Below are 576716 nucleotides of genomic sequence, written 5' to 3'. Positions count from 1 at the left end.
AGGGAATTATGATTTTATATCATGAACGCTTACCTAACTACCTTAGCTATATATAATCTTACACATATATTAACTAATTTCTTGAAAATACCCTTTGTTTCTCTTTTTTATTAATGAAATCAAATGTGCCTAACTTATGCAATTACTGTACATGTCATGCTCGTTTGGAATGTGGCTTAGAATGCTCCCTGCATTTCCGCGCTTGACAGCCATGCTATTCCTCTCTACAAAAATGATTACACCGCAATTTATACACTTTATTTGTACGACACAAAAAAAAGTATGGGCAGGAAAATAAGATATTTAAAAAGAACGATACAAAACGAGACCTTATCGCTTAGTAGCGATCTTTTCCAGGCGACCTTAGGATTCGGAAAACCAAGAGAAACAGAACGGATAATACACACCTACCGATATACACCGATAATACACTAATACTTATGAAGATTACACCCATAAAATAATGAATGAATACACTTTTATTGTACACCAAAGAAAAAAAAGTAGTTACAAAGATATAAATTCATATAAAGAGAGTACAATTTGGTGGCCTTATCGCTACATAGCGATTTCTTCCAGGCAACCAATGGCGTAAAAGGAAAAAACATAGAAATAATATTATTCATTAAAAATTATAAAGTAATAAATACTATAAAATCATCATCTTTAACCCATTACCGGCCCAGTCATTAACCCATTACAGTGCACGGGTCTCCTCTCAGAATGAGAAGGGTTTAGGCCGAGGTCTACCACGCTGGCCAAGTGCGGATTGGTGGACTTCACATGGCGTTGAGTACATTATGGAGAAGTCTCAGGCACGCAGGTTTCCTCACGATGTTTTCCTTCACCGTTTAAAGCAAGTGATATTTAAATTGCTTGAATTGAAAACGCACATGACTCCCAAAAGTCAGGGCTCGAATATGAAAAGAAAAGCCTACTACCGATACATAAATATTACTAAGAATAAATCATCTAATGTCGTCTTTAGCATTAACAAATAGATACGACTCTTCAATTAACAAGCTTTGTATTAAACTCCATGTAGGGCTGCCTGGAGGCAGAAATTTTAATTTGTAATAATTTTGTATATTTAAAATTAATTGATTATTACTGTGTTTAATTAGGTATTCTGTTATATAATAGTGTAGATGGGTCATAGTTACCAAATAAAGAATTATTAATATTATTATTTTATTGCTCAGTCATCTTAGTACCCATAACATAAGCTACGCTTACTTTGGAGCTAGATGGCGATATGTGCGTTGTCGTAGTATAAATACTATATATAAAAAATTGCTCGATATAATGGGTTTTTACAGTAGGTATGTTTGAAAATATGTAGTTACCTTGACTGTCGAATGCTTAATTCAGGGAGTACATTCCACAGTTCAGAAGCTTGAACAGTGAAAGAATTCTTATAAAACTTTGTTTTGTGCATGCTCAGTCAGCGGCTAGAACGTAAATCAGATGGCACTCCAAAAAATATGAATTTCTGCTGATTTAAGTATCTAAACGCACTGTTGGCGAAATATCAAGCTTTCCTTTCATAGGAAATCATTCAAAAATTCTTACTTTATTTTATAAGGTAGCTTTATTTTTTACCGCACACCCAAAGGTAGTGTAGCAACCTAATTAGTTCGTGTAGTAACCTTACGTTAATTGGTGGGAGAATTCGGACGCGACGCAACAAGCGAGGGTGACTTTCTGGCTTGTGGGAACTCGCCTATTGCTAATTAAATTAGACAACTGTTTAATTATCGTATCGATACAGTTACGTTGCTTAGTTGTTAGTACAGTCGTCATACGTTTTTTGGTTTCTCAGTAACAAATATCTGAGAAAGTATATTTTCGAGATAAATAAATCCATAGATTACAGATGATATTTATTTATTTATTAAAACAACTTTATTGCATAATATAGGAAACACAAACAGGAACACTCACTTAAACATAATTATGTGCAAAAGGCGGCCTTATCACTAAAAGTGATCTCTTCCAGGTTACCTTAACTAATGGAATAAGGCAATGAGTGACAGGAAATCGCAATTCTATGCATATAATACACACACACATAGATTTACACACTATAAAAATACATAAATAATTAAATAAAACAATAAATGTAATAATATATCTACATTAATACACATACATTTAGTATTAACATATTTATAGTGACAAACAGTGCCTCCTTACACGATGATGCTTGCACAATACGACGAAAAAATCTTCTGATGATTTGGCACATCATCAGATGATATTTTATGACGTTACCTTTGTAGAGTTTTTGAAGGACCTATATGCTTGCTATACTGACCATGGAGTCGCTTTCGAGTATTGAAGCACTAAAACAAAGCAAAATTGATCTAATATCAGATACTAAAAGTTGCAAATTCTGTAATCCTGTATTTCATTAATATACTTACAAGAGCACTTGTAAAATAAAATGCAGTACAAAGTGCAGGAAAAATTGAGCTTTAAAACCATATATATATACTCGTGTATATATACGTCAATTTCGTTTTAATCTGTAGTAACTAACCTAGCATCGATAGTCGAAACTGACTTTCGATAAGAAGCAGAGCATAGTCGCGGTCTTATTACTTATTTAACGAAATCTCCATAGAAATAAATAACTTGTTTCCTAGGTACATGTAGGTAGGTATTATCCTGATCTTTAAATATGATACCGATAGTACCGATTTTCATTTTGCTGACAACATGTACAACTAATTAGTATACGGCCCACAGGTACTTTTTAACGAAAAAATAAATTTCAGTTGATATTTCCGTATTACAGTTAATAATAGACTTAATCTAACGAAAGAATTTAGGCGATCGAAAAATCGTTGTATAAGATCGTTCAATTCTGATTTAATTGTTACCTGTCTACCTTTAATATTACTAGGTATAATATTACCTATACCTAGTAAATAATTTCTTAACTAAGTATCTTATAATGTTGGTACTTAAACAGGGATTCCGTTTTGAACTTTTTAGTGTTATGTGTGTTTCAAAAATATTATAAAATAATAAGATACCTATTTACATAAAGAAAATCTGTCTTTTTAAAACATATTTACCTTGGTTGATATCTAATACAAAGTAAGAAAAGATTGTGTACGATACCAGAAGCTTAGCATAAAAGTCTAAATGGTCTATTTATTTATTTATTAGGCCACTAGCATAATAATGTTCATACAATGTTTTATTTTCAGACTAATCTGCGTGCCCTTTGGCAAAGGCCTCCTTCAATCGTTTCCAATCTTCTCTATTTATTTCTCGGCTTGTCCAAGTTATTCCTGCTATAGCCTCGATTTCGTCTCCTTATCCTTTGAGTTGTTATCTCTTCCTCCTCTTTCCCTTTCTAGGGTACCACACATTAACTTTTTTTTTTATTCTTTTTTTTTTAATGGCTTTTACAGAACAGCTGCATGTCAGCCCTATTGTAACCTAAGAAACATTAACTTTACATTTTATCAGCAAATAATCCACATTAACTTCTTTGCCCCCTTTTTTCCTCACTCCGAATAGTGCAGAGAGTAACTAGTATTTATTATTTATTAATTTAAGGAGTTTACTTCTTAGTGTTACTTCTTGTATTCTGGTGACTTTCCTGATATTAGCATTGTCTGTTTTACTCTTACCTAACTGGTTCGGAGTTTGTGTATTTGAGGTTTGGCCAAACGGACTGGGTACCTATAGATAGTTGACTAAATAAACCCAAGAAAAAATTAGCGGTGTTAAAGGATTGTGTATTTGTGTTAGTCTATGTGATCGTGCAGCACAAAGTTTTGCGTTGTGTAGGTATCCTTTCGAACGTAAGTTTTTCATGGTAAATTAATAAATATTAAGTTACAAGGACACGCTACAATATAATTTTTATCGTATTACTATGTTAGCATTCTTCTTTTCGTGTATCGGCTTATTGGGCCGATATTGATGCAGTTCTTTGTATTATGTAAGTATACTTACAAGTAGGCAGATATCATCTTAGAGACCTCTTAGAGGTCGTTATAAACTCATAGAAAAATCATAGCACATAGGAGGTCCCTAGGTACGGTTTAATTTGTCTCAAATTATGATAATAATACGTAGAGGTTAAAGTGATTTTATAAAAAGACGGTTTCTATATTGTATTGTTTTGACAATCAGATTCTAATACCTATTAATATAAAGTTACCCGTACGGGTAGCATAATGAACAAGGTATGATAACTAGGTATGCCTCAAATTATACTTACCGCTTAATTTGCATACAAAATCCTAAGTAACCAGCTACATAACACGATAAGGGGAATGTGACGCCAATGATTTACAGACATTAAATTACCCCTATTATCTTTATTAACCTTGCCAGGAAGTGTATCGTTTGTTAGGAGTAAACTATGGGTAGGAAACAGCCTATATGGAATTCCGTACCTAGGGGAGCCTAAAGCTTCAGTATTTCAGTGCAATTTTGATCTAACTGATTATGATTCGCTAATTTCAAAATTTAACCACGCATCATTGAGAGCTCTAGATGTAGTGTGAGATTTTCAACCTACGAGCAACGTCTTCCGTGTGTGAAAACTCGATCGTGAGAAAACTAACTACATATATATATATATATATATATATATACGATAATATATATATTATAGTAGTTAGTTTTCACACTTTATATAAGGAATGAAAAATGTTATTTAAAATGTAGTTACAAAACTTGAAAACAGTATTGTCACTAGATGGCGCTCTTTCGATTTCATACAAATTACAAATAAGATAGCTTTCACGTGACCGAATAAGTAGATAGAAAAACTCGCACTTGGCATTCTGCTCTAAGAATTGTTGATTATAGAGGTAGGTTACGTACCCACATAACAAAACATAATGCGATGTAGCAATCTACAAAAAGACCCACTGTGTTAAAAATCGAATAGGCCAAAAAAATAGTACCAACTAGAACCTTCACAGAAAATCACAAACACAACACAAACTTGATTTTTTTTGGCACTAACCGACAATCGTGATCCTTCAATATTTATTCAAAAAAAGAGAACCAACAAGAAAAGAAAATAAGTGTTTCATCAGTGTGTAGGTGCATCTCCAAACGCATTTTTAGCTGTCGGAGGAAAATAATGTTTTTTGCAGACTGCTGGATAGAGTTGTAGAAAAATACCAATATTGACGTGACAACGTCTTATAAATTGGTTTGCCGGGTGACACTTCAAGAAACTGCGTTACGCTCCGCTCACGTTATGCGCTCACAATGAGAGCGAGTGAGAGGCACGCGTCCCTTCCACTCGGGCATGGTTAGCCCGCCTAAGAGCGAGAGAGACAGACATAAAAAGTGTAGTTTTTACCCTTTGTAGTAAACGCTGTTTCATTGTACGCAAATGTATTGCAAGTTATTGTATGTATATTTGTATATAAATACGTATGTATGTGTAAAGGTAAAAATAAAATTTTGTTAATATGAAATTCAGTGCGAGATTCTTTGTATAAATTAATGTTTTAAATATAATTCTTTGTATAAATAAATGTTTTAAATTGTTCCTATTATTTCATCCTTCTTCCTACTATACGAATGAAAATTCACATTAAAATTATTTTACCACTCAAAGTCGTTGTCACGTAAAACTTTCGCCCGTATACCGACTTTACAGGCAACCAATTTTTTTTTTTGTAATACATATTTCTGTATGACAGAAAAATTAAAGCGAGCCGGAAGTCCAGCACGCCTGCCTTTTTTAAAGTGTGTGAAATCTTCAAATTGGCACTTGGCCAGCGTGGTAGTCTAGGGCCAAGACTCTGCTCATTCTGAGAGGAGATCCGTGCCCTCTAGTGGGCCGGCTATGGGTAACCTACCGATGACCCTAAATCCAGTTACAGGTAGGTATCAGGAATCTATCACGGATGGGCCGCGTTCTTGAAACTTCATGACATGCCATGGATTAAGAATAGGATAATTTTAATTCTGAACCGATTTGTTACATTTACTTACTATTGCCTAACTGCCTCGTTGGTCTAGTGGTTAGCATGTTCAACTACGGATCACTAGGTCCTGGGTTCGAATTCTGGGTTTGGCCAAATATATATACAAGAATATTATAAGCTAGGTAAAATAGCTGTATACTTGTTAGTTAGGCGAAAAAAATAAAACAACCTCATTATGAAACTACTGAAACCATAATAGATAATAAATTTTAACAAAGATTCAAGAAAATAAGGTCTCCTCAACAATAGGATGGCTGAGCTTAACTCCACACAATTATTCAAAGTGTGGGACAAGCCGTTACACTATCGAAAAAATATTTTTCTTTTGTACCTCTGTAAGCGGTGCACCTCTGTTCATTCTAGGGATTGGGAAGACCTGATGTAAGGATTTTTTTTTTATCAACAAATTTTCGGTAACAGTCCGGAGTTAGGAAGTTGGTGGTGTCAGTCCCTGCGCCTCGGAGAGCACGTAGGTCAATTAGGCAAAGGTGTAGGTCGCGTGATAATAGTAGCCGTTACCCGCATTGAAGCAGCTTGCAGTGTATTGGGTATATGCTGTAAAACATTTTCTCCTATAGGAGACAAGGCAAGCAGTGGGAAGGTAAAAGGCTGCGGATGTCTTACCTATTCTACGATCACATGAATTAAGTACTTTTATTAGGTAGGTGCAGTTAGTAATAACCGAAAATAAGTGCATAGGAATAGATTCTTCTTGTTGTCTACGGCCATTAAGGAGAGATACGAAGGCAATAGAATTACGGGCCACTGAATAATTTTATACGAGAAATGATTGATACAACAATCACACGTAATTAGGTGTACCATAAGTTTTCGTTTATGGGGACCAAATCACTTAAGTAGATGCGACACCTACGTTAATGCTTAGTAGCTATTATGGTTAAAAAAACACATTTAGACAAAAAAAAAACATTTATTAGCCGATAAGCTCACAGCTTCCTGGTCGCATAACTGACAAAATGGGGTTGGTAAGCAATACCAAAAGGGGCACAACTTATTTCAACTACGAACCATAAAATCACAAATTAAAAACTTCAACATAATTTAAAGCTGATTACTAAAAAAAATGAGCCAACCAAAATATAACTTTAGATGATTACAACTTTGAACTGAATGAAATCAAAGTATACATTCCTTCTTATTAATTTTCCTTATTACCTACGTTGCAATTTGTGTTATTGCCATAATATTTTTACTAATGCTACTTACTCGTAGAATGAGTAATTAGAAGTAAGTCGCTACAGTCATTACTTTCTATTTAATACACTTTGGCTTTTAATTTTTGATTCTAGTTATTTAATGGCCAATCAACCCACATTGCATAGACCAGCTTGGTGGGTCTGTGCTCTAAAAGCGTCTCTCTTGTGAGAGAAGAGGCCTCTTCCCAGCCGTGGCAGGACGTCAATCGGCTGCGGATGATGATGATGACCTATCTAAATAAACGCTTTATAAAGGTAATCCTCAACAAAAACATCTCATGGAGTCGAATGTTTCATTATAATATATTCATTTAGCATGCTCACAAAGTGAACGTCACCAAGTCTTTGTGAATAAGTACATCAATTAGCAACATAATATTATGTACTTACTAAATTATTACTGTCGGACAGTAATTATTCCCACCCGTAGTCGTGCGCACCCAAATGCATGGTGAACCTACTGGTAATCAGAATCGTGCCAGTGCGATTAAGCCCCAGAGACAGCCGCCGCAGGACCCAACAATTGCTCATCGAGCGACGATTTAATCAAGACTTCCTAATAGCCTTTCTTCTTTAAATCGTAATAATGGATAATGGACACTTTTTGTCTGCGGCCTGCGAGACCGTGTCTTTAGATCAATGTTGTAATTTTTGTAACGACTCAGTCTAATAAACCAGTAAAGAATATATTTGGGACCTCATGTTAATTTTTTACCTAATAGGTATAATTTCGGTGCTGTAACTTTAACACCTACGCCTCAGGTTTATGGACACACGACATTTTGCAGAATGTGTTCCTTGCCTCTAAAAATTGTTGCTCTGTGACATTGGTTTTTTCACTTGCCATAAGGAACCCTATGCTTGGTCCCTCAAATATGACTTCAACACAAATCTTAATTGATTGCCGACGCGTCCAAAGTGGTTGGGGAAAGAGCGGCAGCTTCGTCACTAAGCCTTCATTGGTTCTCAGAATTCAGAGGGAAAGTCAACCTCAGTGAAGCTCAGTCCTCTACTTAAGATGATGGTATAGCTACGGCACATTTGATGGACAGGTATTTGAAAAACTAGAGTAGAGTGCGATAGTGACAGATGTAGCTTTGACATATTTTACCCGTATATTTTACATACCTAGTTTTGTAATCCCATGTTTTCTCATCTAAAACTCAGCAAATTCAAAATGCGAATTTGGGTTGTATGTACACAGATTACATACGGATAAGCTCAGCCAAATTCCGCCTTACAGCATGCATTATAGTACCAAAAAAAAAAGATTTCATTTCACTAATACCTGATTGCATCAATAACCTGCGTAATGTTAAACTTTAATAAGAATAGGATAAGGACTATTAAATAATTCGTACGTTATCTGTTCAAGCCAATATCCTGCATACAAATCTTTCACTAAGAGCTTTAAACCAGGGGTTAACATGGGCGCCGTCAAATAATTATCTCTATCATTTTCTCGTCCTATTTTATATGAGGTAAAAAGTGAAAATTGGTACGAATGAAACTCCAAGTTCTTTATTACACAGATTTATTACAGTTCGCATACACAAGTACACCACATATAAATGTTCACAGTATTTTTACATCTATATACAAATATTATAAAGGTACATAATATTTCTGCCGCGCTAACTTCAGCTGAAGGAATGTGTGGGTACAAATATGAAAAAAAAACAAGTGATTCAGATTAGGTAATGGAATCTACAAGATTTTCCTTTTCCAGTGCGCAAATTTTAATATGGCATACATAATCAAATTAATACAGTAATTAAGTTTTTTTTTTGTTTCACATTAAAACAGTCATTAAAGATTTTAAAAGATTAGAACTTTGATAAGCTGCCATCCAGCAGTTAACGCTCTCTTAGCGGCAGGGCCACTGAGCTCTAATTTCATTAAAAAAAGAATAATAATAATATTCCCAGATGTGGAAAAAAAATTAGATTCTTTAAATTTAATGCAAACATTATGTTCAATAAATGATTTAAAAAAAAACTACCAAAAAAATATTGCGCAATCGTAAAAAAATCCTGTTATAAAATAAATAAAACTTGAGTTTTTCATTTCGAATTAAAATTCTTAACTTTGACTGCTTTACAAAGCTCTTATTTTTTAAATAACTTTTTAATGCGGAAATATTAAACTCTTGATCAGGTAGAAAGTAACGTAGTAAAGTGTATCTACTTTACAAGTAGTAATGAAGGCTACTATATATCGCAGAAGAAAATATTAATTCTGTGCGAAATTATTAAGAAAATCCAAAACTTAGAAGTCAAAAATCGAGCAATGGTGATTTAAGTAAACAGTGGTTAAATCTCTCAACAAAATAGACCGGTCTTAAAGTAGTCCCATGCTTTACACAATGTTCTTTGTGGAAAATGATAGTGGTTTTTGTTTAGTTGTTCAATATTTAGTTTACTTAGGCACCACATACTTCAATTTTATATAGTTTTAAATATTTATAGCATTTTTAACCTTAAAAAAAGCGCCAACGTTGCGCAGAATGGTATCTAGATAAAAAGAAACATGAATGATCACGAATCGTAGCAACTTTTTGAGGTCTATTCGTTTTATTTTGATCTTGACTTTAATTTATGTGATCAAATGGCAAACGGTATGATAACCTTGAGTGACTTTTAATTTTAATAACAAAGAAAATGAACTTTTCAGGTACAGCGGCGCATACGCAGCAGTTTAAGCTAAATGCCAAAATACAACAAATATGTTTTCTTTTAATATAAAGTAATCTCACGGAGGTGCACCGTTAAAAAGAATAAAAGCACCTCCACATATCACAAATACCTAAAGTATTTTTAATCATATTCCCCCATTAAGAATTTCAGCTAATAAATATCTTTTCGATAATTTGTATTAAATACCTATTAAATTAACTACATTAATTGATTTAACTATATAAACATTAAAATTCCAATAAGCTTCAACTACCTATTTTAGTTCGTTTTTATTACAATTTTACAGTATTATATATACACATTTAACGCATACCTACTATTGTCAAACTACATTGTCAATTAAATCTAGGTATCATATTATTTTATACAGCTTTAAAATCAAATGCAAATTAAGTTATACATTAAAATTAGGTCGAAAATATTAGTCCATTCAAATCAAGTACATTTTAAATTTATATAATTTTAAAATATATTGACTATGTAATGCCTGTACATTACAATGCATTTTTTCAAGTGTTATTATTTACACTTAGAGGAATTATTAAATATTTATTTTTAAAATACAGAACCGGCGGGATTTTAATCAAACTTCTTTGCAATGCAGCCACGGTCTTTCTGCCGACCAAATGCTGGAATAGACATATGCCTTTTTATAATCGGCCATCTAGTAGGAAACATCGCAGTTTCGATATGTATTTTAAAAATAAATATGTATTGCAACGTAACACGAACGAAAAGACATAATATTTACAGAGCTGCTTTTCACAATTGGCGGCGAAGGGCTCGTTCAAAAAGGCCGCCCGTTCTGCGGTCGCTCAGGCAGCTTCGGCGGCATATTTGTCATCGGGCGGCTGTTTATAATATTAAAACATATTAATTAAAATAATTATGTTAAGGTAAGCGATATTGCATTTTCAGTGTAACTTTGACAGACAGTGGAAAATGGGGTTCTATTTTCCGGGAGTCCATTAACAAAAATCTCTTTTTTAACACTATCCCTTTAGTAGTATAACGTCGGTAGTAGTAGTTTGATCACGCGTACAGCTAAATACATTTGCTACTACAGACAAACCAATCAAACCCTATAATTTGTAATATAATTTAATATTTATATACTTTTCCATTGACTGATTTAGTTACACTGAAAAGAAGAAACGGAATTTCACTGTAAAGAGATTCCGTTTCTTTATATTTACATGTATCACAATTAAGGAAAAAACAAGTGGAAAATATAATAATATCAATATGCAACAATAATAAACACTGTAATAATACGAAAAAGAGATATGAATGAGATATATGGTATGATATAAAATACCGCCGTTATTAATAGAGAAGTTTCATCATAAAGCGTGGATAGCGATGGGATGTAAATCCAATGACGCCTGACTCATCATGTACATACATGCGTTTCAGGAGCAACAACCATTCTGGCAATAGGGCAAGACTAAGAAGAATCATAAAACGCTGGCCATACTGAGGCGGTCTGCACGTTGGGTCACAAGCAAAAGCAGAGACGGCTAGAGTTTTATCTCACGACAATTATCATGATTACAGGCCCTGAAAAGCTTATATTATGTTCGTATGTTCGTGCCCACGAGATAATGGGCATGATGGCAAAGAATAGCTTAAATATAGTATTTATCCAATTGTCTTTGAATCAAGTATTATTAAAACGTATTTTTATTTATATTTTAAGTGCGATTGGTGTTTACTTTCATTAAATAAAACGGCGCAAACTAGCTATTGGCCATTTCAGCTGAAACTGAATTCAAGATTATAACGTCACTTCTATATAAAACTATTGTACCTGAACTGCGAAAATCTTTGCGTATATCAAGTATTTTGTGATTTCAAATTATCAATTGCTATGTTTTTTTTTTATCAATACTAAAATCAATAATCTTTAGCTATGGAACAAGGAATTATGAAAGCACTAATCTGCCTACGATAAATTTTTTGGACACAGTAGACACTTTCGTTCATAGGGCAGTTTTTAAAAATGAGTCATTACCTTTTATTAAAAATAAATTAGTATACCATTTTCTTATCCTATTTATATTTAATCACGCTGCTCCATAAACGCTAATGTATGCGACGGATAAAAAGATTTATGACCAAGTGACTCGGATGATAACTGCGGTACCTCATAGATATATGTCATTTCGGACAGTACAACATGCAATAAATTACACGACATAAAGCAATAATAATAAGGGATAAAAGCTACGTTATAAATATATGAGGCAAAAACAATAAACATCTATTTAAACCACTAGTACCGTACCGTTTAAAAAAGTTTTTCGATAATGTCTCAGTCATGCTATCTAGACATAAAAATACTATGAACTATTATACTCGTAAATTATTCATGATCGTAATTACAATGTTAGTATTTAATTCATGCAAAATAATTTAGTTTTATTCATGCTATTACTTATAGTTATGTCTTTATATATTTCAATAAGAAATTACGCAAATAGCCATTAAATTAAATGTTGAACTTACAAATATGTTTGAAAAAGTATTTTAGCAACTATATTTCTATCATGTAGTATTTTAAATAAGGAATATGTAGTGTAACTAAAAATAAAATAAAATTTATTTATCTCGTAGTTAAATGAATTACTAAGAGTAGGTAAACATACTTTCATTCTCAATTAAAATACATGCAATAATTTTAAATGATACATATAAAAAAATTATACATCTTATTGAAATATATCTAATTATTAAAATTTGGCTTACCTAATGTTAATCTTCTGCGGAGTATTTTGTTATAATATATGGTTATTTACGCAAAACCTAATGGATCAAATCAAACCTCTTTAGTACACATATAGCATTTAATTATTCTATTTATACAGCATAAGATTAACAATATTCATAAACTATATCAAATCCAACAATCTCTGCCTATACATTTTTTTTCGATGATACTAAACGCTATTAACAAGAGAGCAAAACTTTAGGGTGTGATTATTTTTAGTTAAATTTCGATAGGTAATACAAATAAGAGATGTGAGATGGCTAGAGTGTTAATTTTGCGTAGGAACTGTATACAACGTCATCACACTACTCTAACAGCCAGTCGGTTTTTTACGAAAATATAACTGAAGGATTGAATCAACGTTCAGTTTTAACTATAATAAATTAAAAAAATATATTTTTTTCATTAATGCACTGCGTAGCTAATAAAACATTAAATTTTTGGTCATACAATACGATTAATTGTAAGTAAGCGTGAATTCTATGCAATGACAATAATTCTCAAGAGTAAAATTCAATTTATTTATATGTAATAAGTATATTTTAATAACGATTTCATAATGGATCACCATCGATGAAACATTCTAGTAATTGACCAAAGACATTGCCAACAGCAACAATACAAGAAAACCGCTTTGGTCTAAGCCATTTATAAGTACATATAATTTTACATACAAACTTTGTAAAGTCAACACTTCGTGATTAATACAACTGCAATACATGATAGTGTATTCGCTAGTATTATATTGATCCAAAATTTTTATTATATAATAACAGACAAGCTTGAATTATCATTACAGTGATCGAGTAAATGCATTAAATTCATACGTAAGATCACTACCTACAAGAGACTGAAATACGAAGTTTGAACCTAAGCTACTGAAACACCTAGACACCGAGGTAAAACATTTTGATTTACGCTACGCAGCTAAAACTACGACAAAATTGTCAAGTGCAGCAACGTCAACAAACAATATTTGAGTCTTAAAATACAACCCTAGCAAATTTACAAAACAATACTATGATATGCATAGTAAGATCATCTGATGCAATCCGGAATGCCGTTATGTCATGCAACTGTTTTATCGCTCTTTTAAGTTGAATCTTCACAAAAGCAATCCATAAAGATTAATTGGACGTAGTTAAACGAAATATATCAAACCCACGTTTTTTTCTATTAACAGACCAAGCTGATGGCCACCCAGCAACTACCCGCACTTTGTCCTTTAACCTTAGGTGTATGTTTTAAGCCTCAAGCGCCTGTACATAAACCTTTCCGGGAACACAGCATTGCAACAATAATGCTGCTTAGCGGAAGAAAAATGCATAAATTCCCGGACGAGCTCAGTCACCAAACGTGTCTGTCACATTTCAACTGACAGTATCTTTTAAATGTCAGTGCGTAGAAGAAAAAACTCACAGTTCTAACGTTATGTCATATTTATCTCATCATCACCATCATCAAACCATTACTGGCCCACTACGGGAATCGGGTCTCCTCTCAAAATCAGAAAGAATTTAGGCCGTAGTCTACCACGCGAGCCATGTGCGAATTGGTAGACTTCACACGCCCTTGAGAACTTTCTCTCTCTAGTCCTCTCAGGCGTGCAGGTTTCCCCACGATGTTTTCAAGCAAGTGATATTTAAATGACTTAAGTTAGCATGCGTTCCGGGGATCGAACTCGGTCGCCACGAAAGAAAAGCCGAAGCGTTACCTACTAGGCTATCACCGCTTACATCATGTTATCGCATATTTCCCTGTAAGGCCCTAAATTTCTCAAAACTATCTCGATGTGGATTAGATCCATTTTGTTTTTCTACGTCCAATAATTATTCATACACTTGATCAAAGCTGTTATTTACAATTACAATATGTCGTCCCCTAAAGTATCTTTAGCCATTGTATGGAATAGCTATTATGAAAATTCATCTTAGCACCTTAAGCCGCTGAATCTGTACAATTAACCTCACAAAATAAACTTTACACATTCCCGATATAAACGGGTACCTTAAATACAATCCAGTAAAGTATCAACATCGTATATTTCGTAATATTATCCTAAAGCACTGCATAGAAGTCATTTGCAGTTAATACTGAAATTTTTAGATATTTTTTTCCTTATATAACAGAATCCAACTATTTTGGCGTCAAACACTAGATTTACATAATATAAATATTTGATTAATAGCATATTTAATAACGCGCAAAAAAATTTTAAACAATTGTGCAATTTTTTTTTACACCTATAAAAAGCTTTAGGCTAGAGGTCCCTTTGTATAATTTTAAAAGTACATTCCTAATTAAAAGTGTGTGACTTAAGTCATAATAATCTAATATTGTGTGTATTATTGAATACTACAATTTAAATCATTAATTGTCGCACCTCCAGCCTTTGACAATAGGTATCAAAATCGTGTGTGATCTTCAAAGTTATTTTAAATTACCGGGAAATCCGCCTGTGATTAAGAAACCTGCGCTCGGTGTTCGTTCATTATTAATAAATACCACAGTAGAGGCCCTATTTTATTAAATCCACGGAATGCAAATAACGTCGTACGTATTTTGACACAACACTTTGAAAAAAAAAGTTAAGAAGGTCACCCCGACTTTCGTTGATCGTTTTAACGATTACGCTGTTCTGCATTTAAGCAACCCAGGCCATGATTCTGGCCATGCCATAGTCTTACATTATCTTTTGTAATCGCTCTTGTAACACTCGTACAAAGTCAAAAGTGATTATCACAAAGGTTTAAGTTTTTCCAGTGAATTAGCTGTAAGTATTTATTTTAAATATTGTATGAAATCTAGCACAGACGGATTTAATTACTACGAGATATGTTTTAAAATCTCGTCTTTTTTCATTAAATATTCAAAACGCGATAAATTTCAAAAACTATATATAACTAACACTATGGTAACATTGTGATTTTGGATATCAAATTTCCATGCGACTTAATAAAAATAACTTTATTCTATCTAATAAACTAAACTTAGCCTGTATTATACCTTAAAAACTGGTTAATCATTCAATACAATGTTAACTGGAATAAAAATTATATTAATAACTATAAATGAAAACATAGACGGAGCGCAGTAAAATGTGATAATTGTGTGATTAAAAGTTTAGAAGCACACTATTCAGTTGACAAACAAAAGCTTAAGTATGTGTTATATTGTACAACAACAATATAAGGTATTCAGTAATGACACAGCTGTTAGATAAAACACATTTAGGGCATTAGGCGAAAGCACACTCCAAAAGTGCAGATCCTTTTAGTTTTGTTTCTTGGTAAATTGCTCGAACTTAATTTGATAATTTGGCAACGTCATTTTTATTCTATTTTTATAAGCGATACGTTTTTATTATATCTTTTATAATTTGTGCAAGACAAATCTTTTTTTTTATTGAAATCTATTAATTAGGTTTTTCAGTGGAAACAGTGTAGATGTCAAACTTTCAAATCCTCTCTTCCATGAAGTGTGTGAACTAGTGGACTGAGGTTATAAGAAAAGTAATATTCATTAAAAGGCTCACAGGCTCACTGAAAAGATTACATCAGACATAAAATTTATGTGAGTGGAAGTATAATATTAAAACTGTAACCACTCCTTAAACGTCGTTGTATGGCTACTGCAAAAGCACCTAACTCTATGTGTATTGTATTGTCAATGTACCAAGAAACCTAACCCTCAGGTCAAAGTGCGCAGAGGTCCAGAGCATTGTATTTTTTACTTGAATCTGGCGAAAGCGGAGCTGAGTTCGCTGATGGCGGCGTTTGTGACCGCCTGTCCGACCGCCTGGTTGATTTGCTGCCTCATGTGTGGTGGCATCTGGTTCATAGCACCGACCGCCACTCCGGCAGCCGAGCCCGGTCGCCTATTATGTATTTTTTATTTTCAATTTTAATAATATTCCCCAGCAAATGCTAAAATTCATATTACGACATAAGCATGTACAAGATCACACGATCTTACTTGACTGAACTGCAGGGTGGTAGTTGACTTTCGGATAATTTCGCGCATGTACCATATTCAATGGTGCCAAATCCTTAAAACTCAATTGACAATTGTTATTGACATGCTTGACAATAGTGTTATCCTTTTCCGGAAGAAAGAGTGAAATGGACAGAGTTACGTCTAGAACTACCAATTTAGTTAAAAGACATCTGGTCCAACAGAATCGGCACCAATGTAACCATTGAATTACTAATAAAGACAGCTAAGCTGCTACTAGACACTTATTCCAGCCCAGCCAAACAAGATCGAGCAAACTATAGAATTTATATATAAAACCGTGTTTTTCAAAATCCAAATGTTAGCGATGTCTTAAATATATCATAGTGGTGTCAGTGGCGTGCAAAGAGGGTATTCACAGGGAATGCAGATTATATAAAATTATAAAAATCTCATTATGAGTTATAAAAAACTTAAGGGCTTTGTAAGTGTTATAAAAAGCCTACCATTAAGTTTTTATAACTCGTACTGGAATAATATAACCTATTTTATGCCATCTGCATACCTTGTCCATACCCTCTAAGCACGCCACTGAACGGTGTCCATATTTTACTGGAATGATTGGAAAAACACTGTTAAACATTAAAAAAATATGTGGATTATAATACTTTTATAGAAGATTGTACAAGAAAAGAAGACTTTGTAAATGTTAACCGTAATAAATTGAGTTTCTATTTAACCACACAGTAAGACTATAAATTTCTCACAGCTTCTCTGTAAGATTTTTCAGAGTAATGTAACTGCCATAAATACAATAAATAATAAAAACCAGTGTTAGTGAAAGGTACAGGGATATAGCATGGACTGGCGAAAAATGATCGTAAACAGCTTTTATATATAATATTTGAAAGTCAACAACTTTTATTTTATATATATTTATCTTCGTTTACGGGTAAGAAATGTCTTCGTAGGCAAATTCTCACTACCCAAGGGCCTTCTCTTTCCCTTTTATACCGGTACAGGATTTTGAAACTAACACTAACTAACACTTATAATTTTTCTATAATTTACTTCTTTACAGACTTCATGTCATTCCTTATTGTATCCCTGAACCTTTCAAAAGTACTCTTACAGGGCAACTGTGAATAAAGTAATAAAAGGTGACTAACAGTAATACAAAGAGTTACAAGTCGTCAGAGGTGATACTACAAATCTCGAATGTTCGTCAAATATATAGTTTCTTTCGCATTTATCTTCCCCCGTCTTTTACACCCTCTTTCCCGACTTTCTAATGACAGGCGTTTGACTCTGTCTTACACATGTCTCACATGGAGTTCGGTTTTTTGTTGTGACGTCATTTTGTGGCACTTTTAGCCTTTTTGTTTCAACATTAACATTGTGTTACCCTCATCGTTAACAAATGGCCTACTACATAAATAATAATAAATCGAAGACCACACACTAATTAGAGACAACAAACATGCAGTGCTTCTAAGCCTACTTTATAACTCAGTATATTATTATATATACGCAAATTATTGTAATTATCAATATACAGATATTGAACATTTTAGTAACAAAAGAATATAATAAAATATATCTTTTACTTTATATTAATAAGCTAATTTACAATTATTATTATTTTTCAAACGTGTTTAGTGCTTTCAATTGTACACCTACAATAAATATTGTTTATGCTTAGATTTTTCTCATTCCACGGACACATCGTTGGGTGCACAACCGTATTACAATAAAGGAAACTTAGGCATGAAGCGGGACCTTATAAAACCTCATGTAAGCATAAGAAAATAAGAGTATAAGTGATAATTTAATACTTACAGATGATTAGTTTGTCAAACTGTTAATCATCATAAAACAAATAGACCCAGTTTGAATCAAGACAGTTATTTCGATTTGTCCAAATTACACTATACTACGGGTTTCTTTTCTTCGAACTGGTTCGAAATATCGCTAATTCAAATTCAAAACCTATTTATTTTTATGTATTTAAGTGAGTTAATTAAACTTTATAAACATTTAGTTAAAACATGACTGCCCGTGGTATGAATAAAAATTAAATCACATAAAACTACAGACTACATTAAATAACTATTTTAAAATTTTGGAAGCAACGCTCTTTCAGACGTATCATAAGTATTCATGGATTAAATCACTAATATTGTATATAACATTTTGTATAAATAATTTAAATTTTGCGGTACGATTGTTAACTCATTACAGTCCTGATGGATAAACAAATTAATTACAGGCTTTTTTAAAAATAATATTACATAATGTAATGAAACAATAAACAAAATTACCGTAATACTCAAAATATGAAAATGATTAATACTAGCAACACCAATGAATAGGATAAAATGGCTTAAACCGGACAAAAGTGACATAACACATTAATCTGGTATATAAGGTGATCAAGAACAAAGTATTTAAATTTACTAAATATATATTACTGGTTAAAAACTGAGTTTCAAAGCAAATAATTTTTTGATTAAGTCACTTATTAAGAACGATATCATGTGAGAAACAGCACAGCATATTACCAAACTCGCGTAAATTAAGGTTGTAAATAACTGGGAGATAAAGCGTTATTGAACTTTGTTTAGTATTTAGAAGAATGAATAGTTTTGTTAATAAACTTCTGATACTTTTGTATGGCGATATGGCTGGCTAGAGCCACCTTAACGTTGGTTTAAATCTGTATTTTTTTAAGTACTAAACGACATAATTGGGATTCGACATAATTTAACTCAAGTGTCCCGTTTGTTAACTTGTGTACTAGGGATAACGCCCACTAGATAACCAGACAGATTCTGTCCCGTTTCCTTTATCCCATTGAAAAATGTTAAAAACCCGAGTCGCAACTTAGCTTCCTATTATCTCTAGCTGCGCTATGATGTTCCTCAACTGACAATGTGTAATGGTGAGTGTTAGAAATAATTTGGTAATATCTCAAACTGCACTAAGTTAACATGCTCGTCAGTTAGTACCTCACGTTCGTAAGTTACTTAAGTTAGTATCGCGCTGACCCCGCTTAACGCCGTCTGCGAACAACCATACACACTATTGCTAAACCTTTGCTAATATACAAATAAATATAATATATATATATATATATTTATATATATATGAGTATTATACGTGTGCCTGTTGGTTTTTCATACTTTTAAAGCAGAAACGGAGCAACCGAGTAAGGCAAATATTTACAGAGAAATAGTTAAAGAACAGGAGAGTTAAATAGGCTACTTTAAAAAAAATATATAAATTACGAGCTGTTGCCCGCGACTTCGTCTGCGTCTGATTTTGTTTTTATCGTATTCAGTATCGCTAAGCCTTAAATGAGTACATGTGACTGTCAATTAATTATAGACAAATAATTTGCAATAAAATAAAATTGCGACTATAATGAAATATCTAAGCTATCCTATCTCTTAAGTTGGACCAGACTGCTCACGGTGTGCCAATTTAATTTAAATCGGTTAAGTAGTTTAGGAGTCCATCGCGGACAAACATCGTGACAGGAGATTTATATATATTAAGATTTCATACAAATGTCGTTGGACTAGTAGGATTTAGTCGCGGCTAAAATCAAGTATTATACCTTAAACATTACAAAATATAAAAGAAAAAGAATACTAATACTATGAGCAATATTAAATTTTTCGCGTTCTTAATCTTATATTATAATGTCTTAGTTGAATTCTTAAAATATTTGTAATACATGTAAGGTTGTTTATTAGCAAAGGCAAAAGTTAGTAGTTAACTATAATTTCCCACATTATTATTATTATTGTAACCGTTGAAAAACATTTATTAATATTACTTTAAAAGGCACAAATACGTTATAAACATGAGCATAAATACCAGGCCCACACTAATAATGCAGTTATGGCTGTTACATCACCCATAGCATATTGTTACTATATAGATAAGCAAAGTTGAAAATTCAGATAAATAAGTGTTTTATACCATATAAAAACAAAACAAACGTGTAAATATAAAAAGTCAAGTAAATAGCATAAAGTAATCGTATTTATCAAACGTGTCGTGACATAAAATAAAATGTGTGTAAGGGTTGCCACCATTTTTAACTTTAAAAGGTTTGGTAGTCTTAACAAGGTAATATCTTTTTTCTTAGCATTTTACCTCAAAACATGTTTTGAAAAAGTCAATAATATTTATCTATGACTAGGCAGGATTATAAGCCCCATCATTTAATTCATATAAAATTATGTTTATTATTAATTACACCTCATTCCAACGAAGATGTCAAGTTTCCTACATTCTGGAGCTTGAAGATTTTATAACACAATCTTTCAGCTTTAATGATAATCTAAACTGATATTTGCAATTTTTTGTAATGTGTTAAACTTTTTTTATAGTGATGGCAACCCTACATTGTTTATGTCCGCATAGTGCGTGTTACATAGCCTGACACCTTTATATCTTGTTCATAAGGATCGATCAACTTATACTAGATACAACATCTTTTACATATTTAAAGTCAATAACCTTAGTGTATGTAAAGTAATGAAAAATCCAAGAAGCGTAAATTTGTCATTTTATATGGAGGACAAAATAACACCACACAAATCTTACAGATTTACTTCACTCTGAAGTTACCTTTGTTCACACGATTATCTACACTAGATGCACATAATGCATCCATACAAGCACACGCAACCGTGGCTATAGATATTTTACAAAAATATCTACTAAAAAAGAAATTGCTTAAGTTTACATCTCAATTTTCTAATACAAGTTCTACATGACTGGGTTACCCAGGCGCTGAAATTGCGACACCGCACCGGAAAGCGCAGCGTTGATTAGCCACGAAGTTGACAGACGACATCAAACAAGTCGCAGGGAGCCGACGAATTGCCCACAAAAGTATTATGTCCAGCAGTGGGCGTCCATCGGTTGATACCATGATGATGATGAGCATTAAAACACGTCGCATTGCGATCATCATGTTTTGAAGCAATATACTCTCTGTTGCCTTCTCTAACGCGTCGATGTTGTATCTTAGTATTAGTTGATCGATGTTCATCTGTGTTATCTTTCGTGGCTGCGACTGTGTAGTGTGGCGTACTCACGTGGGTATGAGCGGGGCGGGGAGGCCCTGCGAGGGCACGGGGCGACCGCCGGGCGGGGGAGGGGCGGAGCCACCTGGCCGCGACGGCAGCGGCGGCGCAGGCCTACCTGCCCCACCGCCGGGCACTGGGGGAGCCCCTCTCTGCCCTAGCGAACCTGTGTTCACATAAAACAATGCCATACAACAAAACAGAAAAAATATTAAGCGTCTAGAATTCTGAACACTAGACACCATATCGCGTTAGGCCTAAATATGATTCTAATCATAGAAAACACAATATTTTTTTATTCTGCCCTTATTCCAGCACTGGCCGGTGCTTAAACTTACGAAAACCTTAATTTTGCAATCAAAAATTTGGTATTGTCGTCCAAAATTATATGTGGGCGTGCACCTGTCATAATACAGTTTCAATTATGTATGTCCATAAAGAAAGTAATTGTACATATGGTACAGGAGTTTGTTCTTCGTCAATACTGTTGATGAGATGAATTTTCAACAGTGCGGCATTAAGATATTTGCTGGCAAGCGGCGGGCTTCGTGTATTACATGACTACGCAAGTGTGACACTAACATAACCTAAACATCATACCATTTATTACAAACAAACAAAAAAGACGCGACGCTACTGGCACCATTTGATGTATCCACTCGACTGAAAATCGTAGATAATCATACTATGATTTCGTGGCTTATGTGCTGAGTAAAACAGACTTTATGTTTCGTACCTTGTTGCGCGGGCGCAGCTCGTCGTGGTCCTCCAGGCGAGGGAGGCGAGAGGCGCGGGTTCGAGTCGAGGCGGCTCTCGAGCCAGTCATTCTTGACGGGTGGCGGTACGGGCGTCGTGACTGTAGCTATTGAAACGTCACCAATGATCCGCAACGACTCTTTGCAGGCGTGGTACATACGCAGCATTTCCTCGCGCTTGAGAGCCTCCTCAGGCGATTCCTCCATCATTTGCGACTGTTGAACAAGTAGATTGATTTCTTAGGAACCAGTAACTTTTTGACTTGTTTACAGCTCAACGGTTTTTGACCATCACATAAGTTTAATTAGAGGTAACATTACTAATTTCGTAAGAATATTGTACTAATGAACATGAACATTGTTCAAATTAAAATTCAGTTCTTACACACCCTGAGAATCATCATGCGAAAAATAAGCAACAGGGATTACTCGCATAAGTAAAATTTCATTAAAATTGTGGTAGTTTCACTAATAAAATTGATTCTGTCTTACAAAAATATTCAACATGTTTATAATTTATAGTCACCTGATCTCCAGATGCGTACAAATGAGCCAGAAGCTCTCCGTTGATAAAATCTTTGGCATTGTTGATGATCATCATCATAATAGTCTTCGGCACGAGATCACGAGTGGTCTTGGTCACGATGCGCATGTAAGAGTCAACCAGGTTTCGGATGGTCTCCACTTGTCGCTCCAACTGAGGGTCCATACTGCTGGTGGCTGACGTATCTGAGCTCTGGAAACAAAGTAGTGTCACATTAATACTCTGAACGAGAATATTGATATCAAGGTTTGGCGGACATGCGCGTTCCTATACAAAGCAGTGGCCAGCACTTTATAAACGTTTACATGAAATGGTTAGCGCAAATCAAGCGATAATACCTGCCATTAAATAATGTTCTAATAATTTTGTTTTTGTGGAAGCTTTGGTTAAGTTCTGTGTCACTTGACGACGCATTGGAAAGATGTGCTGACAAACGAGAGGCGATGTTATTTACTGTATCGTGTGCCTACTACTAAAAATGTGAAGGATAGAATACTGGCGATAGTCTTTTTGCCACGATGAAAATCATACCGCTGACTGCAGCAATCTTTCTGTTAGAGTTTCGAAAGGATGTGCGTGTAAGTCATTATAATAAATGGAATCTTTGCTTACAATATTTTAATAGACTTTTATTTCCGTGGCTTCACTTGGATTGAGGTTCCAGCTGAAAACTAGCTTTGAATGTTTTTGTTTGGTAGGGCATGAACAACAACCTTTTATTCAGTTGCGTGGCAATTCTACTATGCCACGCATGAAAATCATGCTGCTTTTGTTATTGAGCATTTGTGTTAAGTGCTCAACTACCGGAAACGTCTAAGGAGTCCCCTTACGCTAAAGTATTGTAAATAATTGTGATGTCATAGTTTATAAGTGAAAATATTTTAATGTTTCTTCTTTCTTTCTTACCTTGTCGGTAGCAAGCGTTACTAACTAAGTCTGTAAAATATTATTTCAAGTTCTCGGTAGTCCGAAGCTATCTTTTAAATCCCTAGTTTGTGTTAATGCTTAATAGACAATCTGTTAATTAATGTCACTAGGATGACTAAATAATAGATAATGTACTCGATAGCTGCTCTGCATTGCATATAACTGTCTAAGCGTTACAGGAACGCGCACGTCCGTTAAAGGCTATGGTATAAATAACGCGTTTTCAATCATACTGGCTAGATTAAATATTGTTAAAACCGTACGAAACCATGCTACCTATTTATGGTTAAAATGAATAAAAATCCCTTAAACAATTGTCATATGTAACGCTCACTCAAATTTAATATTTTGCTGTAAAATTGCCAACGGTATTTGTTAAAAGTTAGTTCTATATTCTGAGAGTAACATTTACATGTTTACTGCTATCGGATAACTTTAAGCTAAGTTAAGTATTACAACGAATGACTTTGATCTAGCCAAGGAGAAATTCATAATATATTGATATACCCAAAAGTAAGACATTCACTTTTTCAAATTCCTTTTTCAATTATTCAGCAAGTAGGTGTCCCATAAAAAAAGTACTTAGCGTCGACCAGCATAATGGATAATATTATAAAATAATTTAAATAATTATTCGACCACTGTAAAACTATCGGCGCTCTTTTTACGTGACGTGACTTAAACTTTATAGTCAGCTTATAGTAAAATCTGTATTTTGTGTAAATGCAGTCGTATATTTGTTAATTACAAATTATAATGTTTGAAAGCGTCTAGCGCAAAAGTAGTTCTAGAAATCTATCGTGAATTAATAAAGTCGGTTAAATTATTGACCTTAGTTGGTACTATAGCATAATAATATTAAATATTCATCTCTAATTGATCATTGAAACCGGCATGCAAATTGCACTGTAAAAATTTCATTAGTAGTAGCATATGTGTAAAGAGTATATACGGTGACTTTACCAGCGACATGACCCAATTAATCTGTCCATTGCCTGCGATTTATTGTTTAAAAAAATAAGCAAAAAAATATTTGAAAATTGAATTATTAGTTTGGTATAAAGAAGCATCTTATATCGAGTGTGAGCGACGCATTGCGGCGGCGCTATAAATTAAATCAATTACGATCGGTTCTTGCAGCAGAAAATATATTCGAGTAGGTACATAATTTGATACTGCCGAATTTCGTATAACTGTAGTAAACTTAGTTCTTTTCAACATTTCTTAGAATAACTGTAGATCGGACAAATTAAAGGAGTTATTCAAGTTCGATTATAAAAAAATCCCTTTGTATAAAGAGTCTACTCGTCAGCTCTGCAGTGTGCGATGCGGAGGAGTCGCCCTCAACAGCAGACGACCTCTGCCCGCGACAACTATGGTCGGCTTTACCTCCTCGCCGGTATGCTCAACTATTATCGTAGTAAGAAGTTGACTCATTTTAATATACTCGTTACACATATAGTAGTCGCCTAAAAAATAGCAATAAAAAACACAATAATAATCACCTACTGTAGTTGCTAAATTTTACTCACCATGTCCAAATGTTAAAAAAATACTTCTAAGGAAGAAGACCTCGCTAAGTGTTTTTTGCAAGTAAACCAAAACCAAGTTGTTATGCCTTAGTAATCAATATTATCGAGAAAAACATGCAATGTGAATAACCCAAACCCATAGGTCAGGTCTACAAATACTCAAATCGCATTTTCTATATACAAATTATAAGGGTTCTGTATACAGAAAAGCGTTAAGCAGCACACAAGGTTCATAATGCTTTTTGACTTACACTTTTATTTCCACCCAATACCGGGAAAAGCGGAAATAACTAAAAAATAAAGAAACATAATACATAAAAAACAAAACGGTAAAAAAAAAATCAAAACTACATGCAGGTTTGGGATGTAAAGGTCTTTAACGAATTAACGTTTCTTTACAAACCACATTGTTTGATCTACGAAAGCCATCTAACAATGAATGTTAATAAAGTTTTGTATGTTTGTTGTATGGTCATCCCGGTATAATATTAAAGAGCGATTTAATAAAAAAACTTTTTCGATAAGATCTCAATTTTTTGTTACACAAATTATCTTCTCAATCGGGTTTCTAGGATTTTGGTGCAACTAAAACATTTTTAAATTGAATATGTGTTTAACTTAGCTACCCTAAAACACAATATTGAGCTTATTTTATTGGGTTTAGCTGTAAAGGCATAATAAAAGACGTGAAAATAAATTAGTTCACTATAATTATTTCAAGCTTTTTATTATATGTGTGTTTTATAGTTACATATTGAGTACAGTGTTATTTGCGTGTAGACTCTGTTAATGCGAATTAGTGAACACACAGTTTAGCGTGAAAATTACTACACACCAAGTTCCAAACCTTTATTTATTAATAAGTGAACTACATGCCTCATGCTACATTTTAATTGAACGTTAATGTATTTCAAGAAAAACGAGTTCATATAGCTTTTTTTTATACTATAACAGTAAATGACTTATTATTTAAAGAATATTCTTGAAATTCACTTTCGGAATCATCGCTATGATACTAATAATATTAAATATGAGAATGTGATTCATGTGAACATGTAGAACCAAAAAAGCCTGTTTCGACAAACCTCATTTCCCTCGCTCTGTATCGCATGGCAAAACAACAAATCATTGGATAACTGAACACACTGTACTTACATAATAACATTGTATAATAAATTTATAAGTATATAAAGATATAATATAAACTCCATACTATTTTCGGTATTATAAAGCAATACACTGCTTAGACACGCTAAAGAATTTACAAGGATGAAACAAAAACAAAGAATGTATAAAGGGTAAAGAAGAAAGAAAATAAAAACAGGCAAAAGAAAATAAGGAAACACTGAAAATATACAGACCTCATCACCGTTCGCCGCTTCAGAAGTTTTTTCCGGATATACGCCGGCTCTGAGGAAGGACGCTTTCCAAGAATCAACGTCGTCTTGGTTCTCGCAAGACAACTCAAGCTGCTTATAATCCTAGAACCAAATAAGAATATTCATAATATAATAACACTGATAATATTACTAGCTGTTTCCCGCGGCTTCACCTGCGTTAACGTACGAGGTTACGAAACGTGGGACGTATCGAAATCCTATAGTAAAGCATAATAAATGCAGAGCGGGTACCTTACTCTTAGAACTAAACTCCTTTCCCTAACCGGCGTGATCGATTTTTGAATTATATATTTACCTGCTAAAGTATGTGTCCAAGTAAAATTCTATAAATAACAGTTTATATACATAAGATCTTGACTATCAGACTTTTCTTTATTAGGATTTATATTCTATACCCAATAATGACGATTGAAAATCTCTTGATTGTTATTAGGTTTATTTAGCACCAAATTTAATATGAAGAAAATTAAAAACAATATTTAAAGAGTAAAACATCCCGTTTATAGACACATTTTCTGACAGTTTACAAACACAATCATGCAAAATGTTAATTATGCAGAGTTTTTAATAAAATAAATGCTTTGTCAGGATAGAAAAATAACATATTGTATAAATTCCGCGCCTTTGATCTTGTGATAATTGCCGACACCAACCCAGACAGTGTGTATAGAAGTTATGGTCACTTACTTACTCCTGAGGCCAGTAACGGAGCGCCGGACCATTGCGCTTTCTACTCTGACTATCCTTTTACTCTGTGAGAACTAATCTATGTCAATGTCATGAAGATGACTCCTCGGGCTTGGCATACCCAAAAATTGCGTGTGTTCGTTGGGCGTGACATAGGAAATGCTATGTCACGCCGAACTAATACACGCAAACAATATAAAAGGCTTAAGGGAAATATACTGATAAGGAAATATCACTTACGCTTGACTGACTTATCTGCGATGCGTTAGAACGCAGCATATTTAGTCCCTAACTAACATTCTAATGAAGGTTTTAAGTTGTGTTTAGATATTAATGGTAAAACCAAACACGGTCTGCATTAGAACCATAAGAATGAACGTATGATTAGTATTTTTATTGTAAACTACTGGTTTTTCTTGTATAAAAATTGAAAATATTATAAGAAAAAATCTGACATGTTCGACGGTCGGCAGGTGACGTTTTAAAGCGCAAAAAATTATTGTTAGGTACCTTATACACGTTTCGTCCCTCTGGATTGAAAAGCGCAAACATGTGGCGACGCGACATAAAGCCCTGCTCAAGGTCACGCAGCTTGAGTCCATCAAGGGGCAACATATATTTCTTCTCACGCTCCTCTTCGTCCTTGAACCACGAAATGCTCTCCGATGTCAGAACGAACCAGTAGTCTCGGGAACCACCTAATAAATATTCGAGGCGCTACTTTACGCATGTCCATAACTAGGAATATATTCCTACTACGAACATTAAGATCCTAACTTGTTATCCGTGACTACTAGCGAAGTATTCGCGATGTAACTAAGTTCGCGGTGTAATTAATTAATATAAATTACACTGCTGCACAGTGTAATTTAAATGTAATATATTAATTAATAATTTTAATTAATTTTTAACGTCCCAAAAAAATTACGTATTTTTTATAACACCGTATGTAATTTATTTTTATTTTAATGTTTCTTTTAGTTTCGTTCCAAGTTACATTCTATGGTCTTGCACAAATGTCAAAACGGGCCTATTACATTTTTACGACTATAAACCTACTAAAATAACTTTTTTCCATGAATATGCAGCTTCCTTATGGTGTTTCCGTATATCTTTTTTAAATATTAATTTTTTAATTTTAACGTGGGTTTATTTAAAAGGCGGATAAAATATAATCCTTCAAAGCCACAACACATTGCAGTTTCTCTGAGTTACGGCCTTAGCAAAATGTAAGGTCCGCTTTTGTATGTTATCGTTTCGCAAAATCTGCAGTACTGATTTTTATTATATTTTTAAAGTTCTGGCTCTGCGTTTTAATAGAACCATGATAATTTCGACTTGACTTAGACGTTCCAGCGTTTCGATATTTGAAAACGCATTCGCAGTGCAGGTTCAAATCCAGAATGACCAGGTTACAGCATCAGTTTTGACGTTATTATACTATGGTTTAAAGAAATAAAGTTATATAAATATCAATAGTATAAATTTATTGTTTTAAGTTGATTAAAAATAAAATACCTTTCATTATTCCTAGGTTGTGTATGCACATGTATCCCTTCCTGATAACCTGGTTACCGAGTGAACGCTGGCCCGATTTAGCTGCATTCTCCGATTGGTTCTGAGCACTGTAAATAAAAGCATACATTTTAGCGCAGCGGAATATGGTTTTTACTACCAGACAAATATATTTTCCTTGATAAACTGATAATTAATTATATACCTGGTAATATAACTGGTAATTATAAACTGGTAATTAATCATACCTGAACCAGTGGCAGTACTACAGTAGAAGCCTGAAAGCCAGGTTTGCATAAAATAAATATCTTTAAAATTTTGCCCGACTATTTCAAAATGCAATTAATACAATTATTCACGTTGGCGTTACTACAATAGGAGCCTAGAAGCCGAAAAGCCGGGCTTGCGTAACAAAAATATCTCTTAAATTTGGCTCGACTACTTAATTCGAAATGCAAATCATAAAATAATTCACACTTGATAGCAATGAGGAAACGAACACAATGTGATAACGTATGCTCAATAATGTTGGAACAAAGAGTATTGTATAGCACTACGTACTCTGGCAGGTAGACTCTGTGGCATCGATTTAATATGTTACTATCATCTGTGTGCTAGCAAACGGCCGAACGCGATAGAACGACATTAAGCGCCGCGCCGAAACAACACGATCGTGTACCAAGGTCTCTCGCCTTGTCTCGCTTACACTCATCGGGCTTATAAGGGCCTTTTTTTGCTTATTTCACTCATAGAAATGTTAATGTAGCCACACACAATCTAAATTATTTAATGATATAGCATGGACCTAAAATGCATTATGCGCGTTAAAGTTCGTGCAGATGTCTAGCGAGCGACTTCACACTTGTTATGATTTGCGTTATAACAGAGTTTATTATTATTGTTTGTTTGAGTTCGAAGAAGTGCATTTCACTGGTTTGTTTTCTTATAAATTCGATTAAATTACATTAAAAATGAGGTCTAATAGTGCAAATGTGTTTATGGCAAGCTTAGGTGTGTAGAAATATTAATTGGCGAACAAAAGGTAAACTCTTTAATTAACTTGTTTGAAAAAGGAAACAGCTCTCAACTTCGCCGATACCTACGCCAGACTTGTGCATTTCTCAGGGCAGTTAAAACCACAGAAGACAATTTAATGTACGTATAACTCGTCGGGTTGTTGGATGCTCCCATTCTAATAAATTGTATAGATGGTATTGCATTTTTTTTTTCTAATGAAAGAATGGTTCAAACGAGTCTGGTTAGTATTACTTCAATAGCTTTTTCAGAGAAACAATTGAGGTGCTTTTATTGTTTTTATTTTTATTTTAGGCAAACAGCGCATAGAAACTTCTTTATCGCGTTTCGCGTTTCGTCATTTGGCACAACAAGAACGGTAATTTAGAGGGTATGAGTGAAATTAGTCCTTCGTCAAATTAGTCCTGTAGGTGCTGGGCTTGGTCAAATCCAAGACCCTAGGAACGCCACTGATTATTCATACTTGATATCAATGAGGAAATAAACACTATGTTTTAATTTTTATTCAATAGTGTTAGACCAATGAGTACACTAATTCTATGCTACTCTGTCTGAAGGTGTGGTGTGTGAAGGATTATTATTATTATTATTAGTGTTAGGGTATAAAATTTCTGTTAGTTTCTATTATTAACAACGAATCCCGGACCGAGTCAAAATCGACACCTTTAGATATCATAATACTTCAAGAAAAATGTGAAATAATACTTGAGAAAAACTTGTGAAGCGTTTAGCTAAATTATCTTGTGCTATTGAGGGCTGTAAAACTTATTTTCCAATAATTTTCGAGACGGCACTCATAAGTTATTAATGCTGTGAAATGTCGGTTTAACGATAATTTGTAAACGTTTGCGCCCTGAGAGGTCCGAGGTCCCGGGTCCGAGCCACGGTCGGGCAATTTGGGATTTCATAATTACCGAATGTTCTCTGGTCTGGCCTGGTGTGAGGCTCTTAGGCTGTGGCTAGTTACCAACCTGTCGAAAAATACGTGCCGTCAAGCGATTTAGCGTTTTTGTAATATGTCGCGTGGAAACAGATTAGCCCGCTACCATCTTAGACTGCGACACTTACCATATTTTGAGATTGCAGTGAAGGGTTTACTTGCAATAAAAAAAGTAACAAAACTATATCTTAGATACTTTCTACGTTGCAGATAAAAAGCAGTGGTAGATAGGTTAGGACTTTGGCTTACTTTCATGGGGACCGAATTCGAAAGACCAAGGCACGTTTAGAGCCCTCCTAGATTTAGTTTTAAGTTAACGAATGTAGTTGTCACCAACAACTCCCAATTATGGTAAAAAAAAAATAATTATAATTTTATGAAATCTTCATAAGTGCCTGAGAAGGTCTATATGAATAAAACGTTTTTGAATGTGAATTTTTTTATTTGAACCCCGGCACGCTACGTTTTAAGCAATTAAATATTCATTGCTTTAAAATAAATAAATTGAAGTTATTTGTTCTTAACTATTATACTTAACTTATATATTTTAAATTAACCTTATCTAAATTTTCTGCACTTTCCCATGTCCCGGTAGACTGTGTGTTGTGCCTTTTTCTATTAATTGATGGTTTTGATAGTTAGTCAAGGAGCGCCTCATATATTTAATTTCGGTTTTTTTTCTTGCTATGGCTACTTACTAGTATTGATTAATAAAGATAGTCATATAGCATAATAGTTAAGGCTTTTTTAAGCTGATTTTAATTATTGACTTGATTGATTATATAACTTGAACAACCAAACCTTGTTTCAGCTGGCAAAGAATCAAACGTTACTTTAGTTGCACTACATTTTAACATTTTAATAAGTACTAGCGTAATAATTTATATACAAAACCCACGGGATCTCATTAACGATAGGTACACTTTATATTAGAGAAATGATTTTTGGATTGTCCAGAGATTAGTCTCTACAGAAAAAAACCAGTGAATTGAGCCACAGTTTCTAATTTTTATTTGGCAAAGCTTATCGACTTCCCCCATCACTAGTAACATAAAATCTACTTAATTACGAAAAGAACATTGTATGCTTGCATGCTTGTGTATCTTTCTGGCAGCCTATGAAGCCCATAACATACAAAACAATGCATGTCATTGCTATTTTAGTTCTGATTCTATGTATTATTTCTATTTTAGTCCTTTTGGAAAAGAAAAGACAAGAAAGTAAACTTAACTATTTTAGGAAAAAAACAGCTTATAAATTCACCGAAATCTACGTCAGACTTGTGTAATTTCAAACTAGAAAGAACCTCAGAAGAGAAGAATATCGGAATACAGATAAACAACTGGTTGGGTTGTTGGATACTTTCATTCTAATAAATTGCATTGATGGTACTGTATATTTTTTTCTTATAAAAAAACGTTTAACGCTTCTTGTATGATAATCATTTAAATAACCGTCAGGTGCTATAAAAAGACTCCAAAATTCAAACATTTGAGTTCTGAAACTTTTGTATCAATAATAATCGTAATGTTTTTCAAAGACGAGTAGATGATGTTTGCCATTTGACACATCAAAAACTGCCTTTTAGAAGTTATGATGAGTTAAATTAGTCCTATATGTATCTGGTCTTGCTCAACTTCAAAATCTTACAATTTTGGATATTGCATTCTATTTGTTCTTTTAATATACATTTCCTTTAAGTTACAAATTAGTAAATTCCCATCTACATGATTTATTAATTTTAGCTTTATTATAATATAAGTCAATGTTGTGGTATACTTTTGACAACCTCTTTTGCGCAGCGGTGAGTTGTGGTTAAGTTAAGTTGGAGGTCCAGGGTTCGACTCGCGGCAGGAGCAATTTGGGAATTTATAATTTCTAAATTTTCTCTGGTTCGGTGGGAGGCTTCGGTCGTGGCTTACCACTCTAACGACGTGACGCTAATTTTTTAGCGTTCCGGTTCGATGTCGCTCAGAAACCGATTAGGGAAAGGGTTTAATATAACTGCCATAATACCTAACAGGTTAGTCCGCTACCATCTTAGACTGCATGATCACTTACCACCAGGTGAGATATCAGTCAAGGGCCAACTTGTAGTGTAATAAAAACATATGAATACTCACTTGGCGAAACCAATAAAATCCTCGTGGTTGGTGTTCATGTACGCGAGCTCGCAGTCGATGAGCAGTATTAGCTGATCCTTGCACTGCTGCTCACGAGAACGCACGTGCGACATTATAATACGCTCCGTCTCTTCGCGCAGCCTCGGGTATCGCGACATCTGACAAAACCATGAAAATACAGCACGCATCCCGAAACTTGAAGGGTGTGGTTTTAACTGGGCGTTAAAAGGTATATAAATAATAAATAAATATACTTCGACAATACACACATCGCCATCTAGCCCCAAAGTAAGCGTAGCTTGTGTTATGGGTACTGAGATGACTGATGAATATTTTTATGAATAATATACATAAATACCTAGAATATACATATAAACACCCAGACACTGAAAAACATTCATGCTCATCACACAAACATTTTGCAGTAGTGGGAATCGAACCCATTTTCTGAGGCCTTGGGCTCAGAAAATGGGTCGCTGCAAACTGCGCCAATCGGCCGTCGTATATATAGTACGGCATCCGGCGACGGGACAGGGCTAAGGGAATTATTTGAAAAACTGCAGCTGTATCTGTCTAAATTAAGTCCGGCCAGCTTTATAAGTGCGTACTGTAAGTACCTTGTGATAGAGACCGCCAGCTTGCTTGAAAAATTCAATAAATGACCATACGTGGTTGGTGAACACGGAGATGGGAAAGTAGAAGTACAATACATGATGCAGTGAATTTATCTTGCGAGTCCGCTATTTATGAGCATTCTGCATGCATTCTTCATTCTTCATCTGCGATAAGACACCACTCCCCGAGCGTAAAAAAATCCGAGTTTGAGGTCGAATTGCCTGCGGGCATAACTACTGCCAGGTGATTCAGAGGTTTACCAAGTCTTGCTTTATAATTTCAACTATTGATTTTAATTTGTTGCATTAACATTAATAATTAATTTGAAGGCATTTTGTAGAACATGTAAATAAAGTAGGAAGACCCTAAACGGGAAACGAATTGTTTTATGAAATAGCGCGAGTTTAAAACAGTGTTTTCAATCCAACTTACTCACCCTTTCTGTGCAAACTCGGACAACGTTCGAAAGTTCTTGGACGACCAGATCGACGCACTTGAGACTTGGTTCCTTTAGCCGACCGATCTGCTTCTTCACTATAGCTTCGAAAGCCATATCCGGTGTGAAGAGACCCACCTGAAATAATTTACAATATTTAAAATCGTATAGTATATCGCGCGAACTGAAAAAAAAACGCTGTGATGAACCTGGCAAGTTGTACCAGAAATTATTGAGTAGTTGTTTTTTAAATCATTTTAAGTGATCCAGAAATTCGGAAGAAGTTTTAAAGTTCCCAACTGCATCAGGTTCAATATTTGGTAGAGGTTAAGTGTTACTATGTGCAAGATAAGAAAGGTCACAGGGCCATGAAATTCTGAAACTATAGTGGCAACTACGAGGAAAAAATAGAACGATGGTGCAGATCTGGTATAACCCCCTATTCTCGCAAACTACCGTTGTAAACGAGCGGCACAGAACGTATCCGTTCAAGCTTTATAAAATTGTTGAATTTGAAGAAAAGCCCTTGATATTTTCTAGGCCAGCGCGCCCCAACTTAGACCGCATCATTGCTCTACATCAGGCATAATAGTTGTCAAGCGCAAGTCTATCTAGTATAAAAAAATAAAGAAATATATATATATTAGTGATTGATTGATTGATTATAAAGGGTTAGAGTTGCCAATATCAACGATAGAGCATACAATTGTACTCACTCTGATACCATGGATGTTACGAATGGCGAATGCGATTTCTCTGCGCAGTTCCTTCTCATCGAATTCCATCTTGACGATTTCGAAGGGGAACCTTTCGTGGAACAGTCTGTTGATTTTCGCACCTCCGGACAACTCGTTCGTATTAATCTGCGCCGAGCCTGAGCCTTCGATGGTCCTCTCGAAATCTGTTTGCAGTTGTTGGATCATCCTATTCAAAACGCGAAAATCATTGTTTATGTATATTTTAACAAAAAACTAAGATACTCAAGCTTAACTTGAATACTATGCGCGCGAAGTCGTTACTCGAACTATTACGATAATATAAGATAAAATTATAAGAAACGGTGATAGCCTAAAAGTTATGGAATTCCAACATGCACCTCTAACTTTTCGTTATGTGCGTTTTAAGTAATTAAAAAATAACTCGCTCCAACGATGAAGGGAAACATCGAGAGGTTTCCTGCCATGCCATGTTCACAAAGGCGTGTGGGGCCACCAATCCGCACTGGGCCAGAGCTGTGGACTACTGTTTAAACCCATCTCATTGTGAGATGAGACCCGTGCCCTGTGTAGGCCGGCAATGGGTTGTTTCATATATGAAGTGATGATGAAGTCTATAGAATCAGCTTCCGTATGCTACTGTTCACTAAACTGGAAACATACTAGATGGACACAGATTAGACATATTTAAATAACCTTGAATTTCTTTATAGAATTGTTTATTTTCAATTTTGTAAACTAAGTTCCCACAGGAATTGCTATTAATATCCGACTCGAGCTACGCTTGGAATACAATAAGTATTAATTAAATGTTGAAGCACTTACTGTAACATAGCCTTGGTCTTAATAGACGGGTCGTCGGGTCTGAAGTGCTTGTATTGGTCCACATCCTTCTCGAGTGTTAGCAGTTGCTTCTGAAGCTTGTCCCGTAGGCCGGGCAGTGTGTCTCGAATGTGATTGGTCAGCTGTTGATTCAGCACTCGCTGCAAGTAAGGTGTGCCCAGCCGATCCGCAAGATGCCGGTAGGAGGGGTGGCTGAAATAGTATTCAAAAATTCAAAAAAATTCTAATTTCATTTATTTCAAGGAGGCCAGATATGAGCACTTTTGAAACGTAATGTATTTCTGTTTGTAGTGACTCTATTACCGGTTCGGCAGGCAGATTCTCCCGTTAAGGAGCCGGCAAGAAACTCAGTAGTTACTTTTTTCCAAATTAGTATTTATTTATTAAGTAAATAGAGCCGACCCGAATTCTATTCATACACAAACGATGAACCGAGATGAAAATTTTAATTTAAAAAGACGCTGGTCCAATCAATCAGCACCACACGTCAGCCTATTTTAATACATTGGAAACGTAAGTAATGTGTATTCGCGTCACATAATAGCATATAGATTGCCTAAGTACCTACCAAGAACCACAAAGAGGAAAGAACTCCTTCTCGCGATTTCAGATGCATAACATCATGGGGTTACAAGTTCGAATGTCACAAACGTTTACATTTTAAATAACACGGCATCTCATCTTAGAGCACATCGAGCCATTAACGCCAAAAACGGCAAAACTTTGAGTTCTTTTTTCAATATTTTTTTTTAAATATGCTGTAATATTGAAGTTTTATAGTAGAATTATGTTAGCCGTGGATTTTCAAGCTCCCTACAAGAGACCTATGTCCAGCTGTGGACGTCAATCGATCGTAGAGATGATGATTACATTGCAGTTTACCAACACTTAGTTCTGTAAAGATTCTTCCCAATATTACAAATGCAAAGTATGTTTTTTTGTTTATCCTACATTCACATCCTAAGCTTAACAAGTAATCAACTTTTTGGCATATAGTTAAAAGGACACAGAGTAACATAGGCCACTTTTTATTTCAAGAAAACAATCAGTTCCTACAGGATTTGTAAAAAAAACCGTAATAAACGCGAACGAAGAACGCGGGCACAAATATAAACCTTCTTCTGTAAAATTTGTGTTTTGTCGGTAACGCTCATAGCTCGATATTATGATCATATTCTGCTTCATATTATTGGCTACAATGATAACAATGATAACTACAAATCTGTTTAATGCAAATTGTTCTTCTAAGCACGCCTTATTTGTATGAATCGAATAAGTATACAGGGCAAATACGACAAATTCTGTAGATACTCTGCGACTGCATATACCTATTTGCGAATAAAATAATGGCTGTATTAACGATGCATTCAATTATTGGTATGCCGCATAACGAGATGCGTCCTTCCTGCTTATAAACATCACATGATTTTATTATAATCACAAGTCACTCTATATCTACTAGAACGCAATTTTAAAAGAACATATTTTTTGAAGTTACTCTTAAGCTATTAGCTGTTATTCTGCCTTTGCACGTTTTATATATATATATATTTTTTGTTTTTCAATCTCAATGAAGATTTTATCTATCTACCTAGCTGTATTATCTTTCTCACTATTTATCCCTTAACAAGACTACCTTATGATACAATTTGATTGTATACTTTTGGATTTAAATATTTACTACCTTTTTCTTTTTTTTTTTTTTTTTGTTGACGGGGGGGAAATCTTCTCAAAAGATGCCCAATTCTCTGTGGGAGAATTTGGGTTATGTGGGATTTCTACCCACTAAAACCCCCTCGGTTGCCAGCCTCAGTACATAATGGGAGGCTCCGGGATCTCCTAGGAACGCACCGGTGCCTCCCTTGCACAACGCTTATAGCTCGTCCCGGGAAGATTTATGATTCCCGATTACCTGTAGGGCGCTGTCTTCTACGAGCAGGATTGGCTCGCTCTCGATCTCGCTCAGCAGCCTCCTTCTTGACTAGTACAGTTTCGCAGAAGGAGACTACCGCCTTCCACGCTCTATCCTCCGCGAGCATTGCTGCTATCACTGCTGCAGGAGAAAGATCTCTTCCAACGTGGCTGATCAGTAGATGGCGCTCCTGGTCCCAGGCCGGGCACTCTTCGAGTGTATGCTGCGCGGTGTCCCGGTCTCCTCCGCAATGGTGGCATTTTGGTGTCGCCTCACGACCAATCCGACACAAGTACTCCCCGAAACAACCATGCCCGGTGAGTACCTGAGTCAGTCTAAAGGTTACACTTCCACTTTTCCTTGACAACCAGGCCTCGAGGTTTGGTAGTATGGCACCAACAGCGCGTTGGCGTACGTTTTTCTCCTCTTCAAGACGCGTACGCCAAAGAATAAGGGCTTGTCGGTGCGCTAGTTGCCTCAGCGCTTCGGGTTCTACGTCCATTTCTCTTCTTCTTTCATATATATTGGCGTCCACCTCCGCCAATATGTCAAAAGGCAGACAGCGGGCCAAAATGGTAGCCGCCTCAAAGGATATTGTGCGATATCCTCTCGCAACCCTAATGGCGATCTTGCGTTGCATGCTGTTGAGCTTCGCTCTGAGTCGCTTTACTCTTAATAGACTTTGCGACCAAACAGGTGCCCCATAAAGGGCTATTAAATATTTACTACCTAGCGTGTAAAACAGAAGCCATATACTTTCTTCCCTTACGCATTAGTGTTTTTAAAAATAGGGATTTAGTTTGAAAATGAATTGTGTAATAAGATATTTACGGCAATTTGAGTACCTTAGGATTTATTTACTACCTACCGTGTAGAACAAAAACCATATACTTCCTTCCCTCACGCCTTAGTGTCTTTATAAAAGTAGGGAAATTTTTTGAAAGCGAATTAGGTAACCAAAATCCGCCACGGCGTAAAAAATTTCATAGCTGCTGCTAAGATTAGTTTCCAACGTCAAGTCCTGTTTAACTGCGATACTTTAAGGGAAGGCAATTGAATTCAATTTCAGCTCAAATTCAATTCTGGCTCATATATAAAAAATAAAAAAATTACCTAAGAAAGAACTTCCTTTCAGCAGCAAGCGCGGCAGAAATGTCCTTTCGACCGTCTATGTCCTTCTGTGAGCGGTTCACGACGCCGATGTATCCACGCCTCAGAGGCAGCAACTTGTTCTCGAGGACATCCCGAGCATCAGTACCATCGTCCATGAGATCCAACTTAGTGATTACACCGATGGTACGTAGACCTACAAATCAATAAGACTTATTCATGGTTAACACAGTTTGTATAATTCGTTGTCTTTTGTATCTGCTAATTTTCTAATGTGGCTAGGCTAAGAATCGTTGGAACTAAGAATGTCAAATTTTAATCTCCTTTTATATATAAAGGTGCTGGTTGACCCCTGATATACGGACTTTCCTGCCATAGAGGTCAAGTATTCCAATTAATTATTTATACTAAGTCTCATTAATAAATTATCATGATTTAAGCAGTCTAGGAACTATCGCAAGAAACAATCAATCTAATTTTAAATTGAATTTAGTAGTGCTACCCTTTTCCTATTCTTCCCTGTTTATAAAGATAACATTACTAAATTGAATCTGACATCTGTAGTTTTGGAATAGATTGATTACTTGCGCCTGGCGTTAGAGAAGATGTAGACTGCATTTCAAGAAATAAGTATTTGCTGTAGCAACAAATAAATCAAATTTAATAAATCTGTTAATGTAGGCAAGCATTACCAGATTTATACAAGTACCTAGCACAAGCACCTATGTAGTGTTCATACATATTATATTTTCTATTATCGTGAGGTGATCGTAATACTACATTACATAATTTAATAATTAAATACACGCACCATAATTGCGCACTGCAATTTCACCTGCGTTAACCTTGGGTCGTACCGATGTTATGATGATCATTCTATATAATCTTCTTCATTAAATAACTGGTACCAGGAGTTTGAACATATAAAAATAAATTTCTCTCTCTCTTTTAACACTATTCATAGTACCTACTTATATATCTTAATATATATAAATCTCCTGTCACGATGTTTGTCCGCGATGGACTCCTAAACTACTTAACCGATTTAAAATTAAATTGGTACAACGTGAGCAGTCTGGTCCAACTTAAGAGATAGGATAGCTTAGATCTTTAATTATAGTCGCAATTTTATTTTATTTCAAATTATTTGTCTATAATTAATTGGCAGCAGTGGTGTTATATATATATACTACTATACTCATTTTAAGATTAGCGATACTGAATACTTTAAAAACAAAATCAAACGCAGACGAAGTCGCGGGCAACAGCTAGTCATATATATGTTTAGCCTTAATCATCTAAATAGTAGCGTTCCATCTTATAAAACATTCAGTTATTTTCCATCGGAGGAATACACGTGCACCACGTATAAAGAAACCTTACAAGTGGAGAATTAACCCATTAGCATGCCCATTTAATATCCAACCCTAGGAATAACACAACTCTATCTAATTCTACTATCTTATAAATACATACTATATACTATATAATTCGTGACGTCCTATAAACAATGTTGGATCTGCAAGTCCGCAACTGAACACAGTGACTAGTACGAGTTCCTACATCTATCAACCATCGTCAATATAGTATGAAAATGATCTGTCTAAATATATTTCTGAGGGTTAGGTTTATGATTTTTTAAACTAGCTTATAACTATCTTATAAGTTAATGAAATATTTAAACCTAAAAAGAATTTATTTAATTAGGATCCTTCGTACGTACGGCAGATAGGGCTTGGTGATTTTTTGTTGAGTGATCCACCTACCTTGAGGGTCAACTTCTTTGGCAAGTTTCAGTGCATCGCTGTTCGCTAAATCGGTGTTCGCTGGGGTCACGGCGAGAATTAGGCATGACTCGCGCCTTATGAACTGGAAAATCATGTTTTTGATCTGCTGCTCAATGTCTACCGGCTGGTCGCCGATTGGCACCTTCGTCAGACCCGGCAAGTCGATCAGTGTCAGGTTGAGTACTGAAAATACAGTCAATATATGCAAAAACTTCATGAAGCGGATATAGCAGAGTGGTTAGATCTTCGGCTTAACTTTCGGGGGGCCTAATAGTTCTACATAATGTTCTCAAAGGTGTGTAGAGTCCGCACTGGGCCAAAGTGGTCAACTACGGTCTAAATCCTTCTCATTTTGGGAGTGGTTGATTTAATGATCATTTGATCAAAGCTTGATCATCATCATCATCATCTACTACCTATTAACGTCCCGCTGCTAGGCATAGGCTTCCTTTCCTTAGGAATGACGGTTTTAGAGCATAAACCAACACACTGTTCCAATGCAGGTTGGGTACTGACAATCTTTAACACAAAAAGCACGATACCTAACAATTTTTCCCCCGATCCGATCCGGAATTCAAACCCAGGACCTTGTCTGTAGTTGCATGCTAAACCGCTAGTACTGTAAAGCACTAGACCAACGAGGCAGTTAAATCAAAACTTCTACGTTACTATAAAACCGGGGATAGTCTCGTTAATACTTTGAGCTTCTGCTTTCGGGGGACCGACTTCAATTTTTCGAGTGGTGATATAAATATAAGAAGACAGTTGCCACCAACCCTACTATTCCATCGGGTGACTTTCGAGGCAAATAATGGAATAAATGTGATGGAGAAATTGGGCAGCCGCGTCTTTAGTACTACTACCATAGTGCGATTCCGAATCCAGTGTGGTTATTATGGACAAACCGGTATGTTAGTGCAGCAGTGGACTGTTTCGGGGTTATGTGCGTTTTAAACAATAAATATCACTTGTTTAACGGTGAAGGACAACATAATGAGGAAACCGAGAGTTCTCAATTGTGTTCTTAAAGAAGTGTTGGATATACCAACCTATACCAACTTTCCTAGCGTGGTGGACTACGGCATTTCCAATTCTTCAAACTTCAAACATTCAAAACCGATATTTCAAAACCCGACTTTGTTCCTGAGATTACCGTGTTCGAGCAAGTAAACAAAATAATCTTTTCAGCTTTATTAATAAATACAGATGATAATCTGCCAGGTAATGTGACTTCTTTGTTCTTAATCACGAAACAGTTGTACAAAAGATTAAAAATGGATCCCATTTTTGTTTCCTTCGTCATTTAGAATCACAATAATTGTCGACTTAAAAAGCATTCATGTAAACATTGATTCATAATAACTTAGGATAATTGACGGCTAGTTTCTGAAAATGTTTTGTATTTTTCTTTGAGTAGGCAATGAATGGACACAATTGTTTATGTTGAGTCATAGGAAAAAGACCGTTACGTATTGTTTCCAAAACTTAACAGAGGACTTCGACCTTGACGTAGAGTTGAAAATGATTTGCGGTGAAAAAAATAATACCTAGAGGCAAATGATAAAAGTGCGTGTAAAAAATAATGACAAAATGTATTGGGTATCCTAAATTAAATTAACTTCATGGAGCATGGAGAATATAAATAAATTATAAGTAGATTTACTAAACCCCTTCTCACCAGAGCTGAATTAGCTAAACTATTGTGTACGTTGCGCAAGTATCCAAACACATGGATCAACAGTTTTCATATAATCAACAGCCTGTGTACATCCTCTCAAAATGAGATATCCTATAAAAGTGCGCGCGCCAATAAGGCCAATGCTGCAACTTATTTATGTTTCTTCTGCTACAATTTGGCGCACACAAAGACTCGCGCATCTTAAAGTCGTAAATATAAGCACCGCTTTCCGGTGTGGGTGGACACGTGCGATGTTTTCATACATTCATGAACAAGACCAAGACTGCAAGACCATCAATAACTTTCCTACACCTTCTTGAGGTATTCGAGCCCATAGGGCTGAAACCTGAAGGTCGTTCCACGCTGCGCTTACCGTTGTAACAGCTGACAGATATAACAGATTTTAGTATGCCAAAATACTACGCACTCACCCAGTTGTAGTGCGTAGTATTTTTACGTACGTTTGGTAACGCAATAAGATTACGATTAGATATGTAATACTAAAAGCCAATTACCATTTTCGCATTGAGACCTAATTTTAATAATTTATCAGACATTGCCCAACTTTCATTTGTGAGTACAATGACTTTTATGGTATGATAAACCTAACCATAACATATTTATCTTCATTACAGTAGGACATAGTGGGCGAAATATACATATCACTTATTTATAAGGCTCCCCTACATTTTGTGACGATGTGAAAAAATGTATGCTGTCACGGTACGCCCGGCAGAAACATTTAATTTTATTATAGAAAAACTAATAAAGAAAATATAGAGTATAATAATAAAAAATCATATACTTTCTATATTATAATCAATGCAGCAGCGGTGACAGCCTAGTGGTTAGGATTTCGGCTTCACTTTAGCCCAGTTTGAATCCCAACTTTTTTAAGTAATGTGCGTTTTAAGCAATTTAAACTTGTTTTAACGGTGAAGGAAAACATCGTAAGGAAACGTGCATACCTAAGAGTTCTCCATAATGTTAAAAAAGGCGTGTGGAGTTGGTCTAGTGGTTAGTGGACTAATCCAAACTGGGCCGGACAAAAAAATAAGAGGAATTTGGTAATCTATAGACTGTCCTTGTAGTAACAGTAGGGCTAGCATGCGCGGAACGAGATAATTATATCTACCATTATCTCGCCCTATGTCTATGAGATAAGATCACTTTTATAGCACTGAAATCAATCCGTAGCAAAATGAGGTGTAGCGTGGAAAGGAGAATCAGGGCTCAAAATTTTTGCTCAAAAACCTGTTACTAAAATTATAAGTATCAATACAGACACTTATTTATTTCCTGAAAATAATAATACTATAGATATTTGTCAAATCCACACACATGCATGATTCAAACAGATAGCAAAACTTGATAAGATAGTAAAGGATTTACATCACTGTATTAAAAGATTTATGACTGTGCACTAATGACTACAACATGTCCAAATAAAAGATATTTCGAGTAGCTTCAAGCTCCAGCTTCAAGATCGTAGTGCAAAATTAAATAGGAATTTTGCACTACGATCTTGAAGCTGTTGACTACAGAAATTCGTATATTTGAACTTTAGTAGTGAGTTTGAGAAGTGATAATGTAAATTTATTATTTACATGCATATAATACTTACTCCACTTTACGCTTGTTTAGAGAGCTAAAGAGTTTCAGTTCTTATGCAGTTTTTTAGGGAATGCGGCCTGCGGTGTCTACTTGACCTTCAAACAATAATGTGAGCTGATCTAGGCGGTATTTTAACCCCAAAATAAATTCATCTGCTTTTTGAAACGTTAGTATAACGAAAACTATACCATAAAACCTATAGGCGACTATGCAGACTGCAAAGGCATCAAATGGCGTTCAATTGAGTCGCGGTATAGAAAGCGATGCTCATTCAGGCCACAGACATGGCATAGGTAGTCACGGCATAACAAATAATTATTAATCTTTCACAATCTCATTACCGCTTACAGTTAAGTTGGCAAGTTTTAATAATATTAATGAAGAATCTACGTCAATGAGACATGTACCGTTAGGTCTTTAGGTGCCTACTTACTAAATTTAACACTGTTACTAAATGCGCAGTCCACGCGAACTGGGTTTACTACTAATCGACCGCCGACTGGCGCAGTGGGCAGCGACTCTGCTTTCTGAGTCCAAGGCCGTGGGTTCGATTCCCACTACTGGAAACGCTTACTTTGCAGCTAGATGGTGTTGTGTGTATTGTCGTAGTAAATTTATTTATTATTCATTTATTATTATTATTTATTTAATTAATTTGTTTACTAAAGTATTCTTACTTATATAAAGCGATTGTGTTCAGATTGTTAATACAATTGTTATCGCAACTCCGGGCTAAATATTGCTTTACTGTAAAAAAAGTCATAGAAGAAAGATAACCATGGGGGTGCCCCATGTGAGGCCGATCTTCAGCTAAGATTTATTTTACATTGACAGAGCCAACTGATAGTCCACTTGATGGTAAATGGAAAACCATAATAAACAGAGCAGAACTCCGCAGGGCCCGTAAGGAACACTTCATACAAAGAGCCGCCCTGTGCCCATCAACCTCTCATATACCTGTAATTACAACAGAAACGACCCAAAGCGCCCTTTAGATCGAAACAGCAATGCTGCTTGCATTGGCGGCAAGAATAAGCACGGCGGAAGAACTTCCCCGGACAAGCTCTGTCACAAAACGTTCTATTCTCAGTTTTCTATTAGGACTAATGTGGCGCTTGAACTAAGATTAAGTGGCGTGCACAGGGTAGGATAAAGCAGGAAGTTGGCGAAAAATAAAAAAAAATATTCTCTTATAAGAGTTATATTAAAATATAGGGTATGCAGTGCTTTCGCGCATGTATGTAGTGCACGTCACTTTTGAGATTCAGCCCTAAGATCTGAAACCGTAGATAGATAAAGACGCATGACGAAATACATCGAGAGACAAGACGTAGCAGTCGATAGTGAAGCTGCTCAACATAGCCGAAGTGCTTTCATGGTTTACAAAACTCCTGTATGTATTGTTACTATATTCCTAGATAGTAAACTTTCCTTTAATTTTCGTACAAAAGCTGCTATCGCTTATAGTGTTGTAACAAACAAACAATGAAACCTTTCAACAATAAAAGTACCTACACTCATTGCCTACATCTTCGAAAGCAGTTGGACTTGTTTCTCAAACTTTTTTTTTTTTTATATAACCATATCTGTATTATCAAAAATAACTCTACAAGTATTTGTGCGTTATCGAAGTTGTAACAGTAATCGAACGCTTAGATATCTTATCAATTAAGAATATCTGTACATCATTCTACGATTGGAACATCTATTACTTAGACGTGCATTTCTCATTGTTAATCAGACATTAAGTTATCTAAGACAGTCAATCAACAGTAAACACTGACTCAACCTAGGTATATCATCATAACCCCGTCATAATGTGGCATCACTACCGGTGCATAATTTGTATTACTTGACATCTCATGCAGTCGGGGCACTGATATCCATATATTAAGAGACTGGGTCAGGGTGAAATTATGGAGATAAATTGCAGTTTGCATCGTTTTTTATTTTTATTTTTATTTTAATTAATGTTAGCCCTTTACCGTCTAACCAGCTCTAAGGGAACTCTATGCTAGACTATACCTCTACGCGGTTTCTACACGGAACGGTAGAAATCGCTTGGCGGTATGTTTTGTGGTAACTGGCTACGGCCAAAACCTCTCACCAGAGACCAAATTTCATAAAGTAGACAAAAGAAGACAAAAGAACCTCTTTGAAATTTTTGTTGACCAATAATTTCCTAAACAATCTAGGCTCTTATCTTTAATTCTGTTGCCATAGCAATCCATGACCCCATCTGACCATAGATATAAACGCAACTGATGTTATGGTTGTCACCCACCGGCCTAATACCGCTTTCTAACTATCTTTGTATACTATATAGAACAGTGCTTGCCTGCAATCACACCCCTTATCGTCGTGATGTGTGTCAATTGTAAATGATATTGCAGCCTAAGGAGCGCGCTTGGCTAGATGCCTGTCTACTGTTGATTAGAAGGAACCCATGTTATAAGCAGCGGAAGAAGAGGGCAGCCGGAATAGTACCTTGAATCTTGCGGCTACGAAATGAGGTCGCAAAGCGCTTCAAACGTGACAAAGTTTACTATTAAACAAATTTCTTCGCCAGAGTTTGCATTGGTCTATCAATTGATATGTCATAATCCAATCGATCCTCCAAACCTCGGCTAGGAATGAAACAAGTTTTCCCATGGACAAGAATTTATGACTATGGGTAAGGTACTCATAAATTTATCGCATTCAAAGATATTCTGGTTCTACTTTTGTGCATAGGGCGAGAACTACTTATCCCGAGCTGCCGATTTAAACGTGATCCAGGATAAACCTGTGTATATAGGCTGCCTTCGTTTTCGTTTCGAGGAACCGCTTTCACATTACCTTTGCTTGCAACGCCTTAGTTTCAACCTTGATTATAGTTACAATATTTAAAGAAACGTCGTAATCCTAAACATTTAAAATTTCTTACTGATAGGCGATGGATATGTGACTTTTAGTTCCAGCATAATGCTCAGTGAGAAATGTTAGTGAATTCCACCAATGGCCTCCTTTTTATAGCAACATAGCATAGCTCTGGAGAAAATGGGAAACCCTATTTGTTAAAATATTATTTCCTGTGGAAAATTAACCTGACATCCACGCATAGGCGAATAAACGTGAGCCATGGCATAACACATACAAATCGAAATCTATATACAGATATATTATATCTCTATACAGATATATGTATCATAACATGAATAGCCTATATAGTCTATTGGACTAAAAGCGCTGGGCAGATGGGTTGGTGATCGCAGTATATGGTAGTAGTAGCACACCGGACTCTGCTGCCCTTTCTCCGTTATATTCCCTTAGTCGCCTCGTACGACACCCGCAGGAAGAGGAGGGTTGGTGAGAGAACTGTATTCTGGTATGCCGTCACCACACGGCACACATTTATATATTATACATCTACGATAGGCATTGTAAGAGTTACGAAAAGCCTACCCTTCATTTTCATTTTTTTTAATTCGTACTGATATTTTTCTTCATTTAATATCATCTGCATACGCTGTGCATACTCTCTATGCACGCCACTGATTTCTGATTGTACTGGTAGAAACAATTATGACGGCATAACAGGGGCGGTGGAGGACTTTGCAACAAGTGATCGGAATTACTTTTACACACCGCGGAAACACTAACGATTTTGACAGTATTAATTTAAACGTAAACTGGACATACAATATTTATAAATCTATCAAACTTTGCCATTAAAAAAAACTGAGAAACGTTTAAGATAACAAGTACAGCTGCTAAGATGTTAATAAAAATACGCGCTGGCACATCAAACATACTGCACACAATGCGTTTTAATCGGCGATTAAAACACCTTGTATTTAACTTTGTGATTTCTTAACATCCTTTCAACTTCCAGGATATTTTGCAGATAAAGACCTTTACTTACTGATCTATAATAATAATTAATTACATGTTAACGCTGGTGTACACGAAGTAATTAAGAATCATTCAATCGCGATTTAGGGTTCCGTAGAAGCTACCGACCGACTGACCGTTAAAGTTTTTGGGTTAAGACTCTTACGCTTTTTTATAATACTAAAGAATTATTTTTTTCTAAATATAATGACGTGGGATTATTTGACATATGGTGAAAAATTTGCACCCTTTCACTTGGTTTGAAGTAAATCAGCGACTTGTGTTGTTCGGAGAATTTCGTTTACTCTTAACAACCTCTTAGGAAAAATATAACGTTAATCCAGGACATATAATGACTGTAAAGTAAAAATAGCTACCTCCTTGGCCTAGTGGTTAGCATGGTCAAATTCTCAGTAGGTACCAGTACTGAGTTTGTAAATGCGCGTTGTTAGCCTTCCCCCGAACCTCGGTTTTAGAGCATAAAGCGAATCTCTAAAACCCTATTTTCAAAGAAAGAAGACGTACCTATGTGCCCAGCAGTAAGGACATATTATGTTAAAAGGTGAGGATGATGAGTAAAAACATCCAAACATATGTTAGTGTAAACAGTGTATTACATTATATTATGTTTGCGTATTATAGTAACACTTGTAGTATTTTATAATGAAACAATATTATCCGTTATAAGAAATATTTATGAGTCATTGATATTAAAACTCTATAAAGCCGACGCGGTGGGAAAAAATGTCAACCATTTTAGTACCTATTTAAAGAAATCAGCGACACATTTGTAATGTCGCAAGGTTAATTTAACGTTATCGTCGTCCCAATTATTGACGTCCAGCATAGGTAAATAATATCTTGCGACCTCTTTGATGTCGTAAGTCCACCTAGTGGGTCATTTATCAATTGGAATTTCTAACTATGCCCATACCTATCCATATTTTACCAATTCAGCGTCACAAATCTGTTCTTTGGCACATCGGTACTACTTTTTTAAACAATACCTCAGTCAAACAACATTTTTTTGTAAAAAGAAAGAAAATATCTACCTACTTATTAAATTATCTACAAACTTCCTACAATTTTATTTAAAACATGTTAATTGTAGAGCATAATTTGGATGTTGTAAACAGATTTCTGTGCGAAATAAACTAAATAGAAAATAGAATATTTTCATATTAATTTATTTCTTACGAAGGAAAACTGCATACCTTTGTACTGTCTAGAATTCTAGCAAATAATTATTTAACCTGCACCTACAAGGATAACGTTATAGGAAATGACCTACGGAAGTCATTTCTATGTTTGACCCTGATTTCTACGTACATAAATGTACGATTAATCCTTACAATCCCTTTGTATGCCGGAGATAAAGAGACGCAAAGCAATTGCGAAAAGTGCTATAACACGGCTAGGCGGTATATGGAGAAACTAGTTTATAATATAGTAAATATTAATATAGTTAGCGAATCATCGTCATATAATAACGAAGGTAACGGAAACTAATTTCATTAAGTTCATCTTAATCAATAATCAACCATGAATCTAGAGGGGCAAACTACCATCGCTTAAAGCAATATTAATTATTTAAAAACATAGTTTGCTAAAACTGTTGGTGTTGACTCAATAAAATAAGGGTAATAATTCTGAAAAGAAACGCCAACAATGTTCGAATAATATGCACTGCTTTTAGCGATTTTTGCAAGTCCCTTGGACACTGAAACTTAACTCACCATTAGGAGAGTAGACACGCAAGTTGATAGGCACCGGGGAAATGCCCTTGTTGGAGCCGGTGATACGATCGGTCTCGGCCTCGATTTCGGCGCGCACTTCGTGGAAGTCTGTGAACTTCTTGCCCTTGCAGTGCAAAAATTCCGCCCATTCTATGAAACAAGAAAACAGGATTTGGGTTAGGAGCTCTTTGAATAGCACCTACAGAGTATCACTAAAAATGGATTTAAAAAAAAGTTTCATGTAATATATTGTATAAAAACACATATGGATATACAATAAACATTAAGCTTAAATTGCTATAATCCGAGAAAACCAGGCAAAACTAAACAGCGTAATTTATAATTTGTTCAATCTTTATACAGCACCCTAAATAGATAGGTATTCGAAAATGTACTCTATACGCACATTCGCTCCGTCATACACCTTAGGCCGTAGCATCCTAAAGAGATGTTGAATTTATTATGAACAATTGATAATTTCATTGCAAATTGCAACGGAAATGAAGCTTAAAGTAAATCATTGTTTATCAAGTAACATATATCAGTTTTCAAACATAAGTGTCCTAAAAAACAACCCTTCCTTATTTTAATGACTTGACAACACATTTATTTACACGTGTATGCGTGTGCGTGTGAACGTGTGTGTTTATTATTGTTGTGGTTATCGATGACCGATTATTTCTGTTGCCATAGTATACGGTAAATCTATTTGACGTTAAATGTAAACTTGTGGTGTTTATTGGTGTCGCTCACTCGTATATGAAACACAGAAGGTACAGTTTTTCTGCGAGAGCTTTGATTCCGGGGAAATATTGTAGAGCAAAAGTTTTTCATTATCATTAATATTTCAACACCCTATTAGCATTCAACTAGCTTTGTATGGGACATATATAGGTCACCTAGAGTCGGGTTTGCCAATAACGTAACTTTACGGAAAACGTTTTTAAAACACAAGCTTTTAATGTCGGACTGGCTTCAATCGATTGCGACTGTTATGTAACTTTGACCCAACTAGATGAGTGACCGAGTTTGCCCATCCCTCTCGCCGTTTAAGAAGATAATTGGAACCTGATACTGTTCGTTATATAACAGTCGCAATTCTTTACCTAACTCCCCAAGACGTTTCGGACCAAGTGATGATGCAGTCTAAGATGCTAGTGGACTAACAGTTATATTAAACCCATATCCCATTTTTTTTTTGTCTGGTGGGAGGCTTTGTCCCATGGCTCCCATGGCTTACATAGTTACCACCCTACCGACAAAGACGTGCCGCTAAGCAAATAAGCGTTCCGGGTACGACGTCGCTTAGAAATTGATTAGTGGTATAGAGATTAGTAGAACTTCCATACCCCTAACAGGTTAGCCCGTTACAATCTGATCTGATTGCATCATCACATACCAGCAGCAGGGCTAACACAGGCAGGATTAAAAAAATTATATTCCCCTGACAGGGAATATAATTAACGTGTCCATCTGCAAAAGCACGTGAACAGGGGATAGGAAAAGTTTACTCCCGTTTAATTTTTGGATTTTATTTCCACTTGTGCGCCAGTGCTCTGAGAGTTGATAAAGCTGTGGGAGAAGATAAATTTTAATTCTTGGCCCGGGGATGTAGTTGTCTCCTGCCCATGCTAGCCGTGCAGGTAAGATTGCGTAGTAAAAAAAACTGTTTCTACGCGGCCTTGTACCTAAACGCTAAGTAGCTTGGCGTTTGTCACGGCCAAAACCCATGAGACCAGACCAGAGAAAATTCAGTCACAGATCGATCGATCAGCCCGGTTCTCCTATTTATAAGATCACAGCGCTGTGGCATGGAAATCGACAAAATCTAAAGGAGACCTGTCCCTCTGCCCAATAGCGGGTCATTACTTAGGGTGGTAAGGATGGTACCCGAAATAAAATAGGCTTAGCATGATAAGGAAGTCCCAAAGAAACGTTTTTTAAAGAGCGTGCCGCGATTGAGCATCGAGTGCTTACTCGCGCTCACGCATGACGCAAATGATGAGTCATGCGTGGAGGGCTTGTTTCTCTTTTGATTTTTCATAACTTATGGTTTAGTTTTAATCTGAAAGTTGTTATCTTAGACTGGCTTCCCAGAACGATACGTTGTTCTGACCAAATTTCAAAAGATAAAAAACTTCATATTTTCTAATGGCATATTTGTTTCTCTTTCTTATAAGGACTAAGTATCATAGAGATTTAAAAAAAAAATAGTTTTTTTTTTTATTCTACTACAAGTTAGCCCTTAACTGCAATCTCACCTGGAGGTAAGTGATGATGCAGTCTAAGATGTTAGCGGGCTAACCTGTTAGGAAGTATGGCACTTATATTTAACCCATACCGGGACGCTCAATGGCTTAGCGACACGTCTTTTTCAATAAGGTGGTAACTAGCCACGGCCGAAGGACCCACCAGACAAAAACGACGTTCTACAGTGATTCGATGACAAATGAACAGCGTTTAATTCTTAGAGTTCCGTGCCCGAAGGGTGCCAAAACTAAGGACCCTTTTAGTAAGAACCATAATAGGTAAGAGTTGTTTATATTGCAACTTTGTACGGAACCATTCGTTTGCAATTCAAGTTCTCGCTATATACATCTAACAGGTTTGCGCTTGACGAGAATCACAATGTATGGAAAGCTGGAAAGAATCATCAGATCTAGGGTATATCGCACTTTCCTAGAAAATTGATATTCAATTTTGCCTTGAAGATAAGTGCTCAAGATGTGGCAGGATACAAAGATGCCGGAAGGGCTTTCCACACTTTAGCAATTTGTTTAAAAAAGTGGACAAAAACATATTGTGTAAGATTATTGGATCTGAACCACATAATGTTTCTTACTCTACGTTATAATATTTATGGTTCTCTTTTTCAGTGTGTTATAATATAAAATAAGTCTATTCCTATATTTATTCAAGAGTTGACATTACTACTGTTCTACAATACTTGAATATGAATTAAATTACACAAAATCCTATGTACAGCTGCATTGAAATTCTATTGCATAACGTGTACGTAATATTAGGCATAACAATACTATGCATGTTACAGATATTTGAATTTATTAAAACTACTAATTACTAAAAATAACTAACTATAAAAAAGGATGGGAGTAATTAAGTTAATCCCAAAGCGCAATTAGATGTTTAACATTCAAATTGTTAATGGAGGTTAACAGAGAATTTGGTCATGGACAGTATACTGAATTTATATTTAAATTTTGAAGCAATTTTTGCAAAGTTGTTAGTGCCAAGAACTTAAAGTATACCACATCTTTATGGTTATGCTTGGAATCAAAGCTAGAAAATTGCTTGTAAAGGGGTACTGCTTTAAGAACAGCTATGCCCCAGGTTAGTACCATCTTATCCATTCATCTTATCCTGCTTCGTAAGCTATACAAATCAATGTCTGGCCACTGAAATATACAGACATACAGTCTCTGAGGTGAGCTTAAAAACTATAATAAGAATCGCTATGTAGCGATAAGGCCAATAAATTGTACTCTCTTGCTCTTGCACCTTTGCAACTTTTTCTTTGGTGTACAATAAAAGTGTACTCATTCATTCATTCATTTTATTATATTCAATTTTATTATTTATCTCAAACATTATCTATTCAATCACATTTTGTTAGGAACTGTAAAAGGGAAGCATTTGTGCAAAGGCGAATACAAAAATTATGAAATTAAAGTAAAGAAAACCACTTGCAGTATCCAAATAGCTTGAAGTTATTGCATATATTTAAGTATAGAAATTATACTGACCTGTATGATCTAGGATTTAGGAAAATAAGATAAGAGTTATGGGGTTATAGGCTTTTAGAGATGTACAGTTTACTTTATTCCGTCTAGCTTCTTAGCCGAAATTATGACAAGTACTTCAACATTAAAACTAAACGGTTATGCTGTTTCAGTTTATACTGGACTTAGGCCTGCAGTTTAAACATTTAAATGTATCGCAAAACTTAGTTTTATCATATTGCATGGGAAAATCAGCCCATGGTGATAATTTCGATTATGGTCCTTGTGAACATTTTTGTATTCTTTTAACATTTATGTAGTTACTTGGAAACTAAAAATAATTATCGCTGTACCTGCATTTCCATTTATAAGTTGCAGAATAAGTGGGCGCCGAGTGACGATACCTGATCCTCGGGGCAAAAAATCCCTGAAACAAAACATAGTGTCTGTTAAAACTGTTCCACCCATATTAAATATAGTGCAATCATAAAAATTGTTCACAAACATTATGCTTTTTAATTAATCATAGATTGCAATAGTTGCACAAAAATGAACCTAAAATTGTGATTTTTTTTTTTTTTAATTATCCTGAAACTCCAAAAACATTTTTAATCAACTTATCACTAAAACATATCTAACCTAGGATACCTTTCTACTAAAGAGCATATTATAAGTCTTTTTTAATAAGGTTTTTTGTATTATGCCCTCTACCTTCATTAGAGTAGGATCAGGTTGGTTTACACCCTTAATCCCCTCAACTATGAGAGCCTAGCAATGGGAGCGTCTTTGTCCACCTCCCTGGTGCAATGTTGCGGTCCCATGTTCCAGTGGGTACTGTACCATACTCTTTCTTAGAGGATATGCATTCCTAAGCCCAGAAATAAATTAATAGATCCGGGTCATTTACATAATTTGTAATTAATTTTCTTTAGTCTAGTCTGGACAGCAGCTTCTGCCCTGATTAGTTACCACCAAAACAACAAAGCTGTGCCATAACTGACTAGGGATATGGATTTAAAAAAAACTGCCATAACAGGTTATGCTACCAACTTAGCACCAGGTGCCAATGCAGTCAAGAGCTAGCTTAGGGTGGAAAGTGGAACCCTAATGGGCTCAGGGTGATGTTGAAGACATATTTTGAGCAATATTGATTAAAATTCAATACAGAATAATGTATGAAGTTTCATACTTGTGTTACTTTGCAAATGTTTATGTTTATAATTGCATTACACACTCCATTCTTCAAATCATTCACATGACTCATTCAAGGAAGCAACATATTTACATATCTCTATCTAGGATAAAAACCATCAAATTCATACTTCAGTTTTTTAACTAACAAAATAGTACAAGCTGTAAATTATATGTATTTAAACACATACAAATTTACTTACATATAATTTATATCATTATGTAATCAACCTTTTGAAGAACCTCTTTTTAATATCACTACCTCTTTCCTATGTGTACAGATGAGGTTATTACATAGTACTATATAACAATTCTAAAAAGGAGGTGATTACACAGCTAAGTTTGTTATGGGCTTCTTCTTAAACTTGGTTGCATTTTGAATAATCTCAGTTTTCATTTTGTGTATTATTTTTTATTTAACTTTTTTTTTAGCAGAATAACTTATTTTTTTAGTCATTATGAATCTTTTGCATTAAGTTTCTTTAACTTTTATTGTCAATTTTAAAAACCTTCATGAAAGCTATAATGATTTTGAATTTTTAAGCAAATGAAATTGTTGTGGATAGAGCATTGTGATTTAATATAGCTTGAGCTTAGCTGTGAGCTTGGATGATAATTTGCACATAAAAAACAAAAAAAAATTTTTCCTCACAAGTTCTTACCCAATTCTAAGTTAAGGTAAATAATTAAGATACTCTAAGATGAAACTGATACACTAAGAAAAGGTAGTGCCTCAATCGATTACTTTTCTTTTAGTTTAAGAGTACATTTTCTTCAAAGGCATAGTATTTTACTACTTAGCTCAAAAGGGCATACGCTTAGAGCTGACTAGTAAGTTCTAACATGATAACATGAAAAATAAGCTTCATACATTATCTTTGGTAAGGATTGATAAGATTAAATTAATAGACCACCACTTTTTTAGGTTTTATCTAGAGCTATTATGAAAAAAAAGCTAGATCCAAATAATCTACAACAAAATACTTTGTTTATTTCTCAAGTCAGTTTCATTAACACAACTGTATGAATTTACTAGGAATAATATTACTAGGAAACCCAATTAGATATGAAATGGATATACCCTATCAAATAATCCACACACACACAAAACCTAGGCAGGTATATATTTTGCAAAAAATGTAAGATCATAGAATTTAGCAAGTGATTCAACAGTAAACAATGGGATTACAAAGGATTTTGTTCAATATACTGATAACGTAACTTATGTACAACCGACGGATTTTCGTACTTTTTCTGATTGAAACGCTCACCTGCCGACAAAATTCTCTAGCACCGAACTTTTTCCAGCGGATTGACCACCCACAACAGCAATTTGTGGAAGATCTAAGGACATGTGCACGCCCATTTGGACAAATGCATCTTGCAATTTGTTCACTATGGGTATTAACTGTTGCATCCCGAAATTTCCAGACATTTTTGCTAATATACATCAATTTTCACACCACAAAATCACTGATTACTTGCTCATACTTCACATCATCGATAAACTAATTTATTTTTCAATATGGTGGTTGGTAGTGGGTTGGTGGGTGGTTATGGTAACGCTACGTTCCGTTTTTCGTGTCAAAATGATAACATTAACAGCACCCAACGGCCGTTGACAGCCGAAATGCGGGCTCGGCTTCTCCGTGCTCGCCATGAATCCTATAATGTGCGATAGGTTTAATAAGGCCTACTTACACTATCGACGCTTGTTGTAATGCAATTTTGATGGTTAAGTTTCCTAACTTTAATACACTTATGTGTATGCGTTATGTAGGTACTGCATGAAAATATATATAAATAAAAACATTTCATTTAAAGATTTACAAGATCAATACTGCGTGACATGCGCACTAAATATAGGGCACTTATACGTTACTATTATGACACAAGATACTACAATTATTTTAAATTATGTGATTTACAGTTAAAAATATGTAGAAATATAAAAGATATGCATCTAATAAATGTTAAATTTAATGTATAAACTCATTGAAATAATAACTACTTTGATCCATTGGAATTGTACGTAAATAAACTGAAATATGTACACGTTCTTACTATATTATATAATAATAACAATAGATATGATTTCAAGATATCTATGAAAATTAACAATAATGTTAAATATGATATAATATTTATTTCATCTTTAACTTACTAATATGCCATGTGAATAACCAATGAAAAATCTTAACAATTTATATAAATATATATATATATATATTATATCAATATCAAGACTCACCTGCCCACGAAGTTTTCTAGAACTGAACTCTTTCCGGCTGATTGCCCACCCACGACAGCTATTTGAGGTAGATCCAGCTGCATATGCACTCCTAATTGTGTGAAAGCATCTTGAAGCTTATTAACAATTGGTATCAATTGCTCCATTCCCATATTCCCGGCCATGGCTGCCGGTTTCTTCTGATACTCCTCGTTTTATGAACTTCGTCTTCGCTGCTAGTAGCCTACTGATTTTCTTTCATCAATATGGTACTGATTTAAAATGCGCATGCGTAAGAATAACGAGCTGTGATGTATACATCTGTCTCAAGTTAGAATAATATTAAAATCAATGTCTTATATATACCACAGTTCTAGATATACCATCTGTGATACTTAAATTGTTCGACTCAATAAATATGCAACTAGCAAAAAATTTAACATTATGTAAAACGGTTTTTTGCTTAGCTACTTTAACAAAAGATGAGCATGACACTCTCCATATCCTGATTATTCCGAAATGAAAGCTGATTACGTTCAAATTCCATTTTGCATAACGATATCATGTGTAACTTACTTCCCTTGTTTGGTGCCCCAAATAGAATCTTGGCCTTCAATACCGGAAGCTTTACGTTAATCAATTCATTCGAGGGCTCGTAAGTCTATGTAAGCTTCACTGAAGTATGTCTTGTACGACGTACTATGTCTTGTAGTATGACTGGTTTCTAGAATGAAATTCTGTCCATTCTCCAGATCTTGAATCTCTCGGTTCTTCCTGTTGACAAAAGTACTAACTGTGGCTGGCGTCCAAACAACGAACTCTGAATACGTTTTTAATATGATTCCGTATTCGTTGGCGATAATGGGTGTTTTAAGTAATGGTAAATTATGAGTATATGTCTAAAAGGAAAGTAGCTCAAAGAGATATAATAAAACTTTCAGACTATACACAGTCTGAGCTAAGTTAACTATCCAGTGTTGGATATCATAATTTTGACGGTCCGTTGAGAGCAATAGCAAAATAGTAAAGCTAAGTTATTCGTTAGATTGGAAAAAGTCGTGGCGAGCTATCAGTCCAGAGTAACAGCCGAAGAAGAAAGCTAAGTGTGAACACTATATGTATACAGAAGACGAAGTCATGGTGTCAATCGAATAAATAAAAAAGAGACTTCGGTGTGAACACTGAGTCCTTACGGATTATATCGTAGTTTACTGTTGGAATACCTTCTGAAGAGAAGAGCTAAGTTTTGAATATTATAAGGAGTGCATTTTTTTAGGATACGCCGATGACTTGGACATTGTAACCAGATCTTGGCAAGCCCTGAACAATGCATACCTAGCACTAGAGAGTGCAACCCAAGCAGCGGGCGTTGGCAGTAGTTTGGCGCATCCGGTACAACCACGAACTGTACAAACTTTTTAAAGAACCAATTTTCGTCAAAACCATTATATTGTTAAGAGTGCAATGGGCAAGGCATGTGCAACGCATGGAAGGCATGAAAGCCCCAAAGAGGTGGATGGAGGGCAAATTGGAGGGGCGTAGAAGCCGAGGACAACCTAGGGATCGTTGGATTGATGGAGTTGAGAGGGATTTGAGGTTTTTGGGAAATCGGACCTGGAAAGAAGCGGCTTCGGCCCGCCTCAAATGGTGAAATTTGAGGCGGCGGCGGCAAGGGGCGTAGAAGCCAAGGCCCATCCAGGGCTGTAGAGCAAGCTTTGTTGATGATTTTGATATTTTTATTTTACTGGCAAGTGAGCACCCATAGACGCGTGTTATCTCTACGTTGGCAACCAGGACGGTGTTAATCTGCCAGCCGCTCTGCACCCGCTTTTTAAATCTCTTTTATCTTCGTAGATACTCATTTTTAATTATATAATGCAATTTAGATCTACATAAAATGCACAACATATTATCTAATGTATTTTATTTGATATGGAATAATATTGGAAGCGGTTATAGTGAATTGGGTAGGAGCTCGACATCACTTTTGAATCTCAGTCGAGGGTTTCGCTTCTCAGTTTAACCCTCAGGTACAGAAGTACAACCTAATCATCAGTATAGTGTAAAGAGTTACCATTACAAAAAAACATTCTGTACCGTGAACGCAACCATTACACTTTTCAATGTTTTCCTCCAGAGAGCGCTTTGTCGCGTCTTTGTGACGTCACACTATTGATTGTGAAAAGGAGATCGTCTTTTAGAGACGCCATCTTAAAATAAAGTGATATAAGTTTTGGTAGTGTAGAACAGAGAAAAAATCTAAAGTAATCCCACTTAATAAACTAGCTTTTGAGCTTAGATAATTATAATATATTAATACTTAGTGTAACGGACCAAGGTACTTGTCTATTTTGCTATTGTTAGATCTCTAAGCGAATAAATCTACTTTGTTATTTACCGTTTCTCAGCTTGTAATTTGTTAGTACCGTTATTCTGGGGTACATAAATCGCCCTCAATGTTAGAAAAGTTAACAGTTAGGAGTGCAATTATTTGTAATAGTAATAAAATTAAGAGTCATCGATCCAGCGTCCGTTCAGCCTACGGATGTAACACGTCAATATAATTCCGAGGGCTGGGCTGCAATTTGTTCCAATAACAGTGATGTGAAAGTGTTTCTGCCGCAGTGTTCCGTGAGATCTAGTTTGGAGTGTCGTACGCAACTGTAAATTACACTGTAGATGTTGAAATAGTGTATTGAAACTAAATAGTTTGCGACAAGTCATTAGTTTGAAGGACGGTTCTTTGTGCATATCGATAATTCTATGTTACGAGCCTTGTTCAGTGGAAATAGTGTCGGTTGTACTGGTTGCAGTTGGTGGTCAGCAAGAGGGTGACCTCCTGATGGTGTGTACATCGCAGCATGTCTGCACTCTCGACGCCGGGCGGCGGAGGAACTACGGCGCAGAGCAAGCCGACGTCCGGCAAGCAGAAGTTTCAGAAACTAGACATCAATAGTCTGTACTGTGCTAACAGGGTATGTACAACCTGAAAATTACACATATCCTTCAAACTAGTTTCATTCTGAAAGGTCCTAATGCCCCAGTATTATGGTTCAGTCAAGCAGTAGGCAATCAAAGTTTCCTAAATTATTAAACATTTTCTTAAAACTAGGAGCTTTGGAATGTAACCAGTTAAAAAATACATGTTAAACCTTAGCTTAGTTAAACCTGAAACAGCTGACCTTCACTACTTTATAAAAACCTGTAGTTGGTAAGAGTTGAGTTTAACAATGACATTGCTCACTTCCTTGTTAGAAAAACTCATATAATTTAAGGTAAAACCATTTTAGGCTATATCTGAAACTTATACCCAATCTTTGTCCAAGGAATGAAATGTCAATGACCTCAAAAACATATGTATTCCATTTTCTTGGGTTATTGATTTAACAGTGGTTGAAGAAACACAAATACAATAGATATAGATGCTTGTTTGATGTATTATATGAAGTTTGAATTGCATTATCATGTAGTAACTTAAGTTTTCATTATTTCTTTATAACTGTAATTAAACAATTATCGTTAGTTCTATTTAAAACAACTTTATAGTTGTTACTTACCAAGAACTTATTAACATGTGATGACACAGCTTAGGATTTAGAGGTAAGGTAGGCACCATAAGTTTTTATTATTATTATTACTGTTTATTATATACACCACATCTTGTTTATCTTGTTTGTCAACCTGTAATAACCTAAACTAAACCTGGAAATGAATAACTTGAAGTAAAATTTTTGAGGTTGATGTAAAATAATAATTTTACCACTTACAGAACGAGAGCTCTGAACCATCCTTGGCAAAATCACAACTTAGCCGTAAACATGGAATGCAAAGTCTTGGAAAAGTACCTTCAGCTAGACGACCACCAGCCAATCTTCCTTCTTTAAAAACTGAAACTGGTCTAGATCCTAACGCAAAGTAAGTGCATAAAATTCAGCAGTTCATTATTACCATTAATTTTCCTAATTTGTCAGCACAGCTATACTTGTGTATGAAAATCATCAGATGTTTTCTCTACCCTTGATTGTGTAATACTGCAGTGTTTTACTTTTTTAACTATGTAAGCAATATTTGTTAAGTCTAAAACTATTTGTTATGTCCCAGAAATGCAGTACTTACCTTGACATAAATTGTCAGGTGTAGGTACTAGGTAATAGGTAACAGAGTCAACCTTGAAAATGTTGCAACTTATTATACATAGTTTTCAATAGTGAGGAGGGTGGCGTATAGTCTTTTAGATGGTGAATACACCTGAAGCAGCTGTTTGCCTTGTTGCCTTCAAGCTAAAAGTTCAGATATAGGAATGAATATTTTGGTTGGTTAAGAATAGTTGAGGTCTGTGTAGCCCACCAAACCCCAATGATGTTGGATGGCCACAAAATCTTATCTCCCCAAAAGTGTTACCACCACCCTGGTTGTAGTTATAGAGCTCTTTGTGGCAGTTCTTGTGCAGGGAAATACTACAATCACGTTTTGATGTGTCTGAATCATGTTTATTGATGTGTGTGTATGTGTGTGTGTGTGATTGAAGTACAGGGTTGCTGGTGTTATTACAGGCACATGAGGCTTAACACCTAAGCCTCATAATGACACTTCTAGGATGTGCTACTTGCAGTCCATGCATGGTTTTCCACTTATCATGAGGTAACTTGGTGAACCGTACACAGAATAATTAAGTGGCAAAGGAAGTGGATGCTGGTATACCACAAGTATCCTAAACAACAGATACTTATTTTATTACCTTTATTTTGCATTTTCATAATTTCAGGTCAGGTTTTTTTATTTATTTTTTCAGTTCTGCCTCAACTGTAACTACAACTGCATCTACCCCAGCAACATGCACATCTCAGACTACAGTAAGTTTCTGTTTTGTAGTGTCTATGTATCTCTTTACATATTAAAAGAAATAATTTTATTAAAAAAAATATATTTTTTCTATTTTATTTTTCTATATGTAACCTCATGACCAACCTATAATCTCTGAAAAAGTAAAGATGTCTGCCATTCGGGAATGCGAGTTCCCAAAAGGATATAAATTAGCAAACAAATATTCTTCAACAATACACACATCACTATCTAGCCCCAAAGTAAGTGTAGCTTGTGCTATGGGTAATAAAGATAACTAAAATCATCAGTGTCACTGCCCACTGCGCCAATCCGCCGTCCAAATATAAGCCTTGTTGTATCGGATTTTCTGTAGATTATAACCACTATAGAGGTTGTCACCAAGGAATGGGGCGAGCGCGAAGCTTCGCAAAGTATAGAGAGTGCTATTGTGCATCCGTAGAGGCGTGTTTCTCAACTGGCTTTAGATGAACTGGGTTTGTTGGAAAAGGAATTTGGGACCAACAAATGGATGTCCAGAAATTCTTGCTTTTCTCAGAAACAACTTTTGTCCTATATTAATATAAAATAATGTATTAAAGACCAGGTGTCGCTTGCAAATTTACCAGTGTTTATTTAGTTTATTGAAATAAAAAATCCACAAGAATCATTAAGTTTTCCTGAGATAAATGAATTATTTGTCTCTGGTATGCAATCTATGTCTATTGCTAAATTTGATTAAGATTAGTGCAGTGATTGAGCAAATGGTAACAAACAAACAAAAGAAACACTTACGCATTTATATCATTTGTATAGCCCAGCATATAACATTTTTAATTAAATATTTAATTTTTTGTAGACAACAGTATCCAACAGTGGTGTGGTTGCGGGCACAGGCTCAGCAGGATGGGTGCCCCTTCCTCCACCATCTTCGCCACACTTCCGAACAGAGTTTCCCTCACTGGAGGCTGCAGCTCACAACCAACCCTCACACCGTTCCTCAGATCATTCTGTACCCCAACCACAGCTCAGACCACAAAGTGAGTATTTATTCGCAGGCTAGTTTTAGAAGTCGCGCGATGGATTAAGTGCGTATATAAATATATTGAACAGCCTTGACCGGTTCTGTTTTTATTTTGACCTGCCGCCGTATTGTAGTGTATAATAATTGTTTTAGCATGATCTCCGATAACCACGGTTAAACCAGGTACATCAATCAGATTCTTGAGTATATTTCGTTATTGGAATTAATATTCTGTATCAACCAAGCTATACTGTATTTCTCTAATTTATAAACAAAACAATTTTACAATCTAGAAATAGCAATTAAAATGATGCCCCCAACAAATGTCATGTCATCTATATATATAAAAGAGAAAGTGAGTGTGTGGGTATGTTCCGTATAGGCTCCGAAATGGCTGGACCGATTTCAATGAAATTTTTAGGGAATCTCCGGATTGACCTGGCGAGTAATCCTGTTAAGTTTGGTGACGATCGGAGCACTCCTATTTTGGAACTGTCAAACACAGCTTTTATTTACTATGATGATATTCTATTGTTGGGTGAACATGGATGTAGATAATAATCTTCACCCGCTCGAGAAGAGAATGAATATGGAGAGAAATAAATGATTTATTGTATTATGAGACTTAAATTAAAAATTTAATGATGTAATTGTTCAAATAAAATAAAGCAAAATCTAGACCGGCGAAGCGGGCTGGGTACGCTAGTGTTACTAAAAAATTATCACACTTAATGTCAAGTGGGCAAACAATTTCAATTCAATTCAAAAACATGCAAATGTGGAATATTAAAATAAGATTCCCATAAATGCCAATGATGTTGATTTAAAAATTTCTCAAAATTTCTCAAATTAGAGCTTAAGCTGCTGTCCTTGCTATGCTCTCCTCATATATTTTTTTTAATTGGGTGATTACCACTATTATTTATTATTATTTATTTACTTTAAAAAACAGTTTTTTTTGAGACTATTCGAGATTTTGTGAGAATGTGAGTAGTAAAAATGAATGTCAAAATGAAAGTCTAATGTAATTTTGCCTATAGTCTATTCTGTATGTAGTCGTTAATATTTCAGGAGAAATTTATTGCGATTCTATTTAACTATATTAACTTTTGACTAATATTAGGTTTTCGAGCTATTCAAAATTCCAATGATTTTAGAACCTGATTAATTAATTCCCAACTTTAGCGGAAGGCAGTTGGACGTGCGGTGGCACGGCCGGCGTTCGCCCAGAAACTTCCTCATCACCCGTCGCCGCGCCCGCCTCCACGCCTGCTTCACAGCAAACACCCGCTTACCGCGCTATTCTGCCATCCTTCGTGCGTATACCTTCTTATAAAATAGGCGTATTTGCGACAGTGCTAAATCTAATATAATATTTCTTGCGCAGCTGATGAAAGGTAGCAGCGGTTCTGGGATCGGTTTGGGAACATTAAGCTCACTTCGGGATAATAGAAACAATGCCGGCAGTGGAAGCGGCAACTCTAATAATAATAACACTCCGGGCTCGAGACAGGGCACGAGAGCGTCTACTACGGCCCGAGCCGACAAGGTGTTACAGCCACGACCGATCCTTCGCGAGGAAGAAATATCTTCACTTGACGACATCTCTCGTGATGCCGGATGGGCACAACACGATGACATTGATTACGAGTGAGTAGTACAAAATCGGAAATAAGTAAATTTTTTTGTTATACTCTATAACCTCTTTGTTTATTTATTTTCTATTTTCAGCCAAAAACTTGACTTTTCTGATGGCGAGTCATCAACTCCGACTGTGAAAATCGGCAACAAAAGCAATAACCGGACCAGTATTGATAACGAACGCATGGATCACAAAATACAGGATCCTGACGAGGAGCAGTTGTGGGCGGAACGCCGACAGAAACAAAGTAATGAAGTAGCTCAAGCGGTTGCTCGTGCGCGCCAGCGTAAAGAAGAGGAACAGCGACGGCAGATGCGAGACTCCCCAGCGACACAGCCCCCGAAAGACATCCGCGACAAGGTGGAAAGAAATGAACGCGATCGAGTTGAACATCGCGAAAGAGATCTTGATCCGAGAGAAAAAGATAGAATTGATAGTAGAGAAAAAGATAGGTTAGATAATAAAGACAAAGATCGCAATGATTTTCGTGACAGGGACACGAGAGACAAGGATCGGTTAGATAATAGGGATCGCGATCGTGATCGTTTAGACCGTTATGATAATAGAGACCGTGATCGCGATCGTGAAAAAGAGAGATTAATAGATAACAAAGAAAGAACACGTCCTGACCCTAGAGATCGTTCTGACAGCGAAAAAGATAGGGAGAGGGACAGAGACCGTAACGATAATAGAGATAGGAATGATAGAGAACGCTCAGATCGTGATAGATATGATAGGGAAAGGGAGCGCAATGACCGGGATGGCCGTGATCGAGCCGAAAGAGAACGAGGCGATCGTGATCGAGCCGAAAGGGAAAGAGGTGATCGTGATCGTGACCGCGACTTCAGAGATAGAGACCGTGAAAGAGATTACGCACGCGATCGCGATCAACAAAATCCTTTTTCAAAAACATTTCAACAAAATATACCTCCACGTTTTTTGAAGCAACAACAAAATCGACAGCAAGATGACCAACACAAAGCATGGTCTTTCCCCGGTAAACCGGCTCCGCGACGTCAAGAACCGCCTCAATATAATGCCCCTAGGCATAACCCGAATCACAACAATAGTCGTCGTTCTTATTCCAGGTAAGAATTTTATTGTTACTTACTGTTATTAACCAAAACCATCAATAATTTCAAATAATATATTCTGAATTTCTATTTTAGGGATTATTCAGATCGTGAAGATGATGTCAGAAGAGACAGAGATGGACCTGGCCCACAGTGGAGGTCAGAAATGCAAGACTATGATAGATCTGGGCGAGAATTGGATAGGTCGAATTCTAAAGATTCATATAAAGAATTTAATGAGTACAAGGACAGAAGAAACGATGCAGAGAAAAAATCAATAGACACCGCTATTGAACATAGCAGTAGAACTGCTGCAGATAAATTAACAGAAGTTTTTGAAAGAAAAAGTATCGGATTGACTGAGCCTTTTGCTTCTGCTGATTCATCTACACAATCTCAAGTTCCAGAAAGGCGTACAACACCGCCATCGCATGATATGCCACCCCAACGAGAATCATTTGAAAAAGATTTAAGTAAGGAATCGTGGGCTGAAGTTTCTCAGGAAGAACAAAGCAATACAATAGCAGTTAATCATCCTCCAGAAAAAGATATATCTCCAAAACAAAATGAACACCAAAACATTGAACTCACAAATAAAGAAAAACCTGAATTAATAACAACACATCAAAATCCATCTAATGTACATGTAAATCTCAAAACTCAAAGCCAATCCAACAATTACACCCAAAACAATACCCACATAATATCTAATGTTCAACCTGTTTCTCATCATTCTGTTCAGAATCAACAGGCTAATGTAATTAATTCTCAAAATAATATTCAAATTCCTATCTCTTCTGCTAACCAATCTCAATCTACAATATTTATTGATTCTCACTCTATTTCTAAGTCTACGCTCAACCAGTCTCCCCCTAAATCTATTAATTCAAATGAACTGCTTTCCAACCCCCCTCAAATAAATAAGCAACCGATTCAAGAGCAGATTTCACAAGCCACAATAAAACCGACTATTACAGTGCAAAAGCCTGAAAAAGAATTTTCAGAATCCGAATCAATTGCATCAAAGTCAAGCACTGCCCCGTCTGCAATTTCAGGTAATAATGTAATTGATTCGCATTCTGTAGACAACATTCAAGACTCTCAAAAGAGGCCTGTAGATGAAAAGAAGAATGAAAGGTTTAATGTAGAACACACAAATAAAATTCCTATAAAAGAACCAGTTGAACGAAAATCTAGTGGATCTGGGTCTGAAAAGAAAGGAAGAGGATATGGAACTGGAGGTTACAACGTTTATGGTAGAGGTTGGGGATCAAGGGAATCTCGTGGAAGACGGTCAAACCGAAGCTCACGTTCAAATAGAGCAAGTGAGTCCGACGGTTCCACGGATGGTACCAATGTAGAACGAAAAGAACGACGTAAAGCCCCGCGTAGTCCACGTGGTCTTAAGAAACAGGACAGAACTGAAGACCTTATTCAGGCAGCTACTGATCAAGGGACACAAATCACAGATGGTTTAGAAAATAGAGAACCATTTGCGCCTCGGGGACAACCTTCTCGACGTGGAAGAGGTGGGTTCCAAGGTACCAATAGACCCCCAGCTCCAGCCAAACGTGTGACTGGATATGGGCCACCTAATACCAAAAGTCCTTTTAGCCAGGCTAGTAGGGCTGTAAAAGATCATGAAGACATTAAAGATAATATGCAAGATGATAAAGGCCATAAATCGCGAACTGGTTCATCTTCTAGAAAAGGACGCGATCGTCGCACTAGAGGTGGTCCCAACAGTGGTGAAGATGAAAATTGGGAGACCACATCAGAACATTCCGAAAGCGGCGGTGCAGGAGTTCATCATCGCCCTGGTGGCGGAAGGCTGTCTTCTCAGTCTTTGAAGGGACAAAGTAGTGGTCGCAATCAGAACAATAGATCAAACAGCAATCGTAGTCAACAGGCAGCTAAAAAGGATGGTGATAATAAGAACACTGATATTACAGAGGCTATTAATGATATAAAAATATCAACTGGAAAAAAAGATGAGGTAATTGATGATGGATTCCAAGAAGTTCGTAATAAAAAGAACTCTAAGGAAACAAGGGGTCCTACTAATGTTAAAGAGGAAAAGCAACCTAGATCTCGATCGAATCAAGGTGGTGGTAGAAATGGTTCCTCTACAAGGAGTTCTAATGATAAATCAATAACTCGCGGATCAGCCCCAGTTTCTGGAAAACCAAACTCACAGTATGATCGCCCACGTCAAGCTAATTTGGCACCAAGGTTTGTTAAACAGCGACAAAAACAACAAATGGGATTAATTTCTAATTTCGGTCCTGATACAGGCGCCGCTCCACCGCCGCCTCCAGTGAATGCATGGGACAAGCCTATTGCACAGACTTTGCGAGGCAATGTTGAGGAACCTCCAGAAGTTGTTGATACAAAATCGAGCCAGTCAAGCCAGCGCAGTAGTCCCGGCGATACATCCATCGAAATAAAAGCTGCTGCAACGCCTTGTGCGCTTGTATCTGATAAAACTGGAGTTCTTGATGGTACAACACCTCCTGTAGAAACAATTATATTTGAAAATACTAATTATAAAACAGCACCACCTGCTGAGGCTCTAAAACAAAAATATCAACCAAGTGCAGTTACTGCCAAGCCTCAGCCAGAAGAGGTACAAACGGAAATAGAAGCAAGACCGTTGGCATTTAATGGTGACATAAGAGATGTCAGACCACGCCCTAGGTCTATTCAGGAACTAATGGCTGAAACTGGCAGACCTGTAACAGAAGCAGAAGGTACACTAGGCCTGCAGATGTCCTTTGATACATCTCAAAAAGCGGAAGAGTCTGATATGAAGCTCGATTTTGCATTCGACTCTGATCTTGGCCAACTTACTGAAGACAAATCGGCCAAAACTCTCGGATTACCTCGCGGAACACATATGAGCACTTCTAACACAATATCAGCAGCAGATCTCAATTTCAAAATCGCCAGTGTCAAGAAGGTCTGGGAAATGCCTGCAGTGGTAGAAGGTGGTGAGGAATTACAGTTTGCTGGGCTCGAAGAAACCAATACGGAGACTGGTGCTCCTCCTAATGTTTGCAAAGTGAAGCCTACACAACAGTTGCAATCGCCACCACCGTCACACTACAACCATGTCAGTTACCAGGGCGGTTACGGGGGCCTGTCGGTCCCATCACCACCAGCTGTTTTGTTTAATTCAACCCAACCAATGATGAATTCCTCACAGCAACTTCCACAGCAAGGTGGCTTATATGGTGCCTTTTTAGATCAAACTCGAACACAGTTTGGTGGATTTCCTGGAACACCATATGGCGCTGGTTCAGCCACGCCATATAATTACCAACCTCCGCCAGACATGTTCCAGAGTCTTCCAAGTCAATACCGCATGGTAAGTGCTATTCTCATTTTGTTAGACTTGTCTGTTGTGGCTAACATTTCGGCAAGTATTTATTATACTAAACATCATTGTAATTCTATTATATTGTTTCCAGGGCCCCGCAGGCAGCGGTGCAGCATTTGGGCAATCTGCTCAACTGGGAAATAGTCCAAGTACTGTCCTCATTTCAAGTACTACCAACACACATATGTCTACTGTTAAACCTTCGACTCAACAGATTGGTGCTATTGGTTAGTACGCAACATTTATCTGATCTGTTTGTAAAACATAAATTAAATATTCTTCATTATTATTATGGAGGGTAGAGGTAAGGAGAGTCATCTTATATGGGAGAAAAGTTGAAAAAGTGTCCAGTGTATGCACTAAATAACAGTTCAAAAATCCTCCACAATGGCGCTGGTGGATGCACAGGGTATGGTATGAATGTAGCAATCGTAGATGAATTGAAGTATGCCGAGTTAAAAAATTTAATGTCATTATCGACTGAAGTAGTTAATTATTGAGAATTTCAACAACTTACGTTGTACAAAATATTGTGGTAAATATAACCTTACTTCCTTGTATCTCCATACTTCCTTGTTTATTTTTCAAGCCTGCTCTAACAATATTTATATTTGGCGCTTCTTTTAAGTTACCCTGATGCAAATGTGGCACCATCCTAATTTAATACATTTTGACGACACTTTTTTATATACACAGATGACTCTCCTTACCTCTACCCTCCATAATTATTATAGTCGTAAAAATGTAATAGGCCCGTTTTGACATTTGTGGAAGACCATAGAATTTAACTTGGAACGAAACTGAAAGAAACAATACAATAAAAATCAATTACATACAGTGTTTTAAAAAATACGTAAATTTTTTTGGGACGTTAAATAATAGGAAAGAATATATCGCGAGTGTTCTTTTCGCGCTTACTTTATAGTAGCTTGCAATTCATAATTGTTGCGAAACGTTTCGAAAACAGTTACGTTCTCAGTCTTTTTTTTTTTTAATACTAGTGTTGTAACCATTTTTTTACTGAATATCACCTTCATACGAATTTAATCGAAATTAAATATTGTGTAGTAATCTTTACTGAAAAGAATGAGCTTCGTTCTCAAAGCCGCAAATAAAATTTTGAATTGACGACACTGGGTTCTAAATAATGAGTCTGAGTTGAGGTATCTGAGCAAGCGGCACATGACTGAAGCGTCCCCGCGCGCACTGCGCAGTTTTTCGTTCCCCATCTTGTAAAGTTGACTGTGCGCTCGTTTAAGGTTTCATATATTTTTTTACTATTAACTAACTTTGGCTCTTCTATTTTGGACATTGATTTAAACATAGTCATTTGACTCGATTTTTGTGTTTGTCGTTACATAGTACGAACTCTGTTTTAACATGTTGAAAAGTGGACGAACAAGCAACAGCCAGTCACGCGAATTGGTTGTGAAGTTAAAGGAATACTTTATAGTACATAATCATATCGATCAAGTACTGATACAAACTTGAAACGACTTATCGTGAGTATCGAGTACCGAGTACGCGACGTAACTAGTTATGGAACCAAACTAGGTTCCATAACTAGTTACGTCGCGATGACAAATGTCAAAACGGGCCTATTACTTTTTTACGACTATAATATACCCTATTTCATTTGTACACAAGTAGAGAGACTAGGTTTTTTTTTATTCCACTACAAGTTAGCTCTTGACTGCAATCTCACCTGGTGTTAAGTAATGATGCACCCTAAGATGGTCGCGTGCTAACTTGTTAGGAAGTATGTTAGTCATACCCCTAATAGGTTTCCACGCGACATCGCACCGGAACTTAAATCGCTTAGCGGCACGTCGTCGGTAACTAGCCACGGCCAAAGTCTCACACCAGAAAATATGTTGTGTCTATATAAAGTTATTTTCCATTTCCATCTAATACAGGATCAATTTAGGATAGAGATTTGTGTACAACGGACTCTAAGATTTAGGATTGGAAATGCTAAATTCCGGTATCTAGAGTTTTGCCGGCACATTTCTAAGGAAAATATTGAGGAAGGCCATAGTTAATAGGAATCTATGCAAGCACACCCCTATAACGCACCATATTTTTCCATCCTGAGTTATTTTAGTCATAAATAAAATCCTCTACGAAAGTTTGTTAAAAAAGGGAATATTCCAATAGGAAGCAAAGGCGGCGGTGTTGGAGGAGTCGGTGGCGTGAATACGTTCCAGCAGCAATACTTGGGATACTCGGGTCCTGAGGCCCAGTACTCGCTGACTGGTCTACTGCCAAGGCCGGCGCCGCCCGCCACGTCCTACTACTCGCCGTATCAGCCGCCCACTGCTCCGGCGCCCACGTACCCGCTGCAATTCACGCAGCCCACTGTACAGCAATCCAGCGCTTTTAGCTCTCAGTTCCTCTCTTCTCAACTGCACGCCGCAGCGGCTGCAGCCGTTCAGCAGATGCAGGTTAGTAACTGAACAGAACTGGGATTGCCACCTCTAGCCTCTAAGGCAAAAGAAGTGGACTTCGCCTTTTTATTTAATACAATAAGTTCTTCCTTTTATTCATTTAGCCCTTCTAAGTTTACGAGATATTTATTTTATTCATTAGGGTTTTATGTCTATACCACGTATATACTGCGTTTTATATGGTGACATAAAATATGTGTCTTGGAATACACTAGCCTAGTATATTTAACAGGTCACGATCAGGTGAAGAAACTTTCAGCTACCTATAAAGTTACTTTAGATCACTCTCATCTTTCTCATTTCATGCACCATTTGTGCACCTGTGATATCAATATGGAAGTGAGTAGGATTTAAATAAAATGAAACACAAAAAGTACAAATTAGGATTGGTGGTCTCCATATGCGTTTAGAACACTATGGAGAACTCCCAAGCAAGCCGGTTTACTCACGATGTTCTCCTACACTTTTGAATTAAGTGATATTTAAATTGCTTATACGCACTTAAAAAACAAGATGTGCATGCTGGGATTAGAAGCTTCCGAAAGTGAAGCTGAAGTAATAACCGCTTTCATCGCTTTGGTTAGAGCTATACTGAAAAAACAGTTTTTCTTTGAGATTTTTAAAGGGTATAGTCTGATTTTAGTTATTAACTTTTCTTTATTTATCATAGCAACAGTACCGGGCGCCTCCACTACAGACACAGTACGCGCCGCCGCAGCCGCGGCCGCCGCCACAGCAACAGCTGAAGAGCCCACTACACGAGCACGCCAACGGTTTCGCACCACTCTGCGACTCTGCCTCGCCCACGCCCAAGGGAGCGCCGAAGCCACAGAAGCCACCGCACTCCCCGCCGCACAAGTACCACGCGCCGCCGCCGCACCAGCAGCACGTGCAACACCCGCCGCCCGCGCACACGCCGCACCAGCACCACCAGCAGCATCAGCACCAACAACACCAACAGCACCAACAGCACCAGCAGGTATAGTCAACAACAGATACGAGCCTGTCCCGTAAGCGTAGCTTGTGTTATGGGTACTAAGATGATTGATGAATAATTTTATGAATAATATACATAAATGCTTATAATATATAAACACCCAGACACTGAAAAACAATCATTCGTGGGAATCAAACTCACAGCCTCGGACTCGGAAAGCAGGGCCGCTGTCCACTACGCCAGTCGGTTGTCAAAAGAAACAAATAAGATTTTAACCCATAAATTTTATTTAGTATAATTTAGAAGGGTACCTTTAAGTTAGGCCAGATTGAGTTATAGAGTATATATTATATAATTTAAAATAGCTGGACTGAATAACTAATTTACAAAACAAGAGAGAGCTATACAGTTTTTCTGTTTCTAGTGTGAGGAGACATTGGTAAACAATTGAAGGACTTCAATCTACGGCCACAGCGGAAGCCTCCCACCAGAAAAAATACCTCCACCTAAACTGATCTGCATATTTATATATTTATCTCTAATTCCATACTGAAAGAAATAATTATTCCAGCAAATGGTAGTCGGCGGAAACAATGGACGTGGCAATGGGGCCGGTGGCAACGGTAACGCAATGAACCGCGGCAGCATGGTCGCGCCGCGCTACCCCGCGCCCATCCAGCGTCCGCACGCGCCCGCGCTGCCGCTGTATCGTGCGCCGCCTGCGCCTGCGCAGCGCTCGCACCATGCGCCGCGTCCCAATCTCTACTACCACCACCATCAGCGCAGTTAGTCTTATTTTTATCACACTTTATATACTTGCACTACTTTTTAGAAGTAGTAGTAGTAGAGCATCCTGAAACAGCTAGTGCGGGGAAGTACGACCACCGTGCTTAATCCTGCCGCAAAGAAGCATTGCTGTGTAAAAATCCGAAGGACTTGGTTGCCGTTGTAATGTATGCCTTAGGTTGATGGATACAGGGCGGGCCATTGTAGGACATGTTCCTTCCATGCCCTGCGAAGTGTTGATCTGTATATAGGCGATTACGGTCATGTGGGGCATCAGCTTCGTTCATCAATTAAGATCATTAACAAAAAATACTTCCACTTCTGTATTATCTCACATCTGCGTTTTATTCTAGTGTCTCGAGGTAGTGATTCTAAATGTGCTAAGTTTACTACACAAAATTATCCAATTAACTTTTGATAATATAACGTAATATGAGTGAATAAGGTAATGTGAGTGACCGGTTCAGTGAGTTATAGTAGCCCCGGCCGCGTTGCTTGCGCGCACTTTATAGGTTATTTCTATGCACCGAATAATATATTCCCTTTAGGTCTCTATCTTTTATTTACTCTTATAACATTTTCCAAATAGTATGTGACACATGAATTAATTGTGTCTAATTAATTTTAATAAAAAAAAACAATATGCAGCGGTAATAGCTTTGTCGCGTTTCGGTTGGCAAAGTTAGAACCCCAGCACGCATTTCTAAGTTATTTGCGTTTTAAAAAATTAAACATCACTTGCAATAACGGTGAAGAAAAACATGGCGCTGAAACCTGCATGCCGGAGAGTTCTCAAAGACGTTAGAAGTCCACTAATCTGCAGATTGTCAGCGTGGTAGACAGTTCCCTGTTGAGGGCCGGTAATGGGATGATGATGATTGTTAAAACTACCTATACTTTCAGATGGTGGCGGTGGTCCAGAAAGAGTAACGGAAGGAGTAGAAGTAGTCGCCAGCGTCGAGGACGTGGGGGAAGGCCCGCCTGCAGGTGAAGCGCCCACCCCTGCGGAGGTTAAGGCCGAGTGAGCGCAATCGCCGCTCCCGCTCTGCTCCGCTCGACCGACGCCCGCACAACACGGACGTTGCAAGACTTAGGTTCTCGGTATTTTAAGTCGTAAATTATGGAAGTGTTTTAATGATTCGTACGAACAGATGCACCCCCGCCGCCGACCGGCCGAGCCCCGGCCTCCGCGTCGTGCCGCGGGTGGTGCCTCGTTGTATGTAAATAAATCGGACTGACATCCGGCTGTCTAATTGACTGTTATGTTTTAAGTATATATATAAAAAAGCGATAGGTCGGCGGCCTCGCTGCGTACGTCCGATGCACCCCGGGACCGCGCGTCGAACTGATCGATGCTGCCTCGAGACCTCTCACTAGTGAATATGTAGCCACGGTTTTGCAAAACGAATTTCGATGCAATATAAATAAATAATAATAATGTAATTTGGAGCGAAGATGACCGAATGGCGCTCGGCGTCCACTGATCGGTGCGCGTTAGCGTTCCATGTATCATAATCAATTATTATATGCGAATAAAATTATTATGACCGATGATATTCATATTATTTATTCCTTACCCTTGTTTCTTGTAAAACGCCCTAATAATAAGCATGAGAATGCTTAAATCGATGCCTAGACGGAATACACTAAATAAGCCCGACCTAAATCATCCACACGACCAATTTTAATAGAACTATAGGCATGTTAAACAAAAATCTTGTGTAAAACGAAGTACATAATTATGTGTTTATCATTATTATACCTTTGTTTGGCTCAAGAACTTGTCGGGAAAAACACTCGAGAACCGCCGTGGGAGTTAAAAAAGATAACACTAGAACCGCTAAACAGAACTAGCTAGTGAGCATGTTTTTTAAACTAAACTGATGTTAACGCAAGATCATAGAGATCTCACTTTTCGAATCCTGACAACGAAATCTCAGGAAAAGGAACGGTTCCCGCAGGATTTGAAGAATCTACAAACACTAAAGTAGTCCGTCAAGAAAATTTTATGGAAGAGACGGTTACAAACAAACACCTACCTAGGTATGAGGCGTAGTATAATATCATAAGTACAATTAAATAGCGTCTCATACCTTTTAATGAGAGAATCTTTATATAAGACCCCGTGATTTTGATCTCATTGATAGGTGAAAAGATCATGAGGGAAACATCAGACCCATCGACTAAAACTAACATGTCCTTATTCCTCATGCTCCAATAACACTAAAACAGTACATATTTTTACTATAGTCTTGATAAAGTAAAATGACTCGTTTTCCCTTCGATCGGCCTCCACTGAGATCGCAATCATTAGCAAGTTTTCGAAAAAGATTTTTTTTACAGTCAATGTTCACATGGGCCAAAACAAAATGTCTATCATTTTCATTGATTGATAAATACAATAATATAGAAAAACATGAACATGAAGCTTGTTTCTGCCATAACGAACCCCCTGCTGGCATGATGCCAAACTATTACAACGGAATTGTTTAGTGTCGGCTTTGCGCATAGGATGGGGGCGCCAACCTGGCGCCAAAACTTTCTATCAATTCACGTTTCCCACCAACTGTTTTATTTTCCTGATATTATTCGGTCCTTATTTTTTCCAATACTTACTAGATAGTATAAAAGATTAACAGTTGTGTTCGATTGGGAATTTTACTTTAAAATTATTATTTACTAGCTGTAGCCCGCGTTCTTCGTCTTGGGAACCATTTGTTTTCCTGATATAAAAAGCTGCTTATGTTACTATCTGTCCTTTCAACAAACTGCCAAAAATAAAGTTAAAAAGTTAGGGTGTGAAGGAAGGACGAAAACAAACACAATTTTGCATTAATAATAGATATAAAGTAAGGGTAAATAAAATTAATGCCTTAAGATTTATGTTTAGAAACAATGGGAAAGTGAAATAAGTTCTGTTGTAGACGCTCCAATTAATAAATCATTAGCAGCTGAGCAATGTCATAAGCATAGATGTGCAAAATGTCCAAAAATATCAGATCTTAATAAAACCGGCCAAGTGCGATTCCGACTCACGCATGAAGGGATTCGTACCGTTATCTATAAAAACTGAAAAAAAAACATCGTCTGTTGTATGGGAGCCCCTTAAATATTTATTTTATTACTTTTATTGTATTTGTATATTGCTTCTATAGAAATACATCATCTGTGGAAATTTAAACTGTCTAGCTATATGACCTGGTTCATGCCACACTGCCTGTTGATAGACGACGGACGGACAGCAGTCTTAGTAATACGGACCCCATTGATCCTAAAACTGAACGCAGTGTCCTTTAAGTTCAACCGTATAGTTTAGTCCAGGCCGAAAATTTGAACTCTTATCTTATCGATTAGATCAGATACATCAGCTGTGTAAGAATGATCAATTGAGGTCAAAGATTTTTTTTTAATTATTATAGCTGGATTAAAAACATGGCCCACCTGATGGTAAGTTGAAAACCGTTGCTTATAAACAGCAACCATTCGCATGCAACGCAGGTCATGCAAAATACACATTCTCCAATGCAAGGGCCCGTCCTGTGTGCATCAATCTAAGGCGTAGGTGATATGCCTCATGTGCTTGTCTTGTGATTACACCTTATTATCTTCGGATCGGAACAATGGATTGCAACAATACTGCTAGGCGGTATAAATAAGAATGGCGGTAGTACTTGCCCGGACGAGCTGTCACAAAACTACTACTATTTATATATTTATATATATTATGTATATTTTATATTTATATATTACGTATATTTATTTAAATTATATATGTATTTGTATATGTATTTACATTTTGGTATTTATGTATATCTATCAACATCCTTGCACTATCCCGTTCTCTTGCTGTAAGTCCTATCTACAAAGGTAGCCTGTAAGAGATTGCTTGCAGCAATAAGGCCGCCTTTGCATGTCTACATTGTGTACTGTATACTCCTTACTGTTTCTTTTCCTGTATGTAATACGTGCAATAAAGTGTTTCTTCTTCTTCTACTAAAATAGCAATGGAAAAGAGGTTATTGGTCCTGGATAACACCAAAACAATAATATATACACGTGTTCATACGCACACACAATATACACATGTAAATGTGATTTAAAATCATTAAAATAGGTACCTAACCGGCGGCGACTTTTCTTTCAACAGACTACCGTAACATTGGTTCAGTTATTTTCAGTTTTAGAACGAGCGAAATAAAAAAGTTGTGGTGAATTAAAAAAATCAAAATTTTAGTCATTTTAAGTTTTTTATCGCAGACTTAATGCCGTCTAGAGTTTTACTCAGTTCTTTTTTTGGATGCAAGAAAACATTAATTTGTGATTAGCCCCGAACAAGCAATAACACCAGCCATAGACACCCAGATTTTTATTTAATTTAATGTTTCATTACACCAAGTCCGACCTAAGTAGATACTTACTCGTCTGTATTCAGATTTGCATTAGATAAGCATCTCGAATGAAGGGACTTGTAGACTGCTGTATTTAGAAACTAAGTTTAAATCAAGTTTAAATACATTTAGACAGGTGCTCATTGAACTGTGCTGAACGCAGGTCAACAGCCAGACAGGGCTGCGAGTAGACTCTTTGTTATACAGGCAAGTCCGTAGACGGCCAGCCTGGGACGTTTACCCCATGTAGATCCTTTACTGTTCAACTCCCAAATATTCATTTTCAGTATTTTTAGCCTCTGCAAGGCTGATGAACTCGTGAAAACGGAAGCTGCACATGAGTTTTCTTTGTTTTGTTTGGTTACGTACTCGATATCAATTTAAACAAAAACATGTCAATGCCTAAGTAAGTTAGTTTGACTTAAATAACTGCCTTTCTGTTGGTTGCAAGAGTTGGCATTTTGAATGCACGAGTAAAACACCCAGGTGTCTATATTAGAAAAACGTGCTTTTTATATAAAAAAAGAATAAAATTTAATCAACCTTTTCATGAAAAAAAAATGAAATTAATTCTAATAACTTAACTGTACAAGATATTTATGTTAGATAGAAATTAATATATATATATATATATAAAAGAAAGTTGTGTTAGTTGCACCATTTATAACTCGAGAACGGCTGGACCAATTTTTATGATATTTGATTTGGATTCCTGTTAGACCGGAATAGTATAATAAGTATTAAAATATAACATTCATCAAAAAAAAAAATTATCCGAGGTACGAAGTTCGCCGGGACAGCTAGTAAACACAACTACATAAAGCAACTGTGGGCGTATATTTGCAAATTTTTATTTTCGAAAAACCATATGTGGCATTCAACATGCATCCCTTAATCGATTCATACTGTACCTCAAAAGCAGAGGGATTTTTTTTTGTGATTCACACTGCGCTACATTACCAGTAAACCGAAAAGGAAATTGTAAAACACACTATTTTTTAACTTTAATTTGGCTTAACACGTTTACCGCGTGTCTAGATTTTCGTTCGCTATAAGACTAATGGGTCAATCTGCTTTCGGAGACAAGAAGAGGAAGTAAATTCCAAATCGAGACCACCTCCCAACCAACTACCTACTTGACAAGCGCAATGGACTATAGACATTGCCGCCGCTTATAAGCTTACAACAATATTATAAAATTTTAGTTGATAGTTGATAGGTAACTAATGTTGTAGCTACCTATATTAAGATACGATTCTAGGTAATGATAAGGTTAATGAATGTATTAATTTTATCTGGTTATATCAGCACTTGTTTGCAGTCATAATCTTTTATTAAACATCAGCCGATGAGTGTTTTTTAAAACACCAACCATGTTTAAACTTTATACACAGGGCCACAACCTCGTTGTATAAGCGACAAAACACAAAAACTTTACGAATGTGACCGAGAGTCATCCTGTCTTCTAGTAAAATGAAGTACCTATATGCGCCGAGTTCTCTTTGCACAGGGTGATTAGCAATAATGTGGCCACATCTGTCAAGAAAATCTCTATGCCAGCCTAGAGTTAGAATATGATGGTACTGGTTGACACTTCAACCCGCAACAGCGTTGAGGGTGTAAACGCGAAATCATTCTCATCTATGAGACAGGAGACGGGTCAGCAGCGGAACAGCTAGCATAGGCAGGAGACAAAAAATATATGACCCGATTATTATAGCCCCTGACAAGGGATAAAATTAACGTGTCCATCTCCCAAAGCACGGCAGTAGTGATTTTACTCCCGTTTGTTAGTAAGTACACTTATATTATTTCCATCAGCGCTCTAATGTTCGGTGAGTTGATAAAGCAGTGGCTTTAGAGCGCCCTTTTTCATCTCCCACTAGGAAAATACATTTTTTCCTTTCCCCGTGGAGATAAATATCTCTCATGATATTAGAGGATATACAGTGTATCGACGTTTTGATCTCGTGGTATGCCACATCGTATACATAACATCTCAAAAGTATAGAGGCTATGTAGGTCTCTTACAACTTAGATCAATAATAGTCCTTCCTTGCCCGCACTTACCCCACGTCATGATTACTTATTTGTATTAACATTCTGTCTATTTCTTCACACTTTTGTTCAGCTCTGCTGCATCTTGCACTCAAACGCTGATTAAGGTCTCAATACACGGAGTAATTTGTTGCAATTGCACGTTTAAGCCTAAACATCGAAGGCGAATTTAGAGATTCGTGCAATGTGGCGCTTTCCATCTGCGAATACACTAGCAAGTTGAGCAATCTCTACTTAGCTATCGCGTACTGATCGCAGTTAGTCGTACGAGCTACATGCAGACGCTATTTAAACATGTTGCTGATGCAAGCGATGCACATGATATTTTTCCAGAAGTTTCTGCTTGCATGAACTTTTTGTTTTTTCAAACAAATTAAAGTGATCGATCGCAGGGATTGCACGTTTGTGGATGGCAGTTATTAAGCTGATAGCTCTATGGTCGATACAATATGCGATGATTGCTGCCACAGATCGCCCGCGGCGTGAATGGGGCCCTTTTTGCTTCCGCTTACGCGTTAACACTCAAGGCTGTGGCCTGCGAACTGGCTGCGGTTAGTGGTTACACTATTCAGTAAAGTTATACGTTGCTGAGTCGAGTTTACCTACTGATGACCTCGACACGAACGCATTGTGTGCATTCGAGAAATGTAGGTAGCGTGTGTCTAAATAATTTTATGGATGTATTTAATTGTTCCTTAGCAACGAAGAAGTTATTTTGGGAGTAAAAACGAGGCCGAATCACTGACCGTATAGTAATTTTATAACAATCAAAAGCCCATCCTAGGGACGGTTAAAACTAACGCTAAACCAAGTCTCTTAACTGGGAGTTTACTACTATCGTTTATCGAAGTATTATTTAAAAACTAGGGCAAAATAAGTTTGATCAGTCCTCTCGTCTGAAGCAGTGGGACAGATCACACTTTTTGTTTTTATCTGTCTCCCTAGTGGGACAAAGTAGTGCGTATGATTTCTGATATCCCGTAAGAATCAGAAATTCCCGCAGTGCCATGGCAAAGTTAAAAGTACCTATCTACGTAAATGGAAGATATTTAAACATGGTAAAATATAAAATACATTTACTCATACCTTGACGTCCTAAAAACTAACATTATAATAATTCCGAAACATAACGTAAACAATATCAAAATAATACGGTTTAATCGATGGCAGTAAGTCCTCTGCATGCGAATTGGGATAAGACGCGCATAGCCAGATCGAGTAATGGCTTCACTCGCAGACCCTCAGCCTATTTAGGTCCCACTGCTGAGTACTGACCTCCTGGAGTCCGAAGAGAGGGCTGAGGAGTATTTAGAGCATAGACCCACCCCGCTAATCTAATGCAGGTTAATGGGCTTTAACGACTATTATCACAAGTTACTGATAATAATAGGGGACGACAGCGAAGCAAGGGGTTAGCACTAGACCAACGGGATCGTTTGTCTGTCACTTGGCAGCTCATGTCGGCATATTAACAGACAAATATACCCATTTATCTTACAAAGATTAAACGAATTGGCTTTCTTGATAAAAATGCTAATGTTTATTTTACTATAAAGAATTATCATTATACCCAAATAAATACTGTTTATCGCATCACGGTCGCATTTTATCGTATATCGTAAAATACCCACTATTGGCAATTAATTCCAATATAAAAATGATAAAATCTTAGATACATTCGCATTACTTTATCAGTCTTAATTTGTGTACTGATTGTACTACCTGTGCCCCGCGGTTTCACACACATCCATATAATAAATCCATATTATTTGGGGCGCATCTTTATATTACATAGTCTAGTTACAACCTTCCTCAATAAATGTTATTTACTATCACAAATGGCAGCAAATCCCTACCCTCATTTGTAAGGCATAAGTATCGCTAAGTGAGTTGCTTGCTACTCAGTCTGCTGAGTAACTTTTTTTTAAATATAGGTAACCAATGTACAGTTACTATAACTGTATATTGGTTACCTGTACCAGTTCCAGTTTGATTATATGCAAACCTAAGTAAACATGAAAGTGTCTCTGATCTAGTCCTAGAAAATTTACTAACTTGTCTTGGATTAAATTTCCGGAGTGGGCTAAAACATAATAGGTTTACCCTATCGGGGTCTCCTGTCAAGAATATCACTGCCCAAATCGATTATAGATAAGCCTGCAGTTATTTAGACAAAGGTACAAACATTTTAATTATCTTTGCCCACGCCACCTTCTCCGATTAATGTAGGATTTTCCTAAATGAGGAAATAAAAGGGATAGTATTATTGTTGCTAATAAAGCATTTTAATAATAAATGAGAATGACACATGGTGTGAATGACTCTTGATTTGAATTAAGCGTCGTTAAGCGCATTTTACAGTTACTATGACACATTATAATGCAATATCTAGGTACTACAGTCTGGAAGGTTACATTATTATACTTATCGACCCAAAAAAACGAAACCTCTTTATTGAAAGCTATGTTTAAACCTATCAAAGCATAGAGGCATAGAAATACAGAAAAAAATGTTATATACATCTTTATGAACATAAAGATATATATATATATATATATATATATATATATGACATATTTCCTTATATCTTACGGCAGAATTAGGAATACATTAGTACCTACCACTTTATACTACATAACTTTTCACCCTCTTTTGGCAATTGTTAGATAGCATAAGCGGAAATTTTGGTCACTTCTTATTTAAAGTCAAGTGACAGAGACAAAATTTTGGAGTATGCTATTCGACACTTATCAGAAAGTGGTGAAACATACCTTTGATATAAATACGTTTTTACTATGATAATATCCACATTTAGTAGACAACTTATTAATAATATATTAAAATGGTAGCGAAGGGTTATTTCATTTGTATACCCGGCACTTAACCTTTCACAGAGTCCCTAGGGGAAATACGTTCACTACCTTCTAGTAATAGCATTGGACAGCAATCGGGTTTAAACATTAAGAAGTGGGTACCTGTCCTCCTTTTTCATAAGTCGGTTAAAAATGGAATGTAATTGTGACTTCTAATAATATATAGATTTAATATGCTTTACATTTTAATAGTATAATGATACCTTGTGATTGCAAGTTATTTATTGTAAGGTAAGTTGTTTATTTTAGACCGGTAGGTTGGCATGCAACTAAATCGCGTCAGTCCCAAGGACGTCGACTCTCGTTTCTTCTTTGTTGTTTTAAGTATTAAAATTAAATCTTAAGTAGGTAGATACCTAATATTTCTGGCAAAGCTTTTCTTGAAAACTTTTCTTTATGACAAGAATATTATTATACTTATATTTATTAATAAGGAAGCTGGATTTCAATGCATTATCTTTATTATCAATGGTTCGCTTAGGGTGCTCATGTTAGACAATCGTATATTTACAATGATTACGATAATAACCGAACGCGAACTCTCCGCGGGTGGAAACCGCCCATTTCCTAACTCCGAGCTGATACTGAAGTTGCAATAATTAGCCCGATTCGGGAATCGAACACAATAGAAAAATAAGGGTAGAAATTAGAATTTTTTACAGACAAATAACAAATAATAAAACAAATTGAAAACTAAAAGTTTAGTTTACCATATATTAGAAACGTTTTTTCTTGGTGTTCTTTGCTCGATGTTAATATTAATAAAAATAAATCTTTATTAAACACCAAAAATAAACATAATACAAAAAACAAACGAAATTACGTACTATACGTTACGTACTGTATATAATATAGTGTTTCATATTACACCTTTGTTATATATGGGACTTACATAAGAAGGGTAAGGTGTACCCTTCTTATGTAAGTCCCACTCGCGCTTAACCGGAAGAGGTTTCGTCTTTTGTCATTACCCATGCTACTGTATCACAAAGTACTCGTGTTTTGGTTATGGTGAGTTAAACATTCTTATATTAAATGCAAAATATTTTCTGTTTAGAAAGGCTGATTCAGAGTTAACCAGAGATAATGACAACCGAAGCTTTTTAGTAACCCTTTAAAAGTTGGTATACTCAATGTTTGGACTGGTCATACTGTCCCACAACTGGGCACAGGCCCGCTCTCTCTTAATAGGAGGTAAAACCCTGTTCCAATGCAAGTTAGCGGGCTTGAACTATTATTATTATATATATGGTAGTGATAATAATCGAGAGAGTGCTCTTCACGTACCTAATACAATTTTTTTCTATTCCGTGGTGTTCTCCAAGCCATATTTGTTGGCAACGTTAGTATCCTAAATACGGACTTATACCGAGAAATTCTTACAGAAAATCTTTCGGGAATCTAACGGGATCAAAGAGGTTCCTTATATATAATATCAGCTTCATTCTTCATATTGACGCAGAGTTGTTTATACGATTTATTTGGTTAGCAATATAGGTTGGTGTCTTCTTAACTGATCTCTACGTCCTCCGGAGATAAGTAAGTACTCTTTAATTGAAATCACTGTGCTCTAGATAAGGCGGGGTTACTATTTACACAGTGCAGTCAACGCAATCTGCACACTAGAGTCCTTTGTGTTTATACGTTCAGAATATGATTCACAATTCACTGTATTCACTATTCAGTCGCCGTCGAACTCCGTCATGAGGTAGACGGTTTACCGTAGATACATCACAAACTTTCCCTTTCGAATGTAAACAAACTGAAAGTTAAGCCTTAACGAGTGATCAGTGTAATTTGAGTACGATTTGACGAAATTATTTACGCCTAACCTTTACATAGTTAAAAGTATTTTGGTATTATAAAAGTGTTAATCGTTTTGTAATTATGGTGTATTCCACGACGATCATTTGAAAATATCTTCGACGGATGACAGTGGCCGGACTTTCTAGCTTTCAGTTTCTAGAGTATTTATTCTTGTGAATTTTTATTTTAAAATAGTTTTACGTTTTGAGTGCACTGTTTTTTTGTCATTATGGGAAAAGACTTCGGTAAGTTAAATGTTTATAATCTACTCCTTCTTATCCACGTAGGTTGAAATATGTGGCAATATAGCTGTAAAGCTGTAAATTAACACTTATTATCCGTTTTTCAGTGCGAAGATTATTCTTATACCTAGTTAATGAAAGTTTTAAATATAGTGGAATATATTATATATACCTACTAATGAATGTTACAAACCTGCTACCTAACTTCTTGTTTACTAATCGTTAAATTATTAATAAAATTACTTTACTAATCTTTAGTTTATTAATGAGGTAGGTACAAATTTTTTATTCTAAATAACAATAAGTTAAACCTACCTTCGAGTGTGTTTGTTGATCTAGTCGTTCGCATCTTCCAGTTGGGATCAGGCGGTTCTGGGTTTGATTCGCGAGTCGGAATAAAATGATTGAATTGAATTGAATTGAATGATTCTGATTTCCTATTCCGATTATATGTGACCAATTTTCAGTAGGTACCAGCACATAGTTATAGAACTGGCGTCGTCATACCCCTTTGCTAGGGGTAACCCTTGACTGCAATCTCACCTGGTGGTAAGTGATGATGCAGTCTACGATGGTAGATTTTCCCGCTTCTATTTACATTCGAACCGACAAGTTAAAGTCTATAGAATTCGCAACTAAGAATTTCTACCGCAAATAAAAAGAGAACTATTTATGATAAACATTGCACCTATAACCAAATTTTTCAAACTGAAATTCAGCTAAATTTATTTAGAACATGCAACATTAATTTAAACCTCAAACACATTTTTTTATTCAGAAAATCGCACTTTTGTCGGTATTAGTTGGTATTTATAGGTGTAATTTATTACGTGGGTTGTCCTTGACATATTAAAGATGTCTGAATTTCGATAATACCAACACCATACAGAATAGGAACGTAAGTTCTACCAAATCGTCACTAGCAGATGACAGCGACACGCGTCTCCCGCATTAAAATGTTTAAAAATACTTGAACTCTCTAGGACGAGGACACAATATGATGATGATATCCCAGGGTTTTCCCCCCGCTCTTTGTCATCTTATTAAAGTTTATGTTTTGCTTTCTAAACAAAACTGTGATAAAGAATACATAGAGACAAAAATATGTCGTCCAAATAGAGCCTAGCTGTTATCTTTGTTAGTGTTTTCTCGACAGTGCGAGAGGTTGACAGGGTAGAAGAGTAGGTACCTACGAGTTACAAAAAAACATAGAAACCTTCCTTTAGTAAACTAAGGTTATTTGCGTTCTTTAAACGCCGATGGTTCAAAGCGGAAGGCGAGCGTCGGCTACTTCAAAAACTCGGCACGTACTTGACACGCTGTGCACTGTACTGTGAAAAGTTTCAGGTCGACTGTGCTTACTGCAAACTATTTGTATAGGCGAACTATACATATCTTACGATATTTGCGGCATAAGTTTGTTGTAAGATTAATGAATAATTTTGTGGTCTGAATTTGACGATATAGTCTATGTCAGTAGATACCTACCTTAGAACAAGAGTTTTACTTTCAGTAGGTACGTAGGGTCTTTTCGCCTTTTCGCGTCCGACGCCCAATTCGCGTCCAAACGACGGTACACTGTTTTACAACAGTGAAAAATAACAATACCGACACACCAATCTAAACAAGAGCGCTTCTATTGATGTTCGGACCTATGACAGGTACTCACACACAAACAAAAGATCTGTGCGTGCAACCCAAATTTAATGAAAAATAGACTAATCTTGCGTGTGCAACCAACAAGTGCTGACGCGCGAATCTGTTGTAAAAAAAATAGTGAGCAGCTACACAGGTACATTTCACGGTAAGTATTTAAGGTGTTTATGTGAAATTTAGAATACTTTGTTATCCCTAGACCTTAATTGTGAACCACACTATAGGAATAACGATGTTTGTGCTTATATTTTTCTACTGACAGTTTTATGTAAGGTGGACGTGAACTGGTACATAAAATTTATAAAAAAACCACTTTGCGTCCGCTGTGGACGCAGATTACTCTAACTATTTCTCAGTAAGATGTTTAATTAAATACGATAACATGGGAAAAACAATATAAACTTCCTATCAATTTTAACAACATTAACATGCATAATATGATGGCCGATTTGCGTCCATATTATTAGAACTATAAAAAAAGATAATGAATGTCAAAAATCAGACTTAGACGCACAGTTTTCCTATATAAGAAACCTTTTGCGTCCATCTTTTTATCACACGAAAATAATAGAGTAAAATTTATATAATTTTATTTAAATATACTCTTTATACCCACCTAACCTAAAAATATACAATTGATATACGAAAATTATTTTATGTATTTGCCAATATTTGAATTTTGTTCCATTTTTAGGGTTCCTTACCCAAAGGGTAAAAACAGGAACCCAGTACTAAGACTTCGCTGTTCGTCTGTCACCAGGCTGTAGCTCATTAATCGTGATAGTAAGACAGTTGAAATTTTCATGGATGATGTATTTCTATTGCCGCTTTCTAAAACACGGAACGCGCGAGTCCGATTCGCACTTGGCCAATTTTAAAGGCTTTGTACCGAAATGGTAAAATAGAATCGTATAAAGCCATCGACATGATATTCGAAATAATAGTGAATCTATTAATGGAGTTAGTTGGAGGAGAAAAAAAAATATCCTGAAGTGCAATTTATGTTAACTTTTATGATATCAGCAATTAGGTATTAAATAAATGTTTTGATTAAAATCACAAGCTTCCCTTTTTATTTCCTATTTCCCTTCCTAATTATTTCTAAACAGGTGGACGCCAATTGGTCCACAGGCGGACGCAATCTGGATTTTGTGGACGCAAAATGGGAAAATCGCCTGTTTCAGCTATTTGTACCTGTGTAGAATAAAACATCAGATGCGTTGTCCAAAACTGTGCATTAAACTTGACAAGACTATATAGGGACTACATTACAACCATATTTGATTAAAAACTACCGCACGGACATTTTTTTTTTCACGTTCAAATAGTGTTGCCCAAATGCAAGAACAAGACGAGACTTAGCCAGTCTTGATCTTGGTCTTGCGCCAATACACCTGGTCTTGGTCTTGGTCTTGGTCTTGCGCTCCCAGTCTTGGTCTTGGTCTTGGTCTTGCAGCAAGAGTCTTGCAAGTCTTGCAATTACCTATTAGTCTATTACTATTTATTAAAGTTTACTTTAAATCTTAGAAAAACGTATTAGAATTGGAACATTGTGAGCTTGAATTAACATAGCCATAGTAAAGATCAAGCAGATTAATAAATAACTGAAGATTTGATAAGAAATTCGAAAAATCAACTGACCTATATGTCGTTTTCCATGAAAGTAACTGTTTCTTAATAAACATTTATGATTTATAAGCTTACATTTGCTAAAACAACTTGTAAAAACTTAAGAAATATAATGACTAAATGTACAATAATAGTACCTAAGTAATTAGTTTAAAACCATATAAGTAATCAATATTATAATTACTTACTAGAATGAATTATTATGACATCTACTACCTATCCTCACCATTTTATCCTAATCATAATACTACTTGCGTGATCAGTATAATGTACAATGCCTGGAATGCCCTCCCATCTTCCGTCTTCCCTGATACCTATAATCTGGGTACCTTCAAATCAAGAGTGAATAGGCATCTTCTAGGCAAGCGCGCTTCATCTTAGGCTGCATCATCATTTACCATCAGGTGTGATTGCAGTCAAGCACTTGTCTATATACTTTAAAAAAAAAAAAAAAAAATGTATTCATTTTCATTCTAAGCACTCTGAAACTTATTTATTCTTTGGAACACCTGTAGGTACTCTTAAAATTCGAAATTATTTTGCATGAATAGTGTCAAATGTTATGATTTCGGCGCGGCGGCAACGATTGTTTTAGATTTCAAAAGAAGCCGCCGGCGCGTGTATCATAACCATGTACTTCCGAAAAGCGGCAAATTTCTTTGAGAAGTAAGTACAAAACCTTTGATGCCGCATTATCAAAGTGCCGATGGTTAAAACATAACTATGCATGCACTCAGTTTGATTTTAATAGATATTTTTTTATTCGCTATGTTTATGGTATTAGTCGTAATGCGCATAGGTCCAGTTTTTCATATTCTTTGATATAGTTTTTTGCGTCTCATAGAATTCCTAAGCGTACCTACCTACCTATACACCGAACTGTTACACCTAACTACTCCGTGAAATAGCGCTAAGTCCTAGCTGCAAGACGCAAGAGTCTTGCAGGCTATGTCTTGTTCTTGCTCAAGTCTTGCACGGTCAGTCTTGGTCTTGGTCTTGCTAAAAATACGCGGTCTTGTTCTTGGTCTTGGTCTTGCAAAAACGCAAGAACAAGACCAAGACTGCAAAACCAAGACTGAATTTGGGCAACACTACGTTCAAACCTAACAACTCCACTAAGTGGACGCAAACAGGCGAAATGACCCTAGGTAATATATAGATGCGTCAGCGTTAAAACCGGTCATATCCGATTAAACTTTAGAGAGATAAGAACCACTCCATGATTTGGCTTTGATGACTTTCTGTGATCAGCGGAATTTTCAAACGATCTATTAATTAGTATAATTTTGAGCAACGACACACAAAAGTATACCTTACACGTCCGTAAATTTACCTACTTTAGACTCCCATCAACTTCCCAAATTCCATATTTTGTAAACATTTAAATGCAGTCTCTTGTTCTCACTAACTATACTTCCAAGTAGGTACTTGCAACTCTTCATTATCGCTGTTATTTGCTTCATACAAGAAGTTGCTAATGCTTCTCGGAACTCTAATTGGATTGCCATTTCGCATTAATCGGCTTCGCGTCGACTTGCGTGCTGACTGTCATATGTCAGTACATAAAGCAACTAGGAATATAGTACTTACTAGTACTGAGGTAATCGGTTTTTGAAAGTTGAATCAAATGCGTACTTTGAGTTAAAGCAAAAGTAAATGAGATGGCTAACTAAGGGGATAAAAAAATCTTGCATCAACAAAAATAGCCTAAATTAAAATAAAAGAAATTTCAAAACCAATTACCAAATAAATGTAGGTATAGGTATATCAATCTAGACAATTGTAAAATTTAAAATACATAAGTAATCACAGAAATAAATGTAAAGCAGCTTGGGAGATTATTCAGGAAAACACTAGCGCAACTAAAAAAGATACATACCTACCATTGACACTATACGTAATAATAATTTGATATTTGATAGCTCGATTCAGAATTATTCATTATTATTGTTATTTTCAGTATTATTTATAATAATCATTTTATAGAAATTGTAAACATTATAAGGTTAAGGTACAGTCCACTACGCTGACCCAACATTAAAGAACTCTCAGGCATTCAGGTTTCCTCACGATGTTTCCTTCACCGTCGATGCACGTGATATTTTAGTAATTAAATCGCACATAACTTAGAAAAGCGTGCAGGGATTCGAACTCTGCACCCGAAGTGCAACAACGATTTATTTGACATTAATAGTAATCTTGATACAATTTTTTTACTACCTACACATCCACATGAATTATATGCGCTAATAAGTTAAATACCAAATCGGTGGGATATGCAGGAGTACGCACAGACATAATAAAGTCATCTTTTATAATGAATGTATCGTTTGAATATCTCTTTTTAATAAAGCTGCTCCAGTTGACATGAAAAATTATCGGCCAATTACTTAAATATCTTATTATTTTAAAATATTTGAAAAGGCAATGTTACAAAGATTAAAGATTTTTTTGACGGAACCAAATTATTGATAAAAGAATAATTTGGTTTTCGTGTCGGAAACTCAACAACAACAGCATATTTTCATCTTGTAAAGTTAATAACTAATAGTTTAAACGAAACTAATTACTTATAAGGTGTGAGAGGTCCAGCGTGGCTTGAAACATCATCATATTATTTAAATGAAAAAAAAACGGAAACTGCTTAACCTACACAAATAATTATCGATAACATTAATTCTTTTCGTTTCTTAATTTAAGTAACTTCAATTCATTTGCTTTAATCGGTGATGTAAAACACCGTGAGAAAACCTGCATGCCTGAGAGTGATCCATAATGTTCTCAACAGCGTGTGAAGTAGACTTGTAGTACTAGATTGGTAGACCAATCCGCACTTAGCCAGCGTGGTTAACTACGGCCTTAGCCCTTCTCATTCTGAGAGGAAACCCGTGCCTTTGAGTAGGCCATGGGTTTTTGATTACGATAGCATACTAAACCTACGTAATAGTACCTACTTAACGTAATAATGTACGGAGCCATTGGCCTACCACAATAGTTATTATAGAGAATTAAAAACGTAACAGAACCGTTGTAGGTAGGTACATATACTATGCTGTGATATTATGTTAAGCGTGTCACTACACACCATACATTTTCTCAGCACTCGTAAAAAGGCTTTTGGACATAAAGGACGCGCCGCGTTTGCGTAGACGTATGAACCGTATGTGTGAGATGTGAATGATTTTTTTAATTTAATTAACTCAACACCAAGAAACAGTGTATTGACAGTTTAGTGAAAATTGTTAACTTAATAGTGTTACAGAATTCAGTGGTTATTGCTATTATTTTACTTTGTTTTGTCAACTCTTACATAGTAGGAACGACTTCAAGGACGCGTTTCCGAAATTGATAGACCTACCAAAACGCACTACTACATAGGCAATGGGCCTTACTAAATTAATCTTCTTTGATACTTTATACTATTTTTTTTCTACGCATTAAGTATATATATATTTTTTTATATTTGTCATTTTATTATTGTCTTGGCAGTCGCAAAATAGTTTTTATAGACTAAGGATCATCTGATCATACTAATGGTTATAATTGGGTACCTATCTATATTTAGTTGAATTATTTGAAATGGCTATCAACTGTACCTTTCTTTCTTTTTCCTTTGCTTTTTTATAAAACTAATGTACCTATTTTAAGTAACTTTAAATAAGGCATTTATTAATTCTCGGTAGATTACTTATTAAATTAGCTTTCTGATCATTCATCTCAGATACCCAGTCCACAATTTAAAACCCCATAGCCTAGTTAATATGTATTATATGTATCCATTCTAATTATCTTGAGCTAACTGGACTCCGGAAATTAGGTATACCAAGTTCAGTACAACTTGTTCAAAAGGAAAAGATTGGGTTGATGTATCTTCGTATTCTACAGTTCAAATTAACGAAGCCTTACGTGTCGTGTTGGACATACAGGATACATCATATATATAGAGTCTGTGTACATATGAAAAACATTAAAGTATATTTTGGTTGTAATCACATGCTACTATTTTTACGTTTGAGTCACTCAGCAAGCGAACAATACGAAGACTCCGGTATACGCCATTCACAATAACCTGTTATTTAGTAGGGTTGTTTATTTCTAGAAATAATTATTATTGTCAGAGTATGCAGCCCAGTCAACAAGTTCAGAAACGTGTTAAATCTTTCCCATACTCCTAAAAATACAACCGATGGCTTATTCGATTCGGAATGCAGCCTCGAAAAGTGTATCGAATTTACGGTAATATGGCAACGCCGTTTGAAACGGAATAGGAATAATATATATCAATTTAAACTAAGATAGCATAAACATCTTTAGGTAATCTATTTTCTTGGACAGCCCTATTGAAGACAATAATTATACCATCCTCCTACTAACTGCACTGACTAGTAGGAAAATAAATGCTACGACGGTACCAACCTACTTGCTGTCGAGTTACGAGTATGTACCAGGTTCATAATGTAGGTTAATACCTGTACTGTGTTGTTGCACGTCGAATTTGTAAGACTGAAATAGTTTTTCCACCACAATATAGCCCTTAATCTCACCGAGTTGTAAGTTATTATGCAGTCGAGGATGGTTCAGGGCAAAAGACAGATTGCCATCCAGTGACAATACTGAGAAATATACTAGGATAGTGTAATAATATATATTAAGGGTAGTTGGTAGCATTTTGATCGAATTTCACCGCTGCGATTCCTTAGGTAATTCCGTAAATCTATCCTGCTTGCGTTGGAGCAGCGTGATCTGACTATGGTCTAACAACCATCTCTCCTATGAAAGAGCCAGCCTTTACCTAGCAGTGGGAAACTTGGGTGACACACCCATGTCTTTCTATTCGTCTTTTCTTTATTAATTGGTATTTTTTTCGCTTTAATAGCACGGCCCGTGCCATAGTAGATGGGCGTAGATCCACCCCGACGTTCGCTTTCAGATTTAGTAAGGCCCGAATCCAATTGTTCCTTAAGAGCCCAGTGTTATATGTGACGCACTGGTCCACGCAAACCCCATAAATAGGGCCCTAAATATCGTTTACTGTACTTTTTTTTGCTTTATCAAAACCCAATATGTATTAACAGCTTAACATTTCTTTGTATATATCTCTAGTAATCATTTTTCACAGAAAAATCGACTAGATTGGTAAATCGCGTAGGTTGCCTACTGCTGAAAAACCTTTTAATAAATTGTTTTAGTTTCATGTCAAAATTTACCGCGCAAACAATATTTTACTTGTGTATCAGATCCATGCTTTACAAGATAAGCAGCAGACCACCAATCAAGCTACAAAATTTAATCTCAAACTTATCACTTAGGTGTACCTCCTTACTTGCTCGTAGGTTATCGCTAACAATGTTATTACGCTTAATGGAAAAATGAGCATAGAAAATCAAACATTTCAATTAATAACTTTATAATTATGTAGTGAAGTGAAAAGTGAATAACATGGGTTGCTGTGTGCCGTCGAAAGAATCTAGTAAGTGTTCAGACTTCAAGGGCTATTCGTACCTACTTATTAACAGCTAGTTAATACTTTTGGTGGGCGACCTTGGTTTCCTCATACTATGATTCAACGGTGCCATCGCTGTAACACATCACAAATCTACAAACCGAACTAAATTGACAGGTCTCAAAGTGGTTTTTTCAACTCTCCATGTAGACTGTGCTCTACTTTTATTTGAGTTATTATTAGCTGAATAGGTACATCACGGTTACGATTTTGTATTTTGTAGTAGATCGTCTGTCTGTTTGCTGATTTATTTTCATATAACCCTACCTCAACCTAACTCATTCGATGATGTAGTTAGCTTCGTCGTCGTAACGCCGCAGCAAGGTTAAATGCTAATACCTAAAACGTCATGATAAATCGATCATGGCGGACATAACAAAAGTAAGCACAATCTAGGAAAAGATGAATCGGCCCGTCAAATATCATGCTCTTATTTATAAAATAAGAGTCAAATAAGTGACGTGTGATGATGCATATATAGACTTTTAAAATTTATTTTAAATCGGGTACCAAGTAAAATTGCCAATACAAAAAGTAGCTAAGAGCCGCTGGTCTTGTGATTACAAGACTGTGGAGTATAAAGTCCCAAAACAAAACCTGTCCAACAGTTGAAATGCAAAGGTTTTGCATGATGATGAAGTAGAATTTAAAATTTTGGACTGTGCCCCTTTTTTGGAGAAACGTAAACGTACCAAACTGTAGAGTTATCAAATCGTTAAGTTTGATCTGATCTGTCATTTTATAAGGCAAAATTACAGGTTCACGTCAACTCACACACTAAAGATATATGATCCGGCTGTTTATTTTTAGTGTGGTTAATAAACTTTTAATTGAAGCTTGTCAGCCAATTAGACCCAGCCGCTCAAAGTCCTTTATTAGATACATACTGTTATCCTTTTCTCAAGTATAAACAGGCTAAATTAAAGTGAACACCTTCAAAATTTTTCTTGTTAGGTTTCTCATCAATTGTATGTAATTATTATTAATCTGTAAGCAAGTAATGGTCCATTTAACAAAATAGTTGATCGAGTAATCTGTAAAACAGATATCATTATGATAAATGGATATTATTTTGAAATAATCTACGAGTATGTTGACTTATATCCGGTTGGAACTCCAGAAGAACCGTACCGTAACCGTCCGCCAGTCGCGTCAGTCAATCGGGTCTGTTAGTCGTCATCTAACCCAACTGACTGACGCGACTGACTGAAGCGACTGACTGACGCAACTGACTGACGTGTCTGACTGACCCGACTGACGCGACTGACTGACGCGACTGACTGACGTGACTAACTGACGCGACTTACTGATCCGACTGAATGACACTGACTGATCCGACTGAATGACGCGACTGACTGGCCTGACGCTTCAGTCAGAAGCGTCTGACCGACTGACCGGCAAACTGACGCGACTGACTTGAGGTCAGTCAGTCAGTCAGTGGTCAGTCAGTTGGGTCAGTTAGTCAGTCGCGACGTATATGCGTTTTCAGCAATTTAAAATATCACTTGCTTTAACGATGAAGCAAAACATCGTGAGGAAACCTGCAACCTGAGAGGTCTGCATAATGTTCTCAAAGGTGTGTGAAGTCCACCAATCCGCACTGGGCCCGCGTGGCTTACCTCCAACGGCCTTAATCTCTTCTCATTGTGGGAGGAGCCCCGTGCCCAATAGAGGGCCGGTAATGGGCTGATATTATGATTATGATAAAGTTGTAATATTTATTTCGCAGGGGAGCCGATACGATATGATCCCAACTTCAACGGCCCGATCCACAACCGTTCTTGCACGGACATACTATGGTTAATAATGTTCATCCTCTTCCTCGGGGCGTGGGGCTACGTTGGATACTACAGTAAGAAAACAAATAATTAGCGACAAAACCACACAACTTAACTGTACAATTTTAAAATTAAAAATTGAAGATTGCGTTCAAAAGTCACGCCCGTTCAAGCAGGAGTTTTCATAGCAGTCAGGAGATCGGTCTCATGCAAGTGGCAAACTTGAAACAAACTACGGACTCGGGGACGATATACGATACCGCGGTAACGTGTTAATGCGAGTTAAACCGCGGGGAACGGGCTTGTATAAATACTACTTCAATATAACTTGCATAGACCGCAAACCACGATAGAATTTTTAAATTCTTGAAGTCTTATTTACTGTTAGGCAGTATGACACTTTAACATATTTGCTGTTAAATACTTTTTATTTTTGTAACAAAAGGTATGACGAGAGGTAGCGTCGACAAACTATTAGCGCCTATTGATTCAAGAGGACGACGGTGTGGGCTGGACTCCGGCCTTGAAGAAAAGAAGTATCTAATCTTTTTCAACATCGCTAAGTGTTTGGCGCCGGGAACCCCTATAACCGGATGTCCGACTACACAGGTCAGTAATTATTACTTATTTTAAATGATGTAGTTATCAACTGTTGTAGATTTCTATATTCAGTGAAAGTATCTATTAGAAATAGACGAGAAATGTGTTCATGAAATCTTATCACACTAAAGTGCGGCCAATTCATCCGCAGACCAAATGTAAACAAGCAAATGATTGGTCCATCGTCTAGTCCAGGAATAAACAACATTTTAGTATTCAGTAAAATATTTAAAAAAAAATTTTTGTTTACTCCAAAAATACCGACATTAACTAACTTTACCTAATCTAAAATGTGATATTTGTTTGTTTACATTTGTTTTGCGGCTAAATTGGCCGCACTTTAGTCATCAACATCACCATCGGCAGCTTATTAATTAACCGCTTCATGACACAGACACTCAGATATGAGAAAAAGGCAGAGTTTAAAAATGACCTTTAGATCCAGTGCGGGTTATAGCCGGATTCGGAAACCACTATTTACTCATGTTTCAGGTGTGTGTATCGCAATGTCCAGACAAAACTGTGCTGTTTAAAAAAGAGTTAGAACAAAATCCCACTGCCTTCGAACAAATTAAAATGAATATGGTTTGCACCGAAGATGTGAACCTCCAGACCATGACGTATTCTCAAGCGATCCAATACATACAAGAGGAGAAGTGCGCTAGTTTTGTGTTGCAGAGCCAACCAGGTAATTAAAACAATATACACTCAGCACTTTGGTTTTCGTATTTTTTTATAATTACATTTGGACTACAGTATCTTTATGCTTATGGAATATTCAAAAGGTTTAAGTATGCTACATTAAAAAAAAAAAACAAAATTTGGAACAGCTTATCAAATTTAGGGTCCCTCTTCTAATATTTATATACTAGAGTGGAAGCGCCGCGTTTCTCATAAACACTATATGGGTCCTAAATTCTTTTCATTTCATTATTTTTGAAATGTTTTTGTATAGTTTTACCTATTTGTACTCTTTATTGATTTACGCAATATAGGTACTACATATTATGCTCGTGAAGTCTTTATCGGTTAAAACTTGACATTTCCGGCAAGCTGTGCCACAATTTTTTTCCCTACCGTGTGCGCGTGAAAACTGCAGTAAATCATCAAATAATCATCAAACATATTACCTTTTATTGACGAATATGTGTATTGCTAATTAATCTCTTAGGTTTCCCACTTCATGCACTGGTTATCGAATTGTGTCACGTCATCTTCCAAAATTAACGTTTTGGACCTTCCTTGTGATCCTATACACAGTGAGGGAAGAAGTTATGTTTGTGAATACGTGTGTAAGTTTGATTATACTAAACGGTGTGTTTTGCCCACGAGATTTTTTGTGGCATGATGATGTGCCTCGTAGTCTAACCGAATGCCATTAGAGAGAATGATCCCGCTTCAGTGTTGTACCGCTGCATCGGAGATCTTTCAACCCTGCAATGCAAAGACACGTCGAAGACCACTCCATGGACGGAGAGCACCGGCGAAACTTGCGTCAGAAATCCGGAAGACGCCCAGAAATCCTTGCTCAACCGCGCGACTGCCCTGGACTCATACGTGGGCTGGATCGCCGCAAGCTGGGTTACATTCTTCACGAGGAATGAGCGAGAAACACACGTTGTACGTAGTGGCACGGCTCCTTGCATGCCTTTAGCTTCATTACTAAACAAGTTATTTATCTAGCATGTGCACCGTGTCACTTTTTAACCTGTATGTCATATTTTGTATTTCATAGTATGTGGTATTCTGTACCCTTATAGCTTGCACATATCGATAACGTTAATAGTTTTCGTGAGTTTCCATAATTATAGCGTCCGAGCAAAATATACGTGATACGCATCACATGTTTACAAACACAAATAAATCCATACATCTGTGGCTACTAAAAACGAATAAAATGGGTATGACGACTTTAAAACCAAGGGAAGGGAGTGAGGAAAAACGTAGTTATACAAATAACCAAATTTTTAGTAGGACACCTACACTAGACTATTCGGGAGTCGTTTGCTGCTATTCAATAAAAAGCTATATCTTGGTACATTTCCGAGGGTCTTCAGATCTCCGTGAAATCAAAATTAGAACAACTAGATAGTGCTTCATTCATGTTAATTAATCTAAAAACTGTCCTGATTTAAATATGGCGTAACATCGCGAAATGAACATACCTTTCCAAATAAAATAATCCTCTTTATAGTGTTGTAAAACGAAAACCGTCCACGTTGTCGACATGTACACGAACTAAGAGTACTGTGGTGCCCTGCATAATCTTCATGTTAATAACTAGCACGTAATCAACTATCTCAAAAAAAACATAAATAGAATAATGAGGTAAGACGCGTCAGTGATTTAAATCGTCACGAAAACCAATTGAAAAATATTTTATCCCTAACTGGATCCGCAAATTTCTTTAAAAAAAAGTAAAAGTTTAAAAAGTTTTCAACTTTACATAGGCTGAGGTATAACGTTGCAAAGCACTTTTTATACACTAACAAACTATTTCTTTCTAGCTATACTTTGATTGTTACTAAGGATTTTAAGGATAATGTAATGCCAGGTTCAGATATAGTATCATTTAACCGATTGAATCACCGCATCCACACCACCGTATCATCCATACCTTATTGAGCTTCGAATCTCACTATGGACGCTTTTCAGGTTACATTGTATATTTGTCTTTCTCCGGCATACTAGGAGGTGAATACAGTATATACAACGGAATAAGAGGGGTTATGACAACTGTTCTCATCTAACGTAACCTCAAGATCATCATATCGTAATAATTATAAATACGCTACTCTACAGTACAGCCCGTTCTATATCGAATCAGATTTTTCTGAATATCATCGGAGAGCTGACATAAATAAGTGAACCATTTTTTTTTATATTCCTCTCAAGTTAGCCCTTGAAAGCTATCATAATAATGATTCAGTCTAAAATGGTACCGGGCTTACGAATAGAATAGAATAGAATATACATTTATTGTTTACTGTTTACACATAGAAAGGCAGTTGACAAGGCCTAGAAAAGTATTCAAAACAGGATACCCACAGCCGGGCGTACAATTATATTATTAAATAAGTATAAAATTAAAAATTAAAAAAAACAATCTAAATATAACCACAATATAAAATCAGTGACAAAATATATATAGGTATAAGATTATTAATAATTAAACAAAATAGAAACAATAAAAAAAATAAAAAAAACATTAAAGGCAAATAAATTATAACTAATAAATTATCTCCTATGGCAGTAATACAAAATGGTTTCCACGCGGCTTGGTATCGGAACCTCATGAGGCATTCCGCACCACGAATGATACGGTGATACAGATACGAAGATCGGATTGGGCAAATGATACATAGATCTGCACCCGGAACTTTTCTTAGACACTATCCCAGCGCCAATTATTTTGTTGGTGTCGTTTATGTTTGCTGCCTATATGGCTTAAAATCTAGGAACGCCTCAGGTTGATGAACACAGGGTTGCTATGAAAAGGAATAGGACGTGTTCCTTGCATGCCCTGCGAAAGTGTTGCTCTGGTTAGAGACGATGCGCCATCCGCTTGGCCCGTCAATTATTGCTATAAGAAAGGTATTTTTGAAGCTATTCGGAATATGTACGTGCCTATTGAGTTCATTAATATAGCGTACTAACCTAGTTAAGTAATAATAAACGTACCGAATGAATTAACATAGATGCTCTAAGTTCACGAACTAACTAATCCATGCTTGGTACACGAAACAGTGTTGGGTCGGTGCTTTGTAAACGTCACCGCTGCTATGGAGGTGTTACGTGACGTCACAAATGGTACACTTGACATGGAGGAAAGCGAGGTGCTCGAACAACTCACCAACTTGCTTAGATTTAAACAGGTAGAGTATGATTGTATGATTAGTATCCAATCAATCCCATTAATTTCATTGATAATAATAACTCATGAATTTATCGTTAATAATAATGTATGAGCATGTAAAAATTCATTGTTCCTATGAAATTCATGATGCTTAAAATCATAGGTGTGATTGTGTAAGTGTAATCGTAATGTATAATATGAACTGTAAGTATACGAACTACCTTACACAATCGGCCTACTTAACCATACTAGATTGCATCCTTAAAATGTATGAATTTCTATTCTCTGATTTACCCAAAATGTATCCATATAAGTAGATAGTACTTTGCATTATGTATAAAAATATTATAATTTTTATGATTGTAGGACAGAAAACGATGCTTGTTCGTTTTGCTCGTCGTTCGTTGATCGTTTTCCGTACTCTGAATCGTTTTCTGTTCTTGCTAAAAAAAACGCAAATACGTCAAAGTTTGTTCATATTATCATTTTCTCTCCTTTTGTTAACCCTCTGTCTGTAAAGTAGATATTGCATTAAACACGTAGAAGACAGACATTCATTGAGACTTGCGAAGAAGCTCTGAATTGCGAAGTTCTTACTATCTAGAATAAAAAAATTACAAAGTACAGAGTAGCTACCGATAGGTGGTTACGGAATTATCTGTACCTTCCTATCGGTAACTACTCCGGACTTTTTGCTACCTTGCATATAATAAAACGACAACAATATTAATAAACAGTTAATTTCTTTTTAATAATACCGATAGTAATATTCCATTGTAATACGTGAGCAGTTGTCGTCGCAAATAGTTCAAGATCTGGTCCAGTCCAGATGGTACATGGCCGGAGCGTTGGTCGCTGTGGTATTGCTATGCTTCATCTACATACTCTTGCTACGTTGGGTCATCACACCCGTAGTCTGGCTTTCGATCGCGGGCCTGTTTGCTCTAATGGGATTTGGTGAGTTTCTTTTAATTATAAAATTAATTTATCCTCGACCTAATCTACGCAGCCTTTGCCGCGGTGTAAAATAATTCTACTCACATTTAAGAAACGAGACCTGTGTGACGTGTGCCTACTGTGAGATGTTCAATTTGCTTATGCTTTTCCTCATCCTAAAATACTGGGATCTAAATTGAGACCAATTTCTCCGCGTTCTTAGTGTAAACAAAAAAATGTCAGGTCACTTGCTTAGTGAAGGGGTAAACAAAATTTAAGTCTACGGGGAAAAAAAAAAATTGTATCTGTAAAAATTTAAAAGAGTTTCTTTTATTTATATATCTTTATTGTTTACCTGTATAATGCAAAAATAAACTAACCAAACCTTATCTAAAATGTTTACGACCTATCTGCGGTCCGCGGATAGATTGGCTGAACTTTAGTTACAATACTTGGAATCGATACGATAAATTCCAGTTTTTCTAGGAGTGACCTTGGATTAGACAGTTTACAGACCTTGAAACTGCTAGGCTTGTCTATTTTGCGTACTTTCATAGTTATGTCCGGATGTACCGGATCTTGCTGTGGAGCAAAGCAGAAGATACTATATTTATATTAAAGAGCTGTCAGATCAATATACAAACTTCTATTTCGAAGTTACTGTCTTAGAAAAGTGGAGAAAACCTTTGTGTGGCTGAGAGCCTGAGTATATGCTTTTATAACATGATACATACCAAAGATAATATAAGATTTGCCTTTACATAAGTTTAACAAATGTATAAAAACCGTGCCTCTCCGCTTTCATCTCACACATGATAGACCAATTATTGTTAAATTGTAAAATACAGGATGTTTGGTGCATCGTGTGCCAAATCGAATCTGATGATTGGAGGGGTCTTTGGCTATCTCTTCAGCCCTCGTAAAAAAATCTTGCTCAAACGGTTTTTTTTATACTGATTTTAAATTGTTTTTTTAAAAATTGTAAAAATTCTACATTTAAATTTTAATAAAAAATAAAGTTGTTAAGTATTAATTAATTTTCTTTTTAATCTTTAATTTGTAACGTTTTACGCTTCTTTTGAAACTAGAATTACACGCCAGCAACATCTAGTTTTTGTTTTACAGCCCCGCAAAGTTTTTTTTACGTAAAAAAATAAGCTTGAACGTCAACTTTCGGTTTTAATAAAAAAAAAACTAAAAGTGATCATGTTCTTCCAATTTTTTTAAAACATCTCTGGACTGTCCCCTTTCTAATGGTGTGCAATATGCCATGAAAAGTAATTAGTAACATCACTAATTTTCAAATTTTCTAAACTTGGTCGCAATTTTCTAATATTCAACAGGTGAAAGAAAAACAAGGGTTTGCGTAAATAACACTCACAATTCACAAGGCAGATGACATTTTCTGTCTCTTTCATAAAGTGTGAACGTTTGGGCAGGAGTGATTGGGAATCAGGTAATTGGACCGCACTACCTGCCTGATAACTTAAATGGCGATAATTATTTAGAGTTCCTGCAAAATGATCTGCCGGAATTATTGGCCGAGGTGCCCGTGTTTAATGAAGATGTGCCCATAGTATTTCAAAATGACGGCTGTCCCGCGCATTGGCGTTTAACTGTGAGGGAATACCTCGATAATGTGTTCCCCAATTCGTGGATTGGGCGCGATGGGCCTATTGCATGGCCTCCACGTTCCCCAGACTTAACTCCGTTAGATTTTTATGTCTGGGGACGTGCCAAAGAGCTAGTATACGCCACAGAAGTCCCAACGAGGGAGGTACTAATACAACGCATAGAAGCGGCCTTCGGTACAATTAAGAACGAAATACGGCTTCGGACTACAACTGTAACAATACGTCAAAGATGTCGGGCCTGCATTCGAAACAGGGGTGAACAATTTGAGCAGAATTTGTAAAAATTATGAAATAAATGTTTCAAATGCAATGTATTATTTTTATTTCAAGTAAAACCTACGAAATTTAAAAATTTTACCTGCTTGTGAGTTTTATTTACGCAAAAACTTGTTTTTCTTTCATCTGTTGAATATTAGAAAATTGTGACTAAGTTTAGAAAATTTGAAAATTAGTGATGTTACTAATTACTTTTCATGGCATATTGCACACCATTAGAAAGGGGACAGTCCAGAGATGTTTTAAAAAAATTGGAAGAACATGATCACTTTTAGTTTTTTTTTTATTAAAACCGAAAGTTGACGTTCAAGCTTATTTTTTTACGTAAAAAAAACTTTGCGGGGCTGTAAAACAAAAACTAGATGTTGCTGGCGTGTAATTCTAGTTTCAAAAGAAGCGTAAAACGTTACAAATTAAAGATTAAAAAGAAAATTAATTAATACTTAACAACTTTATTTTTTATTAAAATTTAAATGTAGAATTTTTACAATTTTTAAAAAAACAATTTAAAATCAGTATAAAAAAAACCGTTTGAGCAAGATTTTTTTACGAGGGCTGAAGAGATAGCCAAAGACCCCTCCAATCATCAGATTCGATTTGGCACACGATGCACCAAACATCCGGTATTGTTGGAAAAGAGCAACTGCTGAGTTTCTTGCCGGCTTCTTCTCGGTAGAATCTGCCTTCTGAACCGGTGTTGTAGTAACTACAAACAGACAAAATAGTCTTTGACTTGTTGACTTGTTGTTTCAAAAGTGCTTATATTAGGCCTACTTGAAATAAAAGAATCTTGTAAATCGAATAAGTACGTTAATGTTGGTAAAAAAACTCACACTAGGCACCATGTATCAAATAAACTGTATTTTTTAATGAAGACGATCGTCTTTTGTTTTTTTTCAGCTATTTACCTGTGTTACAAAAACTACGAGTACTACAAAGCAAACCCTGTCGGTCTCTACCAAACAACCAACCTGAAAGGATACGCGCAGTCTATTTTTGCGAAATATGAAACCTGGCTCGTAATTCTCATTGTATTGGCTGTGTTACTACTTATTTTGTTTTTGGTAGTAGTATTCCTGCGAAGTCGGATAACTATAGCTATAGCACTCATACGTGAAGGAAGCAAGTAAGTTTTTTAAAATCTTGTCTAATCCGGGCCCCGACATGTCTATTATTATGAATATTTTATTTTTATTCAATGCAGTATAATTTCTACTTTACAGTATAAGATAGAATCCTATCATTGGATCTGTAATTTGTTGGATTAAAAGGTACTCTTTTGTAAAAATATCTGGACTATAATGTACAACGTGTAACCGAATCACAAAATAATCTTCAATTATGCTTAGGTATATTTCACGCGGACATTTCATCACCCTGTAAAAATATTACAACAAAAAATAATATTTACCCATACAAACGAATTCAAAACAATCTCAGTGTTTACTTGTGACAACCCTATTGAAGATAAAAGACCACGCGCATAGTACCTACTCTAAGCGACACGTACCTAATAAAGTGACAGGAGTCACTCGATCTTAATTTTGCATGTGATGTTAGGGCTGTATCTGATTTCTTTCAGTAAAAACTGTCGCAGTGGTTTACTCAAAAACTATTAGGTTTTCGGTTTAACAGATAAGTCGCAGCGACAATAAATAATGTACCTTTAAGGTATTATTTCGGTTTTCATTTACACGTTGTATATACACCTACATAGAAACTGCCTCAGACGGTTGTCTTAGACAGTAATCTTTAATCCAACAAATTCAATAGTTCGAGACTGCCCTACAAAACGTTTGGCAGATCACCTAGGTGTACGATATTTAATACTTATTGACCGGAAAATCCCGCGTTGTTGAATTCATTTGGACATGTCCAGTTGGACAAACCTCTGAGAGTTTCAGAATATTGGAATTAGTGATACGCTAGGTACCTAGCAACTAGGCACCTTACCTAGTTCCGGAAGTAGTCCATTGGCTGGGACGACAACAAAGAACTATCATATAAGAACTTCATTGATTTTTTCTCGGCGAGACAAGGTGGAGATATTCATAACCTATTTATATCAAATAAATCAAATGTTGAACCGCAAAATTAATGTTGTCCGTCATGTTTTCGTCTCGAAAAAAGTACCTATTACCCAAATACTCGTCTCAATGCATTTTAATATAAAGCATAAAGTATTGTTGTTGATTGAACTTTGTATATTGTATGTTTCAGAGCCGTTACATCAATAAAATCCACAATTCTGTTCCCAATATTCCCCTGGATCTTCCAATGCGCTATCATTGCTTATGGGATTTTGGTTCTCATGTTTCTGCTGTCGATTGGTGAGTCTGCCTTCCGCGTCGTTAACCTGCGAAATGATACTACGTGTAGCTGCAACGGGGTATACACGGAGGTAAATTATTGAATCATATAAAATTAATCAGTAATATTCTTATAAACAGAGTTATTTTAACTTTTTTAAGAAACCAAAAGTTACTTTGGACAGTTTTGATTTTTGGTTGGTAGTCGCGAGCTATCCAAAACCTTAAACCGCACATTAATGACCTCGTGGATCTTATTGTACGTCCTTATACTTTAATGAACATAGTGAACAAAAAGCAATTGTGTGTGGGTTCCCATATTAAGTCTCATTCACAGAATTGACTGATACTACGATTGTTGAAATTCTAAGCGACAAACATGCTTGGAAGCAGTCGAACATTCTTAATAATAATTGCACGAATTCGTTTTTTCGCTGCTTTCTTTTGGCAGAATCTGGCTCCGAACTGGAAGAGCTAATTCAACTTCCTGGGAAGTCGGCCTACATAATAAAATTGTTTTTTTTTTAATTTCAGGAGGGGGCCCCGTGTAATCCACTAACATTCGTAGAGAAATGCCATGATACCAGTTCCGTCGGTGGGCTTTTACCGTGTCAATTGGCTTCCTGCCATTTTACCGGCATCGACAATCCACAGATTGTTATTTATATGCAACGTAAGCAGTTAAATTATTATACCTGTTAAACTTAATTTGACTTAATGTCGGTATATATATATGTTTCCGGTTTCGCAAATTACTCAATAAAACTGCAATATTTGACGAATATACGCCATGCAAATCTCTCAGCGACCACTCAAAGGTTAAGAACAAAAATTCCGACGATTCACAATATTCATAGCAGATTCTAGTTATTTTTCGGTTTTCTATTGTTCTTTTAATCATGTATAGTTTCTACAATAGAATGAAATCATTAGATTGATTATTTTGTTTACAGTGGTCAACGTGCTAGGTTTTTTCTGGGCGATGTTTTTCATCAGTGGAGTAGCGGATATGATGTTAGCGAGTACATTCTCAACTTGGTACTGGACTTTCCATAAGAATGACTTGCCTTTCTTCACCCTTACCTCAGGAATTTATAGAACGCTTCGGTGAGTACGACTAATCATTGTAGATGGTCGGTCTTGTACTCGATGTAACCACTAAAGCTACTTAGTAGACAGAAATAGCATTATCATGTTTAAGAAATAAACTTATATTGTGTGATGCAGTGATGGCAGATCAGAATACAGTTGTCATAGCCCTTCTACCTCAATATGGATATCAAATGAAAGGGCTTTACTAGTAGAATTAAATTAATAATTTTTAATTTTAACATAATTTTGTTATAAAATTAAAATTACTACATTACGTAAGGATTATACATTATTCCAATTTATTTCTAGAAGGGAACGTTCAGAAGCGTACTCTGTGCTATTACTAACATCTACTGCAATCACCAACTCTTCTGCCCAGCGTGGTTATTATGAGCATATCCTCCCAACTCCCAACCCTTTCATCTAGCAGTGGACTGTTACAGGCTATTTTGCTTATTATACATTAATAACCGGTAGGGCTACAAAGTACAATATTATAGGCTGTTGATAATAAAAATCGTATTTGCCTTTTACGTAAAAGAGACCACACCTCCAACCGTTATTTATTTCAATCAAACTTCGCGAGTCTAAAAATATTTGTACCAAAATTATGTTGATTTCAGCTACCACTTGGGAACGGTGGCGTTTGGAGCTTTAATAATTGCAATAGTAAGAGTTATTCGAGTAATTCTGGAATACATCGATCACAAAGTCAAAAAATTCGACAATCCATTTACGAGATGCATGATGTGTTTCTGCAAATGCATGTTTTGGTGCTTGGAGAACTTTTTGAAATTTGTTAATAAGAACGCCTACATTATGTGCGCTGTGCACGGGAAGAACTTCTGCAGAAGCGCCAGTGACGCCTTTTCATTGCTCATGAGGAATATTCTTAGAGTTGTCGTATTAGATAAGGTAGGTTTTATTATTATTATTTTAAACGACTTCCTTCGGAACGGAGGTTAATTTTTAGACGGATTTGCAAAATTTCTTTTTTTCTTTTTATAAGTTCCATTTCAATTTCATATAAATCTGAAGAAGAGTTTCGGAGACAGACGACGGTACTCTTCACAAAATGACAGCAAATCAACCTACTATCTAATAAATATACATTGGTTACGCAATCACAGAACATAACATTACGTATGTATACTCGAAAGAGGTACGCAGACGTATTCTGTTATTCGGGATACCTACCGACGTACATCAAAGTTTGGAGTAGTTGCAAATTTTTTCGCTGCTGAAAGTTGAAGGTCGATTTATATAAAAATGTATTTATTTAGTTAGTATAAAATTTATTTATTTTGGTATAAATATTGGTTTTTTTTTTCGTTCAAAAATTTATCTAAGAAGAGTTCTCAATTCTATGCCATTACATTTGACAATAATGTTTTCCGGGCCCGATAAGATATTTTTTACTATGGTGCATTCACAGCCGTAAAACTAGAATAATAAATGCATATATAAATAAATAATCTGTAGAATCTGTAGTGTCTGTATGCGGTTGCCGGCCTAGAGAAAGAATTTAGTTAAAGCGCTAAACTTGTTGCCGAAAACGAATTTGGTTTTTTCAATTTAACTAACTGCATATTGTTTTTAGAAAGCAAATAGAAAATAAGATAATTCTTAATTTTTTTTGTGATTTTTAGGTGGCCGACTTTATTTTCTTCCTCTCAAAGCTTTTGATCTCCATTGGGGTGGGCTTCGCTGTGTACTACCTCCTTGAATGGAACTACGTGTACGAAGTAACAAAAGGCGAGCGTCTGCACTACAACTACGTGCCTGCAGTCATACTGAGCATCGCAACCTACCTCATATGCACTATATTCTTCAACGTCTACTCAATGGCTGTAGACACACTGTTCCTATGTTTCTGTAAGTACCTCCTTATATTCATATTTCACTAGCAATAACCACCGATTTCACCCACCTTAGTCTAACGTTGTTTTTTAAAAAACTAAATAACGAAATTTTCCAACCATTTCCCCTTCACAGACTGTAATCCTTTCTAAACAAATAAAAACATCCCAAAAAGAAATTATACCCCTTTTCATCTCTTATGCACCATATTATAATCCCCATTGCAGTATGTGACCTTATTAGTTAGATTTTCGAAATAAAAGTAGTCCATGTTTATAATAAATGCATGTGTTATGTAGGGAGTTCCAAAAAGAACGATCCCGCGCTTCTTGCATCCAGCGAGTCCCTGTGACTCTTTTGATCTCATGTGTCCACCACGTAGGGGTCTACCAAAGCAGATGTTAACCGGGGAACCGGATATCTAGCTCGGAGAAACGCACTGATATACCAAGACCCCACCCCATAAGAGGCGGATAGATGACATAAAATGCACCGTAGGTAGTCGCTGGTTATAAGCATGACAAAAGCATAGCGAGTGGAAATCACTATAAAAGACAGTCCTGTGGTTGAGATGACGATGTAACTTATTTATATTATGTTATTACTATTTATTGCATTAAAATATCATTACGTACGCAGTAAGAAGTCTTTATATTGATGTAAAATAACTTATAACTTAGGATAGGTGACATAAAACGCACCGTAGGTAGTCGCTGGTTAAAAGCATGAGAAAAGCATAGCGAGTGAAAATTCCTATAAAAGACTGTCCTGTGGTTGAGATGATGATGTAGCTTATTTATATTATGTAATAACTATTTATTTATTGCATTAATAAGCCATTACGTACGCAGTAAGAAGTCTTTATTTTGATGTAAAATAACTTATAACTTGGGATAGTCAATAATGTGTTTTTCATAGTTAACTTAATCTTCATTATAAATTTTGATTTGTTCCAGTGGAAGATTGCGAGAGGAATGATGGTTCCCCGGAAAAACCGTACTTCATGTCGAAAAACCTTATGAGAATCCTCGGCAAGAGAAACAAAAAAACCACATAAAACATTCTAAGCTGCCAAAGATATAATTTTAAGTACCTAAGTTAAGACGGTTTTTTAAAGTAATTGAAGTGTTGTGAGAAATTGTTCAATTTATTTATGACATTTAATATTGTAATATTTTATAATTTCAATCGAACTTAATAACTTTTTATATGCCCTCTATCCACTCTTATAATAGTCGGGCCAAAATAGTTAGGCGACCGAAAAAAGTTTACTGAATGTCACCTCCCGTATTCTGTTATTTGCTAACCGGTGGTGACTTGTCATCATTTGTATATAAAATTTGCAATCAGGCATGTAAGCCTGGTTGGTCGCCGTCAAAGGTAGCATGTCTGAAAATATTGTGATAGATATGGCAGCAAATTTTTGACAAAACTACAATTTGGAAATTACATTAGGTATTTATTGGCTTTGATATATGTTTGAAAAAATTCAATATGGCGGTTGTTTGGCGCCATTTTTAAACGTAATAATTACGAATTTTTAGTATAGTGATTGGCAGTAGTGTTTTCAATTTTGTTTTTAATAACGTAGATATCTTCTTGTTTTTAGCTGAATAAAACAATTTACAAGTGGCAGGTTTACCTATATCGTATGAAATCAAAACTAAAGTGAGCTTGCTTGCTTAAGATGTTCTTTAAACAAACAATGGAGGCTTTAAAACTATAATATTCAAGAAAAACCAATTATAGATTAGGATATTTTATCGCGAACTTTCTCAGAAGTGTATGGAGCAACTATTCTTACACTTGTGATATGATCTATGATGACAAAACATTAATTCAGGACAAGAAATCATAAATAATTGTTTTGATTGGCTTTGGCGGTTGCACACTGTTAGCAAAGGAAGGAAATGACAGATCTTAACTGATTAGAAATTGTCAGAGAACTAACGAGTTAAGGAGCATTTGGTTTTTCACACAATTCCCTCTCATTTCAAAAGAAACCATCCACCGCGATCCTTTTTAGGGTTTCGCACCCAAAGGGGAACTAAGACTCCGCTGTCCGTCCGTCTGTCTGTCTGCCTATCTGTCTCTTCGTCTGTCACCAGGCTGTATCTATAAACCGTGATAGTTAGACAGTTGAAAATTACACAGATGATGTAAAGTTAAACTTTGAGGGGTTGCCATACAACATTTTTGCCCGTTTTTTGTCACAAGTAAACGCTTGAAATATTAACAGAATATTTAGTTATGTATACTTTTTGTGGCCCTCTATTTGTCAGTCCGTCTCGCACTTGACCCTGACGAAAAGTAAATTATAAGATTTAAATTATAAATTAAAGCAAAGCCAAATAATACTTTATAGAGAGTTTAGACATAACACCTTATTATATAACTATAATAGAAATAATTTTATGAGAGTTTTTGTAGTACTTTATTCGTAAGTTGTGATGTTTGTATACATGTATTTTCTAAGACTTTATGATGTAGATTATTATCGAATGTGCCAAGGATTCTTCCTTTTCTAAACCATTACCTATCTCATTTTTCTACGTGGTATACAATTACATATTATATTTATTTTGTGATTTACTAGGTGTATCCGTCATGACGTTAATGATTGTACATACTTTATATTTTTATTCAATACAAATTTCAAATTAAATAGGCATTTTTATTTTTAGACGGACTTTAAAAAAGAGAAAATAATAACCCTCAAAATGGTCTTATATAAGGGTTAAGTATGCCATGAAGTGGTTGTACCTATACGTGTATGTCGGCGATACGCCGGGGTTTTCACGCTAGGTGTCCATTATAATAAAATAACGTACTAAATATCACGTAGTTTATTTTCGCACAATTGCTAGTATAAAACAGAGTCGTTTTACATAAATTAAACGCTTTTATAGTTTCCTTACAATGGCTAAAACGGATATAGCAAATACAACTTCTTTTGAAACAAACAAATTAAATTAGGTACTGCAAAATAATTCTTAAAATATCCCTGATTATTTATAATAAATGTTTAATCAATTTAAATTACTTAATTGCAACAAACATTAGTCAGTCTAAAGATGGCGCTGCAGGCTAGATTTAAAAAGAAATAAAGAAAGTCTTTTTGCATAAAATAATAAAGTATGATACAGAATAATGATATTAATTGTATAAGATATTAATTTGAACATTTTCACTGTAAATAAAGTAGTTTAACAATAAATGGAACATCAAACATCTTGAAAACATTAAAACAGTCAAATCAGTGTCTATTAAATATCAGGCCCTAATAAGTAACGGTTTTATGTTTACAAATCACTATTTGAATTTAAATCTGATATATTTCACATATTTCTATAATAAAATATTCACTTTAACGATAAACTAAAACATAAATATCAATAGTTGCCAATTATTGCCGACAGGTGGCGATTTGCGCCCATATGTACGTACCTATGTAGTGGTAAAACTCTGATGAAGATCTTTTGGGATAAGACTTCACTATATACAGAAGCAAATCACTCTTAAGTCGTGCAATAATCCAGTTTTGTATTATGTTAAAGAACGGCTTCGACCATTAACCCTGGTATCGGAATAATTTCGTTTAAGGTTTTGGTTTACGCTACATACCTAACAATCAGTGAGCATCTATAATACAGCTAACATAGGCAAGAGACAAAAAATGTTTCACACTATTATGTCCACTGACAAGGGATAAAGTTTACTTCTCCACCTGCCAAAGCACGGCAACAGTGGAAAAGATTAGTTTACACCCCACACATTACACGTATATTATTTGGATATTATTTCCATCCAAAATGAATTTCAAGAAGGATGTGAACCGCCGAATCCAACTCTGATGGGCAGCGTTCGGGAAGCTTCGTGACATCTTTGCGTTAAAAATCCCTAAGTAGGTACTATGACAAAGTAGTTCGGAGGAGTGATGGACGTTGGGGTCCCAAGATGCTGGAATGGCAGCCTCGCTCTGGTAAGCGCAGCGTTGGTCGACCCCCGACGAGGTGGACGGACGACATTAGGCGCGTCGCAGGTAGCCTCTGGATTCAAGCGGCACAATACCGTGGAATTTGGAACTCCCTACAAATGACCTATGTCCAGCAGTGGACGTCTATCGGTTGATACGATGATATGATCATTTCCATCCGTGCGCTCATGCTTGAAGATAGAATGGTATCTTTCCCCATAATGTCTCCTGCCCATGCTCACATTCAGATTTGCTCGCTCGATTGCAAGTTGAGCTTAAAGTTGTTCTGAAGTATTAAACGCTGTATCGTGGACTTACTGTCACTCTTTTTAGAGACGGAAAGCCTGTACTTCTGTTGTTTGTATTACAAAAGTTCTGTCAAAAGGCAGAGCGAAATAATTGCAGGCAGATTTGTGTTTTAATACGATACTAATAGGATCTATTTTACTCCAATGTTCAAGTATTTCCATACTCTAAAACAACTCTTCCATTGCGATCGAGAAAATTATAAACTAAGGGTACATTGTGGCTGTGAAACGTAACGGTTCCACCGTGATTCTAGCGTAACATGACTTGAGTGTTATATGTAACAATATTGAAGATTAATCAATAATAATAAATAACTAGAAATGGTGAAAACGAAGTAGGTGAACCAACTACACGCTGAACTAAGAAATGTAACATGTTTTTAAAAAAATACTCACTAATATTACATATGTGAAAGTGTGTCTGTTTGTTTTGCTCAAACTGCTGTGGCGGGGGCCGCAGAATCCAGCCTAGATCGAACCTGAACCGATTTAGAAATCATCAATCGAATTTCAAACTGGTCCATGCCGTGAATTAAACCTGGCATCTCGCTCAAAACCAAGCGCGCCAAATTTCCTGGCATAAAAAATACATCCAAGAAATAGAAAGGGTACAGGATAGTATATTTACGGTCTGGAACACGTGGTTGATTTTTACGTTTGAGTCATTCGGCAAGCGAACAATACGAAGACTCCGGTATGCACCATTTACAATAAGCTGTTATTTAGGGTTGTATATTTATACAAATAATAATTATTGTCAGAGGATGTAGTCCAGTCAATAAGTTCAAAAAGGTGTTAATTCTTTCTCAAACTCCTAAAAATCCAGCCGATGGCACCTAAAAATACATGCGAAGATTCGGAATGCAGCCTGGAAAAATGTATCGAAATTATATTAGTAATTGGGATTGAAATTCGTATGAAAAAAAGGTTTGTTATTGGTTAAAAATTCAAAAATTATTAATATTCCTGATTTTGAAAAACTTAAAGAAGACTAAATTTCCAGTAAGAAAGGCCAGCCTCTTGATCTTCATCATTTATAACTTTGAACGCCGCAAAAAGGTCCCCTCGTGGCCTCTACGGTATTATGACAACGCCGTTTGAAACAGAATAGGTATCACACAAAATTATTTTATTACAGCATTCAATATTAATTTAAACATTTAAAAAAACATCAAAACACTTGAAACAATACTGCCGCGTGAGGAAAAAATGTCTATGTAAATTTTTTATTAAATTTATTTCTCCACTTACTTTTGTTACAAAGTCGATATAAAATTAAAATTTTGATCTAAAAATATTTGACATAGTCTTCATTCCGTTTAAGCGCTAGGACGGCACTGAATAGTGTAAAAAAACCCTACTCTATTTCGTCAGACAGTAAAACTTGTAGTTTTAAATACATTTGCGACTGTGGGTCTTCATTATTAACTAAAATATTTATAAACAAAAAATAAATAACAATTATCAAATCAGGCCAAGTTAAGGTCGATTTTTTATCAACGCCGTAGACAGACTTACTTCCTGTCAAATCAAGAATCGCAAAATTAAATACAAAATGTATGTAAGGATATATACAGTGGCATGCCATAAAATGGAAAAATCCTTCGCCTTTTTGAGTTACACAAAAATTTTAGGGTAGGCAGAATTTTTGTTCATGTATGAAGTGCACGCCACTGAATATATATTTACTAAAAGGTTTTATTTTACTGAAAAGCTGAATTCGTAGGCATTTGCCCATGCTGTATAAACCTTTGGTGTAACTAAGATATACACATCTTAATAAACATCTTTAGGTAATCTATTTCCTTGGACAGCCCTATTGAAGACAAAAATTAAACCATACTCTTACTGACTGCGAGCTAGTTTAAAAATAAACTCTACGACAGTCGACAAGTAGGTACCAACCTACTTGCTGTCGAGCTACGAATATGTAACAGGTACATAATGTAGGTTAATACTATGTGATTGCACTCCTGAATTTGTAATACTGTAAACTATTTTTTTCCACCACAATTTAGCCCTTAATCTCACCGAGTGGTAATTATACAGTCCGGGATGGTTAAGGATAAATACATAGATTGGCATTTGGCATCCAGTGACAATACTGGGAAATATTTAAATAGGATAGTGTAATAATATATATTAAGTAGGTAGCATTTTGATTAAATTTCACCGCTGCGATTCCTTAGGTAATTCCGTAAATCTATCCTGCTTGCGAGTTGCGTTGGAGCAGCGTTGTGTGCCTATGGTCTAAAAACCTTCTCTCCTACGAGAGTGGAAACTTGGGTGACACACCCATGCCTTTCTATTTTTTTTCTTTTATATATGATCTTTATTTGTTTTAATAGCATGGCCCTTGCGATAGTGGATGGGCGCAGATCTATCCCAACGTTCGTCACGTTGACTGCTGCCTAACATTAACAAATACGGTACACGAGTGCGGCAGGATTACACGCTAGGCGTGTTTTCAGCACTGGTGAAGCGTATTCGAAACAGGCGCTACGAGCATGCGGCCCCACACGCCTGGCGTGTTTAAACTTATCGCGACAGCTATGCGGCCTTTACGCAACAGGTGTGTTATTACATCACTCGTATTTTCTCATTTATTTATTGAACAACATGAAAACCCAACACTTGTCGCATTTTAATAGCAATTTGTATTTTTTTGTTGGATAAAATAGAATAAAACTTTAATGTAGTCAACACAGATTTTCTTTTTTTCAAAAATAATCATTTTCTAAAGAGCTTTAAATATAGTGGCTTTACATCTCGTAGGTACACTATTTTACTATATTCAAAATCGCGGCAACGTCAACCTGTGTGTAACTTGTGAATGTCATTTACGAATCATGATAAATAAATAAGTAAAAAAACAGTATTAAATACCTACTTACATACGAATGCGGATTGCCGACAAAGAAGCGAATTTGAAAATAATATGCATTTTAAATATAATAATCCTTCCAGTAAATATACAGAACCATTGTTAAATTTACTTTTAAATTCGAAACAATAGTAACTCATTCCTGAGTAGTTTATTGGTACCGCTGGCCGCACCGATAACGTTTATTTAAGACGATAAGAAAAAATAAGGATGCGGATGCATCGTTTTGTAATTCTGTCGGTATAATGGAATGCAAACCGATATTTATAAAATAATTTATTGACGATACCGATACCAATGAAAATAGTGCAGACGAACTCAGGCGTACAAATATTAAAAAATATACAAATAGACGTCAAACTTATGTTGCGGATACCTTTATTGCAGAAAAACATTGTATAGTATGCTAAAATATAGGACGACGATCCTATATCGATATCAATATCTATTTCGCGTCCCTATAAAATATTTAAAAACAATGCAATTATCTAGGTGGGTATTATTTAGTGATCGATGGTATTATACTATTGTTGCAAATATTTGGTCGAAAACATGTTTTTTATATGAACTTGTTAGTTATACGTGTGATGGTCGATACTCTCGATGGCATGGGAATTATTAAGAAAAACACTCATGTATAATGATTAGATAACTCACAAAACAACGAATTTTAAGTAGGTATACTGTCTAATATATAATAAAACGTAATTGCGTTAACGTTAAACTAATATTTAATAAAACGTACTTGCGGTAACATATAACACACTTGTTGCGTAAAGGCCGCTCTAACAGTATATTTAAACAACACAGCGTTTGTGTTTGCCGCACTCGCAGAACGCCGGAAAAACACGCCTAGCGTGTTCGGCCGCATCCTTGTAGGTACATTTATTTTAACACGCCTAGCGTGTTCGAGCCGCACACGCGTTACGTAGTTTTCAAACACAAACGTTGTGTTTTCAGCAGCCAACGTGTTAAGACTTATTAAGGCCCGCATCCGATTGTTACTTGGTAAGAAAACAGTGTTATAAGTGACGCATTAATGGTCCACGCCTACACTTTGAATAGGGCCCTAAATATCGTTTAGTGTACTTTTATTTACTTTATCTAAATCCAATGTGTATTAACAACGAAACATTTGTTTGTCTATATTTCTAGTAATCACTGTTCACAGATAAATCGACTTGATTAGTAAATCCCGTAAGTTGCCTACTGCTTAAAAACTTTTTAATAAATTGGCTTAGTTTCATGTCAAAATGTACCGCGCAAACAATCAATTACTTGTATATTTAACAAAATTCATGCTTTACAAGATAAGCAGCAGACCACCAATCAAGCTACAAAATTTTATCTTAAATTTATCACTTAGTGACTTGCTCGTAGGTTATCACTATAAATGTTATTACTCTTAATGAAAAAAATTAGCATAAGAAATCAAACATTTAAATTTATAACTTTATTGTTATGTAGTGAACTGAAGAGTTAATACCATGGGTTGCTGTGTGCCGTCGAAAAAATCTAGTAAGTGACTTCAACGGCTATTCGTACCTACCTACTTATTTACAGCTAGTAAGTACTTTTGGCGACCTTGGCTTCCTCGTATTATGATGCATTGGTGCTAATGCTGTACACTAATCTATAAACTGGACTAAATTGACAGGTCTCAAAGTAGTCATTTTCTCAACGCCCCATATCGACTGTGCTCCACTTTTATTTGAGTTATTATTAGTATTTTATGAATAGGTACGTCACGGTTACAATTTTGCATTTTGTAGTAGGTCGTCTGTGTGTTCGCTGATTTATTTTCATAGTATACTACCTCAACCTAACTCATTCAACGGTGTCGTAGCCGTAACGTCGCGTGCAGGGCCGGTTTTAATTTACCGGAAAATGTTGTTGTATAACCGGTTTATTTTAATGTTCTGCGTTTTACCTACCGGTTAAATGATAGAACGAACCGAAATGCTGCTGGTTACCGTTCTAATTGGGTGACCAATGTATACAGGGACAACATAAAGACTACTTTATATCTCGATAAACAATAAGCTTCTCCCGGGAAATGAAATGAAAATTTTTATCAATTTTACTTCATAGGTCCGTTAAATTTGAACCGATTTTAATCTTTATTCTTTTATTTGAAAGTGTTTACTATCAAGCATGTTTAGTGTAATTTTAATGAAGATCTGATAAATATTGTCGGAGATAAAGGACATAACTTTTTACAGATAACAGCAAGTCGCAAGGTATATGGGACAACCATCGAATGCATGCGTACTATCCTACTAATATAATAAATGCGAAAGTTTGTGAGTATGGATGTATGGATGGATGGATGGATGGATGGATGGATGGATGGATGGATGTATGTATGTATGGATGGATGGACATGTTAAAAGTAATCATTATTACCTACAAAAAAGTCCGGGAGGCTAAATGTCTAACTATTAAGTCACAATAACCGCTTTTTGTTATAATTTGTCAATCAAAACACGGGTACAATCTTAAAATAGTGACGTTCCTTCCAGATCCTTATCAAAAAAAATAGTTTTATAGTTAAAATTGATAATGTACCTGCAAATTCCTCTTTAAATTATTCAAATTGGACCTATCGTTCGGACGTTACGACGGGTATAGAAATGCTAAAAGATTTGATGCAGACGAAGTTGCGCGGATCAGCTAGTGTTTAATAAACCTAAATTAACCGGTTTGTGCAAGACGCGCTCATCCCTGTTGACAAATGCCTAGCCTAATTCGTAACGCGTGCGAGTCCTACTTCGCTGCAAAGAACAAAAGTGGTATAAATTATATTGTAGTAAACATAGCCGTTGGTTGCTAACTGATATATTTATCCACCCTCGCTTATCATACACTACACATATCTTTGCTATAAAAGTCCTTATATACTCTTTTCCTTCACTTCATATTAATCTTAAAATAGCCTTATTTTAATTATCTTATAATTAGTACAATATACAACTTTTAGCTCCAGAAAAAAATAATGTAATACTACAATCAAATAACATACCCAACTATAGTCGTAAAAATGTAATAGGCCCGTTTTGACATTTGTCATCGCGACGTAACTAGTTATGGAACCATAAGACTCGGGACTCGATAGGGGAAACCTGCATACCTGAGAGTTCTCCATAATGGTCTCAAAGATGTATGCAGTCCACCCCTCCGCACTGAGCCAGCGTGGTGTACCCACCTTTATCCTTTCTCATTGTTGGGCGAGACCCGTGCCCTGTAGTGGGCCGATAATGGGTTGATACGATGATGATATGATAAAGTTATAATATTTCATTCGCAGAGGAGCCGTTACGATACGATCCTAACTTCAGCGGCCCGGTCCACAACCGTTCTTGCACGGACATACTATGGTTAATAATGTTCATCCTCTTCCTCGGGGCGTGGGGCTACGTTGGACACTACGGTAAGATAACACATAATTAGCGACAAAACCACACAACTTAACAAAACAATTTTGCAATTTGCCTAGGTAATTTGCATAAGTTCATAAGTTTCATTTTGTGAAAACCTATTTCTCTCCTCGTTATAAAGTTATTATATCCAGAAGTTGCCTGAAGCCTGAAATAATTGTAGGTAGGTACATATATTTGTAAGCCAATCCTAAAGAAAAAGATTTAGCGAGTAATAAATAAATACTTGGTAAGACAACAATACTGGTCTTAACCAAAAAAAGTTCGGGATAATGTATATCATAGAAAAACCACAATAACGCACTTAATAATTATCAAGACCATCTAGAAAAACATTGTCAAGTGTCCTTAACAACCTGTCATATGGACGCCTAGTAAAGAGATAATTATAATAGGGAGTTAACCAGTAAGGGGTCCGCAAGGTTAAACCGCGGAATCTAACTTGCGTGGTTAGTGACGTTGAAGATTGCGTTCAAAAGAAACGCCCGTTCCAGCAAGAGTCTTCATAGCAGTCAGGAGATCGGTAGCAAGCGGACCCGAGGAGGACACCGTGTTACCGTGTTAACGAGAGTGAAAGCACGGGGAACAGCTAGTATAAATACTACTTAATTATAACTTGCATAGGTCTCTTTAACTTTTAGGCAGTTCGATGCTTTTACATATTAAATACTTTTTATTCTGGTAACAAAAGGTATGACGAGAGGTAGCGTCGACAAACTATTAGCGCCTATTGATTCAAGAGGACGACGGTGTGGGCTGGACTCCGGCCTTGAAGAAAAGAAGTATCTAATCTTTTTCAACATCGCTAAGTGTTTGGCGCCAGGAACCCCTATAACCGGATGTCCGACTACACAAGTCAGTAATTATTACTTATTTACAATTATGTAGTTATCGCTATCGGTATAGATTTGCGGCTAAATTGGCAGCACTTTAGTCATCAACATCGGCAGGTTATTAATGACCAGCTTCAGGACACAGACATTCAGATATGAGAAAAAGGCAGAGTTTAAAAATGACCTATAGATCCAGTGCGGGTTATAGCCGTCTTCGCAAACAAATGTTTACTCATGTTTCAGGTGTGTGCATCGCAATGTCCAGACAGAACTGTGCTGTTTAAAAAAGAGTTGGAACAAAATCCCACTGCCTTCGAACAAATTAAAATGGATATGGTTTGCACCGAAGATGTGAACATCCAGACCATGACGTATTCCCAAGCGATGCAATACATACAAGAGGAGAAGTGCGCTAGTTTTGTGTTGCAGAGCCAACCAGGTAATTAAAACAATATACACGCAGCACGTTGGTTTTCTTATTTTTGCACGCCTCATAAGCGAAGCGTTGAGGTGGGTATTACTGTCAGTTTACGCACACCGAGTGATTCTCCAACTTAAAATGTCACTTTAGTTATTCTTTATTGCTTTTATAAGTGAATATAAATAGACAAATGTTGAGAAAAAACACTATTTTTAACACTCATGATATATTTAAATCTCTTTTTAATATTTAATTAAAAAAATGTTTAAAAAGTTCTGTCTTAGACGTCCGTGTGTCTTTATGTGCGGATCCCGTATCTTGTGGTCACGATAACGAGCGAAATACTTCACTTATCGAGTTGGGTTTTTTATAGGCTTCAGTATTTTGAGGAATAAAAGCCTATTACTTTTCAGTTTTCACGGTATAATTAGATGTAGTTTAAGTATTATTTACAAATAATTTCAATTTTATTGTAATGAATAAGATTATGAGACGTGCACTTTTGGATTTTCCAACTATTTTATAATTTCATTTGGACTAAAGTATCTTTAGGCAATATTCAAAAGGTTAAATTAAAAAAAAAAAACAAAATTTGGAACAGCTTATCAAATTAAAGGTGCCTCTTCTAATATTTATATAAAAATTGGGTATTTCTTAAATTCGAATTAATACTTTCATAAATATTATTTTAAATGTTTTTTGTAGGTATCGTTTTTGCCAATTGTACTCGTTATTAATTTACGCAATATAGTTACTACATATTATGCTCGTGAAGCGACACATTGAGGGAAAAAAGTAGTGTTTTTGAATACGTGTGTAAGTTTGATTATACTAAATGGTGTGTTTTGCCCACGAGTTTTTGTGGCATGATGATGTGCCTCCTAGTACAACCGAATGCCAATAGAGAGAATGATCCCGCTTCAGTTTTGTACCGCTGCATCGGAGATCTTTCAACCCTGCAATGCAAAGACACATCGAAGACCACTCCATGGACGGAAAGCAGCGGCGAAACTTGCGTCCGAAATTCGAAAGACGCCCAGAAATCCTTGCTCAACCGCGCGACTGCCCTGGACTCATACGTGGGCTGGATCACCGCGAGCTGGGTTACATTCTTCACGATGAATGAGCGAGAAACACACGTTGTACGTAGTAGCACGGCTTCTTGCATGCCTTTAGCTTTTTTACTAAACAAGTTATTTATTTAGCATGTGCACCGTGTCACTTTTAAACCTGTATATGTATTTCATAGTATGTGGTATTCCGAACCTTTAGAGCTTGCACATATCGATAATGTTAATAATATTTGAGTGTTTGCATAATTATAGCGTCCGAGCAAAATATACGTGATACGCATCACTTGTTTACAAACACTGCATAATCTTCATGTTAATGATACTAGCACGTACCTAATCAACAATCTCAGAAAATTATGAAGAGAATAATCGAAATTATCTCATAGATTGGTATCGTCACGTTGCACGTTGTGCTTGTGAGTCATAAGACGCATCAGTGATTTTAAATCGTCACGAAAACCTATTGAATTCTTTTTTATCTATAACTGGATCGACGTATTTCTGTACCAAAGCTTTCCACTTTACATAGGCTGAGGTATGGAGTAATTATTAAGGGTTTGAGGGATTATCTAAAGCCAGGTACAGATATAGTATCATTTGCCCGATTAGATCACTGCATCCGAACCACCGTACCTTATTGAGCTTCGAATCTCGCTGTGGTCTCTCTTCAGGTAACATAGTATATTTGTATCGCATAATAGGTATCCCATAACAGTCCACTGCTGTACCTACTAAAGATTTCTCGCAATGCACGGTTTGCCCATAATCACATCGCTGGCCAAACGGGTTGTTGATCGCAGTAGATGGTAGTAGTAGCACAGAGGAAGCTGCTGCCCGCTCTCCCATATATTACCATATTCGCCTCGCTCGCGGGAATAGGAGGGGTGTTGACAACTGTTCTGATCTGCCGTAAACTCAACGTCATCATATAATAATTATATATACGCCAATCTGGTACAGCCCGTTCTATATCGAATCACATTTTTCCGATTATCACTGGAGAGCTGACATAAAAGTGGACTATTTTTTTTTATTCTTCCTCAATTTAGTCTGTGACTGCTATCATGGTAAGTAATGATTCAGTCTAAAATGGTACCGGGCTTACCTGCTGTATGGTAGAAATAAAAAACTGTTTCCACGCGGCTTTGTATCGGAACCTCATACCGTACCGCGAATGATACGATGATCGGATCGGGCAAATGATACATAGATCTGCATCCGGACCTTTTCTCAGAAACTATCCCAGCGCCAATCATAGTGTTTATGTCTGCCGCCAAGCAGCATGTTGACTGTGTAATTAAAGGCACATGCGACTTAAAACCCACGCCTCAGGTTGATGAACACAGGGCGGCAATTAATAGGAGGTGTTACTTAAGTTAACATAGATGCTCTAAGCTCACGAACTAACCAATCCATGCTTGTGTACACGAAACAGTGTTGGGTCGGTGCTTTCTAAACGTCACAGCTGCTACGGAGGTGTTACGTGACGTCACAAATGGAGGTGCTTGAACAACTCACCAACTTGCTTGGATTTAAACAGGTAAAGTATGATCTTATGATTAGAATCCAATCAATCCTATTAATTTCATTGATAATAATAACTCTTGAATGTATCGTTAAAAATAATGTAGTTATGTGCATGCAAACATTCATTCTTACTATGAAATTCATGAAGTTTAAAATCATAAGTGCGATTGTGTAAGTGTAGTCGTAATGTATAATATGAACTGTAAGTATACGAACTACCTAACACAATCGTCCTACTTATCCATAGTAGATTGCATCCTTAAAATGTATTAATTTCTATTCTCTGATATACCCAAAATGTATCCACATTTTGAGTAAATCGGAGAATAGAAGATAGTTCTTTGCACAAAAAAAAACGCAAAGAACATCAAAGTTTGTTTATAATAATTTTATCTCCTTTTGTTAACGCTCTGTCTGTAAAGTAGATATTGCATTCAAAACCGTAAAAGAATTTTCATTAATCCTATTTCTTATTGTTTTACGCTATAGTGCTTTTTTAGTTTATATTTTTCTTCTGTACATTTTTTTGTGAGCAAACATTACATTTACTGCGAAGTCTCTCTCCTCTTCTGATTCAAGTTACAATGCTTCTTCATCAAATACATATCCGAAGCACTTTTTTTCTTTGCTTTCAACTAAAAGTGCATAATAATACTGAAAAAAATCTAATATCTTATTGAAAGTAAGTATTTCATAACGATGAAAAGCAATGCCTACGAATATTTTATGTTTCAAGTAAGCTTTCCTGGCTGCGTCTTTAAACTATGAGGCCTGGTATTGGTAGTGAGTATAGTGACTAAATCTAAAAAGTTTTTAAAAGAAAACCTCTTCTCGTAAACTCTGGAGTGAGGCATTCATACACTTTCCCTTTCCAGGCATAGCCAACGAACTCGCCTTCACTCTTTATTTATATTTTATGATTATGCTGGGAAGTCAATCATAATCATAATCATAATCATAATCATTTATTTGCAAAACAATATGTCAAATTATAGTGTTACAAAAAGTTATACAGAACAATGTTTAGCCCATTTAAAGGCATGCAAATCTTAACTTAAAAATAATTAATACCATTCAGAATTTGATTAATTACAATTAATTTCATTAAAGCTATATAATTACAATTCATATTTATTTAGTTATGTTTTAGTTTATTTAGCTTAGTTTATTTTGTTTATGAACTGTAGCAAAATATGAAAGATTTTCATATGATACCAAATTCATGAATCAATAAATTAATTAATAAAAGTTCAACATAAATCATATAAAATATATAAAATGCATATGTAAACTAATTTATTCGGTATTAATATGTCAGTAAATTTTTTTGTCTAATAGTAAAATCATTATAAAATATTAATTAGTATAAAATTTCATTCAATAAATTATATAAAGTCTATTAAAAAAAATCACTTACAGAGTAAAAACACTTACTAACTAGCCATTTATGCAGTTTTCTCTTGAACGCATTAAAAGTTAATTCTTTCAATTGATCAGGCAAATTGTTGTATATCTTAATAGACATACAATAACAATTTTTGCGATAAGAAGCAGTTTTTGAAACGGGAAGTAAGAGTTTGTTTAGATGTCTGTTAGGATACCTGGTATTGAAATTTACCACCTGGCTTTTCTTTGTAAAAACATCTGTCATATTCAAGTGGAGCCAACAGCTTAACAGTGTTACCTTGCGTATATATTAAAACGACAAAAGTATTGATAAGCCGTTATTTTTTTTTAATGATACCGATAGTAATATTCCATTGTATTATGTGAGCAGTTGTCGTCGAAAATAGTGCAAGACCTGGTCCAGTCCAGATGGTACATGGCCGGAGCGTTGGTCGCTGTGGTATTGCTTTGCTTCATCTACATACTCTTGCTACGTTGGGTGATCAAACCCGTGGTCTGGCTTTCGATCATGGGCCTGTTTGCTGTAATGGGATTTGGTGAGTTTCTTTTTATTATAAAATTAACGAAGTATTTCTGTTTGCCTTTGCCGCGGTGTAAAGTAATTCTACTTTTTAAGAAACGAGACCTGTGTGCCTACTGTGAGATGTTTAACCAAGTTTGCTTATGCGATCTCATCTCAAAATACTGGAAAACAGTCGGATGTCGGAAGATTGCTATCTAAATTGCGACCAATATATCCCCGGACTAAATGTAAACAAACTAATATCAGGTCGCGCGCTTAATGAAGGGGTAAACAATTTTAGTCTTCGGAAAAAATTGAAAAAAATAATTGTTTACCTGTATAATACAAAAATAACCTAACATAACCTAATCTTAAATGTTCAGGACTAGGAAACTAGCCATGTCAGGCCGCGATTGCCAGAGAGTCGCAGGTTCAAATCCTGTCATTTCTGATAATTTTTATTTGCATTTTAAATTTATAAAATTAATATTTCCTCCAGTGAAGGTAAAAACACTAGTTAAATCTATAAAATTATCTTTACACAAGTTTAAGGAATGTATAAAAATACATTTAATACATTCGACTATTGATAAATTTCTTAATGACGAGGTTGCCTGAGCAAGCCTCTCACACAAGATATGAACAATGAGTATTAAATTGTAAAATGATATCGGAAAAGAGCAACTGCTGAGTTTCTAGCTGACTTCTTCTCGGTAGAATCTGCCTTTCGAACCGGCGCGGTAGTTGAGTTACTACAGACATGCGTTTCAAAAGTGCTTATAATAGGCCTACTTGAAATAAAGAAATTTTGAATTTGAATTTTACAAATCGTAGTTAACTTTCACGCGATAATATCAAATAAACTATTTTTTTTTAATGATTATGACGATCCTCTTTTGTTTTTCTCAGCTATTTACCTGTGTTACAAAAACTACGAGTACTACAAAGCAAACCCTGTCGGTCTTTACCAAACAACCAACCTGAAAGGATACTTGCAGTTTATTTTTGCGAAATATGAAGCCTGGCTCGTAATTCTCATTGTATTGGCTGTGTTACTACTTAGTTTGATTGTGGTAGTAGTATTCCTGCGAAGTCGGATAAATATAGCTATAGCACTCATACGTGAAGGAAGCAAGTAAGTTTTTTAAAATTTTGCTCTAATATAGTAATTTGTCGGATTACAACGTACTCTTTCGTAAAAAAATCTGGACTATAATATACAACGTGTAGCCGGATTACGAAATAATCTTGGAGGATGCATAAGTATATTTCATAAGAAATCACCCTGTATAAATATTAAAACAGAACAAAAATATTTATTTTTCAATACAAACGAATTCAAAACATTCTAAGTGTTTACTCGTGACAACCCTATTGAAGATCAAAAACCTACACGCACATAGTAGGTACGCTAAGACGCCTAATAAAGTGACAGGAATCACTTGATATTAATTTTGCTTATGATGTTAGGGCTGTGTCTGATTTCTTTCGGTAAAAACTATCGTAGTGGCTTATTCAAAAACTATTAGGTTTTCGGTTTCACAAATAAGTCGCAGAGACATCAAATTATATACCTCTAAAGCCTGTGAAGTTTTATTTGGGTTTTCATTTACACGTTGTATATAACTGCCTGAGACGGTTGTCTTAGGCCGTTATCTTTAGTACAACAAATTCAATAGTTCGACACTGCTCTACAAAACGTTTGTCAGATTACCTAGATCATAGGGGGTACTATAGTTATTTGATACCTATTGACAGGAAAATCCAGCGTTGTTGGTAAACCCACTTGGACATGTCCAGTTGGATAAATCAAAGTCCAGTCCAGTTGGAAATAATTAAACGTTAAGTTATAGGTCTTAGGAACTAGGTACCTCACCTAGTTCAGCCAGTAGACGTCCATTGGCTGGGACGACTAACGTGAAAAAGCATGAAATTATAAGATGTATTGATAAATTACTAGCTTTACAAAGTAAAACTAAAAGAAGATTCGTTATGTGTTCCTTTCATTACTGCGGCACATTTAGTTCAAGCAAAATTAACATATTTCATAATTTCAATTATATATTAATCTATAACCTGACATGCCGTCATAGTAAGGCAGTTTTTTTTTTGACATCAATAAATCCAAGTCATCTCTATTGACTAGAGATAGTTTTATTTTATCTACAAAATTAAGCAGCACTTTGCATGCAACTTAAATCATACTGTTACAAGTATTGTAAATAAGTCTAATGACACCTCTTCACATTGTACCTTGAAGTACCACGAATATTTATGTTATTGAAATCGATATTTATTTATTTATTTATTTATTATTTATGTACCATAAATTGTGATTGTGAACATAAGATACATGAAGTGTACAAAGGAAAGCTTATCTCTATAAGAGATCTCTTCCAGCTACCCCAGGATGTGAGTAAGATGATTTAATTGTGGTATAGGTCAAATAAAGGTACAATATATTTCATAACTACTAAGTATATTTAATATATCTAGATAATAACAAAATTCTACATACTAATACAATAACATTCGAATATACTATATATACAAAATACATAAAAATAATATAATAAATATTTATATAATATAAATATAAATATATATCTATAATAAGTAAACAGTGATAAATATACTATAAATATACTATGACAACGATAGATAATGCTCCTTTACATTGTGTTTAAAAGAGTGCACCGATCGGCAGTGTCTAATATGTTCTGGTAGTAAGTTCCAAAGGTGTGTAGCGTGGACGGAGAAAGATTTCTGGAAGAAAATAGTATTATATGAAGGGACATCAAGAGGATTTTTTGACACGCAAGACCGCAAGGGTCTCGTAGGCGGAAGACATAGCTTTATACGCTCACACAAATATCCAGGAGAAGAAGAATTATATAGGATGTTGTAAAGGACAGTTAAAATATGCACATTCCGGCGAAAACGAATTGGCAGCCACTTTAATTGACGACGAAAATCAGAAACGTGATCGAATTTGCGCAATCCGAAGATAAAGCGAATGCACAAATTCTGAAGTCTTTCAAGTTTGTCAAGTAGCTCTTCAGTGGCATCCAAATAGCAGACGTCGGCGTAATCAAGTATTGGTAGCAATAAAGATTGGGCCAACATAATTTTGGTATGAAGCGGAAGAAAATTCTGCAGCCTCCTCAATGAGTGAACGACATAGTGCATACGTTTACTTACCTATTATATTAAACAATTTAAGGTCAGATTGTGGCCAACAAATTACTGTTCTTGGTACAAATAGAAATAAACATATTGTTAAGTGCAGGTCTATAACTCAGAGTAAACTGACCCGATTTCAAGGTGAAATATCAGCCAAAATTCCTGCTCTTGTATTTGAAAACTGTCATCCCGATAGTCTTTATCGCTCTTTAATGAAATAGAAAATGCTTTAATAAAATATTTAATATTAAATACATACATTTTAATAAAAAAATGAGGTTAAGTGATTGGGTGACTTTAGGCATTTATAAAAGCAGGGATAAGTTGTATATGATGTATAATATAATTGTATATAATACAATCTGACACCAACTTTCCTTGAATATGTAAAAAGTTACTCCAAAACTTTCAAAAATGTTTGTAGATAAGCCAAGTCGCTATACATTAAAGATCTGATAGTAAAATTTGAAAACAAAATACAAACAACCTGGAAAATTGTTAATAGACGTAAACTGATAGAGAGGTTGCAAGTACTTTTGAAAGCTTTTTTGGAATGTTCCTATTTTTTTAACAGATTCACTAAATTCATCGTCTACTGCAGCTCAGAATTTATTAAAAAACAACATTAATGAGTGCAAAGTTTTATTTCATTTTAAACATATAGATTTACTAAATGTCGTAGCAAAACGGATGCAGGCGCTAAACTTAAAAAACATATTTATTATGCCTGGGAATGTTCACATGTTTTTTGTGATCTATTTAAAGCTTTCGATTGTGTTGATCATAAAACCTTTGGTATCCAAAACGTTGCACTAAACCCTGGGTGAACCCTGAATATAATAACTCAATGGGTGTCCCACAAGGCTCGATTTTGGCTCCCTTTCCATTTTTAGTGTATATAAATGATCCACCGTACCATGTCAGTGGAACATGCGACATTGTATTGTTTGAAGATACATCTCTAATTTTTAAGACTGACAAGAGTTAAGATATCTGATTATGTAAACAGTGTTATGTCACATGTGTCACACTGGCTTACCGTTAACAAATAGAGACCTCCACAGTTTTTCTGGGCGTTTCCTTGGATAATAAGTTACAGTGGGGTGCCCATATATATATATATTTATATTTATATATATATATATATATATATAGTGTATCTAGCGGGTAAACTAAGCTCGGCTTAGTAAGCATAAGCAGATTACTGACGGTGTTAAAATGGTGGATGGATGGTGAAATAGCTAGGCTTGTTTATTTTGCGTATTTTCATAGTGCTATGCCCTACGGAATCTTGTTATGGGGTAAAGCTGCTGATATTGAAACTATATTTATATTGCAGAAAAGAGCTGTACGATCAATATATAAACTAATATCCCGCAAATCCCCCCGCGAGAAGTTTAAAGAAATAGGTATACTTACTGTAGCTTTACAATATTTTTATAACTAGCTGACCCACGCAACTTCGTCTGCATCAAATCGGTTATTGTCAGTTTTAATATCTTAAAAACCAAGAACCTAATTTCAGTGCCACCTACCGGGTCCAGTTTTATTTCCAAACTACTTAATGCGCGGCCGGGCGGCCCTCTGCATTTGTCTTGCTTTTAGCATTTCTATACCCGTCATAAATTCGAAACGATGGGTCCAATTTGAATATTTAAACAGGAATTTGCTTGAACATAATCAATTTTAATTATAATAATATTTATTTGGATAGATATTAATATCATGATAGGACGTGACATTCACCATCTTTAGATTGTGCCGGTGTTTTGATTGAAAAATTATAACAAAAAGTGGTTATTGTGACTTAACAGTTAGACATATAGCCTCCCGGGCTTTTTTGTAGGTAATAATGATTACTTTAAACATGTAGTACTTTATTTTTATGTATTATCAAACATTTTCGCGGCGTACGCCAGTAAAGTTATATTTTAGCCAATTAACAGAAAACCATAATAAAAAACACAAAAATCAGCCGCATGAGTCACTTTGTTTGTTATGAAAATCCGTTTTTCAGTTATTCGCTAAGAAAGACAAACAGCCTTTGTCACTTTTCAGGTCCTAAACTATGCCTATCAAAAAACACGTCAATCTTAAACGCAAATTGCGCGGACTTAAAAAAAAAATGCGGAAAAAATAGCGATGCTAACTTGTTGGAGCTGTTTGCTTTTCCGGTATAAAAAGAAGCCTATAAGCTATTCCAGACTATATTGTATGTCTCTGCCAAATTTTAGCCAAATCGGTTCATTCGTTGTGGCGTTAAAGCGTAACAAACATCCATCCATCCATCCATCCATCCATCCATCTATACATCCATTCTCACAAACTTTCGCATTTATAATATTAGTAGAATGGTACGCACTCATTCGATCGTTGTCCCATATGCCTTGCGACTTGCTGTTATCTGCCAAGAGTTATGTCCTTTATCTCCGACAATTTTATCAGATCTTCATTAAAATTAAACAGTAGATACATGTTTGATTGTATAGTAAACTTTCAAATAAAAAAATCAATTATTAAAATCGGTTCAACGTAGCTATGAAGTAAAATTGATAAAAAAGTTCTTCCCATTTCCCAGAGGAAACTTATTGTTTATCGCGATAAAAAGTATCCTATAAGTTGACCCAGAATATCCGCTACCACTATACAAAATTTTATTTAAATTTGTTCAGTATGGTTCACGTGATGCCCGGAAAAACAGACAAAAATTCAATAAAAATCTGTTTTGGACTCGGTATCGATTATAAAGCATCCCCCGGTCAAAAAGGTACTCGTACAGAAGTCATTTGTGGGATTGAGTACACGCTTTTATAATATGATTCCTAAGGTAATTTTGGACCTACCAATGCATAAGTTTAAAGAATATGTTAAAACACATTTATTACAGCGAGGTTACTATACTATATCTATACAATTCCTTAATGACAAGGTTGCTTGAAAGCATCCGGCTCCGCTTTCATCTCTCATAAGATAAGAAATGAATGTTAAAATGTAAATTGTTGATGTTGGAAAAGAGCAACTTCTGAGTTTCTTGCCGGCTTCTTCTCGGTAGAATCTGCCTTCCGAACCGGTGGTAGAGTAACTACTAACAGACAGACTTGACGTTTCAAAAGTGCTTATATTAGGCCTACTTGAAATAAATGAATATTGAATTTAGACAACGACGAACTATTTGATAAGTATGTAATTAATTCAATCATTGTTTGTGTTGAGTTTTTCGGAGAGACAAAGTTGTGATATCCATAACCTATGTATTTATAATATCTAATAATGCAATGTCCAACAAACAGCAAAATTATTGCCGTCCATCATATTTTCGTCGAAAAAAAAGTACCTATTACCCAAATACTCGTCTCAGTGCATTTTAATATAAAGCATAAAGTATTGTTGTTGTTAAAAATATTGTATGTTACAGAGCCGTTACATCAATAAAATCCACAATTTTGTTCCCTATATTCTCCTGGATCTTCCAATGCGCTATCATTGTTTATGGGATTTTGGTTCTCATGTTTTTGCTGTCGGTTGGTGAGTCGGCCTACAGCGTCGTGAACCTGCAAAATGATACTTCGTGTAGTTGCGACGGGGTATACACGGAGGTAAATTATTGATTTATGTAAAATGAATTAGAAATATTCTAATAAACATACTAACAACAAAAAATATTTTTTAAGAAACCAAAACTTACTTGAATAAAGTAGGTAGAGTCGAGCTATCCAAAACCTTAATTTAGTAGAACACAAAAAAAAGGTCCATAATTAAAAAAATATGATTTTATTTTAAAATCTACTTACTACACTTCTTTTGTTATTTAAAGTTTAATTTGATTTACTTAAAATGAGATCACATTAAGAACAGATTTTGCAAGTAAAGGCTATTTGTGAAAAATGGTACATTATGGAACGTTTCATGTACTTAACCGGGAAGTGAAAATTAATACGAAAATAACAATTAATTAAATTAGAAAAATCGTGATTAATATCGCGAATTTCCTCCACGTGCTCTTATTAAAGTTTCTACCCGTCTAGGCATACTGAGAATGATGTTATCGATGGTCTCCTGGGATAGCCTCCGCCATTCCTCAACTAAGGCGATTCGCAGTTCACCTACGTTGGCAGTAGCTGGAATGCTGGACTTAACTTTTCTTTTCAGCAAGTCCCAAACGTGCTCTATTGGGTTCATATCCGGTGATCTCGCCGGCCACTCCATAACAGTGATATTCATATCATTAAGATAAGCTTGCATTATCTTGCATGAAAAACAAAATTATATTCTTTGCCTGCCGTCAATTTGATTTAAGAGAGTTCTTCACTCATCACTAAACAATACCTTCCTCCATTGGTCCGCGTTCCAAAGTCGATGTTCCTGAGCAAAAACCTGTTTCTACGATGATTTACCTCGAACCTTGGAGCCTTCGCGGGCACAAATGAACCCAAACCAGCTTCTTCAAACCTTCTTCGCACCGTACGCTCACTTACGGTTACACCCCGGACTGCTTCTAACTCTTGTCGGGCTTGGACGGCCGTCAAACGGCCGTGTACCTACGTACACAAAGCCGAATGAAACGATCATCCCTACTCGAAGTGCGTTTATTTCTGCCTTGTCCTGCTCTTCTCACATAAGTACCGGTCTCCTTGAACCGTTGGATACTGCGATGGATCGTTGAATCTGGTCGACGAAGAACTCTGGATATCATTCTGTAGGTTTGACCATTTCTTCGCATTTCGAGTGCCCTGGCAATCTCCGTTGGGGCTAAGTCAAGCATAATTCAGTCCTCAACTCCAGAAAGAAACGCGATTAAAAAAATCGGTTGTCAGTAAACTCGGTTTACTGACGATAGTTAAACGTGACAACGTCATAAGAGAATACTGATGGAATGGTTGCATTTCAAACGAAAATTTAAATTTTATTTGTTTGCTAGATATTTTTTATGGATATAGAAAGTAGGTAGATGGAAATCACAATTGAATTGATCAAGTTACATTTATTTGTACGCATAAATACAATTATGTAATTTTTTTTATAATGTACATAGTTTCTATCATCATCGTTGCTATAAACAATTGACATCACATTCACTTTACGTATAGCAGCTGTCCACGCGGACGCATCGCTCATTCAAGTAAGAGAGAGACAGATTTCGAGCGCTGCCGAACGCGGACGCCGATTGTGCCTCATTGTCGCTCGTTCCGCGCTCTCGCTCGCACTTCAAGTCTTAAATGGAACGCCTCAGAGCGAGGTGTTTATATTGAGGAATTGGATAATTTCTAAGTTCCTGGGAAGTCGGCCTACATGATAGAAATGCTGTTTTTTAATTTCAGGAGGGGGCCCCGTGTAATCCACTAACATTCGTAGAGAAATGCCATGATACCAGTTCCGTCAATGGGCTTTTACCTTGTCAATTGGCTTCCTGCCATTTCACCGGCATCGAGAATCCAAACAACGTGATTTATATGCAACGTAAGCCGTTTAAATTATTTATACCTATTATACTTAATTTGACTTAATGTCTGTACAATTTTGTTTCTATGTTTCGTCGATGTTTAATGTCAGGTAAATAAATAAATAAATATACTACGACAATACAGACATCGCCATCTAGCCCCAAAGTAAGCGTAGCTTGTGTTATGGATACTTAGATGAATATTTTCATGAATGAAAGGATTATTATTCATTTATACAATGAATAAATAGGTAAGAAGGTACTTTCTATTGAGGAAACCAATTTTAACGATTCATTTATACTATTCTTTCTACCAGACGTGAGGATATCACAAATATATGATTTTCAGCAATGGAAAACAGAAGTTTTTAGTGGACAGCAGATCACTCAGAATAACTGCATTATTTGACGAATAAATGTACTCGACATGCAAATCTCTGAGCCGTTGCGACCACTCTAATTTCTACGATTCACAATATTCATAGAAGATTCTAGTTCTCTTTCGGTTTTTATTATTATATTGTTCTTTTAACCATGTATGTATAGTTTCACTGTATTTGATTGATTATTTCGTTTACAGTGGTCAACGTGTTTGGTTTTTTCTGGGCGATGTTATTCATCAGCGGAGTAACGGATATGATGTTAGCGAGTACATTTTCAACGTGGTACTGGTCTTACCATAAGAATGACTTGCCTTTCTTCGCGCTTACCTCAGGAATTCATAGAACGCTTCGGTGAGTACGATTAATCATCATAGATGGTCTTGTACTCGACTCTTGAATAGCTTCGCATCTTCGTTTTTGATCCGCACCGCTAGGATCTGGAATTCTCTTCCAGCTTCCATTTTCTCTAGTTCCTACAATATGAGTACCTTCAAATCAAGAGTGAATAGGCATCTTCTAGGCAAGCGCACTACACGCAGGTATGATTGCAGTTAAGCACTCGTCTATAAACATTAAAAAAAAAAAGATTATGCTACTTAGTAGACAGAAATAGCGTTATTATGTTTAAGAAATAACATACCGGTAAATTTATATTGTGTGGTGCCGAGTCGTGACGGCAGATGATACAGTTGTCATCTCCCCTTCTACTTCAATATGGATATCAAATGAAAGGGCTTGATTAGTAGAATTGAATTATTAATTATATATAATTTTGTTATTTAATTTAAAAAACTACATTACGTAGGGATATACATTATTTCAATTTATTTTGAGAAGAGAACGGGCGGAAGCGTACTCTGTGATACTACTGGTGTCTACTATTTCCTCCCAAGTCCCAACCCTTTCATCTAGCAGTGGACTGTTACAGGCTATTTTGCTTATTATACTATTAATATTTTATACATTGCCGGTTCGGCCGTAAACTATAATATTATAGGCTGTTGATTTTAAAAATCATTTTGCCTTTTACGTAAAAGAGACCTCCAACCGTTAATTATTTCAATCAAACTTGCGCAGCCAAAAAATTCAACACCAAACTTATGTACTATTATTACATATACATATATTATTATAAAACCAAAATTATGTTTATTTCAGCTACCACTTGGGAACGGTGGCGTTTGGAGCTTTAATAATTGCAATAGTAAAAGTTATTCGAGTAATCCTGGAATACATCGATCACAAAGTCAAAAAATACGACAATCCAATTTCGAGATGCGTGATGTGTTTCTGCAAATGCATGTTTTGGTGCTTGGAGAACTTTTTGAAGTTTGTTAATAAGAACGCCTACATTATGTGCGCTGTGCACGGGAAGAACTTCTGCAGAAGCGCCAGTGACGCGTTTTCATTGCTCATGAGGAATATTCTTAGAGTTGTCGTATTGGATAAGGTAGGTATTATAATTAGTTTAGGTTTAAAGACATTTATTTCTCAAAAAGAACACAAATTTACGATAAGTATTATTTAAGAGTAAAATTTTTTGCAGGTGGTTAGACAAAAAGTTGGCGAGCTATAATACAAGTCGTTTTACAAGGGAGAGGTCATATTAACTTAACTGAACGTTTTTTTTGTACATAACACGTTTTTTAAAAATTGGATAACTTTTTTAATCGATTACCTTCATAAAGTTTATTATTTTTGAAAGTTTCGGAGACAGACGCCGCAACTCTTCACAAAATGGCATAACATTACGTATGTACACTCGAAAGAGGTACGCAGACGTATTCAGTTATTCGGGGAACACTCTCATTTTCATTTTCTATCAAAGTCAAAAAATTTGCAACTAGTCCAAACTAGTTGCAAATTTTTTTGCTGCTGAAAACGACCTTGACTTCTATGTGCTATAACATATTTATACAAAAATGTATTTACTGTTTAGTTTAAGTAAAATTTTATTTATTTTGGTATAAATATGTTAAACCGCGAAACTTGTTGCCGAAACCGAATTCAATTTTTTTTTAATTTAACCGCATATTGTTTTTAAGAAAGCAAATATAAAAAAAGATAATACTAACAATTTTTTTATGATTTTTAGGTGGCCGACTTTATTTTCTTTCTCTCAAAGCTTTTGATCTCCATTGGGGTGGGCTTCGCTGTGTACTACCTCCTTGAATGGAACTACGTGTACGAAGTAACAAAAGGCGAGCGTCTGCACTACAACTACGTGCCTGCAATCATACTGAGCATCGCAACCTACCTCATATGCACTATATTCTTCAACGTCTACTCAATGGCTGTAGACACACTGTTCCTATGTTTCTGTAAGTACCTCCTTATATTTCTCTAGCAATTAGAATCGATTTTACCCACGTTTCTAATACTTAATTTTTTTGCCTATAAATTTTCATCCTCTATCAGATGGTAGGTACTACACATAAGTATCATATATATGGTTGTCTAAGGTTGTTTAAAAAAAACATTTAATCTAACAGTTCATTTAGGTAAATCCATTACTAACTTCAAGAAAGAACTAAATTTCCCAACAGACTGTTACTGTAATCCTTTCTAAGTAAATAACAACATCCCAAAAGGAGTTCTACTGCTATGTTTAATGACATGAACTTTGAAAATCATACCCCTTGTCATCTCTCATTCACCTTATTACAATCTCCATGGCAGGTTGTGCCCTTATTACTTAGATTTTCTAAACAAAAGTAGCCTATGTATATAATCATCGTATCAACCCATGGATGACCACTGGGTATATATTTTGTACTAATTGAACGATCCTGCTCTGGTTGCATCCAGCGACTCCCTGAGACTCTTAAGATCTCGTGTGTCATCCACGAACGGGTCTACCAACGCAGATGTTAACCGGAGAACCGGATATCTAGGTCGGAGAACCGCACTGGAAAGCGCAGTGGTGTAAACGGTGATAGACCAAGACCCATACCAGGCGGAGAAGCATAGCGAGTCGAAACCCCTATAAAAGACCGTCCTGGGGTTGAGATGATGATGTAGCTTATTTAGTATGTACGTAATACATGTTTACTGTATTAATAAGCCATTACGTACGCAGTAAGAGGTGTTTATTTTGATGTAGATTATCTTATAACTTAGGATAGTCAATAATGTATTTTTCATAGTTAACTTTTAACTCAAACTTTATCTTCCACTCAAACCGATCCTGCTTCAGAGACTTTATAAATTTTGATTTGTTCCAGTGGAAGATTGCGAGAGGAATGATGGTTCCCCGGAAAAACCGTACTTCATGTCGAAAAACCTTATGAAAATCCTCGGCAAGAGAAACAAAAAAAACACATAAGACATTCTAAACTGCCAAAGATATAGTTTTAAATACCTAAGTTAAGACAGTTTTCTAAAGTAATAAAAGTGTTGTGATAAATTGTTCAATTTATTCATGACATTTAATATTGTATAACTTTTTATATGTCCTCTACTCTTATAATAGTCTGGCCAAAATAGTTAGGCAACCGAAAAAAGTTTACTGAATTTTACCTCCCGTATTCTGTTATTTGCTAACCGGTGGTGACTTGTCATTTGTACCTATACAAAATTTGCAATCAAAGCAAAGAGGATTACATAGTTGGTCGCCGCGCCGTCAAGGATCCGCTTTTTATAAAAACCACCCGTTATGTAAAGTAAGATAAATTAAAGAAAACGGTAGCAGGTTTGAATATATTATGTGATAAATATGGCAGAAATTTTTTGACAAAACTTAGAAGTAGTATACATAGAGATAGTCTGGAGCACGCTGTAAGATTCACCAAAATTATATAGGTACATTTGGTCCCTGCTTTAGCGAGTCTGAAATCCGTACCAACCCTAATATTCCTAAAATCTTAACGAATGTCAAATGTGTGTCTTTTAATCTAAATATGATTGAAAAAATCTACGTTATTGAAAAATAAATAAACCAATTTGTATTCTCAACTAAGAGAATATTTACTTCGTTATAGGTTTTTAGATTTTTGAATTCATATTTTAATAAAATATCAAGATGATTTACGCATAGTTAAATACCTAAAAAATTATGTCAACTTCAAGCCTATGTTTTCACGATTGCTTAAAAAAGAAGTGCGAGTGAAGTGTAATGTTTTATCAGATATATTGTATGTATGTGTTTAAGTTTCTTTATTCCACACACAAGTTCTAAATGCCTGAAAACATTTTGATGTAGGTATCGTTAGAATCCTTACATTATCCCAAAAGACACTGGCATTGATTATACATAATATGTTTGAAAAAAATCAATATGGCGGTTGTTTGGCGCCATTTTTAAACGAAAAAATTACGAATTTGTAGTGATCGGCAATGTTTCCAATTTTGTTTTTAATAACGTAGCTATCTTCTTGTTCTTTTAGCTGAGTAAAACAATTTACAAGTGGCAAGTTTACCTATATCGTATGAAAGCAAAACTAAATTGCGTTTGCTCGCTTAAGATGTTCTTTAAACAAACGATGGAGGCTTTAAAAAAATAATAATCAAGAATAACAAATCATAGATTAGGTTAGTTTATCGCGAATTTTCTCAGAAGTGTAGGTATGGAGCATTTATTCTGACAGTTGCTATTTGTGACCTGTGATATTTTCTATGATGACAAAACATTAATTAAGGAGAAGAAATCATAAATAATAGTTTTGATTCGGACTTGACTTGGCGGTTGCACACGAATTAAGGGGCAGCGGTGCAGTTGGTTTTCCACACAATTCTCTTTAATTTCAAAAGAAAGTGAAATCGTCCGCCGCGCACTATTTAGTATTCCTTACCCGAAGGGGAACCCTAAAAACGGGATTCTGTTACTAAGACTCCGCCGTCCGTTCGTCTGTCTATCTGCCTTTCTGCCTGTTCGTCTGTCACCAGGCTACTTCTATGAACCGTGATAGTCAGACATTTGAAATTTTCACACATGATGTATTTCTGTTGCCGCTATGACATGAAATACAAAAAAACAGAATCACATAACTATTTAAGGCACTCCCAAACAACATTTTTGCCAGGATTTAGTCTCAGAATATTTAGTTATACATACTTTAAATATAAATAATTATAATAAAACAAATATTTAAGGGTTTTTGTGGCCCTTTGTGTGTCCATCCGTCTCGCACTTGGCAGTTTTATTTGTTTTTTCTTAGGCTCTAGCCTTATACCCTGACAAAAGGAAATTATGAGGTTTAAATAATAAATTAAAGCAAAGCCAAATAATACTTTATAGAGATTTTAGACATAACACATAAATATCATAAGGTATATATGATTAGGTATATACCTTATGACGTATATATTATATGATATAATAGAAATAATTTTATGAGAGTTTTTGAAGTACCTACCTACTTTATTCGTGATGTTTGTATACTTACATGTATTTTCTTAGATTTTATGATGTAGATTATTATCGAATGTGCCCAGGAAGGACCTTATCTAAACCATTACCTACCTCATTTTTCTACGTGTTATACAATTACATATTATATTTATTTTGTGATTTACTAAGTATATCCGGTATGATGTTAATGATTGTATGTACACTTTATTTATTACAAATTTCCAATTAAAATGGCATTTTTATTTTTAAACGGACGTTAAAAAAGAGTATTAAGTATGCTATGAAATGGCTGTAGGTACCTATGAAGTGGTAAAATTCTGATAAAGGTCTTCTGGGATAAGACAAGACTAAAGAAAGACAAAAGCAAATCGCTCGTAGGTCGTGCAATAGTTCAGTTTTGTATTATGTTACGACCATTAACCCTGGTGTTGGAATAATTTCGCTTAAGATTTCAGTTTCGTTCATCACATTTCGTAAGCATCATCAATACAGCAAGCACCAATAACATAAGTAGAGACAAAAAATGTACTTATCCCTCTATTATATCCACTGACAAGGGATAAAGTTTACTGGTCCACCTGTCAAAGTACCGCAACAGTGGAAAAGAGAAGTTGAATGTGAACACCAGTCACATAACACGTATATTATTTGGATAATATTTCCATCCGTGCGTTCATGCTCTAAGATCGAGTGGATATAACTGTGAGAAGGGATTTACATTTTGTTACTTTTTTTCGTTACTTTAAGATTTTCTTTATAATTTAATTTAAGTATACAATATTTTTGTGATGACGTCCCTAAGTCATCATCTAGGATTAAGTGACAACGGTTTATAAAATTATAAGTGTCGTAAGTGTTGCCCGCGACTTCGTGCGCGTTATTTAATTAACTTTTTTTAAAATCTCTCGGGGTGCGTTTTTCCGATATTTTTTAGGTAATTCCTTAACCATACTTAATGTATCTTCAATAGTTTATGTACCGTGAATAGTTTTCTCAGCTCACGAAAAATAAATTAATTTGAAAGACAAAATTTTAGGAAGCTAGCTAGCTAGGAAGGTAATTTAGGTTACGTTATTGCAATTTTCTTAAGGATCTCAAATTGTTTTCGAAATAAACTATAGCCGATCATACTTCCTGATAATGTAGCTTTCTATTGGTAAAATCTAATTTCGAAGCCTATTCGGTTCAAACACAAAAATATTTCCTCTTTATTTAGTAGTAAGTAGTAGGTATGCAACCCGTTGCCCGTGTTATCAGGAAATACATTTGTTTTTCCCTAAGGATACTTTTACAATATATATTTTAGTAATTAATGCACGATACTATCATACAGTGGACCTGTGCTAAGTTTATCTCGAGTCTAACTAAAGTTAAATATGTTTTAATTTCGCAATAATTAAATAAGTACTCCAATGAAAATGCAATCAGACTGTGGTGAGTTATTATGTGCCTATGTTCCATTTCTGAATTTCAGGTTTAGACAGGTTTCTATTGTAATGTGTTGTTGCCTATATTATTTTCTGACTCCTGAAATACCACTATGAAAAAATTTGTCACGCTGCGAAAATAAAAATCTAACCCACTGAAACCGCAATAAAAAAAAAAATAGAATTAATAGTAGCCTAGGAGCTAAATTTCATCCGTTTGTGTTCAGCGGTTCTTTGCTTCTGGCGTGATTGGGTAACAAACATGCATCCAAACGTTCGCATTCTTAATATTAGTATCGATAACTGTCAAAAGAAGTTCTCAACATCGCCCAAGATCACAGGTTTTTAAGAAGCAATAGGACTACCATTGTCGGTTTTGAGTTGCGTCCACTACGACTAGTTTAGTCCTATAAACTAGATAATCTTTTTTAGAATCTTTGATTTACTCAATGGCATTAAATATCTCTTTACCTATATAAGTGCAAATCTTATGTATTGTACTTATAGATCTGTCTATTAATCAACCGGTTGAGCTTGAGTGTTCTATTTTACGGTGGATTTTGTGGCATTTTGTAAAACGGATGTTATGACAGCGCCTTGGGAGACACAATGACCTCGGCAGTTTTCCAACAAGTAGACCAACGAAGGAACAAGAGCGAAGACGAATATTATATCTAATGGTCATGTTTCGCTTCAATCCGTAATCGTTGAGATACCTGCCTTCGAAATATCTCAGTACCTGAAAATTAACTGAACTTTAATTGACATGTTTAAAAATAGTGCTATCCTATTTTGAGGGATACAAAGTAAAACGTTAACTTCTGGCAGGTCTGTTTCACTAAGTTTTTACCGAGAAGTTTGATGCAACAGAATCGGCACCAGAAGAATATTTTTGTTTAGGTATAATAATACCTACATATTTAAGTCCAGCGGCTCCCTGTGGCTAGTTTTATTTCGTCTCTCCCGGTCATGTATGTTCGAATAGAACGCGAACGATATGTCGCGAGCAACAGCTACATCATGTACGTAATAGTTGAAAATTAATAGCATTTCCAAATGATTACATTTCAGAAAAACGGATATCAACTAGGCCCGATATCAATACAAACCGATCTTGCACAGACATATTCGGGCTAATACTCTTTATAATTTTCCTGGGAGGATGGGGCTATCTCGGATACTACAGTAAGTTTATCTTCCACACAAATCAAACTTATTACCAATTTTCTATGGCTCACGAGACGGAGCACTCCTGTGTGAATACACTTTGCCGCTTGTTGAATATGTTCATCACAAGATCCTGGGTTCACAATCACAACAACGACGACATAAAACGGCACATTAAACTCAAGTTGTACAATTCGGCGGCCTTATCACTAAAAAGTGATCTCTGCTTCTCGTAGTACCAGCCCAATGTTAGAAAATTTGCCTTGTTTACCCCCGTTTCTCGGAGAGTTCGTTAAGCCAGTCCTTGTTATTATCAATTCAAGTAGTGTAGTAATAATAACAAGCCCAAATCTTCGGAAAGCTCGTTTTGTCGCGAGCCTGGTTATTATCACTAACTTGTAATAATCGCCGCACGCCAAACAGCAAATAGGATCTTAATATGGTGATCGCAGCCGAACACCCCTACCCAGGGTTTCCCAACCTGGACGCCGTAGAAAGTACAGAGGTGCACCGCAAAGCGCTTCTTCTGTACTTCCAAAATATCAATAAAAATAAAAATATTTATTAGCGTGTTCAACCAAACAAAATTTAAAAGCTTTATATTGCAATATGCCTATCCAAAGAACCACGTCAATCTGAACCTTCGTTCCGCGGATTTTGAAAGACAAATGCGGAAAAATAGCTAGCACCGCTATTTCTCCGTAGAAGCTGTTTGCTTTTCCGGGATAAAAAGAACTATTCCAAACTGTACCTACTGTAAGTATCTCTGCCAAATTTTAGCCAAATCGGTTAATTCGATGTGGCGATAAAGCGTAACAAACATCCATCCATCTATCTATCCATACATACATTTGCATTTATAATATTAGTAGGATGGTACGCATGCATTCGATCGTTATCCCATATGCCTTGCAACTTGCTATCTGTGAAGAATCTTGTTATCTGTGAAGAATTATGTCCTCGATATCCGATAATATTCATCAGATCTTCATTAAAATTAGAAAATACATGCTTGATAGTACACACAGTCAAATAAAAAAATAATTTATTAAAATCGGTGCAAATTTAACGGAGATATGAAGTAAAACTGATAAAAAATTTCATCCCATTTCCCGAAGGAAACCTAATTTTATTTAAATCTGTTCCGTAGTTTGACAGACAGACAAAAATTAAATAATAATCTGTTTTGGACTCAGTATCGATTATAAAGCATCCCCCGGTCAAAATTTTCAAAATATAATAAATGTAAGGATGTTTTATTTTTTGCGCCTAACTGCTAACTAACAAGTAACTGTCGACAAATTTTATTGCAATGCCCCGGCGGGGCGTCATGTCTATTATGTATGTACATCAAGCAATTAATAAACAATAAACTATCTATTTTAATTAGCTAGGTTTCGGAGCGACGCCACGCCGCGGTGACTAATTTCTTAACTAATAGCCGTTGTCTTGATATGGTTGGAAACCAATGCTCTAACCACTTGACTAACAAGACAGTTTATCACCTATAGTAATGAAACATTGTTTAAACAGGTATGACAAAAGGCAATATATATATGTTGGTCTCGCCTATAAACTCGAAAAATAAATTTTGCGGGAAAGACCCAGGCCTTGAAAACAAGAAGTATTTAAACTATTTAGATGTCACTGAGTGTTTATCATCGGATTTCCTAACAAGTGTACTGGGATGTGGAACTTCAACAGTATGTATCTACAAAAAGAGATTTTAAACCATCTATATTATTAAGTATGTTATTATTTTAAGTTGCCAACGAACAAATGTGAAACCCTTACTTTGCAGTCTGTGGTATCAGTAGTTGTTAACCGAAATGACGTCTATGACATTGACACTAGGTATATATCGGCTGGGAACCGAGGTAACTATGCACTGAGTTAGAAAAGTAGCTTGCAGGTGCCTTCTATTGTCTCTTTCAATAAGGAAAGTCTAGAACCATCTATAAATAGGAAGGTATCATTACTTTATTCCGAGGAATTTGATATTATTTAAATTTTCAAAATTAGTTTGCTAAATTATTGAATTGACTTGAAGTCGCATTCACAAATCGCTCGCAAACGCTACATTATTATGAAAGATTTGTGAATAAGCGCATGCCAAAAGGCAGCGTCGCGTCGGCTACTTCAAAGACTATTCGCGGACTGTACACCCGCAGTGTATGTTGTTGCGCCGTGATATCTATCCTAAAGTAGAGATCAATAAAAGATTTTTATTATTATGAGTAGGTACCATTATGACCCATCAGCTAAGTAGTAATAATAAGTACCCTGAAAGCTTAATCCAGAAAGATTGATCGACTGGGTAAATGAAAGCAATATTGTAAAATGTAAATAAAACAATAACGGTTTTGGGTCCTATAAATACTTACAGGAAAACATGTTTTCCTTGTTGGGTATTTTGTTAAAATTCTTTAAATAACACAAACTCAGTAATGCATTTTGTAAATATTGCTAATGTAGGTACGTTAACAGTTACCTATTTAACATTTACCATAAAAATATCACGTTTCTCTTTTTTTTTATTTCTGCTTCATTTAAGAGGGAAATTTTATAATTACAGTGATGATAGAGATCTAACTAATCCCCTTACATGATGTAATACTTATTTTACATTTTTTAAATATTGATAGATTTAGAACCAGATTAAAATTACCTGAAAAACTAAGAATATGTATAGGTATGTCTACTGCCAATTTTAACAAAACATGATACAACTTGTATCATGTTTCGCACTTGGCAAATCCGGGCCGAGTTATTTATCTAATAAAATTCAAAATGATATTATTTATTCCATAGCTGATGTAACTAAGTCTCGCCTCGATTTTGAAATTAATTTGACATCATTTGTTTCGGTAATTATAGATGAAACTCCCGATGTTAGCAAGAGAGAACAGTTATGCGCAATTCTTAGGTATTACTCAGATAATATACGACATTCATGATCGTTTTCTGGGTTTCATTAATGTGTCTGAAAGCCGTACGTCGGACACACTTTAATATATTTTTTTAGGGCTTGCCCATCTTCAAAACACAAGGCACGCCACTGGATACAAGAATCATATTTTTTTATGTATTCCTCGATCCCAATAATTTATAAGTATAAACTATCTGTATATTTTCTGCTTTCATAGGTATGCGTAGAAGAATGTCCGGAAAAAACAGTGTTTTTGGAAACTATTTTAAAGAAATCTCCGGAGAAATTCGATGAATTGAAGTCTGCCATGGTTTGTCGCGAGGATATAAAGATTCAGACACTGAATGCCCAACAAGCTCTTGAACACATGGATAAAGATACTTGCGCTAAATATGTGCTCCACAGCAAACCAGGTAACAAAAAACTAAGTACCTAAGCAGGTGTTATAAGTATTTAGTTATTACTTTTCTGTTAGATTTCCAGGAGTATTTTGCAGTATTCAGGTCTACTACGTGCCTTTGGTAGGTGGGTACGGCGTCTTCATGTAAACATGTATGTTACTAATTACAATTAATCCGTAAATACAACTAACCGTTCAAATCGAAGCGTGCTTTTTGTTACAGTGTTGGGCCGGTGCTTTCCCATTGTAGTTAATCAGGGAAAAGAAGATAACAACACCAAAACATCGCAACATTCACAACAGGTATGCTAAAATCATAATGAACACTTTTTACCTGTTGCTACTGGTAACGAAAGCTGTGTTACCGCACAGATTTAGATTACGACCATTTTAATATAATATGTAATGATAATATGTTATCATATGAATATATTATGTAGGTAATGATGTAATATAAAAAAATGCCATGAACCGAACTAGTACATTGCATTTTACATCATAAGCCATTGCTTGTGAACCACACCTACTTTTTTTTTTATTTATTCCACTACAAGTTAGCCCTTGACTGCAAACTCACCTGGTGGTAAGTGTTAAAGCAGTCCATGTCACGTGACATGTAAGTCATGCCCTAATCGAATTCAATCCAACATCGCACCGGAACACTAAATCGCTTAGCGGCACGTCTTTGTCGGTAGGGTGGTAACTAGCCACAGCCAAAGCCAGACCACACCAGAGAAAATTCAGAAATTGTAAATTCCCAAATTGCCCCCTGCCGGGAATCGAAACCGGGACCTCCTGCTTCAATTAAAAGCGCTCACCGTTGCGGGAGGTCATCGAAAAACCTACGCGTTGCAAACGGCGAAGCTAAACTTTTAAATACGTTGTCAGAAAATAACTTACTCCGAAACATGGCAATCAAGGAGTACCCTATTAACGGTTTCATTTAAATTTCGAAATGGCTTGTAAATAGAAAGTTTTAAATTGAAAAAAATAAACACATGAACACTTTAACGCGGGAATAATAATTGTTCTACGTTGAAAAAATGAAAATGAAAAAGTTAATTTGAACATCAACGTTACAACTTGTTTTTTACATACATTAGGTAAAATATTGTTATAAGTCATAACAGAATAAATCGCTAGCGAGCACACTAAGCTGAGCCTGTTATCGTGCGCGCTAGCAAGTCTCGATTTGTCAGTACTTTTTACCGAAAAAATCTTAAAATTATAATGATGATAGTGTTAAATTATATTATCGCTTAATCCAGGCGGAGAACGTGTATGTGTGTGTGGGTTTGTGTGTGTATGACTGAGATTATATTTTAGCATGTTATCTTTGTCAATTTCTAATTTATTATTGCAATTTAATTTATAATTGATTTTACAAGGTTTTCTGTTTCGTTATGGTTTAGGTCAAGTAGGTATTTTAATGTTGTGGTTTTTTATTAAGTGGGTATATTGATATTTTTTTATTTATTTTATTATATAGGTAGTGTACGTTGTTGTTGTTGTACGTTGTTGATCATTGATTGAAAAGTATTTTTTTTTAAGTAAATCATCTACCTAGGTACTACTTAGATTAACTTGGGCGTATTACTTGAGAAAAGAGAGAGAAAAGTACTAGGAAAAAGTAAAAGGAAAAGCCTTGGCCACAACTAGGCATTGATTGATGTATTAATTATTCACACGTTCGTTCATCAATACCTACATCTTTTACTGGCGTCTACAGTGATGTACAGTAGTTCAATATTATTATCTGTTCAGATAGTGACCAATATAATTGCGGATCTGCAACAGTCCAAATGGTACATGACAGCAGCTTTACTCTGTATGGTGGCACTGTGCTTCACATACATTTTCTTGCTGAAATGGGTGATTAAGCCCCTAGTCTGGATCACAATTAGCAGTTTGTTTATTGTTTTGGCAGTGGGTGAGTATATATTATTATTTAGGTAGAAACCTGCACGGGCAGCATAGCATGCGCAGAAGACATTTTGCTCTTGCGACGCACGTGTGGAAATAAGATCCAAAATATATGTGTATAATAAAAGGGGATAAACTTATCCTATTCTCTGTTGCCATGCTTTGGCAGGAGAACACGTAAATTTAACGTGAATCTTGAAACAGTCAATTTGCGCTGTCTGGGGGAAAAAAACCTGTCGTACCAAAATTAATATTTAAACTATTTATTTTATAATACCTACTTCAGTATAATAAAATGAATAGTTAATTAACAGTCTAACTTAGGTCCAAATAGTAAATAAAAAAAAATCCAATAACATAAAAGTTGATAACAGCCAGGGGATTTTCCCGTGAACTGTTTTTTTTATTCTCCTGCTCACAAAATTTTATTGATATATTTTCGTGACAGGCGTGACGCCTATTGCACGCCTCAGGAGCGTGGGGTGATGCTCTACTCTCGAAATGTCAAAAAACCCAGTCTTTCAAAACTTAAATGATGTTTTTTTTATTAGTATAACACTTACAGGATAATATGAGTGCACTAACATCAAGTTTAAATAATCTGTCTAGCACATATGATATATATTTTATAAGCAATTATTCTTGTTCAATATAGTAAAACTAATCATTCTTGTAATAATAATAAAACTAATCATTCTTGGACGTCCGTGTGTCTGTGTTTACGGATCCGTGCATGTGGCAGAGAAGTTGGACGAAAAAAATATCTTACCGGATTTTTTTTTTTTTGTTATATAAAGTAATGCACTGTGCTGATTCCTAGTTAATATTAGCGTTCTAAGTACTGTCGTTGAATTATAATTTATCCAAAACTATTTTTTCTATATGCAAGAGTATGTGGAAAATCAAGATTCGCGCGTGCGCTATGTAAATTTCGTCTCATAAAATCGCGTGAGACATAAAGATATTAATTTTATTTGTTATTTCATTTTTAAAAACTTGAGTTATTGTTTTAGGATTTTTTTTTTAATATATGAATGACCGCTATGAGGCGTGCACTTTTGGATTTTATTTTAATTTAATGTGTTTATAATTGAGTTAAATTTCATCTTTTTTTATTATATAAAAGAAATCTATTATTATAAAATGCGCTAAGGAAATATCATGCGGCAATTCGCCCTTAATTCATTGTCACGGTATATAAGCGGATGAAATATATTTTTCTCCTGCCTATGCTGAAGAGTAAAAAAGTGGGTTTAAATTTTTTTTATTTTTTAGGCATGTACCTGTGCTACACGAACTTCGAATACTACAAGGAACACCCTAAAGAAAATAACCAGATAATAAAGATGTTTGGTTTAGGTCCGACTTATAAAATATGGCGTGCCATTTTAATCGCGCTATCTATCGTTTTCGCGATTTTACTTTTGGTGATATTGTTTTTGCGCAGTCGGATAGTTATTGCCATTGCACTTATCCGCGAAGGAAGCAAGTAAGCCTGTTTTTATTTGTTTGCTTATTTGTATGTTTCATTAATATCACACCATATGGCGTCCTGTCATAGGAGATAAATAAGATTCCTATACATACAACAGTTTTTTTTTAAATTTTAATTATCTTATTAGTAGTAGAGCTGTTTGTGACAGAGCTCGGCCGTGGAACGAGTTATAAATACTTGAGGGTAGGCTTTTTATAACTCTTACAATGTCTGTCCTTAAGTTTTTTATAACTCGTACTGGAGTTTTTTTTATTTTATATCATCTGCATACCCTGTGCATACGCATATCCTCTATGCACGCCACTGGACTATAATTCCAATGAAATGGATTATTTTGTACCTAGAAGTTAACAGTAAAAAAGTAAAAGTAAGAAAGTTTTTTTTTTCAGAGCAGTGACGGCTATTAAATCGACCGTGTTCCTCCCCATATTCCCATTGATGGTTCAATGCCTTGTCGTTGCTTATACTGTATTGATTTTTGTTGCTTTGGTGACTATTGAGGATTCAGAAATTGTGAGTATTTAACTATTTACTTATTTATTTCATATTTCTCCAGTATGCCAATAATAAAAAAGGCTTTATATAACTAAATAAATATAATAACGACACATCACCAATCACCATCACATAAATTCACGTTAGCATAAATCTGTCATTTTATACAGAGTAATCTGTCATCCGTGATAGCCCAGTGGGTAGGACTTCGACTTAACTTTCGGTGGTGAGTTTGAATCCCAGCACGCACCTCAGCTTGGGAACCCGACGTCCATCGGTTTCCGAGCTACGTGCCCTGCGCATTGCCACTTCAACTTCGCAACTCGCTGAGCTATGTCGGTAACTCTAGTTCTGCTACGATCTCCTTATTTCTATACTCCTAATATTTTCATCGTATCGGCCGCTGAGTGATTCTGAGCCTTCTTAGTAAAGTAAGCAACTGCATAGCGAACAAAGTCGCTTATTTTAATAGAGGCTTAGTTTTGTTTTATTCAATGGTTTTTTTTTTCTGGTGTGAGGCTTCGGCCATGTCTTGTTACCGCCCTCCCAATAAAGACGTGCTGCTAAGTATTCACTTACGTAACGTTCCGGTACCATGCAGATGTGGAGTGGAAACCGATTAGAGTATGGGTGTAATATAACTGCCATACCCCGAACAGGTTAGCTCCTGTACATGTAATGTCCTGTACTTGAATAAAGTATTTTTGATTTTGACAAGTTAAAAAACTTTGGAGGCTATAATATAACGTAAAACTTTATCAAAATTAAGCTTAATTTGCTATACTCCGCGAAAAGCAGGAGAATCTGGGTGGTGTTATTTATAATTTCTTCAATCCTTATACTCCACACCAAACAGATCCCCGGCATTTGAAGAAATTATAAATTACACCACACAGATTCTCCTGCTTTTCGCGGAGTATAGCAAATTAAGCTTAATTTTGATAATATATCATGGATTTCCGCAAAGTAACGCCTGCTTCTATCCAATAACGTAAAACTGTCAAACTGGATAACTTTCGAATAACGTAAAACTGTCAAGTTTATAAAGAGTCGACAAATTATACTTATAGCTTGTGCCTGCATATAATGGCAGATAAGGTACCATGCTTATGTGTCCTTAACTTTAGATGAAAGCTTACATTAAAAGCCTATAGCTATCTTAAAGATTATTTATCTTTAGTAGATACTGAATATAGCAGTAGGTACTCTTAACACGAAGACCTCGCTGGCGCAATGGTGTGCGCTTTGCTCTTATAAGGGAGAGATCCCGTTTTCGTCTACACCTATTTATAAACTCTTGACACAATTCTAATTTACTATTTACTACCTTTTCAGCAGTCGGGCTTGGTTTATTTAAAACGTAAGTAAATAGAAGAGTTCGTTTGCCTAATATTATATCGCACCTTAACGACCAGCTATTTTCGTGATGCAGTAAACAAATTGTTTTAGTTTTATAATACATATATATATATATGTTAACAAACTAAAACAATTGCGTTGCGTATATATATATATCCCTATACCTATCACTGTCCCTACTTCCCTACTAATATTATAAATGTCAATATTTGTTACGCTTTCACGCAAAAACTACTTCTCCGATCCTCATGAAACTTTGTACACATATTCTTGGAAGTGTGAGAAGTAATATTAATATAGGATACTTTTTATACCGACTTTAAGCTCGGTTCCTTTGGGAGAGGGGATGAAAGTTTTTGACGATTTTACATAAAAGCTCCGACAAATTATAACCGATTTAAATATTTTTTTTTGTACTTTAGAGGTTATAAATGTTATAATATGTATTTAATTTTGTTCAAACTGTGGTTGGAGATAGAGGACAGAACTCCTCAGCGGACAGCAGCAAACCGCTCATTTAAGGCTTAGCGATACTGAATACTTTAATTTTTTTTAGAACTACAACAAAATTTAATGTCACATCAAAAAACAAAATCAAACGCGGATGAAGTCGCGGGCAACAGCTAGTATATATATATATATATATATATATATATATATATACGCAACCTATTCATCTAGGATTAACTAAATATACTATTTTTTGCAAATCCCGTGGTAGGCATATAAAGTAGCCAATGTTTCCTACTCTATGCCAAAAATAAAGTCTATTGGTTGCTTAGCATGCCCAACCCAATAGCATGTTGCTAAAATTCTGGTTTGTCTCTGTTTTTTGTATCTGCGACTGAATGTTGCCGGCACTTTTAAAAGCAGAAAGAACGACTTGGCAATATGTGCTTATAATTTTAAACGGGTCGCGGAACTAACTGAACCGATTCCAAATAACCTCTACAGTAATTAAGAACAAAACGAATGTATTAGCTGGCCGAACATCCAGGTCAAAAAAATAACAATCTTGTTTCAGTTGCAAACTTATTCGGCTTTTATTGGACGAGGGCTTTTGTCAGTGGAGTAACGGACATGATATTTGCCTGTACTTTTTCCATGTGGTACTGGACCCTCAATAAGAAGGACCTACCTTTCTTTTCCCTTACATCAGGAATACATAAAACATTTCGGTAAGACCAACTTTTTAAAGGCTGTATATAGCTTTTGTACATACCTACATATACAAGAGTGCAGACTTTGCAAGTTAGTTACGAAGAAGAGACGATATAAAATGCTAAAAACACATACACACAAGAACATACAGAACCCTCATTCAGTCATTATTGTATGCAGTGTATTGTTCCAAAAAAAATAAAAAGACCCACGAACATCTCACTTCACACTCGCGGAATGTTGCTATACAATTAAACCCCACTTCTAGAAATAATAGTTATGTTTTCGTTTACTTGTAAATTACTAGCACTTGGATCTTTTAGGAATCTAATAATAAATAAATACAGTAAGCATGAATATTCACACAACTACTTATTGTGTCTTTCCACCAGAGCTGTGCGATGTAGCAAAGCTGTCAGCGACATCAGAGCTAGACTACCAATCCGGGAATCAAACCCAGGACCTCGTGCAACGCTGACGAAAATTCCAACCACTAGCCAAAATATTTTGAGTTAGTTTATTTTCATTTTCAGTTAATTTTTCAATTCATTTCTTTCAGTTATCACTTAGGTACTGTGGCAGTGGGATCCCTAATAATAAGCATAGTGCAAATAATAAAATTCATTGTGAATCAATTAAGCAAAAAGACCAATATAGGGAAATTTATTCCCAAATGGACCACGTGTCTCTGCAAGTGTTTTTTTGATTACGTGGAAAAAGCTCTGAAATTCATAAATAAGAACGCGTACATTATGTGTGCCATACGCGGAGATAACTTCTTTAAGAGTGCTAGCCACGCTTTTTCATTATTGATGAGGAACATTGTTAGGGTCGTCGTATTAGACAAGGTATTTATCACAAATTAAAAATCAAATTATAATTAAAATTCAAAATTAATCATAACAGTTTAATTACGTCAAATTGACCTAAGTAAACCCGTAGAAACCGAAAAATGAAAATAAAATGTTTGTGAAATAACTGGACACAAGCAGAGCTTCAATCTATTGTTTAATCGTTGGCTCTAATTTCACTTTTCTTCTTTGCGCGTACGCAGGCACTGCAATTACAATTAATAAAAGAGCTTAATTTTCACTTTGATTAACCGGTTAATTGAGCGAAAACTATTAAGGACAGTTTTTTTTCAATTTAACCGGTAAAAGAAACGTAACCGGAACCTTAACCGCATTCAAATACCAGTGTAAAAATGCGAAACCGGTTTGAAAGTTTTTCCCCTGTCTTTCTTTCTCTGAGGAAATTGGTGCGCCCAATCGCGCCGTGATAGAATATATTCGATTGATATCAAACATGAGCGATCATTGAACCTAATAAACGCTCACACAAAGAAACCTGGATTTCATTCCTTGCTAACGCTTCTCAAGCATTAATCCGGAACTGTAAAAAAACTAACTTTAAAACTGCTATATAAATAAATAAGTGTGACACGTTGGCAAATTTCTTTTCCCATCGAGTCCCACTGTCACTTGGGTGTAACTCGTTGGGAACCGTAGTCCGTAATTAGAAAAAGTTTAGCAATGAGTAACATTCCCAACGAGTCACAATGTGAAACGATTGAGGGAGACTCGTTGGGAACTCACCGTTAGTTTTGGGAGGATACACAACAAAATATTTTTTTAGGTGGTTGATTTCGTCTTCTTGTTGTCAAAATTATTAATGTCCATTGGAGTCGGTTTCGCTGTGTACTACTTACTTGAATGGGACTACTTGTACGAACACACGAAGGTTGAGCGTCTAAACTACAACAGCGTGCCTGCGTTAGTGCTCGGCATCGCAACCTACCTCGTGTGCACCATATTTTTCGATGTCTACGCGATGGCTATAGACACACTGTTCCTATGTTTCTGTAAGTTTTTATTCAACCTAGTATATTTCATATTTAGAGCCTTAATTTAAATCGTCAAACTTCAGATTAATAAAAGGCTACCGCTTAACACCAACTAGATACCTCTAAATAGCTGTACGTAGAAATTATTTGGGGAAACTTACATTAGGTATTATTGGAGTGTGTACCCGCATTGCGAACGTGCCGCATGCTGATCATAATACAGTTTTTCACCACCCCTCTCCTTCCCGTGGATTGCGTACGAGCGACTAAGGGAATATAAACGGGAACCGGCAGTAGCGGTAGTAGTAGCATTGAGCTACTACTACCATATACTGCGGTCACCAGCACGTCAGCCCGACTTCGTGGTCGGCTTCAAGCGAGGCTTGTAGTCCAACAATCGACTGTTCAAGCTTCGATCTGTGATGGGTGTACCCATTGATTACCTCGTTAGTCTTGCTATTAGCATGCTCAACTAGGGATCACCAGGGCCTGAGTTCGATTCCGTGATCGGCAAAAAATAAAATTAGGTTTTTTTTTGTAAAGATTTCTTTAGTAGCAGTTTGGAATTCGGAATTGACGGTGTCCACCCCTGTGCCTCTTGATGAATCTTTTATCGATTAACGCATATGTTTTGTAGTACCTATACAGCATTAAAGATGATATATTTTTTTGTAATTTACATTTTTTATTAACTGGGAAAGTAGCTCATCATCGTATACTTACATCATCAAAGGCCATAATAATGTCTCACATTTGGGCACCTCCGACATAGAAGAGGAAATATACAGTGCAGACCAAAGAAATTTGAGGCTTTCTGACCCAAGGCCGTAGGTTCGATTACCACAACTAAAATGGAAACACACAAGGAAAATGTTTGTGCGATGAGCATTCAGTGTCTGGTTGTTCATATGTATATTTTAAGTATTTATGTATATTTTTCATGAAAATGTTCATCAGTGTTCTCAGTAGGTACCCATAACACAAGCTACGGTTACTTTGGGGCTAGATGGCGATTTGTGTTTTGTCGTGGTATATTTATTTATATGCAGCAGAACTTGCTTACAATACTCGTTGTTACTTGATCAATGCAATCGCTTTCTCAACTAGGCTAATACATAATAGTGCATATTTGGGATGTATGATTTTGCATGTACCTAGTCCTTTTAACTCCTTACCTACATAATAACTTTTATGTTGTTGCAGTGGAAGACTGCGAGAGGAACGACGGTTCCCCGGAGAAACCGTACTACATGTCGAAGAATCTTATGAAAATTCTCGGCAAGAAAAACAAAACAGGAAAACCAGAAAAAACTTCATAAGACACCATTTCATGCCAAAAAGGTCCTTTGTATATTGGACGCAAAAAAAATATTGTAAATTCAACACAAATTCAAAGATGCACTGTCCATTCGATCCCGCCATGTCAGGAACGGGTACGTCCAACTAAAATATTCGGAATCAACAAAAAAAATCAACTGTTTAGAATCCAGAAATATATTTCATATTTACATTTTTAAAAGCCAAAGATTCTGTTTATTTTATTTTATTTTATGATGATTTTGCAAAACTAAAACCTGAACAAGTCGGCAATATTCTGCAACTTTATCTTGTTATTTCATTTTGCACTGTTTCTATAGTTTTTTTATTCCATAATAAGGGGGCAACTGTTCCATAATAAGGGGTATTAAAACACGAATGTAGATAATAGTATCACATGAATACCTAATTATCAACCGTTGTATACAATAATTTATCTACACTCTTAATATGAGTCCTCTAATAAAGATTCTATAACTAGCACTGGTAACTTTAAAACAGTCAGTCTCAGTAATCTTATATCATCCATAACAGAGTATACACAAATAAACTAAGACTAAATTAATGAAAGCATTATTTATTGTAGACGTAATTTACATTTTGTACTTATAGTGCAATTATTAAAATTCATTTAAATATTTTCTTTAATGTTGGTCCCGATCCCGATGTACTCGGCGGAATAATTTTAGATATAAAATATGTGAATGCCGATGTTATTTTTTTTTTATTCATACAGATGCCACGCATCGAGCAGTAAGAATGAGGCTTTCTGTTGAGCAAACCCTTTGCGCAGAAGGCATCAAAAAAAAAATTCAACAAAATTACGTATCTGTTTGGACGATATTATGGTATTAGGACAACTGTTTTAGAATCTTATATAGAGCATTTAAAGCAGATAAAATTCACTCATGTCACTCTTCCATAATATTATTAAGTCTGTGTTGTGTTAGAAAGGCAATATCAAGCATAGCCTCGGGGTCTAAAAGCTCCTTCACCTCTTCATACTTCAGGCTCTCTTCAAACGCAAACATAATGCTTGTGTCATCAAGCATCATTTTCGATGCAACAAGAGCTGCGATACAGTTCTTCAACCTTGCTATTATTTCTCTATCTGTGCGGTCAACCGGCTGTCAACAAAAATAATAATGATACGACTGTGAGCAACAAAGTAATTATAAAGACGGAGCTGATTTGACTGTACAGAAATCTCTTAATTAAATTGCCGGATCTAAAAGTATTTCCTATTCGTGTCGACCACCACACTAATGTGTCTAGTAGTGGTGTATGTACAAACAACCTTCTAATATTAGTATATAAATTATGGTCTAAGATCCGGCTGCAGGATTAGTTCGTTCATCGGTCTTTTGCTGAAAATCAAATTCTTATGTATATTTATAATTAGAAGAGTATATATTTACCAGGTTGCCTATGAAAATTTGGACTATCGTCTACATCACAGTAATTTATATGAAGATTTAAAAAAATCACGGTTGCCGTTGCGCACCTGGCCGTACCTCATCGCAGTCAGGTGTAAGCAGGTATGATTTCGATACAAATATACGTTCATAACGTTTATTTATTAATCATAGTTAATTGCGGGGTGCTAACAACAGATCAGAATAGTTGTCACCACGCCTCCTCTTCCTCCTTAACTAAGAGAATATAACTGAGAATAGACAGCAATGTCCTGTGTCTTGTGATGCCTTTAATTCAACAGTGAACTGGTATAGGCTATTGATGATATAAGCACCTGTATATTAGAGTATATTCATCAACATAGTGATATTTTACAATCTCCAGAAAACAAAATTAAACAAATGATTATTAAATGTTAAACGTAAAAATTGTTTTCATGATTGTTCCTTTTTTAGAAAACTACTGTTAAATAACTAAATCCTGATAGTGTAATTTTGTGTATTGGCTCTTACCTGCATCTCATAGTTAATTATTTCATCTTCATTCCCATCAACCATCATGCCTTGAGGCTTTGGGCTGATCCATATGAACCCATTGTTGCCAATAATCATTGACACACCACAAGGTAAGTTGTGAAAGTGGTTCTTTCTCCGTTTGATCAATGATGGAAATACTTTTACCAAAACTCCTTGTGCCAACTGTGAAGCAAACAAATTTTAACAACAATTATTAGGTTTTTTTTTATATTAATAATTGACAGATCAAGTAGATACCACCTGATAGTAAGTAGAAACCAATTGCCTATAAACAAAACAACACTTCTAAGGATATGCGGGAGACACATCCTGTAAACTTCCAACTTTTGTTGGAGTTTGAATGCAATATATTTACAATGAGTTTAAATTTTGGCTCCATTTTCAACAAATTATAAATAATGTACCTAAGATTTAGATTCACTCGTAGTTTTCTTAATAATACAGATTTTATATATACTTACATACCTACACACACGCTGACTAATGCATTAATCAGTTAACATATAATCTTTAGAAGTATAGAGCAGCTAAGTAAAATTCTATCCCCTTTTCATTGTGACCAGTGACTTGTAGTGGGCAGTCAGTAGACAAAAAGTGGATGATCAGCATAGGGCCATTATCAGAAACAAACTACTCCCTCAAAAATGCCAAATTTCACTCGCACACTTATTCAGAAGGCAGTTATTCTTAACACATGTCATATATCCCTAAATTTTTAACATCACCATTAACTTCATAGTCCCTTGTAAAAATTACTATATAGGCTATCAGTTTATTTAAACAATATTAATAATAGTAATAATCATTTATTGCAAAATATACATAAATAAGGTGTTTTGTATTGGTTTAGGTTACAATGTTTACGATTTGCTAAAGCGCAACGTGTGCTCGTATCTACTCGCACATGATGGCTCGCAGTACAGAGAATTACCTACACTGGATTTATTAGTGTACTACCGTATTGATTTTTACTGGTTAAAATATGATATTGTATATATTGACAGTTATTAGATTTTAGAGGAATGTGCAGTGTCCAAATAAACTCATGTGAGTTTCAGGATGCGAAGAATAATAATTTTAGTAGTTTGTGTAATAAAAATAAATAAATAATGATATTATTAAGTATTGCCAGTAATTTGGCATGCATAAAGTACATACCTTGCCATACTTTAAGCTTCTTGTGTGTAGTGACAATGAGCCATCGGTGAACACACTCTGAACTTCAGCACTAATAAGATCACCTTCTTTTAAATGTTTCCTCATCATTTGTTCATCCTCTGCAGATCTGCGGCGCTGTTGACATATTTAGCCAAGTTTACATAGCTATGAGAACCACTCAAATCAAAAATATATATATTACATATACTGGTTAGAGATGTTTGATCCAATTGCTAAATCAAAATCAAATTAATACACTAGACCCTATTCTACATATGGATAAATTGCACTTTGGTTATTCATACTAGGCACTTTTTCTGTAGCCATAAATATTTAAATCATATTAAAGTGAGTAAGGAGAACCGTAGCTTAATTGGAGAAAGCGCTCAGGCGAATCGCAGGTTCAAATCCTGTTGGTTCCGAAAATTTTTATATTCATCTTAAATTTATTAAAAACACTAATAAAAATAATAAAATCATATTAAAGTGGTTGATTTTGGTCCTACATATAATAAATAATCGTAACCACAATTCATTCATTCATTTAGCAGAGAACCTCCTGAAAGCAGACCTTAACCTAAACTACCATCAGTCTGACATAAATAAAGTTTAGAATGACAAGTAACACAATTTTTTTTTTAACCTTTTCACTTCCATGAATCTCCATAACATCTATCTTTCAATGCTTCCACTAGAATGTATGTTTTACAATGGCCTATAACTAATTCATACTTCTGTTAAAATCCTGCTTATTTTGATTCAATAAACAATGAAAATATTCCATAAAAAGTACTAACTAATTCTCCGCCTGGCAAGTTTACAGAAGACAGCTGTAGTACTGAATCCAATCGAGAATTTGTTTCCACTTTCCACCTTTTCTGCTGCACTTCAAGCACTCTTCCAACCACTACATCTCCAATTTCACCCACATAGCGGCTTTTCAAGGGTCGTACACATATCAATTTGTTCACTTTTTGCATTACACCTGCTACTGATGATTTTAGGCAATCTTCTTCAACATATGTTCCATGACCGCTTAAGAGAGAAATAATGTGTATCAATAAAACACAAAACTTTTAATAACACAATATCTTTTAATCCAAGTTCATATTACTGAAAATCTGAATTCATAATCTGAAAATCTGAATGGGTAAAATAAAATAGCAATGAAAAATGACGAGAATCAGCGCTGGATACAAAAACAAAGTCCATCTTTCATGTGCTATGAAAAGTATTCCACTGATTTATAAGTTTACGTTGTCTTGCCTTTCCTCTGAAGTCTAAAGTTCTTCCATGTCCTCATGAAATCTGTTCAGGTTTTAAATAAGTAATAAAATGTATAGAATCTTTGCCGCTCATTGTATTTCTGCTAAGTGCAGTTTAGCTCAAACTCAGCAGTTAACAATTAAAGCTATCTTACCGCATGAAATCTTGCATTCCACTTATAACCTCTCCTGGAGTATAAAACCTGGCAGTATCATTGCTTGAGGAGACGCAATGATTAACTCTTTCCGACGCTAGTCTTATGGAAACGTGTTCCGTCATATTGATGCCAATTTATAATTTTAGTTTAGTAGAGGTACCTTATAAATGTAAACATGAAATCTGAAACACAAACAACCTCGCACTACTTTTTTTTCTTTATTCTTTCCCATAGGGAAAAGGCAAAGGTATTTCACCGTACAGCCATATCTTCAGTGTAATAATCATGTCTCTAGGCAAAAAGTCATGTCTTGTGTTCAATATTCTCGATCTCATAATAAGGCGTAAAGCCATGTATTTAATTCTCAATATTCATATCCAATTTTAAAGTAAGGCATAAAGCCATGTCTTCAATGGAAACCTCACACTACAGGTGACATCAATTATCACAGATTCTAAAGCCAGTTTCATAGGATAACCCACAGGTTATGGTATCTATGTATAATACAAAAATTATAAAAATAAGGTTTATGGAAATGAAAGAGAACTCTAAAAATGGTTAAACTGTCACAAGTTTCTTTCTTCTTCTTGTTTTGATTAAGGGTGTTCTTCTTCTTCTTCTTATCCTTATCCTTATCACTGCTGTATCACAGATTATACATACAGGGTTTAATCTGTGAATTGCTATCTTATGCCAGATTCTCCATTGTGGCTTGTGCTGTTTTGGCACTACGAAAAGCCATAAATCAAAAGAAGAAAACTGGAAGGAACAGCTGTAAATTATAATATTCTGATCCTTAACATATCTCTGAAAGTGTTTTCACCGACACGATTATACAAATAAAACAACCGAAACCGCTTGACAGTGGCAAAGTACATTGTGCTGTTTTGGCACTACGAAAGGCCATAAATCAAAAGAAGACTATATAAATAAGAAGTTATTGCACCGTGGTTTAAATATACCCAATTTAAAAAGCTGGTGTAATTTAGGATACCAACACGCTATGGCTGCAAATGCACCTCCGATGACTGCAACAGATAGTTTGTCGCAAGCGGTGAAAGCAAATATAATACACAATCAGGAATATTTATTGCAGGTAAGGTCTAAAAAACTGCAAAACACTGTATGGAGTTTTGTTAAGTGGCTTTTATACTGACTGGGTCAGTATTCTAAAACTTCCGAACTAAATTGGTATCAAAACTCAAAAACGGTATGCATAGCACGCCAGTCTGCATCATTTGTTTGAATGCAGAATTTACTCAATTTAGGTATGAAAAGCTGATGGCGTATTTTTTTTTCAGGAAGTAAATTTTACCATTCTAAACTATTGTTTTGTGTTACAGTAATTTTATAAACATAGAATAATACTTCGACCCAAAAGTATGCCACTGTATTTGCTAAATACTGTTTCATATTTTACACTATTGGTATATGTAGTGTCATTACAACCTAAAATAATGTTTATAATAATATTTTGTAAATATGAGATTCAAAAAATGATGAAGATGTTCAGAGTTTCAGAGATCCAGTAGTGGCAGTAGATAAAAAAGAGAACATTAATACTAGCAACTTCATCCATTGTTTGTATCGTTTTAGAAAAAATCAAAATGCATAGAGCATAGGTATACTAAGACATGAGTTTTTGCCAGTGAAAGTCCTGCCAAAATCAGTCAGTTTTGGAGATAAGCAAGTAGTGGGCCGTTAATGGGTTGATATGATGATGATGATGATGATCTTCCCTTCTACTTGACAATCTATCTCCACACCTAACTGATGTATGGTAGCCTTCCTAGTGCATTTATACAAGGTCTTCTAATTACAAACCTTACGTGGCCCCTTAGATCTGAGTGCTGATCTTAGATGAGCACTTTCACTGGAGATCTTCTGCAAGGTAACTTTGTGTGATACAACTATGCCTTGATGAAAGTCTTATAAATGTTTTCAGGGTTCTGTTTTAGATTCTGCTGTTGAAGTGCTGCTCCATAGACTTCGTGGGCTCTGTGATAATGTGGATGCTGGTCCAGAGACTTTTGATGATCAGGAGGTTTGCTTTATATTAAGGGATCCTAATCAGCAGGTATGTTTGTGTTCTATATCCATTAAATAAGATTTGTTCTTGTGCTCACATAGTAGTAACTTTCAAAGAATTAACTTTTCAGTATATTGTAACTTATTATAATTGTTTTAAAACCTGAAATCAAGTCCCCTTTTCATATATTACTTTCACAAAATTTTTTAAGAAAATACTATGACACATGTTTAATTTGATTAAATACGGAGTAGGAAGGCTTATTAATAAGTTTTGCATATTTTAACAACCTCTCTCCATTTGTAGGCCCTACCCTCCATGTTACGAGTAAGAAAAGCTTTAGATGCACGAGATATGCCTTATCAGTTAAGGTATATTGGCCAAGCAGATGGTGAAAAGAACAGGCCAACTGTTCTGAGGAGTGTTTTGGACATTGCATGCAGTGGGATGCTGTTTGAATTTCTCAATGAGCTGGGTTGTAGAATTGAATACGAATATAGCGTTAAAGGTAATAATAGGTTTCCAAAGAGAGATTCACCTGCATTAGCATGTGTGACAATGATATAAAAATTTCAATATTATACTTAAAGAACTGCATAATCATAGATGTGATATTGCCACTCAGCCCTACACCTACCGCTAAAAACAAATCAAGTGCCACAGACTAAATACAAACTTATTTTAATTATGTACTATCTATCCCCTAAAAAATGCATCTAAATAACCTTGATGTGTATACGTCTTGATAATAAAATAAGTTATTTTATTTTTTTATTATTTTCAAAAAAAAAAAATTTGGTGTTTTGTTTTTTATTATATACATTTTTTTGATTATGACATAGTTTCATTAATAAACTATACTTTCAGGTATAGTTTCTGTACAAATTAGTTTTTCCTTCTTATCTGCCACAAATCCTACCTACTAATATTTGAATAAATATGTGAATGTTTGTATGGATGGCTGGATATTTGTTACACTTTCACTTTCACGCAAAAACTACTTAACCAATTTTCCTGAAATAAGGAATATATTCTAGATTGGCATTTTGTAAAATAAACGATTAAATTTTGTTTGGATTGATATATAAACTGCTTGCAATAATTTATGGTTGCAGGGTACATGTTCAGAAAGGGTCGGATGAAGATAACAGTTGCCAAGGTATTCAAAATACCACAGAGTTCTATGGCCCCAGAACCAATATCACAAAGTTACCTTGTGGAATTATCGGTAAGTTTATTTTTATTTGACAAATCTGTCACTCACATCAGGCAAACTAGCCACTCAATTTTATAGTTGAATATTCTGGATACTTCTAGACTGGATGATATGCACCTAGATATTATTGCCAAAAAAGTCAATTAAACTAGTAACAAATAAATATTTAATCTTCATTTTTACTCCTATAAAAACTCTTGTTTATTGTTGTTGTTTATTGTTTATTGTTATTAGGTACACAAAACAGGTAATAACTAAAAGTAGATCTAAATATAAGTAATAACAAGTTTTTTTAATATTAATATTAATTTTACACAACAACAATTAAGTAAGTAATAAATAATCCTCATAAAAGTGAACACATTATTAACATTAATAATTTGAGTCTTGAATGCATCACAAAAAACCAAAAGGGGCAAGGTAAACAAGAAGATAGAAATAAAATTACCTACCTAATATAAATGAGTATGTTTGTGTGGGACTGTGTAGCTCTAGGGCAGATATACCCATTTTGATTTTGTGTGTTTTGTTTAAACAGTGTACTTGAGTGTTCTCAGCTATGTTTGATGAAAATCGGTCCAAGTTGACTGCGACAGATTGCATATTTTTTCAAAACTCCCTCAATATCAAATGAAAGGGCTTGACTAGTAGAATAATGTATACTATATTTATAGAAATAGTATACGAAATCAAAAGTGAAACCTTAGAACTTATTTCTTTATCTTGTCAATGCCCTAGATTGATGAGGAATTGTGAGTGTTGGCTGGTTAGGTACCTCACAGTTAATGTTGGGTTTAATTTTTTTTTTTAGGTGCTGGCTCCTACGGGCCAAGATGCAATAGGAGAGGATATGCGAGCATTTGCCGACCAGCTAAGGCCTCTAGTGCAACTAGACAAAATAGATTACAAGCGACTGAGCCACATGGCAGTCACATAGCAAATGTTTCTTACTTAGGCATCCTTTGTGCTTATCACGAATTATTATTGGTAGATACAAAGGCTGGCTTGGTAATGAAATAATCAATAGGTGCATTAAAACTCCGGTAATTATTAATAGTAAAGAAAGTTTACTTATCCTTAATTCATAAAATACAATAGTGTTATGTGAAGTTAACAGTGATGAAATCAATTTGAAATAGTAAAATGTGAATGTACTGAGCTGCCATGGTTTTAAGTTTTAAATAAAAATACTTATCCAGCACATTTACTGAAATTTAATTAAGACTTAAATAAAAACTGTTTCAAGGAATTTCGGATTTTCATTGTGTTTTTAATATTTACAAAAAAAAGATATAGAATAATCTAGAATACATACTCTAGAATAATCATCGGCGCACAAAATCTGGATTCTTCTTTGAATTACTGATAATTATATGGTCTTCGCCATAGTCATAATCTTCATATTTTAAGCCATGCACGTAAGCGAAGTTGCCGAAGTACAGGCAATTTTCGTAGTTTAACTTGATGAATTCTGAAAATGGATTAAGCTAATTTGACTTAATTATAACGTAAAAGAAGTAGTGTAAGCGCGTAGTGTAAGTGTGTGTAGTGTATTTCCGCCACCCAATATTTACACCTCGATAGAATATTTTCGAAATTTAATAATCATAAAAACATGGTCGCACGTGATTGGTTGGCCACGCGTGACCTTCAACCCGAATAACGTTTCGCTGTAGCGCTAAATTTTAAAAAGTTTTTTGAAATGGTTCAAATCTATCTGGGCAAGTCTCTCGGATTCCTTCTAATCTATAAAATTAATTTAATTGATATTAAATTTTTTTTTTCGGTCTTTATTTTTGATTAATCCTCTTCCAATATCTAGTTAGGAATAAATACCTACGTATGTTCTTTTTAAAACGAACCTGTGCCATGTATACAATTAAACAAATCCATTATGCATGCATTGTCGAATATATAAGTCTGGTTTGTTTGAAAATCGAATGCGCATAGCTTCTGAAAGTATGTGGGACATATCCCGCACCTGGAAAACAAACAAGTTTTAATAAAAGAATAAGCGCCTTCTTACTTAAAAAAATATTATTTAAAAATCATCTTTTAATGCGGTTTTTATTCACAAACCCGTGTTTCGGCTGCCTAACTTGTGATTATCGCAATTTTTTTATATCGGCCCTAGCGAGACCTCAAATCACCTGATGTCAAAAGAGTACAATTCAGACACCGTTCATGCAACTGTATCTGAACTGAAACTCTGTGTAAATTGAAACTGGATTACCGAGGCCTAGAGCGAGCGTGAAGCTTCTGCACAGTTTGAGTCTTGGACTCGACATGAACGGAACTTTAAACTATGCCTGCTTTGATGATCAGAATTTGGGTTGGACAAGGCATCAGTGACAGTGGATGAGATCCATGAGCGGTTGGTGTTATCAGTGACAGTGGATGAGATCCATGTACGAGTTGTAAAGGACGTGTTTGAGCAGTCTCCAAAGCGTCGGCGCTGAGTTCGGGAATGTAAAAATCGCGAACAAATTGGAGCAGCGTACCCACTTACCGAGGTGTTCCAATGCTTACGGCTTATGCTATTATCTATGAGATGGGTATATCTTTATCTTCATATAATCACTCTTTCGGATGTTGATAGGCTGGCATGGGTATGCCTAAGTTGTAATTTTATAAGTAAGTATCTATGGATATTTTACCTATTATCTTCGGTTGGTTGCCTTTTGAACTGTAAGCCGGTTTCTTCTTCTTCATACATGGCACCTTGGCATGTATCTTTGAAAAGAAAATCTTTATGTAACTACCTAGGCAAGTATTTAACCAAACAGAGGAATGATTTGAAAGTAGAGCTAATCTAGTAAATCAGACACCTGAATTAGGTTTTAGAGGCTTGCTTGGCCTTAGGTAGATACATATATATAGACCGAATCTATGAACTCTTCCGGTTAGGTCAATTTCACAGTTGTTTTTTTCTGGTCCAGTGGCTGCGGTGAGTTACTATCCTCCGTCAGATAGGTCTGCATAAATTTAACTATGTTTATTTAACCTACACCGAAATATGTTGCCTAAGTTTGGACTCCGTAAGCTCGAGATCCTCAGAGTCACACAGTGGGCGATGGAGATACACTCTTTCTACGTGACAGTCTTTTATCAGGAGATCCGTAGATAGACGAAGCTACCGACATATCACACCGAGATGCGAAGTAAAATATACCGGAGGATCAACGTTAGGCCTTCCTTGGATCCTTGACCCGCAGCGTTAACAGAACCCCTCTAATTGGACTGAGAACATTAAGAGAGACGTTGGTAACTGTCAGTGAAGTGTAAAAAAACCGTACCAAAGATCAATGTCCAACCGCGGACATCGATAAGTTGAAATAATGATGGTTATCACAGCTTGGCTTCATCTAATTCTCTCCGTCTATCTACAGCGTACTAACTCCATTTAGGGAAATAGAGTAAAAAAATAAGGTAAAAGAAAGAAAAAATATATTTTCACTTACAAATTATGCAAAATAACCGGAGAATTTTAACAAACATGTCTCGAATGAAGTAAAATAATTAAGTTTTCTTATCTTTTAATTAAATTCACTTTTTCATGCGATGCGTAAGTCATAACCTTATGCAATAAAAATGCTGAAAATCAGGGTCCTGATTTTATGTAATGATAAATGATAATGTTATTGCAGGCAGCTCTCCTAAATAATAAGGGTTTATAGATACCTAATCCAGAATCCTAATCTGTCTAATTTAGGATCGCATGGCGGCACATCTTTGTCGGCTAGCCACGGCCGCAGCCTCCCACCAGACAAAACGTGTTTTTTCTCCTAACGGCTCACGAGATACAACCCGAACAAGTAAAAACCTTCCTGTCATGTCTGTGTAATATTTATTATTAAGTACCGTGTGTAATTTTGCTCTTTTGCTAAAAAACCTACTTAACCGATAGTAATAATAAAGTTTGTTTAAATTCAAATTCAAAATTTCTTTATTCATGTAGGCCTATCACAGGCACTTATGAAGCGTTCATACATATAACATGTTTACATAATTTTAAGGGGATTGTGATAACTTCGTTCGCCAAATTAAAACTAAAGCTACGCGGGTTCCAAACGCGCCCTGGTCTAAGCGAAAGGAAACGCAAAAATCTCTAACTATATCTATATCTATATATATTTGGACTTAAAAAACCGGCTCTGCATTCGATTTTTGAAGAAGGCGGGAGTGGCAATGGGGTACCTTTGGATGACGGAAGAAAATTAGTTTGGAAAGTATTTATCAAAAGTTGTACGCGGAAAAGGTCGCGGGTATCGCTAGTATCTAACATATAGACGTACCGCGGAGGTAACTACAATGATGCGCGAGCTACGTAGTTATAAGGTAAGCCTATTCAATCTCTTACTGTCAGTACACCGGCAGAAGAATTTGGCATTACCCTTTTTTTTGTTAATTTTTCTTGATTGTGTAGGCACTTGCTTTTTGAATAAATTGTATTTCTATTTTATTCTTATGGTTATTAAAATAAATACGTATATAAATAATAAAGACAGGTTAAAATAGTACATAACACTGCGTTGTTTCTAAAGATTAACGGTTTAGAAATCAACTTTTTATAAACACGTGTCATGTTATGGCACAATTATTTCGCAATCATAAGCAAACATTTAAAATATACTTATTAGATTGATGTAGGTATGGAATCATTCGCAGTGTTTATAATTCGCGTTGCGTAGACACAGGCGCACCGGAGCGGCGTAGCAGACACGTAGGCTGTGGTCTGATCGCTTACGTGGGTGTTTTTAGGGTTGGCATGGGTGGGTGTTTTTTGAGCTTAGGGAACCACTACTAAAGTGTAGTGGTTCCCACTGTACCCGAACGCTCGCATTGGTGAGTGACTGCGCGGTCATAACTTATTCCTCAATCTATTTACTAATAGTGTAAAATAGCCAAAGAAGTTTAGAAATTATTTTAAATGTTCATAGTATAGCGGTCCGCTATACTATGCAATATGTACTTTATGAGTAACATGCAACCACAGACCACCTACAATATTTTCAACTTTTAAAACATAAAACGTTTGAAAATATAGAATTATTTATTGGTTCTCCTATTTTGGCTTAAGAAGATAATATGTATTTTCTTTTTCCTTCCAACAAATGACTAATGACTACTTCAACTTAAAAATTAATCCGTCGCGCTACGTGTACAGAAACGGATTGAAATTGGTTTCTTTAACACGCTATTAAAATATATTCTAAAGTCAGGATAGATCAAATAAAGTTTTTTCATAACTTTCCTACTTTCGAGAAAATAGCCATAGGTACATATTATTGTAACATATAAATGGCAACCCTAAGGTGTACCTGCCACTTACAACTTACCCCACCGTCTCTCTGACACTTACATTAATGCATGTATATATATATATATAATCGAAAAGGCAATTTCTCATTTAAAAAAAAACCTATAAATGATATGTGGTCGTGGATGATGAACAATAATTATTACTGGCAGGAGTCTTCAATATGGATTGCAAGTAGGCAGTGGGCGCGTCGCTCGATAATACCTGGTTAGGTGAATATCGACCGAAATTATTTAGTTTCTAAGTAGGTAGGTACTATTTTCTACTATAATAAATAATAGAAACTTCGGTTGTCATAAAAGCCCGCTTTACGGTTCGACAACAGTTTATAAAATTACCTGTATTACAGGATACATGATAATATTGTAATTCATCGGCAAATACATACTTACAAGTGTAACCATTACCTACCTAGCCGAATATAGTTCGCATGGAATTTTACTGCACTGTCGTCGAAATTACAAAAAGTTACTTTTGCTAAACTTATCTGTTTAATATGAATATGATATAGTACTAACTAAAGGTTTATGGGTACAAAGCCTTTTTTCCGATTTAAATGATTTTCCACTGAGGTTGGTAATATTCTTGTCCATTGTTATTTATTAAATTTTTACCGGTAGATACTTTTTGGCAACTTTTTTTTTATAATTTGGTATACTGATGGCACAACAATCTATCAATCTTTGATACTAATTATCAACTAGTAAATGTGTCTACTTACCGATTTCGGCTGAATACTTTCCTACCCATCTACAGAATTACCAAATAGACACTAAGTCAATTTCATTTTTTTTTTGAAGACAAAAATTTATAATGTTTGTATTACAGTGTTTAATACAACCATTATCATATTATTTTCATAGGTATTCAATATTCATATAAATATGTATAATATATTATGTCAGGGTCCGTCGCTCTAGACTTAGACGCAGTGGCGTTGAGCCACTCGTTCACCTTGAATAAGTAACTTAATAATCTATATTCCATTCACTTCGTGGAAAATCCTTAATATTAATTATATACAATTCAGCATATTATTAATAATAGTACCTATATTATAATTTCTTTGCAACCTACGTTTAGTTATAAAACTAGTGAGCCCGGTACTATGTTAGAGATAAATACGTAGTTACTTAAGTATTTACTGATAAAATCTAGTTTCTTGATGTACCTTTCGGTAAAACCTAGATAGTTACGTAGTAGGTAACTAATATTACTGGACATCCACGTATCTATAAGGAACAAATGTCCACTGACGTCGTCCGTCCATCTACTGGGACCAATGACGGTCCCGCCATATGCTTTGAACACCAACATCCATGTGTTCGAAGGTTATAAAGACGAAACTGGCTTATAGTTCAGAAGGCAACCAACCGAAGATAATGGTACAGAAGAGCTATAATACCTTTTTATTAGATTAGTTTTTTTTAACCTCACATAGGTATGTAAGTTCATTTTCGCAATACAGTGAGTTATAATAATAATTATGTAGTATATTATTATTATAACTCCCAAAGATGTAAACACGTATATTATAGATCATACTACGAGTTACGCTCGTCATAGCCTTCTGGGGGACTGAGCCAGATGATGACTGAGCTTGATGGCCGACCATAGTTCAAATTTTATGAGGTTGACACGTTCGTACATTTGTACCTACATATATTATATTAAAATTCTTTCATAAAAAACAATCATTAGTTACTTTGAATAGAATTGCAAGTCAGCATGATGACAATAAAATAATCACTGTTAAAGTGATTATTTTCACAATAACGTGGATCGAAGCAGACGATTTTTTTCGAATTCGAGTTAACTCATATAAACATATTGTTTTGATCAATTATTTTTATGAAAGTTTTTTTTTAATCTACAGTTGGAGAAAATATCTTTACAAATTTAAAATGAATACTAAATTTCGGAACCGGCAATTTGAATTTGAACCTGCTTTTCTGGCAATCTCGGCCTGAGTGGCTACACTAGCTATATGTCTGATAAAAGACATGATAGTTGCGTAATATTTCTTTATTTTTAATTATTGTTTACTTGTCGACGTTGTTTTGTTTTGCTTTGGTGTAAAATAAAGTATATTTTCATTTCATGACCTAATAATTTCGGCAACGATGGTATGAGAACGGCGCGATTGCTAGAGAGAAAATAATATAAAACAAATTTATATTATTTATGTATCAGGTTGATTAATAGTGAATGTTGTGTGAAGTCTTTGGAATTGAGTACCAAAATTATTTAGCTTCTCATATTTAGATTAAGCTTTGGATTCATCAAATAAATTAATTATAATTAGTGGTTCGCCACGAACTTCACATTAGGAGGAAAATACTTTTGGCATTTAAGCGAAACTCCATCGGCTCACCGTTCATGTGGATAAGAATGAAACTCTTAAGAGGTATAAACGGATCAATTTATACCTATTAGTTAGTGCCACTTTATCTACGTACAATTTTTGATTTTTTTCCCTGTTTTTTATTTTATTCTACGTTTCAATAAAAACAAGTTATTTAAGCTCTAAAATGTGTCATCAGTCTATGACTTCATGATTGCATCAATGAGTCTAACGTCTTGGACAGACCGCAAAACGGCTCTTTAAATTCCGAAACATTGCCCACGGAAATACCATCGCACCAGCTCCAAACGAAGGAAACCGCACCAAAGAATTACTAACGAAATAACGTAAATGGACTTACGCGTTAGTGAATAATGACTACTACTTACGTAGGTACACATGTTTTTTTATATTTAAAACGGTTAAAAGGTTTTTCCTAAAGCTTGGCTGCAATCACATTTTATGGTAAGACATGATGCAGACTGAGGTGATGTAAGACTAAGGGTAGGTAAATGCATGTTTATACGGTACTGATCGATCCATCGCATGGGTGACCCTCCTCGACCTCTACTGCCCTCAACCTTGCCCTGCACGACAAGACGCTCTATGGAGTCACTCTCAGGCCGGGAGACGTGCCCGAAGAATTTTAAGATGCGACTCTGTACTAACGTCGAAAGACGTTTTTTAATGCCGATTTCTTGGAGTATAGAGATGTTGGTACAAAATTCGGTCCATAACACTCCCAGCATTCGTTCCAGCACCACATCTCCAGAGCATCAATTGTCTTCTTCTCGGCCAGTCTCAAAGTCCACGTCTCTGCAGCGTATAAAAATATGGGGAAAACAATAATAATAATAATAAATTCTTCTTTTCTTCAGCCTGTCCATCGCAGTTCTAGCTATCGACATACGCTTTACCTCTTCTACGCAACTCTCTTGTTCGAAATTAAAGTACCAAGCATATGGATGACCTCGCAGTTCGCGATCTGGGGTAGTTCTGGCGAGTTATTATTGGCTTGGTCTACAATCATCATCTTAGTTTTATTATGGTTAATCTTTAATACGAACTCTAGGCTCACGCGCTACATTCCGAGAAGTAGTTCTTCCATATGACGTGCACTGGTCGCAAACAGGGTGGTATCATCATTTGGTTATATAGTGCACACCAAAAGAAATTTTAAAATATCTTCAACGTACAGAATTCGACCTGTTACAGTTTTTTTATAAGTAAGTATAAATTTAAGGAATTTATCACCATCATTACATAAATGTTTGGTCCGTAGGTAGATACCCACCTGAGCTGTTGTTTCGGTCTAAAAAAACTTTGTACCTACCTATATCTTTTCTCAAGAGCTTTACTAGTGGAGTGCCTAATTCTAGTCCTCTGCAATGGAAACCGTTGTAAATTTTCTATCGTGTCAATATATATCTTAACAATTAAGCATTTTTGGTAGTTAAACCAGTAATAAACGTTAAAATAAATGTGTTGGAGATTAATGATTACGACGCGAACAATGAAGTGTACCTACTAAACGTCAGACGATATTTTCTATCCTGTAGGTAGGTATTACTTATTCCGGACTTCCAGTATAAGAAGGCAGTTGTTTTTAAAAAGTTGTAAGTATTAGTACTTACTCCCGATGATAAGTAAGATAAGAGTATTGGAACAAAGTTTGTGTATCTCACTTTGAAAAAGTCCCCTGCTATGAATTAATATTAACCTGTGTCATGATCATAAGACAGTGGAAAATTAGCCGGGCTGATAGTAAATTATTGTATGCCAAAAGTTAACCTTTTGGCTTTTAGCAGGTATTGAAACTTAAACATTTGCAACTTGTGCAATTTTCATTAAAATATTCTGACCCCAGCATTTTACTGAAGTTTAAGTAAATTGGAATTCACCCAACTCTTAATTTTTTAAATCCTCAATATCAACAACATAATCAATCGCTTTTTAGTATACCGGTGCGGGCCATGGTCTCCTTTAAAAGGAGGGAGATCAAGGCCGACCCTTGGCCACCCATGATAAAAGGTTGTTAGGGCAGAGTAAGATCTGATTGGCGCCTTCATAAAACAAATATTCCTTACTTAACTTTATGTTTATAAAATAATAATTAATAAGGTGTCTAAGTTTAGCCGAAACGTGGTAGCTAAGTATGGGTCTCACAAGATCAGGCTCAGAATAACAGCGGGCGATCGAAAGTGCAATGTAACGAGTACATAGAAGGAATATCTCTACGTAATCAAATCAAGGATAAGAAAATCTGTAGAAGTATCCGAGTTACGGACATAGCTCAACGAGTCGCGAAGCTGAAGTGGCAATGGGCGGGGCACATAGCTCGTAGGACCGATGGACGTTAGGTCCCAAGGTGCTGGAATGTCGACATCGCACCGGTAAACGGAGCGTTGGTAGACCCCCGACGAGGTGGACGGATGACATTGGGCGAGTCGCAGGGAGCCGCTAGCCCCAAGCGACCCAGGTCTTTGGTATTTAGAGCTCCCTACAAAATACCTATGTCCAGCAATGGACCTCAATCGCTTGATATGGTATTGATGATGATCTTTAAAAAAAATAACTTTTATTACATAAGGGGAAAACTTACCGAATTGTGATGTCAAACCCTCGCCTTCTTTAAAGCTCTTTTAAATCTGGCGTTAAAGCAGCGTTAAGCTCAGAGCAGAGATAAAGGGCTCATTCTGCCCCTCACTCTGCTCCAATGCGGCTTAGGTAACGTACTGTAACTCATTGTTTATGATTATTATCAGATTTTAGTCGCACAATTGAAAATTGAGTGGTTTGCGGAACTCTGTGATACACATACTTACAGGTAAACTCTGGACGGCCGAAAAATTTGTAACATACTTTAAGAACAGTCCTAAATAGCTTCTTGTATAATGCGCGACAACTATCACAAAAACGACGATGCAGGCGCAGTGATAAGCGCTGTTGTCTTATAATTGGGAAGTCCGGATTCGATCACCGTCAAGGGAGCAATAAGAGGGGAATTTATAATTTCTAAATTTCCTCTGGTCTGGTCTGGTGCGGCTCCGGTCGAATATGTTCGACAAATGCGTGCCTTTAAGCGATTTAGCGTAAGATGTAGCATGGAAACCGATAAGGGGTATCTGTAGGTTTAATATAACTGGGAGGCTTTGGCCGTGGCTAGTTACTACCCTACCGGCAAAGACGAGCCGCTAAGCGAATTAGTGTTCCGGTGCGATATCGCGTAGAAACCTCATAGGGGTAAAATTACTATACTTTCCTAGATTTGGGAAATTATTCCTTTTGCTACCATCTTAGACTGCATCATCACTTACCACCAGGTGAGGTTGCAGTCAAGGGCTAGCTTGTAGTGGAATAAAAAAAACTGCCATACCCCTAAGGTAAGTCCGCTACCATCTTAGATTTCATCGTCATTTACCACCGATAATATTTCAGATGAGATAACGGTCAAGGGCTAACGTAACACCACACGGGCTCTCCGATAAACCCTCTGCGTACGATTTGCCCCGACCGTCTGGTTTTTCGAAATTATGACCTTAGTCCATCCCTCATCAAAGTCATACGTGCTAATCCAGTTACGAACTCGGATCATACTTACGCTTAACCAGCGCAATCGATTGATTTGTGTTGTCGCAACTAAACCAAACCAGCTACCATTCTCCTTTCTCAATAGTTAATGTTAATTACTCTGTGAAGGAATGTGACTTGGTTTGCATGCTATGTACCTTAAGACTTACGCATAGTTGTGTATATATTGTAAACTAATTAAGATAGGAATGTTTGTTAGTTGTGTACATCCTAGCCCATAAGGAGGCAAGGTCAGTTGTTTACATTGCAGATAGAGCAAGCTGCTTGCGTGGAATTGACAAGTGGCAAACACTAGTGAGTTGAATAAATAGATAAATAGGTATATGTTGCTATACCATAAACAATGATCTTTCATAAAAGTATTTCATTGCCAGTAAAGGCTTTTTTTAAATATTTAAAATTTTTATAATCTATATATATAAAAGAGAAAGTGTGTGGGTATGTTCCGTATAGGCTCCGAAACGGCTGGACCGATTTCAATGAAACTTTCAGGGAATCTCGGGATTGACCTGGCGAGTAATCCTGTAAAGTTTGGCGACGATCGGAGCACTCCGGTTTTTGAACTGTCGAACTGTCAAATACAGCTTTTATTTACTATGATCATATTCTATTGTTGGGTGTACATGGGTGTAGATAATGATTATGAATTATGAATATAAGAGAATGAATACGGAGAGAAATACATGATTTAATATATTATGAGACTTAAATTAAATAAAATAAAGCAAAATCTAGCCCGGCGAAGCGGGCTGGGTACGCTGGTATCTAATAAAGGCGGTGGTTTTTGCAATACCATATCTCAAGTACTAGGCAAGTACACGATATACATATTATGTCTTGACTGCTGAACACAGTGGCATGCACTTCATACATGCCCAAAAGCACTGCCTACCCTAAAGTAGGTTTCATGCCATTTTCCTGCTGTATGCATACCCTGGTAAGAAACCCAGTGCACGCGACTGGCTGGACATAGGGCATTTGGAGGATTTCACACTCCAACTCTAGAGACTCCATGCGATTCACTTGGGCTTTGATAATAATGTATCGTATACCTTCTAGCAGTAGTAATAGCTTCGGTTATCTACTGGTAGTAGAGTAAAAAACTGCTGACGAAATAAAAAGGCAAAATCATCTAAGATCAAAGCGATCAAACCTCGTTTGTATGAACAGTCCTGCGCTGATAGCATACAGCATACCCACTTACTAGGTATTTATTATCTGTGCTATTATACAGGAAAGCGTGTCGACACAACATGCATTGTGCCAGATCCTTAAACGACCACTCATTATTCAGTAGAAACTTAGGCCCAGATTTATACAGTGAATTAGACAAGTCTCCATATAAAGTGTGACCCACCTCCTCAGTCGAGATCCCAGTCGCTACGATATTATAGTGATGGGCAAAATAAGCAAGCAAACTAATCGATATCAAACCGATTTATGGCTGAAAACACAATTCGGGATTTTAGAGATTTGTAAATAAACGTGAATTAACCAACCACCAAGAAAACTGTGCCCTTAGTACGGATTAGTAAGCTCGCTCGTATTTTCTAGTATCGAAACGTTAAATGGATCTTTCTCTATTAATTGAATGCAAAAATTTGGCATTTTCGCTTAATACTTCTTTTTGCGAAAGCGACTCCACGTTTGTAAGCTTGCAAACCTTAGGTATACGTACAGGATGTTTTTTATATATCATAGGCATAGCTTTTAATATGGGATAGTCACTTGTTTTAAACGTCCTAATGTCCTCTATGTGGTAAATTTACTTTTTATTTTTGAGGTAATTACTATTACGTAATGTATATCTTGGGAATTAATAAATATTGAAGTTTAAATTTTTTTAAGCTTACCTTTTTTACGTCATTATTAATAAATAATATATCAAATTTAGTTGCTTTAAGACAAGCTATTTAAAAAATCGATTTTGACTCCGGTCCTTGTAAAATCGATTTCGTTTCGAAATCGATTTTACAATCGATTTTCTCTTAGTCAACCGTCCAACACTATACGAAGCGGCCAAACGACACTCGCCGATAAATTATCTACGCACACGAGCTCGATGACGACCTCACGTCCATTCGAATAGAGCTACTTGCGTGCACGCACACACGTACGTGTTGTGTACTCACGATCAGGCGCTTATTTCCTTTGTAGATGATTATTCATAGCAGATTCATTTTATCTATGCAGTGGGCACGCTGAATAATAAGTTATTCCATCCATCTCTATGTCCAATACCCAGGTGTCTTTAATATTATTGACGGTTTTGAAACGATTCTTGACATGGTTAGAGGTACCTAATCATTTGCTTTGGTATAACCTATAATAGGGCTAACGGTTTAATAGGCTAGGTACCTAAACTTTATAATGGATTTGTTTTTCTAAGCTGATAAAAATATTGTTTATTATATTGTTATTTATGTTTGTGTGGCTGGTTGCACGGTGCACCCCTGAGGGTTGCCTTAGCGTCGCAGAAGGGGACAAGGCGAAGCTCTTCCGCAATTCAAACCCAGGAACTCCACAACATACGGGAAATAATTTTTGAACTTTTAGAGAAAAAAACTATCCATACCTACATACCTATCTACGAGGTATGTGCTATGGATCTGTTCTGATACGCAAGGGGCAAAGGCCTTATTGCAAAAATATAAAACTTGCCTTTTGTTAGTACTTAAACAGTTTATACTTACTACTTAATACTTATTACTTCTAATGCGACAGTATCATGTGCATGCCTGTGATTCAAAAGTTATGTTCTAAAAATTTCGGACGACATCATCTCAGAAAAAAGTTCAAAAATTCAAATATTATAAGTGTTCAATTAATACAGCCAATTATAGATTTTCTTACATTAATAATAAAATACATTCTGAGATCAGTAAATGAAAGTTACAAAAAAAACCCGCTTGTGTGTGTGTGAGTTAGGGGGTTGAGTGTGTGTTAGGGTTAGTGTAGATATGTGTGTGCTGATTTATAATTCTATCTTTGAGATTTTACTAGGTTGCTTAAAAGTGGTTTTAGATTGTCGGAAAAGGTCAATATCCGAATAAAGTTTATCTATAGAAATACACCTTAACCATGCAAATAGTAGGTTTGTACAACTTATAGTTTATATACCAACAACTTCATCAATATAATATTCATATCAATGGTTCATACCTATGGTTGTTAGAAATTTTGCTATAAATGCCTGCGGTGAATAGCCAAATTATTTGCCGTGGCTAAAATAAGTAACAGGTAAATAATGTTAATTAGACTTGAACGTAAGGGTATGTCTTCGGATTTGATTGGGCACCTTGGTCCTGTGAGTTCTTTACTTCGGTCTTAATGATATTTGACTAGTTTTTCATTTTTTTTTCACTATTATTTATTAACTATTCTGATTTTATTTCAAGTAAGGTACCTAATTAGTGGTTATGTTATGATACAACTTAATTAAAAATTTTTAATTATAGGTACCTATTTCAAATCCTCTCCTTCCGATTATCTATCCTAATTTAAAATCAATAACTTACTTTGCAATTAGGTATGAAAGTGTTAAATCTACTACAGTTAGGTAGGTATTTTAACATGTCAATTTTAAAATCATCTGGCAAGCGAATCATAAAAATTAAAATATCTAACGTCCAAGATATCGACATATCCGTCAGTGGCGGTTAGCGCGAGTAATGCATGCCAACATAGTGTTTGACTGGTATGTGTGTGTGCGTGAAAGTATCGCTGCTGTGGTATGGTATCATTTTCTGAGAAACGGCTGCGCAGGCGCACATCGGCGAGGGAGGGGGCGGGGGTTGGCCGGCGTTAAGCCCATTATAAAATATCTAGCTATAGTGTAGAGTATATCTTTGGAACAGTATGGGGAAATCATAGAGCAATATAAATAGGTACACTACCTACTTTGCGGTTTGCCATTTTGCCACTTTAAAAAAGTTTTTCTACGTGTTGGATTACGAATTTGGAAATTAATTATTTCAGGTAAATACGACTAGGCTTGTGTGTTTTAGTTACTTTCACAGCATTTTGTCCTACCGCATTTTTTATGATAATGCTGCTGATATTGATTCTATTTTCGTACAGGGGAAGAGGGCTGTTCGTGCAATATATAAAATGGGCCCAAGGGAGTAATTAAGGGATAAATTTAAGTTGAAAGAATAACGGTGTATTTATAGGAAGTAGTTACTTATTTGAAATAAAACTAATATTTAACATAAAAATATATAATGGAATGTAAAAATGTTATGAATATTAGAAGTAAAAATAAACTCGCCGCCTGCCTCTTGACGTTGCTAATCCTTTGGGGTATGTGGGTAATTTTGGTTTTCCTACGGATTTCCTTGTTGCCTGTTTTATCCCACAAGCTAGAGCCCGCTCTATAGCACGTTGAGCGACATTTGTGGACCAGGCCAACAGTCAGTGGTCAGGTTTCAGAGTTCAGTTGCTACAGATTCATTGTGCAAGAATAAATTAATAATGACCCTTTTAATATCGATGATAAAGCTTTCTCTGGTAAAAAGTTGCAAAATATAATGCATGTAGGTAGATCCTTAATTCGCCAAGTTACAGATTAATAATATTAAAATTATATTTTTGGCTACGGAACTATGGAAGTGGCTTGTTTAAAATATAACACCTACTAATTCTAAAAATAATTCCTTCGATGCCAGGGCAACTGCAAAAAGCTATTTAATCGGATGTATAGTATGGAATGGGCATGTATAAATAATTTATATTTGCAACTGATGCGGTTTATAATTGCTTCGTTCATCTAGTAATTCCGTGTCCCGTACCTACCGCAACAATAATTCTGAGGTAGATGGGTACCTAATTATTGGGAATTTCTGTTAAAAAGTCTCAGTACCAGCTCATAGTTAGGAATTTGGTGGGTCAAAACCGGTCCCCCTTGTGTGAGAGGAGGTCTGTGCCCAACAGCGGAGCTTTTAAATAACCATATTGTGAATGTATAAGGGTAATAAATATATATTTATGCTATTATGCATCCGAAAAAAAATATCTCTAATAAACATGAGCATGTCATAGATATGCTATAACACTATCGTCTCACGTCTGTGTTCGCGCGGACGTGAGCGGGGAGCGGCGAAAGGCAAGGGGCGGGGGGTCCCGGGCGCCGCCGCTGCTGATCATGCCAGACAACTTGTCGCTGATCCGTGTCGCAAATCAATTTCAGCCTATACTAACATCAAATACTCAGCTCAACAAATGAGGAACCTAGGTACATTTCGTCATGATCGCTGAAGATTGGTCCATCTGATTTTTGTCAAACTTTAAAGGTAGGTAGTTAGTTAGGTACTTACTTACATATTTAAAGCTATTATAAGCTTCAAAGGGTCCTTTATAATAGAAAAACAATCAGTTACGTTTTCTTTAAAATAAATTGTAATTTAAATAACAAATATTAAGTATTGTAATCGGCTACAAGAACTGTAAAATTAAAACGCAATAAAAACAACAAAACTGGAACTTTTCTAAGTTTATATTTAATAACAACGGGTTGGATACAATTCTGTGTTGAATTACAAAATTACTTATTACATAATTAAAATAATCGAAAATTAATTCTTTTTCAAATAGTTAAATAATTCTAACCACTTATCACGTCAACTCCAGCAGTGGATGTCAAACAGTTAATATGATGATGATGATAAAATTTAATGGCCCATATCCACACGGCACGGGCCACGCCATTCTTCGTAGCCGATAAGACGGTGTCCAAAAACCTAGTAATAAATAAACCTAGTTATAAACCAAACCAACCAGGGCGACTGTGTCCAGAGTCTGTGTCGCCTAGTGTAAGTTTTCAACTTAGAAATCTTTGGTTAAAATCGTTTCAGTTTCGTTTTGATGTTAATCTGTCAAATTTTTAGTCTTGACGTTTGATAATCCAAATACAGATTTTCGCTAACGAAGGTGTCACATTAGTTTACATGAAAACTAACACTTAAGGTTACAGTTGCCGTTACCGGACAAAGCCACCGATATTTCCTGTGATATTGACCCATGTCGGTGGCAAAGTGTCTAGGTTTGCGCTGCGCCTAAGCGCTCTGTTTACCAGTCGGTTGGAGTCATGTTCGTTTAATCTAAAGTAAACAACAGCTTCATATTACTCACTTCGCATTCGCAGTGCAATATCTGATTTTAATGTAGAGCGAACCCCTACATAGTGCATTCCACAATCCACAGTGACAAGAGCTTGACTCACTCTTTGTTTACAAAGTGGGTCATCTACTTTACGGTTTTCGCAACTACCGATAATATTAATTGAATGCCTTGTCGCGTGTTTTAGGACGTTGAACTACGTATCGATTGGTCCTGGGTTCGATTCCAGATACGGCCCCAAGATTATATTTCATCTGCAACTGCAAGTTAGAACTTAATGACTTAAGAAATAGAAGAAGAAGAAGAAGTGAGAGCCGGGGATCGATCTCGGTCTCCCCAAAAGGAAAACAGAAGCCTTAAAAAAATATATTTTCGAGCAGTTTTATTAAATCACCTCTTGATACTTCTCTGATAGGTTGGTAGGCTATTTAACAATGGGGATTAAAAATTCAAACAGAACGTCGTGTGTAAGCGTATCACATAAGCGTTTCTGGCTTATCAGAGCTTAGTGTGACACGGCGAGGATGATCCCCATTGCGCCACGGATATTTACGACATCGATTACACGCTTCACTCGGGTGGTCCAAACGCTCGGGTGGCCTGCAATCGTGAAAAGTTTATCGAAAGGCCAACCGCCAAAACCGCAGGGAAATCTGATATAATGAGCTCAAGTTGAAACAAAACGCACACAACTGAGATTAATTTAGACATTGTCGTATGTCTACATTATATTTTTGACTTGGCATGTCAAATGTATAAGCAGGTGCCTGTTAACAATGAACACTCATAGGAAACTGGTTGAGTGACTTGTACTTACCTTGGCAATGGATTTGTTTGCGTCACTCTGGATTTTCTCGGTGTCGGTTAGTATAGTAGAAATAGGATATTGTGGAACAGTAGGTAGGTACTTATTCTGTGAACTTTTGTAACAATAATTTTATAGTAGACTAGCTGTTTCCCGCGACTTCGTCTGCGTTTGATTTTGTTTTTTGATGTGGCATTAAATTTAGTTGTAGATCTAAAAATTTTAAAGTATTTAGTAATGAGGGGATTGCTGCTGTCCGCTGAGGAGTTTTGTCCTCTATATCCAACTACAGTTTGGGCAAAATTAAACACATATTATAACCTCTATGGAACAAAAAAAAAAATTTAAATCGGTTATAATTTGTCGGAGTTATGGTGTAAAATCGTCAAACACTCATCCCCTCTCCCAAAGGAACCGAGCTTAATGTCGGGTTAAAAAGTATTCTATATTACTTCTAACACTTCCAAGAATATGTGTACAAAGTTTCATGGGGATCGGTTAAGTCGTTTTTGCGTGAAAGCGTAACAAAAAAACTTACATTGACATTTATAATAAGTATAGGATTAGTAGGGATAGATAATTAAACTTTTGATAACTACCTATAACGATATGTCCCAAATATTTTATTAAATTGATTATTATTTGTAACAAAATCGCTTATAATTCTTATTTAATTAATAAATAGTTTTCAACAAATAATTAGAATTATATTTAATTTACAGGAATTTTTATATACGGGTGCACTTTTGATACAATGAACGAGACTCAAACGATGCTAAGATTTCTCCAGGTGTCCTACTCTATTGCTAATTATCTTCTCAATTTTATGTATATGATTTAGACATTAATTTATTTATTTTTTGCACCTTTTCATGCGAATCGTATATAATATATTTATTTAATTAATAATGCGGAAAAACTATGTAGGTGCCTATTTAGTAAGTTTCTAGAATGGTCTATTACAATTCATAATACGGATTCAATCAAGCGTTATAAAATGTTTTTACATTGAGGTTCTTAAAAATAATGTTAGTTGCTCATTTTTCTCTTTATACCTAAGCACCTAGTAGGAAAGGATTTTCTCATGATGTTTTGAAGTCAGACGAATTTAAAAACAAAACATTTTTAAAGATTATTGCAGCAGTATGTAAGACCATTGACTTATGGACTCTAGTAGGGAGGTAAACGTTTCAACGTAACACGTCAAAACCTGATAACGCTGTTACTGAGAAAAATTTGTTAAAAAAACGGACTGAAAGACGGACAACATTGGTGCAGAATGCGGATTCTGTTGTAGCAAATTTCTAAACTAGAACTAATTGACTTTATAATTTTTGAGTCATCTGCTTTAATGGGATAGCAAGATAAAAGCTTTTTGTTCGAATTGGGGTCTTAATTTTAGCAAACATTTACCATTTCTGGCAGTAAGTATCTACGAAGTTATTTTTGGCGTTATATTATTTTACTTTATCTAAACTTATCCTTTTTTATAAATTACTCCTACCAAATGAACAATTAGTATGTACTCGGTCCTCTTCTATTTTAAAGTTGAGGACCTCACAGCTCATGTGATGAGGTGAGGCCCTGTTTGCCGTAGATATTTCTGTCTTGGCATCCGTAACTATTCTTAACGTGAAAAACAAAAGGTGTGAACAAATTTCAACGCCAGCTGGTGGAGTGACGGTTCATTTTCTTCGCCCGAAACCATTTTTACATCACGGCCGGTCAACGGTAGTGACCCTTAGACAAAATAACACCAGTAGTTTTAAAATAAACATTTTTAACTAGGTAGATACATTTACTCTTTAAACTACGGTGAAGTGTTTAAAAATAGTACTTACACCTACTAGGTAGTACAAAGTTATACCTACAAAGGTAGTTTCTACTTAACTAGATAGGGTAGCTATTTGCTGATCTTTACCCTGTTTTCATACACTATGATGATGATGATGATGACGATGATGTTATCATCATATCAACCCATTACCGACAAACTACAGGGCATGCGCCTCCTCCCATAATGAAAAGGGGTTAAGGTCCTAATCCACCACTCTCGCCCCAGTGCGGATCGATGGACACACCTTTGAGTATAATAATAATATAGAAACATATTTTGCGAAATTAAAATACCCTTAAAAAATCCGTATTTTACAAGGTACATAGGTAGTAACTACCTATCTTCAAAGACATTTCAACAAGATTACAAGTTTGCACATATTTAGTACCTTCTAGAAATATATTCGTCATTAACTTTTTTCCAATAGTAATCTACCTAGGTACCAACTTTATGCTCTACCTATTAAATCTTCTTATACTTAATTAGGCCAGTTTCAAACGTTTTTTTGCGTCGCACTTAAAAAAGGAACTTATCTATAAGTTTTTAAGATATATTATGCAAAATTGTATGCTAATCAGGACGCTATCTCTAGCTACTTGGCCGGAGTCAGAGGGCGCGATGATTACGTCACTTTGCTTGTTTACGAACATTCGCTTCGTCCACACGGTACCGACGCCTCTGATCTTACCGAGCCCCACCGTATCAATTAAAAGAAACGAGGCGGCATCCATTTATGATAACCGGAATATGGACTAAAACGTTGTAATTTTATCGCACTTATCAGCACAATTCTCCGAATGCATGCATATGCAGATTTACTTTTGTGAAAACGTTCCTATTCGGTACAAGATACATGAGCGGTCAGTGACGTGGACGATACGGGCTTGCAGCATATTATAATTAGTCGAAGCCAGCGTGAGTAATGGTGTCGGAAATAACACGCGACGGCCGGCGTTGGCGCCAAGCGGAGCGGCCATCGCATAACGCCGATGTTGCTAGCTAACCGACGCGCGATGCCACATTTCCCCTGAATCTCACTTTAGATTTTTCCCAAATAAACCTTTAACCAGCTTGGTCATACTGTGCTGATGACATTGTTGGTAACTAATTTATTATAATATGTACGACATAGTACATGAAGAAGCTAAACTGACTGAACTGCCGCCACCAGAACGGTAAAAAATTGGCTGCAACATACTTATTCGCAGAGCCAAGGCAAACAAATATCAACTTAGCAAAAAAATCGCTCAATATGTACAAATTTGTTCAGAGAGTACGTTAGTTTTTATTTCCTCATGCCCTTATTACACTTCTCTTTACACTTACTTATATCAGTCCTTAACCATCAACTCCTCTATCCAAAAACTATATATTCAATACAATGGATGGCCATCTCTTCCTGGCTCTTCCTCTTTTTTTTCTTTAACGTAAATATAATATTTATATTATAATCGTCTAGTTGCATGAGTTTTTTTCTACTCCGCATTACATAACCTAATTTCTAACTTTGTACGTTACATTTATGTTAGGCTTATTAAAAAAATAGTAATTACGGCTGGGTTAGACTTGACGTGAGGCAGCAGTATTAAGTTCTCGAGTAACATATTTCTAAACATAAAACTGTTTAAGTACTATGTGTTGCATATAACTGCAATGACGAAATACGGATAATACCATATCAATGAATCCTTAATCCTTAATATATCATAAGTGAGTGTAACAATGTTAATTAATAGAACTTCCGTCATATATAATTATAGCAATTAATTGATATATCATTTTCCAAGTTTTGTGGCTAACTTTCTTCAATAAATAAGCAACACTACCTGCGGACGATGGACAACGCTCGGCCGCCGCGCCGCTGCGTCTGTCTCATGACTTGAGCTATTTATGACGCTACCAAACGGCACCGAGCTGCTAAATAAATAATTTAGCACCTCGACGTCCCAAACTATAAAAATAAACGATCACGTAACGCATAATTTTAGGGGTCAAAATATCGCCAATGGTCTGTCCTAACGCCACTTAGGAATATCAACGATGTTTGTTATTCAATCTTCATTCTACTGACTCAAGCAAGACTTCACTTGTTTCACAGAAGCATTCACTTGTTTCTTATCCTAGCGTGCACTTTATACACAGAAGCACTGCCTACGCTTATATTACTCGTATATACAGGAGGAAGATATTTGCATTTCATGCCATCTACTACTATCTAATATCAGTCATTTTGAGTCGCAAATCTTGTATATCTGATTTTGATTTTACAAACGTTCCGCCTTAGCTAAAGAATTGTTGGCAAATCTGTACTTTAGAAGTATGTATATAAATAATCTCCATTTTACTCTGATGTTCAAGTATTTCGATACTCGAAAACGACTCCTCGATTGTAAGCGAGCAAATCTTGCACTAAGGGTAGCAAGTTCGTGAGCTCGCAAGTTGTAAAAATAATTTCGATTCATCGATACAGACGTAGGACATCGAACAACGCTTTTTTTGCCCCAAGTACTTATGATTTTTCCTCGGCATTGTTATAATTAGTTTTCAGGCTAGCGATTTGATTTTCTTATATTGCTTATGAAATTTTCAAGTAATTTTTTGAACCATAATAGTTGTATTAAGGCACCGGAAACAAAGTTTTAACTTCAATATTATTATTAATATTATATGTATAATAATTATTTATTAACCACAATAATTGATGCAGCAATAGGTTTTTATTATTCATAAAAACAAAACAAACACAAGAATAAATTAATCACTAGTTAAACAATATCATAATAGTAAATATATGTCAAATAGATGTATACTTCTATGATAATTTTATCTTCAAGCTTTAATTGCTTGCAGCACTACCTATGAATTATTTTTAAAGTGTCTATCTTAGGTATATTATACCGCCGTACGCCTGAAGATGAAACCCTATCTACTACAGCCACGATGGATAATGTTCAAACATATTTTCCACTACATATCGAACTGCGTATGTGGTTATACGGCTTCAATTGATAGAGTTACAAAGCAATAGGGAATTCGCTGCATAGCATTGTTTGCTTAAAATGGTCATCGAATTATCTATAAGGAAATTACGGATAGCCTAGTAAGCCTAGGTAAGAAGTATCAGTACTAATAATGTAGGTACTATTTGCCCAAAATATTAATATTTTAGTCATTTTACTCACAGCACATGGGTAATATAGTGCTCTCTCTTCGTAAGTAGGTTGGACCTAAACATTGTTGCAAAACATATTACTTATTAAAAAATTTCAAGTGTAGTAGGTACATTTTGTTGCATATTATAAAGCAATACCTAGACCCTGTCGACGATGAATTTTCACCCCTTCCTAATATGTTTTGATGAAACATTGTCATGTAATGCTTTTTTCTCTTTTTTTTAATGCTTCTGGACCACTATTATGAGGCAAGGACAGCTACCTTTTGAAAATAATGAGAAGAGTTGGCATCTGTAAAATAAACGATTTTCAACTAATGCATAAATGAACTGCTTTGCTAAGACACTTGGCGCTCCATTTCTGTATTATGCGATTTTCCATTTCAAAGAACATTTTTCTTTTTTTTGTATAATTTTCGCCTGGTAGGTACTTATTCCTAAGCAATTGTGTTTAATGTTATTGTATATGTATAACTAAGTTGTGGAAACTTCATTGGTTTATGTGATATAAAAATACGGCATTACTTTTGTGTGTAATAGTACTGATTGTTTCCCTTGAAAAGCTAATAAAAAAAAACCATCATTAACCATCGTTACTTCCCGTGGTGTGGTTACCACTATCTTTGGGGATTTACCCGTGAAATAAAAAATGCAGATAAGTAGATTCTACTTAATTATGATATGATACCTGCCTTGATTTATAGTTTAGTCAAGCTTTTAGACTATCGCACTAAAATTAAACAATCGAGCCTTCAGTATGTTACTTATGACAGACGATAAGTTCGTGATCAAGTAATCATTCAATCGGCTTAAAGTTTGGAAGAATAAAAAAAAATGAGATAAAAGGACTTGTTTTCGTTTCAAAAGAAAGAGCTTCATTTCCACATTTAAGAATTTCTCGGGTTAATTTATTTAAGCCATATGACATGACATTATCAAGGAAAATTTCAAAAAAAATACCATTGCTCCCTTTAGTTATTTATCATGTTTGCAAACGTAAACTCTAAAATAAGTAGAGATGATAACGGTTTATGCAACAAAATAAGCTAGATCTTCGGTTCTTAATTATTAAAACAAATGAACCCCTCTGAACTCTTTTATTTATTTTATTGGTAAGACTCTTAACCAAATAATCATCGTTGAATACACAACGATAAATCAATGATAGGTTAGTACTAATTATTTGTGTGTACAGAGTACAGATCTGCAGCATAAATAGAAGTGAGTAAGGTAATCCTGAATGAACAAATAAAAGCACGAGGTACTTACGGTAAGGATTTAATTTTCTATTTGCACTGAGGAAACAACTTAACTTCAAAGACCCGTCTTACTTATTTTGTACACATTAAATTGCCAGTAATATATTAAATTATATTTAAATAAGACTTCTGTAGTCCTTAACACCAAATGAATAAACGAATTTGTACCTATATAAAACAAAAATATGGTTTTATCATAAGCATGGTCATTAATATAAGTACTGTAATTGTAATTGCCATTAATTTTATCTCGACGAGCACTTTAGCAACAGCAAGAAATACCTACTCAAGTCTGGTTGGATTTTCCTCTAAGTAACTATGGGAGATTTGTCCTCCAAACCGGACTGGGCCAGCATGGTGAACTACGGCCTTAACTCCTTCTCATTGTTAGAGAAGACCAGGTCTCTGTAGTACCTACGTCGGTAATGGGTTGATACGATGATGATGATGGGAGATTTTAGGTCCAAATAATAAAACCATAACCACAGTAAGAGGTAAGTCTTGAGAATGCTCCGGTATATTTTTAGATATGATAAAAGATGTGTTGTTTGGCGAATAAAGAGTAAAGAAATAACAATATGCAACGATTTTTGTATCCATTCAAACTTTTAACACACTTTAATTGTCCGTCTGTTTGTAGTGACTCTACCACCGGTCTGGAAGGCACAGAGGAGCCGGCAATCAACAGCAGGATGCTGAGTTTCTTGCTTCAACATTATTTTACAGTTTACAATCTATAAAATTCTCTAAGTCTGCCTGCTTCCAAGCAGCCTTGCCGTTAAGAAATTCATCAATAGAATAGTAACCACGATTTATTTATGTGCTTATATACATTGTTTAAACTTTTTCATTGGTAGGTACAAAATTAGCCTGGGAATTGTATTATTATATAAGCATATACTCAATCCCACAAATTATTTCTGCACCTTTCGCAAATTTTCGGAGGGATGCGCGTGATTTATGTTTTATATTGGCCGTACAGCTCTTTTCAGCAATATTAATATAACTTCAATATCAGCAGCTTTGCCCCTTTATAAAATCCTGTAAGACATAAATAACACTATGAATGTACGCAAAGTAAACAAGCCAAGCTACGTTTATACGTCAGTAATCTGTCAATTTTTTCTGACGGCGCGGCGCGGCGGCCGAGGCGACCGAGCTTAGTTAACCCGCTGTATCTATATGGTTACCCCACTGAAGCATGATGCAGATAAACAAAATTCTTATAGATTGTGGGAGATGTAGATGGGGCTGTAGATGTTCAGTTCAGTTTTGCTCGCTATTTATATTTAAAAAAGTCATTGAAGCTTATACGCGCTATGATTGCCTTCATCTGCCTAATGAATGTACACTGCTCTCCTCGCGCATTAGTCAAAGAGAATCTATATAGAAATGAATCCTATCTCGTTACGTTACGCTAAATTTACACATGTTTGTCAGTGATGCAGTAGTAGCGCTTCGGTCTTATCAAAGTTTATGGGTTCGACCACCGCTAAGAACTATTTGGGAATGTATAATTTCTGTATGCTCAGGGCTGGTCTATTGAGAGTCTTTGACCGAGCCTAGCCATCCTATGGAATAAAAACGTTCCACCAAGCGCCAGCTACCATCTTAGACGGCACTCACCACTAATCACTAACCACTAGGTTAGTTGCAGACAAGGGCTAAAAAAAAAGTTTCAACCATAGATATTTGCGCAGCGCATTGTGATCTCCTTTAACTTATTTTTATTTTATACTAACTGTTGCCCGCGACTTCGTCTGCGTTTGATGTAGCATTAAATCGTTGTAGTCGTAGATCTAAAAAAAATTAAACTATTTAGTATTGCTAAGCCTTAAATGAGCTTAATGTTGGGATAATTAGTATCCTATATTACGTATACGTATCTACGTAGATGATCTAGGTATAGATTTAAACAATTCTTTGTATGCAATATTACCTATTATCGCACAATATAAACCTCGCAAGTGAGAGGAATGCTACGTTTTTAATGACCCATAACGCACTGTCGCCTTCGGGTGTGTGCCAAAAATACATTTGACATCATCTCTCTACTGTTTTGCCTATAGCCTGTGTTTTATGAGCCATCACTGTCGTCCGGGGAACGTAAATAAATATCACTGCAGATGCAAGTGCTACATTGCAGAATGCATTAGCAGCTGTGAACAACATAATATTATCGCAGGTTAGAAAAGTGGAACCGCCTAATTACTAGATATTGGGTTTTTGTTCTAGAGTTTTTTAGTAGAAACATTATCAAAGCGAACCTGCGTTTTGTACGTTAAGGGTTTTGGCATGTTACTTAGAAACTGATTATTATTGTCATGGTATCAAATGAAATATAAGGTTTCTAAGGCTCAAGTGAATTGATGAAAACATCATTATCGTAATATAACGTATGAATAAAAGTTTTCTACATCAACACATCATACCGTTTTAACATTTACACTAGAGACCGGAAAAATAACAGCACTCCCACAAAGAAAACCTGGAACTATAAAACTTGTAACGGGGACAGTGCTATAAAATGTTTAGCTTTAATTTCCTGTCCATTAATATTTAATACAAAATCTAAATGCAGTTGTGGCTAATAATATTTGTTATATTCGAAAAGATATCTATATATGACATAGAATATACTTCGATACTCAAAGAGTCGATTATGCCTGTAGGTACTTTTGTTTTCAGTTTAAGCTATTTTCCTTCGATATCTGAAGAAAAACACAATTATAGTTTTACATATGCATATATCTCTCATGCAGAGTTCGTAAGAAACGTTTTTGTTTCGACCGTTTTTTCTCCGACTTACTATATAATTCCGACTACCATAAAAAGGTCTTTTCAGTTTTTAGATGAATAAATAGCCTATGGCACTCACACATAATGTGGTTTTATATTCATGAAAGAATTTTCAAAATCTGTTCAGAAGATTCAGAGATTGCCCCCAACAATCTCACCAATTTACCTCTTTATAAGTAAATAAGTAAAGTATATATATGAAGTATAGATATATTATATCTGAAATAATATTGTGACATAGGCATAGATTAGACCGTAGGTCCCTTGTAGGGTTTCCATCTTTATAATGCAGCTCGATGAACTAAGTATGTCGATTACTCTGGTTCTCCTACAGATCACATAGAATTAGACGAAAGGACTTTACGGAGTTTATTTACTTGTACCTTCGGGTGTTCTTAGGAAAAGTTCTTAATCCAGTTGTATTTTTTTTATGTTTGTTCACTCAAAACTCTGTTTTATAAAGCGATTTGAAAAATAATTGCTTTGTTTGATTCTTCTACTTACCATTTGGTCCCATTTTCATCAAGATCTGGTAAAGTGATCCTGGATAAATTGAGGGAACTCTTCAAATATCATATGGACACCTATATTGTTTTTTTTTTTTTACTATAATACCTACTCTTAGAAGTGTTCTTCTTTGAATAGAATTTATTTAAGTAATAATACATATAGATGGAAATAATAATTACAAACTAAAATTAATATTTATAATAAATATAAGCCGTCTAACTGTTCACTTATGGGCATGGTACCCAAAATGCTGGCGCTATTGCCCCTTTGTATAGCTAGACTTAGCCGTTGGGCTAAATAAGCGCCAGCTCTTGGGTCACCAGGTAAGGACCAATTTTTGTGACACTATGTTAATAAAATTTTTCGTGTCCGAAGACCATGGCCCCAGACTCTCAAACGCAAGCGCCGCAAAAACGTAGTCATTACAAATAACGGAGTATTTACGGCGCTTAAGCATTTGAGCAGATTCGGCAGCTGCTGCCGCTTTTTGGGACGTACTCGGCAAGTGAGAAGCTGCCAACGTATCAACGCAGGTCGCATCCCACACCAGCGCACGCCCCATATTGATTTCAGTATATTTGAAGTAAATTGAGCGTTTGCTATCAAGTAAAATAGATGATGATGAGATGACCACCGGATCTACACAATAATGGTTATGGTATAAAGTAGAAAAGCAATTTGTGCTCGTCACAATAAAGGACCTGATGTGGAAGCGTAGAGAGAACTCCTCAAGCATTAACCAAGCACCGGCTTCGGGAGAAGCAATAATTTGTAGAAGATTTTGAGCTGTTGACCGATTCGAGGAATGGGTTAAAATAGAATTGCCATACTCCCTATGAGGTTAGCCCGCTGCCGTCTTAGACTTCTTACCATCTTAGTCCTTGACTGCAATCTTACCTGGTGGTAAATGGTAATCTCATTTACCACCAGGCGAGATTGCCATAAAATTCTGACTTGTAGTGTAAAAATATAAAAAAATATATTTGATTAAACAGTAACAGTGTAGCTTCATCGTGCGTTTTCGGATCGAACATTTCATTAACTTTAATTATGTAAATTATCTATATTATATAGATAAGAGAAAAGAAACGAAATGATCGCGATGTGTAGAGTCAGAGTGTGGACGCTGATTTAAAACCGGTGCAGGTAGTCGGGGAGATTATGCATTTAGAAGAGAAAGTTTCGTTAGCCGCCGGGTCTCTCATGTTAATAAACGGGTCGCTCTGATACGATCTTTGTTTTAACATATTTTATAATACCATTAGAGATACCGGCCTATAGAGTCTCATCTTTGAAGCGCGAGCAAAACGTAAACAACGGCAGTGACGTTTTTAAAATCTTTAAAAGCGTTTTATTATACATTGTTTAAAATTTTACCATAAATGGATTGCACATAAACTAAAAAACAATAGTTAAAAAAGGCAATGGCGAGGGATCCGCTGTGGTCGATAGAGAAGTTATTCCCTCCTTCTCAGAAGATCTTTATTTTTAAATGAAAGAAACTACCCACACATGAAAGTAATTTTGAACAAAGTTTAAATTGGACGATTATTCCGAACATGCCATACTGGCAATGGAGAAACAATGAGACAAAATATTGCTTTATAAGTACCTACTTTATAGGTAACTCTTCGAATTTTTTAAACGTGGAAATCCGTGTCTAGGTTTGTTCCCTTGAATCGTTACATATAGGTATATCAGTACAGATAGGCATATAAACAAAGGAAAATACTTAACTGTATATTATGCTCACTTAGCGTATGCTTAAATTACAGCAATTTTAATCCTATGACAGTCCAGTGTTTGACTAAAGCCCACTCCCAACGAAGGGTTTGCCCATATTCACCACGCTGGGCAGACGCGTTGCGGATCTGGACATCGTAGCAGAGAGTAAGAAAAGCACAGAGTACGCTTCTGGCCATTCTCCTTTAAGAAGAGGGGCGGTGACAACTGAACTGACCACACGGCGTATACCTAAATTACTGTACGTCTGTATCTATAATGTGCATGTATATATGTGACTATCAGAACTTACACAGTTCGATAATCTATTCGAACATAATTCCATATTATCATATAGGTACCTACCGATCCTATGTAGTGCACTTTCCCACAAAGCAGACGCTTCCTCTCTCATATATGGCGCTTGAAATGTCCATCAAGCTGTTCCAACTTCCAGTCCCGGTTGGTGGTTTAAAACTCACATATAGGTAGGATTTACAATTTCTAGTAAGATACGCATATATCTAAACGGGATGCTTTCCTTCGCCTCAATAAGAATTCTAGTGAATTATGACAAGTTAAGAAAGCCATCTTTAGGATTTAATTACAACAAGAGGCAAGGCACCTTTTACATATTTACAAAAAGATCATCGTCATCATCACCTACAACAGTCCTAATACAACGGGCTAAAAACCTACAAGTGGGCTAATTTCCATAATAAATTTTGGAGGGTTTTCCCATAATCACCACGCTAGGCAGACGGTTTGGTATTTGAAGTTGTTGGTAGTATTAACTAAAACCACAGAGTACAATGCTGCCGTTCACTTTTATATTCCCTTAAATAACAGGAAAGGTGACAACTGTATTCTTATCTGCCGTCGCCACACTGCTGTCACAAATAATTACTTCAAGTTTATTTGTGTGTATGACTGAATATCATTTAAGATGTGATAGTGAAATTTTGCTGCGGCCTCGTTTTTGGGAGGACCGATTTGGATCCCTGGCACGAACCTTGTAGAGTGGGTGCAGGTAGAATCTTCAATTTTATCGTAAAGATTTATATACATATACATATTCAATTCTAATTACAAAATGTCTGGGAAAATGTGTTTCCGTGTTTTTTGTTGGCCCGCCGTTTGCATCTAAACACAACTAGATTGCTTTTGCATTCAGATATACGCTATAGAGCTGTAAATATTACTTTACATGGTTATTTTGTATTCCGAGATAATAAAGAATTCCTGAGACAAAACCTAAATTCATGCGGACACGGCCACTGGACAAATCGATTAGGAACCTAGCTCTAATAATTTTGATATCTAAGCACCTGAACAGTTAAAATATTAAGTGGGTCAATCGAAATAGTCGTTTAATATGTAAGTAGCTTTCGCTTTTTAGGTAAAAGGAAAGGAGTAATTAATACCTTCAGATAAAAAAAAAACACATCATGTCACAACAAATGATATATTTTGCCTCTAGTGACCCCAAGGGTGGCTTATTTAGACTAGAGAAAATTGTACGAGTATAATCTTTATACAGCGTATAAAGTCTTGCTATACAAGGCGGCAAATAGTTTCTTTAATTTTTCTATTGGTAATAACTTACTAATCAGGAACTTTGTAAACTGCAAACCACGATATCTATAAAGGTATAAAGAAAAAATGTAAGAGTAGATAGGTAAGTACTTTTAGTTGATACTTTAACTCTACCATGCATATAACCTTACTAACATAAACAATGCTAATTGTAACCGAATAGGTTTGATAAGAAACAAGATTTTGAAACTCCTTGTACTCCACAGTACCGGTAATATTGTGTTAACAAAACGTGAAAAGACACCTGCAGGCTGCAATAACATCGACAAAATATTGTCATAAGAAAACAGAAATATCGTAAGCAATATCAAATAACACATTGAAGTAGACTTAACGTCGCGCCTCGGTCGTACCAGACTGCGCGTCGCCGAGCGCACCGAGTCTCGAGTTGGTGCGCTGCATGCACACGAGCATAACCGTGCAGTAAACGTACAAGCACACTAGGGACTTATTGTTTCAAGACCTTTTGTCCTGCCGCTCGCCTATTAATTAGCTTGACCGTTTTCTTTAAACCGACGTCCACTGGGCACATCCCCAGATCTAGGAACGCCAAACCGGTTTACGTGCCCCGGGGAGCACTTTCAAATGCGCCAAACTTATCTGCTAATAAAAAACTACTTTAAGACGTAGGTATAGCCTAGGTTTAAAGATGTACTGTTCCATCGGTTGTCAATTTGGAAGGCGTCCATTTCAACATGTACGCACCGCGCAGTACCTGTGTTATGTCTGCATCTAGAGAAATTTCTGCCAGCATTTTGTTTTATGTGACTTTTTTTAAATCACTACTCTCAAAATATAGAAAGGGCGCCAATGTTAAATTCTGGAGCTGTTGCTAGATGGTCTCTTGTGGGGATTTGCGTTAACACGTATGCAGTGAAATCCTGCTTCTTCTGGTTTCTGGTTTTATTACAGCTCACTTAGTTTTGCAAAATATGTCCTTACACTAAGCAACCTTTTTTAACATATCCTGAGGATGCTCCGGTCTCGGAGCGATGTTTACTTAGAGAGTACATTTTGGATGATCTGTCTAAGATTGAAAAAATATAACTTGTACCTTACAGAATTTCCTGGTTTTCGCTGATCTCTTATCGCTATTATAACAAATCTAGCTTAATGCTCATAATCATTGTATCTTGATCTCCCCTAACCGACCATATAGTTACATTTTGCCTTGCGACATCTGAGCATAGTGACGCTAGTGTGATCTGCTGTAACCATCAACTAAACGACCATTTATTGTCAACAGTCGCCATATGCCAACTGTTTTATTGCTTTGCGTTCTGGCTCAGCATCGGTATAAATAAAACAGCCAGCTACTTTACAATTTAAAGCTCATGCTTGCTTGCAAAAGCTTTTACATGTATTCAGTAAATGAAGACAGCAAATTCTTATATCTATGCTAGATAGGTAATCAATCCCCTGAAGATCGCACCATATTAGGCAATACACTACGCAAACGTTCAAAATAATCATTGTGTTATCACAGCCACAATTGGTAGTGGACTGAAATCTGAAAGGTGGTAGCCGGTAGGTCTAGTCACTTTGGACTATGGTCGCATTTATAAGCAACCTGGAAACACAAATCAAACATGAAGATAATTCTGTAGCATTAGAATTCATACTCTTTGTTTTGCAAATTTGACAATTATAAGTGATGACGAGTAATTTTTAGAGGAGTTCTCTATTCCTCCAGCTTCAGCTCATGGAGCATCACCAAACATCAAAATTTCAATGGCAACGTGTATTTCCAATGGATTATTTTTATTCTGTACGTCTTTCCCACGGAATTAAAATATATAGCTTGCACCATAACATACTCTGCAAAGTCAAACAAAACAAAAGTTTCAGCAAGAACTTTTGAATGGGTACCACTGTAAAAAGTAGTCAAGATTTCTCCCTAAGACTCTGTCACAATCAGCTTCACCCAAACATGTAGGCCAATCTTATAGACTGATAGATACATAGGCAAATATTTCTAATATAAAATATTTACATAATTGTAGCTACTATCATACAAATCTATACTAATATTATAACTCAGCAGATTTTGACGCTACAAACAATAGGAGCGGAGAATCAATGAAAGATGTTGCAAAACGATAAAAAATATTCCTTTTGAGAGCTTTCGATGCGTGTGATAAAGTTGCGCCATAATAATCTGTCAAGAACCGCCACAGCATTTGTCTATCTTTTAAGGTAGACTCAGAATATTTAAGAAGTTGCAGGGGACCACTAGTGTTCATATAATAAGAGCTTAATAAAACTGTCATTTCAAATTCACAAACAAACACTTCCATTTTATGTGTATGTACAGATTACTTATATTATTATCCTCTACCTAGATGCGATAGTAGATTCAGCTTGAACGGGCTCTGTGTACTGTAACCGAGGATACAATTGCGCAATTGGACTCGATTGGCATGCGCAATCACAATATACAAAACAATTAATAATAATTGTTATCAATTGCACACTTAAGGAGTTATTATGTAGGTACTTACATACATGACGAATGCGGAGAATGTACTTATATGGAATAATAAAGGAAAACTTTACAATGATAAATGTAGTTCCTTTTAGAGTTCCGTACAACGTTGTACACATGGTAGGTATATGTTAAACCCTTATAAGAATTATTCTCTGTAAAAGCGACTTTGATTTATACTATGTAGAAAAGAAAATAGAACAGATGATAAGTCGGTACATAAACTCGATCTTGCATTTTTACAGGATTTTATCTCAGCATAAAAGTTTTTATCAATATGCTATACGGAACCTTTTTCAAGGCACGTACCCTACTCCCACTTACCATACCTTTCTTACTCACATAAAACTACTTTAGGTATTTGATAAATTATTACCTACCTACCACTGATTTGTACTTTTTTAATAAGTAAGTAAGTATATCAATATACAACGTGTAACAGAGTAACGAAATAATATTAAAGGATACATACCTATTTGCCTTAAGGAATACCCCTATAAAAATATGAAATCAAAATAAGCATATTATTTTTTCATACAAACGAATTTAAAACATTTTAAGTATTTACTTATGACAACCCCGCATAGTAAGCGTCGCGTACCTAAAAAAATTACAGGAGACACATGATTTTAATTTTTCATGTGATGTTAGGGCTGTATCTGATTTCTTTCAGTAAAAACTATGGCAGTTGTTTTCTCAAAAACTATTAGGTTTTCAGTTTCACAGATAAGTCTCAGAGACAGTACATAATGTACCTCTAAAGCCTGTGAATTATTATTTCGGTTTTTATTTACACGTTGTATATTTAGTTATTAAACTTTAGTTTAAATACAAAAATATATTATTTTGTTTTATTTTATTTTAAGACATAGATACTTGTCCATGTTTTATTGATATGTAACTGATATTCGGGTGTCTTTTCACGACACTCTGCATGACAAGTCAATTTGTACTTTGTTATCAACCAACAAAGAGAAAGAGCTTTAGCACTGCAACAAATAAAAAAATATTACGTAATTACCAGGTCCTAAGTTCAACCCATACCTAATATTGGCGCATGGCATTCTTGATGTAACAAATAAACCGCATGTGAGATGCCAATTAATTTCTAAAAATATTATGTCGACATATTATTTACGCTTATGATTCCATACAACATCCTCGTTTAGTTTTTAGATAAGTAGAATGAAATTTAACTGAAAATTCTATGTAAATCATCCATACTTACGCCATAAGGTTTAATAAGTACGACAGTACAAACAAATATTATATCCGGTGAGAATAATAAAGACGGATTTTAGTCTGAAGCTATTTAACGTAAGTCCTGGATGGTCTGGACTATCAGAATCTATGTTCAAAAATTGAAAGTATGACTATTCAGTTGAAATTACGAAGAGCTTCGGGATCCAGGGCTTCAAAGCTAGAACAAAAGCTAACATGGATTTGTAAAATTATGTCGTTTCATGATCGTAAATTGATAGATTTTTGTTTGCTTGCACCTGAAGTTGAAAGTCAGTCTAATCAAACATCTTCAGATTTAATAATGAAGTTAAGTTATCCTTATCAACAGGGTCAGAGTTGCTAGTCTAAGTCTAAGGCTAAGATTGTTGTGGGCTCTTCTTACACCAGGGCGCATTTGGAACCCTCGTAGCTTTAGGTTTAAGTTGGCGAACGAAGTTATCACCATCCCCTTTCAATTATGTAAACATTTATGTATAAACGCTTCATAAGTGCCTGTGATAGGCCTACGTGAATAAATAAATATTGTATTTGAATTTGCACCGGTAAACGCGGCGTTAGAAGCCCCCGTCGACGTCTACAGACGACATCGAGCGAGTCGCAGCCAACCGACACAAGACTGTTGTATTTGGAACTCCCTACTAAAGACCTATGTCCAGTAGTGGACGTCCATTGGTTGGCATCATGATGATGATGTTTAGTAGGTAAGTACATGGTGGTGACCGAGGCAATTCCCAATCGATGTGCGTACGCCTTCAGTAACGGATAGCATTTTCAATTTGTATGCATGCGTCATTCTCACGCGACTAGGTGGATACACAAATGACGAGCTAAGCAGAAACTCAGATACGTAGATACTTAGGAAGTACTTACCTATTGTGTGCCTACGTGTTATATGTTTATATATATACGTACCTATATCATCTTAATAGGTAGGCAGTAGGCACTATCACTTATTACGTAGGTAGGTAGATTATACCAGAATTATGTGCACACATAAAAGTATTGCGTAAAGCTAATCTATAATATCCGTTCGTATTGAATAAACAGTACCTATCGTCGTTTTTGTTCTACAACAAAAAAACCTACCTAACACCTATCCACCTATTGATATTATGCTGTTTTTTATTGAACAAGTAGGTATAACTACAAAGCCCTTATAATGAGTAGGTACCTGCATATTATACCACCTAGCGAGCACGGAGACATTGTTATGCCCTTAAAATAAAGAGTAAAGGGCTAACTTGTAGATTGTGGAGGAATGAAAAAAAAAATATTTATCTATTTATTGAAACAGCAAGACACAAAACATTAAACACTCGTAACTTAGGATTATAATTACAAGTAGGTATTTTTAGGTAAACCACATACAAAAAAGAGATCAATTAATATAGAAAGAAATAATAATTTTAAAAAATAAATAAAATAACAGAGAGTAGCCTATCAAAAAGCTAAACAACTCTATTATCGTTACATGCGGTAATGAATAAAGAGTTATAACTTCAATTACATACCCATTTAACCAAGTTTTTATAGGTACCTACAACTTGTGCTGGAAAAAATTCTGACAGTACTTAGGGTAGATGCTCCGAAATTCGACACAGACTCTTCGCACTCACGTCAATATTCTGCATATTGCAAATATATCGACTAATATAGAAGAATTGAAGTAGGTATAGGTACTGTAAATTTTTATATTGCAACTGTGTACGGGCAGCCGTGCAGATGGCAATTTCAACCTTGTGGTTTTCTTTTTCTAACACAGCTTACTTTTGAGTCGTATGATTAACTTACCTAACTTAGATGAATGAAAGTTTTTTTTTAATTAACTTTAAAAGGGTAAATATTTGGGTAACAAAAATCCCAAACTTTTTATAACATTTTTCTTGACTAGCTTGATAGCATTCCCCTTTTTAAAAAATTTATCATCTTGTATTTGTAGAAATGACATTTAATTAATGCAATAATTTATTCAGTTCTTCTCGAGATCAACTTTTTTTATTGATAATGAAATGTAAATATTAAACGGAATGGTACGATGATTTTTTATACCTCTACAATTGAGTGCTTGAATGAAGATCCGTCATTGTAACGTAACACAATAGGGATTAAAGCAGGTAGGGGGAGGCGGCGGCTGGCGCCGGCGCTACCTGCTCGGAACAGGCACCGGGCGCGAGGAAAACAAAGCTTAGTAAACAACTCTCTTTATTAATATAATAATAATAATTGTTATATTATTATAATCTTCATAAATGTAGGTACGCTTTATAAACCCCACATACAAAAATACAATCTTACTCTTATAACTATAATTTATACACAAAAATAGACTGTCATCTCTTTATGACGGCATAATGCACTATGGCGACGTGTACGTTAAGGCACGGTATTATAGGGCTACGCCCCGGGCGGCGCCAGGCGGGCGTCGACGACTAGATCACAGAACAGGGGAACGGCGGCAACAGCCCCGGTGGCGTCTTCTCATCTAAGTGGCGCTGAGAACGACGGAGCAGGCGGGCACCAGCGCGGCGTGGGGCACGCGGCCAGCGTGCATAACGCTGCGCTCTGCACCGGTACGAAGGCGGACACGTGCACGCCGTTCGACACGGGCAGGGACGCCAGCGAAGGCTTCTTTTCTTCCTCATCTAGCAGGTACGGCCTGAACAACTTGAACGGCTTACGCGGCATAGGGTGCTCCGGAACAGTCGATGGTGCATACGTCAGCACGGAAACAGGTGCTGACAGACGACGCATCGACAAGTCTATGGGCTCCGTACTAGGAGGTATCACTGGGATCGGCGCCGGAAGTGGCGTGGGCAAGGCAACTGGTGTGGGTAAACAGGCTGGCGCTGGCGGGGGCGACGGTAGGCGAGCACTCTCGGGGGACCCGACGCAATAAGGCGGAGGCGATGGGGCAGGTTGCGGTGCTCGCCTCAAAAGAGCCGCTCGGAGAGCTGGCTCAGCTTGAAGCCATTTCTGGATTTGACGGCGGTGAATACCGAATTTCCTGGCGGTAGCGCGTTGGTTTCCTCGACATTGTGAGTCGCGTCTGTAGGCGTCGAGAACTTGTAGTTTGAACTGCGGTGGGAAGATACGGCGGGATCCCGCGCGGGTCTCAGAGCGGCGCTCGGAGGGAGCGGGGGCCGAGTGCGTGGTTGCTGCGGCCATTTGTTTAGCGGACGTGCTCGCGGGATGGGTGTCGGCGCCGAACTGACTGGCGCGCGGGCCGCGGTGAGTCGCTGTGTCGCTGTCGGCCGAGCCGAGGCGGCGGCGGGATGTTGGCGGCGCGCTCGCTGGCAGTGCTGAGCGCATACCGCTCCGACATGAGCGCGCGACGCGAGCCGCGTATATCCATTAGGGCTTGATCACAATGGTAATTTGGTAAACTTATTTCGTGATTAACAACTATATTTAATTTTTGTAATGCTAAAATGTAGTCACTTATTATTAATAGGTTGGTCTGTAATTGACATTCTACGACGTTCGCGCAAGTACTAAGTGAAGTTTAAACACAGCATTTCTAAAAACGATGTTTGTGCACTTCATTTAGTCCAGCCAACTTAGATTGCCCATAAACTAAATGAGATATTAACGGTATTCTCATCATCATTATGAACCCATTAGCAGGAACCGGATGCTAAGCACAGTTCTCTTTTGAGCCTAAACTCTGCAAATTGTTCCAATGGTGTATCGGAAATTCATGATTATTACTATAAATCGACACAAGGCCATTATTTTACTTCAAGCGGCCGGTACTGTACGGTGCGATACGGTCAATACACAATCATTTTTGGCTAGATCTAGGAATCGACCTCCAAATCCTAAGTTGAATTGGCCACTTACCAACTACTTTTTAGTAACCACCAAATTAGTATGTTGAATTTTAACTACAAATACCTACGGTTTTGAAACTTACAGTTCGTTATTTTTTATATTGTGATTTTATTATGACCAATAGTTGTCTTTTTACTGTAGCCGTGTTTTTATACCAAGTATTCTATATAAATAAATAAATATACTACGATAATACTTATAATATACAGATAAACATCCAGACACTGAAATACTTTCATGTTCATCACATAATCATTTTTCCAGTTGTGGGAATCGAATCCACGGGCTTGGACGCAGATAAAAATATAAAAATATATATGTACGATAGGCAATAAAACCAACGTGCAATGATCTGAAGTGTATATAACTACTATTATTTCGTGCTGAAGTCTAGGTATTTGACATTTCGAAATTAAGTGTACCTACCATAGGGTAGGTACACCTAATTTCGAAATGTCAAATACCTTCAAAGTTTATCTATTACAAAAAAATAAAAAAAAAATAAAGCGTTCTTCTGTATAATATTAGTAAGTATAGAATTATAAAGAAAATTTTATTTTAAAAACCAATCAACCAACGCATCATCATTCAAGAAAGAATTCGAAGTTATACATAAAGTATCTATATTTTTTTCTTTAGTTGAAAATCTGTAAATGTAAAAAAATATCAATTATTATGACAAAATTATACATTCAAACACTTATCGAACAACTTTTGGTAATTATTTTCATATATAGCACTGACTTACCTAATATAAAATACATTTGCCAATTAGGCACTTGCGTACCTACTATGCGTCTTAAATCACGCCGCTGTACAGAATAACCCCCAGTACTAAAGTCATTTTGCATCAATCTCAATTGCTTCTGATCGCAAATTTGGTTAGCGAGAAGAGTTATATTATACCCTAGGTACTTAACTAATGTACGCGGTGTGTTTCATTCAAAGTGTCCGGTTTGTCACACTTGTATGTTTTGTTTTAAACCTAGTTCAGGTTGACCCAATCCCGGTTTGATACATAATAAACTGACCAAGCGTGCGTTTACGCTCAACGTTTCAAATTTTAACAAACGAACGTTTCATTTCAATATACATTTTTTAAATAAACCGTTCCAATTTAAATAAATCAGCCTTGTGTACGCAGCTTTAGGCATTAATCTCGCCTCATTCTCGGCGTGAAAAAATGCCGCAAGTGGGAGCCGATAGCACGTAGCGCCACCATCGCTATCTCGCTTATACTCATTTAGTTTTATAAGAGTAAATAAGAAAGCACGATTGCCCTGCCTCGGTCGCTGCCACATCCGTTTACGAAACAAGTTTTCATGCGAGGTTGCCGCTGCGTGAGCGCGGGCGGTTCATGAGGTTGTGGGACGCGAGGAAGGGGCGCGGGCGGACAAGAATGCGCACGGAGCGGCAACGACGCCGTCCGCGGCAGACAGGGTGTCGCCGGCTCGCCGCCGTAGACAGGCCGTCGCTCAGCGGCGCTAGTCCCCTCGACGCCCGCTCCCCCGCGCACACACCCGATCTCGCCCGCGCCGCCGCAACGAACATCAACAAGTTATTTCAGCCCGGCCTTTCGCATGCACGAAACAGTGTAACTTGCCCTCGACTTAAGAACAGTTACGACGTTTTGGATTGGAACAGTACCTTAGCGCCATCGCCGTTTCGAGGAAAGTTGTTTATTTTTTGTGAGCGACGGCCGCCTGCCATGCCTGCCTCGTGTCCGCCGACCATGAAAACTGCGACCGAGCTCCCCTTGCGCACATTTTATAACATTCATAATGTGTCCACGTGTTTTAAATTAAATAGGTGCTAATTACCTACTTAAAATATGACCATTTTTCAGGCAACAACTGATGGATAGCAGTGCAAGACAGTGTTGGCTTTACTTTAATATCATCTAAAATTTAGTGCAAGTTCTATAAAAAAAAATACCTATTATGCTTCAGCAGCATAGGTATTAACGCTAAAATATCGAGAGAAATAAACCACTGCAGACTTTTGGGTCAAGACCGGGCTTAGGAGCATGCACCCCATATTATTATGTGTTTAAATTTGCCATTATAACTTACCTAGGTACTTAACCAAGAAGGTAGGTGCTGTCTTGTCTTAATGCAAGTCATTCTAATAGGAAAATAACAACATTTTTCCTTATTCTGTCTAGTAATGCGTTTTTATGTAAAAAAAAATCAAGTAAACGTTTGATTGTTTGTCACGTTGATTTGTCATAGCACCACTCATTAAATGTCAGCTACCACCATCAGCAATATATATTAGCCTACGTAGAATACTTTTACCTACTATATAGGGCTTAACTGCTATGTCATCCGATAGTAACTGACAGTGTGCTTACAAATTAGTAATATATTAAATCAATGGGAACTAATGATGCAGTCTTAGATGCAAGTGCACTAACCTGGAAGGAATTTTTAAATAAAAAAAATCGGGTCAATCGGTCGGGAACCTCCTGGGTTTAATAAACTGTCAATTTTATTAAATCAAGGAGGTTTTGAATGCGCTCAAGCTTATTTAATTGCTCCACACTTACGTCAAGATAGCAAGTACCTATCAGCATAATCAAGTAACTATTGGTATTTGGTAAGAGGAGAGATTGCGCTTGCAAAAACCCCAACCCTAACCCTTCTTCTTAACTTCATGTAGGTACTCAATTTGATTTGGTAGGTTGCCTGGTAGAGATAGCGATAATTTCTTCTTTATTTTAATTGTGTATTTTTTTAATGTTTGTTTTTTAATTTGGTGTACAATAATGTGAATTTGATTTGATACTTGATACTTGGAAACTTAACCCTTATTTATAGATAACCTACCTAACTTACGCTTTATTAGACATAGGCTGTGATCAGTGGCGTACATAGAGGGTATGCATAGGGTATGCAGATGATATAAAATGAAGAAAATCTCCAGTACGAGTTATAAAAAACTTAAGGATAGACATTATAAAAGTTATTAAAAGCCTACCCTTAAGTATTTATGACTCGTGCTGGAGATTTTCTTCATTTTATATCATCTGCATACCCTGTCCATACCCTCTATGCACGCCACTGGCTGTGATAATGTGATAAACTGACACATAGACTCATACTCACTATCATTATGATTCTATTGAAGTTGTTGTAGTTTCCCGAGTAAAAGGTTAAAGCTACAGCCTGAAAACACTTCTCATTCTGAAAGTTGACTCCTGCCTGTAGTGGGCCAGTAATGGGTTCATTATGACGAGTAGTATGGATGGATAAAGTAAATAGAAGTGTTGTAAGGTGATGTAATTGTTGACAGAATCATGCCCTTGGCCCTACATTATCTGTACTAATATGTTGGCTTCGACCCATTGAGGTTGCGGAATACATTGGACGCTTCCCAACAATATAATCATCTCCTATAATAATTGTTAGAGCAGACCTGTTATGACCTATTTACAAATTATTATAAAATTCTAGAAAAGTGTTAACTTAACGGTGCGATATCTTTTTTTTTAATAAAAAAAAAGCTCATAACTAAAAGCCGCCTAGGGGGATATTTAATTTCAATTGAAAATAAAAACTGGGCTACAAAACGGCTGAAAACATGCGGGCTATATATTGGCACCTAGCTGCTTATAAAAAGCTGTTTTTGAAAAGATAGAAAGCTAGAATATTTTCACAAATGTCTGCCGATATTTCGCAAACTGGATGGCGCAGTCTTACCCGCCCAATTCACCTCCACTTGAATTAGCTGGTACTCGTATTTCACACCTAGGCCCTTTATAAAATGCTCAGAACCATAACCTTTCCTAAAAATGTAATTCAGGAGTTTTTTTTACATTTTACAAACCCTGCACGCCACTGCATTGGCTTGTGACCAGGGAAGGCTTTTAGGCTTAAATATCTTATGTTCATTTTGTCACAATGTGCTATGTGCAGTGTTGAATGGGCAGTTTTCTCCTTCAAAATCGGTTAAAAAATTAAAACAAATCCATTTCACTAGCTACTAATTGTTACAAGGTTATAAACGGTTGACGCACTAAATAGATTAATGAAAGTGCATAAACTGAAATCCAACTACAGAAGAATTTCTAAAACTGGGCTACAAAAAATCTGAAACAACCTTAAATTTAACAAATAGGCTTTCTTGATGGCCACATTTTCCACGAAACTCAAACGACGTTCGTGCTTTTACACGTTAACGAAATATACCTATCGACCGGCTAGCTTCCAGCTTTACGAAGATATAACGATATAGTTTGAAGTTGTTGAGTTAATCACAGATATATCATTAAATAATATATGTCATGGACATATTTTTTATATTTAATTTCTCATGAGACCGTCCGCGATCATCCAAGTCCATTTCCTGTGTGGCCGCTTTTTGAAGAAGTAGCTATCATAAATAACATTAGGCCCCTGTCGATTTCGTCCCGTTGTCTGTACCCATCCTCCCACTGAATAAACACTGTTTACTGTTGTTTGATGCTCCACCCTCGGCTCTGTACTATGACTTACATCCCACAAGAACAGCACAGTAGTAAGTTTTCGGGGCATACCTACTTAAATCGCTATGATATGATCTCGCTAATTTCCTCTTCAATCGGCACCACCTTCCCCACAATATGTGACTTGGTGAGTACGTATCTAGGAATATAATTATATGCTTAGTAAGCACATAATTATGTTCCTAGAGATGTAAGCACTGTGTACTCGTTAGTAGCAACTATCCACGTGTTTTTTTCGTTCGGATCCATATAGGTACTAGGTACCCACCAACTTCGTTTGTTTTCTGTGTCATTAGTAGAACAAACGAGTTGTGAGTATGTATAATGTATGATGTACCTATAGTTATCAATATCAATCATGTATTAAGTACCTACATGCAAGTGACAGGCAAGGTCATAGCACTCAGTAATTTAATCCACCATGACATCATGGCATTTGAAAAACATTCCATGCCGAGTAGGAGTTTTTGCTGTTGCATGATCATTGATCATTCCACTATGAATTGACGTAGGGAAGGCAGTGCGAGAATTGTAATTTGCTTCGTATAGGCTTCATCATATATTTAAATCAGCCTATTAATATCCCAGTGCTAGATAAGTACAATATATGTCCCAACCACGGTGTCCCAATTCGGGTTTGCTGGCTGTTTATTATTGTATATCATATATTAATGATTGAAACCATATAATATGACAACGGCTTAGCGGGCACTCCAAGACACGGGGGTGCCTTCGGGGGTCAACCGAAGCTTAACCCCCAAAAACAATTTTTTGACGGTAAAACAATACCTTACAGTTAATATAAAATATCGCATAATATCGAATATATCCCTGAAAATCGAATCACGATCTCCGTATCTAGAGTGTAATCAAGCATACTAACCACATAACCAATGACTTAAAGGCAGTAGCTCCAGTGTCATGCACTTCATACATACACAAAAGCACTGCATACCCTAAAATTTATATATAACCCGTATAGGAGGGGAGTTTTAGCCGTTTTATTAAATTTTCCTGCAGTATGCATACCCTGGTAAGAAACCCAATGCACGCCACTGAGTAGCTCCCTTTGAGCTGTAGTAAATCAATATCTACGTAGTACCTACTAAGTAGTATCTTGAAATCTTTGAAATTTGGCCTGACTTAATTTGCTTTTTGCCTTTTGAATCAGCGGCGAATTATGGTTGAGGGCTGGGGGGCCGGGGATCTATGTGGTAAGATTTATTGGGCGCCATTTCAGAAACAAAAGTTTTGGCAATATAGGTAAAACACACCAAATGAAAGATAATGAAAACAAAAAACTTGGCGAAAACGAGGAAAGGTAGTAAGGTTCCTGAATTTAATTCGACGATGAAAATGGAATAAGTTCATGTCTCCACCGAAAGTATAATTGTACTGTGGGTCTTCAACAAGAATGATTTTAGAGGGCGAGGTTTTTAACAACAAGGTTTACTATTTTGTACCATCTGCCTACTCTGGTTCAACACTATGTGCAATAATTTATCAGTCGTTTTGCTTTTCATAGAGTAGGTACCTTATCAGTGGATACAGACATATAATAAGTAAAAGTATAACGGCCGCGAGTGAGCAGCGTCAGAGCTTTTGAGTCTTTCAAATTTAGAATCTCTCTCAGCTATTACAGGGTGACCTCCGCATATGCCAAGCAGTGAGTCAAAAAGTAGGTACTTTTTAGTGCTTTTAACGGAATTTCGTTGCATTGAAAGTGCAATTTTAGATAGATGGTCGGTTGGCAACGTAAGGCCGCTTTATTTTGCAGTTTCTCTCGATAGCAGCTCAGTACGTAGTTATATACGTTTCACAATATTTTCTTTTATTAATCTATTCTGTAAACCGCACAAAGGTTAAAGCCGCTACCAATTATGTCAAAAAACCGATAAAATAGTATCAAAAATAACCCATAGATTTTTAATAAAGTAAGAAATTGAGACAAAAACATTGTGATATTTAGACTGATCAATATAGCTTATCGGTTTTCAAAGCTCAAGTTTCATTGAGTGGGATATATAGGTCAGAGGACTGATGTTCGTTGGGCTCCACATGTTGGCATGGCAGCCCTAACAGGACTCAGAGGCCAGATGACGCGAAGTGAGTGGTTAGGTAGTAGAAGCTGGACATGGCATAAATCCCTACAAAAGACGTAGGTATCGAAATAAAAATAAAAAATCAATGTTTAAAATTCATTTATTTCGAATAGGCCTACTTTATAAGGACTCTTGAAACTTCAAGTATGTCTGTTTGTAGTGACTCTACCACCGGTTCAGAAAGCAGATTCTATCGAGAAGCCGGCCAGAAACTCAGTAGTTGCTCTTTTCCAACATCAACATTTAAAATCATTTTTCTATCTTGCGGGAGATGAGAGCGAAGCTGGCTACTTCCAATCTACCTTGTCATTAAGAAATTCATCAAATGTATAGTTACCTCGTTGTATTAGATGTGTTTTTACACATTATTTAAATGAATGCAAAGGTAGGTCCAGAATTACCTTAGGAATCACCAACCAACTTGAAATGGGGGTGCATCGGTTGTGATAAAGTTTTATTTTCACAAAATACACAAGTAGTTTTAACATCCTTATGTAACAACTTGGTTCCAATGAAAACTGATTTGTTCCAATAATGCAATAGGTAAATAACTAAACATCACTAGATGACTTATAGCACTAGCATACTATCTACTTATTCATAAAATTAGTATGCTGTTCTGGTATGTGCACCAATGACTATATAAAGAAAGTTCTTTATATGGTTACATATAAATATTTGCATCATGAGTCTCGCGCATTGCTCAAGCTGACGAGGTATCCTTGGAACGCTAGGTACACAGTACTTACGACTACGTACTATTTGTGTCAGCAATCCTTTTGTACCGGATCCACACTCTCGGGAAGACGCCTCGCGAATGCGCTCTCAAGAGATGCCAGCAATTCAATTACTCTTCCCAGAAACCGGCAACACCAGTTAGTATATACCTTGACAATAGCTTGCTCGCTTTAGGAGCATGTATGCAAGTGTGCCAGCTAAACGCATGTGTATTCCGGCCTTTTGTGATAATAAGCGAGGCTGACGTGCGGAAAAACGTACTTTGCGAGGCACGGGGGAGGCATTTGTCACAGCATCACTCGTGATCACAATCTCCATTTATTCAGAATTCAGATTGCCACAATCAAGGAAAAATAAAATGTCACCCAGCCGTTCGGTATCTCTATTTGACTTTGCAGCCACTGTTCTGCCTCTTGTTGTATCGGAGAGAGTGTGGGTCCGACTTAAGAATGCCTAGGCATAGCTTTTCAAAAGAACAAAAGGAACATGATACTTTGTAACTACCAAGAAGCTGTGGATATTATCTTACATTTTCTACATACGAATGCATACTTCGTACTTAGGCAGGCCTGTTTTATGGCTACAACGAACAATCTGGTGGTCAGACTCACAATAAGAACTATGTTTTTTAGCACTTATTTTAAATGTGTTTGTAACGGAAATCCGAGGTTTATATTTGCCCGGATTTGAAAAAAAATTTATATCGGGAATCGTCGTCACGCTGATTTTTTCTCTTAGCGATAAAATCTGCATTGGAATAATTTTCACTATTTTCTATTGCCTACAAAAAGGAGGGCCGTGTGTCGGACACGGATGACAAGGGTAGGGTCAAAAATCGGCTGTATTAGCAACCATCCAGACGATGAATAAAGTTATAAAAATAAACATGAACTTACTAGCAATTAGTCAGCTCATTGAATTTTGAATTTTGAATTTTGAAAAACCTCGCCATTAAGTGTTTATTATATTCAAACTATTTTTTATTTTCCTGTTTAGGCTCTATCCATAAAATGGACATAAAATTGTGAGCTCACTCTGCTCGCATGTATAGTTAACCTAACAAGTTTTTGTAAGTTTGTAAGCATATTCAAAAAAGTAGCGTTTTAATTATCAATGCTGTTTTTAGATTACTGCTTAGTTAAAAGTTTCCATGTTATTTATGTTTCAATATTAAAAAGTTTTCGCGAAAGAGTTGGTGTATGAATCTGTAACTTAGATAGGTAGTCTAGACTTCACTTCACACTTAGAGAACAATATGGAGAACTCTTGGACGCTTTACTTAGAAATGCTAGAGGTGCGTGGCGGAGTTCAAACTCGGCCACTCGAAAGTAAAGCCTATCAGAGCCTATCACAGATTTTACCACATAACCATTTACTACCAAAGATTACATTTGACATAACATTCGATTTTCCTTTATTTCCACTTCATTATGTTCACTATAACGAAAGACTTTTATATTGTTGGCTTCATATTCTTAGAGCCGTCTTCGAACGCCTTGATACATGTTTGGATGTGTGTGTGTTTCGTTGAACAGACAAGAGGCCGCCGGTCGTAAAATAAGCTAATAAGTCCCACAGACACATCGACGCCGCTGCCTGCTCGCCATACCAATGATTGCAACTCAAATTAAGAACGACTTAAACGACATCCACTCACAAATACATACACATGTATCACTTCTACATAAGTTTTAAAATACAAAGGCGTGTTAGAAACTATAGTCGCACTTCAACCATAATCCCATATCAATAATGACGGTTGGGATGGTATATGAACAAAGTAAATTCTATTGCAACATAAATAGAGCTGAAAATTGGTTGATGATCGGTGTCCCAAGAGAGGCATTGGAGGCTAAGTGTGAAACACACGTGCGTTCAAACGTCACCCAAATGGGGACCAGTTTTGACTCAACCGTATATCTCCTGAGATCGTGGCGTTGATACGGTGTTCTCGGGAAATGTAATGAACCCTCGTCGGCATCAAATTCCAATTGTTTTAGTCCCTATATTCCTTTAATTATTAATAAGTTTTTTATCCTTAAGTAAATGTTTTGAACAAAGTATCTAAATGATAAGAGACAACCACCTAATGTGTTTTTAATGAAAGATGAAATAATTAATAGTGATACCAAATTGGTAATTCGAATTATATACCTACCAAAAGTCTATTCATAAGTGTTAGTTAGTTATGAAAAGTATCAAGTGAGGCACAAACATCAGTTATTTGCTGTTAAAATTTCAATACAAATAGTAAAACATTTGGTCTCGGTCGTTTGAAATTTCTGCCTATCATTGTCCTACCTAACTACATCTTTTTCTCGTAAGAATTGTTGGACTATAGCGAAAACCCTAAAATTTTCCTCGTTGGTTTAGCATGTTCAGCTCCTTGATAAAGCATAACTTGGGTAATTTATTGTAAGGTATAAAACTTTTCTTTCAAGATATTTTCATTAGAAACCCATTCCATGCAAACTTTAATTCTGCGTCCCACCAGTAGCATCAGCCGTCCGTTACTAGATTCCTAAGGGTCTTAAAGTGATGCTATAGCCTATAATCTGAGAAAAAAACCTTTCTGAGTCAACATTTTTTTTTCACTTTCCCAAAACATAGTCCGAAATGTTTTTCGAAAAGTAAAAAAAAAATCAAATCCAAACGGTAGCTCAAGGTATAAGCGTTTTCAGCTAAAAAATGGATTTATTACCTATTTGTTGAAGTAGATACAAGATAGTAAAATGAATATAAAAATAATATCCCGCAAACCAGAATATAATCAGCGCAAGCTAGGCGTCGATAGTGCACCTACTAGCTCTAAGTCACTGTCAGGCCATGTTCTCTACCATCTTTCACCTATGAGAAAAGAGGACATACTAACTCTCTTATCAAAGGAACATTAATAAGCTGAAACCATTTTCATAGAACATTTTTTTATAACTTTATGTGAGGAACTCCTTTTAGAATGTTAGATAAATAACATTAAATAAATGTTGTTATTATGCAAATAAAAAAAATTGTATAGTTATTATTCGACACATTTCCCTTTTAGAAAATGACTCACGGTTTAAAAATTCCTCTTAAAGCCCCATCCTGCTCTATTACAAAAAAAAAGTGGGAATTCCAGCGATTGGTATTGTAATTCAAAGGATACGAGATCATTGTTTAATTCCGCTCTGAAATCGTTCGATCAATGAATTAATTCTCAAATAACTAGGTAGATAGGCAATATACAAGTACTAATTACTAAATTACGAAATTAAATATTCTATTAGACTTCTTACTTTGAAGATTAGAAAATACATGCTAACTATGTAACTCTAAAAACTCTGAAAATTTTATTGACGAATGAAAACGGTAACGCCACCATGGCGCATTCTGTTGGCGCCTCTTCCCGACTTGCCTTGGAAAAGGTGCCAATGGAAAAAAAAATCGATATTCTGTAGGTACATATCACTCACTACATAAGCCCTATATGTCTGTCTAATTAATAATAATAATAATAATAATAATAATAGCTTTATTATTCCTTACAACGGTTTACATATTATTTTAAATGGATTCTAAATTTACATAATTAGATTCTAAATACAACAAATGTTTAGGTTAGTAATTTTTCTTAAAACTATGTTAGATTTAATATTTGTTGTAAGGACCGCATTTGGCGGTGAAAGCCTCCTCCATGAGTAGCCAGGACTTTCTGTCCATAGCTGCTCTTGCCCATGTTTTTCCTGCTATCTGTGTTATATCATCAAACCACCTTCTTAATGGTCGGCCTCTTCTGCGCTTAGAGTCTCGTGGGTCTCCAATTTGTAACTATGTATGACGACCGCTCGTCTTTGACTCTTTGTATATGTCCTGCCCATTTCCATTTCGAAACGAGTACATGTTATATGGCATCTGTAGCCTTTGTTTTCTTCCTAATACAGACATTTCTCACTCTATCCTTTCTTTTTATATTCAAGAAGCTCCGCTCCATTCCTCTCTGGCATTTACCCACTTTATCTAATGTTTTCTTTGTTATTGGCCAGGTCTGACAAGCGTAGGTCAAACATGGTGTTTGACATTTATCCATGGCTTTTGTTTTTATTTCTGTAGGTAGATTACCCTTAAATACCTCTTTCATTGCCCAATACTTGTTCCAAGTACTTTTTATTCTTCTATCTATTTCCTTATCAGTACAGAACTCAAAGGAAATGAGATGACCAAGGTAGATGTAGTCCTTGACATATTCTATATTTGGAGATTAAACGGTTATTGGTACTCGTTCTTTATTAGTCATAACTTTAGTTTTGCCTTTATTCATTTCTAGTCCTACAGTCTCACTTTCTCGGTTGAGCGATTCTAACATGTACTGTAGTTCTTTTGGATCTTCCGAAAGTAATACCAAATAGTCAACAATTGTCTGTCTAATTACATAAACCAATATTTTTTATCGGGCTTTACGGCTCTAGGTTTTAATAATGTAAAGCCTCCAAATCTTAAACCATTCAACCATATTTTTTTTAATTCCACTACAAGTTAGCCGTTGAATATATAACTACTACTATTTCACCTGGTGGTATGTGAAGGTGCAATCTAAGATGTGTTCTGGGTTACCAGTTAAACCCATACCCCTCATAAGTTTCTACGCGACATCGTACCGGAACGCTGAATCTTTAGCGGCTCCTCTTTGTCGGTAATATGGCCGGAGCCTTCCCTCAGGCCAGGCCTAAATATAGGGGTATATATAATAAAGAGGTTCAGAAATAATAATTTTTTAAATTGCCCCTGCCAGGAATCGATCCCCGGAACTATAACTTAATACTGCAGAGCTCACTGCTGCGCGGAGGTCATCAAAATCCTGAGCTACAAATTGTGCTGCAAAATTACTATTTTATTTATTATTCATGTACCAGAAATTGTAATTACAAACATAAATACATGAAGTATACAAAATAAATCTAATAACAGTTATCTTGAACACTGACAACAAACGTGAAAGAACGGCTTCTGTAACTTCTATTCGACAATTGAGATGATGCAAAGCAGTCCGCAGTAGGTATTTGAAGATAGTCTTTTTAGTAAATAAGAAATCTAAAACAGATTTTAATTTTGTAGATTCAAACCTTCATTATTTGTTGGTAAGCACATAGCTTCTTATTTTAAAAGTACATACATAAAACACTATTACACATATATTTAAGCCTGTTATGGAGAGAACGGCCCATAGTGGTACCAAAAAAACAAGTCTATGAAAAATAAAGTTTATTGCCAATCTAATTCAATCATACGTTCAGAAGCGAATCCACGTGGCGTAGTCGTCGATGAAGCAACCGGTTTATGGGCGTCTCACCTGCTGGCCGCCGCTTCCACTGTCCACTGTCCAGTCTACAACGGCTATCATTCGCCATAACAAATTAAGCTTTCTATAACATACTAAGGGAAATAGTTGTCTGAAGCAAGGCTTTCCAATTCCTATAATGTGCAGTAGGTACTCGTACGTCATTGCGTATCCACCGCCATCTTATGTGTATTGATTGCAACAATGTTAAGCATTTTATCAAATGTAACTATTTATTTAGAACTTCAGGAACAACTAAAGGCTAGTATATACATACGCTAAATACTACTAATAGAATAGTAATTTTAAGGTTTTAACTAGATTCCCACGGTTTTGTACGCGTACTATTTAAGATATAGATTTAATTTAAGTGAACCTATTTTCTATTTCTTTCATGTTAAACTGAAGCGAAGATGGAGTTATTTTAAAACCGCGTTAGAAGGTCATTCGTATTTAATTCATTCAAATTTAGTCTTCTAAACTTAAGATATTTGCTCATAGCACCTAGGAGCGCCTTCAGAGCGCGAGCTAATACCGTTTTATATAAGTTTATTAAATTAAATACTTTCACATTCATTTAAATATGTTCATCGATTTAGCTGTGAAAAGGTAACAAGTAATCCAGATACCTATGTTTTCTCATTTACAATACGTAGCTTACCTACCTGTATATAACGCGTGGGATGTATCTTACATGTATATCTTAATAGGAAAACTGACTTTGGTGGAGCAAGATATTAATAATTAGGTAGATAAATATAAAATACCTACCGAAGTTGAAATAAAGCAAAATGGAGCGACATCAATTGGATGTGTCAAGCAACCGCCTACCTGCTTACGTGGTGAAATGCGTGTGGGACGCGCTCAAGTATAGGGCTGTCGATACACCAGCCAGAGATTGGTCTACAAATGTTGTTATGGGATTATGTAGGGTATACGTTTTTATAATTAGATTTCCAAGGTAATATTGGACCTACCTTTAAACAATTTGACGAAACGACGTAGTAGACAATTATAATTACAAACTAAAATTAATATGTACAATAAATATAAGCCGTCTAACTGTTAAAAAATTTGAATTTGACGAAACACATTTATTAAAGAGAGTTTACTAATAACTATACAATTGATTAATCCAAATTGATGAATTGAATGACAAGGTTGCTTTAAAGCAACCAGGTTGTGTAGTGTACAGTAAAAATGATGATGTTGAAAATTAATTGTTTTGATGGCCTAAATAAAATTTTAAACAATGCCCTGCACTGGATATACTTTTATCTTGTTTGTGTTGAAAGCTAGTTTAACACTATTTATTTGCATGCGGTGTTTACCTATAATTAGCTGAACATTTTGTCTTCATACATAAAAGAGCAACTGCTGTGTTTCTTCTCGGTAGAATTTGCCTTCCACACCGATGGTAGAGTCTCAAACCGACATATTTGACGTTTCAAAAATGCTTATTAGGCTTACGAGGAATAAATTAATATTGATTTTTGAATTTTGGAATCTTGATAGCAAACTAAATTGACAGATCTTGAAATAGTGCTGCCTTTTCACGGGAAATATTTTTAACATGATTTTAATTTGACATATACAGAATGTTTCGCCGAGTAACCGAGTACTCGACCGATTGTCTTTTATGCAAGTTCAGTGCGTGTGGTATAAAGGTCGCAAGTGTCTTTTTTATGCATGTATAGTGTACAGGTCACGTGTCTTTCAAACAACTATAATACGTCTCGTATATGGGGCATGAGTACCGTTTATGTAAGTGTCTATTTTATGCATGTATGTACGTCTCGTATACAGATCGCAAGTGTATTTTATGCAAGTTCAGTACGTCTCTTATACGGATCGCCAGTATCTTTTAAGCAACTATAATACGTCTCGTATGTAGGAAGCAAATGTCTTTTGTGCAAGTTTAGTACGTCTCTCTTATAGGGAGCAAATATAGTTCGCTCTGTATATGGAAAGTGATTGTCGTTTAGGCCAGTTTGGTACATTTGTATACAGATCGCAAGTGTCATTTATACAATTTTGGTAGCCTCTTTCACAAGTCGCAAGTGTCTTTTATTCAAGTTTTTAACGACTCATATACAGGTTGCTGGTGTATTTTATTTATGTTTAGTACGTCTCATATACAGGTCACAAGTGCCTTTACAGCAAGTTTGGTACATTTGTATACAGGTCGCAAGTGTCGTTTTTGCAAGTTTAGAACGTCTTTTATACAGGTCGCAATTGTCTTTTATGCAAGTTTAATACTTTTCGTATACAGGTTGCAAGTACATTTTTAAGCTAGTTTGGTACGTCTCGCACACAAGTCACAAGTGTCTTCCAAGCAAGTATAGTACGTCCCGTATATGGCAAGTGAGTGTCGTTTATGTAAGTTTGGTATGTCTCCTAAGTCGTATACAGGTCGCAAGTGACTTCTTTCTTACTTTTCCTGGGCCTGCCTTCATACTTGGTTGGCCTGAACCGTCCTTGACCGTTTCGCAAGTGCCTTTACAGCAAGTTTAGTACGTTTCGTATACAATGTAGTAAAATGTAAATGTAACGTATGTTAGTTTGGTAGGTACGTCTCGTAACTCGTAAGTCGTATACAAGTCCCAGTGTATTTTATGCAAGGCACACGGTTTATATCCAAAGTATGCATAAAGAAGGAAGAACTTTATTGGCTTATAAATTACCTTTTAAACAAATCCTATAGTGGCAGCTGAAACTAAGTTTTTGTGAAATGAAATTAAGTAATAAAAAACACACTTGTTCCTATTGAGACCTACCTTAATTAATAAGGAAACTAGTAGCTTTTTATACTATAACGTACCTTTCTATCTAACTCCTGCTTTGCCAAATAACTCTTAATTTAAACAGAGTTATTCGGCCGAGAACGAGTATCTACCTAATTAAGAAAACTGCCGAGTTTACCATTTAACTATTTGAGATAAATTTTCATCGTGACAACCTAAGTTAAGTTGGGCATCCTACAAGGCGATATTTATTCTTACTTTGTAATACACATTTCTCTCCGCACGTGTTAACTTTTTTTTATCACTTGTTTCTTATCTTTGTTTTTAATCTGTTTGGCAGCCCTAATACGGTAGCGGACGCGCGGGCCCCGGCGCCCAGTAGGTAACCGTTACTCAACTCGGATTCGCAGCACACAAGTGCAGGTTGCGGGCTCCGGAAGAACGCCGATTTAATCATCAAAATACCTACCAACGTAGCTTTCAAACTTAACTACCCAGCCACTATTAAGCCTGAATTAGTTTCCATGCTAGTAAGTGGGCTACCACGGAAACAATTCAGGCTACAAGCAGGTATTCTGTAAATACACCCAAACAACGTTTTTAGTACCTAACGTGCTTTGGGTGGCACACTTTTAAAATACATAATGATAATGACATGATTCACAACCGAAGTCGGTATTAGTATACTTGATAACTTTAAAATTAGTTGAGAACAGAATGTTTTAAATTTCTCTGGTCCTTTCTTAATATAAGAATATATTATGTTATTAATACCTAGTACCCACACAGCCTGCCTACCTTTATCCACTGTGTACTGGGTATCCACTACGAAATTATGCTTAAGAAACTTCATGAAGAAACATGCAAAAAATAGTATCTACGAAAGATAGTGCATGAATTCTTACAGCCCATAGTTTGCTATTTGGATAGTCCTTTGGTAGCCTGTCTTTTAAAAAAAACGAGGAATGCCTAATGGCTGCCATTAATACGACATTAACTGAGTTGCCTTAACCGTCGAGGACGATGGTCGAAGAATTCAACTTTTGTCATTAATCTTGGAATATCTGGCCTAACTTTCCCAGTGCTGGATTTACAAATAATAAAACAGTTCTGCTTTTTGTCTTCTGAACTGGGCGAATAAATATTCCGTCTCTGTAGGAACGTATCACACTGTATCAAGTAACATAATAGGTATAATATTAATAAATTAGATAATTATCATAGAACATTTGCAAAGTTGGTACGGTTGCATCATCTCTGAATATAACGCTAAAGGCATTGCTTTATCATTAGTTGCAAATACTAAATAAAATAAACAAAAGCAACAATTCGTAAATATTCGAATACTCAAAGTGCATTGCGCATTTGTTTATGCGTAAGCACTATCTTTTGGAGGTGAAATCAGCAATCATAATATGTATTCGCATGCAACTACGAAGAAGCCAGAGCATTTTCCTGCACAAAGCGAAGATAAATCTATACGTTCGTGTGCGTCAATCGCACTCTGTTATATCACTCAGTTCGTTGCTCGCACGTGTGAGTACGTTACATGAATAAACAATATAGTCAGTCAGTCACTTGCACAAATATCGCTATGCGTGTATGCAATATCAGTATCGCTGATTTCATATCTTGTTGAACTAAGGACGGAGGCGCCTACGTGAGTTTTCGCGCGTTGTCGTTTACTTATACAAATTTACTAAATACCTATCGTGACCGCACTTTATATCCGTGTTCAACAGCTCATAATTAATTAACTAACGATAATATCCCTTTTATCGTTAGTTAATAAGCAACTAAATATCAATATATCCTTGAAATTTGAAAGAAATAGTAATTTATTATGGTCATATTCGACGCAATCATTACAATTAAATATTTATTGATCGTTAAATTAATTACACTTTATTGCGTATGGTTTTAATTAAACCATATAATTTTAATTGCTCTACTAAAAAATCAACGAAAACATGTAAACCACAAAAACCGGTGTAATTTGGTTATCATCACCATCGTCAGTATATCAACCCATTAACAGCCCACTACAGGGCACGGATCTCCTACCACAATGATAAGTGGAAAGTCCACCACGCTGGCCCAGTGTGAATTGGAGGTCTCCACACACCTTTGAGAACATTATGGAAAAACTCTCAAGCAAGCAGGTTTCCTCACGATGAATGATATTTTCCTTCACCGCTAAAGCAAGTGATATTTTAATTGCTTAAAAAAACTTAGAAAAGTGGTAGAGGTGCTTGCTGGGATTCGAACTCGGCCCCCCTAAAGTGAAGTCGAAGTCCTACTGACTGGGTTATCACCGCTTTTATCTACTTTTTGCAAATATTTTGTATGAAATACTTATGTTCCATACGAGCAATTTCATGAGAAACGTTAAAAGACCCAATGCTAATTCGCACTGTCTAACGTGCAGTTTAAATAAAGGCTGCATCATCACTTAGCAACAGGTGTGATTGCAGTCAAGCGCCAAGTCGTCTATATACATAAAAAAGGGATAAAATAATAGACCCTTTAGGGGTGAATTTTTTTTTGGGAAGAAGGTATGTTCTTATTATTTTCTTAACACTAAAAAGATAACCAATTCCAGAGTTCCTTTTAAGATATCGCTCGTTTTTTAAATGTGTGATAATAGGGGAAAACTTTACTTTATTATTATATATTATGTAGGTAAATCTATAAGATATAGTAATAAATTTAAATGTTTATTTTATGGGATTAAAAACAAAATTACTTATTTTGGTTTTTAACAAAATCACTCTCTCTTAAAAAAAATAACAAAAATAAACTGCATTTCCATTTAGTAACTAAATCACATAAATTAATGAATTATAATTTTTTTTCTCACACACTATTATTCTCTAGTCTAAGTTGTTTGCAAAAATAATTTTTAGCTCTTTTCTCATTCAGTGCTGGCCATTCGTTGTTTTTGCGTTTTGTTGCGTTGGCAGCTGCAATAACACGCTTTATTGGCCTGAGGTTTAACTTCATTACAAGTTTAAACTTATTCAAATCAAATAATGACAATATTTTAAATATTACATCACACATGGCCAAAGTAGGTTATTCTAATCTCTCGCACCATCCATGCTGACATACCTACAAAAGGGATCGAAAGTCTATTATTGTCCTATAATAAGTAGAACATTTAATATTTTCTCCAATAAATTGAAACTTATAGTAAGTCCAAATGTATCAGCTGTTTGTTGTCTTTAATAAATAAATAAAAAGATAAATATTTTTTAACACTCTTTTAATTATATCATACTTTAAAATACAATTCATGCTTAGCTTGCTAGTTCTTTACAAAAAGGTGTCATCAAAAAGTATAAAAACCCCATAATCTATAAAGGCAATTCCTTTGTATGACACCAAAGAGAGAACTGAGATTTTTTGCCAAATATAATAATGTATACTTATCTACGCTTTACTTTGCTTACCATAACAGTGCTTCGTATCCATGAATTCAAGAAGGTATTCGATTCGGGCATGAATATTCGATTCATAAACGCCATCAATCTAGAGTAGTCACTCTAAATATCCCTTATTTAAGGATAAGGGATATTTTGTTTAATTCAAAATGGCATTATATTAAATAGTTTCGATCTTCATCGTCATTTCAACACATTACCGGCTCACAGGGGAGACCCGTGCCCGTGCCCACACATGAGAAGGGTTTCGATAGTTAATACGAGTAAGTAGTTAAGGTAGTTTCGATGTTCATTACTGTTTCATTTTTTTATTATTAATTGTCTAATTTAAAGTAACATACGAATAGAAGAACTTGTAATCTATTTTGGTTTATTTGTTATTTTACATAGAATTACAATTCCCTTTGTTGACCACTAGGCTCCAGTTGTTGACCGTATTTGTACCAGTCGTTGACCAACTTCTTCAATGGTTATTTTGACATTCTGTTTCTAAAGAAGACGCAAAGACAAGGGCTAATTGGTATATGACCCAGGTTGATGTTACACGATTTTATGTTTTGCAGATTGAGTAGGTGATCATTTGGTTCTTTGATTTTGCTGGTTCAGGTTTTTTATCGCTTTATCGCATAGCGTGTCATCTATATGTCGATTCTCGGTAGGGTTGTAACTAGGCAAGCCGAGGTGTCCTATCAGACCAGACTCAGAAAATTTGGAAATAATAAATGCCCAAATTTCCACTTACACACAATTGGACTTCCAACTTCAAACAGCACTCACAGGTGTATTGCTCAAACCGTTTGTAATATGTAAATTACAATATTCTTGTAACGTTAACTATTTAGTGAACCATAAGATCAGAGCACGTGATGCTATGGGCGTGGCAGAACAACGCGGGGTCTTTGGATCCTCAGCCACTTTCCCGGAAGCCCTCGACAACATGGGTGTTTTGCTAGACTTCTGAATAGCTGGCGTAGCGAGGAACAAACACGGGGAAGTTTGACGTACAACAAGCGAACCGCTTACGTGCGAAAAACGGCCCAGTCAGAGGAACAGAAAAAGAAGATCACCTACATAAACCAGTTAAAAAATCGTGAAATGTAGTTGTGAAGCTTGAGATTATTTAAAATCTCATAAATAAACATTACATCATTTCAAAAAGCATAAATTACAATTGTGTTTAAGCGTCTTTTTCAAATTTAAAATAATATTCTCAAACCCGTCGAAACGCATTGTTTATTACAGTATCAGCCAAACGACTAAAGATACTAACAAGCCTTAATAATATGCAATTGTAGGCTGTGTGGTTTGACTCTGGATGATTGGAAATCTCAATATTTACCCTTGCTGCAATTGCTCAACAATCGGTGCGTGGTCAGCTATAGGGTCAACCGCCCTTCAATAGAAAGACAAATAAATGAACAATTATTGCCAAGTCCAATACAAATACTAAGATGAAACATATTCTCGAAGTTACAACTAAACTTGTCAGTTATACCTACTCTCTTTGACCTTAAAGATCATGCATATAAAGTGTATATAATATATTGTATATAATCAAAGATATTGTACAACAGTATAATAAAGTGGGTAAGTAACAACTGAACTTTAAGTGTGTGTGTGAAAACACACAGAGGTTGGGTTCCGAAGTACTAATACCAATAAATATAAGGTAGATATTAGATGTTATGCCTGACATTATCTTGGCATTATAGGAGTATACATATAGCTCGGTGTTATATTTAAAGATACCTACGCTTGACCATTGATTTAATATGTTACGATCTCTTGACATACTATGAGCTATTTTTTAATTTAGTTTATGCATCATATTTTCATAATATATTATGAAATTCCGTAAAGTAACGCCTGCTTCTATCCAATAATACAAAGTTTATTTTTATTTTGTCTTTACTTTTTTATCCGGACTTACAGCGAAACCTATAATTACTTTTCTGCAAAATTTTAGGGCAAGTTGTTAAGGAGAATATTTATTCCTTAGTGCCAGCAAAAGAATATTCAATAAGAGCTAAATTAGCTAACAATCTGAATTTATCGGCTTTGACAAACAGATAAAGAGTGACAGACGATAGGGTCCCCTAGTTTGACTATGGAACCCTAAAACGTGTGGTCGTGTTGTGCAAGCGACAGCCGTTAGCGCCTGGTGGCGCTTAGCCAGCGTATCATGGCCATTTTATTTACAACTGGTTTATATACAAGATTTCATTCACCTGTACTACTTTTATAAGATTACCTTCACATTTTATTTTCCAGTGCCTAGACAGCAGCGTATTGTAATTATAATTTCAAATAACGTATTACGTCTCATTTTTCATACAAAGATAACCTGAAAAGAAATTATTTAACCCTGCATAAAAACTTATATAGTTAGTGAAAGGAAAATATTTAATATTTCACAACTATAAAGTTAAAAAAAACACCTTTGTACTTATGTACACGCGTTAGTTATACTTCTTTGGCGTAACAAGATAAAAATCTTTTCAAAAATTTTATCTTTCGCCTTATTCTACGTTTGTAGATAGGTATTGTTTGAATTATTGAAAGTCAGCTGTCAAATATTTTGTACAAAAAAAAATGACTATAGATAACTTCATAGTGTCGATTTTTTGTGACGTTGTGCGCGCGCAGCGTAAAACTCTTATCATTTTTCCTTAACGCGCCAAAAGAAGTATAACTCCAAAAAAGTTGTAGAACAAAAAGTTATTCGTTTTAATGTAATACAGACCGAGAACTTTCTGGTACTTTTAACCCTAACTTTTTAGTTAATTTGTACTAATAGAAAATCTATAATTACAGAACCTGATACACGTATATTACGAAGAACGCATATTCTTTGTGAAATAGAAGTACCTACCTACTTAGGTATATAATATTCGTAGTGCGATTGGAATTTTTCCCACGTTATTATGCTACTAGGGTTTTGACAAAAGAGTTATTGGAATAATGTTGACGCCACCTTAATGCTATCTACATCCGCTTCGCTGGACACTGCAGCAGGGTTATGATGACTTCGCTACTATACTACACGTAACTACTAGGTTGGACGCATACAAGAACATACAACAGCTAACTTTTGCCTGCAAAAACAAACATCCATATTTTCTGCTTTCACGATATATGTATAACCTAATAATACCAGAGAAACAGCATCAAGATAGAAAACTCCGCTGAAACGTCTAAATCTAGTGAGTGTTATTATTAGTAAGATTTACATATTATGAATACCGGTGATAAGTGGTTAAACCTTCAATTCGATCCAGAATACATATCGCTTATTTTTAAGGTGACGAAAAACCCGTTTATACGTTTTAAACCTACACGCCTGAGATCACACTTCAACTTCTGGATACTACAACTTCTGGATAATGGTTTGAAGTCTTCTAAACCGCACTTGGCCAGCGTTTTTACCTTACATAACCTAACCTAAAAGTTAACTTTAATTACTATAGGTACCAGTCATGCCTACATCGAATGATACCAAAAATGCTGGCTGCATTGTGGCAGGCTATACAGTTTAGCAAAAAATTAGCAAGTTCTTCTGTCACCAGATGGCGCAATCAACCGCGGTGTACCAGGTAATGTCTCGTAAATATCATGAAGTAGGTTAAACCTTTATTTCAAACACTCTTTAAAAAGAATAACTCTTACGTGTACGTAACACGTAAGAGTTATTCTTACGTGTTAGGTGCATCTTGCTAAAGATGCTAAGATCGTGCTACTCTACTGACTACTAGCTTATTGATTAATTAACATCAAAATTAAAGTATCGATGTCATTAAAATCGATGTGATTCCCCGCTTATTGTACAGCCGAGTAAAAATCTTTTGTCACTGTCTGCCAAGGGGATTCCCCCTTGGCAGACAGTGAAAAGTCAGACTTTTCAGTGAAAAGATTTTGAAAACTTTGATCATGGTGTATCACTTGCTTATGTACCCAAGGCTTTATATTTTTTCCGAATGCACGTTAACACGACATACCTCACATAACTACTTAAAGTAGTATCGATTAGATTAGATACAGTGGGGTGTGAAGGACATCTGTGATTGCTATTTTCGTACTTTGTGATCTATGAATCACTACGATGTTATTATAGATTAGGAGTGAACAGTCTTTTTTATAGTAGGTACATGTTGTTGATAATTATTGGTATCAATCTATTTATATAAAGGTAGGCCAACCAACCAACTTAGGTACCAAGATACAGCAGTACAGAAGCCATCAATAGGATTAACCCGAAGCTAAAATAACAATATATAATACACCTGCTACTTTATCTGAAGTGTATTCTGAAGTTTGAGGACAAAATTTCGAAAAAGACCATTTACGTGCGTGTAAGGAACTTAAATAGTTTTTTTGGCTCTAATCACAATAGATTTATTATGCATCCAATAAAAATACTGAGTTCGGCAGTGGACGATATCAAATACTACAACCTAAAGAAGCCCTCACCTCAAATTCTATATTGGCCTAAAAAAACACTACCTTACATTTCAGATAATATAGTGTACTTTTTGTAAAAATTTAAACTAAACTCAAATAAGTTATTTAAATAGTTTTGAAAAATAAGTGAAAATCCTACGTGCTAGCGAAGGTTTTAAACTTATGCGGTCCTGCGTTACGGATATATACGTCGTACAAAACCTTAAAATGTTTGCTCTGCTATAGAAATATTAATTTTGGCTGCACATCTAGGATTAGGTACACTCTGGATTCTCCCAGACAAACAACAGATAGAACTGAAGTCCTTTTTTAAATTACTATAAAGGTCGGCAAAAAGAAAGTTTTACAAAATAGAGATCTGCTACTCATGTATGGTCGAGAGTCATAAATGAGTAGCAGTAGAAATATTTCGACTTTAAAGCTTTGGTTTGGAAACAAGTCAGTTATTTTCAAATCACGTATAGATATGTCCATGAATATGTATAACAGAATATCAGATTTAAATTCGAAGCTTATCATTAAAGAAAAATGTATTTAATTCGTAGCTGAGTGGATATCTCGCTAGTTTGGGTCAAGCGACAAGTTTTGTGGCGTGGTGGTTCGATGGTGAGAGGGAACCAGTTTGGCCGCGCCCGGCCCGACCGTGGGCGTCTGCCTGCGCCTCACGCGGAACTTGCCAGTCGAGCTTGCCTTATGTATCTACCTTTTACGTGTACACACCATGCTATCCGAATTTACAAGGCCATTCAGTTTGTGCTTAGCTTATCATGGAACTTAAACAAGTCTTAGATTATTTTTAATTAGGCATGTTTTGTTTACAGTATCTCCCTACTCGCGGTCTCTGTTGCCCGGACAGACAAAGTTCAAGAATGGTTTTTTGATGATAATTTATATATATAATTCGTCCAGTGTGGCCGTCGAAGTAAGATCATGCGATCTAAGTATACCAAATTTTCCACTTTCCCCTCCAATTAAGCATATATAATAAATAGGTATGTTTGTGCACTTATCCAGAACAGATTATGTTACGTATTTGTTCATATAGGATGATGTATTTTATCTCATTAGCACTCATAATAGAATGGTTTTAGTGCTATTTAATAAAAATGTAGAGTCAGGAAAGTGAAAGCTGCTTGTTCTTTTAAATCTATAGAAAAGATGATTAAAACCAAAATAAAATTTAGGTACGTAGGCGAGTAAGTAACTTTCATTATAATTATATAGAAATATGTAAGCCGCCATCTTGGAATTTAAATTATAAATTCCATAGGTATGAGTACCATAACTACTGAAGTTATCATGACGTCAATCAGCATAAATTTATTCGAGAGCTTCTTTTAGTTTAACTAGGGAGGTTACATAAACTATCTATGAGAAATGGGCCTTTACCATTTTAAACTCACATAGTATACTGCTTTATTTGATATGATTGATTATCACGTTGCAATCATCAATATTGCTGCACTTATCAGCTGTATTTATAGTGACCTTCCTATCTGCTCAAACTAACTGACTAGGTACTAGTGACAAGGTTGTTTGGAAACACATCACTAAGCTTTCATCTCTCGCATGACCAAATATTGCTGATTGCGGGCTTCTTCTCGTAGTACTTCTCGTAGTATTATCTCGTACTCGCTATAATCCGCTTTCCGAACTGTTGTAGAATTGGTACTACAAACCGACAGTTTCGAAGTTTCGCTTAGAATATGCCTGCTATGAATATGAATATATAATGTTGTCACATGAATAAGGGACAGTTTGTTTTCTAACTTCCTACTTTTAATTAAAAAATAACTATAAACATAATTGACTGGGATTAAATAATCAGCTTCTAAAGTTTTTCTGCAATTTACTCCTAGTTCCGTCAGTATTGTTAACCTAAGTCATAACGAATAGACTAAAGATATTTTATCGATGGTTTTTCATAATATGCTTAGAGTAGATCATTGTTTGAAATAGACTGCGTTTAAAAATAATACAAAATCTCTACCGGCGCAGCGGCGGAACAGGTTGAGATTTTATTGTAACTTGGGCAGGTCCATTTAAGTGTTCACAAAAAATAAGGTGCCAATAAAAGGACGGAAACCCATTGTTTGATGTCATTCTGGTATCAGGAATTTTTAGAAAAAGGTTTAGGGGCCCTCGCATAGCGTCGGGCGGCGGGAATACAATGGGCCCTTTGTGCGCAGGCGCCGAACGGTCTGGCGGAGTGGCAAAGCTCGGGCGGTAGGCGCACGGTTGCGCCTGCGCCGCCGCCATCGAGTCTGGCGTGCTCGACGGTTACTTAGGTTGGCTCCACACTTCAATTAATATTTTTTTCAGATATTAATACTTAGGCAGATAATAGATGAACGGACGGATTGATGGACGGACTCATGTATGGCCGGTTTATATATTATTATTATCATTGGTCTTCTTCTCTTGTCTTCTCTTCTGTAACAGACAAACGTGAACGTGATACGCAATGTGGTTATGAAACTTGTAATCACATGATTATCGGCATGATTAGGTGTATTTTAAGCTTTTGCTAACAGTGGAATAGCAGAACAGTGATAAGCTAAAAGCATTGCGATAATTAATAATTCCACGATAATAGAGCCCTCAGAAACACCGCCGCAAACGTCGCTTAGAACCACAACGTTGTGGTTCTACGTTACATATTTACCTTCTTAAATGCCTTTTAATTTAATTATAGTCACAATAATGATGATTATAATAAAACTCGTTCTGTAAGAGTTTTTCTATTAAAAGGACTTCCTCCAACATCTTTACACAGCATATGCAAATTAAGTTTAATTTTCATTGTATATCATGGAATTCTGCAAAGTAACATTTGCTCCTGTCCAATAAAGGCATGTTCCCAGTTGTGGGACATTATTCCGGCTGTTTACAACTATGTTTTAACCACGTGTATAGATTTTTTTTTATTTTTTTTTATATTAATAGCGGGCAAACGAGCAAGCGGGTCACCTGATGTTAAGTGATCACCGCCGCCCATAAACATCTGCAGCACCAGAGGAGCCACCGATGCGTAGCAGGCTTTTAAGGAATTTGTTTATCCGCCCCTTGAATAACCCTAGATTGAATTTTTGAGGAAACACATCAGATGGGAGATTGTTCCACAATTTGCAAGTGCGCGGTAGAAATGATCTGGTATTTGGAACAGTAGAAGAATACCAGGCATCCAGATGATGAGGGTGGAATTTATTTCTACGACGTGAGGTGCGGTCAGAGAACAGGGAAGGAGGTATCAACGCAAACAACTCTTCGGAACACTCTCCATTATAGAGTCGATAGAACAAACAAAGGGAGCTAACATTTCTTCGGTACCCCAGGGACTCCAAACTGCAAGTTAATTTGGGATTGTCAACAAGTCGAACTGCCCGCTTTTGTATCCGATCAAATGGAAGGAGTTGGTAAAGAGGTGCCCCAGCCCAAAGATGCGAGCAGTACTCCATTTGAGGTCTTACTTGCGCTTTATAGAGCTGGAGTCTATGCTTTGACGCAAAGTAACGTTTTCTCTGTTGAGCACACCAAGCTTTTTGGAAGCTAATTTAGCTTTACCTTCCAAGTGAGCGCGGAACTGGACTTCGTTCGAGATGTTGACACCGAGGATCCCAATTATGATTTATTTCTAAAAAGACAATACTATTTTGTAATAGCCCTTATTAAGAAGTGTGTGCGCGCACCCCACGTTACCACAAAGGCTAGGATCGCCTGCATTTACTCTACGTTACATTCACACACGATCTTTTGTTTGCGTCGGCTCATCATAGAGCATGATTTGTCACGCATTTCCAGTATCTTATGACGGATGTGTAGCAGGAACGGGCTGCGCTGGAATTATTATCCATGTACGGTTTAAATTACGTCTTAGGTAGGTTAGGTATTCCATCAGTAGACTATAACTGTCCACTGGTGGACTAACGGCCTATCCTAACGGGAGGGTTTGCCCATAACCCCCTCTCAGCACGGCTAGCATGGGCAGGAGACAATTATCTACCCAGGGGAAAGGTTAAAAATGTATCTTCTCCCACAGCTTTATTTAAATAGCCACATAGATAGTACTTTTGATGTGTTAATCATGAAAAATAGAAGTGAGTTAATGGCGATAACTAAATTCGTCAACTTAAAACTAAAGCTTCGAGGGTTCCAAACGCGCCCTGGTCTAAGAAGAAGCCCACAACAAACTTAGCCGGTTGTTATTTTTTTTTGTTATCACCATCTCACATTGTCATTAAAAACTATTAAAGAGGCAACCTGGTTGGTGAAAGCAGTAGATGGTAGGGATGCTGCCGCCCCTTCTCAGTTATACTTTCATTTTATTAAAATACAATATTTTTTTTATAGATATATGTACTAACATAATTATTATGTGTTCCAGGAGCCGTCGCTGCTGCCGTGGCAGCAATTATTTGTGGATAATCAATAGATACATACTTATATCGACAGTTTTTCTCAACAATATTGATGGTAGAACCACTACAAACGTTCTTCCACCTGCTAAAGCACAGGAACATGTAATAGGAGAAATTTACCGCCGCGTCGTTAACACATATATTAAATGGATATTATTTCCACTTGTGGGCCATATAAAGATAAAGCTGTGGGAGAAGATACATTTTTCTCTTTGGTTATTTTGACGTATTTTTATAATCCAGTTAAATTTAGGGGACAGTTTAAATGTCAAAAAGCATCAGATTATAAGATGCATTGAAAAATTACTGCTTTTAAATAACAAAACGAAATGTAAGTTTGTAATGTGTGCCTTTCCTTATTGTGGCACTCTAAACTCAAAACAAAATGAACATATTTATAAATTAAACTTATTAATCTATAATTTGACATACCGTCATAGCGACGCAATTTTTTATTTTGACATTAATAAATTCACGTCATCATTTGTAATGACAAGAGATAAATTGTATCTGCCTAAAAAGTGTAAGCAGCAGATAGCGTTTTTACTAGCTTATAATTTAAATGATACTGTTACAACTGTTGTAACAAAGTCTATTGACACTTTTACAAATTGTACTTCAAGTACTTCTATTTCTATTACTGACCCTAGTACTTGCGCTAGTACTATTAAGAAATTTAATAATGATTTAAACTAGTTAATAAGACAACGGAGGAGCTCTGCCATATGAACATTGTACACCAAAATATACAGAGCTTCACCGGCAAAGAATTAGAAATAGAGCTGTTTGTGGAGAAACTCAATGTACATATTTTGTGTATAACTGAGCACTGGCTCACTGGTACACAAGTAGCAGTAAACATCGATAACTTTATATTGTCAAGTGCGTTCTTCAGAAGGACTGCAATTCACGGTGGATCTTTAATTTTTGTACGTAATAATATAATTTGTAAAGAACGAAAAGACATAGTTGGTCTTTCTGTTGAACGCATTGCAGAACTGTCTTGTGTGGAGCTGGAGCGATTTATAATAGTGAGTGTATACCGACCCCCTTCAGGTGATTTTAGCGATTTCGAGAATGTCATGGAGGATGTACTAAAGCGTTTGTGTCTTTCTACTAAAAAAGTAATTGTATGTGGCGATTTCAATGTCGACATTTTACTAGAAAATGCAACAACTGCTAGATTGCTTAACTTATTTAAATGTTTTAATTTGTGTCACACTTTTAGTGAACCTACTAGAGTAACTGCAACTTCAGCATCCTGCTTAGATAATATTTTTTTCAATTGTGACATTTTAGATAAAAGAATAATTAATAATTTAAGGTCAGATCATTGTGGTCAACTTATTACTGTTTTAAATACTATCAATAAAAGCAGACAAATTATAAAGTGTAGGCCAATAACTAAGACTAAATTAATGCGATTTAAACGTGAAATTACTGCGAAAATCCCTGGTATTGCGTGCTAACATTTTCATCCGGACAGTCTTTATAGTGCACTATTTAATACTATAAACAACGAATTTAATAGAGTATTCAACTTTAAGCACATCAATGTCAGTAATAAATTAAAATTTAGTGACTGGGCTACTGTAGGTATATATAAAAGTAGGGAGAAGTTGTATGAGCTGTATGATGAAAAACAATTTAATCATACTCCAACTTTCGTAGAACACGTAAAAAAATACTCTAAAATATTTAAGAATGTTTGCACTAATGCGAAATCGCTACACATTAAATATAGTATAATGAAATCTGATAACAAAATACAAACAACCTGGAAAATAGTTAATTACGAGTCAGGAAAAACTAAATCTCGTGATGTGGATTTTGAACTTATTGTTGATAACAATAAAGTGACGTCTGACAGGGAGGTTGCTAATACTTTCGAAAACTTCTTTCAGAATGTTCCCATTTTGTTAACAGATTCTCTAAGCTCTTCACCAATAGCAGCTCAGCGTATATTGAGAGATAATGTTAAAGAGTGCAATGTTTTATTTAATTTTAAACATATATCTGCAATAGATATTGTAAAGAATTTCAGGTTATTAAAGTTGAAAAAAACCGGTGATCTGTGGGGTATGTCGGTGATGGTCATTTCTAACATTATTGACGTTATTGCCCCTTATCTAGCTGTAATTTTTAATGAATGTGTTGATATGGGTATTTTTCCGAACCTAATGAAATGTAGTAAATTAATACCCCTTTTTAAATCCGGTCATAAAAATGACCTTAACAATTACAGGCCTATTTCAATCTTGCCAACTCTTAGTAAGGTCTTTGAAAAAATTATACTTTATCAACTTTTAAATCATTTTAATGTAAATAACTTACTTCATCCGGAGCAGTACGGCTTCACTAAAGGTCGTAGTACAACGGATGCAGGCGCAAGACTCATAAAGCATATTTACGATGCCTGGGAACGTTCGCAGAATGCCATTGGTGTTTTCTGTGATCTGTCCAAAGCATTCGATTGCGTTGAACACAAAACGTTGTTATTAAAACTAAGCCACTATGGCATCAAAAACGTTGCACTCAATTTAATTGCCTCTTATCTAAGTGATAGAGTTCAAAGGGTATGCGTAAAAGACATAAAGTCTAAGGGATCATCTGCCTTAATGGGTGTCCCACAAGGCTCAATTTTGGGTCCCTTATTGTTTCTGGTGTATATAAATGATCTGCCACACCATGTCAGGGGCACTTGTGAGATTGTACTGTTTGCAGATGATACATCTCTCATTTTTAAGACTGATAGAAACAAAGATAATTTTGACGACGTAAACCGTGCTTTGTCACATGTGTCAGACTGGTTTACTGTTAATAACTTACTTTTAAATGCAAAAAAAACTAAGTGTTTGGAATTTGTTTTGCCTAACGTAAAAAAAATTGATAAAAACATCATAATAAATGGAGAAACACTTGAAATAGAAAACTCCACTGTTTTTCTAGGAGTGACCTTAGATTGTAAGCTACAGTGGGGTACCCATATAGAAAGCCTAGCGAGTAAACTCAGCTCGGCTGCATATGCAATCAGGAAAATTAGACAGCTTACCGATGTTGAAACAGCTAGGCTTGTTTATTTCGCATACTTTCACAGTATTATGTCCTATGGGATCTTGCTGTGGGGAAAAGCTGCAGATATTGAAAGTATATTTATACTACAGAAAAGAGCCGTACGATCAATATATAAACTTGGATCACGCGAATCGCTTCGTGAAAAATTTAAACAAATAGGTATTCTTACAGTAGCTTCGCAATACATTTATAGTAATATAGTCTTTGTGAGGCAAAATATTACTCTTTATAAATCAAAAGCTGAAATTAACAATCGACTTACCAGAAACGGTCATAAATTAGTGATATCTGCATATCGTCTGCGAAAGGTGCAGAACTCCTTTGTGGGGTTGAGTATACGCTTTTACAACATGATTCCTAAGGAAATTCTTGACCTACCAATGCATACATTTAAAAAATGTGTAAAAACGCATCTAGTACAGCGAGGTTACTATACATTTGATGAATTCCTCAATGACAAGGTAGAATGGAAGCAGCCAGCCTCGCTCTCATCTCCCGCAAGATAGCAAAATGATTGTAAATGTTGATGTTGGAAAAGAGCAACTACTGAGTTTCTTGCCGGCTCTTCTCGGTAGAATCTGCTTTCCGAACCGGTGGTAGAGTCACACAAACATGCATACTTGACGTTTCAAAAGTGCTTATAAAGTAGGCCTACTTGAAATAAATGAATTTGAATTTGAATTTGAATAATCGCCCGCTTGTCTGATGTCAACCCTCCTCGGTAATGTTTTTACTGGTGGCATAACCGCACTGGTGCCCTTTACCTTGACCTGCATGGGAATCATAAAGGCTCCATAGAGACTTGTTCTTACCTGGCAACTGTTTATGAAATTCAAATATTGTAACTACAATTTAGCAAACCTAAAAACCCGTGTTGATACAGAGTCCCAGCTCTATATCGTCTCTTTCCTAGCTCGCGGCACAAACATATACCTATCTACGATTGTAATAAAGATAATAGCAAGAAAAAGTTTTCTTTGTTCTTTTGCTCTTGCATAATCTTACCATTGCATAGCAGGGAGATGCATTGATGATTCCATCGTGCATTTTAATCAATCTCAATGGAAAATTGACAAATAAGAAATATAATGTTATGATGAAATGCGATGCCCAACCTAGACACTAACCTATAGATATCTGCATCCAGTTTCAGTTGGGAACTAGGTAAGTGTATTCTTCTGCGAGGTAACATTCTAGTCAGAGTGGCCATGGACATAGTTCGAAGAAGATGGACAACGGAAAGAATAAGTTCGATCTGCCTCTCTGCTCCCAACGAGGGGACAGATAAAGCTTCTTATTCGTGTTTTCCCCCCTAAGTAAACAGCAGGGGGAAAGACCGAAGAAAATTAGTTTGATCGCAAGTGGATAGATCGCAATTTTTTTGTCTATTTGATCCTCTTAGGAAACAGAGCAGGGATACAGATAGGAATGCTTGCTCGCATGGAACGAATTACCCAAAGCAGATATAATTCGATCAGTCCATCGCATGGGTTACCTGTAGACCAGTAGTGCACTCTGAAGCCTGACTATGTGTTTGCAAGTAAGCCAACGTCTAATTGACTAGTGCAAAACCTGTAATTTTATACTACAGACGACGAAATGCCATGGATTTCATAATTCCATGACTCCGGCGTAACGTTTGATAACTTAAAAAATACACTGTCCTCCTTACACTGGCGTCCTTTACCGTGCTCTGCATGGAGTCATACAAAAGCACTATAATGATTAATTTTTAAGTTTTTCGCCAGTATAATTAGATAGATTAAGGTATAGCTGTAAATCGCTTAATGATTTCGATTGGCCTCATCAGGCATGAAATTACCTACTGTATTTTCAATGTACTTACCTATATTAGAAAATTTATCAGAACTAGGTACCAAACTAACAATCTATTGAAATAGGTATGTCGGCTGCTACCGTTTTACACGTCATTGAATTGCACACGCAGGCAGGACATCTGTTCAGTGTTCACAATCATATGGACAGATTGTTTATGCTGTTTAAAGGAATGCAGTAGGAATATGCATATTCGATAGAACTGACCCCATTCCCTCGCCGCTTTGTTATTCGCTATATTTGTAGGTTTCGGATAACTGATAAGTACACATATAGTACACAGAATATATAACTTAATAGTATAGTTACATATAATATTTTTATTTTTTTATTAAATAATTTATATTTGTATTGTATATTGAGATGGGTACTTTCTAAAATAAACAATATACATAGAGCTTATAGTAGATAGATCGATTATAATTTATAACTAATTTTAAAGAGGACCTAAATAACTCAACACCTTCATACTAAGAACTTTTATATGCATAGGTTGGTGGAAAGGGATAAAAAGTCCGTAAAGCATATTATATCCCATGGTTTATACTCACTCTCTCTCTCTCTCTCAGTTGAATTTCATGATTTCTCGTGAACCGCTTTATTTCTACTTTCTGCACGTCGTAGTAGCCAGAAAAGAGCTGAAGCTTGAAATTGTTGCTTGACACAGAAATTCCTACAGTAGGTAAAGTCTACATAAAAAAGTCCGAAATTGGTCCCTAGAATTATCAGATTTACCGTCTTAGCTCAACGAATTCAGCAGTTGAAGTGGTAATTTGCGGGGCACCTCGCTAGAACAACTGATGACCGTTCGGGCCCCACGGTGCTGGGTACTGGAAGGCGATCCCCCTAATCCAGTAAAGATAACATTAAGGCCTGGGGCCATAAAATCTGTTCCATATATCCTGATCTCGCAGTGACGAGGGATGTGGTCCGGGGTCCCGATCCCCGGCAGGGAATTTTGGAAAACATATACAGATCCCTAGTCTGCTCTCGTTGTAGGCTTCGATCGTAGCTTTACCACACTACTGACAGAAAGAAGTGCTGTGAGTGGATTTAGCGCTTCGGTACACTACCGCGTGGGTTTACCGATATGGGTTAGGTAAGTGAAACTGTCCGTACAGGTTAAATATATAACATTTACTCTATGTTCTGCAGTTGAGACAATTGTTTTGTGTTTTTATATAAAAGTAATTGAGGGTGTTTAGATATCGGGAGTGATTTTTTACCAACCTGCCTACATTATAAAAAAGTGATATCATAGAATTAGACATGTATAAAATTATAAGAAAAATGCTACTAGAAAAACCCGTTAGCCGGATATCTTTAATAACGTAATAAAAAAAGATTGCCCGTTAACAAACCACTCGTTTTACCGGTTTAAGATTCAGCACCAGAGCCATCATAGAGACGCTGGATAAGTTGTTTGATCGAATAGTCAATAGGCATATTGCATACAATCGTATATTTTATATAAACTAACTTTATATCTATACATATAACCTGGCAGTTATAAATAAGGAAAAAAAAGTGTTGACTCAGAAATATTTTTTGCTAAATGTTTTCTAGGTAAGATACTATTAGTACTTATCTACTATTATACCTATCTACTACCTAGTATCCTGTCTATAATTTTTTTTTTAAACATTATCACACATCAAAAAACAACTTTCTGTTGTTTCGACTTTCGTTCGACTTCGTTTCTAAGTATACTTAGGTATACTGTATAGGTGCCTCATTTGATCGATATGTTTGAAGACTTCGATGTACCTACTATATATTTAAATTGGTGTACCTACAGACTCCCTCATTTTTTCCTTTTTCTATTTCTTGACGCCAAAAAGTATGAGTAAGTTACTTATCTACCACAGCGGTTAGTCACTTTATTTCGTTTAGTAGTTGACAGTTTAGCTCTAATGTTTACCATAAGGTTGCGATAAGTTTGTAAGCTAGAAATATTGAGCGGGTGTGATTTGAGACGCGCGCGGGGCGTTTTCCCTTTTTTTGGTCACAATGCACTGCATGCAATAGCGAAGCTGTTTGAGGGTTCTGTAGGTTTTTAACTCTGTGTTATCTATCTACTCTAAGTTTACGTCTTGATTGTTACATCTATTCAGTAGAAACTTCTTTAAACGTATAAGATATAACCTAATAAAGAGGTAACGTGCTCAAAGGAAAAAGAAATACTTACCTATAGATCATCGTTTATTAAATCGGTTAAAAACGCAGTAGAATATGCACTATTAGTCAAGTGTTGAGTTGCTAGTTACTTATGTACTTACTTATTAGTCATACATCACGCCACCTCAGCTGCGTTAACGTTGGAATATGTAATTTAATATCTAGTGATGTTCGAGGTTGATTCAGAAATCGAATACAGTTGAATTACCTACTTGATCTTCGATGTTTGCTCAAACTTTACCGGTATGTTACCACTGTAAACTTAACCGATTATTAACATAAGAATGTTATAATAATCGTTGAGCCCGCCATTGATTCGTGTCGTGCGTCTATGCTTTAAAACCCTCCCTTCCAAAAAAGAGGAGAAAAAAAAAAGTGTGTGCCCGGTATTTTAAAAGGATGATCATGATGATGAATCTTTTATTTAGGTAGGTGCTCCTTCAAACTCGTTACTTATTTCCACATTCTTTACAATTTTTTGTATAAATAATACTGTTGCATTTTTTAAAATCACTATAGATTCATGTCGACATTATCCACAATAATTTACCTATTTGTACCGATTTATTGTATACCCTACTTAATTAAATAATAAAATATGTTTATTACTAAATTAACTGTCTAACTTCGTACTTTGGAAGCACTGACTTGTGGAAATATACTTAAGTCGATACTACATTATTTTTTATCGCATGAAAGCTAACTCACTCATCACTATTTATAGCTGAGGTTTACACGACCGGGAACACGTACTACTAATAAATAAGTCCATTGAAATATATTACTTATTGCTAAGCTAATAGAAATTAGGTGGACTGCATTATGTATTTTGTTAGCAAGCGACAGAATGGCTGGTGGCACCGACAAAGATAACATTCCACGTTTTTCCTTTTATCTGTCGATAAATACATACCATTATCAAGTGTTTTTCACATTATAAAATCATGTGCAATAGCGTTAATAATTAATCGTAAATACCTAGATATATTTTGGTATCTCAATAAACTGAAAAAGTTGCACGTCCGACTTAAATATAAAGATTAATCGTCATCGTCATATAAGCGCACTACAGAGCACGGGTCTTTCTACCATGACAAGGGTGGCCGTAGTCCTCTACGCTGGCCTAGTGCAGATTGGTTGACTTGACACGCCTTTTGAGAACATTTCACACACTTTCGCCTGGAGCTCTAAAGAGGAGCTAACAGCCGCTGAACTCCGCAGTAAGCCACTACGTTATAATTATAAATTTCTTCAACTTATCATAAAAGGTAGTGTGGCCGGCAGAAGAAGGCTTAGACGGGGTAGTCTACGGTCTATACCCTTCTCATTCTCAGGATGCCCGTGCCTCGTAGAAGGCTGGTGATAGGTTGGCAATGAGACGTGTTTGGTAGGAGGCTGCGAACTTGGCTAGTTACCATCCTTCTCGTCAAGACGTGCTTGGCAAAGACGTGCTGCCAAGCATACAAGCTTTCTAGTACAATGTCGAATAAAGGTATGGTTTTGACATTACTACCAAACCCCTAACAGGTTAGCCCGCTACCACTCACCATCAGGTGAGATTGTTGTCAAGCCCACAGCTAATATTAACGAAATATGTTTCCTATTAGTAGAAATGCAAGAAAAAAACTTCGAAGTGTCGCCTCTCTCACTAATTGGATATTTGTAGCTTTGTCAGGACCCAGAGTATCGTCTATAAGGCGGCTGTTACTAATTTGGCGGATGTCCCGACGTTTCCGCTACAGGCGAGGGGAACGCGATTTTTTGTTTGTATTTGGCACTCAAACAATGTGCCGCCATATCTTAATCCTAACGAGCTTTAAAAGAATATACTTATTATGTTATATACTAGCTGTTGCTAGCGGCCTTCGTCCGCATTTATTATGTTTTTTTTTAATGCCACGTGACCCGTTTGTTATAAAAAGAGTCTGTTACTCTCAGTCCTTTCAACTAACTGTATCCCAAAAATCAATTGGTTGCTTACTTATACCGTAAAAGCAGGACAAACTTCGAATTACATATAATATTATTAATATTTGACATCACATGATACCATTGACATTACCTGTATAATTTAATTAATTACTTTTCAATGCTTGCTCAACAAGATTTTGCAGACATGTTTAATGATAGTTCTTGTTATGCACTTTTAATAATCCAGTACATTTTGCTCCTTCTAATCGAATATAACAGATATACTTACAGACACTAATAAATAATCTTACCTTATCGAGTTCAGTACGTAAGTAATAAATGAAAGTTCTCAATGTGTTAAGTACTTACTTATTTATAATTGATTAGTCTATACTAATAGGTACTTAGGTATTATAAAGAGGAAAGATTTTTTGTTTGTTTGTACCCAATCGACTCCGAAATTACTAGACCTATCTTAACCATTTCTTCGCAAAAAGAAAGCAAAAGTATAACGAAGTAACATAGGTTACAATCTATTTAAAAAAAATGGAGATCCTTAAGAAAATTAAAAAAAAAGTCCCAGAGCAAAATGCTGAGAAAAATATTGATACATAAAAATTATGTATTACATTATTATCTACAAAAAACTCCGCGAGGGAATGAATCTATTTATCATACTTAATTCGCAATAGCAGCTTTTATGTTCTAAAATTTTCACGCCAATAGAAATAAAAGTGGGTAACACTAGTATCGCAGTATTAATCCTTATTCAAATAAATTGTTTTATCATCAAGCGTACTTAGCAGTAATATACTTTTAAATTAATTCCAGTATAACATATCTAAATATGATAAGTAAACTAGCCCACTACAAAATAATTTGCATGCGAAAACGTCAAATATGGAGCTTCAATTTATGCCGAATACCTAAACTGCTTTTTCAGTTCAAATTTAAGAAGTTATATTTTTGGATAGCAAAAATATAACTTCTTCTTCCAATCGGTCATTTAATGTATAAGTTATCGCGAGTTTGAAAATTCAAGGACTAAGATACACCTAAACAAAACTTAATAAAAAAAGTTCTTTTTAAAAACTACACCCGATTTGTTTACAAGAATACACAACTTAAAAATGTGCTTTAAAAAGGAACACAAACGCGGACGAAGTCGTGGCAAGAGCTACCTAGTAATCAATAAATTGGCTGCTGTTGCCAAAGTTATTCGTCCGCGTTTAATTCGGTTTTTTTACAAATCCCTTTGGAGCCGTTTGTATACCTATGTTGCTCTCAGTCCTTTTTTTAACTAACTCTATTCCCAAAATTAAGTCAATCATTAATTTAGTAAGGGTGTGAAGGAACGACAAACAAAAAAAAAACTCTTTCGCATTTCTAATATTAATAATAAGGATTTAGAAATAATTTTAAAGACGAATGTTTTTCTTTTGTGATAGATATTTTTGAAGATTGGTTACTGGGTCTATCCACTATTCGAGTTTAATTATAAATTAAACAGGTATCATTTAATTCTTCATACGTATTCTTACAGTAGCTTCGCAATATATCTATATTAATATAGTCTTTGTGAGACAAAATATTGCTCTTTATAAACAAAAAGCTGAAATTAACAATCGACTTAACGATATAAATTAGTGATCTGCATATCGTCTGCGAAAGGTGCAGAACTCCTTTGTGGGGTTGAGTATACGCTTTTACAACATGATTCCTAAGAAAATTCTTGACCTACCAATGCATACATTTAAAAAATGTGTAAAAACGCATCTAGTACAGCGAGGTTACAATACATTTGATGAATTCCTCAATGACAAGGTAGATTGGAAGCAGCCAGCCTCGCTCTCATCTCCCGCAAGATAGAAAAATGATTGTAAATGTTGATGTTGGAAAAGAGCAACTACTGAGTTTCTTGACGGCTCTTCTCGGTAGAATCTGCTTTCCGAACCGGTGGTAGAGACAAACATACATACTTGACGTTTCAAAAGTGCTTATAAAGAAGGCCTACTTGAAATAAATGAATTTAAATTTGAATTTGGTTAATTCCAGTACAAGCTTTTATACATGAACACGTCGCATCGCCCTCCAATTTATGGACTCCTAAGGGTCGTGATGGTTTAATGTAGGTATATCTTACCTACCTTCGTATCAATGCGTCTGGTAAATATAATATTACGAAAATGTGTTTCTAGGCTAATTGGTAACTTGACCCATTGCAGCCTTTGCTTAGCCATTGCCTTTGTTTATAAAGTCTGTGGTTGCGGTTACATAACGCACATGCGGTTCTGGTAATGGACACTTATATACATACACAGCAAGCAACGGTGAAGGAAAACATCGTGAGGAAACCTGCATACATGAGTTCGCCATCGCTCTCAAAGGTCTGTTGAGTCCACCAATCCACACTGGGCTTGTGTGGTGGACTAAGGCACGAACAAACGTGCGAAACAGCCTTCACACAGATCCTCGTCTTTACGAGTCCCCAAAGCTACTATCGAAATATTTTAGTCGGGGTTACTGTGTCGAGACAAGCGGTTGCACGCTTTACTGTACTGTAGGTAATTATTTTATCAATCTGATCTAGTTTTCATACTGCTTTATATATTTACTGTGACTACGGCCTGAACCCTTCTCATTGTGGTTGGAGACCCGTGCCCTGTAGTGGGCCGGTAATGGGTTATTTTGATGATGATACATACACAGTGGTTTGTCTAACGTAACATCGAAGCCCCTTTTAATTTGTCTGATCTACAGTTAGTAAAATTTAAACATTAATGTCGGAATTTTAAAAATTGGAAGTAGTTGATGAAATGAAACAACCCCAATTAAATTCATTGATACTGCCGCCCTACCACGCCGCATATACTCGATATAGAATGCCTTATACGCCAAACTATTAATGTCATTTCCTTCATATTTTTGACCAATTAATAGTAGATATTGGGCACATTAATTAGGCCACTGTTGTCAGATGACAAAAAGGCACTGTGTAATGTATATTGTATTAAAAAATCATTTAGTTATATAAAATTGTTAAATGGTTTTCACACAATAACATTTTGACATTTTTATAAAAGGAAGAATAGATTGGATTGAATGCATTGTACCACGTTAATTGTTTACAAAGAAAATAGAAGTTACATATGGATGTATTATGGAATGGTTATTTGATCAAATAATAAGATATTCAAAAGTACATCTTAAATTTATTGAGTAACTATATGTTACAAATACTAGAGTCCTCACACAACATCCCATACTTCCTCAAAAGCTGAACATAATTTTGCACAAGTTAAAGCTGCTGACAGTGGGTAGTTACTTATTGATATTACATCTTCTGAGTAATCCACTTCCACCTTGCCATGAGCCATAGCCCCTATAATAATAACTATTGGTTCATCCTTTGGCACCAACTCTCGGCAGTTCTGTACCATCTTTGAACTAAATGACATGGTAATTTTTTTCACCCCAACTGGTAAGTGTGAGGTCAATGGATTTTTGATAACTTTAAGCAACTTCATTGGTCCATCAGATGCTCTTATGGCAAATTTGTGTAAGAGTTGAACTGAAAAATAAATAAAATATAATTTTAGCTAAGTTGCATAACAATAGAGCTGGAGAGTTGAATAGGCTACATTTTGCCCAAGGAGGTATGTCTTGGTTTTTAGTCTATCTTGAGCTCATAATAAAGTGACATTGGTAGGACTACAACTACAAGTAATCTATCTCTTATTTTATTTTGAGCTCAGAATTAAAATTGAATCAATTTTAGTATGCATCATTTATTTCAATTTTTCAATTTATGAGATGTATCTGTAGTTTCAATATTAATAATTGTCAATACACTGTCATTGGAAAAGAGCAATTGTATCTTGTCAGCCTTTTTTATTCTATAAAATCTACCTTCCAAACATATGGTAGAGTCACTACAGACAGACAGACTGGATATTGTTCTGCTAAACAGTGTGTATTGAGTATTTATTCTTCCTTTATTTTCCTACCCTTATAGTGGTGTATTTTTTCCTTTGTAGTGGTGTACAAATAAACAGTATTAATAATACAACATAGTGTAGTTTCATTGCAATACATACCCATTAAGCCAGCAAATCTTTTAAAAGTCCTAGGTATTCTTGTTTGTGGATTAATTTCTATAAGGACATTTTTTTCTGTGTGTATATATACTTGCAGTAGTCCTGCTCGGTTAAGAGGTGAATCCATTAGCATTAAAAGGGACTGGTGGGTGATATCTGGTCGACATGACCCTGGATCCCTATCATTCTTTCTCAGGATATGTGCATGGTCATCACAATTTAAAAGTTCAAAACTGTTCCCACTCTGTGAAGTTAAATAAAGAGCATAATAATATCAACATATCTTGTTACATATTTACAGCACAGATCTGTTAAGATAAATGAGGTGGATAACTGAATAATTTTTTGAAATTTACAACATTTGGAAAGTATTTTGACTATTAGTATTTCTATCTAATGGTAGACCAAGATGATAACCTTATAGTTAGCCTCCTATCATCTTAGACTAAGATGGTAGCAGCCTAACATGTAGAGGTAAGATACTCCTGTAGGCTGTGGCCATTATTATATACTTCTCAGATCCAATAGAAAAAAATAATTGTGTATGTAATTCTTTGGATATTTCCTTATTTTCTTGGTTTCAAACCACCCCAGGCAAACATATCATAAAAAGGCAATTAGGTGTTTAGCCAGCCATTTTTTTAATTTAACAATACACATGCACAGCAATTAATTCATGTTAGTACTTTTATGTATATAAATAAGAATTTACCCAATTTTATTTTGTGTGTGTTTGTGCCAATGTTTTTTTAATGCTTGTTTAGATCATGATTTATTAACTTTTTTTAAACATTTTATAAATAGCACACACACTAAACACATCAGAAATATTATTTGCCTTTAAAATTAACAACATATGGTATTTGATCTACCACATTTAACACATTTACAGGTTATCTAATTGAATGAATGAGTAATGAATTTTAAACCTCACCTTCACTGTTTCTAGCTGAGCGTTTTCTAGAATAACAATGAGACGTTTATCTTGTTTCTTTATATGCGATGTAACAAGGTGCCGTGGAATAGGATCAAATTCGAAATCATCGTTATTAGCGGCAAGTTTCCTTTTTTTACCCATGATCAGACGCAAGAGTACCACAGTTCACAGCATAAGATAGATTTATCTGTTATTTATGTTCTTATTTATTTAGGTTTATTGTGGTTACAATTTAATTTATTTTAGGCGAAACTTGTTCCGAAACACAATACACATGGAATTCTGTTAAATATTATTTAGGTTATATTTTGACTTTTGTTTTGTATTTGTACTGTCAATGTCAAATATCATCTTTTTCTTTATTCTTTCCCGTTCGGAAAAAGCATAGGTATATCATATCAAATGTTTTTTTTTAAATGTTTTTTTATTTTTTGTAGCTTCCATGCTTGTATGTGAGGCACTGACCTCTATCGTATATAAAAGGTCAATGTACTAGGAGTGCTAGTTAGGACCTCAGGCAACCCTATGTAAAAGAGTTAGAACCCGACCCATAAATCAAGTTATAACATTTAAAAACAAATACTGAAAATGTTCAATGAATGTACGCTGAAGACATGGCTTTAATGTGATATACCTTTGCCTTAAAAAAATTAAAAAAAGATGACAAGTGACAACTGAAGCACAGACCAGTAAATAAACTAAAGTAAAAAAAAAAAAAAAGGAAATTTTACAAAATTGCAAAATACGAAATCTTCAAACTCGAAGTTCCGATTCCGAGAATACTGTTTTTACCTTTTGACTGCTGGATTATTACATTTTTACCGTCACCTAAAAAAAAAAAATATATGTATTGAGATGATACATTTCTAATACATACATACTTGAAAATACTTTTAAATCAATAACTATGGCTAACGACAGAGAAGTTTTACGTGAAATATGGGATGGCAAATTACCAATATGTTTTCAACTAGCTCAGGAGGAAATAATGGAAATTCAGCAACCTGACCCCTTTTACGTAATGGTGCCCCGATTGAGTTATTTTCCTCTGGTGACTGATAAGGTATTTTTCGTTTGATTTTATCTTAAATGTAGTGTTTTCAGTTCAGTTCCGTTAGTACCAAAATCTGGTATTGTAACACATCATAAAAATATAACAATACCAGATAAGTTTCTCAAATTTGTAGCAATAAAATTGTTTACAAATACATAATTTTACTATTTTAGATGAAACGACATTTTTTGAGATATATTTCTCAAGAGAATGCAGACAATGAAATGTGGCTTGACTATAATGGACAACCTCTAAAATGGCACTACCCAATTGGCTTCTTGTATGATTTATTCTGTGGAAATGATCCTCAACTGCCTTGGACATTAACAGTACATTTTACAAAATTCCCGGAAACAATTTTATTACGTTGCCCCAATAAGTATGTACAGAATTTAACAATAAATTCTTAGCTTTGTTATCACAATTTTTGCTAGTATTAGACACTGTTAATCAACATATATCCAAATGGCAGTGCAAAAATAAAATAATTTTAATTTTAGAGATGTTGTTGAAGCACACTATATGTCAACAGTAAAGGAAGCTGATGTACTTAAGCACAGAGGACAAGTAATGTCTACAATGCAGAAAAAAGACCATAATCAACTATGGCTAGGATTGCAAAATGGTATGGAAAATTTTGTTAAAACAATGCTTATATTATTGTGTAGATTAGTGGTCTATAAATATAGTTTTAAAAACCAACAAAGTGTAAGTTAGACTTCTGAACTGAACAAAGGGTTCTGTACCATTATCTATAAAAATCATGTATGTTTAATTGGAGCCCCCTTAAATATTCTACAATAAGAAGAGGTTAAGGCTGTAGTTCACCACACTGGCCCAGTGCGGATTGGAGGACACACACACCTTGGAGAACATTATGGAAAACTCTCAGGCATGCAGGTTTCTTCACAATGTTTTCCTTCACAGTTAAAGCAAGTGATATTTTATTTTTGTTTCATAGTTAAACAATTCAAAGTTGGACAGGCCTAAGAAATGCTGCAATGATGATCAATCAATTTAAAAAAAACAGAAAACAACATTGATTTAGTCAATAATATAAAAAAAGAAAAAAGTCTCAAAATACATGGACCATGCTCTATGCTATTGTGAGGAGGTTCCTAACTCTGGAGTCCAGACCGCCGGTTGCTTGGGCACTCAGAAGCCCTGCAAGCGGGGAGTGGTTTTTTTTTTTTATTTTTGATGTTTTTTTTTCTTTTATAATTTACACTGTTGAAAATTTTAAATAAAATTTATATAAATATATAATAGAATGATAAAACAATAGAAATAATAAAGCTATATTTATTTTTGTTTAGTGCATTTTTTGTTCAACTTAATAATGGCTTTTTTTGGAAATTACAAAGTGCTTTGCTACCTCATTATAACATTTGAAATGCCTTTCTGGCTTCTATTTTTCCCAACACCTAATATATATGCACTCCAACTTATGCTGCCAAAAAATATGTGCAATATGAATATGAATAATGAATAAATATATGAATGATTCTCAATTCTGTGCCATTTTTATTCTCTTTAGAAAGGAGTATACAGGAACAGGAGTATAGACTGACCAGATGAAAGACCTTTTAGTGCTAACTTTTTAGTATGGTCAAAGAAATAATATAGTAATATTATTTTTTAATTTGTTATTATTATCAAAGTAATAGATTAAGATTATTTTCAGATAAATTTGATCAATTTTGGGCCATAAACAGAAGATTAATGGAATCTCATGGAGATAATGAAGGTTTTAAGCACATACCAATGAGAATATATTCAGATGATGGCATTACTTGCCAGAGGTTGATTTGCCCTAAAAACAATGATGGGAGTAGAAAAACTGTGCATCAACTTTTATCAGAGTTATATCCAGATAAAGCTGAGGGTAATAGATTATTTTGTATTTAATTCTGTAATACCTGCAAAGTCCTTGCAATATTTTCTTATTAAAATATAGGGTTGCACTCCTTGCAAAGGCCTCATACTACTTTATATAAATTTCATCTAAATTGATTTAATCCTGTCCTCAGATACTCAGAACATCTTGCTGAAACATCTTACCTGTGAAGGTCAAAATCAGTTATTTGTTCTGAAAAAGCAAACTCATATTCATAATAATTTGTTTGAGTTATGTTATTATTCAAATATCTAAACCTAATATAAAATCGTAGACAACCGTGTCGGTACATTCAAGATTTTTGCAAATGGAAAAAAGCTATAGAACATAGAAATGAAATTTTTGGTATATTTGTCTGTTTCTCTGTGTCTGTCTGTCTGTGCACAAACCGTGCGCGCATCACGTAAAAGCTACTGTATGGTTTTGAATGCAATACACGGGATTAAAATAAAAAATACTTTTAATTTCAAAAATTAATGGGGGTTGGGATATGCGATGAAAGTTTTTGTAAATTTTACTTCATAACTACGCCATACCTAAACTGATTTTCACAATCCTTCTTTCACTGGAATGGGCTGTATTATTATTTCTGTATAGTTCATTTTGCCGAAATTTCGCAAAGATCTGTTCAATATTATTTTTGGTAAAGAAAATAACTCTTCAGGACAGCAGCAAACCCCTCACTTAAGAATTAACGAAACATCAATAAAAAGCTATTGGCGATAGATAAAAATCATGTACTATGTAGTACTTTACTTATTACAGAACTAATTATTAACACGTTGGCTGCTGAAAACACAACGTTTGTGTTTGAAAACTACGTAACGCGTGTGCGGCTCGAACACGCTAGGCGTGTTAAAATAAATGTACCTACAAGGATGCGGCCGAACACGCTGGGCGTGTTTTTCCGGCGTTCTGCGAGTGCGGCAAACACAAACGCTGTGTTGTTTAAATATACTGTTAGAGCGGCCTTTACGCAACAAGTGTGTTATACGTTACCGCAAGTACGTTTTATTAAATATTAGTTAAACGTTAACGCAATTACGTTTTATTACATATTAGACAGTATACCTACTTAAAATTCGTTGTTTTGTGAGTTATCTAATCATTATACATGAGTGTTTTTCTTAATAATTCCCATGCCATCGAGAGAATCGACCATCACACGTATAACTAACAAGTTCATATAAAAAACATGTTTTCGACCAAATATTTGCAACAATAGTATAATACCATCGATCACTAAATAATACCCACCTAGATAATTGCATTGTTTTAAAATATTTTATAGGGACGCGAAATAGATATTGATATCGATATAGGATCGTCGTCCTATATTTTAGCATACTCTACAATGTTTTTCTGCAATAAAGGTATCCGCAACATAAGTTTGACGTCTATTTGTATATTTTTTAATATTTGTACGCCTGAGTTCGCCTGCACTATTTTCATTGGTATCGGTATCGTCAATAATTTATTTTATAAATATCGGTTTGCATTCCATTATACCGACAGAATTACAAAACGATGCATCCGCATCCTTATTTTTTCTTATCGTCTTAAATAAACGTTATCGGTGCGGCCAGCGGTACCAATAAACTACTCAGGAATGAGTTACTATTGTTTCGAATTTAAAAGTAAATTTAACAATGGTTCTGTATATTTACTGGAAGGATTATTATATTTAAAATGCATATTATTTTAAAATTTGCTTCTTTGTCGGCAATCCGCATTCGTATGTAAGTAGGTATTTAATACTGTTTTTTTACTTATTTATTTATCATGATTCGTAAATGACATTCACAAGTTACACACAGGTTGACGTTGCCGCGATTTTGAATATAGTAAAATAGTGTACCTACCAGATGTAAAGCCACTATATTTAAAGCTCTTTAGAAAATGATTATTTTTGAAAAAAAGAAAATCTGTGTTGACTACATTAAAGTTTTATTCTATTTTATCCAACAAAAAAATACAAATTGCTATTCAAATGCGACAAGTGTTGGGTTTTCATGTTGTTCAATAAATAAATGAGAAAATACGAGTGATGTAATAACACACCTGTTGCGTAAAGGCCGCATAGCTGTCGCGATAAGTTTAAACACGCCAGGCGTGTGGGGCCGCATGCTCGTAGCGCCTGTTTCGAATACGCTTCATCAGTGCTGAAAACACGCCTAGCGTGTAATCCTGCCGCACTCGTGTACCGTATTTGTTAATGTTAGGCAGCAGTCAACGTGTTAACTACAAAGTAGAATAATATAATAATATTAAATATATAAATATTTTTAGTTTTATATATCAGCAAAAAATTCATTCTCATCTAACATTTAGGTAAGAAGTTATCGCGAATTAAAAAAAAATTAAGGACTACACCTAAACAGAACAGTTCTTTTTCGAGCTCATTTAAACACCTGATTTTTATACAATTAAAAACAAAAAAATTCAAAATATCTGTACAGCTAAATTAAATTATTTTTACAGAATTCTAATTTTAGTAGATATCTTTACCTATTTGAGTCAACTCTCCTAGTTGTCTACGATGCTGTCTCTTAATGAAATGGTTAGTATTCGTTGTAAGTGTTTATCACTGAAACCGAGTACATTAAATTCTCCTTTAAACCTCCAAAGTGTGGTTTATCTATTTACTGACCCCAGTTATCATAGCTTACCCATCTACAATTGTTTACCACTGCTATTGCCAGACATCTCTCAAATGTACTGTTACTACGGGATGCTTTAAAAACAAAAACAAAAGTGGGCAAAAGCTCTGCCATAATATATATAACCTTAACTAGCTTCAACTGCACATAAGCCCACATTTTTCAGCGTTATCAGTATAGCTAGTGCAATTTTATGAAATTTGACGTTACCTACAAGCAGGTTAATCCAACTAGGTGATGCTCTACAATAAATTTTTAAAAGACTCAAATAGTATGGGTATACTCAAGTGTTAGCCTTAAATATTTTTATTTATATTAATGTAAAAGCCATGAGTTATGTTAACTCTAGTCTAGCCAATTTATGCTAGCTAAGCTATCAATCTTACCAGATCCACATTATTATTATAATAATGTGGATCTGGTAAGATTTGCAATCTTTGACTCCATATTGCATTATCTATTCCAATTACCTACTGATTGTTAGCATTCGATAGCGCTAAGGCGTAAGCCATGTTTCGTGTCACGAAATATGTATGTAATACATATCATGTGAAGGGTATTCAAGTTTTTAAATTAGTGTTATTTGTAATTACACAGGCCTTAAAAAATTTCACAGCAATTGATAATCTAAATGGTTAATGTTATTTATTTTTTCAGTTAATCTAAGGACACATGGAGTATTAATACCATTGGACACTCCTCTTCAGTGGCTTTCAGAACATATGAGCTATCCTGACAATTTCTTACACATTTGTCTGTGCTAACTGGCCAACTTTATTATTTTTAAGCTTGGACTGCACAGTGCCTGCTAATAGGTACTGTATAAGTAGCGGCACGAAAGTCTAGCGGTGACCGTTATGGCGCATAACGAAAATCATGGGGGAGTAAGAGGGTGGTAGTGCGTATTGTTCGCTTATTGGCCCTCCAGTCGTATTCAGTCTCCCGTACCGATACGACACCCAGCGCACTTCCAGTGTGCAGTCGCGTTCTGAATTGTATTGTTATTACTGTTAATTTTTTTTGTTGTTTTCATGAATGTTTTTATTTTTCTATACCCCATAAACTTGTTAAAAATTATAGCCTAGATAACAAGAAATATTTGGAACTTGAAACTTTTAACTATAATAATTACAAACAATACTCACACTCTGCATTTACACTACACACAAACACACACATTACAATTAAATAATATCATTTTCATTGGATAATAATCATAACTTTATTAATTAATGGCTAAATTTATAATAATATAAGTAATGATTGTATTGCCTGCGCGACAGTACCCATGCGCAGCTTTCCCTTCCACGTTTCGTTCAGCGCTAGACTTGCCGCGACTTGTACTTCAGTTATTGCGATTCAAGTAAAATAATTTCCAAAAATATATTTTTCATAACAAATTTCGTTTTACGCCAAATACTAATTTATGTTGATTATAAAATCATATTCTCATTATAATTTAAGTGTAACCAAAATAAAAGCTTTACATTCCTGTACAACCGTTTTATTTACAAAATGAATGAAATTGAATATTTACAGTTTTTTGTTATACATATCTTTCACAATATGTATTTTACATAAAAATAAAAGTGGAAAAGAAACTTAGATTAATGGGAGATTATATCTCGATTTTTAATTTTATATGGGTAATTAGTGAGATTACGAGTTGCACATGACAGTGGCTACTATAGATAGAATAATTTGTTCATAGGTGGTTCATGTGGTATTCTATGTTTTTGAAACACAAAGCACAGAACCGAATCAAACTTCGTAGACCTAGGGTAAGATCTTTCGATCTGTGAAAACTGCCATGCAATGCTCATTCAAAAAATTAATACATAAGTAAACAGCAATGTTTACAATAAGAGTTTTAGTATTTCAATTTGAAAAAACCTAGGTTAATTTTCGATACTGGAAAGATGCGACCGTATAAAAAGCGCAACCATTTCGTAATAACAATAACTAACGTCTACGAAAAAAAAATACTTTAGTAGCTATTTTAAGTAGGTAATTCGAATGTCCCTCCCGCGGCCTGTAGGTGTTCGGAAGAATTAACACATTATACGCTTTACATAATGTTGCGATTAAATAACTCTTAACTCTATGACCATGACATAGACCATGTATAGCTGCTGCGGCGTTTACTAGGAGCAAAACAGCAAACGGAATGATTTTTTTCTTTCGCTGAACCAAACTTTATAGTACAGTTTATAAATACAACTGACCAAAACATTTAGTGAAATTAGTAACAATTAATAATTCATTAAGGGTAAGTTAGGTAGTTAAAACAAATTATTACTATTTGACCCCACTGTATGCATGTTTTGAACATGAATATTTAGATGTAAGTGTCTACTTAATATGCCACTGATAACTCAGACCATTAACTTGATTTTTCTTTTATAATACATAAGGCTTATTTATCCTTACAGGATAATGTTAAAATGCAGGTACAACCAAAACTTAAAAAAAAGTATTAAAGCCTAACATTTTCTCAAATATCACAAGAGTTCCTATACTTTATTCATTAAAGACCAAAAAAAGATGGAAATTGTGATTGAAATACATTCCTCAAAATCTTTATAATTTGTTAAGGCTAAAAGAATTGCATTACATACATCCATATCCAACAATACGATACCTAAATTGTACCTCAATTGTCATTTTTTCTTTAACTTTTCCCCAAATCAATACTCTACACGTATTGATTTGGGGAAAAGTACACATTCACTAGTAATTTTGGAATATTATAATGCACAGACTGAGCTCCATGCTCCTTTTATTTGGTCCATAAGTAAAATATAACACCAATTACAAATCACTTCTGTGTTTTTGTATTACATAAGGCACTTGTTTTGTAAATCTTTTGCATCCATTATTTGCAAAAATTGGTTGTTCTTCTGTAGGCCCATAAGTAATTACTGACAATGCATCTCTGGAAAAAAAACAGATGTTAAAATTCAAAAAAACCATTTAAGTGAGGTGAGTGAGAAGAGAGGTCTATTTTTCTTTAGTTCTACATATTTATCCTTAAAAAGGTTTCTATCCATATTTTGGGCAAGTGCTTTTAGCATCATTAACTTTTGTCATTTTATAAGTTGGAGAATGTCTCCATTCATTTAAAAAAGTTATTCAGATTGAGGAGAATATCTTACGCAATCATTTCTTCCGTTGGATGATGAACACCATGAGCTTGGAACTCTGCTAATGCACACATCTCAACATGGTGTTGCTCCAATGGCAGAAATGGAATATAATGATCAATCAAATGTTGTGCTATAGTAGATGATTTTTCAAATCCACCTGGAAATAAATGAATAAGTTAATTAACAGCTTTAAAATGGGCTCCAATATGTGCATCACCTTAAACAGCTGGGTACAGGCCTTCTCTATCTCGAAGACATAAGGTCTTGCAGACATAGCATGCATCCTGGAGATGGAAATGGGATGCTCTTGATGCTAGAAAAGTAGCCAAAAAACAATCTTGTGGAATATGAAAATGTTAAACCGATATAGACGAAATTTGCAATTGTGCCTTAGAAAACATTTTGTCTCAGTAAAAGGAAGTTCTTGCAAGATTATTAAACACACACTTAAAAATCATGGCAATCCACTAGCAAGTTGTGATGAGATCATTAAACAAAACCTACCCGTGCTGTATGAGATTCTCCTTATAATTGGTTCAAAGTTATGAAATTCAACCTCATTTCTCTTGATACCCTGGCTGTATAAGTCCAGAAGACGCATTGCAATTTCTTTACCGCCAATATTGGACATGAATACAAATATGCTATTTCTGAAAAAAAAAATTTAGTTAATACCATCATTATCCCAGAAATGTTTTTTGAAGATAATCACAAATTACAGCAGGCTCGATTATTATTTCTTAGTTTAATAGTATCTTGCTACTGGCATCATACAAAAATTATGTGTTTTTTTGCAGATCTTTAAAATAAGTGTTGTTTTAATCGTATAGTATAAACATCTCATCACTATAATAAAAAACATAAATAATTTATGATATTTAACCTGTAATCAACTCCATCAACTGCATGATGATGGTCTAGCATTGGTTTTATGGCATCCAAAATAGATGGGCACATTTCATGTATTTCATCAAATACTATCAATGATGTAGGGCAACTTTTCACAATGTTGTTAACTTTCGCCATCAGGATGTTCTGAAAAATGTGAGATAGTGAAAAGTAATACAAGCTTTAACTGTAAACACATGTCCCACTGTTGTTGATGATGTTGATGATAAACATTACCGGTTACCAACAACAAATCATCTTCATCCTAGATGTACGTAAGCAATGTTTGTTCTATACACATTACAAACCTTAAATTTAGTAGGAGTTTACACAAAAACAAATAATGAATTAATTGTCTTAATATATTAGATTGTATTTATTTACCTTTAAAATAATAAAGTACAAGTTTCAATTCTCAATAAAAATCACATCATTTGGAGAAGTCAATTTTATCATAAAAAAAGTCTTCCAAACATCTGTACACCAGTACAGAAGAAACTATAGTTGAGGAAAGTTGTTAAAATCATAAAAGCTATTCCATGTCATTAATTTTACACATTGTAATTTATCATCAACAAACAATACTAATCTGATTCATCAAAGCAAGGTAAAGTGTACAACACCATAGAAAATGGCCATTGTCTCACCTGGGTCTCCTGAATATTGGAACAATCAAAATCTTTCTTTCCCATAAAAACTTTTACATATTGGCTCTCCATTCCTTTTTCAAATATCGCTTCAGCTATCATATTTGCAGCATAATTCTTACCTACACCAGACCAGCCATGTAAACTTAATACAAGCGCCTTCTTATTTTTCTTATCTTTGTCATGTAAGGCCTCTTTGTGAGCTTTTAGAATGTTGGTAATTTCGTTAACTAAAGGCTGGCCAAACATCCTTTGTGAAAACGATTCTTTAAGTTCTGTAAATAAAGGTGTGATAGTATTGCACTTTCTGAATATTTGAGAAAAACATGTATTTGTAAAGTTTAAAAAAAAACATGGTTTTACATGTTAGCTACCATATCTTCACAAAGGCACAAAGAAATAGTTTATAAACCAATTAATGCATAGACATTATTGCTTTCAATGATTATAATTAAAAATGTATTTTTTGCGTAACACTCGCACACCCAAATTTTTAAAAAAAGGAACAGAAATCAAGTAACTTACTATCCAAATCAAAATGAATGTATTTTTCATCACAACATTCTCTGAATCGGCAATAAGTTTGTGATTTTATGGAATTCCAACCAAATAAACCCGTGGCCGCTACAGCTGTTCCAATAATAGATGCCGTTATTAATTCAGAGAGTATATAGTTTGTATTTAAAAAAATGATAAATATTATAAAGTTCGAATAAACTTTGAGCAACATTTTTATAGTTATATTTTCAGTAATAACAATTGATTTGAATCGAATTTACGATTTTGGATTTACTTCGTTTTCCTTTGTGTTTTTTTGCACCTTTACAGTTCTAGGTCCTAGCGCTTTTATAAATCATCTTGGTTTTTGGTTTGCCAAAGAGTATTAAACAAAGGTAGGTACTTTGCTTTGCTGCTTGCAGTCTGTTATCTACAAAAGTCTATAGGTACCAAGTGAGAGTAATACAGTATTACTCAGTCTACGGTTTACGTAAATAATTTATCAAGGAACTGGTAAGAATCTGAAAATAAAAACATAGACTACGTGTAGTGGTAAAAAAGTAATCGGCTCGTTTAGAGATTTGTCATCGCGACAAAACAGGTTAGTAATCATACGATTCGGTACCCGATATTTACACTCATTTGATCGATATGATTATGTATTGTAGTTGTTCAAGTGCATTGGAATAAAATTCTGATTAGGAAAACTGTACTTCAACGATATTACTGTGAGTATTTTAAAGTAATACAATGGTACGGAAGGTTAACTTGTCTTTATTTAATATTTTTAGTTACAATAAATAATGATCTTTATTCAATCATTTTCTTCGGATGACGAGCCAAAATCGCTACATCAGCTATCGTATATGTTAAGACTTCTTAACAATTATTCATTGTAAAGTCAACATCTCCTGATGATGCTCCGGTTTCGGAGCGAAACGTGCGTAGAGGGTATATTGCCGAAGATCTGTTTGGTGTGGGGTATAAGGATTGAAGAAATTATAAATTACACCACACAGATTCTCCTGCTTTTCGCGGAGTATAGCAAATTAAGCTTAATTTTGATAATATATCATGGATTTCCGCAAAGTAACGCCTGCTTCTATCAAATATGGTGAAATATCATCCAAAATTCCTGCCCTTGTCTTTAAGAACGGTCATCCTGACAGCATTTATAGTACGCTCTTTAATATTATAGAAAATGAATTTAACAAAATATTCAATTTCAAACATATAGATTTCAATAAAAAAATAAAGTTTAGCGATTGGGCAACTATTGGCATATACAAAAGTAGAGATAATTTGTATGAGCTCTATAGTGAAAAACAATATAACCATACTCCAGCTTTCCTACTACACGTAAAAATGTACTCTAAAACGTTTAAGAACGTTTGCTTTCATGCTAAGTCACTACACTTTAAGGATCAAATAATAAAATCGGATAACAAAGTACAAACAACCTGGAAAATTGTTAATAATGAAACTGGGAAAGCTAAATCTCGCGACGTAAACTTTGAATTAATTATTAATGATAATAAAGTTACCGCTGACAGTGAGGTTGCAAGTACCTTTGAAAACTTTTTTCAGAGTGTTCCTATTTTGTTGACTGATTCACTTAATTGTTCACCTACTGCAGCTCAGAGTTTATTGAGGAACAACGTTAATGAGTGCAACGTTTTATTTAATTTTAAACATATGTCTGCATATGATATAATAAAGAATTTTAAGTTGTTGAAACAGAAAAAAACCGGTGATTTATGGGGTAATGGTAATATCTAACATTATAGACGTTATTACCCCTTACTTAGCCATAATTTTTAATTAATGTGTTGAGGTACTTTTCCAAATTTAATGAAACATAGTAAACTTATACCTCTATTTAAATCTGGCAATAAAAACGACATTAACTATTACAGACCCATCTCAATCTTACCAGCTCTTAGTAAGGTCTTTGAAAAAATTATATTAATCAACTTTTGAATCATGCCTCTTATCTCAGTGACAGAACCCAAAGGGTTTGCATAAAAGACAATAAGTCGCAGGGGCCGGCTCCGTCAATGGGTGTCCCACAGGGTTCAATCTTGGGTCCCTTTCTATTTTTGGTGTATATAAATGATCTACCACACCATGTCAGTGAAACCTGTGACATTGTACTGTTTGCAGATGATACATCTTTAATTTTTAAAACTGATAGAGGAAGAGACAACTCTGACGATGTAAGCCGTGCTATGTCGCATGTGTCGCACTGGTTTACTGACAATAATTTACTTTTAAATACAAAGAAAACTAAGTTTGTGGAATTTATTTTACCAAATGTAAAGAAAGTTAATAAAAATATATTATATTTTTATAAATGGAGAATCACTAAAAATGGAAGATTCCACAGTTTTTCTGGGCATGACCTTGGATTGTAAGCTTCAGTGGGGTACCCATATAGATACACTAGCAGGTAAACTAAGCTCGGCTGCCTACGCCGCCAGGAAAATTAGACAGATTACTGACGTAGAAACAGCAAGACTTGTTTACTTCGCGTACTTTCATAGTGTGATGTCTTACGGGATCTTATTATGGGGCAAAGCTGCTGAATTGAAACTATATTCATATTGCAGAAAAGAGCTGTACGGTTAATATATAAACTTAAATCACGTGAATCCCTCCGTGAAAAATTTAAAGAAATAGGTATACTTACGGTAGCCTCACAATATATTTATAACAATATAGTATTTGTAAAACAACATATTAGTCTTTATAAACAAAAAGTGGATATAAACAGTCGACTTCCAAGAAATAGTCATAAATTAGTGACATCTGCATATCGTCTGCGAAAGGTGCATAAGTGGGATTGAGTATACGCTTTTATAATATGATTCCTAAAGTAATTTTGGACCTACCAATGCATAAGTTTAAAGAATGTGTTAAAACACATTTATTACAGCAGAGGTTATTACACAATTGATGAGTTTCTTAATGACAAGGTAGCTTGGAAGCATCCGGCTCCGCTTTCATCTCTCACAAGATAGAAAAATGAATGTTAAAATGTATATTTTTGATGTTGGAAAAGAGCAACTGCTGAGTTTCTTGCTGGCTTCTTCTCGGTAGAATCTGCCTTCCGAACCGGTGGTAGAGTCACTACACACGGACAGACTTCTATCAACAATGTCATAATTTCATTTTTGACATTAAATATTTCAATGATTCATGAAAAAATGATTTTTGTCAAGACTTAAAAAAGCTCCAGCTCACAGCCATAAAACAAAAGAATGATTTTGTAAGTGTGAATGTCAGTGTCACAGATGACTGGAATATCAGTCAGTCTGATTGGGCGGGAAACTTCGTACATGGCGGACGCGGTTTTTTCAAATTTTTCTTTGATTTTATTGTAAACTCGTCTTGAAAAGGATTTGGTGTTGTTTATATTGAACTGTAACTTGGCCTGTCAATTTGTGCACACGTGTTAGTGAGATTCCGGTGTAATTTCGGTGTTTTATGTGAATTTACACAGCAGCAGAAATAGTTGTCATTGGTGATATTCGTATAAATCTAACCGTATTTAGTGTTGGTTAAATATTTATTATGTGTCTGTAGTTATAGTGTTTCCAGTAAAATGGATCTAGATACACCTCCTGAGCCGCCCGACCCGGGGGCATCAGCCTCGTCTCGCAAGCGACAAGGAGAGGATACCAACGTATATACGGCCAAAAAAACTATAACTGATCCTACTCAGGTAAACCCATCCGTTCAAAGCCTTTACATACATCCTTCCTTCACCGAAGGCGCCAAGTCATACTCTGACGATGATAATGGGCCTTTTATCGTCCAAGTCTCACGGGAAGTGGAGGACCCATCCTCTGGAGCGTCATTACGGGCTATAAATTTCGGTCAATTCTTGCACAAACACAAAATTGGTTCAATTATCCACGACGGCGTCAAAAATATAGGCCGCAACAAAATTACTGTAGAGTTTACTTCTGCCCAAGCTGCCAACAACTTTCTGGTTAGTCCAGTTTTGAAGTTATGCAAATATAGAGCTATAATTCCCACATACAACATAACCAGAATGGGGCTGGTGAAAGGAGTTCCCGTGGACTGGTCGATGGACGAGCTTGTTGATTCGCTAGAGCTCCCGCCTGGCTGTGGTGAGGTTCTGAAATCAAGGCGACTGAACAGAAAATCTGTCACAGAGGGTGTCATCACTTGGGTGCCTACCCAATCTGTTGTCCTAACCTTCAGGGGGCAAATGCTTCCTGCTAAGGTATATTCATACCACACCTCACTGCCAGTTGAAACATATAAACTTCCAAAAATACAGTGCCAGAACTGCTGCCGTTTTGGCCACATTAAAACAATCTGCAGATCTAAGCCCAGATGCTACAGATGTGCTCAGCCCCATACAGGTGACTCATGTTTGGTCATCAAGGAATTATCTACATGTTTACACTGCTCTGGTAGTCATTTTGCTACTGATAAAGACTGCCCAGAATTCTCCAGGCAGCAATCTATTAAAATGGTCATGTCTCAGAATAATAAATCTTACATTGAAGCATCATCTCAGTTTCCTCCTGTCCGCAGGTCCTATGCTGAGATAACAAAAGAAATGTTTACTCCTACTAATGTAACTTCCACCAAAACCTCCTACCGGCAAACAGTTTTCCGCTCTCCTCGTCCCCGAGCTCCTCTAGCAAAGGGCTACGATAAAAAAGCTGTTCAGACTATTGTCGGTGATTACTCCTCATCCCTTCCTAATGGATGCGCTCTCAACAACAATGTTGAGAACCCTCCCTCCCAAGGTAAAATGCTTGAGTTTATCTCCGAATTTCTACTTAGTATTGTCGCTCCATGTAGTGAAATTCCCTTACCGCCCAACGTTGCCAAAAACTTAAGCCAACTTTTTAAACTACTCCAAAATGGGCCCAATAACCCTGCTACAGTGGAACTGTAAAAGTTTACGTCCCAAGAAACATGAGTTAATCTCTCTGATTAACCTTCATAATCCCACCATTCTTGCCATCTCGGAGACATGGTTGAGGCCTGGTTCACGATTACGGGTGCCGGGCTTCTCCTGTTTGAGGGATGACAGGAGTGATGGGTATGCAGGCAGTGCTGTATTTCTACGGCACTCCCTCCCCTACACCCAAATCGCTCTTCCTTCCCACAGTCAACAGATCAATGCTGTTGCTGTCCGTACCCTAGACATATCTTTTGTATCTCTGTATATTCCTCATCCCTCATCTTCTATTATTCCCGAATTACAAGCAATCTTGTCGTCCCTTCCCAGCCCTATCATAGCCATGGGTGATTTTAACACCCACCACACGATGTGGGGGTGCCATGCTAGTGACGGGTTTTCTCCATTGCTGATTGATTTACTTGATGATGTCAGTCTTTGCATCCTCAATGACGGTTCTCCTACTCGAAGGGTATACCCCAATCAGAACCCTGAATCAGCGGTTGATCTCACCCTATGTTCGGCTAACCTTGCATCGCGCCTGACTTGGAACGTGCTACAGTCAACCTGTGGCAGTGATCATTTTCCTATAATTGTTACATTAAATAATAAATCCTTACCTACCCCTAACTATGATCCCCTTTTAAAGTATAAACTTAAAAAAGCAAATTGGGAAGATTATGCCCTATCCGTTGATTGCATTGTAGACACTCTGCCCGATTTGGAAAGTGATGGAAACATTCTGGTATGCTATGATCTCTTTTTAAAATCTCTTATATCTTCGGCCGATTCCCATATTCCAAAAAAACACCCTGTGAAAAATCCGCTGCTTTCCTCTCCTTGGTGGGATGATGAATGCAGCGATTTATTTGGTAAAAGATCTGCTGCAGAAGAATTATACTCAGCCTGCATGACTCAGGATAACTTTAATAGTTACCAAAAACTAGATGCTAAAATTAAAAGATTAGTCTTCAAAAAGAAAAGAGCAAGTTGGACGCAGTTCTGTGAATCGCTTAGCCCTCGTTCACCCTCCACCATTGTGTGGGAAAATATGAGGAGATTCCGTCGCTCCCTGAGCCACGTTGATCCTTCCTCAAATAATCCTTCTGACTGGCTTAACAACTTTGCAGACAAATTAGCTCCACCTTATGTTCCCTATGTTGACTCATTTCTAACTACTACGCCAGCTCCAGCTACGGATGAAATGGATGCCCCCTTTTCCTTTTCTGAGCTTCAAATTGCTCTCAATGGTCTAAAAGATACAGCTCCAGGGGAAGATGGCGTTCCATATTCTTTCCTGGCTAACTTAAATGACAAAGCTAAAATTTATTACCTTAAAACAAAATTTATTAATAAATGTTTGGAAACTGGTTCTATCCCAAACTCCTGGAAATCTCAAATTGTTATTCCTATCCTTAAACCTTATAAAAATCCCCTTAATTCAAATTCATATAGACCCATAGCTTTGTCATCTACTTTAGCTAAAGTTACAGAACATCTCCTTAAAAACCGACTGGAATGGTTAATGGAAAGTAGAAATATTCTCCCCTCCTCCCAATTTGGGTTTCGGAAGGGTATGAGTACAACAGACAGTCTCAGTGTATTAACAACAGATATTAGATTAGCCTTTACAAAAGGAGAGTACCTTGTGGGTGCTTTTCTTGATATTGCTTCTGCATATGATAATGTCCTACTTCCGGTGCTCAGGCAGAAACTACTTAAGCTGAGTGTTCCCTCGAGGATGGTTCATTTCATATGTAATCTGCTGTTTTGCAGATATGTTCTGGTAAAGCATCAGAATAATTCGCTTCCCCCCAGATTAATCTGGAAAGGCCTCCCTCAAGGCTCTGTTCTCAGTCCTCTGCTCTATAGCATATATACCCACGACCTCGAATTGTCTGTTTCTAGTTTTTGTACCATTTTACAATATGCTGATGATATTGTCCTCTATCACAGCTCAGGCAGTATAGAGGAAGTATCCTGTCGTATCAATTCTGCTTTGTATTATCTAGGCCAGTGGCTGTCTGACCATGGCTTGTCCCTATCAGTGGGCAAATGTCAGGCAGTGGTATTTACAAGGAAGAGATACCTCCCGAACCTCAACATCTCATTTGAAGGTCAAGCAATCAACCTTGCAGTTAAAGCTAAATTTTTAGGTGTTTATTTAGACACACGACTGAATGGAATTGCTCATTCTGAACACATTATCAAAAAATGTGAAAAAGGCATCAATGTACTACGAGCAATAGCGGGAGTTTGGTGGGGTGCTCACCCCTATACTTTAAAATTATTATATAATGCCTTAGTACGTAGCCACATGGATTACTGTATGTTTGTTTTAGAGCCTTTTAATAAATCAGCTGCTGAAAAGTTAAATAAAATTCAGTATAGATGCCTTAGAATTATTCTAGGTGCAATGAAATCCTCCCCCACTAATGCTTTGCAGGTAGAATGCGTTGACCCTCCTCTATCCATCCGTCGACAATATCTATGTGACCGCTTTATCAGCAAGATGTTACAGCTGTCATCCCATCCTCTTTGGCACCGACTAAGCCAACTATCACACGCACCTTGCCCCCGTAACTCGTCTTCCTACTTGCTAGATAGTTTCCTAAAGTATACCAGCCTTCCTAATCCCCTGACATCTTTCACAATCAACCCACTATATTCAACCCCATTTAAAGCATTAATATACAACCCTTCCATCATCACAGATCTAGGTCTGAGTAAAGGATCCCCAGATACCAATATCAAACTACAAAAGCATATTAGTCAAAATTGGTCAAATCATCTTATTATATATACTGATGCTTCCAAGCTGTCTCCAGAAGGTTGTGTCGGTGCTGCATGTTGGGTTCCTGTTTACAGAATTGTTTTAAAATTTAAATGCCCTCCCGAGTCTTCTGTGTTTACCGGAGAGGCCATTGCTCTTTTGGAAGCAATCCTGTTTGCACTGTCCCATAACGTACAACAGACGGTTATTCTGACTGACTCTTTAAGCTGTTTAATGTCTATTAAAGAAAACCCCTTTCGCAGCAAATCACGATTTCCCATTATCTTAAAAATCCGGAAGGCTCTGCTCTCTTGCAATCAAAAAGGACTATTCATCTTACTGGTTTGGATTCCAAGCCACTCAGGTATTCCAGGAAACGAGACTGCTGACTCATGTGCCAAAACAGCTGTTGAGTCAGGTTCTCTAGATCATTTTAAAAATTCATCGCAGGACCTATGTACTCTTGCCAAAACATATATGGAAACAGCCTGGAAAATTTTCTGGAATGATTCCAAATTGGTTAAGGGTAAGTTTTACGCTACCATCCAACAAAACATACCAAGACAACCCTGGTTTTGTCACTCTCGGAGTACAAATCGCTGGACTTCATCCACAATTTCCCGATTGCGTCTTGGTCATGCTAGCACACCTGTACATCTGGCCAAACTCCGGATAAGGGACAACTCCATCTGTGAGTGTGGCTTGGATGAGGGCACTATAACTCATATTATTTTTAACTGTCCCAAACTTACCTATCCCCTCTATGACGTTCTTCCTCCCAAAGTCCCCCGTCCTTTGAGTGTTAAATGTTTTTTAATGTTTGTTTTCAGTCCTTATTGTAGATTTTTATGTAAATATATAGTAAGTAATAAAATTAAAGTATAATGTACAAAAAATATCCGTGTTAGATATATATGCATGTGTTGTCTGTGCTGCCTTAGGTTAAAGAGCTAACTAGCTAATAACAACTATTTCTTGGTACAAATTCAAAATTAACTTTTCATTAGTTTCACCGATCAATCTCCTTCGTGCCTTCTTCATCTACAAGACATTGGCGAAATACCTTGTGCCCAGTTGGCACAGACAAAAGCCATAAACAAGAATTGAATTGAATCAGTCAGTCTAACTTTCGAATCGAATCGAATTTTAGTTGAAAAGTCAAAATTGTTTTATGTTGGAATTGGTTTTAAATTCATAGGATAGTTATTTAATTCATGATGTCATCCACTGCTGATGATAGCAAGCATTCGGCAGTGATATCGAGTGGAATTAAAATTGAATCAGGAATACAAATGCTAGCCCGTTTAACAAGGAAACCTGGCATTGATAAGTTTTACGCTAGTTTATTTGGAAATGGACCAAAACATGGTGATTTCATAGAATTTAACAGTGAGGGTAACACCATTTACCTACTCACTGAATTAATATGTGAAGCATTAATGCTTCAAAAGTTAAACGGTCCAGAGGCAGGAATTTTAATTTTCAGTACTGATGGAAATTTTAATTTTGGCGCTATTATAAATGTGCTTAGAAATAAAATTATCAAATTTATAAACAATGCCTCAATATATAATACAAATGATATTGATGCTCTACTGAAATCAAGTCTTAAAAATTTATACATATTGGAAATATTTGATTCCACCCAGTTTCACATAACAATACAAAATATGGAAAATCTCCTGTCAAAACATCCTAACATATCACTAGTAGTTTTCCATACACTTACTGCATTTTATTGGAGTGAACAGGATTTTAAGATAACAAAGATGGATTCTTATTTAAGGAAATTACTTAGTGTGATACAAAAAATTATTAAAGATCACAAAATTGTTGTAATGTACAGTAAACCAGAATCCTTTAGTAAAAGTAAAGAGAAAACTGATAGTTTAAAACCATGCTGTCAAAATACTACAGAAGTACAAATCAAGTATAGAATACAGGTGGTACTTAACGAAAGTGGCTCAAATTTTATCAATGTAAGAAATAATGATAACTGTTTCCAAAAAGAATTTAATTTAATTAACGAAGAAATAGTATGGCTGCAATAAATAATAATAAGCCATAATTAACTTATAATATATACAGTGGCCACAATCACTCCTATTCGGTCCATACATTTATCAGTAAAACAAAGAACAAACTTAATTGACTAATTATGGTTTATTGTTAAAATTTGGCAGTTTCAAGAGGAATTTTACAATGTGTAGAAAGTGTTTGCTATTTAAACAACTACAATAATATTATAAAAATTGTATTTTATTTTCCATAATTATGTAAAAGTGTCTTACATTTATTGTGCAATGTAAATATATAAGCTAAAGCAGAAGGGAAACTAGACCTGATTGTTAAAATACAATACTACAAAAATGAGATAAAATTATACATCAACAACAAACAGTATCATGAACAACCACTCATCTCAACATGGTTACCCTGACTAATATACTTCACTAATAGCTTTAGAGCCAGTCCACACGGCGCGTTGCGTCAGCGTTGCGTCGACGCAGCGCTACCACTGCGTTGTTTTACATACAAATAACCAAGGTGTTCACACGGCGCGCTGCGTCGTCGCAACGCACACATGACGGACAGCAGCCCCCGAGACGAAGCGGGAGGGGGTTTACTCGTGCGACGTCGGAGCGTCAGCGCTCAGTTGCTTGTGCGTTGACAGAGAGGATACACGGAAGCTCATTTCGTTTTACGTTTACGTTTTTGTATTTAGTTTTATTTGCAGGGTAATTAGTTTTATTTGCAGGGTAAAATGAATACCATTGAAGAAATTGACATAGATTACTTGATTACATTGATACAGGAAAGGGAAATTATATGGGACAAGTCAAACGTAGATTTTAAAAATAAAAATTTAAAAACAAAAGCCTGGGAAGACATATCAAAAGTTTTATTTCCTGATTACGAGAATTTCACAGCTGAACGAAAAAATAAAGTTGGTGAGTTCACAGTACAGATATTTATGTTTTTTTTATTTAAGAGGGCTTTCAAGATTTTCTTGCACCGCCAATTCCGCGATCAGTACAAAATTGAGTAGTCCACTTGCAAACCACGTTATGTTAAAAAAAAAACATTTTTTATCCAATGGCGCCAATCGGTTAAGGATTTAAAATATTAACGTCAGCATTTAATATACTGTGTTAAAACTCGCTATGATAAGAATAAAATGGGATTGAAATCTCAATACTTTTGCAAAAGTCGTTATGTTGATCGGCAGTCCACTTTCAAAAATCGCTAAGTTTGTATTAACTTGCAAACGACGCTAAGTTGCGTGGTGACTTTTGCAAAAGCCGCCATCTTGAGTGCCAGTACGCATAATACTGTCGAAGTGCATGCACGCGTTGCTTTCTTCAGATACTGCAGGCTTTTAAAAACGAGGTATTTTCTATTAAAATTATCATGGAGTATCAAGAACAAGAAGTTGTTTTGGCACCAAACAGAAGAGGACGTAAAAAGATAGCTGATAAATCTACATGGAAGAGAGAACTTGAGAAGTCGAAACGGTAAGATTATTATTTTATGGTTACCTTTTGTAAATAGGATAGATACCTGGTTATTTGCTGGGGATTTTTTTGCTCTATTGTTATTTATTAATGTGCCTATCTGTTTTGTTTTAGACATATGCCTAAGGGACTGCCAGTTATACCACAATGTGTACATGGAAATTCAAAACAGGGATACAAGTGTAACGACTTAACGGTTCAAGACTACAGTAAATTTCATCGGAATTTTTATTCAACTTCAGTTAAAGTCACCCAAGATACTTTTTTATTAAAATACTGTACAGCGCAAACTCCTAAAAAAGAAGGAAAGAGAAAATCCCAGACTATATGCTATTTTATACCAAAGCACGAAAATTTGGCTGGAAGACGCCGCGTCAAATTAATTAAGGTGTGTCAAAAAGCAATGACCACAATTCTGGGAATCTCTAGGGACAGAATTCAAAGAATTTGTAAACAGCATTTAATCACGATGGCAATGCCGAAAGAAAGAAGAGGAGGTAATAGAAAGTCCAATCTGTATTCTGATCGCACAGAATCCGTAAAATCGTTTATAAAGGGACTTGAAGCTTTGGAATCACATTATGTTAGAGGAAGATCTACTGTGCAATATCTGAGCAGCGATCTAAGTATAAAAAAATTGCATAAACTTTACAACGATGACGCTCAGAATGTGTCAGTGAGATATGAATTTTTCCGACGTATCTTTAACAAGTACTTTAATTTGAGTTTTAAGTCTCCCGCTACAGATGCATGTTCTAAATGCATTCAATTAAAAGAAGTTATTAAAAGAGAACGCGACACAGCAAAAAAACAGCTGCAAATAGCTCAGCTTCGTATTCACAAGCTAAAGGCCAAATGCTTTTACACTAGCCTCAAAACACAAGGCGACAACGAAATAATTTTCTCTTTTGACTGTCAAAAGAATTTGGTTTTACCAAAAGTACCAGACCAGAGTGCCTACTTTAGCCGACAATTGTATACGTATAACTTAACAGTATGTCAAGGGCCATCTCGTGGGGCTCAAAACTGTTTAAACACATTTATTTACACGTGGTTGGAAACTGAGGCAAAGAAAGGATCTAATCAGATTGCTTCGGCGGTATTTCATCGGCTAATGAATACCAATTTTGAAGACACTGTTAGTCATATTAAATTATTTTGCGACGGTTGTGGGGGGCAAAATAAAAACTCAATCGTTTTGGGAATGTTGGCATATTGGCTAAAAACAAAAGCTCCACGTCACATCAAGAAACTTACGCTGATATTCCCTGTAGTGGGGCATTCATTTTTGCCCCCCGACCGTGTATTTGGAAATATCGAAAGAGAAATACGTCCTTTAGAAGTCATTGTGGAACCCCAGACATATTTTGATATTTTTAAAAAGTATGGTACGGTTCTCAGACTAGGCAGCGACTTCCATTTTTATGATTGGAAATCAAGCGTTAAAAACGTACTTAAGTTACCTGGATCTTGGCACTTTCAATTTAATGCCTCTAAAAGATTCTTTTTAAGAAAGGATAAAAATAATAGAATTGCCATTAAAGGGGAACCTAATTATGTATCTGAGGTAATAAATTATGGCAACGTTTGCAAAAGAGGCAAATCATTCGAAAATATTGTGCCCGTTATGATGAATGTTGGAGTTCCAGTAAAACCAGTAAAGTTAAATGATGTGCGAAATCTTTTGAAAAAACATTTCGGTGAAGATTGGGCTTCTTACGATTATTTACAATATTACAATTTTCTTCAAGAAGAACCAAATGAGACTGTTATAGAAGAGACTGATAATGAAGAAACCATAATACACGAAGAAATAGACTTAAGAGTGTAATAATAGATAAAAATTGTAATTTCTTAAGAGTAGAGGAAAATAGAAGCTTATATTTGATTATTTCAAAACTGCCTATGTTGATTGCATACAACTGCAAAACTATCTATGTTAAAAAATCTTTTGCAAAACTAGCTATGTTTAATTTTAAAATGCAAATTAAATGATTATTATGAAAGAGTGATTTTATTTGCTAACATAATTTAATTCGATGTGCTACTAAGTTCATGTAATACACAAAAAAATGCATCTTAATATCGTAATTTTAAGTCTAAACATTTTAATTAGTTTTCTCAATTAATTGCTGCATAAACTTAACGGGGTTTGAAAGTGGACTACTCAATTAATATCTCGACACTCTAAAATTTTAAAACTTAGGGAATTTAGATTAGCGTGAGTACTATTTTATTACTTAGCTCAAAACTAACCTAGACTACGCTGAGTAGGTATAAAATATTATTTTTTTACTGATCGCGGAATTGGCGGTGCAAGAAAATCTTGAAAACCCTCATAATACAATTATACCTTATTTAGCTGCCAAGGCAGAGTTCCTCTAGTCATAAAATAGGTCGCATATTGCTGTCTTATGACATTCGGTGCTGTCTGTTCTTCATGTACGGGTTGTATTGGGAGAAATTCATCAACACTTATAGCAAATTTATCTCTTTGTCTAAAACCGTCTCGATCAGCGACAAAATTGTGTAATACACAACATGCTTTTATAATGTCAGTAGCGAAGTCATAGGACACGTCTATCGGTCTGTGAAAAATGCGCCATTTGTTAGCCATAATCCCAAAAGCGCATTCGACATATCTTCTGGCTCTGCTTAGACGGTAATTGAAAACCTTTTGTTGTAAGTCGAGATTTTGACCGCCATATGGACGCATAATATGTTTGCTCAGTCCAAAAGCTTCGTCACCCACAAATACATACGGGGTTGGTATATTGCTACCAGAGAGTGGCTGGGGTTGAGGTAGTGGTAAGTTGTTGTTAATCATTAGCTCGTACAGTTTAGAATTTTGTAATATGGTTGAATCGCATTCTTTTCCGTATGCACCGATGTCGACAAATACGAATTTGTAATTTGAATCCACAATAGCTAGCAACACAATCGAAAAAAAGGCTTTATAATTAAAAAAAAGTGAGCCACTATTTGCAGGATTACACACGCGGATATGTTTGCCGTCGATGGCACCAACACATTGAGGAAAATTTGCCTTTACATCAAAACCCCTCGCTATTGTTTGGAAACTTTCAGTTGTCAGTTCAGGGATGTTGTCTCGAAGAAGATTGGTCCATATAGCACGACAAACTCTTTGTATTATATATGCAATAGTAGATTTTCCCCGTTTGAATTTGAAATGTAAATCAGTTATTGAATTTCCACTTCCTAGGTATCTGAAAAGAAAATAATTATTATAATATGCATTTATGAGATAGATAGATACCCGAAAAAAAATACTGACATATTCAGACATCGATAGCAAATAACTTTCTCTATGTAACCAATTAATTCTGGAATCGCGAAAAAAATAGCAGCTGTTGCATACATTTTGATTCAGTAGGTATTGCTTTTTGTATGTAACAGCTGTTATATTTTCACGATTCCAGAGTCGGTCACATAGTGTTTGTTAACGATATCTGAATATGTCATTAAATTTTATCGAGAAATTCACTATGTATAAATTATTAAATCATGTTTACTATTGGTTTTGCAGGTAATGATTTAATAAAAAAATGGAGAAGTGTAAAAGATAATTACTTCAGATATTCAAAAAAATTAAAAGAAGCATCAAAATCGGGCTCGGGCGCTACGAAACTGAAGAAGTATCATTTATACAATCAACTCCTTTTTTTGAGAAAAGTGGAACAAAATGCCACCGAATCTAGCTTAGACTCGCCTAGAGAAATCAACAATGAATCTACGTCTACAAATGATGACATTACCACAGACAACACTCCGCGCTATGTTCCAGTCGCGCGCAAAAGGGCAATGCAAATGGATGAGTTTGAAAGAGAAGGACTAAAACTTCTCAAGGAGCCGGAAAATCGCCATATGTCCTTTTTCAGAGCTATATTGCCATCTATTCAAGAATTTTCCGACCGAGAAACTCTCCGTTTCCAAAGTAAAGTTATACAAATTATAGATGAAATGCGGTATGGACAAACATCATCATATGTGAGTGGCCCATCAACGTCTCACCAACCACCATATGGGTATCAAACAGCAAATTTTCAAAGTACATACATTTCTGATTTTAATAATTCAATTACATCTCCAGAAACATCTCAAGCAAGTGAAGAAACTGAATACGATTTTTCTAATTTGTAATTACTGGATGATATCTCTCTTAAATAATGTCTAAATTTAAAATTATGACAATTGCTGATTATTTGTGAGTTGATTACTAATTAAACAAACCAAAAAAACTGTTATATTTTTATTACTTAAATATATTTATATAGTTACCTTAAAGTGATTCCCAGCATTTCTACTGGTTCCACTGGATTCCTCATATTAGTATAGTTTTTTCGTATGTGTGGTTCTAAGGACTTCAATAAACATTCGAAGCTGGATACACTCATTCTAAAAAAATTATAAAACTTCTTTTCGTCTAATAGCAACTCCCGATATTCTAAAAAAAAAAACTGTCCATCACGATTTCTTAATGAAATGAAAGGACTGATCCAGTACCGTCTTGTGATCTTGCGTCGATTTCGGCGGTGACGTAGTAATAGGAGCAATGCTAGACGTCTTTTCCGATCCATGATTTGCTATAGACTGACTGCGAATTTTTTTCAAAATACTTGCCGCAACTGTGCGTCGCCGCTGCGCCGACGGAACGTTGACTGCGTCATAGTAACGCTGCAGCGCCCGTGTGGCCGGCTATGCGTCAAAATATTTGCGTTGCGACGACGCAACGCAACGCAACGCGCCGTGTGGACGGAGCTTTAGGGTAGCATAAAGGTGTGATTGTGTGAGTGTGCTGTTTTGCATGTTTATTCATAGTTTCCATACTGCTTTAATATATTTACTGTGTGAGTAATTTTAAAATTTATAATACTGTTACACTGTAAGTGATCAGAATAGGTAGTAGTGTATTTGTGTGTGTAGTACTTTTGGGTGATGTGGGTTAATATGGATAAGGCTAGTGGAACTCAAAATATTATATGCTCTCTTTTTCCCTATCGTATAACATGAACAGCAAAAATAACAATGTATACACATGTTTCTTGCAACTGTGCACATTTTGCTAATTTAGAAACCATTTTTCTAGTAAATTAAGTGGTGACTTTCAATTGCCAAATAATCTTTACAGAGTTATTTTTACATGAAGTTGCATATTAATTTAATAAATTTGTTCATCGAGCGAATTGAGAACAGATTAAATAATCTGCCATAATATAAATAAATATGTTTTAGGTATTTCAAATATGTAATGGTATGTCTATATTATGTGGCATGAAATTACACAAAATTGGACTACCTATTCTGTAAACTGCACATTATTTATCCTTAAAAAAACTGTATTTTAAGAGCTTAACTATTGCATGAGCTTGTAATGATTATAATATATATTGAGTTTAATAATTCTTGCTAATTTTTATCACGGCAAATACATTACTTTAATCTTAAACATAAAATTGTACGAAAAAACAATAAAAAAACATTGCAGATTAAGTACTTATAAATAAGATTATAGATATTAGCATACACAACACAAATGTAAAATACTGACAATAAAAATATGTGCATTAAATGCCATTAAATTTGTGCTATATTATTAATAAAGTTGGTTCTAAGTTATTTAAAACTTTTTTTGTCTTACCACAGACATACCCATAAGTAAACTAGACAAATAGTATATTGTGAAAAAGACTTATCTTAGTGAGATTACCTAGCTTACCATAATAAAGAAATACAAAGTAAACATTTTATTTTATTTGATTATGATTGGAATGAAATGATTAACCCTGATCATCAATGATATACACATGAACTACACAAATGATTATAATTTTGAACTGGAACAGTATTTAAAAGTCTAAACACACAATATTGCAATTTCCTAGAGTGCAAGTTTGAAAGATTTCCTTGAGTGCAAGATGGTCAATTGAAGGTCATCACATCAGGTTGTGTCTGACATAGTCTTTATACTAATCTTTACTTTATCAAGAGGCTAAACTAAGATCTACTAAGGAGTAATAAGCGTTAATACAAATGGGCCATGTTAACAGTATTTTTCAACTGGCACCTTCTCTATGGTTTACATAGTGTAGCTTAAACCACACTAAATGAGTACAAGGAATCTTTAAGCATTAAGCCAATATTATTATATGATAATTGACCAATAATATTATAAAATATCAGTATTGGGCTAACATTATACAAGAGTAACAACTTTTGTCATAATGTTGCCCAAGCAAAATCTGTAGTGCTCTTATACTAACTTCTCTAATATTATTTTGAACCAAACTTATCTAGTTTTATGCTTAAGCAAGCAACATAGAAGAATTAATAATAGCATATTGTTTACTAAACTGGTACAAAATTTTTGAGATCATTTTGCTTAATAAGTTAGTTAAAATACTTTTGTCAAAATGGCTTAATTTTAAATAGACAATCACATCATTAAATATATCACATACATGAAAGCGGCAAGGCCATGGCTAAAGTAATTGAGGTTTTCCCATTTACTTATAGTGTGGTAATATGAATAACCAGTTTCTTGCACTGAAAAGGATGCTTCAAACATTACACCTAAGTAAGCTAAATGAATAGCAGTAACAAGTGAAAATAGAGTGTTTACAACAACTGCTAGTAAACTGTTCTTCTTGTATTTATGTTCACATTGCTTCACACAAGGGTTGGCTAAACAACACACTTCCAATGCAGATGCTATTTTGTAACGGAAATTGTATTCCACATAGGAAAATGTACCTATGCTAAGAAGGACAGCTGAAAATTGAAAGTTAAATCCATGTAGCAAAGATGACACTGCATATGTTGTAAAGATTGAAATAAATTGACCATATGGTTGGCATGTTTTAAATACATAGTTCTTTAACCACTGGTGCATTGGGATATTCCAAAAAATAACTACTTGGACAAGTGACCGTGGGAGTTCAATAAGCATTGGTTTTGTTACTTGTAACTCTGAGTGACAATCATTAGATAATCCAAACCCAGCACTTGTCATAGATACAACTGACATAGTTGAGACAAAGTAGTGAGACATCCGAAATGCTTGAGCATCACGATAGGCTACTAACCATTTTGTTGCACTTTCATCTATGTAACCAGGTATAAAACAATTAGACAGTAGTAAAAATACCATTGATAGCACAAGGTATCTAAAGATTATCTTAATCCATCTGCTAGACAGAAATCTAACATCAAGATATTCATTATAGGTTTGGAATGATATCCATGGCCCTAAGATACAGTTTGCTGGACAAAGAACATACCCCCCAAATTCGATTGGGTTCAACATTTGCTTAAACAAATCTCGATCTAGTTCAATAGCTACTGAAATAATCTTCATTGCTGCTATCATTTGAACACCCCTTATTTGCTGCCACAGTTTTGGATTTAATACATAAATCTCACAAAGCAATAAAAACAAAATTACACAAATAGAAATATAAAGTCCTCTCCATTTTTTTGTTACAACAGATACAGCTATAATGGATACATATGAACCTGTGGTAAGTCCAATAGTCCAAATAAAATTGGACCCGATATTGAAGTATAAAAGAAAACTGCCGATGATGAGGGACAAACTGTGCCTCACTGTATGAGGCATAGGCACATACTGTATAATGAGGCGAAGGCATACATTAGGCAAAATCAAATCTTTAGCAAACCGTAGTCCTTCGTAAAGCGTTGGTTCCCCGCATAAAGATAATATGTTTAAGTAAGCCCAAGTGTTTTCAATGTATTCGTCTTCTTCGTCCATTATAACAAACTTGCGCACAGGCTAATATAAGTTTATGATTTAAAAACAGCGAACGCAGACTGTTTGATTGAGAGCTAGAACACTAGTACATTTTCAAAAACATTATGGTATGTTTATATTTGTAAATTATAGTTTAATTTCTTTTACTTGAAAATAAAAATTGAGTACATTCAAATCCCCAGTCTCAACAATCCACCAACAACACAGACCAGTAAACAACAATTACTTGAAAAATAATAATCTATGGTCAACTCCACAGAGTATTTTGACGACAAGCCGACTCTTTACTCTATACCTACCGAGGTCGGAGATAGCTACCATTTACCAATCTACCTACTTTAAATATTATTCATTCATTACCGTACCGTTCGTGTTTATTATGTCAGCACACAGCTAGTTAGACAAGGAAAGTTTAATACGAAAAGCATAAGAATTATTAAGAAGACGCCTTATTTTGTCCTATGCCATGCCAGGACTGTTTTGTGACCACCAAATGTCTAATCCATATTCCATACTAATATTATAAATGCTAAGTTTTCCATCAGAAAACGCAGCAACAGAACAACGGATTTATGTGAATTTTTGCAGTGATAGTTTGTGTGGGCTGGAGAGTGACATAGGCTTGGTACCGGAAAAATGTGCAGCTCTTGAAGGAACTGGGACGATACACTTACGTTTACGTTTTGTCCTTCTTGTACGGCGAGAAAGATGTTTTTTTCTCTGTTATCATATTGTATCTGTGGTCTGAATTACAGTCTGTGGATGAAATTTTATAATCAATAAGTTCGCCCTAAATTCCGAAGAAATGCTGCTTGGAAAAAACTAATGAAACAGTTTTAATTAAAATCATTTGAAAAGAAACCATTAATGTTTCATGATTGTAAATATACCGCAAAATAATAAAAGTGATCCTTTTTCGCGATTAAAGTGACGCGATACGATATATTTCCTTAGCTATAGTGACGCGATACGTTGTAAGTGACTTTACGGAGTTACTAGTGTAGTAAAATATGTTCTAATTTAAACAAGTCGCAATGGCAAGTCCATCTCCGCAAAACAGCCCTATGCCGCCGCCACAAGCGCCCAGTCCTATGGGACCGCCTTCGCAAAGTCCAGCACCACCGCAGTCTCCGCATAGTCCTTACAATCAACAACACGTTAACGGTCCACCATCTGCTCATCCTCCTAATTCTTCACAACCACCTATGCAGAACCATATGTCACCTTCAGGCCCTCCCCATACAATTGCCTCTAATGCAAATGGTGGACCGCAGCAACACCCTGGAATACCACCATCTGGACATCAAATGTCGCCTCATATGGTTGGACAACATATGCCTGGACCACCAGGACATCCCATGAGCACACCTGGACCTGGATCTCACCAAGGACCAGGTGGTCCAAATGGTCATTCTAACATGCCTAGCAATCCTCAACACCCAAACATGCAAGGGCCTCCTCATGGATATATGCAGCATCAAATTGGTCATATGCCACCTAATCAGGTAAGTTATTTAAACTCTTTATTTGTACACCACTACACAGTTAGGAAAATAAAGGATGAATAGAGAGAAACACAAAAAACTGCAAGTAGAATACAAAAGGCGGCCTTATCGCTTAAAATCTCTGCCAGGCAACCTTAGGATCAAGAGACAACAAGAGCGGTGACAGAGAGACAAATAGGTGTTGTAAAATTATTATAAACCTGCATTCAAATAATGACATACGAATACTTAAACAAAATATACACAAATAAAAACATAAAATAAAATATTTATAAATATATATATAAAACAAATATAAAAATAATAAACTAATATATATTATGAAAAGCTACATTAATGAATAGATGATATAAAAATAAAAATCAGTTGTCTTATTGCACAAGATAATAAGCTTGACCTGCATTTTTAACCATATCAAGCGATTTTGCCTGTTGTATGTTCATAGGAAGAGCATTCCACAATTCGATACCCTGAACTGCGAAGGAAAGCTTATAAAACTTCATCTTGTGGAATGGCATGCTCAAAGTCAGCATACAACATGATCTTAAGTCAGATACCTTTCCTACAAAGTTGAACTTTTCCTTCAAGTAAGGAGGTGTTTTTGGATTAAATAACACACAGTACAGAAGCGAAAGTACGTGCAGATCCCGGCGACCGTGATTACCTCAGGTGACCTCAGTAAGATTCAGATAGCTTGCGTCCGCATAATCTAGAATAGAGAGGAGGAGAGAATGTGCCAACATAACTTTGGTAGGGATAAGTTAATTAAAATAAGAAATTAAAGACTTTATGTTTTCTTGACTTTATATTATTATCATAATAGATGGTCTCAAAGTTATTTTGTACTGAATATAGCCAAAATAAATGATACAATAATTGCTGGTCGCTTCTCTCGCCATAGCACCATCAACGACATCATCCGACGTTCTCTAGCTACCGCTCACGTACCAGCTGTATTAGAACCTATTGGTTTGGCGCGGAGCGATGGCAAGAGACCTGATGGTATGACGCTCATACCTTGGAGGCTTGGAAGGTCACTTCTGTGGGATGCAACTTGTGTTGATACCCTAGCTGCATCACACATCCAGGCCACTTCGTCGATGGTAGGTGCGGCTGCTTCCAGTGCCGAGCAGGCCAAGAGGCGTAAATATGAAAACCTGGATAGCAGCTTCATTTTTGTGCCTTTTGGAGTAGAGACTTTGGGACCGTGGGGTCCGGAGGCAATGGCCCTTTTCAAAGAATTATCGAAAAGGGTTATCGAGTCTACCGGTGATCCTAGAGCGGGCAGTTACCTTGGCCAACGTATTAGTTTGGCCATCCAAAGGGGCAATGCTGCCAGCATCTTAGGAACTGTGCCTCTCTGCAGTGGTTTCGAGGACGTTTTAGATTTTATTTAGTTTTTAAATAGTTTATTTTAGGTTATATTTATAATTTTATTTCAAACTGTTCTAAATAAATAAATATAAGAAATAAATAAATACAATAATTAAATTTTCAAGATATTTCAAACTTATCTTATAATTACAAAATGGGCTTTGTTATTTCTTGCATATTAATTCTTAATTGCATTAATTGAAACTGAAAGTTTTAATTTATGCAATTAAGACTTTATCTATCTATCTATCTATATATCTAGGTATCAATCTATCTATCTATCTACAAAATATGTATTATGAAAATTATATTAAATAATAAGAAATTAATTTGTGCTTCTTTTTGGTAACTGAACAAAGGTCCATATATATCTTTTGTTACAAGTAATGATTCATTTATAATTGTATAAAACTGTTGACTTATTGCTTTTATGTTTTTGGGATGAGGAAGAACTGTGTATATATCTTCTAAGTAAACAGTGTACACTAGTGGTGTATTTAATTTCTTCTTTACCCAATCTGCCATGTTTCCTGTAAAATTATCTAGGGAGAAACAATAACCTTCATCAATACAAGTATAAATTTTATATTTGTGGTTTGCTAAACATCCATAGTCCATATTCATGCTAGTTTATTGCAGAAAGGATATTATAGTAAAGTAATTATATTTTCTATTAGTTGTTTGATAAATGCTATTATATTTAATGTTCAAAATAAATACAATCTTCAATGTCTAACCATTAATTAAATGTGTAGTAGTTAAAATAGAAAAAGGGTGGGATTTTATTCCTATGAAATTTAATAATATTTATATGTATGTATGTGCTAAATTCATTCTTAATACTAATAATTAAAAAAACTTACAAAGAAAACTTGATGTTGGGCCTACATAGTAAGGTATATTATGTTTCTTTATTACTTTAGAACTTGTTGATTTCAAGATTTCCATCTAAAAGGAAATTTATTGTTAAAATAAATGAACACCATAAACAGAGCCCTATCATTTCTAACTTATCTTATTAGGCATACAATCCTTTCATTGCTTTTTAGTGTAAGTTATTTTTTTAAATTAAATAGAAAAAAAGAAAATCCGCGCAAGTTCATCTGCATCAAATCGGTTATTATTGGTAATCTTAAAAAAACTTAGTTTTAGATTAACATGGTTTTTTTGGATAGGCATAGTTGTAATATTATAAAACTTTTCAGTTAGTTTGGTTGAACGCGCTAATCTCAGAAAATGCTGTATGTTTTCGTTTTTTTTTGGTAGTATATATTTAGGCTATATAACATCACGCTACGACCAATGGGTACTATCATTAATGAGAAATGTTGCAAAAACTGCAAAAATATCCTTTTTGTGATTCCGATGCGTGCGATGCGTGAACAGTATACTTGCTTTCTGTTGTTCCAAACGACAGAAATATGTAGCAAGTATATCAGAATCGTAGGAGTTGGCGACAACATACAACTATTTTTAGAAATTGACTCATTTGCGGACGAAGTCGCGAGGGTCCGCTTGTTATTAAATAAATAAATATACTACGACAATACATACATCGCCATCTAGCCCCAAAGTAAGCGCAGCTTGTGTTATGGGTACTAAGATGATGATGATGATGAATATTTTGATGGATATAATACACATAAATATTTATAATATACAGATATACACGCAGACACTGAAAACATTCATGTTCATCACAAAAACATTTTTTTCCAGTTGTGGGAATCAAACCCACGGCCTGGCGCTCAGAAAGCAGGATTAATTTAATAGACCAGCTTTAACATATAACACCAGAAAATAACACATTGGCTATAATTATCATCATCATCACCCTCAAAATTGATAAGATCTATTCGTCTACCCTATATTTGCTTGATTTTATCTGTAATACTTTGTAGAGTATAATTAATTTGATTAAAGTTACTTACTACAATGTTGTTATTGTCAATTTCTTTAGACAAATCTGCATATGGTACTGTTATGAGTCGTCCAAAACCTCTTACATTGATAAATGCAATCATATGGAGAGCTAGGTTGTTTAGAACATATGATAGACTTTGATTTTCTTCTTGTGAAATGGGCCTGTGCCCAATGTAAACCGAATTACATTCTTCACCTAACCCTTAAACAATGCTTTCCTTGAGTTAGAGTAATAGCCAATGAGATAAAAAATATTAATAAATCTGATAGATCAATCTAAAAATGGTATATATTTTTAACTAGGTAAGTAATTTTTAATCAGTCGCCACATTATAACTGTGTAACAAAATATCCCGTAAGCAACATTATATCTGTAATGTGGAGAAATAAATAAATCATTCATTCAATTATAAGAAAAAGTTTGATATTACTTTTTACTGTTTTTTGAAAAAACCAATTCTGAGCAATGTTGATTCCAACAGGCACACTTTTGTCATTACATGTGGTTTGAGTGTTCAGTTTTCGTCTATTTTTTGACCAAAACCTATCCTGAAATAATTTAGTTAGTTTTGCAGATGAAGAAGGTGTTTTACATGATTTTCCCTACTGCCCACGGCAAATTCGTGGAATTGGCATCAACTTCCTTGATGAACAATTTTTAATACTTATTTCTTAGAGTTCACACACCTGGCTTTTACTGTAGGCAAAGCCATCTGGATTTAAAATTGGTAGCAAATAGAAATTAAAATGGTTTAGAAGTGATTTTAGTTCATTGATGCCTTCCAATAAATCATTTAGTAAATTTAATATAACAGCTGAAGATATCCAGTCCATGCCATCTTCGCCGCCTACAATAAAAACAGTAGGGTTCTTTCTATGGATTTCTAGTTTCAGGAAAAATATATCCCTTTTCTCGTATGTTTTTGCAACAACTATCTTTTTGTATTTTTTATGTTTTTTTGTTTCAATCCAGTTTAATATGTCATCCCAATTATAAAAACTATCAGATATATTGTTAGGTGATACAGTGTTAAGTTTCTGATTAATATCATTTCTGCAAAAAAAAAACCTTTTGATTAATTTGTAAAATAATAATTAATTTAACATAAAAAATATACTTACGATGTTATTTGTGAAACACGATTCCACTGTATATCTAGAGCTCGAAGACTTCCTTCGAACATATGTGATATTTCTCTGTTCACAATAACATCCATAGGAATCGCAGCTTCATTTGACACACCATTCAAAAAAGTTATTAAGGGGACTCTTAACTGCAATGCATACAATAAAGCTCTTTCATGAGAATTATAGGCTTTTACTTCATAAAGCACATAATCACTTCTACTAATTGAAAGTGAAATCATAATAAACAGGGATTTTAAGACTGTAGTCATTTTATCAATTAAAATCAATGTGGCTTTGATATTTTTAACGATATTTTTAATTTGAAATTGGTGGCCAGCTGTTTGGTAAAATTATACTTATTAAAAACATTACCTTTTAACGAACGCTGAACCAAGCGTTTAGCGCAAAATGAAACACCAGACACAACACTTTCTGACAACAGAGCAACTTGGCTGTAAAATTACACGTCACCGTAGATGCGAGTAAAAAGCTTGGCTTGACCGTCGTTTTAAAGTTGTTTAAAGGTTTTCGTGTTTTATATTTTTGCACTCATATTTGATGTTGGAAACCTCGATGTTGATCTTAGCTTGATGGTGGCGTTAACATTGCAGGGTCCGATGACAATGGGTGGTGGACCTCCACCTCCTGGTAATGGACCGCAAGGTCCACAAGGACCTCCTCTCCCGTTAGGAGGCCCACCACCTCACGGCGTGCATCCTCAAGGAATGCCACCTATGCCGCCGCACCACAATATGATGACGTCGCAAACTGGGTATTCTCATGCTGCGCCGTCCCCCGGGGCACCAAATCCCCCCGGAGCGGCGCCCTCTAACCAGCCGCCGTCGGGCACACCTCCGCAGCAGCCACCCGCGGCGCAGACGCCACCCCACGGCTCCGCGCCACCCTCTACATCGGCAAATGGAGCGCCTTCCTCATCTCCGATGCAAGGATCCATCGCCGCATCGGGCCCTGATAATCTCAACGCATTGCAGCGGGCCATTGACTCTATGGAGGAGAAAGGCTTGCAAGAGGACCCGCGATATTCGCAACTGTTGGCCATTCGCGCGCGATCTAATCCGCAGGATCCTAATAAGGGCCTCTTTTCCAACAACCAACTTGGACAATTAAAGTACGTATATAATTACCTCATATGTTTTATGATATGGCACGGTTATATAGCCGTGGTAACTGGAAAGTGGTAAAGATCTTTTGACTAGCACCCATCTAAAGCGAAACAAGTCGGTGCGGCGGTACATCATCGCTATTTATCTCTTTTGTATAATTTGAATAAACCACACTTTTGTATAAACCATCAAAATGTCAAAGAGAAAGCACTGTATAACGCAAGTTTATTTTGTTGTCTAGAGCTCAAATAGCAGCGTATCGGAAGCTGGCTTGTAATCAGCCAATCACACAACAAATAGCTCTGATGGCCGCTGGGAAGAGAACTGGAGATACGCCGCCAGAATGCCCCACACCTCCTGCGCAGCCGCCCTCACCCTACAGTCAGGGGTAAGTGGTAAAAAAACACTGTACAAACATATCAAAAACTGTATACAGCGTTTATTTATTTACTTATTCATAAGACACACCAGCAATTAATTGTAAATTTAAAAAAAAATATGTGTTAGAATTACAAATTCTGAGCGTTGTGATTATGAGTGAACTCTCCCAGCTCCCGTGGGAGAGCCCCTTAGGCCTGCAAGGCTTTCTGCGACCTCGTCGGGTGTGAAGCCGGATGCCTTTTGAAGTACCTGGGGACCCCAACGTCCATCGGTTCCCAAGGTATGTGACCGGTCCATTAGTTCTTCATCTTCGCGATTCGTTGAGCTAGATGATTTGTTCATAGAGATACTCCGAGCATAGCTCTCTCCATCGTTTGATTTACTGTCGTGTTTTTGTATAGCCCAGGGCAGGCGGGAGGGCAGAGCGCTGGCGCGGCGGGCGGCAAAGGAGTGGCCGGCGGAGACGCAGCGCGCGGCGGTGGCGGTGCGCCCCCTACACCGCTGCCCATGACCGGCCAAATGGCGCCGCCCACGCAGCCAACACCGCCTCTTGTGAACGCGGTACGTATTACCTGACTGTATTAACTGGACAGACTGCCAAGAATCAGATTTCGCTGTGGTATTCATCTCCACAGGTACTTGCCTCGATTGGATTCGCTCGAAAGCTTAACTTCGCCGATATCGTTCTTCAATCTACCTTCTGTCTGCTGTCATCTTCGTGTCCCTGGAGCTCCTATTTACAGCGAAGACTTCGACGTAATTCGCGGGACGTTATTATCTAGTCCGTTGGTGTTCTTCGCCTCGTCATCGTCGCTACCCTGGCATGTGCGTTGTTGCGCTCAAAGGCTCAAAGGATCTCTCTAGGGAGACGTGGGGAGAGAATTGCAGGCTACAGGCACTCTGCCACGCGGTTATATTAACAGCAAAGTAAAAGTAGCGTTAGCACAAATGCAAGACAATAAATCTCTACAATAAAGAATAACTCTAATTCAAATAAAAAATTAAAGTTTGGTTGGCCATTAATAGTTTTCGTTGTCACCTTAACTCGCACCTCTAAATGCATGAGGCAGTATTTGTTAATTTTATTTAATAATCAATGATATTTACTTTAATAATCAATGATACTTACATTTATTAATGCACTTTAGGACATCTTATGTCGATTGAAACACACAATCGAGTTTCCCGTTTTTTTTATATACTTTGAATATACAAACATTTTACAAACTTTTTATAAAATGATTGTATATTCAAAGTATATTTATTATATAAGTCGACCAATAAAGTCGCATTTTACCGCGATAAAAAGCCTGTCACTCTCCGGCCCATAATAAACTATCCTTGTGCAAAAAAATCAAGTCGATTAATTTCTCAGTTATTGCGTGATAGGACAAATGAACACTCTCGCAATAGTAATAGTTATGATTACCTTATTCCACAGCCAATGGTAGGTGCACTTCCTCTGCGAGGTCCCGCCCCGCTAAGACCACCCGGTCCTAATGTTGGGGCCTCTACTTCACAACAGGTATTCAATTTGCGGATACTTCTAACTACACCAATCAACTTAAAATTTGATGTCATTATCACCATATCAACCCATTGCCGGCCTACTACAGGGCACGGGTCTCCCCCCACAATGAGAAGGGGTTAATGCCGTAGTCCATCATGCTGGCCCAGTGCTAATTGGTGGACTCCACACACCTTTGAGAATATAATGGAGAACTCTCAGGCATGCTAGTTTCCTCACGATGTTTTCGTACACCGTTGGAACAAGTGATATTTTAATTGCTCGAATAAAAAAAACACTAACTCGTATTAAAGAACTCTTTACTTCTTTCAGCCCGGTGTGCCTACTCCGGGAGCAAAACAGAATCGCATTACGTCTATACCAAGACCAATCGGCATCGATCCCCTGCAAATATTAAACGAAAGAGAAAACAGGTAATATCAGGTTTGCAAAAGTTTTGTCATATATATTACTCTCTTCACAATACAGATGTCTCTGATCTACTCAAATTAAAGGTAATTATTTGTAGCTATAAGTTAGCCCATATATTCAAAATTCATTTATTTCAAGTATGCCTAATACAAGCACTTTTGAAACGTCAAGTCTGTCCGTGTGTAGTGACTCTACAACCGGTTCGGAAGGCAGATTCTACCGAGAAGAAGCCGGCAAGAAACTCAGCAGTTGCTCTTTTCCAACATTAAAAATTTACATTTTACAGTTTAACATTAATTTTTCTATCTTGTGAGAGATGAAAGCGGAGCCGGATGCTTCCAAGCAACCTTGTCATTAAGAAACTCATCAATTGTATAATAACCTCGCTGTAATAAATGTGTTTTAACACATTCTTTAAACTTATGCATTGGTAGGTCCAAAATTACCTTAGGAATCATATTATAAAAGCGTATACTCAATCCCACAAATGACTTCTGCACCTTTCGCAGACGATATGCAGATGTCACTAATTTATGACCATTTCTTGTAAGTCGACTGTTTATATCCACTTTTTGTTTATAAAGATTAATATGTTGTCTTACAAATATTATATTGTTATAAATATATTGTGATATGCAAAACTATCTGGTGGTGATAACGCTGTATAAGATGGGAGCGAACTTACCTATTAGGGTACACACATCGGCTCCTAGCCCAAAAGTCGATGACTAATGCGCCAATCGGCGGTCAAAAAAAAAAAAAAAAAAAAGGAATTATATTAAAATTACAATCTTACTGAAACGCTTAATTGCTTGGCGGTACGCCTTATTGGACCAGATCAGAGAAGATTCTAAAATTTTTAAATCCAAAGATCGGGGATTTCCCACATATAAGATCACAGCGCTTGTTACTACTACTGCGCCAGGGTGGTCGATAATGTTAATACAACAAGAAAAGATGAATGATTAATTGTAAACTAAATTAAAATTATGCCCTCTAATAAAATATTGATTATTAGCAAACCATTGAACGATTTTTCAATCTACTACGGAAAGCTATTGTTGTTAGCACTAATTTTTTTTGTCCTCATAGATAATATGTTAGGGGGCGTTCATAAAATACGTGAGATGTTTAAGGGGGGAGGTGGTCGATTCAAATCTCATCTAATCTTACGTTGGGGGGGGGGGGGGGGGGGTCTCGGCAAACATCAAGATTTTTTTTTGTTAAATTTTTGTCACACGTAAATTTAAACTCTCATCAATATTGATTACTAGTCGTACGTTTTTACATACGAACCAGAACCTTTTTTTTGGGGGAGGGACGTACAGAAAATTTAAACACGTCACGTAATTTATGGACGCTTCCTTTAGTTGTCGTTCGTAACATCCACATTCTACGCTTCTCATATAATATGATACGTAACGTCAAATAATAATCTTGTTTCAACAGGATAGCAGCGCGGATCGCGTACCGCATGGATGTGCTCTCTAATTTACCCGCAAACATGTCCGATGATCTTCGCGTACACGCACAAATTGAACTGCGAGCCCTGCGAATCTTAAATTTCCAGAAGCAGTTACGCGCTGAGGTATTTAATTTTGTTTTTTAATTGAATAGCTTTTTTCCGAGTTCTTCGTCCGCGATTATTACAAATCCCCGAAAAAACAACCGGTTTCCGGCTACTGCCTATACGACGGAGAGTTAACATAGGCAGTAGCCTCGTTTCAACTAACTCTATGCAAAAAATCTATTTAATTGGTTGCTTAGTGTCCTTCCTTCAAGTCCAAGTTAAGCACACACTAACACACAAACAAGCTTTCGTCTTTAAAATATTAATATGGAATCATCCTAAAAAATTAACATGCAATTATTGTGTTGCACAATCACTAGTGCCACAAAAACAGTCGGTTTTACTGTGCAATTTGAGATATATGTTACAGTGACATATCCTAGTCTCTTTTTTTATTTTTATTATAAGAGGTGATTCGCTGGATCTGAATACCCCGTTAAAATATCCAGCGGAGATAATTTGATTGTTTTTTTAAATACCTTTTTTTTTTAATTTTCAACTTGTTTATAATAATAGCATAGCATCAATTAGTTCATCTATTAAAGTTTTTTGAACGTTTGCAATAGATATTGGGGCAAGTCCGTCGCGACACAACTTTGGAAACGGCGGTCAACATCAAAGCGTACAAACGCACCAAGAGACAAGGTCTGCGTGAAGCGCGTGCCACGGAAAAGTTAGAGAAACAACAGAAACTGGAGGCCGAAAGGAAACGTAGGCAGAAACACCAAGAATTCCTACAGACTGTACTGCAACATGGTGAGCATTAGATTCAGCTGTTATGACTCTGTCTGGTAAAATTTCATACATGACGTCCTTGTCTCAACCAATGGACGTCAACTGCTAGAATCAACAACTATATCTAGATAATATGGATTGTTGTTACTTAAACTGCAATAATTTGAACATTAGAAGCAATATACCTACTAGACTACATAAAATAAGTAATTCATTTAAAGGAAATTGTATACAATATTCAATAAACTACCAGTCAATATGTCTCACATGTCTCTGAAAAAGTTCAAAGTTTATATTAAACGTAAGCCGATAGAAAAGTCCTATTATAGTATTAAGGACTACGTCAACGATAAAAATGCTTGGGTGTGAATTATTGCTCAACCAGCTAGGTTGCTTCTTTTGCATTTTAAATTACAATTTGAGATGGTGATAACAAAGAAAATAATAACCGGCTGAGTTTGTTGTGGGCTTCTTAGACCAGGGTGTGTTTGAAACCCTCACAGCTTTAGTTTTACGTTGAAGAATTTAGTTATCGCCATCAACTCACTTCTATGTCATATTTTACATGTAATTTACGCATCAAAAGTGCCATCTATATGCCTATTTGAATAAAGAAATAGTTGACTTTGACTTTGACTTTGAACCGTTCGTGACCATCACATTAATGCATGTAATTTTTTTTGTTGTGAACAAATTACATTCGTTCAGCCATTTCTTAAGATTAATACCGAATATAAAAATGGCTAAAGTTTACACAATTTAGATTTCTACTATATAAATGCAATATTAATTTAAAATATTTAATATATTTAATATATTTCGGGTATGTCTACCAACTGTTTCCGGTGTCGAGTTGCTATTATAGTAGCTTAGGATACTAACTACCTACTATTACGTTAGCTTTTTTATTGATGGACTTAGTTCTTTCGTAATTTCTGATTGGATCAGTTAATGTAAACAACAATTATTTTAATTTGATTGAAGATAATGCGTGTTATTGAGTAAATGTATTTGGAAAAACGTAGTGTAAGTGGTGAGAGATTTTCTACCTACGTTAACCAATTCGATCTTGTGAAAGTTAACTACGATTTGGAGGGAATCGAATGTTATTTCTATTCTAGTTATTACACCGGGAAACGGTATTGTCGCTAGATGGCGCCCTTCGTTCTCACTTTGTTTTACCAAATCATTAAACCGTGGTGATGTTCACAGCGAGGGACTTCAAGGAGTATCATCGCAACAACGTCGCTAAACTGTCGCGTATGAACAAAGCCATAATGAATCACCACGCCAATGCCGAGCGCGAACAGAAGAAAGAGCAAGAGCGCATTGAGAAGGAACGTATGAGGCGGTAAGTTAATAATAATAAATAACAATACTACGACGATACACACAGTACCATCTAGCCCCAATTTATTTATTTATTTGGTATCTATGACCCATCACTACGCACTACACTATAACATAAATAGAATAATTAAAAACTAAACTAAATAAAAAATAAAATGAATAATGCGTAGCTTGTGTTATGAGTACTAATAGGACTGATGAATATTTTTTATAAATAATATACATAAGTACTTAGAATATACATATAAACACCCAGACACTGAAAAACATTCATGTTCATCACTCAAACATATTCCAGTAGTGGGAATCGAATCCACTGCCTTGAACTCAGAAAGCAGGGTCGCTACAAACTGCGCCAATCGGCCGTCATAGTTGTTATCTAAAAAGAAGCTATTTCATGCGATTTTTATTCGTTATAATTTACCGAAGTAGATTCACCACCTGATGATAAGTTGAAAACCAGGCCCTTAAATAGAGTCGCCATTTGCAGCGCACGAAAAGGGTCCGTCCGACAAAGTTCCACCTTGTGTCCAGCAACCTTACGTGTAGTTGTTATGCCTCATGCGCCTTTTAATTGCAACTCTTGCCCTTCAGACCGCAATAGAGCAAGACAGCTTGGCGGCAGATATAACCATGGTAGTAGTACTTCCCCTTTTAGACGGCCGATTGGCGCAGTGGGCAGCGACCCTGCTTCCTAAGTCAAAGGCCGTGGGTTCGATTCCCACAACTGGAAAATGTTTGTGTGATGAACATGACTGTTTTTCAGTGTCTGGGTATTTATCTGTATATTATATGTATATTATTCATAAAAATATTCAACAGTTATCTTAATACCCAAAACACAAGCTTCGCTTACTTTGGGGCTAGATGGCGATGTGTGTATTGTCGTAGTATATTTATATATTAATCTCTGTCACAAAAAGGTTCTGCTACCACTACCCACGGGCAGGAGAACTTTTTCCCCCAGGGAAAGGAAAAAAAAAAGTCCTCTCCCACAGCCTTATTAACTCTCCGATTGCTCAGCACCTGTTGATATAATATTCAAATTCAAAATTCATTTATTTTTAGTATGTAAAGGGATGAGCACTTTTGAAGCGTCAAATATGTCTGTTTGTAGTGACTATACCACCAGAAGTGTGCGCCATGCTTTCGCATGTGGATACGTTAATTTTATCCCTTGTCAGGGTATATTAAAAATGAAAAATGGGATAAAAGCTCCTGTCTATGCCAGCTGTGCAGGAATAAAAAGTAACTATAACCCAGGCACTGGAAGAATGTTTTGTGAGGTCTGTTAGTTGGTTATGTCATCATCAGATCAACCGATAGACGTCCACTGCTGGACATAGGTCTTTTGTAGGGAGTTCCAAGTTCCACGATTCTGAGCCGCTTGGATCCAACGGCTACCTGCGACGCGCTTAATGTCGTCTGTCCACCTCGTTGGGGGTCGACCAACGCTGCGCTTACCAGTACGGGGCTGCCATTCCAGCACCTTGGGACCCCAACGTCCATCCTTTCTCCGAACTATGTGCCCGGCCCATTGCCACTTAAGCTTCGCGACTCGTTGAGCTATGTCGGTAACTTTGGTTCTTCTACGAATCTCCACATTTCTGATTCGATCGCGTAGAGATACTCCGAGCATAGCTCTCTCCATCGCCCGCTGAGTGACTCTAATCCTTCTTATGAGGCCCATAGTTAACGACCATGTTTCAGAGCCATAGGTCATCACTGGCAACACGCACTGTTCGAAGACTTTCGTCTTCAGGCACTGAGGGATTTTTGACGAAAAGATGGCACGAAGTTTCCCGAACGCTGCCCATCCGAGTTGGATTCGGCGGTTCACCTCCTTCTTGAAATTGGACCTACCTAACTGGATCGTGTGTCCTAGGTATACGTATTCGTCAACAATTTCGAGTGCAGTGTTCTCAACGATTACTGGTTGAAGCGGAACATGAGCATTAGACATAATCTTCGTCTTGCTCATGTTCATTCGTAGGCCAACCTGTTGAGAAGCTCTGCTGAGGCCATTGAGCATCGTATTTAGGTCTCTCAGAGTCTCTGCCATTATGACTATATCGTCGGCAAACCGAAGTTGAGTGATGTACTCGCCGTTAATGTTGATGCCAAGTCCGTTCCAATCCAGAAGCTTAAAGACGTCCTCCAACGCAGCGGTAAATAGTTTCGGGGAGATAACATCTCCCTGTCGCACGCCTCGCTGCAATTGGAGCGAGTATGGTTATGTAAAACTAAAATAAACGGTTGACATAACCTCGTAAAGCGAAGACTTCTCATATTTAGTTATATATATATATATATATATATATATATAACGCGTGAATGTTCCAATATAAATTATATGTTTCTTTATAGTCTTATGGCGGAGGATGAAGAGGGCTACAGGAAGCTGATTGATCAGAAGAAAGACAAGCGATTGGCGTTCCTGCTATCGCAGACGGATGAATACATCGCAAGTCTCACGGAGATGGTGAAACAGCACAAGCAAGAGCAGCGCAAGAAACAGCAAGAAGAAGAGCGCAGGAAGCGAGTGAGTTCCAGAGAAGAATTATATAAATTATCTGTTTAGTTAGATTTGTCAACTTACATATACAACAATTAATAGATAATGAAATAACGCATTCCTATTGGTATCTGGCATTTATATCGAATGATACATATTATATAAAACACTACATACAAAATTTAATAAAAATATTAAATTAAATAATTAATGGCTTAACGTTTGCTGTAAGCATAAAAGTCAATAAAAGCATTTATAATTTATTTTGTGTTTCGGTATTTTAGTATTGTGAAACAGGATATTTATTGTTTAATTAGTTTTTACTGTTGCAGAAATCGCGCAAGAAGAAGGTGCTAGAAGGTGGCGAGATTGATGCTATGGATGACAGCTCCCAAACTTCCGATTCTCGAATAAGCGTCATGGATCCTAAAACAGGAGAGGTATGACGTCTCATAAGTTTCTATACATTTGTTTTAATATATTTGCTTTAAACAAATATCTTGTTTAATAACAATTTGGATACAAAATATCAGTCAGTAGTTTAATATAATTAATTTCTACATTAACTGTCTACGGCTCTAGGCTCTGTGAGAGCTGTGATGCCATATTTCACTGCTAATTTCAATAGAATTACGACACACATCAGTCCTAAATTTTGGTTTGTGACTTAACAGACAGGGAAACAGGAAACTAACATATATTTTTGACGGACTTAAAAAAAGAGAAGTATGCTCTATGTTGATCGACTGCGAGTACAGATTATTTTTTGTTCACCGAATTCTCTGTTCCATTTGTGTTCCAAAAGATTGAAAAATTATAGTCCTGAGGTGGCCAAATTGTCACAAGTTAGAACTTTATGAAGAAATCCCATGGAAATTGATGGATAAATATCCAAAATTTTATTATCCAATTTAATTTTGTAGTCGTATAGTAAAGTATGTGTGTTGAACTTTCCTAAATCTATGAATGATGCAGGTGGTTGAAGCCTGAGAATCATTGAAGTATTTAGATTTATTTTTAAAGTTTTTTATTCATGGTTTATAGAGTAAATTTGATATCCTTCATAGCAGAGTTTTTTTAAATTATTCATAGACGTTGAGGGGAGAAGAAGCTCCATTGCTGTCTCAGTTCAAGGACTGGATGGAAACTCATCCAGGATGGGAAGTGTTATCTGATTCTGATGATTCTGGAGATGACAGCCAGGATGATGGTAACTATAATATTAGCTTAGCTAGCTCAGCTTATATAAATTGTTATAGTTATATTTGTTACGTTCTGTATCTTATTTCATTTAATAAAAGTAAGTGCATAATATAGCTTATGTCTACGTAATCATATTTTAAGTGTTTCCATTGTATAATATCTTTCTTTACGAAATCAAGCTGTTTATGTAAATACATGCAAACTCAAAATAGATTTATATGATATGATATTTCAATAAATTTGATATGGCTACATATATTTTAACAATTACTATATTTTGACTATAAAAGAAAGGAGAGAGAGACGAGAGCAGCGCCACGAGAAGACGGACAGGGAGAAGACAGATGAGGAGAAGGCGCGTGAAATGATCAAGAAGGCGAAAGTTGAAGACGACGAGTACAAAACTGAAGAACAAACATATTACAGGTTTGTATAAGAATATAAACTAATTTTCGTAAACTCGAGAAACGAACGTAAATACTAAAAAAAGTAAACTTAACCATAAAATATATCTGAGCTAATTTATCGCAGTTTCTTGTAAAACTTTCGAACTGTTAGATGTTTAAGTTAAGTGTTGTTTTATTGAAGAAATATGCTTTAATTTTATGAACAAGATGTGACTCTTTGAAATAAATAACGCTTTTTTTTCAGTATTGCTCACACAGTCCACGAATCTGTCACAGAACAAGCCAGTATTTTGGTTAACGGAAATCTTAAAGAGTACCAGATTAAGGTATGTATTCTATTATTCAAAATATTGTGTTGTACTCAAAGTAGGACAATAGAATGTGACGACATTTAAAATCCATTATGTATAACGAAAATATAAATCCGCAGATAATAATTAGTTTTACATAAATTCGCTTAGGTTTAACAAGGTTTTTCTTCTAGGGTCTTGAATGGCTGGTGTCTCTTTTTAACAACAATCTGAATGGAATTCTAGCAGACGAGATGGGTCTCGGCAAAACCATCCAAACGATTGCATTGGTCACTTATCTGATGGAGAAGAAAAAAGTCAACGGGCCATTCCTTATTATTGTACCATTGAGGTAAGTCATTGTCACTCATCATTAATCTTCAGCATGTTAAGTACTGACCACAAAGTATGAGAGAGTAGTCATATTGAAAATGGAGGAGACAAGTATATCCAGACTGTTTAATGTGTGTTGAATGGTTTAAATACTATTATCACATGTTAGATAGCAACGTAATTTAAACATTTAAAGGTGATTTTCAAAAACTTTTAAAAAGTTTTAAACCGTTGTTTCCTTTAACGAGTGGCTTTATAGTTTACTGCCTATCGAACCACTAGACCAACGAGGTAGTCAAGTGGTACTATAATGCTAGATTGTTTTAATTGTAGTACACTTTCGAACTGGGTGCTCGAGTTTGAGAAGTGGGCGCCGACGGTGCTGGTGGTGTCATACAAGGGCTCGCCACAGTCCCGCCGGCTTGTGCAAACGCAGATGCGCTCCACCAAGTTCAACGTTCTGCTCACTACCTACGAGTACGTCATCAAGGACAAGGGAGTTCTTGCGAAGGTGAGTGAACACTCTTTCCCTAACTTAATTCAAATTTAACTAAAAAAAACTATATTTAACAGGCAGTCAGCTGTACATGCCCCATTTATGAAGATGGTGGATGGCGTAGGCTCTAACCAAACAAAGCGTTACTTAAACAAAAACAAACGCTTCCATGTCGTTATTCATGCAATGTCTCAAAAATTATTAAAAAATTACTTTTGCCCCTGATTTCATTGCCAGTTGTTTCGGTTTTTAAAAAATTCTGCTCACTACCTTCGAGTACGATATCAAGGACAAGGGAGTTCTTGCGAAGGCGAGCGAACATTTTGAGAAATAAATTGAAAGCAGCTAAAATTATGACTGTGCATAATCAATACATATTTGAAAATTTAATTTATATACATAAAATATCAAAAAAATTAAAAATAAAGTGGACTGTAAAAATATTAATATTAGAAGTAAAAATAAACTTGTAGTGCAGTTTAGTAGGCTGCATAAAATTAGTAATTCATTTAAGGGAAATTGTATATCTTTTTATAACAGATTACCAGATTAAATCCTTGAGATGTCTAAAAGTTCAAAGTTTATATAAAACGTAAGCTTATAGAAAAATCCTATTATATAATAAGGATTACATGTATGATAAAAAAGCTTGGGCATAAATTGCTCTAACTTCATAGCTCAGCATTAACTAGACTGAAATGGTAATAACAAAAAAAAAACCGTTGTTTGTTGTAGGCTCTTCTTAGACCAGGGTGCGTTTGGAACCCTACTAGCTTTAGTTTTAAGTTAATGAATGCAGTTATCACAATCACAACATTAGTGCAACATGTTAGATGTATGAACACTTCATAAGCGCCTTATTAAAGGTCTACATGAATAAAACATATTTGAATTTGGTACCAGGAAATGATCTTAGTCGTTACTTTAACACTCAGTTACTCCACAGGTGCAATGGAAGTACATGATAATTGACGAGGGTCACCGTATGAAGAACCACCACTGCAAGTTGACGCAGGTGCTCAACACGCACTACGTGGCGCCACACCGTTTGCTGTTGACAGGCACGCCGCTACAGAACAAGCTGCCTGAGCTGTGGGCGTTGCTCAACTTCTTACTACCGTCGATATTCAAGAGCTGTACAACATTCGAGCAGTGGTTCAACGCACCGTTCGCGACTACTGGCGAAAAGGTAATCTTGCTTGAGGGCTAAATTGGGGGGGGGGGGGGGGGGGGCTGGGGGGGGGCTCACTGTATTCTCCTGGAAATGGGAATCATGAGCTATCTCTATGCAACCTTACACTACAAACCTTTTTTAATCATAATAAGTAATAATAAATAAATAAATATACTACGACTATACACACTTAGCTTGTGTTATGGGTACTAAGATGACTGATGAATATTTTGAATAAAAAATACATCGTAAATTAAATTACTAGGTGGAGCTGAACGAGGAAGAAACGATCCTGATCATCCGTCGTTTGCACAAAGTACTGCGCCCGTTCTTGCTTCGGCGTCTCAAGAAGGAGGTGGAGAGCCAGCTGCCGGACAAAGTGGAGTACATCATAAAGTGCGACATGAGTGGTCTACAGCGAGTACTTTACAAGTGAGTCACATAATACTTTTCAAAATAATTTTTAGGTTATTTATATCTACTTCTGGGATATTACGAAAATCAAATGAGAGGATGGAAAAACGAGAATGTTTTGAAAAGTAAACTTTATTTGCTATACTTCGAAAGTAAGGAAGAAAGAGAACCTGTGTGCTGTAATTTATACTTTCTTCAATTTTTATACGCCACACCAAACAGATCTTCGGCAATGTACCCTATGGGCGCGCGTTTCAATCCAAAACCGGAGCATATTTAGGAGATATTGACTTTATAATGAATAATTTTCAAAACAAAATTTCAATTGCAGACACATGCAGTCTAAGGGCGTTCTTCTTACGGATGGATCTGAAAAGGGCAACAAGGGCAAAGGTGGGGCTAAGGCTCTCATGAACACCATCGTGCAACTCCGCAAGCTCTGCAACCACCCCTTCATGTTCCAGCACATCGAGGAGAAGTTCTGCGACCACCTCGGTACAGGCGGAGGTGTTGTTAATGGGTAAGAATGTAAAACATCACGCTTTCTTTCGAAAAACAGTGATTCTATTTATTTTAGTTGATAAGCCTAGATAAAAAGTTCGTGTCTACTGCAAGACTAGCATAGGCAGGAGACAAAAATATTATCTCTTGATAATATCCACTAGCAAGGGATAAATCTGCTTGACCACCTGCCAAAGCACAGGAATGGGGAAAAGGAAAAGTTTACACCCATTTAATATTACAAGGTTATTATTCTAATATAACATCTACCAGTTTGGCCATGCTTGCAGAGTGTATAACACTGGGAGAGAGACGAAGAAGAACATTCGTTGTCCTTACCCAGAAAGGACTAAGTGTGTATCTTATTAAATCCGTTCAATTTTCTATCGCATTCTACCAGGCCTCTGTTGTTTTGGATAATGACTAAGTCCAACGATGATTAAAAAAAGGAGAGGAAAAATAATATCTGTATGTATTTTTTTTTAAATGCTTTAAAAATGTTTTTGCAGACCTGATCTCTATCGAGTGTCTGGAAAGTTCGAACTATTGGATCGTATTCTGCCCAAACTGAAGAAGGCAGGGCATAGAGTGCTTATGTTCTGTCAAATGACGCAGTGTATGACCATAATAGAGGACTATTTCTCATGGAGAGGTTTCCTGTACTTAAGGTGAGCATTAAAAATTCTATTTGAATCATATGAATTCAAACAAACTATTCCGCTACGATTTCCATAGGTCTGATCAGATACAGATATCTGATCAGACCTTCGGAAGTCATTCCTAGGATATATTATGATATTATTCTTAGAAATGTAGCAAAAAGATTCGCAAAAGAAAATCTTTTGGATTAGATATAAAATTTGAAAACAACTAAATAATCAAAGATTTCATAAAAACTACGCGGTGGCAACCATACCATCGGATGTGTTTACGTTTAAGATCAAATAGGGTCACGCATCCCTATGGCATCAGAGAATTGATAAAATTAAAACAATAATTTCACGTATACATGTAGTATGCGTGTAAATGTTAGGTCAAGTAATAACATATGAATTTTATTTTTGACATTTTGAAAATAAAATCATATCTCTAAATCGAGTATAACTTATACATAGTGATATTTTTAAACGACCTTGTATTTGTTTTATATTAAAAAAATTGCTTCCTGCATGGATGCATTTATATAGAGTTGTCGGTTTTTAGTGCCTCGAACTTTTCTCATCAGTTCAATATTTTTAATGTTGTTTTTCACAGGTTGGACGGTATGACGAAGGCCGAGGACCGTGGTGAGCTACTGAAGAAATTCAACGAGGTGGGATCGGAGTTCTTCATCTTTTTGCTGTCAACTCGCGCGGGTGGTCTAGGTCTCAACTTACAGAGTGCGGACACTGTGATTATATTCGACTCTGACTGGAACCCGCATCAGGTAAACAGACGTACAAGTATTCAAGTCAAAACTTTGTTTATTTAAATAGGTCCATATTTCTTTATTCCACTTCCAGTTAGGCCTGGTGTTTAATGATGATGGAGTTAAGGATGGTTATATCGCCACTAAACTCATATCCGTAATCGGTTTCTAAGCCACATCATCCCTGAATACTAAAATGCTTTGCTGAACGTCTTTGTCGTTAGAGTGGTAACTAGCCGCAGTCAAAACTTCCCACACGCCCGTAATGCTTTTATGCTTTTCTGAACGTCTTTGTCGGTAGAGTGGTAACTAGCCGCAGTCAAAACCTCCCACCCGACCGGAATGCTTTAATGCTTTTCCGAACGTCTTTGTCGGTAGAGTGGTAACTAGCCGCAGTCAAAACCTCCCACCCGACCGGAATGCTAAAATGCTTTTCTGAACGTCTTTGTCGTTAGAGTGGTAACTAGCCGCAGTCAAAACCTCCCACCCGACCAGAATGCTTTAATGCTTTTCCGAACGTCTTTGTCGGTAGAGTGGTAACTAGCCGCAGCCGAAACCTCCCACCCGACCAGATCACAGAAAATACAGAAATAAATTCCCAAATTGCCCCTGCGGGGGCCGCACCCGGGTCCTCCACTTATAAGTCCACAGAGCTCACCACTGCACCAGGGAGGTCGTCTTATCATATGTAGTAGTAATGTTAGTGTTACAACAGGATCTTCAAGCCCAGGATCGTGCTCATCGTATAGGACAACGCAACGAAGTGCGTGTACTACGCTTGATGACAGTCAATTCTGTGGAAGAAAGAATCTTGGCTGCAGCGAGGTAAGAAAATATTTGTATAAACTGTTCTGACTTAGTTCAGAGTTCACCTTTTAACCATGAATAAATGAATTCACTTTTATTGTACACCACATAAAGTGCATTACATACATACATACAAATTTATATTACTAAATAAATAGGTGGAACATGATTCTTCCATTTCAAACTCAAATTCAAAAATGTTTTATTCTCTAAAACCTATGACAGACACTTATATTCATTAATTCGTTCATTCATATATGCTACCATTATTCACCAAGAGATGATGGCAATAACTACATTCGTTAAATTAAGACAAAAGCTAGGAGGGTTCCCAAACAAGCCTTGGAAACTCTTCTTAATCTCACTGTGAGGCATCATTACGCACCATTACGTAAAGTAAATTGTATGTTTTTATTATTTTCTTATCAAATTAACATAAAGATTACCCTAAGAGTAATAGACGTTTTCATTACTTTTCATTGTAAAATTTATTTTAAATTGATAAAAACACACTTGCATAAAGATAATTTTTCTGAGTTTTTTTGTTTTTATTGATATTTTTAGAACATACTTTACAATCAAAAGAAATTAAAAGATCGTTTACATAATAAGACAAGTTAGAAAATATGGAGTGTAGTTGATATCTTTTGTTCCTGTATCTGTATTAGCGAATAGGTTGCAAAGCCGATTACTGGAATAGTATATATTATTTTAGACTAGTGAATACTGGTACTGTGCTCTAGTAAGGCCAGCACAAACTCGGGATGGCCGGGCAGAGCATTGTTATCTTTACCCAACGTAAATTTACATAAAACTAGTCTTAACAACATACAGATTCCAATGTTAATCAACGCCAAGGCATCAATGGGGACATCCATTACGTATGAATTATAGTTTATGTTAGCTAGCATTTACCATTTTTGAATAAATGGGTACGTACATTCGATCTTTATTTTTTCTTCAGATACAAATTAAATATGGACGAGAAAGTAATTCAAGCTGGAATGTTCGATCAAAAGTCTACTGGTTCTGAACGGCAGCAGTTTCTGCAGAGTATCTTACATCAAGATGGAGATGATGAAGAGGTATCGGACAGTTTAAATTAACTGATATTTAATCTTGTGTTCGTTAACTAATTTTGAATAATGCTTCACTTTGCGTTAAAAAAAGGGCAGTTATTAAGTGTGACTGAGGTCTCGACATTATAAGTTTCCTTTTTTTTTTTTTACTATTCCCTTTAAAAGAGCTGTGTCCAGCAGGGGAAGTCCATAAACTGTTTTAAGAGAAGAGATTCCTCGAAAGTTTTGACATGATAACATGTTTAATTTGTGCAGTGCAAAAGCCTTCCTCTCTCATAGAAGAGTCGGTTTTAAAGCATAGACCCAACACTCACGCTGCTCTAATGCAAGTGGGCTTTAACGACTATTTAGTCACAAGATATTGAAAACGGGGCAAGACAGCTTAACGTGCTTTTCGAGGCACACGTTGACACGGCAAATTTTCCGACTGAAATTTTTTTAACAGAAAAACATATTTCTTTATTCTATATATATATAGTTAAACATACTTAACAGCTAGACCATAGCGGCAGTCATTTTTCCACAAATTATATAAAACTATTATTCCTATTATTAGGAGGAAAACGAGCTCCCGGACGACGATTTGATCAACGAGATGATCGCACGATCTGAGGACGAGTTGGAGCTGTTCAAGCAGCTTGATATCGAACGCAAGAAGACAGAGACACAGTCGCGGCTAATTGACGAGTCGGAACTACCCGACTGGCTGGTCAAGGAAGATGACGAAGTCATCTGCAACAAGGTTAGTATTAACGTTATTTATTTATTTATTTATATTACATCTTGTCACTACGGCAGGGCCACTTACACTAACTAGATAGAACTACATAATTTATGGATAACTAATTATAAGACAAATGTGCTGTAATGTAAAAACAAATAGATTTTTCTTCACTTGTAGTTTAACATGTCTTTGAAAAGAACATGCATAAAGAAAATCCCTGTTTATTGTATTTGCCTTTATAGAACTTTTTTTTTTAAAACAAAAGACGTTTCTAGTTTCGTCATTACTTTTTTGGTTATGAACCGATTTTAGTTAATTATTTTGAGTTAAGTATATAGCTTCAAAATGGGAACATTTAAATATCATGGTTAGTGTACCTTAAAATACGAAGATATCCAAGGGAATTCATATTCCATTCTTAACCAGGGTTGATCCAGTTTTGCAAATATTAGATTAATTTTTAGCCCAGTTAAACAGTTCGTACTCTGAACAATAAACACCAAATCGTAAGCATGTCAAATAATGAAATATTAAAATCACTTAGGGCCAAGGCTGGAACTACCTAGATGACGACGAAACGCTTGGCCGTGGATCCCGGCAGCGTAAAGAAGTAGACTACACAGATTCTCTAACGGAAAAGGAGTGGCTCAAAGCTATCGACGAGGAGTTCGAAGAGGAGGAAGAGGAAGATGACGACGATGAGGTTCTTGATAAGAAGCGGAAGAAAGGGCGCAAGCGGCGGTAGGTGTTTTTGTTTGGCCTCATCAACGTTTGATGTTTATTAACTTTTTGGGGTCTATTGTTGAGCCAATTCGTATGTTAATTTTAGTATTAAGTTAAATTATTTACTAGTAGTATCTGTAGAAGAACCAAGGTCACTGACATAGCTCAAAGGATAAGCAAGCTGAAGTGACAGTGGGCAGGTCATATCTGTCGTAGGACCGATGGCCGTTGGGGCAGACGTGTTCTGGAGTGGAGACCGCGAATCGGTAAGCGCAGTGTGGGACGACCTCCAGCCCGCTGGACAGATGACCTTGAAAAGGTGGCTGGATGAGAAAGGCGGAGGACCGTGTGTGGTGGCGCGCTCTTGGAAAGGCCTATGTTCAGCAGTGGATGGTTGTGGGCTCTTGATGATTATGATGATGACTTACCAGTAAAACTTAGATTTGATAACTTATATCTCGTAAACCTGTCACTTGTATTGGTTGTAAATAACAATCATTTTTAACGATGCTAGCCATTGATTAAGTATATATATATATATATAGGTTATATACGTTCTAAGGACTTTTTTATTTTCTACTCAGACGCCAAGAAGAATCTGATGAGGAGGAAGTGCCCTGCTCCTCAAAAAAGAAGAGTAAGACGGAAATTAATATGCTCAAAAAACGTCTGAAGAGCATTATGAAGAAAGTTGTGGAATATTCTGATGAGTGAGTACCATAATTGGTTTGTTTGTAATTTACCAAATATATGTATGTACCTGTGTCATGCATCACACAGGTCGGAAAAAATAAAAATCCGTTTTTCAGATGGCCTATACTTTAAATTTGATGATTATTGTCTGTTAGTGTGGCTACAGACACTAAGCTTACGCATATCATATATATATATCAATTACAAGTTTTTTTTTTTTTTTATAATTACAAGTGGTTACTCTCGTTGATATTATAGATACTACAATAAAAAGAACTATTTATTTGTATTGTTGTATTATAAATATTACAATACAAATAATTATTAAATAAAAAAATTTAAACAACCAAAGAAGTAATGTTTTAATAATAAATATACTATTTTTCATTTTAGCCTAAAATTTTAATGTTTTAAAAAAATTTAAGTACTTTACTTTTTCTTAGTTGTTAACTAAGAAAAAGTAAAGTACTAAGAAAAAGTAAAGTAAAGTACTTAAATTTTTTGTTAGAGGTAAGTTTAGACATTTTCTATTAATAAAATTTTACTGAATCGGGCGATCATTTAGTTAGAAGTGTGAAATTAGAAAAATAAATATTGAGAAGAACTAAATCGATTATTAATAGTTTAAATTCTTTCAACCACACTTAGCAGCACTCGGCACCTTTACGGTCGAACGAATCTTGATATTGTAGTTTTACAGACTAACTAATAGTCGAGCTTCACTTTACACTTATATATAATCATATCAGGGTTGTTGAACAGACTAGGAAACCACCCTAGAAAATTTAGCTAAAACTCGATTTAGTCCAATGTATATAATTAAAAATATGTATATTTCGGTTCCGTTGAATTTCCGTTTTTCTTTCGCTGAATTGAATCACTGTTTAATATTATTTGTTTCGCTGTTGCGATAGTTATCTTAAAGGTAGACTCAGCTGATGTACTGATGTTATAGTTGCCACTGAGTATTCTTAAGTCAAATTTGTACAGTTATTAATAAAGATTTAAGTTAGAATACTGCAATACCCGATTTCCAATTAACCTTGTATATGCAGTGATAGTGGTATTCATGCAGATATTTCTCAATGTTTACGAGGTGAAATTTATTTTAACTGAAGTTGTTTATATTTTTGACATAGAAATGGCCGTGTCCTCTCGGAGCCGTTTATGAAACTACCTTCGCGTCGAGAACTTCCCGACTATTACGAAATAATAAAGAAACCACTGGACATCAAGAAGATTATGAACAGGATTGAAGAGTGCAAGGTATTTATTTACTTTTCATTTATCCATATAATATTATATTATTTAGAATACAGTTAGATAAGAAAGTACATAGTTACCTAGTTGAACTAGTCCCATTTAATATAGTCCACTGTAAAATGTCGCTTGAATTCCGTTCAACCAGCCTGCCTCGGAAGACCTAGGTACCCGGCTGTAAAATATAGACTTGCTGACATAAATGCTGTTTACAGTGCAACGAAAATCACCCAATAAGCAATATTATAATGTTGCCACATTTATACTACAGAAAAGAGCTGTGCGATCGATATATAAACTTAGATCACGCGAATCCCTTCGTGCCAAATTTAAAGAAATAGGTATACTTACAGTCTCCCAATATATTTATAATAATATAATCATTATTAAACAAAACATAAGTAATTATAAAAAAAGTCGATATAAACAGTCGACTAACTAGAAACGGACATAAATTAGTGATATCTGCATATCGTCTGAGAAAAGTACAGAAATCCTTTGTGGGGATGGGTATATGCTTTTATAACATGATACCGAAGGTAATATAAGATCTACCTTTACCTAAGTTTAAACACATTTAACAAATCGTGGTTACTACTCGATAGATAAATTCCTTAACGACAAGGCTGCCAGGAAGCAGGCCACTCAGCTCTCAGCTCTCACAAAACTGAAGAATTCTAAAGATTGTTAAACTATAAAATGATGTTGGAAAAGAGCAATCTGCTAAGTTTCTTGCCGGCTCTTCTCAGTGGAATCGGCTTCCGAACCGCTGGTACAGTCACTACAAACAGACAGACTTTACGTTACAAAAGTGCTTATAATTAAGGCCTACTTAAAATAAATGAATTTTGAATTTTGTTAATTAGTTTTATTTATTTCAGTATATAGACATTGCCGACATGGAACGCGATTTCTTCACACTATGTGCAAACGCACAAACTTACAATGAAGAAGCATCACTAATCTACGAAGATTCTGTGCGTCTGCGTAACGTTTTTATTGAAATAAGACGTCGCTACGAGAATTCTCCAAACTCTGATGAATCTGATGATAATGACAAAGGTTAGAACTGAATTTATAGAAATACTTCTTTATAAAATTAAAACAACTATTCTAAATCCTGTAATACCTACAAACGAAATGTATTTATTTTTTAATGTATGCTTAAGTATGGTGCATTCTGTAATTGGTAGCAACTCAGTGTTTCATGTGAAACTTATTTTCATAACATTACTCCTAGTCCTAATTCTTCATAACTATGTCACATGGTTGATACTAGTTTAAATAATTTCGTAGCTATATAATTTGTTGAATCTTATGCACACCAACCCAACTCGATATCTGCTAAATCTATTCAAATGTAAGAATATATATTCTTCAATACTGGTTATTTTTAATTTCCACCCTTTTCTGGAGTAACAAGGATTTTGTCTTCGTCTGCCAAAGTTCATTTGTTAAATCGAAAACCGTTCATGTAACACTTATTTCACCTTCAAGTTTACGACTAAACTAAGGTTCTGAAATTAATTTTAATCAATTATTTAAGATTAATGCTAAACTCAAAGTCATAGAATTCAAGTAAATTTTTCAATGCTACACAATATTTTTATTTAGATCGTAAAAGTCGTAAAAGACAGTTTATGTTTTATCTTAAAGTCCTAACTAAAAATAACTTTTATTTGCATTACTTTCGGAGTTAGTAATTATAAAGTTTTATTTGTGTTATAATATTTGCAGAAGAAGAGGATTCAGATGGAGAGTCAAACCGTTCGGTTAAAATGAAAATTAAATTGAAGAACAAAAGTAAAAGCACACCTTCCAGGAAACGAAAGCAACGCAAGTATGTCTCTGATGATGAATACTTTGAGGAAGACTAGATTAATATAATATTTTTTAATTTAAATCTCTATTTAGCACTTAGTTCATTATAAAAATTCGATAAATTATATAATTAATTAAGGAAATCTCATCTCAAGTATAGATGTTACACTCATTATTTAGATTGCTGGTATTTTATAGTCTTCTCAATGACTTATTATCACATATTATATCTTGTTGTTCTTGTAGTTCATTATAAAAATTCGGATAAATACAATTAATTGTGGAAATCATAGATGTTACACTCTTAAGTCTTCTCAGTGACTTATTATCACATATTATATCTTGTTGTTCTTATAGTTACCGTATTTGTTGACAACGTATCACATGATCTAATTTGACGGCCGATTGGCGCAGTGGGCAGCGACCATACTTTCTGAGTCCAAGGCCGTGGGTTCGATTCCCACAACTGGATAATATTTGTGTTATGGACATAAATGTTTTTCAGTGTCTGGGTCAATATATTATAAGTATTTATGTATAGTATTCATAATGTTATCTTAGTACCCATAACACAAGCTATGCTAACTTTGGCACTAGATGGCGATGTGTATTGTCGTAGTATATTTATTTTTAAAAAAATATACAAATATGTTAGTTATTAGGGTTTCCCTTATAACACAAAAAATTGCCAGTTCAGGTACCTGTTACTAAAATAGTATAACAACATTTTAATCATTGATGATAATAAGTGCTTGTTCCTTCTTTACTATGAGTGGCGACATGTGTCGTCGCTGTAGGACACTAATGGATGGGTAGGTTGATAGTAGAATTAATTATATTATACAGAACTAACATTTTATTCTTCCAGTAGTGAGGAAGTAGATGCTTACATTAGAGTCTGGCGGCAGGTTGAATCAGTGCTTACATAAGATTAAGGTTACATTTGACATTTTCTTTTGTGTATATTTTAAGATAAGATGCAACTTTTAACTGAAGGTTTTCATGATTAATCTTTTGAAAATAAATTAATTTGAATGATTGAATAAAATATAATAATTTTATTGATAAGAAGCTCTTTTGCTATTTAAAAAATGATGTCAAAGTATTTGATAATTCATATTCATGAAATTATTTGATAATCAATTTTATTATGGATACCTTGGTATAACCATGTTTTAACAATAGACATTTCTGTAGATGTAGTGTATGACATGTATGTGTTAGTAAATAAAAAACAATTTAAAAATCACTGTTTTATTACATTTTCTACCCAAGAAAACTTAGAACTTTTTTCCATTCCCAACTCTTTTCCTTTGACATCTGCCCACTTAAATTTGATGCCATGTACGGTATTCATATGTTTGTTGAGACTAGTGCTATGTGCAAATTTTTGAGTACAAACTGGACATGGATATGGTTTTTCATGTGTGTGTACACGTGCATGACGCTGTAGATCACCATTTGTATAGAAGGTTATTTGACATAAACCACATTTAAAAGATTTATCACCAGCATGTCTATAATTCAAAAAGGAAACAATTAATCTTAAAAAGAAAAAAAATGTATAAAGTAAAATATTACTTATATTAATACTATAGTCCACTTGCAAGTGCTAGTCACCTCAGAAGATATGTCACATGCCCTTGCACTTGAATAATAGCTTAACCATCCATCAACACTTTAACTGTGGCTTCAATGAGCTTACAAATACTAGTTGGATATTAAATCAATTTGTGGCTTGCTCAACTTATTAAAACAAAGAATGCAACAATTGATTCAGTATATTACTTGTTGCAAAAAATCATAGAAACTAAATTTTAATTAATAAAGATGTACCTTTTTAAATGAATAATTAAAGTCTTTTTTGTATGAGTTTTATAACCACAGAGGTGACACTCTACTCTCTTTATCATACCATGTTTCTTCTTGTGGTTTAGCAGTTCAGAATGTGTTACAAATGTATCACCACAGTCCTCACAATTGTAATTGCGAATGTTATAATGTCGATACATGTGGTCTTGTAGAGACTGTCTGGACTTCAATTGTTTATTACAGATATCACATAAAAACTTTCCTGCCCCATGCACATTGAGGTGTTTCTTTAATGTAAATGCATGTTTGAACTGTTTTCCACAAATGGTACAAGTAAAATATGTAGTATTACTATGCGTCTTTCTATGTGCATTCAAGCTTGAAGCTTGTGTAAATGTTTTGCCACAGTGACAACAATAAGGTCGATCTCCATTGTGCCTTCTCATATGATTCACTAAGGTCTGGCTGTGAGGAGTGCAATAAGAACACTTGGTACAATGATAGCGGCGATCAGGCCCAAAACCTGTCACTTTACCCAAATGTTTCCTTTTCTGATGCATAGACACATTGTGCTTGGCCAATGATGCTTCACTTTTGAGTGCCTTATTACAAAGAGTACATAGAAAAGTATCTTTTTCAACACTATAATTGATTTTGGATATCTCTTGAATTCCTGTAACAAATTATTTATATATATTTAATGAGGGGACACCTGCCATTGCACATATTCCACCCTATTCCCTATGATTGAGTCAGGTTTACTGGTGTCCCGGCAGCATCCCACCCTGAAACCTACCAGTCTCTTTGGTGAACCTCACAATATAGAGGTTTGCTAGGTCTTCTTCACTTATTCTATCCTTACCTTGTACTTTCCATCTTACCAGTGCAACAAATTATTTGAGTAAAATAATGATAACTATATTTTTAGCATTGTAAACGCCAAAAACAAGGGTGAGCCTCACTGCCGCTCATTGGGATTTTTTTTCCCATGGATTCACACTGTCACTTGGATGTGACCCGTTGGGCACCATTATGTAAAAAAATATTGCAAAGAGTAACAAAGTTGACACAATTGTGAGAGACTCATTAGTAACTCACCATTCCGAGTAATAAAGATAAAAAGGATCTTTTTACAAATTTGTGGTAAGTAATATCTGTTATGCTTGTGGGCATATTTGGTATAAAATAAAGCTAGTGATAATTAAAGATTGAAGTTATCTCTATTCCAAACTGGCAAACTATAGCTGTTCATGTTTGTGGAAATCAGATAAGCTAGGAGCGACAGGATTTTTTAAATTTTACTGGATAAACTATGGACTGTCTAACTTCTATGTTATAGTATTTATTGTAGGCTCACCTTACACACTTCAATATTATTAACAATATTCTGCATATTGTTATTAATATGGTCTGTGAGTATTGAAGAGTTGAAGTATTGGTAAATAATATTGTCAATAACATTGACATGTGTGGGCAACCTTTGTTACATGGCAGTTTTGTTACCTGACAATTTATCTTCACTATCATGTTTTAAAATCTCTACTTTCTCAGAAATATCGTCCTTGAGCTCTACAGGATCATCAATATTATTGTCTTCATTATGATCAGTTATTTGTATCAGAATAGAAAAGCGCTCTTCAATGCTTACACATTTTTGGCGAAAATTATAAGCAATATTCAACTCTTCTATACAACTATCACAAATAACAGAAGGTAAATATTTTTTATAGGTTAAAGTCAATTGAAAACATGAATGCAACTTTTCTAGTATATCAATTGATTCTGCTGAAAATAAATATGTTGCTTTTGCCACTTTCAATAAACAAACTCTACAAGTATCCGTAAGAACGGTTTCAGGATCAGCCGTTTCAGGAGTAATATCCATTTATATTTAACTAAACCTTTATAATTAACAATGCAGTTGGAATGGAAAAAAATATTTTTTGAATAAAATAAAGGAAGCAAAAGTTTGAATCTGCAAGTTAGTTTTTAAAAATAAATATAAACATACATGGCGTCAGATCACTTTTTTATTTTCTTAATTTTTTCCCTTAGGGAAAAGGCAAAGGTATATCACCGTACAGCCATGTATTCAGTGCCAGTATCAGCCATGTGTGCATGAAAGGTTAATTATTGTCTTATTTGATTGTAAGGCATAAAGCTATGTCTTTAGTGTTCAATACTTTCGATCTCATAGTAAGGCGTAAAGCCATGTGGCGTCAGATCACGTGATCAAGTGTCAGTCACCGATTAATTAATAATAATACATAGTACCTATGGAGGGTAGAGGTAAGGAGAGTCATGTGTATATGAAAAAGTGTCGTCAAAATGTATTAAATTAGGATGGCGCCACATTTGCATCAGGGTAACTCTTAAAAGAAGCGCCAAATATAAATATTGTTAGAGTAGGCTTGAAAAATAAACAAGGAAGTATGGAGATACAAGGAAGTAAGGTTATATTTACCACAATATTTTGTACAACGCAAGTTGTTGAAATTCTCAATAATTAACTACTTTAGGGCTTGTACACAAAACTGCGGTGCGACGTCGCATCGCAAAAACCTGCGACCTCGCACGACCCACCGCAAGAACATACGAACTGATTCGCATCGCGTATTTCTGCGATGTTACGTCACACTTGTTGACCATATTATGTTTAGTTCGCTCTGAGACTGCGCGTGGGCAAGACGTGTACTTTAATGTAAAAAAATGACAGAGTACGACGTTGATTTTTTAATATCACTGATTGAGGAGCGCCCTGTTCTTTGGGACACTAGTAATGAAGATTATAAAAACAAATTCATCAAACAAGATGCTTGGAAGGACGTATGTAAAAGTTTATTTCCAAATTTCGAGGAAAAAGAAAACAATGAAAAAACTAAACTTGGTAAGTAGACAAAAACCGTGATAGCTAGAAAGCTGAAATTTTCACAAATGATGTATTTCCGTTGCCGCTATAACAACAAATACTAAAAATTAAAAAAATATATATATTAAGGGGGGTCCCCATACAATAAACGTGTTTTCTATTATAGATAATAGTACGGAACCCTTCGTGCGCGAGTTCGACTCGCACTGGGCCGATTTTTAGTTTTGCGATGTGATCCTTTTGTACCTGTTGTATTGACTTAATATCAAGAAAGCGAGCAGCAATGTAAGCCGCATTGTATATTCTTAAATTTTTTGTAGTTGCCAGCTTAATGCTCCAACTTCACTAGTAAAGTAATCCGAATATTCGTTTCTTATTATATTTGCACTTACTACCTGACTACCTACATTCGAAGTGGTAAGTTGTTGTTGAAGTGGTTGTAGTTCAGAATCTATGATCATTTCAACAGGGGTGTCTAATCCATCACGGTTAATTACAAAGTTATGTAGTATGCAACAAGCCTTGACAATGTCTATTGCAAAATTATATGAGACGTTAATGGGCCGGTGAAATATTCGCCACTTATTGGCCAGTATGCCGAAAGTACACTCGACATATCTTCTTGCCCTACTCAAACGGTAGTTGAATACTCTTTGTTTAACGGACAAATGCTTGCCAGAATAAGGGCGCATGACATTATTCGAAATAGAAAAAGCTTCGTCTCCGACAAAAACAAATGGAACCGGTTCTTGAAAACCCGGTAACGGCCTCGATGTTGGTGTAGGCAAATCACCTCTCATCAGTAAGTCGTACAATTTCGTGTTGTGGAAAATAGTGGAGTCGCTTTCCTTTCCATACGCTCCTATGTCCACATAGATGAATCTGTATTTCGAGTCAACAATAGCTAACAAAACTATTGAATTGTAGCCCTTGTAATTAAAAAAAAGTGATCCACTGTTTGAGGGACTACGAATACGAATATGTTTCCCATCAACGGCTCCAATACAGTTAGGGAAGTTGGCTTTCTTGTCAAAGTTCGCAGCAATTTCTTCAAACAGCTGTTGCGTTATTTTTGGTATGTTTTCATTTAAACAAAATTTCCATATTGCACTACAAACTAATCGTATTATTTTAGCAACTGTACTTATTCCTCGATAATAATCTAAATGTATATTTCTGATTTCATTTCCGGTCGCTAGGAATCTGTAACATAAATAGAAAAAAAAAGGATTAATTTATATAATAAACTTGAAAAGTAAAGAACACTAACCTAAAACGATATAAACATACATAAATTAAATATTGTCTATTTTTTTTGCAGGTAATTCAGTAATACAAAGATGGAGGGGGATTAAGGATACCTTTAATAAATATGAAAAGAAACTCAAAGATGCAAGTAGGTCAGGGTCTGGATCAAAAAATATAAAAGAATACCATCTGTACAAACAATTACAATTTCTTAAGAAAAATTTACAAAATGAGACCACTACCAGTATAAAAGATTTAGAAAATGAGCCAGATAATCAAGAAGGTTCATCTAAAACACGTTACCAAAAGCAACCACCAAAAAGAAAGATGGTTAATAATAATTTTGAAGATGATATTGTAAAGATTTTAAAGGAAACGGAGAATAGACACATATCTTTTTTTAAAGGTATTCTACCATCTCTTGAAAGGTTAGATGACAATAAAACACTAATCTTTCAGAGCAGAGTTCTTCAAATTTTAACAGAATTGCATCAACCTCACGGCTACTACTATCCGAATAGCAACTACCAGGGTGGCTATCAAACTCAACATTTCGCTACATCTCAACAAACGCCACTTGTACGTCCACAGTCATCTGCGAGTTACATACCAGATCAAATTGATTCACCTAGTAATGATTTTTCTACCTCAAGCATATTAAGCACACTTTCAACTGAAGAAGACTTTGATTTTACGTAAATTTAATCGATTGTAATATTTGGAAAACTCTTTTCTCAATAAAAACTTATGTAAACAATTAATGTTTTACTTTACTTACCGGATAGTGAGGCCAATCATTTCCAGAGGCATAACAGGAATTCTCCCCTTGTACGATCGTTTCTGAAGATATGGTGATAATAAACTTAAAAGCTGTTCGAATGAAGATATGCTCATTCTAAAATACTCAAAAAATTTTTTTTCGTCGGTTTTCAAAGCTTCATATTTTAGATGGAAATAGTTCCCATCGGGATTCATAACAGTAATAAATGGATGAACCCAAAATCTTCTTTGTTTCTTTTTCCTGTATCTCCTTAGCAATAACAAAAGTGCACACTTCTTTTTACGATCCATGTCACGACCTAGTATTCAATTTAAAATACGTTTAGTACGGTTGACGGTCGTCGAAGGAATGTTCACCCTGGGAGACGCCTTGCCGCACGAAATCGCATCGCAGCAATTCGTGTCGCAACTTTCTGCGTTGCGAATTCGCATCGCGTCGTATCGCAGTTTTGTGTTCAAGCCCTAAGTCGATAATGACATTAAATTTTTTAACTGGGCATACTTTAAGAGCTAGTTCAGACATGGCGGATTCCGCGCGGATGCAAATCGCGCGGTTGAACCGCGCGGATCCTTATTACATTAGCGCCTTACAAATCGTTCATACCTGTCCGCACGGATTGACAATCCGCGCGGCTCAACCGAGAAAATGAATTCGCGCGGTCGCCGCTCGGTTTTATTTACTTGACGTACCTAGAGGGCGTTCAGTTGCTCCGCGGAAGCCGCGCGTATCGGACGGTGACAATGGATCGCTTCGACACCGAGCTATTCATCGATGAGGTGGAAAAAAGACCTGCTTTGTGGAACATCCAATGTGCAGAATATTCTAACAAAACGATTAAAAACGGAGCTTGGCAGGAGCTGGTGGAGATTTTTGGAGAAAATGAGGATTCTTTGGAAAAGAAGGTTCTTTTTGGTCAGTAGACATTTAATTATACATTTTACCAGGGTAGTTTACATGTTTTGTAATAGACAGTCCACCCCAAATAACTGAAATGTGTATAACGTTGTTTGGCGGTACGTAACGAGCGCGGGAAAACTATCACGTTACCACAGTAACGTATAGCTATTAACTGTAATATGTACAACCCACCAACGCGACGCGCCATCTTGAGTTTAGTTATTTGGCGCGAACTGTAACAATTTTAATTTCATATTTTCGTGTCTTGCCATTCTACACGACCCTCATTCACAAAGTAATTAGCATATTTGTCTCTAATGTTTAATGATGATGGTGTACCCCTTCCTGCATGTAATGTAATAAGATTACTCATTGGCGCAGTATGTAAAGTATCTTCATACTGTATACCATCTCTAGTTCTAACAAAATTGTGTAGCACGCAACAGGCCTTTATTATGTCTTCGGCAAAGTCTATATTCACGTTTATCCGTGATGCTTATAATAAGGAATTCAAGAAAGGCAAATCAATTCCTTCTGGTTCTGGTGCATGTAAAGGTTCAAAATACATGTATTTCGACCGGCTTTCTTTTCTTCAGAAGACGATAGAAAACAAAGAAACTATCACAAACATAGATGAAGCCAAAAATGAAGAAATTCGGAACATTGACCAAAAGCTAGATAATTTTGTAAATGCACGTGAAATACAACCGGTACCCAATAAAAGGAAGAAAACTAAAATTACTTCAGAAGAGCGATTGTCTAACATATTAGAAAATAGTATTGAATCAAGAGATAAAATACAAAGACAAATACAAGAAAGTATGTCAAAGCAAGATGATGATGATAAACTTTTTTGCATGTCATTGTATAAAGAGTTAAAGAAAGTTCCAGAAAATAAACGATTGGCTACTAAAATTGAATTGCTCCAGGTAATACAGAAAGGGCAGAAATTACCATCGCCTATTCATATCACGAGCCAGCAAAACACGCCTAATGCAGTATTTTGGCAAAACCAACAATATTCAAACCCACAAGGATATTTCACTGGATATTCTACAATAGTACCAGGAGAGTCTCCATCGCCTTTATCATGCAATAGCACTGACGATTCACAGTCTTCTATAGTACAAAATATATATTCTGACGTATAAAATAAATATCTTACCTTAATGTGATCACGAGTTTTTCTTCTGGGGACACGCTTGACCTCATATGGGTATCATTAGATTCAATTTGTTTACTCATCATTTCTAATAATTCATCAAATGAATTTATCGACATTCTCAAATAATTGAAGAATTTTGGTTCAAAACTTCTTAATTTTGGATATAAAGTCTGAAACTGACCATGAGTAAACCGATCGCGTAATATTGGATGCACCCAATACTGCCGTTTCTTCTTTCTTTCTTTTTTACGGAGCAACAAGTACACACATATTGCTTCTTCGACTTCCATGATTGGACTGTCACCCTATGCGAATAACGGCACTCCGCATGTACATCCGCGCCTGTCTGAACACTTGCGTTTAGAACCGCGCGATTTGCATCCGCGCGGAATCCGCCATGTCTGAACTAGCTCTTATTCATCTACGATTGCTACATTCATACCATACACTGTGCATCCACCAGCGCCATTGTGGAGGATTTTTGAACTGTTATTTAGCGCAACAACTGGACACTTTTTCAACATTTCTCCCATATAAGACGACTCTCCTTACCTCTACCCTCCATAGATAAAACTTAAGTTTCGCTGAAAATCGCGAACTCATTTTTTTGACCTTTAACCTTGAATAAAATTTTGTCTATACACGGGAACTTCTAGACATTGTTTATAATTGTTTTGAACAATTTCACTGAATTTCAGCTTGTTGGGAGTTTATGTAACTTCACTCTTAATTTTTCCGGACTAATAATGAAAGGTGCCTCGTCTTACTAACGGCGAATACTTGCAGACAAAGTACCTAGCCAGAATTATGTATTTATAAAACCATGGCCGCTCTGATGAAATAGACATAAATCGCGGGGATTTCCCATACATATTTCTGTACTGTAAAGAACCTTTTTTAAGATATTAAGTTTTTAAATATACATATTTCGATCCGATATACCTAGTTATTTCTTAATATTCGATTTAAACCTTTAACAAGAATTAAACGTGAATAATTTACGTAACGACATGTACGACGAAGAATGACCATTTCTTTTCACGTCACTGGTGGATCAAGTTGGTGGCATAACAAGTGGCAAAAAAAATGTACATATTTTGAGATTAAATAAAAATCTGAACTCCATTAAAGATTTATTTCATTGGAAACCTTTCAAGCTTCTGCTTGCAATCTTTTAATGAACGATTCTTTCTTTTGCTTGATCCTGTTCTTCCTCTCAGCCAGATTCAGCTTGCGCTTGCTCCAGCGTTTTTGTTTTGCCGGATCCTTCTTTGCTTCCTTCTTCTTGTGAGATGGATCTGCACGTATTGTTTCATGCGCCTTCTTGTACAAGCTTTCAATCTGATGGCAAAATTATTTCTAGTTAGTCATTATTGTTTCAATCAAAGACAATACATCATGAATTAAAAGAAATGGTTTATTACTGTCTAAAAAAGTATGTCTTAAAATATGTAAATATATTTAAAAAACTAAGGTACTAGTTAGTTTGTAGCCTTTTGCCCTTGCTATTAGGCATTTCGATAAAATTACTGCATCTATAGGAGATAGGATATTGGTTGCCTGTTCATACAGTATTTTTGATAAACCTTAATCCACACAGATGTAGTCACAGGCATCAGCTAATAATTATAACATAAAACAGTTTTTACGTCATGGTTATGGACAAAGGCAATGCTTTGCCTATACATTTATAAAATTATGTAGCAATGCTTCTTCAAAGAGATTCTTTTTAAAAACTATTTAAAAAGAACATAAAGATATAGTGCCTATTTTCTTTAGTCCAACTTCGACACCACTGTAGTATTTAGACCATGCAGTAATTTGGTTGGACGTAACATTAATAATCCAAATATGTTATACGTACAGCATCAGCAGCAACTCCCAATTTGATGTATTTGCCAAACTGTCTCTTAAACGAGTCTTCATCTTCTTGTTCAAGATTTCTCATGTATTCAGCTACATGAAGACCAAATATGTGAGCCCTACAAAGACAAATATTTGTTATTGGCTTAAACTCAAGAATGATCTACAAAGAATATGTAAATTTAATATTTTATAAATTATGTATGCATAATCTTACTTAAATTTCTATATTTAATTGAATGTATGCCACACCGGTTCAAAAAAACTAAGGAAATAATTTAATTTGACAACCAAAAGAGTAGCATTATCATTTTGCTCCTCAAAAGCTGATCGATTAATAGATTTCCTATTTACCGAAGGATGATTGGAGCATAATTATATATATATATCATTTATAAAATAAAACCTAACTCATTCATACCTGTGTACTTCTGCATTAAATTTCTTTGCTTCAGCATCATAACCTGGGAATCTCTTGATGGAATGTGGAACATTCAGACCACCATCAACTGCTCCTTTCATAGCTCCAAATACTCTAGCACCAGTTGTTGTGCGTGCTAAGCCAACATCCAAATAACATCTATAATATAATTAAGTATTTAGAGATCCAGATATTTTAATTTTGGTATTTAATAACATACATTATTTATTCAGTAAATTACATTACAACATTGCTGCACTGTCCCTAAGGTGTGCTCTCTGTCCGCCCGTAATATATCATCATAATAATTGTTTTTGCAAATGTTAAACAACAATGTATAATAAAATTAAACAATAACATGTGTTCTCAAATAATACTGATGTGTTGTTGGCATGAGCTTAAAGCTTTTGTGTTAATCCACTCATATAAGTAAACATACACAATGCATACCACACAAGCATTGTTTTTATAATCCATTTATTAAGGATAGTATAGAAAGGAAAGCATACCTAAATGCACCAGGTCCATCATCAACCGGTTCAACATTGAACTCGTCACCAGTGACTTCAGTAGCTCCAGCATATAAAGAGTCTAGGCCCAGCCTCTGGAGCAGTCGTCTAGCCAGTAGTAGTCCAGTGCAGTAAGCAGCAGCATAGTTAGTTAAACCCACCTGACAAAAATATACTTATTTAATTATTTACTTAATAATGTTGTGCAAAGATCTTTGATTGGAAGTTATTCAGTATTGAACATATGGCAACATGGTGAATGCATTGTCCCTGCTTCAGACCGCCCGTTCAAAATCATCACAATATTAAAATATAATCTAAAACCAATTCTAGGTTTCCTTTCTTAAAACTTTCTAAAGTACAACACATAGTTAAAATTCTCTTTGATATTTATTGCACTAAGATTGTGCTACACCCTCCTTGAGAACAAAATATGTTCATACAGATAAGGACAGCTATGCCAATGTATTGAGAGTTCTTTAAGAGCATGTTGTACAATTCCTAATATTCGTTTACAACTACTGCTGGTAGTAATTCGTATTTTACTTACTTTTATACCATAATGAGGTAATTCATGTGAGTAGGCAGCACAGACAATGTGGTCTCCTTCAATGCGGGAATAAGCCACTTGGCATGTCACATCCTTGTTTGATAGACGGACGATTAGACGATATTTAGGCGTGTTGTATTTATTCTTATCCTAAAAAGAGAAACAAATCTAAGATGTTATGTCAATAAAATACTTTCAGTGAATCTTTAAGACTGCAAACATACCTGTACAACAAGTCGTTTTCGTGCATAATAGTCAGTTTTGCCCTCACGACGCCTCTTGAATTTGACTTGATACCGCTTAAAGTATTGCTTATTCTTCACAACTTTCACGAACCCCTACCAAAATAAAAAAAAATGTTGAACAACGACATTGAACCTTATAATAATAATATTCTAACAGATAACTGTTTCAGAGTAAGTTTATAATCATATTTATTGCCTATGAAAACAAATCGATGTAGCAATACTCATAAAACATGAGTAAAACCGATCGAATATGTATCGTCGGCAAAATAAGATGACGCGCATGTGTCCGTTTTTCATCATAGGTTAGGAAACCGAATCAGTACAATTTTCATTTAACTTTATATCACATTGAAACGTGCAATGAAAGTAATATAATGAATATATCAATGGTCTTTCAATATTAGTTACGAATTCTATTCGAATGAAGCTAGAAAGGATCTAGCGACAAGGTACAAAAGAATTATCTGCAAGTATTTTAATCATCCTGCCATTTAAATAACAAATACACACATAGAATGATTAGTAACAATAAGCACAATCCACTGTTAATATTATTTATTAGATTAAGCTCACCATTTTATAATTTTTAAACAAGCAAAACTGTACTTCGGTTACTCCACGGGCAGTAACCCAAGAAAGGAAGAATGGATCTTGTTAAAACTTTATGGTTTACACTTTTCTATGTACTGTCAATTTTTGACGTGATTTTGAACAGAGTAAAAATAAGAAACCACGATGAAATGTCATGTCATGAAAATGATGAAATCTTTACAATCTCGAAAGTTTACATTGTGCTGTTTTGGCACTACGAAAAGCCATAAATCAAAAGAAGAAGAAATCTCGAAAGTATAAAAATCCACCAAACAAATTCGTTTATTATTTCAGTTTGGATCTTTTTTTCATTTCCAGCACCTCGGATCTGATAAAGCCTTGTGGTTGTGTACTATGGGATATTGTTTGAGTTTTTGGCTGCAGTGCTCGGAAATAAGCTGGTGTAACACTGGTTTTTACTCCTAATTAGGTACTCATAATTATATTTAATAGAGTTCAAATATATAGAGGATAAAGAAACTGACTCGTCTTTGTTGAATATACGATGTAAATAATTTAAATTTTTGTTGTACTACGATGTAAACTAATGTTTTTAGTATTACTTTTATTATTTTATTTTAGTATTATTACTAATACTAAAAACATTAGTGTTGCTAGTGTATTATTTTCAAATACCTTGCTCTCAGTCGCCTACATAAATTTTGAAAACAAATTTGTCGGTGAATTTATATTAGTAGATTCCCCATTAACCTTAAAATTTAAAAAAATAACGCTAAAACCAAATCATTTTGAGACAAGTAAATTTTTTTTACTCCATATACCAACCAACCATACCAACTGGAGTGCCGAAGTTTATATGTACAAGTGTCAGGTAAATATTTAGTCACATATATTTTCTTCAATATAATTGTTTTCTTCATAGCCAATTTTAAGTATTTGTAAGCAATAAGAACATAATCAAGAAAAACAAGAGACGATGCAATATATATCAATATCCATATTATTTATTGACGTGACAACGTCTTATAAATTGGTTTGCCGGGTGACACTTCAAGAAACTGCGTTACGCTCCGCTCACGTTATGCGCTCACAATGAGAGCGAGTGAGAGGCACGCGTCTCTTCCACTCGGGCATGGTTAGCCCGCCTAAGAGCGAGAGAGACAGACATAAAAAGTGAAAGGCACGCGTCCCTTTGTAGTAAACGCTGTTTCATTGTACGCAAATGTATTGCAAGTTATTGTATGTATATTTGTATATAAATACGTATGTATGTGTAAAGGTAAAAATAAAATTTTGTTAATATGAAATTCAGTGCGAGATTCTTTGTATAAATTAATGTTTTAAATATAATTCTTTGTATAAATAAATGTTTTAAATTGTTACTATTATTTCATCCTACTATACGAATGAATATTCACATTAAAATTATTTTACCACTCAAAGTCGTTGTCACGTAAAACTTTCGCCCGTATACCGACTTTACAGGCAACCAATTATTTTTGAAGGTTTGGTTGTTGAATTTATATTCATCAGATTATAAAAGCTGATTGTGCTGGGAGAACTCCTCAACCATTAGCTCCCCGGCCTCGGGAAAAGCAATATCTTGTAAAGGGTTATTTTACCACCATTTGAAGGATATTTTTTAAAATAATTTATATAGATTTTGTTATTTAAAGCTGTTAACTTTTTGTTAATGCTGATTTCGCAGTATCTAACTTTCATACAAACTTTGATCCCTTATTTCACCCCCTTTAATTTTATTTTTTAAGACAAAAGAGAGCTTATGTCTATCTCAAATTATGTAATCGCCAAGTTTCATTACGATCTGTTTAGCCATTTAGTCGTAAAATGGTAACAAACAAGCAGGTAGACAGAGTTACTTTCCCATTTTTAATATTAGTATGGATTTAAGTTATGAATAGCAAAAATTTACGTATTTAAAAACTTATTATATTTAATTTGTATGCTAATTTGTATGAATATTGAGTTAATTAAATGCAATAAATATTCCTACTAATCTATCTGCTATTATGTAGGTTTTGGACAACTTTTTGGGTTTCAATATACAAGTATTTACAGACTTACAGATGGGTATCTCGAATTCCGAGATTCTTACCTTATTAAGGTTAAATTACTGGACTATTCTAGTCGTTACAGTCTTGACAGGCTGGTCGTGGTCGCAAGTTATCTGGGAGTGCAGGGCTGTGGCTCGCTTTACAATCCGTCGCCACTCTTCTCTAACATTCATGTAGAGGAGCCTCGTTGCGGCGGTGACTCGCAACCGCGTGCCCTGGTACCTTCTAATTTCCCTTGAACCACAAGACCTTTGTCAGCCTTTGCCATAATTATCAGAGAAAAGTGCAAATAAATAAGGAAATAAATGGAATTCTCATCAAACCATATCAGCGCCATCTAGCGTTGACTAGCCAAAACACTTTTGTGTCGAAACATCTGTGTGTATATTTCTCAAGAAATGCCATAAATATCGCCAGTGAAATTAATTTAATGTTATACTTGAAAAAATAAAAATATCAAACAGGATACAAATGAGAGATATGTAAAAATTGTTATGGTAACACACAAAGTTCGCCAATTTATTTTTTCTTTTGTCTATGGTTCGTTATGGCTTCCTCCTATTCATATCCTGAGTTATTTTTGGCGGGTTTTATATTTACCTTGCCATTTTTGTACGAAAAATGCAATTTTTTCCGATATTACTTGAAGTTTTTCTTATACTATGCTTATGTATTAATAACGTGTACAGTTTTATTACCCGTAGTGTTATTATATCCTCGCGACGTTACGAACCTAATGTAAGTTATTGATTATTTCTTACAAGTCTTTCTGTGCTCACCTACTCTTAATTCAATTTTATTTTACAGAGTAGCTTCCCGGTTTTGTCGCTACGCTTCACATATCGTTGGTATAGAATGGGAATTACGAGGATTGGAAAATTGGGATAATGAACAATCATACATCGTTATTTCAAACCATCAAAGTTCATTAGATATTTTAGGTTTGTGGTGATGCTAAATTAATAAAATATATAGACATGAATAGAAAGTTATTGCATTTATCAATAATTTATCTTATTGATTTAGGTATGTTCGAAATGTGGCCCCGTATGAAGCGATGTACTGTTGTTGCCAAAAGACCTTTAATGTTTGCTGGTGCATTTGGATTTGGAGCTTGGCTCTCTGGATTAGTTTTTATCGATCGATTAAAAACTGAAAAAGCGCGACTACTAATGAAACAAGCCACCGCTAGAGTTATTCAAGAGAAGGTATAAAGCTTTATTCATATTTCACATAATATTTTAATTATATTATTTAAAAGACCTAGAATGGTCTTTTAAATAATATATTTATTGTTTTAGACTAAACTGTGGGTGTTTCCTGAAGGAGCGCGGTATAACAAAGGATGTATACAGCCGTTTAAAAAAGGTGCATTTTATTTAGCAATTGATGCCCAAATTCCAATAATGCCTGTGGTATTTAGCCAGTATTATTTTCTTGACAGTGAAACTAAGACATTCGAACCAGGTAAATGGATTATGACTGTACTTACAATTTTTTTTTATTAAATATTATTTATGTTAAATATTACTCTGAATTCTTTTGTTGCAGGAAAAGTAGTTATCACTACTTTGCCACCCATTCCTACAAAAGGAATGACCAGGGATGACTTAGAAGCTCTTTCTGATGTTGTCCGTCATCAAATGATTGACGTTTTCAATGAAAGTTCTAAAGATTTAGCTAAGCAAAAAAAAATAGCAATCTAAGCTTTTGTTTAAAAAACAAGGTTTTTAATAATCTAGTCTTATTTAATAAGCAAAACCATGAAGAAATTTGGTTCAAATCAGTTTAATTTGTATTAATTTATGTCAATGATATATTTAAGTTAAAAAACCAAAGTTCAAAGCACCTTGTGTTCTTTGTTATAGTCATTCATTATTTATTATTATTACATTAATTTATTATTAGATATTTAAGGAAACCCTCAATAAAGGTGGCACTAAAAGTTTGTTACTCTTATTTAGGCTTCTTAAAAACAATTTAAAAAAAAAAGTGGCAATTGACATTTAGCCTCATGGCTGGTATATGCAGGGTAAAAACATTTTATAAAGAACTAAGCTGCATTTACTTCTATGATTGTTATATAACATATGAATATAATAAATCACTAAAGCTTCTCTTGCTAGCAGCGTTATTTTCTCGCATTGTTTGCATTTACAAATTGCAAGAATTCCACTTCAGTGACATCTATAATTAATGAAAAAGTTGTATTTTTTTTAATACTAATTGACCTAATTTTCCAACCGAAAATTGCAGATTTGCTTCTAACCACTCAGACATATTTCAATACCTCGCAAACCAATGCAGTCAGGTTTTATGCGCCGCCACTGCCAAATGAATTTATTGCATTACTATTCAAGCAGAAGCTTTAATTAGTTATTTACCCCTTGTGTTATTAAATTTATAAAACAGTATTCTTTAGTACAAGGTTTACCCCTATTATGAGAGCAATAATACCATTGTTTAAAGACATACAATGTCACATTTATTGGGCTAAGCCATTTATTGTGTTATAGAAAAGAGTTTATGTGATAAACATGAATCATGCACTTTGAAACTTACAAGTTTCGTGTATATACCAAACTTATAATAAATTAGGTTTCTAAACTTTAAATGATGTTCTATACATATTCCAAAATTTTCAACAATTAAAAAACTTTGGTACCAAAACATTCTTCCTTGTACATCCATATATTATTCTCACATTTAAATTACTTTCTTAATTTAATCTTTATATTTACAATTATACAAATATGATTAGTTAAAGACAAATGTAAATTTACAACTACTGAACTCTCAAACAAAACTATAAAGTAACATTTATGAATTTTATTCATTCCAATTTTCACCCCAGTCTTCACTTTCATCTCCCCCTTCATCGGGTACAAAGTTTAATTTATGAATGAAATCTGTGGTGTTATCATTAATGGCAACTACTCTTTGTTTTTCAATAACTGGCATCATATCTGCAAAAAAGTCAATTTCATCATTTTTTGTTAAATCAACTTTCAGATTTTTTATATCCAATTCGGATATATCAACAATATTCTTTTTGGCTTCAAGGGCAGCTTTATGCAACAACGTTGAATGAGTTGATGCTTTACCATTACTAGTTTTAATTGTATGTATTGTATCATCATCATTATTGTCCACAAATTCTTCTAAGTTTGCAACTCCAATCTTGTCTTCTATAATGAAATTATTGGATTGCTCCAAACTTACAGTAACTAATTGCTGGTTACTATTTTCCCAATCATCCCATTCATCTTCAGAGCTTACTTTAGTGGGTCTGTTGATTTCAATTCTGGTATCCAACATTACATCATCATTAGATTCACCCCCAACTGGTGAAGGTCTTTCGTTCAATGATATATTTTCTTCAAAGGTGCTTGTGTTAACTGGATATACTCTTTCAGAGCAGTGGAAATCAGTTAGAGCTTTATTTGCTATGAATACATCACAATCAGATTTTGATGTAGTGGTTCTAGATTTAGGTCTACCATCTGTAAAAAGTTTAGTTCTTTTACCACCCACAACTGTATCAGCTCCTAAAATAGGAACTAGTTCACTTAGACAAATTAAAGTTGTGGCAACTAAATTGTCATCCGTATCTTTTATGCCCACTAGTAACTGCAAATGAAAAATTTAATGTTAAAAATATCCATCACTCTTTTAAATTATGATTACATGGAAAGTTTTGCATATACAAAAACTTACACATAGATTAGCTTCAATCATGCAAACTTTTAAGATTTATTATTTCAACATACCTCTGGTAGAATATGTTGGGAAAGTTCTTCATGAGTAAACACATGAACAAACTTAGTGAAATGTGACAACAATAACGTTCGTATCTGGCTATCTCTGACCCCAAATAGTTGCAGAAGTCTAGGTTTAACATGTTCTTTGAATACACTTAGGGTAAATAATCCCATACATTCCCCATTTAATCTATCTGTAAAAGAAACAGTAAGTGCATGATGAAAAATGATAAAATTGATAGTTTCATGTTAGTAAAGAAATCACATAAATACCATTTTTGGGCTTCAAAAGAAATGGCAGCACATCTCTACGGGCTGTCTGATCTAAAAGAGTATGCCTTGAAAGTAATAATCCTCCAAGTTGTTTAGCAACAGTAACCTCATCATAGCATTTAATATTACTTAGAATGTTGGAGAAGAATTCACTTTTTTCTTCATCAGTTTTTAAAGGTAAAACGTTAAGAAATTTGTAAATAGATATAAATTCATGATTAAAAAAGTTATCTTTAAGTACTTCTGATAAATTGGGCCTTCTTTCAGGATTTGTATTCTGAAGATAGTTTCTGCAGTATTTTTTGAATTCCTTCAAATGTGGAACTTCATCTGAAAAGTATAATTATTTAGGTTATTATTCATATTCTCGAGTAATTAATCTTCCAGAAAATATTTAAATTAATGATGTAATCAGTTTAAAAAACAAATGGTTATCAGGTACAAATATATGTAGATTTAATAAAAAAAAGTTATACTATTCTGATAGAAACAATAAACCACAATATTTACATATAATGATGTTTTTATTATTTAATTATTAAAACTGGTTACAAATTAATGAACTTTTACCATCATTGTGACCATTAAAAACATCTTCAACCAAAACTGCAAAAGCATATTGATCAACTTTAGAAATTATCTCATATGAATCTTCATTAGGATCAACTGCTTTATCATATCTGGAACAATAAGGTTTACCAGTAAACTCACAGATAAATCAATGAAACATTATTCTTTGATAACAGGTTACATACCTGTGTATCCTTGAATGTTTTAGATAGGCTGCATTCAATTCATTAAATGGACATAAATACTGTAAGCCAGCTAGTTTCCATTGTCCATCACCTGAGATATAAATTGATGACATACTAATATTGTTGTGTGACATACAAGCCTGCAAATATTAGGTATTCTGTTCATATGGTGAAAATTCAAATAAGTTTATATAGAATATAAATTGACAATCAACTCACCTGTTCATGCAAAAAAACCAGGGCTTGTAGAATGTTATTCAGTCCAATGCAAATTTGAAGTGGTGTCTGAGAATTTAAAACATGTGCTAGTGGCTGAACATATTCGGTTGCCAAGTGAAATGTGGATCTCTGCCGCCAGGCAGATATATACCTCACAATACATGGATGCCGATATTTTAAAAGATTCTGCAAACAAATGATAATAACAGTTTTATTCAATTGATGAATTATTAATGTACGAAAACAATTATAATTTGCATACATTGGAAAACTTTTCCAAAGGCGTTGAAGCCGTCCATAAAGGACCTAATATTGTCTCTCCTTTAAATACAGTCACGGAACCGTCACTTTTTAAACTAAAATACTGACAACTATCACTTATAGTAGCTTGATGATGAGCCCAAAAGTCCGTTATCTCTGTTGCCTTCTCTTCTATTTCCAAGCTTTTTAGATGCGAAGTCTCGTTACCCATCATGTGTTTCTTCCTGTGTGTTTGATTAATTAAACACCTAGTTAACAATAACTTAGTATCATAATGGTCTGAAGGTAGTACTTTCACTGCTAATGGCTTATATTTTACACTGCGTCCGATACCTTAATAATAAAATAAAACCTTTGGTAGCCCAAGTTGAATAAATCACGATAAATAAACAACGTCACAATTCAGTTGTCAACTTGTCACTAGTCACCAAAGAGTTCAGATCAAAGACTACAATATTAAAAGTAGTACAGACTACAGTTATAAACATTAAATTATTCTTCCTATTGCAGCACTGCAGGTCTTATATAAAATCGCTTTGTAAGTTTTTGACGACCTCCCTGGCGCAACGGTGAGCGCTGTGAATTTATGATTTACGTGTAGGATGAAAAAAAAAACTAGTTTAGGTGTGCAAATACGGTCTTATCGCTAAAATATGGGTGCCACCATCCCAAACTTTAATCGTAACTTGAGCAAACCAAATCGCATGAACTTTGTTATTATTTATTTTGGGATTCATTAGATATAGGATTTTTAAATAAGACACTAATATTTTTTTTTTATTTAAACTGATTCATAAAGGTATTTAACATAATCGAAAAATTAACAATTATTATATTGTATGCCTTATATATACTAATATTATAAAGCTGAATAGTTCTTTTTTTTGTTTGATTGAACACACTATTCTCAGGAAATTCTAGTTCGAATAGAAACAAAACTTTTGGGTAGGAATTAAAAACATACAGACACCAGGAGTGTACAAGATTAATATTGAAGCATCAAAAATCAGTCTACTTAAGTTGTGTTTCTCGAACGGTCTGTAAGTCACTTTATTCCATTTAACATTTGACTGTAATTATTTTAACTTTAATGTTCTAAGCGTTTACCATAAAATGCGGAAAATGGGAAAGTTTGTGAGGTAGCATCACAATAATGGCTGAATGAGAACTCTGGTCTGTCGTTCTCTGCACTTAAGACATTTAAGTACCTGTAGAGGTAAAAGTCGCGGCAAGTAAGTCTAGCGCTGAACGAAACGTGGAGGGGATAGCTGCGCATGGGTACTGGCGCAGGCAATACATCAACATTACTTTAATTAATAAATAGTATTTAGCCATTAATTAATAAAGTAATGATTATTATCCAATGAAAATGATATTATTTAATTGTAATGTGTGTGTTTGTGTGTAGTGTAAAAGCATGTTTGAGTGTGAGTATATGTGTTTGTAATTATTATAGTTTCAAGTTCCAAAGATTTCTTATTACCTAGGCTATAATTTTTAACAAGTTTATGGGAATTAGAAAAATAAAAACATTCATGAATTTCCATTTTTATCTTAGATATAAAAAACTAGTTTCTGAAATTGAAATTACAATCACACACATTTACACAACTTATGCTACTTTTTTCCTAGTCTGAATCAGATAATGGCATCACGCCTTCAATGGTATCTCGGCAGGGCCTTTTGCTCGTTGACGGCCCAGACTCAGGGCTGCTTCGGCCGTCAGTACTAGAAGAGTTATCGTCATCAGATTCACCAAAGTTATCCTCTGAACTATCTTCATCAACGCGAATAATGAATTCTTCTGTTAACAAACCCACGACATGGTCACTCTTTGGATATTCTTATATATCCTTCACCTTTTTGCACAACTTTTGCCAATCCCATGCACCCATCAGTAAAACCTTTTATTATTCAATTAGCTCTGTACATTTAGTAACACTCCATTTCACATTTTTGCTGCCTACATATTGTTATATATCGAACCATGCCATTTCAATAGGATTCAGATCTGGGTGGTATAGTGGTAGTCTCAGCACTTGATGACCTTGTTCAGCTAGGATTCGGTCAATCGAAAAAGTTTTGAATCTTTCCTTGTTTGCCTTTATTAAATTGTATAAATGAGGTTTCAGTAGTGTTTCCTCGTACTGTATGCCTTTTTCAATGAGCCAAGCCTGCATGTCAGCTTTCTTCGAATTAGATGTCGGTGCGAGATCCCACTGTTTATTATGATAGGCCGCGTTATCAACTACCAAGACGGTATTGGGTGGTAAGTTGCGCATTAATTGAGTATTGAGCTATTTTTCATAATTTTCAAAATTCATATTATGTTGGTAGTCGCCTGATTTGGTACCAGCTTTAAAAGTCAGCAGCGCATTGGGTTTATACCAATAATATAATGCAGAATCTAATGCAGGGTGTGAAAATGGGCTTATGCCCATTTTCACACCCTGCGTGGACAATGACAACTCGCTTTCCTTTTGAAATTGGTTTTATGAAGCCTTTAGTCGTTCCATCACTCAAGGCTTTTACAGAAGAGTTCGACGAATCTACGTAAGATTCGTCCGTACATACAATAGGCCTTTCTTCTTGACGATATTGTTTTATTTTATGCAAATATTCGATGCGTTACAAACGTATACTAGATGTTTCGAACAGCACTTTTCGGTTGTTTTCGGTGTTTTTCCACCGAAACCGAAAACTCTTAATTATTCGCCGAAGACTACGTTCTGAGCCTTTGAAATTTATGTCTTCCTCTAGCTTCCTTTTCAGCTTTGCGACGGGAGGAAGTTCATTATTTGTCTTGTGAAAGTTATGAATGCACCTCTTTATTACTCCTTGGTCGAAGTTATCGATATTCGTGACCGGCTTTGTTCGCGAACGTTTGTTTTCCTGGTGTTCCGAACACTGTGATTAAATCGGAATCGTTCGCTTCAGTGGAAATGTTCCTTACCGTTGCAATTGATGTTTTTGTAGAATCTGCTGTCCTTTTTTGAACTTTCCCTGAGACACTGATTATACCATTTAATTTCATATTTCCTGCCTTAATTACTTCTGCAGTTTGTTTTATCTGGCTTAAATTTACAGTGCTGCTGTCGGAATGACCGAGTAAAATACTCGTAGCTTCGCCAATCTCACTTTTGATTTGTTTTAAAGAATCAATTAATTCATTAGATTCTCTTTACAGAAAACCATGCACGTTGTAGACCTTGCCTGTCTTCTCAAAACAGTATTTCTTCTAGGCATATTCACTGTTTAAAGTCACAAACAAACTTAAAAAAACAAATTAACAAACTCAAACTTAACAAAAAACAACAACTAAAATTAACAGTAATAACAATACAATTCAGAACGCGACTGTACACTGGAAGTGCGCGGGGTGTCGCGCGGTCCATGATACCTTATTTTCGACTTCTGCGCAGTAACGGTCACTGCTAGACTTTCGTGACGCTACTTATGTCTAGGTAAAGATTCTGAAACAAAACTATAAGAGAATCAGTTATGAGACTCCCCTATAGTTTTGAGGATATAAATCTGAGAAGTTAAAAGAATTATTTTTAAAATTTCTTTATTCTTTCCCATGAAAATTCAAAAATTCAAAGGTGTACACCTTTGAATGGATGTATGTTGACAGGATGTATATTACATTCACCGTACAGCCATAATTCTTTTTCAATTCAATTCAAATGTTGTTTAAGGCTTTTGTCTGTACCAACTGGGCAAAAGGTACATCGGTCTTGATATTTTTTTTTAAAGTTCTAGTGAGTCTGTGTTTTTGTCTGTCAATTGTCATTGTCAAACTCAAACTGATTGAAGCTTCATTGCAATTTGCAGTCTTGAGAATTTTATTTTATTGCCTTTGCACTTGGCTTAGCTCGTATAATGGCTTTGAATTTGGTAAAGAAAGCTATTTTTGATCGAAAGGCTGTACGTAATTTAGCAGCTGTATATTGTAATGCTGTGAGAAACCGTAAGTTTTATATTGTAGTTTTAAAATAATACACAAGATAAAATTATGTTATGGTCGTTACGTCATAATATTCGCAGATTGGAATTATCAATATAAACCGGGCCCATATCCTAAGACACCGGAAGAGCGAGCTGCGGCGGCAAAAAAGTATTGCTTGACTATCGAAGAGTACCAGCCATACCCTGAAGATTTAGGATATGGAGACTATCCTAAGTTGCCTGATATTGGAACAGATTCTAAAGATCCGTACTACCCATATGATTTGCCAGATATGAAAAGAAATTTTAATGAACCAGTAAGTTGAATTTTTATGTCTTATGATGTGATGGCTCACCTTATTAAAAAAGTGGCTGTATACTATCTAGATAGTTTGATAGCTTTGTCTCAATCGGATGAAGGTAAACAATGGTGCTTATTCAGTTGTACAATTCTTTCTTAACTGAACGAATACTAAAAAGAATACCTAAACGATTAATATAATTGTTTCTTAACTATTTTATATATTATTATTATGTTATATTATTATTAATATAAATTAAATTACTAGATCCATAAGATTGTAATCTGCTTCCTTAGGAAACATTATGAATAGCAGTGTTATTTTTAGCTATATGGCAAATATTTACAATAACTCTGCCCATGTGTTATGCCCATAATTTTAAGTTTGATTTGTGTGCAACAAAATTGGTAAGGAAGAAAGCATGTATTTTATGTAATTTCCTTAAATAATTACATTTTGAAGAAGATTGATACTGAAGGATCATTATTTATTGCTCTATTTAAGAATAGCATCTGCAATTTTTATACACAAGTTTTGTTGCTGATAATAATCAGTGATATAAAGACAAAACCTAGAGATATTTTGTTTTATTTAATACAGAAATTAACATAAGTTAACATGTACCAATCACCAGACACTGACATGACTATAACACTGAAATTCTTTATTTTAATTCCATGACAATCAGTAAAGCCCACAAACCCATATAGAGCAGTGTATTGGATTGAAGAACAAAGTCCCTCTCTCCTTTAAAAGGCTAATGCTCATGACCCTTTTGCTTTACACCTGTTAGCTAGTACTAACTAATCCAGTCTCCACTAGTCCCATGTTAGTACTTAGAGCTCATGTTAAGGACACACAAATTACACAATAAATAAATTATTGTGATTAGAGATTTGTATCTATGATGTAATCTTGTAAGGTGATCTAAGTTCAGTAGAGCTAGGATTTGAAAAATTGATACAAGCCTCATTCCACATGTATGAATGTCAATTTTTATACTCTAAATGATAATAATTATAAGATTATGAATTTATGATAACTTTCAGTTCAATGCAAGTGCTGAGATATTTGGTGAAGATCGCTATGACCCATCTGCAAAGCGCAGGTTTTCTTTAACGCATCAGTGGACCTGGTTTTTGGGAACTATATTTGGTAGTTTTGCACTGTATGCATGGTTGGAAAATCATAAGTTTGGAAGACCAGTTACTCTGAAGCAGTACCCCAATGAAGGACCACACTACTTGTTTTGTGAAAAATAGATAAAAATATTATGTTTAATATTGCAGGTGGGTAGTGTATTATTTACATTAAATAAAAAGAAAAAATGAAATCTTATAATTTGTTTTATTTTTTATTATAATGATTAGTTTGATCAAAATATCTAAAAATTTATAAGTCAATATAGACAATTTATCACTTTCATTCAAAAAGGTGTTTAAACTTACATAATAAATATTAGTAACAACAAATGCTCCCTAGCCAAGTACAACGCTGCTATATAAGTAATATTCAAACTACTGTTAGGTAACAGTAGTTTGAATATTACTTATATAGCACATCTATACTGGTAAAATGTGCATGCTGATATAAACATAATACTCTAAACTACTATTTAGGTAAGTGTACTAAACTTTAATATTGAAACATGAAAGTGGTAAAGACTGCATTTGCGAGTTGAGTACTAAAATTATTGTAACAGACCATTAACTACTATTTAGGTAAGTGTACTAAAATTTAATATTGAAACATGAAAGTGGTAAAGACTGTGTTTGCGAGTTGAGTACTAAAATTATTGTAACAGACCATTACTGACTTTATTGAAGATGTGTTTATGTTAATTAGGATCACTTATATATACTGGTAAAATATTCATCTTCTAAGTCATAAAGGTCGGCAGCTATGTCATCACGAAGGGACATTAGCTTTTGATCACACTCTTGCTGTTTAGTACGAAATAATTTAGAATTTTGTGTAATTGCTTCATTAACAGATGGAAAGTCGTTCAATATTAAATACTGCTTGATGTCTGATACTAACTTCATTAAAGACTCTCCTGCCCTCACTGCAAAATAATAGCAAAATTAAATGTAACTTTCATAAATAGAACCAGTTATAGTAGTACATAATAGGAATGTTTCATAAAGAAGCTCTAAAAGGTTTTACCAATATTGGCTGCTCTAACTTGCATTTCAAAAGTGTCCTGCTCAATTTGTGTCATTCTATTTAACTGGGAGTCATTTTCCCCCTTTGCAAGTTTTATAATTTCTGAAAATAAGTAACTGATTTAAATTTTTTGGTAATTTCTATTAGTGTGGAGAGCAAAGCTACATAAAAACAAAGGTAGTTGTAGTTGGATACTTCTGAAGTAGGATTTAAAACGTGATTAACGAGTTCAGCATTTGTTGAGGATAGTTGTACTTACCTTCAAAATTTTCTAACATACTTTTAACATCTTCTTTTAAACGTGTTGTGTAAGATTTAAGTAAAGCTTCTTTATTTTGAGGTAAGTTCCGATGCATGATTCAGTTATTGTAAAGATTTTTCCACTCAGGTTTTTAACTAATATAGATAAATTCAATATTTCGAAAAGTTGTGACCAAACTATATGATATATATTTAATTCAGCACAAGAGCTTTTAATCAAGTATAGCAAAAATCACTTAAAAATATTACAACTGCGAAACAACAATAAACACAGACATATACTGTAGTAACCTAGTCTGTAAGACATTTTTATTTCTAGTTCTATGGCTTAGAGAGTAACATCAAACTGTCAAGAGAACGGGTGGGAACTCTCGGGCACGTTTTATTGTCTGTGCACTGACTTGATAAGAAATAGACATCGAGGAATGGAGGGTAGAGGTAAGGAGAGTCATCTTATATGGGAGAAAAGTTGAAAAAGTGTCCAGTGTATGCGCTAAATAACAGTTCAAAAATCCTCCACAATGGCGCTGGTGGATGCACAGGGTATGGTATGAATATAGCAATCGTAGATGAATTGAAGTATGCCGAGTTAAAAAAATTAATGTCATTATCGACTAAAGTAGTTAATTATTGAGAATTTCAACAACTTACGTTGTACAAAATATTGTGGTAAATATAACCTTACTTCCTTGTATCTCCATACTTCCTTGTTTATTTTTCAAGCCTACTCTAACAATATTTATATTTGGCGCTTCTTTTATGAGTTACCCTGATGCAAATGTGGCGCCATCCTAATTTAATACATTTTGACGACACTTTTTCATATACACAGATGACTCTCCTTACCTCTACCCTCCATACATCGGGGTCAGCGCTGAAAAACGGTATGAATTTCACGCAAGTTTTCATTCGTTCGACTGATAGATTATATGTACAAAGTGGCATACTGCGTGGTAAAAACATGTAAAATTTACTCAACTTAAGAATGAAAAGGTGATGGCGTTTTTTATTTTCCAGCAAGTAAACGAAGAAACACAGTATTTAATTTAAATTTGCATTAAATCTGAAAACCGATCACGAAACTAATCAAAATAAACAAAATAATATAAATATTCCTTTTCGTACGCGCTATGATGCATAGACAAAAAGAGACCAACTTAACTATACGTTCACTATATTCGGCTGGATTTCTATGAGCGATTGAAAGATTTGGAACAAAGTAAAGTAGAGTCGCTTATTGTATATAAAAGTTGTTGATTTTTTTAATTCTATTATTTTGTTCTTCTATTTCTATGGCATGGTAGGTTTGTGTTTAAGTATAAAGAAGCGTAATATAAGAAGTACTTGTCATAAAAAAGGGATACTTGCAAAATATTAGTATTATCGTGCAGTAAAATTTTTCTATATTCAAACAGTACAAATTTTTTTTTTTTTGTTGCAGCAGTAAAACGTGCATACTCCTTCAGACGGACCGCGTTAATGTTGATAAATCCAGTGCTATGTTTGGGTGAAAACCCACCAGCAATGGCCTACTTGAAATAAATGAATTTTGAATTTGAATTAACTGAATAATGTGTTAAACTTAATCTTGTTTTCAATAAAATTAAATCTTCAAGAAAGAGTTTTGGTTTTATTGGAGTACTTGTCATAAAAAAGGGATAATTTCAAAATCGTAGTAATCGTGCAGTATAAAATTTCTATATTCAAACAGTACAAAATTTATTTAATTTTTTTTGTTGCAGCAGTAAAACGTGCATACTCCTTCAGACGGACCGCGTTAATGTTAATAAATCCAGTGCTATCTTCGGGTGAAAACCCACCAGCAATGTCCATGGAAACCAAATCTTTATTGTACAAACTTGTGGTACTCTTCCTTGCTAAAATTGACACTGTAAAAAAAATCACATAGGAAGGGTGATTGAAGGATTAAAAAAACTTAATTAGCGATTATTCAGAATTTTATACAGATATATAATATTTAAGAACTGCAGGTCAAAACAATGGAATAAAAATTATAAATGTTTTTTATTTAATAGTGCATCTAATTAAACTAAACGAGATAAACACGCGTGTGACAAATAAATTCGCGAATACTTAGGATTTTCACTATCACCCCGATTATCTTCAACGCTACCTGCGTTGAAGATAAGTTACAATTATCATATTAAATAATTGATATGCTCTTTAATGAGGTATTTAATAAACATTTAATTTATGATTTGTTGGGCATATCCGTTAACGTTGAGTTAAGTCCTTTATTGATATATTTGCACCCGAGCTATCATATTTAATAATGTAGTACTACCGACCCTTCTAACTTTAGACCAATATCTGTACTACCCACTCTGAGTAAAATGTTTGAAAAACTTATATTAAATCAGTTGCTTAAATAATTTAATAAAAACAATTTATTGAATGTCCGCTCATTAATCGACGCTGGTAAAACATATATATTTAAAGCCTGGGAGGAGTCACAAGACTCCTTTGGCGTATTCTATGATGTGTCAAGGCGTCTGATTGTGTTCAACACGAGACATTAATAAGAAATTTACACCACTATGGAATAAATTCAAAAACTTGACGTTAACGGAAAACGGTCTAACGGGCCATTTGTCAAAATAGGTATCCCTCAGGGGTCTATATTAGGACTTTTCTGTTCCTTATTTACATGAACGACCTTCCTTACCTTGCTAAGGACAATCACGGGATAGTTTGTTTACTGATGATGCATCACTGATATTTTAAATTAAACGACGCAAAACACATCTTTAGGATGTAAACAAATGTCTCGCTAAAGTAGTACGATGGTTGGAGACCAATAATTTTCTGAACGGAAAAAAACCAAGTGTTTTAAAAATGACTTAAAAATTTTGTAGAAATATTTATAAGTTGTTTTTATTTTAATTTTTTTAAATTAAACATACTCATAGATATCATCAATCCGCAATTGCTGCCACAAACTCATCCGCCATGTTTGCTCATCCGGAATATACTAATGCGTTCGCCAAGCATTATACCCTATTTGTGTTGGTTGATTGTGAGCACTGTTTGGCTCGTGTTTGTTGTTTGTAAAAAACAGCAAGCGTGTGGACAGAGTTCCAATTGAATACTACTTATCTTACCAAATAACTAGAATTTTTGAGAATCATCTTATGGAAAAACTCCCTTCCAATATTTAAACAACGATTGCATTAGTGTTCATCTTACCACTTCCTTTAAAAATCTGAACTGTTACAGTGCCAGTAACTGATTCTTGAGACATTTCTAAGCATTTCCTCGTGTAGAAAGCTTCCGGCGAAAACCAAAAACCGTTATATACAAAATCGGCCATTTTGTCTTGAAGATATTTTTTGATTCTGTAAAGGAAAAAGTAATGTTACGTTTTTGTTTTATTTATACCTTTCTGTTATCCGTACATCTGATTTGTTCAAGAAGCGCTTTCATAAATTGCCATTGGCTTAACAAATACGGGTGTATTTGTCAAGCACGAAAAGATGACTTTATTTCTGAGTCGGCACTTTTAAGTTACGATGTTTTTTATAGTTGCAAGGAAGTAATTTTCTACATTTTACTTGACACCGATTTAAAAGTGTTGTAAAAAATATTTATTTCCTGCTATTAAGTTGTAAAAGAAAGTCAGTACTTCGTAGTAAATAAAATTTTATTCACGCTTTTTCTCGCATGCAAACCTACCCACTAGGTTTGTATTCGTATCTAGTCCATAATAGCCGAATGCCAACTGCTCATAACCTTCAACAAAATATTGCTTTTCCCGAAAGCGTTACTGCTTAAGGACTTCCCCCGGCACTTCACCATCATCTCTTTATTGTGATACGGTATTAAAATATTATTATTTGGCAATTAGATATATGCACCTACCTCAATACTTCCTTGTCAAGAGCATAAGCTTCTAAATCTAAATGAGCTTCGTGTAATATAGTACCAGCCAGTGTTTCATAAAGTCCTCTTGACTGGAAGAAATTTTTTATTATGAATACACTTAGGAGGCGGTTTAGCGAAAAAACGATTTCTTTTTTATATTCATTTACTGATATTGGCCACCGTGGTCAATATCAGTAAATGAATGCACCTCACTACCCCTTAATTCCCTCTCTCCGATGGGACGGCGGATCTGACACGACCGGAACGAGATCAGGCGCAGGACCGACAGCTAAACGTACTCTTTTAGCCACTGTGGTGAATTCCCGCTAATTTCCAAACTTCGGGCTGTTACCAAGAATTTCTTAATAAAAAAAACCCAAACAATTCAAACGCCGGGGTCTCAAACTAGACAAACGAGGCATTTATATTGATCTTTTATCATACCTAGTCTATTTATGTCCCACTGCTATTGCTAGGCAAAGGCCTCATTTCTCATATGGCTTAAAGCTCATCAGTCAACTTCCTGTGCGGATTGTTCATACTTATACATTTTGGCCGTCAAGACGTCCTAGGTATGGGAGTGGAAAAAAGCCAATTTCCCAAATCCGAATAATTCTGGGCTTGACTAATTATGAAACGAACCCGTGATCGTCGAGCATCGTGATTCTTAAGCATTACGTTTGTAAGTTTACTTATGGACTTATTAAAAATTTACATAAGTGTCATAAATTCCCACCTAGTCACTATTACCACCTTACAAAGTTGTTTACATTAGTAAATAATTGACTTCCATAACTAAGCTACAAAAGTAAAACTTACAAGTGTAATCCAATCCTTAGTTGGACAGGCTAATTAGGTACAAAGAGCCTGGAGCCTTTAAGGAAGTAATCGTTCCGTTAAACAAAATTAAAAACTAAACTACAAGACTGCAGATTGGACAAAATTCCCACTGTGATACTACCTTTACCTATAGCTAACGGTTTACCTTCAGACCCAGAAATCGGTTTTCCACAATATCAATACGTCCAATACCATGTTGTCCTCCCAATTTATTCAAGGTTTCGACCAGCGTCAAGGCGTCTGTTATTATTAGTGCTTTTTCCTGACCACTAGGTATTTGAGCAGAAACTGCCAAACCTATAAAAATGAATAAATAAATAAATGTTTATCTTGAAAAAGTCCACCGTTGAACGAATGGCTGCTAAAGGGAGTATTTTCCCATAATTACCATGCTGGACAGAGGGGTTGGTTATCCCAGTGGATGGTGGTAGTACACAGAGAATATTGTTACCAGTTTTCCGTTATTTTTCTATTATGAAAGTAGGAACGTACCTTTTTGGAATGTAATATCAATAATGCTCGCATAATCATCCGTTTGGGCAAGTTCTCGAGTCATTTTGTAAATACCACTCGGAGGTATGACACTGGGGTCTTCAAGGACCCCTGATTCGTAACTGAAACATAAAGTTTTAATTTTAGGTTAGGTGAGATTGCAGTCCTCGGCTTACTTGTAGTGGAACTCAAAAAAATGTAATCTAAGCGCGGTGACTATACCCTAAAAGGTAAAACCGATATTGTATATTTTAATAATAAGTCTTTTGAAAAATATGGAATATGAATTTGAGGCAATCATTCAACCCCCTCTTTTCTGAATTATAATTAGCCCTCTTTGTCTTTAACCTGGGCGTCAAAGTCCCGAAATTGTTCAAATGAGCTACCTTATTCGGTAAAAACTGCAGGTACTGCATGTGTACCTAGGTATATAACAGTTCCACAGTTAAAATTTGGTTTACCAAAGTTTTGGTGAACTTAGGACCGCTGCAAACTACAGAAAGGTCGCGAAACATAGGAATTCCTTGTATCATACCTTGTCTTGTACAAATACTAAGTTAAGTCTATATTAGATACCTTATATGCATAATATTTTCGTCAGTAGACCACGGAGCTTTGGGTGTCGCTGCGACTGGAATGTTCTCTTTATTAGCATATTCGATAAGGTCACTTCGTCCTTGAAACCTATTAAAGAATTCTGGAAGACGCCATGGTGCGATTACCTGTAGGAAAAAAATTTTCATACTTGCTCGACAATGCCTTATTAATTTGTATACCTTTTTAGTCTATTTGGGGGTTGAAGTTGTACGGATCCTTAACATGTAGCTCCGTTTTATTTTTTAACCTATCACATTTTTCATTGAACTTAAAAAGTAATGGACTTTTATTTAAAACTTCCATCCCCTATTTAATTTAGGGGTAAAATTTAAAAGTTAAAAATGAGAAAAAAAAAGTCAAATCAGATTCCAATATTAGCACGTCCAAACAACAATCTAACCTCTTAAGCTTTATTAGGATAGGTAGATTAGTCCGAGGTAAATTTAAAATGGAATATGTTTGTTCTAAAATCTCGCATAATTATTAAATACCTATTTAACATTTACAAATAATAATAATAGGTTTAAAAATTAAACTAAGTAGATGGGGACTTAATTGTTTTTACTGAAATAAGAGATCTAATCTAACGTCATGTAGAAAGTTGGATACTCTACCTTTCCCTCTGGCCACAACGAATAAACGCTTAGTTCGAAACGAACTTGATCATTTCCTTTGCCGGTAGCACCATGAGAAATATATCTGTAATTAACACAACTCTTTCAATACAAGAGTATGCATTGTTATGATTTAAATAAAAGAAATCATGTTAAACTAAGGGCCTCTCTTTCTATCATTACAACCATTTTCCGAGCTGGGTCATAAACATGACATTTGCACTCGTTAACGTTTATAGGTACCAAATAGCCACCAAAACCGACGAGGCTCTGGTGACCTATAAATGGCGCCACTTCTCGGTCGCCAGAGCAACGTCGGATTCATTTATTTATATGTTTATATACTCAGTGTATTTACAGGTCTCTTAATTGGCTAGACTGGCCAAATGGCACAGACAGGCGTTTGTCCAGTCCAATGGCAGCGACAATTACAAACACTTGTAGCATTATTTCTAGCAGGCACGTAGGTAGGTGCATTTGTCATATCACACGTTCAATAATCACTTGGATTGGTTTGAAAATGTATCCTTATTTGCACACCAACATCAAAATAACTATAATATTTCGAGCTCTTGATCCTAAAGCCCTGGCTATATTGTTATGGCTAACCTTCTTTAGCCATGAAAATTGACTAAACCTATTGGTCTCATAAACTATGGCATCACACCCAGGGTGAGCATATCTAATGAAAAGGTTTCCAAAGGTTTCATAATTTCTCTGATATAAATTAATAATATGTACTAACTTAGCACCAAGTTTTCTGGCAGCGTTTACAATTCCTACAGAAATGCAGGGCCGCGCTAAGGAAGTACCCAAATAGTAGCGGCTTTCATAAACTAGTCCCATTTGAATGGCAGGCAACATATAATTAGTCACAAACTCCTCACGCAAGTCTTCCACTATTACCTGTAAATATATATAAAATTATACATATTACTTTTGCCCACAAGAAATTATGATAGAAATATTTTATTCGCACGCTGCACACGAACCCGCATGCATTTCGTACTTGTGTCTGTAAGCATTTTATTTATGGATATAATTTAAAAGCGGGGTTCTTAACACGGAATTTCATATCGCCCTGGGATTTTAATTTCATTACTTGGCAGTAATGATGCCCGGAGCGCAAGCCGGTCGCGTCGTAACCACGAAGGTAATTTAGACATGCCTGGTTATTTCTCAGGCGTAACCTCTGCTGTTAAAAACTTGTGTTAACGACAACATTGTCTCATTTCACTCATTAGATCCTAGCGGTTGGTTCTGGAATGTGCCATCTACTCTTCAGGTATACTTTATAACATAAATGGTGTACGGCGTAGCAACTTACGTCTTTAGCTCCGATGAGTTTTGCTTTCTGACTTGCTTTTTCAAAATCATCGTTCTGCCCAACGTCGGCTATGTAACAAACTACGTCGTAATTCTTTTGAATTAACCTAACAAATAAACGAAAAAAGATTAAAAGAGACTGTCTCATTAATTTAGCACGCGACGGACTTTTATTTTTCAGTCTTAAAAAGTATCTAGCTTGCTAGCTTGTCTAGAATAGTATTCCAGTCCATTAATTAAATCGCTAGAAAATGTAGCTAATATCCTCTATCACACCTGACCGTGAATATAATTAGTTAAAAAATCATAAAATTTATATAATGTGATAAATTAGAATCATTCGACTTCATAAACAGAAACTTTAATTTTATTTGTGGTAATATTTGTATATGTACAACCATTATAAATATGTACAGTGAATGCAGGTCTATACTATTATATTAATATTTTAACTTACCATTTTAAAATGCAGCTAGTATCAAGTCCGCCAGAATAAGCTAAAATAATAATATCTCTATCCATTTTAAAGAATACTTTAAATAAGTACAATCGTTCTGATAAACAACGTTGTTCTGACTGAATAATTGCTTTTCTTATTATAAAGTTCAATAAATGAGATAACCCAGAATCTCCAGAGTCGTTCTGTATAAATAAATAAGCACCTTTCTTTTACATTATGTTTTTTAAGAACATAATTCTAGTGAGAGAAGGGTTCAAAAGTGAAATAAAATTCTCGGCAAGGATTATAATTTATTAGTTTTTAACACTTCAATACTGATAGTTTAAGTATGCTTAAAGTAACAAAAAATGCATATTTACTACATAATTGCACAAACTGGGCCTTACCTATAAACGTAGTATAGCTGGAAGTTAGTTGAACAATGTTAACAACTAAGCAATAGCTTCACACCGTTTATTAATAAGGGTTTATTATTAATTTCTAATTAACTCTATTACCTCTTTTGTTATAATGCATACAAGAAAGTTCTATTGTGATATGCACAATAAATATTCGTATTATTACAATGATAGCCCGACTTTTATTTTGTTAACAGATTGGCTCCGATAACTTTTGTACTTATAACACAATTTTGTCCTATGCCTGTGTAAGTTTTCATGACAACGAATGTCAAATTGGCAACTTCTTTACTTTTTATATGGCGGACCCTCAGGTGAAGGAGCTACCATAGTAGATAAGTACATAGTCCTTTATCTGAGGGCGGACCAAACATCGAAATATGATAACTTCATACCAATTCACGTTACTTCAAGTTAAGTATTTTAACGATATAACTTACACTAGGGGCTTATATACTGTCAAGAGCACGCGTAAAAGCTTGTATATTAGTTTAATATTGGAATGATGATCACGACGCTAATAGAATACATGCAAATGAATATTATTATTTTTATATTTAACTAAATCTAGGAATTACTTGAATTGCTTAATACATTCACAACTTCGGACTAATAATATAATCTATTTAATCCCATTATAAGATGTTCTAATATTTAATATACCGAGATTAGAGTAAAAGTTAAATTTGATTTAAATTTGTTTTAATATATTATAAACCTTAATGTTCACAATAATTAAGTATCACTGAATTCTAATTCGATTATAAAAAGTGAAGACATGCCTATATTTTGAGATAAAGAGAAAACCAATCTAAAATAAGGTTTAGGGATTACAATATATAGTAGCAATAATTGTTATTCTTATTTTACTAATGCGAATAAGTTATTAAAAACAATTTTTTTTTTATTCATCTAGCAATTAATACACACTAGACTAAAGTACCTAGTAACTAAAATTCTGGTCAACATTAATAATATAATGTTACTTATTTAAAACTTTTAAAACATTAACAATATAAACATTCTAACATAATATAAACGTAACATATTGAAATGTTAGTTGTAATTAATTGCAAACAATATCAACAAACAGATAAGAGGTCCTATTGATAACTTGAAAGACCTTTTAGGTAGCAAGAAAGTGAACCAGTCACTTTATCTTTGGATTTTCCACCAATTAATAATATAGTTCACAAAAACATATTATTAGGTTTTACCCATATTTATAAGGTTGACATTTATAATTCAAAGTAAACCTAAGGTTATTATTGGTGCTGCGCAAAAGTTCCCGTGTCCCAGTCACCAGGCGACGAGTAGGAACATCGCTGGGTTTTAGTGGGTATTCTGGCGGCCGGTAAGTCCCTCATACCCCTCCGGAAACAGTGCAGCTTCGGTTGCGCTGTTTCCGAAGGGGATGGATAAACGCATTTCCCAGAGTTAAAAAAAAAACGTTTATTATTGGTGATTAAAAAAAAATATTAAACTTAACAACAAATATATTTTTATGATATTATAATACCGATCGAATCGTCGATTTTAATAAACTATATACAAGGCTAGGAAAGGCGCACGCGAACACAAACCATAAAAAGTATTACTTATACATATTTAATTTAGAGAAAATGATTATAATTTCAAATAACTAAATATATTTCAGTTGCCAATCTAAAAAAAATTTTTTATTGATTAGTCATCATTATCAACCTTGTCCATCATGCTTCACGGCCTCTCACACTACGCTTGCTTTATTTAGGCCGTACTCCGCTATGGCTTAGTGAGAGAAGGGTTTAGGCCTTTGGCCGTTACGGCCAAGTGTAAAATTCAGTCACCTTCGAAAACTGATAGTAATTACTTGATATTGCATTCACACATGTAATTGTGTGTGTGTGAACATCTTTACATTAACTTCTGGTGGAATAATGATACGTGCCCCAATAAGACTAAATGAAAACCCAGCTGATGATGTTACGGTTGTCACTGCATATTATTTTATTAGAACTCCAGTTATTTCTCTTAGTTTGTTTTCCCTTTCCAACTTAGCCTTGTATATACTTCACACTGATACCTGTATATAATAATCATAAATCACACATGTGACGAGTAATATTTTCCGATGTCGCTCAGTGTATAAATTGTTCACCATAATTTTCGTGGCGAAAACTTCATATTATTGTGTACAATTGTACATTAATAACGACGGAATACAAAAACGAACTCAATAGGCTGAAACCTAAAAGGGTAAGTACTGTTACTTAGTGCCAGGTTTAGGCGGTGAGAGAGCTCAAGTCCGAAAGGAAGTTGTCTGGGGTGAGGATGTGAGATGACCCAATGATGACCTCCCAGTTTTTGAGGGCGGCGGTCACCTCGTAAGCGCAACGGATCTCAGAGAAGCAGACGCCTGAAACCATTTATATTATATTATATTACCACAGTACGCACATCGCCATCTAGCCCCAAAGTGAGCGTAGCTTGTGTTATGGGTACTAGAATAACTATTAAACAATTTTTACGAATAATATACATGAATTAATAAAATACATATAAACACCCAGACACTGAAAACATTCATTTTCATCACGCAATAGTTTTCCAGTTGTGGGAATCGAACCCACAGGCTCGGACTCAGAAAGCAGCCGTGGCTAGTTACTCTCTTAACACCAGACATGCCCGCACAGGATGTAGTGTTCCGAAACGATGTTGCTGGTTGACCCTATACAAATTCAGCACTTACCTCCAACAACAAACACAAGCAATCTTGGAACGTTCTTGACAGTTTGCTGAGCCTTGTCCTTATGCCAGTGTCCATAGCGCACGCTACAACAAAGAAATTATAGGTCACTTAAATAATTTAGCATTAATTTACGACACCAAGGGATGTTTAAAAAAAATAACGCAAAGATATTTTGACTTTTATTTAATAAAATCTGTTGCCCGCATTAAGACGACGTGTTTAATACGATTTTTTACAAATCTCGTAGAAACCATTTGTTTTCCACGGATAAAGAGTAGGTCATGTTACTGTCCATCTTTTCAACTAACTCCGTTCTAAAAATCAAAATGATTGGAGTTGCATAGTTAGGGCGTGGAGGTAGGACAAACAAACAAAAACACTTTCGCAATTATAATATGACTAGTCATAATAAATATATAATGGATATAATATAATTAGTTAATACAAATAGTTAGGATTTCAAAACCCGTTTTTTATGCTATCGTGTAAATAATCATTTATATTGCAAGCAAGTGATATTTTAATTGCTTCAAACGTATAAACTAAGAAAAGTTAGAGGCGCCGTGCTGGTATTCGAACTCGGCCCCCTAAAGTCAAGCGGAAGTTCTAATCACTGTGCTACCGCCGCTACAGGCCTACAGTTCGAGGGAAACCAGTTACAAAGGTCCAAGCTGGTCTAAATTGGCGGCCTCAATCATGATGAGACTCGAAAGAGTTTATTATCTCCATGCTCAGTCAGACAAACAGTGATGTTGCAGTGGTTAGGACTTCGGCTTTACTTTAGGAGGACCGAGTTCGTATTCCAGCCCTTTTTTAAGTTAAGTGCGAATTAAAATATCACTTACTTCAACGGTGAAGGAAAACATCATTAGGAAACCTGCATACCAGAGAGTTCTCCGTAATGTTCTCAAAGGTGTGTGGAATCCAACAATCCTGGGCCAGCGCGGTGGACTACGGCCTTAACCCTTTTTATTATGGGAGGAGAATCGTTGATGGGTCGATATGATGCTCAGTCAACTCGCACAGATGCGCCCGATTCTTTATTGGTATAGATATAATAAAATAATTACCTTGTAGGTGCTTGATATCCAGAAGTCTGAGCGCGTCCGGCCAGGAATGGGAAATGACGCTGGTCCAATTTATCATCGATCGAATCCTCGATAATGTCCTACACAAAAACAAAGATAAGCTATCAGTGTTAATTATATATTATTGGGTAATAAAAATCATATGTCTGTATATCTGTTTGCAAGTTTTTTAATTGTTTAGTTACCTTCAGTACTGGTGTCCATCGCGACATTTGATAAGTCTGTTCAGTAATTCTCTCCTTGCGTGGCACTTGGTACTGCTTCTTTCTGTTCCCCTAGTTAATATAAAAAAAAAAAAACAATTAATTTTACCATATTTGAATTGTACCTGGGAATAAGATCATCAAAAGATTATGTGCCAGCCCCTGAAGATTAAATTTAAACAGTGCGTGTTGCCAGTGATGACTTACGGCTCTGAAATAATGGTCGCTTACGGCTCTGAAATAATGGTCGCTTACTCTAGGCCTCATAAGAAAGGCTAAGAGTCATTCATTCTGATGGGAACCAGACAAAGAAGGTCTTAAGAAGGTCATTGCCGTTATATACTGCTCACTTCCTATAGGTTATTGATTATTACAGGAACTTAAAACTTAACGTCGCGCTTTCTCATAAATATGTGTAAAATCTATGTCCTTAGGAGCAGATAGAAGGAGACTTGATACGTACGTCGACGACAACGTTGAGGCCAAGGTTGGCGAGGTTGAGCAGAGCCTGTTTGTCGGATGGTTCGAGCTGCGCGTGCGTCACCAGCTTGTTGAGATTCTCCTCAGAAATGCCGTTCTTGGACATTATGTACAGCGCAATTATACGCATCTTGTCGTTATTTTTGATATTCTGCAGAAGACATCACAAATTATATATATCCATACTAATATTATAAATGCAAAAGTGTGTTTACGCCCTAACTAAAGAATTAGTTAGGGCGTAAAGTAGAGATGGGAAAGAACGAAGAGTAAAATAGGCTACTTTTATCCCCGGAAAACAAAAAGTTTCCATCAGATATGTAAAACACCGTTATAAACGCGGACGAAGAACTAGGGCAACAGTTATTACAGGCTAGTATTTTTTATATTAATTAACTGACCAACTGACTTTTCGGTCATTCTCATCATCATCACATCAACCCATTACCGGCTCACTTCAGAGCACAGGTCCTCCTCCTACAACTAGAAGGGGTAAAAGATATATGCATATGCAATAAAAAAATGAATATGAGCGAGTGGTTTAGTTTTCATTACAATTATTAATAAACAATTCATAATACCTGGTCAAGCAGCACAGGTACAATGCTTCTCATATGATCTTTAATCTTCTCACCCTCCGCATCAGTGCCCATTGCAAGATCCTAGAATAAGAAAAAAAAGTGTTAATAGTGCGCATTATTAGTGTTTGTGACTGAAAAGCGGCTAGATAAAGATTGTTCTTTTATTAAGAAAATCACCCATGCTTTTATCATGTTCACCTTAAAGACCTGGGTACTTCTCGTTAAAAAATCTTAAAGTTACACATGGGGAGAACATTTGGCACATCGTCAAATGGCAAATTAAATCGAAAAAGCAATAATTACGAATTTTGTGTGTGATTATACTTGTAACTATTAGTTGCACACGACTTCACGCTTGTACTATTTTTTTTTTGCATGCAATCCCCTAGTCTGCATCCTTAAGGGTTGTTTTACATACGAACACTATGAGAGGTATTTTAAAAACTTAGAAACTATCTAGTATTATTTATATATCTACTTAATAGATGTAAAACTTTAGAAACACAAGACTTTTGTATAATCCTCCATACCATTTTTAGGTAGACTTTTAGGCTCCTTTTTATTTTAGAAAAATTATATTCATACTTTTAAAGATTTCTTTAGGTTATTATAATATTACAGTAATAAAAAGGAGCCTGCATCTCCTTTTGTAAACCTCTGCCTGCCTCATAAATTCCCGTCGAAATTGGTCCAGGCGTACCTTGAAATCTGTTGAAAAAGGGAATGATAGCGCTATATCTATGATAAAACCGATGATTATATTAAATATATAAACCAATCATAGTTTGTATACTCATTGACAGTGTATTTAAAATAAAATAATGGCCTTTAGTAGACTGTCAAAGAAAAGTATAGGATCTATGGCGGGAGACGCGAGTTTGACAAGATCGATTGGCGGAAAAGAAAAGTGAGGACAGATTTAAATTAATGAATTGAGAAAAGGAGATTAAGTAAAGTATTGTGGATAGAACGTTACAAATTGGGAACAGATGATTTATAATAGAAACGATATACTTAACGAAACATTGTCGTAGCGAAACAAGAGTAGTTTGTACTGATGATGGAGTTAAAAGTTGTTGGTACTATGGTTGTACCTGATGTTGCATAAAATAAGTATATCTCATCCTTTGCGTTATTTAGGTATCATATATGGAGCCCTAGCATTATTTTATACACACAGTTTATATAGCAGAGGTTGCTCTATACAAACAACTTGTTACAAAAGTCCTGATGTTATAAGTGATAATAGTAGTTATGTTTCACCAGTCTTAAAATATGTCTTGTATCAAAGGGCCTAGCGTTATTACATATGATGATATGTTGTAATTGTATTTATAAGTCTTGTTTTAATTGATTGAATAAAAGAGATACGGTAGAGTTTCTTGCCAGTGGTCTTCTCTGCCGAAGACAGCATTCCGAACTGGTAGTAAAGTCATTTAAAGGTAACATGTAATATGAATTATAGAGAAGCATAATATACAGTATTAGAGTCGGTCAAGTTGTTTTATTTTACTCCTTGGGGAGACAGGGTGATAGAGTACAGACCCACAACACTGCTCTTATGCAGGTTGGTGGGCTTTAATGATATATAATGATAAAATCACGACCATCCATAAATACCTACCTGCAAGACAAAAGGAATCGCCATTGCATTGCCGGTGTTCTATGGGAAAAATAGTATTAAAAATTCTTGAGAGTTTATTACCTGTTCCACCTTGCAAAGCTTGTCAACGTAGCCTTGGTATGCCTTCATGCAGTCTTCGGCTAGACGTAGATGCGTCGCGTACTTGGATAGTTCCTTCTGGTACTGTGGCATTTTCTTGATCATTTGCGACAAGTCTCGCATGGACTGTTTATCTCCTGTGATAATAAGAAGTTTCGGGTTGGTTATGCATATAAAACTATTGGCGATATTTCTATCGACATTTAAAATTAACTTTTTTAAATATGAATAGATTCTTATTTATCAGAAAAATAAATTCAGTGTGAATTTCAAAAAGGCCACATTTTAACTATTTATGATAATTATTAAGTTTAGTTTAAATAATACCTCCCCCCATGCGCTTAGATTCAGTAAACTTCTTGAGGTTCTTGGTAACTGAAGTAGACACCACAGCAATGTGCTGATGTCGTAGTTCCACCCAAAGTTCATCATTCTCGTCCAAAAGTACTTCTTTCTGATTGCCCTGAGCATCATATCTGTTAAAATAGAAATAAATGTTGATTTTAATAGTACTACCTCTTTAATAAAAGTTATTGAGATTGCGGCACTCAGGACGCTGCTTCCCTTTATATAGAATACAGCAAAGAATATATACATACAGTATAGATATATATATATCACGTCCTGTGCATAACAGGTACGAATTCCCGGTCAATAGTTCTTCATCTATTCTTAATGCATCTTACGTTCTTATACATTGAAACCTGAATATCAAATCAGTTTGGGATAGACCCAAATCGTAAAGACGCCAACTACTTTTAAAATGCTCTTTTTAGAAAATTCTTATCATGAAAGGGATTGTAAATATTAGCTTCTCTCAGATGCAGTAGCTCTTGTTTTCACAACTATATCCTTGCTCTAGTTTCATCTTATTCAATGCTGGAATGGCACTTAAAGAAACTGTTTAGATATATATCCAAAATTTAAACTGTGGACATTAAAAAACGCTAAGGAGCTTGTACAAAAAAATGGATTGCGGAAAGTTTTGTACGGACCGTGTCCACTGTTCAGTAGTAGATATCTAAAAGGACGGCTACCATGGTTTATCTTCTACCACATCTTTATCAACTCTCAGAGCACTGGCTCACAAGTGTAAATAATATATGTGTCATAATAAACGGGTGTAAACCTTTTCTATTCACTATTCCCGTACTTAAGCGGACACGTTAATTATATCCCATGTCAAGCGATATAAACGGGGGATATAATTTTGGTCTCAAGCCCTACTAGCCCTGCAGTTGAGCAGAGAACTCATATTAAGTTTTCCCCCTATGGCTTACCGGTAGACATCGTTCTCAATGGGCAGTAGGTCGTAAGCCATAGCCTGCAGTGTGAGCTCATGCAGTAGCGGGGACACGCAGTCGAAACCGCGGTCCATCACCAGTAGCTGTGAGCGAGCCTTCTCCGGACCCTCGCCCATGGTCGGCTCGTCCGCCTTTACAATTTTAAAATATAGCATTTGGGCATCGCGATGCTTGGCTTTTTGGCTGTATCATGACCAGATTCGATTCTAGTATGCTATGTTGCAATTTATAATTTTCTATTAGTGTTTTTCAGTATAAGTATAAAATAAAAATTAAATCACCAAAATTCTGTCACAAAATACAGTATTTTTTTTATATTATCCCATAATATCTGATAAATGTGGGAAGGGTAACTTCACTAAGAGAAGGATAGTTCAAATTTTTATTAGAGGAAACTTAGTCATTTATATCCATGGACAAAATTTTACTCATCATCATCATCACTTCAACCGATTGAAGTCCACTGCTGGACATGTCTTTTGTACGGAGTTCCAAAATCCACGGTCCTTGGCCGCTTGTTTCCAGCGGCTTCCAGCGACTCGTTTGATGTCGTCTGTCCATCTCGTTGAGAGCCAAAATTTTTACTAAATTGTATGAATCGGATAACCATTTAGTCAGATAAATTGTTAAGAAAAACTTATATTTATTGGTTGTAAGAACAAACTAAGAAGATTATTAAGAGTTCTTTCAATGTCATTCGGCATCTGAGTGGTGCTGCAATGAGGTTGAAAGACTTGGTGTTGTCGACTAGTTTTATCTCCATCCAGCCTTATACTTTACCCATTTAGAGTTTTGCTCTACAATGACTAATAATTGTGTTTTTTAGATTCATTTGAATCCCTGTCATAATGCACCCATCCAAATTTTTACCGTTCGTTTAGAATGTATGTGTCATGTTTAAATATACTAACTTAGTTACATACCTTATAGGCATCCAGCTTCTGCTGGATAAGTTGCGCGAGTTCTACATTGCGTTCCCAATCACTGTATACAAAATGTATAAGAAAATTACTTATAATGTACTTAGTTACGATAATAGCAAACTAAAATGAGAGTGAAGCTATTTCTATGAATGCATATTGCACATTAATGCATTTCTAGGGCTTCATGTTTATTATTATGAATAGCAAGTGGGCTTACTTGCTATTCATAATAATAAACATGAAACCATCGTAACAAAAGAAACATAACTTGGCAAATTTTTTCTTTACTTCTATTTCTGATATAACAATATTAATTTTCTTTCGGAGGAGGAGTTTATTTTAAAAGAGGGGAAATCAACTGTGTTTTAATATAACTAAATTAAAAAGGGTTTTTAATAATTTATGAATCTTTTTTTTTTGTAGTTATACTTCTTTTTGCGCGTTAGGGAAAAATGATGAGTGAAAATTTATATGATACGCGCACACACCATCACAAAAAGCCGACACCGTGAAGTTAGCTGTAAGGTTTGACAGTGTACACTTACTCTTGATGTTGAGTGAAAATTGGTTGCCCGATAATGAGTCTATTAGTTTTCCAATTTTAATTATGTTTATTATGTCCATTTCTTTAATTATGAAGTTTTTTTTTTTAAATACTTCATTTTACTAGATTATGCGTTATAGTAAAAATTTCAATGTATTTAATACCTTTTTTCTATTGTTAGTGTATTATATAAGTATTTTTGTATTACTACTTCTTTCGCTGTTTCTGTTTTTGTTATATTTTAAATGTTGTGGTATACAAATAAAGAGTTTAATAATAAATAATAATAATAATAAGTACACACATGCTTTTTTAATTTATTAAGACACATAATTTCGATAAAAAGGTAATGAAATGTGGTTTACTTCTTTACAGATGGAAATTGAAGCATTAATTGACTATATTTTCGAATCTCATATAGGTACTCCTAGAGCTTACCTTCGGTACCGCACAGAGGGGTATTCCCCAAGAGTTGCACAGAGTGTTGCAATTTGTTCTGCAATACGTTCCATATTGGCATTGCGGGTTTGTGTGAGTGCTGGGTTGTACATGCACTGGAAGGTGTCTGGAGAGTCCAGAGAGAACACCTAAAAGAGTTATGTATTATAATATTTCATTAGCTTAAGAAGTAATTTGAACGTTAGGTTAGGGACTCATAGTAAATATTTCCGATGTTTATTTATAATAATGACGACTTATTACGCGTATGAGTCAACCTTAAAAAATATTCATATGTTGTCGCGGTCTTTTTTTCTGAATTACTCTATAACGCCATATAAGATGTAATGTTAGAAATGAAAATTAAGCTTAATTGGCTATACTCGTCGAAAAGCGGGAGAATCTGTATGGTGTTATTTATAATTTCAATCTTTATTCACCACACAAAACAGATCTTCGGTAATGGTACGCAGGTTTCGCTCCGACACCGGAGCATTCTCAGTAGATGTTGACTTTACAATGAATAATTGTTGACAATGTTTGGTGTGGAGTATAGAAAATTAACCTTAACCTTATTAATATATCATGGTATTCCGCAATGTAACGCCTTCTTGTTTCAAATATGTAATGTTATTATTTGGTAAAAAAATATTATACAGTCCTTCAGGAGTTCCAACCCGATATAAGCCTTAATATTTCTAAATAGACTGACATGGTCAAAAGATAACGACATGGTCGCGGCTCCATACCTATTGCGTATTATCTCTCTAACCATTCGTCTAAATTATATGCAGTAATAGGGAAAAGTATATTATTTAAATACTTGAGACGATAACTTAACTTATTTCGATAAGAATTCATAACTTTATATAATATGACCATTAAACATAACCTAACGATTTCAATTATTTTTTAATATAAAAAATTACTTTTTCTTACTTAAATATAAAAGTTATACATATGCTGTCGCGGACTTTTAAGCTCTACAACTTTTCTATGGAACTCAATCATATTTGTCTCAACATTAAGGGAGCGTTCGTAGGAAACGTTTTCGTTCGACTATTTTTTCGCTTACTTTGCAAATCCGACTACCACGAAAAGTTCTTTTCAGTTTTCAGGGTAATATATAGACTATGGCACTCAGAAATAATGGGGCTTTATTTTGGTGAAAGAACATTTTAAATCGGTTCAGTAGAGATTTCCAGAGATTACCCCTGACAGTGTCACAAATTCACAAACTCATAAACTTTCCGTCTTTATAATATTAGTATAGAAGTATAGACAAATGGCCTATGATAAAAATATAATCCTTCACAATATTCTTTACTGCTGGGTCTGATAAAATCAAAATACATAACTTGTATATAGCACTAAATATAATAGATATACAATTTTCATTCTTTTGGATTTCGTCCAATAGTTTATTAATTTCATATAATTATTGATATAATATTACCTGACTTTCATATGGCAAGAAAGCAATGTTGATTTCTTTCAAAGTTTTGATTTTTCTTGCAGCAGAAGATTTACACAATTCATTGAATAACTCCTCAGGGCACACTAGCCATGGCAGCGTGCAAAAGATATTTATCTCTTAATGATATTATAGAAAAAATAAGTTTAAATGGGAGGTTGTGTGAGCTGGATGAAAATAAAAAAAGTATATGGACAAACCTGTTGTTCATATGGTATGAAAGCTATGTTGATTTCCTTTAAAGTTTTGATATATTTAGCTACATATGAACGTGATAATTCATCAAAAAGTTTATCAGGACAAGCTGTAAATTAAAATAAAAGTAAAAATATAAATTGCAACTTAACACAAACAAGTAAAGAAATGTACTGCAACGTTTTTCCTTAAATTTGAAGCAACATAATATTATTTTACTTAATAAAACACTTAAAATATAATGTTGTTTGATCAATTAAACTACTTGTAATGTAGTTTTCATTTGAAAGAGATGGCATTACCTACCTTCAGTGAAGAAAACATGTGCTGCCTTGTACATGATGCGGTTGCCCACGGAGAAGTCATTAATGAGAGCATGTACTGATTTCTCACATGGTGTAATCAAGTAAATGCCATCCATGGTGTACAATGGCTCACGTTTCTTGTGGATATCTTCTACCACTACAAAATAGAAAATCAAAATGTTTATGAAAACATGGAAGTTGTGACCAAATAGGTACAGTTTTTGTAAGCAACCTGGCACAAAATCATATGAAATCATGGTTTAATTAATTGTCAAGTATCAATTTGACACTGGCAATTCATGTCCAACTAATTCACTATGATTTAATATGGTTAATTTTAACCATCCAATTTAAAGGATATATGGATAGGACTGACTGAACCTTGAAATTGAACCAGCCATATAAAACACTAAAAACCTGATGTTTTTTAATGATGATGATTGTTGAGTGTGGGAAGTAATTAAAATCTATCCATTATATTAAACATTCTTATCCATACTAATATTATAAACAAACATGGCTTGACTAACAATCTTGTTGTTGGCACATATACTGCTTACTCCCTGGTAATGGCCATAGATCTACCAATGTACTGAATATTGCACGAAGATAGCTTGTATCCATCAGAATCAAGATTTTAACCCCCATTAATATTATAATCAAAATTAAACAACAACAAACGAATATGTTATAAATGTCAGGTATTAGCTATTTTTTTATAAAGGAAAATGTAGACAAACTCACATGTGATTCCTTCTGCTGAAATGTCGTGCATCTTGCAGCATGCAGATACCATGCGCATGGAGAGTTGATCCACAATAAGAATCCGCCATTCTATACGCTGAGACTCCTTGCCTTTGGGACCGCGATAGCGGATCACCTCATTCATAATCTCTACAAATTAGAATTAAGTTTTCAATCAAACAGTTCAAGGTAGTAAGGCAGACATTATTGGCAGAGAGCCAAATGGAAATTGATATCTGATGAGATTGAGAAATGATTTAAAAGTCAATATAAAACTAAATAGGTTTATCCATAAATTAATTAATATACCAGGTGATTCTGCAGTCGAGTGCTCTTATCAATAAATAAAAAAGCAATTTTTTTTAATAAAGTTAAAAATGATTTGTTTTATTATTGTACACAATCATATTAGACTAAGATATATATATATACTAGCTGTTGCCCGCGACTTCGTCTGCGTTTGATTTTGTTTTGAAAGTATTCAGTATCGCTAAGCCTTAAATGAGTATAGTTGTATATACATATAACATGTGACTGTCAATTAATTATAGACAAATAATATGCAATAAAATAAAATTGTGACTTTACTTAAAGATCTAAGCTATCCTATCTCTTAAGTTGGACCAGACGGCTCACGGTGTGCCAATTTAATTTAAAATCGTTTCAGTAGTTTAGGAGTCCATCGCGGACAAACATCGTGACAGGAGATTTATATATATTAAGATAAATATCCAATGGTTGGATAATGTGTTTTTATTTGATTTTTTTGATTGCTCTAAGGTTTGAAACATATCCAAAACACAATGGGCAATCCTTAAAAAAAAACAGGTGGCAAAATCAGAAATAATCTGCTTCTTCATGTGTTTGTCCTTTTTTTTCTCGTTTTTCTGAGTGGTGTACAAATAAAGATTATAAATAAATAAATAAAAAATAAGGTAATAATAAGTATTGGAGAATGTTAAGTACTGTTTAGAAAAATAATCAATCAATTATTGTTGTGTTTTGTAGATTAATTAAGGTAAACTCTGTTTGTAATAATTTCTAATTAATGTGTTTTTAGTGTGAACTAGTCCAATTATTTTTTGGGGTGGTAGGTTGTTGAAGGGTGGCTGGGTTTGAGTCGCAATGCATGACGTACATAGTCGCCAGTCCCCACCCCTTAAGTGTGAAGTGACATAAGAAAATCAATAATTTACGCTTATGTCGGCTACCGAGTGAAACAGTAAGATCACATTAATTTTTACATCTCGTTATATTTTATACATCTCGTCGTCGTTGTGTTATGGATAAAAAATATAATAACATTTGTTTACATGATTCAAGACGATTGTAAAATTAATGATAAAACAAGAGGGACAAATATTTCATTGATATAATGTTTCCATAACGTTTCCAAATATTAAACATCCCAGCCTATATTTATTGTTAATTTTAATAAAAGTGTACAATAACTCTTAAAATATTAGTCATCGATAAGCTGAAAACTAGGTATATCATTAATAAACCTAAATGTAACGGTTAGTGTGCCTTTCTTTATGTATATATAATTGGGTATTAAATAAACTTTATCAATCAAACGTTTTTAAACTTTAAAGCTCTAGTATTTTAGTAAATTAAAATATTTTTTACTTACTTTGTCCGACAAGTGCTTTCAACGCCATTTTGCACCATAGACTGATACTAGCTAGACTTTTGAAATCGCTTTGACACAAGACGTCAAAGAAAAATAAAAAAAATATTGTAGTCTATGGTTTGATTTCCGACCAGATTTTTCATTCAACTGCGAATTAATTTACTATCTGTTTTAAAATATTTTAAAATACACCAGTCGTCGTATGGATTTTAAATTGTACGTTTATTCTTCTATGTCAAAAATTATAAATGTCTAAAATGACTTTTAAATATTCCGTCATTAAAATATATGCGCGCGCACTGATAATGAAAATGATAAGAAGGCGGGTCAATATCAGAAGACAGAGAAAAATATATCGCTATTACTTTCTAACATCACGAAACTAAATTCCGAAGGAGTTCTTGGCACTCGGGGCGGGAGATCGGATCGGACTTCAGAGATTATTTTTATTCAGTTTTTTAGGTGCCCGCGATGGTGTTGGATGTATAATTTAGTTGCGTAGAGCGTTCTAATCACGCGTACGTAATGTGTGCAGTTTATATTTCGTGAAACCCACAATAAATACATGTACAAGGTACGCATATACTAATTAAAAAAAAATAGGAGATACACTAAATTAGAAAAATATTATTGTTATATAATTTTTATTACTTATATATTATAAGTTTTGTAACCTTTCCAAAGTATTTGACCTATTTATTGTTTAATTTCTAACTGAAATAAATAGTTAATGAAGATGAGAACCTATATAAAAATTGGCTTCATACTCATAAATAATTTACAATAAAATAACGATTTCGGATGATAATTATTTTATTATAAAGTTACTAATGATGTTTATTTATAACTTGTATTATTTAAAATTAAAAACAGAAAAAACGGATTTAATTAGTTTTTAGAAAGCATTTAAATCGTGTCATAAATTATTACATAAAAAAAGTAAATGTAATCTCATTAGAAAATACTTAATATTCATTACTCGTTTTAACAGTGCGAGGCTATTGTCCTTCAATTAATTAAATCTATTTCATTTATTTATGTGGATTGGTCTTTTTATCGACGGTGAAAGTGTAGTGCGGCGATTGAGGAGTTAACTATTCACTTTGTGTTGTGTTTTCACCGTTTCGTTGATTAGACCCGGTTAGTAGGCTGTTTTAGTGTACACAGTGAAATGTAAAGTGATGTACACTGTAGTGCGCGAAGAACTTTTGGCAGTATTTGTTTTTGCATTTTGATTGTGTGCAAGATGAACGAGGAAATACAGATTGTGATTCCCTACCCGTGCCGCGCTGAAGGATGGCTCGATAGATGTGGTAAGTTATTAGTATTATGTATTTGATTAATCTTAATTTAATATAAAGTAGGTGGACAGTTCGAAGTTTTGTTTCATTAACAATTGGATAGGTAGGACATTTAAAACTTTTGCCTGCTATTTCTATACAGGTCCGTGATTTGAGAGTTATTTGGGTCGATTTACGTAAGTGCTGTACAAAGGGGGTTAATTTTATGCAAATTCATAAAATATGCATTATCATCGTAACTCTCTTCAGCTCTGTTGGGTATAAACCTTCTTTATAAGAGAGTTAAGAACTTAGACCCTCCACGCTACTCCAATGTGGGTAAGCGGGTTTTAACGATTATTATTATTGTAAGAAATGAACCGATATGATTAAAATGAATAACAGAGATCGAAATTATCTTTAAGGCACGGGATTGGGCAGCACATCCCCATTTTCCAAAACCAAATTTGACGTTTGGCCCGACTTCGGAATCGAAACCAGGACTTCGTGCAGGTCTCTGAATCTGTTTAATTTACCGGTTAATGTTGGCTAATTAATTGATTATAAACAATCACATTGTTATTTTAGTCACCATGGTGTGATTGAACATGCGGTTTGTGATTGAACAATTCAGGAACGAAATAATTTCATAACGTTCAATTAACCTAACTTGACAGCTTTATGTCGCGATTTCGTAAAAAAAGAGATGGGGGCGACCCTTCTGTACACCGGGTGCATTAGAATTAGAAACGGTTTCTCTATTTAACCCGTTAAACAAAACCTGAACCTAAATTATTCCGAAACCGATTTAGATTTTTTTACTAGTTTCCGAACCCATCATCGATCATCAAATATGGTAACCTAATGGTTATTAAAAAATCATTAAAAAAAGTTTTATGAATTAAAAATATCTGCAAAGGCTATATGTGAAACGGCAATTATCAAGTTGGTAGTAGGTTTATTTGTACGTATAATATAATATAGCAAGGAAATCGCTATTTGGTATCATGAAGTAATGATAAGCGACTACAACTGCACCAGAGGAACTGTCAATATTTTGCCAGCCTTTTGAGAGATACGTTTTTTATATACCTATATATACTTATTTATAGTCATTGCTTGTTAGTGACAATTGCCGGAACGTCCGGACTTGGTACATACCTACCTACTGTACAAGTAACCATGGTGACTAACTAGTCTCCAAGGCACAGAAAAAAGGTAAATGACCAAATTCGGACCTCCAAAGATTATTCACCAACCAAGTTATTGACTTGCGATAGCAATACTACGTATGTACTACTTTAGACCACCCAGTTGTAGGTCACTCCACCCTCAGATTTTTTTAGGACAATTTTGTTGATGAAACAAATCTGGTTTTATGCCTGTCACTGGATTCTAAGGCAGGTGACGAGAAAGCGGGTAGGTCATCCACAACCTAATAACGTCCAACTGCTTGGCAAAGGCCGTTATTATAATAGGAGAGACGGTTTAAGAGCATAGAAACACTACGCTGCTCCAATATAGGTTAGCGGGCTTTAACGACTGTTATCACAAATGATCATAACCAGGACCGACCGCTTAACTTGGTCTTAAGACGAGCCATCTAGTTCTCGCTCGTTATGGCTCCCACTCTCTTTGCTATTTATTTTGCTACTGTTATGAAAGACGCACTTGTCAACTGCTGTGGTCAAATAACGCTAAATGTTAGATCTGATGGGAGTGTCTTTGACTTGTCACGTTTTAGAGCACGGTGCAAAGTTAAAACTCTACCTATTTTGGAGATTCTGTATGCTGATGATGTTTGTCTCATGGCTGACTCCATTGAATCCCTACAGAAGTATCTTGATCATCTGGATGCGTCTTGTCGAAGATTTGGCCTAGTTATAAGCGTTTCTAAAACGCAGATGCTCAAGCAACCTGTTAAAGGTCTACCTGAAAGTAATACTTTCCTTAAGCTAAATGACGCACGCGTTGGAGAAGTGTCATCTTTTCGTTACTTGGGTAGTATAATACGAAAGGATAATCGTTTGAGTACCGAAATAGCATCTCGTATCGCAAAAGCTGCTGCTGCTTTCGGCAGATTAAATCGGAGGGTTTGGACATCACATGATCTACGGTTGAAAACTAAAGTAGAGGTTTATAAAGCCATCATTCTGCCAATACTTCTTTATGCTTCTGAAGTTTCGTGTCTGTACAAAACAGATATTAAGCGTCTGGATATTTTCCATCTCAAATGTTTAAGAGCAATATTGCGTGTAAAGTGGCAGGATAAAATCACAAACTCTGAAATTCTGAGGAGATCGGGCATGGACGGCATGGAAGCATTAATATTGAAAGGTCAACTCAGATGGTGTGGACATTTGACGCGCATGAATGACACCCGGCTACCGAAAGCAGTTTTTTACTCTGAGCTCAGTAATGGTAAACGAAAGTCTGGTGGTCAGTACTTGCGCTTTAAGGATGTTCTAAAACGCAATCTAACATCATGCAATATACCATGGAGCAATTGGGAGCGAATTGCCACGCAGAGGTCTAAATGACGCAAACTGATAAGTGAAAAATGTAAAACCTTCGAAATGAAACGTCTAGAGCACATTGACTCAAAGTGCTACAACAAAAAAATTAGGCCTAAGCCTTCCTATACGTATAGTTATAATAACAGCGGTCAACTTTACTGCGGGTCGTGCAATCGAATCTTCAAAACTAAATTTGGCTACGCTAGTCATATCCGTGCACACTCGAGACGATAAAGCCAAGGTGTCGCCGTTGACGGATACGTCATGGAGGACATCATCATCATCATCATCTTAAGACGAGGCACGCGGGTTGACACCGCCAGAATTGTACCTACTAAAAATACACAATACCTAAAATTATTTTGCCTGATTAGGGTTTCGAACCCAGGACCTCGTGGTATGTAGTTGAACATGCTAATAATTTGATATTTTATTTAAAGCAGGACCACTAGAGCAATAGTAAAAATAAAAGGAATCTAGGTCTCAGTAGTCAGGGTCCTGTCGTGACGGTGCAGTAGACGATGTGGGCATTAACCACGACATTAAAGTTACTGCATCTTTTGTTTATTTCCTGGAAATAAGCACTTTCTGAATGTGCTTAGCTACCTCTGTAGTCTAGGTATCCATACTGATTTGCAATTTACCGTAAATGCACGAAAACTTACAACAAATACCGGGAAATGCACTGATACTGTGAAAGTCAGGGCAGGGCAATGCTTTTTGTCTGGCACTTTTTGTTTATGGTTATAGGCTACGTCACTCTGTGCGCCAGCGCGAGAAACGCGTAGACTGTTTTTCCATCCTATAAAATTATCCAGGGTTAGTAAAGGAAAAGTTATCTGGGGTTACCGTACCCTCTAGTTAAGTTTGTGATATTCTACCTCTCCTCTCCGTTCTGTGATAGAGAATATAATTATTATTTTATTAGAGGGAACTCTTGAACTAAATATATCTACAAGCTACACAATATGCGTAGCTAATAAAAGGTTTTGCAATAGTCTACACAATCGATCTATAAAAACAAAATTATACAATAGGTTTAATACGGTTACCGAGATATCTTTATGTACTACATAACTACTTACTCATTATTGCGACTACATTGTCGTGGTGTACCTTAGTAACAATTAATTCGTTCAAGTTAATCTTCATGTTCATAGAGCCAATTACCAAAGGCGTTGTAAAGGGTTATATTTAACCGAGGTCAAATTTATAAAGCTATTTTGAGTTGTAATATCATATAGAAGGTTGATGAAAGAAACATTGGCATACATACGCTTTACCCAATTATGGACGGATTTTGGGTTTAGTTTTCTATATTTTTTTTAATAGTCGAGCCGCTGGGAGCCGATGTAAACAAGGGGCCGTAGATTTTGGTATTCTACTAAATCTATATAAATCGATAGTTCTTATGTTCACTCTTATTTCTCATTTAGGTTTATCCGGATTAGTCTCGGAGGCCCAAGTATAATTGTCTATTCAAGGTTACTAAGGAAACTTATTAATATGCCTTTATTAATTGATAAAAAATATAACATGGTTTATAGATTCTTTGCACTCTTGAGCCTTATCGACTTGTCTCGGTACCTTTTGCCACGGAATTAAGAATATACAGAACATTTTTACATGCAGTGCATATTCAGTGGCGTGCATAGAAGTTATGCACAGGATATGCAGATGATATAAAATGAAGAGAATCTCCAGTAAGAAGTATAAAAAAACTTAAGGATAGGCAGTGTAAGAGTTATAAAATCCTACCCTTAAGTATTTATAACTCGTACTGGTTATTCTCTTCATTCTACATCATCTGCATACCCTCTATGCACGCCACTGAGTGTATTGTGTCCAGAAATCGTGAAAACGTGCGCATGTCTCACTTCCCACCCGCGTAATGTTGCTAGCTCACAAACTTTTCCCATTTTCCCCATTTTATTGTTAACTTTAAGAACATTGGATGTAAAATATATACTGACAACTGCTAAATGAAATGAAGTAACTAACTGCCTGTTCGAGAAACACCTCTAAAGTGGAGTAGTTTTTGATGCTTCAATATTAGTAGTGTACATTTTCTGTATGCTCTGAATTCTGTGCCTACTGCACATTACTCTTAAATAACAGATTAGGTACGTAAAAACTGATAAAAACGAAAGAACAGTCATCATGCATTACTTTTGTTTATTTTGCAATTTAGACAGAATTTGCATGCGTCAGCTCGGATATTTACAAGTCAAAGTAGCGATTCCTTGCAAAATATTTGTATTTATTATTCAACTAGCTGACCCGCGCAACTTCGTCTGCATCAAATCGGTTATTATCGGATTTAATATCTATTAGCATTTCTATACCCGTAGTAACGCCTAAACAATACGTCCAATTTGAATAATTCAAAGAGAAATTATTATTTATTTGGATCTGATAGGAACGCCACCTTCTTAAGATTGTACCCGTGTTTTGATTGGCAAATTATAACAAAAAGCGGTTATTGTGTCCTAACAATTAGGCATTTAGCCTCCCAGACTTTTTTGTAGGTTATAATGATTACTTTAAACATTCATCAATCCATCCATCCATACATACATACATCCATACATCCATCCATCCATCCATACATCCTTACTCACAATCTTTCGCATTTATAATATAAGTAGGATGGTACGCATGCATTCGATCGCTGTCCCATATGCTTTGCGACTCGCTTTTATCTGTGAATAGTTACGAGTATCTCCGACAATATTTATCCGATCTTCATACACATAAAATTACACAATACATGCTTGTTAGTATACATTTTCAAATAAAATAATAATTATTAAAATCTGTTCAAATTTAACGGAGCTATGAAGTAAAATTGATAAAAAATTTCATCTCATTTCCCGGGAGAAGCTTATTGTTTATAGGGATAAAGAGTAGCCTATATGTTGACCCAGAATATCAGCTACCACTATACCAAATTTTATTTGAATCCATTCAGTAGTTTTCACGTGATGCCCGGACAGACAGACAGACAGACAAAAATTTAATAAAAATCTGTTTTGGACTCAGTATCGATTATAAAGCATCCCCCGGTCAAAATTTTCAAAATATATTAAATGTACAGAAATCTTCCAGTTACAGTTTTATTATAAGTATAGATTAATTCAAATTGCCTCGAAGACAAAAGAAGGGAATAAATAGGTCTATGTGTAAGATAGCTGATGTCGCATATAACTTCAATACTTTGTACGAGAGCAGGTTGTTGTTATGTTCGCCCTACATAGAGTGAAAACTATGCGCAGTTGTGGTTTCTATCTTGTTTCGGTTCATCAGCCTAGGCGGTTAGGCTTGATCGACGCGCTTTCTAGTTAAGGTTCTTATGAGAAAAAAAAAGCAATTTTTACCTTCTCTTCAGGTTACCAACGTTGCAACAGATTTTAAAGTAAATCATTACCTGAGTAGGTTTAACAAAAGTTTTTGTAATTAATCCAATAATTGTTATATTATTTTATTATATTTACATGCCATTTTTCAAGAAACACTAATTAATTGTTATTAATCTGTGTTCTGTAGCGTGGAAGACAACACACAATAGTTTTTGCATGTCTCCTAGAAATTAGATTTTTTTATAAGCTAGATTACTAATATTGTAGGCAAACGCGTCGTATCAACGTCGTCGTCTGTGTCAGGTGAGGCTGTGGTATACCGCAAGATTTGTTATCGAAGTAAAGACGTGGGTATAACTTATACAATAGGTTCCTACTTAGTTACTTATTCAGTAAAATTTTCTAATCCAACAATGTTTAGTACGGGTTGGTACGTAATACATATCTACTTTCGCGCAAATTTTATTATCTTGAGTATCAATTGTTAATTGTTACTTTTACATACTTATGCATGTTTTAAATACATTGCTGGTTTTGCATATACTTACTGGAACTAATAATTCAGCTTATGTAGGCCAATGAATATTTAGTTATAGGCATGTCTAACCAAGCAAATCATTGTTGCATTTTCTGTGCAGGATAGGTAGGTAAGTACATTATACTTATGAATGTAATAAATGATAATGATAGTATTTTGTACTTCCTCTTCCTTCCTCTATTATATTTTAATTATTATTATCCATTTATTGTTATCAACTAGCTGTGCCCTTCGGACTTACCCGTGTTAACTGTGGGGTGTAATGTACAACCATCCTCAATAAATGATCACCCGAAACATGGCAGTAGTAGACTCACTAATCATACTAAACCTGATTTAATGACAAAGATCTTATATTGAACAAATAGGCGTAGTCGGTGGCCACATATTCCACTATAATAAATCGACGTGGTTGGGTTTACATGGACCAACGTTGCTGTCAACGACTACAGTTTTTTTAAAACAAGATAGATTTATGTTATTAAATCAGGATTTCAAAACTTTTTATAGATTATAGGTGTTTGCGACTAACCAAATGAGAAATCATAAAAATCGGCCAAACTTCGGGGCTACAGATTTCAGCTTGAATCTATATTAGAGGCGACATATTGCTCTGACACAGCCAACGGAACAATAAGTATGAAGTTACCTGTTTATCTTTTAATACATATTACATAAAATTAGAACATTGCCTTTGGTAGAGTTCTTCAGAACGAAGTAGATAGGGCTCACTCACAATTCTCTTCTCGAACATACATTTTAAACATCGTTATTGATTTCTAATGATGTTTGACAGTGGTAATTATTGCCAGTGAAAATAACTAAGCACTTACGAGAGCTCCGCACCCAGCCACACCTTGAGAACCAAGCATGCCCGGAAAAATAACGTACATATTTCTAAGAGCAATAGAAGCCATGATGACTAATTTTAAAAAAAACTGCTCTATGATGTTCGGAAGGATCTTCTATATATATATATATATATATATATAATGTCTTATTTTTGCAGATATTACAGTTTTTCTCAATATAAATGAGACGCCGGGTGTCATGACTCCTGACTTCATAGACAAACTAGAGCTTGAGTAGCAACTAGACTCATAGCTAAAGATTATTATTTATTAATTATTTTTAGCTTGAATATGGTACAAAAAACATAGATGCGCAAACATAAGCGTAATTCATGATCTGCATATTCAGCCAAGATTGGCGTGCAAAAATCATTAACATTATTTTAAACTAATAATAATTATAATATTACGATGTTATGATAATGCAAAAAATTTCAAATACAATTTGGTTCCCAAAGTAATAACACGAGTTAATACCATAATATAATAGCATGTCCTCAAATGTCAGCCAATACCAAAATATTTAGTCAAGTTGATTTTCAATGTTATATAATTTTTAAAATTAATCTAAATATTCATTTAAATCATAATAATAACATTGATTCAGAAGATGCTCTTTCAATTTATTTGTATATAATTAAAATTATTTTTGTTAATAGTTTATTGTATAGCTTAGGCAACATAACATATGAGCTTTTGCGATATTAAACTGTTTTTGATGGAGGCATAAGAAGCTTATGTTTATGGCGCTCTCTAATACAATGCTTATAATATAAATTCATGTTCTTCATTACGAAAAGCAATGATTCATAAATGTATAACGAAGGTAATTTAAGGACCTTTAGTTACTTTAAATACGGCCTAGAGCTGTCAGTTTGTTTCAAGCCACATATTTATCTAACACACTTTGAACAAATGTCCTTTTGCTCTACGGAGTTGCCCCAAAAAATTACACCATATCTTAGAATTGAGCCAACGTAAGCATTGTACGCAACTAGTAGTGTTCCTTTATTTATTATTTTAGAGATGATTGACATATGATTTTTTTATTGATTTAGGTATTTCATTAGTATGCTTTGCAACAGATAGATTGAAATCACTTGATATACGCAGAGTTTTTTGAAGTTCAAGCGGTAAAAAAAGCTGTGAATATAGACGTCATGATTTCGAATTCTTCATGGTGCATCGCTAGATTTTGCAATATCCATCACCAATCTCACTTAAATTTTTATTGTTATTATGAACGTTTAAGTTAAGTCAAGTATTGTCATAATAATTATAATGCGATCACGTGCTAGAATTTTCAATCCACTGTTTTATACAGAACACGTCCTTATATATTCTGGCGCAGCAGTGAGCGCTGTGGTTTTAATTTAGGAGGTTCCAGGTTCAATTACTGGCAGGGCAATTTAGGATTTTATTATTTATGTATGTTCTCTGCTCCGGTCTGGTGGGAGGCTTCGGCCATGGCTAATCACCACCCTACCGACAAAGAGGTGCCGCTTAGCGATTTAGCGTTCCGGCACGATGTCGCGTAGAAACTGATAAAGTGTAGGGGTTAAATATAACTACCGTACTCCATAACAGGTTAGCCCGCTACTATCTTAGACTGAATCATCACTTACCACCAGGTGAGATTGGAGTCAGGCCTAATTTGTAGAAGAATAAAAAAAAACATCACTGGGATATGCTTCAGGGTTAATCAGTTGTCAGTTCCTCACGTATAAATAATGTAATTAGAAAAAGCGATATAATGTCATATTTTATCATATCTGTTTGGCTTTGTACAATCTATATATATAAAAATGTTATGTTGGTTTGTGTACGCTCCAAAAACTCAAGTTCTGAACCGATTGAGCTGCAATTTTAGCATGATATATAATACGCATCAACTATTGTTTTCATCTATTTTCTCAACCATTCAATCACAATGTGCCACAGGAAAGCGTGGCAGGGTACAGCTAGTATATTATATTTTTGGTATAGATAAAACCAACGAATTCCGACGAATAATCCTGTTAAATTTATTAATTTTGCAGCTTATTTATGTCGTAATGTTGCAGTCGGGAGCTGTATTTATTGAAGTAGTAAGTAGATAGGTAGATTCAACGAGATTTACATCCTTTGCAATATGTATTGAAACACCGCTTTCGTGAAGTCGTGATCTCACTTTTGTGTCAGGTGCAAGTTTAGTTTAGGTCGGTGAGCACGTAGTCGAGGTTTAAGAAGAAATCAAATAAGGAAAAGTATTTACGCATTCTAAAAGCGTCTTTAGTCGTACCACATCCGTCGGATGATATTTCGCGGACGCTGTTAAATGTTTAAGTTTAACCGATTTTTATCTTCGCCACGTCTTGGGATTTTCATTCAAGTTTTTGACTGCCTTGTTGGTCTAGTACTAAGTATAACGTGCGTTTACGAATCAAGACGTCCTCCTAAGCTCGATAACCGGATCTGGCCTAAAACTGTTAGATAAGTAAGTACTTTGTTGGGTTAGACGGTGAAGAAAATTCTCAGTACTAACTCGTTCTTTAGAAATTAGCGTGATGTACCTTAGAGAGCTCAATCTCGGTTATTATTAGTTATAACACAATACATATATGTATATACATAAAAGGTCCACCAAACTACATTTTAGCAGTCTGCAGCGTATTGGGATCAAAAGATTTTAAGCCCTGTCTCCTATTAAAGAGGAGGCCAATTCACATACATTAATGGAAATTGGAATATATTATATAATACTAGCGGTTGCCCGCAACTTCGTCTGCGTTTGATTTTGTTTTTTGATGTGGCATTTAATTTAGTTGTAGTTCTAAAAAAAATTAAATACTTCAGTATCGCTAAGCCTTAAATGACGGGTTTGCTGCCGTCTGCTGAGGAGTTCTGTCCTCTATCTCCAATCACATTCATCAGATCTACACGAAATTTGGGCAAAATTAAACAGATATTATAACCTCTAAAGTACAAAAGTAATTATTTTAATCGGTTATCATTTGACGGCGTTATGGATTAAAACCGTCAAACACATTCGTCCCCTCTCCCAAAAGAACTAAGCTTAATTTCGGGATAAAAAGCATCCTATATTACTTCTAATACCTTCAGAATTATGTGTACAAAGTTTCGTGATGATCCGTCTAGTAGTTTTTGCGTGAAAGCGTAACAAACAAACTTACATTCACATTTATAATATTAGTAGGGATAGGGATAGGGAAGTAGGGATAGGGATAAACGCGGGATAGATACCCCATTTTTGAAAGGACGTTCTAAAAAAATATCTTACTACTATTATTAATAATTACTTATAATATTATCTATACAATCTTTTTTTTAATAAGAAATAGGAATGCTTGTTTTCAGTGACTTAAAACTTACCTTCACTTTGGAATAAATTGAGTTTTTGCATATTCCTACCAATATTGCAAATGACCCTTATGAATAGATAAAATATAAAAAAAAATTGTTTAAATAGGCCCCACTATTTAAACATTGAATTTTTTTATCTGTTATTTGTAATCTGTTGAAGATGTAATTCTTAAGACATCGGTAACTTTATCTTAATAAAAACATTTTAGTTATACGTGCAAAATCAAATCTAATTTAAAATAAGTAAAAATCAAAATACTTAATATAAAACCTTCCTTGCCTTTCTACAAAACCTAACACGATATACTTAGATAAACCGTACCTATCTATAATTAACTTCTGGTATCTAGAGTATGGGGATAGATATTACGAGAAAATAGGGCGAATATCCCTTTTGATGTGGATCGATTCTCTTTTATTTTTAAAATAAACGAAGTACAAAATAGAACTAATATTGACATCTGCGTGAGATGTGTATTTAAAGAACCAGTTTATTGATTTTATAAAAGCAGAACGGAATTTGTTACTGCTTAAAAGTTGAGGATGATGACTGATAGAGTATATTCATACGCCGATTTTAGTCAAAATTAAATCTACTGTTTTATTTGATAAATCTCATATTAAAATCTAACAGTTCTGGTTCACAGATTAAATGTATCACCTACATTTTATGTTTAACACAATGTGTTTTAATATACCTCTATGATCTATCAAATGCGTAATGCCGTTAGATCGGACTCCGTGGCAAGCACGTGCCTTGCCTGGGAATGAACGACAGATAGAAAGTAAACTCTTCTTATCCGCTTACATTGACATCCATTGTTTTTATTTAAACTAAAGTTTTCACAGTGTTTTTTTTGTACAATTAACCCCATTTCTTTTGTTCTGAAAGGTCGTGTAGTTTATCAAATTTATATCCTGTTATTATTATATTTTACTTTCGTTTACATCTATAATTATATAATAAAACTGAAGAGTTTTTCGAATATCTGTGCAGTCATCATCAAACCGTAAATTCAGTGTCTAAAGAATCAATCCCATTTCCGTCGTCTTAATTAGAAACAATATAACATATTAATCTGATAGCCTCATAGCTATTACTTTTTGTAAATTTTTAATTAAGTACAGTTAATTGAACATTGGCTAAAAGTTTAGTTTTCCAACGAACCGATTGTACCATTCATATCGAATACGAATTGAAATTTACGCATTTGGAGAAACCTTAGCTAACGAAGGGCGAGTGGCGATAAAGCAATAAACGAGGACGTCCTTTTTGACTCTCGTGATTGCCTTATTATGTGCCTCTTGGGGATGAGAGGCTATCTATTAGGGGTGCAAGTCGTAAATCAACATAGCTATTGTTCGGTAGCTTTAAACAATTTGCGTTAGACACGTTTGCAAATAATATAATTATAAAGTTGTTTACCTTTTTTGTTCGCTTATCATCAATGCGAGAACCAATGAGCGTTTTTGTGTTCATCGGGTACATAATGTTCCTTTGTTGCGCACTAGTAGACGATATGCGTGGGTCAAATGCAATGATTGCTGAATATATTACGTCACTAAAGACATAATAACTTTAGAAGGGTACCATTCAGATTGTCTTTGAACTTAATCCTGTTATCAATATGCATAATAAAGAAGAGAACTTCTATCGAATACCTATTGGTATATACATTTTACTGGTAGACGAAATGACATAAATGTATCGTAGGTCGGAACGTAGCGCTGACTATAATAGATGTGTTGTAACTGTTCCTATATATACCAAAGCATTGTTAGAAACTATTTGCCTAGGTGTGCTGAAGGAACGGGTCATTAGTATGAAACACACCTGTATCTTGCATCATAAAAGTTGTACGAGTGCATGTAACAAGTTATGTTAGGTAAATTACAATATTATGTACCATTACCGTTGTACAATTCTAAGAGGAAACCTTTTTGAGAGTTATCAGCCTCACTGAAATAGATTTTTTGACAGGTTAACCTATACTCCTGGATTTCAGATAGTATATATTTTTTCTGTATGTAATGTAATAAAAAAAAATAGGATTTGTTTTAAGAGTATAAATATCAAATTTGTAAATACTTCCGCTCAATTGTTTGGAAATTACATGACGAATTCATTAGAGTATGAGAAAGTAATAAAAAATACATGTTAAAATAACCGTGACAAGCTTTTAAAAGTCGAGAGGATTAAAAAATTTATATTATGTCAGAACGTAACGAGCACACGAGAAGGCTCTATCTAATACAAGATTGTTATCACAGTAACCAGAGATGCCACCGATTAAATTCTTAGTTATTTTTTTTAATGGACAATGCAGCATTTTTAGCTTAGCCGATACAAGGTTGGTTCCTACGCCACTCTCCTCTGTAATTAAAACATATACATATGTTTCCAACTGTGTTACGACTCACGCATTGTGCACTACTGCAGTATGTATATATGTGTGTAAATATCGATCGAGATTTAGTACGAATTCCAATCAAATAACACGTGTCATTAGCAATGTTAATTCGTGAAATCGAGCATCATATTCAAGTCGGCATACCGATTCAGCATAAATATAGATTAGTTTTTATATTGCTGGCTACCGATTTAGGTAAATTATATGAAAATCTGTTCTTATATGTATATATGTTCCCTTATATCATAATCTTTAACCTATTAAAGTCCGACTGATGGGCACCAGCCTTCACTGTTAAAGATGGCTTAGAGCTTTGACATTTCCACAATGCGGATTAGTGAACTTGTCAAATTCAAATTCTTTATCCATAGTAGCCTTATAATAAAACGTTTCAAAAGTGCTTAAAGTGCTTTATAATCACTTTTGAGTCATTGTAAACTTTTTCATTACAAATTTATCAATGCTCGCTGTAATAAAAATGCTTTGAGTTATCCTATTGAAATGCTAATCAAAGTAGTATATATTTTATTTGTTTATTTATTTATATTCTTTATTTGTACTCTACATCGTTCAGAAAAACCAAAATATTTAGCACATATGAATTTTTATTTATTAAACTTAATTTTTTCTAACACATGTCAGTGATAATAACCGTGACTATCGGCTTCAAGTGGGGATAACGTGCTCTGTGAGACACCTCGGCAATTTCCATATTTAAGGCCGGTAGGCAAGTATTTCTTGAAAGCAAACACACTACCTTATTTATTTGTCCCGACCCGGGAATTAAACAGAGGCCTTGTGATTTTTATTTGAAAATACCAACCACAAGGCTTCACTGTAGTTTATTCACATACGCATATAATGCTTATATATATGCTATTTTGTACTTATTTTTGGAGTTCCTTACACTGATAAACATCAACAGTTTATCGACATCATTGTTTTAACTTTATTTATGTATAGAACATCACTGATATTTAGTGGTCCATCATTCAATTAGATGTTCCGAGAGGTCAGGGAAGCATTCCTCCCACGGTCAGCGGTTTATCAGACAAACTGGAACGGGTCGCTAGCTCCCGCATTGCGCTGTCCTTTATTGTGTTCTGAACTCTACCATATTGAATTGATTTCTATGGTGACTGATAAATTAAAATTCTCTAATGGCACTCCAATTGTATAGACAACTTCAGCGTAGGATAATAACATCGTTTGAATGAAAAAAAAACCGACGTAATTTCACGAAACTGAATGATGTTAGTATGAAATGAAAGCTCTCATTGTGTAGTTTCCGAAAATATGTTACTAAAACTATTATATTGATGAAGATTTTTGTAAGTATGCAAAATATTTTTGCGTTGGACATTATGATTGTATTGAAAAAGGATATAAATATAGCTTAACATCACGATATGAATTTAATCCATTATATGTTACCACAACTAAACGTTATTTCTAGATGTTATTTTAAATATTAGTTGGTTTTTTTGGCAACTACATTCTTCAGATCGGACCACAACAATACTGCCTGTTATAGCATCGGCAACTACATTCTTCAGATCGGAACACAACAATACTGCCTGTTATAGCATCGGCAACTACATTCTTCAGATCGGACCACAACAATACTGCCTGTTATAGCATCGGCAACTACATTCTTCAGATCGGACCACAACAATACTGCCTGTTATAGCATCGGCAACTACATTCTTCAGATCGGACCACAACAATACTGCCTGTTATAGCATCGGCAACTACATTCTTCAGATCGGAACACAACAATTGCGAAACACATGAATCCTGCTTACTGCTGCTTGCTGTCCCGGACGAGCTCTGTCACAAAAAGCTCTGCTAGTTATCATTACGATATACAATTTCAAAATGTATTCGGTTAAAAGCAAGGCAAGCCCGCGAGTCGTGTTAAAAGCAAGGCTTATTTTTTCTTGCACGATATTCTATTATGAAAATCTAATATGTCATTTGTCAGCTTCGTACACTGCCTGGTTGTGAAATTATATTTACCGACCACGGCAATTTTACGTTAACTTCGGAATAAAGAAAGACTATTTCGTAAGTGTCCGGTTATAGCTTTATAGGTGTGCCTTTCTTACTACTTTCATACACATGTACTTTCAATATTAAAGAGACAAGTATGTTTTGTAGAGGTATAAAATATTTTGTGCTTTCCACGGGCTACAGTTGCGTAATGCTTGTCATATGTTGTTACATAAAGCTTTTAACGAGTATCCCTAGTTATAGTTTTTAAAATAGGTATGTAAACATCGAAACAATAGGAAACTATGGATAAAAATATTTTAATAATGAACGTTTCTAAGATTTATAGTGATCGTAGATGTGTGAATGATTAAATCTTCGCCTTTCCGAGTGTTATAATTTATTTATATTTTTTATATTTGCTGTATTTTTAGCCTCTCGTAAAGCTCTACAGTAGGTATGTACTAGAGGAACTATTATGCTTTACTAGCCCTCGCGGGATTTGTTTATACGCCTAATGTATAACTCTAAGTTTGAATTTAATGGTAACACCAACTATGGTAGTTTGAAGCTTGTTTCAAAAGTTGCATGAGTCTGGGTTTTTAACAAGACGAGTTGCAATAAATAGCATAGGAGACAAAATTATATCCCCCTGTCAAGGGATAACATTACCGGCCAAAGCACGGCAACAGAAAATAGAAAAGTTTACCCCCGTTTATTGTTACACACACACGTACTCGTATATTATATAAATAATATACGTGTCCTATTATATCCAATGTTGCGCCATTGCTTGGAGATTTGATAAAGCTGTGGGAGAAAATAAATTTTGATTCTTTGCCCGGAAATAAAAATGATACCTGCCCATGCTAACCGTGTAGAAAAAGAAAAACAAGGTAGGTAGTTCATGTGGCGCCGAACTCACGATCTATGTACAAGAGGAGCCTTGGCTGGGGCGTAAAGTACCGCTTAGCTCTATTGAGCACCCCATGTTATATTGAAACTAAATTTAGTTTTGCCTTGAAAGTGATCGCGAAACTAGACTCCAATAAAAATGTTGCCACTATAAAATTCCAATACCTTAAAAGTTGTATTGGCAGTGTTCTAAGAGTGAATATTATATTATGTGGTGAACAAATTTCCTTTTAAATTCCGGATTATCATGACTGAATTATCTTGACAATATAGAAATGGCAGCTGTAAACAATGCACCCGGGCGTTTAGAAAGTACGATCTTACTTAGTCAAAGCTTATTAAATAGTTATAGCGGCATACTTAAATTCATAAATGATTTGCTTCCGTCACGTAACAGACAGATCGTACTGAAATGGGAACCTACCTATCAGTGGTTGTTCAATGAACTCAATAGTTGGACAATTGAAATGCACAAGGACAACTTTTTTATTAACGTTCAGTCATTTGTTTACTGGTGTTCATCGGCTTTTTTTATAAATGTGTGCAAGAATTTGAGAACCTAAAAGAAACAAGCAGACTTTTGTGTAGGATTGGCAGCAAATTTAACTATACGTATTTATACTAAGTATGTACCTAATAGGTTTACATTTAACCACTGCGATAACTTAACTAATCCTCATTAGTACCCATAAAAGTATTATAATATTATAATACATATACTACTTTCTATTGTATTACTTACTTTATTAAATATATATGTAGCATTATAATATGTAGTATAGTATCGAATTAAGACTAATCTACATTATCTTATATTAGACATATAACCATATGTCATACATATGTAGTATGATATATGTCTTATATTAGAATTTATCCAATGTAGCTTTTTTGCGTTTTTATTCGTGTGTGCAATACAGTTTTTTCTACAAAACAATAGTAATAACTATTACTGGTTCTGTAGTGTTATATACCTACAGATATTAATATACATACATTTTTCTAATAAGTAATATCTATTTATGGTTGTCTTCGTACACCTCAATGTAACTTACATTTTGATTTACAATCTAGATTCTTTAACTGTTCTACATTGAAGTCTCTTAAAAAAGCTACTGAAAAACTTACTCTGTGTTTGAAGTTCGTTTAATTTTTTCTGCAGGATGCAAAAACAACCGCTAGACACCATCTTCCGAATAGAATTTCTCTGATTGAAAATTAATTTATTTCAGGTAGGTATCTACTTGAATTAGTGCCTGGCCTTATTTAATTTAAAAGTTCAAAATTGCCAGTTTCTAGTTACTCTAATAACGGCTCGGTAAAAGATTTCTTGTAAGCACATTTATGGGAAATCTTTGTCGGAAAAATAAAATATCTCAAAGATGACGAGAGCAACGGAGCGTGGCCATTTGCGGGTGCTGGATACTTCTCACATTACTGTGAGAAAACTTCATATTATTTGACGTGAGAGGATTTCAACTGTATATAACCAAAGTGCACGGTAAGTTCAAGCGTAATTACAAGAGTTACTGCAAAATTGAAGCTGTTCCATCAGTTCAATGCCCTTTTAATGACTTTATTTAGGAACGTTATGTTGAAGGTCGTACTAAAAGTTGTTGAAGGCTTAATTCTCAAATTAGCCACTAATATAATATGCAGTTTTATAAAGTCAGTTATATTGAAGTCGGCTTTATCTAAATGTAAATCAAACGACACGGTTAGAATTTTTTACTTGCTCATAAGCGGCTACGGTTACGTTCCCACAACATGCAGGCACGTTATTGTATTTCGTGACAGAAGTCATAATTTGGATTTGTTTGGCTTGCTGCTAACTGTTTAGCTGAAGGAGGTCCTTTACACTAGACTATTAAAGGTCACGCACATTGAGGTGCGCTACCTACTCGTAGTAAGGTACTTATTTATAGCAGTATCAACACCCCCCCGTTACGTCGCGACAAATCGAATGAGTACATGTTTTAGGTAACCTAGCTTTCCTTTCATTGTGCGATTTTTTTGCGGCCTTTCTTGATGTAATGAAACGGAGTCCAACAAGGCACCTTAGTTAGGCTTTTAATGTTCCTTTCGTATCTGCCTAATGATCTCATCTATACTTATATTATAAATAGAATATATTTGATTTTTTATATGTTGATATAAAATTGTAGTTAATTGCGAAACTAAAAACTTGTTAACTAATTAGAAAAATATTCGACAATAGAAATCTACATTCTAAGCGCGTAATATTTTCATTTCAATAATAAGAAGATTTCAGTCTTTAATAATGGTAGATTTTTTGCTAAGTAAGCCGGAATAAAAAAGCTCACAAGCCACTTTATCCGCGAGCGCTGACTAAATGGCAGAAATTTTGGTTTTTACTTGATTAAAAAAAAAGTCCGTGGAAATATGTTATATCGGTTTTCAAGTTGAAATTAACTTTATAGGTTGTTCAATGTATTTTCAATCAAAAATGTCTTCAATCTTATGTAGGTACATAAATTTATAGGTAAAAATCTTGCCCTTTACAGCAGTAGCAGTATTATTGGGATGGGTGAGGAGTTAATGGAAAATTACCAAAAAAAATATGTTTTCTGCTACTTAAAAAAAAAATCGAAGCGGAAATTACGAACTAAATTAAACTATTAACTTGTTAACAACAGAATATGCGTATAGCTTTTATATTCTGCGCTTTCTGCCAACCTACCTACTTACTCGTATATTTATAGCGCATTACCGTACAAAGCAGTGCAATCTCCGGTTCCCTTGCAAAGCCGTAGACAACAGAGGCCTTTTACTTTTCGCCCTCCGTCCCTTTTCGTTGCATTGTACGGAGGGCGGCGACCGTAATAAGAGTGCACCCTCGTTTCCATGGCAACTCCTGTTCCCGCGAAAATATTGACACGGGTGTTGGGTCCAGACGGGGAGAACCCTTGGTAGATACAGGGACGCGTGCATATCATGATATTTCACGACTAATCCCGCAATAATGTGGCCATTACATCTGATAAGGAGTCAAATGCTTTTGTAATAAATCCAAGATATCACATATTAACAATACAAAAATTGTTTGTTTTTAAGGGTTGTGAATTGTTTATATGCATTATTATATATAATACATATAAACAAGGTAACCCGTCTACATAACCCTTCCTTTTATAATATCATAATCTTAATATGAAAACAATAATATACCGTCATTAAATGGAAAAATATTCTACAAAGTCAAACATAAATAGTAGAGCAATAATTGAGAGAGATATTTTATATCGACAAATACCAACTAAGAATGAGAAATATTATTATATTTCTACTAAAATGAGCTTGTATTTGATTATTTTGTTTGATTTACTTAGTTCTGTATATGAAATGAAGTTTAATTTAGAATGTCAATTTACCTTTCTTGGTGAGAAGCTTTGGCCGTGGCTAGTTACCACCCTAGCGACAAAGACGTGCCACTATGCGTTTTACCGTTCCAGTACAATGTGTCGCTTTACTACGGGTTTGGGTTAAATATAACTGCCATACCCCTAACCGGCTTGCCCGTTACCACTTTAGACTGCACCATACCTTATCAGCGGGTGAGAGGTGACTTGTAGTGGAATAAAAAAAAATGTATGACGTAAGTATGGAGAGAGTGAATTAAAATGAAATGAAAGTAAACTTAATATATACAACATACGCGAAAAAACTATACATAGATACAAGAAGTTGCATATAATTATTATTACCTTATATTAATTAAAGCGGCGATAGCCCAGTTGTTAGGACTAGTAGCGTAGCGTAGGGACTATGCACGTGTTGGTCTTTTCTTCTCTAGGGTGTCTATCTTAAATAGGGTGGTCATAAGTGTGTTTACACTGAGAATGTTTTGAATTAGTTTTCGTGGAAAAAAAATGCTTTTTTTTATTGAATTTTTTTACAACAGAACTCCTTATGAAAAAAACTTATGCTCCCTTTAAAAGTAATTCCGTTACACTATGTATACAAACGTTATCTATAAGAAGATTTACAAATGTTTATTACCTACATTACTCATTCCAGATGATTCTCATTCCAAAAGTAATTTGGTTAAGAGATGAATGTGGAATGATAAAAGGAATCAGTTTTATTGCACAGAAAGGTATCCGAGCCTAATTCTAATATTTTTATACAGTTCCGCGTTCAGGCATCGGGTTACTTCCTGCACGCATTTTAAATATGTGCACGGCACGAATTACGGTGTAAGGTATCTAGCCTAAAAAAAGATTGATGTAACTGTATTGTTTGCAATTTACATAGTGAAAAACTATATTACTTTTCAATCAACTAAAAAAAAGGAGGTTCTCAATTCGATTTGATCTTTCGAAAAGCCACATTTGGTCAGGTGAAACTGATGATGGCCACGAATGGCCACCGAAACTAGAAAATACTATTAAGTATTGCAAAGGATTGCGCTTCGATTTTGATATACAGTAGGTAAGCAATTTATGCTCGTCACAATAAAGAAGCTGATGGTGAAGTGCCAGGATAACTCTTAAACCATTAACGCCTCGACTTCGGAAAAAGCAAAATTTTGTAAAAGGGTTACGTTACAGCCTGGGAGGAGACCCGTGCTCTGTAGTGTGCCAGGAATGGGTTGATATGATGATGATGATGATTGTTATAACTAAGACATAATTCAATCGTAATCACAAAAACCGCGAACAAAAAAACTGACGTTTGATCTTCCTACTGCTCACGCGCTAACATAAAAAGTATCGCCTTCTTTGATGAATAGAGATCTATCACGATAAGTTCATTTAAAAGGAATGCTTATTTAATCTAGCTTAGCTCTTACGATTGTGGGGCGTGTGCTTACCTATCTACTTTGACAGTAATTAAGATCGTCTACTAATATCCTAACTTTTTCTTTATATGTGGTATATTTTTATCACTTAATAAAATAATTATTATATTATTCTACGTATTTACAACTAGACCTGTAAATGAAAGAAAGCCGTCCACGTCTGTCTGTTTTAATGTGCAAATCTAAAAAGAGTACTGAATGGATTTTATTAAAATTTTCATGAATAGATAACAAGCACCTCTGGGAGAAAGTACTTACCTAATATTATAATAAACGCTGAGTACAATAGTTTACGTGCATGATTATTTAGTGATTCAGTTAGTCGTAATTTGCTCATATACATAATATAGAATAGAAGAAGATTGCGGTTATTAAAAATTTATGTATTATTAGTATTTATTATTAGTATTTATGTTCCCATATAATATAATGATATATGCTTAACTAAAGGAATTTAGGGTTGCCACATTTTACGAATTATATTAATTAGATACCATCTGCTAGATTTACTACTTACTAGTGTCTACGACTGGATGATGGTTAGTGACACTGAGTATTTGAGGCCACTTTAAACATTTAGTAACCGTTTCGACACTTCTGTTAATGGTAAACCAAAGCATCGTCCTACTTAGTTACCAAGTTATTATCTATTGCTAGCTGTCGGCCGCCTTCTACGTCCGCAGTTATAACAACTTTTTTTTTACTTATTCCGTAGGATACGTTTTTTTCCCTGAGATAAAAAGTAGTCTATGTCAATCTACGTCCTTTCAACTACTAAACTATATCGCAAAAATAAATTTTTCGTTGGTTACTTAGTTAGGGCGTTAAGGAGGAACAAACAAACACACATTTTCGCATTTATAATATTAAGTGAGGAAGTAAGAATTCAATCATAAAATAATAACGAAATGACAAATGACAAATGAAAAAATATGTTTTGAAGATTAAAGTTTGCCTCCAAAACAATGTAAGTATAACGAAGCAAATCTTGGCTATGCAGGTACCACATTAAAAAAAATATGATAAAGTATTAAAATAAATTATATAAAACCAGTTGAAAACCCTAACAAAGTTTCAATAGCGTAATAATAACATTTGTTTATAGCATTATGAATTGTGTAATATCGAATCGATGCTTAGCGGATATTTATATTAGAAAGGCCATGGCACAGAAATGAAGTAAAGTCTAGAGCTGCATCGGTTGGTAAACAAACATGCGTCAGCAACTTGCTCCGCCGAATATGGGTAGAAACACGATGCAGAGTGACCTCCAGCGTGATCAACTTGTGTCTTGTGTCCACTTTACTGTATTTGTGTGAAGGTCATACTATGAAGTCAGATATAGGCAATATACCTACTTTAGTACAAGTTTGAATCCATCTTTTTTATTACTCAACATGTTCTGTTGTAGAATATTAATGATATGCTGTAATTCTATTATATAAGATTCGGACCATATTAATAAATTGTCCCGTGAAGTTTTCTTTATTAGTTTAAACGCAAATAATGCTCCTATTTTGTACTCAATAGAATTACAGCTTTAACTTTCAACTGTATTGAGTGGTACTTATAATGCGCTTTCCCGTTACAAAACTGATGCGTGCCGGCTCACGCGCACTAATTTGTGCATAAATATTAACAATGGAATTTTTGAAATCTAGTTAAGTCTAGTGACGTCGAAAATTCGCGTCTTTTTCTGTTGTGTTATCCTCCTAATATTATAAATGCGCAAGTTTGCATGGATGGATGGATGGATTGTTACTCTTACACGCAAAAACTGAGTAGTTTTTCAATTTGATATAATTTGGGAATGAAGACAGCTACGAAGCCGCGGGCAACAGTTGGTTTAGTAATAGGTTCAATAAAGCGATGTATGAATTGCACTAACTTTGGCTTTTATTGATACAAATATTTGTCAATACAAACAATATTGAACAATACAATACGATTCGAATCTAAGAACAAGTTTTTCAAAAATTCTAATAAAAAAATTAAACGCGTTTCAAGTTATATTAATATAACTATAAAAGAAATAGGAAGCGAAAACCTCGAACCTCTTATACTTTTAGTTGTCTGGAAGGGATCGTGGTCGAGCATCAAGAAACTTATCGATGTATGCAGCCGTACTTCAAATAACAATGTAGTTCTAGAAAGTCATTTGTATATTCAAGTTTATACCTACTGTGGATGATGAAATCAACCCAGGTTGGTAAGCGTATCTTTTATTTAAAGCTAAATGAATCATACCTAATTTACGTGTTGCGGAAATTTTTTGATTTGATTTTGACCTTTTATACCGATAACAGGTTATTGGTTGATTAAGTGAGACTCGATTTATAGCAGAAGTGGCAAGTGGTAGAGACTTGACTCGCCACCAATTATTCATGGACTTTCGAAGTGTTACGATCCCTGTGTTTATGAAATAAGTGAAAAATAATGTATCAAGTTACGCAGTATTTGATCTATAAAGTACTGTCAACGGTACGTCTGGGTTACAATTAGCTCTATATTCGATGTGGTGCGATAGGACGTGAGGTCACGTTAGTAATTTAAGATTAATCACTATTGAAATTGATCATTACACGAATACTACATATTTTGTCTGGAAAATAAAATGGAATGCGCTAACGTAATTGTTTTTAAATATTGGATTGTGTTTATTAAACTACTTTTAATCTCTATTAGCAATTCAAAGTACTAGCTGTACTAGTTATTTTCTTTACCTCCTATGGCGTATATGTTAAATCCGCAACAATACATATTTACGCATTTTATTATATAATAGACGGCCACCACATCATCAGCGTGAAAGCCTTTCAATACTTCTCTGCGACTTATATAACGAGTATAGTTATTTATATTATACTATTATTTATATAGTTAGCTGGTTTATCTTCAGAGTAAATATTATTTTTATCTAGGTAGGTAGCTGGTTTATCTACAGCTCTTTTTTTTCTCGGTTATCAGCACAGCCAGTAATCCTTATAATATTACTGTAATAAGGGAAGAATGATTTTATATTATCACTGTTATTACGACCACTGTTATTATCCTTGTTATTATCACTGTTATCACTGTTATTAAGCGGTGATTACCCAGGGCTTATGATTTCGGTATCACTTCCTTGGGGTTGGGTTAGAATCCCAGCACGCACCTCTGGCTTTTCTAAGTTATGTCAGTTTTTTAAGCAATTAAAATATCACTTGCTTCAACGGTGAAGGAAAACATCGTGAAGAAACCCGCCTGCATGCCTGAGAGTTCTCCTTAATGTCCTTAAAGGTGTGTGGGTCCCATCAATCGTCACTGGGCTAGCGTGGTGGAATACGGCTCATTGTGGAAGAAGATCCGTGTGAAGCACCGATAGTGGGTAAGGCTTCGGCTTTCTTTTCGTGGAGACCGAACTCGAGCCCAGGCACACACCACTAATTTTTCGGAGTTATGTGCGTTTTATTAATTTAAGCAATTTAAATAACACTTCATTTAAAAGGTGAAGAAAAACATCGTGAGGAAACCTGCATGCCTCAGAGTTCTCCATAACGTTCACAAGGGCGTGTGAAGTCTACCAATCCGCACTTGGCAGCTACGGCCTAAATCGTTCTCATTCTAAGAGGAAACCCTCTCAGAATGAGAAGCCTGACCTGTAGTGGTAATGGGTTGATGATGACGATGATGACGTTCCATAAATAAATAACGAGACCTTTTAAATGTACTTATAACTTTAAACTATATGGAATCTCTTTTTTTAAGTTTTTAAAGTTTCTCTCCAATACAATGTAGTGAACGAAGCAGACCCTTCAAACCTGTCTGCGTTTTCCGGAGGCAGATGCGACGCCCCTGTAATTCCATTCCCTTCACCCTCGTCTACCCTCGCCACGCTACCGCCAATTGCATTTTTATTACATTATCCTGAAACGTCTGTGTTTATGGAAATATTCGCGACGAGACACGTAGATAACGCAGTTGAAACTTTATTGCTCTCTGCAAACATTTCTAAGTAATTTGATTTCTTAAGAATATGGGGAATCTCGTTGTAGATACCTATTTTGGAGACATTACGGAATCTCATAATACGTCAACGTATTGCGATTGACTGCTGCCAATCTAGACTAATGTTAATGAAGAGTATTTTTTGGTTGAATTCGCTAATCTCAGGAACCACTTACTGGTTCAAAATGAAAAAATATGTGCTGGATAGTTCATTTATCGAGGAAGGCAGGCTATAATACATCTCGCTATGACCAATTACGAATTACTAATTGGTCGTAGCGTGATATGCGAGCATCAATGATTTTTTTGGAAAAGCGCGGGATAAAAGTAAGCCTTCCTTTGAAGGCTTCCGTGCGCTTCGTAAACGGTAGTGAAGTAATGCAAAAATTGTGTATAAAAAGTTCTAAAAAAAAATCTGCGTCAACATATTCCTATCCTTTTATTCCTACCTTAAAACATAAAAAAAAAATTTGTATCGCAATATGGTGACTATAAACATTTTCATGGTAAATAAATTGGCTCTAATATTCTATCTTTCTATATATATAAAAGAGAAAGTGTGTGGGTATGTTCCGAATAGGCTCCGAAATGGCTGGACCGATTTCAATGAAACTTTCATCTACGGATTGACCTGGCGAGTAATCCTGTAAATTTTGGTGACGATCGGAGCACTCCTATTTTTGAACTGTACATGGGTGTAGATAATGATCTTCACCCGCTCGAGAAGAGAATAGAAGAGAATGAATACGGAGAGAAATAAATGATTTAATATATTATGAGACTTAAATTAAAAATTTAATGATGTAAGTTTATTGTTTAAATAAAATAAAGCAAAATCTAGCCCAGCGAAGCGGGCTGGGTACGCTAGTATAATATATTATTTGCGGTGTTTTTATCAGCATGATACTAATTAAGAATTATCCAAATAAATACGTTATTCATGATCATGATTTGTCTGAAACGCAAATGTTTTCTCGGATGTAATTGATATTTTCTTTAGGTTGGCACGCTCAAGTTATAGTGCTACCAAGGCAATGTACTATCGAGAAAAATTAAAGATCCAAGATACACACAGGTGAAAAGTGGATTGGACGGAGTAATTCTTGTAATATTTTTTTATTTTTACATCATTAGTCATAAGTCCTGTACCTACCTAATTTTATGTCTGTAACTTCATTCATATTCTTAGGCTGCATTGTTTGAATATCAGGCGGAGAAACAAGGTAGTTTGGTAGTAGGTACCTGCCAATGTCTTGCGTTAAAATCATCGATCACTAATAAAAATCTATTTTATTAGTGAACTATGGTAATAGCATCTTTATTGAGGCGGGCGTTTATTTATTAAATGAAGTCACAATTTGCCATTTGATTTAAAGTTACTACTGTAATTTAGGAAATCGTTTTAAAAGGTCTTATTTTAGTCTGTATTTTTTATTGATGAATTGACATTTAATTATAATTTTATTAAGTAACAGTTGAAGTAGGAAATATTTTTGAATCAACGGGACACTTGTTGCCTCACTTGGCGTGATAAATACATAATAAACATACTGAATGTGGGTGGGCCTGGCTTAGTAGGTTGGCAGTGCATTACATAATAGATGTTTTGTAATTAATCTTATTAACATAATCATGAGGAAAGCGAACGGTCATGAATAAAAACACAATATTACTGTCTAGTCAGGTTGTAATTAAAAGTTGCATTAGGTAGGCAGGCCTACTTTAAAGTTATAAAGACATATATACTTTTCTGAATAAATGAATCATATCATTATATTGCAAAACACATAACATAGCTAACTAGATTTAACTGACTTTGAGATGGTGATAACAAAAATAATATCAAGCAAAGTTTTTGCAAGCTTGTCAAGCTTGCCGGCCGCTATTGAAATCATCGTAGCTACACCCATCACCCTAGGATTAAAAAACAATATGGATAACCGATCTAAAGAAGCCCTTCATGAGCCTATTGGGATGAATACATTTTATATTGGTTTGAACTGACACTCCTGAAATTTCAGGGTGAACTAAATCCTGTCACTAAAGACAATAGTTGTGTAAAGGTCAGAGTACTTATTTTTTTAAAGTCTGGTGGACATGAACTTTAATTAAATTGTATATCATATAATCGCGAAATGGCATCAAACGGCTGTTAGTTTGGTTGCTTCACAGGTAAAATTATTAGGTTCAACGTACGAAATGTATTCAAAAATGGAAAGCGACCGGGTGTTCCCAAAATGAGCGTCACGATGTGCAAATACATTAACGGTATCGTAGCGCTGTGGCGCTCGGTTCGAGCCTGACAGATATGAACCGGATGGGTGAGGAGCCGAGGAAGGACGCCGCATGTCCTGTCCACCGCCCGCCCGGACGTGTGGGCCTTCGCCAAAACAGTGATGTCATCGTAAGTCAACGCACATACAAATTCCAATTTGAATATATTTGATTGTGAATCAAAGGTAGGGCTGCTAAACAAGTGCGTAGAATATTTGCTTAGTTTCTTATCATACATAAATAGAAGTCCACTGACTAAACTTTCTGTGCTTATCTCTTAGTCTTAAATGGCGATGAAGTTACGTAATAAAGTTTAAAACTTGCCGGCCCAGCACTGCATAATGGTAATGGCATGACAGGGTGCAACGGTCCGGTCGTAGTTTATACACACTTCGCAAGTCTAAGAAAAGAGTAATTTTTTTACGTAGTCTCTCTATGTGAAAAGATCTACTTATAGCTATTAATTTAGTATTATTTAGGCTTAAAGCTTACTTTGGTCGACACCCTGAGCATCAAATTGAACCTTTTATATAACTTGGTCTACTGTATTTAATATTTATATTTCTGAGTTAGACCAAGATTATTATTGTCTTGAACGGAATTGGCACAATCGTCACATTAAATCTATACTCTTCTTAACAACTCAATCTAAATCAAATGTGGCAACCATAAACACTTGCCCTTACTAGACACAATAGGTAGTACCTACATATTAATTCTATGATATTGTGAATAACACTTGACATAGGTACGTGAGGTATCTACACATTGAGTGGGTTCAAACTTACCTACCCACATGCATCTGTGCTGTGAGTAGGAAACAAATACTTAGTATCTACCCTACACCTAATAATTAGTAGGTATCTACTTGTTAACAAAAACAGAAAAGAAAGAGTTTAACTTATCAAATATTTTTAAGTGTTATGATGTCCTTTTACTATTTTTTTTATTATAACTTATTTCTTAACTTTATTTATATATTTTTAATTATAAACACATTGCACTTCTATAGTTGGTAAAAAAAATCTGTACATTATACTAGTAACGCCATCTAGTCACAATAAGTTATACTACTGTACCAATCGTGCCAAGTTTGTATCCTATCAAATGATTGTTCTATTCGACGCTAGATGGCGCGCCTATTATGTGTAGGCTCTATTGTATTTGTTTTCTTTACATGTAGAGCAAAAAAAAAAAACTAAAAGCAGTTTTAAGACCTCTACAAGAACTAAAAGGCTTTTAAAATACTTAGCATAATTTTATTTATTTAATATGATTTTATTTTCTGAATCGAATTTTCCTTTGGGTAGGTTTTGCTGACCCTTTTACTGGTTCCTTAAGAGATGGTCTAAGTCTTGAGTTTAAAGTCGATTTGAATAACATTACCGCTATCGAAGCAGTAATATTTATCAACAGATTACCGGCTCACCGCGGGTCACTCATCTTAGAATAAGAAGGGTTCAAGCCGTAGTCCACCACGCTGGACAAGTGCAGATAGCTTGATATTGGTATTCACCCACCTTTGAAAACACGCACCATGCACGTTTATCAAGAACTCTCAAAAATTCATCTTTAAAGCGTAGAGTAAAAGAAATGGATATCACCGTTTCTTTTACTCTCTTAGCTATCTTATCTCAGCCATAGCTCTTAGTTCTAAACCGCTGTAATTTGGGGTGGGATAGATATTACGCCAAAAAATGGTAAGCTAAAATAAAAAAAAAATTAAAATTAAGGATCTTTCCTACACGCAAAGTATGCATGACACTTTTTCGTCTCTCATGGTGTAGAGTGTGTGACTGATAGGTCTTTAAAAGTATTGTTATTCTGTGAAAACTATTTTTGATTCCAATCTGCGCTTATTTTATTTACAGTGACATATATAAAATCATGGGTCCTATTACTCCTATGAGTTCTATAAAGGGAAGACTAATGACGTTTCAGTGCATACTTTAGAGTATAAGTTGATGTCGACAAATTTCCGAGTTCATTAACACGGCGAATGTCTGTGTCGGTGTCAGTGTCGGTGTGGGTGTCATTGTTATTTAATTGCCGGCTGCAAGACGGCCGCAGAGTAAATAACCCAGCAATTTTGCATCTATCTCAGTTTCCGTCGGCTCCTACGCATTAGGTAATCATCTGCTATTGAAAAATTAAACCGATCATAACCGACTACTAATATTATAAATGCCAAAGTGTTTTTGTTGGCTTTTCATTTTCCTACTTAGCAACAGAACAATGGATTGATGTGATTTTTTTGTATAGTGCTAGTTTCTACTTAGTTTATAAGCCGGATAATGACATAAATTACTTTTTAACCCGGAAATTGCGAAGTTCTAATGGAATCGATCTAAAGCGCTCATTACCTCTGCTACTATCTCTTCAAATTGTTCTGTTATTGCCTCTTCATGCCAAAATTATTCTTTATTAATTATATACATTAATAGACCATATTGTATTAGCACTTTTGACATGTCAAGTTTATATGTTTGACACTAACCTCTACCACCAAATCGGAAAAGAAGCCAGCCACGAAGCAAACAGTTGCTATTTTTCGAGGTGACCATTTGGCAATTTAAGAATCATCAAATCGAAGAGTTCTAACGAACAAACTATTCAATGCGAGTTCAAAGTTTAAACGACTGTTTCCATTCACGTTTATAAAGAAAGCTATCAATTAAATGTGTTTGAATCCTATTTTAATAATTGCTTTAACTAATATATTAAAATGTTTTCGAAATCATGCTATTAATATAAAGGTAGTAGGAGAAGTATGGTTTACCTAACAAATGGTTTCCGTACCTTTTGCACCTTTTGCACTTGGTGACCTATTACGACGTAATATGCCACCGTTTTTTAAGATGCCGTGCGTCCAGCACGTATCAGGTAAGGTGCTTAATGATAGTTGGATCACCTGCTGCTTACCATGCATCGTATTGTTCTATAAGCAGGTGAATATAGTGACCTGAAATACCAGATCTATATAAAAATCCAATAGATGTACTAGTTGATATAATCATATAACGTAGAAGCAACGACTATTGGATGTCGCCGAGCGTGGTCTTTTGGATGGACCGAGTCCTCTCCCCTCATTAACTTTCGCAAAAGTTTTTTTTAAGAAAAACGGCTAGGTGCGCGTTGCTTTCGGCTACAAATAAAATAAAAACGTGGAACGTTGGAACACTACAGTTTATTGCTATTATCGAGCCAAAACCACGTTTCTTTTATCGGGACGCTTTTAATCTTCACCGGTTTCTTTCCTATTAAGGTTTATGAGATAGATGAGAGAAGTTCGCGAAAGATAGACGGATCTTTATCTTTTGCATTAGGTATATTTTTGCGGTGTTTAGTGATAGGGTCGCGTTGCCACCCTACAAAAAGAGTTTTAAATTTATTTTTATATCTTAATAATACATTTAAGAAACTAAAATATCACTTGCTTTAACGACGAAGGAAAACATCGCAAGGAAACCTGCATGCCTGAGAGTTTCTTCTAAATATTATCAAAGATAAGTCCACCAATCCGCACTGGGCCAATCGTGGTTTTTCTCAATGTGGGAGTAGACGTGCCCTGTAGTGGGCCGGTAATGGGTTGAAAAAAAATATGATGTTGATGAATAATAAATATATATACTAATATTATAAATGGGAAAGCGTATCTGCTTGTTTTTTTTGTTAGTTACCAAGGTTCGACAACCTTTGAACCGATCTTGATTATATGTTCATTTATGTAACTTGCGTTCTGGATAGACGTAAGATTAAATTCATCTCGAAAAAGCTGCTGGTAAAAGTATAATTTGACCACATACTCTATTAGGTTAAATCTTGCATTGAAATGATTTGCATCTTGGAGAGGGCCATAGGCCGCGGTTTCCGCAGGTTTTTTTTATAAATAAATGCGGATAAAGTCACGGGCAACAGCTAGGCTTAAGTGCATTAGTAGTAAGCTTACAGGTATTATTTAAATTGTTATAGGCCAGTACTCTATACGTTATTGAAAGAAATAGCGGTCCCGAAGTGGTAAAACTCGATTGTTTTAAATTATAAGATTGAACATTAGTAAGGTTCTATTGTCAAAGACTATACTTGTTGCACATTTTGCCAAGGCACTGACAGTCATACTGTTATTTTACCTCTTTTTTTAAATTATAATCCAAATCCAAAAAAGAGTATTAATGCGTGTGTGTTTCAAATACGTGCTAGTGTGCGTTATGTTGTGGTGTGTGTGTGATTTTATTATGTAGAATTCAAAAAAAAAAATTAGTATTAAGCACTACTTCTCTATATAAAATACTAGCTGATATCCGCGACTTTATACGCCTGGATTAAGGTTTCTTTTTCACGCGGGAACTATCTTATTTTCCGGAATAAACTTTCGCCTATGTTCTTTTCCATGTCAAAAGCTACATGCGTGCCAAATTTCATCCAAATCCGTTCAGCCGTTTTTGCGTGATTGAGTAACAAACATCCACACTTTCACATTTATAATATTAGTAGGATATGTGAGAGAAATTTCATACTCTTCCGTCCGCGCAATTTTCTTAAAAATATGTATTCGTATTTATATATGGATAGCAACGTACGGGATCATGTCTATGAAAGCTAATCTTACGTAGGTTGGGTACTATTTAAATAATCATAAATTCAATATTGACCCAAGGCAGCGGCTGGTTAGCTGCTCGAGGGCTTTGGGTATGTTTATTTACACAAAGTTTGACTTCCCGTGTGAAACAATCGTAGTAAGTGTGTTTTAAAAGAAATTTTAAATTTAATTAACTGTTATTAATAGTTTTGTTCGGCTTTGTATAGTTTTGTCGTAAGTATTAGAGCTTTTTGTGACAAAGCTCGTCCGGGGAAGTACCGCAATGCTTACTTCTGCCGCTAAGCAGCGTTGCTGTATTCCAGTCTGAAGGGTGTGGTTGCTGGTGTGATTACAGGCACATGAGGCTTAATACCTACGCCTCAGGTTGATGGACTTAGAACTGCACTTTGTAGGACCTCTTTTTGGGACAAAGCTCGTCCGGGGAAGTACCGCCATGCTTATTTCTGTTGCTAAGCAGCATGGCTGTATTCCGGTCTGAAGGGTGTGGTTGCTGGTGTGATTACAGGCACAAAAAAAATCCAAGGTTTCAACGGTGACCTATTGATGTCTGATTTCTGTCCGTGTGTATGTCGCGATTGAAGTAATGACTTACAAACCAGAAATATTTGGTATAGAATATTAAGTCCAAAAAAAAAAAATGATTAAATTAAATGATCTCTCGGAGTTAAATGCAAATATAAGAATAGGAATTAATACTCAACCTTTAAAAAATACTCCTTTTACCTTAGATACAATCATGTTTCCCGCGAATAACTACTTAAGTGTGAGTACATCATAATTTTTTAATGTCCTCGGCAATGTACCCTCTACGCCCGTTTCGCTCCGAAACCGGAGCATCCTCAGGAGATGTTGACTTTACAATGAGTAATTGTTAAGTCAAGGATCTGTTTGGTGTGGAGTATACGGATTGAAGAAATTATAAATTACACCATACAGATTCTCCTGCTGTTCGCGGAGCATAGCAAATTAAGCTTAATTTTCATAAGGCATCCTCTCTTATATAAAAGGTTTAAGATCATAGGCCCACCATGATGCTGCATTGCAAATAGTAGATTGCGGGTTGTTCCCGTACGAAATTTGCAAGCTATATCACGTCATCTTTTAATTACTTATGTACTAATACAAACACGAAAAGTAATTGAAGGCTGAATCCGAAATATCTTGAGACTTAAGCAATAAATAGGTGCCTACATTCCGTAATATAGGACCTTTGACATAATCAATTAAATTTAGCAAAGCTTATTTTGATATTATTGCCTTGTGTTGTTGCTTTGTAATACATGTGCTTACCTTGAATAATTAATTTGGCAATTATAAAGATTATTGAACCAAATCTATACTTATAAATAACTGTAACGTCGAATTCTGTTCATTGAAGATATTTAAAAAAAATTTTTTGGAGGGCACTATCATAATACTGTATTTTTTTTCTGTCTGTCTGTATTATGACTTGAATTCAAATTATATTTTGCACGCTATGAGTTCATACTAAGAGGTAGGTAGGATATATGGTACTTTTAAACCTAAATTCAGCTCAGTCAGTTCCTTAGAGAGAGTGGGTGGAAGTGTTTACACCATAACTCCGTCAAAGGTTAACCTATTTAAATAACTCATTTTGTTCTGGATAGGTTATACTATCAGTTTAGTTTTGCCCAAACTTTGTATAGATCTGATGAGTATACCTAATTGGAGATAGAGGACCGAACTCCTCAGTGGACAGAAGCAAACCCCGCACTTAAGGCTTAACGATACTGAATACATGGTAAAAATGGTATAAATTTTCTTTGTTAACCTTAAGCATACGGATCAACTAAAATGCTATTTTGATTCTTCCTTTAATGATTATTATTCTTTATTATGATAGGAGCTGAGAGTGACGGATTCCAAGTTAGCTTTCAAACTTCGTTTACTGACATGGCTCAACGTTGCTGTTAAGTCCTCGGGACGGGCATTTACGTTTGGCAATGTTTACGTGATTCAAGGTTTCTTATAGTGGGTAAGATAAGTTATAACCTCAGTCATTTGTTTTAATTGTTGAATAACTATCAGTACTTGATATATAATTTTATCTTTGGCACTTCCAACACGATTGAAAAACCTTTACGTTTAGTAGGTATCTGATTTATTGAGGTAGGTGCATACAATGCAGCAGAGGGCTGCGTCCCGTAATTTACGCAGGTGAAGCCGTATGTCATATCTACTGATAAATATAAAAACTAACAAACCATTTTCTTGAGAAATCTTAAAAAGCTCTGCATAGACTTAATTTATTTAAAAAATAAACAACATGATACCGAAGGTAATTTTAGATTTAAGTTTATAATATAAGATGGATTAAATATTTACTAAATTTTGGTTATGACACAGAAGAGCAATCTACTGAGTTTCGGTAAAATCTGCCTTCCGAACCGGTGGTAGAGTCACAAGGAAAAGACTCAGTTGACGGTTCAAAAGTGCTTATAGAAAATGCAAGGCAATAAATATAAGATGTAAAAGAATTAGGAACTTTTGAATTTGAAATAGCTATTTATTTACCGTTTATCCACTCTGCGCATGCGGTGTCGTAAAATGGTTGACTCGACTTGTTGGAGCTAAGCGGCTGCGAAATGCAAATACGACGGATTCGAACCGGTTGCTCTAGAGATAAGGAACTCGCGTGATAGCTGATAGATATCTCCGCGCTGGGATTTGATTAGCAAAGCGCATTGTGCGCACCCCTATGTTATGCGATAATGGTCACAAAAAACCGACGACATCCTTTGATAAAAAGCTCTGTCCCCTTCGTAGTTGTCTAGGATTGTAAATCAACGATCTCAATTTTATGAGGGGCATCTGTTTCTATTTTGTATGGCAATGTTAACCCCAATGTATCATAGTTTCAAATTTAAGATGAAGCAACGTTATACACCAGAATATTCTCACGTCCGCATTTCGTCTGCGTCTTCGCAATAATTATGATCGAACATCTGGTAATTTTTGTTCATTGACACCAATCTTATGCTGGAGTACTTAGTATACCTCTAACTGTTGGTTTTATAGAGCTGTAATACACTTTTGAAGCTATTATTCCTTTTACGCGTTTTAAGTGAGATGCGGCTGTAAATCAGATGAGAGTGATTTTTACCGAATGAGACGCGCAGATTATGTGAATAAAATGTCTTTGTTTGATGTCGACTGTAGTGTAACTCTAAGATTTAAAGTTTTTAGTAGTAATTACCATGAATATGAAATTGATTATGTCTTACCTTGTAGTCTGTACCTTGCGATTGTTAATGGTCCATTACCCTTAGTATAAGATATAAAATCTCGCAATCGTAGTCGTTTTCGAACATAGAAGCTCTGTTATACGTCAAAGTAAAATAAACCTAATGGTGCTCATTTTAGAGTAGTAAAGTGGTAGAGTACAAAAAGTGCTGGCTGTAAATGTTAAAAAAAAAAGTATTTAGTTATGTAGAATAAAAGTAGCCGTTAATGTGCTCATTATATACAATGAATATTACTTAAGCTTTATTGGCTATAAACTGGAAAATCTGTGAGGTGTTATAATTTAGTTTTATTAGTTTATACGCAAAACACACATATCTTAAATAGCCGTGCGTTCATCAACTCAAGACCGTATTTTGTCTGTGTTTTGTCTAAAAAAATACACTGTACAGATTTTCCTGGTTTACAGTGTTGATTGTATTAAGTAAATAAGTTCCATTTTACTCTGATATCACAGTGTTTCGATATCTGTAATACTACGATTCCGATCGTATAGTTTATGTTATACTAAGGGTTCTGCAGTTGGTGAGCATCTGCTTATAGATGAGCGACTCATACGCTTAGTACAGTCGGTATGGCATTCGCCCTCCGCGCACTGTATACTACACAAGCAGACCAGTCTGCCCGAGCGCGACCCGTCACGCGCACCTCTGCACGACCGCGTGCACGAATTTAACCGAAACGTTCGAATAAAATCACGGTAAAAGTTGTGACATAAATACTGTGTACAAGTGTCAGTTAAGTGTTAGTATCGCACCATTAGGGTTTACGAACGATTACTACGGTCGGCATCCCGCAATTAATGTTTTGGATTACCTGTCAATTACATCGAAGATTTAGGTTTTATCCTGCCCTATGAATTAACTATTTTATTTATATATACACTTTAATTGTAGACCACAAATAGAATAAATATATTTTCTCTCATACACCTAGTAAAAATATATAAGGCACTTCAGGTGGCCTTGTTAAAGGTAACTATGAACGATGGAAAAGCTGTCCTCCTGTTGCCGGAGCATAAAATATACTAATCTTTTCATAAGGCAAAATTATTAAGGGCGGAATTATTATTGGAGACCTAATATCTCGGTCTATTAAAAATATCTACTACAGAATTAAACCAACGTTTAGTTCGTTTTTTTTTACAAACAATAAATATTTTAGAATGATACAAAAAATATTCAAGGGACTAGCTGAACTGTTTCAGAATTATAAAGCCTTGTAAAGCCTCAATAAATGGGCTGCCTGACCCAAATATTTTTTAAATCATTAATGTACCTTCTGGTATTTAGTGGAGACTTCTGGAGATTAGGGCGAAAATCATACAAACAAACTCTATAAATATGACATCTTTTAGCTTAAGTAGATAACGTTTTAGTTGCATAGGTACAAACCTGGTGTATAATCCTCAACAGTCCGTTGTAAGTTTCGAATTTACTGGTCATGCCTGTAGGCTGTAGGCACTTTCGAGTCAAACCTCTCGGGAATATTTCCATGTCTATCTCCGAGGCCAACTTTCCGATACAGTATCCACGGAATTACTATTCAAATTGCATTCGGGCCAGGAAACCTGTAGCAATCGCTCTTCAGCTTGGCTACGTTTTAAATAAGTAGGAAAAGCACTTCTATGTGCTTCGATTTTATCGTACAGTATAAAGTACAAACGTCCTATTGTCTGGTTAAATATAGCGATTTAAGGATCACAATAGCCTACTATTATAAGATTACAATAACTAATCAAAGACTTGAGAGCAATTTACTTTAACCAAAGTAAACTATGTTAAAAACTTTCTTGTTATTATTATTAATAATTAACTCTGTGCAACACGCGTTAATGGATTAGGGGATATGGATTTAAAAACTTCTACCCCCTTTTTATTTTGGTTACGGAGGGAAAATCTACTCATCCAGATTGCTGGGCGAAAACTTAGACGATGTGGGGTCCTTACCCACTTAAACCCTCTCGGCGGCAAACCTTGGCAAGTATTGGAAGGCTCCGGGATTTGGGACCTCCTGCAGTACCCTTACAGGCGCTTTTATTTTTCAATGCATCGTTAATTATTTATTAGTGGCGTACATAGATAAATGGATTATCCATATTAAAAATACTTCTCGCGATACAAGTTGTAAGAAAACTTTTGTGCACATGCACAAATGTATACGTATGTGTATATGGTCACGAAAAAGTGACTTACTATCAATTGAACCGCAATCAAGTATAGTGATGTAATAAAAAGTACCTATTTACTATTCAATATAGGGAATCCTATAAAATGCTGGAGGGAAACAAGAAAATGTTGGTTGTTTTCGTTCACTGACCGTACATAAGCGGTGTGTGTGTTTTTGTCGTACAACATCCTACTAAGCAAGGTAGCAATTTCATTTTAACGCTTCGTTAAATTCGTTTTAGTGCCTTAATCGATACTTCAGACTATTAAATTTCATAACGTCCATTTAGATTAAACAGACGAGTAGATTTATTGAAATTTGTTACGTCATGAATAAATAGGCAATGTTCTCTTGAGTTCTTACAGACAGTACTTTACAAGTCACTGGATTGTTTGTAGTCTGTATTGATACTTTAATATTATTTCAGTTAAAGATTTAGTTAAAACTCTCGATGCACACGCTCGCTCTCGAGAAAGAATATAACGTTTCACTAAATAAAGAGGTTTTATTCCACATTGTACCAACGGGCCAACGTGGTGGACTACGGCCTTAACCCCTTCTTATTGTGGGAGGATACCAGTATCCTGTATTGGGCCGGTAATAGGGTTATATAATGATGATGATGATGAATTGTTATTATTTGCACCGACCAAATCAGATACTGAATTCATAGATGAACGGTATAAAAGAATTTCGTTTGTGATATATATATCTCTATCAGAAATCGTTAATTTGAGTTTTTTTTCCGGATCGGAATAGCTGAAAATCATCAGCAAGGTCTACTCAAAACAAGAAAGAAAACTGTACACGGATTTTGAAGTCTGAAAATCGATCATTTCGCCGATTATTGTGACGTTCACGATAATCGGCGAAATGATCTTGAAATTGTTTTGTATATATATCACAATAATTTTAAGATAGTTGTTTATATTATTATCAAATATGCAAATATAAATTGTTGTCCATTTCAAAATAACAGTCGGATACATAAATTTTATTTATCTGCATAGATTAGTCTTGTTGCGTTGTTATGCTCAGCGCGTTTGGTGCCGCCGCCGGCGCCGCTTAATAGCATTATTCGTTAAGCCTGTAAGCAGTAAATACAACTTATATAGGGTCCCTATAGATGAAGATTTAAGTTAGTTCAATGTAGATAATAGGCCGTTTTGATGCTAGCACGGAATATGTAATTTCACAATGTTATGTTGACTATGTGGTAAATTACAGTTCCGCACGTGTATCCTCATATTCATTGTTCTGAGCGTGTATCAAATGTCGTTTTACAACGCGGAAAAATGCAAACAGTCATTCATGAAGAATTAATATGAATATTTTTTTATTTACATGGAAAAGCTAAAGCCTGATTTGGAATTATCGATTAACCTTATGTCCCTGATCAACACAGCCAGATTACAGATGTATTAAATAAGCGATTATTTAATGCAGTTATTGTAATACATGCTTTCACAAGTCTACAATAACGCGCCACTATAACATAATGACTAAAGTTAACTTAACGACCACCTCGAGTTGGTACTCGGTTACAATATTAGCAATCTTCGTCACGAGCCATGGTTAATTTTCGTTTAAGTTCAATAACTTAAGTTCTTGTTAATATCGTATGTTGTGAGTTGTCTTTAGCTACATATATTTTTCTTAATCTATAGATAATGAATAGTTTACCATAATATTAGCAATCTCCGTCACAAGCCGTTGAAGCTCAATAACTTGATTGTTCTTGTTAATTTCTAACGAAGTTGTCTTTAGTTACCACATAGAGTTTTTTATAATGTCGTTTTAATTTTTTGGAAAGTTCTGAAAACGTTTTATTTCATGGGCCAATTAATTAGGTGCCTATCTTATAGTAAATTTAGTAATATCTACAAGTACTTCTTATGTCTCGCAGGCGTCACGAACCCGCATCTGTTATTATCAAGCCGCTAGAACAATTTCAGAGTGGTACTTACAAAATAATTGCGTTTCTTAAGCACGACTAGCAGACATTGAACTTTTCTCCACTCACACGAGTGATTTTATCAGAGTAAAGCTATTACCGAAATTGTTTATGAAGAAATATGCCAGCCTGTTAATAACGTAGTAGTAAGAAAAATTGCCTAAAAGCTTTTTCTAGACTTCGCTTTTAGTTTTAATAGACCTAAATAAAAGGAGAAAATGTTAATATATATATATATATAACGGCGTTTCCACTACTATTTGACGACTATTTACCGTAAATCGTAAATAAACTTTGTTTCTTAAAGATGATTTGCATCTTGCAATGTAGGTAATTTAAGTAAAACACAAAGTAAATTCAATAAGCTTAGTTACTATAGCTCTTAAATGAATACTTCATTATATATAGATATGTAAATATCTTAATTAAACAATAAAATATGTGGTCAGGTGTGGATGTCGACCGTAGTAAAACTTCGTGTTTTTATTTTCATTAGGAAAGGGTGTCATGTTTTCTTTCTGATATAGTGATAACAACAAGAGAAGATCTTAGTGTTCTGTAATAGTGATGGTGTTTATTTGCGATGCCGGATTGGCGATACAACGTTCTGTCGACGAGCGAGGCTTATTTAGACGCCGAAGGGGGTCCGCCTAGCGATCCTTTTGCCGCTAGCTATCCACGTCGTGCCGACCGCTCTCGACCACTACATACTTGCCCATATACCACCATCTTCCTCGGAACGCGTACACATGTTCCTTATCGCTTAACGCCACTGCAAAGCGAAAATGGGGATCCTTATGCGGATGCCTATTCCGTTGATCGTTCTTCCAACCTAACGGACACATCCAGTTTTGCGCGCTATGAAGATTGTCGATCTCAGTTGGAAAGTTCTTTGTCAACAAAAAGAGAGCACTCTGATAAACCTGATGGGAATATAACCTTACAGGTACAAAAAGTGCCATTCACTTCAGGCGTTTTTTATGTAGCGGCTAAAACTGATGAAACTAAAGATGTGCAGAGCAGTGACATATTCCCTGCTGAGGAAACGGATTCAGATGCCTTATCTTCTTGCACATGCGATAGTTTTGAACGATGCGAGTTCGATTGCAGAGATTTTGAACCCTTCTCAGATACATGTTGTTGCGATCCTCTCAGCGATGGCGTGTGCAGTCGCAGTCCCAAGGATGTCGACTCTCCCGAACACTTTTGTGATCGAATCGTTGAAGAAGATCGTGTATCAACTCGTAGTGACATGGAAGGTCTGGATTTAACTCTTTTTGAGCCAGCGCAGATTGATTCTAATGAATGTGGAGATGAATCTTCAGACCAAAATTCGGCAGCCGTCGCAGTGTCCCTTTGTGGAGTGTTGTATTCACTACCATACATAGATAGCGGTGAGTGTATATTTTGTAATTAATGCATACTCATATACAGTTTTACTATAAATACCTATTTCATATGTTTGTTTGTTTATCCTTATTTCACGGCTTAACTAAGCAACCAATTGACTTGATTTTTACATAGATTTAATTGAAAGGACGAAGAGTAACACTGGCTACTTTGGGCCTGAATAAATTTAAATTCCTAAGGGTGTTTTACAGGAACATTCGTATGTTTACACCAAATGTCTTCCTTCACGTCTTATCAAAGCACCCTAACGATTTATTCACCACATTCATATTAATACACCTCAGGGATAATATTATTTGAAGAATTCTATAATTAGCATAGTGCACCGTTAAATGATGCTCTTATATTTGTCTGGTCAACGCCAATCGCACCTGTATCGGATACGAGCAACGGTGTGAGGGAAATTACTATCCCATCAATCATAGTCATTGTCATAGCTGCAGTAACAAGAAGATATTGGTAAGCATTATTGCCGTACAGAAGCGCAATGTTAGCGCTACTTGATGATTCTGCCAATGCTGCCAGTGAATGCCAGTGGCAAAAAGATCGAGTAGGTAGGTATGCCTGTTTTTTTTATCCGATACGGTACATTTCTTGGCGACATGTCATTATTGGTAGCGTGTTAATTAGTGAGGATCGAAGACTCCATCAGACTTTTACATGTTTCTCAGAATCAGGCTATCCATTGGCGAAAAGCGATTGAAAATCTCTTTTGCAATACAGTCAGAAAGACAGAGTTCTGAGGGTTTAATATATCTTGTCAGCCATATTAAACTATGTTGGGTACCGAACGTTCATAATAACCTGTTATCAATATCTACATAGAGCAGATAAAAATATTTTAAATTTTATAAGCTTAATATAATGTTAAAATATAATAAAAATATACAGACAAAATAAATATATTATTTTATGAGATATATGCTTTTGCAGTCTATCCTGTCAGTGTCATGTTACTTTATCTTTTTTCATATGGCTTCCATAGCAAAGTTGTTTCTTCTTTTATCGTCTGCGTTTTATTCTCTTTTTAGAAAATCCTGCGTGAACCAAAATTATGTCTACCCATTATCTCGTCCTATCTCATGCAAACAGGAAATTAAAAATAGACAGACATAATTATCTGGTGGCGCGTATGTTAGCCCTATATCTAACAAGCCAGCTATTTCTGTGCTAAATTTCAGCCCCTGGAAACCATATTTTAGTGTCTTGCTCATCGTTAGTTAGTATCTTTTCCGGGATAAAAACTATACTACGTTGCAGTTAGGATAGCTTTTATCCCGTTTGTAAGCTGTAGGTGCCAAATTTCATCAAGATTCTGTGCAGTTACTAAGCTGAACAGACACACGCCCACTCCATTGCATTATAAGTATACTAACATTTAATGTATGTAAAGTAGGCTTTTACAGAATACAAAATAATAAAATATAGTAAGTAAACATAGTAGTAAAACATACGAAATATTCATGAAACATTTGCGAATTAAATATGTTATGAATAAAGTGCTAGTAAATGACGGAAGCACTGACTTGGACGAAGTACGTTACAAATTGTTACCGTTACTGACTTGTAAGTTTCTAATTACAACTCTAGATAGCGAGAGAATGTTAGCTCACATGCAAATTCGATAGATTTTGGACCAGATAAGTGAATACAAAACGATATTCGTGCACGAGCTAGATATGTAGTTCCTCATTTAAAATTACAAATGCGAGCAGTAATAACATATGTACGTTTCTAACGGTTACAAGATTTACGAAGTGTAAATTTGTACTAACGTATGGAATTTAGAGAAGTAAGTGTGTAAATGTAAATTTTAGTCTAATTGTTTCCGTGTGAACGAATATAATCATAAGATTCCGGCTATTATTTTCGAACGATATGTTATTAGGTGAACCGATTAGATCGTTCATCGTTCCTTAAAAATATGCTTTCAGTTTAAGATAAAATAACTGGTTTGCGTAAAATCTGGTTTTAAATGTACTATTATGTTATTTGAGACTTTTATTTAATTTATTGACTTACAAGCATGTTTAGGTATACATCCTAAAACTTGTTTGCTACATAATCGACTTTAATTTCCGAAGTCTTTACTATTTTAAGACTATTTTGTATAATGTGTATGATAAGTTTATATGGTGCATGTAAAATATATATTTTTAATTTGATTGATCCTCTGTTTTCTACTAGGCCATTTGATGTGTACATTCATATTGATTTTTTTTTACTGTACTTAAGCACTTTTGAAACGTCAAGTCTGTCTGTTTGTAGTGCCTCTACTACCGGTTCGGAAGCCAGATTCTACCAAGATGAAGCCTGCAAGAAACTCAGCAGTTGCTCTTTTCCGACAACAATAACTTTAATTTTAACATTCATTTTTCTATCTCGCAAGAGATGAAAGCGGAGCGGATGCTTCTAAGCAACCTCGTCATTAAGAAATTCATCAATTCACTTTTTGTCTATAAAGACTAATATTATGTCTTACAAATACTATATTATTTTAAAAATATAGTGAAATGGTTAAATATAGCTTCGATATAAGCAGCTTTGCGCCATAACAAGACCCCGTAGGACATGACATTATGAAAGTACGCAAAATAAAGAAGGTAGAGCTATTTAACCGTCAGTATTCTGTCTATTTTTTCTGATTGCCTAGGCAGCTGAGCTTAGTTTAGCCACTAGTTAATCTATATTGGTACCCCACTGCAGCTAATTATTCAAGATCAGGCCCAAAAAAACTGTGGAGTTCTCCATTTTTAATGATAATCCATTTATCATTTTGTTTTTTATTAATGTTCGTTACATTTGGTAGGATAAACTCAATACACTTCGGTTTTCGTGTAACATCTATTGTCGAGCCGGGGCAGTAAAACCGATCAATATTCCATCACGATAAATTCTTTTTCATATAATAAGTTGTGAAAATATTGATCTTTGGCAAAAAAAAAAAGTTTTAGTATACGTGATCGTGTGTGTTAGCTCATATTTTAAAATTACCTTGTCGTGTCGGTATATATATTCCGGAACAATGATTGTACGAGTGCTTGTACTCTCATTGTTAAAAAAGAATTACGTATGGCCGTGGCCGCGGGACGTGGCGGACCGTATAAACATTTCGCGTTCAGAAAGAAAGTGTTGTAAGTAAAAAAAAACTATTTTCATAAAAAAATTCGAAATACAATTTACTCTTACCTAAACGGTTAATTAAAGGGTAAATAACGGAAAACGGGCAGCAGCAACCTCTGTGCTACTACTACTGTCTGCTATGGGCAAACAGCCTCCTGTTTAGTAGGAGATCCTTAGTCCACCAGTGGACTGTTAAAGGCTGTTGTTGAACTCGAAGAGCATGATAAGCTTATCGTATTGACACTAACATGGGATAATAATTATTCTCAACATCTCTCTCTCTCCTACGAAAGAGAGGCATGTGCATATTATGTCTCTCTTTCATAGGAGGGAGAATATTAATAACGCTGATGATGATGAATGATAAACTTCCTTATTGAAGAAACGTTTTACTTGCGTTAGGTCAATTTTCTACAAATAGGTATTATTTGCGTTTCATACACATTTACCGAGAAAGTTACAGGGTCAATGTGGTGAGCCTATATCTACTTTATGATGTTTTGTTGTGGTATTTGAAAAATTTAAAAATCACTGTTTAAAGTAATAATAATGATATCATATATAGGGCTCTAATGAACTTCTTATTAAGTATGTAGACTAAACAGAAAATTCTATTTGAAAATTTTGAAAATCACTTTTTAAAGGAATAATAATGATATCACATCTAGGGCCAATAACCATTTACTCTTTTTTTTTTTTGTTAAGTATGTAGACTAAAAAGATAATTCAGCAGTTTAAAATAAAAAAGCCATTTATTCTACTAACATAATTATAATTTTCTGTTAAGATTAATATTATTGTTAGTATTTCATATTGTTATAATACAACATTATTTATGTATTTAAAAATGCAGCAGTTTATTTAAATATAATAAAATATATATTAAAGTGGAAAATCAACTGCCTGGGCGGCGATATCAAACAAGTTTTATTGAACTTTATATGAACATAAAGTTTCATGCAGATTACCACTTACTACAGCTATATGAAAGCCGTAATTCAAGAAACATGGCTACCCAAATATGTAACCTAATCTAATGCAAAAAGAAGATCTTTAGCAAACTTCCTGCGCACAGTGAATGAACATTCTTATAACTGTCAGGCTTATATGGGCAAGAATGTTGAAGAACTCTCCTGTCGTTAAGTTATTCTTGTACTGATTGACCAGCTAGTTAATTTACTGTTTTTTTGTGACATCCCTTTTCTTCTTTGTCTTTTTTACACTTTGGTACGGCAATAAGTGGTGGAAAAAGATAAGATAAATTAGCAAAGCTGTGAATTAGTTCTAAAAATTATGCAAAATCGTCGATCAGCAATAGTAAATCGTTAGTAAGTCAAATTAGTTGTTCTTGTCTAGTACAATTCAGTCATCTTTATCAGCCTCAGTATTCAGTTATCTTTATTAATTTTTAACATATTTTATTCATTGTAAATTCAACATTTACTGAGGATGCTCCGATTTCGGAGCGAAACGTGCGTGGAGGGTGCATTGCCGAAGATCTGTTTGTTGTGGAGTATAAAGATTGAAGAAATTAGCAATAGCACCATACAGATTCCCCTACTTTTCGCGGAGTGTAGCAAATTAAGCTTAGTTTTCATAATCTCGTGAACCTCCGCCGAACGTGTATATCAAAGCGTTTCTCTTCCTTATATGATAAGACATTGATCTTAATCAACTAAAAAATAAAATTTATGACTATTAAAAAGACGTTGCTTACATATTATAACATGTAAGAAGCATCACTTTAATCTCATGGCATTTTTTTCTTATTCATCAGCTCTATATCCATATATAGCTGTAACTCATAATTAGTATGAAACAGTTCCTAAAAGTCCAGAATATGGATCCTATAAGTCTAAGTATTGTCTATAGGATGGTATCTATTACAATAGCCCCTTTGTAATTTCTAATATGTTAGCTACCTACCTACTCTTCCTATATAATATAATCCCTGAGTAAGCTTGACGGCAGATTGGCGCAGTTTGCAGCGACCCTGCTTTCTGAGTCCAAGGCCGTGGGTTCGATTCCCACAACTGGAAAATGTTTGTGTGATGAGCATGAATATTTTTCAGTGTCTGGGTGTTTATATGTATATTCTAAGCATTTATGTATATTATTTATAAATATTTTCATCAGTCATCATAGTACCCATAACACAAGCTACGCTTACTTTGGGGCTAGATGGCTATGTGTGCGTTTTCATAATATGTATAATATAATATAATAATATAATAAATATGATATAAATAACATAATAATATAACACAAAGCTTGCGTGTTCCGTGCACACTGATGTCGAGATGAACTCTTTTATGTACAGTTACATTTGATTAGTTTACATAGTCAAAGACGAAATAGTTTTTATATTTGCTTTCGTTCCATACAGCAAGTAACGGTTTCATCCAAGTTCGGCTAATGTGTACGCAGATTTAATTATTAGAATGATTGTTAAAACGCTGACAGGCACACTTTCCAAACTTTTTTTTTACCTCTTAGATCTAAATTTAAGTAATCAAAAAACCAATAATATTCTTAGAAAGGTTAAGTTAGTAATAAGTTTGTATTCAAATCTTATTATTAGTACTCATTTGAAAATACAGATAGCAACGGTTTTATACCAGTTCGTGTGTACGAAGATTCAATTATTCTAGTTTCTTGACTCTTGTATAACCCAATTTTATGTTACTGTTATTTAATTAAGAAGTATACTAGTTTCCTTTTTAGATTATCAAGAGATAAAGCGTCTAATGTTTTTGAATATTTGTAATCGAAATGAATTATTATATGTTTCGTAACACTAGTTGTCATGTGCTAGAGTGTTTAAGAACATGCTAATGAGTTAAAAGCTTGGTATAATATAGTATATTTTTGGCATTTCCTTGATATAATTTGATCAATATAGCCGTACGATTAGAAGGAATGCAAAAGTGTTTCGGTTTGTTTCCTTCTTGGACCAACGGCTTTATGTGTGTGTTTTTTATACAATTGTAATTTATTATCAGTTTTCTATGGTGATATATACGGTGAAATTCTAAATGCACTTCAGGCTTGACTAGCTGAATGGATTTTGAATAAATGTGAACAAACATTACGGGCTATTTTGTAACACTAAGAGCTGCTTACTAATAATATAAATGCAATAGTGAATTCGTTTGTTCACTGTTAGAGTACATTTTTCGCATTTTTAAAATTAATAAAGTAGTAGGGGTGCATTACAAGCTGTGTTGTAGTGCCAATCTATTCATTTGCAAGAGGTAGAGTTGATTCGGTGTTGCTATTTTGAAAGTTTTGTAGTAGTAGGTATTAGTAGAGCTTTTTGTCACAGAGCTCGTCCGGGCAAGTACTACCGCAGGTGGGAAGCTACCATTGCTGTGTTCCGGTCAGAACGGCGTGGTGGTCGATGTTATTATAGGCACGCGAGGCCTACATATCAAGTTGATGGACACAGGGAGGCACTTTGAAGTTGCTCTGTTTTTAGACGACGGTTTCCACTCAAGTCCGGTGGGCCATCTGCTCGGTCAGTCAATTATAACTATAAAAAAACGCTTCGGAACTACTAAACTAACCCTACTGTTTTACTAATATTTTTGTTTAGTTAGATTGGCTCCACGTTCACGTTAAGGCACATGAACATACAAGATGAATCGCTGAAGCGGCCCTTGCAACAATGCCGAATGCTCGCTAGCATTGGAATGTGCTTTTTGCTCAAAGCCTATTACGTTACAGTTACAATAATAGAAAAAAGTACTCACGGAGTGAGTGATGACAAATAACAACATAATAAACCAACGGAGCATTATTGCGGTGGTGTTTCGTTTAATGGCGGGCAATTTCTGTGGGAAACAATATACGGACATGGAATTGAGTTTACGGTTTATAATTATATACCTACTGCACTAACTTTATACGCGGGCTTAATTTATTTTTTGTTGTTAAACTGACTTAAAAATGCTTTTAAACTACGGTGAAAAAATGCTTTTAAACTCTCTGATTAAAAAAAAAAAAGTTGGTTGCTACGGCCAAATAATTGTTTGCATTGTGGATATGAACAATGGGTGATCTCATGTTATACTCAGTGATCTGTGTTTGATTGCGTGGTTGTATAGATAACCTAGAATAGTGAACTGAGATCTATCGTCAGCTTTATTGATGATGACTGCCACTAGAATATTTTCTTCCCTGCAAATGTTGAGATTAGTAATTTTATGAGTTAGATTAAAATCAAAATCATTAATTCAAACATCATAGACACTGCAAGAATTATATAGTTTGAGAAACCATGTTTGATTTACTTAGTTAAACATAACTTCATACAAGCAAACTATCCACCTAAACTGAATCAAGTGGTGATAAGATTAAGCTTCAGTAGGTTTTCTGATAAGTTCAAGGTAAGTAGGTTTTTATCTTGTTTACCTTGATCCATTTCAATTACCGTCAACAGTAAAGTAAGAAATAAAATTTTCACAAATTTGCACATAAATATGATATGTTCGTGTTCGCAATTATATTTTGTGCTTTATGAGCAATATACTATGTTCTTAATTTAGATTTACTTTAATTTCATTACAAAAACAACAAAATACATAACGATGGAGGTGCCTTAGAACCTAAGATATTTTTAAAACAACTAAAGCAGAATGACTTCAAAGCGAAATGCGTCTTTTAGTTTTCTTTATTAGCGCAACACAAGGTTTCTTGGCCTATAAATAGAATCGGAGTTTATTTTGATTGCATAAGTATTCCCTTTATGTTCTGAATGGGGTACGGTTGTTGGCTTCGTCGAATAGAAGACGTGATCAGTATTAGTGAATTTGACGCTGCGTGAATAAAAACCTTTCTTAGAACTTTGAAACAACTATTTAGTGCATGCGTTCAAATGTTAAGCTTTTGAATCTAGTAGGTAACTTCTCTTAATAGAAATAGCACTGTTTGTGTGTATACCCGGTGGGAGGCTTCGGCTTTGGCTAGTTAAAAGCAACCAAGACGTGTCGACCGGTACGATGTCGCATACAATCGAAAATGGATAAGTTCCTCTCACAGGCTATCCCTATACCTTACCTTACCATCAGGTGAGATTGCAATCAGGTCTAACTTGGTGTGGAGTAAAAAAGAGAATATTAAAATCGAAGAAAACGTTTTAAGCTTGATGCGTTGATGTTTTAAAAAATTTAGGTTATAGGCTGATATTGTAATACTAGTAGCAAGTGTAGTAGCTAAAGATTATCATAGAAAGGGCAGTTGGTAGGTCCAAGTGCAAAGCGTAAAGAGGTCAGACCACCGCTATGAACGTTGTCGCCTTGTCCCCCTTTCTTGGAGCATCAGGTTACAACTTCATTGTAATACTCAAAAAATAAAATAAAATTGTAAATAATACATTATATTTTCTATTTTTATTTACTAAGACTAAACACACTTTAGAATATAATAAAAGTGTTTTTTTTGTTTCTTGTGTACTCCAGACAACAATTCTCAATAGGTCAAATTGCATTTGTTTGAAATCAATTAATTTTAGTTTCTTGTCAAGTAACTTCTATTTAAGTGAAATCAAATACCTAATAGTAATTGAATTTGTAAATATATCGATAAATTATACTAAAATCTCGGTCTGGGAATATTATTGTAGCTCTTGACCGGAATTCGATAACAATTATGGTTCTTACGGTAAGGTGAAGTAATACAAGATTCCAAGGTTTTAGTTTATGTCCGAAGGCATTTGTGTTCGTGGGAAAGTTTAACATTAGTTCATATTACCGAGCTTCGATACTTAAATTATGTATATATTTCTATAAACATCATCATCATCACCTCAACCAATTGACGTCCACTGCTTGACATAGGTCTTTTGTAGGGAGTTCCACAATTTTTTCTCGATCCATACAAAGATTTGTCCCGTGGTAATGACCACGCTGGACAGGCGGGTTGGTCATCGCAGGGCTAGACTGATCGCACCGGCGCGGCGTCGCTGCTGCCCGACACCGGTCCGTGGCATTTATAGCTAATTTGAAGTGGTTATACCGCCACTTGCCGGTCGCCAGAGCCTCGTCGGTTAGACGGCAGGGAGCACCACGTCCAGGTGAGGTTTGCATTTTGGGACACTTACATACTAATAAAACAATAATCTACTTCATCACTCATTCACTACTGGTAGTAGCACAGAGCACGCTGCTTTCTGTTCTCCGTTATTCCTTACTCACCTCGTACGACACCTGTGGATGATAAAAGTAATCTTCGATAATTCGAACTTATAAAACAAACATCCATTTCATTTATAACTGTTATTTGCATAGTATATAATCTAAAAATAAGCTTTATTTTTGTACCTTGTCACCATTTACTGACATAGTCTATCTATTTTGTGTGAGATTAACTATATATATTTTATTTGTATTTATATGTAAAATACTTATATATATATTTATATATAAGAGTATTTTATATAATTTTAAATCTTATTTATTGCACCACCTACCTCTTTTCTATGTTTTTTCCTTTTACGCCATTGGTTGCCTGGAAGAAATCGCTATGTAGCGATAAGGCCACCAAATTGTACTCTCTTTATATGTATTTATATCTTAACTACTTTTTTTTCTTTGGTGTACAATAAAAGTGTATTAATTCATTCATTCATTATACATATTAATTATCGTCTACTTAAAGTATGTATGTATTTTACATTTATGCAATTGAAATCTATTGTTATTTAATGTCGCTGCCAAAATTGTGCCGTTTTTTGTTTTTTGGAGCTAGCATTACAAGGATCCCACCAATTTACACTGGGCGACTGTAGTGGACTACGGCCTAAACCCTTTTTTATTTTGGGAGGAGATCCGTGACCCTGTAGTGGGCCGGTTATTGGATGATGTTGACGAAGATGATTATATTGAAATGGACATCGTAAAATCTTCATTCAGAGTAAAATAAGGTAGTGTAGTTTTGCGTTTATTAACAAAAGAAGACAGGTCTTGAGAAGGAAGGAGCTCAGTTCGCAACATAGCACGCGTCTCGTTCACACCTGCGTGAGCCGGCCGCCGCGCGCCGGACTGGTTCGGTTCCCGGTTTCTTTCACACGCCTCTGACGTCATCTGTGCAAATCGGCATTGGAGCATTGTATTCATGCGCATGCTGTTAATAAGTTAACTCTATATTTGTTGCCTTCGGCCTTTGTTACCTGTAGTTATCAGAATTATCGGAGAAAGGACTTTTTCATTGTCTACTATTCAGTTGGCCATTTTATTTTTATTCTAGTAGTCTTCTAAATATGTATTTATGTTAACGCAAATAGTTAACGTTTTTCTGGTGGGAGGCTTCGGCCGTGGCTAGTTACCACCCTACCGACAAAGTCGTGCCGCTTAGCGATTTAGCTATGATTCTGGTGTGATGCTAATAATATAACTGCCATACTCCCTAACAAATTAGCCACCAGGTGAGATTGCAGTCAAGGACTAACTTGTAGTGCAATAAAAAAAAATACAAAACCAATTGAATCAAAATAATAATGGGGGTCAGTAGAAGGTAGATCTAGGTATGCCTACTTATAATATAAACTACATTTCAGCAACGAAACGGTTACCAAAGAGGAGTTTTATGCTAAGTGTATTTTGTTATTTTTGTTCATGACTGTCTGTCCTTAATAAATAAAGATTTGTGTCTTATTCCGTCATATACAGTAACTACCTGCCTATCTATAAAGTAAGTAGTGTCGATTGAACGTCTGCAAGTCTAGAATACCGTCACGTATGAATACCAAAATGGTTTTAATAGTGAATATAAAGTGTCGACATTCTACTTGTGCAGTAAAACTGTACCATAACGAGCGATTTCTGTTTAAATATTTCTGAATTCTGTACATGGTCCGGCGTAGCTAAACCTAAGTTGAATTACTCCACGTCTCGTGAAGTAGGTACCTAGACCTACTAGTAATTTGACAACTTGATTTCTCCCATAATATCTGATCGATAAATTATGCAGTTTATATACATCTACAGACAACGCTGATTCAAATTACGTGATAGGGACAGGAATATGATTTGATTTAAAATCTACGTCAATATACCTACGCTTGGGTCACAAACATTTTATACAAAAAAATAAAATTATATAGGAAAGCGTGCACACGTGAATATTGAATAAAAGAAAAAGAACACAGAACCACATAATTAAGAACATACAGAAACCGTGTGCACGACAAATATTGAAGCATCAAAAACAAATCCACTTCAGTAGTGTTGCTCGAACAGGCGGTTAGTTACTTCACTCCATTTAGCAATTGACAGTTGACAGTAATTATTTTAGCTCAACTAAACGTTTACCACAAATGGGGAAAATGGGAAATGTTTGTGAGCTAGCAACATTTTGTGGGTGTGAAGTGTAGCGTACGCGGGAAGTTTTCACTGCTTTTGGACACAGTGCAATGCGTGCAATAATGGCTGATTGAGAGATCCACATGTTCTTAATTCTGTGCACAGAACCTACGAAAAATATATAGTGTTCTTTTACTTTAAAAAGATGGCGAGTAACGGAAAAATGTGACGCGTAACCGAAAAATGTGACGGTAAATTTTTTCCAACGCCGAAAGAGAAGTTTCACTTCCAAAACTGTAGGTAACCCACGATCGATATCTTTAAAAATTCACTCCATTAATCTTTAAAGGTGTTTGTCAGGCTATCTATATGTAGTTTAGCTGATACATATTAATTTAAGCTCATTACTATTCAAAGACATTACGTTTTTTGTTACCTACATTACATTTGAATTGGAATAGTAGTATATGGTGTATCTAGTATATCTAGATGCTGAGCGATATCCAAATTTATAATGCTTCGTAGAACCTGTTAAAGTAGGAACATATTTACTCGGGTACTCATGACAATTTTGGTAACAAATTCCAAGCTGCGATCATTATGTCTGGCCTTTTACGTGTAAAGCCTTCGTCTCCGGAAGTTAGCAATCATTAGAGCCGCTAATAACTTCGGTTGAACAGCACATTACAACGATTATTTACATTTTCGTAATTTTGATTTATAGTGCCATCCGATTACTAAACATTTTAATTTTAAAATTGCAAACAACAACCTACACTTATTATTAAAGCCATACGCAATAGTAAGATATCATCATCTCAATCAATGGACGTCAACTGCTCGACATTCTTAGGTCTTTTATTGGAATTTCCACATACCACGGTTTTACGCCGCTTGTGTCTATCGCCACCGGATTGATATCATCTGCTTACCTAGTAGGGGGTCTACCAACGCTGCATGTTTGGGAATTAATAATTAGAGTAAGTTAGTTTTCAACGACTACCTAGCCATTGCAGAACGATCCACATTTCCGATTAGTTATCCATTTTATTATCCAACAACTTTGCTACCGCTTTTACAATTCGTTTAGCCTCTCAATACAAAGGAACTAAAGCCAAGTCAAGCCTATTTAATGTCAGAGAATTCGTGACTGGAGCCGAGAACCGATTCACAGAGTTTAATTCCTATTGAGTCATATCGTTGTATAGAAATACATTGAATAGCGTGTTCAATGTTCATGCCACTATAATTTCTTTTGGTGCCATTTCAATGGAATAAGTCACTCGAACATGACCCCCATTTATACACTCTTAAGAAATGATTACGCATCTTAATTGAATGATTAAGGTATGTTACATAGGTAAAGGTATGTGACTAGTTTGTTTCAAGACTCCGTCCATGGGGAGTTTACGTTTTCTCTCGGAATGATGGATATGATTTTACCTGGATAACAATATCCGATGAGCGGTCGATCCGTACACAAATTTTACTTTCATAGTATTAGTGATAGACGCTTAAGAATTATGATAGCGAGAAGCGATTGTGATACGATTTCTACTTATGTGTTGCTTGCTATCTAGGCAAGCAACGAATTCACATTTTCTATATCTGCGAATCCAACCAGTCGAATCTGTATGGCACTCAGCACATATGGCTCCGTTAATAAAGCGATATTATGCAGAGAAATTTGCAATTGTGCGTCCTAAACTGTGACTTATGCAGCCAGCACATACATCCAACTTATAAAGTTGATTGTGATTTATGTTAAGACACAATAACGAATATTACAGGAATAGGAACCTATTCCGATCTATATCGTTTTGCAGACTTTTTTTAGGTCTAACACCCTAAACACCAGTATTTGTCTCGTATGTAGTATTTTTATACGACCGACCATTTAGTTACAGAATGCTAACTTTTAAGACTGGCTTGGTTTACATGACTATTTAATTATTACTATAATAAAACATAGCATAGGTTTCTTCGCCTAAATTATTACCATTATACACACTTTATACGTGCACGTTACCTTCCAAGGCATAGTAATAGATAAATAGCATTGAATTTTAGCAATTCATCAAGCGGAGGAAGCTCTTTTTTTTTCTTGGAAATCTCTAGTACCCGCGCGTGCGTATGCATTCGGATATCCGGTGGTAGGCTCCCGTCAATATCAATAGAGAAAGTGTGATTTTTTTGTACTTTTGTTAGTTAACTTCATGATATACCTTTGCGTAACTAACTCATGAGAACCTTTAATGTATGTTACCGAATAGCTTTAAATGAAATTATATCGCGAGTGACATTCATCATTATGATCAGTTAGGTATGAATCGAGCCGTGTGTTGACGGCAGATCAGAATAGAGTTGTCAACACCCCACTTCTTCCCGCGGGTGTCGTACGAGGCGACTAATAGAATATAGCGGAGAGCGGGCAGCAGCGTCCTCTGTGCTACTACTACAATCTACTGCGATCAACAACCCGCCTGCCCAGCGTGGTGATTATGGGAAAAGGCCTCTCCTAACTGGAGGGGAGAGGCCTTTAGTCCAGTGGACTGTAATAGGCTGTTAATGATGATGACTAAACAATCATTGAATTTAATGCCGTTACTCTTATTCAGAGCCACCTAAGGTATACTTAGTTATTTCAGAAAGCTAAAGGCTCAAAATATATTGACAACCCCAATTAAATGTACTGATTTTAAATCGCATTTGCGCGCTGATGTGTGTGCGTTTGTTTGAATATTAATTTTAATATTATCATAAAACTACTCCCTTTTGGACCTTTGCTGCTGCCGCTGAAATTTTATACATTCTAAAACCATCGAATGTTCAATACTTGTTCTGCATATACATAGTGGTTGCTTGAAAAAGATCATTTGCAGATAGATGAGATGAGCATTTAATACAAACAAGTCTTTAGAAAAGGTTTTGACTTTTATCATCAGCTCTCTACCCTGGTCGGACACCCTGAACCATATACACCCCACTACTCTTTCCTACACACAGTTTATGGTAGTTTCAAAGTTGAATATAGATTTTGTGTGCAGTTCTTGAAGAGAATTTTCTATACTCACACACTTTGGTTTTAAATATAAATACTTGTATATATACATCTATATATTTTAAGCTTAAACTATAGCATAACCCAGATGTTTTGAAATTTTTGTATGTCTGTTAAATTTACACGGGCACGTAGAGGACTTGCACGGACTCCAACTAATTTAGGCATCTAATAGACCTATCTTTTTTAAACATTATAGTAGGCCACTTTAAAATAGGCCACTCCCCTATCATCTTTAAAAAGAAAAAAAATCTAATGCTGTGAGGTTGACAAAGGGCAATAAATGAGTTTTGAATTTGAATTTGAATTTGATTTTACTACCATGTACCGTATACTTCTATATGTACCGTGGAACATTGGAAAATTTAATTACTGCACGAACAAAGTCGCGGGTATGGCGGCTAGTCATCGATACGTGTTATCTAATACTGCATCTCTGTTACATCAAGCAATTGTGGGAATCTTTGTATGTCTTGTTATCGCTCGGCGTAAAATTTCTAGGTAATAAGAGCACTGCTCTTACATTCCATTTCATTGGAACACATGATTCACTTTCAATAAATATTCATTTGCTTGATGAGGCAGGACGTTGAGGGGAAAGGTGATTTGTGTTTACTTAGAAATTATTCCTATTATTCATGCAAATATTAGTAATAGCCGCCCGCGGTGGCTTTGCTCGAGTAGGCAAGTACGAGAATTAACGACTCGTTAACGAATAAAAAACTTAGTCTGCTAAATAATTAGTCTCACTTAATTTTGTATCGTTCCGTAGACCAGAAAATCAAATATTTAGTCTCGTTGTATCACTACAAATAATCTATATCTATACTTTAATTAAGATCGTCGACTAGCTAGTCTATACGTAATAGAAAGGAAAAAAGTTTTGTCCGTTTGTCTGTTGGTTTGCGCATCACGCAAAACGAACGTATTTAAAAGCGTAGTCGCTTTTAAATACGTTCGTTTGCGGTACATTTATAGCTGATGCTCCGGACTAAGATAAGATACTTTTCATCCCGAAAAACAATAGGGTTCGTTCGGGATAGACGATAAAATCGCGTTTTTGTCGGTTCTACTCTATAACTCCGACATTTCTTAACCGATTTTAATAATTTTTTCTTTTACCGGGAAGCTTTTATTATAAGTGTGACCATGAAATGAAATGAAATGAAATTTATTCGCTGAATATGAGCTTACATAGGGTCTTATTATAATATAACATTCCTCCATATTCTACTATTAAGCATGCGAAATGTAAAATGCACAACAAGAACAATCATTACACATGTCTGCATAATCTTGTTGAGCAAGCATTGAAAAGTTATTTATGCCATGCCAACTTTGTGTGAAGAGATGGTCGATATTGTTGAAGATAGAGGACTAAACCTCTTAGCGGTCGAAAAAGCAAATCCCTCATTCAAGACGTAATAAAAACAACATGGCAAACATGCCAGATGAACAAGGGCGTGCCCGCTAAGCACCTGACCCACCGACGTTGCTTACCTAGGGCGCTTCACTAACTTTTGATGCTTCTTCTACTTCCATTGTCAATGTATATGTGATTGAGTTCTAATTATGGGGAATTGAAGCTCCCATAAATATTTTATGTTCGCATACATTACTCTATTATAAAGTTGCATCGCTTTCTTTACTATCTATATATTGTTCATAGGTCTGGAACTTTCAGTCCGATTGAAAAAAATCTGCGATTATTTTCAATCGGACTGAAAGTTCCAATCGGACAGGCCATGTTGAGGTGATTGTAGACTATGTAGCACTATGCTGCGACTCGAAGTTGCGGGTGAAACCGCAGGGCACAGATAGTTATATTCTCTACTAAAGCAACGATAAATAACGCATAATTATAAATAACAAATTGTAGAGCAATTGCAAAGCTTTGCAAGCATTGAGCAAGCAAAATAATGTTATAAAAGGTTTCTATTGCAGTTTATCGGAAAAACAATTTTCAAAGATCCTTTAAAAAGAGCTAAGAAGCTTTTTACCTGAGCTCCTAAACTATTGGATTGAGCGATGCGGAAAAGTCAACTGCAGTGGCAACGTGTGTATAGAGATTAGAGACTACTTTCTTAAAGATCTGTTTTGTGTGGAATATAAAGATTGAAAATTTCTTAAATATAGTTCAATATTATAATTTATTATAATTATTTCTTAAATATAGTTCCAACTTGACATCTCGTACCTGCTGCAGCAGTCCCGTCGTGACCATGCAACTGGGGTCGAAATATCGACAAATCCAAAAATATTATCGTGGTATGTACCCGTTGAACTATATTTAAGAAATGTTGATTAACCACGAAAATCTTAGTTTAAAATCTTTAATAAAGATTGAATAAATTAAATATTAAATTGTACAGATTTTCCTGGTTTTCAGTGAGTTCCGCAAACTGCTTCTGGGCTAAGCAATGGAACGTAATCTTTTATGACTCGTACTGAACCAGTTAATATATAAACTAACCTTATATATACATATATTCAGTGCTGTTATTACACTAACGGAAAGGTCAAATAAATAATAATATAAACGTAACGTAACTAGAAACATTTAATGAAATTCGAAGTTTTCTAGAGCGTGCTAAAACTACATGCAGAAAAATGGCAATTCGAGACAAATACGAACTGGGTTGAGCACTTGCTGCATACTCGTTGAGCTGTTGACCCAATTGACCCGATATTTTATGAAATCAATCACTCGAGCTCTACTGAAATTTAATCGTGACTGCTTAAAGGCCTAAATGAAATTGTAATGGTTTAATATTCAAGTATTTGTAATACAGGGTTTGAGGGGCTACTTTATAACGTAATGTCAACATGTTATCTAATTCTTTACAATGGCTGTCAAGCTTAATCATAATTTATATTATCGTGTACTTTGTACTATTAGAAGTGGTACTTACTTGTGCTGTGCTGTTAATTGTGTCAAATTGCATAGCTTTCTCTGTGGGCCTGTTGCGAGATGTCGCGCCTACGCTCTATGAAAATTGTTTATTACATATGCCACGTAAGTAGGTACCTATGAATACTGTGTACGTTCATAACGCTCAGATGAGGCAAAAACGTATAAAATCAGACTTTACAGAAGCCTTCTTAGGATTAAAAACTTTCTGAGGTTCGTTTGTACGCTCAATATTATAAAGAAGAAGAGGTTGTGTGTTGACAAGCATAAAAAAAATATGTAATAAAAATTGTTGTTTAGCTAAGTTCAGATGTTAATCAGAATTTTATTAATTTGTGAACAGAAATTTTATTAAGGAAGGCTAGTAAACGTTGATATAATGCCTACCTAAATACTATAAATAGTTTTTTTTTTTTTACTTTTTTTTCTTTTATAAACGCAGCGCCGCGCCGGTCACAGTTAGTTTCTAACAACTTGTCATTCATATTACCTTCTTATATCATGTAACAAACATCAAGAAAACACAACAAAAGTTTTGTTTTCAATGGCGTATATTTATGACATAACGTCGAAAGAATACATAATTATATAGCTATGTAAGACTAGCAGTTACTTCGTAAAAGCTTTTGAAAACATGAACGGAATACTCATATAAGGCGAATAGTCTAAGATGGAACCTTATACAAACTTTATATCATTAAACAAAAGAACAACACTAACATACACTTTATAGACATAGATGTTTTAAATTAGACTTTTTATCGATGATTTTTTAATTTTGAACACTTTTTAATTATTTTTGTGTAACGTAAGTATGCTGAAAACCGATTTCGATATTTTTTTTAGTGCCTAAATCAATTTAGTTTTTTTTATTAATAGCGGGCAAACGAGCAATTGGTTCACCTGATGGTAAGTGATCACCGTATCGGATGGACGTGTTCGGAGATGAAGGACGGATCACCTGCTCAGTGTTAATAAACAGCGATAGTTTAGCTCAATAATAATGACAAAATCTGGAGTAACGATTTTTTTATACAGTCTAGATTTCTTAGTGTTCTAGTTTTTTTAAGCACCAACTATCCATCTTCTTGCTCCGTTAGCAAAAATTTATTTCAGCAAACAAAGAATAAACATGCTAGGGCAAAGTTTACTTTAACGGTCGGAAGATTATTTCTTAATAAATAGGATTTTATGTATTAGTGTAAGTAAATGGCCTCTCGTGCTCTAGTCAACAGGTGTATTATTCTATTGCGGCCGATTGGCGCACTGGGCAGCGATCCTTCTTGCAGAGTCCTAGGCCGTGGGTTCAATTCCTACAACTGGAAAATGTTTGTGTGATAAACATGAATCTTTTTAGTACCTGGGTGTTTATAAGTATTTATGTATCCTATTCATAAAAATATTCATCAGTCATCTTAGTACCCACATAACACAAGCTACGCTTACTTTGGGGCTAGATGGCGATGTGTGTATTGTCGTAGTATATTTATTTATTTATTTATAATAAGGCGAACATAACCGGAACTATCTCACAAAGAATTTCATACAGAACTCAATTAAGCAATTTAGACCGGAGATGTTAGTCGCCAGTTATATTATACTGATACGAATATTGTCGCCCACGCCGCAATCACCGGCAGGAAGCCTTAATACACGTCATGCATATTGTTCTCCGGTGTAGGCTTGTAAGAGTTACAAAAGACTTCGTGTTTAATTTGAACCATAACATACCGAATCAATTCCGAACACGCACTAGGAATTGCTAGCGATGGAAGTTCTGTTATAGTCTCTCACGACGCGGCATCTGATCTAGTTCACGATATCAGCATTTCGTGGATACTATAGGCTATAAGTGAATTAAGATCTTGAGTGTTTCTTATACGATTAGTTACTATTAAATAGATTCAAGATTGTAAAACGGAAGAGCACTCCAAACGAACCAATAATGGAAACTTACCTAGGACAATTAAGTATTTGCAAACCATTGACTAAGATTTCGTTAATTTTGCACTCCTCTTAAGCGAAGCGTTGAGGTGGGTATTACTGTCAGTTTACGCACACCGAGTGATTCTCCAACTTAAAATGCTACTTTTTTATTCTTTTATAAATGAATATAAATGTACAAATGTTGAGGAAAAGCACTATTTTTAACACTCATGACATTTTTAAATCTCTTTTTATTATTTACACTAAATAAAATTGTTTAAAAAAAGTTCTGTCTTGGACGTCTGTGTGTCTGTATGTGCGGATCCCGTATCTTGTGGTTACGATAACGAGCGAAATACTTCACTAATCGAGTTGGTTTTTTTTATAGGCTTCAGTCTTTTCAGGAATAGAAGCTTATACTTTTCCCGGTTTAATTAGATGTAGTTTAATTATTATTTACAAATAATCTAAATTTTATTGTAATGAATGAGATTATAAGGCGCACTTTTCGATTTTCCAACTATTTTTTTTAACCCGATTATGATGTTTTTTCTGTAAGAGATTACTAAAATTTAAGGGTCAATAACCTAATTTTCTCTGTTTAATGAGAGAGAGGAGGGTTGTGCCTAGCAGTGGATGAGAGATGATGATAGTATGGATTCATATGATTAACTTTTGTTTTCTTATAAAAATCTCTGTTTTTGCTTAGTAAGTGGTGAGAATAGAATAAGATTATTCTGGATGTTCACAGTTATTGTTATTGTTGTTTAAATACATTTGTAAGCCTAGATAGATCTTTTAAAACCATCTTAATATAATTTTAAGGGGTAGATATATATACAATTTTAGTCATGTTGTATTTAGTGAGTTTGCTTTGCTAGTTACTTGTATATGCTCTTGTTATTGGTTTTTATTATGTTAGTATGTTTGAACAATGGCTGTAACACGTCTTGTTACACGCTATATTGCCTAAGGGTATGCATAATAATAATATGTCGACGCCCTTTGTACCTTCTTGGTCGACAAGTGACCTTTTAGGTTTACTCGGTAGGGAGTGTGCGGGATATAGCGAACCTACTTTTTGTTCCGCAATTAATTGTGGTAATATGTGATGTATTAGACTATGTAATATACAGGAATTTACCATACATTAATTCGGTCTACTATGGTATAAAACCATTACTAGGATGAATTATATAATATGTATAGAAATAACTGCGTTTTATTACTGCTTCGTTGATTAAGCATATTCGTAGATGGATCATGAAATCGTGGGTTCGGTGCCGGCGTCAGGCTATAAATATTTTGTAAAATTAGGACGAGCCCGAGATGTAATGTTCGGTAGAAGTTCCGACCCGTTCATACAAAATTTACTCACAATTGATACCTAATTTGGTATTTTTGTACGCGTATTACCAAACTAATAAAAACATTTCAAGTTGGCATAATTTTAGCGCTTTTGACATTTAAAGGAACTTTTGGCAATACTTTTTAATTACACGGGGGCCTTGAATCCATTGAAAGAAATGTTTGTTTTTGTGAAAAAGCCATTACTGGTTAAAAATCTATATCTTCCATTAATTAAAAATCCTTGTTGTGTAAAACAAAATTGTTAATAACCTAATTGTCATCGCTCGATGTGCGTTAGTACCTGGAACTGTTCTACTCGTCGTTCGAAGGACTAATATCCGATCCGATATTCTCGAAGGTAAGAACAAACCAATGTGTCAGAACCGAATCCACTGCAAAGCGTATATACATATCAGATGGACGTACTAGTTTGGCTTTTGCTGTTTTGATTGTTCTAAATAATAAAGTTAAGCTCCATTGATATAAGTCTAAATGTAACACAATCAAAGTCGTGTCTTGGTTTCTTTATTTTAATTATACTGTGTTAACCTTGAAACCAGGCCTTGTACGAAGCACTGGATTATTTCGCTAAATAACATGCTTTAACTGCCACCGTTCGACGACTTGTAAACTGCATACCTACTTCCTTGCTATTAGTAATTATATACACATTCACTCGTGGCATTTACCATTAAAGTGTTCTGCGGAGTTAAGGCTACATTCAAAAGGAATACCAAGGAACTCTTGGCTGGAAAACTGAGAGTTACTTACGTTTACAATATAGCTTTATTTACTTTTTGAGTTTCATATATTGTTCCCAACCAATTATAATGGTCAGTGGTCCATAATTGACCGGTGATGCGTGGTTAACCTAGTCGTTCTTATGCTCTTATGTATTGTGTTGGAATGTACTCAATGTGTGTAATTGGTATTATTAATTGCATATCATTCTAAATGTCAACATGACACGTAAAGGCTATTGTTACGCAGCTGTTAATATCAATTAGAATGTTTGTGAACTACTACTGTATTACTGTAATCAAACCTTTTTGGGTAGTTGATTGTAGCAATATTATTATTTAATATAACTAATCTATATCTATACTAATATTATGTGAAGGAAATTGTATGTTTGTATGTTATGGATAAAATCAAAAACTACTTGATAATTTAAAAATTGATTCTTTCGCCTATAGAAAGCTTCATACAGGCTTTACTTTATTTTAGTAACAATAAGATTTAATACTGAAATAATCCTATTTGCGAACGAAAACCGCGTGCGTATTCTAAAAGATATATCATACGTAAATATTATGTAGATTAGATAGAAAAATGATCTAAAATAGGTCTTATAAAATGATAATTTATAAGCCAAAATAATGCAATTTATGGCGATAAATATTATTTAAATTGGAAATTTCTCTATCATAGTCATTATTGGACATAAAATAATTTACTCTGTCTCTGGAAAGGTATTTCAAGAATATTGCGGGTGAAAAATCGATTCTGGGAAGAAAGACAATCTGGGAAATTTATTTGCCCGCTTTGCTCTAGTTGCAACACGTTATTTATTTATTTACAAAACTTTAATACACATAACACAGGTCAACTCCTCGAAATTTGGTTTACAATTTTATAGTTTATTTCTTGGAGTTCTTTTATTACTTAAAGAAGAAGTATGTTTGTCTTTTGTTTATATTTCAAACATTCTTAAATCTTGTTTTGAACTGAAAAAAGAACAGCTATGTGGTCTTAAAAATGTAATAGTTGTTTCAATTATAGAAAATACCTCCACTTTGAAGTGCTGTAAAAAAAACTCTCTTTATAGAGAATTCGTAATAAGACAGTGCCTTAATTTCATCTTACTATGATATGAGGCATTCTTATACCCATACTGCATTGAATTTGAATTTGATGCGCATTTCAAGTGGCGGCAATGTCTTTAACCTATCATATCCCGGCAACGGCATCCGCTGTATTTATAAAGTTATTAAAACTCGTATCAGGACGAGTATTTCTCGTTCATATGACGACTTGCTAACCGTTCTCTTACTAGTCTTTACGTACAAAGTAAACTCAGGTTGTAGTATTGATTCAGTGTATCGACAGTTACTTCTATTTCATCTCCAATGGCTACGAATTTAATGTGTCCAATCCTATTCATTAAAAAATTAAATAAAGAATGAGTGAGTAAAATTAAAGATAATAAATATTCATTCCATGGATAAAAAACACCTTATAGTGATAGCGTTCTGTGCGGCGGCGGAATCTATCAAAGTTTCGGTCATTAGCCCTAGCGGCAAAATATTTGAATAGGTTTAGAAATTCGATCACATGTTTGAAAACTGCATAACTTTTTGCTATTTATTACTAACTAGCTTCTGCCCGCGACTTCGTCTGCGTGGAATTCAGAATTGTTTCTTAAGCTTCGTTAATAGCATAGGTGAAATGCATACCAAATTTCAAAGCTGTCTGACCGTTGCTTAGCTCGTAAACAATTTCCAACTTTCTCTTAGAAACTACTGAAGGGGTCGAGATAAAAGGTGGCCTATGTTTTTCCATATCAAAGGCGATATGCATGCCAAATTTTATCCAAATCCGTTCAGCCGTTTTTGCATGATTGAGTAACAAACATCCACACTTTTTCACATCCACATAACATCACATTTATAATATTAGTAGGTAGTAGGATTATATTAGTAGGAAGTAGGCAGAAAACTGAACACAAAGACTAATTTTATTAAAAAGGATAATAAAGTCGTCGTGTATAGGAGTTTTAAATAAGCTTCACAGTTTTCGTATTTGTGATAGTACCATTCACGCTTGAAATAGAGTAGTTTATTAGGCGACCCAGTGAAAAGTAAGAATAGGTAACTGGTGCAATAGCCGTGCACCAGATATGATGCCGGACACCGGTACGGTTTCGCCGGTAGAGTGGCAAGTGGTAAATAGCTGTGTCCGTCAACGCCCACCGGAGAAAACTATTAAACAGGCGAACTCTGTAAGCTTCTGTTTCCTGCACATAAATATGAATCTTTCAACTGCGCTACTCAGCTAAAATTATAAATGCAATATGCAAATACATGTGTCGGGGATATTATTGTACTTTGTGGCACCTTTTGCCCTTTAGTAACTTGTGGTATGCATACCATCAACCATCATTTTGTTTATTAGCAGGAACTATTCATTGGGCTAAATCTATCTATTTTATTCTCTCCCTTTTTCCCTCTTTTTCATTGCTGATAAAGATAATGAAAATTATATTATATAGATTTATTGAACGACATATATAAGAATCTATTGTGACTGGTGCTGTGAAAGATAATCATCATATCATATCATATCGGCCCAGTGCGGATTGGTGGACTTCACGCACCTTTGAGAACATTTTGCATCACTTTTAGGCATAAAGGTTTCCTCACAATGTTTTCCTTCACCGTTGAAGTAAGTAATATTTTAATTACTCGTTCTATTTCTAAAATTTTTGTAACATGACATGTATTTCCATACTGTTGTGGTTATGTATGTTGTATTATTAATTTTTATGTGGGTATGCCTATAATTAAAAACAATAAAGCAGTTCTGATCAAGTGCCGAGTTTGAATCACAACATGGTGACAGCGGTGAACTAGTAAATTAATAATTACTAAATTAATAGGTGTAATTGGTGTTAAAATCGGTAAAAGTGCGTTATTGGAGGCTTTGCGCATAAGTGATAATGGAACACGCTCGACCGCCATCGGAATTATGCTTAGAAGGAGGACCGGCATGCCGCGCGACCGCGTGGCGAAAATGGCGCCAGCAATTTTTCGTGTTTTTAAAAGCGGCCGGCGTTCACAAAGAAACTACAGATGTTCAAGCTAGTCTGTTAGTAAATTTAATAGGATCGGAAGGGTACGACATTTATACGACGTTTAAATACACAAAAGATGAAAGTCGCGAAAATATTGATACCTTGGTGAACAAGTTCAACGAGCACTTTGGGACGAAACAAAATACTACCATGGTTCGCTTTAAGTTTTTTACCCGGAATCAAGAAGCCGGCGAGTCTATTGACGAATACGTGACGGCGTTGAAAATCTTATCTGAGCATTGTGAATTCGAGCACTTGGAGGAAGGTCTTATTCGCGATCGAATAGTTTGCGGTGTATTGGATGGCAAGGTACGAGATCGGCTACTAAGGACAGAAGAGCTATCATTGCTAAGTGCCTTAAAAATATGCCGGGCTAACGAATTTTCAAAAGAAGAAAAACAACACATCGAAGGCGTCAAGTTGAAAAGTGATGCTGGTGAGGCGTGCACATCATCGACGGCGGTGGACGTCATTTACGGCGCGCGCGGCGGTGGGCGAGCAGGCGGCTGGGCGCCGCGGGCACCGCGCGGGCGCGGATGGGCGCCGCGCGGGGCCGCCCGCAGCGCTGCGCGGATGCAGCCTCGCGGGTTTTCGTCTGATGTGGTGGGGCGCTCGTGCGCCAAGTGTGCCGGGTTTCAGTGTGATGGTGGTTACAGGTGTCCTGCTAGGAGTGCCGTATGTTTTTTGTGCAATTCTCAAGGTCACTTTAAGAAAAAATGTACATTGAATACGCGGAAAAGTGTGTATCAAATAGTGGAAAATAGTGATACGGATGAGGAATTATACAGGGTCTCGACGATTGATAGTAATACGGACTGTAAGGACGGCAATAAATGGTATGAGACAATGCAATTATATAATAGTCTAAAAACTGAAAAATTCAAACTCGATACGGGATCGGACCTTAATGTTATGTCTATAGAAAGATATAAACAGTTAGGTTTGCATGTTTCAGCTTTATGTCAAATTAATGTTAAGGCTCAATCATTTTGTGGTAATCAAATACCTATACTGGGTTCTTGCTATATTTCTTGGATTTATAAAAACAATAGATATAACTTAAATTTTTGCATTTGTAAAAATTATTGTCAGAGCGTGTTAGGGAAATATGCTTGTGAGGAATTAGGTATTATCAGACGCGTTTTTACCATAAATATAGATAAATATTCAGATTTGTTTAGCGGACTAGGTAAGTTACCGGGCGAGTATAAAATTATTATTGATCCAGGAGTACATCCGTCGGTCTGTCCTGTAAGAAAAATACCTATCGGTGTGCGCGACAAACTACAAGTGGAATTAAAGCGTATGGAAGACATAGGTGTCATAAGGAAAGTATCTCATCCTACGGAGTGGGTTAATGCGATAGTAGTAGTAGCAAAGAAAAATGGTAGTATTCGTGTCTGTCTCGATCCGCGGCCGCTGAACCGGGCTGTGCGTCGTGCGCACTACCCGCTGCCGACCCTCACTGCAATAGCGGCCAGGTTGCAGGGCGCGCGCTACTTCAGCAAGCTGGATGCTCGTTCGGGGTACTGGATGATTCAGATTGACAATGAAAGCGCGGATTTATGCACGTTTGGAACACCTTTTGGACGGTATCAGTTTTTACGTTTACCTTACGGAATTAACTGCGCCTCTGAGGTGTTTCATGCTAGGGTACGGCAACTGCTGGAAGATCTGGAGGGTGTAGACTCATTCGTGGATGATATTATCGTATGGGGTTCTACTATGGCACAGCACGATGAAAGATTGAAATGTTTATTGGAAAGGGCACGGCAGGTAGGTATCAAATTTAATAAGGAAAAGTGTGAGTTTAGGGTACAGGAAGTAAGTTATTTGGGACACACGTTTAGTGCTGGTGGTATGGCAATTGACAAAAATAAACTTAAGGCTATCGAACTTATGCCGACCCCTCAAGATAGGCCCGCTTTAGAGCGTTTCTTAGGTATGGTAAACTATTTATCAAAATTTATTACAAATTACTCGGAAATAGCATCACCCTTGCGTAGTCTCTTAAAAAAAGACGTAGTTTGGTGTTGGGACGAACAGCATGATAACGCGGTGCGCCAGTTGAAAGGCCGGCTGTGCGCGGCGCCCGTGCTCGCGCTGTACGCGGCGGACGAGCCCGTGCTGCTGTCCGTGGACGCTAGCTCGCACGCGCTGGGGGCGGTGTTGCTGCAGGCGGGACGGCCCGTGGAGTTTGCGTCGTCCACGCTCACTGATACGCAAATTAGGTATGCGCAAATAGAAAAGGAATTGCTAGCTATTGTATTTGCCTTAGAGCGATTTCATCAATATCTATTCGGCCGGGGTGACATCACAGTAGAAACGGATCATAAGCCTCTCGAGGCCCTTTTCAATAAGCCGTTAGATGCCGTACCTGCACGTTTACAACGTATGATGCTAAGAATTCAAGGTTACAGGTTCAAGGTAGTATATAAACCAGGAAAATATATGTTCGTAGCGGACACTCTGTCGCGTGCGCCGTTGCCTGAGCTGATGACAAGTAATGTCTCAGTCGAAGTTGAGGAACAATCTTGCTTTGTGATTGACAACGTAAGGTTCAGTGGTGATAAAATTAACCTAGTTAGAAAAGGAGTCGAATCTGATAAAGAATGTCGAACTATTATAAAGTATATTAAAAATGGCTGGCCAGCAAATAAATATGATGTCGATGAATGCGTGCGAAAATTATGGCCATATAGAGAATGTTTTGAATACATAGATAATATTATTTTGAAAGACAATTTAGTTTATATACCTCAAAGTCTTCGATCCGAAATGATAAACCGGGTTCACGAAGGTCATATGGGCATCGATAGGTGCAAGCGACGTGCTCGGGATGTGATGTTCTGGCCGGGCATGTCGCGTGACGTGGAGCGCGCGGTTCGCCAGTGTGTGACGTGCGCGGAGCACGCGCCGCGGCCCACTCGGGAGCCAATGATCCCGCATAAGATACCTGACCTTCCGTGGTCGAAGGTAGGCTCGGATATTTTTCAATACCGAAACAGGAACTTTTTGCTTCTCGTTGATTATTTTTCAAACTTTATTGAAGTTAGTACATTGAATAGTATTGGGAGTAAGGCGGTGATACAAGCTATGAAGGATCAATTTGCAAGGCATGGAATTCCAGCTCAATTATTGACTGACGGAGGCCCGGCCTACCGCTCTAAGGAATTCATGGAATTTCGGAAGAAATGGGGTTTTGAACATATCTTTACTTCACCCAATTATCCTCAAGCTAACGGTCGAAGCGAAAAAAGCGTTCAGACAATAAAAAATTACTTAATTAAAGCGACTAATTCGGGATCAGATTTTTATTTAGGCTTATTAAACTTTAGAGCATGCCCACGCGAAGGGTTAGCATCTCCGGCGGAATTGCTTATGGGGCGTAGGTTGAGTACCAGACTTCCAGCATACGAGCAGATGCTCAGACCACACCGCGATAACCAGTTAGATTACGATTGCATGTTACGTAAGCAGGCTAAGAGTAAATCATATTATGATCAACACTCGCGAGCGTTGCCTGAGCTAAAGCCGGGAGAGAATGTAGTTATGGTAGATGAAGGCAGACGCAAGCACGCTAAAGTACAAAGTGCAGCGCCTCAGCCGCGCTCGTACTTCGTTACAGACATGTCAGGGAGGCGATATAGACGAAATAGACGTCACTTACTTCGTATTCCTTCAGCGGAGGGCACCGCAATGTTCCAAGAGGAAGAAAAGTGGAGTAGCGCGGAAAGTGATGAACAAAATGCGCCGGATGAGATTTGTGCTTCTGCTACTACTGTCGTAGAAACCTTGCATGACAATGCACAAAGGGTAGAAACTCATAATAATAATGATATAGATATATCAATCAGACCGGCGGCTGTCAAGGCTCGCATTAATCTCAAAAAATATAAATGATTGTTACTCTTAATATAATTATAATTAGGTATGTTCTTACAATGAATTAATTGTTAATATATACTAAGTGCATGAGGTGATTGGCTTATGTATATTTGTACATGTATACATAATCAGTCTACCAGTATTGAATCTATACCTATATGCTTTTAAAATTTTATGGAAGAGATGTTGTGGTTATGTATGTTGTATTATTAATTTTTATGTGGGTATGCCTATAATTAAAAACAATAAAGCAGTTCTGATCAAGTGCCGAGTTTGAATCACAACACATACTATTGTTTTTAAATTATTCCCTGAATTGTAATCAAAGGTCTTCTTGGAAATAATACGGAAACATGATTGATAGCTTTATCAAATATAAATTTCGTTTATTTTTTTATTTACCCATTATCAGAAAAGGGAAACAAAAAGTGTTATATTTGCTTCTATGTCCTCGACTCTCCTAATAATTATTTTCGTAGTCTCCCTATTCATGAAAAGAGAACAATGTTTTCTTTATCCGCTAGACAAGTTCTGGAGGTAACAATATACGAGTTGTATTTAAAAGTACACCCACAATAGTCTTTATTTTCATTTTTTGGTGTCTAGCCATATCTTGGTGTAAAGTGAGCGCGCGTGACCGACTCAACAACTCGAGATGGACGTAGATTGCTCTCGGCGAAGAGGGCCGATTCCACTTTCATAGGGTTGTCAATCTTCCATACACTTCAATCTATAGATAAATTTGTTACTTTGCAATCTGACTTACTGAATTTTATCAAACATATAATTTTATTGCATTACTACAACTTAGCCCTCGACTGCAATCTCACCTAACCAACACCACGGCTTTAATTCCTATAAAGCATTAGTCCCTTATTATCAGTTCCTACTAGGCATCGTACTGCATCGCTAAATAACTTTTCGGCACGTCTTTCTAGGTAAGGCAACTAGCCAAGGAAGAAGCCTTCTACCAGAACAGAGAAGAGAAAATTCTGAATTGTTATTAAATAACAATGCAACAATTAATATAATAAAACAAGTTGTTCTGACTAAAAATATAAAAAAAAACTATTGATCTGATAGGTATTAAGAATACCGTAAGTCATCAGCTATATAGGATACGCCAGCCATTGATTCCTATGCAAATAATAACTGAAAGACGCGCAGCTCAGGTCTTAGTAATGATGCAAACATCATCATAGGCAAGCGCGCCGCTGAATATGGTACTTGACAGTTATGTAGTTTCACTTATAATTTTCGTCTAAGAAACGTTTTAAAGAATTTCTGACATCAATAAATGAATAAATGAAACGCAGGTCGCATTATTTTTGGCAACCCTAAAACGAAGGTCATTTTATATCTCTTTAATGCTCCATAATAATATGACGGTGGTAAAGATGCGTGCTTTGTAAATTATATACACATAAAGTACTATTACAATGTAAAATCAGGCTTCATATTATTAGCGTCGCGATCTAAATATATTTTTTTATAACAAACATAAATAGATTTATTAACCTTTCGTGATGATTAATTTTCATTTCTATTGGGCATCGATTGAAATAATACGTTACGTATTATTATATATAGATGCTCATTAATCGATGTGATATATTTAAATTAATACGACGTATTATTGGGAACTCCTGAAAAATCGTAGTTCTGATCTGCCAACCCTATACTTTATTACATTTCATTAACGTCTTTAATGTGTTATCAAATGATTTATACGAAGCCTTGAACTCGAAAATTACATTAAATTAAATTTATTTATTTTGTGGCCTATTTCTGCTATAATTATTATTATTAAAAAACGAAATAGAAATTGTTTTTTCAAGTTCTTTATTATCATTACTCTTATTGGTACACCACATGAAGTAAAAGAATTATACAAGAAAAAATAAACATAATAATAGAAGCAGAATATAAAGGCGGCATTATCGCTTAGTAGTTATCTCTGCAAGGTAACCTTAGAATTAAGAAAAAAATAGAGAAGAACAAACTGCAGGTGGTACAAAATATAAAATAAATACATACGAATAACTAAATAAGTAAATACTAATACACAAATGCATCTAACATTTAAAAAATATAAAAAAATAATAATATATTATTTACCATATAATAAATAAGTAGATAAGAGTAAATAAATGCTATTAAACATCCAGTTGGACAAATAATAACACTTAAGGGCTTTTTTAGATATTGCCAGTGACTTTGAAGTATGTTCATAGGAAGCGCATTCCACATTTCGATGGCTTGTACGGTAAATGAATGCTTATAAAATTTTGTTTTGTGGAAAGGCATACTCAGTGTCAGGGCACGACACGATCTTAGACCGGATTGCTCTTCAACAAAAGTAAACTTCTCTTTCAAGTATGAAGGAGTTTTTAAATGAAATAACACACAGTACAAAAGCGAAAGTAAATGCCGATCCCGGTAACGACGTATAGGAAGCGGCTTGAATTTTTGTCGAAATTCGTAAACGTGATCATATTTGCGTAGGCCAAATATGAACTGAATAGAAAGATTTTGGAGACGCTCAAGTTTGTTAAGTTCCTTGTCAATTATTAATATACTTTTTGAAATTAGGTTCGTTTATATTGAAACTGATTGATACTTTTGTAATAGCAATTAAACTGAGGATTTGAGAAAATACAAACGGACTGTATTTCAACTGAAAACCAGCTGAAAAATGCAGGGATGCAATTCTACTGCTGTTGACGTTTCTTGTTTCCGGTCACATAATGCATCTGCCAGTCTATATTGACATTTTAAGGCTACGAGTAGAAATAAGGTTTATGTATGAGTAATATTGCTTGTGAAACATCACACTAATAAGCCTAATTATTGTTTTTGTTTTATTTCTAAGAATGAATCTAAATTATTTATATACGGCCCCATCATGCCCCCCCTCCCCTAACCAAGTATAGTTACATTAAATTATATTCGGCATGGTTTGGATAATACATATATCAAACTTAACCCTCTACAGTATTATTGACAGGATGTTATAAAATTCACGCAGTAGGTATAACATGAAATTATGTATACTATTTTGTAGTGTCGTTTATACTCGTACTTGTTGACATAGTTTATCGTTGATTAGAATTAGATTCAGAATATCTTGAATAGTTAAGGGTATAGGTAAGGTTTTCTTCGACCACCCTAGCGTAGTGGTCAGTTTTTTATACGTCTCCCACGTATAAGAAAAACTTACCACTGTCCCAGGTTCAATACTCGGTAGGGGTAATTTGGGAATGAACAGTTCCTGATTTCTCTCTGGTCCGGTCTTGTGCAGGTTGGAGGAGTACGAGTTTCATATAACTGCTATTCACCTTACAGGTTAGCCCGGTTAGACTGCACCATCAGTTACCTCCGTGAGATTGCAGTCACGAGTCAACTTGTATGTTGTTGAAAAAAACCTTATGTCACAATAACAAGTAGTTTTAGTAGTATCTCGTACTACTATTTGCTTTTTGTGACAGAGCTCGTCCGGGGAATTGTTGCAATGCTGTGTTTTGGTCTGAAGGGCGTGGTTTCCAGTGTATTTATATTGTTTGTTTGATTGTTTCTTATATTCGCCTTAGCCGTTAAACCGAACTTAACATTATTTCGCACACCTGTTGCTTGTACCCTGCATTTGTTACTGATGTAAATGGATTGACCGCCTAGCTTATCTTGGTTAAATTTTGCATATAAATAGTTAGCATCCCGTTGAGGCCATAGGATACATTTTCCGGGAAAATTAATGATATCTGCGGAATTTATGAAAATAAAAAAAAACGCTGAAAAATTCGCGGTCCACAGCTACTCGTACTACGATGTATTCTGAGAACCTACAGTACACGGGTCATATTGTCTGACTTTCTTCTGCAGTATATGAGTCAGTGTTTAATAGATTAAATGGAACGCATTAATCCACATGGTGCAGCGTACAGCGTTCCGTCGCATCAACGACTTTTATTAGCTCAATAAGTGTTCCAATTACTGCCTTTGTCCTTAAATTAGTGTCAGTGTTTTTATGGGGCATTTGCATCAGTAGAATGAAAAATAATGCTTGGATTATCTCCGCCGTTTTTAACAGACTTCCTTCGAAAACTTTATTTTTTAGGTACGTTCGCGCATAACGCAAAATTTATTTTTTTTTGTTCGAAATAAGTTTATTTCTCATTTAAATTCTAATGGTCTCATTTAAATTTCGAACTTCTCAAAAATGAATGCAAATCAACTACGATTGCTGCTAGGGCACTAATATGCATTGTTTACGCAATTAAACAACATCATGCCTTTACCCTATAAAAGGTAACGCAGATGTATTCGGTACATCGGGTACACATTTGGTATCAAATTTAGTAGTAGTTGCATATTTGATCTCTAAGGGAAGCTAGTGGTTCTACATAGTATTCAACCTTGATTTATACAAAAAGTTGTTTACTTCTTAGTTGTTATACCAAATAGATTTTTCAATTATTTAAGAAGTTCTATTTTGTATACTTTTCTGTGTTCCAATGTAAAATCTTGGGTAGACCTCCCTGTCTCTATTGAGAACTTATCTCCTTCGAGGCACTTAAGTACATACAGTACAGCTATAAAATGCACATAAAAAAGAAATAAAGATGCTGCTTTGAAGTGTTTAAGCTTAGTTTGTTACAGCGTACCTGCATAGTTGTAACATATATTATGATTTCGCTTACCATGTACGAGTACGTAAAATTGCAATAGTGTAGTAACGTATTTAGCTACTATGTTTAAAATACAATACTAAGGTGCACATGCATTATCATAATTATGATTATACTTTTAGCCAGCTCAAAGAGAACCAGAAGATTCCATTCACTAGTTTCGCCTTCGTTTTTAACAAATTATCAAACCTTGTCATGATTTCAACAGTTACACTCGCTTAATTATAACGATTCATTACAAAATATACAGTACATCGTGTAGAATTTATTAGTGCAATATCTTTGACAGCTTGTAGTATTACCAAGTTATTAATGCGATCGTGAATCTATGTTGGCCTTAAGGTTTTTATGCGTCAGCCGTGGGGCTCCTCTGATCGCAAATCAGTTGAAACAAAGTTTGACAAAACGGACGGAGTATATCAATGTTTTGCATGTAATAAGGAGTTTTATCAAAATGATTACTCCAGAAAAACATGCCAAGTACTCGACGTACTTACAGGTTGATTTGTTTTGCTCGATCGATAGAGTTAATCAACAAAACAAGTATTTTCGTTCTATCATAGTTTAACATTTATCATTATACCTTTCGATTTATGTAATATCTACGAAGTTATGTGAAAAAGGTGACATTACTTTTCAATATTTTGCATTATCAAGAACATGCTTAAAATATTTTAATTATCACCTACGTTTCTAAATTACACCTTTCTCCTTAATGAAAAATAAAACAATTTTACCGACAATTTTTCCTAATATAACAATCTTAAACTCACATATTTTAAGATATTTACTTTAATATTTATGTAGCTTTTGATACAGTTGTGTTCCATTTTTGTGAACTGTTTCAATTTTATTATCTTTTATAATACGTACGTTTGGTTATATATCTTCTAAAATTGTATATTTACCATTAAAAAATTCCGTAACTAACTAGTTACTATACGTACCATATAGGCATAGGACCTTAAGAAAAATAATGGATAAATAGTTTGCTTTAATAATAAAAATAATACCATATTTGTGGTTTAAAAAAATAACATAACGTGTTATTATTTGGTCAACGTCGATATAGTGTTATACTGTTTTGCTCGATATAAATCATATTATATTATATGTACCTGCTCTTTTAATACTACTGGACAGAACGCCTGTTGCTTGCTATGTAATAACGTAAGAAAATAGGTAAGTCCATTGAGGTTAATCACCATTCAATTGGCTGAAATAATATAACAGTATAGAAGCGCAATAATCTCATAAGTCTATGTATTTAAGTAATTTTTACCTTAGAGGACTATATACAGGTTCGTATATTTAAATAATTAGGAGACTATGCAAGCCTAAAACATGAATGAAATTTTCTTTTATCTGTAATGAAAAATACGATGTATAAAAGTAAAAAAACTTGTAATGCGTCTGTAAAAGAAGTTTTACCTACGTTTTTTATGTCTTTCCGAGTCCGGTTTCCAAAAAAAAACCTTCCAGATACGTAAGTAGAGTTACTTTTGCAGATACCAACTTAGGCCAAATCTTAAACAAAATTTTAAAGACTAAAAAAATTATAAAAGTCGCCATGTTCATTAACGCGGCAGAGTTCCTCTGGTAACTTCTGAAGATGACCTTCTGGAACTGATGATGTAAACACCGGGTGATCCGCCTATTCGATGAGTCGCTGTGTATTTATAAGGAAAAAAGTAAGCTAGGGAAACCGTAGGTACCAAGTAGTATTTTGCTTGTAGTCAATTTCATTTGTTAATACAGTTTTCTTTGTTTTTAGATGCAGCGACAAGCGCGGTTGCCGGTGCTGCGGTAGGCGTGCCTCTGTCATGGGAGCCCTTCTACTGCGTTTTGCAGCAAGAGCGACGGACCTTTTCTGCCTATACTAGTGAAGACTTAGCCGTAAGTTTCTTATCATATGTACTTCATTTTGTAAAACCTGTATCTGTCGATTCTTTCTGATAAGCTTACCTCTATGTTTCAATTAAAAAATACTGCAATAAAATCTACTTTTGACAAATCAATTATTGTAACATCACTATCGGAAGTCGAAATTTTGAAACATTTGTCGCAATTCGTTACAATTAATTAAATACCTCAATAATAATTACTTATTATTTCGTTCGTGGACTATTCCATTTTAGTTTGCTATGTTTAGTACTTTCGCGATATAGGCGTACACGAGGCCGGGATAGCATGTGATGTCTGAATGTACGTGGGCTTACACGTATTGTTTCATATTTTGTAACCCATCGCACAAAAACCGGACGCAGCATTGCAATTAAATCTGACATCAATAGAGCGTAACGAATTTTGTAGAGCTATTTCACCCAATTCATGAATCTAGGACTAAGCCAGTTTTCTAATCGTATTTTACGCGATTTGTTCATTCACATGTCAGTAATTGAATATCAATCAAAGCAACGCCTGAACATCATTACTTACGAGTACGTACACGAAATAATGATGCTCATTACCAGTAGGTTCAACATGGATTTTTTAAAATAACTGACTCATTGCACGGAACATTAAATAAGGCCTTTGTTATTAGATTTTTTGCCCATTAAAGTCACTTTCAGCCGATAGTTCCGCTTTCCTAGTTTTAGAGCTATTTTTTGTTTTTCTCGAAAAATTGTTTTCTTACTGCAAACCAACTGCAAACAGCTTGAAACTTAAATTAAGTGATTAATTGATTATTAAAACGTGGTTCGTTTTTCAGTAGGTTTTTAAAATAAGTTCCTTTAAATATTTATCAACTAGATATATATAAATATATGTATACATATTATTACTAAGACTTAAACCGTATTGGTACCTAAAAAGCTTCATAAGGTACCTTATTTGCATTTGGCAGCTTTGGATCTGAGTTGTGTATCTTACTCTGTCAATAATAAGGCTAATGATGATGGGTGTAAATAGAAAAAATAGTCAACGCTATTAATTAAAACTTTTTTTTCTCAATAATACGCTATTATAAACTGTCTTATAAATTCAAGTCGGAATGAAGAAAGTTCGGATACGTCCCGGGTCACGTCTAGACTGCCCGATTTTAAATATAATCATGTACCTGCTTGCAGCCATAAAAAGCACATTAAGAAAGGGTATTTTTTAATAATTTTGTTGCATTGTGAAAGTAACAGAACTCTCATTTCGGTAAGTACCAAATAGAGAGCGAGATGAATGCGTGCGCGAGCTCTTAGCGTTGCGTAGCGATTCATTTATGATTATCATCATTACAATAATTATTATAGATAAATGGAAACACGTGCGTGACATCACTGTGCAACGTAACCGTGATGTTGGTACCGCAAAAATAAACCGAAGCAATGTAAGAAAAGGATTGATTTATTCACTTTCGGAGCTTTCGTATAACCAAGACAGCGATGTCAATAACTGAAGTGGGCATAGACACGAGTACTATTATTTACTCTGTGACGTTAGCATAAATTAGAATGAAAATCGAACCGCAAAACTGAGTTTCCAATTATTAACGATGGAAATATAATATTTTCGAAAGGGTCCTTAGCATTTTATTCGTATATAGTAAATATTCAAAAAAATTATATTTAAATAGTTGACTCGAACGTATCTACCATGTACCTAGCGAGACCTTAAATTATATTAAATTTCTACATACTAAATACGATATATTGTATGATAATTTTAAAATTGAAACAACTTATTTAGATATTTAAGAAAGGTAATTTAGTTAATATAGGATGTTAGTAAAGCCGAAAAAGCCTATAATTAAAACTTTAATGTGGGAAAATGTTGGTACGGCGAAGGTCAATGTTCTGTTTAGATCGTTTTATCGTACAGGTTCTATGTAGGTATCTTTCTGAAGAGAAGTATATGCCTACTTAAAACATCTCTTGCAATACAAACACAATCGCTCAACGTAGGCGTATGCGCCGGTTTTCTGCATAAATCAAAACGGACCGTTCAGCCCTCCTCGTTCTGTTTATGTAAAAGACGTAAAACACACTAAGTTATTTTGAACTTAAGAATAACGTATGAGTCCATAAATATCTTGGGTAGAAAATTATTCGTCTTCGCTTCTTTGTTTTTCATTTAAGTAGCGACTACAGGTAGATATTTTTACTCCTGAAAATAGATTTTTTTTAATAAGTAATCCTAAACAAAAGCATAAGCAAGATTTAAGATTAAGGTTAATTCAGTTGGGACACGTATTTAAAAAGACATGGTCTGTTCACTGCCTACTTAGTAATTTGTAGTAGCACTTTAATACAATAAAGGATATGCCTCAGGATATGCAAAGTGCGTTTTGCGATGATGTTTTGTTGATAGCGGTTGCGGAGCTATTTTAGTACACATACTATATTTAATAATTATTATTTAATTATACTATTAATTATATTATTAATATAAATATTTGTATTGTGAGATCCTTCGACACAATTGTTAAATTTTTGGTTTTGCCTATTATAGTGGAATATTAAATTATATAATAATTGGACTATCTAATGCAATTTCTAACGTTGCGGGCGCCGGTGTACATCCGAGTTTAACGAGGAATTTTAGAGTAAGCGTAGTTTGCTGCGCTTGGGACCGACGTATAGCGAGGGGGTTTAGGGGCGCCAAAATGGAGGCAGCATTAACCCTGCGTAGAATACTCTACTTTTTACAAAAGTAAAATCTAGGATAGTAAATACAAAGCAAATTTCTGTCAACGGTCCTTAGGATGAAAATTTATAAATAATTAACGTTTTGCTATTCAATCATCTAAATAAGTATTTTCTCGGCAAAACAAATATATTATACAAAAATCACTGAGCGTAGCTCGGTTGCCCAGGAACAAATTACTAATATGAACTTCGATGTCTTTACAATCTAGTCATATAATGCATTCACAGAAGAAGTTCTTCAACACGTAACATTTGAAATCCATTTAAAAGGACAAACGAGCCATTTAACCTCCTTGCATTAAAACCCTTTGTGCGTAAAGCAAATGTAAATTGAAAACCAGTCCAGTATTTACCCACTATCTTATCGCACTTCGTAGGAATAGCACTCCTATCATTTAATGGGTATTGGAGAAGTGCTAGGAGAATTAATGGTGTGCATTACCACATTTGTATGTTAACTTAGCTAGATAATACAAGTATAGTATATTAAACATTATGTAAAGCATAGAGTTAGGTTTGTATAACAACAGAGTTTTGATTTATCTATTTTTTTGGTTACTAGCCAGAGGCGGGGCTTGGAACCGATTTTAAAACTGTTTACTAAATTTTTATTATCCCAGTTTGTTGTACCAGACTTCATTTAGGTTTTTAAAAACATTAAAAATTTAAAAAAAACATGATTAATAAAGGAAAACGGTTTATGCCGCTATTAAAAAAAAAAAACGTCTTTCAAATTCGGTTAGAACCGTTGAAATATATTAATCGAGTGTAATGGAATTGTAAACAGTTTCTATGATTACCCGGTTTAAAAAATGAACTGAATCCTTAATTTAAATAATGCCGGAACCGGTTTGCAATTTTTGTCGGCTACAAGCTCTGCTCATAGAAGAGATGGTTTTAGAGCAAACATCTATAATGGAAAATAAAAGATATTAACTACGCTTAAAATGCTACAAGAACTGTAGACATTTGTCTCTATACCTGTACGAAGCAAACTTATTCGGGAACTCAATTAATTGCAGATCTAACAGTCAGATATGGAAAAAACGGACAAAAAGTACAAACGGAATTCGTCGGTTAGTTACTAAGCTTTATAATAGGTACGAATACGATGTCAGTTTTGCTGTAACGAAATGACGCAAAAATATCTCGCGTAGGAAAAAAGCCCGTTTGTTATCAATAAAAAAATCTTATTGGCTTAATATAACCTTGCTTTAAAACAATAATGAATTCTGTTACGAAGGCTTTTGTCATAATAATGTGTCCCCGTGACCATGAGCTTCGAAAGGTGATCGGAATTGAAATCAATTTCAATATTTTCGTATTATTAATAGTCATGATTAAAATCCAATGAATATTTATGAAGTCGCTGCTCGCTAAAAAATTAAGCAATTATTGACTTTTGTTTCTAAAAAAATGAGATTTTATTTGTACTTTAAAATGGATTCCAGTTCTTATAACTTAGCTTGTTTTTTCTTGTTTTTACAGTAAAATTTACTCGCTTTAGTTGTACGCAGTATGAACTATAGGTATAATAAAACAAATTTGTTTTATACACACTTCTGGAATTTACTTGACCTTATCTAATAACCAAGAAAGCTGTTGAAGAGGATCCTGCAATGCAATTTTTCTTATGCCAACCATTTATTTATATCTTAATTACTCTTTGATTTTATTTATAACAGCTTAGTATAAATAAATCTATTTTATTGTTACACGCTATCCACCAGTCATTTCCGGGCTTCTATATGGACTATAAGGTAAGAAGTGAGTGCAAGTAAATATGCTATGTTCTATCAAAATGTTTGAGCGCAAAAAAAGGGAATGTGATGTTGAAAACTTTATTTTCCATCCAAAAAAGCTTACTAATATCATAGATATTATCCAACCTGATTTTTCATCTACCGTTTTATCAGTAACAAATTAATTTCGTTAACTACCTTGCTAAAATACTTATTAAACTTGTGTAACTTCACGTTGAGCATAACTTCGGAAAAGCTATACCTACTGACACTTTTGTTCTCATAAAAACATTGTACTTATTTCTCACAAGTTCTCTAAATTTTTAATTTTAAGTTACAATCAAATGTACCAATAAATACTGGTATTATATATGTGCGTTGGTAGTTTAACAAGTTATTTTGATTTTATTAACTGATATGGATCTGATATCTTTTTAATAATAGGTATGTCGTTCTATTTATAACGGTGGTATTTTGATTGTTGCGTTTGTGCTTAGGAATAACATGTGCTCTACTTTCCATTATGGACTTAATAGTAGTATTTACATCTATTCGTTGCGTGTCATACCCGTTTCTTTAATCCGGTATTTCGTCGGTATTTCAATCCACGAAGTAAGTATGCCTTTTATTGTAATGTTACGTCAAACAAATCGTGTTTCCACATATTATAAATCTACAGGGCAATAAATATAATTGTTATTTCTAAATATGAATACTTTAATGTTACCTACACGTTGCCTACATCAGTATATGCATTAAAAAAAAGTTGCACTTGAATTTGCAAGTAATGCTAGTAGAAAAGTAAAACAGTGTCTACATGCAGAGTGTATTGAAGATGTCACGTAAAAATAGCGCTGACGGTCTAACAGTTGACATGAATGTCGGTACGATTTTATCCGACTTCTTTAACAATCATCGTTCTATTTATGCCGAATGACAGAAAAACATAACGAATACACTTAAACCTTCAAATATGAATCACTTCATTAGTAAAAACCGTATGTAAGTCCGTCCGGTAGTTTGAGTTTTTCGCGCCCAGAAAGACTCCGAGAGACCTCCTTGGTAGACCACCCAGGGAAGGGAAGGGAAGACTTTGTTTTATAATATGTATGTGATGCCTAGTTTGGATTAACTTAGTGCACGTGTTAAGCAATGGTGAGGGGGGCTTAAACTGGATATACGAGTATGTTATAGATTCTAGACGTCTTTATACCGCCTTTACCGCCCCTTCTCCCATTCTCGCTCTCGTATTTATCGAACCTCAGTCAGAAAGCCGTCGGTACTAATCTAAACCGCGTGCCAGTATCAGAATATTAGTAAGGCTGATGGTAAATATAATCGCATTGTGATTTACTGTTATCCTGCTTACTAACTAACTTACTTTCGTATACAATAACGTAACAAATATACATTTTACTGTAGTAGTACTTTCCAGGGTAAAAAAAAGTAAGGTTAAGTGCATTATCACTTGCGTTAGGGGTAAACAAAAACGTGAGGAAACCTGCATGACAGTTTAGCCTCAATAACGTGTGAAGTGCGCCGTGGACTCGAGCCTAAACCCTTCTCATTACAGAAATGATAAGACCTGAGCCCTCGTAGTGGACTGGTATTGATGTACTATTGCAAGACCTTATATACCTTAATACCAAATTTCGGAAATATCCATTCAGCTTCTATATTAATTAAAGTATGAAAATAATTGTGCCTTTAATCTATCCCATGAAACCGGTTTTTTCTGAAATTATTTTTTGGCTCTCTATATAAACTTTTTATTTGCCAATATTTTCGTCAATTTATTTTGCTACATGATGCTTTCATGACAAACATAAATACATTTACAGTATTAGCATTATTTAGCGCTCTTTTTAGTGGACACCTACTATACCTACCATTACAAACTAATGTAATGTTTACATAGAGACATAAACTCAGCTTAGGTATTTATTGCATGTCGGTTATCCAGATTCTTGGAAGTGCTCGGAGCGGTTCAGTGCGATATCCTAAATGGAAACACATTGGCTGATGTCACAGTCCATATGTGTATTAACACAAATAGCAAACCCCTGGCTGTTTTGTACGTATTGAAATCTCTAAACTGTTGATTTAATTATAAATTAACTCAACTTATATGGTTATTTTTCTTATTTTGTTTGTAAACTTAAAAGGCCATTACCACCTGAAACTTGTTATTGTGGACTATTTTTAATTATACATTACTAAAAATATATACATTACTTTTACGCAAGTACATGTTTTGAACGCCGAAGGATGTATGTATGTGCACAAATTATATACGAGTGTGGGTTTTATATGATATACCTGACATTCTAGAAAATTAAAAATCCGTCACCAATATTAGTATTGGTCGTTCTGTCTACCGTAAGTTTGTTTTATAAGAATTCTTTATAACTCTTACAAAACTCAACTGGTCGAACAAATATAAGTGTGTGTTCTAAAGCTATAGGTTCAGTTCTACTGATGAATTAGTGTTATTACTCAACTTAGCTTGTGTTATATTCGTATGTAGTTCTTTGCTACAACAAGCGTCGGACCACACGCGAATGTTTTGAAAATCTCAATAAAAAAAATATTTTATGGATTCCATATGGCATGGTTTTGTAAGTTATAAATAGATTGGCAAATAACGTTTGTGTAACATATACATATACTCCAAGTAAAATTATATTTATGGTTGTAACACCATGTCAACTCATGTCATAGAGAAATAAGGTATCATCATATTATCAAATCAACAGGTATATCACAATCTAGTACTATGAAAAAATACTTCTATATATTTAGTGATAAATAGTCTATTTCACTGTTATTTCCCTTTTCAAAATCATACTGGTTTTATCCTAAAACAACAAATACTGGACTCTCATAATCAATAAGGAAACAAAACAATTCACAGATAATTGAGTGAAAAAAATAATTTTAAACCACTAAAACTCATATAAGTAGGATAACTTTTATATGGGATATTTTTATACGTCCGTCCATGTAACACCAACCTTCTCAGAGACAGCTTGAGGTGAAGTTGAAACTTATATCGAGTAATAAAGTCATTCTTATGCATGTCAAGATTATGGATAAATGCAATTTAAAGATACTTTACATCATTTTCTTGCCCTGACTGATACAATCTAAATCTACATAGTACTTCCAGTTGACTTATATACCTATATTTTAGTACCATATAATCCAATTCTGAAATAAGGTTTTGCTTCATTTTACACTTATGGTATTGAGAAAAGTTGTAAACTATGTAATATTACGCTGTGACGCAATTTGACGCCAGTGAAATTGCGGGTAGCACAGTCTCTTATTGTTAAGCCAGCCCTTAAAATACGTAAAAGGAAAAACGGGGAGACTATAAAATAATATACCGTTTGAAAACGATTTATCATAAGCTTTGCGTGAATATTTACCAAATTACTCTGACTCATACTGTGTCGGTGAACTTGCCTCTAAATATCCATTGGCAAAAAAGCAGTAACTGCTGGCATTTTGCCGTTGGTAATTGATACTGATTCAGACAAGGGTATTACAGGTTGCATAAGTTATTAAATTTTCGTAAACAGTTTCGTAAAAAGGCTTTTTTAAAGTATTACTGATCGAAAACACTTTCATTTTTCGTTGAGGTAGTTAACTTATCTTATTGTCCCTGTAATCTTTTCTTAAATTTTTCTTTATTGCTAACAGAATAACAAGAGTATTCTTGTCGCCTCCTTGTAGTCCCTTTTTTGAAGATACATTACTTAATATTCGATTCCGATATTTAATTTTCAGTTAAAAATAATTTAGTTGGTCCCATCTAATTTCACAGGAATTATTTTAGATGCTACCTAGTAATTTTGACCCTTTGTGGAAACCTTACCTGGGTTTCCATAATGGGTAAAAATTACTAGGTTTGTATACAGGATTCATAAAATGCGTGAGGAAATCTACACAATGCACATATGTAGAGCTGTGGTAGAGTCATTGTACTGTACCGATTATTATTAGGGTTGCGTGTATAAGCGTTTGAGCATCGATCGTGGAATTCCGAATAAGCATTATTTATCCACAACGAAATAAATAAATAATTACAAGTATCAAAATATAACTTTGAAAGTTTCATCAACAGCCACTAAATTTTGACTCTGTTTGACTGTAGATATTACATTATTTATTATATCAAGGGGCTGTTGCTCTTAACAATGTTTATGTAATGCAAAGTAGGAGATTGTAATATGCAACCCTAGTGTATCTTATGTACCTATTTTTCTACCAGCCTGTAGAGCTAAAAAAATATTTCGATTTATTCAAAGCTGAAGCTACAATAGACGCGCTGGACGCGCCAGTAAAACAATGCGGACTGCGTCTGTGTAATTATATAGTCATATGTATCGTAGACACATCGTACCTATGTATAACATTGTTTCTTAATGTTTACATTTTGATGCTAGACAATAAGATTGTTCTTTTGCTGCTTAAATATAACGTATTAAGTATTTGTATGTTCTTTAGCCATTTAAGTACTTACCTACCTTACTTTAGTTTAGAATGTACTTACTATTATTAATTTGTAATAAACTGTTATTATCTGGTTTAGCCTTATAGAAGCTTCAAACAACAAACTGTGTTATTAATATGATTAGCGCCAGTTTTATTTTATCACAAATCAGACAATTAAGTACATACTTCCTCCGGCTACGGAGCATTCAATTAGAAATGATAGGCAACGATCATTTCAGCCAAGTATCGTATCTTAATATCTTTACAAAGTAATTTACCTTCTATGTGGTAAGGAACAGATACTATATTTAAGAATAGCTCGTAATATACTTACGAAGCTCAAAGCCATGTCTGCATTATGGAGCTAATAACCGATTTGTTTTATCTTAGACGATGTTGACTGAAGTTAGAACATATACATTACAAATTCTCTGATGTTGCAGTGTCTATTTATACTTTGCAAGTAAGTATCTACATGAAATTAGTAGGCACTGGATTATGCTATATGCTATAATTATTTTTACAAGATTATTTAAAAAAATAATTAAAATTCCGAAAACAGGCACTTGAAGCCACTACAAAGTAAACAAAGACGTAAAAAAATACTTTTAAAATAAGGTCTAAACATTTGTGGTTTTTATAGTATTACTCGTATTCCCCTAGTTCAAACCCGTTTATTGCACAAAGCAGTTTGCGTTTTGGCAGGTGGGTAAAAAATCTATATATATATAATGAAAATGGTCTTCGTTTGAGGCTCAATCACGCCTAAACCACTGATCGTATCGACATGAAACTACCACCATTCGATGCGAAATTTTTCCTAGATGGTTTATGGCTATCTATTTTTTGAATTCCAACATTCCTTCATTTTTTTATTGCTGTTTTACTTTTATGAACATTTATCCCGATAATAAAAACAAAAGATAAGCATTTTCTCTTGATTCTTTTGTTTTCATGGATTTCAACAGAGTGTATTAAACGGATTATGGTTTTTTACATTCAGCTAAGAATCTACTCACGGTAGTGGAGAACGGCTGGACCAATTGGGCTTTTTTTTATCTTCAGAATTGTCAGGAGAAAGTTTTGTATGTAAGAAAATTTTAAAAAAGCCCGATAAAAAGTTAAAAATTTCGATGATAATCGAAGAATTCCCATCTATATAGTCACTCACCACGAAATCTCGGGAACCATAAGACTTAGAAACGTGAAACTTGGTATGAATATTACTTTTGCTATGTAGAGGTCAGCTATGAATAGATTTTAAGAAATTCATTCCCCAAAGGGGATTGCGGGGGCGTTAACAATGAACAATTCCCGTTTTTAAACTATAGCTTCTATAGACTTCAAATTTGGTAGGAATCTTCTGTAAGAGGTGTAGAAATAGACTATGAACGAATTTTACGATAGCTCACCCCACAGGGGGTTGCGGGGGTGGGTATTAACAATTAATATTTTTAATTTTCCAGCTAAAGCTCCTACAAGCTCCAAATTTTGTAGGAATTTTCTATAAGTGATGTAAAAATGATTTATGAACAAATTTTACGATATCCCACCCCAAAGAAGATTGCGGGGGCGTTAACAATGAAAATTTTCAATTTCCAAGCGATAGCTCCTATAGACTCCAAATTTAGTGAGAGTGTTCTATATGTAATATAAAAATGATCTTCGAGCGGATTTTACAATGAATCACCTCCAATAAGGTTCGCGGGGGTGGGTGTTAACAATAAAAAATTTCAATTTAGAAATATAGCTTCTAAAAATTCTAAATATGGTAGGAATCTTTTATTATTCACATAAAGAACATCTCAAAATGGATTTCAATAAAGTCTACTTCCGACAGGAATTGCGGGGGTGGGTGTTAAAATCTAAAATTTTTATTTCTAACCTGTAACTTCTACAGACTCCAAATTTGGTGGGGATCTTCGTGTATGTAGGGATATTCGTGTATTTCCTTACAACAATCGTCTTTTTGGCAGCGGAGAAAAAGTCATTGAGAGGTTTCAAATACTTAACTTTACATGTAGCTATCCAATCAACGGACTAAGAATTTTACATTCATTTTACTTTTGCAGACTACATAACCGACGAATTCTTTTATTGCGGGATCGCGGAAATGTAACAGATTAAAATGAATGCATTTTCCAAGCACATGAGATGTGGAAAAGAAATTTAGTTACTTATTCCAATAGAATTCATAAAAAACATGCACAATTCATTTTCTATAAAAAATTGATGTCACGGAGAAAATTTTAGTTAACAGTAAATTCGGCGCACTTGAACCTAGACAGATTTCAACTTCACATATGAGACTTGCAATGACTTTAACTTAAACTTTCAATGCTCATTTCAAATTTTTTCTTCATGTCAATTATTATTAATTTTTGGAAGAAAGGCACGGAAATGTTATAATGATTGCACATTGAAAGTTACAATGAATATTAGTGAGAAAAATCATCTGGATGAAAGATACAGGCTAAATCGATGGAATTTGGAATTTGAGTAAGTCTAAACAATATCGATGCTTACAGTTCTATCCGCGGGGCCTATTTATGTTCATACAAAAATAAAAAAAAAGGAGAATAATAAAAATATCAAAAAAAATAAATAAAAATGAAACATAAAATGTAATTTATTTCCTTTTTCAATTCGCCCAGCGAAGCGGGCGGGAAGCGGCTAGTATAAAATAATTAGAAGAAGAAGAAACAATTTTTTAATTTTCAATTAAAAATGCATAGATAAAGATAGATAGACACACAGGAAAAGAAACATTAAGGAGTAAACAATGTAGACATGCAAAGGCGGCCTTATTGCTGCAAGCAATCTCTTACAGGCAACCTTTGTAAATAGGACTTACAGCAAGATAACGGGATAGTGCCAAGAGTGTTGTAATATATACATAAATACCAAAAATGTAAATATAATTGATAATTTAAATAAATAAATGTAATATATAAATATAAAATATACATAATATATAAAAGTTTGTAAATTATTAGCCTGAGTATGCACGTACTTATAATAGGTACCAAGGAAAATAGAGCAGACTACTATGTCTACCCTATTTTCGTTCTAAGACCTCTCTGTATCCTAGAACGAAATTTTAAAGCAGTTGTCGTCCATGTTATTGGAATAATGTTTTGACCTCAATAATTTTTAGGATCATGTTGCGGTTGAAATGAGTATGACATCATTTTAATAACTATACTACGAAAGTATGACTAAGTTTTGTTTAGTAGAACAGCATTTAACTTATCACTATTATATACTCGGCTAACAAGCCTTAGAATTTTTTATTAAGTTGGCATATCGTGGTTGCTTTTATGAGCTTTTATTTAATATTCAGTAAACTTTTTAAGCGCTCTTGTGGCGTCAACCTAAGCTTTGCTGAAATTCGACACATCCAAGCCACTTGCATAAATACAGTAGTAATAATATTACATTACATGTTGTATGGTACCATTTACCTGGTTTAATTGATATTGTGGAGTCCTGGAGGTAATAGTATATGTGTCACAGATTACCCATGGATCCACCGAGTTTTAAGAACATACAGAATCCTCCGAACACGTCTCACTTCTTTCCCTCTCTCGTTGCTAGCACACAAACTTTTCACATTTTCCTCATTTTATCGTAAACGTTTAGAAAATCAGAGGTCCTCAATATTAGTCATGTACACGAATTTTGTATGTTCTTACTTCTATGGTTTGGGGTTGTAAGATTTTTATCATGACTCTTTGATAACAATCTTACAACCCAAGTGGATTTGCAGATTATCTAATAAGCGAGCCTGCTTAAAAGCTTTTGAACAAATAACTACTACTTACTACTATATATATACCTATAATAATGTTATATACGTATACTATATTATTCTTACTCTTCTACTTTTATATCGTAGCTTTAGGTTTAAGTTGGCAAACGAAGTTATAACCATCCACTTACAATTATGTAAACATATATGTATGAATGCTTCATAAGTGCCTGTGATAGGCCTACATGAATAAAGAAATTTTGAATTTGAATTTGAATATGATCAAAAATTTATTGATGAACGGTAAAATTTACTTTCGAAATAAAGCAATGGATAAACGATTTAAAACGTCGTGCTATCTAAAGCATTGACTATACAATAATAATCATAAAATCATCGTTGTGTTTAAAAATAAGAACGAAATGTGATGAACTACATTAACGTCTTAACATCTAATAACATAAAAGATGCCGGGGCGATGTCTATCATGTCTGTTCAACTCATGATGCTTTCTCTGACCTATAAATAGGTTTATTTTACTAATAGCATAGAGACGGATTGTTTGTTTGCCTTTATTTCCTCATATGTGGATGCGCGATTCTAAAACACTTTAAACTGTAATTGTGTCAGAGGATTTGAAGACTTTACATATTAGCAATGTTATGTAATTTAATTTATGCTAAGTGCAGAACCACCAAATGCTCAATAAAAAAATTAAATTTATAGAATAAATGAGAAATATATTCTAATATGACTGTGTCACATTGTTTTCGAAGATAAAGCGTGGCTTGATGCTCACAAGGCACACCGAAGGTTATTGATTGGTGCACTGAAACTAGGATAACCCGCGCACCCACATTTTAGTAGCGCGGTGGGTTTAAGCCAGGGGCGTGCACGTCATACATGCACAAAAGCACTGCATACCCACATTATTTTATATAACTCGTATACTTTATGCATACCCTGGTCAAAAACCCTGTGCACGCCAATGGTTTAGGCTGTAATTCCTCTGTACTACAAAAAAACAGGCTATGACCCGCAGTACATAGGTTAATTATCATTTCCCTTTTTTATTCCTGGCAGTTATAAGGATATTGGTAATAGAAAAAATCTAACTCCCGTACAGGTAGCTGCCAAAACTTTAAATAGACCTATGGTTATCGAAAACATTAATTGTAGAAGTAAAAGATTTTCATTAGCAAGCACAAATGCCGAATCATTATTTAATTGACGAGCTTTTGGATGAAACGTTAATGTTTAATTCGGCCAGTATTGGTTCGGTTTTAATTTATCTCAGTTCACTTGCAATTTAACTTGAGTCTAACTGTTCTTTTCAAATTGCCATATTATTTGTTTGTTTAGTCAAACTAGATCGTTCGATTCCATGTCTTTTTCAATACCTGTTCAATTTAATAATTAGATATAATTGATTTTAAGTAGTTCAACAGTATTTGATATCAGAAATTTAAGATGCGATAACGTCCATTCAATTTAAACATTGCGTCGATTGAAGTGATTCAGGCCGTATTAGAAAGGAGATAGAAGGACGTGGGAACATAATTGCTATAATTACAGTATTATGTATTATTAATATATCACATAATGTACTTAATCGTATCAGGTTAATAATTTATAAATTGTATTATCATTCGACCTATTGCAAAGCACGTGACTTTACAATTTTTGCTTTACGAGTATATTTCTGCTAACACTAACATTGTGACTCAGATAATAATTAAGGTTATATGCCTTGCAGCATTACACGCAGTGTAATTATAGCTACAGAAAGCGTTCACTGATTTTGATACTGTTTGGTTTTGGTTTAGGTAAATGGAGTGAGTAGAATCTACCTCATTGATATAAGTATTTTCTGGCACGCAAAATAATAGATAGACCGAAATACGATTCTTATAACCTTTATTTCCTCCATGAAACTAATTTAAAAATATAGCGGTATCCAAAAACAACCGCAGCAAGGTACAGCTACTGGACAATATTTATTTATGAAGTTTGTTCGTAATCTACGCAATATATACCCAAAACCGGTCTTTTTGTCTAATCCAGTAGCGTAAAATCCAAGTTAGATAAGGTATACCTATAATGAAAGGTTGGTGCTAGCGTTTACTGATTTTGATACTGTTTGGTTTTAATTTTCGTAAATGGAGTGAGTAAAATCTGCCTCATGGATATAGGTAGTCCATAGGTATTTTCTGGCACGTTAAATGATACATAGATTCTTGTAACCTTTATTTCCTCCATAAAATTAATTTAAAAATATAGCGGTATCCAAAATCAACGGCAGCAAGCTACATCTACTGGACAATATTTATTTATGAAATATAATCGTAATGCATGCAATATGTACCCAGAACCTGTCTTCTTGTCTTGTCCAGTAACTTAAAATCCAAGTTAGATAAGATACCTATATTGAAAGGTTGGTTCTATTTATACCGCCTAATCTAGAGTTCAAATATTAACTCATATTTCGTCCTTTACTTATGTATTTTTTTTCATTTCCCAGGCAGCCAATAACAACGGGGAATATGCGACACGTAGTTTACCTCGAGTTAGACTAGATGGTGGCAATACGGCCGGAAACGGAGTCCGGCTACGATGCTGGGCCGCACCTCCGTCAATTACAGAAGAAGAGGCAGAGGATGATATCGAAGACGATGCTATTTCATTACGGGCGTTACCATCACAAGGTAAGGCTATACACCATAAAATAGTTTTGTGAATATATATTGTTAATTTGAAGCGCCATCTAGTATTGAATAGTGTTTCTACACTACGGATATCGTCGCTGCGCCACCTAGCGTTGTATAGTAAATTTAAAGTGACGAGCGCCATCTATGAAGGTCGTGTAAAAGTCTTCTTTGGATACCTGGAACTAGATGGCTCTGACTACTGATGTATGTTAAAATATATTACTAGTTTATTTTTTCTACTTGCTGCTAGATTACTCTTCCTCAAACTGATTTAAAAATTGTGAATTTCACGTTGTAGTGCTTATAACCTCTGTTTTCAGCTAGCTTAAAAACGAAAACGTAACCATTGTACTGAACATTTTTTTCGTACATATATGTATTTTACAAATATTTAATACATTTTCAAGATCGTTTACGAGCAAAAGTGGGTCATTAGTCACAGACCATTACATCGATGTAGGCATTTCTTTGTAACTGTTGTCGTTTTTTAAACTCATATAAAGAATTATATTACTAGACAGGGTTGGACATTTTGTTTCTATCGCTTTTAAAAAAATTGCCAATAAACTTTAATCAATGAAAGATTTATCTAATGAAAAAATAGAGCCGAGATTCGCCGCAAATTTTTTTCAAATAAGACTGGAAATTATGTATATATAGTACATGGGGCGACTACAATAAGTTATGAAAATCAACAACAACAATCAACATTTTAGTTTTTCAAAACAAGGTTTGACAGTGTACACCTTCTTTTGTCAAAGTCAGCTTTTGGCTCATTCCGATGATTTCATTGATTCCATTGTACATAAATCTCAAATTTTAATGTTGAGTGAAACTTTGCTGTCCGATAATGAGATAACTATATAATGCGTTATAATAAAACGTCCAATGTATTAAATAACTTTTTTCTGTAGTTAGTGTCGTTTTTTCGACAAACGTAGAATAAGGCAAAAGAAGGCTTATTACGGCAAAGTACTTATATATACTATAACTTCTAACGTTTGTACATAAGTACACACATAGTTTTTTTTAATGATTAATATAGAGTTTTAGGAAGTAGTTCTCATAGATTGGTACAAATGTTATGTGTGGCAGCCCTCAACCAAATGACAATTGACGTGGTGTGACGCTTGTGCACCCATCCGCTTCAAATCGATTTGAGTTAGTTTTACGCCCCAACTGCATACTTACGACTGTTTCTCCTTTACGGGTATCCAGATTATTTTTAACATTCCTTAAAAATCTCTTAAATTTGACTGTTACAAGGATGGTTATAGCTCTCGGCTTAGTAGATTCTTATTTTGGATTTGAATTTTACATATACCTTTTGCCTCGGAATTTAAATAATTCTGTTTTCTCTGAAGTAAAATATGCCTCTCTCAGTAAATAGGGGATCTTTAAATATATATGCAACACATCCAACAGGTATGCTTAGTACCAGAAAGGAGAGACAAACGAACAGATTATCGAATTTATGATAATGATAAGTATTAGTTGATACCTATTTAACAACTGGAAGTTATCATCTTATTGTTTATTCTCTAGTGATATCTAGGTACATAAACTGAGTATCTCCTTAACTCCTATTAAAAGATGATTGTTGAAGACAACATAAATTAGATACATGGTTTTTAAACTGTAACTAGGCAGGAAGAGAATTGGGAGAAATCGAGAAAACTTTTTTACTTCGGGAAAGATTAAACTAATTAAAAACTAGCGAGGAGTATTCTAGAATACTCAAATCTGCAAAAAACGTTTCAGTTAGTTGAAAGAAAAGATGAGATTTTCAATGTACCAAAGTGTTCTTTTGCCACTGCCCTTGACTATATCTCAGCTTTGGTAAATGGATGATAAGTCTAAGATGGTAGCGGACTAACATGTCTGGGGTATAGCACTGCAATCAGGAACGCAACCGCTTGGCGGCATATCTTTGTCGCTAGGATGGTATTTTGTCAGCGTAGACGCCTCTCACCAAACCAGACCAGAGAAAATTCGGAAATAACCCCCGAATCGAATTAAGAAAGTCCGTTTAAAAGACAACAGCGCTCACCATCATGCTAAGGCCGTTGTCACAAAAAAAAAGAAGTGCTTAAGTTGTAAACTTTTAAGACCTAGGTCCCAGAAGTTCTGTGATCTGATTGCAGCACCTATAATATCACAAGTCGATAAAGCAGAGTTCAAAAGCAATATAGTTTTCACCGTCTGGTGGTTGGCGCCCTTCCCTCGTCTGGCGCAATGGAGCTAAAATGGACACAATTAGGGCCCGGCGATTTTAATTGACAATGCTCCCTCGAAACGCGTTCCTGACGGTGTGACATTTAATCCCCTTTGCAATAAAACAACTCAGTTCCCCAAGGCGGGTATGGGAGTAGTACAGAGCGGCTAATTTTTAAAAATTTGCTCATAAAAATGTTAATTAAAAAGCCCTGATTATAGAGTTTCACTCAAATTTTTATGTTGGGTAAAATAAAATGTACTGTATACGGTGCAAGGTATTCATCGATGCTCGTAGATCAATCGTGATCATCATCCACCCATTAACGGTCCACTTCTGGCACGGGTCTCCTATCAGAATAAGAAGGGTTTAGGCCGTAGTGCCGATTGGTAGACTTTACACGCCATTCTCAGACATGCAGTTTTCCTAACGATGTATTCCTGCACCGTTAAAGCAAGTGAAGCTTTAATTAAAAAACGCACACTCCGAAAATTTAGAGGTGTGTGCCGGGGTTCGGACTGAATCCCCCAAAAGAAAGCCCAAACCTTTCCCACTACACTATTACAGCTTTAAGAGATTACGAGTATGCAAGGGTTTTCTAAGCTTACAATAATTCAATTTGTAATTTTGCCACTCGATTTTGAAGAGCCCGTCATAGAAAAGTTTGTCAGTACAGAGAACACCGGATCGATTGACGAAGCGAAAATAGAAGCCGCTACCGGTGTCAGACGAGACTGCATTCCAAAATTAGTAACGAAGATATACTTTTCACGTTTTAAAAAGCATTGACATAGCTTAAACTATGTAGAGTAGTGCGAGAAAATTATAAAAACTCATTTCGTTTAGTTATTTGCTTCTTTTATTTCATTATAAAAGAAACAAATAATTAAACTCCGTATAATTAAAATCCGTTAACTTTGCCAAACTACTGAATAGTTTGGTAAAGTTAACGGATTTTTTTCTGTCAGTAGCACGATAAAACATATATAACTACCAACTGTTGATATTTGATACGAATTTCTATTAAATTTTTGTTCAATCACTCGCAATCGAGGAGTCATTTTTAAGTATTAAACTCTGTATCGTCAAAGTAAAATGGACCTTATGTAACTTGTTTTAGATTTTTGTTTTATAAAAAGACCGAGCCAAAGAATAGTAGGTAAATTTGAGCTTTAACATAATGCTGATAAGATCCATTTTATTCTGATGTTCAAGTTCGAAAACTACTCCTCGATTGCGAGCGAGCAAATCTTGTACTAAGGCTTTCTGCGCGCAAACTCATTCTTCAATATTAGTATTTATTAACGGGAGAACATGGTACCTAATACATAATGTACAAAATGAAAGACAGACAAGATCGCAATAATCATAATCTGTATCATAGTTTTTCATAGGAGGTGGGTTAAAGTGTACGTAAATAAAATATCTAAATAGACATACCTATTTGGAATTGAATACGGTGGCATAGGTATGATACCTATGCCATACCCGTATCGTACGGGTATATGTATACCTATACCCGTACGATTTTCCACCGGCTGACCTCCAAACTTCAATATGAAGATGGCACCTATGATGATGAAATATAATCATTATTATAATTAACACAGTAACGTGAGAGGTTGGAGGATTAAGAACACCTGATGGTTCTGTTAAGACTCAAAACAGTTTTCTGTCGAAGGTTCTAGAACAAATTTCAAAGAGCTAGTTAATATTAGTCCAGAATGGTGGAATGAAATGGCAGAGATCACTAGGTATCACACTCGATCACTTGTTTCACTAGGGAGTTGCTTCGCTGTGTCCTACTTGGGATGCATTGTTGGTCCTTTGATTCAGCTGCGAAGTATGCCAGCTTTGATATCCCTTACTTTAGCCCTAGAACCTTCTCTTAATGGAAATCGCAAATCATGGATAAGTTTCTTCTTTTATTTATTTATGAATATTTGTCGAATGTTCATCAATGCCTTTGTTAATCCAAAAAAACATCATGCTCCCTAAGTTATCAGCAATTATGAACTTCAAATCACTTTTCTATTTCACTACAAGTTAGCCCTTGACTACAACCTCACCGTGAGTGATGATGCAGTCTAAGATGGTAGCGGGCTAGCCTTTTGCGGAGTATGGCAGTTATATTAAACTCATAGCCCGGTTTTTAAGCTACATCGTACCAGAACGCTAAATCGCAGCTGCGTCAGAGAGGTTGTCAATGTTTTTATATTGTATAAAAAAGTTTCTACAATACATTAGAAGGAAGTTTTTGTGTTATAAAACATATTTTAGAAATAAAAACTTTAGCTTGAATAGTTTTAACGTAAGGCAATAGGTGATTCGTAAAAAAAGTTGAATCATAATGTGGTAGACTAATTGAACGGTTGGTGGGGCTTACACATCGGTTCCTGTGAACTCAACGAACGTCCATCTATGACCTGAATATTAATGTACTCCAAGTTAATACAAAGGCGAACCATCATGCTTATCGCCTACAACATAACGACTATTTTACAAAAATAAAGAACATTATTCTGGACGTGTGGTGGGCTACGCACGACAATGCGGTTAGGAAGAATAAGTAATTACAATTTAAGAAGTTTGACACGTTAGCGATTGTCATATCGGTCCCTTCATGTTTACTTAAAGCAAGTAACCTATTGCCGGATAGGACTTGACATATTAATAGTTATTAAAGTTTTTTAACTGTAATGCAACTTCTACGAAAGAATTTTATTGTTTTTTTTTTAACTCTATATTTCACGAATAAAAAAAACTGTTTATAAAAGTGTGGCAAAAACAAAACATGATACAAATAGAGACATTGTTTGAAAATACATAAAACTAATAGGCATATTTATTAATGAGTCTACATCTCAATCATCTTGATTGTTTTTTCCACTTCGTGTTTCTTTATCAACATTAAGCGCTTAACAATCAATCCTTTTATAGAGCTTACTTACGATGTACAAGGAACGATGAAACTGTTGTGTAATATGTCATGCTGCCTTCCGAACCGCTAATGAACTCTGACTTGAAGTTTCAAAAGTGCTTATATTAAGCCTACTTGAAATAAATGAATTTTGAATTTCGAACTTTTAACTCATCACAAGACTAATCAGTTTATGCTGTGTGTTGTCTGTGTTAGCCAGTCAGTGTTAGAGTAAGTACAAGATTTAACAATACATACATTTATAGTACCTATGTATCCATTTCTTGACCGATTGTTATTATATTAGTACCATAACATAGTTAGTTTTAATGACATAACCAGGAAAATTTATTATAAATTAGACACATTACAAAACGCATAATAATTGTATGTAAGAAACTATAAAATAGACTTTTCCTGCTTGTCAAGAGATTGCTATTGAAACAAATGCTGTCTCAACACAGTTACTAAAGTTTTCTTAAAGTAAGAAAAGTTTGGAACGCTTGGGATTCGAACTCGGCCCCCCGAAAGTGTCGACTTCACATTGCTCCTACCCAATGCGCTATCAGAGAGTCAGAAGTGAAGTAAAAGCGAAAATGAAAGAATAACGTTGCAAAAAATGAGATAAGTTATTTACAATTATTTTTTTATTAAGTTTCACCTTTATATGGGAAGTGACATTAAAGAAAAGTTCCATCATTGTTTAAAAAAGTCACTTGGTTTTCAGATTCGACGAGGGGGGTTTAAATGGCAGTAATTTATAAAGGTGACCTAGACAGAAGGTATTAACTCTCGTGAAAGCATTACAGTGGTATTGTATCGTGAAGAGAAATGTGCGTTAACTCTGTAGCTCATTTATTTTAAACCTGCCGGTTCAATTGGTTTTATATTTTATTTTCAGATAGCTACCATGTCGCGTTTATAATAATTAAATAAGGTGAAGTTTTACGATCCGCATAGTTTATGGCAAATTGAAGGATTTAAAATAGCATTACTTATTGTAACTGTTACTTCAGCTTCCCTTCCTTTCGAATACTACCCTTTTGGTCCATCCCATGAGAGTCCTTCAGGTCAACATTCGATTGTAAATAAGTAAGTATATAAAACGTAAATTATTTACACTTTGGGAAACATACAATCATTGTCAAGGTTTCTGTTTAGAACAATCTAGGTATCTTATTCGAAAATAAATATAAATGGATATGTCAAGTTGACAATCTACAGGCCAAACGGCTGAACTTTTCGTAAAATGATTTCTTTGTAATTTCTGTATTTGTTTATATATATCCAAACATATATAATTATTGTGAAGTACAATTTTTGTCACCCAAATTCCAAGAAATAAAAATCTTTTTCTATGAGACTATGATAAAAAAATATTTGTAAAACCAAGCGATTCTATGTTTACGGATTTAGTACGGAAGTTTCGAGTGCTTTGCGTTCTTTGACGCCCTGAAAACCATATGGGATTGAAAGGATTCCTGTGTAGACAAAATTGCGTCGGTGTCTATTTTCAATTTTCCCTCGGTGAGTATCAGCGAGCGACGGCGCTTTAGCGACGAAGAGCCTCTGTCTATTGTCCGCTCATTGCGCATAGGGCTGCGTTGGGTTCTGCAGAAAATACATTTGGCGGCGGCGGTGCAGTCAGTTAACAATGCGTTAGCTTTTCTCGCGTACTAATTTTCGCCATTTAGGTATTATATATTACTCTGTAGTATATATTACCCTGCTATTGTAAGAAATACGAAAGTTGCTGCGTTAAAGAAGAACGTGCTGTATTCTGCTAGAAATTTCGTTTTTTAAAAACAAGAACACTGGAGTTTTTGATGTTTCATATAAAAGGAAAAATAGCGAAGTTTCACGACTAGGTGTAAATGTTAGACTGACTGCTTTTAACCAATGATATAATCGGGAGATTCCATCACTCTAACAAAATTTGGCATCTTGGATGGCTACGCTTTGGGATATTTTTTATCGCCGTCAAATTATTTTATAATATCCGTGTTATTTCTGTGATCACTGATACTTTGATCTGATCTGTAAACAGACACTTGACAGTACCTACTGCATCGTATTTAATTTTAAACTGACTGCATCTGGAACCTTAATGCAACATTACCGCATTCAAGTAATCTTATGCGGCTTGCAAGTTGCAGACAATGCGCAATAAGCAGCGCAAGAATTACTACTGTATCTACTATCTATGTATGTGTAACCATCTTTCATAATGAAAACAACTTTTGATTAGTGCGAGTGCAAGTTCATTTTGCGATTTAGTCCTTGCTCATACTTTTTTCCATTTAATTCACTGCGCATTGTTCGATCAATGCACATTTCGTGTTGGTGCCGTCTCATTATATTCCGCTTGCCCATGGTTGTCTACTACAGATGGTGGAACGTAAGTGATACTAATAAATACTTGCGCTAGTTACTATACATCATCTGCAAGGCGCATTATAATAACATCAACATTATATATAACATTATCTTAAGTCATATCAGCGGATAACAACACTGACGCGCTCAGATTCTACTGCATATTATCTCTACTAAAACCAGAATTGTCTCATCGCATGCAATAATCGTCTAAGTTGGTCTTTGATATTCGATGTGTGAGACCTACTGATGGACATCAGGGGGCGATAGTACTAGCGCGTGGAAGCCACTGCCTATTGTCTCTGCATATTGCATTCAGGGCTACCACACACTGCATAAGTATGCTTCGGACGCAGTTTTAATGAGATAATGATCCGCACTTATGTGCTACCATCTTTATCTTGAGTGATCGTTATCACACTATATAATATTTATAATATAAATGTTTTATATTATCAAGTTCAAGGAGACAAACTTAATAACTACCTAGAGATGTATCTAATATATCGATTTTCGATGGCTGTGATTTTTTGTGGTAAATTTTTACATTTTCCATATTATGTATACAATGTCTGTGTTCTTTTACGTCATACATTGTGATTAAGAATGTTACGTTTAAAATGTAAAAGATAATCTTGTTCGAATTGTTTTCACATGTTCTTAGTCAGTATTTACGTTTTAAATGATTTATTTATTTATTTTTTATTTATTTATTTATAACGTTATTAATTTATTTATTTATGATATAACGTTATAGCTAGTAGTCCATGGAAAACGTAATCAAACGTTTTTTATTGTCTCTTTTTTGTGACACAGTATAAGTGGTACGAAGAATATCGTCCGTGACTTGACTGAATAGATGTCACATTTCCCGTACAGTCTAAATACAAATTTTCATTTTAATAAGCGGAAAATTACATAGGTTCACCGCAACCGTTACGTTGGACGCCCCTATGCTCCTTCGTCTGCCGTCAGTCGTAGTTGCCGCGAAGCGTGGCGTTCGCGCCAGTGCGTTATGCCGCTTCCGACTCGCCACACATCGGCTATATTCGGAATTCGAATTTTAAATCGGTGATCGAAACGCGTTTTATACGGATGATAACGCACGCGTAACTTTTTCTGAAAAAAGTTTTGCGCAGTGCGTATTGAACTTGAGGTGCAGTTATAAATAACAAATATATTGTGCTGTGTTTTGAAAAAGTCAGCTGCTTCGACGATCAATTCATTGAGGATTATAATATTGGTCTTTTGTAAGGATCCGTTTTACGAGTTGTTGTATTCGGCTTAGAGCTTTAATAAATAATCAAAAAAATAGATTGCAATAGGAAGTTAAAAAAAAAACGGAGATGGCTGTCAGATTGAATGTTTTTTATTGCAGTTGTCTATTCCATTATCGTCGTCAAATCCTACTGTACATCTACATTCATAGGCACCTTGGCCACAATACAAGTTATGGAATGTTATTGAATTTAATCTATACCTAAGTGTTTTGTCAAGCATTTCATGCAGGTACTTAAGTATAATTCTAACAATAAAAAGGCAAAACTGCCATTATTAGTTAGTCCTTATTTTAATAAATTTCACAGTCTACTTGAATTTAAGAGGATCGGGTGAAGATCTTAGCACATCAAGCTTTGATTTCCTTGACGGGGAGTGCTGTAAATTCCCTGTAATGAATATTTTTCTTTAAAACTAACATCACAGCCACGTTAGCGTAAATGTGTCACTTTTTATGTATGACTAAACGTTTGACAGCTCCATACAAAAACAGATTTACACTAGGGGCACTGTGTAATAGTTGCATTAGTATAAGTAAATATTACTTACGAGCATTAGCAATATATAACATAACACACGGAAGTTGGTTTAATTTTGTTTTCAATTGCTAATACTAATGTTTAAAATAACTAGGTACATTCACAATAGAAACTCGGACATTGGTACACACTGATACAATTAACTTTAGTATGAAGTGTCTTGAATTCACTATTCCAATGAATGAAGTAAGCGATAAGTACAGTCAATAAGTAATGCAATTTTAATTTATATTTTGAATTAGGTACCTCTTCTTGCATTGCTTTTACGTGCGTTATGTGCGGTCAGCACAACACATCTTGATTAAACTTTTTTTACTTACGTAATATATATATACAAATATATATTTTAATTATTAAATGTTAAAAACTGGCTTCTGGTTACCATGTTCTTAGTAAAAGCGGATAACGAGGTCCTGGGTTAGATTCCCGGGTCGGGTCAAGAATTGTTACATATTATACGAAATAGGTTGTCTCTACCCACATGCCGGACATAACCTATCACTAATCCTAATCTTACTTATATTAAAAATGCAAGAGGTTGTTTGTTTTATCGTCCTTCCTTTACGCCCTACTAACCAACCAATCTACTTTGATTTTGGCATAGAGTTAGTTAAAAGGACGCAGAGTAACATAGGCTTTTAACTTTTTATCTTAGAAAACAAACATTTCCCACGGGATATGTTAAAGAAAATCTTAAAAAACAAGGTCAACAGCTAGTAGGATAAAAATCGTTAAACCCGACAAACCTGCATCGAAGCAGCATGAGTATAACGTTTGAAGTAGTATTTTCTCTACAACCCTCTATCCTATTAATCAGTGGCGTGAATAGAGGGTATGCACAGGGTATGCAGATGACATAAAGTGAAGAAAATTTGCAGTAAGAGTTATAAAATCTAAAGGATAGGCTTTCTACTCTTACAATGCCTATCCTTAAGTTTTTATAAGTCGTACTGGAGATTTTCATCATTTTATGTCATCTGCCCGCTTAGTGCATACCCTGTGTATACCCTGTATGCAGTGGCATGCATAAGGTTTTTGACTGGGGTAGGCACAAAGATCAAAGATGGCATCAAATGGGTAAATCCTCCTCCTATACAAATTTTGTAAATATTATAGAGTATGCAGTGCTTTTGTGCATAAATAAATAAATAAATAAATAAATATACTATGACAATACACACATCGTCATCTAGCCCCAAAGTAAGCTTAGCTTGTGTTATGGGTACTAAGAAGACTGATGAATATTTTTATGAATAATATACATAAATACTTAGAATATATGTATAAACACCCAGACGCTGAAAAATATTCACGCTCATCACACAAACATTTTCCAGTTGTGGGAATCGAACCCACGGCCTTGGGCTCAGAAAGCAGGGTCGCTGCAAACTGCGCCAATCGGACGTCGAATGTATGTATGAAGTGCACGCCACTGCCTCTATGTACGCCACTGCTATGAACAAGGATACTTGAACCCATGTCTGGAACTTGTATAGACTGATGATGATGGTAAAGATAGCCCGAGTATGTGATCGATGAAAATCCTGTATATTCTTTTACTCCAGACAATTGCCATAGCAATCAGTAATTCCACAATAAAACAAAATAAAGTAAACAAATAGCAAACGTCTGTATCAAGTAAACAAACGACCTAATACGTTTAGATATGACTCAGAGAAGGAAGAATCGTTCGACTTATACATACCTCTGTAAATATTTAATTATTAAAGTCATTTTATGGAATGAATTTAATGTGAGACTCGATGTTTTATTTCATTATGATAATAACCGTTGTTTATTTCGGTGACATAATTACTATTAATGGCGAATCATACAAACATCCGTTTGATATTACTTGTGTAGGAGTTGCAGATGCAGACGTACTTACATACCTACACAGTTTTGTGATGGCTTTGTTTGAATTCATTAATTACCTGACAAGCAATTGCCCACGACTTCGTTCGCATACGATTTCTGCTTCGTAAATTGTTCCCATGAACACTTTCATCGTCTATTGTACTTACACCGTTATTTTTTTAATGCAAAACGTCTTAAATTTTTTTTTTAAATATATTTTTCTCTATTCTACAAAAAAATGCACAGTTATTTCATTATATGTGCACTACAGATTGCTAGCGTTCATGGTTTTCTATATGTGAGTTTGTTAAGAAGGGAATTAATTACAAATTTTGGATAGATTTGATTTGAAATATACTGGGGAAAAAAAAAACAATTTAGTTTTGGTTGTTATTATGTGCTCATTTATTTTTCAATAAATGTCAATAAAACAAGCTCTGAATAATTATCAGCACATGCTTATCCCAATAGTCCTCTGATTGTTAAAGCAGATTTTCGCCAATCTTTTTCATTCATGCGACCAATTCAATTTCATAAAGCAGTAGTACCTACAATGAATCTTGAACGAAGTCGTCAAACTGTTCTTTTTATGATATTCAACGACAAAAAAATCACAATTCTTACGGGACACAAACCCGTTAGTTATTGAATTCCATACCCGATTACACCCGAGGATGAGATAAAGCTGAATGCATAATTATTGATTTCATACTTCACTTATGCAATGTAGGTAACTTTCGTATTGCATAAAAATTCCGTGCCGCTGTCATATTAGCGTGCTCTCTATAGGAGTTAGAACATCTTGGTACAGTTGATATATTTCCTGATTCTGCGTTGCAATGATACAATTTGTTCCAACACAGTGGGTGGGTGTCGACTGCGGTCAGTATCGCTTATTGGTAACATTAATACAAGCGTACGGTCACGCGAGGGTCGAGAACTCGAAGCTCGATATAAATTCGTTGGTTAAATTACTTAATTTATTTCATACGACCAGGCATTAAATATTTTTTAAAGCAAAAATATGATCTTTTAAATCAAATCAAGACTTTACAGTGTTGGTAAGTTATGAAAATTGAGCTTAATTTGCTATACTCCGCGTAAAGCAGGAGAATCTGTATGGTGTAATTTATGATTTCTTCAATCCTTATACTCCACACCAAACAGATCTTCGGCAATGTACCCTCTACACACGTTTCGCTCTGAATCCGGAGCATCCTCAGGAGATGTTGACTTTACAATGTATAATTGTTACGTAATCTATTTTAACAATTATTTATTGTAAAGTTATAAATTACACCATACAGATTATCCTGCTTTTTGCGGAGTATAGCAAATTAAGCTTTATTTTCATAATATATCATGGAGTTCCGCAAAGTAACGCCTGCTTCAATCCAATAGTGTTTGTAAGCTTTTTATCATCCTCAGCCGTCAGCCAATGCTAGGAACAAGCCTTCCACCTCTTTTAATGAAAGTTGGCGCTGCCTTCAACATTTGACGGCCGATTGGCGCAGTTGGCGGCGACCCTTCTTTCTGAGTCCTAGGCCGTGGGATCGATTCCCACAACTGGAAAATGTCTGTGTGATGAACATGTATGTTTTTCAGTGTCTGGGTGTTTATATGTATATTATAAGTATTTATATGTATTATATTCATAAAAATATTTTACAGATGGCAATGTGTGTGTATTGTCGTAGTATATTTATATTTATTTTCTTTATTTAATTGTTATATATATATGTCATTGAAAGTCAATAGAATCGACGGTTTAACATCCTCTCCGAAAGGCAAGAGATTTAAGCAACGCCAATTTTCTTTCTACTTTTTGGCCACGAGAATTTTTTGACATAAACAGCACATAGTAGTTTGTTTTTTGTTCGGGCCAGGCCGAAAACTACACGCGAATCTAAGAGCTTACGTAGTCATGCTAACTTATCAGGATTCAAATAAAAGATAAAGCGAACTTTGAGCTCAAATTAATATTGTAAGTAAGCTTACGATTTTTTACTAATCCCGTGGGAATTATTTGTCTTCCTGGGATATAAAGTTAGCCTATGCTACTCTCCGTCCTTTCAACTAACTCTATGCCAAAAATCAAGTTGATTAGTTAGGCCGTTAAGGCATGGCAAACGAATAAACAAACACACTCGCATTTATAATATAAGTAAGAATTAACATAACTAATATAGAATAAATTTTAATAAAATAAACTTTAACCTGTAAAAGAATATACAATCTTTTTAGTGACTCAGTGGGTTTTATTGCTTACGACATATTTTCTTAATAAGGCGTTGGGAAAAAAGAAAGATTGAGTAGTTGATTGGCAAGCTCTTGCACTGTACTGGCCAATTGCATTCCGTTACAGCCCTTGGTGAAAACAAAGTAATCCATGTGAAAACTAGAAGTTCATCACTGGAAACCATTTCTGTGGTAGAATACAATTCTATAGAAATCAGCGAATATCTTGATCTTTTATGTTTTGTCAGAAATGCTGTTTTTTGCTGTTTGTTAGTTTGCTGTTTGCTCATCTTCAACATTGCTTAGGAACAATAAATCATTTATGATGCCTTATTTATTTGTTTGACCATGTGTGATTTCGGTTTTATTATAATTTAAAATGACTTCATTACAACAACAAACGCGCGACGTTTTATGTTTAAGTCGTATTTGTGACAAAATTAGTAGAATAGAATAGAAAAACTTTATTGCAACACAACACAATAGGAAAAACACAAGGAAAACAGTAATAGTACTAAGTGCTAGGGTGCAAAGGCGGCCTTATCACTAAAAGTGATTTTAAAAGGCAACCTGAGCGTGCAAAGGCGATAAAAAGGTAGTATTTTCTTATATAAACATTTCTTCAATATTTGATTGTCTATCTTCTTTTACTTTCGTGGATATGACTAATCTGCAGTCTACAAAAGTATCTATCGTCCATATTCTCATAGATATTGAGACTGAGCCTCGCTATTTGTAGATTCTCAACCGATGGTGCAAATGATTGTGCAATAAATAAAAAAAAACAATAGAACAATAATATCGATCCATATATGATAGATTTATTACATAAGGTATAAACAACGATTATCTAATGAAAATTAAATCGTTAGATAAGAGGAATCAATCTTTAATTAAAACCCCAGGTAGAAGTTGTCAAACCACAAAATCGGTGAAACTTACAAGCGAAAGTGGACTTCTGAGACATAATATACGAGAGTATTATGGTAATTGCAGTGAGCGTTTTTCAAACGATTACACAATCGATACAAAGTGTGGTGATGTGTGACGATACTGAGATTTACGGATAATCGCACGGCCTTGCAATGCCGATTTGAAACAGGGTCATTTGATCGCGGAGTCGAAATCAATATCACAATGACACCTAGGTAGTAAGACAATACAAATTCCATTTTTTTACCTGACTATGGCAGAGCAACTAAGTAATGTTTCTATTTGATTATCAACTGTCCTGTTTTCAATTTGTCCTGTTTTCCACTGAAGCGTTGCCTTCATATAAATCGAAGTAGGTAAATAATTACTATGTATGTGTTTAGATTTCTGTGGTCGACCCTGTTAGGTCGACTATGATAAATGAGTCGATGTCGTTTGCTTCATCTTAGCGTTATATTATGTCATATAATATGACGTTTTGAAATATTCAATAAGGCGAACATGACAAAAACTTCACGTAAAATGGGAAAAAATTATCGCTTCCAGAGTACACGAAAAAGTAAACTTAGCTAGTGCTTTACGTGTTGACGAAATATAACTTCTACTAGAAAATAACAATATAGCGGCAAAGCAACATCATGGTGAAAAAAATTAATGCGCTAAAATTGTTGCGCTTTATTAAAATACCTGCATACTCTGCATTATACGAAATCCAAATTTTTATTATTTTTTGTTTCACTGCAGAGTATTTATTGTCATCAAATTTTGAACTTGTAGGTCTACTAAAACCTATATATAATAGAAAAAAGAATATAATATAGATGTGAGTTTTTTTTAAATGATAATAAACAGAATTATATCAAGAATCAACAAGCTAGTATCTGTAGGTTTCTGAGTCGAGTCTTTTCAATTGAAAATAAGATCTATTTCCGGGTCGTTTTTTGTTATTCTATGGAGTTTCACCCCTTGTATGGCATTCCTTAGTGTATCCAGTATCGGCATGATTACTTTTCCTGTTTTCTTTTCCCATCCGATGTCCGCTACTGATTAAACTTTCTTGTATTGGAATGCCGCTTCAATGCCTTGATCGAGGTAACCGCGTTTAACTGAGATAGAAAAAAAATCGAGACTAATTAATTCTCCTTCGTTGTTACGTATTGTATCAGTACAGGATTTAAATTAATGAATAAACTGCCTTTTTTTTCAATTTTAATTAATTTAAGAAATGAATTATTGGTTAATTACAGTGGTAGGTTAGATTACCAGTTAACAGGTTGGCCAAGTAACTCATTATTTAAATTAACGAACGTTTATGAGTTACAAAGATGTTCCCTCATAACTTTTCGGGTCGGATTGAAAAATCCTCGTTAAAAGTGATAAAAATTAATAAATTCCATATTTTATATATAACCTATTGCTCGTAGTTTCACTTATTATCTATTTTGATACAGTGGACGGTGCTATATATTAATATAACTATAAACGCAAAAGTGTGTATTTATATGTGTTTGTAGCCGTCGTACCGTGTAAAGCTGATTGAGCTGATTTTAAGGAAATTTGAAACTTACCCGTAGGTGTCTTTCTGGGGAAAGACATAGTCGCTACACGAAATCTTCTCCAGCTCCAGGGGAATCATTAATTCTACTCAGACGAAGTTGGGCATCCGCTAAAATCACCTTGAGTAGCACACTACTACTTATGTCTTTTTCTTTGATGGAGAGTATTAAACATTATGTTTTAAACTTCGCTTATTATAAATCTGATTTAATATTATAAACTTGAGCTATGTACTTCTGCTGACTGTCTCTGTCTATGATTTATAAATAATGGTACTAATTTTGCTGCGTAGGGGCGTAGGAGGTCCCGGGATTTCTTTTAATTTCAGGGTAAATCAAAAAGTCATCGTGGACGAATTCGCGGGCTACAGCTAGTATAACATAGTCTAAACTAACTGAAGAATCTGGCTTTACGAGAAAATTTTATTTTTCGAACAAATGTTGTTGTTCCTGGTTTGCGCTTTTAATCACACAAATGAACTCTATTACTCGTAGTTACTATAGAAAATAAATCCATGTAAATTGCTAGACTATATTGTTGGGCAGGATATGTGGGGGTCAATTTGGGAGGCTGCCAAACTAAAAGATTTATGAGACGATTAAAGGATGCGGCACGGGGTTTTCTCATTGCTGGCGGGACACGCTTGTAACTGGAAATTCTACTATATATTCCCATATTCTTATATAAAATTTTCCTATATCGACATTTTTGTAAACTTAGAGCCGATTTTTCAATCGCCAAATAGTCTACATTCAAGGACACAGGAGGATAGATAAGACATTTTGATAGATATTTTTCATGAATTTCGCCATTGAAAATGAAAAATGCTTTCGGTACTTATCATAAAAGAAAAACAAAACAGAATCAAAAGTACTTAATATAATAAAGTAAGATAGATTCTGGCAATTGAAACTGAAATCCGTTCGTGTTTATCTACGTATTACCGCAAAGTTTATGATATCTAGAAATAGTTTCCTTTGGTAACATAACAGAATGCGCATGAATACATTTAAAATGGTCTTTTAGTGGTAAATCCCGTATTCGATTCCCGGCTTAGGTCAAATTATGTATTGTTAATTTTAAAATATGCTCAGGTTTGGTCTGGTGCAAGTCTTTAACCGCGGCTAAGTTATCAGTTTAGCTTGCGTACATAAGATGTAACTTTATTAAACTAAAATGTTTATTAACAGTTTTTTTTTTAATTCAACATCAAGGCTTTGACAAGTTTCGAACGTACAATGAAAAACTTCACCTTCAAGTAGGTAAATGAACATTTAAGTATCCATAAGAGTACAGTTGTTTGCCTCAAACCGCCACTTCATAACTATCTATGTACTTTTAACCATATATTTCGTGAAAGCTATTGTTTTAACCCCAACATATTTATCAGATGGCGTCGTCATACACTTAGACGATTATATGCACTAATTAAACAGGGGCGTGATGAATGGTCGGCTAAAACGTTTAAATTGCTGCCTGAACTGGAACCCTCCGACAAACTCCTGAATTAGGTACTAGCCATAACGCCTGAGGGGCGACCTAGGCTTACCCCTCCGCTAAGCTCCCCGTGGGGATGCGTACTGAATACATTAAAGTGCAGTTGGTAAGATGGGAGTTGAGGGTCATACGTTTATTTGTGAACACTAAACAACGCGGAGTGTAACACTCAGGTATAATTGCAGACAGCGCTCTGTCTATGTCTCAGTATAAGTAACTTTAGTTTAGTGTGTACCTGAGTATGTATTGTTAATTTTAAAATATGCTCAGGTTTGGTCTGGTGCAAGTCTTTAACCGCGGCTAAGTTATCAGTTTAGCTTGCGTTATGTACGCAGATGTAACTTTATTAAACTAAAATGTTTATTAACAGTTTTTTTTTTAATTCAACTGGCAATATGTTGATGTTCTAAAAGAACTTATAGTCTGAGTTCCTTCTATGTTCCTTATTCTAAGGTTGCCCAGCAGAGATTCATTGGACCTTTTGTTTCCTAATTTTTCTTTATATTTCTTTCCTTTATTCTTGTTGAAGTATACAAATTAATAAAAAAGATTCTTTGTAAAATTGTATTTTTTTTAAATGTGAAATCCAGTCTCAGAGATGTTTAAGACAAAGCAACCGGCACCTTATCTAAATCTACCTAAACCATTGGAACACCTAAACATACATAAATAAACAGTTAAAAAGATTACCCTTCCGTAGTCGGGTGAAAACAAGCTCAATTATAATTCCTTAACGAAACCTGTTTAGTTTTTCATCAACTGGAAAAATTCAAAAAAAGTGCGCAGGTTTTTCCTCGAAATCGCTTTTGTTAGTCACTGCAGAAGAGTTACAAAGCCTGTCTGTCGCTCTCAAATCTTGGACAATACATGACATACAAAGGCAGGCAATGTATTGGGCACCTACTCTATTTAGGTACTGCCCCAGTCTGTTGTGCTCTATTTGTACCTACTGAATATTATGTCGATGATGATCTACGACGATAAATTACCATACAATACATCATATCGCGTTCATAGATCAGTAAATATACTATTTATACTTTTATTTAGTCATAGGTAAATAGGTTTTCATTTCATACCCGTGTATACCACTGGCAATTATTTTCACGACTTTGTTACAAAGTAAGGCGTTATTAGTATTATTTTAAAGAATACATATTTTGTTACTACCTTACGGAAAACACGAACTCATTTTAAGGACGAGTTGAAAAGCTGTCACACCTCTATGATTTCGTCCGTGTTTTTATTCATTTTTTTTAAACCCGCATGACCTACCTCATTAACTACATATTAAATAAAACATAGAAAAACTGATTTGAGGGAAAAAAAATAAGAACGGACGTGAAAACATTTTTCCGTAAACTTGGCTAAGATCCTGTTCTGAAAGTGATCTTACGTCCTTTTAATTTTCAAAAACTTATCTCTTTTGAATAATATAACACACGTTTCTTCTTTCACGTTTTTTTTCCCCTATCTTTGCTAGAAATTCATCATTTAAGTATTTCTGTAAATTAAGGATTACTATTTCTATGTTATTGATGAATAAAGTTCTCGCCTTCGAAAACAAAACCCTGTGTAATTAACCATGTCTGTTATAGCTTCGTTGACATTTAGCTTACTTATATAAATTATAATAATAGCACTAAACACTAGAGCAAGATAATGATGCCAAGGTTATAGCAAACAAATCGCCTATACATTTATTATTATAAGCATCAAAAATACATGTTTCCTTACAAGGCATTATTGTTTAAACAAGTGCATCTTGAGTCAACGGTGATTAATCCTTGGGTGTTCGAAATCTCTTTAGGGCTGTCCAAATTGTCAAAAGTATTTTAAAATCGAGTGTAAGAACTTGTTGCTGAGGCAATATTAGTGAACATAGTAGCTTTTTTTAAACTCCGGTGCAAAAATGCGGTATTCTAAGTTAAACGTACGATTGGACCGATTTTGATGCAGTATTTTCTATTTGAAAGAAGTTCCTGTAGCTATAGATAGTGACTAGTAAGGCGCATGGCTGCGCGGCTTCCTAAAGCTTTTTTCCATCTATCTATTAATGATTTAGACTATCATGAGTACTGATATCAACAAATTTTAATATTTTTATCCTTCAACAATACGAACCACTTCACTATTACTATTCAAAAATATATTCAAATAATAAAATTCCATATTCAAAAATTAAAAATGTTTATCTACTCTTTCACATAGTAGGCCTATGTATATTAGATAAACACTCACAGGCACTAATTAAATGTCAGACTCTACCACCTCTGCATTTGCACCGAGAAAAAAAAGTTTTAGACTATGGAGTCTGACTTTTTTGAAGACCTCCCTACTGGAGAAAAACAGGAGTTCACATTGATAGGTTCTTTTAACAAGCTTATTACGTGTGCATTTAAATATTTAATTTAGTTTAATTAAGTATTATAATATATTCTTGGATGGACCTTGGCTGACACACTATCCTGTGTCTTGATGTACCCATCTAAATAATAAATTTTTAGTTAGTTTTTTAGTAAACTAGCTATAGATCTTCAGATGAAATTTCTATTCAGCAAGGATATCCTTGAACGTGTAGTAGCCCTGTTCTATCGCGTAATGAAAACGCTTTTGTCCGTTCAGCTGACTTCAAGGACCTATCGAACGTTCTTGAAGAGAGCCGTCGCCTTTTCCATTAACGATTTAGTCATCAAGTCTTGTTGGGTCAATAGCCTTAGATACAATTCGCATTTTCTTATTATTTCTTAACTTATGAAGTAAAACGTCGCTGAATTCAATTTTGACCCTGGTGCAGCAAAGAGCGCTGTGGTTTTAAGTGAGTGGTTTCGGGTTCGACCACCGGCAGAGGCAATTTGGAAATTTATAATTTCTGAATTTCCTCTCGTACAGTCTGGGGAATACTTCGGCCGTGGCTACCACCCTTCCGACCAAGACCTGCTTCCCTAGGTTTTTAGCGTACCGGTACGATGTTGCATAGAAACTAATCTGTGTGGGTTTAATATAAATGCCATAACCCCTGACAGGTTAGCCCGTTATCATGTTTGACTGCATCAGCACTTCCTAACTTGTATTGCAATAAACAAAAATGCTCTTATGTCGTGTCACCATTTGAACGTAGAGTTTAATTGTTCTTTAATTAATTAATGCAAATCTTTCCTACTATTAATACTAATCTTTAACATTCATCATCATCATATCGACCTATTACCGGCCCACTATAGGGCGTGGGGTCTCCTACCTCCTCACGTTGTTTTCCTTCACCGTTGACGCAAGTAATATTTTAATTGCTTGAAACGCACATAACTTAGAAAAGTTACGGGTGCGTGCTGGGATTCGAACTTTCCCCCCCCGAAAGTGAAGTCGAAGTCCTACCCATTGGGATATAACCGCTTCAATATTTAACGTAACTTATACAACAAGTACGTATATGAAGAGGAATCAGAATGTACTTATGAGTTATAACCATGTTTTGATGTCAGTACTTATGTATCTTATATCATTAGTCCGCACGAAGGACGTGTTCTGCAAGCTGATGGGTTTGGGAGGCACCACCAGTCACACAAGGCCATTATTATTTGATTAGCTGACAGATTAAGATGCCCTCTACGTTCAGACATTACGATGTTACAGTGTTACAAATATTTATACATCGTATTATAAATTATGAAGTGAGCTACCTAAATAAGTGTACATAGAATTGCAATAAAAGGATTAAAGTTATGAAATGTATGGAAAGGGGCCTTAACAATTATTCATTGTAAAGTCATCATCTCCTGAAAATTCTCCAGTTTCGGAGCGGAACGGGCGTAGAGGGTACATTGCAGAAGATCTGTTTGGTGTGGCGTAAAAAGATTGAAGAAATTATAAATTACACTATACAGATTCTCTTTTCGCGCAAGTTAAGCTTAATTTTCATAATATATGGTAAATGTTTTCACTTTAACCACGGTTGCATTCTTTGTTCGTCAATATTTGTTGAGGGTTTCTGCAAGAAAAAACTGCGATGTGTTGACGTTAACATAATAAAATGAAAATAATCTGTGTTACTTATCGAGTACAGTACAGTATGTAACTGGATACACTCATAGTGTAGCGTAAACTCAAAATATAAATTTAAAAAAAACTCCCGCAATATTGTGGTGGCGGCCATATTCGTTTATTAAATTTGGTCATACTAGTCAAGCCGTATGATGCCTTTTTAGTAGTAATCGAAGGGTGTCACCGAGAGACAGACACAGAAAGACACACCCACAATAACGTCAAATTTATAACAGCCTGTCATTATTGCCTCCGATTTTAAAAAGATATTAAAATAAAATGAACATATATTTTGATATTAGTACCTACTATCTGTATAACGTTACACTTTATTAGTATCATGAAATTAATACTTTCAAAGTAGTTTATAAGTATATTATATATATAGGTATATAAGTATATGATGTCCTTCTTGTAAGCTATTATTTTAAGTGCAGTGTAAAATAACCACATGCATGACCATGTGGTTATTTTAATATGCAGTATTAGATTTTTCAGCCACTTCTAAGTTTCTCATTGAGCTGAAACTTTTCAGATATTTTTGGTTTAAGTAACAATAGATTTTGATGTTAGATTTCCTTTACATTGTTCATCTATTTTGAGACGTTGCTGGCTCTACGGTTAGAATGAAATATTTTCGACGACCGTTAAATGAGGTTTCCTACTAAGGATAATAGGCTTGTCCAAGCATAGACATTTAAATAATGGACGTTTTTATACGCACTCGTGCTTATCTTTCCATGACACAACGACTTAGCTTAAATTTTTTAAATATTTATCAAGGAGAACTACTATGTCACCAAAATCAGGCTCGTAGTAAATGCGTGAGAGAGTCCACTGTTAAAGAATACATTAGATAAGTTATATTGCTACCTACTTACTACTTCTTAAATTGTTATGACGAAAATCTCAGTGCACAAAATGTTCCTTTGACGACGTTTAATTGCATTGGCATTATAAATAAATATAATATAATAAATAAATATACTACGACAATACACACATCGCCATCTAGCCCCAAAGTAAGCGTAGCTTGTGTTATGGGTACTAAGAAGACTGATGATTATTTTTAAGAATAATATACATAAATATTTAGAATATACATATAAACACCCAGACACTGAAAAACATTCATGCTCATCACACAAACATTTACGAGTAGTTGGAATCGAACCCACGGCCTTAGACTCAGAAAGCAGGGTTGCTGCCCACTGCGCCAGTCGGCCGTTAAAAAATTGGCATTGATGTTAACTTGACAACTTTAATAATAAACGTTAACAAACTTATTTGACCACTCAAATTACGCCTCACATCAGGTTCATCATCGGTCGTAAATAAAAATCCGTAGCAAAATTCATTCATTTTCCGATATAAATTTATCTTTATTGTATAAACAAAATTTATGTTTGCGTTTACGTCAATTTTCTTCATAAGTCCGGTGTTTGGTTACTATTCGCAATGACTAGGTAGTGTTACGCAGCCTTATTTATAGTTTATATGGAGTATGCCGCCATTAAATTTTGATGGTGTAAACAATGGAGCTGGCAATGCGCCACCCGTCGTGACGTCTCGCTATCACCACCTTGGTTAATGTCTTTATTGACTAGCAATTCAAGGTTAATTGTGAACAGATTTTTAATTACTGTAACCCGTCAGCGTAAATGCGGTCCAGTGTAGTTTAAAAAATGAGGATTGCACTAAGAGCTAAAGGTGTTCAAACACCGTAATGCCTACGTAACTACTTCTAAGCTTCCGTCATTTTCATTTGGTATGTATTTATGCAACTTTAAGGCATACATAAGTTGCTGGCATGTACCAAAAGTTGCTAGTTCGGTCTGAAGGATACAAACGTGTTTTTACGACAGCACAGAATTGAAAAATCTCGACCGAATATAATTTTTTTAACTGTTATTCGGTAACGATTGCGAATTTCTCTGTATATTTTATTGATTTAGAAAATATCATGCATCAAATTATAACTGTGTATTATAAATTTGAAAACACAGCATACTTTTTGTCCCAGAATAGAAATCACATAACGCTCCTTCGGGATTTATGAAAAATAGAAATTGGCAAAATTTTGCATGGATATAACTTGCATCCTGGAGCCTAGGCTTTTAATCCCGGGAAAACTGTCCGTTCTTGTGGCTGGAAAAAATGCAGACGAAACCGCGGGAAATAGCTAGTTTATGTTATTAGTAGAAGATGACTGATTGGTAGTTTTAGTAAAAGATTAAAAGGCGACGCCTCCACGAAAACGAAAACAAACCGTAGATTATTATCACTAATAAATAATTCAACAGTAATAGTTCACTCGTAGGAACATAATTAACGGATGAGTTGTTAGAACGTGGGACGGACACTCAGATTACCTCCACGTGCGAAGGTGAGATGAGTAATTTAATAGTTGGTACTAGTGATACCTACGTTAGAAGGTAAATACCAACGGTTTGATGAGAATGACGAATCAATCATCATTCTCATCAGCCTCAAAAGTCCCATTGCTGTCAAGTTCTTATAGGAAAGAGGAGGTATAATGTGCAGGAAACATTTTCGAAAATCAATACAGTAAGCAGAAAAAATTCTATTATAATGTTAAGGATTGCGTAAATGATAAAAAAAGCTTGGGTGTGAATTGCTCTAACTTCATAGCTTAATATTAATTTACTTTGAGATGGTGATAACAAAAAAATTGTACCCGGTATCTTTGTGGGCTGTTCTTAGACCAGGGTGCGTTTTGAACCCTCGTAGCTTTAGGTTTAAGTTGGCGAACGTAGTTATCACCTTGCCCTTACAATTATGTAAACATATATGTATGAACGCTTCGTAAGTGCCTGTGGTAGGCCTACATGAATAAAGGAAATTTTAAATTTGAATTTCCAATAAGTAAATAGAAACAAATTTCGAACTACAGATAACCACTCCAATAATATGGTATAGATAGGTCAAACATTAATAACACGTGTTGAGTGGATAAAAATGAATCTCGAATGGTGATTTGTTTTTGATCGCCGTCTATGGTGACCTTACGTCTGGCCTACGAACATGGCAATGCCCAATTAAGTAACACTTCAATTTTTGACCTGACCTGCAATTCAAACCCAGGACCTTGCAATCCGTGGTTGAGCATGCGACCCACTAGAACACGACACTGCGTTGATTTACCAATGTTTAAAATTAGCCAGCGTAACATGTCGATATGCTCTGAAACGTCATAAGACTGTGGTTTCCCGCGCCCACACTTGCTATTTGAGTTCAGAAACTAATTTATTAGGATATTGGTTATTAATAAGTTGGAACGCGCTACTTTCCGGGTTCATACACAAGATGATCCTGGGCCCCAAGTCTGCTATTACAATTGTGTGTCAGTGATCGATCAGTGACTTCATAATTGTCAATTTTGGCATATTTGGTAGTCTGCTAACACAATGGTGTCATTATGGTGTCATTATGATTTTCCGATGGAAGACCACTGACACGTCAATGAACATTTGCTAGTCTGCTGCACAATGACAATTCAATGATCGCACGAATTGGTAGTCTGCTAATATTTTGACAGTTCTATTGATCATTGTAAGACCATTGAGGAGTCATTGCCTTTTAGCAATATTATTGTTGATTACAATTAAATTGTGAAGTGTGAGATCATAATATTCAGATTAAGGTGGAATATTTTTAAGTTGGCTAAGACTATTGATGTTCTTCAATACCATTTGATTGAGCGTAGCAGGTGCCGTCGAGCCCGCAGCTTGCTAAGAAACAATGTAGACTACTTTTAGGATATTCCCGATGCGGAATTTATAAAAAAAGGAGTTGCTTGGGAAGCAGACTGTAATGAGTCAAGTGTGGGAGCTCGCTCCACTTGGGCATTCCCAAACCACGTCGGAATGATGAAATATTGGCGGAGGCAAAGGTAAGAAAACAACTTTAATTTTCGTTGCTTTTTAATTAAGTATAGTACCTATATCTCAGAATATGTTATGATGGCATGGCTGTAATGCTGGTATTTCTGTTGCAGTTACTGGTAGCACTAGCATTTTATGCATCTGGCTCTAAAAAATAACGATTGGGCAGAGAGCCCCCCACAATGTTTCTCAGATCACTGCCTCAAGAGCTGTGGGACAAATAACGGAGGTGCTTAACACCAAATTTAATACAAAGTGTTAAATGTCCAGAGTGATAAGGATGCCATTAAGGCTAAGTTAAGAAATTATATTTTACCAGTTATATGCTGAGTACTTTAGCTTTGAGCTTGTGAAGATTGCAGATGCATATTGTGTTTGGCACAATATAAAAGCCACAACACAATTAAAGCAATTTTTCTGCAAGAGGCATTTAACTTTTGTGTGTTATTAAAATTATTTTTATAAATCTATGAGGAGACAAATAATACAAGTTAATGAAGATAAGACACTGAACAATGATTTTTATTTACAGTAATTTAGTTTACAAATGAATACATGTACAAAATGAAGACTCTTCAGCTGGCTTCCAATAAAAGCAGGAGGATATAATTTTTTCTTTAAATAGCAAATTTCATTTTGAAATCCAAACCTTTATTGTTACCCTTTTTATATTCATTCCAAGAATTATTTATTTTATCTGATGAAATTCCTTATAGATAGATGACAGAATTCTTCAACAGATAACAGCAAATCACTTTGTTCACGATTAGAGCCGAGTTGGACAGCTCTATCACATAAGGACTTGGTTCACAGAGACTTCAACGAGTAAACCAGGGTCTGCTTGAAGGTTGGGCACTGCAGCAGGCTCTTGTCAAAAGACTGTGGACAAAGGCATATATTATAAGTATATGTGTTCCAAGGGTTAAACATAGTGTTTTGTCCTATTAATCTATTGTTTTTAATTATTCTACAACAATTTTTTACTCTGTTACAGGGATGCTGGTCACAAATGGGTCCACAAGTTAATAAAAGATAAAAATTTTAAAAGAAAATAGAATGGAATGAAAACCTCCTAGCTTTAGTTTTAAGTTAAAAAATGTAGTTAGCACCACCATGATAAGTACAAGTTCATAAGCACCTGTGATATGCGTACATGAATAAAGAATTTAAGAATTTTATTGATTTTTTGATTACTCCCCATATTTGTTTTTTTAAATTAAATTACCAGAGATACTGTTGAAAAAACACACCAATTTGATACCTACTTATACTTCATATCATGCTTAAACAGTACAAGATTTCATTACTTACTTTCGCTCTTCTGTGGGAATTTATTTATAAAATTTGAGCGTAGGTACGCAACCCAATGCCGCTTCGCCGGGCAACGTCCGTTATTGATACAGCCGCAGTGTCCAGGCTGATCTGTCTAACTCTCCAAAAGCAGCGACGAAGTTTGCTTTGTTGAGCATTTTGTTTGTTTTGATTATTCAATTCAATTCAATTCTTGTTTATGGATTGTTTTGATTGTAATTTATATATTTTCACTAGCACGAAATAACGTCAATGAAATTTAATGTCAATTCGACAGTTACAGATTAAATATAATTATTTTTGACAAACACACAAAATATTTGTTTTTTGGATTCCTTCGATTGTTTTACTAAATGTGATACAAAGTTCGTCTTTAGAACACAAATCAATAACATTTAAAAATATTTCTTATCAAAAATTCGCTTAATTGGACATTATTAATTAATGGTAGTTTTTTAAATTTTACTTCTCAAACACATTTTGAGCAAATGGCAACACTGATTCCCTTTCTACCACAATGCAATTATCATCCAATTACAATCCAATTGTAAGACCATTGTGAATTTAGTAGACTACGAACTTTTGGCACAATGATAATTGGATTGCAATGGAATGGTGTCATAATGACAAATCTTGTAAAATAGCAGACTTGGGGCCCTGTTCCATAGATATAAGGCGACGTACAGACGAGTCGCAGAAGCATCTGTTACTTAAATATTTTAAGGTGTTGAATGAGGTTGAAGGAAATTTTAATAATCTATGTATTTTTTTACAACGACACAAAGATAAGTCATTTTTAATCATATTTATGACTTGGCTATCCGCTTTACACGATTAACTAAATTTTCTCGGTTTACAAAGTTTCCTACCTCGAACAAAAATTAGAAATACATATTCCTATTATTACATTTTTTACTATTTAGACATTACTGAGTGAATTGCTTGTTTAAATTTTTTTTTTAATTATATCTAAAAAAACTTAAGTTAGATAATGTAACAAATTAGTTATTTTATACTATAGTAATATTGTTTCTTTAAAATGTAAATATAACCTAAAATAAACTATTTAAAACTAAATAAAATCTAAAACGTCCTCGAAACCACCGCAGCGAGGCACAGTTCCTAAGATGTTGGCAGCATTGCCCCTTTTAATGGCCAAACTAATTCGTTGGCCAAGGTAACTGCCCGCTCTGGGATCACCGGTAGACTCGATAACCCTTTTCGATAATTCTTTGAAAAGGGCTTCGGTTAGATAATTAATTTAATTTATATTGACCTAAAAATTCCTAGAAACCATCAATAACTAAATACTACACTGCAAAAAAAATTCAAAGATTCAAATTGCAACGTCGCGCGTCGCATGGATTCTAAAATCGAATCCGGTCATCCGGTCACGATCCCTACCAATACCCTCTAATTTTCTACCAACATAATGTATGTATCTAGATTTGAAAATAAAAAAGTAATTCTTTAAGTTAATTCCCTATCTCCTGTGAGAGAAGAGGCCTAAAGGTACATTAATTGCTATGCAAGATTCCCGTTGAATCAGAATGGTTTATGCTATTGTATTCAGCTTAAGTTCGCAGTGACGTGTACTGACCATTTTGGCGCAAGTAGTTAAAACAATGAAACCATTCTTGGCCTGATACATAAGGATTTATAGCATGATGCGTTATCGATCAATATTCTTTAGGGAATGTGACACATTTTAAGTCGGAGAACTATTTTTCATGGGAAAGTAACCTTATTTTCTGAGGCGGTGAATATAGATCTTATATATAATATCTAAAAGTAAACGACCGTATTATTTGACGTATATGTTTAATTTAAAACTAGTCAGGCAAATCGCGAACCTGTGAAATAATTTAATTTCTAAGCTTGAATCGTTATCAAAGTAGAATATTTAAAAAAGCTTGGGTGTGAAATGCTCATACTTCATAGCTTAACATTAACTAGACTGTGAGATAGTGATAACAAAAAAAACCTGGCTAAGTCTGTTGTAGGCTCTTCTTAGACCAGGGCGCGTTTGGAACCTTCCTAGCTTTAAGTTAACGAATGCAGTTATCACCATCACTAACATTAGTGTAACATGTTAAATGTATGAACGCTTCATACGTGCCTCTAATAAGGTCTATTACATGAATAAAACAATTTTGAATTTGAATTTAGTGTTTGAATTTGAAAAAATGAGTTTTTACTTGCAGCTTCGCTCGAGATCATGAAGATTTTGTGAACTAGTTCGGGTTGACGTTTTTCAAAAAATATTTTATTAATTGCATGAAAAGTAACCTAAGTCCTTTTCTGTACCTCTGCGATGCAATCAATCCATGATTATCGGTTTATGTAGGTAAATGCAGGAAAGTGTAACAAACTCACAGTCCCATTTATAATGTTTGTTGGGATTAGGATGTAATGAAGCTTAAATGGCACGATTATCATTTTGGGAGCGCTAATAGGTTATTAGATCACTTACAGTTTCCCAGAGCGTTTCATTAGCGAAATTCGTTGCACCAGTTCAACAATTACTGTATTCCGGTTCAAATGTGGAATATTGCTTACAAACACGTTTCACGGGAAGAGGTGCTAAAAATAAAGTCGTTCACCAACTGTTGTTGGAAACTAAACTAAATTTGCTGAATGATACATTCTGCCATGTTAATTTAAGCGAATATTTCCATAACATTTTTAATTTACCTATAACTCGATGATTTATTTTATTTTCCTATAAAGGTCGATATGTCAGTTTCGTAGCCGATTTTCTATTTGTCATTTTTATATTTCGGAAATTACTTAGAAAAACGACGATGATGCGTAAACGCTTTAGGCCCTCAGCGTGTTCGAGAGACGGTTCAAGTGATTGGCGCGAGCCGGATGCAAGCCGACCGTTGTTGTTTGTTGTTCCAACAAGATTTTGTTGTTCCATGGCTCTTCTTCAAGTGCAATCAAACGTAGGGACAATACAATCGCTACTTTTTGTAAAATTACTAAAAACAGTAACTAGTCAGATTTCACAAGATGCGATTCACAGCATTGTTTCGGATTCAATTAGCGGTTTGAGTACAGCCTGATTACCTTCGGCTTAAACAAATGCGTTAGAATTAGATATAATGATGCGAATTTTTGTTAACTTAAACAGTAGGTTTTGAAAAGTGATATTTGACATCCATTGTGATATTATTCGTTTCTACTACTATTTTCACCAAGGTTATGTGAAAGAAAGTGGCTTTGGTAGTTTATCAAATTATAGGTAAGCATTTCTTAGGACATGGTGGTTCCAGGATTTAAGACGTATAATTTTTTTTTTGTATATTTGCAAGGACTTAGACTTGTAGTTTTGAATTCTTAAGACAGTTCTTATCTCTATTAGGAATTAAATAGGAAGTTTAGCCAGAAATGCGATAATATAACGTAGTTAACATAATTCACCTGTATTTATTTTTAAAAGTGTCACGAACCGTTCATTGGACTCGAATTTCACTGCTCCATAAGGACTGTTGGGCCCGATACATATCTACTTCCCTACAATCAAAATAGAGCAGTGTTGTGAGTGGGATATTGATTGTTAAGTTAATGAAATACAGTTATATACAGTCCTTCGTAGTCTTGACTGTTAGTGGCATTGCTTAATAATGACTGACTGTCCACTAAGTTATGTAGTCTAAGATGGTAGCGGGCTAACTGATCGGTATCTACGTGACATTGTACCGGAACGCTAAAGCGGTTGGCAGCACATCTTTGCCGGTAGGGTGGTAACTAGCCACGCCCTAAGAGCCTCACAGACCAGACCAGAGCAAAATTCAGAAATTATGAGTTCCCAAATTTCCCTGGGACCTCCCATATAGCACAGCGCTCACCGTTTCACCAGGAAGGTCGTCGAAACATTATAAATACACTAATATTAATTTAAGTAACGTTTTTTTGTCCAACTCGAAAACTGCCCGTTTAGGTAGGTATCTGTGTTATAATTGTTATACATATTTATTATAGCAGCTTTCTAAAAAAGAATATTATTTTGTTTTTTTTATTTTACCGCTGTCCAATACAAAACATTTTAAAACTATTATGCAATGAAATATGCGCAAATATCGCAAAGGGCAGTGCCCCTATGCTCATTGAACATCGTTACGTCTTGTTGCACTGTTGCCCAGTGATTTATCCGTCAATTGTCAGGGAACGATTTATCTGACGATGCAATCAACCGTAAACGGACTAAACGCTTATTCCACTTACATCAGATCACTATTAATCCTGACTTAATAGGCTTATGTTTAATGAACAGGTGAAAACAACACGCTGTAAAATAAATGCTTACTCTACTTTTGTTCTCTACTCTACAAAGTAGGTTCATTTGCAGTTCCGTGTGTTATAACAGATGTGAAGTGTTTAATGAATTTGTGGTGTAAAGAAAATATGTAAATGAGTTTACAAAGACCGAAAAAGACAAAATTCAAGATGTGGAAGGCGTTCATTCATAGAAAAAGAAAATACAGTGATGTTCTACCATGCGACGCAGAATCATACGCCGCTCTAGCGGCGATGCAAGGAGGCAGTGCTGCGACACTACCGCCATCTCTCGATGCATTACGAGCATGTAAGTAAATTGGCTACTCGACGCTAGATGGCAACGTTTGGAGTTTTGAATAATTCCGCATTTTATTTTATTAACTTACTTTTACTGGCTGGAATATATGTATTTTTACTTTTACTGGCTGCCATATGCCATAGCCTATTATTTGCCTGATGATATTTTGGATTTTGTGTTTTCACGTTTTATTATCCACGTATACATTAATTTGATCATCTGATACTTGTTTTCTATTTTAATCTTATTACTTACTTACTACTTGAAAATTATATATTAGATAGGTTAAAAGAACTCCAAGTAATTAGTACATTATTCATAAAGCATGGGAAAAACATTGAAGTTACAACAATAACCAAATACATATTTTGAGAAAATCATGATTCATGCAATTGTATTTACGATGCCGATGATAACAAAAGGAGTTAAATTATCTTTATAAGGTTAACAATAAACTGCTGTAATAACCTCCAAACTACGATGTTCAAGAGCATAAATAGTCGAGTAAGTAGAATCCTAACTAGGTATCATTGATAAATAAATGATTAATAATTAATCTTAGAGCACAAACCTACATCGCGAATCGTGCTAAAAAAATGTGTAACAGTTATTTAGCTCCAACCTATAATTAGAATAACACTACGGAATATAATATAATAGCTACAAACAGTAGTATATGATATAAATATTATTCCTTATTCCTACCAATGTATTATTTAACTTGAAGACCAAATTCATGATTTTATAATATAATATAGTATATTAACACATGCATAACAAATATGCATAAATAAAGCAATGAGTAGATATATAACTGCAGATGTGTTGAGATACTTTTAAATGTGAAAGTTTGTGTAAAACTATTTGGATTAAGTAATGCATGATTAAAAACGAAAATGTTACTTAAACACGTATAAGTGGCTACGAGTTTTAATATCAGTCGTGGCACTCGGAAACACCACCTTTGCTCCTGGGATACTTTTTTATCCCAGATGTAGTCTAGAATAATCTTGGAGTGACAACTAGAAGGTTGTGAGTAGGACTTAACACTTGTGTGCCATGTTGTCTTAAATTGTAACAGTCATTGAACAGGCCTTGGTAACTTATACGGACACAATTGTCTTTGTCCGAAGCAAAAAGCGTGAAAGGACATCACTTGGCAATCCCGTAGAACCCCTACTCGTATAGCGATGAAACAATGAGATGCCCATAAAAGAAACTGAGAATAAAACTACTACTCATTGTAAGACTATACTGTAATTGTGGTCTAGTGGTTACAGTGTAACGATCGAAAGAGCTCGCAAATAAAAAAAAAGAAATCGAGGAAAGAACTTTGTACTAGCGTAGTTTGTGTGTGATAATATACATCTTGATTCTCAATCTATATGAGTTTTACCACTGGGTCTTACAAATAAACGTTAGTTTTTCATAATCTGACATTAGCGAGGTGCTGTCAGTTGATGTGTGACAAAACACTGAAGGAACAACTGAAGTTATCACAGTATGTTAATGATTATAACCAGGGTATCGGAAGGGAAGGGAGAGGTAAATACCAAGTTTGATCTACCGATATATCTTAGACATCTATATGAGAGGCATGTGACCAGTAGACATTGATAAGTTGATCTAGAGTAGTTCAGAATAGTAGTCATATTAGACTATCTAGAGAAGTAGAGAACTGACCATAGCAATCTTGAGAAAAACAGCAAAGTGACAAAAGAGAAAAGTGACAAAATTCACGAATATTCATATCCTCATCAGTAGTTAACTTAACGGTTGGGAAAAGAAAGTTAGTTACAAGGGTATTTCAGGTCAGAAATAGAAGATAGAGAAAAGTGACAAAATTCACGAATGTTCACCTCCACATCAGTAGTTAACTTAAACGGTTGATAAAAGAAAGTTAGTTACAAGGGTTGTCCAGGTCACTACCAAGCCTTGTTAGGAAAAAATGTCTAGTGAATTGAGAACCTCCTCCTTTTTTTCAAGTCGTATTTTTAATATATCTACTATAAACTTACTCATTACGTTTTCATTTACCAGTATGTGCAGTCTGTATTGTTATTTTCATTTCAAATCCTGTCTGTAGCTAGTTTGTCTACGCATGTTGTACAATGAGCCTCCCACGACATGGTTTCCATGGTTTTACGTAAATCCGCTAATTACTGCGCATTTACACAACAGCAACCAAAGATTTCCGCTCCCAACGTACACAATAGTAAACATTATGAAAAATCATTTAAAATTATTTTGATTTGAATAACATTGTCATTATCTTTTACTAATCATGTGGAAGAAAATAACGCAAGACTATATATACCGCAAGAATAAAATTAAAATGGGAAATAGGAACAGTTCGGAACAAAAGGAATTCGTCAATAATATTATTTCAAATATTGGACTTTGTTCATTATCGTACTAAGATAATGCATAGTCATTTCAATGATATTTTTTATATTTTTTGAATTTAATTGTAGGTCTGTAAATCTCTTTAGAGATTATGCTTGACCTATACCCTAACAGCAAAAGTATTATCTCTTTACATCACTTAAATTTCTCTTTATATAGGCTCTCGTGGCTAAAGAAATAGATAAGTTCTTCTAGAAAATTAGCTAAATTCATAGTCTTTAACTTTGTGGCTCGTATAACCTCATTACGAGCGTAATGCATTTAACAGATGTTGTGTATCTTTTAGTACCAATCTTTCACAAGCAACTTTGTAGTAACTATATTAAATATATTAGTATAGTTACTTTTAATATTTCAAATTAGTTAATTTATATCTTCTATCTTCTCAGTCTCTCAACAAAATATTTGATGAGAGATGAGACCCATTATAATAATATTAACAATAATTTATTGGATCAAAAAGGTTACACAGAATATCAATACAACAGTAAAAAGAAAAAGAATAGGATACAACATAAAAAGTAAAACAATTTTACATAAATTGATAACCAAATTTGTAATGTTGAATGCACATTATATTGATATTTGCCTCGTATTATTGTGAACCTGTGGACCCAACACTAGACGACCTGTATCGTTGGGCCCAGTTGATAGATTGCCTAAATTGATTTATATCTAACTAGTTGTACCCTGCCACGCTTCGTTGTGGCACATTGTGATTGAATGGTTGAAAAAAATAGATAAAAACAATCCTTGATGCGTATTATATATCATGCTAAAATTTCAGCCTGATCATTGCAGAACTTTTTGAGTTTTTGAAGCGTACACAAACCAACATAGCATTTTTATATATATAGATATGTGTTTTAGCACTAAAGATGTCCCGCCTACTTCCAAAGGCAACCAGTATTATTTGGAAATTATAGATAGTTGCAATCATTGACTGCAAATCTTACATAGACTCTTCCGCACTTAAAGTTTTAGTATTAGTACCTGTTAAAGCATTTTGTGCCTATTTAAGCTGCTAAGCTGCGTACCAGTCCGAAGGGTGTCATTTCATAGGAAGTGTTGTTGCATGGCATTCAAAGTGTTCCTCTGTTTATGTAACATATTATGGTTTTACACTAACCATTAGGTTACCACAGCTTAGTCCATCATTTATTACTATAAAAAACCTGTAGGATGTTATCAACAATTATAATTATATAAATAATTTTAACGCCCCCAAATCTCCTCTAGGGCTAAAATTTTTCGAAATCTGATAGTAAGTGAGCTTTATTTAACAAACATAAAACTTTTATGAAATTTTAAGTCTGTGGGAATTTTAGTATAAAATTTTTATTTTTTTTCATTAGTACCCCCGTAACCGATTTTGTGGTTTTAACTTCATTCAATACATTCTTGTTTGCTCGTAACAAAGCCCAAAAAAATTCTGTCCAAATTTCATGTCTAAAAGAGTTAAAATTCAAATTTTTTCTAATCATTAACGCCCCCGCTATACACTTCGGAGATATAACACTTATAAAAAAGTTAGCCTATACATTAAGTCAATATATCCTCTACATGGATGCAAAATTTCAATTCAATCGGATGTATAGTTTAATAGTTTTAACGGAACAACCGTAAAAACTCTATAGATTTATATATTAGTATAGAGTATAGAAGCATCACATATGGCTGTGAAACCTGGGCGCTAAACAAATCCCACAGAGAAAGTTTTAAGAGATGTCAGAGAGCAATGGAACGTAGCATGGTGGGTGTAAAGAGAGGAGATAATATCCGGAGCTCCGATATTAGAGACAAAACCGGGGTAACAGACATTTGAACCAGGATGGATCAGCTCCAGTGGACGTGGACGGGTCACATGCTACGAGACAACCAAGGCAAGTGGAGTACCCTAGTAACTCATTGGTATCCACGAGATGGACAAAGAAAAAAGGGTCGGCAACAAAGACGTTGGGAAGACGAGCTTAAACTTACAGCTGATCCAATGTGGAGAAAGGTGGCACAGGATCGTAAGCACTGGCAAAAGCTGGAGTAGGCCTTTGCCGTGAGGCACACAGAGCTAAGGCGCTTGATTTAATGATAAAATGAAATGTAAAAACTTAATGTAACTTTTCTCTGAAATAAAAGGCTAATTTATTTTATTTTATTTTTTATTTATAGAGTATAGATATTTCAGCTATAATACGTGCATTCATATAAATGTGTTATGTTCTATATATATAACAAAATAATATTAAAATTCAATTAAAATAAATTTTCCAAAACATATATATATATATACATATATATAAAACTATAACTCTATTTTGTTAGAGACTGTATGAAAATATCTTATTAAACATTTTATTTTATTAATAAAACATGCGGGGCGGTCTTTGGGGACTGCCGATAGATGTTAAAACTAAGTAACTTGTGAACTTATTTTTGGTTTATAAATAAGTGTTTATGATCAAGGATTAAAGTTTAAGTTCATATACAGTCAATATACATTTAGCTCATGCAAAGCGTTCGGTGACGATGACGTGAGTTTCACTATTTTTGTTAACCAAAAAAGTGATCAACGTGCCTAAAGAAGTTTTCACTTCAAAAAATTACTCATCCATGAAAGAGAATGAGGCCAATACTGTTTGAGCCGCGTCGATTTGTATGAGACAAACCGACCATCAAAGTCTGCAGTTAGAGGTTTTCTGTTTTCTATGACCTAGAAGAATTATTTCTTGCGCTGTGAATCGCAGCATAAGAGATAAAACGAGGCAGATAAAACCTATTGTTTCTTTCATTCACCATCATCACAAACGTTTATTAACTTAGTACCAGTAAAGTATTACGAAGGATATGTCTATACACTAACTTACCTACCTAATTCTTATATTGCAACCGAATGAAAATGAAATGAAATGTTAACATTTTGTGACGTTAGATCTTTTTGAGTCATTGTCAGTGAATGTGACATAAATGTCAGAAATGCTCTCGAACATGTGCAATTTTTCGTTGACTGTGCTATGTAGATATATCCTTCAATAATTGTGAACATTAATTAAATGGTTTTATAGACATATTAGAGGTCCCTCGCGACTTCGTCCGCGTAAGAGTGAACTTTAAAAGATATAAATATTCTGTCCCAGGCAGGAACAACTTTTTCATACGTGATTTTATCGAAACTTTAACCGTTTAAAAACCCTGATTTTGAACTATTCTTCATTGGTGTTATGCTCCTATTAGTCTTAGCGTGATGATATATACTCTATAGCCTTCTTCGATAGATGGGCTATCCAACGTTGAAATAATATTTGAAATCTGACTCGTACCTGAATAAATCAGCCGTTTAGTTGCAGTATAGATAAATAACCTAGATACCGACAGCAGCGCCATCTGTCGGGCTGATTTGTGAATCTAAGCCATCCAGGTGCCACCAAACGCATACAAAAACAATCATTCAAATAGGTCCAGCCGTTATATAGTATGAGTAACATGTGATAATATAACCGTTGAAGCCCTTCAATCCGCTGGAGATGAGGTCCGCTACATAATAGTTGTTTTATTTCATGACAGCTTTTGACTGCAGTCTTACCTAATGGTAAATGACGTCAATACAAAATAGAAACGTATCCTGGTATACATATACATTTTATTTAATCGGTTAAACTAAACCCGCCAGGGGCTAAAATCAACGCACAAAAGATAACTACAAAAGTTGAATCGCTTATCAGTAACCCATAGTTTCCAAACAAACAAATTGTCAATGGCATTAAGCAAATCCCGACCTCAATAACAATTGGTCCAATTCATTGCATCCGCCTTCCAAGAAACTTTTTATAACTTTCGGCCTTGGCGTCCTAGACTTCTTTGTAAATAAGATAATGGCAGATTAAATCATTAATATTTACTAGAAACAGAAGAATGCTAGCTTATCCCGCGGTTATACATGCTGTAAATAAATATGCTGTAAATATATAGCCTTTGTTACTCAGGAGTCTCGGATAGTGCAGCTTTCTTTCCTACTAGAAAAAAGAGGTAATCTATTTGACACACGTATGTTTGTAATTTATTGGGTATGCATTTGAATTACATATGATAAAATTAATAAACTTCCAAACGAATAAAAAAACTATCGGTGTATGTTTGTATAAAGTTTGACTACGTATTTCTCCAAAACTATTCATCGAATTGTAAGCATTCTTTTTTATTTGTTTATGTTAACTTCAACTCGGGACAGTTCAATTTCCATCAAAATCGGTTTTCTGAGCTCAATATTTTGATTCAGTTTTTATATTAGCCATCGTGGCTTTGCTGGCACCATACCTCAAATAAAATTAATGGTTTATTTCGTGTCTACGTTTGATATCGTTTTTTTTAGTTATCTCTATGTAAATATGTATACATATTATGTAATAATTTTTTTTTTAATTTATTGAGAAGTCGATTTAATATCTTTAAATATACAAGTATTTGTTAGTTACGTTGTTGTTACGCTATTTTTCTATGACCCAAAACTATTTTGAAAAAACTAGTACTAATTTAAGTCAAACTTTATAGGGTGTTCGTTTGTGGGTTGTTTTTGTGTATTTTTATCACTAACCGATCGGATGCAAGTCGGTTGTGGATTGTGTTACGGATATGGCTGCGACCCGCCTATGTAATGGACGGAAACCTTAATATGCTATACAAGATCAGACGTTCGCTCACAGAACCAGCTAAGGATGCTGGAGAGAGCGCGTGCAAGTTGTATCAAAAAACTAGTTATCCGAGCGTTCGGAAGGCGATCATTACAAAATTCTTCGACGTTTTTATCCGCTTAGGTCTGAGAAGTAATTTTAAAAGCTGGAAGCGCCTGCAAGTTTTTCCGTACCACTTGGGAATATTAATTGAAGGTTAAGCGATTAACCGTGATTAACCTTGTCTCACGGCGCTCTCTCGTCCTACACGTCTCTATGCTAATATAGATCCTTTCATTATGCCGATGAAAACAATGAATCAGCGAAGTGCTCGTTAGTGAATGAGTCACTGACTCACTTTGTGTTGAGGCCGGATTACTCCTGCCGGGTTGTAAAACGAGCCAACAAATTCATTGTTCCGTTTTTAAATACACTCTACAATAAATAAAAGCTTGCATTGTCATTTACTAATTTGAATTGAATTGTTTATATATGTGGGTAAACAGAGGTAGTGCTTGCCCTTTCATAAGTAACGAATTGCTTCATCAATTGAGCATTTAATTTTAGCCCAGATTTTAGCTTAATTAAAATGTGATTTAGTTTTTCGTAAAAACTGATGATATTTCCGTTGATTTTGAATAAATTACGATAGATGAATGAAAATATTAGGTCTATTACCGCATAACTAGTTTACAAAGATTTTATCAGAATCTTAAAACTAAATTCAGACAGTTTACCTATCTGCCAGTTTACAGGGACAGATTAGAAATACTTTCGTTTGGGATTTGTAATCATAACTAAACTTCGCACAATTTGCAAAAACGACTAATAATAATGGTTAATATAATAAATAAAAATAATTCATTTTGTAATGTAACACGATTTTTCTTGTTTACAGGTAAGTGGCTGTTGTTTTTATGTCTCCACTGTAAATTAGAAACGGGGTAAGTACCTATTAGCATAAAAGATTCCTCGCAGGTGGTTACGCTCTCGAAAACAAAGGTGTATCCATAAATTAAGATAATGTAGCGTTTTATAGCGAAAAAGCATAGAATTAAGTGTTAATTCTGTAGCGTTAAATTAGATTAAAACTATGTTAAGTCTCGTTCTATGCGATACATATCTAAAAGATTTTCGTTTCTTTCATAATTTTGGGCTAGAATATATTATTGTTAAAACACGATACTGTACCTTATAAACAATAACATAAATTTACATTAGTCGGATTATCCTCCTAGAATTCTGGAATGTTATAAATACTTAGATTGACGTATCGCGAAGTTTGCGTATATTTATAAGAATTAAAAATACATGATTATAATTTAAAAGTAGGTAGTATTTATTAGGTATTACGGCTTGAAATTTTCTCTGGTTTTTGATAAAACGGTGACATGGTTTTAATTATTTAATCAAATTAAATAGGTAAACAAAAAATTAAAAAAATCCATTCTGGTTCTTCGTCGGTTTAAAGTTTATTATGTTTCGGCGAAAGTTAGATAATATATTGTAGTTTATGATCATGAATGTTGGCGATATGTGTACAGCGCATATCGTTGGCCGTTCATGTCAGTACGGTGGTCACCGGATGTCGGTATTAGTGTGGATGCTGTGGATCGTACACCGTTACGGACGACGGTGCATCCGTTTGGCGCAGGGTTGTCCACTGTGTCACAATTAAAAAAAAATACTAATTATTTTACCAACGGATTTCTAAGCGTACACAATCTAATTTAAGGGTTCCTTAATCTTAATTACCGGCCAAGTGTGAGCCGGCCTCACGCTCGAAGATTTCATTATCTATAAAACTGCGAGAAAATTAAGTCTGTTGTATTGGAGCTCCCTTAAATATTTATTTTATTCTGTGTTTTAGAAATAAAAATCTGTGAAAATTTCAACTATCTAATTATCACGGTTCATAAGATATAGCTTGGTGATCGATGGACCGACAGACAGACAGACGGGCGGACAGCGGAGTCTTAGTACCCTACGGATGTTTTGTCCGTCTGTCAATTTTAGTAGTAAATATTTATCTTCATAGTAAAGATCATAGCTACGAGGTATTATATAACCCAATAATTGTTTTTCGTTTCCTTACATAGTACAAGTGTTAAATGCATTATTTACGAGTATTAATATATTGGATTGTATTGTTTTACGCACAAAGAAGCAATACCCTTATTAGCTGTAGGTTTGGTTAGCCTTTAGGCCAAGGCTAGAATATAATATTTCCGGGATTCTGTTGTGTGTTAACATTAAAAATGTTAACAACTTGATAATTATCAATATTAAAATGTGTGTTAACATTAAAAACGTAAACAACTTGATAATTAACGTTCTGTCTTAAAAACATCGGTTTTGTTTGTATTTTGGTTACATTTGACGCAGTGAAACATTCTTTATTCGAAACAATGAATATACCTAATTTCTAAGCGCTAAAATAATCTTTTAATTTACTCTTAGACTGTCAACCCTTTCGAAGCCCGTTCTGTACGCGTGAACATAATGTTTGTTTACGAAGTTATTTAGAATTCAACGCCTCCGCCACCCGTTCCGAGAATTTTTTGTCTGATACGTCACGCTCTGGGGTGTTGTACAATCAAATAGTAGACACCCCATCCATAATATTTACTACATATACACAACATCTATCGAAAGAAGCAATAAAGGACGGACTAACAAAATCACAAATGTAAACTAAATCTATAATTATGTTATTAATACCAAAGTGTATCTATTTTTTAATTAATTAATTTGTTTGTTTGGTACCTCCTTGGTATAAGTAGCAATTGCGCTGCTATCTCCTAAAAAAGCATTCGGTAAGATTTTCGGCGAGATTTAAAAAAAAATTGTCTTTGTAACTAAATAGCTTTTAGCTCCGAGATGAGTACATTCACCGAACCAAACGGAAATCACGTATTTAAAAAAAAACATTAAGCGTCGTCAAACAGCATATTTTTTGCTAAAGCAATTCTTTGTGAATTTCAAAGGTTTATTATAAAATAAGTATAATACAATTGCAGTCGTGTATTCAATAAAATAAATAGATGTTCACTTTCTTCGTCAGTGTCACATAACTAGGAAGTAAAAATGGGTCGTGTGCCTGCTCAAATAACAAAAAGTCAGTTCCTTGTGGATTTGGCCTGATTCGAAAAGGTCCGTGCCAAAAAATGGTTACCAAAATATATTCGTGCATTTAACGGCATTGCAGATGTTTCGTTTAACGCTTTTAAATGGGAACAAGTTTTATTCCGATGTTACGTAAGTATCAAAGCGGCAATTCGAATGAGGTGTTATTGAATGTTCCTACTCAGTTACGATTTCCGTATACGAAAATAGTCTTTGATTACTCTACGTCAACATAAACATATTCATCAGCGTTTTTTCCTATTCCTGTATTCTAGATTACAAACTGAGAAGTTGTTACATAAAACACAAGGTAAATAAAATACTAGTAAGAACTTTTTAAGATACTATATTATGTAAAGAATATTTCTGTTTAAATTGCGTTTAATTAGTCCCTGAAATTATTACTCTACTAATATCATAGATATGACAGCGTGGTTTTAGTGGTCTGTTGTTTTTAGTATTATCTTTCACGCAGCGTCGAAGTTTATGTATGTAGTTAAAGACATAGAGTACACACCTAAAATAAATCCCGGGATTCCTGTAAGGTTTCAAAAACATAGGTATGCGCCATGTCGATGACGTAAGCAGTACCTAAGCCGTACTTCTACTCGTATGTTGGCAGATATACTTTTGTACCGGAGAAAACAAAACTGCTTTTTAATATTTGTTCACACTGTCATAAAACCTACATAAAAAGAGGAGAGGAGATATATTATGACCCAAGAGGGTGTAGGTAGACTATTGTGACGGGAGTTTAGTTCAAGCTAAACGTGTATGAGAATATACTTCTATCTTTCCAGATTATATAAATCTTAGCGTGTGGACAAAGCAGTATAAATTCGTCATCATCATCATCATTATTTTAACCAATGGACGTTCACTGCTGGACATAAGTCTTTTGTAGGGAGTTCCACAATCCACGGGCCTGCGCCGCTTGCCTTCAGCGGCTCCCAGCGACTCGCCTGATGTCATCTGTCCACAGTGTTGGGGGCCGACCTACGCTGTGTTTACCGGTGCGGGGTCGCCATTCCTGCACCTTAAGACCCCAACGTCCAGCGGTTCTCCGGGCTGTGTGCCCTGCCTATTGCCACTTCAGCTTCGCGACTTGCTGAGCTATGTCGGTAACTCTAGTTTTTTTGTTGTGTAGTTGTTACGGATCTCCTCATTTCTAATTTGATCACGTAGATATACTCCTAGCATAGCTCTCTCCTTCGCCCGCTAAGTGACTCTGAGTCTTCTTATTATTATTACTCTTACCCATAATTTTATAAATTGCTTTTTGTATGTACTGCCCTTTCAATTTTGCAAAGGGAAAAAAGATAAATTTACTCCAACTTTTATTAGAAGCCTCTTTAACATAAATGAATTTCAATTTGAAAAATCCATAATTCACGATCCCTCAGTGGTTCGGCTGGAAATTCAAGTTTTTCTTACCCAAGGAAGGTAAAGTATCAAATATTATCATTTATCATAAACATTCTGCTTTGTTTAAGTACCCTCTCAAAATTTCTTATGGCTTCTTGGAGTATTATTTTCCCGTACCTATGAATTTAATGCATGGGCGTCAGTCCGTGTGGGCATAATCTGTTCTCTCGTAATTTAGAATTTAATTACTGTCTTACAATATCATGCATATTAGCATAATAAAAGAGCATGTCTTTGAAGGGAATAGGTAATATTATGTATGAGTTAAAAGTAGGTTGCCTCTTATACAAACATCTTTCGGAAGTTCATTCGAGATTTGAGCTTTGAGCATTATTTAAAGTACGCAGTACAAAGTAACAAATTAACGTCTAGTGGTTGGCATGTTGCGGTTAGGTTTCCTGGTTCGATTCTCGGACCAATTTTTATCGGGTTTTTTGCAAATTGTACGGTCCAGGCCCGTGATTCGGATACAATGATTGTAGCCCGCCAATCTGCATTGGAACAGCTTGGAGGGTCCTAGCTCGATATAGAGTCCACTGGGTTACTATGATATGACAGAATGATGTAAAGATGGAATAAGAAAAATGTTAAACTTTAGAGTATGTTCATGAATATATGCGTTAAAAAAATTATGTTTAGATACTTAAAAATAGAATTGCTCAGGCAGTTTTAGGTGAGCAGATAAAGTTGTAATATTTTCCTTTGCTCCGAGTTCTGCTTCTGACTAACGCAATACTGAAAGTGAGCCCGCTTATCGCTCTGCCAAGAACCTACTTGTGTTTATGTTAGCAGTGTCATGTATCACCTATCTTTACTTTATCTCTGCCAAGCCCACGTGCGTGGTTACTCATAACCGGGCTTGTACCTACACCGTAACAGTTTCGTTCAATGCTTGGCTTTACGTAATATCAAGCTTATGAAAGGGAAACTTTCCCAGTTCTAACCCACACGTTTAAATTTTCGATCGTCTATTTTTCTTCTTTTCCTTTGAATTTTGAATTAGTGGTCAACAATTTAGGATCATGAGGTCCTTCTTTTGATTACAAAGTTGGTTTTCTCAGTACTAACAAATTCTTCGTGCTTCGTGATAGTCATTTGTAATGCCCATTACGGCAAAGTGAGATGTCTAAGCTTAAACTCTCTCTCTCTCTTACGAGAGAGTTGACTTGTGCTGCATGCCGTATAGTATCTGATGATGGATGTTGATGATGTTCTGTAGAATGACATTATGAAGTCTCAATAGTTAAATCGTAACTTACATTTAGCACATTTATTTTTATATTCAAAATTCAAATTCAATTCAAAATTCATTTATGTCAAGTAGTCATAATATAAGCACTTTTGAAACGTCAAGCCTGTCTGCTTGTAGTGACTCTACCACCGGTTCGGAAGGCAGACTCTACTGAGAAGAAGCCGGCAAGAAACTCAGCAATATAGTAGACTAGCTGTTGCGCGCGACTCCGTCTGCGTTTTATTTTGTTTTTTGATGAGGCATTCAAATTAGTTGTATTTCTAAAAAAAATTAAAGTATTCAGGATCGTTAAGCCTTAAATGAGGGGTTTGCTGCTGTCCGCTGAGGAGTTCTATCTTCAACCACATTCATCAGATCTACACAGTTTGGGCATAATTAAACACATATTATAACCTCTATAGTACAAAAATAATTATTTTGTGTAAAATCGTCAAACACTTTCGTCCCCTCTCCCAAAGGAACCGAGCTTAATTTCGGGATAAAAAGTATCCTATATTACTTCTAACACTTTCAAGAATATATGTACAAAGTTTCATAAGGATCGGTTCTGTATTGTTTGCGTGAAAGCGTAACAAACAAACTTAAATTGACAATTATAATATTAGTAGGGATAGGGATAATCGACGGACCAAGTAGTTGGCCTACATTATTGGCGGAAAACCATCGACTATAAAAAGAGCAACACATTTTAGGGCACGCGTCCTTGTATCCATCAACCTCAAGCGTGTGCCTGTAATTACACCGGCAGCCTCGCCCTTCAGACCGGAACTCAGCAATGCTGCTTGGCATCAGAAATAAGCATGGCTGTAGTTCCCTTGACGACCTCTGTCAATACTTTAAAGCTCTTATTTATCGATCAAATAATTTTTCGTTCAAGAAGAAGAAACACTTTATTGCACATACACTTTATAAACATACATGTAGGAAAAGAAACATTAATGAAACAGTAAACAATGTAGACATGCAAAGGCGGCCTTATTACTGAAAGCAATCTCTTACAGGCAACCTTTGTAGAAAAGACTTAGATAACTACGTATTTATCATAATAACCGTTTTTACGAATGTACAAATTTAAAAGTAAGGTATTTTGAGAAGGAAGGTAGGTAAAAATAACTGCAACTAAAATAAATGCTGTGTATCTTAGCCTAAGATTTAATGACATCGTGCAAAGCGTTTAGAATTTTAATTATAGCTCTGTTTATTCTATTCTTCCGGCGTGTGCCGTGATAAATCTCTGATGTAAACAGTATTCTACACCTCCTTTGCATTACTATTACCAACTGAAATTCCATGTAGTTCGAACTATTTTTACCTGGCATTACGGGTTGCATTGCCCTTTGATGTAAAACATCCATCGTAAAATGTTTTTTTCTAATGTAAATTATTTTCAGTTTATACTTTACGTGTCGTAGGATTAGAAGGCACATTTTCACACATTTGAGACTCAGTTGACGAGAATCTACTCGAGTTTAAAAAGTTAGACCGTGCACCTACTCGATAATGCTTCTAACACGTTGGAATAAGTACAAGTCTATCTCCCTGGCGCAGTTGTAAACGCTGTGGTTTTATAAATAAGAGATCCCAGGTTGGATTCTCGTCAGCAGCTATCAGGTAATTTATACTTTCTGAGTTTTCTCTAGTCTAGTTTAGTTTGAGGTTTCCGCCGTGGCTAGTTATTACTCTACCGGTAAAGACGAAACTGATTAGGACTAACAGGTTAACCCGCTACTATCTAGGGCTGCACGAAGTTCTACACTTCATCTTACTACGGTATTTACAATCTATAGTATAAAATCAATATCAAAGTTTTATGTAACACTAGCTGATCTACTTGCATATCGTAAGGACGTTATCTCCATTGCTCAATGTTTGCTCACGCTCAATGCACGCTTACACTGGTCGTTATAATAGTAGACTTTGATATATCTGGAAAACTTTTAGAAAAAGCTCTATTCGAAATTCGAAACCAATATTATGCTACTGCTGATGATATAGTTGTCACTATTATTTTATGACAACTAAGTAGATTTATTTTGTCAAAAAGTTCTTAAGTTCTCTAAAAAAAGTTTTTTATTGTTCTGAATATTGTATTACCATATTTGTTTAATAAACACTTCCCAACCAGCCTTCCATGTGTTTTTACGTAATAAGCATCCAAGAGGGGCTGTGAAGTTTGATAAACTTCGTGGGTTTCTAAAAGCTTTTACTTTTTCTTTATAGAAACTCTGTCAATTATTTGTTTCAAATGTGCAGTCGGATAATAATTATTAAAATATCATACTCGTCGGAATAATATATTATAGCTTCATACTTGGCAGGTACGTTGTACGCACGTAAAGAAATAACTAAATGTTTTCTGTAAATCTGAAATGTTCACATAAAATTAAATCGCTTTCTACACTATAACAATACACTTTTTTACCTCAGCTGTTATGTATCTTATAAATTAGTAATGGAAGTTTTAACATTTAGTCAAGCGAGAATTAACAACCGTACCGGATTTTAAATTACGAAGTCAGTACAGTTATTAAATAAGCGCGAATAAATATATATAAACTTTTTTGAAGCATGCAATACTTAACTAAACATGTGCATGTGATTTTAACGTTTACGACCAGAAACACTGCCGTTTTGTGTTGAAAAAGAGACTTTTCAATATAAGCTTTTATATGTTTGCAACCATAATGTGAAACTTAATTATAATTAAGCTTTTAAAGCAAAATAATAAAATCATGTTCCACAAAATGTACCGCACAAAATAATTTCATTAGCAACTCGCCAATCGTGATTAATTTAATAGTACAAAATGTTATGTTTTGTATGTTGATGGTAATATATTATATTTAATCGCATATAGCAGTAAAATGGGGCCACACGTACGAAATAATTTGATAAAATTGTTATTTATTAACTTAATTAACCTCTAGCACTAACTGAGTAATTAAAAACACCAGTAGTTTTCGAAACATGGAGTTTTTTCCTAGAGATTACGCCAGGGCATGTCGATATTTGAGTTAACACTACATGTGCCAAAAATATGTAGCAACATGATCTTCAACTAGTAATGGCTCCTCGGCTAGCGGTTGGACAGAGATGTCTTTCTTATAACAGAGAGACATAGAACTTAGTCCTTCCACGCCGGGTTTTCGGGGTCCTTATGAATTTTGTTATTTTAATATGTTAGTGATATTTTTATTTATTTAAAACAACTTTATTGCATAATAAAGGAAACTCACTCAGGAACACTTACTTTAACATAAATTATATGCAAAAGGCGGCCTTATCACTAATAGTGATCTCTTCCAGTCTACCTTAACTAATGAAATAAGGCAATGAGAGACGGGAAATCGCAATTCTATAAAAAATATATACATAAATAATTAAATAAAATAATAAATGTAATAATATAAATACACATACATATACATATAATATTAACATGTTTATAGTGACAAATAGTGCCTCCTTACTGGAAAGGACTCCAAATAACCAACTTTTTAGTAGTAGTTGAGCTTTTTGTGACAGAGCTCGTCCGGAAAAGCGACTGCTACTCATGCTTATTTATTCCGCAAAGCAGCATTTTTGCTTATATGTTCCGGTCTGAAAGTCATTGCCAGTGCAATTACAGGCACATACTTACCGTACTTAACACATCTACGCCTCTCGTACTCTCTACTCCTGGTAGTGCTGCATGTTGCAGGACGTGTTCCTCGCATACTATGCAAAGTGTTTATCTGTTTATAGGTGACGGTTTCCACTAAACATCAGGTGGGCCATCTGTTTGGTCCGTCAATCATAACAAAAAAAAAAAAACCGTGACTGATGACTTCATGGGCTCTCTGATTTATTGGTCGAGAAATTCTTGACAATTCAAACTCACGATTTTTCTTTCGACTATGGCCTCCTCATCCGTAGTTATACCAGGCAACCATAAATACCTTACTGCAGAATTTTTGATAAATAGCCGTCAACTAGGTGGCGGTTTTGCAACAAATTTCCATTATCCATTTCATCGTCATAACAAGGGAAGATGCAAAATAAGTCAACAAATTGAACTTCGGTACATACATTATACTCGTAGGTGCCCAAGTTTGCATCAACGTTACCAGAAAGCCGGGACAGCGATATGATAATTCTTATCGTTACGTGCCCGTTTTTTTCTATGAACGCATTGTGTATTGTACTATAAGTCTTTTGGTTTCTGCAAAATAGACTTTATGTTTATTGTGATAAACAACACAGAAGCATGTTTAAGTGTTGCCTGATGGTGGGTGCGTAGGGCTGACAAAACTATATTGACCCGAAATTGTTTATTGTTTAAGAAACATTTTAGCAACTACACAGAACCCCATAAAGATCATTCTATTTGAATTATTTACTGCAGTAACATTCTGAATTACAAAAACATATGAAATTTTAAATTTTCTTTTAAAGGAGAGACTTATTTTGTGGCGCCAATGCTCTAAAAGCGTCTCTTCTACGGTACTTCTATGAGAAAGGAGGCCAGCAGTGGGACGTTAAGAGTCTTCGAATGATGGTGACGATGAGAATAATTTAGTCGTTTTTATGTAGCGTTGAAATGGTTTGTTCGCTTGAGAGGTTTTGACAGTTGTTGTGACAGAATGTCACGGGCGTTGTAAAGTTGGCAACCCTACGAGTGCAGCGAGCGAGCGTGTCGTTTGTAAACAGTTGCTACGTGCCCGGGCCGCGCGCGCGTCGTTCGCTGCTCCATGCCACTTTAAAAAGTTTTGTGACAGTTTTTTTTTTCAGTTGGGACTCATTAACTAGTCAACAAAGCGCAGGGACTCTGCGGTTGAACTGAGTGAAGCGTGAACTGTTTTATGTTCAGTGGAATTTCGTGTATAGTGCGTGGCAGTGACTAGTTTTTGTGTGGTTTCGTTGGATAGAAAGTTTGTGTTAGTAATATCTTATTATGTATATAAATAAAACATATAGCTATAAATACATATATGGATCAGTTTTGTGACGAAGTTTTACGAGCTCTATTTTACTCGACGTAAGAAAAAATAAATTTTCTAAAATAAAATCCGACATAAATGCTGTAGTTAGCTTTATGACATATATTGAAAAATATATAAAAATATAGTATATCTATGTATTTTTTAATACAAAGTTTATATGTATACGGATTTTTGTAAGAAAGTCTATCCAGCTCTACCGTGCTCACGTAGAAAACAAAAATAATCAGGTGTATCCTACTCATTTGTTACACTTCTAATGATTAAATTGCATAAATATATAAATTCGGTTGAGTTTTTGATAAAGTCTTACACTCTCTATACGTGAATAAAACCAACTTTATAAAATACATATAACCACTTCAGTTACCAACTCGATTGTGGACCTTCTAATGTTATAGGTGTAGAGATAAATGATCACATAAGTATTGATTAACTTGGCCTTAGCCCATCACACTTCGCCGGATTGCGGCTGCCAGATGCCTAAATATAGCAACAACGCGTGGCAGATCACCCCAGTGATGACAACCATGTAGCTAACTCACACTTAATTTAAAAAATATGCGAAATAATATTGTAAATCGCTGTCGACCCCACTGGCGCAGAGGTGAGCGCTTTACTCTTGTAAGAGAAAGGTGCCCAGTTCGATCTCCGGCAGGGGCAATTTTGCGATTTATAATTTGCTTTGTTTGTAGGTCTAGTCTGGTAGGAGTAGGAAGTTTAACCGTGGCAATTGACCACCTCATAGCACATCCTGGCGCAAAGCGATTTAGCGTTCCGATACGATACTCGTCGCAACAGATTTAGTTTATTTTAGATTTTTCGGGAAATTTTTCTGTACGGGGAACAAAAAAAGGTTAATCTTCTATAAAATTTCATCCACTATGCGAGCTTCGGTGTACGGATGGAGAATATCCGAATAATATAGGTGCGTGGCAATTTCTCCTTTTCTCTGTTGCCTTGTTTTGGCAGGTAGATAGTTCAATTTTATCCATTTTAAGTGGATATTGGGGCATAAAACTTCTTGTCTCCTGTACCTGAGACGAACATCTCATATTTACTTCTTAACACGGGAAAAAGAATTCCTTCAGAATTTCTAAAAATATTTACCTATCAGTTATGTTACATGACTGGTATTCATTTTCTTTCCCCCTTTTATTAGAGTTTTAAGCACGTGCGAAGGAGAAAATAGATAGTTCTCGATGTAAATCACGTTCTACCTTTAATTCGCTTGTCGTTGAGCATTTCATGAATCTAAATAAGGTACCTAGGTACATAACTCTGAGGTAGCAAAAATTTAAAAATAATCGGGTAACTCTAAAGATATATCCTAACGGAACATTAAACATTATAGTGCGAGATGCTTTTCGTGTCGAATTTGTAATACTACCTCTAAAAGCTACCTAAACAATGTACAAAAATAAACGTTTCCAATACCCTACCTTTATGAAAACAATTTCAAATAAACAAAACGAAAACGCTTAATTAAAAAATAAAGTAAAATATTTATAGACCTAGTAATTAATCTGTAGCTACAGCAAAAGGAATTATTAAAAAATCTAAAAATCTAGCTTACCTTTCTAATTGTTGTTTTGCGAAAATAAGGAACTAATAATTTATGTAAGTATGGTTGAGAGAATTTTGAAAAACTCGACTCTTTATAAGCAATGTCGCCTACATTGCCATGGACCCTTTTTTCGAAGGGCGCGCGCCTCCTGGCCCCACTGCCATCACTTTTTGGCAATTCCTTTTAGGGAATTTGACCCTTGCCGGTAGATGTTTGGTGCATCGTTCCACCGAAAGCCTAAACCTTATGTAGACTAGCACCTAGATAATAGCACCGTTGCTTGGAAGCACACCGCTTCAACTCTTGCAAGATAGATTAATGATTGTATAATGCTAATGTAGTGCTCGTGAGGAGACCCGTGCTCTGTAGTGGGCCGGTAATAGGCCGATGTGATGATGTTGTAAAAAAGCAATTGCTAAGTTTCTTGCCGGCTTCATCTCGGTAAAATCAGCCTTCTGAACCCTTGGTAGACTTACTAAAAACACACAGACTTGACGCTTCTATAGTGCTTATATAAGGACTACTTGAAATAAATAAATATTTTATTTTGAATTTGAATTTATATACAAAAAAAATTGCATTGCTTTCCTGGTAGTCTATGATCTTTAATGATTATAAAACATCTATCAAGACCACATCTATGAGCACATAAAAAGGCAGGTAAGAAAAAATGGGGTTATACCTTCTTACTTATCTGTAAAGAATGATAATAATATAAGATTGTGTAACTTTATTACTTGCTATCAAAAACTTGATAAGCCAAACTTTATCGGTAAATATTGACACAGTAATAACATCAGAGTGTTTGAGGTTTTCTCTTTTGAAAGTTTAATCAGCAGATGGCACATATAACGTAGCCAATAGCCATAAATATGCTTTGAACTAAATTACGCTTTATAAAAGGAAACACTGAAAAAAAGAGGCTTCGCAATTAATGAGTCTTATTCGAACTGCCCTACTTGCATACAATTAAAGGATATACAGCGCAGTGTAGTAATGTTTCGTCCGTAGAGTATTTCACAATAATGATGGACGTAAATAACCAAGTGTTTTAAATGTAAAAAGAAATGAAATCATTAGAAACGATATTAGTGCCAGCTGTTTGAATGAACAGTTCTAATACTTATTTAATAACGTAATGACTTCTCACAGTTCTTCGAATGCTAATAGGTACCGAGGTACCTAAGTTTATTAAACGATGATGTGATAATGACATAATCCTATTAGTCTATGAACAGTGAGATTTGATAGTAGTATTTGTAAATATGGGTGTTTATTACAGTCGTTTTATTTCCAGTTACCGTATCGTCCAATTTGTAAACAGCTGTTGTTTGCAAAAGTCAAACAAATCCTTATTTACTTTCACCTGCCAGTAATCAATATCAAATTCCGATCAAATAATTGGCTTTCAAGCATCTGCCATGCCGGGTGGCAAGAGATGCCAGATCACACATGGCGTTGCAACATCTCGTAGCCCGCATCTCGCTACCTGCCCCACCATTGTTACCATATTCCCTTGAGCAACACAATAGAGACCTGCTTACCCTGTTTTGTTCAACGAACGGGAAAAAATATTTTGCGCCGTCTTTCAAGTACGCTTATTGCTGCACTTAGGCCGTAGCCGGGAATGTTAAGTGTAGTTTTAAGGTTTGTTCTGTCGCTCTCGACTTGGAGGGCGTATAAGTAGCTGTAAAACAAGGATTTTAATTAAACTCCACCAAGGCTAAGAATTAAAATAAAAGATTGCGAGTAAAAAACGCTTTAGATGAATTCTATATACAAAAGGTTTCGTGGGAATTTTATATTTGCAATATGTTTTGGTTATTTTAGTATAGATATGCACTTATTATTTATATTTAAAAGCAGTGGTAGAGTAACTACAAACAGACAGACCTGGCATTTCAAAAGTGTTATATTAGCCCGAATTGAAATAAATGAACTTTGAATTTGAATTTCAATACTTTTAACGAATTAAATTTTAATGATAGACTCCGATAAGTGGGATAATTCGCATTATAGATAGTATTCATTCTTGTTGAAACATTCGCAAGCAGGTAACGCCAGAATGTGTGTTTTTGTAAATATTGCTGATCCATATAAAATTAAAGATTTACTCTTTTGCCGATGTGACGTCTGTTCACTTGAAAACTTACTCTTATGATATCTTTGCTAGTCTTTTCATACATTTGTTAGTATGAAATCTGTATGCCTCATTATCTTGACCAGAGTAATAAACCTGCACCGTAACAATCTAAGAGCAGAGTAAGGGAAATAGAACTGCTTCTTTAGGAGGCGGTGAATATTTTGTGTTTATTTTTATTCATGTAACTTAAAATATTAAGACTTTTATATAAACTGAAAATATTAAAACTCAAGTAGCGTATAGCTCTGAAGCCTTTCTCAATAATTGAGCTATTAAATGCAAATTAAGGTTTTCCAAAACTGACTTCTAGTACTAAACGTATTTCTGATAACAGTGAAGGTCGGGAGTAATCCCGTGCGAAATAAAAAAATATGAGTAATAAAAATTCTTGTAGCAACTGATTCCTGGATTCAATTGATTGGAATTTACGATACAGGTAAACGATTCATAACATACTTATATTATGGCAATGCAGAATTTGTTACTCCATCCACGTTCCTAACACACCGTGCATCAGTCACTGAATGCGACGAGAATTTGATTTCAACCGCCCCGTGGCCTGGAATTTTAATCACCGTTACATGACAAAGGGGCTTTGGTACCTGTACATGATACACAAAATTGTTAAACCCCCGCTCCATCAAGCAAACTTCCTCTGTACAGCTGCGGGCAGCCGCAGATTAAAGTAATCCAGACTCACACACGCATTTTATAATATATAAGCTTATTAAAACCAGACCAAGTATAGAACACAATGTAACAACAGAACGAGATCTGAGACTGAAATCACATTAATAACGCAGCGAAAGATAGAACAATATATGTTAATATTCAGATTTGTAAAATAACTCACATAAGTTTTATATTCACACGCATTATATGCCGGATACAATTATATCGAATATGATACAGTCGTTAAATTTACTTAAAGTTGTCCATGCGAATATACATATAACCATTACAATTAAATAAATATAGGCAACGCGAATGGAACGGTTGTCTAAAGCTGCATTTTGTAGAATCAACAAAATAAATTGGGTGCTGGCAGATTGTCTATGGTTATCGTCTGAAGTTCCCTAGAACCCGATAAGGGAACGTGAGAAAAATGCGATGGATAATCTTGGATTTAGAAGTATGAAGTAAACTTCCGATAAGGTTGAATAACATTGTGTAGATTAAATCCCTCCAGGTCTTATTATTTAAATATTTGCATCACAAAATTTTATTTAATAAGCACATGATATTGTAAGCACTAGAAGAACTAAAAGCACTAGAAACGGTGATAGCGCATTGGGTAAGAGCTCGACTTCACTTTTCGAAGGGCCGAGTTCCCAGCACGCACCTCATACTTTTATAAGTTTTGTGCGTTTAAAGTAATCAAAATATCGCTTGCTTAAAACATCGTTCTCAAAGGAGTGTGGGGTCCACCAAGCCGCACTGGGCCAGGGTGGTGGACATGGCCCTAACCCTTTCTCTTTGTTGGAGGAGACCCGTGCTCTGTAGTCGGCCGGTAATTGGTTGATGTGATGATGATTGTAAGCACTTCCTTTGTTTCTAAATAAATTGATTAATGTTCCCTGTAACTTTCCTGATCATAATCAGAAATTCAAAAGGTAGGTTTGAGTTTAATATTCTCACTTATATATAGATATATATTATTACACGTTGCAACGTTTTATGGCTATCATTATGATAAATAGATAATAATTATGAATTGTAACAATTCAGAGTATGGTTGCCAAAGCTGAACTGCATAGCATATTGATTTCCGTCACCGTAATAGGCACCGGAAATGCGAATGACCGCACGGATACACAGTCACTGACGGTCCTGGAAACCACAGAGCCAACCCTATAAATATGGTGAAGTTATGTTGAGACGACTCCCTTGTTTTTATATTAATAGTAGCATAGGTATGTATAATTAAATGCAAACTTAATATCTAGAATAGGGAGTAAAAAATTACTGCTTTACGAAACACTTTTTAATATGTACTTCCCATAATATTCCAAATAAAATATAATCATGTTATTGGAAGTTAGGTAGGTCAACTATAAAAGGGAGATTGGAATATAATGAAATATTTCAAACTCTTACCACGGGAATATTAAGCTTGATAAATGTACTTACATGAAATGAAATATAGGTTGAGTTTACGTAGTTCTAACTGTATGCAAATTATTTGTAAAGCAAAGTAATGTATTCTTTGTAAACTAAATAATAAGAATGTAAGCGGTAAAACTTCTTTGGCTTAAATTAAAAGATTAAGTGACGAAAATAGGTACGTACAGAGGCTGTTTGGAGAGTTCAATATAATAATTTACGGTGCACTTGACACAATTTAAAACTATTTTTACATAACGTGAACAATAAATTGAAGCACTCGAGGACACGTCGTAACTCAACTGTGAAGACCACCTCTCGAAGTAGATCAAGTGTCGCTTGCAGGAAAACGCTACTTAAATTTTTATTTTGAATAGTGTCGATTTACTCGTGGGCATATTACATTGTGCAATCTCGTATGAAATGACTATACAGTAATTTAGACAAGGCTTTACAGTAATTGAGCCATAATTGTAGGTGCTAATATTGTAAACTCGGAAAAGATATGGAGATCAACAAACCGAATTGTACCACCAAATTGAATAAGAATAGCGAAGTAGTGCGTGTCTAAGCATTTTTTTTATCCACTACAAGTTAGCCCTTGACTGCAATCTCACATGTCTCACCTCAATCTCAATCTCACCTGATTCAGTCTAAGATGGTAACAAGCCAACCTACCGGGGATCGAGCCCGGTTCCTCCCACTTAGATCCCCAGCACTCAGCGGTCCGCCGTGGAGGTCGTCAAATTAGATACAAATTAGATATAATTAGAGTTAGGAAAGAAATATAATTAAGTGGGTACAGTAGTGAATTTAGCCTTTTAAAATGACAAGCCTATGATATAATCTACTATTTATTATATAGCAATATAAATAAGTATTTGCCAATTTGTCGTTAATATATCATCATAAAATAATAAAAAACTATTCAACTTTATATGCATTTTTGAAACTTCAAGTAATTCTGCTTGTAGAGACTCTACCACCTGTAAATAGACCGTAAAAATTAAGTGTGCAAGGTAAGACTGAAGTAAATAATATCATCCTATTAAATAGTAACTGCATTGCACTTCAAACATAGTAATTCACTTAGAGTAAATTTACAGTACCAACGAGACACGTTGGTACGCTTATTTTAATGTATTCAGAAGGAGGTATTAAGAGATATTTACAGTATTATAGGCTAATACGAGATAACCAATACAGGCTTATGAGCACCTATATACATGATTATGCGTTAAGCTTTTATTGCAACAGAAAATTATTGCATAATTCTTTTATATGCAAGTATATATGTGCGAATAAGTTCCTTATTTAGTTGTAAAGTCCTTTATTTTTAAATCCTGTATCTCATCTGATCTGAGACCAGTGGATTGCGCAAGCGCAGCTTTCACTTAGTCGCGTGTTTTTTTTTATGAAACGTGTTTTCTTGGTTATGTCACATCATTATAAGTTTGCAAATAAACTTAAATTTTTATTTTTTGAATAACAAGAGTGCATTAGTGTATTTTTGATGACATGTTTTGGTAGGTACTGTATTAAAAGTATGACTATAACATTATAGAATAAAGCAACGCCGAGATGAATATTAAAAACAAAAGAAAGCAATATCCTTTTTTTTGTGATATAGATACTACTGGGCACAGTGGCGTGCATAGAGGGTATGCACAGGGTATGCAGATGATATAAAAGAAAATCTCGAGTATAAGTTATAAATACTAAGGGGTAGGCTTTTTATAACTCTTACAATGCCTATCCTTAAGTTTTTTAACTACTCTAACAAACTTTACTGGAGATTCTCTTCATTTTATATCATCTGCATACACTGTGCATACTCTCTATGCACGCCACTGACTGGGCAGTGCCTTAATATGGTATGGTTTACAAAGTAAATGCCTAGCCCTCTGTGCTTATTTACAGCACGTCGGTACCTATATAAAGATAAATTAAATGCAAGTATACTGTAGTACTTCCTAACATTTAAGGCTTCGGCTTTCCATTCGGAGGTTCCAAGTTGGATTTGCGGCACGCACTTCTTAATTTATCTTAGTTATTTATATTATTATCAAAAGACATTATAAGTATGATAAGTTTCATATACCGCTTTTTATATTTAATTACACTGAAATCAAAGGAACCAGCCGTTTACCTGCCTACAAGGTTAGGCGTTGCACTTCCGCGATGCACAGATAAGATTGCCGTGTAATTTTATCATCTTGGCATACCTATAAAAACATAGCACATATATAAATATGTGCTATGTTTTTATAAATATGTGCTTTGTTTTTATAATAGCTTGCCAATGTATAAGAAATTGTATATATTTCTTTGATTTCTATTCTTGATATGTAGGCCGCTGTCTCTCTTTATATATTTTTATGGTATGGTATGGATTATTTGTATGGTACTCGTACTTAGATCAGCCATGATCTAATTTTTACCGGACTTTCACAGGTTAAGGACTTTGCATGCAGAAATTCAGGCTCTAGTTAAATGGAATATTTTAAGTTCTAGGTTTCACTCCTGATCACTTGGCGTGGTTGTTTACTAGAGCAGGTGAAACTTTTGAAAACTATACTTGTTTTGGCGCGTTAGCGAAAAGTGATGAGAGCAAATTTTTACGACGCGCGCGCATACCGACAACCTGAAGTTAGCTATAGTCATATATTTCCAAGTCTGCGGGCTCATTCCGTTGTTTTAATTGATTCAAATGTGCAAAAATCTCAAATTTTAATGTTGTGTGAAACTTGGTAGTCCGATAATGAGATAACAAGATAATACGTTATAATAAAAATTTAAATGTATTAAATACCTTTTAGTCATGTAGGACTGATGATTTAATGTGCTCAGCTAGGCACAGGGGACAGACGAAGGTGTTGCTAAGAAGGTCACTCATTCAGCTACCAATATTGGATAACGTTGATTATTACCTTTACCGACTGATTTATCCATAGCAACGAGGCTACACCACTGACTTACTGAAGCTGAGTGCTGCAAAATTACGATAAACCCAAAGTGGCGTATCCTACTCAAGTAATTTACTGCATACCAAACTAATCACCGAATCAAACGCTATCTATCGAATTAGTAAGGAAAGCGCGGAAAGTAGAGTAACTTTCGTTGGGAATAAGTGTGCCAATAACATGCGTCCGCGGCATCGAATTGACATACCTGCATGAAATACGATTGACGTTCAATGGAATACATTATTGGTACAGCGGCAGTTAATAGTGAAACTGTTTTTTAAACTTATAGGTAGAAGTAGTAGGTTTAAATTGCCACTTGGCAAACGAAAAAAAATATAAATTCTGTTTTTTTTTAATATATACTATGGATAACCATATTAAAATAAAAATATGATGATACAAACGCAAAATGCCACCACAAATACCTTGTGGCAAGAATCATAGACAAGTAAGGTTACATATATGTATGGGTTTCCTAGTAAAGAAAAAAAACGAGTACTAGCCTATTATTATTATCATTTATTCCAGTACAAGTTAGCCCTTGACTGCAATCTTACTTGCTGGTAAGTGATGATGCAGTCTAGGATGGTAATGAACTGACCTGTTAGCCGTTAGGGGTGTTATATTGCAGGTATATTAAACACATGCCCCTACTACGTGACATCGTACCGGAACGCTGAATCGCTTAGCAGCTCGTCTATGTCGCTAGGGTGATAACTAGCCGCGGCTGAAACCACCAGACCAGACCAGAAAAAAAATCTGAAATTTAAATTCCCAAATATTCCCTCCCGGTGATCGAACCTGGGGCCAAATACTTAAAACCGCAGTGCTCACAGTTCGCCAGGGTGTTCGTCAAAAAGTTTAATAATGATAGGTAGGTGAGAGTTGCGTAGCCTCGAATCAGTTGATATAACTGTTTATGCAATATTGTATTGGTGACCGCCTTTGCAGATCGGAATAATACCATTCCTCGGTGCCTCAGAGAGCACATTAAGCCGTTGATGCCGGTTATTATTACTTGTAACGAATGATTATGTTCACGTTGTGACAGTTGCTTACACAGCCCACCAATTTACATTGGAGCCGCGTGGTGGGTTTACGTTCAACACTCAAATGACTCAGGCAGATTCCACAAGTAGAACATTAATTAATTATTATCATCATTAATAAGTAAAAAACTTTAACAAGAGCGTAATACTGTGAAAATAAAATATCTATTTAAAAAAATAAAAAAAGTTAAAACGTTTAACCTAAAAACAGAAAATCGTTTCAGCTTTGCACATTAAATACTTTAACATTTAAAAGCACCTTTCAAAAAGGTCAATGTTTATCGCGACTATATTTATTGAGCTATTGTGGCAAGTGTTTATAGACTTTTACTATTTAAACAGGGGAAAAAAGTACAAGTACTTTTTATGTATATGCTTGCCTACCGATTAATATCATCGTAGGTGGAATTGACTATACAGTTTAAATATGCTTGAGTGGATGGTCATCACCGACTTGGATTAAAAGAGGACATACTCTTATCGGTTTATGTTTTTTTAATTTCTATATTCCAATACAAGTTATCAGATCAGAGTTAGATCACCGTTTGAGGTGACTATGTCAGTTATTGTTATAAACAAAAACAATACCTGACCGAGCTTTGTTATCCGCAAATTCTTAGACAAGGGCCCGTTTGGGGCCCTCGTAGCTTTATATTTAATTTAACAAATTCGGAATATCACCACAATATAACATGAAATATTGTTTTTTTTTATTAAAGCAAATTAGCGAATGTTCAGTATAATGTGTTGAAGACGTCGGAGTTTATTTACCAAAAACGAAACAAACCAAAGTTGAAAGAGGTTAGTTTCGGAATGAAACGTTAAATCAACAATATTTTACCGAGTATTGTTTTACTCGGTAAAATATTATACTAAAAAGCAGTTAATAAACAACATTTGTCATTTGTGTTGTGTGTCAACAACATTTTTAAGTCGTTGCCAAGTATAATATAAAGTTACTAAGTATGGATAAACTATAGTGTGGCGTGTATTCGCGTTTGCTTGGTAGGTTGCCCTATATAAATATATTCATCAAAAGTGACTTCAACATTTTCTTGTCTATGCCAGGACTTATGCATCGATGTAGTAATAGAAGCCTCATAAATGTAAGCCTTTCAATAGCAGCTGATAGGTATTTTTCTTAGCAGACGTTGGGTTTTCTTCGTAGTGCATAACTAAATGGCTCAACTGTTATTTTCATTGAAAAAAAAAAAGTTCTACCATTTCGAACATAGAATAAAGTTTTAATACATGTAAAAAAAAATTCACTCAATTAATCTATTGAAATGGAGAATATAAAAATTCCGTTTTTAAAACAGAGTTAGGCCAGGTTCATACGAGTATTACAGTGTCGAGGGGTGTTGTTAATCGTGATACATAAAGAAAACGAACGAAGCTCTAGGTACATTATATATGATGAAAAGTAGTTGTACGCGACTTCTTCCACGTTAAATTCGAAAATAAAAAATACCATACTCCTGCGAACGATAAACCCACCATTTGCCCACCCCATACCGTGAATTGTTTTCTACGCGTCATCATAAAAGAATGCTTAATCGCTTGACAGCACGACTTTGTCGGTGGGGTGGTAACCAGCCACGGCTGACGCTGCCCACCAGACGAAACCAGAAAGAATTAAGAATTGCGGAGCACTTTACTTATTTATTCGTATTCCTTTCCGTTTTTCTTGAATCGTGACACAGCGAGGGAGCGATATATGTACAATGTACATATTCACGTGCCTACGTACAGAAAAAAATATATACCTTCTTGTTATTTCCGCATCTCGACACACCATAAGCTTCATATGACTCCAGCATTGTTGTAAAGAATAATTAATAAAACTCCGTGAATAAGTCCAGTGTGTCGCCTCACCGATGCTCAATGGGTAAGATTAAGCACGCAGTTCGCAACGGTGCGCGTTACCGGCCTACACAGTACGCACACTGACATACTTTCCGACTGCGACGTAATGAGATCATCTCAAATATGGTCTCCTCAGACTCAGTACTAAGGAAAGCGAGGGCGCCGAGTGTACGGTTCAGTCGAGTACAGGCTACTGTATAACTCAGGTCAGCGGGTATTGTAAATCCGTTACTTTGTTAGTTATCTGCTGCTATGCACAATATTATTATTTAAACCTCGTGCTTTGTCCTCCAGATTAGTAAACGTAAATTATTGCAAGTTTACATACATCTTCGGAGAAGGCACCTTGTATGGTTATGATAGAACCATACTTATAAGCTACAAGTAACTTTGTTCAGTCATAAATTGTTATCACATTAACTACTTTCAAAGGTATGGATTAGGTCGCAAATTCCAATTTCTGAACTTCGGATCAGTACCTACTGAGAAATTATTGAAAGATAAATCCAATATTTAAAACTTTTTTTTCTAACTCAGGACCTCGTGATCCTTAATTGAATATGCTAACTGGTCCTTTTCCCAAGCACAAAACAATTTTGATACTATTACTAATCGTGTACACAGAGAACTTTCTAGAACTAAAGGTTTTTTTTCTCAAATTGCTGTTATGTGAGCAATTATAATGAACTGTAAAATCATCATACAACTGTAGCCGGATTCCAATATAAAACAATATATATAAAGCACAGAGGCCAGTTACTGCAGAGGCATATTTCTGATGCTAAATTGCGCTATAGCGTGTTTGGAAGGACGCCAGCGATCCAGATCACAGCTTCCACCGCCTGATTCTAGAGAATCGTTATCGGTTAACGATGTTATGCGCGCTATTTAACAGGACATTTAACGCGCACTATTTTACTACTGTCTGCTCTGATTAGTAAATTCGCCGTTAGATATCCTAAGGTTTCTTATGCGTCTCAATCAGAGTGAGAATAACCAGGTAAAGCGACGGTGTCCAAGCTGGCTGATGTCCAAAACGTTTGAATGCACATATGTACTTCTTAAGTAAGCTTTAGTACAAACCGCTGGTTAATCAATTACTTCGATATTCTAGAAAATATAAAGAAAAAGTATTCATATTGGTATTTTACGAACATCTAAAAACAGGCAAAACATTCACGGCTAAGACTAAACAGACAAAAAGTTATAGCTACAAAAGTGTGTTGATTTATAAAGGGACTGACTAGTAAGTGAATATTTATATAAATATTTCGTGGAATTGCACAACTAAACAAACTTTAATAAAATTAAAATTAATATTGTGGACCAACAAATAGAAATCATAAAATTATGAATCGCGTAAATCGTGCTTAATTGCGGCTCTACATTAATACTGTCAGTTCATTTTATTCGTACATAATTAGTTTAACAAAAGACATTCCATTGTGTTCGTTTTAATTATTGGAAATAAAGTGATAAATTTTGTTGTAAAGTTACATTAAAATCTACACCATTCCACGCGGGTATATTACCCTGCGTGGAATGGTGTAGATGATGATGCCAATTGCCAAGTATACGTAAGTATTGTCATCTCGAAAAACAGCTTAATAAAATGCCTTAGCAAATCACGCCTAACTTATTAGTAGTAGGACACAGGCACAATTAGCAGGGTGTAATAAAAAAAAAACACGTGAATCTATAGGTGAAAAATTTAAAGAAATAGGTTACGGTAGCCTCATTTATAACAATATAGTATTTGTAAGACAAACATATTAGTCTTTATAAACAAAAAGTGGATATAAGCAGTCGTCTTACAAGAAATGGTTATAAATTGGTGACATCTGCATATCGTCTGCGAAAGGTGCAGAAGTCATTTGTGGGATTGAGTAGGATAGGCTTTTATAATATGACTCCTAAGGTAATTTTGAACCTACCAATGCATAAATTTTAAGAATATGTTTAAACACATTTATTACAGCGAGGTTATTATACAATTGATGAGTTTCTTAATGACAAGGTTGCTTGGAAGCATCCGGCTCCGCTTTCATCTCTCACAAGATAGAAAAATTAATTTTAAACTGTAAAATGTAAATTTTTAACGTTGGAAAAGAGCAACTGCTGAGTTTCTTGCCGGCTTCTTCTCGGTAGAATCTGCCTTCCGAACCGGTTGTAGAGTCACTACACACGGACAGACTTGACGTTTCAAAGGGCTTATATTAGTCCACCACACTGGTCTAGTGTATATGGTGTACGGTAGGTATAAAATTTATAAATAAAAATAGGGCAGCAACCCTACTAAGATGATACACGATCATACGATACAAGAAGAAGTGTTTGGAATTTATTTTATTAGAAATGCTTCGAAGGCTATTACTCAGAATAGAAGGGCAGTATACTATCTAGCAAACACCTTGCGCAAGTCACTCTGACGTGCCAAGTTCGCCCACCGCCCGCCTTAGCAGCTCCTACACAGCATTTACAATTCGAACAGGACTGTGGAATCTGACATATTAATCGAAAATTATAGTCATTCCAAAGAGTTTCCACCTAGTTTCTACCTATACATTAAACTCTTACCTACCTATGCCTTTAAATAGAGCGTCAAACCAAAAATTGACGTCAAAGATGAAGTTCTCTTTACCTAAATAATAAAATATATGAAATTCAAAAGCCGCTGTCTACATTAATATATATAATACCTATTAGTGCGTTGTTTTAAAAAGTACTTCCGTTCCAATCCGACAAGGGCCTGCACACAGTTGCGTAAAGTTTACCATAACCTATTCACATAACTGTTTGATACAAACAGCTGCAAATATAACTTCCAGTTTTTTCCTTGTTAAAAAACTTTGATAACGGCGCTCTTTTAGCTCGCGCCTAGTTAAATACTGGACTCCAAGCATACAGACCACATTCCAGTCTACTGTTTGCTCGTCCCTGTATACTAGGCTTAAAATAATTACACAAGTGTGCTGCAGACAACCCTATGTAGTTCGTTTTTCGCTGCCTTCCTACCTGCTTCTGTTTGCTTCTTCTTTGCCCAGTAAAAATAACCTTTAACAGGTTTCTAACTACTTATCGCAATCTGTTACGAGACCGAATGAATGACTTTCACCATCAAAATTATGCGACTGTGGTCTGTAGTACTTACTTTCGTTACGTTTGTACGCGTACTGTTCGAGACATCGCATCGTTGAGATGAGAAATTCGATAGATAACCAATTACGTGAACGATAAATAAATATGAAAGTGAAAGTTTTCATATTGCACTTAAATGCGTTGCAAAGTTTACGACGCTACGCGTTACGTTGCTTGCGTTCAAAGACGGGATTAATTTATTTTTACGCTTGCTTCTCTTGCTTTTGTAAAACAGCTTATTCCCTTTTCCTTAAATATAGGCTACGATTTACTAATACTTCAAAAATCCTAATATGTATACTTACGAAAACTACTGTTGTCCGCGACTTTGCTCGCGTAATTATAGATTTTGTCAATCAGTTCAAGTTGCTATTTTCTCAAAGTTGTTTTTCGACATGAAAGACACCTCAAGACCTTTTCTGTACCTCTGTCAATGTAGATTCAAAATTTCATAATGATCGGTTCAGAAGTAAAGGCGCGCACAAAACAAACTCACATTCGCATTCATTATATTCAAACAACTTATACAAGAGATAAGTGCTATTTATGTGGTAAGCTTATCTATAAATACTTTATGACCATCAATAATAAATAGGGTACCTATGTTTAAGAACAATGATTATGTAAATGTTATGTTTCATTTACTGTTTATTGTTATGCCTTTAAGTCTAGCGGGCTCATCTGCGCGATAATTAGAGTATAACAGTCTTCGACAATAGTACGTTCGAATTTTAAACTCCATGACCATGGAGAGCGAGCGTGCGCGTGCGCCTCGCGTCTTGTCATTCGCTTCAGTGTGTTAGTGTCTTTGAATGGAGGCAGTCACGCGGCCTCCCATTCTTTAACATTTGATACTACGTTATTTTGAACGTTACTATTTCAGTCACGGCCTAGTTTTTATCGGCAAATTCGTTTTCAGTTAAAATAAGTGCATCATTTTGTGTACACTCATTACTACGCGTGTGTGTGATCTCAATTATTTGCAGTTTCCTCGTGTGGAGTTTAATTTGTGTAGGTTTATTTTGATGGCGTGCTATTTCAGTAAATGTGATCTCGGTGTGTGTGTAAACATCATGTTTGTATTATATAAAACCTGGTTTGCTAATGACACATCGATTAGAAGAGGATAATTTAAAGTGATCTATAATAGCAATTCTGTTATCTGGATCAAATCAATCTCCTATTGTCATAATAATCGTTAATATTTGGGTTAATTTAGGTAAATCATAACCTAAATTAACCCAAATATTAACGATTGTTTTTGATTACCGATCATTAATGTTTACTTTAATATTTATTATTAGTATTTGTGCTCAATAGCTTAAGAAGACATTGTTGAGTAAATCACTAATGTCATATAATTTATTATTAAGTAGGTAACATTTGTTTTTAAATATATCATTATTAAGTACCTACCTATATTATTAAAATCATATGACTTAAGTTATTTTAGGAATTTGTAATTCCTAAATTTTATGTGGTTTTATAATATAGACGTATAACAAAGTTTCTTATTCCATGTCTTACAATATTATCCATTAATATGTAATAAAAAAAACTGTATTTATTATCTGCTTTATAAACAAATGTATTGCAAACAAAGCGGCAGGCAAAATAACAAAGTGGCATCTCGTAAAAACAACATTGTTTTTATTAATCATGATGAGCAGCAATCCATTGCGAGATCCAGTTAAACTCGTCTAATGAGTCTAATAACACGAATCATCCAACTCCGTACGCTCTACTAGTCCCAATGGTCATATCCGTCGCAAATCGCCGGTTTCCTCCGAAGATGGTCTCTTTTATGAACATGATTTATACCTGCCACGTCATTAGTTTATGTCAACGCCTGTCGCCAGCGGATTCGTTTATTTGCCTCGACAGTCTATTTACCAGATACTCCTTGATGCTAAAGCTTCCAAGGCTTCATGAATGGCAGTTTACTTCAATCGTCATCCGCAGACCATTAACGTTCCACTGACTGGCACAAGCCTCATAGGGGAGACGGTTTTAGATCATAAACCCACCACGCTGCTCCAATCCGGGTTCAAGCTAGTGATGTGCTCTCCGAGTCACAAGGGTTGACACCGCTATTTTCCTACCTTCGGGATGGTATTGGAAATTTTCTTTAACTTAACAATTTTTGGCCCGACACGGGTTTTGGACTCAGGCCCTCGTGATCCGTAGTTGAACATGCTAACAAACAAGGTTGCTATTTATATTTTGTAACATCTTACTTAGATCATTTATATATGAACTTAAATCTTTATCTTTTCTTTCAATAATTTACCGTTGAAATATCTTTTGCAAAAACAAATAATTCTAATACACAAAGTTAAATTGCGTGAGATTACAGATTTAAAGACCTAGGATAAGTAGGTAGGACCTTTGTGATACATGACCTATATTATTTCTTGAAAAACATAGCTAATGAATTTTAATTTTCTTTATCATGTTTACATCAAGGTCATTTGATATGGCTTAGAAAATAAATGTACAGCATTAATTATGTTGTTTAATCGCGTGCTAGCACCATTTGAGGTTATTGCGGCACGCTCTGACTTGGCATATCTAAAGCATCGGTCTTATGCTGTGCCGGCGGTCTGCCGATGTTAGGTACATGAAATACAGAGTTGCACTAATTAAGTATTTTGGCAGATTGGAAGATCGATCTATTAATTAAAGTTTAAATGATCGCCTTAAATCAAGTTTTTCATTAAATATTCATATATATTTCCATTATAATGACCTTTCCCTTTACCCTAGGTACTCCCTCGTATTAGAAATAATGACTAATATACATGTTATTATTCAAAGAAATTGGTTATAATGTGAGGACATAATTAAAAAAAAAAAAATATACATTTCCTGCTCGTGCTATTAGATACACATATGATTATATATTAATTTTCGTGCTACCTACATTATTTATCTTCAACTAATTTCATTGATTAATATTTCACTATCATGAAATAATATAAATCTACTAATTATGAAGTTTGCTTAGGGAATATATTCATCAATTGTTAGATGTTAGTTATATCTTTAATTAAGAGAAGATAATTTAAGTAGCTAAGTTATGTTTTATGACTTTCATCATCATCATCAACTTAATTAATGTCCGGACTAGGCACTGGCCTCCTCTCACAAAAAAAAGAAGCATATAGAGCTGCGATTCACCGAGCTGTTTGCTGTTTTTATTAACTTAAACAAAATTCAGATTTGTTTGAGCATGCATTAAGTAAGACTTTCGTAAACAGTAAACAAAAACTCCCACAGCAAACATAAAAGTTTACAGCTTCCGCAATTTTCTTAAAGCCTCCGCATCACGACGCTCTCACAGTATACTTTCCAGTTTCCTTGAAACAATAGCATGTTTGCGATTTCACTTTTTTGTCAACAAATGTACGGCAGGTAACAATTATGCCAAAAACATCAGACGAGGTTCCTTTTCCTCTATTATATTGACATTTCCATTCTATGCAATCATTGCTTAGGTTTTGTTGATTGTTGCGCAAAGTTTTCCGCTTTTCCGGCATTCTATTTTCATTCAATCTACTTTTTGCGTTTTTATTTTACGAATTAATTATTCCGAAAAATAGATTTACGATAACATCGAGTGATTATTGAAGCTCTGGTTAATAAATTGTTCTCTAAGATCAACGATTACCGATTTTTTAGAAACTTAAAAAAACTTTTATTTCTTACAGTTACAGAGTTTAATAATTCAAGGTTTACAGATTAGTTTCACTTGTTTAACCCTCTCAATGGCGATTAATTTCGACTTAAGGTAGATAATAAGGGTCAAGGTTGATCAACAATATAAAACAATAATCACTGAAAATATTTATGCTATGCTATATTATGTATATGAAAGGTATGCTCAGTTTCCTCAGAAAAAAAAGGAAACTGATTTATTTTCGTAACGTTAAAAACATAATTCTTATTACCGAACTGTGATAGCTACGATTTCATTTCTGATAAGCTAACAGTCTTGAGATATATTGTCCATAATGTAGCAATAATGTATTTCGTCGTTAATCAGAAACTATATGAATCCGATGTGGGCTTATATTCAAAAGATTTGTGTAGCCTTAACTTGCGTATGTATTGTTGGGGCTTTATCGTCTTCCCATTTATTATTAGAGAGCAATACGAGTCTTACATACGTAGCTAACAAATGCACGTGAAAAGTACCCGTCGCTTTACAAAGATGTTTCCTTTTGTTCGAGTGCCATTCATTAGTCGAATGTCACATTGGTAGACCCCATTCTTCGGGAGTGCATTGAACCTACGCTGTCATATCTCCAGGCGTCATACAAGGCTCTGTACTAACGTGTTTTACGGGTTGTGTACTTGTCGTGTTTTTGGTTATCCAGGAATCTCGCAATCGTTAAGCCCTACTCGTTAAACGAGCGCGATCGAGCTTCAATTGTCTGAGAAAAAAGTTGACTTGTTCACAAAGCTGATCCCACAAAATGTAACATCTTATAGTAATATACTACACCGAGTTGTTTATTTATTGAATTAGTCGCTTATTGCATTTATAAACACACAGGTCCTGCACGATAAGATAAGAAAGTGAGACATCACACATTTCGTGATTCAATTGTGTTCAATTATCGAACATAGAATATATCAAACAAATTTTTTTTTTTTAAATATCATGACAAAAAAACGGTGATAAATCAAAACAAACAGTGTCGGTACAGAGAATCGTGTAAAAAATTGTGAATCAGTGACGAAAAGTGACGAATATGAACTTCGAAATGAAATGAAAGTGGCATTAAATTCTCAGTTCAAAAAGTGGAAGCACGAGTGGATTCGTGTGTTTTATCTGTGGTTAAGTTTATACAAAAAAAGTTAATTGTGATATGAGTGAGGATGAGCACAGAGCGGCGCCTCTCTCGGAGTTTCCACTCATGCCTCAAGGGGTCTTCGACGGAGGAAGCGGCGGACGACGAGGAAAGCTGCTACCATTCTCTCGGAGGCAGGCACACTCTTAACAGGCAACCGCAGGTGTACGTGGAGGACTTATCCAACGTCACTTTAGCCGATTTTGATACTTCCCAGGATGATATTGACGGTTAGTAACTATAACTTATTATAATATCCTTTTTATCCCTTCGAACCCACCAACTAATTATTATATTCAGCAGAAGATGTCATCCTGTTGAACACCGTATGTTTCAATTAGCTTTAGGTGGTATTCCCAAATTCCAAGTAAACTTTTTACTTACCTTTATATTTATTTTTAGAAAATATAAGTCTTAAGTACTTGTTTGAATCGATAGTAAATACCTTATTTAGGGGGGTAGGTGAAAATTTGTAGTTTTCTTAGTATTTGCACGACATTCGTTGATTCAGGCTTGTAAAGTACTACTATTTATGCTGTGATCTTGTAATAATCATTATCAACTTATTAACGGCCACTATAAGACACGGTTCTCCTCTCAGAATGGGTTTAAGCCGTAGTCCACCACACTGGGCAAGTCCAAATTGGAGCAGTTCACATGCTTCTGAGAACCTTATGAAGTACTCTCAGTCATGGAGGTTTCCTTACGATGTTTTCCTTTACCACAAGTGATATTTTATTGCTTAAGGCGCACGTTACCCGATAAGTAAGTGGTTGAGGCGTACCAGGGATCCAACTCGGTCTTCCCCAAGAGGAGGCCGGAGTCTTTGTCTCAGATTGTTAATGTGTTATAATTAATAAATATTGATATGTTTTGTACATATCGCCAGTTAACACATATTATACAATCTGTATATACATTACATTGATTATGCTACTAAGCCTCATCAGTGTTTTATGTGTGTAATATTGTATGTTATAATCGAGATTGTGATTTTATATGTCATTCATAAATGTTGACGGACACATAGCATCACGCGTCATATATGCGTGTACTTAATTGGGTGGTTTCTCCAGTAAAATATAAACTGTTATGCTTCATAGTTTATTATGATATTTCTTCAAGTCTATCACTTTACAATAAATAATTAGCAACTGTAATGAGGATAATTAGTATTAAAACACAATGCTATTATTAAAGCAGTGAAGTTTGAATGCACACTCGTTTGTATTCTGTAATAAAATTATACCTACTTAAGTATTTATGCCGATATTAGGTACCTATAGACGCTATGAAAAGGTTATGTAACTACATAAATCACCTTATACCTATCTTAATTAAGCTGACATCCATTTCCTCGAGGCTTCAACCGAGTATAACTGTTATATATAATGTGATAAGTATTTTTTTCCTAAACCAAACTCTCATACCTACGCTATTCTATAAAATATGCCCTGATAAACAAACGAACTCTTCTACACACTACATAAATAAAAAGTTACTAGAAACTGCAACTTTATCAATAATTAGCTTGTATTGTACGAATTGTTTAATCGTCTGCAATTCGAGTGACAACATAAGCTTAAGCTGTTAAATAGTAAATAGGCACCCTCGAAACAGGAATACCTACTGTGGGTACTATCGGTTACATAGAATCAGTAAATGTCTTGTTTTTTATAATAAATATTTTTTATCGTGACTTATTGTTACTTTTTAAAGGCCAACTCTTAATTTAAACGTAATTTTAATCAGCCTGTAGAAGTTTTATTCTCAAGGCAATGCATGGTCTAATTTAAATCCAAGAGTCAATCAGAATCATCACGATCTTATTATCTAAAATACCTGCATTGTGAAGTGGAGTGGTCTTCGATAGGAACTGCTGGCTACCCACACGCAAAAAGTTAACAAATCAAAATCAATTTTCTTCCGTCATGAACGTTGTTAGCTCAAACGCTTAGTTTGTAATCTTCGCAAACAATAATACCGGTTAGTAGACAAGATCGTGATTTGATCTTGACATTGATGAAGAACGCAATATCTCCAAAGCGAGTGACTCACCGGATACATAATACCTCTCAACTGCCTCTTGTAGAATACCTAAACGAATGTGGCGTTGCGAATAACCGATGGGGTCTCGATCTATTTGCCAATTATAACCAATTATTAATAACCAATTATGAGACCATAGAGCATCGGAAGATATTTTCAATTATAGAAATGTATTATTTTGCTTGATTTCAGTTATTTTGTTTGAATATATATTATAAAGCCTGTGATTGCCTAGTGTTTAGGACTTTTGCTTCATCTTCAGGTGGCCGAGTTCCAATCCCAGCGATTCTACGCAACTTCAATATCAATGCTTGGACGGTATGAAGGGAAACATCGTGAGGAAACCTGCATGCCTGAGAGTTCTCCATAACGTTTTCAAAAGCGTGCGGAGTCTACCATTCCGTACTAGGTCAGCGGGTGAACTAGGGCCTTAACCCTTCTCAAATGATATGATGATGATAATTACATAAGAGTTTAAAGTCAGAGCCCTTTAATTCTTATATAAATAATTTGTTACATTTACGAGTACAGCATCGGTTACTTAGACACATGCTCTTAGAAAATAAATTTTCCTTACAAAGTATTAGTCACGTCTCAAGAAAGCTAAATGCGTCCTCTACTATAGACGTACGAAGAATTACAAAAGACTTTTCCGATGTCTAATATCTGATGTTATGTCAGAGTTCCCAAACGTTCAATATAAATATGCCTCATTCTTTGTGTCTTTTAGCTGTATTGTATCTTTGTGTATCTATTTGAATGAAAATAACTGTGAAGGGCAAATCTGATAATTAATATGTCGTCTCTGTAATATCGATGTTTCCATCAATACTTTGGATGGGGGGGCTTATGTGAACATAATTACGTGTTTTGGTTACAATTCTATAGCTGGTTCAGAATTTTCTTCGTGAAGAATAACCAGTTTTTCCATATCCATTACACGAATTATTAGTCTTTAGCATCAGACTGTTCTTAAATTTGGCGCCATAATATTTAGACATCGTTATCGAGTGCGGGTCCAAGCACCGTAAATACTTGTCTACTTTAGCTGTTTTCTCTACCTCTCTTTTGTGACACCGCACATACCTACCCCTTAGTTAGGTATTCGTGCGGTGTACGACGCACCTGTGTGCCGTCACTGAACACATCCGCTTCCCATATCCCCGTCTCTCTCCTACCACCCTTTTTGGTTCCACTTTGTGCTTCCGTTCCGCACTGATACGACACTAATTTCAACCAAGGTTAAATAATGTTTCGTAATTAGCAGATGTAAACCAAATAATATTTGCTCGCAACGTGTCATGCAAATTTTTGGTTGCTTATTGCACCTAAAAGCTACTTTGTTAGGAATTTAAGGTACTACTAATTTGATTTCGATCTTATAGGACTATCTGGTTTTTTTAGTTACAGTTTGCCGTAAGACTAAAGTAGCCTTTTTTGTATGTCGTTAAATTAATCATACAAAAAGTACCCAATTATTTTCTTCTGGTATTTTTTTAGGAATTGGGTCTTGAAGTAGGTAGATACTCTTTATTGCATCCATTGTTACTACAACGTAATCATATTACCTCTTTCCTTTGATAGCTAAGCGGTAGCTTTTTTATAGCTTCCGCTGGAAGGAAGTGGAGTGGTTAGAGTGGCATATTGTCTCTTTCCCCATTGTTACGCAGGTGAATGATATTTTGAGTGGGGCTGGAAGGTTTTTCACAACAACTTGATAACTTTTTATTTAAATACGAACGTCAGCCAAATATTTGATTTCTCACGTTTTTAATTCTTTATCATGACATTTAATAGATACCGTGATAGCTTGACATATATTTTATATGTGATTTATAAAAGGTGATAACATGTTTATAAATTATTTTACAGCGCAAAATGTGGTTTCTTGGGTGACATTGAGAGTGCGCTCTGTGTCTGTGCTCTGCACATGAGACACAGAGCGGTACGTTGCAGGGCGTGATCCTTACACGTCCTGCGAAGTGTTGGTCTGTTCATATGCTTAGCCCGTAAATTTTGAATGTAAAAAAAACAAGTGAGATTTAATTCAAACTCACTTTGTATCCTACATATCGTTTTTGATTGTTCTTGCAGGTTTGGTATTGCACAGGCCATGATTTCTTCTGTTTGCATATATCCGTGAAACGGATGCATATATCAGTCAACCGATTAACATAATATATGTGACAATTCAGTTAAAATACTTAAGGTCACTTTATTCGTGGTAGATTCCGCCAGCGATAAAGTGTAAACAGCGGTGGATTTAATACGCTGGCTGCCCTAGACCTATTGAATTTTCTCGGCTTAACTATACCCGGCATAAATACGTATCCGTAGTTATGACGGGTATAGTTAAGCCTAGTCAGTAAGGCTTCGGTTTTCCTTTCGTGGAGACCGAGTTTGAGCCCGGCACGCACCACTGAGTTTTCAGAGTTATGTGCGTTTTTGCCTGCCCTAGACCTATTGAATTTTCTCGGCTTAACTATACCCGGCATAAATACGTATCCGTAGTTATGCCGAGTATAGTTAAGCCTAGTCGGTAAGGCTTCGGTTTTCCTTTCGTGGAGACCGAGTTTGAGCCCGGCACGCACCACTGAGTTTTCAGAGTTATGTGCGTTTTTAATTTTAAGCAATTCAAATATCACTTGCTTTAATCGGTGAAGGAAAATATCGTGGGGAAACCTGCATGCCTGAGAGTTCTCGATAAAGTTCTCAACAGCGTGTAAAGTCTACCAATCCGCACTTGACAAGCGTGGTAGACAACGGCCTAAACCTTCTCATTCTGAGAGGAGACCCGTGTCCTGGATTGGGCCGGTAATGGGTTTGATGATGATGTTGATGAGCAAATTAACAAAAGTCTGTAAATGAGAAGATTATCTCAATCCGCAGTCACAGATTGTCTTCTGAGCAGTGAATTTATTTCATCACAATCCAAAGACGCCGCAACTGCCATTCAATGCTAAGGCCAGACGTAGCGCTCAACGTTCTTGATAACGAAGTTCTGATACCCTGAAATTTTGCAATCCTAAGCCTGGTCTATTCTGCCTGAAAGGCAATCGGGCCCTGAGTGCTAGTACGCATTGCACGCTGGGTCCTATTAATGTCTCAACAGGCACTAAATTTCAGGTTTAAAATTATGAACGATGTTGTAGCACCTAATAATGATTGTCACAATAATTAAGTATTAGTTCTCGGAGCGTTCGCGTGAATGTTGTGAAGTCATTCATGATCTCATCGGTGTGCTTTAATTGCCTTCTTCTGCATCATGTTGATTAACATCAAATTATCAACTTTGCATATAAAGTTCTTTGTTGTAGTTTTATCACACAATATGTAGATTCGACAAGAATTTTAAAATCTATATTCTTAACCTGTAATGTTCGTTAACTTAACAATTCTGTTAACTTTTCCGGTTCATTACAATTTACTTTACGTTTACTTTATTTTCATAACCACCTAAGTTTCATAGATATGTTTGTCGTGGATGACAGATCATTATAGACGGTTATATGAATGACTTTTATAGAAGTGAGAGGTACAATCTCATTGGTTTTGTTATCATTACTACTTTAATAACACATTGTAAGGAATCATGAGTCTTCTGGTGAACGTGTCTAAAGTAACGTTTGTTTTCAATTATTAAAATATATATGTATAATGATATTATTAATAAAAAAATTTAAAGTCAATAATTAGGTTTTAAAAAATTTGATTGAAAGACAATATTTTTTGGCTGTGCAAAATAGCAAAAACTTAGTAATTTAGTCTTTCTTTAAATTTAGAGATACTTCGCTCAAACGCCCGCGGCCAGTTACGGAAATATTTCTTTACGTTTATAACTAAAATAGTTATCTTGGATAAAAAAACACTTTCGTTAAGTAACTACATTTTTAAACAATAATATAAACAGTTGTCTTGAAGTAACTATAGCAGCAAAAAGCATACGCCAGCGTTTCCATGACAAAGAGGAAAGCTACTTAACGTGGCCGCATCAGAATTATCCCGTACATTGCACTCTTGGACGTCTATTTATATCGATATTCTGACACGTTGCTGTTGGCAATCGGTCCCGTTGTACGTAGCGACATTTTTTGCCATTCATAATTTTAAACGCTGACGTAACATAAAAAAATACATTATCTTATCTGAGGCTTTAATGGTAAGATTTGGTGTTTTATGTATCACATTATTAGTGTTGTTAACATGGTTGAAACGATGTTATCCTAGATTATTTATCTTGAATGCGATTTTCATCTTAACCTGCACCCATAAGCGAATTAAGCATTTGCTGTGGGTATTACGTCTTTGGACGGACCAGATGGACCAGAAACTTAATCGTAACGTAATCTACGAATAGTTCTGCATTTCATTAACTAAAAAATGTACCCTGCACTCAGAGATTTCCATAAACATTCTTCCCGTGAATAAGACAACGTGCAAAGGTAGATAGATATATTGTATTAACTATATTTGCGTTCATAAACATGTTTTGGTAGGTACGTACCTATGCTATGATAAAAAGTAGCCAAAAGAACCGGAATAAAATGGCGTACACCATAATATCGAGTGAAATGAGGGCCTCGTACAGGAAATGATAGCGTTTAAACTACTTACACGCTTCGGTGGTTTTGCCTGTCACTGTTTGCAAATTCAGAGTTGCCGTTTTTAGAGGTAAACTCTTTCATTCTTTAAGAACACAATATTGAAACCATTGAGGTATAGGGACCTGTAAAGGGACCTCATAGGCAAAGCAGACGCCGGAAAATCTTATGATCACCAAGACGCTACATAAAACTTTAGCTACACATAACCTTTAGAGTAAATATATATCAATTCCTTGTTTTACATTACTAAAGAGTAACTCATTTAATAAATCACTTTTATTCCTCATCATCCCTATCTCGGAATTTAGGTCCTGAATTCCAGCCAATTGTTGATGTGGAAATGTGCTAACCCTAGAGCGTATATGGGGAAAATAAAAGTACCTACATCTTGTATGTTAATAAATGGTACGTTTTGTTGCCGTAGAAAAAAATATACGCTGGTAATAAAATACTTAGCCTAGTTTCATTGAAATTAAGCTCTACATTCTTTTTTTCTTCAGCATATATCGAATATAAAAAGTAAATCATACTAATCATATTTTTATTATTTAAATAATATTTTTTATTTAAAATATTATAATTCACATTGTTTATAATTTGTAAATATACACTAAATTATAAAATACAGCGCCATCTATTTGTAACACACGTAACATTAGAAACTGTTGAAAATTTACGCTGGTTTAGCTACTCACCGCTAGAGTGCGCTGCTTATTCGTTTATAAAAGCGTATTTTGTACATAGCTGTACTTACATAAAATGTATTTCTATGCATATATACAGACATTAGGTACATTTATTCAGTTTAGTGAAACAAGGCATAGAGCTACAACTAGATAAGAGTGGGCAGTCTCTTACTTTAAGATATTCAAACTAATGTGGATAATGGTCTACCTACCTACCTATTCATTATGTTTACTCAGCCCAGTAAAACTTTACTAAAGAACAGGGTAAATTACAATAATTATTGTTAAAAATATAGGTTCTTATAGTTGACGTAGAGCCTTGAATGGATTGGTAGTATTTCAAGTTAATTATTGTTTTGTTATATTATTTGAGCTTTTAATTCTGATCCCTATTTTTATTAAGAGCTTTATGAACTCTTCCCTTTCCACCTTGTTACACAGATAACATACCTAGATGTACATTCCGATACTCTACTTTTATGTAGCAAAAATTATAGTGGAAACTCATTAAAGATTTATACAAAAAACTTCTATGACGGATGTTAATAACAAAGTGTAAAGCCCTTGCTTGAACACTTGAAGTTCAGAACAATACCAGAACCAGTTTAGTAGGTTCACGACCGATCGCCTCGTAATGCCAAGCTGCTGTGTCGTGATTTATTCGATGTACTTATAAATATGAGTAGTTGGGTCTTATAGCAATACACATAAAGACTAAGATACTTTGTCCCGTTTTTATGTCAAAGTAGTGGACCAAAAGAAATCTACCATAAAGCTTTAAAGACCGCAACACCATCACATGGTGTTGCGGTCTTTAAAGTAGTACAAATAAAGACTAAAATGATCTGGCATTTTTTCCCGTATCATCATGCTTTCGGAGTACGAAGGCTGCATCGGCCTCCATTTCGAATGGTAGGTAGGTACTATAACAGGATTATAAGTTGTACTTACATATTCAGAAAAGATTAGAGATAGAATAGCAGTTTTCGTTATTACACTCGTAAGTACATTAGTCAAATTAGAGTTTGTTTTATTATACATATTTTTTACTGACTTTCAAAATTAAATCAAATAAGTCCGTCATCCGGATCTCCGTCAGATTTATATTTGACGAGGATCGTAGGCCTTTTGTATAGCGGATGCAACATCTAAACAAAAATGGCGAGAATCACTGGCAATCGGTGCATAGATCAGTAAATAGTAGTTGTTCTTCAGAACATTATTACATTACATGAAATTCAGTTTCGTATTATTTAATATCTGTACCGTTGAACAATTAGCACGCTTTTAACAATTTTTGGTTTCGAATAGGTTTTCTCATCTAGGTTTCGGAAAAATAGTGGTATAATAACGATATATTTTTCAAGTTAATACTATTACGGTCGACTACTGTTTGAGCTTTTTATGGCTTTTGGGGGAAGAAAAACACCAAATTGAATGGACCAATTTTTTATTATTTACTTTTTAATTATGCATATCTGAGTAATACTATAAATATATCGACAAAAACTTTATAAGCTCAAAAGCTTCGTGGTCGCGCGAAGAATCGGCATACACTATAAACTTGGTCACCGAATGTAGCCGACTACAGCCGAGTCGAATCGAAGCTTTAAAACATGGCAGCGGGAGCGCCCACCGCTTGTCAACAAAGTTACTCGAGTCTCGAGTCTACTTCGGCTCGCTTGCCGCGCGCATTCGTGTTCTGCATTTTACTTACGTTAAGAAAATTACTTAAATCTTTTAAGTTTTTGAGTAAATTTCGCTGTTTATCTTGTGAAAGTGAGTGAATGATGGTGTTGTGATAAAAGTTTTGTGTTTTATTGCAAAAGTGCTTTTGTTGGAATATTTTCTGCCCAAGGATTCCTAGTTTGTAACATACTAAATATTTTCCGTACGCATTTGTTTAGAACATATGTTTGTCTAAAGACATACTTACTTATTTCTTTATATACTTTAATAATGTAACTAAATATAATGTTTTAAGTATAAAACATTAAACAAATTTATTTACTAGATCGACACGACTACTAACTGTAAGATTTAAATGTTTATAAAGTTACGTGAATAGTTTATATACCTACCTAGGTACATTGAGGAATGATTTAGCTAGTTATCTCTACCTACCTATTAGCTTATCTATTAAGTATACGTATTACTTTGAATAAAAAAAAAATAACACTACTAGGTACCTATAGCATGTTTAGATTATGCTATCTACAATTATACCTATGAACCTAGTAAGGTATAATCTAGGTTGAATGTTTTATGTTTGTTGTTGTCCACAGTAAACTCATTGTCGATACTGATACTAAGAAATTAAAAAAAAACATTTCAATAAACGTAAATTTAGTTGGTACCTACACTTATTTCCTTGCACGTGTTGAAACTTGTTGCTAAACTAGAACACGAATTGTCAAAGGAACAATAGTTACCACTTATGACTTCTGTAGACATCTCTCACAATAGCTAAAAACACGATGTTGGACCATGATGCATGTTAAAGAATAACCTAGGTACCTATCTCTAGGTATATTGTATTATTATTTAGCCTATAGGTATAATGAAGATAATATTACACTAGCGCCCTATCGTTGCACTAAGACAAATATTCATCTTTCCTACTAACCAAAGAAATTTAATTAGGCTTTGTCAAATTTGTCAAAAATTTATCTTAACGAAAAATCGCATCAAAATCAGTTGCGTGGTTTCGGAGAAGTTAGTAGCTAGACAGAGAAGGTGCTCGGAACATCTCTCGGAGGCGCCCATTACGTACGACTAAACATTATCCCTATGTTGACAACAATCTATTTTAATAGATACTAGGTATACGTGTGATTGTTTACCTACCTACTAGTAAACATATTAAATACGTTCGGTACCCTGTTACTTAGGTACTAAGTTTATGAATAAAGAAAGAGTGCAGAAACCTAAATTTATAGAAATATGTAATCATTCGAATTTCGACCACTAGAAAAGTTCTAGTACTTATAATAAGTAGGCCGTAATACTAATATTTTGTAGTCCTAAATAAATTCAATGCGAGCTAACTTAGTTCCCACGTTCAATTTTAATGCCGATATTTCGGGACCGTTAAACTATAGGTAGGTATGTAATGGCGGAACGTCGTCAGAAGAATTCCTCGTCTACCCTTGCCTGCTATGCTACTAGCGTTTCGGGAATGTTTGCGCGTCATCCTCAACGACAAAGCCTCTGTTTGTATAGGTCCTATACAGCCTATACTATATAATATGATTTAAATTATGCAGCTTCTTATTTCTTATAAAAATATTTTATTGTCGAATCTAACATTGAGCTTTTATTAGTTCAAAGGCGCGTTGAAGTCTATTTAGTCTATTTAAATTTATTTTAGATACATACTCATTTTACTAATGTATATTTTAGAAGGATCAAAAGGAAAACTATGATTATTATTTGATACTGCGTACCTATTATCAGTAACTAAAACAAACAAAGAAAAAAACAAAAAAGAGCCTTGGCTACTTTACTAAGTCATCGTGAATCTAGTGTGACCTACGAATTAAGTTTTTTGACAATGCATGCACTTTTATCCGCGAATTACATTGGTTAGAAGAGCGTTATGTAAAATAATTCCTCTTCTTTCCTTCCTAGAGTGGGATGTAAATAAAAGAACATAAGGTCGCAATGTAGGTGGCGTTAAATAAATCCTGTTTTTCTATGCACCCACGCTGGCGGTAGACTTACTAAAGCATTGAAACGAGTGTTATTTAAAAAGTAAGTTCACGTGAGTCACTCGAGTCCCATTCGTATGGGTAACATTCCAGGCTCACCCGCACCGCGCTGGACCAAACCGGACCTAGCTCCGCGACTCGCGTTGCTCCTTTTTTCTTTTGACAATTCTTCGTCGTTCATATAAAGTGATAAAGTTTACTGTAAATGTTATTTCAAATATGGGACTTTTTTATAAATTATTATTCAAATCAATAACACTATGAATAATAAAATAACACAATCATATTTATTTTATATATATAAAAGTACCTGTTGTTTAGCTCAGCATCAACAGCATGATTGCATATAGTCGTTATAAGCAATGCCAGTCTACCATCTCTATCATCAAAAACTTTACCTAATTAAGCAAAGTTTTATTTCTCCCAGAGAAGTTCTTATCCACACAATAAATGTGATATTTTTATTTACACAAATTATGAGCTTTTCATTGACAACCTATTTTAGTAGTTTATTGTGTATCACGGTAAATATCACGGAATTTCGTTGGCCATTTATTATCTGCAGAGGTTTTAAAAGTTTAGTCTTCTATGCTACAAGAATGCATTAATCCCGTAATTGTGTTAGCACGTTAAAGGGCCAACTTTATCTTAATTACAACAAATAACGTTCACAGCTTTTCTCAGATTTCTTTGAACCTTGTAATATTTTTTACGTACCATTCCTTTAAGTAATGTAGTTTTTTATTTAAACTAGAATTCGGAAACTCTAGTTCTGGTAGGTTTTTTAAATTTGCCGTTATCCGTGAAAACATATGTCACAGAAAAAAAAACAGAGTATAAATACGATACCTACTTAAATTACTAATTAAATAATGTATAGATTTAACAAGGCGATATAACTATAAAGTTTATAAACTCATGTTTTATTTTAATATTACATTTGAATTTATTCTGTACGACGCGAGGTGTGGCAAATGGTTTTTTTTCTAACCCCATAAAATTCACCCAGTCTAATAAACCAGTCTGTCGTATCTTTAATGTAGGTATAAGAAATTTGTTGAGCATGTAACGCATTAGTAATCTTGTATTCAATCACAAACATATTTTCGTAAACTCACAGGGTAGCAAGGTTCGCCTCTCACATGTCAGTTCCGGACGCGAAGGGTCGTCGGTTTTTGTCCAACATCTGTCGGTCCGCAGGTGTCGTTTTACATACTAAGCAGGTGATTTCGATTCACCTTTCTATTCTTTGTATGTGTTTCACTAGATTTACTGTCCACTTTGAACAGCTTAAAAATCCCATATTCCCATTTGTACGTAAGACGCGTTTATTAGGTGGCTTTAAAAGTTAAATCATTGTAGGGTTTGAAGTTACCAATATATTTACTTCACATTGACACAATGGCTTTCAGAAGTGAAAAATACACATAAATTATGAAAATATTATTGTTGTTCTTGCTGCATAATAATATGATATCTCTCAGGTATGTATTATAAATTTGTAATAGACTTTAACTACCTATAGTTATGTAATGTAATATCTATTTCGTAGTAGTTACTAGTGATCCCCAGAGTTTTCCGCCTCATCATAAACATCTCAAAATTGTCCTTGTTGTTGTAAAGGGTTATCGTTCCAGACATTTGGCGTTCATTTTTCCTGTTTATGTTTATTAAGTACACGTACCTAATCATGCCAGAAACTTATTAGTACCCATGATGCATCCTTGCCTTCACAGAAATAGCTGTGGAACGAGGAAGTTATTCGTTCGTTCTTTCTTTATTCCTATTGTCTCAATTGACGAGTTGTCATTCTGATTCTTCGTAATTTCCAGTTCTTAAAGTTAATTAGGACAATGTCGGAGTAACTTACTACCCATATTCCCCGAATGAATCCTTGATCACACTAACCCAGGTCGCTCATTACAAAATATGTTTCGGTGCTGAGTAAAACATGGGAAAACTACATTGGAACGTTGTAGATTTAAAATATTAGTAGCGATCGTTAGAAAATAATAAAGTTTTTAGGATAGATTTTGAAAAAGGCTGGTCCTTAGTAAACGGGAACAAAACTAAAAGCGTTGGGAAACCAATGTGCAACAGTGCATATAACAAGTAAATTATTGCCTATTGTCTCTCTTATACGCTTCACTTCACAGGATTGCTTTGAGAGTTGAGCTGGGAAAGGGACAGACACGTGACAGAAACCAAATCCTAGTTAAAATATGTACATAATACAGATTTGTTATTTCATAAACAAGCTACAAATATCATAATTTGCTCTTATCAACTACCTACTAGTCATTTCAAAACAATATAAACTTATCCCCTGTATTACTTATATGTATATAGAATATACCTATACTAGTAATAAGATAAATTTGCATTTAGTTATAAAAAATATCACCCATATTCATCATAACCTCTAGACTTTATATTCCACAGGAAATTAGTATTGCTGTTTTATCTGAATGTCAGTTACTATGTCCTTTGCGTCCTCTCAATATTTACATATTGTGATTGATTTGTGTAACCAGAAGATTAATCGCTGCAAGTATAACGTATTTATGTAAAAGTGGGTTATTTCTTTGTACGACCTATTTTGGTTTATTAATTACCATATGTATTCATAATGCTACGAGTATGATTATTGTGATTTCAAATTACTTTCGGGTGTATGTTTCAAAACTGAGATGTACAATGACTAAAGTTTTCACACCCCTCGAATGGAAATGCCTTTTTTCTTGAACTTTTTTTATAGTATAAAATCAAAATACCGAGTGGCAACCATATCAGCAGTAATTTAACTCCGGAAATTATCTATAATAATACTTTCATAACTAAGCTTTTTCAACAGTACTTACTTAACAGGTTGAACTACGTAGGTTTCGTACTTATATGGTCGTGGTATAGCGATCAGAATACAGTAAAATACAGCTAATAGTTAAACATTAGTTACGCCCAAGAATGCAATCTGATTTATTCCCTGTCTGATGATGCTATTGTCCCTGTCTTAATAATATTTGTAAGTATGGAAATAAACCTAATTTTATAATAAACTAAATAAAAAATAGACTCACTACTTTTTCAGATCATTCCTTGTACAACTCATATCCATTGTTAGCAATTCCTCGCAGACATATTATCTAAATAACAAATGACTCACTCGATCTCTCTTCAAGTCTCCGCTAATGTTTACTTTCAAATCCTTGGAGTTTCAATGAATGCTTTATAGGCAAAGTTATAATATAGTAACTATCATTTGATTATGATGCCGTTTGATCTATCAAGTGACTACTTTGTTTGCAACTCAACTTAAAATAAGATTATCCAAGGATTCTGCTTTAGTAATACGTATAAATACGTAGTTAAGTGCTGTATTAAAACTTTTAATTAGAATCTTAGCGTTGAACGGTGCAAACATAAATAACACTTTAAATTCAAAGCACTGACAACTTCGAGGATCATATTTGCAGTTGAAAACATCAAAATACGAAATACCTAATCACGTTTAAGTACTTCTATCATTGCTTCTAACTTTGAGATACAGTTCGTTAAAATCACGCGCTTTGGAATAGAAATAACGAATGCAGATAAACAACATAAAAACTAGTATAAAACGTAACAAATAAAAACGAGTAAAAAGAAAAATAGTTTACAACATAATATAACATAGTGATATGTTTCGAATTTGGAAAATCCTAGTTAGTGACGACATATTCTTAATATGCATACAATCTATATGGGAACCTTTAACGGTGAACTTACAAGATATTTTAATGGGTAGTTCCAGTTTTTATTTTGCTTGTTTTTCGTGATACTGTCCTATTAGCACGCCTAGTTTAAGAGGTACAAACATCCTTTATCCTTTATTTATCCTTGAAATTTTCGCTCAATATCTCACAAGAATTAAAACTTGAAGGAATGAAGTTAACACCATAAAAACTGTTTCTTTAAGTGTGCAGGTGCCTACGCAAAGTTATCTGGGTATCCTGCCGTAATACTATTATCCATTTAACGTACAAATCCTTAGTCTACACTGTTGCATTTTTTTTAGATTATTTAACTACTTTCAATATTTCTAATATTATCAAAAATTACATAATTGAAACTAGTGTTTCTTATTAATTCCTCATCGCTATATAGACCAATTGAAGCAGTGAACAAAATACAAATATCAATTGTTCAATACATAAGATGACTATTACATAGTTTACATCCCCCAGATGTGTATGTGAATCACGTATACACATCAAATCTTACGAAATCGATATAAAACGGTATTTTAATTAAGCTTGGATAGCCATTAAAAATGCTATTAACGCATATATTAAAACATTATTATATCACGTTGTAGTAAGTGACCTTGCTTGAGTGAATGTGCTAGGAAGTATTTGCTTCTAAGCATCTATCGTGTTTCTTAGTGTATTTAATTTGATTATAAATCAATTGTATACGAGAAGGATGTTATCAAATAATATTTAGTAAAATGAAAAGGAGCCGCATAGGGCAATTTTATTTCTTCGGTAAGCTATGTCGATACAATTTTTGTTAATAAAATCTAAAAAAATAAATTACGAGCTTTTAATAAAGAGTTATCAATCAGTTGTTTTCGTTCAGTAACCTTAACAACCAATATTGAATATATAAAAATATAATTGTATAATTTTTTTTATTCACTGTAATTTATATAACATATATTATATACATATATATAACATAAATTGACAATATTAATCGTCCACGCAGATACATTGATCAATATAACACAGGTAACATATATAACACAGGTAGGAAATATATGCATTGTGTTATATTCGCCTTCAACATTTCTTTGTATACAGCCTTCGCATGGCGTTGGGACTCGGAAATCTTTATTGCACAACAGCCCGCGGTTAACTCTGAGGCCTGAACATTCCGTCGCTTTTGTTTGCATCATTCTGAATTCATTCTCGTTTACTTTATCTGACCTTAAACGCTCTACAAGAATTTCCCTTTGAAGCTGCGTCACACGATTTTCTTCAGCGCGATAGCGACATCTCCTTTTTTGTATTAGATTAGATTATATCAAAAAAGCCGCTTTGTCGTCTTTTGACGTAATGGTTAGTTTAAAAACAGCATTTTTAAAATAAACAAAAACAGTTAAGTTAGCTATTTACACCTTTTGTGCTTAAATATATATAACGGTTGGTATCATTTGTTCTCTTTTTCACGGTGAGTTGCCACTTAATGTATAAATAAAGAGAGGTGATAAAAAGAGAAAAGCATTACTATGATGATAATAAAAAAATCGTTTAAGGTTCACCCAATAAAAGTTATGCGTTAAAATATCGTCTAGTATTTTTTTACTTCACTACAATAATTTAAAAAAATTAAAAAAAATTGTCGAAAAAAATACACAAAGCTTGATATATTGATAAGTTCAAATTAATTTAAGATTCATCTATACACGTCCAACTTTTTATAGGTTATATTCTTCTCCCCACTTTATACAGAGATATATACAACGTGTATCAGAATTACGAAAAAATATTGAAGGATGAAATATATTTAATATTGAATCATCCTGTAAAAATATTAAATTAAAGGAAGCATATTTATGCTTCCATACAGACGAATTCAAAACAGTCTAAGTGTTTACTTATGACAGCGTTATTGAAGATAAAAGACCGACACGCGCATAGTACCTACGCTACGCAACGCGTATCTAATATGGCTGTATCTGATTTCTTTTAGTAAAAACTATGGCAGGGGGTTACACAAAAACTATTAAAGACAGTACATCATGCACCTCCAAAGCCCATGAAGTATGATTTCGGTTTTCATTTACGCGTCGTATATTAATAAAGGTAAGAAACTTTCGCAGTGTTAGCAACTAAACTCGTACACTGTAGTGTAGTAGTTATTAAAAATGTTTGAGTCTACATATTATCTATGTCAGTGAAATACTTAAGCAAAAACGTATTCCTTTGTTAAGCTGTTATTTATGTTCTCCTATTGGCTCTACATATTATATTTTATCAAAATAAAAGGGTTATAAATTGACCGTAAAATGTAGCACGTTGATATATGATGATACCCTACAGCTTCCGGGTAACTGTTGACACGTATACCCGAATATTAATATAAGGGGGTTGATACATGTTTGGAAAACCACCGCTATCTTTGTACAATCGTTTAAAATATTCATGAAGCTTATCGCATTGATCTTGGCTTTTGGTATTAAACTCGTACGGTTTTTGCCTCTATAAACTACATGATTTTTAATTTATTATGCGTAAATTATATATATATCTAATATTTCCTTATCGCCGAAATAGATAATAGTCGTACCCAGTTATTGTTTGTGACACTGATATAGTCACTTATCATTTTTTTTATTATTATTAACCGTAATTCATTAAATTGTAGTTCATCCCTTTATAGTTATTTGTTTATGGTTTGTTAGAGGAAATCTTCAAGTTACTTCCTACCGTAAAACATCAACTCTGCTTGCGTAAGGTTTATTTATGACGAGTAGTAAGTTATACAGGTCAGTCGTGATACTGTGTTTTGCATAACGGGACTCTACCGATGTCTGTTGCTTCGTTATTTATCGTTCCACATAAAAGTCGTTGATGTTTTGGTTTTTCTAAAAGTTTTGATAGGGTCCCTCTACTATTAAGCTTGGAAAAAGGATAATCAGGCAGTTTTATAACGTCATGTATTGGGATTCATAATTTTAAATTAACATTGAATAATTCAAATCCAGTCTCTTTTAATTTTTTTTTAAATGACTTGTTATTTTTATTGGACACTGGCTAGTCTTTCAATTAGCAACTGCTGAAATTTGTTTACGGTAGAAAGTATTTTCCGAACCACCTGAGTTTGATTTGCTTTTTTTATTAAAACCTTGTGTTTCACAAAGAACACCATCCTATATTATTACATATTCGCTCTTATCTCTCTCTCCCTTTTCTATGAAATCGTAAATTTCGGAAAAAAGAAAAAAGCGGAAAAGCTCCGTAGTTTTTCCTAATTTTACACAGTAAATTTTTCATATAATCTCAATTAATTTAAATTAAACTTGAATGAATTCCAGCAACCATATTTAGGTTGAATTGTTATAATAGTAGTTACATTTGATAGTTAGTTTAATAATATATTTGGAACTTAAAATGCTTATACTTTATGTTTGTTAATGTAATCAATCAACTAATTATTTCTACATAATTGTATTGCTTAAGTTCTAGTTTACTCTTTAATTCACGTCACGACGGGTAATTTAACTAACTTTAATTCAACTTTAGAATCATTTAAGTAGACATATTTAAATTAGCAGTGCATTTGCTTAATGCATTATCATCGAGCTCTGTTTAATTATCTTTAAAAGCCAAAATCACTTTTAGCGAGAAAGCTCCGGCCGATCCTCGAATAAATGATTGCCTTCATTCGCTTGAAACGGTCCGACACATGGACGACTTTGATCCTGCTTCATCTTGATTGATGTTTTCACTAACAGTTCATTACCGTTAATTTCTTCTTTATGGACGCAATTCCCCCTATTTGGATCATTAATACAATATGTGTTTCTGTGTTATTATCAATTAGAGATCTAAATTAGTATTTGGAGCACACACGTGAAACGTTTCAACAAAAAGATAGCTTAGTTTTATTTTACGCATATTATCATTAAAACCCGTAGTATACAGTAACCCGAACCCGAGTATTTATAATTATAATGAATCAATTTCTAGTTAAACGCATGTTTGTCAATGCAAAAAAAAAAACAAAATAGCAGGACCTGAGTCCAACCATCGATTAAAAAGATATTACTTTTATATTGTTGTTGTTTTTGTTTAAGAATAAAAATCCATATTTAATAGACTCCGAGATTGATAAACGGTTACTTTGTCCGTTTCATTAATAATAAGTAGGGACTAATTTGTATAAAAAAATGTATTCAGAGATAATATAAAATTGAGAGGAAAAACGTGTAACTTTTACTCTAAACATTCTTAGTCTATTATCATAAATATATATTATATTCGTAGGTATATCCCTATCAACAACGTTCCAGTATTAGGCGCAGGCCTCGTCTGTCATCAGATCGAGGAATATGCATACAGCTTAAATACTCTAAGATATCCCGATGCGGGTACACAAAGTGCTAACTCAATGCTGGTACTATTATCTATTCTGCGACTATACGCAAAACAAGAGTAAAAGTTAAGTGAAATTGTATAAACGCTGTAAATAAAACAAGTTTCCAGTTGTTTATCGTCAGCAGCTGAGCTGAGCATCCTGTCTAGTTTACTTAATTTACATCAATATTTCTAATTTTATGGATAAATATAAAAGTGATAACATAGATTATAATATTAAACAGTAGGTATACAAAATAAGTTTTTTTAAGTAAAGAAGTCTTGCAACAACCTTGATAAAGTTAGGTTATTTCCTTCTCCTACTTGTGGTTTCCGCGTTTGAGTGATTTGGAGTTCGTTGTCCGTGAAAAGTCATTTTTCACCGTTAGGTTCGTCACTCTTATGGTAAACTATTATTTGATTATCAGCAATTATATCACTTGAGTGGGTTTCATCATTAGCGTAATTGATGTACCACTGCTGGGAATTATAGACTAGGTTCCAATACAGGTTAGTGGAATAGAAAGAAAGTTTGCGAGTTGAATACCACTAATTTCATATTAAATTCCGTACAGATAAGTTAAATGAAAACAAAATCGCAGTGGTGCGTAACAGTTGTGTTTGCGGTTGTGACCCCTTTATTATAATCGTACACATTAACTACGTGAACGAGTCTCCACAACAGCTGGTTGGGAGACGTGCTAAAGATAATATTTTGTGACTATGCAAATATATGTAAATTACGTTACGAATTACATAATTAAATATTTTTTACTTTATAATTTATAACCCGTCTGCTCGTATTAACACCTAATATAACTACTCTAGATTAAAATTTACAAAGGCATATAATAACACAAAGTATTCATAGTAGTATTTTTGGTATTTTTAAGTCACAAGTAAATATCGAAAGGCTAGACGTACAATTTTGTCTTCGGGCAATAAACAGTGTAACTATGGATGAACGTGATCAAGACTTCCTCTCCCCGCTGGACAGACTGGTTTCCTAGTTACGGACAGGTTCTCGACCGGGCCCACAGGGGCTATTATACATGTTCGTTTGTACAAGGCATTAAGTGATATTATCTACAATCTAGTATAAAATTAGACCTGAAATAATGTCACAACGAGATCTATGATGGGAGTATTTTTAATTGATCAAGCGAGAAATAACAAGATCCGTTGGAAAACCAGAGTTACACAGCTCAACGAGTTGCAAAGCTAACGACATGGTGGGCAGGGCACATATCTATCGATCAGTTTTGAATTTCCAGGGTAATAACCAAGTATAGCAACCATGCAAGGCAAAATGTACGGTTCCTAGAGCTCCCACTAAATGGGTAGAATATATCAAGCGTCAAAAAGAATCACTGGACGAAACAATGGAAAGTAAAAATTTATATTTAAGAAATATATGTCTTGTTGAAATCATTCACCGGTTGCAACGACGACAATTATAAGAAATCCTAATTCGTGATACACCTTTATGTATTTTGCTCTTCAATTAACACAATTGCATTAATCCATTGCAATCACGTACAAATTAATAAAATGTGCAAATGAAATCATAGTAGGTTACGATAACATATTAGGTAATTTCAAGAAAGCATATCTCGTGTTTCGATGCAAAATACCTACTCGTATGAGTAGCAGAAATATAATTAACATCCGACGCTCATAACCAATATAGCTGTTTAATGATACATCACGCTATAAATCAATATGAAGACCAATAATAATATATCCATATGACCAACTATTTTATAATGGTGAGTGATTGTTATATTTGCTTGTAATAAATAAAAAATATAATCCCATAAGAGAAGTAATATTAAGTGGTCTATATGGCGTCTTCCATGCTTACATACTCTAGTAGCTTGTTAGCTTAGCTAGCTTTTCATGGCTACTTCAATAACAAAAAGTTCATACCACATTACACATCTGTTAGATAATCCAAACTAGTTTTACTTGTATTGGACATGTGTTATCCCGCTCTTTCCATTCGAACTAAGCTTGGAACTTGTATGTAATAGCAAATACGTATACACGTGGTTCACCCAGACACCAATTTCTCGCCGCGAAACCCCGTAAATTGATAACTATCAATTTTAATTGCTGTTAGGTACCTACTGTATTTTAGATTAAAAGTCATAACAATATTCAGGCTTAATGTTTAGTCATGTATTTGTCATAGAGCCCATATTACTTTCAGATTGCGTTGTTCATATTCAATCCAAGCGCTGCCTAGCTATTTCTTGTTTAAAAACACAACAAACTATGTCTAAAGCCTTTAATGTTTTTTATACTAGTAGCCTTACATTTAAGTACTCGATCAAATGAAGAGCTTGTCGAATTCAACTAAACTATCAATAAAAGTTACGTAATTTACGATTGGGATGTTATAAAATTATACGCTGTTCGTATAGCGGTTCGTAAAGTTGTTGTTGAGATGATTCGTTTGGCGTTTCCATTAATTCGTTTAAAAATAATTTGTTTGAGAATTGCAGGTTATTATTTGTTTTTATACCATCACAAAGTCATAACTATTGTTCAGACCACGTTCTGTTGAGCGACGATCGTAACTAATTGCTTTGCGAAAGCCCGAAGGGTACTTTCAAAACTATCGCTTTTGTTTTTACCACATCTGGTGTCGACGTGCTTATAACTAGCTATTATTCAGACATTTATAAGTGATTGTGTACTTTTGTACATTTAAAAGAACAACAGTTTGTTCCAAACTTCCTAACAACTAAAAGTAGGCATTATATAAAGACTTTTATTTCTCGGCATAACAAATTTCTTATTTATAGGAAAAAATATAATTTGTTTATTTGAAATGGCTGTAAGTAGGTATGTGTTGGTTAATTATTGATTACCAAAGGGTTTCTCCTATGATGAAATTTAAACAAATTGGTAAAGCACTCGCTTCCCTCACGAAGTTAATGCAAATCATTAATCTGTGACGTGAAAAGGGCATTAAGTAATGATAAGTAATACCTATAAATATGCGTTCAATTTACGAACGTTGCAACAGAAACAACGCGGTTAAAGCCTTATAAAAATTCATAGGACGGCGCCAGGGGTAGATCATGGGATCGTGTAGCATTTATCATTCCATTCCACTGGCGGGTAAAGAACGTTGAAAATTCCGTTGAATAATTTGCTGGAATTGCGTGTGAAAAATATTTCTCCGCTGCCACAATATGTAGTTTATTTTTGTCGGTCTCCACATTTGGAACCCGAGGAGTGCGTGTAAGCGGGAATACTAAATGATTAAGTGTGTAGCTCACGTCACCCTTAGCCTGTTGATAATAACAAATTAATTATCACAATGAGGAGCACAGATCTCCATAGACTCCATTTTGGGTTGGCGTGTTATAACCGAAACCAATGCGCTCAACGTACTCTATGAGGCACGGGATAAGACAACACCAAACTTCATATTCTAGGCTACTAAGACCGGCCCGACCTAGGACCACTAGTCCAACATGATAGTTTATTCCGAAAATGTATGCTTAAAGCACTAAAATTGGGAACCTGAAACTATTTAAATAAATGCTACGTTTTTAAATAAATAAATTGATATTATAGAAAGCAAGAGATATTAGAATTAAGAAGGTACTTTCCATGTAAATAAATAATAATAAATAAATAAATAAATATACTACGACAATACACACACCGCCATCTAGCACCAAAGTAAGCGTAGCTTGTGTTATGGGTACTAAGATATAAATACTTGGAATAAACATATAAACACCATATATGTAGGATAATTCATTGAGAGAGTTATTAAAAACATCCCCCCTGAAAGGCTTCATTGGGGGGATATTATACCCAAGTCCAACGAGTTAGAAGATAGAAGAAGAGTTGTTTGAAGATAGGCTATTAATTTAAAATAAAAAACTTTTTGTTGAAAGGTATTTTTTAAGGTATAGCATAGAGGTGAAAGTGTATAATTGTGTATACAAAGGAAAGAAATACATTTCTAACTTTCACTATCTAATATGATAGAGTGCTTGATTGTTGTAATGTAATAATTAACGCAATATAATTTGTCATAACTTCTAAAGGAATCAAAGTCTACAAAGACAGATTTGCGATTTGAAAGACCGGCGCATAGTTGCACGAACAAACCTGTGCTACCTTGAATCGTGATTGCACGTTTGTCACGTCATTCTGTACCTAAAGAGGCAATAAAAATAATACTTATCAATCAAATATTTCATTTATTAATTATATTATTCCTTATTTCTGAAAAACATGCAAGAGCCTCTCAGGTTTGTCTATTTGTTCAAAGTCTCTACATTTCAATCAATCTTGTAAAACTTTAGCACTTTTTATCCCGGTAAAACATTATATTTGAATTCACTACTTCACCCATTGTCGTACACAAGATTTTGAATTAAGAACAATGGCGGATGAATTCGCGGGTTTGCTAACAACTAGTGTATCACCGTGTAATTATGCTCCCGCATTACCTTGAATTACCATCGTGCGTTGGTCACGACATCCTCTCACTGTTAAATAACCTGTGGATAAAGTACAATAAAGTAAAATTATATGGGTTAAATTACCTGACACTATGCTACGCTTAACCATTACGGGAACGTTGTTACCTAAAAACTAGAGGTTTTTATTCACTTCTAACTTATTCATAATCAAAGATATTCTCTGATTAAACTTAACAATGCAAATGGGATATGGGTGATATAATGGGTTTTCATTTGGTTAGATGAACGGCTGCAGAAATAAACTTTTTAGTCCTTTAAATTTATTTCTAGTTTATAATTAGTAGGCGCTTGAATAATCCAGCTTCAGTAAAATATCCTGAAAAGCGTAATTTTTTATTACAACCTGAAGGTGAGCTAATAAACAAATTCGTAGAAGCGAATTTCTAGCGATTTAGGTCATACTCGCCGAGATTTTTAATTTGCCCAGTAATCAGAAAATAAATTTAATTAAAGTAGCTTAACTTTATAAAGCCCACTAAGTGAAATTAATCTAAAGTATCACATTTTATACAGAAGTGCGATATGTTCGCGACCGAAGAAAGTTAGGTGGAAGCCTTATATATTAATTAGCAAGAAAGACTGGGTTTCTGAATATGAACTTTCTACAATTGCTTTTTATAATCGAATAGGTATGGTCAAGTAAATGATACGCCGAGTTCCGTGTTACCGCGCTTTTAGAATTTAAATGTCTGCAATGACCGAGTAGTAAGCAGCTTCTAGGAAATCGCGTGCCTACTTAAACCGATTTAGCGTTTTCGATCATTTATTCATAGTCAAATGGCACAGTACCCTCTACTCGTCACTTTATATTTAAGTAAAACGTTAGTAAGTTTAAAGACCAAGAGGCGCTATTGCACAAACAAACCTTGCCGCCTTGAATCTCGAGCGCGCATTAGTCACGCTACCGCCACACCGGCCATGTTTTTGTGATCTCTAACTTCATTTTTAATGTTCCGTATGCAAAGTTTTCCAAAAATGAGCTTATTACTTAGCCTCTGCTGTAATCTTTATATCGTAGAGTAAGTATTTTGGGTACCAATGTGATATAAATATTTTGACGACATGTTTTTATCTCCTTCGGTTCCAAATAAGAGATGAGTTTTGTCAGAAAAAACAAAAGCTTGGTATTAAATTGCTTTGACTTCTTTTGCTTTGTTAACGTTCAGGTACAAATTTAAATGATCAAATTTTTAGTCTTGGCCGCACTATATCAGTGAATGTTCTCTTATTCTTTCAATGTGAAAAGCTAACAATTTTGTCGTAAAAAAAATAGTTTTACTTGCACTTCGTTAAAACTTAAAACTAGAAAAAATAGAGTAATAAAATCAATGAACTCTTCGGTAAACGTTAGTGTGAGAACGTATTATTTTATAAAATAAATTCTCTTTTAAGCTATGGTGGGTTAATCGCATTCGTTCCGTCATCTTTGTTCGCTTTTAATCTAAGAGCCCTCAATATAAACTTACCGTACTTACTTACATACATGCTAAGATTATTGTGTTAGTCTTTTACCAAAAAAAACATTTAGTTTCAAGTGAATTTTTGTATTTAACCTTCACAAAGTTATTGTTGATTTTTTTGTTATATTATATAAATAATGAGCATACCTACCTACCTGTGTGAAAAAAAAATTCAAACCAGTGAAATAGGAAAGTTCTAGAAGACTAACTAACATAAAGTTCACTAATAACATATTTGATATGGATATATCAATAACGTCAATTTTAAATATTATATTTTTATTGTTATTAAACAATATTGTTTTATTTATATAAACTTTTGCTGCCTCCTAGCCTACACGTTTCATCTTACACACAACAGGATTTCATACTTCGCTTGTATCACGACATCCGGTGCTTTATTTCACGTTTCTTTGAATACTCAACAAAGAAGGTTTGAATCTAAGCGAAATAGCCCATATTACAGTTTTTGTTTTGGCAGTAAATGCAGAAGCAACTTGGATTTCAAGGACACCATTGAGATTTTGAATATTTAAATGATATTCTTTTTTTTTTTTTTATGGTATTGTATTTATTAAATAAAATTTAATTTTTATTAATACATAACTATAACCTAAAATAAACTATTTAAAAACTAAATAAAATCTAAAACGTCCTCGAAACCACCGCAGTGAGGCACAGTTCCCAAGATGCTGGCAGCATTGCCCCTTTGGATGGCGAAACTAATTCGTTGGCCAAGGTAACTGCCCGCTCTAGGATCACCGGTAGACTCGATAACCCTTTTCGATAATTCTTTGAAAAGGGCTCTTGCCTCCGGAATGATATTCTTTTATTTATTTGTCTAAGTAGGGCAGAGTACCCATAAATTATTTTATTTGTTCTTCATACTTACGAAGGTATTTGTATTAGTAATCCTCCTTGCACACCGTATTCATTGAGCTTAATTCGCAAGGGACACCATTGCCTAGTTAAAGAAAACACTGTAATCTAGGTTAGGAAAAAGTTTTGAACGCCTAAAAATTAGTTTATATTTCTTTTAAATATGCCAGACATTAATAGAATTAATGGTCCAAAAATAATAAACATGCATGCAAAAGTAATTAACTAATGGTAGTTTATTTCCACGGTCTATCTACAATGCCAATGCTCGGACTCGGAATAAAAAAAATCTAGTTCGCATGTTGGTGCCACTCCTTATCACATGTGGTTGGTGTTTTTTATTTTCATTTAGATGTTCTCATTTATAAAGTGGGACACAACTTAAAATACAAATAAACCCAATAACCAACCTTTTTGTCCTTGTAACGAAAGGTTAACTAGGTTTTACATTTCTATTAAATTAGTATGGTATATACATAAAACCTACATATTTTTTCTAGGTTTATTCCGACTTCAATGATTGCTTAGTATATTAGGCAAAATTACCGTGTGTTTCACGCGTCTTTTATTCTGATTTGCTAATTTTAAAATGCACATTTAAAATTCTTATTATTAAGAAGCATGTAGCAGTCTCGTTAAATTTTTCATTAAGTTTTATAAAAAGTAATTCATGCATATGTTCTATTTCCTTGCTCGGATATTTGATTGGCTGCTATTGCTGCATAATCTTATCGCGCCCTGATAAAGGTAAACTGTGCGCATTACTTGTTTTACCGTGAATCAATATGCGAATACAAGTCTAACTTGCCACTCTAGTAAAACTTTTTGCTCGTGTATGAATTTAACGAAAATAAATATACATGATTGTGCCTTTACAACGTTACTTAGTTATCAATAGTCCCTGGGTAAATATTCCAACAATTAATATTATTACCTTCAGGTAGTGTACTATATCATTAAAACGTTAATGTTAAAATGACAGTTAATAAATAAAATTAACAGTGACAGTTAAGTGTTAAATAAAATTATTGTAGTATAATTTACGAGAAGTTAAGTGAAACGAATAGCAGCAGCGATGCGTCGACTTGATAGCGCAAAGGGCTGGATGCCTTAACACGGCGTGTTTCCGCTATCACAATGACCAGCATGTCTAGCACCTTATCACCGGACACTTCGGCCACCTGCGATGAACAGGGCAGGCGTCGCTCCGTATTTTATGTACCTTTATTCGAAAGCTTCGAAAATTATTTACCATTGACACCTGAAGAAAAAGACGCCATCATATGTGGTCTTAACATAGACGATGTCCCTACAAGAAATAAACGAAATCCTTCATCGGAATTTGGTCAGATTCTACCACACGGTGACGCCTTCTTAAATGACAGTGAAAGCGATATAAATGAAAGACGATATCGACGGCCTTTATCATCGAGAATGAGCTCCAACGAGGCGTTGGCAAGAAAAGACCGAAGTGATCTGACACGTCCGAGACTCGTTGCCGAGAGTAGTATTAGTAGACATTCGAAGCCAAGGTTACGTAGCACAACGTCTTGTGAACCACGCTATGATAGAATATATTCTCCACTAGGTGCATCATCTCATAAACTAAACAGTTCTACTTCAAGTATCACTGCCCGATTGCCTTCTAAACATCCTATACGTAATTCCAATTTATCCCTTATACCCGATGCGCCAAAATTAATATCACCGGCCAAGGAAAAGTCTAAAACCTTGCCTCAAAATCTTAACACTCCATCACCAATAAGAGGAAGTAGTAGTTCATCTTCGATTTTCAAAACACCCAAAATTACAGTAACCCCTGATAGTCCAAATAAGAGCCCTGGAAAAATGACAGGTCTTAATTTCATCAGGCGATCGCGGAGTACAAAATTATCAAGAAGTAATTCCTTGCTGCGGAGTATCACCGCGAGGCATATTGAAGAAGGATTGGATGATAATGTTGCTGTGGTGACGGATTTATCTCAAGATTATGACAAATTTGTTGGTGATAATGGAGGCGAAAAAGAAGTAATTTGTGCTCTAATAAAAAAAAATGAAGAGCAAGTAGCGAACAGTCCTCTCAGTTTACGAAGGGCATACCTTGATGTTGACGATGACGTCGCTATACATTCTGGTAAGATATAAATCAATTATTTATTATACCCAGATCAATTACTAGATTTAGTAAAAGCCAATCATTCGATCTTATTGCAATTCGCAATTTTGTCCCATTAGTGTCCCATCATTTTATAATGCAACAGAGCTCGTTAACCTCCATTGCGTAAGCATAATGCCTGTATCAGCAGTCTTCCTGATGTTACTCATTAAATATGCATTAATGATAAACGGGTCATTTTCAAACATTTTAAAGTATTTTTTTATGTTAATACATGAGCTAAAATAATGTTATGACCATGAAATTTAAACACTGCTGAAACAATAGGTATGTCTGTCTGAGAATATTCTACTAGTTTAAGAACTATCTGGGAAGTTATCATGAGCTTATGAGTAGGGGGAGCGGGACGTTAAGCCAACCATTCCTGCTAATTGCTAGTTGGGTTAGTACTAGTCAGGGCAACTCCGATAAATATTGGCATGAGTTTCAATAACTTTTGCATTAAATTATGATGATTTCGCTCTAACTTAAACTACAATTGTTTAAATTTACATTATGTATCCAGAAAAATTGCCAAAAAGGTTTTCATCCGAAATCGCAATTCACAAACTAGCCAAGCACCTTGGTCTTTTCCCGAGAAACGCATGTTATGTAATGGAGAGTGACTTGCCGCTTTTGATCTACATTGTTATCCAACAATTCATAATGCCACACCAATTATTCGGCTAAGAGTTGCCGCTAAACTAAAGCCTTTGTAACAACCGTTATGTCATGCCCAGGGCACACCATTAAGAAAACTTGAAGTCATCGTTAAGATGGAAGACGATTTGAGTAGAAATAAATTATAAAATGTAGAATTGCGTGTATCGTAATGTGTTTTCTATAGGTAAACGAGAATTATTATATTGAGTTCTTAATGTATTAAATTCTCCAGCAAGTCAAGAAGCATTTTAAGCGTCATATTTTCTTATTGAAATGTTTCGTGTCTCAAATCATTATTTTTCCTGTACTTAAAAAATACTTTAGCTTTGTATTCTCTATCACACTATTGAGTTTCTCTTCAGTGATTATAACTACACAGTTTATTGGCAATATTACAAGAAGTGCCCAGTGGGTACTTAGACTTCACTTTCGGGTTGCCAAGTTTGAATCCCAGCACGCACGACTAACTTTTCTAAGTTATAGTGTGTTTTAATTACTAAAACCTCTTTTGCATTTGCAAAACATCGTGAGGAAACCTGCATGCCTGAATGTATAATGTTCTCAAAGGCGTGTGGAGTCCACCAATCCGCACTGAGCCAGCGTGGTGGACTGCGGCCTTAACCCCGTTTAATTGTGGGAGGAGACCCGTGCCCTGTAGTGGGCCGGTAATAGGTTGATATAATGATGATAACTACGAAAAAGTTGTGTAATATATATGAATAAAATCATGTACGAAATTGGCGTAACGCAATACTTTCTATCAGATCCTAAAATGCAGATGCTTACCGTTAGATTATTAGTATTCAGTACGCGTTTTAGATGTTCCAATATCTTACTTTCGTAACAAGAAAATGTGTTAGGGCTATATTTTGCACCAAACTTTGTAATAAATACTTTGAGGTTATTTGTATTTTACGTACCAACGTTTAAATGTGAAAATTAAGTGTTGCTACTGACATCCTTAAGTTGTTCTAACACACGTAGGTCTTATAGTAGATGGAACGCAAACTATTTGGGAGTCCAAGACTATAATCTTTAATCCATCTGAGCTAACAAAATATATCTGTATTTAGGATAATCTGTTAGATGTATATGTGTAAGTTTGTTTCGATAAATAAATACAACTACTCATTTGAAAAAGTCAATCGGGGTCCATAGCATTGTTATTTTACAATATAAACATTACAATATCAGCTAATTGGGAACTTTGCTTATCGCTTCCACAGCACAGTACTTCCTTGTGCCCGTTTATCTGACTCTTATCGGAAAGTCGAGATTGCACTTACTAATATTGTCGTGCTGTTTAAAATGCCAAAAATTAAAACTTTATCTGGTTAATTAGTATAAATTTTTATTTTTGAGTTATCTTAACTTTTGTTTTATTAATATTACCACCGCTTTTAGAAATAATAAAAATGTTTTATATAACATTTATTATTATGATTTAATAGTGGTAAATTTATCCTTTTGCCTTGTGGTTTTCTCTCGTTTTTTTCTGAAAAAAAACACGCACCTGAAAGTGTACGTTTTTTGAATGAAATAATTTTTTTTTTCTATTTTATTTAAATGTTTTATTCCTTTAGCATATATATATATTATTAGTTATAAATTTTGTCATGGTATTCTTGACGATATTTATAAACAGTCGAATAATTATACTAAAATATTTATAGTTTATAGCGGTTTCATAGAATTTTCAGGTTCTTAGAATTGGATACTGAAAACTCTTTGAACAGCTGTAAGTTCCTGGAGTGTTTCTAAAGTTCCGCGTTGTGCAGCGAACTGCAATAATTACGATGCAGTGACTCACCAGTGCAAAGCTAAGCTGTGTGGAAGTTTATTGGTTTTAGGTCGTTCACCCTAAGGGGTGCAGCCATGGCGTTTTATTAAAAAAACAACGGATTATGGTATTTTAACAAAATTCGCTTTTATATTTCGTATTTTTTCTTATGAGGTCATCAATCCTCGAAGACAGAAAAAAATATAACCAGCTCAATCAATTCAATAATACTGTCGATTTTGTGTAATTCTCAACGATTATCGTAAATCATTTATATTGGTAAATCACAAGTGCAACAGAGCAGTGATTCCAATTAGTTACTTTCTATTAACAACTTTGTTTCACAACACTATTAACTTTTGCTATTACAACCGCCCACTTCACGTTTTTTGCTAACTCATTTAATCTTACGAGCTGCTTTGTGCTTAGCAAATATCTTATGTATTGTACACACGTACAACATTATATGTTAAGTCCAATTAGAAGCTAAGTGCTACAAGCATTAGCTTCTAGTTCAAAGATTAACAAATTTTTACAAATTAATTGTTTATTTAACTATTCTTTATTTATGTGGCATTCAAGCAATCATTTATTTCGCTGTTTATTTTAATTTTAAACATAGTTTAATTTTATCCAGTATTCCAGTTACTTACATTGTTAAACTTTGTCCTTAATGAAACGAAATTTTACTGGGTACATGGTAACTACTTTATTATGATTTGATGCATCCCAAGAGTTAACTGTAAACATACATAAACAGCAGGGTGCGGCTATAAACTCGGAACAAGACAATACATCACACGACCTAAGCAATAACGGTAATAGGTTCTAAAGAACATCTGTTCCTTTCACACGAAGTGTCGGGACCTGGGATATCTGTTTTTCAGTACACGACGGTTAAAGTAATCGATAAAAAGTAGAGGACTTTAAATACCTATATTAGTTAGTTACTCTGTTTCTTTTTGTTACTTTGAAATTCCTTTAATACCTAATTCCTATAAAGGAATAGGATTAACACGACTTTTCGACTGAACACCATCCGACTTCCGAATTCTGACATTTCAGGAAAATCACTGCTCGTAAAACTTCAATAATTATTCATCAAAGGTGATGTTTTGGGACATGTGGTTAAATCCTTTTCAACCTTCGTTTCTCATAGAAGAGATTGCTTATAAAGCGTACTGCCATAAATTAATACCATCAGGTGTTAATGGCCGGCTTATAATATGACGTACTTAATTTCCGGGGAATATAGAGGAATCGTAAAGGGTAAATTCAAATCTCTACAGTCGTACGTTATTTAAGTACTTTTTTTTTGTAATTAAATCAGTAAATTAACGATACTTTTATCAGAGCTCGAAGCTTTCAGATCTTTTCGTAAGTTTTATTATAGTTTTTTGTAATTAGTATTAGATGGATACCAATTTTTTTCCGAAATTTCGTAAGTAAGATTACTCCATAATTAAATAGAAACATCAGTATAGGTATAAATAAAAATCATTTCGAGGACGAAAGGGAAACATATTTTCTTAAAAACGATGTGTCAACGTGGGAGAACATCAATTAATTTTAGCTGTGTTCTGTACTCATGGGAATTCAACAAATTCCAGTATGAACGTACATACTGGAATTTTTGGAACTTCATACATTTATAAATTTATTATAAATTACCTATTGCATATGATACATTATTAAATTATAGCCTAATTTTATCTTTTAGCTTAAATAAAAATAAAAGATTTGAACTTAATGTTTTATTTATAAATTATTTGTATTAAAAATATAAACTTAGAATAGGAATACTACCCACAGTTCGCCACATAACTATATCTCGCACAAATTCAGAGTGTATTGAACACTCTGAATTTGTGCGAGATAAATTAAAATTAAAATTGAAGAAAGTTAAAGCACATCGAAGCGGCAATCTAAAATTTTAATCTGCATATTTAAGTTTATAATATAGAGGTCAATGTGCTACAATAAAATGCACACACACTATCTATCTAAAAACGAACGAAACGAAAAAATACGCGGCTTCTACTGAATACAGACGAATGAGCATGTCGTTTTTATCTTAGTAGAATTTTGTGTATTGTAAATGTTAATTTAAAAGGGCCCAACGGTTCCTCCAATTAAAATATAAAATATCCACCTTTTGCTACTGGTGATATAGAGTTCAATTTTCTATGTAAAATAATGTCACTTTTATACGTGTGACTTTGTGTCAATGTGATCGGCATAGGCTTTAAGTATGGCGAGTGCATGCGCAGCGGTCACGGGCGTCGTGCGCAACGTCCGCCGGAAACCACGCTGTGCTAGTATCGCTGTGCTGGCTATTATTACAAATAAAAACAACGTTCTGATGACAATGCTTTTGTAATACGAGAGATTAGGCCACGACGCACCAAAGGCAGTGCGTATGCGAGTAATTAACAGTCAAAATTATTATTCTTTTCCTTTTTTTAAAGAAAAAGTATTTTAATTTTTGAAATACAATAGACAAATTGTTCTGTTACTTATAGTTATATATATATATATATATACCTTCTTACTTTCATCGGCGATACAACCCTTTGTGGGTCTTGTTCTTAGGTCTACTATTTTTCTCCATTTAGATCTCACTTTCACTTCCTTATTCCACAATTTCTACTTTTCTGTAAATCCTCTTCCTCACAATTCACCCACCTTTTTGTGGGTGTTCCTTTCTGCTTTTTTTGCAGCGGCATCCATTTCGTCATCACATTGTTGTTCGGCATTCTGTACGTGACCTAATCACCTGAGACGCTGGGTTTACCACTGTAAAACTAATCAATGGTAAAACAATTAGCGGGCACTCCCTCCAATTCACCATTGATCACCATTTTTCAGTTGTTCTAACTCATAGTTCAGCCGGTAACGGTTGCTCCTGTTGGTAGGTTAACACACCGCGTTCAAATAAATAGTGCCTTCACCTTCATCATCATCATCATCATCATCATCATCATATCAACCCATTATCGGCCCACTACAGGGACCCGTGAGACCCGTGGGTCTCCTCCTACAGTGGGAAGGGTTACCACTATACTAATAAATAAAATCTAATCAGGAGTATGTAATTTAAATATAACGTTGTAACATAATTGTACTGCTACCATATAACGCTGAAAAAAATAAATTGTTATAGTAATTAAACAGATAAAATTATGTGATATAAATGCATAAAATAAAGAAATAGTAACAATAACAATTTTGATTACAATATTTTGATAAAAAATTTACTAGGTTACGATACCTTATACATATCATTTATGATATAAAAAAGCTTCTTGCGTTATAGTTCGCGATCAGTATTATAATATCATTTTATATTTTCAATTAGTGGAGTACTGTCTTTACATTAATAAAAGCAATACCTACCAGTATAGTTGAACGATCATGGCCATTATTAACGAGGTTACAATAAATCAGTCTTGATTGGGTATACCAAGGAGTAGATATGAAGTGGTTCCTACATTCGCTACCATTTCTCTGCTGCGGTAATAAGCTATTTAATTACTATTATATACTTCTATGACTACAAAGGTCAAGTTAATATTTATCTAAACATATTATTATTTATTGCGTAACTTGTGATAGCTTTGTTTGGTTTGTTTATATTGAGAACTAATTAATAATTTGCTTGTGTGTTCTCTGCGATATTCAAATAAAATTCTTCGTACAAATGTAATAAATAAATAAATAAAATAAATTAATTAGACTAGAATTAGAATATTTTCCACTACAAGTCAGCCCTTGCCAACAATTCTCAATTGATGGTAATGAAAAGATCCTAATCGACGACGTTGCCTTTTTATATGTTAGAAACATAGCTAAAGCAATTTTTTTTACGAACAAACCTTTGCAAAAGATATAACTCCGTAATATGTACTCGTAAAGTTTTATAATATTCTTATGGTGTTGTAACTAACACTAATATTAGGTATATGAAGTAACCACAACAAATGTACAGTGTAAACAAAACTTAACTTTACGTGAAAAAAACGATACGGTTAAAATTATATCAAGCGTCTCAAATGGAGATTGATTTATTACTGCTTACCGAATACATTTAAATATATGAAGTATTTTAGCGTTAACATCGACTGGAATTGAGTATTGCTCTGCTTTATACTAGTGGATAAAGGAACTTCGAAGGGTCTTCATTCCTTTGAATTGATACTGTTCCTATAAATTGTTTAATATAAAACATTAGAAAACAGATAAAATAAGATTGTTTAAAAATGATACAATCTAAATAATTAAGTCATTTATAGATATATTTTGACCTATGTAGGCTATATGCATATTTAACTTACATTAAATTTTCAACCTACTTCATATTAACTGTTGCCTATTTATCTTTTCTTTCAAACTATGTCACTACACAGGAAGAGATAAAGTGTTTTCTACAGTTATATCAACTTATTAGGATTAGTTTATATAACTGGTTTCCTGGCTTACTTCGGGTACTAAATAATCTCCAACTCTTGCCCTGCTAAGGTCACTGGTAGAGACTTCTTATAGAGACACCCTGTTCACATCTTTTCTTGTTGATGATTATATAATCACTTTTATAGGTTCTAAATTAATGAATAATTGTAATGAATGCTTGCATATGTGCAACCATTCGATACAACTATTCTAATTAAATCAAAGTTTCTAGGCACCATTTAATTGTCACCCAAATATAGTGTAGCGCGATGATGGCGATGACCAAAATCGCAAACTTATCAAATGCGCCAAAATAAAATCATAGTTGTATCCTCATTTTAATAGTTCTCTCTTTCTTTACAGACACATCCTACGAGAAGGCATGTCGGCGTGGTTCTGCTCCCAGTACGCCGGTGCCAGGCGCACAAGCGCAGCACAGTCCGTCGCGCCTCGCTTCCTTCTTCTTCTCCAAGAGATCCTTCCGAAGCAACCCGCTCAAGCGAACCAAGTCCAACACAAAACTGGAGAAGGAGCGAGCGCAGGCTGCGGTGCCTACCCACCCGGCATCACACGCTTTACGCACCTCAAGGTAAGCTCATACAGAATCATGAACAACTTAGCAGCTTAAACCAGTTCACTACTAGGCTATAGGCCTCTCTCCCAGCGGGAGGGTTTGAGAAAACCGCAGGACAGGACCGCAGTATATTGTAGTATGTACTCTACACTCCGTACCCTCAATGTGATAGCCGAGAAGACGGATTTATTTTGTTGCACTCTGAGTGAAATCACAAATATAGCGATTTGGATTTTATCATATACACTATAGTTATATATATTATAAAATTTACATAACATGCTGCATTGTCGTATTAGGATAACTTTTTCCTGTAATGACAAAAATGTAAGATGGAAAAAAAATATATGTAGTAGCATAGAGGACGCTGCTGGCCGATCTACTTTAAAGTTCATTAGTCGCCTCGCGACACCCGCGGGAAGGTATCAACTGGATTCTGATCTCATATGTACTCGTATGTCATGCTTTGTTGTGACATACAGGATGATCGTCAAAAATTATAGCGTGGGAATAAAATGTGTGTTTGTGTGTTTTAATGGTAATAATTGACGGACCAAGCAGATGTCTTACCATCAGGTGAGTGGGAAACCATCGCTTATAAACACAGCAACACTTCGCAGGGCATGCAAAGAAAGCGTCCTATCAACCTGAGTTGTAGGCGTTAAGCCTCATGTGTCTGTTATTACACCGGCAACAACGCCCGGAACACAGCATTGCAACAATGCTGCTTTGCGGCAGAAATAAGCACGGCGGTAGGCGTCCCCGGACAAGCTCTGTCGGAAAAGTCTGTGTACTACTATTTGGTTATAATTTCTAACTAATAAGATAGAAAACAATATAAGCTTTTGCATACAACAAATTGAGTTGATGCCAATGACCAATGTTATCTATATTAGGTCATGAAATTTTATTAAGCGTCGAAATATAGAAGAAATAGGGCTGTAACAAACACATTTATGTAATGACAATGAGAATGGTTAGTGTCGTGCCGTCACTAAGTTAGAGTGTTGTAATTTCGTTAGGAGTGTCGCCCCTCCCTTACCTTTACTGAGGTGCTTTAATTATTTGCTCAATGTCGACAATAAACACGAAACTGCTACATACTAACAAATTAATTGGATAAAGACATTCAAAGGCATATTTCACGTTATTCGGCTATATGCAATTGTGTAGATATTAATTTGGGCCCGTGGAATTTCTACTTAAATTAAATAGGCATGTTTCTCTAGGTTTTCCTCACCTGTTAATGTTCTTTTCACCTGTTTATTATTTCCGTTTTTTGCTATGCCTGTGTACCTGTGCTTTGCAATGTTGGTATTGTCTATTTGGTGTGTTAGAAATATAGTACTGCATTTAAAAAATCTACAACTTTTTTGTTTCTTGTCGACCTAATCCTGAAAAAAATTGTTCGTAGTTATTTTAATACAACTGAGGCTGACAAACTTTAATAAAACTGGTATCAAAGAAAATTTTTTCGTAGGTAGGTATAGTTTATTACATAATATTGAGAGGTGTATTTCTTTTACAGATCTCATGAAAGTCTCCTGTCAGCACACTCACCGGCTGTATCTACAATGGATCTCGGACCACCTAATCAGGTACCTGTTATTTTTTTTCCATCTTATGTGGTAAAAAAAACTTGAAACCCGGTATATTTTCGGTATATAACCGGTTGGATAGTAACAAAATTAATGGGAGTGTTCTTTAAAACACAATTTTATTCGTTGGTTAATATGAAAGGTTCCGCTTGCTTAGCGTTGAATGGGTTTATTGACCGCTTAAGTTCGATCTTGCTTGCTTCTTGATCACTTAGAAGCCAGGCGGAAAGCGAGCGGGGCACGTGTTTTTTCTGTCTCTTTAAGACCCCTTTAAGTGATTAACACGTCTATCCGTAGACCCACTTAATGAACGGTTAGATACATCGATCCTAAATAAATACCCTCGAACTGAGGTGGTGGCAAACCATGGTGTGAAAAAATGATTTCTGAACAACAGTAAGATTGTGGTTGTACTTTATTTATGATTAAGTTCAACGTTCAGTCACTTTCGATATTCTGAATCATACTACCTACTTCATTTATAATAAGCGGTGGTATCGAAATACTTAGCGGTATCTTAGTAACCGGTATATGCGTCATGCTCAGCGTACGTTTTGAAAAAACGGTGTTACGAATCGTAACTAAAATTCTCGTATCGTTAGTCAAAAGGATTTGTATTAGGAAATTTAAGCTATTAAATTAAATTCATACACTAAACATGAGACAACTAGCTTTAAGCTAGAAACATAAGTCTTTAAACAAGTACTCCTTATATTAGATATAATGTAGGTGATTGATAGAAGGGTTTTTCGAAAATAGAAGCACCAGTAAAGTGTTTTTAAAAAAACCTCGCTCGCACATTAAAACTACTAAATCCTTTTTTTTGTCATGTTGGAAATTGCTCGCGTGATAATTAATTGTTTACGTAAAGGAGTCAACAGACGTTTTGTTCCTCCATATAGAAGCTATTTAAAGAAAAGACACCTATAAATTACCATAGTTTAGCTACGGTTCAAGCAATCCAGTGGGATATGGTCGTTCTTACACTGAACTTCCGTAATTGGTTTACAGGTGGAAATTCGCGCATTACACTCATCGGTATTGAGTAGGCCGCACTGCTTTGCGCTCAGTGCAGAGAACCGAGCGCCACGCTACTTCGCATGTGCGTCACGGAAGGAGCGTGACCGATGGATCTACAGGTACGTACTTTTAGTTGGATGTTTCGGCCGTATTTAGTTACCACCCTACCGACAAAGCCAACAAGCTGTTTAGCGTTCCTGTATGTTGCCGCGTAGAAACCGATAAGTGGCATGGATTTGATATAGGTAACTACACCACTAGGTCAGTCCGCATAAAAGCTGACCCGCAAATAAGCCACTTCATATTTTAACGTTTATTTAGATCTACACTAGTCACATGCGCAGGGTATTATGTAGGTTATGCGGCATGCAGATGATATAAAATGAATGAATTCTTCTCCGATACGATTTATAAAAGCACCTAACCTAACCTATTGTCTTTTTAACTCATATATGATAAGGATTTAATTCAAAATATTTGCTCTGCCTACTCTGGTTGAGCATCCAGTGCACCACTGCACCTGACTTGTTACTTCGTCTGTAACTATCGAAACTCCAAAAGCTTGGGATTGTAATTATATACTCGTACCTACAAATAGATACATCGTAACAGCTTTAATTTAATATTCTCATGACCATACACCCGTTTATTAAGTTTCATTTTATGTTATGGCATTCCGCAAAGTAACGCATGCTTCTATCCAAGAGTGGTTGTAGCTGTTAGGATAAGGTATATGTCAGCCTTCGGGAGGAAGAAGCAATGACAAATTTTTACTTCTTCCTCCCATTTGCTTCTACTATCAAAATAAATGTAATGATATTAATAAGTAATGGTCAAAAATTCGGTTGTCCTGTTTTTTTGGAATTGAATTCCCGCTCTCTATGAATTAAAGGTGTAGAAACTGTCCAAATTTATTCATTAAATAATAACAGTTCTCTTATCTAATTAGTGAATGTTTTTATTTCAGTTTAAGACAAGCAGCGCGGCCAGACGAAATTCGTACGCGACGCTGTGAGCGGACTGTGAAGTTATGGCTACTGGAAGCTAAGGCTATCCCACCTAAGAAACGATATTACTGCGAAATATTGCTCGATGATAATTTATATGCGAGGTAAGTAAAAATCTTTTTCTTAAAAACCTTAATCGAGAAAGAGGCTTATTTTTTATCATGGGACGCTTTTATATTATTTGCAAAGAAAATATGCCACAGGATTTGGAATATTGCAGTTTACGCAAATAACTTGTATGAATCAATAGCTGCTTTTTTATGCGAGGATTAGATTATTTAATCGATGAAAAACGATCCTGAAACGATTAGTTACATGCCGAGAATTCATAGAATAATTGTTTTTTGACTCTTTTGTTTTATTATTATAATAATTGGTTTGCTATATTAAATTTTGGTCTGATGAGCTACTTCAGCAGCGGCTAGTTATCAGTCTTCTGTCATATATGTACCTCCAAGCTAGCAAGTTATATACTGTCGCGTTAGAACAGATAAGAATTACGCTTACAAAAAATAAATTACAGTAATAGGTAAAATCGCAGTCAAAATCTAACTTTTCATCGTATAAAAAAAAGAAAAATTTGCAATAGCGTAAATATAGTTGGTTGTATAATTGGTAGTAACGAACCTAGTTAGCAGACAGTCGTTTACATAATTATCTCGAATTATGCATCAGCGTGAACTCCACCTTGGTCTATTAAAAGGTAAAAAAATTAAATCAATGCCAATTATTCAAAGAATGTTCACCCCAAACTCTTGATTTAAATTTTACTAAAGAATTGGAAGTAAAGAATGTTGATGACTGATTTTATAGAATTTAACAGGGCCTAGGTGTGCAAACACTATCTAATAAAGTAGTTTCAACTATTTCGTCCACAATGCATAATGCATAATTAAAAACACATTAGTCGTTATTTTTTTGCCGTTTCATCTATTTTTCGTAACTTAATTTTTCATTAAGGGAAATAATCTTTAGATCACTTACCTAACTTACTAGTACCTTTAACATCGCTTGCAAATTTTGTTTTTGTTGAATAAATAATTATCTATTATTAACCGGACATTCCTTTCTTTTGGAAAACAAAAAACACAAAATCTTATTGATTCCCGCACGATACTTAAGTTATCCTTAATGGCGGATCTGCACTATTGCAAACGTTAATCGTTAAACCGTTACATTATGAGTGCTAAGGCGATGTTTATTTGCGCGATTTCTTATCTTCATCGCACTTTATTCATTAAAATCAGAACCCTTAATGCCGAAAATAGTGCAAGCACATCAATATTACCCTTTTTAACCCCCTGTGGAAATTCGTAATAAGTCAAATTAATTCAATCCGTCCACGCTGGCCCAGTCCACCAACCCAGACTGGGCCAGCGTGGTAGGCTACGGCCCTAACCCCTTCTCATTGTGGGAGGAGACCCGCGCCCTGTAGTGTGCTAGCAATGAGTTGATATGATGATGTTGAATAAGCCAAACTCTTTACTATATGAACTCCTCTTGTCGTTAACCAGGTCGTCTTCGAAGCTAAAGTCGGAGCTGTGCTTCTGGGGCGAAGTGTATGAATTTAGTGGACTGCCGGCCGTGAGGGCCATACACGTAAACGTCTACCGAGAACCTGAGAGACGAGCACGCAAACGGGACAAGCACGCCCTTGTTGGTAAGAAAATGATACAAACATATCTCTTTTCGTATTCATACGAAACATACATTTGAAATGTGTTCAAATAGGTTAGGTTCGCTTAGGTAATCTTAAGCGAAGCTCGCATATGTTTTAATCGTGCTTATTTTTGTTAGCTCATGATATTTGTACTTTTCAACTAAATGTTACATAGAACTATCGGAACCGTTAGAAAATAGACATGGGCACCGAGTTCTCCCAGCTTGCACCTATAGCTTTTCGGAGTTACGAGTATGTGCGTTTTAAGCAATTCTTGCTTCGACGGTGAAGGATACCATCTAAAGCCCTTATTGGCGTTTGAAGTCTTCCAATCTGCACATGGCCAGCGTAGTGGACTTAACCCCTTCTCATTCCGAGAGGAGACCCGTGCTCTACAGTGAACCGTTGATATTTTTTTTCAGAAAAAATTACTACTACAATTAGATGTAACGTTACAAACATTTCGTAAACTGTAGAACAGTTTGTTGACGGGATCAGCTCTTATAAATATAACGTAGTAATAAATTATTAGATATTATTAATTTTTTCGACTTCTAAGTAAGTAGGCAGTATAGGAAGGTAGTACATAAGACAAGTGACGTTTATATGAATCTTTTCATGAAAGATCTGCTTAATAGGGTTATTTTATGGTTATTATTACCTATTAAGTTTGTGATGATAAAAAACTTGTTTGCAGGTACAGTACGTATCCCGGTCGACGACGTATCGTCACGATACCTCAACGAGCGGTGGTACCCGGTGAGCGAGGGCGACAAGCCGCAGTCCCCGGGCCGCGCACCCGCACCTGTGCCCGCACTGCGTATAAAGTGCCGCTACCAGTGCGTCGATGTGCTGCCCCTCGACCACTACGCGCGATTCCTCGACTACCTCAAGAAGAACTACCGCCGTCTCTGCGAGTACCTCGAACCCGTCATAGGTAAATGTTCCACTGTCCCCTGCGCAGTAAGAGCCGATAATTAACGCCTCTCTATTAATGCCTCCTCGAAATGCCTCTATTAGTGCGTCGAGTACGTCGAGTTTCTGCCCTTAAGACCACGATGCGGGGTTGTTCGACTACATAACGAAAAACTATTGTCACTTTTAAGTAGGTACCTACCTCAAATCAGTTATAAGTTCCAACATCTTGGACGTAGGAGGCACCGTCGGGTCGACGTCTCCCACTTCCTCCACGATGTCGTCGAGCCCTGGGGCTCTTCTCATGGCGAGCTTTCGCGCTCGCCCCACTCCCCCGTTGACGCCGTAGCAACCCCTCAGGTGGTTATCGGCAAGTGTCCATCCGAAAATCGAATCAAATCAACATCTTGGAGTAATTCTAACGGGCCACTTAAAGTTCTCCCTTATGCAAACAAGCCATATCGTGGGTGTTGTTTTTCTGCCGATCCCTAGCCAACAAGCCACTATGTTTTAGCACGCACATACTGGTTTTGCAAAAACTCTTACAAATACAAGACGTTACAAACATTATGAAAATTAAGCTTAATTTGCTATACTCTGCGAAAAGCAGAAGAATCGCTCCTAAACCGGAGCATCCTCAGGAGATGTTGACTTTACAATGATGGTTCATTGTAAAGTCAACATCTTATATCATGGATTTTCATAATAGGTATATAATGGATTTCCGCAAAGTAACGGCTTATTCTATCCAATATGTTACAAACATTTTTTTTGAGCTTGAAACTTATCAAATTAACGAAAACCTTTGGAACGAACACCGGTTAAATTCTTATGGAGTATTATTGGCATACATTGTTTTTAAGTTTGCAACTTATACAGCGACCTAAACTCCTCGTATAACTTATCAAATTAACGAACTGTTCCGGAGTAAATCTGTTAAATTTTTACGTTTAGCACTGCATATAAAATACGGGTTTAAGATAAGTTGGTTGTGACGATAGTTAACAAGAAATCTTACAGTAGCTGACTGTTGTCTTGTCCCCAGGAGTGAAAGCTAAAGAAGACATAGGCTGTGCGCTGGTTTTGTGTATGGCGGGCGCGGGTCTGGCGCCGCGCTATCTGGCTGACGTGGTGGCGCTAGACGTGCGCAGAACCGGCGACCACTCGCTCACCTTCCGCGGCAACTCGCTCGCCACCAAGAGCATGGAGGCATACCTCAAACTGGTTGGCGATCAATATCTGCAGGTTAGTTTAACGTCGTAGTTAGCGAAAAGTTTGTATGCGATGCGAGCAGAGTGCAGTTATGAGCGTTCAGTACTAGTGAAATCTATAAAAGACTCATGAGAAGTCAGTTTGAAAAAAAGCACACTCAAAACGACGTCTTGCCTTTTCGCCTGTCGTACAGAATATTTCGGTAGCGAATTTAATGCTTAAACTAAATACAAAGCCAACATCTTTAAAACAAGCAATTAGCTTGTTTAAAATCAAAACAGAATGAATCTGAGCTTAATAGATACTTATTCAAACGTACGCGCGTTAAAAAAAAGCTCGAATGTTGTTTTGATCAAGATATGAATCCGAACATATGACAAGCTGGAAGGAACTCTGTGGGGTCTAATTTTGGGTAGATCGTGCCTACGCGTGGAGTGACAAATGCCTAATATTGGGCTGAGTTGTCGGGTGTGAGTCGCTAGTTAAAGGTCTATCATCATCAATAGTCTATAACAGTTCATTGCTGGACTAATGGCCTCTCCCAACGGGTGGGTTTGCTCTCGCGCTGGACAGGCGGATGGGTGATTGTAAATGGTAGTAGACAGTGTCGTGCACAGGGTTTTCGACCAGGGTATACATAAAGAACAAAGATGCCATAAAATGGAAAAATCCTTCGCATTTTTAAGTTATACCAAAAATTTTAGGGTAGGCAAAGCTTTTGTGCATGTATTAAGTACACGCCACTGGTAGTCGAAGCCCGAACGCTTCACCTCTTACTAGCGAGAAGAGAGGGGTGGGTGGTAAGAACTGTATTCTGATTATCACCACACGGCGCAAAGCCTATAGTCTATAATAAACTGTCCTTTACAACATCCTTTATATTTCTTCTTCCCCCGGTTATTTGTGTGAGCGTACAAAGCTATGTCTTCCGCCAACGAGACCCTTGTGGCCTTGCGTGTCAAAAAAATCATCTTGATGTCCCTTCATATAATACAATTTTCTACCAGAAATCTTTCTCCGTCCACGCTACACACCTTTGGAACTCACTACTAGAACATATTCGACACTGCTTATCGGTGCACTCTTTTAAACACAATGTGAAGGAGCATTATCTACCGTCATAGTATATTTATCACTGTTTACTTATTATAGATATATATTTAAATTTTATTGTATTAGTACGTAGAATTTTGTTAATATTTAGATATATTGCATATCCTTAGTAGTTATTATAATATTACTATATTGTACCTTTATTTGACCTATACCACAATTAAATCATCTTACTCACATCCTGGGATATCTGGAAGAGATCTCTTACAGAGATAAGCTTTCCTTTGTACACTTCATGTATCTTATGTTCACAATCACAATTTTTTTTATTTATTTATTAATAAATAAATAAATAAATAAACAAAAAAGCCATGCCTATTGTTACGTCATCGAAATATCACAGGATACACTCGGGGAGGCAGTGGCTGCGGCGGCCGGTACAGCCGCTACAGACTGTGAAGTAGATCCACTGCGAGCGGGTAGTGGGGCGGCGCTACGTCGCCAGCAGGCGGCCTTGCGCGACTCTGTATCGCTCGCTTGGCGTGCCATCGCCGCCTCAGCGCCGAGATTCCCTCCGCCACTGAGAGACTGCTTTGCTACTTTCCGCGAGAGGTGAGTTACTAACTTGGGCGCCTATTGTCTAGTATTGTTAGACAGCCGATTGGCGCAGTTTGCAGCGACCCTGCTTTCTGAGTACGAGGCGGTGGGTTCGAATACTGCTACTGGAAAATGTTTGTGTGATAAGCATGAATGTTTTTCAGTGCCTGGGTGTTTATATTTATATTCTAAGTAGTGTATATAATTCATAAAAATATTTATCAGGCATCTTACACCCCATAACACAAGCTACGCTTACTTTGGGGCTAGATGGCGATGTGTGTATTGTCATTGTGAAATTTTACCGACGTCTACCTATTCAATCGCGTGAAAGTTTACTGCAGTTAGAAAGTAATCAAAAAAGCGCCATCTAGTTATAATTGGAAACATAAATGTAACTAGATAAATAAATAAATGACGATACACACATCGCCATCTAGCCCCAAAGTAAGCGTAGCTCATGACACAAACATTTTCCAGTAGTGCGAATCGAACCCACGGCCTTGTACTCAGAAAGCAGGGTCGCTGCAAACTGCGCCAATCGCCCGTCAAATGGCGCTTGTTCGCAAATAGCTTGCGCTGCATGCGAGCAGTTGTTGTTTTTTCTGAATCTGAGCTAACGTTTTTCATCACAAATAGAAACGCGCGAGTATTCTTTTGCGCGTTTTTTTTGCATACATCTGAAACTTCTTAAAACGGGCCTTAAATTGGTTGTAAAAGCTTTATAAAATATTTGTCGATCAAACGCTTATAAATCTATGAAGCAGTTTGTATTATACATACCGTACACGTAGATATATATAATATACGATAGTATAATAGTAGGATGTGATGATTGTGTGTTTTATTTTCTTAGTAGTAGTACAATTGACAAATGACAGACCGAGCAGATGGCTTACCTGAGGGCCCATCTATGAACAGAGCAACACTTCTTAGGGCTTCTGCACTTGGTGCCGCCCTGTTTGCATCAACCGGAGGCGGAGGTGTAATCAGCCCTTTTTAGGGCACGGGTCTCCGCCCACAATGGGAAGGGTTTAGGCATTAGTCCATTTCGCTGGCCTGGTAAGGATTGGTGGCAAAGAGAAGGGTTTTAAGCCTCACGTCACACGTGCATGTAATTAGGGCGTAATATTCTTAATTTTCTTATTTTTTATTTCAGGTTAACATCGATGGGCCGAGAAGATATATCCGATAACTTGATCAGTGCTTCCATCTTTCTCCGTTTTCTTTGTCCCGCAATTCTGTCTCCAAGTCTTTTTGGAATAATTCACGGTGAGTGCCAGTGACTTTTAATTGTATAATTGTGCTCAACATGAAAACAACTTTAAATTTTTTAAATAACTGATGGCTTAAAATGCGTTATTGTGGCTTATTTGTGATAGATAGGTATATGACTTCTTTTTTAGTTAAATAAGAGATCAATGTTTTGTATAGAATTTTAGTATTCTTAAGTTAATCGATTACAAACGAAAAAAAAACAAATTTGGCTTCTTTATAATATTATTTGTTTGAGCACTGAGACTTACTATTAATATATATAGATATTGACCCGGTTTGTTTAAAAAAAAAAAATTAATTTCATTACATACAGTTTTTCGCCAGTAAAAGATTAGTTTAAAAACTAGCTTGATTTTTTTATTACAGAATACCCCAATGAACGCGCGGCCCGTAATTTAACTCTGGTAGCGAAGACACTGCAGACACTGGCAAATTTCACGCGGTTCCAAGGCAAGGAGGCTTTCATGGAGTTTCTCAACGACTTCCTGGAGCAAGAAGCGCCCAACATGAAGGCATTCCTTAGAGCAATCTCGGTAAGTTTCTCTTTTTATACGTTCAGAATTCCTACCTGTAATTGAAAAATTACTTTAATGCAAACTTAAGGATTCCACTTTCTAGGGCCATAAAAGTAATACCAACCAAATGCTTCGTTTACGTTTATATGACCAGAGTGAACCAATCAGAAAATAAATGTTTATTGAAAATTATGTTACATTATGTGCTCTGAACAGAAGATCTTGCGAGCACAAACTTTTTTGGAACTATTGTTCCAAATGGGGATGCACTGAAAGAAATCTAAAAGTGAGCAATTTAATGCATTTTGATATTTTAGCTCATCAAGCCTAAAGTCCTCGTCGGCTGATAAGAGAGAACTTTAAGTTACCTTTCAAATAAAAGAAAAACCGTCGAAATCTATGCTCATAAAGTGGAAATTTCCCACATTTTGTAAACCAAGTTTCGGTTTCAGTCATCGGTTATAAAATATGACCTTAAAAGGAGCACGACTAACTTAAGCAAAGCAAATGAGAGGAAAGCAAGTTTTGCCAGGCATAAAGCAAAGACGCTTCGTTGGCGTCAAATATACTTATTGTTTAAATCATTCCATTTCATAATAATAATAATAAAATCTCTTTATTGCCTTATCATTGCTAGAAACAAAGTATTATAAATAAAAAAAACAGTTATACAGTTAGATATCTAATATTGGAGCAAATGGCCGCAAACTCAGCCTAATGCTGTGCATTGACAACAATGCATAGCGCTGATTTTCAGTTTGCTCCTTCCTTTAAATTATTTACAGATAAATTTATTTAAACATTTAAATTAAAAGAAAAAAATACCTAATAATAAATAATATAAATATATAAATAAGTATCTACTAAAACCATAAAAAAAAAACAGAAAAACGCGTACCAACACAACATCCTTATTTGCTTTTTACACATTTAAAAAACGTTAAGTTAATAAATAACATTATTATTATTATAATATTGTATTATGATAATTAATTATAATATTATATTTACAATAAAAAAAAGAATGAAAAAGTTTGTCGGTCTGGAAGTAAACATCTGGTAAATGGTCCTATGAGTTAATCGTTCCACGATTTTTTATACATTTGAATGTTTTATTTGTTACAGACGCGACCGCAGGATCAACAGCACCAACAGTTGAGTCAGTCCCAACATCAGAACTCAGACGGCAGCAAGCGCAACTCCTCAGCATCACAAGGATCTACAGCGGGATCGGAAAGCTCTAAGAACGAGATGGCGGTGGAAGCAGACCCCGAGTGGGCCCCTCACGTGGACCTCGGCAAACAACTCGCGACGCTGCATGCTCTGCTAGCGGACAGCTTGCCTAAACTGCCTGCGGGTAAAATACAGGTGTGTAACATAACCTATCTTTACTCTTTTCCTTTATATGCGGCTATACCCAACTTTTTAACCAACGGTTTATAATAATGTTATAAGTACCAAACTAGCATGGGAAACAATTAGGTTTTGGTATTACAAATCTGTATCACCTATTATTTAATTATGGTCCTGTATGTTTATATCCACAAAATAAATAAATAAAAATAAAATAAATCATTTATCTTCTATCTTCTTTGATCATTCTGTATCGAAAAAGCTCGAGAAAAAAACGGTTTACTATTGACGTGGAACAAGGTTGAACTCCTTCCAAAAATTATCAACCTGACACCCTCGACTACGTCTTTGTTTTTTTATAAACGCATGAGTTTAAAAATAATGGCGGAAAAGATTTCCATATGATTTTTCGAGATAAAGAGTATCTTATGTTCCGGAATATAAGCTATCTTTATGCAATATTTAATTAAGTTGCTTTAATGGGGAACAACGTAATTGTAACTATAAATGAATAAATTAATTAGTAAAGGAAAAATAAATACGTAAGCTATAAACATGGAGATCGATTTATAAATATGTTTTGTATAATTATTACTTTCTGAATGAAGTCGATAAGATTAATTTAAAGATTATATTTTTTTAGGAATTGGATCCATTGTCTGAAATTTTGGAAGATTTAAGCAAAAGACTGATGAGTAATGACAATGGACCGCCTGCTCCAGTGGGTGAAAATATCTTTAGGTGAGTATTCATTTTATTTATTTCATCACGGAAACATCCTGGCCAGTGGCCACACACAGGCCTGAGTTTCTTATAGAAGAGATGAATATAAAGGTTAAACACGTCACTTTAAATATTTTCAAAATTAGTGACTGGGATCGATGGCTTTTCGTGCTCTTTAAAGAAAAAATATTCCTTATACGGCTGGTACTGAGAAGTACTCGGTAACAAACAAATTTTTTAACTAGAAAAACTATAAATTTTCTGTGGGACGGTCTCGGGATTCTAGACCAACGAGGCAGTTTTTGTTAATAATATGGAGACACTATAATTCATAATATAATTTAATACTCATTTTTGTTTCCAGATTTAATGATCCCACATGCACGCCACCTAAACTGAATCCTGATGTTCCAGTAAACGGTCCAATTAATAACAACTTTGCGCACAGCTCACCTATTATGAACAAAAATGGTGTCCAGTTCAACATAAGTCCATCAAAGTCCAATGCTGAAGAATCTAAGTACAAAGGATCTTATGTGACTGTTTCGAAATCACCCAGCTTCAATTTACGCTCAGCGACGCTTCCAAGAAATGGATACGGATCGAGCCCGGTTAGTCAGAACGTAAACCCAGACAGATATAGCTCACAGTATAATAATCAAGAACATTGCGTCAACTTGAAAGTCGTTCAGATAGGTTTTGGCTCTGATCAATATCCTAAAGGCATAAGCAACGGTTTGAACGAAAGCTTAGAGAGAAGGTTCCAGGAGAGATATAAACCTAATAACTTTAATCAGCAACAAACGCATTATCACAATAATTCCAATTATAACAGCACTGAAAGGTCACCGAGTAGCGATAGTATCAACCATAATTATTGCGCTAACGATATGCAAAACATTATAAAAGAGACTTCAACGCTAGATGAATTGTCAGATCTCTTGAAATATGCCGACGATTCTGATATAGTTGATGAAAAGCTCATGAATAAGAAAAACATATCACAGTCAAAATCGAACAATAATAACGTTATTAACGGCAACAAGAATTCTTACACAAATAACGGCTCGAATGTATCCATCAGTGGGTTGTCAAATGTTGCAAGTTCTGGATATCAGAGTATCGCAACATACAGCCAGAGTTCTAGTCCCATTGAAAATACAACTCATCACCATCAGCCTTATGAAAATGGTGGACAGCCAATGAGCCGCTACTCACAGCTAAATTACCAAAAACAAAGAGAGAAGCAGTATTACGATAACAAAAACGAGAAATTTTATCCAAAGAGCCCAGTGCAACAAAAAATTGAGTACGATATTCAGAAATATGGTATCCAAAACTTTACAACCGCCGATAACGTTCAAAGTAATACTAACGCTAATACGAAAGTAGCTCCCTTAGTTTTTACAAACCCTGTTTACAATATGGAGGATAATCGACAGTCGCAGGAAATAAAAAAAACTAATGAAAACAGAAACTCCAAGCGATGTCCATGTGGCTCATCCAGTTCATCCATTGATGAGGAGGGTTTGAGCACAGATAACGTGGAGACAAATTCTGAAGAGGGTTCTACGAATTTCAACGACGATAGTAGAAATTATGACCAACAGAATCGCAACGCTACCCACCGAAAGCTCACCAGAGATAATTGTAATTACGAAGATTTGTACCAGAGGAGTAACAATAACCATAATCACTCTCCTAGGATAAGAGATGACGAATCTTCAAGTAATTCGCCAAGCTTAAGAAAAAGTAGTAAAACAAGAATGCCTAGAACAAATCCTATGCTCTCTTACTCGACTAATCAAAATCAGCTCAATTTAAAACACTTCGGCCAACGAGGGGAATCATTATACGAAAGCAAACCACACCACATTTCAACAGACTCTGGCTATCCAATGAGTAGATCTGACTCCAACGTAGAGGAAGTAAACAAAGAGATGTATCGGTTACAAATATCACGAAGTCAAAAGGCTTTGTACAACATGGAGAACTCAAAAAATTCACCCGAAAAATTCTTGACAGAAACCACAATTCCGGAGAAGAATTATCCTTTGGATAGAACGTACTCGGGTGCGAAAGTATCTAGTAGTAGAATTAATGAAGATTTAGAAAGACACCAGGATTACTATGGAGTTCGAGAAAAGAGGGATTCGCCCTCTCGAGTATTTAGCAGGGAGTCTCATTCTAGTGAAGCTAGCGAAAGGGCGCCAGTGAGAAGTGAGAGGGAGTTACCGGTGAGAGACACAAGAGACAAGCTTCAACGACGACTGAGCTTAGAGTCTGCGAGAGAGTTAACGGATAGCTCGGACGAAGTTGATGAAACGCTGTACAGTACGACTGGGAGACGTCGCACTAAGCACCATCGAACCATTGAACAGGTTAATATATATTAATATAAATATTTCTTGCCCTTATGAATATTTTTTTATATATTTGATGTGAATAACATAAATATATTTATGGTTTCAGTATGAACGTGAAATAGAGAGGCTAAAATGTTCAGTGGAACTTCTTAGAGGGCGTTTGGGTCCTACTGATTCAGGTCAAGATCACACAGATGCCAAGATGAAGGCTATTATTTCGAGGTAATCATCTTTTTTATCTTTTTTATCTCTTTATCCGACGTTCCTTTAGGTTCAAATAACAAGAATTTAAATTTTGACCGTGTAACCTATTACAGTTTAGGCATGTAATATGATGATTATTATTTTCTAACCCAAGATGTTATAAATTTTACGTATAGGACCCACAATCACAATCGTGGAGAAAAGTCCCTTTTAATCGAAAGCTGTCAAACAATTTCAAAATGAAAGCAGCATTTCTTTTAATGAAACGATTGAAGAGTGAACTGATATAATAAAATAAAATCTCCGTTTGCAGATTAATTTGCGTGGAAGAGGAGTTAAGACGAGAGCAACGCAAGATGGCCGCCGCGCTATCGCACAAACAACGTGTGATCGAGGCGCAAGAGCACCGGATCGCAGCTCTCGACGAAGCAAATACCCGCCTCCTGTCCGCACTCGTGCACCTCCAACAACGCGCTCCGCACCCCGCACCTGCGCACCCCGCCAATCACAACCCCTCCCACTCCCCCCACTCGCAACATTCTCACCAGGAACTGCAGATATGAAAGATATAGATATACTTCCATAGATTATATGTATGGTGTAAATGCGTAAATGTGACCTAACCCGTACGACGGTGACCTTTGTATGAAGTACGCAGGTAGAAGAGACGAACAGATGGGCTTTCTCTGTTGCATACACATCGGGTCCAAACCAACCAAGAAGCATTTGTTAATCTTAGCTCGTTGGACCGGTGTTCCGCACCATTCTTATGCATGCGCGTGAGTGGATCTCATAGTACGTTGCTGGCACGTAAAATCAAGGTTAATACTTAAACACTGCTTTGGTTCTATCTTCGCTCCAACATTTTTTTCGTAACTATAATTTGTGACGTCACATTTATGTCAAATGGCATAAGTATGAAATTACATCAGAAAGAACATTTCGTATTTTAACGATTTTAAGAAGTAAATCTGATCCAGTAGTTGTGTTTCCACAGGTACTGTGTTAATCTTTTTTTTTTTTGATTGGATACAGAGAATTACGCCCTTATTGTGCCAATAATATCTGAAAGTCGTCAACTACGCACATCAACTTATATCGTAGCGTGCAAGTATATGAATTTCAATCCCATGAAGATGCAGAATAATTGAGTGTTGCCAGTGATATTATACAATAAGCTGTTACTGCCATCAGCCTTAACTTTGTCATCGTTTGTTATTATTTCTTAGAAACGTTTTTTACAGACTTCTCATACTTCTCTTTAGTGTAGAAACAGGATTAATAAATACTATGTGTCTGACTGTTTTTTGCCTGTTTTATATTTTATCTTCTCATGAATCCAACATAGTAATATGTCTTTATTGAATAGTTTCTTAAACATATTTCGGTAATAAAATTTTGCACAAATTTATTTATATTATACGTACTGTATTTTCATTTTAATATTTACTTACCTAACGTAAGATTGTAATTTTGCGAGTATTGCAATTTTTAAATTGTTATTTGTAATAATTGATCTTCATAACTTTAACAGTTTACTCTATCATTATGTGTTTTTGTTTAATGTTGTTTCTTTAGTTTTAATGTAAAATGCTTTAACTGACATTAACATTTCGTTCTGTATCAGTATTTTGTATTATTAATAATTCTGGTTTAAACTTTTCACAAGTGACAATGATTGTTTTTTTTTGTAACAATGATACCAAAGACGTTGAATATCCCTTGTATATGGCGTAGATACTAGGCAAGATAGTTTATTTGAATATTTCATGAAAACGATTATGTACTTTGTTTTGGCAAATTACTGCCTATTATTTTATATTCCTTATAAAATATCTTTACTAGTATCTGCACAACTTTTATTTGTCTAGAGTTGTAGTGGGATATAAGCACCCGTTGTAACCTCTAGCGTTATATTTTAAAGTGTTATAGATTTTATAATAATGTAAGACTTGTATGATAATATTGTAGCAAATATGCCTATTTGTAGTGGACCGATATTGCAAAAAGAGAATATTTTTAATACCTTTCGAGTATTATAGTGTGAATGTAGAATAAAAATAAAATTATAATACCTAAATGATCGAATTATTTGTGTGCATTTCGGAAATGCGTTGAATAAATTCGATATTCGTTATGTATGAAATTCATTTTATGTATTGCAATCTATATAGATTCGACAACTTAGTTGTTTTTCAGTGAAAAAAATATTTTTAAGCCATAACTTTGTAAAATACCTAAATGGGTATATTTATTAATATACTTGTCACATTAAATTATGGATTACCTGCATATTACAGACTTTTATTTCCAATCATTCCTAAGGAACTATAAATGTCCTCGTGAGTATTAATTCTGAATCTATACTAATATTATAAAGAGGTAATGTTGGAGAGTTTGTGACGTTGTGAGGGGTAATGTCTGGATCTACTGAACTGATTTTCAAAATTATATCACCAAAAGAAAGCTAAGTTAATGTGGAGTGTCATAGGCTAAACATTAACCTGAAACTGAAAAGAACTTGTCGTGGGACTCGGATTTACAAAAAGACGGTCTATCGAAATCGTTTCTTACGAACGATGCCTTCACGATACACACGACATATGTTCAAAAAAGTTCGCGATAGCATCTATGTATATTTATTATTTACATACGTGTACTACGTATCGTTTCTACCAAGCAATACTATATTGAAAAATCATAGTAAAATAGAACCTATTTTGACACTTTTATTTTGTTGAGGGTACTACACGTTCTAGGTTCGGCCACTCAACACTTACTGCGCTTTTATTATATAAAAGCTAAACCAACAAAAGTTTTAGTATTTTAATCACGAATTGAACCTTACTATCTTCAATTTAAAACCAAGGCAGCAGCAGTTACACAGATTCTGCGTGAGGTGAAGATAGTCGCTCAGACTAGGATGTCAATAAATGAACATTTTTGTTTTGCAAAGTTAGTATTCTTATATTGGGTCAGTACGATGTTATAATCTTAATCACTCCCTCTTCAGTATTTGGAGCATAGACTCTATGCCCTTCTCCAGTGCGGATTGGCGGGCTACACTACACCGATGTAAGAATTTATTTTATTTAAATTCATTTAATCTTTTTAGAAACAAAGGTTTGCAACTAAATAAAAAAAAGGTTTTTTGTTTTAAAAGTTCTTATTACTGTTATTTAACAATCTTTCAATAGCACGCGATATTTCTTTTTTGCTTTTTGAAATGCAAAGTTACATAATATTTTCGACGTAATATTCGTTGCGATTTATTCTGTAACGGGTTCGGGTAGTAACGTACCTACATGAAACATATTATCATCCTATCCATCCATCAATTATGTACATTAGCATTGAGATGACAAAATACAGTATTTACAATTAGTTATGAGCTTTATTTGTATGCAACATTAACTTTTTTGAGCAATGATATTATTAGTCTTTTTCCTCAGCACCATCCGGCTTGCAGATATATCTCTTTTTCGACAATATATTTGCGCGTTCCGCAGCCTCTCTTGAATTGTACGGGTGCATTAGTTGCAAGTCTTCTATACGTGAAAATAGATATGAAAAGAAGATTTCACGAAACTTTTTATTTGGAAATTCGGCTTGAAACATAGTCGGCCACAGTATATTTGTACTATAGGCATACGTCCGATACAAATCCAGTTTATATTTCAGAGTATACTTTCGAAATTTGTCATTTAAATCTTGTTTATTTTTCCATGTCGTAAGGCCTTTGTATTTGGGGTCTTGCTTTGGATAAACATGACCAAGACCTTTCTTTTCAAGACCACAGTATATTTGCCAAAACATAAAACTCTTTATTAACATATCTTTCTTAACAGATTTGGTGAAAGGTCCGTAGATACGCCACCTCATCCACTCTTTTAATTCCGGGACTAAATGAATATCAGGTAATTTAGCCGCTATATTCAAACGTCTCATTTGTCGCAGTGCACATTTTAAGTAGTCTTCAGGCTTTGGATTTTGTCCTAGACAAGTTGCAGATGAACGTCTGAATTTCTTCTTCTTTTTGTCTTTCTTTTCAATCACAGCACTGTCACCAATGTGAAGTGTACTATCGGTATCCCAAATTTTTTTAAATTTCTTCTCAACAAAGAGTTGTTTTTCATCTAAATTATAAATAGTATGGTAGTTAAATTGAAACGGCGAAAATCTCGACGGCTTCTGAAAGTACGGGATTTCCTCGGGCGGAAAAATTCCTTCGTTTCCATAATCATAAAGGTGACCGCAGCGACATTTATTTTCTTTGACATACTTGAAAACAGCATCTTGCCAATTCGTGACACAATCACATATGCCTGGTTTCTGTGGTGGTGGTCGTCCCCGGAAACCACAATGTATATTGATATATTCTCCATTTATTAATCTAAACCCACCGTTTATGAGATCCCCTTCCGGAGGTAATGTTGAAACGTTGCCGAGTACGAAAACTTTTTTGCCATGTACTTTACTAACGCCATTTATTGTATACTGTGTACTGGATATTCCCGTGTTTGGTGCAGTGAGTCTTTTCCTTCTTTTATCTCCTCTACTAGAACGTGACACGCTGATACCATAAGATTTTTTTAATGCAATAGACATTTTGGAGCCCTTAGTCTTTCGCAATTGATTTCCCTGCGTAACGGTCTTTATAGTATGAGTTGTAGTAATGGTAGAATATGGTTCTATATTCATAACTCCTGCTATCTTATCGCAGTAACTCCGTGGGAGCCTCTTCTTAGGAGGCGGACGTGGTGGCGGTGGGGGAGGTGGCTTAGCTATCGGCGGTTCTTCTTCGTACGGATCATTGAGATCGTCCAAATTTGGAAGTGGAGCCGGCCGAAAAGGTTTTCTTTTTGGTCGCAAGTATAAAACCGCAGTCATTTCTTGCAAATAAGGTGATTCTAATTGCGGCTGCGGCTGGGGTCTCGGTTTTGGTTTAGGAGGTTTTTTTTCCTTATCAGGGAGAAATCTTAGTCTTAGCAGTTCTAGTAAATTTTCGAGTCCCAAGTACAAAATACCAGATAACACAAGTCTTGCATTAAGATTGTAATAACATCTTTTTCCTTCTATGGGATGTCCATATGTTGTGAGGAACAGTTGCGCTAGCATCTCTTTCGGGTCGTTACGACCTAGGTACACACAAGTCATAAGTTCCACGGTATTTGGTCTAGGGTATAGTCCAAGTTCTTTCATTAAAGAAGCTGTTCGTGTTGGCCGTCCTTCTAGTAAATCTTGATAGATAGAAAATTCTAACGTGTCTAAGGCTTTTCTTTGCAAAACACTCAGGGCTTGCAACCACGTCGGACCTATTAGATTTTTCATCGTTTTAAAAAGGCGAATTTCTCTTTGCCGGCGAATTTCCTTAAGGTCTTGCATGAATATTTGCCTTTCTTGAGTTTGTCGCCTATATACAACTTGCAGACGGTTTTGCTTGCGGTCCTCATAACTTGTTTCGTATCCATTTTTCGTTTGCACCATCTTTTCCAGTTGTATATCCCGTCTCTATAATTAAAGTGAAAGAAAAAACAATCAATTGATTTGACTGCAATTTGGAAAATATATAATAAAAAATATTAAATTAAAATTTGACAACAATACAATATGAAAACATAACACGTTGTTTTTTTTTCATTTTAACTTTTTAAATATTTGCAAAGAGGATACCAATATTTTAAGTAGGTAGTTCTGTATATTACTAAATAAATTTGAAATTTAATATGCCCTACTTTAAATTTCTTTTTTTTATGAATTTATGCGCATTTCACAGGTTGGCAGTCCTTACGACTATTTATGGTTCTTATTTTTTTGTAATGGTTTTTACATCAAAATATAATACTACTATTTTTTGCACTGCCATCTATTATCAATATGTTGAAACGCCTAAAAATAAAATTTTATATATTACATTATTGTAAAATTGAAACCTGATAAACCTAATATATGGCTTAAGGACACTAGGCATCAGTCATTATTTCACCAGAGCTAAATACCCGAGAAGGTAAAACTCTACCTAATTATTGCAGGATAACCTTGGCAAGGATTTACTTCAGGCCCATACCCTATATTGATTTTATGGAAGGACGTAAAGAAATGGATTTAGTAACATAGGTCTATTAAGATTTATACGTGCCACTTTTATCAATTTAATTCATAGCACTGCCATCTGTTGTCGAATAGTTGAAGCACATTGGCATTTCAGCTTACCGTAGACCTATTACGCAAGAAATGACGTAGTTAGTGTAGTAGTAAAAGTTTATGGGTCTGTCATTCTTTCACGCAGCAACTATTTTTGACACAATCCATACGATGCTAAGTGCCATTTAAAATAATCATTGTAAAATCTTTAGCCGGTATAAATGTGTTGTGATTACGCACGGTAAAGTTGTTAGTATTGGTTTGAACCAGGGATTTTATGGATATTAATCGGTATATGGATATGTATAATGTAACCGCTACAATGCTTTATATATATATATATATATGTATATATATATAATGTATATATATATAAAGCATTGTAGCGGTTGCAGTTACAATAACGGTATATAGTTTCGGAATTTTCTTTGAAGAATAAATAAAATAGAAATAGACCATTCATTGACTTTAGATTAAGTTGATTGTATTCTAACCTACAATTTTTTCTGTTGTTCAAAAATGCGTAAGCAGCAAAATTATAATAAACAGAAACAAAATTATTTATTAGAATCACCGACTCCACTCCTATCTTGAATTATTCAATATTTTTCAAACAGATTTAGTTACCTACGTTACGGTTTTGATTTTGGATAGATTTTTATTTCGGACTAGCTGTGGCCGCCGGCATAGCCTTCGTAGACAACCACCTTTCTCAATAAATAAGCTTTTTTAATAGTACCTGTAAACCAAACTAACCAAACTGTTGCGCTTAATAAAATTAAGAAAATATAGAATAAAAATCAGCAATGTAATAAGGCTTTTAAATAAATATAATAGTTTGAGATTTAAAAAATTTTTTTTTTTTTTTAATATTTTTTTTTTTAAATCTCGAACTATTTAGTTCTTCGTTATTGTAACACTTAATAGTTATAAATTAGTTGAATAACTGATACCTTCAGAAAAGAGATTTAGGAAGAGATTCAATAGCCACAAATCGCAAGATTTTAGCTTAGTTTTTGGTTCAACTATTTTAAATTAATTTATTGTATTTTGCATCACTTGATAAAGAAAACTGTATCTTGGACAAATTATGTAAAATTGGCATTTGTAATGTTTTCACCACTATGAATTACCTAAATAAAATTATTATTATATTAAGGCGTGCACGAATAAAATTTGTATGGAACTCCAATCACCGATCATTTGGACACTTCAATCACTGAAACATTAAAAATCTTAAATAATCATCCTGGGAACTTATTTCAGTTTTACTTACTACTCAGAAACGAATAGAAATTTTCTTATAAATTAAAAAAATATCGAGAGACGTTTATTGCCCTTGGTAAGCAATGTTTACTTATATTAGTAAATGGATAAGTTTTGAGGTTGAAAGGAGCATGTGGTATAACTTGGTACAACAAAAACTTTCATCCCTAACCCGAAGGCACCTTGTTGTTTTCGGAATAAGAAATACTGTTAAGATCAACCCAGAACGCAGGTTAGGGGAGGATTGCATACAATCAGTAATTTTGCGTGATGCCCGAAGAGACAGAGAGAGATAAAGAATAATATAAATAAGCCTCAGACGACCAACATAACATTACAACCCAGCTATTAAATAAATGGCATTCATACGTAGGTCGTTACGTCAATATATCACGTGTAAATTAATAAGTAACGGACTGTGGTACCGGATCGAAATTATTTGTTAGTCATACGCCGGGTCGGAGCGTGACGCGCGGCGGCCGATCAGCTGTCTGAAACTCGGCCGGTCCACGAACTCGCGGGGTTGAACGCCCTGCCATCATCCATCACCTGAATAATTCTTCACCTCATTCATACGCTGGCGAATCCATCTCAATATTTAAGCTCCAAACATTGATCCGGAAACCATCAATCAACGGAGCTGCTTACAATCATATCTACTTCATGTAAAATTGAGCTACGGCGTAAACTGTGCTGTAATGTATGTTTTGCCAACTGGACATAGTTGTTATTTATAATATTCTTCCTTTGTTTTTTTTCTTCTTATATTAAGAGAGGAAATTTTTTTTTTTTATTAGCAAGAGGTAATCTAAATAGCTACATAATATTCTTAAATTAAATCTAATAAATAGTTATTGCTTGAGTAATGAATACTTTATAAGTAGTAGTTGTGAATATTAGGACTTATTAGTCAGGAAAGATGATTGTAATAGTAACTAATAACTATTATAGAGAACACACAATAAACAATTACAGCTCTGTCTTATGCATTTAGTTCTAGAAGAACCCTTTTCGTTGAAAAGTGTAAAATGTGAATAACTTTTGAAAATTTTGAGTTTTCTTTTAAAAATATAATAACTCTTTCCATTACAAAACTCAAGCCTCTTCATTTCAATATACTCGTAGGTTCAAAATAGTTGTCGTTTGTTGCAAGAAGAATGTTAAATACAGTTACGATTGGTATATTATTGTCTTAATTATGATTAATGGTCACGTTGATCCCGACATAAGAGGGTTTAATTATAGATATCTTATGACTTGAATCGCCGGATCAAACGGTCCAGATCGTTTTTATTAAATCTAAATTTATTTATATGACAACGTATGGTGCTTTTGATGTGCCAAAGGATACCTAGAACATGTAGGTTAGGTTGGTAGGTACTAACAGATAACTTATTTATCTATATTACAGTGCGAATTTTAGAAAGCGTTAGGCGTTCGCTGAGTTACTTACAAACAATAACCAGTCACGTACTTATCTGTAAAGTGTAAGGGTGTAAACATTTTATTTTATTTTTATTCATTAAGGCCCAAACAGTTTACTTAATACTTAGAATAAGTACAAAGAAAAAGACACATACATCAATTAAGTAGCTAATAAATCATACGAATACATACAAATTGATAGCAAACTTAAAACTTAATTATGGAACTTTTAAAAAAAACACATATTATTGGTTTGAAAAAAAACACATACTGTTGAAAGATAATGTTAATAAGGGAAGACCCTTATTAACATTATCCATCAAAGTGGATATTGATTTTGATTGTCTCGTTTAGCTCTTATTTTATCTCTCATTACCAAAACCTTCCTGACGCCTGGGGAATTTATCAACTTGGATCTAGGTTTTGAAAAAATATATCGCATTATTTCTGGCATAATAAGTTCTACGGAATGCTTTCGATCTCCTTGCCTAATTTTATCGAAACAAGTAAGAAATAACTAACCTGTTTCCGGAAGGGTATGCTGGACTCGCTGATACGAGACCAGAATACCCACTAAAACCCAGCGGATCCGTTTACGCCATACTGAGACACCACAGGATCGCTTTCGCATGCTACTGTTGCATCCCGACGTAAACCTGAACCTCTCCCTACGATAGAATTTAAACCTAGAAAAAGATAGTATTTTTAAGAAACCAAAATCACGCGTACGTAGTCGATGGCATACGCTAGTTTTATAATAGTTTGTTAGACTGCAAAACAAAATAAATTATTCCTTTAACAATTGCCTATATGCCTCATCATCATCATCATCATCATATCAACCCATTACCGGCCCACTACAGTGCACGGGTGCCCTCCCACAATAAGAGGGGTTAAGGCCGTGACCCACCACGCTGGCCCAGTGCGCATTTGTGGACTTCCCACACCTTTGAGAACGTTACGTAGAACCTTCAGGTATGCAGGTTTCCTCACGATGTTTATCTTCAGCGCAGAAGCAATTGATATTTTAATTGATTAAAACACACATAACTTAGAAAAGTTAGAGGTGCTGGAATTCGAACTCGCCTCCCCGAAAGTGAAGAGAAGTCCCACCCACTGCGCTATCACCACTTTATATACCGCTATACCGCCTATTTGCCTACTGCCTATCATAATAGCTACATGACTTCAAACGAATAGCAAAATAATTCTCTATTGAAGATGGTAACGGGCTAACCTGTTAGGGGAAAGTTATATTAAACCCATATCCCAAATCCTTATTTACTTCCTCCTCCTACCCACCAAGACAACTTGAGTACCTTCTAGGCAAGCGTCCTTCAACCTAGACCTCATCATTGCTTTCATGATTGTCCTCATTAGCTGGCCTATCGTTAATAATAAAAAAAAATTATATATATATATATATATATATATATATGCAGTAATGTTGCTATATATAATGTAAGTGATCCTCACTTCCCACCAAGACTGTATGTATATATAATAATGCTAATATTATTACGTAGTCCCAGTTTGCCCATCAGAATTTAGTCTTAGGATATATTTTTACTTTCCGGTTGCAGTCTAAGAGTATGGGATAGTTTCAGTTTGCTTTTAAATACTAAAAATCTGTATACGAAGAATTTCATTATGGCCAGCGCACACCGCGGACAACAAGGCAGAGCATTTTAATTTACACAACATTAGTTCATACCTAACGAGTTGTTAAGTGATATAGAATTAATTCGATGTTTGGATATCAACCCAAGGCAAAAAGAGTTCTGCTCTGCTGTCCGGTGTGCGCTGGTCATAAATGTTTGGTAAAACTATACAACTATCTGCTCTACTGAACTAACCCCTCGAGCATTTACAAACTAACTAATTCTCACACAAGATAAATAACTAAATATTAAAGTATATGTCAAATTAAATTCTAAAACTTATAGCGAACGGTTTACATAATGAAGTAACAAATATCTTATGTGTCCATGTAATTTTCCGAAAACACAATGCCATAATAAAAAGCGACGTCTCAATTTGACTAGCACTTAAATTAGAATGAAATTACATGTATTTTATTTTTTGTAACAGTTGCTACCTTTTCGGGGTCACTGAACTCGACTTTCTTGGGTTTCTATTGAACAAGATACTATCTATTGCCTAGGCAGGGCTAGCCGCATGCGACGTTCACTTTCCACGTGTCAGGAAATATCTGCAGGCACTTTCACTCCATTCAAGATCACAGCCGTTCCGCCAAGAGTTCGCTCTTAACAATACCTCAGAACTATTGTTTACGATGTTACTTTTCATTATAGCTAATTGTATTTTGTATTAGTTATAGAAAGTACCTACTTTCATCTATATGGAAAGTTCAAAAGTTGCCAACTTATTATTAGGAGAGGAACGGACTGCAGTATATGTGTATCTAAAGCATAATTTTTTTTTTAATATTTTTAGCAGAGCTTTAAATCCATCACGATTTATTTATGGTTATCTTGCATATGCAATTAAATTTTTCTTCTTGCTATTATTTATAATAAAAAAATAATATATTGAACCGCTTACACGTATTTCCTAGCTGGCTGCTTTCAGCGATTGTTTTCATAGAACGGTTTCAGGCGCCATTTCCCCAGGGTCAGCGACCGAACTCTTATCTCATGTGCATGTGATCATACACGTGTGTTAGGTGTCCATGTGTGCGTAATGCGCCTGCGTCTTTTATGTATGTACATACAAACGTAAACGTGCATTATTATGCAACTCTCAGGGGCGCATAAGCATATCGAAGAGTACATCTCGAATGTATATTTATAGAGATATTATGTTTTCTTCATGACATTTGATGCGAAGGGGCACGCCCCTTCTGTAAATTATATATTAAACCTACTATGATGTCACTACACTTTCCGAACAACGGCTTCTTATTATTTAGAGAGGGTTCATCATCATAAACCCAATTCCGTGCCCACTAGTGGGCACGAGTCACCTCTGAGAAGGGTTTAGGCCGTAGTCTACCACGCTGGCCAATTGCGGATTGGTAGACTTCACACGCCGATGAAGAATATAGAGAGAACGCCATTATAGAGAACTTTCAAGTTCGCAGATTTCCTCACGATGTTTTCCTTCCCCGTTTAAAGTGATATTTAAATTTGGCTACACTATTTTTAAGTATGGTTGAGCTGCTGCTTCTGCTGAAGAGTTCTGTCTTCTGTCTCCAATTTACACGAAATTTAATGACTGACGAAAGATTATAGAGGGTTGTAGAACTTTAAATTATCATGAATTGTTTATAGGTATCTTAACCAACTTCCTGATACTTTACTTTTAAGTCACGGCACTCGAGTAGTCACATAAAAAGTTAAAACCTTTTGCGTTGCGCGCTTAGAAAACGGCACAAGGTACCTACGCTCCGAACCACTCACATATCTTTTTTTAGGTAAATCGATCTGAAGTAATGAAGCAATATCATTGGACAAGAATATTTTATATATAATTAAATAAACCGTTTAAAATAAAGTATAGCTTAATATTGAGATTACAAAGTCGCTTAAAGTCGCGGTAAAACTATTACAGGAAAGCGAAGATTTTAAGAAGTAAATATTTATTAGTAAATTAAATTAGTACTTATAAATGTATGAAATGCTTGAAATATATTAAGGAACAAACATAGATACGCCGCCGGTTAAAAATAAAATGTCTCCTCTAAGCATTAAGAGGTTGTTCACCCAATATTTGGGCATCGTTCCTTTCTTACTAAAGGGACTATTTGTCAAAGGATACAATCCCGTGCTTTTGTTTCCACATTTAGAGCCACAAGCTGAGTGCGTGATATCATCGTGGTGACATTTTGTATACTGATCCCGCGGTTATCAAAACTCTGCTTTGTCAACGTCGTAGAAGTTTATGTTGACTAAACTTTTTACGTTTCCTAGTTACTAGTTTATGTTCGTTTGTTTTTTCTCGTCGCTCTAAAACATTTTCGCATTATAAAAATGTATGTAATATTCAAGGAAATGGTTTATACGTGTGGCTTTTTTTTCTTCAGGTATTGTGAGATGTTTGTTAGGAACTCCTAACAAACATCTCACATTAATAACATTATATTGTGTGGCAGTGGCGTGCATAGAAAATATGCACAGGTTATGCAGATGATATAAAATAAAAAAAATCTCCAGTACTAGTTATAAAAAACTTAAGGTTAGGCATTGTAAGAATTATAAAAAGCCTACCCTTAAGTTTATTTAACTCGTACTGGGGATTTTCTTTATTTTTTATCATCTGCATACCCTGTGCATGCCATCTATGCACGCCACTGTTGTGTGGTATATAACATTGCAATGTGATTTATAATTCTTAACATTTGAGACATCGTAACACGCCTGAAAACAAATACGCACCTGAGTTAATAGGATATTTCACCGAAAACGGTTTTCTCGTAGGATAATCTTAAAATTTGTTTATTAATACTTTCATTTTAGTTCTTCCACAATCTCTAGCGCTATAAGTGTATACGTGCCACCTGCCATGTCAAAGTAGGTACATGATTAAGTGGTCTGTAAGACGGCGGAATATTCCAAAAAGATATATACAATGTTAACCATAAATAACATACTATGGCACTGTAAACTACCATCTTATTACAGTTTACAATTATCTCATATTAGTTAGCATGTTTGAATGAGGTAACATAGTTACGTTATGACTAAACCTTTTTATATAGGTATCACTGCTGGACACAAGCCTCGTCTGTAATAGGAGAGAGGGCTTTTGCAGCATAGATCCACTACGTCGATCCAACGCGGGTTGACGATATTAAAAATTGGTTAGTTCACTTTTTTATACAAAAAGTGTACCACGTCAGCAAACATTAATTACACCTATTGTTTGATAGTTTAATAAGAAGTTAGAAAAGGGTTATTTTTGATCCCCTATTGCGATTAAACGAGCCCTTATGCTTTTACACTAAGTCATTGTTAGAAAAGTGAATAGGTACGTAGAGTTGGACTGTACCTATTATATTATAATAAAGTATTTAATATTAAATACATAGATTTTAATAAAAAAATGAGGTTTAGTGATTGGGCGACTATAGGCATTTACAAAAGCAGGGATAAGTTGTATGAGCTATATGATGAAAAACAATACAATCAGACTCCAACTTTCCTTGAATATGTAAAAAGTTACTCCAAAACATTTAAAAATGTTTGTAGACAAGCTAAGTCGCTATACATTAAAGATCGGATAGTAAAATCTGAAAACAAAATACAAACAACCTGGAAAATTGTTAATAATGAATCTGGGAAAACTAAATCTCGAGACGGAAATTTTGAATTAAATATTAATAATAATATGGTAACTACTGATGCAGAAGTTGCAAGTACTTTTGAAAACTTTTTTCAGAATGTTCCTATTTTGTTAACAGATTCACTAAATTCCTCACCTACTGCAGCTCAGAATTTATTAAGAGGCAACATAAATGAGTGCAAAGTTTTATTTCATTTCAAACATATAGATGCATCGGATATCATTAAAAACTTCAAGTTGTTAAAATTAAAGAAAACA

General features: G+C 35.1%; 27 protein-coding genes across 55 annotated transcripts; 12 read left to right on the top strand and 15 right to left on the bottom strand.

Moving 5' to 3' along the window:
• Positions 1–8712: 8712 nt before the first annotated feature.
• LOC120623303 (dynamin) lies at positions 8713–56887 on the bottom strand. 6 transcript variants are annotated; one of them, XM_039889257.1, is made up of 18 exons: positions 56678–56887; positions 53589–53662; positions 49496–49645; positions 40574–40777; positions 38811–39003; positions 35768–35977; positions 34943–35150; positions 34227–34364; positions 33176–33333; positions 29081–29187; positions 28073–28260; positions 26837–26956; positions 26561–26575; positions 22999–23208; positions 22454–22688; positions 21730–21883; positions 16395–16538; positions 8713–10742 (listed from the first exon to the last, which is right to left on the bottom strand). In XM_039889257.1, the coding sequence occupies exons 1-18, from the start codon at positions 56839–56841 to the stop codon at positions 10679–10681; spliced, it is 2736 nt and encodes a 911-aa protein (XP_039745191.1). In that variant the 5' UTR covers positions 56842–56887; the 3' UTR covers positions 8713–10678. The 6 variants fall into 6 exon arrangements, with proteins under 6 accessions (XP_039745191.1, XP_039745190.1, XP_039745192.1 ...); XM_039889256.1 differs by lacking the exon at positions 56678–56887 and adding an exon at positions 55698–55996; XM_039889258.1 differs by lacking the exon at positions 26561–26575.
• Positions 56888–58817: 1930 nt separating this feature from the next.
• LOC120623420 (protein PRRC2C-like) lies at positions 58818–74319 on the top strand. The gene is made up of 14 exons (XM_039889445.1): positions 58818–58994; positions 59470–59631; positions 60426–60571; positions 61449–61509; positions 62337–62517; positions 63687–63817; positions 63889–64151; positions 64233–65231; positions 65313–68583; positions 68687–68822; positions 70753–71039; positions 71713–72021; positions 72551–72764; positions 73669–74319. Exons 2-14 carry the CDS (start codon positions 59518–59520, stop codon positions 73788–73790), a joined length of 6234 nt encoding a protein of 2077 aa, XP_039745379.1. The 5' UTR covers positions 58818–58994; positions 59470–59517; the 3' UTR covers positions 73791–74319.
• Positions 74320–83730: 9411 nt separating this feature from the next.
• Positions 83731–109926, top strand: LOC120637683 (choline transporter-like 2). 3 transcript variants are annotated; one of them, XM_039909630.1, is made up of 13 exons: positions 83731–84135; positions 94650–94772; positions 95144–95307; positions 95791–95986; positions 96701–96918; positions 99946–100111; positions 102901–103126; positions 104221–104401; positions 104844–104982; positions 105263–105416; positions 106025–106316; positions 107051–107276; positions 108218–109926. In XM_039909630.1, exons 1-13 carry the CDS (start codon positions 84120–84122, stop codon positions 108316–108318), a joined length of 2202 nt encoding a protein of 733 aa, XP_039765564.1. In that variant the 5' UTR covers positions 83731–84119; the 3' UTR covers positions 108319–109926. The 3 variants fall into 3 exon arrangements, with proteins under 3 accessions (XP_039765564.1, XP_039765565.1, XP_039765563.1); XM_039909631.1 differs by lacking the exons at positions 83731–84135; positions 96701–96918 and adding exons at positions 92645–92887; positions 99046–99173; XM_039909629.1 differs by lacking the exon at positions 83731–84135 and adding an exon at positions 92648–92887.
• Positions 109927–115880: 5954 nt separating this feature from the next.
• Positions 115881–138172, top strand: LOC120623384 (choline transporter-like 2). Of its 2 annotated transcripts, XM_039889386.1 has the most exons (13): positions 115881–115947; positions 117737–117859; positions 118558–118721; positions 118943–119138; positions 120045–120262; positions 123498–123663; positions 124539–124764; positions 130228–130408; positions 132131–132269; positions 132833–132986; positions 133794–134085; positions 134731–134956; positions 135860–138172. In XM_039889386.1, exons 1-13 carry the CDS (start codon positions 115917–115919, stop codon positions 135958–135960), a joined length of 2217 nt encoding a protein of 738 aa, XP_039745320.1. In that variant the 5' UTR covers positions 115881–115916; the 3' UTR covers positions 135961–138172. The 2 variants fall into 2 exon arrangements, with proteins under 2 accessions (XP_039745320.1, XP_039745321.1); XM_039889387.1 differs by lacking the exons at positions 115881–115947; positions 118558–118721 and having other exon boundaries at positions 117799–117859.
• A 1231-nt stretch (positions 138173–139403) lies between these two features.
• Positions 139404–153608, top strand: LOC120623497 (choline transporter-like 2). Its single transcript, XM_039889543.1, has 13 exons — positions 139404–139419; positions 140484–140597; positions 142113–142282; positions 143726–143921; positions 144132–144211; positions 145568–145838; positions 147107–147320; positions 147716–147839; positions 149157–149181; positions 150205–150358; positions 150901–151189; positions 151977–152202; positions 153388–153608. Exons 1-13 carry the CDS (start codon positions 139404–139406, stop codon positions 153501–153503), a joined length of 1995 nt encoding a protein of 664 aa, XP_039745477.1. The 3' UTR covers positions 153504–153608.
• A 303-nt stretch (positions 153609–153911) lies between these two features.
• On the bottom strand, positions 153912–158250 carry LOC120623225 (exosome complex component RRP4). The gene is made up of 5 exons (XM_039889137.1): positions 158032–158250; positions 157409–157646; positions 156612–156746; positions 155430–155615; positions 153912–154628 (listed from the first exon to the last, which is right to left on the bottom strand). Exons 1-5 carry the CDS (start codon positions 158154–158156, stop codon positions 154413–154415), a joined length of 900 nt encoding a protein of 299 aa, XP_039745071.1. The 5' UTR covers positions 158157–158250; the 3' UTR covers positions 153912–154412.
• A 450-nt stretch (positions 158251–158700) lies between these two features.
• On the top strand, positions 158701–162528 carry LOC120623380 (mediator of RNA polymerase II transcription subunit 18). The gene is made up of 5 exons (XM_039889380.1): positions 158701–159130; positions 159980–160111; positions 160370–160571; positions 161179–161291; positions 162091–162528. Exons 1-5 carry the CDS (start codon positions 159038–159040, stop codon positions 162214–162216), a joined length of 666 nt encoding a protein of 221 aa, XP_039745314.1. The 5' UTR covers positions 158701–159037; the 3' UTR covers positions 162217–162528.
• Positions 162474–164611, bottom strand: LOC120623381. Its single transcript, XM_039889382.1, has 4 exons — positions 164576–164611; positions 163937–164012; positions 163142–163260; positions 162474–162750 (listed from the first exon to the last, which is right to left on the bottom strand). The coding sequence occupies exons 2-4, from the start codon at positions 163993–163995 to the stop codon at positions 162605–162607; spliced, it is 324 nt and encodes a 107-aa protein (XP_039745316.1). The 5' UTR covers positions 163996–164012; positions 164576–164611; the 3' UTR covers positions 162474–162604.
• Positions 164612–198295: 33684 nt separating this feature from the next.
• On the bottom strand, positions 198296–199362 carry LOC120637820 (vegetative cell wall protein gp1-like). The gene has a single exon (XM_039909846.1). It carries the CDS (start codon positions 199241–199243, stop codon positions 198557–198559), a length of 687 nt encoding a protein of 228 aa, XP_039765780.1. The 5' UTR covers positions 199244–199362; the 3' UTR covers positions 198296–198556.
• Positions 199363–239804: 40442 nt separating this feature from the next.
• Positions 239805–241987, bottom strand: LOC120637618 (ribosomal RNA small subunit methyltransferase NEP1). Its single transcript, XM_039909506.1, has 3 exons — positions 241644–241987; positions 240710–240953; positions 239805–240183 (listed from the first exon to the last, which is right to left on the bottom strand). The coding sequence occupies exons 1-3, from the start codon at positions 241785–241787 to the stop codon at positions 239861–239863; spliced, it is 711 nt and encodes a 236-aa protein (XP_039765440.1). The 5' UTR covers positions 241788–241987; the 3' UTR covers positions 239805–239860.
• Positions 241988–242346: 359 nt separating this feature from the next.
• LOC120637617 (autophagy protein 5) lies at positions 242347–248751 on the top strand. The gene is made up of 5 exons (XM_039909505.1): positions 242347–242709; positions 242874–243079; positions 243201–243325; positions 244385–244585; positions 247915–248751. The coding sequence occupies exons 1-5, from the start codon at positions 242554–242556 to the stop codon at positions 248019–248021; spliced, it is 795 nt and encodes a 264-aa protein (XP_039765439.1). The 5' UTR covers positions 242347–242553; the 3' UTR covers positions 248022–248751.
• Positions 248752–250010: 1259 nt separating this feature from the next.
• Positions 250011–252896, bottom strand: LOC120637616 (torsin-1A). Its single transcript, XM_039909504.1, has 6 exons — positions 252464–252896; positions 251939–252213; positions 251287–251438; positions 250908–251053; positions 250413–250560; positions 250011–250192 (listed from the first exon to the last, which is right to left on the bottom strand). Exons 1-6 carry the CDS (start codon positions 252666–252668, stop codon positions 250069–250071), a joined length of 1050 nt encoding a protein of 349 aa, XP_039765438.1. The 5' UTR covers positions 252669–252896; the 3' UTR covers positions 250011–250068.
• A 9720-nt stretch (positions 252897–262616) lies between these two features.
• Positions 262617–267975, top strand: LOC120623350. The gene is made up of 2 exons (XM_039889325.1): positions 262617–263105; positions 267217–267975. Exons 1-2 carry the CDS (start codon positions 262919–262921, stop codon positions 267828–267830), a joined length of 801 nt encoding a protein of 266 aa, XP_039745259.1. The 5' UTR covers positions 262617–262918; the 3' UTR covers positions 267831–267975.
• On the bottom strand, positions 263387–268380 carry LOC120623349 (protein ALP1-like). Of its 2 annotated transcripts, XM_039889324.1 has the most exons (3): positions 268311–268380; positions 267969–268085; positions 263387–266896 (listed from the first exon to the last, which is right to left on the bottom strand). In XM_039889324.1, exons 1-3 carry the CDS (start codon positions 268355–268357, stop codon positions 266017–266019), a joined length of 1044 nt encoding a protein of 347 aa, XP_039745258.1. In that variant the 5' UTR covers positions 268358–268380; the 3' UTR covers positions 263387–266016. The 2 variants fall into 2 exon arrangements, with proteins under 2 accessions (XP_039745258.1, XP_039745257.1); XM_039889323.1 differs by lacking the exon at positions 268311–268380 and having other exon boundaries at positions 267969–268288.
• A 781-nt stretch (positions 268381–269161) lies between these two features.
• On the bottom strand, positions 269162–271656 carry LOC120623348 (protein-serine O-palmitoleoyltransferase porcupine). Its single transcript, XM_039889321.1, has one exon. The coding sequence runs from the start codon at positions 271456–271458 to the stop codon at positions 270124–270126; it is 1335 nt and encodes a 444-aa protein (XP_039745255.1). The 5' UTR covers positions 271459–271656; the 3' UTR covers positions 269162–270123.
• Positions 271657–271981: 325 nt separating this feature from the next.
• On the top strand, positions 271982–300809 carry LOC120637544 (ATP-dependent helicase brm). 4 transcript variants are annotated; one of them, XM_039909365.1, is made up of 29 exons: positions 271982–272963; positions 278000–278517; positions 278754–278900; positions 279295–279454; positions 280335–280418; positions 280734–280834; positions 282282–282420; positions 282969–283158; positions 284350–284488; positions 286855–287029; positions 287320–287442; positions 288095–288212; positions 288496–288631; positions 288857–288938; positions 289097–289254; positions 289569–289746; positions 290678–290920; positions 291171–291337; positions 291651–291839; positions 292330–292488; positions 293075–293246; positions 293944–294053; positions 295000–295120; positions 295671–295856; positions 296383–296579; positions 297146–297271; positions 298388–298520; positions 299396–299576; positions 300252–300809. In XM_039909365.1, the coding sequence occupies exons 1-29, from the start codon at positions 272493–272495 to the stop codon at positions 300389–300391; spliced, it is 5043 nt and encodes a 1680-aa protein (XP_039765299.1). In that variant the 5' UTR covers positions 271982–272492; the 3' UTR covers positions 300392–300809. The 4 variants fall into 4 exon arrangements, with proteins under 4 accessions (XP_039765299.1, XP_039765301.1, XP_039765300.1 ...); XM_039909367.1 differs by having other exon boundaries at positions 272493–272963; positions 287335–287442; XM_039909366.1 differs by having other exon boundaries at positions 272493–272963; positions 298394–298520.
• A 764-nt stretch (positions 300810–301573) lies between these two features.
• On the bottom strand, positions 301574–304158 carry LOC120637542 (gastrula zinc finger protein XlCGF26.1-like). Its single transcript, XM_039909364.1, has 3 exons — positions 303651–304158; positions 302172–302820; positions 301574–301852 (listed from the first exon to the last, which is right to left on the bottom strand). The coding sequence occupies exons 1-3, from the start codon at positions 304030–304032 to the stop codon at positions 301582–301584; spliced, it is 1302 nt and encodes a 433-aa protein (XP_039765298.1). The 5' UTR covers positions 304033–304158; the 3' UTR covers positions 301574–301581.
• A 511-nt stretch (positions 304159–304669) lies between these two features.
• LOC120623425 lies at positions 304670–307501 on the top strand. Its single transcript, XM_039889451.1, has 2 exons — positions 304670–305034; positions 306338–307501. Exons 1-2 carry the CDS (start codon positions 304857–304859, stop codon positions 306961–306963), a joined length of 804 nt encoding a protein of 267 aa, XP_039745385.1. The 5' UTR covers positions 304670–304856; the 3' UTR covers positions 306964–307501.
• Positions 307502–310227: 2726 nt separating this feature from the next.
• LOC120623240 (60S ribosomal protein L5) lies at positions 310228–313414 on the bottom strand. Its single transcript, XM_039889158.1, has 7 exons — positions 313272–313414; positions 312675–312788; positions 312451–312600; positions 311901–312061; positions 311392–311550; positions 310972–311089; positions 310228–310448 (listed from the first exon to the last, which is right to left on the bottom strand). Exons 1-7 carry the CDS (start codon positions 313272–313274, stop codon positions 310260–310262), a joined length of 894 nt encoding a protein of 297 aa, XP_039745092.1. The 5' UTR covers positions 313275–313414; the 3' UTR covers positions 310228–310259.
• Positions 313415–315871: 2457 nt separating this feature from the next.
• LOC120637736 (1-acyl-sn-glycerol-3-phosphate acyltransferase alpha) lies at positions 315872–317651 on the top strand. The gene is made up of 5 exons (XM_039909713.1): positions 315872–316063; positions 316133–316266; positions 316352–316533; positions 316627–316792; positions 316877–317651. Exons 1-5 carry the CDS (start codon positions 315873–315875, stop codon positions 317029–317031), a joined length of 828 nt encoding a protein of 275 aa, XP_039765647.1. The 5' UTR covers position 315872; the 3' UTR covers positions 317032–317651.
• Positions 317652–317787: 136 nt separating this feature from the next.
• Positions 317788–321010, bottom strand: LOC120637735 (protein-associating with the carboxyl-terminal domain of ezrin). The gene is made up of 7 exons (XM_039909712.1): positions 320596–321010; positions 320334–320519; positions 320115–320254; positions 319930–320039; positions 319360–319689; positions 319096–319280; positions 317788–318955 (listed from the first exon to the last, which is right to left on the bottom strand). Exons 1-7 carry the CDS (start codon positions 320806–320808, stop codon positions 318155–318157), a joined length of 1965 nt encoding a protein of 654 aa, XP_039765646.1. The 5' UTR covers positions 320809–321010; the 3' UTR covers positions 317788–318154.
• Positions 321011–324394: 3384 nt separating this feature from the next.
• On the top strand, positions 324395–326163 carry LOC120623289 (NADH dehydrogenase [ubiquinone] 1 beta subcomplex subunit 8, mitochondrial). Its single transcript, XM_039889234.1, has 3 exons — positions 324395–324564; positions 324642–324859; positions 325894–326163. The coding sequence occupies exons 1-3, from the start codon at positions 324477–324479 to the stop codon at positions 326104–326106; spliced, it is 519 nt and encodes a 172-aa protein (XP_039745168.1). The 5' UTR covers positions 324395–324476; the 3' UTR covers positions 326107–326163.
• A 33-nt stretch (positions 326164–326196) lies between these two features.
• LOC120623288 (mediator of RNA polymerase II transcription subunit 22) lies at positions 326197–327753 on the bottom strand. The gene is made up of 3 exons (XM_039889233.1): positions 327270–327753; positions 327011–327112; positions 326197–326909 (listed from the first exon to the last, which is right to left on the bottom strand). The coding sequence occupies exons 1-3, from the start codon at positions 327364–327366 to the stop codon at positions 326692–326694; spliced, it is 417 nt and encodes a 138-aa protein (XP_039745167.1). The 5' UTR covers positions 327367–327753; the 3' UTR covers positions 326197–326691.
• Positions 327754–328947: 1194 nt separating this feature from the next.
• On the bottom strand, positions 328948–335603 carry LOC120623218 (argininosuccinate synthase). The gene is made up of 10 exons (XM_039889106.1): positions 335480–335603; positions 335024–335129; positions 334442–334602; positions 333697–333781; positions 333062–333207; positions 332486–332607; positions 332139–332290; positions 331151–331242; positions 330479–330627; positions 328948–329160 (listed from the first exon to the last, which is right to left on the bottom strand). Exons 1-10 carry the CDS (start codon positions 335542–335544, stop codon positions 328991–328993), a joined length of 1248 nt encoding a protein of 415 aa, XP_039745040.1. The 5' UTR covers positions 335545–335603; the 3' UTR covers positions 328948–328990.
• A 149-nt stretch (positions 335604–335752) lies between these two features.
• LOC120637689 (protein ROP) lies at positions 335753–350275 on the bottom strand. Of its 2 annotated transcripts, none has more exons than XM_039909638.1 (15): positions 350247–350275; positions 348614–348763; positions 347871–348026; positions 347570–347673; positions 345896–346044; positions 344914–344974; positions 343967–344121; positions 343014–343162; positions 342669–342823; positions 340964–341044; positions 340366–340533; positions 339885–339974; positions 339682–339779; positions 338612–338694; positions 335753–338278 (listed from the first exon to the last, which is right to left on the bottom strand). In XM_039909638.1, exons 1-15 carry the CDS (start codon positions 350272–350274, stop codon positions 338145–338147), a joined length of 1761 nt encoding a protein of 586 aa, XP_039765572.1. In that variant the 5' UTR covers position 350275; the 3' UTR covers positions 335753–338144. The 2 variants fall into 2 exon arrangements, with proteins under 2 accessions (XP_039765572.1, XP_039765573.1); XM_039909639.1 differs by lacking the exon at positions 347570–347673 and adding an exon at positions 347352–347455.
• A 429-nt stretch (positions 350276–350704) lies between these two features.
• LOC120637945 (ras GTPase-activating protein raskol) lies at positions 350705–564613 on the top strand. 16 transcript variants are annotated; one of them, XM_039910023.1, is made up of 19 exons: positions 350705–350820; positions 351321–351559; positions 426823–426944; positions 442203–442386; positions 546608–546833; positions 548347–548416; positions 549428–549555; positions 550404–550547; positions 551958–552103; positions 552801–553040; positions 554064–554263; positions 555687–555895; positions 557040–557152; positions 557525–557691; positions 558799–559041; positions 559670–559767; positions 560114–562130; positions 562222–562337; positions 562633–564613. In XM_039910023.1, exons 2-19 carry the CDS (start codon positions 351493–351495, stop codon positions 562880–562882), a joined length of 4740 nt encoding a protein of 1579 aa, XP_039765957.1. In that variant the 5' UTR covers positions 350705–350820; positions 351321–351492; the 3' UTR covers positions 562883–564613. The 16 variants fall into 16 exon arrangements, with proteins under 16 accessions (XP_039765957.1, XP_039765956.1, XP_039765955.1 ...); XM_039910022.1 differs by having other exon boundaries at positions 351316–351559; XM_039910021.1 differs by having other exon boundaries at positions 351238–351559.
• A 991-nt stretch (positions 564614–565604) lies between these two features.
• On the bottom strand, positions 565605–567905 carry LOC120637914. The gene has a single exon (XM_039909980.1). It carries the CDS (start codon positions 567804–567806, stop codon positions 565755–565757), a length of 2052 nt encoding a protein of 683 aa, XP_039765914.1. The 5' UTR covers positions 567807–567905; the 3' UTR covers positions 565605–565754.
• Positions 567906–576716: the final 8811 nt, after the last annotated feature.

This window comes from Pararge aegeria, chromosome 4 (genome assembly GCF_905163445.1).
Source record: "Pararge aegeria chromosome 4, ilParAegt1.1, whole genome shotgun sequence".
Classification (NCBI taxonomy): domain Eukaryota; kingdom Metazoa; phylum Arthropoda; class Insecta; order Lepidoptera; family Nymphalidae; genus Pararge; species Pararge aegeria.
This window is presented reverse-complemented; position numbering and strand designations above follow the sequence as displayed.

What these genes read in the sequence shown, in the direction of transcription:
- LOC120623303 (XM_039889257.1), bottom strand. Translation starts at nt 56,841, where the DNA reads ATGGCCGGGAATATGGGAATGGAGCAATTGATACCAATTGTTAATAAG. An exon ending in ACTTATAAATGGAAATGCAG is followed by an intron (nt 49,646 to 53,588) that starts GTACAGCGATAA and finishes CTTGTTTCATAG; the next exon opens with AATGGGCGGAATTTTTGCAC. An exon ending in GCGTGTCTACTCTCCTAATG is followed by an intron (nt 40,778 to 49,495) that starts GTGAGTTAAGTT and finishes CTGTATTTTCAG; the next exon opens with TACTCAACCTGACACTGATC.
- LOC120623420 (XM_039889445.1), top strand. Translation starts at nt 59,518, where the DNA reads ATGTCTGCACTCTCGACGCCGGGCGGCGGAGGAACTACGGCGCAGAGC. An exon ending in TCAACAGATTGGTGCTATTG is followed by an intron (nt 68,823 to 70,752) that starts GTTAGTACGCAA and finishes ATATTCCAATAG; the next exon opens with GAAGCAAAGGCGGCGGTGTT. An exon ending in CTACCACCACCATCAGCGCA is followed by an intron (nt 72,765 to 73,668) that starts GTTAGTCTTATT and finishes CTATACTTTCAG; the next exon opens with ATGGTGGCGGTGGTCCAGAA.
- LOC120637683 (XM_039909629.1), top strand. Translation starts at nt 92,857, where the DNA reads ATGGGTTGCTGTGTGCCGTCGAAAGAATCTA. An exon ending in GGAATTTATAGAACGCTTCG is followed by an intron (nt 105,417 to 106,024) that starts GTGAGTACGACT and finishes TGTTGATTTCAG; the next exon opens with CTACCACTTGGGAACGGTGG. An exon ending in GAGTTGTCGTATTAGATAAG is followed by an intron (nt 106,317 to 107,050) that starts GTAGGTTTTATT and finishes TGTGATTTTTAG; the next exon opens with GTGGCCGACTTTATTTTCTT.
- LOC120623384 (XM_039889386.1), top strand. Translation starts at nt 115,917, where the DNA reads ATGGGTTGCTGTGTGCCGTCGAAAAAATCTA. An exon ending in GGGCTACGTTGGACACTACG is followed by an intron (nt 117,860 to 118,557) that starts GTAAGATAACAC and finishes TGGTAACAAAAG; the next exon opens with GTATGACGAGAGGTAGCGTC. An exon ending in GCGACGGGGTATACACGGAG is followed by an intron (nt 130,409 to 132,130) that starts GTAAATTATTGA and finishes TTTTAATTTCAG; the next exon opens with GAGGGGGCCCCGTGTAATCC.
- LOC120623497 (XM_039889543.1), top strand. An exon ending in TGGGATGTGGAACTTCAACA is followed by an intron (nt 142,283 to 143,725) that starts GTATGTATCTAC and finishes CTGCTTTCATAG; the next exon opens with GTATGCGTAGAAGAATGTCC. An exon ending in GGGTCGTCGTATTAGACAAG is followed by an intron (nt 151,190 to 151,976) that starts GTATTTATCACA and finishes ATATTTTTTTAG; the next exon opens with GTGGTTGATTTCGTCTTCTT.
- LOC120623225 (XM_039889137.1), bottom strand. Translation starts at nt 158,156, where the DNA reads ATGACGGAACACGTTTCCATAAGACTAGCGTCGGAAAGAGTTAATCAT. An exon ending in GAAGCTTAAAGTATGGCAAG is followed by an intron (nt 155,616 to 156,611) that starts GTATGTACTTTA and finishes TTTGCTTCACAG; the next exon opens with TTGGCACAAGGAGTTTTGGT. An exon ending in TAATTAACTATGAGATGCAG is followed by an intron (nt 154,629 to 155,429) that starts GTAAGAGCCAAT and finishes TTTTGTTGACAG; the next exon opens with CCGGTTGACCGCACAGATAG.
- LOC120623380 (XM_039889380.1), top strand. Translation starts at nt 159,038, where the DNA reads ATGGCTGCAAATGCACCTCCGATGACTGCAACAGATAGTTTGTCGCAA. An exon ending in ATCAGGAATATTTATTGCAG is followed by an intron (nt 159,131 to 159,979) that starts GTAAGGTCTAAA and finishes AAATGTTTTCAG; the next exon opens with GGTTCTGTTTTAGATTCTGC. An exon ending in TAAGGGATCCTAATCAGCAG is followed by an intron (nt 160,112 to 160,369) that starts GTATGTTTGTGT and finishes CTCCATTTGTAG; the next exon opens with GCCCTACCCTCCATGTTACG.
- LOC120623381 (XM_039889382.1), bottom strand. Translation starts at nt 163,995, where the DNA reads ATGTATGAAGAAGAAGAAACCGGCTTACAGTTCAAAAGGCAACCAACC. An exon ending in CAACCAACCGAAGATAATAG is followed by an intron (nt 163,261 to 163,936) that starts GTAAAATATCCA and finishes TTTGTTTTCCAG; the next exon opens with GTGCGGGATATGTCCCACAT. An exon ending in TAATTGTATACATGGCACAG is followed by an intron (nt 162,751 to 163,141) that starts GTTCGTTTTAAA and finishes ATCCATTTTCAG; the next exon opens with AATTCATCAAGTTAAACTAC.
- LOC120637820 (XM_039909846.1), bottom strand. Translation starts at nt 199,243, where the DNA reads ATGGCCGCAGCAACCACGCACTCGGCCCCCGCTCCCTCCGAGCGCCGC.
- LOC120637618 (XM_039909506.1), bottom strand. Translation starts at nt 241,787, where the DNA reads ATGGGTAAAAAAAGGAAACTTGCCGCTAATAACGATGATTTCGAATTT. An exon ending in CTCAGCTAGAAACAGTGAAG is followed by an intron (nt 240,954 to 241,643) that starts GTGAGGTTTAAA and finishes TTAACTTCACAG; the next exon opens with AGTGGGAACAGTTTTGAACT. An exon ending in AAGATTTGCTGGCTTAATGG is followed by an intron (nt 240,184 to 240,709) that starts GTATGTATTGCA and finishes TTTATTTTTCAG; the next exon opens with TTCAACTCTTACACAAATTT.
- LOC120637617 (XM_039909505.1), top strand. Translation starts at nt 242,554, where the DNA reads ATGGCTAACGACAGAGAAGTTTTACGTGAAATATGGGATGGCAAATTA. An exon ending in TTATTACGTTGCCCCAATAA is followed by an intron (nt 243,080 to 243,200) that starts GTATGTACAGAA and finishes TTTTAATTTTAG; the next exon opens with AGATGTTGTTGAAGCACACT. An exon ending in ATGGCTAGGATTGCAAAATG is followed by an intron (nt 243,326 to 244,384) that starts GTATGGAAAATT and finishes GATTATTTTCAG; the next exon opens with ATAAATTTGATCAATTTTGG.
- LOC120637616 (XM_039909504.1), bottom strand. Translation starts at nt 252,668, where the DNA reads ATGTTGCTCAAAGTTTATTCGAACTTTATAATATTTATCATTTTTTTA. An exon ending in CATTCATTTTGATTTGGATA is followed by an intron (nt 252,214 to 252,463) that starts GTAAGTTACTTG and finishes CTTTATTTACAG; the next exon opens with AACTTAAAGAATCGTTTTCA. An exon ending in GAGAATCTCATACAGCACGG is followed by an intron (nt 250,561 to 250,907) that starts GTAGGTTTTGTT and finishes ATTTATTTCCAG; the next exon opens with GTGGATTTGAAAAATCATCT.
- LOC120623350 (XM_039889325.1), top strand. Translation starts at nt 262,919, where the DNA reads ATGAATACCATTGAAGAAATTGACATAGATTACTTGATTACATTGATA. An exon ending in TGAACGAAAAAATAAAGTTG is followed by an intron (nt 263,106 to 267,216) that starts GTGAGTTCACAG and finishes TTGGTTTTGCAG; the next exon opens with GTAATGATTTAATAAAAAAA.
- LOC120623349 (XM_039889323.1), bottom strand. Translation starts at nt 268,267, where the DNA reads ATGGATCGGAAAAGACGTCTAGCATTGCTCCTATTACTACGTCACCGC. An exon ending in ATGCTGGGAATCACTTTAAG is followed by an intron (nt 266,897 to 267,968) that starts GTAACTATATAA and finishes TTTTCTTTTCAG; the next exon opens with ATACCTAGGAAGTGGAAATT.
- LOC120623348 (XM_039889321.1), bottom strand. Translation starts at nt 271,458, where the DNA reads ATGGACGAAGAAGACGAATACATTGAAAACACTTGGGCTTACTTAAAC.
- LOC120637544 (XM_039909365.1), top strand. Translation starts at nt 272,493, where the DNA reads ATGGCAAGTCCATCTCCGCAAAACAGCCCTATGCCGCCGCCACAAGCG. An exon ending in CTTATTATTGTACCATTGAG is followed by an intron (nt 289,255 to 289,568) that starts GTAAGTCATTGT and finishes TTTTAATTGTAG; the next exon opens with TACACTTTCGAACTGGGTGC. An exon ending in AAGATGGAGATGATGAAGAG is followed by an intron (nt 295,121 to 295,670) that starts GTATCGGACAGT and finishes TCCTATTATTAG; the next exon opens with GAGGAAAACGAGCTCCCGGA.
- LOC120637542 (XM_039909364.1), bottom strand. Translation starts at nt 304,032, where the DNA reads ATGGATATTACTCCTGAAACGGCTGATCCTGAAACCGTTCTTACGGAT. An exon ending in TAGTGAAGATAAATTGTCAG is followed by an intron (nt 302,821 to 303,650) that starts GTAACAAAACTG and finishes AATTTGTTACAG; the next exon opens with GAATTCAAGAGATATCCAAA. An exon ending in TTAATTATTCATTTAAAAAG is followed by an intron (nt 301,853 to 302,171) that starts GTACATCTTTAT and finishes TTTGAATTATAG; the next exon opens with ACATGCTGGTGATAAATCTT.
- LOC120623425 (XM_039889451.1), top strand. Translation starts at nt 304,857, where the DNA reads ATGACAGAGTACGACGTTGATTTTTTAATATCACTGATTGAGGAGCGC. An exon ending in CAATGAAAAAACTAAACTTG is followed by an intron (nt 305,035 to 306,337) that starts GTAAGTAGACAA and finishes TTTTTTTTGCAG; the next exon opens with GTAATTCAGTAATACAAAGA.
- LOC120623240 (XM_039889158.1), bottom strand. An exon ending in TACCTCATTATGGTATAAAA is followed by an intron (nt 312,062 to 312,450) that starts GTAAGTAAAATA and finishes TATTTTTGTCAG; the next exon opens with GTGGGTTTAACTAACTATGC. An exon ending in TGGGAGTTGCTGCTGATGCT is followed by an intron (nt 310,449 to 310,971) that starts GTACGTATAACA and finishes TTTTGCCATCAG; the next exon opens with ATTGAAAGCTTGTACAAGAA.
- LOC120637736 (XM_039909713.1), top strand. Translation starts at nt 315,873, where the DNA reads ATGGCTTCCTCCTATTCATATCCTGAGTTATTTTTGGCGGGTTTTATA. An exon ending in AAGTTCATTAGATATTTTAG is followed by an intron (nt 316,267 to 316,351) that starts GTTTGTGGTGAT and finishes TTATTGATTTAG; the next exon opens with GTATGTTCGAAATGTGGCCC. An exon ending in AACTAAGACATTCGAACCAG is followed by an intron (nt 316,793 to 316,876) that starts GTAAATGGATTA and finishes CTTTTGTTGCAG; the next exon opens with GAAAAGTAGTTATCACTACT.
- LOC120637735 (XM_039909712.1), bottom strand. Translation starts at nt 320,808, where the DNA reads ATGATGGGTAACGAGACTTCGCATCTAAAAAGCTTGGAAATAGAAGAG. An exon ending in TCTTTTGAAGCCCAAAAATG is followed by an intron (nt 319,281 to 319,359) that starts GTATTTATGTGA and finishes TTTCTTTTACAG; the next exon opens with ATAGATTAAATGGGGAATGT. An exon ending in CCCAACATATTCTACCAGAG is followed by an intron (nt 318,956 to 319,095) that starts GTATGTTGAAAT and finishes TTTCATTTGCAG; the next exon opens with TTACTAGTGGGCATAAAAGA.
- LOC120623289 (XM_039889234.1), top strand. Translation starts at nt 324,477, where the DNA reads ATGGCTTTGAATTTGGTAAAGAAAGCTATTTTTGATCGAAAGGCTGTA. An exon ending in TTGTAATGCTGTGAGAAACC is followed by an intron (nt 324,565 to 324,641) that starts GTAAGTTTTATA and finishes TAATATTCGCAG; the next exon opens with ATTGGAATTATCAATATAAA. An exon ending in AAAGAAATTTTAATGAACCA is followed by an intron (nt 324,860 to 325,893) that starts GTAAGTTGAATT and finishes GATAACTTTCAG; the next exon opens with TTCAATGCAAGTGCTGAGAT.
- LOC120623288 (XM_039889233.1), bottom strand. Translation starts at nt 327,366, where the DNA reads ATGCATCGGAACTTACCTCAAAATAAAGAAGCTTTACTTAAATCTTAC. An exon ending in TATGTTAGAAAATTTTGAAG is followed by an intron (nt 327,113 to 327,269) that starts GTAAGTACAACT and finishes ACTTATTTTCAG; the next exon opens with AAATTATAAAACTTGCAAAG. An exon ending in AGTTAGAGCAGCCAATATTG is followed by an intron (nt 326,910 to 327,010) that starts GTAAAACCTTTT and finishes ATTATTTTGCAG; the next exon opens with TGAGGGCAGGAGAGTCTTTA.
- LOC120623218 (XM_039889106.1), bottom strand. Translation starts at nt 335,544, where the DNA reads ATGGATAGAGATATTATTATTTTAGCTTATTCTGGCGGACTTGATACT. An exon ending in CGTTGTGGCCAGAGGGAAAG is followed by an intron (nt 333,208 to 333,696) that starts GTAGAGTATCCA and finishes TTTTTCCTACAG; the next exon opens with GTAATCGCACCATGGCGTCT. An exon ending in TCAGATTTTTAAAGGAAGTG is followed by an intron (nt 329,161 to 330,478) that starts GTAAGATGAACA and finishes TTTTTTTTACAG; the next exon opens with TGTCAATTTTAGCAAGGAAG.
- LOC120637689 (XM_039909638.1), bottom strand. Translation starts at nt 350,274, where the DNA reads ATGGCGTTGAAAGCACTTGTCGGACAAA. An exon ending in GAAAGCACTTGTCGGACAAA is followed by an intron (nt 348,764 to 350,246) that starts GTAAGTAAAAAA and finishes TCTAATTTGTAG; the next exon opens with AGATTATGAATGAGGTGATC. An exon ending in GATGGACACCAGTACTGAAG is followed by an intron (nt 339,780 to 339,884) that starts GTAACTAAACAA and finishes GTTTTTGTGTAG; the next exon opens with GACATTATCGAGGATTCGAT.
- LOC120637945 (XM_039910019.1), top strand. Translation starts at nt 391,125, where the DNA reads ATGCCGGATTGGCGATACAACGTTCTGTCGACGAGCGAGGCTTATTTA. An exon ending in ACTACCATACATAGATAGCG is followed by an intron (nt 391,936 to 426,822) that starts GTGAGTGTATAT and finishes CTTTGTTTTTAG; the next exon opens with ATGCAGCGACAAGCGCGGTT. An exon ending in CATTCCTTAGAGCAATCTCG is followed by an intron (nt 557,692 to 558,798) that starts GTAAGTTTCTCT and finishes TATTTGTTACAG; the next exon opens with ACGCGACCGCAGGATCAACA.
- LOC120637914 (XM_039909980.1), bottom strand. Translation starts at nt 567,806, where the DNA reads ATGGTGCAAACGAAAAATGGATACGAAACAAGTTATGAGGACCGCAAG.